Source organism: Pinus tabuliformis, chromosome 9 (assembly GCF_031772625.1).
Source record: "Pinus tabuliformis cultivar Carrire ecotype Pingquan chromosome 9, CPIR1, whole genome shotgun sequence".
Classification (NCBI taxonomy): domain Eukaryota; kingdom Viridiplantae; phylum Streptophyta; class Pinopsida; order Pinales; family Pinaceae; genus Pinus; species Pinus tabuliformis.
This window is the reverse complement of record NC_142307.1, coordinates 1,025,825,658-1,026,402,373: the sequence shown is the minus strand read 5'-3', so window position 1 is coordinate 1,026,402,373 and position 576,716 is coordinate 1,025,825,658. Positions and strand designations below refer to the sequence as shown.

Below are 576,716 nucleotides of genomic sequence, written 5' to 3'. Positions count from 1 at the left end.
TCTATTGTCCAATTGCTTTCTTCAGGAAAGATACATGGAAGACATTGTGAATCTTGCTTCCCCCCATAAGCTCTAGCTCATATGCCACTTGTCCAACCCTCCTAGCAATCTTGTATGGCCCATAAAATCAGGGCTTAAGTTTCTCTGCACCCTTCTACTTGAGGTAATATTTGTTGTATGGTTGTAAGTGTAAATAAACCAAGTCTCCCACCTTGAAACTCCTATCTACCTGGTGTCGATCTACATAAACCTTATGTTTGTTTTGTGTTGTGAATAGGTATTTCTTGAGTGTTTTAATGATATCCTAGCACCCTTGGACCTAATATTTTTCCATTGGGACCTGACTATCACCAAACACCATATTAACAAAGGAAAATGCATCGCATCCATACAATGCTTTGAAAGGTGACATCCCAATCGACATGTGGTATGAAGTGTTGTAACAATACACATCCAAGTGCAACCACTTCACCCATGCTCTCTGCTACCCTGCAATGTAATTTCTCCAGTGCCCCTCAAGCTATTTGTTCACTATCTCCATCTATCCATCCGTCTACGGGTGATAGCTCATACTAGGCGTGAGCTCTATCCATACTAAACAAAATATCTCCTGCCAGAATCTGCCCATGAATCTACGATCTTGATCACTAACTATGATCTTAGGCAAACCGTGCAACCTAAAATTATCCCTGAAGAACTGCTCTGCCACCTGGGATGCTGAAATATTGGAAGGGATCGAAAATAAGTGGGCATACTTAGTTATTTGGTCCACCACTACATACACACAACCCCTGCCCTATACTAAAGGCAGCCCCGTGATGAAATCCATAGAAATACTCACCCACTTCCACTCAGGAATAGGGAGTGGTTGTAATAATCCTACCAGGTATGTATGATCCTCCTTGTTTTGTTGAAAAATGTTGCACTTGTGTACATACCTCAAAATGTCCTCCTTGAGACCCTTCCAAGAGACCCTCTCTCTGACTACCTTGTAGGTTTTAAGATAGCCTTGATGGCCTGCCAGTGGGGAATTGTGGGATGCCTGTATAACCTTATTCTTCAGCTATGTCTCTGGCACTAAGTAAATCATATCCTTATAATAAATAATGTCCTACACCACACTATACCAATTGTCTGATATCTTCCCATCCAATATCTCGCATGCCATCATGTTCTTAGAATACTTTACCAATAATTGGGACTTCCAATCTATGGTAGTGTCCATGAAAGAGTATGCTGTAGTCCTCCTAGAAAGTGCATCAACAACCACATTGTTTTTCCCTTTGACATAGTCAATATCAAAATCATATGCCTATACCTTGCTCACCCATTTCTGTTGTTAGTCATTTAACTCCTTTTGATCAAGGAAGAATTAGAGGCTATTATGATCAATTTTAAATTTAAACCGGTTGGCCACCAAATATGTCATGAACTTGGTCAGTGCATGCATTATGGTGAGAATCGCTTTATCATAAATAGAGTAGTGACACTCATAATCAAGGTTCTTATTACTTTCAAAAGCTATAGGGTGGCCATTCTACATCAACATTGCTCTAATCCCATCACTTAAAGCATCACACTCCAACACAAATGGCTGAGAAAAATCAGGTAAAGCCAAAACATGAAAATTATTCATTACCTCTTTCATTTGTGTGCAGGCCTTCTGTGTTGCATCCAACCATAAAAAGGAGTCCTTCTTGGTCAAATCTGTAAGTGGTGACACAATATGGAAGAATCCTTTGACGAACCACCTGTAGTAAGTGCAGATACCTAAGAATACCCTTAACTTTGTCACATTCTTGAGAGTAGGCCATTCAATGATGGCCCAAATCTTCCCATGGTGCACTTGCACCCATTCTCCACCTTTCACGTGCCCCAAATAGAGCATCTCAGTCAACCCAAACTCACACTTTGAAAATTTAGCATAAAGCTGCTGCTCATCTAGTATCCTCAATACCTCCTCCAAGTGTTGTAAGTGTTCTTCCAATGTTTTTTTGTATATGAAAATGTCACCGAAGAAGACAAGCACAAATATACACAACCTCTTGTTGAACACATGGTTCATTTAATACTAAAAAGTGGTTGGGGCGTTGGTCAGCCCGAAATCCATAACCAATAACTCATAGTAGTCATAGTGACATATGAAGGTTCTTTTTGGAATGTCCTGCTCTCTGAACCTGATCTAATTCCAGCTCGAGCGAAGGTCAATCTTAGAGAAATATTTGGCCCCTTTCAACTCATCTATCAATTCATCGATTCTAGGAATGGGGTATCGATTTTTTATGGTCTTCTTATTTAGTGCAATATAATAGATGCACATCATGAGGGACCCATATTTCTTCTTGACAAGTACCATTAATGGGGAAAATGGGATGGATTTAGGGTGAATGTGGCCTAGTGTGAGTAGCTCCCAAATGTACTTCTCTATTGCATCCTTATATTCACTGGGGTGCCTATAGGGAGTGGTAATAATTGCCTAAACCCCCTCCTATAACTCAATGATATGCTTGAAATCCCGATCAGGTGGCCTCCTAAGTGGAATGTCCCCAAACAACTTCTAGTACTTTTGTATTAAAGTTGATATGTCTATTAACTACTACTAACTCTTTGCCCTCTTCTCCAATATTCTACACTCAACTTCCCATTCAATGTCCATGTGTAAGAAATGGCCTCCATTTTGTTGGATGTGAATATTTTGGGTGGGTAAGTGTGCATGCCCCTCAAAACTACCTTCTTTCCATCCTGTGAGAAATCCATCTCCATCTGTTGGTAATCTGTGGTATATTTTCCAATAGAGATGAGCCACTGAACCCCCAACACTATGTTGTTGTCATGAATGTTAGTCACAATGAAGTCATCTGTGATGATATAGTTCCCCATTTTCAAGCTCAAATTTGGGATCATCCTGTTAGACTGCATGAATTTGTTTCCCGGTATGGCGATGGAGAACCCCTCAAACTTTGTGGTGGATATCCCTTTCTCGGCTACATAGTCAGAGTCAATAAAATTTTGGTAGGACCCACTTTCCACAAAAACTATCACCCTATACCCCTGTATAGTTCCATGAATCCTGAGAGTGAGATATTGAGAAAGAGAAACCCTTGTGAGTGTGGAAATAATGCTTCTCTTCTCCCCTTTCTAGGGCTACTCACCCTCCATATTCTTGAGCTCCTCTTGGGGATGATCCTATTCATCCTCCTTGCTCTCAACGTCCAAGAACACCTCAATACAATGTGCTTTCCCCTTAGCTATACCCTAGTTTCTCGGTGCCCAAGGCTCTTGCAAAGTGAAGCATAAATTCCTCCTCCTGAGGTCTCTCCTGGTCTCATCATCAAGATGAATCCTTCCTGCCCACTCCCTCTGGGGAGGTTTAGTCTCTTTCTTCTTTGGTGGGAGGGTTGGTTTCATAGGGGCTCTGGTCTTTAGGGTTGCATCTTGCAAATCTTGTGCTTTACTAATTGCATCTTGTAGTGAAGTGGGCCTATAAGATCTCAATATCCCACACAGGGGCTTAGTTAAACCATCCAAAAACACTGTGATTCTCTAGGTCTCTGATGAATCTAACACCATCATGGATAACTTCATGGATTCTACTATATAGTGCTCTAGGTTCCTTGTCTGCCTAAGCTGTGTCGGTTCTTGGAAATACATCTCAGTCTCCTTTCAATCGAAATGCTCTACCACCCTATGTGCAAAAATCCTCATAAGAGGTAACATTAGCATACCCCAATGTGGTTAGGCCATGGTACCACCAATCGTGTGCTTCTCCCTCTAAATGTAGTGTGGAAAGTTTAATGGCATCAACTTCCATCACCTGGTTCAACTGGAAATAGGTATCCAACTTTTGGATCCATGCCCTAGTTGTGCATCTAGTATAGCCATCAAAACTGGGAAGAGTTAATTGCCCAACAACACGTTGAATATTTGTGCCTTGTGTTGGCACACCCCTTATTCCCTTTCTTTGTTTCGATTATTTAGTAACCATAAATATTTAAAGGAGAGTACATCCTAGAAGCCCTCTTCCATGGAGTGATATTCCCTGTAATCGTCCCCCAAATATATATCTTCTTGTTCAACTGGTTTTGGGGGGTTGGTAGGCAAGAAAATAGGCTTGGTATGCTGGGACATTCCACTATTGGTGTGAGGATGATTGGGGGGGTTTGTAATGGCAATGTTTTGGGATGTTTCTATCCCTTCACTAGTGTATGATTATGTAATGTAACCCTTATTTATGTTTTGCCTCCTTATTTCCTTCACCATTTCCTTATACCCCTTATCCAGGTCATTTAGAACCTTGAGAAATATTTGGAATGTTGCCTCATCCTTGTCTATCCCTGTCATACTGAACTCTTTTGATGTAAAGATAATTTTTGTTTTGTACACTATAGAATCTAGTATTGAACCAAATTTCAACTCTTTCTCTTTATTTATGTTCCCTTGTCTCCTATATGTCACATTCTGAAACCATTTTGGGCTCATAAGTTTTTATACCACAAATGGCCAAGACCATACTTTAATATCATCGTAATATACTAGCACTAAAAATTTGCACAATTTTTTTCAAAATTTAAAACCATTCTCATAGCAGACTTTTGACAAACAATTGGCATGAAAATTTCTATCATGCAATTATAGGATGCTACAAAAATAGTTCAAGAATTACATTAAGCACATAGTAAACAACTATGTTACAACCACAAAGCATACATAGAAATTTCACTTTAAGGGAAATTATATTATTACATAAGTTGGAAGAATTTCTCTACAGTTTTAGAAGAAGGAACCTGAAAAGTACACTAGCTTATGGATATATCAGATCAACCAACTTGTGAAATATCTATGCCCATAAAATTAAGCTCGACCTCCAATTCAAGCAACTTAGCCCCTTGAAGGAGTGCACCCAACTAGAAAATGGTTCATCCTTCACAATTTGACCCCCTAGAATGTGTCCCTCATTGAACCCATCCCTCTGAACAAAAAATTGGCCCCTTTTCACAATAACTTGACCCCTTAGGAAATGAAAATAATTTTTCCAATATTAGCTAGGAAATTTGATCCCCTTTCCACCACTGATTTTCCCAAAATTTGTGGCTTAAACACCGGCTTGATCCATGTGGAGAATGAAGACTACCTCTTGGAAAACAATGAACTAGACCCTTCTAGAATATTAGCACTCGACCCTCCTCCAATTCAGCCCTGAGGTGGAAATAAATTTGGCCCTTCTCCCTCCATTTAATTCGGCCTTCCTTAAAGGCATAATTTTGACCCTTTTAGGTGAGCTCATACTCCCTACAAATTCAACCCTCTTGGTCACAAAATTTGGCCCTCTCCTAGGCTTTGATTTTCTTGACAATGGTCCCTTCCTATGATAAAAGTTTTCTCTAGTACTCTTACAAGAAGATTCGTGAAATCCGGCAAGTGAAAACCAACTAGGGTGACAATTAAATTCACTAAAATCGGGGACCAACTAGGATAGCAATTAAGTCTACTGAAATTGGGTTGAGTATCTCCCTTAAAACCCTCTAGTTGAACCCCCTTGAGCTTTGCTTTAGCTACAATTAGAACTGGTGATTAGGATCCTTTTCAAATTCACTCCTTACCCCTTTTCTAATTTCTCATTGAGAATTATTTTTAGTTTAATATTGAGTTGACATGGTTGCCACCTTTTTACCAAAACACAAAATATCAAAATTACCCTTTTTCCAAAACTGATAAAAAATGCCAAAAATATACAAAATACATTGTTGTTCAAAATGAAGGGGACATTACACCAAGGTTGGTTGCATTTTGGGTTTTGGTAGAAACAGGAAGACGACCTTTGCAAAAGAATTCATTAACCTTGAGAGATCAGATAATGATCATTCCTTGTTGTTTAATGTGTGATAAGTTGTAGTTAAGAGCTCTCTAACATAACTACATAGTAAAATTTAAAAGTGTTTGACTGAGAGTAAATCAATGAATATATTGTCCTGATGAAGGTATATCAATGTTCATAGGTCATTTCTTATACTTTCATTTTTTTTTACAATTTTAAATGTTGTAGATCTTGGTGAGCAGCGAGGTCAATTATTTCACATAAAAGAGTCTTAAATTTACAAGTTGATAAGTTCAGCAAAGAGCATTCTCAAGAGCTTTGAGCTTTCATGTCAATGCCTTCCACCAGGCCCATCCTAGATTTAAAGTATTTCAAAAGCTTTAGGATGCCTACGATGGGATTCTTTTGTCTGCTAGAATACCAACTACCCACCTATCTATTGAAAAAGTGTAACTAGGTTCAATCTTTATAATTATATTTTTACTTGTATCAATTTGCAATTTATGTAAAAAGAAAAAGAAAAATTATACTATTACTATTCATTAGTTAAGCATGTTCTTCATGCTTCTAGGATTTGTTGGGTCAAAGTCTTGTAATTGAGTCAAAGTCCTATTTGGACGTATTATAAGGAAAAATAGAAAGAATTTTCAAAATGTAATTTTGGGTCAATTCATCTCAAGAAGCCAAGTCGGCTCTCCTGGATGACAAATCAGCTTAATCAAAAGACATGTCTTTTCGCATATAAGAAAAAATATATATTGGCATACATCCACCTCCAAATGACAAGTAATTTGGTGCTTCTCTATAATAAGTTCTAAGGTAAGGGCATGCGAAGTTAAAAGTTCACACTAATGAGAGGACTTTTGGGATCCTGAGGCTTAATATCTGAAAAAAATAATGAGTTTTACGATTTATACATTTGAAGTAAATTCAAGTTCTGTGTGGCTGATGATATGAAATAAATGTGCACTCTTTTAATAAAATGTTCTAATATAAATAACGAGCTCCCTATGACATAGGAGCAAAGATTAACGCAAGTTATTGTGGCTGAGATTGATGATATCTCTTGTGACATAAATTGATGGGTTCTATCATGATGATACAAAATTTGGAGGGCTTGACTTGACATCTTAGAGGTTGGATTCTTTGGTCTTGGATTTCTCACTTTGATATGATTCTATAAGAAGAGAAGTTGGTCGGGTTTTCCCCATTGTGGGTTTTTTCCCTAGCTTGGAGCCTAATTTTATGTGTTCTCTATCTCTTGTGATATTTTAATATATGCTTGGAAATTACTAAGAAGGGTGGGGGGGAGGGGTGTGGTGGTGAATTAGTAATTGTATATTTCTAGTTATTTATCTCAACTTAATTCCTTGTCTTCTATTATCTTCTTATGTAGCTAATGACTTATGTATATGTTTAGTTATTAATGGTTTGTTTACAGTTACCAAAGAGAGACATTTGTATATATACTTATTTAGAATTCAAGATCATTCACTCAACATTCAACATGAAACACATGAAGACACCATATATTAGTGGAAACCCATAAGGGATAAAACCACGATTTTTTGGTTGAAAGTGATGTGAAGGAAAACTCCTACTCCCCTATTTCATCAAATTTTTTGTAGGATCCAACCTATAGGAGGTTGCTACCTCAAGGAAGCTCCAAATCCCACAAGGTTTTCTGTAGGATACAACCCATAAGGGTCTCCTACCTCAACAAGATAAAACATGTTATTTATCAAGCTATAACATGAAAGGAGATTGCAATCTCTAAATCACAATACAAAATCAAGTTTTATGGTTACCTGATATTAATTTTTGCTCTCTTTTATGTCGCTTATATTCTCTGCTTCTCCTCTTCAATTATGTTCTCCTTATCAAAATGTTGCACATGAACACTCTCATACAAGCTTCTTGACTCCAAAAGTTCACATTCTCATTCAATAATGAATATTTTATAAGCATAGCTTATTGCTTGTTTGTATTCTATGCAAGTATACACAATCATGAGTTGTCCCTTAGTCTTCTAAGGCTTTTCACAACATGCCTATTCATTTCCCAATCTTATATTCAAATTTTGTAATATAAAATAGAGCTAAAGTAGTATAGGGAAACAACAATGATTGCAAAAGACAAATCTTGAAAATTTTTCATATTTGTATTAGCTACATTTTTTCAGACGTGTACTAGCCACATGTTAATGCTTTTGAGGGTTCATGTTCAATAAAAGCATACATTTTCCAGCTAATGTCTCAAGATATCATGTGTCATTTTTCATTTTAATTATAAGCCATACATCAAGATAATTAATCAACATATTTAACAATGATCAACCTTCAACAATGATCAACATAGTTAACAATGATCAACCTTTGCACTTCACATCACTTATCAACCTTTGCACTTCAAGCAATATTGCAACAATGGTAGTGTAGAAATTAACATAAATCAGCCTTAACACAATCAACAACAATCAACCTTAACACAATCAACAATAATCAGATTAATGACATCAAGCATCATTAACATGATCATTTGACATCATGCCAACATTACCAACATTCTCCTCCTTTGGCATTGATGGCAACACAGCGATCATTTTCTTGATTTTCCAAAAAAAAAAAAAAACCTTTGCCTCCATAACTCTGCTTACCTCCCCTTTTGACATCAATTGTAAGGGGTTTTAAGACTGTAACAATTGAGATGTCTATTGCCCAAATGTTCTATTGTTATGATTAAAAATTTCTTCCCTCTTGACATGAAATACTTTAATTTGTTATATATACCCTTAATTTTCAATATTATCACATGTTTGAATAGAATTTTCAAGTCAACCACTTAGAAGCAATTAGGGTAGCCACACCTTTGATAAATTAGGGCATAAAACCATAAATTCAATGAATAAAAAATATATATGAATCTCAACGCTCTCCAACTTGCAACAATTGTGTATGATCGAAATATAACATTATCCAAAAATTATACTCTCTCAATGCATTAACTTGCTCTCCATAATATATCAATATCCTCTTCATGACTTGAAGGTTTTAATGTAGAACTGAATTGAATGTTGCACAACATTGTAACCACATTTGAAGAACATATGAACACATTGCAAATGAATTGTTGGAAGAACATATAAACAAATTGTTGGAAAAATGCATTACAAACTATATCCATACCATATAACCCACTACTCACACTGTAACTACATATCTAATGCACTACTCGCGCTGCAACTTGCTATCCATACCATATTATCAATGCACTGCTTGCAATATTAAGGCTGCAATATACTTAATATATAGCACATTCATTGTAATATGTATCACTACCATATAAGTTGATATTTGATATATGCCGATAGGCTTATATCAACCACATTAATAATTGTTATGATTATTTAGGATTATTAATAACTATATAAATATTAACAACTAGATTATTTATATATATTACTGTTATGAAACCAGCTCAAGAAAAGATAGAAAAGAAAGATCAACGCCTTAGAATTCAGCCTCTTCGAGGGGGCAACCTCCTTTACATTACATAAATGAACAATTCTTGGATGATACAAATGAAAAAACCTCCTTTCTATATATAGGAGTCTAAGGAGTCATAATATAATCCAGCCAACCTAACAATAATAATATAAAGCCACAAAAATAATAATAGAGGGATTTTATGGGGCACAGAAATAACAATATGTGGGTAATAGGGGCACATCAATATAAATAAGGGGTATAACTACAATAGTAATGGGGTAATCACTAGTATTATAGGGACCCAACATGCCCCTCTCCTTCAAAAAAGTGTTGTCCTCAACGCTTGAGCAGTTCTGGATACTTCTGCATAAAATTCTCATCCTCCCATGTGGAATCTTCAGCGGATAAGTTCTTCCACTTGATAAGATACTCTGAAATTGATCGATTTCGTAGTTGTCGAGTTCTTGTTTCTGTGACTGCTTCCGGTTCCAATATAATTTTTCCTTCCTCGTCAAGTTCTGGTAATATTGTTTGAACTGGGAGCTTGTCGCCTATAACCTTCTTTAAACATGAAACATGGAAAACTGGGTGCAATCGAGAAGCTGCAGGAAGCTCCAATTTGTATGCCATAGTACCAATCTTTTCCAACACCTTGTACAGACCATAATACTTTGGTGATAATTTATTATCCTTCTTAGCTTGCTTTAGGGACATTTGCTTATATGGTTGTAGCCGTAGGAATACCCAATCACCTACATCAAAACTTCTTTCATTGCGATGTTGATCTGCCTGTTGTTTCATTCTATTTTGTGCCAACACGAGGTTATCCTTTAAGAGTTGGAGGACTTGTTGTTGATGTTCGATGTGATGTTCCACTGCCTGAACCTTAGAATTTTCTCTTAAATATGATGTGATTGATGGTGGTTGGTACCCATAAAGTGCCATAAATGGGGTCATTTTTGTTGCTGTATGGAAGGAAGTGTTATACCACCATTCAGCCAGAGGCAACCATTTGACCCATTGTGTCCGTTTATCAGATTCAAAGAAACGAAGATATCCTTCCAAACATTTGTTTACTATCTCATTTTGCCCATCAGATTGAGGATGATAAGATGAGCTATGAGCTAACTGAGTACCAAGGCAAGAAAATAATTCGGTCCAAAAATTTCCAGTGAAAATGGGATCTCTGTCACTTACAATAATCTTTGGGTTTCCATGTAGCTTTTGAACTGTTTCCATAAATGCAGTAGAAACTGTACTGGATTTAAATGGATGTGATAATGCACAAAAGTGTGCATACTTGGTAAGTCTGTCAACTACCACCATGATGACACTCTTTCCCTCAGACTTGGGTAAACCTATGATAAAATCCATTGAAACCTCCTCCCAACGTTGGCTTGGAATGGATAAAGGTTGTAATAGACCCGATGTCTTAATTGTTTCAACTTTATTTTGTTGGCAAACCAAACATTCCGCTACAAACTTTTGAATATCTGATTTAAGGCCATCCCAAAAAAATTCCTTCTTAACCCTGTGGTAAGTTTTTAAAAATCCTGAGTGCCCTCCTAAGGGAGAAGTGTGCAATTCCATAAGAATCTTTTGTTTTAGCTGGGAATTCTTACAGAGGTATAAGCAATCTTTGTACCATAACGAATCATTTTGCCAGCTAAATGTATCAGAAGTACTTGAATCTTGTTGTAGCTTTCGAATAAGTGCCCACACTTCTTCGTCATTCTTCCATTCCTCCTTTGCTTCATTTATCCAATCTGGTTGGATAATAGAAATGGCACACAACAATGCTTCCATATCCTCATCCTTTCTTGAGAGTGCATCTGCCACCACATTTTGCTTCCCTTTTTTGTAGATGATTTCAAAGTCATAACCCAACATCTTTGTGACCCACTTTTGTTGCTCTTCAGAGGATAATCTTTGTTCTAAAAAGTATTTAATACTATCATGATCCGTTTTTACCTTGAAGTGTCTTCCCATTAGGTAGGGTCGCCATTTCTTAAGTGCATGGAGTATTGCCAACATTTCCTTCTCATAAATAGCTTTGCTTAAAAACTTTCCCTTGATTGGACGACTTTCAAAAGCAATGGGTCTTTCATCTTGCATTAGAACAGCACCAATTCCATTTCCTGAAGCATCACATTCCACAATAAAGGTTTTTGTGAAGTCCGGTGTAGCTAAGACTGGTGCTTGGCACATTGCCTCCTTAAGATGTTTAAAGGCCTTTGTTGCTTCCGGAGTCCATGAAAATGAATCTTTCTTCAATAATGTTGTTAGAGGTGCTGCTATTCTCCCATAATTCGTAACAAACTTGTGATAATACCCTGTCAACCCAAGAAATCCTCGCAGATGCTTTATGGATGTGGGGATTTTCCATTCCTTAATGGCTTTAATTTTGCTAGGGTCTACCTTAACTCCTTCATGAGATACAATATGACCCAAATATTCCACCTCCTGGACTCCAAAGAAACATTTGGATCTTTTTGCATATAATTGTTTCTCCTCCAATAGTTGTAACACCTTGTCAACATGTTCAACATGATCCTTCCAAGACTTGCTGTAGATTAGTATATCATCAAAAAATACTAACACAAATTTTCTAAGGAATGGTTTGAAAATTGAATTCATCAAACCTTGAAATGTTGAAGGTGCATTGGTAAGGCCAAAAGGCATGACCAAAAATTCATAATGACCCTCATGAGTTCTAAATGCCATTTTCGGAATGTCTTCAATCTTCATTCTGATTTGATGATATCCCGAACGAAGATCCAACTTGGTGAAGTAAATTGATCCATGCAATTCATCCAGTAATTCATCAATGACAGGAATGGGGAACTTATCTTTAATAGTGAGCTTGTTGAGCTCCCTATAATCTGGACACATGCGCCATGATCCATCCTTCTTGTGCACCAATACTACTGGAGCTGAGAAAGAACTTTGACTCGGTTGAATTATACCAGCCTCTAGCATTTCTGCAACCATACGTTCAATTTCACTTTTTTGGACATATGGATATCTGTACGGCCTGATGTTTGGAGGAACACTTCCTGGAATCAGATGAATAGCATGATCATGATCACGTATAGGTGGGAGACCTTTGGGAGTCTCAAATACCTTGGAATGATTGTCCAGGACTTTTTGGAGATTTGGAGAAATAGATGATTCCAATGTGGAAACATCTAGCGAACATAATTGTGCAATTACACCTCTTTTCTCCTTTTTTAGAAGCTTTGTCAAGCCATTAGAGCTGATTATCTTTCCTGGTTTCCCTGCAATACCCCTTAATTCAACTTCCTTTCCTTCCACAGAAAATTTCATGAAAAGTTCTTGAAAATTAAAAGCTATTGTACCCAAGGATTGTAGCCATTGGACTCCTAGTACAACATCAACACCTCCCATTGGAATGGAAAGCATTGGGCTAGTCAATACATATTCTCCCATGGATAGCTTGATATTATGGCACTTTCCAGAACAATTTATTGTTCCTCCATTTGCAATCATCACTTGACACTCTGGTGCTGGATATAGGAAGCAATTCAATTCTTTTGCTACCCTACAATGAATAAAATTGTGGGTGCTTCCTGAATCAATCAACACTATTACCTTTTTCTTCTTGATTTGTCCTTCTATCTTGATGGTTTGAAGAGTGGTAATTCCCGCCAATGCATTACAAGATATGGTCGGGTTTATTTGTTCTTCATCTAGGCTTTGTTCCTGGAATATATCCTCTTCTTTTGACCTTTCTTGCTCCTTTTCTTCTTCCTCTTCACAATCTATGTAGAATAATTTCTTCTCAGCACACTTATGACCTTTTGTGTATTTGCTATCACAATTGTAACAAAGCCCTTTTTCTCTTTTTTCTTCCAATTGTTGTGGTGTCAACCTTGTAGGTTGTGGAAGACTATGGGCAACAACACTTCCGTCTTTATAGTTGTGAATGGTATGCTTCCTAGTTGCCATAATTTTGCTTTCCATTTTTCTTGCTAACCTAAATGCCTTTTCTAATGAATCAGGTTCCCAAAGGCGCACATCATGTTGGATATTATCCTTTAAAGACCCTATGAACACATCAATCCTATGCTCCTCTGGAATATCTTTTACCCTTATGTTCAATTTTTGGAACTCCTCAATGTGCTCCATTATTGAACCCTTTTGTTTGAGACTTATCAATTGGCTAAAAAAAGTGTTGCTTTTTGTATCCTCATAATGTGCTATCAATTCTTCCGTAAAAATTGCCCAAGTGATAAACTGTTTACGAGAACAAAGCCATTGATACCATACAAACTGATTTGGTTCCAAATATAAAGTTTCCATACGTACCTTTTGTTTGTTTTTCACATTATTGAGATCGAAGAATTGCTCCATCTGTAATATCCATGTGGCGGGATCCTTGCCATCAAACTTCCTCATATCGATTTTTGGAACATGGTGAGTCTTCGATCCAACATTAGAGTCTATGGAATCATGATTAACATTTCTTTTGTTCTCATCATGAGTTTCCTTTAGTACTCTTTCACCCTTAGTGACTATTTCTTGTAGCAACTTATCCATCTTATCATCCATGCCATCTATTTTAGTGTCCATGCCATTCACCTTAGCTTCCATGTCATCCATCTTAGCTTCTACACCTTTCTTTAAACCATCCATCTTAGCTTCTACATCTTTCCTTAAACCATCCATTTTAGATTCTGTTGCTTTTTGTGCAAGTGACACTCGTTGCACTTGTTCTTGTAATTTTGATATATCATATAGCATTTCTTCTTCTTCTTCATGAGTCATGCTAGAGCTTTCAGGCTCCTTACTAGGTGTTTGCATTTTCTTTCCTCGGGGCATCAGTTACCAATAATAATTCTCTAATATGCCCTTTGAATTCCTTCAAAATAAATTTTCAAACCAAGCTTAAGCAAAAATTAAAGAAAATCTACACACCTTTTTCACTTTGTAGGAGCTCGATATTGCCTCCGATGTATCTCTGTACTTTCTGATTATCTGGTTCTGAATTTGTGACCTATAGTAGCCCTCTGTGTCCTCTTTCCAATGCCACAAGTCTGACCCAAATTGGATTCTCCAAGGAAGAGTTATGCGAAATCTTCCACAGTGACTTGATTATAGACTAGTTCCGTAGAGTGAACTTGTACGACGTTCCACGTGTCACTGTTTCAACCTTTGACTCTGAAAAATATATAAAATAAAACTACAGTCCATCCTCTTTCTGTACCTTCTTACGAAATTTCAATCCGATGCTCAGAAAGAAAGTTATGACGATTTTCCCCAGGTCACCTGTTTTGAGTGTAATTCAGGAGTCTGCACAAAGACCAACTTCCTCAGATCATATCTCCGAAAATATCGCGCGAAAAACTCTGAAATTTGGACCCAAGGTTCAGTGCAATTTCTTCTCAAATGGGTTTTTTTTTCGACTTCTAAAACGTCATAGAAAAAAGTTATAGTGAAAATGCCACGATGACCTGTTTGGATTAGCGAAACCCTAGAATCCAAAGCTATGATACCAAATGTTATGAAACCAGCTCAAGAAAAGATAGAAAAGAAAGATCAACACCTTAGAATTCAGCCTCTTCGAGGGGGCAACCTCCTTTACATTACATAAATGAACAATTCTTGGATGATACAAATGACAAAACCTCCTTTCTATATATAGGAGTCTAAGGAGTCACAATATAATCCAACCGACCTAACAATAATAATATAAAGCCACAAAAATAATAATAGAGGGATTCTATGGGGCACAGAAATAACAATATGTGGGTAATAGGGGCACAACGATATAAATAAGGGGTACAACTACAATAGTAATGGGGTAATCACTAGTATTATAGGGACCCAACAATTACTGTATAAATATTATATTAATATTATAATAATTATATAAACTCCTAATATATATTAATTAATAATAAGATTAGCTCATAACAATATTAGATTATCATTATATTATTTAAATAATCAAATAATATAAAATTAAAAAATAATAATAACAATTATATTGTATTATAATAATAATAATAATAATATTTGATTATAATATTATAATAATATTATATTATTATAATAGTATACAAATATAATTGCCATATTATCATAATAATATAATCAATATTAATATTATTAGGAGTTTATATTTTTATTATAATATTTATATAATAATATATAGAAATAATCTAGTTGTTAATATTTATATAGTTATTTATAATATTCGATTATAATATTATAATAATATTATATTATTATTATTTTTAGGTTGTCGTTCATGGACACCCTGGTTAATGGGTGGTGCTACGTCCACAGAAAAATCTGGGCTGATCGGTCCCGAAGGGAATCTAGTCCCGCGGCCCACTAGCAAGGCCTGACCCCAAGGGCTTTGGGGAGATTGGACCCTGTGACCTCTCGATGGCAAGACACTGATTTTGACCAACTAAGCTAACCCTTGAGGCTTATTATTATTATTTTATTATAATAATATACAAATAATAATAATAATAATAATAATAATATAATCAATATTATTATAATAAGAACAATAAAGACAAATTATTTATTATTTATGATAATTAATAACTATAAAAATAATAACAAATATATTATTATATAATTATATATTTATGATTATTATATTAATATCATTATAACAATATAAACTCATAATAATATTAGTATTATTAGTTATAATAATAATAATTATTCTTATTCTTATTCTTAGGTTTTAATATTTTTAATACTTATCTTAGGGTTTGTATACATAGGGTTAATTATTATCAGTATTTAAGATATTAATAACTATATAAATATTAACAACCAAATTATTTATATATATTACTGTATAAATATTATATTAATATTATAATAATTATATAAACTTCTAATATATTAATTAATATTAAGAATAACTCATAATAATATTAGATTATCATTATATTATGGTTTACAATGATTGATATTATAAAAGGAATAATAAACCTAAGGGATTGATATTATAAACCCAAATGAACAATAGACCCAAGGGATTAATACTAAAACCCCAATGAACAATAAACCCAAGGGATTAATACTAAAACCCCAAGGGATTATGAATCCAATCGAATAATATTAAACCAAAGGGATTAATACTAAAACCCCAAAGGATTATGAACCCAATGGAATAATATTAAACCCAAGGGCCTAATACTATAGACCCAACAATCGTAAACCCAAATCTAAATATTACAAAGACCAAAATAAACATGATTTATTTTCATGGTGAGACAATATTTGTCAAAATGGGACATTCAACCATGGGACTAATATGGTAAACCCAAATATAAATATTACAAACACTAAAATAAACATGGTTTATTTTCATGGTTAGACAATCTTTGTCAAAATGCGACATTCAACCATGGGACTAATATTATAAACCCAAATTTGGTAAACACAAATATAAATACTAGAAACACTAAAATAAACATGATTTATTTTGACGATGAGACAATCCTTGTCACAATGCGAGAATCAACCATGGTTGACCATGATTGATATTATAAACATAAGGGAATAATAAACCCAATGGATTGATATTATAAACCCAAAGGAATAATAAAACTAAGGGATTAATACTAAAACCCCAAGGGATTATGAACTAAAGGGAATAATATTAAACCCATGGGACTAATATTATAAACCCAAATATAAATACTATGAACACTAAAATAAACATGGTTTATTTTGATGGTGAGACAATCCTTGTCACAATGCAACATTTAAACATGGTTGACCATGGTTGGCTATGATTGACAATGGTTGACCATGATTGATATTATAAACCTAAGGGAATAGTAAACCCAACTTATTTACATTATAAACCCAAATGAATAATAAACCCAAGGGATTAATACTAAAACCCGAAGGGATTATGAACCCAAGGGAATAATATTAAGCCCAAGGGATTAATACTAAAACCCCAAGGGATTATGAACCCAAGGGAATAATATTAAGCCCAAGGGACTAATATTATAAACCCAACATTTGTAAACCCAAATATAAATATTAGAAAGACTAAAATAAACATGATTTATTCATGGTGAGACAATCCTTGTGACAATGTGACATTCAACCATGGTTGACCATGATTGATATTATAAACATGAGGTAATAATAAACCCAAGGGATTGATATTATAAACCCAAATGAATAATAAACCCAAGGGATTAATACTAAAACCCCAAGGGATTATGAACCCAAGGGAATAATATTAAACCCGAGGGACTAATATTATAAACCCAACATTCGTAAACCCAAATATAAATATTACAAACACTAAAATAAAAATCATTTATTTTCATGGTTAGAAAATCCTTGTAACAATGTGACATTCAAGCATGGTTGACCATGGTTGGCTATGATTGACAATGGTTTACCATGATCGATATTATAAACCTAAGGGAATAATGATGTCGGGTTACCCCTGCTTTACCCACAGTATGCATGTACAATGCATAATCACATTCATCCCAGGAATTGCTAACTCTATCCCGAGTTAAAGCCTCAATACATTATATGGTTAAGGCCCCCATTAGTTATAACTCATGTGGGAACCTTCATCTATTAGCACATAGTCTAACCCTTCATATTCTTTCGCTATCAGGAATTAAATCAACTCCCAAGCCTTCATTAACTCTTTTATTAAAGCCTTTCCCTAAATCCTTCCCATCGTTACTATCGGGACACATACACCCTTCTAAAACCTTTATAAAATCCTTTAATCACATATATAAACAAAACCCTCTTTTAAACTTTGGGTTATAACTAGACTAAACCATAAAACCCTTCTATCACTGCTTTAATCCGTCGTAAACCATTTACAAAGGAAATAACCCCAAACATGCAAATACTTACCTTTTCTGCCTTTCATAAGCCTTGCACAGTTATTGATAATTACCTTTATCACAATCGGCCATCGTAGTTACCCATGGTCTAATCACATATATGCTCTGTCACGCCTCCGATTCTTATATGTGACTATTAGAACAATTAAACCACCTTTTAATATGAAAAGAAGGAAATACACTAAAATTCCGCTCCAAACCATATAGCGGAACTCAAAATTTATACGTCCGCACTTAAATTTATTGTCGGGTATGCCCCTCCATATAAACCTTCTGCTACGCTACTCCTCCTCTGATCTTCGATGACTGATCCACCCGATCTCCGATCAACGCTTATCTCTATTGGCTATCGGTTATCGCTTGATCCCTACACTTTAAAACTTCTGATCTGACATGTGTTTACGGACCCAATGGGTTCTAAGTCGCATTCAATAAGGTTTTGGGTCTGGCCATACATCGCATGCCACAATCCCTTCCTCCCTTTGAAAGATTGCGATGTGATCCCAAGACAAATGTAAAGTGTTGGATCTACGGGAGGAGATCAACGGCAGAGGATAATGCGAAGGCCAATGAGTGGACCCAACGATATTTATAAATGCAGATGTATAAATTTTGAGATCCGCTTATATGGTTCAGAGCGGAAATTTAATGTATTTCCTTTGTATTTCTATAAAGTGTTGTGCTGAGGGCTTTTATGCAAAAGTGTTATTCAAACGTTCCGATAGTCGCATATCGGAGTCGGAGGGGGATAAAGGTATGTATGTGGTATGACCATGGTAACTGGCGATGAGCGACTACGATAAAGGTGATTCTCGGGAATTGTGCAAAGACCGAGGATTGGCGGAAAAATGTATGATGTATGTGGTTTTATGCATTGTCAATTATAAAGGATTTATAATGGATTGAAACGCGATAGAAGGGTTTTAAGGTTAAGCACAATTATAACCCAAAGTTAAAAGAGGGTTTTGTATATGGTGCGGAATAAGGATTTAATAATGGCTTAGAGGGGTTGTATGAGTCCCGATATTAAAGGGAATGAAGGTTAAGGGGTGATTAAAGTCCCGATAATGAGGGTTTAGACTTTGGGTTAGTTTATTAATATGTTTCCACATGAGAGATAATGGAAAGGGCCTTAACCATTACTATTAATGAAGTTTTGAACTGGTAGGTCATATCTATTCCCGGGAAAATGGTTTATGCATAGGTCTACATGCATACTGTGGGTAATGTAGGGGTAACCCTGTGTCAAATGTTGGACCATGGTAGACCATTAATAAAACAACATATGCAACCATTGTTAAATGTGGTTTAAAATGGTTGACCATGGTTGATTTTCATATTGAGACAATATTTCTCAAATCTTGTGATGTTGGACGGTGGATATGAATTGCCATGGTTGATGATGGTTGAAAATTGTTTATTTTCATATTGATACAATCTTTTTCAATATGCGACGTTGGACAAAGAGACCTATCTGATTAATAAACCCGAGCGATTAGAAAAAGCCAAGGGAATAACATTGAACCTTAGGATTAACATGGTTGACCATGGTTGGCTATGATTGACAATGGTTGACCATGATTGATATTATAAACCTAAGGGAATAGTAAACCTAAGGGATTAATACTAAAAACCCAAGGGATTTTCATTAAAACCCCAAGGGATTATGAACCCAAGGGAATAATATTAAACCCAAGGGATCAATACTAAAACCCCAAGGGATTATGAACCAAAGGGAATAATATTAAACAAAAGGGACTAATAATATAAACCCAAGGGAATAATAAACCCAAAGGAATAATAAACCCAAGGGATTAATACTAAAACCCCAAGGCATTATGAACCAAAGGGAATACTATTAAACAAAAGGGACTAATAATATAAACCCAAGGGAATAATAAACCTAAGGGATTGATATAATAAACCCAAAGGAACAATAAACCCAAGAGATTATTCTTTATTTTCATGGTGAGACAATCCTTGTCACAATGTTACGATCAAGCATTGTTGGCTATGATTGACAATGGTTTACAATGACTGATATTATAAACCTAAGGGAATAATAAACCCAAGGGATTAATATGAGAAACCCAAAGGAATAATAAAATGAAGGGATTAATACTAAGATCCCAAGGATTATGAACCCAAGGGAATAATATTAAATCCGAGGGACCAATATTATAAACCCAACGTATATAAACCCTAAGAAAAATATTATAAACATTAAAATAAACATCATCGACTATGGTTAAGGGGTTATTAAAGTCTCGATAATGAGGGTTTAGACTTTGGGTTAGTCTATTAATATGTTTCCACATGAGAGATAATGGAAAGCGCCTTAACCATTACTATTAATGAAGTTTTGACCTGGTAGGTCATATCTATTCCTGGGAAAATGGTCTATGCATAGGTCTACATGCATACTGTGGGTAAAGCAGGGGTAACCCTGCGTCAGATGTTGGACCATGGTAGACCATTAATAAAACCACATATACAACCATTGTTAAATGTGGTTTAAAATGGTTGACCATGGTTGATTTTCATATTGAGACAATATTTCTCAAATCTTGTGATGTTGGACCATGGATATGAATTGCCATGGTTGATGATGGTTGAAAATTGTTTATTTTCATATTTATACAATCTTTGTCACAATGCGATGTTGGACAAAGAGACCTATCTGATAAATAAACCCGAGTGATTAATATGAAAAAGGCAAGGGAATAACATTGAACCTTATGATTAACATGGTTGACCATGGTTGGCTACGATTGACAATGGTTGACCATGATTAATATTATAAGCCTAAGGGAATAGTAAACCCAAGGGATTAATACTAAAAACCCAAGGTATTTTCACTCAAACCCCAAAGGAATAATATTAAACCCAAGGGACTAATATTATAAACCCAATGTATATAAACCCTAAGACAAATATTATAAAAATTGAAATAAACATGATCGACCATCATTGATGTTCATATTGAGACAATCCTTATCACAATTCCATTTTGGACCATGGTCGACATCATAATAAACCATGCTTGATTTAGGAATAATAAACCTAAGCGATTGATGTTATAAACCTAGGGGATTAATACTAAAACCCCAAGGGATTATGAACCAAAGGGAATACTATTAAACAAAACAGACTAATAATATAAACCCAAGGGAATAATAAATCCAAGTGATTGATATAATAAACCCAAGGGATTAATACTAAAACCCCAAGGGATTATGAACCAAAGGGAATACTATTAAACAAAAGGGACTAATAATATAAACCCAAGGGATTGATATAATAAACCCAAAGGAACAATAAACCCAAGGGATTATTATTTATTTTCATGGTGAGACAATCCTTGTCACAATGTGACATTCAAGCATGGTTGGCTATGATTGACAATGGTTTACCATGATCGATATTATAAACCTAAGGGAATAATAAACCCAAGGGATTAATATGAAAAACCCAAAGGAATAATAAAACAAAGGGATTAATACTAAGACCCCAAGGGATTATGAACCCAAGGGAATAATATTAAATCCAAGGGACTAATATTATAAACCCAACGTATATAAACCCTAAGAAAAATATTATAAACATTAAAATAAACATGATCGACCATCATTGATTTACATATTGAGACAATTGCTATCACAATTCCATGTTGGACCATGGTTGACATTATAATAAACCATGTTTGACTTGGGAATAATAAACGCAAGCAATTGATATTATAAACCCAAGGGATTTTGAACCTAAGGCAATATTATTAAACAAAAGGGACTAATAATATAAATCCAAGGGAATAATGAACCCAAGGGAATGATATAATAAACATGAGGTAATAATAAACCCAAGGGATTGATATTATAATCCCAAATGAATAATAAACCCAAGGGATTAATACTAAAACCCCAAGGGATTATGAACCCAAGGGAATAATATTAAACCCAAAGGACTAATATTATAAACCCAACATTTGTAAACCCAAATATAAATATTACAAACAGTAAAATAAACATCATTTATTTTCATGGTCAGAAAATCCTTGTGACAATGTGACATTGTTATAGACATATTTGGGCACTGCAACCCCAATCAAATATGTCCATAAACCAAGGGATTCTAAGTCCCTAAAAGTGTTGTCTCATACCCTAAAGGAGCAAGGTCAGCTGATTACATCATCTCCCAGACGTTATCCTTGCAAAACTACTCAGAACAGGTCAAAACATGACCATATAGCCTGCACAGTGCTAAGGGTGCGATGCATCTCACCTGCCACATGCAAAAAGTGCGATGCATAATGAAAATCCCTTTTGTAGGGTGCGATGAGCAAGAGTAGACAAATGGTAGAGGCAGTTGGCTAGGTGGAAACCCAGAGAATCTTCTAGAAACTGCCCATTTGACACTTGCCTCTCTAAATTCGCCTAGGGATGAGTAAGACATCATGAAATCTCCAAGTGGAACCAAGAACTACCAGAGAGATGACACTAATCAAAATCCCAGAAGCTGACTCACCCACTTGCAAACATCTATATATGGATCCCTCATCCTAGAGATCCAAAGGTTGGAATTTTGTATCTTGTAAGGAAGTGCTGTTGGTTTCTCTGTGCAACATTGTATTGTTGGGTGATCTAAGCTTTTCATGAGGTGAAGAGGGCTTTCATGCTGGGAGGATGGCGCTAGGTCAGACCAAAGGGTTATAATCCTCTCTTGTACTACTTCTATCAATAAAGCTATTTGAGTTTTCCTCCATATTCTTGTATATCTATGAATCTTGTATTGATATATGCATTTGGATGGTTAACATACATCTGATCCTATATTGTTTACGGTTATAGATCTCTATGCTTTGATGGTATTATGCTGCTTTGACTCTATAGGTGTTCTTTGAAGCGGGGCAAGTAAGGAAGGAGTGGTGAAGCTCTGTCAAAGGAGGGAGGAAACAAGCAAGGAGCCAAGTGAAAGACCGAGGTTGGTACTCTCGGCTTCTCTCTCATCTATCTCTCATAAAGGATAACAAAAGTAACTTTAGTTTGTTTGTTTCTAAGATAGCTACCCATCTTAGTGGGACTAGCAGCTCTAAATGGACACTAGTTTTCCCGATAACAAAATGGCGACTCCACTGGGGAACGAATAGTTCGATTGCTTGTCTCTATTTGTTTGCTTCATAAACTACAGACGGAGCATGAAGTTAAGCCAGCTAGCCTTCGAATTGCATTTGCTATGCAAGTGTAAAGTAGATCAATGTTGCTTCAGTCAATCTTCGGGTTTGTTTATGAACTGAACAACTGACTTGCAAACATCCTAAGTGCCCTGGTGGTAGCTCAAGTAACCTCATTAGATCAACCCCTGTACTTTGTATTTACTGACTATCATTATCTCAACTTAAATCCCTGAACTAACCTGCAAACTGTGAGCAAAAACCAAGCCCAGTCTCGTCCCTGGACCATCGCACTATCTCCCTTTGACAGTCTGGATGCATCGCACCTCCCGTGTGCTATAGGTGAGATGCATCCGTGTTCCCTGTGTTACAGGTGAGATGATTAGGTAAGACTGTTTCTGACTTCAGATTTTGGTTTTTTCTTCATTTTCTTCAGCTTTATTCAGGAGTTTTTCTGTCTGTGATCAGTATATCACTGTTGAAACTCCCTTCCTTTGCATTATTCAGCCTCCATTGTATAAAGAATTGTGAATGTTTTTATGTATTTTTTGCCATTTACAGTTCTCTTTTTGCAAACAGTAGCTTAATCGAACTGTCGAATTTTGATTCGAAAGTGTCGCAAGTGTCGTTTTCAGTCAAAGAAAAAAATCTTCCTCTTTCTGATAGTCGATTACACTTTTGCCATTCTTTTTGATTTGAATCATCAATTCTTTGAATTGTTGAAAGTAGGTTTCAAGTTGAAATTGAAAGTGTAGCTCTTAGTCTCCCTTTCGTTTTTCAAATTCGAAATCGCAAAGTGTCGTCTTAGCCTTCCTTTCGTTTTTTTGAATTCGAAATCGCAAAGTAGTCTTCCTTTTGTTTTTTGAATTTGAAATCGCAAAGTATCATCTTAGTATTTATTTCATTTTTTGAATTTGAAATCGCAAAGTGTCGTCTTCGTCTTCCTTTCGCTTTTGAAAAGAAAAATGTTAATACTGTCGCTTTGAAAGAAAAATAGTTCAGATCTGTACTTATCATTATTTTTGTCGTTCACACATTAAGAAAGCGGAAAACAAATACATGCATGTGAATTTGCATTTAGACTGCTTGTGGAGATTGATTTAGGACAATGCATCTTAGTGTGTGCTCTCTGCTCTATGTTGAAAGAATTTCGCTTCTCTTTCCTTAGTAGCTAGGATTTTCGTTGCAAAAAGAAAGTAAACGACTGTTTATCATCTTAGATTGCATATTTAGGATTTGTATATCTACATCACGCGGTGAACCTTAAAGGAAAACTTCTTAGGAAATGTCAACTGTAAAATAAATTCAATGAACATAAAATGCTTTGGAACCTGTTGTGGCCACCAAAAACCCCCCTTCTTATTGAGTGTTATTCCTAATACTAAATAAGTGGGGACCCTTAGTTAAGAAATTCAAAAATCAATTAGTGCTTAGATTTCCTTTTCGAATAAAACTTACCATCATAAGCTTAGGAAACCCCCTTGCAAAATCTAAAAAATCTAAGTTTTATGATAAGGTAAGACAAAATCTTTCCTTAGGAAATATCGGATCGCAAAAAGATGACAGGATACCACCTTACAAGCCGATTTCCAACATTTCGAGATCACAATACGCGATAATAAAATATCACATTGCATACATCAAGCACAACTTACATTGAAACATCTTAAATTGCCGATATGCGATGACGCATATCGCAAATCGCATTTCACAGAAAACAGAATAAAAAAGATTGTCATATATCACGTTCCTGCGATCTGCGATATTGCGACATTGAGATTTCGCGATATAGCGACAATGCGATAATGCGATGTCACAAGACTCTGCGATGTTACGATTCTGCGACTTTGTGATTCCACGATATTGCAATTTGCGATATTGCGAAGCAAATCGCAAAATAGCTTCATCGCAAATCTTTCAGGCTTGTTATTCAAAAAAGTATTTTCCATAAACTGACACCTGGTTATGCGCTTTAATGCTAATAAATGAGTTAGTTGCCAGTTATTAATGGAATATGGTTTCGTACTTGTCGAAAAATCATCTCATGTAAAGTGGTATATTTGATGCATCTTCGGCATTTAAAACTTTCCCATCACCCTGCCTTACCATTGTTTTCACTTCACTTGTGAATTGCAGGAACGGAGAACAGAAAACGATTCAAAGCAATACGCAGGATATTATGGGAAAGAAAAGCAAAGCTCCGAGCTCTGAAGAGAAAGAAATGGCACCCTTGTATACAGAAACAGCCTGTAACAGAGACGCTGGTGTTGCTACGTGGGAAGGCATGTATAATCTGCTTGAGGATGAGAATCCCAGAGTGATGGAAGTTACTGCCACTGCGGGCTCACATAGTTCTTCTCAGGCATCCATCACAGAGCTAGCTTGCTCATTCTTGCACTGGATAGTAGCAAGGCCCAAAATTCTCCCATACACGGACATGGTTAAGTGGATACTGGACAACATTGATATAAGAAATAGACAGTTTAAAACTCAAGGTCAAGAGCTTACAGAATCATTATTATCACAAAATTTGAACTTTATATCACCTAAAAGGAAAAAGCACAAAAGGAGAAAAACGCATCAAGGAAACCCGGATCAAGAAACGGAGGCAGTTTTCGAAGGCACAATCGCGCATCGCTGAGAAAAATTTCTCGAAAAGGAAAGCTTATAATTGCTCAGTCGCCTGCAAGCTACAAAAATTACAAGAAAGAAACGATACAAATAGACTGGAAACAAAAAGCTCAAGAAAAGGCAGAAGCAATCCAAAGGTTAACCAAGTTGAACTGGGATTATTACTGGGCATACTTGGTAAAGCCACATAGCCAGTGGATGACTCTCCAGTGTATCATCAATTTGGCCGAAAGAATGGCTCCAACTCTTACCGATTCTGTTTTCTCAGCTCAAATAAGATCGGAAGTCGGCCAACTGACTCTTCTCAAACAGATGCTAAATGCATGCGATTTTAAGGAGCAGATACAGAAGTAGTTTTATTTTTGTTTTATTTTGCTCGAACTCAGGACGGTCATTTAAACCGCATCCTACATTTTTGTAATAAGTTATTTTTAGATTTAGTTAGTAGTATTTAAACCCTTCTTATGCATTTAGAGAAGGGTCCTGAAATTTTTCAAAAACTTATCCCCAGAACATGCACTTCTATACCCTCTGAGGAGGTTTTGATGAATGAATGGAACGGGATTTATTGATATTTGCATTTGATATCTGCTACTGATGTTGCACTTTTGTACTCTTAGTGGATGTTAGATCAAGAAGAGATAAATCATTATCGCCTGAAGCTCATGAGTAGGACTAGTTATAAATGGTACTTCTATCTCTTAACTATTTCTGCCTTTGTGTTAAAGTGATATTCATGTTCAGTTGTTTATATATTGATGTATGAATGCCTGAGTTATCATTTGGCACTTTTGTACGATGATAGCTATTTATTTATGCTTAATGTATGAGTAGCTTATTATGCGATATGTTTCTCACAACTGTTTCGTCTAACTTTTTATACGAAGTGGTTCATCTTTATTGAATTCTTTTCTCATAATAGTTGAATGATATTTATTACCAGTTGTTATTTGAAATCATTTTAGATCGCATAAAAGAAAGATTACACCCCGGGTTAGTGTAGATTTAGATATTTCTGCTTATTATAATACAATTTCTATATTATTAGATTAGAATTAGAGTAAAAGTATTCCATTTAAAAATTGTTAGAAAGAGAAATATCAGTCCGTCACAAATACACACATTAATTGGGAAACTGGGCCCATATCCCCAGTCGGACCCACTATACCAAATGGAAAAGGAGCTGCTAACCAAGGTTTGGACCGGGTGGGTATCCCCCTTGTTGTAGACCCGATTTTCGGGGCTTCAACATATTTGGCATTAGAAGGAGGGCCCTGAACTCCGAATGGCAAGAAAATCTAAATCTAAATACCATTCTGAGAGTAAATCACCCTCACCATCTCCCCCAACTGCTCCATTGCATTTATAATCTTTAAATCCAGAGTTAGAAGTCGCTGGAGCAATAACCGCTGCTACAAACCCTGATATTTCAGAACAATCTACTATTGAACCTCCTGAAGTTGAATATTTGATTCACAAACTTCAATGATTTTCTATATCTCCTCAGAAATCTGATAAATCTCAAGGTAGCGTGACTTCGCAATATAACCCTGCGCATCCTCTACCAAGTTAAAAAGCGAAAAGTTTGGTGTTCAGCCAACCGAGTTACCTATACTTACAAGGAAAAGAGCAAGGAAGTCTCCTAAAGGATCTGATAGCGAGAGTATTTCATCATCATCATCCATCTCAACCTCTTCAACACGAAGTCAACCATCCACTCCTCCACTTCAGATTATTGTCCATCAGCCTACTGGAACTTCCACAACTCCTTCTCAACCATCTGGAGTCATAATATCCTCATCTTCTCAACTGTAGGGATCATCTTCTGCACTTTCCTCTATTAGTAGTTCAGCGATGGCCCAATCTCCATGGAATAACCCAGGGGCAGTCTTAATGCCTGCACCCTTGAGTCAGTTACCGGCCCATCCTGAAAAATGGCTGCCTAAGTTTAATCCTGAGGCAGGCATGCTAGCGGAAGAACATATAAATAACTTTATGCTATCCATAAATCTCAATGGAGTTGTTAACGAAGATGCTGTTGTTCGACTTTTTCCTTATACTTTGCAAGGAACAGCCGGATCATGGTATTTCTCATTACCATCTGGATCTATTACTAGTTGGGACATCTTCCAAGAACAATTCCTGACCAAGTTCGGTGATGACAGGTCTACAGCGACACTGATCAATGAATTGTCTCACTGTTTAGAAAATCTTCGGCAAAATCACATAATCAAACTTTTGTCGACGCGTTTCGAACCAACCAGTGTGGTTCATCGTCAGGACAAGTTGAAGAACCAAACTGGCAAAGCTTGAATAAATAGAGCGTGCAGAGACTCCAACAGCTATCAAGCTAACGGCTAATTTGACCTAATGCTCCTGGTCAAACCACTAATTTAGTAAATTAATATTTCTAGAAATCGCTAAATAGGTAAATAAGGGAATTCGATTGTTAATTAAAAATAAATGGATATATTATCATTAATATCTCAAAAATAATATTAATATTTTAATTATTATATCTCATAATATATATTAAATAAACTATTTCCTCTTGTATTTATATAATATTGAAATAGTTTATTTAATATATATTATGAGATATAATAATTAAAATATTAATATTATTTTTGAGATATTAATGATAATATATCCATTTATTTTTAATTAACAATCGAATTCCCTTATTTACCTATTTAGCGATTTCTAGAAATATTAATTTACTAAATTAGTGGTTTGACCAGGAGCATTAGGTCAAATTAGCCATTAGCTTGATAGCTGTTGGAGTCTCTGCATGCTCTATTTATTCAAGCTTTGCCAGTTTGGTTCTTCAACTTGTCCTGACGATGAACCACACTGGTTGGTTCGAAACGCGTCGACAAAAGTTTGATTATGTGATTTTGCCGAAGATTTTCTAAACAATGTTATGGATCACAGAATTGTCTCACCTTAAGGCCGAGTCAAGAGAACCTATCAAAAATTTCAATTTATGTTTCAATAAAATCTTAAACAAAATTCCCACTGCTTCCCAGCCTAGAGAAGAAGTGCGAAGTGAATGGTACATTACTGCTTTACCATCAAACTTAGCAATCTTTGTTGATAGGGCTAACAAAACAAGCTTAGTTGAAAATATGAAAGAAGCGATAGTAGTAGAGAAACGTATTATGGCCCTAGAAAAGAAAAATGTGATAGAAGAACGAAAATCTAAGAAGGTTTCTTTCAAAGAAGATCCCAAGAAAAAATAATCGAAAGATCCATTCAATTTAGAAGGATTAAAATTTTTTTTGAAGACCATGTCTAGCGAAATGGTCGAAATTAAGAAACAAGTAGCATAAACTTCTTCTAAAAAGCCATACAGGCCTTTTAAAAGAAATCCTTCAACCGATTCCAAACCCCCTAATGCTATTACAAATGCTGAATCAAAAGAAGAAGAAGAGGAAATCGCTACTGAAGAACATACCGCTGAAGAATAAGTTGTAGAGTTACAAGGTATGTGGGATTTCATCCTCCCAGATGAAGAGGATCAAGAGGCATTCCCAGTTAGCACTCGCAGCAGAAATCAACTTGATCCTCCTCAACCTACACCTAAGTCAAAGAGCACAAGCTCGATGACAAAGGATAAAGTCGCAGCCAAGAAAAAATCACCTAAAGCGACTCAAACCAGCCTAGTCCAAACAAACACATCAACTCCATCTAAAACGCTAATCATTTTGGATGAAATGGAGTATAATATCATAGAAGATATGAAAAAGACTAGGGCCAATATTACTCTTTTCAAATTGAGCAAGTTAAAACACCGGCAAAAAGTAATTTTGAAAGAATTACATGCTGTACCAGTTGCATCTTTACTAGCTGCTGTAATCTCTCAAGCTTCCCATGATATGGGAAGACCTCCAACTAATACGATGAATAAGGTTGATCCAAACGATATTGCCTTAATTGGAGGAAGATCGAGATCTCATACTCCCCCATTTCTCCTTACTTATGAAATTTTCAATAAAAATGTGCATAAGTGCTTAGTGGATTCTGGAGCTTCATCGAATATTTTACCAAGATCAATATGTGCAAAATTGAACGTTCAACCACAGAAATCCGTTGTGCGCATAGTTCAGCTATATCGATCGTAAGTCAAAGTGATTGGCGAATTAAATCAAGTTACCATAAGGATGTCATCCAACCCAAAGGTATGTCAAGTTATTGACATTTTAGTTGCTAATATTCCGGAATTTTATGGCTTAATTCTTAGCAAAGATTGGTCCAAAAAACTTCATGGATACTTTGCAACTGACTGGTCGCACATGTGGCTCCCTTACAATGGTAAACCAAATCAGATAAAAGTTGAACACAAAAAACATCAGAAATACATAGTAACAGAACTCGAGGGAGAAAATGAACTAGTAGCATATAATTCTAACATCACTGGCAACTCTTCAGTAGATTCTTTCCTAGGAAATTTTAATGCGCATACTTCACCTTACTTAGAACATTCTGTTTTATCTCAAGTAGAAAATTTCTCTCAAACAGATAGTTCTAAATGTATTAATTTTATAGATAGTCCTGTAAATAAATCTTTATTTTGGAAACTATTTTTTGATGGTTCTAAGTCTAACGAAGGAGCAGGTGCAGGATGTGTATTAGTAAGCCCAGAGGGAGATAAAACCATGATAACTTGCAGAGTCGAATTTGATTTCACCAACAATACTACAGAATACGAGGCTTTAATCCAAGGGTTATACAAACCAATCGGACTAGATGTCAAATACCTACAAGTTTTTGGAGATTCTGAAATTGTAACCAGACAGGTACGTAATACTATACACTGTTTATTTGGTCATTTAAAGCATTACCAATCTTTAGTTCAATATCTGACTGAACACTTTATAGAATTTAATATTTCATCAATTCCCAGACTCCAGAATGCTAGCGCAGACCTCTTAGCCAATGTAGCTTCCAAGCTCATTCCTTCAGAAGATTTTAGCCCTGACCGATTTTCAATTGAGTTAATTTTTAGACCATCTATTCCTGATAACATTACCAATCGGAGGATTTTCAACGACGATCCTGATATCGTGAGTTTCCTCACATCTGAAGGATCCTACACCAATCAAATAATTGACGAAGACCAACATGACCAACAATTGCAACAGGATAGTACTAACAATGCTATACCTAAATCAGTAGTCAAATTATAAGACCTTTATGATTTGAAAGATCGATTCAAAAGATCTACCAATTCAAAACTCCGAAGTTCAACTTTGAATTATGAATTAGTAAATCTAGGAATTGATGCCAAACCGCAGAATATCAACCTAGGACTTGGCCTAGCCCCTGAAGAAAAATTAGCGTATATCCGTCTCTTGAAACAATACAAAAGTTTCTTTGCTTGGAATTACGATGAACTCAAAACATACGACACCTCCATCATCCAACATACTATCCCAATGATCGATAATGAAAAACCTGTCCAACAAAAGTTGAGAAAGATCCATCCCAATTTAGAAAACCAGATCAAAACTGAACTCAATAAGTTATTGAAAGCCAAAATAATTTTTCCCGTTAGACATTCTAAATGGGTCTCCAATATGGTACCTGTTAGAAAGAAAAATGGAGATATTAGAATCTACATTGACTTTTGAAACCTTAAAAAGGCTTGCCAAAAAGATAATTTTCCTTTGCCCCCCATGGAACAAATACTGCAGGCAGTCGCGGGCTCAGAATTAATGTCATTCTTGGATGGATTCTCAGGATACAATCAAGTGTTGGTACATCCCGACGATCAATTAAAAACTACATTCAGAACTAAATGGGTTACATACGCATATCAAAATATGCCATTTGGATCGATTAATGTGGGTACCACATTTCAGAGAGCCATGGACATTGCATTCAAGGGGTTAGTTAATAAATCAGTGGTAATCTATTTGGATGATATCACTGTTTATTCCAAGAAACGAAACAAACATCTCAGAGACTTAAAAAAAATCTTCCAACATTGGTTAAGGTATGGTATTTCGCTTAACTCGAAAAAATCCTTTTTTCGCATTAAGTGAAGGAAAACTTCTAGGATTCATAGTGTCAAAATCTAGAATTCACATAGATCCTGACATAATCAAGGAAATTTCTGCAGCACCCCTACCCCACAACAAGAAAGCCATGCAATCTTTCCTTGGCCAGATTAACTTTGTAAAGATATTTGTTCCAGACTTTTCAAGAATCATATCTCCTTTACAGGTAATGATTAAAAAGAACACAAATTTTAAATGGGGCCAAGATGAACATGAGGCATTCAATCTGATCAAACAAGCAATTATCAATGCTCCATCTTTAGCAACTCCAAATTTTTCCGATCCTTTTATATTGTATACATTCGCCTCAGATAGATCATATGCTGCGATACTCATTTAATAAAATCAAGAAAAGGCGGAAGCCCCAATTTCTTTTTTCAGTTCCAATTTACAAGGAGATGAGTTAAATTATTCAGATGTGGAGAAACAAGCTTATGCTGTTTTCAAAGCAATTAAATATTTCAGACCTTTTTTACTCAAAACACATACCAAGATCATAGTACCATTTCCAGCGGTAAGAAATCTTCTAGTACAGAAGGATGTGGGTGAGAAAAGGGCCAATTGGGTTACTGCCTTACAGGAATATGATGTACAAATCAAACCAGCAAGTATTGTAAAAGGTCAAGGATTTTGCAAAATGCTGGCAGGAGCATCGCTAATGTTCGAAAATCCATCTGTAGAGGCACAAGTGTACGAGGTAAGCCTAAACGATGTTGAGTCATTATACACTGATATTATTTATTATCTAAAGAATGGATATGCTCCTTGAAACCTCGATCATACCAAGAAAAGAGCTCTAAGGTTAAAAGCCAATCAATATAAACCCGTGAATGACATTCTTTTTAGAATAAATTATGATTATGTTCTTCTTAGATGTCTTGAGAAAGCTGAAGCTGAAAAATTCTTGCAGGAACTCCATGATGGGCCAGCAGGCGAACACTACGCCAGAGACGCTTGTTGAGAATGCAACAAGATGATGGAGCTTAGTGGAAACGAGTCACCTTCACTAAGTGGGCCCGCAGGTTTTTTTTGGTGCAAAGTCTATTTTTAGACATATGGATCATGGTCTATGAGTTGGAGGACGCTATTTGTGGATGATTGGTCATGTTGGTAAAAATATATAGTCGAATATTATTAGCTCATAATAATATTTGGACTATAAACATTATCTTATCCTCTTGGAGCAGTTCAGTTTCAGCTACAGATGTGGCACATGCAGCTGTCAGAAGGAAATACACTTCTTTTGTGGGTCAGTTGAGCTATTGCATGCAGGACTTCAGTTAGAACTCATGTGGTTGAGTTTGGTGGAGTTGATTGTGGAGTTGATGGAGTTGTGTTTAGTTTGACTTGGTTGAACTAGTTGTATTTTAGTCTAACTAAAGAATACACTAGTGATGAGTTGTGTGAATTAAATATTAATTATTTCACTAATTATTAACTCATAAAGCAACTAAAGAATACATCAATTAAATCAGTGCATGTATAGTTCAGTGGAGACAGGTGTTAGAGGTTGAGATTGCTATCAGCTGTGACTATAGATGTGACTATAGTTGTGCATGAGATTTGCACATGCATGGATGGAGATTGCCAATGATGGCTTGCGTAGTATACCAAGGGAATTCGTTTTTACAGAGTGGTTGATTTCTCTTGCATATTGCGCAGTGGAGGCAGGCAAAGCAGTGGAGGAGATTTGAGCTGTGATTGATCAGATCTGAGCTAGTTTTGTGTGTAACAGGTGGAGATAGTGTTGAGTACTTGTGAGGAGTATTGTACTATGTATTGTTACATGTTCTCTATCATTATAATATACAGATAGTGTGGGGTTTTCAGCTGTATGCTTTCCCCGGGTTACATACTGTGTTAATGTGTGCATGTGATTGATGTTTCATGGTTTTTAATGCTGCTAAATTGATGATCAACGTAGACAAGATTATGTATTGTGCATGTATTCCGCAATAGTGTATAATCGGGATAATATTTGTGAATAAGTGTTTATTATTCAAAATTTCTACATGGTATCAGAGTTGTTGATCATCATATCTACTATTCAGAAAGTGTTTACATTTTATTTCTTCAGGTAGAGTCTGTAATCGGGCCAGGTAGCCTCTGGATTCTTCCTTCCTTTGGAAGGTGAGATATCTGGTAAAAGCCCATACAGTCAATCTCTGTAAGAGAAATACTTTGTTCTCATGAATTCTAGATCAAAGGGGGTTGAGTTTGGATTTGGTGGAATTCGAATTTGCAGCAGCGTTTTCTTGGTATCAACGTGGCAATGTCTTTCAACGGATTGCGATTGGAGTATGCTCTTGAGGGCAGCTCGAACTATATTGCATGGAAGGATAGGATGGAGGCGGTGTCAGATGATAATGGGCTGAAGGAGTTCATAGAGGCTGAGGTCCCAAAGCCTACTGATACTGCACAAGTTGATGCTTGTCAAAAGAAGACAAAAAAGTGTCGAAGGATTCTGTTGGAGGGCGTGAAGGATCACATTGTGTCCAGCCTGCATGGAAAGGCTTCTCCATACTTGATGTGGAAAGTGTTGACAGATCTATTCCAAATCAAGAGCGATCGGAGGAATCTGGTGCTCAAGGATAAACTCAGAAACATTAAATGCGAGAAGGGAGACAGTATGCCCAAGTATCTCACGAAGTTCACTAAGTGCAGGGATGAGCTGGGAAGTGTGGGGGTGACTGTCGATGATGAGGACTTAGTGAGCTTGGCTCTCCTTGGTCTTCCGAAGAGTTGGCATTCCTATCAGGACTCTATCAATGGTCGAGAGAAATTTCCAAGATGGGAGAGACTTTGGTCAGATATTGTGCAGGAGGAGATCAGGCGGAATACTAGGGACAGATCTTCATCAAAGGTACCTGATGAAGAAAATTGTGCTTTGGTTGGCAAAGCAAAGAAGGGGAAGAACAAGAAAGCTTCTCATTTCGGTGCGAAAGGAAAGAAGCAGGACATGTCCAAGGTGAAGTGCTTTCACTATCACCAGCACAGACACTATGCCACAAATTATCCGCAGAAGAAGAAGAACAAGCAAGCTGCTGGATCTGCAGCGGGAGAGGCCTTAGCCTCACAGTTTGAGCTTGATTTTTCATTGATCGCATGCTTGGTTTCAAGTGTGATGGGATTGGTATGGTTCTTGGACAGTGGTGCGCCTTTTCATATGACAGAAGATCGAGATTTGTTTTATGATCTGGAGGAGAAATATCTTGGAGTGCACATCGAGATGGGAGATGATGGTAGATATAGTGCGACCGGTATCGGTACCATTTCCTTTGAGAGGGAGTCTGGTAAACCCTTCGTATTGAAGGAAGTGATGCATGTTCCAGGATTGAAGAAGAATCTTATCTCTGTGGCGATGTTAGAAGACAAGAGATATGATGTTGTTTCTAGCAAGGGAAAGGCTTTCCTGCGCAACAAGACAACTGGAGAAACCCTGAAGATAGGGGTTCGAGAGAGGAACCTTTATTAGTTGCACGTAGATGGCTACGAAGCAATGGCATACAAGGCATAAGGATTGGTGGGCTGGGATGATGGCGAGCTGTGGCGCAGGAGATTGGGTCACCTTCACCATGGAGCCTTGAATATACTACAACAGATCACTACAAGGCTTCCTAAAGGCACTCTTGTGCAGTCAGATCAGTGCAAGGGGTGTACTTTGGGAAAGTTTGTGAAAGCAACCTTCCACAAGAATGATAGTCATGCCACGACAATCCTTGAGAGAATTCACACAGACATGTGTGGACCTTTCTCAGTAGCTTCGACAAAAAAACACAGGTATTATGTGATCTTTGTTGATGATTTCTCTTGTAAGTGCTAAATCTTCTTCATGTAGAAGAAGAGCGCGACATACTCAAAGTTCAGTGAGTTCAAAGCACTGGTCGAGAAGGAGTCGGGGAAGAAGGTGAAGGCTCTTAGGAGTGACAATGGTGGTGAATACATCTCTGGTGAGTTCAAGGATTTCTGCAGTGCAAAAGGGATTCGAAGAGAGCTCATAGCTCCCCATAACCCACATCAGGATGGGGTTGCTGAGCAGAAGAACAAAACGATTGTAGGTGCTGCACGGGTGATGTTGCATGATCAGGGCCTACCCCTTCACTTATGGGCAGAAGCATGCAATACAACAGTTTATGTGCAGAATCGTTGTCCTCACAAGATACTTGGCATGAGTACACTCGAGGAGGCTTATTCTGGTAAGAGGCCTGATATTTCTAATTTGAGGATTTTTGGTGCTAACGTTTACATGCATGTGATGAAGGATCCCAGGAAGAAGCTAGAGCCGACCGCAGAGGTTGGGATATTTATGGGGTACACTGATACGCCCCACAACTATCGTGTGTATTTTCCAGACAGTGGCAAGACTGTTGTGCGACGGGATATAAAATTTGAGGAGGAGAAAGCCATGAAGTGTTCGCTTGAGAGGGAGCCACACTTGCATGCATATCAGGAGCTATTAGTTTGTAAGGATGAGCTTCAGGACATGGGTCAGCCACAGGACGATGTTCATGGAGTGGAAGAGACCACTCATGCAGCGCTAAGCATCAGAGGGCAAAAGCGCTTGACAGAAACTGAGCGACTGGATCAAGATGCAGAGAAGGTTGTAGGACCACCTACAACTCAACATAGACAGAGACAGTCACCTGATCGGTACACTGGATACATGTATCTTGTGAGAAATGTGTTGTGACTGATCCATCCTCTTTCAAGGAAGCTGTGGAGGAGCCCGCATGGGTAGATGCCATGGTGGAAGAGTATGATTTGATTGTCAGAAACAGTGCATGGGAGATTGTCCCAAGACCGGATGGGAAATCAGTGGTGGGTTCGAGATGGATCTACAAAGTTAGGCAGGCAGCTGATGAGAGTGTGGAGAAGTACAAGGCAAGATTTGTTTCCCGAGGCTTTTCACAGATAGAGGGGATCGATTATGAGGAGACCTTTGCACCTGTCGCAAGGTATTCTTCCATACATACAATTCTTGCTCTCTCAGCGCAGATGGGGTGGCACATTCATCAGATGGATCTGAAGGCTGCGTTCCTCAACGGAGTCATTAAGGAGGTGGTGTACATTGACCAACCTGAAGGTTTCGAGATCTTCAGCAGTGAGTCGCATGTGTGCAGGCTCAATAGAGCACTGTATGGGTCGAAACAAGCACCACGTGCTTGGTACACACGGATAGACAATCATTTCACCGGACTTGGATTCTCCAAGAGTGAGGCGGATCCTAACCTATACCAGATTGTGGTGGAGGGTAAGTTTCTTAACATTGTACTTTATGTAGATGATTTGATTCTAATGGGTGATGAGCTGTTGATACTTTCATGCAAGGATGATCTTGCTAAGGAGTTTGAGATGAAGGACTTGACTCTTCTTCATTATTTCCTGGGATTGTAAATTTGGCAGCGTAATGATGGACTATTTGTTTCTTAGGGTAAGTATGCTCGGGAGATACTGGAGAAGTTCAACATGCATGGATACAAGCCTGTTGATACTCCTCTTCCTAGAGGTTGGAGGAAGGAGGATGCCACTTCAGTAGAAGAAGTGGATGCCACTATTTATCGACAGTTGGTGGGGTCTCTTATGTATCTGGTCAATACATGACCCGATATATGCTATGCTGTTAACCAACTTTCACAAGCTATGGTTAAGCCAACCAAGCTCTTCTGGAAGGCAGGAAAGCATGTATTGCGTTATTTGAGAGGAACATCGGGATATGGTTTGTGGTACAGACAGGAGGATGAGGTGAAGCTATTGGCTTCACGGATGTAGATTGGGCAGGGAGCCCAACGGACAGAAAGAGCACATCAGGAGGGGTCTTCAGTATCGGGTCAACAACAGTTTCTTGGTACAACAGGAAGCAGAGATCTGTGGCACTCAGTTCAGCAGAGGCCGAGTATATGGCAGCAAGTTTGGCTGCATGCGAGGCTATATGGATGAGGAAGATCCTGGTTGGTTTGTTCGGTTCTTACTTGGAGCCTATTGTGATTTACTATGATAACCAGAGTTGCATTAAACTCTCAGCTAATCCAGTATTTCATGATAGATCTAAGCATATTGACATCAGGTACCATCATATCAGAGATTGTGTGTAGCGGAGAGTCATGTTACTTTCATACATTCCAACGGAAGATCAGGATGCTGATATCTTGACGAAGGCGCTCACTAGGAGAAAATTCGAATACCACCGAGGCAGGATACGGGTTGCTGATAATCCATATCTTGTTGAGAGGGAGTGTTGAGAATGCAACAAGATGATGGAGCTTAGTGGAAAGGAGTCGCCTTCACTAAGTGGGCCCGCAGGCTATTTTTGGCGCAAAGTCTATTTTTAGACATATGGATCATGGTCTATGAGTTGCAGGATGCTATTTGTGGATGATTGGTCATGTTGGTAAAAATATATGGACTTCTATTTTTTTACATATGGGTGGTTTCTATTTTTAGACTGCCAGGCTAAAAATAGAACAGTCGAATATTATTAGCTCATAATAATATTTGGACTATAAACATTATCTTATCCTCTTGGAGCACTTCAGTTTGAGCTACAGATGTGGCACATGCAGTTGTCAGAAGGAAATGCACTTTTCTTGTGGGTCAGTTGAGCTATTGCATGCAGGACTTCAGTTAGAACTCATGTGGTGGAGTTTGGTGGAGTTGATTGTGGAGTTGATGGAGTTGTGTTCAGTTTGACTTGGTTGAACTAGTTGTATTTTAGTCTAACTAAAGAATACACTGGTGATGAGTTGTGTGAATTAAATATTAATTAATTCACTAATTACTAACTCATAAAGCAACTAAAGAATACATCAGTTAACTCAGTGCATGTACAATTCAGTGGAGACAGGTGTTAGAGGCTGAGATTGCTATCAGTTGTGACTATAGATGTGACTATAGTTGTGCATGAGATTTGAACATGCATGGATTGAGATTGCAAATGATGGCTTGCGTAGTATACCAAGGGAATTCATTTTTACATAGTGGATGATTTCTCTTGCAGATTGCGCAATGGAGGCATGCAAAGCAGTGGAGGATATTTGAGTTGTGATTGATCAGATCTGAGCTAGTTTTGTGTGTAACAGGTGGAGATAGTGTTGAGTACTTGTGAGGAGTATTGTACTATGTATTGTTACATCTTCTCTATCATTATAATATACAGATAGTGTGGGGTTTTGAACTATATGCTTTCCCCGAGTTACATACTGTGTTAATGTGTGCATGCGATTGATGTCTCATGGTTTTTAATGCTGCTAAATTGATGATCAACGTAGAGGAGATTATGTATTGTGCATGTATTCCGCAATAGTGTATAATCACGATAATCTCTGTGAATAAGTGTTTATTATTCAAAATTTCTACAACGCTACTGCTCATAAAATTTTGCGCACAGGCTATTACTGGCCCACATTATCCAAAGACGCACATAACTATGTAAGGAAATGTCAAGTCTGTCAAACCACTGCTGGTAGACAAAAGAAACCATCCTTGCCACTGGAACCAGTTACCATTGAACAACCTTTCGATTAGTGGGAATTGAACATAATATGTGAGATCGTTCCTCACTCTTCTAAACAACATAGATACATCCTTACAACAACAGATTGCTTTACTAAATGGGTAGAAGCAGTTCCACTCAAGACGGCTAACATTGAAAATACCATCGAATTCATAGATCAGTTCATAATCACCAGGTTTGGGTTGCCTTCCGCTTTAATGTTTGATAATTCATCATATTTTTCTCGTAATACAATGATTGAATTTGCACTCAAAAGGGGTTTCAAGCTTAAATACTCTGCCAATTATTACCCACAAGGGAACAGGTTAGCTGAGTCTACAAATAAGAATTTAATTAGAATCATTAAGCGAACCATTGACCAAAATCATAAAAATTGGCATAAGTCTTTAATATATGCTTTATGGGCAGATCGAATAACACAGAAGGCCTCTATCAACACTTCTCCCTTTAATTTAGTTTATGGGAAAGAAGTGGTTCTTCCAACACATCTGGAAATTCCCTCTTTAGCCTTGGTTCAGTATATTGATGAAGCACCAACTTCTTCCTTACAACTAAGGCAGCTGGAATTAATTAAATTAGAAGAACAACGAGAACGGGCTAAGATAACTCACACCCATCACCAAGCATTAGTAAAGGCTTCTTTTGATTCAAACATGATATCCAGAAAATATTTTCAGATGGGAGATCTAGTTTTAAAATGGGACAAGGCTCATGAGGAAAAAGGGAAACATACAAAATTTCAAAGAATGTGGCTTGGTCCTTTTCAAATCATAGAAGTCATAGGTCCGTCTACTTTCATGTTACAAGATTTAACAGGGAAAAGAGATTCTTTACATGTTAATAGTCAGATACTCAAAAAATATTTTCCATAGAAAATCATTCTTCTATTTTTGTAGAGTAGTTTTTTTCTTTTATTTCCATAATAAAATCGGTTGTAAATGGTTACATTTGAGATTCATGAAAAAGACACAAATTCTCTTCTATATTTTGTTTTTTCACTTGTATAAATAGAATTCTTTCTAAAAAATTGATCATTACTATTGAAAGAAACAGTTAAAGACTATAGGCCTAGAAATGATATTAGTTTCAACTGTATAAAGTTTGATGAAAAGCCACCTTTAGTTAGAAATTGTTTTATTTCAGTCAAATGAAAGGTATCAATAACAAAATGAAGATTCTCTGTAGAAAGGCTCTTTCCAAAAAACTCCATCATTGTCGTCCAGAGCTGTCTTAAGGAAACAATGACTTCCTCCCCACCTAGGAAACTACAATATTTGGAGAATTATCCAAAGATACACTTTAACTTAAAGAGTAAGAGGTCTCATCACGAGCCGGCTTATCATGATTATAGATATTATAGCTTGCTGACTTTGCCAAATACTGCATACCACAACAAGGAAATGACTCAAGATTGTTAAAATCAAAAGACAAGGGGTCTCATCATGAGCCAACTTGTTCAACAAAGTTATAAATCAGTGAATCACTGTGTCATGAATTGGCTACCAAATCAAGACATTGTTCTTTAAGAATAAAAATAAAATGAAAGCAAAAAGTGTGGAAATGGATTTTTCTTTGAAAAGTTGTAAATTTCTCTAAGTAGGATACAGGATCATTGCTGGATAATAGGTAACCCTGTCGAAGCTATAAATGCTTGCTGGTAGCAGAGGCTCTACCTACAACAAATGAGCATATTTAAAACTGATTTACAGAGAAGACTTTGTTTTTATCTTTATAAACCAAGTAAGGATTGATGTAGATACAAGGACTGGCTTGAGGGAGTAAATAATCAAAGTTGGGAAAAAGAAGAAACAAAATATCATTGATAGGCAAAAGCATAACGTACTTAGTATTTCTATAGTAAAGTTTATTTTTTCGGAAAATTTTCTGTTTTGGAAGTTTTGAAAATTCAAAAGAACAATAGAGATAACTGGTTCTTCCAAGTGAATCGCCAATTGTTGTGGCCACCAACAACCCCCCTTCTTATTGAGTGTTATTCCTAATACTAAATAAGTGGGGACCCTTAGTTAAGAAATTCAAAAAATAAATTAGTGCTTAGATTTCCTTTTCGAATAAAACTTACCATCATAAGCTTAGGAAACCCCCTTGCAAAATCTAAAAAATCTAAGTTTTATGATAAGGTAAGACAAAACTTTCCTTAGGAAATATCACATCGCAAAAAGATGACAGGATAACACCTTACAAGCTGAATTCCAACATTGCGAGACCGCAATACGCGATAATAAAATATCGCATTGCATACATCAAGCACAACTTACATCAAAACATCTTAAATTGCCGATATGCAATGACGCATATCGAAAATCGCATTTCGCAGAAAACAGAATAACAAAGATTGTCATATAGCACGTTCCTGCGATCTGCGATATTGCAATTTTTCAATACAATGACAATGCGATAATGCGATGTCACGAGCGATCAACTCTGCGATGTTACGATTTTGCGACGTTGTGATTCCGCTATATTGCGAAGCAAATCGCAAAATTGCTTCATCGCAGATCTTTCGGGCTTGTTATTCAGAAAAGTATTTTCCATAAACTGACACCTGTTATGCGCTTTAATGCTAATAAATGAGTTATTTTCCAGTTATTAATGGAATATGGTTTCGTACTTATCGAAAAATCATCTCACGTAAGGTGGTATATTTTATGCGTCTTCGGCATTTAAAACTTTCCCATCACCCTGCCTTACCATTATGTTCACTTCACTTGTGAATTGCAGGAACAGAGAATAGAAAAAGATACAAAGCAATATGTAGGATATTATGGGAAAGAAAAGCAAAGCTCCGAGCTCTGAAGAGAAAGAAATGGCGCCCTTGTATACAGACACAGCCTGTAACAGAGACACTGGTATTGCTACGTGGGAAGGCATGTGTAATCTGCTTGAGGAGGAGAATCCCAGAGTGATGGAAGTTACTGCTATTGTGGGCTCCCATAGTTCTTCTGAGGCATCCATCACAGAGCTAGCTTGCTCATTCTTGCACCGGATAGCAGCAAGGCCCAAAATTCTCCCATACACGGACATGGTTAAGTGGATACTGGATAGCATTGATATCAGAAATAGACAGTTTAAAACTCAGGGTCACGAGCTTACGAAATCATTATTATCACAAAATTTGAACTTTATATCACCTAAAAGGAAAAATCACAAAAGGCGAAAACCGCATCAAGGAAACTCGGATCAAGAAACGAAAGCAGTTTCTGAAGGCGCAATCGCGCATCGCTGAGAAAAATTTCTCAAAAAGGAAAGCTTCTAATTCCTCAGTCGCCTGCAAGCTACGAAAATTTCAAGAAAGCAACGATACAAACAGACTGGAAACAAAAAGCTCAAGAAAAGGCAGAAGCAATCCAAAGGTTAACCAAGTTGAACTGGGATTATTACTGGGCATACTTGGTAAAGCCACATAGCCAGTGGATGACTCTCAAGTGTATCATCAATTTGGCTAAGAAGATGGCGCCAACTCTTGTTAATTCTTTTTTCTCAGCTCAACTAAGATCGGAAGTCGGCCAACCGACTCTTCTCAAACAGATGCTAAATGCATGAAATTTTAAGGAGCAAATACAGAAGTAGTTTTAATTTTAGATTTAATTTTAGTTTTAATTTAGTTTTATTTTGCTTGAAATGAGGACGATCATTTAAACTGCATCCTACAATTTTGTAATAAGTTATTTTTAGATTTAGTTAGTAGTATTTAAACCCTTCTCATGCATTTATAGAAGGGTCTTGAAATTTGTCAAAAACTTATCCCTAGAACATGCACTTATGTACCCTCTGAGGAGGTTTTGATGAATAAATGGAACATGATTTATTGATATTTGCATTTGATATCTGCTACTGATGTTGCACTTTTGTACTCTTAGTGGATGTTAGATCAAGAAGAGATAAATCATTATCGCTTGAAGCTCATGAGTAGGACTAGTTATAAATGGTACTTCTATCTCTTAACTATTTCTGCCTTTGTGTTAAAGTGATATTCATGTTCAGTTGTTTATATATTGATGTATGAATGCCTGAGTTATCATTTGGAACTTTTGTATGGTGATAGCTATTTATTTATGCTTAATGTATGAGTAGCTTATTATGTGATATGTTTCTCACAACTTTTTCGTCTAACTTTTTATACGAAGTGGTTCATCTTTATTGAATTCTTTTCTCATAACAGTTGAATGATATTTATTACCAGTTGCTATTTGAAATCATTTTAGATCGCATAAAATAAAGATTACACCGCGGGTTAGTGTAGATTTAGATAATTCTGCTAATTATAATATAATTTCTATATTATTAGATTAGAATTAGAGTAAAAGTGTTCCATTTAGAAACTGTTAGAAAGAGAAATATCATTCCGTCACACATACACACATAAATTGGGAAACTGGTCCCATATCCCCAGTCATACCCACTATACCAAATGGAAAAGGAGCTGCTAACCAAGGTCCAGACTGGGTGGGTATCCCCCTTGTTGTAGACTTGATTTTCGGGGCTTCAACAGAACTTAACGCACAACATTTAGAAGTCTAGGCTAGAGACGTATTCTGATGTCATAAAGCCTGGTAACTATTGCCTTCATCGTAGGTTGGGTGATTCCTCCTCTTTGAGACGACAAGTTCCAGTACGGACTTGTGCTCCCACGTACCGTCGAGTATATATTGGGAGACCACAATAGGCTATATCCTTTATTCTCAGGAATTTGTTTCTACCGCCCTATCGATCGTAATGCATTGAACACAACATTCGGGAAGATTGACTGTTGTACCGTAAAAAGTATTTTGCAGTTTTGCGATTGGTTTGGTAATTCCTCTGTCTAGATTTCTAGAGTAGTCACTTTTGTTCCTTTTTAGACTCCTTGAAAGAAAAGGTCCATCTGAGCAATTGTCACTTCAGGCTCATTAAAAATCGATGGCGACTAGAGTCATCTTTAGCTTTTTATCGACTCTTAAAAATTGAAAAAGCAAGTTGTGTCAAAGCGTCATAAAATTTATTTTAATTGGAATAACATCACTGTTCCCTCGTTGGTCTTAGGTTGAGAAAATGGAATCCGCTAATCAAGGATTTCCCCTTGGGGGAAATCCTAGTCCCTTCTCCTCTTGGGGAGATGTTGGTGCACCTCATATGGCCACATTGTCCCTTCCAGGACTAACAGTTGGCCTGTCGGTATGGCTTTTCTCGACCTCTGTCATTCAAAACAACGTGATTCCTGAGAAATCAAATCAAAAACCAGATGATACTCGAGCTACCCCCAACCTTTTACTTTGTTTGTTTCTACCTCTCCTTCTTCCTCTTCGCTTGGTGAAGCTAGTAAAACTAAAAACCAAGTAACTGAGAAGAAGAAGAAAGGGAAGGAGAAGAAGAAGAAGAAGCCAACAACAAAAGGGAGAACCAAGCATCGTCTAGTGAAAATCCACAGACTGCACCATCCAAACTTAGATCTCCATGTGTCATTTGAAAAGGGGACCACTATCATCGAGATTTTCCTTGCATCCCACGTATCTTAAGGGACTGGTCTCCCTGCTTGCACAATTCGGTGTCGTCAACCTCTGACGATCATGTTGAGAGTACACCAACTAGTGAAAATGAAGTCAATGGACAGAAAGGAAGATCTAAATTTCCTTGTAGACTTTGTGAAGGCGATCATGCCCTCCATCGTCCTCCCTTCCTAGACGAAGCTAAAAGAGTCTTGGACAACCATCCTACTTCACCGCAGCGACTTCCTCCTAGATACAATAAATTCTTGCTGTGTCCATCGCTAGTTGAAAATCCGACTGACACACCTTTGTTGTCGGCCGAAGCACCTATCATTGAAGATAAGCCCTCTGAGTCCACATCAGACCAAAGTCAACAGGTCGAGATGGCAGTTGACCCCATCTTGTCTTCAGAGGTTCCACCTTCAGATGATACCGTCACCAAAGAGAATGAGAACGACACCGTTCAAATTCTTTTCATAAACACAGACTTAGATGAACATGGGGGCAAACTACCCATTCCTTTACCACAAGAAGGAAGTTCGTTAGAGATTTATCCGGCCGTTTATTCGGTCCCACCTCCAAGCAATCTAGTCATTTCCTTTGATTGGAATCTGCTAGGGAGACCCCGCCTACCATCTAATGTACCATTTCGGATGATAGTACAAGCTTACAGAATGATCATGGTTGGTACTATCATAGATGAAGGGGCTTCTGTGAGTTTCCTTTCCTCAACTGCTTGGAAAGCACTTAGTTCGCCACGCTTCTGCCTGAGATTCAAAATCTGACAGGCTTCAACAAAGGAACCAGTCGACTGTTAGGGATCCTTCCAAATTTGCCTATAAATTTGAGAAGGAAAACCATTCATCTAAACGTGATGTTAGTCCAAGGACCTTTAGATTACAATCTACTCCTTGGGCGTGACTACATTTATAGCATGGGAGCTATTGTTTCCTCACTCTTTCGAGTGATGTGCTTTCCACATGAAGGCAGATTGGTCTAGCTCGTAGACTAGCTTTCATTCCCCGGTTCACACATAGCTAATAGTCAAATGCCATCCCTAACTGGTCTTTTTGTCCAAGGAATGTCTCATCAATCTCCAGTCCGTCCACCTGATGAGCGCGAATGATTTGGTGATTGTGATTGAAACCCAGGGGGCATGCGCCCTGGTCTGCATCGACAAGAAAACCTTAGGTATAGGGTAGGTTTCCGCGGAGGATATATGACTAGTCTGACACACCCGTCCATTTAGGAAAATGTGATTAGACTGGAAAAGGATTCCCTCATTAAAGGTTATGTGATTGGAACTTAAAACAGTCACCTTTGTCCATTTCGATGGACATCGCCAAGGAAGTTTTTTGTCTGCGACGTGGATGGAGAAATCTTGCTAATGCAAGAACTTCCATATGGTGACCTGGAAACTCTACTTTATACCCGGGGGCATGCAAACCTTTTTGCATGCAAGTGAAAAGCGACCATTTATTTTCTTAACTTGTAGGTTCTTAACCCTTTAGAATCATAGGTTGGTCATTCCTAGCTTGCATAACGAAAGGCTCCGGAGCAAAGTTTCGAATGGGGCAAGCTCCCTGAAAAATGAACCTATCGATGAGACATCCTTATTATACGACTGGCACGAGCAGTTTTATGCGAAGTTCAAGCTTGTTAAAAAATAAACCTAGCAATGAGCATATGTTCCACCAAAGTTTAAGCTCATTAAAAAATGAACCCACCTTCGGTGAATAACCATTACGATCACATAATTATCAACTTTTAAATCTTGGTCATGTTCTTACCATCACCTCCACACTTTTTTAGCCGATCATATGCCTCCATTTGATTGTTTACCCCTTTTGAGGAACAACTACGACGAGTGATCCTATTAGCCACCTTCTTTACACTATTGTGATTGAAAAGTTCCAAACCTTACCTGGAACCAACTGCTATCTGAAAAAATCACTCGTTCCTCAAAAAACGAGTTTCGTTTAAGCTCTTTTCATCTGACTTGTAAAATATGAAAATATTGCTGAGCAATTGGCCTCCCCAGCTCGTTAAAGTGATTGGAAGTGCCATCCCTCCTCTAGATTTTAATATTTTTGGACCTGAGGGATCATTACACAAAAAGATCGAGCGCTTGTCTTGTTCGGCTCATTAAAACTATCTAAAAGTCATCCCTTTCGTATTATTTTACACTTTTTCAGACTTAAGGGATTACATTACAAAAAAGGAATATTGGAGTTTCCTTTTCGTATCTTTTCAGACTCTCTAAAATTGAAAAGAACTGAGTTATCATTGTCGTTAAACTCGTTAAAACAATAACGACAAACTTGTCCATGCAGACAAGAGCGAGTTTCACTGTCGCTAGGCTCGTTAAAACATAGCGACGGGTTTGCCCGAAGGGAAAATTATAGAACAAGCATATGTTATCCTCCTCAAGCTTGAAAAAAATAAAGAGGTACTGGTCAGCTATGATTGGGGAAAAATTGGGAAGAAAACTTGAAGAAACTTTATTGGTAGCAGGTCGCTCTTGAACATGAGACTTTCTCTCCATCACCATGATTGAGTCGGGTTGGGTTATTCCGTTCACTGGTTATATCACCATTGGTCCTCCGTACCATCCATTTTTTGGGTTAACGCTACGAATCCATTTCAGTGTCACCTATATGTTCAAGAGAAGTCACTCAGAGAATTAACCAACTTAGCTTATGTCTCATCCGCTGCAATACCTTCACGCTTCATTCTTTCATGACTGCCACCCTGAACCTTGTATCATTAGATTGTTTTCACCTCCACAAAGTCATTTGCTCCGTTTCGTGTCGTAGATGTGGGATTCATTAAGGCCCTCCTACGATGGGTCACTTCTTATCGACATTAGCTCATTATCCAAGAATTCGACTTAGGAACAACCCTTTCAATACTTTGAAGCTTGCATGCCTCAATGGCAAGTTTATCACTTCCAGCGAAAACTTTACATCAATGGCCTTCGACCGAAAGATTTTGCGTGGTGTTTGACATCGACTCATGTATTCACACCACGTGAATTGTACTACAGTACCTTGAGGGTCATCATCATTATCGGTGATTCTTCTCACACCTGTTAACAACTTACATCATTGGCTGGTAATCAGGCGATGTCTTTCCGTGTTCGACATCAGAACATCTTTTCACATGGATAGACTTGTACTTCGAGCTAAGATTGAATGAGTTTTGAAGACCCTGGATCTAGTTTCATCCATCCGGGCTGCGATATATTTAGGAAAATAAAAACATCAAATGTAAATCATAGCTACACAGATAATCATCCAAGCTAAGGGATGATGGCTCTACCAGAATCATCAGTCTGCCACACAGACGGTTGTCTGTCATATGTACATGAAAATGAATTTATAAAGCTGAGCATGGGAATGCCCACCTCAGCTAGATCATGAAAATATTATGAAGATAATGTATTGTATTGTATCTTATTATAGGTCACCTTCCAGTTCGAAAAACCTCGGATCGTCATGATAAAGCATTTCACCTGACATCAGAAGATTTACGACCTCATGCTTTAGGGGGCAACTGTTATAGACATATTTGGGCACTGTAACCCCAATCAAATATGTCCATAAACCAAGGGCTTCTAAGTCCCTAAAAGTGTTGTTTCATACCCTAAAGGAGCAAGGTCAGCTGATTACATCATCTCCTAGAAGTTCTACCTGAAAAACTACTCAGAACTGGTCAAACAGGACCTTACAGACTACCCAGTGCTAAGGGTGTGATGCATCTCACCTTCCACATGCAAAAAGTGTGATATCTATTGAAAATCCCTTCTGTAGGGTGCGATGAGCAAGAGCAGACAAATGGTAGAGGTAGTTGACTAGGTGGAAACCCAGAGAATCTTCTAGAAACTGCCCATTTGACACTTGCCTCTCTGAATTCACTCAGGAATGAGTAAGAGTTCATGAAATCTCTAGGTGGAACCAGGAAATATTAGAGATATGACACTAATCAAAATCCCAGAAGCTGACTCACCCACCTGCAAACATCTATATATGGATCCCTCATCCTAGAGATCCAAAGGCTCGAATTTTGTATTTTGTAAGGAAGTGCTATTGGTTTCTCTGTGCAACACTGTATTGTTGGATGATCTAAGCTTTTCATGAGGTGAAGATGGTTTTCATGCTGGGAGGATGGCGCTGGGTTAGAACAATGGGTTGTAATCCTCTATTGTACTACTTCTATCAATAAAGCTATTTGAGTTTTCCTCCACATTCTTGTATATCTCTGAATCTTGTATTGATATATGCATTTGTATGGTTAATATACATCTGATCCTATATTGTTTATGGTTATATATCTCTATGCTTTGTTGGTATTATGCTGCTTTGACTCTATAGGTGTTCTTCGAAGCGGGACAAGTAATGAAGGAGTGGCAAAGCTCTGTCAAAGGATGGAGGAAACAAGCAAGGAGCCAAGCGAAAGACTAAGGTTGGCACCCTCTACTTCTCTCTCATCTATCTCTCATAAAGGAAAACAAAAGTAACTTTAGTTTGTTTGTTTCTAAGATAGCTATCCATCTTAGTGGGACTAGCAGCTCTGAATGGACACTAGTTTTCCCGATAACAGACATTCAAGCATGGTTGACCATGGTTGGCTATGATTGATAATGGTTTACCATGATCGATATTATAAACCTAAGGAAATAATAAACCCAAGGGATTAATATGAGAAACCAAAAGGAATAATCAAACGAAGGGATTAGTACTAAAACCCCAAGGGATTATGAACCCAAGGGAATCATATTAAATCCAAGGGACTAATATTATAAACCCAACGTAGATAAAACCCAAGAAAAATATTATAAAAATTAAAATAAACATGATCGACCATCATTGATTTTCATATTATAAACCTAAGGGAATAGTAAACCCAACTTATTTACATTAATACTAAGACCCCAAGGGATTAATACTAAAACCTCTAGGGATTATGAACCCAAGGGAATAATATTAATCCCAAGGGATTAATACTAAAACCCCAAGGGATTATGAACCCAAGGGAATAATATTAAGCCCAAGGGACTAATATTATAAACCCAAATATAAATACTACAAACACAAAAATAAACATGGTTTATTTTGATCGTGAGACAATCCTTGTCACAATGCAACATTCAAACATGGTTGACCATGATTGATATTATAAACCTAAGGGAATAGTAAACCTAAGGGATTAATACTAAAACCCAAAGGGATTAAGAACCCAAGGGAATAATATTAAATCCAAGGGACTAATATTATAAACCCAACGTATATAAACCCTAAGAAAAATATTATAAACATTAAAATAAACATGATCAACCATCACTGATTTACATATTGAGACAATTCCTATCACAATTCCATGTTGGACCATGGTCGACATTATAATAAACCATGTTTGACTTGGGAATAATAAACCCAAGCAATTGATATTATAAACCCAAGGGATTAATACTAAAACCCCAAGGGATTATGAACCTAAGGCAATATTATTAAACAAAAGGGACTAATAATATAAACCCAAGGGATTGATATAATAAACCCAAAGGAATAATAAACCCAAGGGATTAACACTAAAACCTCAAGGGATAATGAACCCAAGGAATTATTGATGTTAAAAAGTTGAAGAATGAAGAAAACCAATAATTTGATATTACAAACCATTGGGAATTAATAAACCCAAGGGAAAAATATTAGAAACCAAAGGGATCAAAAATGGAAAGGGATTAATAGGAACTAATTTTTTAATCCCAACGGATTGATCAACCAACGTGACTATGAATATTATAAACCTAATGGATCAATAAACCTTAGGGATTGTTAATATTATGATTTTCATATTGACACAATCTTTGTCAATGCGATGTTGGGCCATGATTGAACATGATTGATTTTCATATTGAGAAAATATTTGTCACAACCATGGATGACCATGGTTGATTGTCATATTGAGACAATCTTTGTCCCAATGTGACGTTGTACCATGTTTGATCATGGATGACCATGGTTTTCATAATGTGACATTGGACCAAGAGACCATATTCGTCACAATGTGACCATGATTAAGAATGGTTGATTTTCACATTGAGACATCTTTGTGACAATGGGACGTTGGACCATGGTTGATTTTCATAGTGACCATGGTTGACCATGATTGACCATGATTGATTTTCATTTGAGACAATATTTGTCACAATGTGGCATTTGACCATGGTAGACCATGATTGAAGATGGTTGACATCGCTGATTTTCATATTGAGACAATAATTATTATAATGTGATGTTGGACCATGTTTGACCATGAATGGCCATGGTTGACAAAGATTGACCATGGTTGATTATCACATTGAGACAATCTTTATCACAATGTGACATTGGACAAAGAGACAATCTTCGTCACAATGTAAACATGATTATAAACCATGGTTGCCCATAGTTGAAAATGATTGACCATAGTTGATTTTCACATTGAGACAATCTTCGTCAAAATGTGACATTGAAACATGGTTGACTATGGTCGACAATGGTTGATTTTCATGTTGAGACAGTTCTTTCACAATGTGATGTTGGACCATGGCTGACCATGATTGACGATGGTTGATTTTCATATTGACCATGGTTGAGCATAATTTTAATATTGTTAATTAAATTTTATGAATATTAATAATTAGTAATTATAAATATTAATAACTAATATTAAAATTAATATTTATAAATATTAACAATATTAAAAGTAATATTAATGTTGGTATTCATATTAATCAATATTAATATTAATATATAAGTGTGTTGTTAAGCATCGATGGTGAATTATGAGTGAGTAGTGTATTCTGCATATCATAGATGCAGGTGGAGTGCGCAGTAATTAGTTGAAGGACCAAAACCTGAAGAAACCCCAAAACCACAGATACACTGAATAAATAGCATAAAACATAAGTAAACAGCATAGCAGAGGAGTAAAGTCTCGTTGAATAGCAACCTTTAGATCTCACAGATCAACAACTAGAATCAAATCATAGAAAGTGGAACATCGGGATCGCATCACAATCTTTGAAAAAGGAGGAAGTGATTGCGACATGCGATATGTAGCGGAACCGAAAACTTATCAAATGAACCCTAGAACCCCATCGGGTCCGTAATACATGTCGGAGTGGTTTTTAAACAGTGTAAGTGGATTATCGGGCGGAGGAAGAATGGTAATGTTATAGAAATTTTTGTGCCTTACAACATTGAGCAAGAAATGTCCATAATCTAAGGGATCCAAAGTCCCTAAACATGTTGTTCCTACCCCTAGAGGAACAAGGCTAACAAACCACAACAATTCACAAAAGTTCTCCACCTGAAACTGCTCAAAAACAAGTCAATTCAGGATCATGTCAACTGCTCCATTGACCATCTGCACTGAATGTCAGTGGCTCCACTGTCTACCTGCGTTGAATGTCAACTCCAACACTAGCTACCTGCGCTGAGTGATTTTGGACAAGTGGCAGACTCATTCCTCAAGGTGTCAATGCTCAGGAAGCTTCCAAAATGACACTTGCCTCAGGGAATTCGACTAGTGATGAGTAAGAGGTTCCAAATCTCCAAGAGGAAGCAAGAACCTCCAAGTGGACTCAAGAAATGAGAGAGGGAGAGGACATTAGTCAGATCTCAAGCTGACTCATCCTCTCTCCAAATAACTATATATAGATCTCTCCTCCATGAGATCTAGAGGTTGGAATTTTGTTATTGCAAAGAATTGCTGTTGGTTTGAGACTGGGATCATTAGGTGCTTAATGCTTTGAAGGGGTTGAAGATAAGAATTCCAATCGCTGGGAAGGAGATGCTGGATTGGAGCCCTCTGGGTTGTATCTCTTCTTGAACCTTGTTATTCATCAATAAAGCTATCTTGGTTTTCTCCTATATACTGGTGTATTTGTATGATTGCATTAGTGTATTTGATTTACTTCTAATCCTGAATCATTTATGAATATGAATATTTGCCTTTGTGTTGTGTTCTTCTCTTGTTGCAAATAGCTGTTCTCTTGTGATCTCGCAGGAATCAAGTAGATGTTCTCTTGGGCGAGCAAGGAAGCAAGTAGTTGTGAACACCCAAAGAGAAGAGGATCTAGATCGAGGGACAAACGGAAGACACTGGTAAGTCTATTGATCTCTCTTCTTTCATATTTCATAAAGGAAGAAACCAGTGTAGCTGTACTCGTTTGTTGCTAAGGCACTGTCACACCTTAGGTGGATAGGATCGTCCTGCATAGGCATTTTTCCCCACAACAAATTGGCGACTCCGCTGGGGAATTTTTTTTTATTCATTTCATTTGTGTTTCTGTCATTTGTTTACTTCATAGACTTGACAACAACAATTGAATTGCATCTTTCCTGGATGCAAAGTAGAAAGTTGCTGCTTTGATCCAGTTGCTGGACTTGTCTATGATCTGAACAATGGATTCACAAATGATTTGATGATCCTTGTGATAGATCTTAGTAGCCTTCAAAGCATCCCTTTGATTATACCTTGCTTGTGTTTCTGATTTGGCCTGAAACTGTTGATTTTTGAGCAATTTGTGACCCAGAACCCACGAGAAACGAGAGTTTCTCCTTCAGTGCAACTGCTGTGAAGGCAGTCTGCATTTCAACGCAGGTCCCGTGAGGGCTACCTGCGCTGAATGTCAAATCCTCAGTGTTGAGGTTGCGCTGAACCAGTTTGGCTTTGTGCAACGGGGGTTCTCTGCTCTCTGTTGCCCTGTTTTGATCTCTGTTTTTGCAGCCTTTAACCAGCATAGGTACCAGTCAGATAACTTCTTTTCTTTGCTTAGATTCCGCCTCATTTTGTACAAAAAGACTGTGAGTGTTTTTATGTGTTTGTGGCATCATTTACAGTTTTCCTTTGCATGAGTAAAGTAATCATCCTGTAGCCTTTGATTCAGATCTGATTGATTGTGATCTTAGAAGAGAGTTCATTGGCTGTTCGCAGATTGATTTTAGATTTACTTTTGCTTATTGGTTTGAATGTGTCTCTTTTAAGTATCAAAACAAGTCTTTGTTTCGAAAATCGTTAAGTGTTGTAATCTCTTCTATCTTCTCTGGTTTCGAAAAAGTGAACTTGTTTGTATTGATCATTTAAAAGCAAATTCAAAGTTGTACAAAAAGCTTTCTTTGTAGGCATTAATACTAAGAAAGCGGAAAACAAAACAAAGGGAAGAAGAAGAAACAGGGTAAGTCATCTCCTGGAAAAACTTCTTCAAACCCTCCTGGGAAAGGGAAACAAAATTATCCATGTCAAATATGTGATGAGGAGGATCATTGGACAAAGAATTGTCCCTATAAAGCTGAGCTTAAAAGGTTCTTTAAAAGTTCACAAACCTCGGCTGTGTTAACTGATCCATTTCCCAACCCAGGTCAAAATCTGGTTGATAGTGGAAATGCTTCCCCGTCGCAAGTGCTTATGTTGTCGGTTTCAAAACAGCAGAATGATGCTTTGATTTCGACAAGGAACAAAGATTACGGGAATCCGCAGCTGTCGAACGACAAAGGTAAAGATCAACCAAGTAGTTCAACAACAACTTCGACAGAATTTGCACTGCCCATCATTCCTGAATTAACAATAAAACCGCCAAAGGGAGTAGTACACAAGTTGACATTTAATCCTCGCACCAGAGCGGCGCAACATTATAACATAGTGGAAGATTTGGCCCAATCGCCATCCGCTATGTCGACTCTTGAAGTACTACAAAATTGCCCATCCCAAAGGCAGGCTTTGTTATCGGCTATTGGTGGGGTTGATCCTAAGGATTCCAATGTTGTATCCTTTGATCACAAAGGATACGATCCTCAGTTACCAGCTCGACTAGCTTTCCTTATTCAAGTGAAAGACCTCAACAAAACTGTTCACCGAACAATTATTGATGAGGGGGCCTCTACATGCATTATGTCGATGAGTTGCTGGAAAACTTTAGGATCTCCAACCTTGTCGCGATCTTCGACGACATTAAAAGCTTTCGATGGAAGGACTTATACCCCGTACGGTATCCTTAATAACTTGAAGGTTGAACTAGTAGGAAAAACAGTAGAAATAGATGTTGAAGCCATCGATGGGAATCTTGACTACAACATCCTACTGGGAAGACCATGGATCTATGCCATGGCAGCTGTTGTGTCGACTTATTTTAGGAAGATCGCATTCCTGTTTGAAGGAGGGATTACGATCGTCGACCAACAAAACTTCCTCCCTAATAGTTCACAAGTTACAGGAAGCATTCCCATGATCCATGGAAGCAACCATTCACTTCAAGACATCGGAGTAGGCCTACTGAGAGACCCCACATTAATGGGAACTTTCGCACTTCCACCTCCATTCTATATAGGAGAAGTAGCATTCGTAAGAGCCTGCAACATGATATCTTCTACGAAGATCTCAGAAGACGATGTCGAAATGGATCATGCAATGGTTTTTCCCCCAAGCCCTATAGAAATATTGTAGCAATCAATGTTTCGAGCATGGGAGGTGAACCCAAATCAACGCTCATCAAGCGTTTGGGTAGATAGGTCTAGAGAATATGGTACCCCATTAGATCCTTGGTCAAAAGTACATGGGACTGACGAAGGAATTCTACAATCAATGTTGATTGAGGGGGCACCATGGAATGATTGCCACCATCGTTCCCTTCTTCCGGAATATGAAGAAGATACTCGACATGACCTTTATCACCCTTCAGTTTTTGAAATCCTATCAAATACTGTAAAGACGGTGGATTCCGAGCGAAACTTATCCAATATTGAAGAGACTATAGCCATAAATATCTCGACTAAAACAAATGTTGTAGAGAATATTTATGTCGGCAAAGGTTGTTCCCCTTCAGAACTGGAAATATATAACGCTCTTTTTCGCGAATTCAGAGATGTATTTGCTTGGTCATATGATGAAATGCCAGGCATTGACTCGAGTATCGTTGAACATGAAATTAAAATGTATCCTGATGTCAAACCAGTAAGACAACGGCTTCGGCAGGTGCACCCCAAGAAAGTCGCTGCCATTAAGGTAGAAGTTGAAAAACTTCTCCGTGCTGGATTCATCTACCCGGTTCCTCTAACCGATTGGGTATCGAATATTGTCCCTGTTATGAAGAAACAAGGGACAATTAGAGTGTGTGTCGATTATAGGGATGTAAACCAAGCTTGTCCGAAGGACAACTACCCTACACCCTTCATCGACCAGATAATTGATGAATGTGCCGGATGTGAAATCTTTTCATTTATGGATGGATTTTCCGGGTATAATCAAATAAATGTCTGCCCACAGGACCAGTCAAAGACTACATTTATTTGTCCGTGGGGCACATTCGCTTATCGAAAATTACCCTTTGGTTTAAAGAACGCAGGGGCGACGTTTCAGAGGGCAATGAATTATGCCTTCCATGACATCAAGAACATCATTCAACCATATCTCGACGAACTTCCGGCTCATTCGCGAAAGCGGACTGATCATCCACAGCATTTAAGAGCGATATTTCTACGTTGCCGACACTACAAGATAAGACTCAATCCACACAAATGTGTGTTTTGCGTCGGTTCCGGTCGTTTACTTGGCTTTGTAGTCTCTAAGGATGGGATTCGGCTCGACCCTTGTAAGGTTCAGGCAATCATTAATTTGCCTCCACCTTCAAATTTGCTTCAGATTCAGAAACTCCAAGGGAAAGCAAACTTTCTGAGGAGGTTCATTCCAAATTATGCAGAACTTGCTAAAGGTTATACTCGTTTTTTGAAAAAGGATGTACCTTTCGTCTGGGACTAGGTGGTGCAAGCTTCCTTTGATGCTCTGAAAGATTCTCTAGTAAAAGCATCATTAATGTATGCCCCAGACTATCAAAGAGATTTTAACCTGTATCTGGCTGCAGCAGATACGACCATTGCAATGGTTTTAGTTCAAGAAGTCGATGGAATTGAACACCCTATATATTATTTAAGTAAAAACTTGAATGATACAGAAAGAAAATATTCTTATGTTGAAAAGCTAGCACTCGCTGCTGTTCAAGTGATACAAAGATTTCGACATTATGTCCTCTTTCGGAAAACTACCATTCTATCAGATTGCAACCCCATGACTTATATATTGTCGCGACAGTTGCTGGGGGGCAAATATTCAAAATGGATAGCGATCCTTCAAGAGTTTGATTTGGAATTTGTAAAATCCAAATCAAAGAAAGCTTTAGTTTTCGCAGAATTATTGTGCGATCTCCCATCGTCGTCCAACGATGAAACATCAGAAGAGTCAATCGTGGACGAAAGTTTGTTTCTGATATCTGCAAGCAATGAGTGGTATGGAGATATCATAATTTATCTCCAAACCCAAAATTTCAGGCTTGACACCTCTCACTCAGAACAGAAACGTATACAATGCCAAGCAAAAGACTACATGATCGTCGGTGATACGCTTTACCGACGTGGTATCGATACAGTCTTGAGGAGGTGCCTTACCCATGAGGAGGCCGAAAAAGCCCTGAATGAGTGTCATTCAGGCGCGTGTGGGGGGCATCAATCTGGATATGCTACATCACAGAAAATCTTACGAGCAGGATACTTCTAGCCAACCATGTTCAAAGATTGCATAACCGCAGTCAGAAGTTTCCATGCTTGTAAAATTTTCGATAGCAAAACCAGAAGACCACCCGCACCTTTACAGCTGATAATTGTTGTTGGGCCTTTCGCCAAGTGGGGCATCGATTTCATGCAATGTAACCCCACCTCGACTGGGGGGCATGGGTATATTATAGTCGCTGTTGACTATTTTACCAAATGGGCCGAGGCGATGCCTACATTAGATAACACTGGTAAAACAACTGCCCTGTTCTTTTTCAATCATGTAGTCGCCAGGTTTGGCGTACCACAGGCTATAGTGACAGATCATGGATCACATTTTCGCAATCACATGATGGTTGAATTAGCTGCCAAGCTAGGGCTATCTCACGACAGCTCTACCCCGTATTATCCGCAAGCCAACGGACAAGTTGAAGCAATCAACAAGGTCCTGAAGCGTATGTTGCAAAGGATGATCGGGGTTCATAAAAGAAGGTGGGACCTAATCCTGTACTCAGCCTTGTGGGCTTACCGAACATCAGTAAAGAACGCGACCGGGTTCACACCTTTCCAACTGGTGTATGGCCTGGAAGCAGTCTTGCCAATCCAGTGTGAAATTTCGTCGCTTAAACTCGCAATCGATCTCCTCCCCGGAACTTCGGAAGAAGAGGCTCGTTTCTTGGGATTAATCCAATTGGATGAAACCCATCGTGATGCCGCTTTGGCTAACAAAGCCCATAAGAAATGAGTCAAGGCGCAGTTCGACAAAAATGTCAAACCCCGTGTCTTCTCAGAAGGTGACTTGGTCTTGCTTTACGACCAAGAATCCGATAAATTGGGAGCAGGTAAATTTAATTCCTTATGGATGGGCCCCTATATTACTAAACAAGTGTTAGCAAAAGGAGCCTACGAGTTAATGGATTATGACGGAATTCCACTGGCGCAACCCCGCAACGGGTTGTACCTCAAGCGTTACTATGCTTAAACAGTAACTTGTATGCTTTTGTTGTATTTTGTTTTCGCTAAAGTGTTTTGGTCGAGTGATCCACCTTTTTTCATTTATTGCAGATGTCAAACCTTCTGGAGACATGTGTTGGATATGCCGACGGAGCGAGTTGTAGTTCGCGGAACCTATCCTCCGCAGCCTGGGCCATTTTTGATCCAAGCGGCGAGTTAGTAAGTTTCAGAGGTGTGTGTATTGGGCAATCAACGAATAACATCGCTGAGTATAGCACGTTGATAGAACTACTCTCTGATGCCATCACCCATGGTATACGCCGACTAATTGTCAGGCTAGACTCACAACTCGTAATACTACAACTCAATGGTATATATTCCGTTCGCAATCCAGCTATTTATCGCATGTTCCTAAGGGTTAAGATTTTGGAAAGACAGTTTGATTCAATTCAATACCAACATATTTCCAGAAACTTGAACACATTAACCGACTCATTAGCAAACTATGTGTTAGATAGACATTTGCGACATTTATAAAAAAGAGACACATCATCAACGATTGTACATATGGATCATATAACTCAACCAGAATAAAACTCAAAAATCAAAATATATATAAGCTGTTTATCGTTCATACATAATGTTCTGTAACCAAGACAAAATCGGTCATATGACCCAAAAACTCAAAAGTACTAGGGGGCACCCTAGTCTAGTGATGCTCATGATAGCACGTCACGGCCTGTGCGATCATGCACAAGAGACGAGTCCATCGTCTAGGCACACCAGTAGTATGCCGCTGAAACTGTAAAGGTAACTCATCAATCCTCACATCGGGAATGCCGAGAGTAAGGCTCTCAACCTGCTCCTGCACAGCTGTAAGGGTCTCGGCTACGTCAAGGTCGCAGAGAATAACTCTCCCAGCAGTCTCCCCTGATGGGGCAGCAACTGGCGCTCTCGGGCGAACTGCTGGACAAACAGGACCAACATCTGCATGCACACATGAGTTTGATTAAAGTCTTGATAGAATAAAGCACAAGGACATTATAAATAAGAACAGTAAACAGTAATATGGTCGAAGATTTTACCAATAGCGCCCCACTGTTCGCCATCCGGCAGTACCAAGTCCGGATCACCTCGGAAATCCATACCAACATATGGATACTCAGAATAGACCATCTCCTGGCGCTCGAACCACCTGAAGAAGGTATCAGTGAAAGTAATCTGAGATTGACCAGCATGCCTAGAAATGTGGTCAACCCATCTCTGCATGCGTGGCTCGGTAGGAGAGGGCAGGTTGAGTGCAATATACTGAGGCTGCATCAGTGGTATTTTCTCCAAGGCAAAGGCAGTCAAAATAGAACCAAATCCAAAGTTCTTTAGCTTCCCGTCCTTTACCTTGGTCAATTGACTTTTCATCTGAATAAGTACTGCATCACACGAGTTGAATACTTTCGATTGGAGACACTCCAAGGCGTGCTGTACATAGGACCTGTTGGCAACATGAAGAGATGCGCTACCGGCCATCCTACCAATAGTATACAGAATGGACCGGAGATACCTGTCAGTAATCTCACGGATAACAACCTTGTCGTCTCTGCTCGGCTGGGAACCTTCCCTGCAATACTGGCAGACATAATCTCTCACGGAATCATTCCCCCGGGCCGAACCTGACAAAGGAATGGGGGCACCCCGCCTTGACAACCCAGTCAAGAAGTAAATGTCCACTATGGTCAAGGGGATGGATTTTCCCCTAATCTGGAATACTTGGTTAATAGGATCCCAAGCATCAAGCATATACTGCAGTAAAGAGATCTGTGCTCTCATACTAGAGATACGGAAGAACTTCAGCAGGCCACAGTTCCGCAGCGCATTCACTGTGACAGGGTCATGGAGGGCAATCATGTCATCCTCTTCATGTTCTCACTCTCGCCATGTAAGGGACATTTTGCTCAAAGATCCCTGCAAAACAAACAAGAGAAAGAGTAAGTTCCTGGATTTGATGAAAAACTGGCAAAATTTCATCAAAAAACTGTGCAAGAAGACCAATTTTTGTGTCCAACGCAGGTAACCAGTGTCCCACCTGTGTTGAAGGTCAAACTGACTTAAGGCAGATTGACATTCAACGCAGGTTTCGAATGGACCACCTGCGTTGATGGCAGGGCGCCCTGACAAAACCCCAGGTGCTCAGAAAGGCTGGGAAACAGGCACAGAATGGAAAAATGAAACCATGAAAAGAAAGAGCTAGGGTTTAGCTCCTACCTGGTCCAGACGGCGCCGAGAATCGTCCACAGAATCTCCCGAAATCAGCTGGTGAAAATCAAGGGGGAAGAGGCACCTCCAAAGCTCCAACAAACCAAGTTCAAATGAAATGGTAAAATGAGAGGTAAAAACACCTTTTAATTCCTTTTGACGTAATCCAAAGTGAAATATTAGGGTTATATTCTCATTTCCATGGAAATGTTATTCATTTATAACTAAGTTTGATGCAGCAATTGAGAATGCAGTACTATCCTTGAAAAGAGAAAAGCTAGTTATGGTTAAAAAAAATCGAAATTTGACTATATATCGAGCAGTTTTAGCATAAAGTTCATGCTCGTTAAAAAATAAATGCAAGATCCGAGCAGTTTTAGCACATAGTTCATGCTCGTTAAAAAATAAACATAAGATCGAGCAAATGTTTCCACCCGCGTTTAAGCTCGTTAAAAAATGAACCTATCCCGGTAAATAACCACTGTGAATGTAATATCATCAGCCGTTAAAGCCTTGGTCATGTTTGCACCTGTCACCTCCACTTTTCATTTGGCCGATCGTTCACCTCCATATGATTGTTTACCCATTTTGAGGAACAACTGCGAAGAGTGATTTCACCTAGCCATCCTTGTGACACTGCCGTGATTGGAAAATTCCAACCTGTACCTAGAATCAGCTGCTATCCCTGTTTATCACTCGTTCCTCAAAAGACGAGTCTTCTTTAAGCTCTTTTCAACTGACTCGTAAAATATGAAAAGATTGCTGAGTTTTGGCCTTCCATCTCGTTAAAGGACATGAAGAGCTATTCCTCCTCTAGATTTTAATCTTTTTGGACCTCAGGGATTATTGCACAAAAAGATCGAGCGCTTGTTTTATTCGGCTCGTTAAAACTATCGAAAACTCATCCCTTCTGTATTGTTTTTTACTTTTTCGGACTTAAGGGATTAGATGACGAAAAAGGAATTTTGGAGTTGACTTTATGTACCTTTTCAGACTCTCTAAAAATGAAAAGGACCGAGTTATCCTTGTCGTTAGACTCGTTAAAATTATTAAATAGCGACAAACTTGTCTTTAGACGAGAACGAGTTTCACTATCGCTAGGCTCGCTAAAACATAGCGATGGGCTTGCCCGAATGGCAGGTTATAGAACAAGCATATGTTATCCTCCTCAAGCTTGAAAAAATAAAGAGGTACTGGTCAGCAATGACTGGGGAAAAATTGGGAGAAACTAAAGAAAACTTTGATGGTAGCAGGTCGCTCTTGAACATGACACTTTTCCTCCGTACCACAATCGGGTTGGGTTGTTTCATTCACCAGTCACATCACCATGGTCTCGCCATACCATCCATATTTGGGGTAATGCTACCGATCCATCGCATCAGTGTCGCCATATGTTCAAGAGAAGTCGTTCAAAAAGAGTCAACCGTGTCCCATCCACTGCCATACATTATCCTTCATCCATTCATGACCGCCACCCTGAATCATATATCACAGATCGTTTTCACCTCCGTTAAAATCATTAGCTCCGTTTCGTGTCACTGATGTGGGATTCATTAAGGCCCTCCTGTGACGGATCGCTTCTTGTCGACGTCAGCTCATTATCCAAGAAGTTGATCTAGGAACAACCCCTTCAGTACTTTGAAGCTTGCATGCCTCAATGGCGAGTTTCTCACTTCCGGCGACAGGTATACATCAATGACCTTCGACCGAAAGATTTTGCGTGGTGTTCGACGCCAAGTCCTTTATTCACACCACGTGAATTGTACTGCAGTACCTTGAGGGTCATTATCATTATCGGTGATTCCTCTCGCACTTGTTAACGGTTTACATCATTGACCGGTAATCAAGTGATGTCTTTCCATGTTCGACTTCAGAACAATTCTCACATGGATCAACTTGTACTTAGAGTGAAGATCGAACGAGTTTGAAGACCCCGGATCTAGTTTCATCCAACCGGGCTGCGATATATATTCAGGAAAGATAAAGACATTGACATGTACATCATTGCAGCAGATAATCATCGTACTCAAAGGATGATAATTTCATCAAAATTATCAGTCTATCATCAGACGATTGTCTGTTCTATGTACAGAAAAATGAATTTATAAATCTGAGCATGGGAATGCCCGCCTCAGCTAGATCATGAAAGCAGTATGAAAAATAATGTATTGTATTGTATTGTATTACAGGTCTCCTCCCAGCATTGGATGAACTTCGGATCCCCCTGATAAAGCATTTCGCCCGATAAACAGCCTCATACTTTAGGGGGCAACTGTTATAGACATTTTTGTGCCTTACAACATTGAGCAAGAAATGTCCATAATCTAAGGGATCCAAAGTCCCTAAACATGTTGTTCCTACCCCTAGAGGAACAAGGCTAACAAACCACATCAATTCACAAAAGTTCTCCACCTGAAACTGCTCAAAAACAAGTCAATTCAGGATCATGTCAACTGCTCCATTGACCATCTGTGCTGAATGTCAGTGGCTCCACTGTCTACCTGCGTTGAATGTCAACTCCAACACTAGCTACCTGCACTGAGCGAGTTTGGACAAGTGGCAGACTCATTCCTCAAGGTGTCAATGCTCAGGAAGCTTCCAAAATGACACTTGCCTCAGGGAATTCGACTGGTGATGAGTAAGAGGTTCCAAATCTCCAAGTGGAAGCAAGAACCTCCAAGTGGACTCAAGAACTGAGAGAGGGAGAGGACACTAGTCAGATCTCAAGCTGACTCATCCTCTCTCCAAATAACTATATATAGATCTCTCCTCCATGAGATCTAGAGGCTGAAATTTTGTTATTTCAAAGAATTGCTGTTGGTTTGAGACTGGGATCATTGGGTGCTTAATGCTTTGAAGGGGCTGAAGATAGGAATTCCAATCGCTGGGAAGGAGATGCTGGATTGGAGCCCTCTGGGTTGTATCTCTTCCTGAACCTTGTTATTCATCAATAAAGCTATCTTGGTTTTCTCCTATATACTGGTGTATTTGTATGATTGCATTAGTGTATTTGATTTACTTCTAATCCTGAATCATTTATGAATATGAATATTTGCCTTTGTGTTGTGTTCTTCTCTTGTTGCAAATAGTTGTTCTCTTGTGATCTCGTAGGAATCAAGTAGTTGTTCTCTTGGGCGAGCAAGGAAGCAAGTAGCTGTGAACACCCAAAGAGAAGAGGATCTAGATCGAGGGACAAACGGAAGACACCGGTAAGTCTATTGATCTCTCTTCTTTCATATTTCATAAAGGAAGAAACCAGTGTAGCTGTACTCGTTTGTTGCTAAGGCACTGTCACACCTTAGGTGGATAGGATCGTCCTGCATAGGCATTTTTCCCCACAACAGGTAAGTGGTATCTGAGGGGGAGCACTTGATTCCACTTAGTGTTTGACACGTAGCAACGAGTGGAGTGGGGAAATCGCTTTATCAGGCGGTTAAACCCCATGCATGTTGGCAACCTGAAACCAATGTAAAGCATTGGATCTGCAGGAGGAGATCAATGGTGGAGGATAATGCAAAGGCCAATGAGTGGAACCGATGATATTTATAAATGCTGATGTATAAATTTTGAGATCCGCTTATATGGTTCAGAGCAGAAATTTAATGTATTTCCTTTGTATTTCTCTAAAGTGTTGTGTCGAGGGCATTTATGCAAAAGTGTTATTCAAACGTTCCGATAGTAGCATATTGGAGTCGTAGGGGGATAAAGGTATGTATGTGGTATGACCATGGTAATTGGCAATGAGCGATGTAGAAATTTTGAATAATAAACACATATTCAACAGAGATTATCCTGATCATGCACTATTGCGGAATACATGCACAATACATAAGCTCCTCTACGTTGATCAACAATTTAGAAGCATAAAAAACAATGAAACATCAATAGCATGCACACATTAACACAGTATGTAACCCGGGGAAAGCTTATAGCTAAAAACCCCACACTATCTGTATATTAATGATTGAGAACATGTAACATTACATAGTACAATACTCCTCTCAAGTATCCAACACTATCTCCACCTGTTACACACAAACTAGCTCAGACCCGAACAAGTCACAGGTTCAAATCTTCACCACTGCTTTGCCTGCCTCTATTGCATAAACCTACTGAGAATCACTCACACGGGAAATCACGTGAGCACAGGCTATTCTACTGGGCAAATCAACGCAATACTCATTGGCATACTCAATACATTGCTTGTGCAAATCCTCATGCACAACTATAGTCACAACTGATAGCAATCTCAACCTCTAACACCTGTACCTGTTGAACTGTACATGAACTGACATGCAAATGAGTTAACTAATGTATTATTTAGTTATGAGTTAATAATTAGTTTAACAACTCATCATTAGTCTATTTGCAGTTAGACTAATTACAACTAGTTTAACCAAGTCAAACTGAACACAACTCCATCAACTCCACAATCAACTCCACCAAACTCAACTGCTTGAGTTCTAACTGAGCTCAAACTGAAGTGCTCCAAGAGGATAAGATAAAGTTTATAGTCCAAATATTATTATGAGATAATAATATTAGACTTTTCTATTTTTGACTAACAGTCTAAAAATAGACTCTGATCACTCTTGCTGTGATCCAAAAATAGAAGTCCATCTATTTTTCCCAACATGACCAATCATCCATAAACAACATTCTGCAGCTCATAGACCATGATCCATATGCCTAAAAATAGATATAGTCTAAAAATAGACTTTGCGCCATAATTTTCCTACGGGACCAGTTAGTGAAGGCAACTCCTTTCCACTAAGCTCCATCATCTTGTTGCATTCTCAACACTCCCTCTCAACAAGATATGGATTATTAGCAACCCCTATCCTGCCTCGTTGGTATTCGAATTTGCTCCTGGTGAGCGCCTTCGTCAAGATATCAGCATCCTGATCCTCCGTTGGAATGTATGAGAGTAACATGATTCTCCGCTGCACACAATCTCTGATATGATGGTACTTGATGTCAATATGCTTAGATCTATCATGAAATACAGGATTAACCGAGAGTTTAATGCAACTCTGGTTATCACAGTAAATCACAGTAGGATCCAAGTGAGAACCGAACAAACTGACCAGGATCTTCCTCATCCATATAGCCTCGCATGCAGCCAAACTTGCTGCCATATACTCAGACTTTGCTAAACTGAGTGCCACGGATCTCTACTTCTTGCTTTACCAAGAAACTACTGTCGACCCGATACTGAAGACCCCTCCTGATGTGCTCTTTCTGTCCATTGGGCTCCCTGCCCAATCTGCATCCGTGAAGCCACATAGCTTCACCTCATCCTCTTGTCTGTACCACAATCCATATCCAGTATCTCCCGAGCATACTTACCCTGAGAAACAAATAGTCCATCACTGCGCTGCCAGATTTCCAATCCCAGGAAATAATGAAGGAGGCCGAAGTCCTTCATTTCAAACTCCTTAGCAAGATCATCCTTGCATGAAATTATCAACAGCTCATCACCCGTTAGAATCAAATCATCTACATAAAGTACATTGATAAGCAACTTACCCTCCACCACAATCTGGTATAGGTTAGGATCCGCCTTGCTCTTGGAGAATCCAAGTCTGGTGAAATAACTGTCTATCCATGTGTACCAAGCACGTGGTGCTTGTTTCAACCCATACAGCACTCTCTTGAGCTTGCACACATGCGACTCGCTGCTGAAGATCTCAAAACCTTCGAGCTGCTCAATGTACACCTCCTCCTCAATGACTCCATTGAGGAACGTAGACTTCACATACATCTAATGAATGTGCCATCCCATCTGCGCTGAGAGAGCAAGAATCATCCGTATGGAAGAATACCTTCCGACAGGTGCAGAGGTCTCCTCATAATAGATCCCCTCTATCTGTGAAAAGCCTCAGGCAACAAATCTTGCCTTGTACTTTTCCACACTCCCGTCAGCTGCTTGCTTAACTTTGTAGATCCATCTCGAACCCACCACTGATTTCCCTTCTGGTCTAGGAACAATCTCCCATGAACTGTTTCTGACAATCGAATCATACTCTTCCACCATGGCGTCTACCCATGCGGGACCCTTCACATCTTCCTCAAAACAGGATGGCTCAGTCACAACACATTTTCTCATAAGAGCCATGTATCCAGTGTACCGATCAAGTGACTGTCTCTACTTGCATTGGGATGTAGGTGTTCCTACAACTTTCTCTGCATATTGAGCCAATCGCTCAGCCTCTGTCAAGCGCTTTCACCCTCTGATGGTTGGCACTGCATGAGTGGTCTCTTCCACTCCATGAACCTTGTCGTGTGGCTGATCCACGTCCTGAAGCTCATCCTTAGGAACTAATAGCTTCTCATCTGCATGCAAGTGTGGCTCCCTCTCAAGCGAACACTTCATGTCTTTCTCCTCATGAAATTTTATATCCCGTAGCACAACAGTTTTACCACTGTCTGGCAAATACACACGATAGTTGTGGGGTGTATCAGTGTACCCCACAAATATCCCAACCTCTGTGGTCGGCTCCAACTTCTTCCTGGCATCCTTCGTCACATGTACGTAAACGTTAGCACCAAAAATCCTCAAATGAGAAAGATTAGGCTTCTTACCAGAAATAAGCCTCTCGGGTGTACTCATGCCAAGTATCCTATGAGGACAACGATTCTGCACATAAATTGTTGTATTGCATGCTTCTGCTCACAAGTGAAGGGGTAGGCCCTGATCATGCAACATCACTCGTGTAGCACCCACGATCGTTCTGTTCTTCCGCTTAGCAACCCCATTCTGCTGTGGGTTATGGGGAGCTATGAGCTCTCCTCTAATCCCTTCTGCCTTTCAGAAATCCTTGAACTCGTCAGAGATGTATTCACCACCATTATCGCTCCTAAGAGCCTTCACCTTCTTCCCCGACTCCTCCTCGACCAGTGATTTGAATTCACAGAACTTTGAATATGTCTCGCTCTTCTTCTGCATGAAGAAGATCCAACACTTACGAGAGAAATAATCAACAAAAATCACATAATACCTGTGTTTTGCTGTCGAAGCTACTGAGAAAGGTCCACACATGTCTGTATGAATTCTCTCAAGGATCGTCGTGGTGTGACTATCGTTCTCGTGAAATGTGGCTTTCACAAACTTTCCCAAAGTACACCCTTTGTACTGATCTGATTGCGCAAGAGAGCCTTTAGGAAGCCCTGTAGTGATCTGCTGCAGTATCTTCAAGGCTCGATGGTGAAGGTGACCCAATCTACTGTGCCACAACTCACCATCATCCCGGCTCACCAATCCTTCTGCCTTGCATGCCATTGCTGCACATCCATCTACATGCAATTGATAAATGTTCCTCACTCGAACCCCTATCTTCCGGGTTTCTCCAGTTGTCTTACTACGCAGGAAAACCTTTCCCTCGCTGAAAACAACATCATATCCCTTATCTTCTAACATCGCCACAGAGATAAGATTCTTCTTCAATCCTGGAACATGCATCACTTCCTTCAATATGAAGGGTTTACCAGACTCCCTCTCAAAGGAAATGGTATCGATACCACTCGCACTGTATCTACCATCATCGCCCATCTCGATGTGCACTCCAAGATCTTTGTCCTCCAGATCAGAAAAAAATATCGATCTCCCGTCATGTGAAAAGACCCACCACTGTCCAAGAACCACACTGATCCCATCACACTTGAAACCAAGCATGCGATCAATGAAAAATCAAGCTCAAAATACGAGGCTAGAGCCTCCCCTGCTGCAAATCCAGCAGCTTGCTTGTTCTTCTTCTTCTGCGGACAATTAGTGACATAGTGTTTGTGCTGGTGACAGTGAAAACACTTCACCTTGGACATGTCCTGCTTCTTGCCTTTCGCACCAGACTGAGAAGATTTCTTGCTCTTCCCTTTCTTTTCTTTGGCAGCCAAAGTGCAATTTTCTTCATCAGTTCCCTTTGATGAAGATCCATCCCTGTTACTCCGCCTGATCTCCTCCTGCACAAGATCTGACCACAGTCTCTCCCATCCTGGCAATTTCTCCCGACCATTGATAGAGTCCTGATAGGAATGCCAATTCTTCGGAAGACCAAGGAGAGCCAAGCTCACCAAGTCCTCATCATCAACAGTAACCCCCACACTTCCCTGCTCATCTCGACACTGAGTGAAATTCGTGAGATACTTGGGCATACTGTCACCCTTCTCGCATTTGATGTTTCTGAGTTTATCTTTGAGTACCAGCTTCCTCTGATCGGTCTTGCTTTGGAATAGATCTGTCAAATCTTTCCACATCAAGTATGGAGAAGCCTTACCATGAAGGCTGGACACAATCTGAACCTTCATGCCCTCCAACGAAATCCTTCGACACTTTGCTGTCTTCTTTTGCCAAGCTTCAGCTGCGGCAACATCAGTAGGCTTTGGGACCTCAGCCTCTATGAACTCCTTCAGCTGATTATCATCCAACACTGCCTCCATCCTGTCCTTCCATGCAATATAGTTCGAGCTGACCTCAAGAGCATACTCCAATCTTAATCCGTTGAAAGACATTGCAACTTTGACACCAAGAAAACACTGCTGCAAATTCCAATTCCACCAGCTCAAAACTCAACCGCCTCAAATCTAAGATTCGTGAGAACAAAGTATTTATCGTACAGAGATTGACTATATGGGCTTTTACAGGATATCTCACCTTCCAAAGGAAGGATGAATCCAGAGGCTACCTGGCCCGATTACAGACTCTGCCTGAACAGCTCTGATACCATGTAGAAATTTTGAATAATAAACACATATTCAACAGAGATTATCCTGATCATGCACTATTGTAGAATACATGCACAATACATAAGCTCCTCTACGTTGATCAACAATTTAGCAGCATAAAAAACAATGAAACATCAATAGCATGCACACATTAACACAATATGTAACCTAGGGAAAGCTTACAGCTGAAAACCCCACACTATCTGTATATTAATGATTGAGAACATGTAACATTACATAGTACAATACTCCTCTCAAGTATGCAACACTATCTCCACCTGTTACACACAAACCAGCTCAGACCCGAACAAGTCACAGGTTCAAATCTTCACCACTGCTTTGCCTGCCTCTATTGCATAAACCTACTGAGAATCACTCACATTGGAAATCACATGAGCACAGGCTATTCTACTGGGAAAATCAACGCAATACTCATTGGCATACTCAATACATTGCTTGTGCAAATCCTCATGCACAACTATAGTCACAACTGATAGCAATCTCAACCTCTAGCACCTGTCCCTGTTGAACTGTACATGCACTGACATGCAACAGAGTTAACTGATGTATTCTTTAGTTGCTTTATGAGTTAATAATTAGTTTAACAACTCATCATTAGTCTATTTGTAGTTAGACTAATTACAACTAGTTTAACCAAGTCAAATTGAACACAACTCCATCAACTCCACAATCAAATCCACCAAACTCAACTGCTTGAGTTCTAACTGAAGTCCTGCATGCAACAACTCAAATGACCCAAAAAGAAAGTGTATTTCCTTCTGACAGCTGCATGTGCCACATCTGTAGCTCAAACTGAAGTGCTCCAAGAGGATAAGATAAAGTTTATAGTCCAAATATTATTATGAGACAATAATATTTGACTTTTCTATTTTTGAATAGCAGTCTAAAAATAGACTCCGATCGCTCCTGCTGTGATCCAAAAATAGAAGTCCATATATTTTTCCCAACATGACCAATCATCCATAAAAAACATTCTGCAGCTCATAGACCATGATCCATATGTCTAAAAATAGGCATAGTCTAAAAATAGACTTTGCGCCATAATTTGCCTGCGGGCCCACTTAGTGAAGGCAACTCCTTTCCACTAAGCTCCATCATCTTGTTGCATTCTCAACAAGCGACTGCGATAAAGGTGATTCTCGGGAATTGTGCAAAAACCAATGATTGGCGGAAAAAGGTATGTTCTATGTGATTTTATGTGTTATCAATATAAAGGGTTTATAATGGATTGAAGCGCGATAGAAGGGTTTTAAGGTTAAGCACAATTATAACCCAAAGTTAAAATAGGGTTTGTATATGGTGTGGAATAAGGATTTAATAATGGCTTAGAGGGGTTGTATGAGTCTCGATATTAAAGGGAATGAAGGATAAGGGATGATTAAAGTCCCGATAATGAGGGTTTAGACTTTGGGTTAGTCTATTAATATGTTTCCACATGAGAGATAATGGAAAGGGCCTTAACCATTACTATTAATGAAGTTTTGACCTGGTAGGTCATATCTATTCCTGGGAAAATGGTTTATGCATAGGTCTACATGCATACTGTGGGTAAAGCAGGGGTAATCCTACGTTAGATGTTGGACCATGGTAGACCATTAATAAAACCGCATATACAACCATTGTTAAATGTGGTTTAAAATGGTTGACCATGGTTGATTTTCATATTGAGACAATATTTCTCAAATCTTGTGATGTTGGACCATGGATATGAATTGCCATGGTTGATGATGGTTGAAAATTGTTTATTTTCATATTGATACAATCTTTGTCACAATGCGACGTTGGACAAAGAGACCTATCTGATTAATAAACCTGAGCGATTAATATGAAAAACCCAAGGGAATAACATTAAACCTTATGATTAATATTAAATCCTAGGAACATAAACCCTAATATTAATAAACCTAAGGGATTAATATTATAAATGAAGGGGATTATAAACTAAAGAGATTAATTTTAAACCATAAGATTAATGTTATAAACCATAGGTTTAATATTAAGCCCTAGGAATGCAAATCCTATGATTAATATTAAAACCCTAGGACCAATATTATAAACCAAAGAGATTACTAAAAGCATTGGACTAATATTAAAAACCTGAGGGATTATAAACTGAAGAGAATAACATTAGACCCAACGATTAATATTAAACCCTAGGAATATAAACCTTAAGATTAATATTATAAACCTTAGGATTAATATTATAAAAACCAATGATTAGAAACCAAAGGTCATACATAAATGGATTAATACATGTATATATTGGTTATTTGTTTTCTTCACAATCTTGGAAATGATTCTACTAATCAAACTATATTTTTTAATGTGGAGACAAATGTTCTTATCACTACAAAATTACAGTGTTTTCTTGGCATTCATGTTTGATTAGAAACTTTTATTAATTTAGCTTCTACATAAAGTTTAGCTCTTATTGTATAGAGTATTAGAATCAAACTATATATTTTTAATGTGGAGACGAATATTTTTATCACTACAAAATTATAACGTTTTCTTGGCATTCATGTTTGATTAGCAACTTTTATTAATTTAGCTTCTACATAAAGTTTAGGTCTTGTTGTATAGAGTATCTATAAGACTATGAATGCATGGTCGTGAGATATGCTATACCGTAGACTTTCGATGACAAAAATCTCTAGCTTGCAAGTGATTTTACTATATTTTTTTTCTTAACACATATTTGTGGGCACTTATTTCATGAATTTCATATTTATGAGATTAGATATTACTTTTTTAGGATTTTTAATTCTATTTTGTTTCATGTTTATTTGAGTTGTGGGGTTTTTATATGCTTAATGAAATTCTATTTAAATATTTTATGAAAGTATGTGAGCATTTTATATTTATAAGATTATATGTTGGATTTTTGGGTTTTTTGTTCTACTTATGTCATAAATATATGTTGGATTTTTGGGCCTTTTATTCTATTTATGTCATATTTATTTGAGTTGGGGGGATTTTATATGCTTAATGAAACTCTATTTAAGGATTTTATGAAAGTATGTGAGATTGTTGCATTGAAATAAGTTGTTAGTGAGCAACTTAATGATTCTTATGATTGTTACCAGCAATTAGTTGAATACCTCCAGTGAGATTTGGAATTGAATGAATATCCTGCACACATGAATATAGCAGCTACAATTATATAGTTACACGTATGATCACAGATCAGCGAAGACATGGTATGCTCTGGAGTCAATAACCATGAACCGGAACGCTGCCACAGTTGCTATCATGGATAACAAGGCAAAAAAACATACGTTCACCCAATGCCACATCTTCCCTAATGAACTCAAATCCTTTCCCTTCACTTTAATATACATATGGTTTGCCAACACAAATGTTAATGGTATCATGCTCACTGCACCAATAATATTCATAAAATCACCCACAAATAGAAGCAAAGCCCCAACAAGTGTGGTCACTATCAGATATGTCCCTCAAGCTAGCACCCTTACTATCCAATTGCGAACAGAATACACAATTTTGTTGCTCCTTCCGAACTTTGTATCCAGAAACTCATACATGGGGCTTCCACATATCTACAACCATTCCATTAGGGTTTATAACCTGGAGTGGTATTTCGGGCAGCAAAGCAGTGGTAAGCGGTATCGAGAGTTTTGGCTTCGATTCCACAAATCAGAGGACACGTAGCAGCAGAGGAGTGTGGGGAAACCGCTTTATCGGGCGGTTAACCCCCATGTGTCTTGTCAACCTGAAATCTTCCGTGAACTGTTGGATCTTTCGGGAGAAGATCAATGGCAGAGAAGTAATAAATTTTGGGAGAGCGTTTAAAAAAAAGACTAGAACTTTCTTTTTCTACTCAAAATTCATTGCCGAAAAGAGTCGTGTAAAAACATAGACCCAGATTTTGCCAAAGTCAAGTGGCTACTATTGTAAACCGTTGAAACTCTTTCACAGGAGGGGCAAATGGTAATGGTTGACACAGGCTTGAGACGTGGCGACATTTTTAAAGCTTTCAGGCTTTCCAGCTCTATGCAAAGTTTTTTGTTCTCGTCTATAAGTGCCTCATTATATCTCTTCAAAAGCTCGCAGTCCATTTCCATTTTCTTAAGCTTCATCTTGAAACAAATTCATAACATTTAATTAACCTATAACATAAATGAGTTAATAAAATTGTCAACACAATAGGATATCCATCAGATCAAAAATTTTCTGAATTATAAATTTGCACAACAATTGATTTCCAAATCATTCTTCATAGTTATAGGCCAAATTATGTAGCTGTTAATTCCAAAATGTAACTTTCCATATGAATTTCGACATGCAAAATACAATGAATCAATAAAGGACTGGAGCTAACCTTGCTTGTCTATTTTGGAACCACACCTCAACTTGTCGATGGCAGAGATTCAACTGTAAGGCCAACGCATGCTTTTCCTTCTACAGAAGAAGAAGAAGTTACATCAGCCAAAAGCATGACGAAACACAAATGATAGAGCAGTAACCTGTAAGTGAATACTGTGTATAGAAACTTACAGGTTCGGGCACCCTGTTCTTTCTGAAGCTTTCTTCCAAAACAACACATTGTTCTCTGGACAGTCTAAGCTTCTTCCTAGAACAACCCTCCTCTTCTACATCGCTAAGCACCCTCGACCAAACTCGGTCATTCTCCAACTCCTCGCCATCATCCCGTCTTCGCTTGATCTCCGCATAGCCGTTCCCAAGGTTAATCGCCTTGGAATCCACGGTGTTGTTGGGCAACGACACATCAATGCCGCCTACATCTTCATTGGATAAATAGGACGCTGCACATTTTTTGGCAATGGTTCACCATGACACAGCTACCTGATGGTGCTGGGATGAATGGGAACTTTTACTCTCACATAGGAAGTGCATCTGCATGGAGGAGGCCAATTGAAACGGTAAGTCATGGCTATATGAAATATAAACTATTAGTGATTTCCATGCTAAATCAATGTCTTACATCCCTCTGACCACATTTCGTATAGGAGAATTGAAATGGTGAGTGATGTGTAGGCGGAATTGAAACTGTTGGTGTTCCTAAGGTAATTGAAATGGATGGTGATGGCGATTCGTACGTTTCACAACCATTTTTAATCTTTCCACTTCGTCTTAATCATAATAGGTGGCGATTAACAAATGGTATGGTAAATTTTTAATGATGGTATGGTAAAAAAATAATTTAAGTATGCTTTAAACATGTGATTTAGACATGCAAGTAAGTTAGTGGTGTGAATTCTATCCATTGATATAGTGACGAATACAAGAATATACTGGCATATTTCAATTTAGGCCTTCTAATAAAAAAGATTAATTAAAAAAATGATTAAAGTTTCCAACTCCAATAGGAGGGATGCCTATCAGCATAATTAACTGTATACCACCGTAATATGTATCAACACATTGGCAAGATTGCCACCTTAATATGTATCAATACTATAAATGCCAATGCCACCATAATCTTGCAAATTATGTAGTCTTTAATGCACTCCTCCAAAATAATATTGTTGAACATATTAGTACCAATACACTAATTCAATTAATGCTAATCGAATTTGTAACGCTTCTCTGAATGCCTGTAGTATTAATGATATGCAATGTAACACCAAGAGCATTGTAATGAACACATAGGATATCACGTTGTCCAATTAATTTATATGCATAAAATTTATCATCTGCCTCTTTGTCTCCTGTCCATCTTTGCTCATACCAGTTTTGAAAAGCAATAATTATACTTATGATCTCATGGTTGTTACGATTCTTTGTGATACCATTCAATTCTTTATGATACCATTCCTGTTAGCATTCATTCCCTTAGTATTACAAATAGGTATTATTTTGAGCACTTGATTCTTTTTAGGCTTCTATTTTCTTGTTGAAATGCTTGTTTAATCTTGATTTATCTCTTGTGATCAATTCACGCAAAGTGGATATAGATTAATTCTTGATTTTTAGGGTTCTTCTTTTACTTGCATGTACGACTATTCAATATCTCAGCCCTAGTAATACCTATTTCAATGCTATGCGCTAGTAATTTCTGAGTATTATTCTTCTGCATATTGTTTATTCTTTTTAATGTAGAGACCAATCTTTTCAAATAGTTCCACATTTGTATATTTGTTTTCCCTTTTCCACGTATTGTTGTATTGTGATATTCAACACCTTGGATATGTCTTGCTAGCAAATTAAATATGAAAATCCATTTAATAATATTTGCAACTAATTTGATATTTCATTCCCTCTACCTATATGTTTAGATTTGACGAAAACATTTCCTTGTTTTTTGTTGTTGGTAATTTACATAAGGTGTTAGGTCCCTATAATACTAGTGTATTCTTGTTATTGTTTTTGTTATTGTATCCCCTTATGGTTATTGTTGGTCCCATGTATCCCCCATGTTGTTATTTTTGTGACCCATAGAAGCCTAATATTGTTATTGTTGTTCCCTTACATTATTATTGTTATTTAGGCTCTGATTATATTGTGACCCCTTAGGCTCCTATATATACCAAGGAGTTTTTATCATTTGTATCATAATAAAATTGATTATTTATGTAATTTAAACGAGTTTCCCCCTAGAAGAGGATAATTTTTAAGCCATTGATCTATATTTTCTTCTTCTTTGTGAGTTGGTTGCATAACACTTGATATCAGAGATATGGCTTCTAGGGTTTCACTTCTTCAAACAGGCCATATTGGATTTTTCACTATAAATCTTCTTATACAAGCCTTCATAAGCTAAAATTGCAACCACATGGAGCCAAAATATTGATGAAATTCATGTACTAGTTTCATATCTTGGTTCACTATATTTTTGGAGATATGAACTGAGGAAGTTAGGGTTTCTGCAAGCTCTAGAATTCCACCTCAAACAAGAAATCTAGGGAAAATCGTCATAACTTTCTCTCTAAGCATCGAATTTGAATTTTATAAAAATTTACTGAAATTACACATATTGTAGTTGTTAGTGTTAGTGTCAGTCTTTCCAGCCTTCCTCCAGTGATCAAATATGCTCTTACAAAGTGGTCTCAGAGTGTCAAGGTCAAATTTTGTCATTTCAAAGAGTTTTCAAGAAAAATTTGGTCACTAGGCATTAGGTCAGAGTGTCAAAGTACCTTATTAAATGCTTCCCATCCCTTAGATCCGCCAAATTCCTCATTTTCGCACAAACCCTAGTTTCTTGCTACAACCTGGCAATTTTCTAGGTTGGGCCTGTGTTTTGTCCTTTTGGACCCGTTCCCCTCACTCGATCTCCACGATTCCACTTTCCCCTGCTTCCTAACATCCCTCCCTACTTCCAAAAATTTCCCCAAGAATTTAGAAGCCTCTTATCCCCTTCATTTCGCTTCATTTCGACAAAATTCCTTGTTTCACACATCGGGATAAGTTTCACTCAAAAGATGTTTCAGAGCAATAAAAGATGAATTTTGGAAAACTGAGAGATATTTTTGTCCACAACATGCCAAAGAAGAAAAACCTCCTTCACTTTCTACACAGGTGTCCTTGTTTTAGAGAAATGTCAAAAATACAATCGCTAGATCCAAGGAGGTTGAGCAAAGCACTAAAACGGAGAAAAAGTCCCGATCCACTCCAAATTTTGGCCGAAGCCTCTTTGAAGGAGCATGGTACTTGATGAGACACCCCCAGCTCAAATTTCAAAAAATTTGGTGCCATTTTGGTCAATTTTGAATTTTTTGTGCCAAAAATAGGTTTTCCTCCCCAACACGTAGTGCGCCGCGCGCTACCCTGAATATGGGCAACTCCATTTTATGAAAACTTAGAATTTTTGGATTTTTCATTATAAAAATACACTTTCTCAGCAATTTCCAAGAGATTCCATCAAGTTTTGAGCCTCTAGAAGGTCAAAAAACAAGCAAAAAATGACTTTCTGCCACCTTTTTGACACACAGGAAGCATTCTTGGGAGATTGCCATTTTGGAGGGGAAAATAGTCACCCAATTCAGCAATTCCACTTGGGTTGGAAAGTAGACATCCAGACCTTTCCAACAAGCCCACGTTTTCCTCATTTGGACTCCGGAAAGTGCCTCAAAATCAGGTCCAAAGGCGCGCTACGCGTTGAGATTCAGGGCGCTACGCATTAGGCTATTTTCACAGAAATGCACCTACAGCTCATCAAAACGCAGTTTTGACTAGGTTTGACTTTTTGGAGTGGATTTTGATCCTCCTTGATGTAAATGATGTAATTTTATGATACTTTGACACTTATTTATCTCTTCTAGAAGATTCATTCATGAAATAGGCAAAAATTTAATGAATGAATTGGTTTCCTAGCTTATAGAGGCAAGTTGTTTTGACTGCCTAGATTTTAGTGCTCAGTTTGGAATTGGTTGAAACAGCTCCTAGGATAGTGAGCTCAACCCCTAGAGGCAAGGAAAGATGTTAGATTGCCTATATTATGTACTTTCTTGGTCATTTTCATGGTTGGACTCTTGAGGGAGAAAGCTTCTATTGTATTACTCATTGTATCTCTGCAATTTTTGGCAAAGGAAGACCATGGTTTTGCAGTCCTTTTTGGGATTCCTGTGGTTACATGTATTGATGGTGTGTTTCTCTTTGTACTTGTAAGTTTGTTATGTGATTCATCTTCTTACTTTTCCTTCTGCAAATTAATCAAATGAAGTGTTAAAGTAGAATTCATGATTGCCATGCTCTGCTTTTAAGTTTGCTTAATATCATTATTTTCATCTGTTTAAGGAGAACTCAAGGTGTTTAATTGCTCTCCTTAGCTCCTCACCAGTCATTCTTTCCCATCTGACTCTTTCAAAGGCATCAATACAGTCTCCTACCTTGCCCCAAAGAACCCCCTGCAAAAACTGTGTCCAATCCCCGCACCCAAAATTGCCTTTCCCCGATTTTCCACCAAAATCCTAAAAATCTCAAAATCAAACCTTTTATCAGTTTACTAGCCTAAAATCAATGTTATTTATTGGTTATCTCCACCCTTTGAAGATCTTTGCCGAGATATACTGGAGAGAGCCCTCTCCTGCCCCATAGGGCTAGCTACGAGGCTAAGTGGTTTGATGTTTCCTTGGAGTTTGCCTTTCTCAGCCTGAGGTGAAATTTCAAGCGCTAACATATTGGCGACCATACTGGGAAAGAACAAATGGTTTGCTGGTTGATGTCATTTGTTTTATAAGCTATAGACGGAGCCTGAAGTTATGCCAGGTAGCCTTCGAAACGCTTTTGCTTTGCATAAGCGAAAGTAGATAAACGCTGCTTCAGTCAATCTCCGGTCTAGCTTGTAACCGTGACATTTAACTTGTTAATTACCCCAGTACATGTATCAAGTTCAGATCTGATGGTTGATGGTGGACAATGATCAGACACTTGAAAGGCTGAAATCATTCACTTGGCAACTCTAAATCATTTTCGAGATCAGATCCAAAGACTCCACTGGAGGATGATCCCGACCAACAGAAACATGAAAGGACAATATGAACAGATCAGGTATTCAAGTTGGAATTTCATCCAAGATATTTTGTTCTTTGTCATAAATTATTTCTTCTCTTTTCCCAAGAATGTCAAGAAGGCTTTGCAAAGTATACTATGCTTGAGAAGAGATCCTCGGCCTGCAGTTGATTCCTTCCCTTTGAATATTGTGAATACCAAAGATTTGCATGCCTTTGAGCTTGATCAAGATCCTTTTTCCGAATTTTGTGATGACCATATTCAAATTGATGAGCCTCAAGAGACCAAGTCTGATTCTATACTTGCTGTACATACCCCTACACCTTGTAAAATTCCAGATCGGTATAAATCTCTTGTTTTACCTTCTGTTCTTCATGCTTTCCCCAAAAACTATGATCTATACTTGCCGAGGTTTGACGGTGAATGTAAGAATGTCAATGCCAAGCAACATGTGCAGAATGTTGAGACTTTTCTAGATCTTTTTGAGGTTGATGATGAAGATGTTAGTATAAGGCTTTTTGCTCTTTCTTTGCAAGCCAAAGTGAAGAGTTGGTTCAGAGCTCTGCTTGATGCAAGCATTTCAGATTTCCAGCAGTTTGTCAAAGTTTTTCTCGACAGGTGGATGATCGGACATAACCTTCTCTTGATTGTAGAAGAGTATAACCAGCTGAAAAGATTGCCAGGGGAGACAATACAACAATTTTCAGCCAGATTTAACCAATTTTATTATTCGATGCCAATTGATATAAGGCCTCCTCCTAGATATTCTCTCTTGCACTATCCGAGTGCCTTTGATCCGGAGATGGAGTTTCAGCTGAGAGAAAGGGATATTGCAACACTTCACGAGATGCAAAACAGTGCAATAAATGTAGAGGCTCATCTGCTGATCCGAAGGGCAAGGATGAAGGAAGAAGAGATGAAAAACATAGATCCAGAAAAATCGACAAACATAGATCCAGAAAAATCGACATCTCTAGGGGTGAAGCTTGACATTTTGGTAAGTGTAGTAGAAGAGATGATGGACAAGATCAACACAAGAAATGATTATGATGTTCTAGCTCATGGCTCGCTGATTGAAGAAGAACAAGTTGCTGATCCAAAACATTTTGTTTCTTATCCTAGTTGTCATAGATTTGATAATGATTGTTTTGTAGATCACCTTGGCGAAGAGAGAGCTGTTGATATGATGTGTATGTTTGATGATGAATTTCCTCAGTTTGATCAGTATGATGATGATTATGTTCTCCAAACAGAAGCTAATCTTGCAGACAAATCAGCAGCTAGTTTGTGGGAGGAAGATGTTCAATTACAGCAGCTCGAGTACAATGATCAAATGATGCATAGCAGCTATGACAATGATGAGGAAAGTGCAGCAAATTTTGAAGTAAGTGAAGGATCTTTGCATTTTTGTTTTGATTCGTTTCAGTTCATCAGAGATAACTACCATGCAATCAGAAATCAAATGTCAACAAGTCTTGATTTGAATCATCTTGAGAGCAATGAAAATTTTGTTCAAGACTTCTCATATTCAGATTTGCAACCACCGAAAGCCATTGATTGTCAAGTTGCAGCTAAAGACTTGGAAGTGGACACACATGATTTAATGATTCAAGGTGACTCCGTACCATTCTGTTTTGAATCATTTCAGTTTTTGAAGGGTAGATTGCATAGTAAATCTTCAAATGAACAACTTATCACAAATCAGCAATCTCTCAGTGTTAATGTTGAGGATGAGATGGATAACAAAATTCTTGAGCAGCCTGTAGCATCAGATTTGCAGCCACCAAATTAAATTGAAGGGCAGATTATAGATGAAGCTTTGGAAGATGAAATACATGATTTAATGATGCAGGAAGATTCTATACCCTTTTGTTTCGAAGCATTTCAGTTTATAAGGCAGAATCTTCATAAAATCTCTCAAGAAAAAGATGAACAGCTAGAAGGATGTCATACATTTTCAATGGATACATTACAACAGTCTTTTCAAGTTTTTCATGATCCAATAGCTGATGTTTTGGATGAGGTTTGCAGTCAAAGTCTTTCTCCATTGACTACATGTGAGCTTGAAACATGTGTTGACATGAATTTGATCCGGCAACCGGTTTCTTTGTCATTTTCAGCAGAGATCTCGTCACAAGGCTCAGATCAAAGTTTGCATTCATGGTATGAGGAAAAGAGAAGTAATCCATTGGATGAGCTAAGTTCTAGTGTGCTTGAATTTCAAGATCCTTATGCAGTGTTTTTGGAGGCGGATAAAGAATTCATACCATTCAACGGATCTGTTTCTAAGTTATCATGGGAGTTGCGTTTCAATAGTTCTCTCTTGTTGCTCATAAGTGAGCACTTGCAGAGAATTCGAACAGCAGATGGGATACTTACTTGGTTGCACTGGTTGTTTCATTTCACCTGATCAGGTGATGAATGAAACTATTAGAGTAGGTTTTGATGAAAAAGCTCCCCTTTGAGCATCATTTCTAGTTTGTCGGTTGTGTTTACGTATTGAGTCAGTTTTTAGTTGAGTGAGAGTCAATTTGTGTTGTCAAGTCATTAGTTTTCAGTCATGCATTTCAGCTTGAGTTTTTGACTCCATTGCCCAATGGATGAAGGCACTGTCTAGCTCTTCCAGAGACCTGTCGTTCTTGGCACCTCCAAGGAGCTACCATCCCCATTGGAGCCAATGTTAGTGTCAGTCTTTCCAGCCTTCCTCCAGTGATCAAATATGCTCTTACAAAGTGGTCTCAGATTGTCAAGGTCAAATTTTGTCATTTCAAAGAGTTTTCAAGCAAAATTTGGTCACTAGGCATTAGGTCTAGGGTTTGCTTTCACTCTTTTCAAAATTGCCCAAATGCTAATCCATGTCATCATTCTGCTGAGTCTATGATCATTCAATAGGGTTGTCATTGTCATATCAGTGTCTAATGAGTCATTTTATAGCTTATTCATGCTTCAGTTGCGCCTAGGTAAGGTCATTTCCCTCTCCTAGGGTTTTGGAGGTAATTTCTCTTGGACGGTCAAATCATCAGCAAAACTTGTATCCTGATGTTCATACACCTTCCCCTATCCTTAAAGTACCTTATTAAATGCTTCCCATCCCTTAGATCCACCAAATTCCTCATTTTCGCACAAACCCTAGTTTCTTGCTACAACCTGGCAATTTTCTAGGTTGGGCCTGTGTTTTGTCCTTTTGGACCCCTTCCCCTTACTCGATCTTCACGATTCCACTTTCCCCTACTTCCTAAAATCCCTCCCTACTTCCAAAAATTTCCCCAAGAATTTAGAAGCCTCTTATCCCCTTCATTTCGCTTCATTTCGACAGAATTCCTTGTTTCACACATCGGGATAAGTTTCACTCAAAAGATGTTTCAGAGCAATCAAAGATGAATTTTGTAAAACTAAGAGAGGTTTTTATCCACAACATGCCAAAGAAGAAAAACCTCCTTCACTTTTTACACAGGTGTCATGGTTTATAGAAATGTCAAAAATACAATTGCTAGATCCAAGGAGGTTGAGCAAAGCACTAAAACGGAGAAAAAGTCTCGATCCACTCCAAATTTTGGCCGAAGCCTCTTTGAAGGAGCATGGTACTTGATGAGACACTCCCAGCTCAAATTGCAAAAAATTTGGAGCAATTTTGGTCAATTTTGAATTTTTTGTGCCAAAAACAGGTTTTCCTCCCCAACGCGTAGCGCGCCGCGCGCTACCCTGAAGATGGGCAACTCCATTTCATGAAAACTCAGCATTTTTGGATTTTTCATGCAAAAATACACTTTCTCAGCAATTGCCAAGAGATTCCATCAAGTTTTGAGCCTCCAGAAGGTCAAAAAACAAGAAAAAAATGACTTTCTGCCACCTTTTTGACACACAAGAAGCAGTCTTGGGAGATTGCAAGTTTGGAGGGGCAAATGGTCACCAAATTCAGAAATTCCACTTGGGTTGGAAAGTAGACATCCAGACCGTTCCAAAAAGCCCACGTTTGCCTCATTTGGACTCCGGGAAGTGCCTCAAAATCAGGCCCAAAGGCGTGCTACGCGTTGAGATTCAGGGCGCTACGCATCAGGCTATTTTCACAGAAATGCACCTACAGCTCAGCAAAACGCAGTTTTGACTAGGTTTGACTTTTTGGAGTGGATTTTGATCCTCCTTGATGTAAATTATGTAATTTTATGATACTTTGACACTTATTTATCTCTTCTAGAAGATTCATTCATGAAATAGGCAAAAATTTAATGAATGAATTGGTTTCCTAGCTTATAGAGGCAAGTTGTTTTGATTGCCTAGATTTTAGTGCTCAGTTTGGAATTGGTTGAAACAGCTCCTAGGATAGTGAGCTCGACCCCTAGAAGCAAGGAAAGATGTTAGATTGCCTATATTATGTACTTTCTTGGTCATTTTCATGGTTATACTCTTGAGGGAGAAAGCTTCTATTGTATTACTCATTGTATCTCTGCAATTTTTGGCAAAGGAAGACTAGGGTTTTGCAGTCCTTTTTGGGATTCCTATGGTTACATGTATTGATGGTGTGTTTCTCTTTGTACTTGTAAGTTTGTTATGTGATTCATCTTCTTACTTTTCCTTCTGCAAATTAAGCAAATGAAGTGTTAAAGTAGAATTCATGATTGCCATGCTCTGCTTTTAAGTTTGCTTAATATCAATGTTTTCATCTGTTTAAGGAGAACTCAAGGTGTTTACTTGCTCTCCTTAGCTCCTCACCAGTCATTCTTTCCCATCTGACTCTTTCAAAGGCATCAATACAGTCTCCTACCTTGCCCCAAAGAACCCCCTGCAAAAACTGTGTCCAATCCCCGCACCCAAAATTGCCTTTCCCCGATTTTCCACCAAAATCCTAAAAATCTCAAAATCAAACCTTTTATCAGTTTACTAGCCTAAAATTAGTGTTCTTTATTGGTTATCTCCTCCCTTTGAAGATCTTTGCTGAGATATACCGGAGAGAGCCCTCTCCTGCCCCGTAGGGCTAGCTACGAGGCTAAGTGGTTTGATGTTGCCTTGGAGTTTTCCTTTCTTAGCTTGAGGTGAAATTTCAAGCGCTAACAGTTAGTATATAATTTTCAGGGATGAAGTTCGAAACAATGACATGTGGCACTCTGTACGAGTTAGCTCTACTGAACTAGTCTATAATCAGGTCATTGTGGGAGATTGGGAATAACTCTTCCTTGAAGAATCCAATATTGGTTTGACTTGTGGGGTTGGAAAGAAGACTTAGAGGGATACCATAGGAAGAAATTTCAGGCTTTGGAGATCCAAAATTACAAATATACAACAACTACAATATTGAGATCCTAAAAAGCAAGAAACATGTGTATATTTTTTTAAATTTCGCATAACTTTTGTTTGAAAATAAGTTTGAAGTGATTCAAAGCACATATTGAAGTGTAGATATTAGTATTTGGTTATAAAATTCCTCCCAAACCAAATAATTCTACACCCATTAAGCCCTTAGAAATATCTACTATGACTCATGAAGAGGAAGAATTACAACATGATATATCAAAATTATGGGACCAAGTGCAAGAAATCTCACTCTCACAAAGCGAAAACAATGATGAACTAAAATGGGAAATGGACGGCCTAAAAGGGGACATGGATGACTTAAAAGGCGACATGGAGGATTTCAAATCAGAAATAAAAGGCGACATGAATGGTTGAAAAGTAGACATGGAAGGTTTGAAGGAAGGTTTAACAAAGATACTACAAGAAATGCTTCCTAATGGTGAAAAGGTATTCCATGAAACTCACGAAAAGGTATTCCATGAAACTCATGAGGAGAAAAAAAGGAATATGAATTATGATTTTAGCGACTACAATGTTGGGTTTAAGATCCACCACATTTAAAAGATAGATATGAGGAAGTTTTATTGCAGGGATCTGGTAACATGGATACTATAGATGGAGCAATATTTCGATTTCCATGATGTGAAACACACACAAAAGGTACACATTGCATATTTACCCAATCAATTTGTATGGTATTGATGGATTTTTTCTCGTAAACTACTTTTCACTTGGTCAATTTTTACGGAGGAAATGATAACACATTATGAGGATGCAAATATCAACACCTTCTTTAGCCAATTGATAAATATCAAACAAAAGGGTTCAATGGCAGAGCACATTGAGGACTTCCAAAAATTAAATACTAGGGTAACTGATATTCTAGAGGAGAATAGGATTGATGTATTCATAGGGAAATTGAATGATAACATCCAACATGAGGTTCACCTTTGGGAATATGATTGATTGGAGAAGGCATTTAGGATGGCAAGAAAAGTTGAAAGAAAGATTATGGGAACAAGGAATTCTACCACTCAAAACTATAAATATGGAAGTGGTGTTGCTCCTAGCATTCCACAAACTACAAGGTTGGTGCCACAACATTTGAAGGAAAAAAGAGCAAAAGGGCTTTGTTACAGTGTGATATAAAATACAATAAAGCCCATAAGTGTGCTGAGAAGAAATTATTCTACATAGATTATGAAGAGGAGGAAGAAAAGGAACAAGAAACATCAAAAGAGGAGGATATACACTAGGAACTAACCCCAGAGAAAGAAGAAATGAATCTGACCATATATTGTAATATATTGGCTAGAATTAGCACTCCTCAAACTCTTAAGATAGAAGGATATATCAAGAAGAAAAATATAATAGTGAAAAGTGATTCAGGTAGTACCCATAATTTTATTGATTGTAATATAGCCAAGAAATTGCATTCCTTCCTATAATTGGCACCAGAGTGTCAAGTGATGATTGCAAACGGAGGAACTATAAATTGCTCTGGAAAGTTCCATAATATCAATATAACCATGGGGAATATGGATTGAATAGTCCAATGTTTTCCATTCCAATGGGTGGTGTTGATGTTGTACTAGGAGTCCAATGGTTACAATATTAGGGATGATAGATTTTAATTTTCAAGAACTTTTCTTAATTTTTTTTTTTGGGAAGGAAAGGAAGTTAAATTAAGGGGTATCACAGGGAAAACATGAAGATAATTAGCTATAATAGCATGAAAAATCTTCTTAAGAAAGAACAATGGGGCGTAATTACATAATTATCCTCAATAGAGGTTCAAACATCGAAATCATTTATTTCTCCAGATCTCCAAAAAGTCTTAGACAATCATTCCAAGGTATTTGAGACTCCCAAAGGTCTCCTACCGATTCATGATCATGATCATGCTATTTTTTCGATTCTATGAAGTTTTCCTCCAAACATCAGACCTTACATATATCCCTATGCCCAAAAGAGTGAACTTGAACGTATGGTTGAGAAAATGCTATAGGTCGGTGTAATTCAACCTAGTCAAAGTTCTTTTTTTACTACAACAATATTGGTGCACAAGAAGGATGGGTCATGGCATATGTGTATGGATTATAGGGAGCTCAACAAGCTCACTATTAAAGATAAATTTCCCATTCTTGTCATTGGTGAATTGTTGGATGAATTACACTGAGAAATTCACTTCACCAAGCTGGATCTCTATTCAGGATATCATCAAATTAGAATGAAGACTAAATACACTTTGAAAAACACATTCAGAACTCATGAGGGTCATTATTAATTTTTTTTCATGCCCTTTGGCCTTACTAATGCACTTTCCACATTTCAAGGTTTGATGAATTCCACTTTCAAACCCTTCCTTAGAAAATATGTGCTAGTATTTTTTGATGATATACTAATCTATAACAAGTCTTTGAATGATCATATTCAACATGTTGACAGGGTGCTCAAACTATTGGAGGAGAAACAATTATATGCAAAAACCTCAAAATGTTTCTTTGGAGTACAAGTGGTGGAATATTTGGGTCATGTTGTATTTCATGAGGGTGTTAATGTAGACCATAACAAAATTAAATCCATTAAAGAACGGAAAATCCCCACTACCATAAATCATCTTCGAGGATTTATCAGGCTGACAGGGTATTATCACAAGTTTGTTAAGAATTATGGGAGAATAGAAACACCTCTAACAACATTACTAAAGAAAGATGCATTTTAATGGACTACATATGCAACTAAGTCCTTTGAATATCTTAAAGAGGCAATGTGCCAAGAACCGGTCTTAGCTACGCCATACTTCACAATAAACTTTATTGTGGAATCTGATGCCTAAGGAAATGGAATTGGTGATGTTTTAATGCAAGAAGGAAGACCCATTTCTTTTGAAAGTCATCCAATCAAATGAAATTATTTACACAATCCTATTTATGAGAAGGAAATGTTGGCAATACTACATGCACTAAAGTAATGAGGACCTTACCTAATGTGGAGATTCTTCAAGGTAAAAAAAAATCATGATAATATTAAATTCTTTTTGGAACAAATATTATCTTTAGAAGAGTAGAAAAAATAGGTCACAAAGATGTTGGGTTGCGACTTTGAAATCATCTACCAAAAATGGAAGCAAAATATTGTTGTAGATTCACTCTCAAGTGTTGGGTTGTGTTATATTCTTTCCATGACTAGCCCACGTAGTTAACTGTGGGGTTAGAGGGGGGGCAGAGCGCCCGCTTCGTTGTGAAGATTGCATAGCAGGGTGGTCACAAGGGGGTTTGAGGGGTGCAGGTAACCCCTCTCTATGGGGTCCAGGGCAGCGGCCGGGAAAATTTCGTTTTTTGGACCCTATATTAGGTTGGGCGGACCTACCTATGGTTTTGTGCATGTTTTTCGCACATGGTTTTGGACGCGATGGTTTTCGGTCCATGGTATTGGATGCTTTGGCATGTATAAATATTGAAAGGAACATAATGAAAAATCAAGCTAGAAGTCCTAGTTTTGGGATCCAGGGAAAATCTCCGTGTATATGTGTTTTATGTGTTATGCTCTCGCATTGTTTATTTTCTGTGTTTTAGAATTCATATGTAGGTAGTTTCTTTACGGGGTTAAAGCCTACATTTGGTCTCAGAGCTGTTTTGGCTTCAAGGGGATGCCTTTGTTGCTAAGGGGTTTTGCTTGGGCCTATGGTAGACCATGTTTAGTGGGAGATGTGTGAGATTGATTCTGGTGGTGAAAGAAGATGGTGAGCAATGGAAAGATAGAGATCGAGAAATTTAATGGTCAGAGTTTTGAGTTGTGGAAAATCAAGATGGAGGATTTGTTGGTGGATAAATATCAGTGGATCGCGATAGATCCAGGTACTAAACCAACGAGAGTGTGTGATGAAGAATGGAAGAAGTTGGATCGGAAGGCAAAGAGCACAATACGATTATGTGTCTTAGATTTTGAATGTATCAGGGGAAGCTACGACGAATGCTTTGTGGGACAAGTTAGGGAATTTGTACCAATCTAAGTCTCTAGTGAATAAACTATTCCTACAGAAAAAGTTGTATAACCTAAGGATGAAAAATGGAGACTCGGTGATAGAGCATCTGAACACATTTAATACTGTGGTATGTCAGTTATTATCTGTTGATATTAAAATTTCAGATGAAGATAAGTGCATCAGTTTGTTGTGTTCTCTACCAGATTTGTGGGATAGTCTGGTTATTACAATAGGTAGCAATGCAACTGCCTTGCAGTTTGATGAAATAGTCTCATCCTTGCTGGTAGAGGAGATGAGATGGAAAAATATGGAGAGCTAGAATGGTGACACCTTGTTTGTACGAGGACGGTCCCAAAACAAAAACAAAAATAAGTCATTGAGTGGGAGATCTAAATCTAGAGGGAGATCTAAATCTCTAGGAAAACCTGTAAAGGTGGTTTGCTGGAAATGCAGAAAGGAAGGGAACTACAAAAGGGACTGTAAATCTAAAGCTCCTGAAAAAGGAAAGGGATCTGATGATGCTCCTTCTAGAGAGGTGAAAACCACCTCGGATGACGATATGAAAATCACCTTTGAGTGATCTCAGTTAAATAATTATTGAATGAAGGTATTACAGACTCATGTGTTGGTGTGTGTTTATGTCATTTTAGGAAACGGATCGATCAGATTGCAAAATACACAGACACTGGAAAATGGAAAACAGTAAGAGAAACACAGTAAGCAAATGCAAGAACACAACAATTAATAAGGAGTTCACCCTATCCTCCAGGGCTACGTCTCCGTTCCAGCTTTCAGTGGTGGCCTTCTTTTATTGTGTCTTTAAAGCAGTGATTTACAATGAGGAGCTCAATTTGAGTCTCATGAAATAGATAACACTTGGTAGGGTGGTTTTTGGATTCCCCAAGCCACTAGAGTGCACAAACTCTTTCCTTACCAAATCTTGACCTCTCTTGTCTTTAATGGGAGGAGCTCAATGTGGTACTCAATTCCCGACAGATCCTCTCAGGGATTTCTTGAACCTCTCAAGCTTTCTGTCTACTTGATGATGCCTTAGGGTAGATCGGCTCTTTTTTTTCTGCTTCTTACTTCATTGTCTTTTCTTCACTCTCGCTTTCTCTGTCTTCATTTTCTTCTCTATTCTCTCTCTGTTTTGTTCTCTGTATATTCTTGGCTTTAAAGCCAATCTGTCTTTGACTGTTTTCTTCCTCTTCTGCCCCTTCGGTTCGCCTGCTGCTGTTCGCTTGGAGTTCCCTTCCTTTGCATCATTGCCATCGTCCATAGGGAAGTGGCCACTTGTCCTTCCACGAACTGTGCTAGCTCTTCCTCGACGGTTCGGTAATTCAGTTACACTGTCGAATGACTCATCCACCAACTTAGCGGTCAAATCAAACTTCAAAATTCTCTATGTCGTGGGTTAATTCCCTTGTCAAATCTGGTTTCTCCATTAGGTGCAATATCCGTCGTTAGATCTGGAGTCCCCAGATCCTACGATATTCACTCATTTCACGCAGTTGACTTGCTCGACCATTAGTGCGCGATGAAAGGTGGTTTTCTCTCTCATCCGCTTTCCACGCGTCATGTGTTGAATGGAATCGCTCGTTTTCTGCCAAATCTGCTTATCACCCAAGGATGCCCCCGATATACCACCGTTTTTGGAGCACGGGTCCCACCTTTCGCCTTATCGCCTTCCCCACGGTTTCCCGGCTTCCATGCGACTGAGTGCTTCGGGGCTTTTCCTTCTTGAGGGGTTTTTCCCAGCGATTAGAAATGGCATCCATTTCCTGATCAAGGCTTCCCAAGTGCCAGTTTTGCCTCTTGTGCGGTCTCCATGGGCCTCGGTCAGCATGCTTTGACCAAGGTCCTCGTCGTTCCTTGCTGGCTACAATCTGACACTGTCCAGAGGTCTTCCTGATCGCTCTGTGTTCATAAATTTAAAGTATGTCCTATCTTAATACAATCATGGCACTATGATAATCTTCATGGATCTAATTCAGATCATAGCCTTCCAACTGAAAAAGATTTTGGACCACCAAAATTTGGTTTTCAAGAATCGACTAAGTGAGGGTACAATTGTCTCACTTGTCCAATCTCTATCCACTTTGCACTGCTCGGCTTTGAACCCTTGAGCCCTACTCCGAGGTACTCAACATCTCCTCTGCATGTCACCCTCACCTTCCTGTCCAGAACTGTGTCTTCCAGCAATTCATTAAGATATTCAGGTAGCAGGTCATCAATAGAAGGCAATTGATTCTACTCTTTGGGATCCTTAATTAGAGAGGGTTCAAACAATCGCAAGCAATCTGCATTTACGACTGAGTAGATGTGCATGTAAGCTGGTAGATCAAGGCAAAAAGCATTTTCACCAATCTTCTCAAGTATCTTGAAGGGTCCATACCTGATAGGATTTAGCTTTTTACCTTCACCTTGCATCCTGTCCTTGTTGATATACAACGAGACTTGGTCACCAACTTGGAAACTATGTTCCATTCGATGCTTTTCATGCCTTGCCTTGTATTTGGCTTGGCTCTTTTCCAACTGTTCCTGTACTGCCTGGTGGATCTCTTGGATTTGTTCAATGAACCTAGTTTCCCTGTCCACATCATTGTGTCCCTCAACTGTGGTGTCTTTACCAAAGACAAAATCCAAGGGAGACCTTGGTGTGAAACCAAAACAGGTCTCAAAAGGATATCTCTATGTGGAAGAATGTTTTGCTCTGTTGTAAGCATGATGCACATGACAAAAATGTTCATCCCAAAGCTTAGGATGTTTGCTGCAATATCCTCTGAGTAATTGGATCACTGTCTTGTTAACTACTTCTGTCTTGGTGTTCATCAGTTCCCACAGACTTGACCAAAACTTCCCCATAAATCAGGGGTCTCGATCAGATACAATGGAAGTGGGTAATCCAAAATGAACCCACACATGTTCAAAGAATAGTTTTGTAGTTTGTTCAGCTGTAATCTATTTATTACAAGGTATCAAAATACACATTTTGTTGAACCTATCCAAAACAACATACAGATAATCATGACCTTTCTTAGATTTGGGCAATCCTCCAACAAAATCCATGGAAACACTTTCCCAAGGGTGAGAAGGAACTGGTAATGGAGTGTACAAGCCTAGTTTTCTATTGCTGTGCTTGCTTTTAGCACACATAGTAAACCCTCTTACATATCTAGAAACTGTCTCATTCATTTTTTGCCAATAAAAAAATCTTTGCAGTTGTGCAATTGTTTTACTTACCCCAAAGTAACCTGATATTAGAGAAGTGTGTGCTTCTCGAATTATCTTTACTCTCTCAATTTGAGGAATGCATAACTTCCCACAATGGTATAAGAGTCGGTCCTTTACATGATAATCCGATTCTTCTACTCATTTGCCTTGACTTAAAGTTGCATATACATATTTAAAGTCTATATCTTGAGCATATTTTTCAATGTAGCTTTCATGTAGCATAGAATTATGCTTAAGTATAGTAGATGCTTTTATAATAGGTCTAGATAACATGTCTGCAACTTTATTGTGTATGCCCTTTTTGTATCTGATGACTAAATGAAACTGTTGTAGAAAACCCATCCATCTATAGTGTCTTGATTGCTGCAACTTAGTTTGGGAGTGTAGATATTGAAGTGGTTGATGATCAATATGTATTACTGTCTCTTTGCCCATTAAGTAATGTTTCCACTTTTTCACACTCTGTACTAATGCATACAATTATTTGTGATATGTAAGATAGTTAACTACTGCAGGATTAAAAGTCTCGGAATGATAACACATGGGTTCACCATGTTGTGTCAACACTGCTCCCATGGCATAGTTACTAGCATCTGTTTGGATCTCAAATGTTCTTTGAAGACTAGGCATTGCTAGTACAGGTGCTGCACTAATATTTTCTTTCAAGGTGTCGAAGGCTTTCTACTGTTTTCCTCCCCACTGAAAAGCCTTGTTCAATCCTGTTAAAGCATGTAAGGGAGCTGCAATTAAGGAAAAGTTAGAAACGAACTTTCTCCAATATTGTGTTGCTCCTAAGAAGCTTCTAACTTCTGTAGTAGATTTGGGTTTAGGGTAGTTTACAATGACTGCCACCTTAGAGGGATCTATCTTCAGTTCACCACCCCCTACTATATGACACAAATAATTTAGAGATGTTTTGCCAAATTCAAATTTTGAGAGTTTAACATGAAGTTTTTCTCTTTTCAAAACATCTAATGTCTGCTTAACATTCTTTAAGTGTTCTTCCCACATTTCGCTAAAAATCAGAATGTCATCGAGATACACAATAACAAAATCATCAAGAACAGGTCTGAGTACATCATTCATTAATATCATGAAAGTAGCAGGAGCATTAGTTAAGCCAAAAGGCATAACCAACCACTCATACAATCCCTGCTTTGTTTTGAAAGTAGCTTTCCATGCATCTTATTCTGCAACTTTGACCTGATGGTATCCACTGTGCAAGTCTAGCTTGGAGAAACAAACAACCTCCTTCAATTGATCTAAAAGATCATCTATGCGAGGAAGGGGATAACTATTTTTGATTGTTATCTTATTCAGTGCTCGGTAGTCAATGCACATTCTCCACGAGCCATCTTTCTTTCTCACCAAAACGATTGGTGACCCACATGGTGATGTGGTAGGTCTGATGAACCCTTTTTCACGCAACTCCTGCACCTGCTTCTTTATTTCAGCATTCTCTAGAGCGAACAACTGATACATTCCAATGTTAGGTAATGGAGCATCTTGCTACAAAATAATATCATGCACTATTTCCTTTTTGGGTGGCAGACCTTTAGGTTCTTGAAACAAGATATCATACATTGAAACAACCTTTTCTAAATCAGCTTGTTGTTAGCATTACAACCCTCAAATACATTGGTTTTATCAGGTTTCTTTTCCTTTACAACCATCAGTAAAAATTGTTTGCGTGAATTTATCATTCGTTTCATCTGCCCTGAGTTTGTGATAGTATAGTTATTCTTGAGCTTATGAGCTCTTATAAAGTATTCGATTCCATCTTTGAAAAGTACATACTTGTTCTCAGCTCTATAGAAAATAGCTTTTCTATCATACAAGTAAGGACTTCCTAAAACAATTCCACATATATCCAAAGGAATTATGTCTAACTCAACCTCATCTACAGATGCTGACCTAAAAGAAAACTTGAGTTTGCACTGTCTAGTCACTTGTAGTTGTGCTTTATCATTCAACCATCCTAATGGGTATGGTTTCTTGTGAGGTGTAGTTGCTAATCCCAACTTCTTTACAATTGCTTCAGAAATTAAATTTACTTGTGAGCCACTATCAAACAAAGTATCAATCTTTTGATGTTTGGAAATAACTCGAATATGGAAAATCTCATGTATTTTTCTCTCATTTTCTTCATCAATAGTAGATTGTGCATAATTACTAGTAGATGCTTCAGAACTCTTACCTCTTATACCTGTGGCTACAATGGTTGTTTCACCTCCCGAGTCTGACCCCAAATATTTTTGAATAGCTGCAACAGTCTTCTTCTTCTTGCCCTCGAACTTCTTAGGTCTCATCTTTGGATGCAGAATCCTACAGTGCTCATCAACATGCCCATCCTTTTTACAGTGAGTGCATGAAGTCTTGCTCTTCTGTGCAGTGTTAGCCTTCCTTACTTTCCATTTCTGCTTTCTTTTCTCCTTATTCTTGCTTGCAGTGGGTTGGGATGATCCCCCAACTTCTAGATTTCCATTCTTTCCTCTTGCTTCTAGATGAGTATCTTGTACAGATGCCTCATCTATACTAGTGGGATTAAACATGAGGATGGTGTGCCTCATGTAGCTACGTAGACCACCAATGTACTTCAACAGAGTCTCTGGTGAGTCTAGTGAGATTCCTAGAATCAATGCTCTCTTTCTAAATTCTTGAGTGTACCCTTGCACACTTTGCCCTTTCAACTGTTGAAGAGTCTGCCAACTCATCATGGCTTGTTGCATATAGGCCAATGAATAGAATTTCTTTTTGATTGTGGAAAAAAATTCACTCCAGACAGAGATGGTCTTACCATGCCTTTTCATGTCAGCTTGGGTCCTACCTTCTCACCAAACCAAAGCAGTGCCTCCAAGGCATAGGATTGCTAGCTGAATATTGCTCTTGTCTGAATCAATGTTCTGTACTATGCAATAAACATCAATTTTTCTAATCCAATTGTCCAGATTTTCTACATTCAACTCTCCATCATATATAGGTAAATCAAATTTAACATCTAGTTTGATCAAAGATGCTTTCTTTTTGTGTTCAAGGCTATTAGGGGGTGTGAGAAAGCTTTCCTCTTTCCCTTTTCCTTTTGAGTGGTCATGAAAGTGAGACTCATCTTCTCCTTTGTCTTGTTTAGAGTCGGATGAATCTTCATCTTTGTGTTTTCTAAAGTCCCTATACATTTCTTCTACCATGGACTTTATGGCTAGGAAACTATCTATGAATTGAGGGTCTGACCCCATAGAACCTTGCTCTGACATTGTCTTCCGAGGATAGACTCTCCCAGTTTCAGGATTAGTTTCGACCAACCCTCCTTCTCCTAATTTGAGCTTTGATCTAGTTAGCATTCAACAGCTAAACCAACACAAGCTTGTCTAACCTTAACAACCTAGATCTCTGATTACAGACTCATGCATTGGTGTGTGTCTATGTGATTTTAGGCAACAGATTGATTAGATTGCAAAATACACAGACACTAGAAAATGGAAAACAGTAAGAGAAACACAGTAAGAAAATGCAAGAACACAACAATTCATAAAGAGTTCACCCTATCCTCTAGGGCTATGTCTCCGGTCCAGCTCTCAGTGGTGGCCTTCTTTTATTGTGTCTTTAAAGCAGAGGTTTACAATGAGGAGCTCAATTTGAGTCTCCTAAAACAGACAACACTTAGTACTGTGGTTCTTGGATTCCCCAAGCCACTAGAGTGCACAGACTCTTTCCTTACCAAATATTGACCTCTCTGGTCTTTAATGGGAGGAGCCCAATGTGGTACTCAATTCCCGACAGATCCTCTCAGGGATTGCTTGAACCTCTCAAGCTTTCTGTCTGCTCGATGCTGCCTTAGGTTAGCTCAGCTCTCTATTTTCTGCTTCTTGCTTCACTGTCTTTTCTTCACTCTTTCTTTCTCTATCTTCATATTCTTCTCTATTCCCTCTCTGTTCTATTCTCTGTCTGTTCCTGGCTTTAAAGCCAATTTGTCTTTGACTGTTCGCTTCCTCTTCCACCGCTTTGGTTCGCCTGCTGCTATTCGTTTGGAGTTCCCTGCCTCTACGCCATCGCCATAGTCCACAGGGAAGTGGCCACTTGTCCTTCCACGAACTGCGCTAGCTCTTCCTCGATGGTTTGGTAATTTAGTTACACTGTCGATGACTCATCCACCAACTCAACGGTCAAATCAGACTTCAAAGTTCTTTATTCCGCGACTTAATTCCCCTGTCAAATCCGGTTTATCCATTGGTTGCAATCTCCGCCGTCAGATCTGGATCCCCAGATCCTATGATATTCGCTCATTTCGTGCGGTTGACTTGCTCGACCATTAGTGCACAATGAGATGTGGTTTTATCTCTCATCTACATGCCATGCATCGCGTGCTAAATGGAATCACTCATTTTCTGCAAAATCCGCTTATCACCCAGGGATGCCCCCGATATGTCGCTGGTTTTGGAGTGCGGGTCCTGCCTTTCACCTTAGCGCCTTCCCCATGGTTTCCCGGCTTCCATGCGATCGAACGCTTCGGGGCTTTTCCTTCTCGAGGGGTTTTAATCGCGCATCAAAAATGGCCTCTGTTTCCTGTTTCGGGCTTCCCAAGTGCCAATTTTGCCTCATGCGCAGTCTCCATGGGCCTTGGTTAGTGCGCTTTGACCGAGGTCCTCGTCGTTCCTTGGTGGCTACAATCTTCCACTGTCCAGAGGTCTTCCTAATCACTCTATGTTCATAAATTTGAAGTCTGTCCTGACTTAATACAATCATGGTACTGTGATAATCTTCATGGATCCAATTCATATCAGATGAAGGTGGGGACATGTACTTGGCTTCTTTAAGTACACATGTAGATCATGAGGCATGGTTGATTGACTCAGGTTTATCCTTTCACTTCAATCACCATAGAGAGTGGTTCTGCGAGTATGAGAAATAGGATGGTGGTGATGTCTTCTTAGGGGATGACAGGAAGGCTAGAATCGTTGGTCGCGGAAAAGTAAAGTTGAAGTTGCAAGGTGGATGGTTTAGAACACTTCTGGGTGTTCTGCATATTCTTGCATTAGCCAGAAATTTGATTTCCATAAGCAAGATGGATGATGTAGGTGTAAAAACAATGTTCGAGAAGGACACCTGCAAGATGGTTCGGGGAGCACTGGTATTGATGCGGGGAGTTTGGATTGGAACTCTGTACAAGCTACAAGGTGGCACTTTTGTTGATGGGTGCAATAGTTCTGTGGTTCCTGAAAGAGGAGCAGAAAATATAGTGGTCTCTAGAGAGAAGACCATGCTGTGGCATCAAAGGCTTGGACATATTGGAGAGAAGGGCCTTTGAATACTCTATGGTAAAGTTATGGTAGAAGGTATGAGTAATAGCTCTCTGGATTTTTATTTCTGTAAAAATTGTGTATACAGAAAGCAAAATCGAGTGAGTTTCCCCTCTGATGGTAAGAGGGCGAAACAGATATTAGAGCTTGTGCACACTGATGTGTTTGGACCTGTGAAGGTTCTATCACTAGGTAAGTTTGTGTACTATGTATCATTTATAGATGACTTCTCAAGGAATACATGGATATATTTCCTTAAGAAGAAATCTGAAGTCTTTGACAGGTTTAAAGAATTTAAGGCTTTGGTGGAAAACCAGATAGAGAAGAAGATAAAGGTGTTGAGGACAGATAACGGTGGAGATTTTTGCAGTAGGGAGTTTGAAGAATTTTGTAAGATGTGTGGTATAGCATGGCAGAAGACTACTCCATACACACCTGAGCAAAATGGAGTTGCAGAAAGAATGAAAAAGACATTGATGGAAAGGGCAAGAAGCATGCTTAGTGGTGCCGGGTTAGGATAAGAATTATGGGCAAAGGCGGTGGAGACAACATGTTACCTGGTCAACAGATCACCTTCATCAGCGTTGGAGGAAAATACTCCACAAGAGGTATGGACTGGTAAGAAACCCTCTCTTTCACATCTGAGGGTTTTTGGATGTGATGCATATGTACATGTTCCAAAGGAGAAAAGAACCAAGTTGGATAATAAATATGAAAAGTGCATCTTTATTAGGTATAAGGATGGTTTAAAGGGTTATAAGCTTTGGAACCTAGTAACAAGGAAGGTTATGTACAACTGAGATGTGGTGTTCAGAGAGGTGAAAACTGTTATTAAACATGAAGTCCAACCAAAGGAACCTGAGAAGATATAGTTTGAGCTTAAGGAGGAAGAATCAGACTCTACAGTAAAGGAGGAATCAGAAGATGAATAGCCACAAACTCCAGGTGTGAGAAGATCAATTCGAGAAAGAAGGTAGTTATAAAGGCATAGTCCATCTGCTTTTTGTTCAAAATTTTCTTTATCTATTACTAATGATGATCCCGGAACTATGAAGGAAGCAATAGATTCAAAGGATGGAAAACTCTGGAAAGAGACCATGGTTGATGAAATGTCATCTTTGCACAAAAATGAGGCTTGGGATCTTGTGGAGTTACCGGCTGGAAGGAAACCCATTGGCAACAAATGGGTGTTCAAGAAGAAGACAAATGCAGAAGGAAAGGTGTAGAAATACAAAGCTTGGTTGGTAGCAAAAGGTTATTCCCAGGTGCCAGGAATTTATTTTGGTGATATTTTTTCTCTTGTTGCCAAGGTAGCTTCTATTAGATTACTTTTATCTAGTACTGCTGCTTTTGATTTTGAGGTAGATCAGATGTATGTGAAGACAAAGTTTCTTCATGAGGATTTGGAAGAGGAGATCTACATGAAGCAACCCGAAGGTTTTGCGGTGAAGGGTAAGAATGAAATGGTATACAAGTTAAAGAAGTCTCTGTATGGGTTAAAATAGTCACCAAGGATGTGGTATCAGAAATTTGATACATTTATATGGGGACTTGGCTTCACCAGAAGCAAAGCAGATCACTGTGTGCATTTTAAATTAATTGGTGACCATTTTATTTATCTGGTCTTATATGTGGATGATATGTTGTTGGTTGGAAATGACAAAGAAATTATCGAGGATTTGAAGACCCAATTGTCCTCCAAATTCGACATGAAAGATCTTGGTGCTGCAAACTATATTTTTGGCATGTAAATTAAAAGAGATATGGCAAAGTGGAAGCTCTGGTTGAACCAGAGGAAGTATGTCGAGACAATACTATAGAGGTTTAATATGCAGGATAGTAAACCGGTGAAGGTTCCTATTCTTGTAGGTGTAAGGTTATCTGTTGAACAGTGTCCCAAGACACAAGAAGATGAAGAGGACATGTCTCGTGTTCCATATGCAAGTGCAATCGATAACCTGATGTATGCAATGGTCTATACTAGACCAAACATTGCACATGCAGTGGGAAGTATTGAGTAGGTTTATGTCAAAACCATGGAAGGAGCATTGGACAACAGTGAAGCAGGTTTTCAGGTATTTGCGTGGCACTAGTGATTATGGTTTGTGCTACCAAGGAAGACCAGGATTGGACAGAGTGTTGGATATTCATGGCTTTGTTGACGCAGACAGGGCTGGAGATCTGGATCAAATAATATCGACAAGTGGTTATGTGTTTAACCTATTTGGAGGTGCAGTCAGTTGGATGAGTAAGAAACAATCTCTAGTGGCACTATCAACTATAGAGGCGGAATACATGGCAGCCATTCATGCAAGCAAGGAAGCAGTTTGGTTGCAGATATTGTGTTCAAGTATGGGGTTAGTACAGGGAGCTATAAGGATAGACTGTGATAGCCAAAGTGCAATTTTCTTGGTAAAGAACCCTGCATATCATTCAAAGACAAAGCACATTGATGTTTAGTGTCACTTTGTGAGGGATATGATAGAAGACAAAAAGGTGATGCTGGTAAAGGTGGACACTTTGAAGAATATTGCAGATGCATTGAAAAAATCTGTGAGCTCTGAGAAGTTCTCTTGGTGTAGAGAAACAATGGGCATTGTAGGGCTGGATAAATGACTAAGCTCTCTTGTGGCCCCCTGTGGAAAGAAAACAACAAGTGGGAGAATGTTGGGTTGTGTTATATTCTTTCCATGACTAGCCCATGTATTGAACCGGGGGGCTAGAGGGGGGCCAGAGTGCCCCCTTTGTCGTGCTGATTGCATAGCGGGGGGGTCATAGGGGGTTTGAGGGGTGCAGGTAACCCCCCTCTATGGGGTTCGGGGCAGCGCCCTGAATTTGTTTGTTTTTTGGACCCTATATTAGGTTGGGCGAACCTACCTAGGTTTTGTGCATGTTTTTCGCACATGGTTTTGGATGCAATGGTTTTCGGTCCATGGTTTTGGACGCGATGGTTTTCAGTCCATGGTATTGGATGCTTCTACATGTATAAATATGTATTGTAACATTGAAAGGAACATAATGAAAAATCAATCTGGTAGTCCTAGTTTTGGGATCCAGGTGAAAATCTCTGTGTATATGTGTTTTATGTGTTATGCTCTCTCATTGTTTATTTTCTGTGCTTTAGAATTCGTTTGCAGGTAATTTCTGTACGGGGTTAAAACCCACATCAAGAAAGGATGAGGATGTGGAAGCATTGCTTTGTGCCATTTCTATTATCCAACCTGATTGGATAACCAAAGAAAGGGATGAATGGAAGAATAACGTAGAGGTGTGGACACTAATTCAAATGTTTCAATAGGATCCCAGTACACCTGATACATTTAGATGGAAAAATGATTCATTACAGTACAAATATCGCTTATATCTTTCTAATAATTCCGAACTCAAGTAAAATATTCTTTTGGAATTGTAAACCTCCCCCTTAGGATGGCACTCAAGATTTAAAAAAAAGTCACCACTGGGTCAAGAAGGAATTTTTGTGGGATCGCATTAATTCTGATATTCAGAAGTTTAAGGTAAAATGTTTAGTTTTCCAACAAAATAAAGTTGAGACAATTAAGACCCTGGGTCTGTTACAACCTTTAGCCATTCCAAGTCAGCATTGGGAGGAGGTATCAAGGGATTTTATCACAAGTTTACCCAATTTTGAAGGAAAGAGTGTCATCATGTTGGTAATTGATATACTTACAAAGTATGCACACTTTTGTACATTATCTCATCCTTTTAAAGTGAGTACAATTGCTACTGAATTTATGGAAACAATTCAAAAGAGACATGGAAACCCAAATATTATTGTAAGTGACAGAGATCCCATTTTCACTAGAAAGTTTTGGACTGAATTATTTTCTTGTTTTGGTACTCAATTAGCTCATAGCTCATCTTATCGTCCTCAATCCGACGAGAAAACTGAGATAGTGAACAAATGTTTGGAAGGATATCTTTCTTTTTTTTATCTGATAAACAAACACAATAGGTCAAGTGGTTACCTCTAGCTGAATGGTGGTATAACACCTCCTTCCATACTACAACAAAAATAACCCCATTTATGGAACTTTCTGGATATCATCCACCATCCATCACATCATCTTTAAGAGAAAATTCTAAGGTTCAATCAGTGGAAAATCACATCGAACATCCACAATAAGTTCTCCAACTCTTAAAGGATAACCTCACTCTAACGCAGAATCGAAAAAAAGAATAGGCATATAACCATCACAGTGAAAGAAGTTTTGATGTAGGTGACTGGGTATCATGGAAAATTTTAGGGTCTAATGTTCACCTAGTGGGCTAATTTTCCATGATTTTTCAACAAAAAAGATTCGCCAATTTCCAATTTTTATAAAAGACAATTCACCCAAATTTTAGAATATAAAATTATTTTACCTTAAAAATCACCAACATTATATAGAGACTATATATAAAATGATTATAAATTTGAATAATTTTACAAATATATCAATAAACATTTTATAGTTTGCATATTAGGGATTAGTGAGATTCGCCAATGTTTTTAAACTTCAAGAAAATTTTCCATCCTTAAAATTTTCCTTGTTGGGTATAATTTTTTACAACTACAACCACAGAAATAAATGTCCCTCAAGCAAACTAAGAATGATAATAAATTATCACCCAAGTACTATGGTCCTTACAATTTGTTTCAAAATATTAGTACTATGGAATACAAATTGTAGTTGCCTGGATCTTCCAGAGTACACCCATTTTTCCATGTTTCATGTTAAAAGAAGGTTATCAGTGACAAGCTCCCAATTCAAACGGTGTTTCTAGAACTTGACGAAGAAGGGAAAATCATATTTGAGCTTGAAGCAATCATCACAACAAGAACCGAAAGCTACGAAATCGATTAAATTTATAGTATCTCATTAAGTGAAATAACTTATCCGCTGAGGATTCCACATGGGAGGATGAGAATTTTATACAGAAGCATCCAAAATTACTCAAGTGTTGAGAACAACACTTTTTTGAAGGAGAGGGATATGTTAGGTCCCTATAATAATAATGTATTCCCCTTATTGTTATTGTTAGTGTAGCCCCCTATTGTTATTGTTGTGCCCATGTATTCCCCCATGTTGTTATTGTTGTGCCCCATAGAAGCCCACTATTGTTATCGTTGTGACCTTACATTATTATTGTTATGTAGGCTTTGATTATATTATGACCCCTTAAACTCCTATATATACCAAGGATGCATTATCATTTATATCATCCAAGAATTATTAATTTATGTAATGTAAAGGAGGTTTCCTCCTCAAAGAGGATACTTTTCAAGTTGTTGATCTATCTTTCTTCTGCTTTGTGAGCTCGTTGCATAACATAAGGTAATTTTTGAGGCTATGCTTGTTATTTTATGAGGAAATGGAATTTCATTTGACTAACATTTGATCCTATCCAATCATATTGTTTAAGAGCTTCAAGTATCTTCTTATTTTGATTGCAAATGCACTTCAACACTTTTTACATTCATCATTTGTATACATGAGTATAGGTCAGAAATATAGCATCAATAGATATGGCATTTAATTATTTGAGATTGAAGTAACAGAGCTGAAGGATTTTGAGGGAATCATATTGATGCATTGAAATGTTTTGAATATATATATATATATATAATCAAATGGTTACTCCTTTTTGTTGATGATGGATACATACTTCTTGTACAAATTTTGATTTCAATGCAACAATGTAGTTTGATCAAATGTTGGCCTTCTGATAATAGAACCAATTGGATGGTTTCCTTCATGATAGAAGTTGACTTAGAATTGTGCTTTGGCTTTATCTCTAATTTTGATTGATTTCCCTGTGATAGTTTAGATGTTGGACATAAACTAGATGTCTTCATATGAATACAACTCCTGCATATATGTGTCTTCATTTGGACTTTGAAAATAATATGGTTCGGATGTCGATCACATGGTTCTTTGTGATGAAGGCTTAAAGATACCATACGTGACACTTCTTGATGTATAAAATCTGCTCATCTTAGCTTGGCATTAACATATTTTCTTTCACTATGCATATTTGAAGAAGTCTTTGGATTTTGTTTCTTCATAGATCAAATATGAGTTGAATACATGAGTTATCATAATATACTTTGATGCATAGTACATACATATTTAGATTCATTAGAGGCTAAAGAATACTCAGAAATTCTTGTTAGAAAATTATATATTTAGAGCAATGGAACACATAAAATATTGCAGAAAGATAAACACAGAAAACGCATAAAACAAGAGAGACACAGATATAAGTGGTTCAACCAGTTTGGGCTATGTCCATGGAGAAACAACTAGTCCTTCCTTTTATATTATCCATAAAACTGAAGAGATACAACCTACAACAGATCCGTTGTAATTCCCTCTTCGCTCTCAATCTCCTCTCTCTTCCTCACTCAAAATATAGATCTCAATAGACGCAATACAATTCCCTCATATATAGCGAGGGGTTGCCTTCTAGGGGAAAAATCCCTAAATTAAACATAACTTCTACTGTTAGATCTCTACCTAATGAACGACCCAGATTGACTACGAAATTACAACATTTTACAAGGCAATTTTACATCTATTTTTAGCTTTGGGGCGCACTCCCAAAGGTCGCAGTTGTCCCCCCATGGGCCCCCCTTACAACAAATATTTTACGGGTGGCGTTTCCGCCCCATTACGAACTGGGGTCCAATGTGGCGATACCTTTGAATAAAGAAGATAATCAGGCTCGACACCTAACAATCTCCCACTTGGAGATTGGTTATAGCAACTCCACTGCTACTTCATTTGCTGGACAATGACTCCACTTTGGACCTGGTTGTTTCTCATCTTCTTCATCATACTTGAATACTAATTGAAACTACGTAGATTCTCAGTTTCTCCCTGGTTACAACTTTTGTTAACATATCTGCAGGATTCTGGCTAGTGTGTATCTTTTGCATCTTCAACTGTTCATCTTCCAATTCTAACCATATGAAATGGTACTTGAGTTGTATATGTTTAGTATTGGAATGAAATGAAGAGTTCTTTGCAAGATGTATGGAACTCTGGCTCTCACTGTATAACTTTCCTAACTCCTTCTTCTTACCCAATTCATCTAGAAACCTTTGTAACCAAATCATTTCTTTTACTAGCCTTTGAAGCAGCAACATACTCTGCTTCTATTGTTGAGAGTGCAACAACACTTTGCAGTTTTGAGACCCAACTAACGATTGTTCCATCTGCAGTAAACACAGACCCTGTTGTGCTCCTCCTGTTATCTCTATCACCCACCATATCTGCATCAACATATCCCTGTAGAGTAATGTTTGAACCACCAAAACATAATGCTTGATTTGTGGTACCCCTCAAATACTTTAGAATCCACTTCACCGCCATCTAATGTTCTTTTCCTAGATTATTCATGTACCTGCTTACAACCCCCACTGCATGTGAAATATCAGACCTTGTGCAGACCATTGCATACATTAAGCTTCGAACCATTGATGCATATGGAACTTTAGACATATGAACCATTTCTTTCTAAGGCTTGGGACACTCCTCCTTACTTAATTTGAAATGGATAGCCAAAGGTATACTAACTGGTTTTTCATTTTGCATATTAAACCTTTTCAACACCTTTTCTATGTACTCACTTTGAGACAATGTTAATTTGTGATTCTTCCTGTCTCTATTTATTATCATACCAAGGATTTGTTTTGCAGCAGCCAAATCCTTCACTGCAAATGAGTTCGCCAATTTTATTTTGAGCACATTTATTTCCTTCATGTTAGAACCCACAACAAGCATGTCATCTACATACAATAACAATATATATAGTTGCCATCATTTTGCCTTTTGAGATAAACACAATGATCAGAGTGACATCTAGTATAACCTTGTTCAGACATAAACCTGTCAAATTTTTGATACCACTAACTTGGAGCATGTTTTAAACCATACAAGCTCTTCTTCAACCTGCACACTAGTTTCTCCTTCCCTTTTCCCTCATATCCTTATGGTTGCTGCATATATATCTCTTCCTCAAATCCCCATGGAGAAAGGTTGTCTTTACATCTAACTGCTCAAGATGCAAATCTTCAGCTGCTACTAGACTTAAAATAGTTCTAATTGAAGTCATTTTAACAACAGGATAAAATATCTCATCAAAGTCTATACCCTTTTTTGTGCAAACCCTTTCACCGAAAGTCTAACTTTATACCTTTTTCAACCTCCATCTTCTTCTTTCAACTTGTAAACCCATTTATTCTACAATGTTGTTTTACCTACAGGCAACCTGACTAAGTACCAAGTCTGGTTATGTGCTAAGGAGTCCATCTCCTCTTTCATGGCTTGCTCCCACTTCTTCTTGGTTTCTACCTGCACTGCTTCTTCGTAACATTTTGGTTCACGAGAATTAGTCAATAGTACATAATATAATGAAGGAGAGTATCGTTCAGGGGGTCTACTTATCCGGGTAGATCTTCTAACACCACTTTCAGGTGTTTGAGGTGCCTGTTGCTATTGTGGTTGTTGTTCTAGATGTTGATCATTATGATTTTCAGGGACCATCACTTTTAAAGTGATCTCATCAAGAACTGTGTATTCTCTGTTTTCTTTTTCCTGTTTATTTTCCTATAGTTGATCCTTAGACAAAACCTTTTCACTGAATATGACATCTCTGCTCCTAATGATTTTTTGTTTTTCATAATCATAAAAGCGATAACCATAATCATTAACACCATACCCAATAAAAGTACATTTTTTGATTTTTCCTCAAGCTTTGTTTTATTTTCTTTATTAATGTGGACAAAGGCTTCACAATGAATTTTTTTTAAAAATGGGTAGTTTACCTTTTTACCTGTCCATGCCTCCTCTGGAATAACACCATCAAAAGAAATTGAAGGCCCTATGTTTCTTATATAAATAACAATATCTACAGCATCTGCCCAAAATTGTAAAGGCAATCCTGCATGCAATCTCATGCACCTTGCACACTCCATGATTGTCCTGTTCATCCTTTCTGACACACCATTTTCTTGTGGTGTTCCTAGAACTGTCTTCTCTCTCTGAATTCCATTCTTTGAATAGTAGCTATCAAACTCTTTGCTGCAATATTCACCTCCATTGTCTGATCTGAGACACTTCAACCTTTTTCCAGTCTCATTTTCAACCAAATATTTCCATTTCTTGAAAGTATCAAATACATCAGATTTATTTCAAATACAATAAATCCAGGTTTTTCTGGTTGCATCATTAATAAAAATAACATAATAATGAGAGCCACCAAGAGATGATACCTGAGCAGGTCCCCATACATTTGTATGCACAAGCTCTATTTTTTCGCTCTTCTTTTCTTTCCCAACTCTGAGGAATCTAACTCTCTTCTGTTTTCCATAAAGACAATTCTCACAAAATTTTAAATCAACATGCTTCAAACCTGGCAACAATTTTCTTGAGTGAATAATCTGCATCCCCTTCTCACTCATGTGCCCAAGCCTGTGATGCCACAATGCCGTATCTTATCTTGTAGAGGTTAAAGCATTAAAAAAATTAGAAATACCATTGCATAAATACAATGTACCAACCTTTTCTCCTTTTTCTATTATGAGGGATCCTTTAGTGACCTTCCAGGTTTTATCTATAAAAGTAGTTACACAGCCTTCACCTCCCAACTGCCCTATTGAAATAAGATTTTTCTTCAGATCTAGAACATGCCTTACCTCCTTCAATAACCATTGATTTCTATTCTGCTGTTTTATGAAAACTGTACCCATTCGAATGATTTTACAGGGTTTATCATCACCTAATCGAACCTGTCCCAAATATCCTTGAACATAATCATGAAAATGTTTCCTATCAAGTGTGGCATAGAATGAGGCCCATGAATCTACCACCCAGGCATCAATAATATTTTCTAAAGAAAGAATCAAAGCATCTTGCAACACATCACCTGTTACATTCGCTTCATGATTGTTTTCTTGCCGCGCGTCTCCTTCTTTTCCTTTCTTGATGTCTCACCAGAGTTTTTCTGCCGCGTTTCCTCGCTAAGGATTGCACCTACAACATCATCAAACTTTAAAGTACTAGATCTAGAGACATAATTACTAATGGACATAACTAAACCATTCCAACTTTCCAGTAATGAGCACATAAATAACAGAGCCCTAACTTCATCATCAAAAGTTACCCCTACAGAACTTAACTGACTGGTAACTGTATTAAATTCATTTAAATGATTAACAATAGATCCACCTTCTTACATTTTCATATTAAATAAATGCTTCATAATATATACCTTATTTGAGGCCGAGGGTTTTTCATATACTTTGGCCAATGTCGACATTAAACCCTTTGGTGTCGTTTCTTTTGAAATATTAAATGCTACCGGCACTGCTAGGCACAACCATATTGTTCCAAGTGCCTTTTTGTCGAGAATATCCCATTCTGTGTCTGTCATACTCGTCGGATTCTTTGCCTTTCCGCTTAATGGTCGGTACAGATCTCTCTGATACAGATAATATTCCATTTGCATCTTACACAACTGGTAGTTTTGGCCGTTAAATTTTTTGACCCTAAAACTACCATCTTCCGCCATTGCTCCCACTCGAACGAGGAACCCTTCTGTCCTGCGAGTTTATCAGGAACCCTTCTCTCCTGCGAGTTTATCAACCAAATAGACCTTCGGCTCTGATACAAGTTGTTAGAAAATTATATATTCAGAGCAATGGAACACATAAAATATTATAGAAAGATAAAAATAGAAAACGCATAAAACAAGAGAGACACAAATATACGTGTTTCACCCAGTTTGGGCTACGTCCAAGGAGAAACATCCAGTCCTTCCTTTTATATTATCCAGAAAACTAAACAGATATAACCTACAGCAGAGACGTTGTAATTCCCTCTTCGATCTCAATCTCCTCTCTCTTCCTCACTTAGAATACAGATCTTAATAGACACAATACAATTCCCTCATATATAACGAGGGGTTGCCTTCTAAGGAAGAAACCCCTAAATTAAACATAACTTCTACTGTCAGATCTCCGCTTAATGAACGGCCCAGATTGACTACGAAATTAGAACATTTTACAAGGCAATTTTAGATCTATTTTTAGCTTTGGGGGTGCTGCCCCCAATCTCCCGACCAGGGGGCCCCCTAAAGGTCACAACTGCCCCCCATGGACCCCCCTTATAGTGAATATTTTACGGGTGGCGTTGCTGCCCCATTACGAACTGGGGTCTAATGCGGTGATACCTTTGAATACAGAAGATAATTAGGCTCCACACCCAACAATTCTAATGATGTAGATACACATTGATCTATACTCATCTTCAACATGCTTTGACTAGATAACTAAATGTTAAACTAGATTTTGTACATTTGGGTCAGAAAAATGATATACATGTAAGATGTACATTTTTGTATAAAATTTTGTATCAAAGAATTAACCTATGAATGATAAAACTGATTGATGTTGAATATTCATCAAGAAGATGTCTTGATATTGCAATTGTAGGGTGGTCCTTTATTCATGCTGCTTCTTGAATGCTTCAGAATATTCACACAATCATATGCTTCTTCATCCTCTTCTTTACTCCTTGCTACTCCTGTAGAGTCTCCTCCTGATATAGTGCATTCCTTTTCATATTCTATACAATATTGGAGGATCATCTTTTAAAGTCAGACTAGTTATAAGAGTCTGTAGGGACTATCCCTAATTTGTTCCTCATATATTCAAATGGTCTCTAGCAAGTGGCTTAGTAAATATATATAATATCTGTTCTTTTGTGGGTATGTATTCCATATTCACTATTTACCCATCCACTTTTTCTATGAGGAAGTGGTACTTTATAGGGACATGTTTAGTCTTTGAGTGAAGAACTGGATTTTTCGAAATACTTATTGCACTTGTATTGTTGCACTTAATAGATATAGGTTCACTGAAAGTTACATTCATATCTTGTAGAGATCGTTTTATCCACAACAATTGTGTGCAACAAGCAACAACTGTTATGTATTCGACTTCTATTATAGATAGAGGTACTGATGATTTATTTTTTCTTAACCATGCAACCAATGATACTCCTAAGTAGAATGCACCACCACTCATACTTTTCCAGTCATCCACACAACTAGCCCAATATGCATCTTTGTATGTTGTCAATGTAAAGTTATTTCCTTTTGGGTACCATAGTCCATAGTCTATAGTCCCTTTCAAGTATCTAAATATCCTTTTTGTTGCTAGTATATGACTTTTTTTAGGTGCTAATTGATATATTTCGACTAATTTGATTGCCAACAATATATCTAGTCTAGATGTTGTCAGGTATAGAAAAATCCCTATCATAGATCTATAAATCTTATGATGAACATCAGGTGACTCATCATCTACGCATAACTTGCATCCAATTTCCATAATGGTTGAGACATGTTTATAGTCTTCCATTTGGAAAATTTTCAACATATCTTTTAGGTATTTCTCTTGAGAAATGAATATGCCTACTGACTTTTGTAGGATTTCTAACCCTTGGTAAAAAATAATTCTCCAATCATTGACATCTCAAACTCATACTTCATCTCTTCAACAATCCATTTTACTAGATACTCTATGTTTCTTACAAAAATAATATCATCCACATACATAACCACAATTAGGAGTTCATCTTAATTGGCCTTTATGTACAAATTACTATCAAATCCTCCTTTCTTGAAACCTTGTTTTTGAAGGTACTTGTCCAACCTAGAGAACCATGCACATAATGCTTGTTTAAGACCATACAATGCCTTCTTTAACATGAATACATCATTAGGATTATATGATAATCAAAATCCCTCAGGTTGTTCCATATAGACTTCTTCCTCATGTTCTCCATTCAGAAAAACAGACTTCACATCCATTTGGCACACTTTTAAATCATTATAACATGTAAAAGCCAAAAACATCATGATTGCCTCCAATCTTGCCAATAGTGCAAAATTTCTTCATAGTCAAGATCTTCTACTTGTGAATAACCCTTGCATATTATTTTAGCTTTGTTTCTAATAATTTGTTCCTATTCATTCATCTTGTTTTTGAGCACCCATTTTGTACAAATGACATTCTTTCCAACTTGTCTTGGTGTCATTCCCTAAGTCTTTCTTATTTGAATTTGATCTAGCTTCTCATTCATAGCATCTATCCAGTGTTTGTCTTGCTTCATCAAAGTTATTTGGTTCAATCTGTGACAACATAGAAATATGAGCATGGATTATTTTCTCTACAAGTTTCCTCCTTGTTTTAACTCCTTCACTTTTATCTCCAATAATATGACTATCAGACTAATTCTTTTGGACATGCCTTGACATAATTTTTGAATGAGTCTTTGCCTTTTTTCATTCTTCATTCTGTACTTCATTTTCTTCACTCTCATGGTGATGATACAAAGGATTGATACAACCCATGTTTTTTTTCTTATCAGGAAACTCTTCCTCAAACTTTAACATCTATACAATCCATAATCTTATGTAGTTGTTTATTATAACACCTATATCCTTTACTTTTTGACGAGTATCCAAAAAATGTTCCTTCATCTAATCAAGCATTAAAATTTCCTAACTTTTCATCATTGTTTTTTATATAGTATTTACTTTTGAACACTTTAAAATGTTTTATTGAGGTTGGCATACTATGCCACAATTCATAAGGTTTCATGTCACCATTTGGTTTGAGATATGCCTTATTGAGAATATGAATTGTTGTGTGTACTTCTTCTGCCCAATAGGTTTGAGGAATGTTTCTCTCTTGCATCATGGATTTGGCCATTTACTGAACAAATACATTTTGTCTCTCTGCAAATCCATTCTGTTGTGGTGTGTATGTGATATTATACTTCCTTTTTATGCAAAGTTCATCACAAAGTCTACAAACTCATCTGAAGTAAATTCACCTCCTTTGTTTGACCTTATACACTTTATCTTGCACCTTGTTTGATTTTCTACTAGTGCTTTGAATATTTTGAACTTCTCAAATGCTTCTGATTTATTTTTAAGGAATTCTACCCATGTCAATCTAGAATAGTCACCAATTACTAGCATAAAATAATTTTCCCCTCAGAGTGCTTCTGTTTTGGAAGGAATACACAAATCCATATGTACCAACTACAAATGATTATTATTTGACAACTTATCCTTGACCTTGAATGAATTTCGAGTTTGATTTCCCATTTGACATGACTTGCATGTAGGGTTTTGAGGTTTCTTTATCTTTGCTAGATATATGACTACTCTCTTCTTACTAACCATGATGATGTGACCAAAATTGAGATTCCCAAATCTCATATGCCATAGCCAAGACTCATCTTGTTTTCTGATGTAGTACTATTCATTATCCTCCTTCAGTATATATATATATATATATATATATAAAATTCTATGTTCAAACTCCTTTAGCCAAAACTTTCCCAGTAGTTGTTGACCTGATTTCAAAATCTTGAGCTTTGAAGAGAACATCACAACCTCTATCACACATCTAACTTACACACAGAAAATTATGTTTCAGACCATCTACAAACAATACATATTATGCCTTTTTCTCTTCAATTATTCAGACTAAATGTACCTTTCCTCTAATTATTCCTCCTTCATCATTTCTGAGTGTGAAATTTTTGGTTTTATTTTCATATAGGGATACAAACTTGCTTTTATCTCCTGTCATATGTCTAGAGTAGCCACTGTCCATATACTATTTACTGTTCTGACCTTGAACATACAAAACTAGGCCACACTTATCAACTTTCTTCTCTTCTTTGTTCTTTCTCCACTGCATACATTCATCTATTCTGCAATTGTTATGAGATTGTGATCTATTGTTTTTAAGCTGACATTCATATGACTTATGCCCAAAATTGTGACAATAGAAACACTTAGTGATATCAAAGAGAGGGGAAAATGGGTTTCCGTCCAGATTCATGTTTGTTTCATTGTTTGAAAATGTATTGTTAGCCTCACTTCTTTTAGGATTCCTCAGCCCATTTCTTCTAACATAAGCTCTGTAATTTGTATCTTTATGTCCAATTTTTTTACAACAATAACAATACCCATAGAAAAAGTTCCCTTACTTGGTAGTGGATAACACAAGGATATAAGCATCTTGAAATTTTATAATCTTATCTCCTGAAGAAGTATGGTCTCCGATAGTTTATTATTTGTTTGTCCACTCCTTTTGTCTATTACAATTTTTTGGAAGTGCTTCTTTGCTTCTACTCCTTTGATGTTGAAGTGTTGCCCAACTTCATTTTCTTAGATAGACGTGGACTATCATTGTCTCCCTTGACAACTTTTACAATTATTTCCCCTTGTCTTAATTTCATTGGATTCTCCTTCATAGCCTAATCTAATTGTTATAGGCCATTTTGTCACATCTCGTCAATAGGCCTACAAATCATATCAATCAACATCTGTGAGCATGTTGTCATCATCCCCTCACAAATCCCTAAGCATGACCTTTCCAAAAAGTCTGAGTTTCTGGGATTAATTGCTCAAAATTAATGCTTTTATCCCCAGTGCACCATGTCCCTTTAGCCAGTTGCCTTCAACACTGGTTTCTCCCTTCAGAACCAGTGCTACTCAGCACTAGTTTCTCCTTTCTATAGGTGCGTTGATTCTAGAAATTCGGGAAAATTAAATAATATTTTGAATCTTCCTCTTCTAGAAGATTCTAAGAGTTATTTTAACTATTTACCATCGATAAGAGCTTGAATCCTATCTGATCCTACCTTAGAGACTTCACTTCTTATCCCTTGAGCTCATCCTCCCATCATATGCGGATCTCAAGCCCATAATGTTAAATCCTAAACTACCATCTTTCTCCTATAATTTTACTGTCGTGCATAGTACCAAGGTTGGATTTTGGAGATCGATTGTTCCCTTATGCTACTACCTTGAGCCTAAAAGAGTCATCATCTTCATGAATTAGTGTTTATATTGAGGTTTTCTTTGTGGCAAGAAAGGGAAAGTCAACTTGGGGAGACTTCTACAAGATCAACTACTATTTATGGTTGTAAACACTTTCCTATTTCTATTAATACAAAAAAGTATATTTTTTTCCTATATGTGTTTTATTATGTTTGCACTCATGTATTTCAATGCCTTTCTGATTCATTGAATAGATATGTTAGATTATACTACTTGGTTGTCTTAGATCCTCTGTCTATTTCAGTCGTGTGTGCAGGTTCTAATTATAGCACTTGGAGCTACAATTGGAGCTTATAAGGGAGGATGAATGAGAATCTTGCTACAAATTCGATGTAGGCCTCTTTCCCATTCTCTAACTTCTCTAAGGAAAATTCTATATTCTTTGTATTATGTTGTTCTAGATCAATCTACTAGGTCTAAGGAATTCACCTTTGTCCATAATCATAAATTGCACATAACACCAACCTTCATAGGTGGAGACCTCTAGGAATTTAATATCATATCCATTCTTTTATATTTTTTTTATGTGTTGAATATTCATGTTCAAATCAGTCTGTGCCTGTTCCATCTTTTTCTTCAGGGTTACCACCTCTTCTTCGAATATTTCACACTCTTGACTTTTCTTCTTTATTTGTTGCAGAAGAATATTGTTGAGTCTCCAAATTGTCCTATTTTTCCTCTTTTCCTTCCGTTACTCCTCACATTTATCCATATTATATTTCTCCATTCATCATTTATCATACAATTTTCATGTAAAATATGGGTCTCCCTTATTATTTTCCAGTTTATTTATTTTCATGCATTTTAAGTGAATTTATGATTAAAAGTTAGAAAAATAACATGTATTTACTTATACCTAAAGGTGGAATAAGTTTGGTGACATGTGTAGGTGATTTGGAAGCTTCCAAGACACTCTTATGTGGCCTCCAAAGTTCAATTTCGAATTCTCTTCAAGATTGGAAGAAGATTTGGGATAGGAGTCAAACATATCTCATGGGAGAAAAATCATGGATAAAGGGATATGTGTCAAATTGGTTGAGAGAAAAGTGGAGTTGTATTTATGAGTTTCTTATCTCCTTTTCAAAGAAAATCATGTAGAAATATGAATGCTCTTTCTCTATTTGAATATGTTATGTTACGTTATAGTTGGAGAGGATTGTAAGTCATTGTGATGTAATAGATTGAGATTTCTTTATTGTGAATGTGAGCTCACATGTGTTTGTTTTTGCTATTTGTTATTTATCCTTTGTTGTTTTTCACATGTTGTTTTTCTTTTATGAAATTTCATATTTCTACATTAATTTAATTTATGCAATTCAATTTCAGTTGTGTGCTTCAATTTCAAGCATTAGATTAGGTTAATTTGGCTTCAATTCTGCATATATTGTGCATGTGCCTCGTAAGTCTACGAAATCCTCAGGTTGACAATTAATGATTGGGAAATTATTAAACGACAATATTTTTGCCCAACATTTTTGCGTCATTGCCGGGGAGGCACAATGAATTGAAGTTTAGTTTAATTTTCCACAAGAGTGATTTCATTTCCTAGGTTTGATTTGGTTGTCATTAAACTGCTTGCTTACCAGCTATCCTAGTTTGCTTGCTTGACAACTAAATCACTAGTTGTTATTTACTGCTTTCTAGATTATCATAGTTTGCTTTAGTTTTCTTGCTTGATAACCACAAATGTATTTACTTTTCCTGCAAAGAGTTTTTTTGTTTTTGTTGTTACAAAGTATGATTTTTCGCAAGAGTAGTTTACACAACTAATTTATTTTCATTTATTTTTACATTTAGATTTTAAGTTATGGGTGATGTAAGAACCCCTTTCCAACTAATCCATGTGTGTCAATAAGATGATTTAACGATGACTATAATTTTGGAACAACTCACTTAGATCCTATCAAGAGTCAGGATCTCCTCTTCTTGCGAAAAAGAGATCTTGACGACAACCAAAAGCTTAACTACTCCTCCAGAAGCAAACAATGAATCAACATTCGAAGAATCATGCACATCTGATGGGGAACAATTATTCGAACAAGAGATTGAGGAGGACAAAAAGAAGTTGAAGCATGATATGAATTAGAGTGGAAATCACACCTATGAAAACCTTATCGAAAGAGAGTTTCAATGGTTTCAAGCAAATAAAAGGTTATATCAATTTCGTTTTTGTTTTTATTTCGCTAAATCACAGTCACAACAATTGAATTCAATTATTCTTGTATATTTTCATTTTAAATTCGCGAAATTGGAAATGAATATATTTTTATTACTATTGTGTGAATGGTTACATTAGAAATTTAATTATACGCAATGATTTTTAATTTCCAATTAGCATAGAGTAGGTAGAATGTTATTTTTAGTTTTGAATAAGTATGCTCTCCTCCCATGCTTTTGCACGATATCGAGGATCAAAAAGTAGGATGTCTATAAAATGTTTTCAAGAATGGATAAATTAAGGATTTGCAACATGCTTTATCAATTTCATCTTTAGATCTGCAAATCAATTTGCCTCCATTTGCTAATAAATTTTTCATCAATTTCAACCAATAAAAATTTCTAAGATGTTTTTAAAAAGATAGGGATATAATAAAATTTAATTATTTTAGTTTTTAATGCAATACAAAATAAAAATAAATAAATAAAGTAAATAAATAAAAATGACATATTCGGACATGACCTTTTCCATCATTAGTCGGGCACAATTATTTGATATTAATTTGTTCAACTATGACCGAAAAGAAAGGCGTGTTCGAGCTTCGACTGTCTGTCCCTTGATCTCGAAGAAATAAGGTTTATTATGATTTAGTATTTTTGAAACCAATGGAAAACACGTCCTTCAACCCAAAATCAATCAGATTATCTTGTAATTACCTGGGCATACACTTTGCAGAGTTCAACATATACTACAATTTCGTTGTGAATTGCAGCCAAAACTTGTAGATCTAACATCAGCGGTGCAATTTCTCGACAGAAAAATGACAACATCCAGGCACCTTGCAAAAATACCATGGATGTATTATTTTGAAGGTTGTTCATTAGCTGTACAAGGTTTGTTTTGTTGTGTGTTTCCAACTCCAGCCGGCCTGGCTACTGATAAAAGTGCACCAATACCACTAATCCCGATGATAAAAAAAATTCTCATCTAAAAACAAACTTCACTCCTCAGCATTTGCTAAATTCAGTCAAAGAAAAATCCTTGAAATCCATGAAAAGTCGGCCTTTCTATTTGAATTAAAAGATATCCTATCTTGATGCGATTTAGTGTGATCTCTCTCCCTAGGATCTCGATTGCCCCAGTCCACCATTCATTCGAAGATCTGATTCAACTCCAAGATCTAATTCATTTAAGTGATATAATTAGAAGTCAATGGGGCTAGTGGGGGAGAAAAATGCTCAAAACTCACCTATCTGTGAGGAAAATTTGGCTTCTGTTCACATAATGTGGAAGATATCTTGCCAAGATTTGGATTTCTCCTGCGATGACAATGTAGAGAACTTACCAACAAATATGTGGCGAATTATCAATGATTACGCAATTAAAATGGAAAATGTGAAAGATTATAACAATTCCGATGCTTACCGTTTTGATTCCATGGACTGTGTGGATTTATTTCTATGTGCTTGATTTGATTTCTCTCTAGAATATTGTGGCTCTGATAAAATATGATTCATTCTCGTCTCATCGGCTAACACACGCTAATGTCATTCGAAATTCCTTTTGACCGGTATGACTTCTTATATTGGGTGCTTCTCATTCAGTTGCAATGTCCCCTCATCTAAAGATTGATGGAAAATCAAAGCGCAAACACCTATAAATAGCCTCTGAAATCGAATCCTTGTGAATATTCATGCATGGCCTCTGCTTCTGCTCATCATGCTAATGATGTGAAACTTATCCTCTTCTCAGGCAGCTACAACACCCTTCATTGCTAAAAGTAGGCTTTCACTCCCATTTACAGAATGAAGCATGTTCCGGGGTTTGTTGAGAAGGCAAAGGAGATGAAAGGAAAAGGGATCGACGAAATTATTTGCATAAGTTTGAAAGTTCCATTTATGATGAAGGAATGAGCAAAGACATATATTGCACCATTGTTGAATGCAGAACTTCACACCATTTACAGTTAGGTTCTTCATAGCAAGAGAATGGTGCCTATAGGGAGGAGTTCTCTCCATCGGGAGCCCCAATAAAGCGAGCATCCAAGGGAGTTACCAATTCGGTTGATTATTCAGAGTGAGCTGACCCATAACCGGTTTCTCTATTTAATAAGTAGTTAAAAATTGATATCTAGCTTCTGCAACTTATTAAAGACTATTACTGAATTATTAAAAATGAAATGGCTCCCTTCATTGGTCAACACACAACCCCAATTCCCTATCAGCTCAAAACTACAACATACTTGGAACCTTGCTCAAGCCCTTTTGTCATGTTAGCCCCGAAATTTCTACAAAGCTTCCCACAATAGAAGAAGGCATCATGGAAAGTTATTTGTGGAATATATCCAAGATTCTAGTTTGTTGAAATTTGATCTTGACCAAGCTAGGCCCCGACTTCCTCACCTTTTAATTTTAGATCCAAGTATTTTTGTGAGGGACAAACATTTTTTTTATGTGTTTTCAATCAGGGAGCCTCCACCTATGTGTGGAAATTCTAGTTCTATCAATCCGAAAGACCTGCGGATATAAATGAATGCTTCAAGAAAGGGCCACAATGATGTAAGTGTATCAGATGTGGAGGTTGGAAAGCTTGATCCGTTGTCTTTAGGCTCGCTTGATGTGCATAGAGGCATCGATGGTGAAAATTGGTGCCATGACAATTGGAGGCTCTGGGAATTTTTGATAGGGTATAGTCCATCGATGAACAAGCATTCAAGGTATGGATCTGAAAAGTTGTTGTAGTAACCCCATGATTCTCGACATATGAAAATCATGTTATCTCTCTTCAAAGACCTAAAAATCACATCCTATTAGCTTCTTTAACCATAGCAGTCTCTTAATGTACAACTATGCTTTTCCACCAGCCAAACTCTAATGATTAGCTTAGATTTTGGTTTCCACTGAGAATTTTCTTCGGTTATTGGTTCATACTCATTGCTTGATCTTTTGGTAGCATGACTGATTCGATGAAAAAATGAAGGATAACCTGAGGGAAGACCAAGAGAAAGTAGCATACTTGGACTTTGTGGTGCCAAAGTTGAAGATAAATGAAAATGAAAACCAACCATTAACACTTTAATTTTGAGAAGAGTATTCATCCATCAGAGTGTGGATCAAGATGTTCATATCATTGTTCTGGAACTTCTCATAGAAAGCCATGCCTGTTTTTGCATGATTTCTTATCGTCGGGTTATCTATGTTTGGTTTCCTCATAGAATAGATCAATACTCCTTCTCATCCCTCTTTCCGTTCACTATTTCTCTCTGCTCTACGATCCTTACCCAAAACTTCCCTTCCCTAACATCTTCGCTGACGACCTCGATCCAGATTCTCCAACTTAAAATGGCTCTTGATTTTGAATAATTCGACAATGGCAATCAATTTGGTCCCTTTGGGAGCATTAACAAATTCCACATCAGACTCGCCCATCGATGTTAATGAAATATTTCTGCTAATGGATTTCTTTGTTTCATGCTTACTAATGGGTTGTGTAAAAATAAAAATAAAAACAATTAAAAACAAATAAAAAAACTTAATCTCGATATATATATATATATATATATATATATATATATATATATATATATATACACACACACACACACATATTTCGCAAACGAACATTTCATAACTCTTGAAAACAATTTATGCTAAATTGTTTCTTGGAATCGCTTCAAAAGAACTTGCATGCAAAGGAAACCGGTTAAAAAAAAAATAATAAAAAAATTCATTTTATTTTATTTGGTTGCTAGCATTCATACTCATTTTTGCACTTCATGACTTTCAAAATCTCTCACAATTTTCATGCAGGATTTGTACTAAGATTTTACAGATGTGCGGTGATCCAAGTTCATGTAGATGTGATCTCTAGAAATCACAATAAAACATGCATCATTAAAGCTTAGAGGAGCTAATTATTCATTACACATGTCGTGACATTTTCTCCTACACAGAAACCTTTTGCGTCATGATATGTTTACCCACATTTCTCCTTCAAAGCTCATTAGTTATCCATATTGGAGTCCACTGATTCATTGCCTTATCCATCATCATACATGGATACTTTTCTCAGTACAATTTTTCCTTATTTTTAGTTCATCTTTTTGCCTTATGAATAAAACCATCCATCTCTCTACATTGCCTTGTTTTCCTTGCCATAAAAACTGTTTGACCGTGAGATATTTTATCTATAATCTTAGCAATAATTTTGTACAAACTCACATTGGCTGATGTGGGATTCCTTAAGGACCACCTTTCAACAAGTCTTGACCCATCGACCTCAACACCTTATCTAGGATAGAGACTAGAGTCATTATTAGTATATTGAGGCTTGTATGCCTTAATGACAAGTTCTCTCGCTGACAATCATGAGAATACATCAATGTCCCTTGATTGTTAGATCTTGCAAGTAGCTCGACATCAACTCATATATTCACACTTGACAAGATGTACTTGGGTACCTTAGCACTCATTGCCATTAATGGTGAGTTTTCCTCACATTGGTTAACAACATTCATTAATGGTCGGAATCCAATGACTTCTCTTCATGTTCGACATCAAAACATTTATTCGCATGACTAGAATTGTACCATTGGGTTTTATAGTGAGAGAAGACTATATAGTTTTCATGACTCCATCAGTAGTTGCAGAAATATGTTTCTAACCATATGAGAATACCACAGTTCCACTTTCAGACTTCATCTTTTCATCCGTGATCCAGAAGTAGCAGCAACCACATTTTCCATGATACAATAGCAGAAGCAACCACATTCCTATTGCATAGTTCATCAACTTTTTGGGTAAGTGGAGGAATGTTATTTTATAATAATTAATCATATGATTCATTAATTGCTAGAAATGAATGAATTTGGAAAATTCCCTCACCATGTTCCATTTCCTTTCTTTTGTAAATATAACACATCTTCAGTGTGGGGGGGCGGGGCCGGGGAACTATATTCATTACCATCTCATAATTCCATCTTCTTTACCATTGACCAACATGTCTCTTCAAATTACACTTTGTTGCAAAAACATTGATATATATATATTGGAATGATTCACAAATATTAAGAAAGGAACTTTCTTATGTACATTCATAACTTATCTTTTCTACTGCAAGTATGTTTAAAATATTATTGCAGCAAACAAACTAAACGAAATAAATGTTGTTAACATAAGAGCCAACATTTGTCATATTCATGGTCGACACAAAAGAACCAACCATAAGAAATATCAGTTGCTACTCAAGTACTTCACATCATGGAATGATTTATTGTTAAAAATACATGAAAGCCAAATTAAAGAAGCCAAAAGCCTACAATAAAATTCATGCAATGTTGCATGAGGACATGTAACAAGTTCAGTTGGGGGGAATGTTGTGTCTTCGAATTGTCATATTTTTCCTCTTTTCCTTCCATTATTCCTCACATTTATCCATATTATATTTCTCCATTCACCATTTATCATACCATTTTTGTGTTAAATATGGGTCTGCGTCTCCCTTACTATTTTGAAATTTATTTATTTTCATGCATTTTAAGTGAATCTATGATTAAAGGTTAGTAAAATAACATGTATTTACTTATACCTAAAGGTGGAATAAGTTTGGTGACATGTGTAGGTGATTTGGAAGCTTCCAAGACACTCTTAGGTGGCCTCCGAAGTTCAATTTCGAATTCTCTTCAACATTGGAAGAAGATTTTGGATAGGAGTCAAACATATCTGATGGGAGAAAAATCATGGATAAAGGGATATGTGTCAAATTTGTTGAGAGAAAAGTGGAGTTGTATTTATGAGTTGCTTATCTCCTTTTCAAAGCAACTCATGTATAAATATGAGTGTTCTCTCTCTATTTGAACATGTTATCTAATGTTATGTTAGGTTATGGTTGGAGAGGATTGTAAGTCGTTGTGATATAATAGATTGAGCTTATTTTATTGTGAATGTGAGCTCACATGTGTTTTTTTTTACTATTTGTTATTTATCCTTTGTTGTTTTTCACATGTTGTTTTTCTTTTATGCAATTTCATGTTTCTAGATTAATTTAATTTATGCAATTCAATTTCAGTTGTGTGCTTCAATTTCAAGCATTAGATTAGGTTAATTTGGCTTCAATTCTGCATATATTGTGCATGTGCCTCGTAAGTCTACTAAATCCTCAGGTTGACAATTAATGATTGGGAAATTATTAAACGACAATATTTTTGCCCAACAACTATCTTCCACCTTATTTGCTTCTTTAAGTTCAACCTTCAACGTAATATTTTCCTCTGAATTTGATTCTTCTTTTAAATATTTTAACAAAATCTCTTTCTTCTTCTTATTCCTATGTTTAACTCTATCTATTTCCTCGAGGGAATTGATCAAATCCCCCTCAAGGTCTACCTTACCTTCTTCTTCTTCTTCATATTCCTTGCATTCTTCTTCCAGATATTCTAAGGCCATTAACATGAATTCACTAGTTCCATCTTCACTAGAGGATTCATTAGAGCTTTCAGATACATTTCTATCTTCTTGAGCATAAAAGCTTTTCTTTTTAACCTTTTTCTCTTTCTGCATTTTATTATACTTGTTCTTTTCTTTCCCTCTAGATTAGTTTTCTTCTTTCTTATAAGGACATTTGGAGGCATAATTCCCCACTCTTCCACAATTGAAACACTTAAATGGGAGTTTTCCTTTGTACTTACATGTACCTTTCTTCAATCTTCTGACAAATTTCGCCTCTTCTTCATCCACTGTGAGCATGAACATTCCTTTTCTTTTGTAGGCTTGTTCACCTTAAAGGCTGCATCTTTGGTAACTAACTTTCCTTTTGAAATTTTCATCTCGTATGTTGTCAAGGAACCAAGTAGTTGATCCCTATTTAGAGTCTCAAAGTTGGCTATCTCTTCTATAACTGAAACCTTAGGATTAAAATTTGAAGGTAATGACCTCAATATTTTTTGGACTATTACACTCTCTTTAATTGTTTCTCCTAGACCCATCATGACATTAACAACTTTATCTACTCTTAGAAAAACATAGCAATATCTTCATCTCCATTCATTTTTAATACCTCAAACTACATCCTATATACTTGTAATTTGGCCATATTTACTTTTGTATCTCCTTCATGGATATTTTTCTATTTATCCCAGATATCTTTAGCTATTTTACAATGAATTACCTTAATAAATTATGATTCACTTAATCCATTAAGAAGCGCATTCATAGATTTTTTATTGGCTATAAATTTCAGTTTGTCATGTTTGTCACTACTCATTGTCTTTGGTTCTTCATATCCCACCAACACAACGACCCAGACTTCTTCTCCAACATTAAATATGTCTCCAGTCTCACTTTCTAGAATGTATAGTTTGTGTCAATGAAGAAAGGGGATTTGTTTGTTGAGCATCCTTCCTGACTAGCCATTCCAATGATTTAGGACCTCCTTCCAGTTGCTAGACTGATGTTGAAGGAAATAACTCTAATACCAATTGATATATTCTTGGAAATTACTGAGAGGGAGGCGAAGTGATTATATCTATCCGGTTATTTATCTCAACTTAATTTCCTTGTTTTCTATTATCTTCTTATGCAACTAATGACTTATGCATATGTTTAGTTATTAATGCTTTCTTTTGCAGTTACCAGAGAGAGACATTTGCATATATACTTATTTATAATTCAAGAGAATTCACACAATATTCAACAAGAAAAACGTGAATACACTAGATATAAGTGGAAACCCATAAGGGATAAAACCACAATTTTTTGGCTAAAAGTGATGTGAAGGAAAGACTATACTTGCATATTACATCAAATTTTTTGTAGGCTCCTACCTATAGGAGGACACTACCTCAAGGAAGCTCCAACTCCCACAATTTTTTCTACATGCTACAACCCACAAGAGGCTCCTACCTCAACAGGCTACAACATGGTATCTATCAAGATATAACTTGAAAGGATACTGTAATCTCTCAATCACAATACAATATCAAGTTTTTTGGTTACATAATATTAATTTTCGCCCTATTGTCTACTGCTTATCTTCTCTACTAATCCTCTTTAATTATGTTATCCTTACTAGAATGTTGCTCATGAACACTCTCATACAAGCTTCTCGACTACAAAAGTTCACATTCTCATTCAACAATGCGTATTTTATAAGCATAACTTATTGACTATTTGTATTCGATGCATGTATATGAAATGAGGATTTGTCTCTTGGTCTTCTAAGGCTATTCATAATTTTTCTTTTCATTTCCAATTCTGAAATTCAGAATTTTGTAATATAAAATAAAACTGAAATAATCTAGGCCAACAACAATGATTGCAAAAGACAAATCTTGAAAACATTTCAGATTTGTATTAGCTACATTTCTTAGATTTGTACCAGCCACATGTTAATTCCTTCGAGGATTCATGTTTAATGAAAGCATACATTTTCCAACTTATCTCTCAAGATAACATGTGCCATTTTTCATTTTAATTGTAAGCCATACATCAAGATAACAAATCAACATATTTAACAATGATCAACATAGTTAACAATGATCAACCTTTTCACTTCACATCGCTTATCAACCTTTGCACTTCAATCAATCTTTCAACAATGTGAGTCTAGAAATCAACGAAATCAACCTTAACACAATCAACAACAATCTGCCTTAATGCAATCAACAATAATCAAATTAATGACATCAAGCATCCTTGACATGATCATTTGACATCAATGCCAAAATTACCAACATCTTTATCTTTTATTCATTTTTGTTAATTACTTGATGAAAGAAGAATATAATTTTAGTAAGAAGCCAAAAAACATTCGTAATAAATATCATGAAAGAGAAATCAACCCTAGTTCATAAGCATATTAATTTCTCAACACTATCCTTCCCGTAACTCTGCATCTCTGTATGGATCCACACTCTCCATCCTCGCATGACACATCACCCATCTATTTCTATAACCATGGATCAACTGCACAAGTGAAACTACCAACCAATAAAATCATCACGTGGCAATGGTGGTTGCATGAAAGATGGAAGGAAAACTATCCTTGGCAATAAAAAAATGTTGAAGTTCTTGGTATTGTATTCAAGATGGAAGAGGAGAGCGATTGGGATTCTAATCAATGCTAACTAAAGGAAGATACACTTGTCTTCGTAAAGGGTTCCCCCTTGCTCCAAGATAAAGCACTGAAGATAATTTGTCATAGGCTAATGTGATAGCTCTGCCATGGAATTTTGCTGGTGCATATTAAATGGACATGAGATTGTGACTTTCCGTTGTCATAGGCTAATGTGATAGCTCTGCCATGGAATTTTGCTGGTGCATATTAAATGGACATGAGATTGTGACTTTCCGTTGTCGTTTTTCTTTCTTTTTCTTTAAATTGGTTAATCAGTGAATGGATTTTTGGGAATCCATTAATTATAAATGGAATGGATTTTGGGGAAGCCATTAGTTATAAATGGAATGACATTGAAGAAATTGGTCTTGAGTCTTAACATTGAATCAATTTGGCATGAGAAACATTTTGGATATTGCATCAAATTTAGTGATCGATGGATTTATTTGGTTTTCATGAACATAAATCAATTTGTCATTCAAGAAATGATTCAGGTTTATTTATTAAAAAAATGTTATGTCCATAAACCAATAGGCACATCTTTCTGTTCTACATAGAGTGAGAAGGACCCATCCACTTATAAATAGAGAGACAAAGTCAAAATATTTAAGAGTTTGATAATTGGAGTTGTTGATTGTGATTCAAAGAGTAAGCATATAGAGTAAGTTATTTGGGAATTGAATATTTCGATGCCTTCGACTATTTCGATTCCTCCGAAATTCAAGCACTGTGTGTGGAAGCCAAGACAAGTGACAAGGAGAAAGAAATAATTCTCGGCAACATGTCCCACATTTTCCAGCCATGCCATGCCCTGGGAGACGAGGGCCTACCACAATGGGTAGCTGGTAGTGAAAGGTTGGTCAATTTAAAATACATGTGGCAAGTGGTTACCAGCGGTGACAAGTGGTTACTTGTGAGAGTCCTTCAATAGATGACCAAGGTCGCTGGGCTTTCGTCCCTTAAAGAACGCCTTCGGCGTAAATATATATATATATATATGTGTGTGTGTGTGTGTGTGTGTGTGTGTGTGTGTTCTTATGGGTATTACATAAACTCATCTCTTAAGCTATTGAGTCATTGCATAAGGAAAATTCACTTTTAATCTATTTACAAGTGTAAACTATGCATTTACACTCCTTTCATAAGAAAAAATCACTTATAAATTTGTATATTTAAAAATAATAATGAAAAATTAAATAAATATAATTTTAAATTTATAAATTTATTATTAATACAAATTAAATATTAATAGTAACAATTATTAGTAGTAATATTCATTTTTAAAGTAATAACAATCATATTTTCAAAAATGTATAATTCATATTAAATCATATTTATATGTAATTAAAGAAATTGAGACATACTTAATATTCAATGAATATATAACACATTAAATATTTTTCATTTTTTAGTTTCCTATATTCACTACATTTTAGTTTATACATTATTTCAAATAGTTTATATGGATAGAGATTTTTTTTGCAAGAGAATTTGTTTCAATCTCTATGTGCATGAATATGTTCCTATGCCAGGAGATATATATCATTTACATGACTATAAGTTTAATGTTCAATTTCTCTTGAACTTTTACAATTTAATATGATTCTTATTCAAAATCACAAGAATAAAAGGGATAAATTTATACATTTTTTTAATTTTTTTTAGCAATGATGGATTATGAAATTGTTGGTGAAATTGTAATTTTGCATTCTTAAAATTGCATTTTTGAATGCATAAATATATTCAATTCCCTAACAAACCACTATTGCATCTTGAATATGCAATTTTAACAACTAATATTTGCAAATTTTGGTCATATTATATTTTTCTTCCTAGATTTTAGGCAAACTCGGCTAGGAAAATATGCCTAGAAAAGGTTCAAAAAGTAGAATATTTAAACTATTGCGAATAAAAGCATTTGACCTGGATACAACCTTGAAAATAAGAGGTCTAGTATACCATCAAATACTTCTACATGAAGTTCATAGATATTTACAATAGTGTTATAATGTGAAATTAAGAGTTAGCACCCTTTCCCGAACATTTTCGACTTATGGGTCTCTATAAGAGTTAATTATAGATTTTAGTGTCCACTATAGCGAACAATTATAGCCTACCTTAAGACAACCTTAAGAACTAGAGTGTAAAGCCATTACAAGACACATGGTCACCATTTTGCACTGAGAAGCTAAACATGAATTAATGCATACATTTGCCAGGGATTATGATTACTTACTATGATTTAAAGTAGCCTTAGCTAATCCTGGATAATACTTCTATTCAAGGATTTCAAACTTTTTTTTGGAAAAAATTCTTCAATTTTGTCAATGAATACCCATTTAAAACATTTATGTACATGATTGTAATCATGAAAAAAGTTTGCTTGGGATGCATTGAATTACATACTATTGGGGTTGGTTTTGTTTGTGTGGGATGGATGCATTGACTTCATATTTGTTTGGTTGTTTGGCTTTGGTTTCGGTTCCTTGGAATGCAATTAATTACTTTATATTTGGGTTGCTTGGGATCCATTTAATTAATAGATAGAATAGTTGGTTTGGATTGGGTTGCTTGGGAGCCATTTCCTCACTAACTTACCTCATATTTGGACTTGGATAACTTTGCTTGGGATCCATTTCATTAATGAATATTTGGGTGGGTTAGAGATAACTTTCACTATCATTAGTAAGAATGACGATCCATCTGATGGTTGCGATCACATCCATTGTCTACTCGCATCAAAATCCAAAGGACATTCGGTTCCCCTCTATTTGTGAAAAAGGTGGGGGTGCAACAACCTTGTAACTATTGATTCCTATAGGGGAAACTCGACCAACGACGTGCAACAACCTTGTAACTAGTACTTATCAGGCTTGTAAAATGCTGAGAATAGAGATAGATGGGCTCATGCCAGTATATGCAACAAAATATTTGACTATGACAGAACCCAAAAGCATTTATCTAAGTCACTACGCATAAGGGATCAAGTCCATTCATGACTTTTGATACAAATGGAACTTCTATCCACTCGAGCTCCTTTAACTATGAAAGAAAATACCTTTTATCCAAAAGCCAAGCAACCTAGTTTTTCTTTGAACTTCTACTCCAATGTTTGGCTCAAAACTCTTTGCTTCATAAACAATAAGGTTAAACCTACAAGAATTCTACCCTACTATATCTAAAGGGTCCTTAATTCTCGTAAATCCATTAAGATGCAAAAAGTAAAATGAAGGGGTATTCATTAAAAAATATGTGAAGGGTGAGAAGACCCCTTCACTAAAATATTACGCCACTCTTAAAAATCCTATGTAAATCCCCACCACAAACATGAACTAGTGCCTAATTAGGGCTTGGCACATTAAGACCTATCTCCACCAACTTTCTTCATGGAATTTTACCTACATCCTGATCATCTAGTTATTTGGGTGCATCACATGGCTACCCTAATGTGAATACCTACTTAAAAAGACTATGACCTCAAAACAATAACTCTAGCCCTAAAAAACCATATTTTGCATAAAAAACACCAAAATCAACCCCCTAAATCTAAAAGTGGTGCTACAAGTAGCACATTTTTTCCGAGGTTAAAATTACAACTTTTTTTACCATGACCTTTAAGACCCATATTTTTGGTAACAACAACCTTAAAATAAACCACCAAGTTGAAAATTAGTGCTACCAATAACACATCTTCATTTTCTAGGGTCATTATTACAACATGTTTACAACCAAGGCTCAAACAACTAGTACCATTATAGAAAAAAGCCTTAAATTCAATCTACAAATGGAAAAGTGGTGTTAAGTCAATAACAAACTTTTTCTTTCTAGCTTAGTTACCACATTTTTTGAATTATAGCCTTAGCAACTATTATCGTTGCAACATAATTGTAAAATCAACCCTCAAATTGAAAAGTGGTGCTACCAATAGCACCTTTCTTTTTCTTCACTTAAAATTGCAACATTTTTTAAACCATGAAATGAAAAAGTAATAGTATTGCAAACAAAACCATAAAATAAGCCCCAAGGGTTAGCTCAGTTGGTCAAAATCAGTGCCTCGCCATCGGGAGGTCACATGGTCCAATCTCCCCGAAGCCCTTAGGGTCAGGCCTTTCTAGTGGGTTGTGGGGCTAGATTCCCTTCAGGGTCGATCATCCCAGATTTTTCCATGGATGTAGCACCACCCATTGACTAGGGTGTCCGTGAACCACAACCTAAAAAATAAAAATAAAAAAAATACCATACAATAAACCTTTAAATGTCCACTCTTTCAAGGCTACTTTATAAGAAAAAAATAAAAATATAGCATAAATCCCCAATTTTCCTCTAATCCTGTCTCACCCCACTTTAAAAATAAAATAAAATTTAGTAGAAAAATTGGAAAAAACTCACTCATTCCCACCCCATGTTCCCCCAAGACACAATCACCATATTCCATCTCCTATCCCCTTTAATCCCCTCTCTCCTTGTGCCCATAACATCTCTCACTTCACTTTAAAAATAAAATAAAAGTAAACATAAAGATGAAAAAACGAAAAAACATCAATCCTCCCACCTAACCCAATCACCTTTCCCCCTGCACTCTGTCCACTCCCCTCTCTCCCTATGTTCCTACCATTTCCCTAAGTCATAACTCCATAGGGAGTGGTGTATTTTTTATCCCTCCCCTTCAATCAAGTAGTGATGGGTTTACTGCCCCTACCCTTCCACCAAGCTGCCACTCCATAAGAGTGGTGACTTTCCATAGGAGTAGTGGGTTTGCCACCCCTCCCTTCTCCTAAGTCATCCATCCATAGGAGAAACTACTTGGGTGGTTGTTGGGGGGTGTTGAAGGATGCACGGGGAACAATTATAAAGGTGGGAGATACCTCCTAATATGATGTTTTATTTTCATGTTTTTGTTTTATTTATTTATTTTGGGTTTGTTTTCTAAGCAATGATTTTTTAGAATGAGGTGGATTGGGGATTTGTGTTTTTTCATCTTTGTTTTTATTATTTTCTCTAATTTTATATTTTTTAACAAATATATACATTTTTATCAATTTCAAATATTTGTCTTTAAAAAAGTGCAAGTTGGGACTTTTTTTAACCGAAAAAGTATTAAAATGTTGTGTTTGAAATGCCATGACACCCTAAATTAATTAATAATATAATTAGATGAAAATATAAACTTTGATAATAAAAAATGATATATAGCATTTTTAATAATTTAAAAAATGAATAATTTTAGTTTTTTCTTTTACCTTGGAAAAAACAACAACAAAAAGGCTTTATTTAAAAAGATAGGCATTAAAAAAAGAGAGAGAGAAAAATGAAAAACAACATTTAAAAAAATTATTCATGTATTTTAAATAAACTAAATAAATAAATAAATGAAAAGCAACATTTAAAAAAGTTATTCATGCATTTTAAACAAAAAATAAAAAGAAATGAAAAAGAACATTTGAAAAAATATTCTTACTCTATAAAGTGTTGGAAACCTAATCCTTAGGGATTATGGAAAATTTGTCCTATTCACTTGAGAAGAAGGAAAAACACCACAAGTGAACTTGAACAATTGTAGTAGCCTAAGAGACCTCTCAAAAAATGAAACCAATGGTTATAAATATATATTTATGTCTTCCATTTTCATGTGTTTTAACAATGGTATTAGAGCCACTATGGAGGCAAAAGTTTTGTGTTCCTCTTCAATGTAGGAACTCATACTTTTGTAATATGGGTTATGTTCATAGGAAGTCATGCTCAGTTTAGTTGTTTGCACCCTTGTCTCTATATGTATTCCTAGCAAGTATGATGAGAAGCTCATGGGATTTAAACTCATGAAACAATTATTGAATGGTAAACTTTATTAGTGGATATAAATGGACATTAATTATTGGTTGTGGAGCCTAATTATCTTCTTGATTTAGAGGTCTTGGTTTTCAGCTATGTTTGGACCCCAATTCCTAACACAGGGTGTATGGGGTCTTGCCCCACTACTAGTGTTGCCAGAGCATCTAGGGGGCAGCCAAAATTATTTGGAGATGCCTTGGTACGGGTTTAGGGTAAACGACCCTAATGAGAAGCTTTTGGGAAAATTTCCTTGTTTTGAAATTTCATAGTTAGTATGGACCCTTCATCATTAGATCACATGTTTGACAGTAGATGTTATGTTAGAGTTTTTTTCCTAGAATATAACACTCTTTTATAATGGAATTTGATTGTGGAAATGTATTATTGTGAGGGAATTGTAATTGAGAGGGAGGAGATTGTGTGAGAGAAGAGGCGGTTGCAAAAAATGTGCTATAGGTTGTAATCCATTCATTTTTCTGGACAAAATAAAAGAAAGGATTGAGTATTTCTCCATGGATGTAGCCCAAATTGCGTAAATCACATATATTGGTGTCTCCTTTGTATTGTTTCATTCTATTTTTTATTTCCACATTCATTTTTATTTATTGTTCTATGATTTTATCCCTAACAATTGGTATTAGAGCCAAAGGTTTATTTAGCTAATAACACTCACAAGAAAGGAGGGTTCTTGGTTTGAATGGGAGTGCAAAAGAAGCTTTTAGGGTCGAGAGGTTTAACGACTAAAGCTATCAGCTATGGAAGATGTAAATGAAAGATTATATACATCAGAAAAATATTTTTTTACAATTGGGTGGAATATCAACAAATCCATTGGTTATGAAAGTTGAAGAATGGGATATTCTTAATAGAAAGGCACTCGGAACAATAAGACCATCCCTAGCAACATCAATGGATTTCAAAATTTTGAAAGAAAAGACAATGGAGGATTTGATGATGGCATTGACTAAACTGTATGAAAAACCCTCGACTCCCAACAAGGTATTTATTATGGATCATTTAATTAATATGAATATGTCATGAGGTGGGTCTATTGCTAATCATTTAAATAAATTTAACATGGTCAGCAATCAATTAAGTTTTGTAGGAGTAAACTTTGATGATGAAGTTAGGTCTCTTTTGATTGTGTGCTCATTTCCATAAAGATGGAATGTCTTGGTCATGGATGTGAGCAATTTTGTCTTTGGTTCAAACACTTTAAATTTTGATGATGTTGTTGGTATTATCCTTATCGAGGAAATCCGACAAAAAGAACACACGAGATGTTAGGTGATGCTTTGACTATATAGAATAGGGGAAGACAAAGGGTGAGAGGTAAGAGCCTAGTGAATTGTGGAAATTCTAATAAGGGCATATTTAAATCTATAGGGAGGTTGGAATGTTGGCATTGTGGGAATAAAGGACACGAGAGGATAGACTATTAGTCTCCAAAAGAGAAAAAAAATAAGGATATGGACAACAAGAGAATAATAACAAAGAAAATGTAGAATGTGATGTATTACAATATGCTTTAATCCTTTTAGTATATAACATGGTTGATTCTTGGGTGATCGGTTCAGGGGCTTCATTCCATGCCACACCCCATAAGAAATATTTCCAAGATTATGTTCAAGGTGATTTTAGATAGGTTTATTGGTTGATGATGGACCATGCAAATTTTTTGGAAAGGTTTTGGTATGGATAAAATTATAGAATGGAAACCAATGGTTGTCGAAAGAGGTAAGAAACATTCTTAATTTAAGAAGAAATCTAATTTCAATAAGGCAATTGGGAAGTGAAGGTTGTATAGTCACATTTACAAGAAATTCATGGAAGGTTACTAGATGATATTCGATAATAGAAAATGGAGAGGAGGTAGGTACATTATATTTACGTACTGGTAATGTTAACCATTTCTATTGCTTTAGCTTATGCATGAGCTTCACAAGCACATATTGATGTTGATTAGAAACTCAATCACAATATTGAATATGATCATGCTACTCTACCCACATAGGCATCCAATCCACCTATTTCACATGACTACCCCAATATTGAGATGCTTTCAAAAGAGGCCATCCTAGAATTCATAGCTTCCATTGATAAGCCTTGCGAGTATATGCCTCCAGATGCCTCTATTCTCCTAGATTTATAAATGGTGGAGCTTAGAACATTAAGTTTTGAGTTGGGCCAAGGGCCATCTCTTGGGTAATCTAGTGAAAGGTCACCCTTGGACCGAGTCAAGTATTGGATTTCTTCTCATAAACTTTCCACCATATTTCCACTCCAAATCCCACGATTGATGAGTGCATTGTACCTCCATTGTGTCTTGATGGCCATCATCAAAGGTTGGACTATCTCATGATATCACTCACCCTTTATGTCCTTAGGTAGTTCCTGATAATGATATGATTCTAGGCTCTCAGTAGAGTCATAAACCTTTATGTACATGGAAATTCAACTCAATGTGACATGGCCCTAACATTGTGTGTCATATGTTTACAACAATGACCCATTAGTTCATGCACATTAATAGGAATCCTTAACCTTTTCTTGACATTGGGAACTACATGGCATAACCTATCAAAATAGATCATACCTTGTATATTATTTATTTTAGTTTTGGTTTGGAGTGTGATGTGAATGCTTTTTATTTTTGTGTGTGGGTTGAGTTAGTTTCATGCTTATCATGTTTGGTGCTTGATTGCATATGTCAATAGGATCCCTTGGCCCTTATCATATGCACAACCATGGTGATACCCAGAGGTTTCATATGTTATTCCTCTAGCTATGTCGATATTTGTTACAATAAATTAGTATCAGTAACATCATGCATGTAAACAAGACATGGAGTTCCACTCTCATTTGTGGAAGTCATAAGTAAGAACCAAACCATATGTAGCCAATACATCCTATCCAAAAATTAAAAAATATAAAAAATAAAAATTATGTGGTCATGTTCATATCTTCTCCATTGTGTTCATTATGTAACTTATCTATGAGTATAGCCTCCTGTATGGTTTTTACAAGATTAGGTGGAATTTTTATAGTGAAATTCACTATATTTTAGGTACATGTTTTTGATCTCAGCATGTAGGGATAGGATTTCCCTTGCATTTCCTTTGCATTATTGACCATCTATGTTGCCATCATTGGGTTTTAGGTCTAATCCCATCATGTTGTGACATTATCCTTTTCTTTATTACATGTCATAACTTGCATGGTAGAGACTACCATTCATGGATGCTCTCGACTTGTAAGGACCCATCTATAAATACAAAGAACACAATAATAGCAGGTATATGGTACATGCATATGATAGCTACATATGCATGTGTCGCATACACCACACTAGTATTTTATACTAAATTGATTATAAGTGCTAAATACCATGACACTTATGGGAAAATAAGTTCTACTCATTCATCAATATCGCGTAATGTATGGTTAGATCAAGAGGATCTATCTATCTATCTATCTATCTATCTATCTATCTATCTATATATATATATATATATATATATATATATATATATATATATGCTCCAAAATATTGATAAAAATCATATTAAAGGTTAAGCATGAATATAAATAATTAACTAATATAAAGTTCTAAACTTTATAATAAAATAAATATAAATAGAACTTATATTAAAATAAATACAAATAGAACTTATATTAAAAAATAAATATAAATAGAACTGATACTAAAAACAAATATGAACATCGCATTTAAATTAAAATAAAACCTAAACTTAAGATAAAAACACCTGTAAAGGTTGTGACTCACGTTCACAAAGGAGAGCTGTCACCACGATAGTAAACCGCGGAATCGCTGGTGAACAGGGCCGTCACTGCCAAGGAGAGCTTCATGTAGAGGTAGACAAAGTTTTTAGCCGGGGGAAGAAATGCGGAGAAGACCAGGAGAAAAACCAGGAGGACAAACCAGGTGGAAGAACCAGCCATTGGAAGAGCTTTGAGTGTTCTGAGGTTCTAGGCACGGGGGACAGTTAGCTTCTGTTGAGAAGCTTCCTGGATTAAACAACCAGGCCCTCCTCAGTCTGGCTGGGTGGAATTGGTCTCTCGGTAATTGGAGCAGAGTAACTACAGGCATCATCAACTACAACAGTTCAGGGAGTAGTTCATGTAGGTACCTGCTTTTATTTCTTTACTGTTTCTGTATTTCAGTTTTTCGGTTCTTACACGACTAGCACCCACTTTGGTGTCTAGTTATGAAATTCTATAGGCTCAAGAATCCTCTTATAGACCCTTTATGACATGAAATTGAGCCTCATTTCCATCTCTTATTCTATCTTTTGGCCATATCCTAAGGAGGATCCTAATTATTTTTATGTTACTTCGTTGTTGATGATGTAATTGTTATTAATTTCTTAGTGCTTACTATTACGCTATCATTTTTCCACACTTTCCTTATCAAAATTATAGTCACATTTGACCTATATCCATTTACATGATGTCCTACTTCTGCTTGCCAACCTTATCTTTCTCAAAGACACCATTGCATTGAGTGGATTTACTTTTCTAGCATTTTAACTTTCCTTTGCTTAGGGTGGCTCCATAAGCTTGGAACTAGATTCCTACCCATTTATACCACTTATTTCTTTGGGATGAGCTTCCTTTGCATCCTATTCATGGTCACTATAAAATCAAAGGTGATGATCTTACTCTTCTTCATTTCTCTTGCTTGTTAAAACAATGAGAAGGACACAAAGCATAGTTTTACCTCTTTATTGGGCTCATTTAAACCTTATGAAAAAGATACCCTATCAAGTATATTTTAACTCTTTTGTTGATTCATTAAAACTAAACAAAAATACATTTTAAAGTTTACATGTCTTCTCTTTTTTTCTCTCATTAATCTATGAAGGAGATGTTAATAATAATTAAGAGGGTGGGGGGGTGAAGGGTGAATCATTGAGTTCTATGTCAAGAAGTGGAAATGTCTATCACGTCTCCCTTAAACATGCCACCTATTTGTGTCATTGTCATATAGTTGGGTTATTACTTGGTTAGGGGACGTACCATAATGTTGACGGTGCTGGATCCCGCCAAAATACAGGGGGCCTCCCTAATATGAAGTCCCAATTATACCTCACACTATTTGCTATAGGAGCCCCATCCAGAATTGTGGCTCAGCGGCCATGTACTTAAATATTTTCCTTATGTATGAATACCAAGACATGTTTGTACTTGTAGGAGGAACTTTCACAACATTATACATCTCTATTTCATGTTCCCACCCCAAAGGGTCTTCTTCCAGTGAATCCATTGCTTCGGATGCAAGATGACAGAGACCATGGCCTTTGACGATGTGAACTGGTATGGAATCAAGATCATATCTTGTAAGCATGTCATCAAGTTTTCCATCCTTTCACATAGTTCTTTTTGTACAAAAAGTGTTCTAACTGATAGATGAGGCACATAGATAATCATATGAGCTTTCAGGAGGTAATACCTACAATGTTTGACTTCCTTGTATATCACATATTCTTACTTATCACTGGCAGGATAATTCAATTCAGATCCCTATAAGCCAACACTCATGAATATCTAGGCAATACATTCCCTTGATTGTCTTTCTGCATTAATACAACCGCAATAGATGAGTCAGAAGTGAAAGTATATAACGGGAAATATTTACCAAATTTTGGACTCTATAAGGCTTAAGCATCAATAATGGCTTGCTTGATCTAGGAAAAGGAATTTTTTTCCCTTTTATCTAGTTTATATTTAGCATCTTTCTTTATATTCTCCTATAATAGTTTAACAATTTGGGCATAGTTGGAGATGAAGTGTAGGAAATTTATCTTCCCCAAGAAATATTTAATTGCCTTCTTGTTTACAAGAAAAGGGATCTGAGCAATAAATTTGACCATCTTCTAGATCAAATTAGATTCCACTCTTCACAATGATATGTCCTAAGAGATTACCTTCAGGCACACCCAAGACGCTCTTTTTCAAATTCAATGAAATCCCATACTTGTGACATCACTCGAAAATCTACTTAAGATGATGAATATGATCTGATCTCTTCTTTGAAAATATAGTTATGTCATCCAAGTAGATGACTACACTTTGACCAATCAATCCATGGAATGCGATGTCCATGGCCCATTGAAAAGTAATTCCAACATTAATAAGCCCAAATGGCATGCTCTTAAAAGAAAAATTTCCCCACTTCGTCCTAAATGTGGTCTTTAAACAATCTAGTACTACTACTAACACCTTATTATATCCAAAAAATCCATCCAATAATGAGAAAATTTTCGACCCAAATACAATTTTGAGTATCTGCTCCATAGTGGTGTTAGCACTCTATAATTTTCTGAGGTTGCAGAAGAAAATCACAAAGGTAACCACAAACCACTTTGGAAGTTGGGATCTAGCCCTGCCAGCTTCAGAGAGGGCTCTCTCTATAAGATTTAACTTTGTTGTATTAGATATTAGGCTAGTTATGATTGTTCAAAGTTTGGTTTTAAATTGATTGGTTGATTAAGTGCCTGAACCTTCCATTGGGCTATGGAGTCTATAGTTTAAAGGGGTTTGTTTCAACTTTTAGAAAGGAGTTTCACAGGGCAAGGTAGCTAAACTAAATGGATCCTTTATATTTAAGTGAAATGGAATGGAAGAAAAGATATAAGTTCAATAGAAGTTAAAGAGAAATTAAGAATTCCTTAACATGATATCAGAAGAAAACATAGAAATTATTTTCAGCCAGAAGCAGAGTGTATTTTTCAACAAATTATGTTCATCAATTTTCTGTAAAATAATTCAAATTCAGAAAACACAAGTATGGAAACAAAGTAGTAAAACATTAACAGTGTAAGAAGCACATCACCAAATATTCTAACACATGAATCTTGTGAAGAATGTCCCTTTTATTACTGATCAACCCATCAAATAGAAAATAGTAAAATACCGCTCTGGAATGCAAAAATCCACACAATAATCAACCATTGATACTTCTAAAAGAGAAGTATTTATAAGATATTTACAAAAAATCCCTTCAAAACCGAATAGGATGTATTTAGGAATTCCTAAACTAAATCTATATAACTTATTACAAAAATTTAGGAAAATTTGAACTGTCTAGAGTGTCGGCACTAAATTGGTGGAATCGCTATTGTCTGGCCCTTTGAATTCTACCATGTTGTTGATGCTGAGCTGTACAATCTCCGTTGCTTAATCCATTAATTCACATAATTTATCCTAGTGCTACTCACTAGGGATAAAAGTCTTTAGTGACTTTCTGTAAACCTCTTCCACTGCAGTATATTTTAGCAAAATTTGGTTTGGAAATGAATAAGTGTTTAATTTCATACTGAATGTCCAGGTCATATGACAACACTTCCAAGAATTCTTTGATTATTCCACGTGTAACTTTGGAACTGTCTTTGGACTTGGTCATCAATTTCTCACTGTAATCAGACCACGTCCTGAGCTTATCATTTATTACTAATAAATTAGGAAGTCCCTTTTTGTAGAGGGCTTCTAGCTTTTTAAAGAATCTATGTACACTGGTATCAAAAATCTAACACTTTTCTTCAAGTTGCCTCACTAAATTTCTCTTAGTCAACACCTTCTTGACTTCTAGTATGGTTTCTGTTCTATCTTCAATCTCCATCTCTTCTAATTCCTATTTGGTTTTAGAGTTGAGGAATTTTATGAGCTCAGTAGCTTCGTCGGATTTGTCACCCAACTATTTTATGAACTCTTCAATGGCTTCATTAGATCTTTCAATCAGTTACCGTTGATAAAATATGATTTGTATTGAAGGCTAGATGTCTATCATATATTCATTAATCCTTTTCCAAATGTTTTCTTTTACTTGGGCCAAGGTATTACCCATGGTAGTGTCTTTTTCCATCTGCTGCAATCTCTGGGAAAGTGTCTAGGATTTCTGTACTTCTGTTAGGAGGGAATTCTCAAAACTTGTTTTCTGCTCCTGTAAGGTCTTCATCTCCTATCTTAGTTTCTTTATCTCTTCTCCTTCTATGGAAATGTTTTCCAAGGATTCAACCAACTTAATTGAATCATCTGTAGTAGAAGAAGGAGGTACTGCGGAGGAAGATTTTCCTATTGCTGTAGCTGTGTAGGGATACCTGTTTGAAGTAGGGACACAATTGGTATTGCATCAAGAGGAACCACTGCTAGTTGAGAGCTATGCTCTTTCTCTTTGATCATCTTGTCCATCTCTACCTCCATTTCCTTAATTTGGGCAATCTACTCCACTAGTAACTTCATCATTTCTTCTTTCTGTAACTTTGTCTCTCCTAACTCCTTTGCTTGGGGATCTTCTGTCGCAGGTAGCTTCAATTTTTTCTTCAGGGCTTCTATGTGAGAATTATTCTTCTTAATAATTTCTTCCATGGCCTTTGAATTACCAAGATCGAAACCTTCTTTAATCACCATTTCCTCCAAATATTTAATTCTGTTGTCTTTAGCAAGAGAGGAAACTTGCTCCAGTTTAAGCTGAGATTGAACATTGCCTAAAGAAAGTTGTAGTTTGGAAGCAGTGAGGGCAGTCTACCTGAAGTTTGAGTAGACCATTTCTCCTGTATGCCTATGCATGTCCATTTGATCCAGAGGATGAACATCCTTTGCCTCAAACTCAAAGGTAGTCTTCTTGAAGTCAGCTATTAATTTTGGTTGTGGAAATGGCATTCTTCCCTTCTCTATGTCATAGGATGAAATCAGCCTGTGCTAGATTGAGGAAGAATACTTCCTGAATTGAGCAGCTTTGTTGTCATGAATGGATTCATTCCTCTATTTAACCTCTTTATTTCTCTTGAAAATATGAAATTGCCTCTGTTATGTAGATGAGCCTGGTGTGTGAGGTAATACAATTGGAATCTCTTTAGTAGTAGAGGATGATGGAGAATTGGTGGTACTGTTGTCAAACTTCAAAGTTTGAAGGCTAGAGAGCACAATGGTACCCTGTATTTCTTCCAGTGGTGGGAAGTCTATCTTAGAGCATGTCTTAACCTTCTTTGTATAGATATTAAATTCTTTTGTTGAGACTTCTGTGATTGAAGGAGATTCCTCCTCTCTCAGACTCTTCTTAGTCTTTTCTTTGGGTATGGGAGTCTTTAAAGCAGTCCTGGAAAGCCCCTTCTCTTTGGCCTCATGCAATGTGTTCTCTACCCAAGTCCACTGGTTCACGTACTTCTCTATTTCTGGTCTTTGGGTATGCACATAAGGAGTTTCCTTCTGTTCCACTCTTAGCTTAAAAATTACCCCGAAAGTGTCATAAGACCATGTAAAGCTAAGAGGGAAATGAATTTTTTCAGCAGGAGGTCTACTTCCTCTCTTTCTGCTCTGCTGTTACGGATAAAAAGGTCTTATCTATGTCTTGATTCTGAATTGAAACTTCTTCTTGGATGCCAAAAAATGGATATTTTATGAGTGGATTTTTTGCATGATGTACTCCAAGGCAAATATCGTCATTGGAAGGTACTTGGGCAACTTAGATGGTGGCAACTCAGAGCCATCAACTATGATATCTGTAAATGACTGTTATAGGTACCAATCTCGTGTCTTCATGTTGGGATGTGGTCCCCTAGGTTAGTTTTGGGTTTAAAATAACCGAAGTGTTGATGTAATTTTTGTAATAAATGTAAAGCCTTCAAGATTTGTGGATGTGGAGCGCATAGAGGATTGGGAGTCAAAGGGGTTTTAACCCCTTCTTTATGTAAAGGTTGAGTCGGATTTGAATATCCACCCATGGTATGCAGACCATGGGATTGTATGAAAGAGGCTATAAATAGGTGTGCCTTAGAGAGTCTAAGGCATATGTATGTGGATGATAAATGGAGCCTTAGAAGTAATATCGCAGAGAAGTGGGTCGGATAGGAGAGAAAGGCTCTACAACTGAGTGCGCAAAGACCTAGGTAGAGTCCACAGTTGAGTGCGCAAACCCTTGCAGCTGATTGCACAGGGTAGTTTTGTGTCTGTAAAACTGAACCGAAGATCAATTAAATAGATTATTGAAGAATTCCTGTGTATATTTTTTATTTTTGTTTGCTTCTATTTACGATATATGCTATGAATGAATAATGTTTTTATGAACTATTGATCTAATGACACGCGATTCACTTGAATAAGTCTTAATAGATGAACACAATATATGTTAAGCACTTTCACAAAGAGTGTGTTGAATTCTGTTATGTTTTCTAAAGAAGTAGATATGCACAAACACTAATCTAGGATTATTCCTTGATGTGCGTAAGTGGATAAATCAACTAATAAAGGTCCTTGAAATCCAATTGTAGTCCTCCATGAAGGTTTGAAGACTGTTTGAATATAGTTTCAGTATCGAGGCATGGGGGCTTATAGATCTATGTGAAGGAAGATCTAGGGTGCTAAAAGACATCACACTGATCTCTGGATGCGGAAACTTGGTTCCAACATCCCCCCATACTACTTCGGGTGAGACTGTAGCCTACGCTACGCAGGTTAATGTTGAAAGGGCCAGTAGTGTAGGGTTTTTTTGGTCAGCGCAACTAACTTCGAACCTGGGTTAGGACCCCCTAAGCTAGCAAATGGTTCTATTGCTGGGACCAAGATCTGCTTGAAGGAGATGTGTGATGTCGCATCACTGGAACCTAATGAAGAAAGAAATTTAGAAGTGGTTGGATAGAAAAATTCATGAATTCACGACATAAGAAAGTAGGAATCTATACCTATCAAAGGAGCAGTGGTTGGATAGGTATTTGTATACGGAGATACAAGCAATTTTCTTCTACACCTTCCTGATTGAATTATACGAGTGGTTAGCTAAGTTGGCAGATGGTCAAAGGAGGTGGCAGCTTGGCAGACCAATAGTGTGGACTCCAGAATTGGTAGGATGATTAGAAGCCTCTGAAGACAAGATCGCACGGGATTTTGATCACTGTCTCGATTGAATTATAGGAGGATTTTTTACAGAGTTTGCGGTTGATACCTCAGTCAGCTACAACAAAGTAGAGAGAATTTTTTTCAAAGGATCGCGAGGCAAGTATTTAAGATCTTTGAATCCTTGAATTAAAATGTTGTTGTGTGAAAAACGGGTTATGCTATTGCCTTGATGTTTGGAGCTACGCGAAGTGGAAGACTCTTTCAAAATTGTGAAGGATCAAGACTGGAGTATAGTCCTTTGATTGGAAATACATTGAGTGATGATGAAGGGGCAGAATGAACTCTGTTGGGAAATGCTATTCAGCTGATAACACAGGGTTTTCCGTGAACACATCAGCCATGAACTCCACCTACACCTCCACCCCCACTGCATACACCTTTGCCCACACCTCCACCTCCACCACCACCATCCACCGTGGAAAATATGATGAAGTTGTCAATCGTCAAGCGCATTGGGAGTGAAGATACATAACAGTTCTGGTTTGTTGTGAATGCTGTGTGGACATCACAATAGATTACTGATGACAATATAAATAAGGCACAGGTTGTTACCACTCTATAGGATTGCGAGCTGACTTGGTACATTAAGTATTGTTCTAATAATCCTCTGGCATTGCTAGCTCATACTAAGGCTGCTTTAAACAAAGAGTTTAGTAAGCCTAAGTCTGACACACAATCAGTAGTTGGATTTAAGGAAATCACGATGAGGGTTGATGAGACACCTTGAGAATTATATAAAAGGTTGAAATGTGTGATTCGATAAGCTAACATGTAGCTCACAGATGGTCACATCACGAATGGTTTATAGCTTCGCTTCTGGCCCATCTCAAGATTTCTCTATCACAACAAAAGATAGGAACTTAGGCAGAAGACCTGGAAATCGCGATGATGTTACATAGTAATTGTCACCAACCCTGCATTCCCTAATCCCGGACACTGCCAGTCCATGTTACTGACATCTGTGCTGTGTCATGTTGCCAATTATATGTCACTACCTTCCTTGCAATCTCAGGAAGAATGTATCAATTCATTATCCCTGAATAAGACCCCTTTTTACCAAAGTTTTTGGGTCGTCGTGGGTCAGAAGTTATCCCTCTCGCAAAGATGGTCAAGTTTACACTAGCCCTAGTGAAATCTTCACTTTGTCCCTATGTTGCACCCGCACCGAGCCACTTTTGGCAAGTTTTTCAACAAACACATCGAAACTTTGAGATGGAATTGCTTCATGGGCGGTCCTAGGCCTGGTTGTTAGGTCAGTTGAGCTCACCTCTCTCCTTTGGGATAGTTGTTCCATATTTTGTGCAACCTCCCTAAGAGATAAGCTCTTCCTCTCATCCCTTATGGAACCTATCCCTCCTATAAATATCTCCTCCATGAATGAGATCAACTAGCTTGGATGTAACTAGATGAGTGCTAGATGTAATTTGGTAGCTCCAGGTTTCTAAGAGAGGAGTATAGGTAGAGAGTGTTATTGGAGTGTGGAAGTAGCCTCACATGTATTTTGGTTTGAGAGATGTTTGAGTAGAGTTGGCATGAGAAATTTCTAGCATTAATCCTTTTGGATGAAAGAGAGATTCATATGTTCCCTTGGGAGACGGTTCACAAGTAAATGCTTACGGAGACATGTTGACAGGACCCTTTGAGGAGGCTTACGAAATCAAGACTCGGTTGTAAGTTTTACTTTGATCTATATTAATACAAATCAATAGCTTGTTTCCTATATCATGTGTTAAGCTGTATGTCAATAGCTTGAGGTTCCTTGACTCTTCAAGTAGATTGCTTGGTCATTTTCTATTGTGTTTTTGGTGTTTCTCTACATGTTGTTTTCAGGTATAAGTGACTAGAAGAACAAGAGATGGAGCAACCTGACGAGGACTTCATTGAACGTTGAACTGAAGGTATGTTGGAAATACCGAGAGGGGGGGGGGTGAATCAGTATTTCTTTTTCTGACAAGTGTTTTAACAGTTAAAACATTTATATTAAGAACACAAGATGAACAACAAGAATAAACGCTTTTATTAATATAAACTTTGCAGTAAAATAGAAACAATATATAGATGGTTGAAATCAGTTGCAAAGCACCAACTTGGACTTTTGTGATGCTCCAACCTCCAGAGATCCAACTCTATTTCGCCAAGGCATCAATCTTGGACTTAGGAGCACCAACTCCCAAGGACTTCAATCCTTCCAGTTCCCGAGACACTAGTCCCAAGGACACCTATCCTTCCTACTTATGAGGCCTCAACCCCAAGAACTCCAATCCTTCTTACTTCTGAGGCACTAGCCTCAAGGACTCCAATCCTTCTTACTTCTGGGGCACCAGCCCCAAGGACTCCAATCCTTCTTACTTCTAAGACACTAGCCCCAAGGACTCCAATCCTTCTTACTTCTGAGGCACCAACCCCAAGGACTCTAATCCTTCTTGCTTCTAAGGCACTAGCCCCAAGGGTTCTGACCCAATTTTATCAAGGCACGTTTGATAGTAATGTTCTGCTCTCAGAAATCTTCATTACTGAGTTCTGTCTGTTTACAGCTTCACTATAGTCTCCATGCTACAATATCAATGACAACCAGTATTCTTGTGGAGTTTTTACAACTCTTCATACTGCCCACATAGAGTCTCCAATAGCCTTTGTGCTCTCTGATAATGTCTTCACACAACTTTAGTCAGTCTACTGTTAGCTCTATATAAAGAACAAATTTATGTTCAAGCATCTGTTCTAATATCACAATGAATGCTTCAGCATGACTGCTTCACAGCTGGCTACTTCTCCCTTCAAACAATGGTAGACAAAAACTTTATTCACTACGTCACAGAGTTATTCTTCACGCTCCATTGCATACCTGATTTATTCATCATAGGTCTGGGCCTTTCACAGGGTTATGTGATCAGCAGAGATGCTCATCCTCTAAGTGCCTCCTTTCCTATTGGTCCTTCAGCCCTTTCCTGTACTGTTGGACCCTCACACTACCTCTGTTTTTCCTGTTTTTATGCATTCCTCATGCTTTTGTTTATCGGTTTCCTCTTTTCGCTGGCTCTTTGGCTTCCTTAATGCTCGCTTCATCTCCCTCTGTGCTAGCTTTCCCTTAGGCTTCCTGGCTTCTCAATCACTGTAGCTTCCTCTATCTCTTCATGCTCATAGGACACGTTCATTCATGAGAGAGGACCAAACACATAGAGCAAAATTGCTGCCTATTAAAACTGTAACAGAGCCTTGTTTTTTCAATGATAATGGGCATACACAGAGACTTTTTTGTTTAATGGACATGGCTCCAATAGCTCTGATTGCTTCCTCCAATGGCTCTGTCTGCTCTTTGCTCTATTTTATCCTGTGATGGCTCTGTTTGCTCCTCTTGGCTCCTCCGATAACTCTGTTTGCCCTGTTCTTCTTTGGCATATATATATGGCACCTCCCGTGGCTTTGTTTTGGCATATATATATGATATATATATATATATATATATATATATATATATATATATATATATATATATATATATATATATATATATATATATATATATATACATATATATAGATACATACATACATATATATATATATATATATATATATATATATATATATATATATATATATATATATATATATATATATATATATATATATATATATATATATATATATATATATATATAATATATACATATATATATATATATATATATATATGGCTCTTCCTGTAGCTCCTCTTGGTTCTTGTTGGGCATGTATTACATGCAATGCTCTTCTGATATGGCTCCTCTTGCTCCAATGTGGCTCCTCTAACTTGGCAATGTCTTTCAAAGAGACCTCCTCTGTTTACTATGATATTTTGCAATATGCCTCTCTTTGCTAACTCCTCCGTTAATAGACTCTTGCTTATGGCTTGGCTATCTTGATGGCCTTGCTCCTGTCTCTTCATGGATCTGCTCTGATTCCTCTTGGCTTCATATTGTCATCTAGTATCTAGAATATTGCCATATTGGCATCAATGAAAACCTAGGTCAACAATCTCCCCCTTTTTTATTGATGGCAATATTCTTCTTCTCTCCCCCTTTGACATCAATGGCAAAGGAGTGCTCTAGGACTGCCCCTATCAAACTGCTTTTGTTCTTCATGAATGGTAGATTTTCATGGGTCTGTGACTCCCCCTATCATAGTGCTCTTCTTCTTTTTACTCAAGATAGAAGTATTGATGCTTTATCATCAATTAGCACATTATTCCCTCTTCATGTCTCAGAGCTACTTTATCATGGTTTCAACAATTCTTAAAGATACTCTTCTTCAATGCTTTCAATCAGATTACAAATAGCCATACACTAAGTGTCCAAGTTTAGGTTTTTATGCTTCAATCCAGATTGTTATCTCCATAGTCAGAATTGAGAGGCCTCCATAGTTCGAATCAAGAGAAAAATTCCACTAAACTTTTATTTCTTGTTATCTTTCTTCAGATTCGAGTTCCTTTATGTCTCTGTGCTTCTCCTTAAGTCACTGCAATTCAATATTCAACATTGCATTTGGATGAAGTGGTGAGAGGTTGTGCCTTACTGTTGCTATATTTTCTCAGTGACTAGTATTATCATAAGTTATATTTGACTGCACAACATTCTCCTTTCTATGAGCCATCTTTTCCATGTGTTCTTGTACATATCTCAGCAAGTTATTTCCCTAGAAGATTTAGATATCCAATCTGTGACTGTCTTTTAAAATCATTCTGCTGATTTGCATCTTTTTGCAATCCTTCAGGTTGTTATATGCTACCAACTGCTCTTACTTAAAACTCCATTTTAGATGTATCTGTTTGTTTGAATATTTCCTCTATTAGTGTCTATAATTTACCTGTCCTCACGTTAAATCCCTGAGTCAAGACATAAACTTCTGTGATAACAACACCCTAGTTTTTTGCCCTATTTCTTTAGTATTAGATGACATTCTCTATTGTTCCAAATACTTCTTATATATTAAGTGGAAAGCATCTTTAACAACATTCCAAAGAATGGTTATAGGATCATGTTCTTCAACGGAGTACTCCTGAGAAATGATCTTCATCAAAGAATGATTGTTAATATAGCTCAACAAGGATTTCATAAGGACCCTTTCACTAATAACTTCTGCAATAATGATCAAGGATCACAAGTTCCCCCTGACTGTATGCATCATCTCCTTTTGGCAGAGTCTTCCCTTCAAATGCTTATATTGTCAAAATTTAGGCCAATGACATATGCAGTTGGCTGGAGAGTTCAAGGGACTTTTAGATTGTATTTGCTTTCTTCTCCATACTTGTGTAACTTTCTTCTTTTGTATGGTTCTAGCTTGTGTAAGAGCCCAAGTTAAGTTACAATCACGTGCCATATGACCAATTTTATGACACTTGAAGCATTATACATTGTTCATGAATAAGAATTCATGATTTCTTCCTGCAAAATTGTTTCTTGGAGATTGTTGGGGACCATAATATCTATCTCTATGAGATGGTTGGGGACCATAACATCTATCTTTATGATATGCTTTACAGTCTTTTGTCATGTGACCAAAGTTTGTACAATAATAACAATAACTAAAAAATGAACTTTGGTACCTGGGAGATGGAGATTTCCTTGATGTACTTCTGAAGCCTTTTTGCATTGAGATCCTTTGATTATAACCATTTCCTCTCGTATCTTTGACATCATCTACATTTCTTCTTGGAGCAGGATTTCTTCTTGGAGCAAGATTTCTTGTTGTAGCAAGATTTCTTCTTGTAGCAGGATTTCTTCTATTGTAGCCTTGATTTTTCTCCTTGCCTTTGCTGGAACTGGGAGCATCACCTTTTCTTTCAAGCATCTTCACATCCTTTTTGTTTAAGGAATTTTCATTCTTGTTTGAGGATTCACCTACATATCGGAGACCTGATTTATCAAATGGACATCTGTGATAGCTGAGCATGTCATCCAAGGCTTGAGAGCTCTTCAAGATTTTGTTCATCCCTTCAACCTTTGTTCTGAGGAAGACAATCTCTTATTCCAATCTTTCACACTCATTATTCTTCTTAGCAAGTTGTTTCTTAGTTTCTTCCTTGATACGAGTAGCTTCATCTGCTTCTATTTTAAGGGAGATGATATCTAACTTCATTATGAAGATTTCTTCATTCTTTGCTTGATTGCTCTCCATTTCTTCCTTGATCCTTGTAGCTTTACATGTTTCAGCCTTGCGAAGCTTGATGTTAGATTTTTAATTTGAAGATTTCTTCATCCTTTGCTTTCAGTTGATAGATCATGGTATTTCTTTCCTTTCCTGCTTCATCAACTTGTCCTTCTATGACTTCCAATGCTTCCATGGTCTTTTCTACTCCTTGTACTTGTTTCCTTGCTTCTTGTAGTTGAGACTTGAGAGAGGAGACCTCTACCTTGTACTGACCAATCTCTTCTTCATGTTTGTTCAAGCTCTTGTGCCTTTGTTCAAGTTGACTTGACAAGGTATCTTCCTGATTCTTTGCTTTATTCAATTGATTTGTCATGGATATGACTTCTTCATGATGCTTTATTTTGCTTTGATGAAATTCCTTCTTAAGCTTGGCAAGCTCTTCATCCATTTCTTGTACTTGAAGCTTGACAAGGTCAACTATATCCCTTGTTTGATATTGGTCACCAGCTAGTGCTATCTTCTTAAGTTCCTTATTTTCCTTTCTCAAACTGTTAATCTATTCCATGGTAGCCATAAGTTGAGTGAGGAGATCTTCTACAAAATCTTTTTCAATCTCTTTATCTTCTAGGTTTGCTTTAGCCTTGATGTCATCATTCTCATCTTCATCTTCTATGATGGGTTCTGGATTTCCTTTCATTTCCATCATCTTCTTGACTGATGGTCATGGTCAATGCTCCTTTTGAGTGAAGGTCATGAAGATTGTCATATATACCCTTTGTTGATGAATATTTTCCTAGATTTTTCTCTATAGAATCAGGTAGCCCATTGAAGATTTCCTTCGTTGCTTTTGTATTGTACTCCTTGGATTCTTCATCCATTCTACTATCAGTAATTACTGATTTCTAGATTTCAATTCCTTGAGTCAGTAAGAAATTCCTCATTCTTGCTTCCCATATATTAAAGTTCCCATTGAACCTTGGAGCATCCTCAAATTGATTTTCTTCTATCTTAGTAGTAGAGGGAGACACATCCTTGGGAGGATTGGATACTTTCTTCCTTGACTTTGCCATTTGTGTTCTGAAGATCAACCTTCAAGCTGCTAGGATTTGAATGAAGGTACTTGCTCTCATACCAATTATTGGAAATACTGAGGGGGGTGAAGCAATATTTCTTTTTCAGACTAGAGTTTTACCAGTTAAAACATTTATATCAAGAACACAAGATGAACAACAAGAATAAATGCTTTTATTAATATAAACTTTGCAATAAAATAGAAACAATATATAGATGGTTGCAATCAGTTTCCAAGCACCAAATTGGACTTTTGTGAGGCTCCAACCTCCAAAGCTCCAACTCTATATCACCAAGGTGCCAATCTTGGACTTAGGAGCACCAACTCCCAAGGACTTCAGTCCTTCTAGTTCTTGAGACACTAGTCCCAAGGACACCTATCCTTCCTACTTCTGAGGCATCAAACCCAAGGACTCCAATCCTTCTTACTTCTGAGGAACTAGCCCTAAGGACTCCAATCCTTATTACATCTGAGGCACTAGCCCCAAGGATTCCAATCCTTCTTACTTCTAAGGCACCAGCCCCAAGGACTCCAATCCTTCTTGCTTCTGAGGCACCAACCCCAAGGACTCCAATCCTTCTTGCTTCTGAGGCACCAGCCCCAAGGGTTCCGACCAAATCTTGTCAAGGCACATTTGATAGTAATGTTTTGCTCTCATAAATCTTCATTACTGAGTTCTGTCTATTTACAGCTTCACTGTAGTCTCCATGCTACAACATCAATGAAAACCAGTCCTCTTGTGAAGGAGTTTTTACAACTCTTCATACTGCCCACACAGAGTCTCCAATAGCCTTTGTACTCTCTGATAATGTCTTCACATAGCTTTAGTCAGTCTACTATTAGCTCCACTAAGCTGTGTATAAAGAACAACTTTTTGTTCAAGCATTTGTTCTAATGTCACAATGAATGCTTCAGCATGACTGCTTCATAGTTGGCTACTTCTCCCTTCAAACAATGGTAGAAAAAAACTTTATTCACTACATCACAGATTTATTCTTCACGCTCCATTGCATACTTGATTTATTCATCATAGGTCTGTGCCTTTCACAGGGTGATGCGATCAATAGAGATGCTCATCCTTTGAGTGCCTCCTTTCCTGTTGGTCCTTCGACCCTTTCCTATACTATTGGACCCTCACACTGCCTTTGTTTTTCTTGTTTTTATGCATTCCTCATGCCTCTATCTATTAGTTTCCTCTTTTCACTGGCTCTTTGGCTTCCTCAACGCTCACTTTAGCTCCGTCTACCCTGGCTTACCATTAGGCTTCTTGGCTTCTTGGTCGCTATAGCTTCCTTTGTCTCTTCATGCTGACAGGACACACTCATTCATGAGAGAGGACCAAACACATAGAGAAAAATTGCTGCCTATTCAAACTGTAATAGAACCTCATTTTTTCAATGATAATGGGAATACATAGAGACAATTTTGTTTAATGGACATGCCACGTCCCAATCGCAATTGCAACCGGCTTTAGTTCAGCCTCCTGAACTATCGAGAGCATTTCTTAAAGAATTTTAGCCTTCAAACCGTGCGCAATGCCAATATTCAAATACACAGGAAATATGAGAAAAACCACGAGCGAAGCGCTAAGGGCAGACTTCAAAATTTATTGCACCCTCATCTATACTTGCATCAGGTTCACAGTGAAATCGCAATCGGCAGTTGCAACATATCGCGCCATTCCTTTATAACTTGCAATGGTCACTTCTAATATGGCGGACGCGATATAACATTTAAGTCAAGTGTAATGTTGCATCACGTCCGCAACATTCATTGCAATCAATGCTTGCCCTTGGCGGAGGTCGGTTGCGATATCGCTAATCACCATCAGCGATTGAAATGGGCCACTTAACACTTTATGAATTCCGCTCCCAAAGTGCCGATGTGATATACGTCGGCAATCGCAAATCGCAAAGGTTGAGGGCTCGACGTTAACGTAGACCACTCGCTTATAGTGATGTGATAATATGTGCTGGACCCGATAATACTCAACATTCCCATGCATAAAATTTCAAGTCCACTTCCCCGAATCCGCTAAGTGTTTAGCGTGATTTCTCTGTGTAAAAGACATTCGATGATAAACAAGTAAATACACAGGGGTGATGGTATATGGGTTCTACAGGCCCGATAGTGTTAACACTTCCGCCTCCGATAGTGTATTTGCAATACACCCAAGTCTTCCACCTTTGATAGTGTAAATTCATGCATATACTCTATATAGATCTTGATAGCTTTGTCTTCTTCCTCCGATGGCTCTGATAGCTCTGATTGCTTCCTCCAATTGCTCTATCTGCTCTTTGCTCTGTTTTCTCCTCTGATGGCTCTGTTTGCTCCTTTGTTTGCCCTGTTCTTCTTTGGCATATATATATATATATATATGGCACCTCCTGTGGCTCTGTTTTGGCATATATATATGGCTCCTCCTGTAGCTCCTCTTAGTTCTTGTTGGGCATGTATTACACTCAATGCTCTTTCGATATGGCTCCTCTTGCTCCGATGTGGCTCCTCTAGCTTGGAAATGTATTTCAAAGGGACCTCCTCTATTTGCTTTGATATTCTACAATATGGCTCTCTTTCTAACTCCTTCGTTAACAAACTCTTGCTTATGGCTTGGCTATCCTGATGGCCTTGTTCCTGTCTCTTCATGGATCTGCTTTGCTTCCCCTTGGCTTCATATCGTCATCTAGTATCTAGAATATTGCCATATTGACATCAATGACAACCTAGGTCAACAAGGTGGGCCTTCATAACACCAAATTTATAAGGAAATTTGCTTTGGTATTGTCTTTGCAGTGACTAGACCCACTCTAGGGCTAGAGGGGTTGCCTCTGTCCATAGAGGGAACTTGCCTGTGTCACAAGTTGGCAACCACAATGGGAGTCTGTCTTTTGTCTTTTGTGTTGATTGGTATTGTTTGTTTCTTGTCTTCCTTATTGTTTGGGTAGCATGCTCTATTCTAGAAGTTGTTAGACTAATCCTGTAGCTTTCCCACCCTTCTGAGTGATAGATCTAGCCTTGCTCCAGTCCAACTTTCATTTTTTTTGTTTGATCTGAGGTCGTCACTGTTTATTTTCTGACAATCGCGAAGTAGTCGCGCCTACGCTATCTTCTGGGTTGCGCCTTTTACTGTCTGGCACGGATAAATTGTCTAACAATTGCGATGAATCCTTAAATCAGCTCATCGTAGCTAATTGATGTAATTTCGTGATGACGTCACAAAGTTCTTAGTTAGATGGGTGCGATGATTTGTTGTCGGTGCTTGTTACTAGTGTTTTACTTGCGAAGATTCCTATAAGTTTCAAATTTTGAAGTTTGTTTGGTTGATCAGCCAATGTGTTCTATCTTCTGAGCTTATTTTTCCCCTCTTTATTGTGTCAAAAGTGTTGGTTGTTAAGATTTTCGATTTTGGTTTTCAAGTTTTTTCAAATCCTCCCTCTTGAACCGTGTGACCTAAATACCTTAGGGTTTCTCGAATGCTTGGTTTGCTTGGGTCACTCATTCATTGAGATCTTTAGACTCTGCTTGGTATAATCTCTCACGTTGTTTGAGGCTTCTTCCTTTTCATTGTTTGTCATCCTCTTGATTGGTATGTGGCGTTTGGTCACCGAACTTCCTTGTCTTGTTCGTTCGGTCTCCTTCCTTCGCTTGGCATAAATCACTTTGCTTCCCAGTCAATGAGACAGTTTTCCAGTTTTGTAAAAAGGATTATTTCCTTAGTTTTGAGTCTTTGATTCATTTTTGCATGTAGTTTCTTATCATTTATTTGAAAAAATAAAAAATTGCATTCATCTTGTATTGAGATTTGAAAGACGATTTTTTGCATTAGTAGATTCTTGAGATTAAGACATTGAAAAGCAAAAAGTGTGTTTTCCATGTTCTTGTTTAGATTGCTTGCAAGTTTGAGTAAATGGTAGAGGTGTTCCTTTTTCTTCGATTGGTTTGCTTGTTTTCCATTCAGTTGTTATGCATTGAACCTCTCACTCTTCCTTAGCTAGTTGTTCATCCAACGAGATTGGTATTTTTGCTCATTTAGTTGCATTCTAGGAGTGTTAAAGAAACATTGGATGGGGCCTTAAAACCAAGACTTAATTCAAGATTAATTGTTAAAATTTATTGGATGAACTTAAAAATGCATTGGAACCTAACACTCACATATCTAGAGGTCTAGGCTAGAGACATGTTCCGGCATCACTAAACCTAGTTCCTATTGTTTTCACTAAGGTTGGGTGATTCCTCCTTTTGTGATTCAGTAGATGCTAGTATATATTTGTGCTCCCTATACCATCGCGTATATGATGGGAGACCCCACTATTTTGTAATCTTATTATCCATAGGAATCTGAGTTGGTTGCCTTGCAAACGTGATACATCGAACACAACATCTAGGGAGATTGACTGCTCGTACTTCTTGGTTCGCCAGGAGGTATTCTACAGTTCACAGTTGTCTGGTAAACCTTTTGCGTAGAGTTCCAGAGTAGTCAATTTCGTTCCTTTTCGACTCTTGAAAAGTAAAAGGATCATCCGATCACTTGTCATTTCGAGCTCGTTTCCAATCGAAAGTGATAGAGTCACCTTTTGTCCTTTTCTCGACTCTTAAAAAATGAAAAGGCAAAGTTTTGTTTCAGTGTTCTAAAATTAACTTCCCACAAAATATTCCTCGTAAAAGTTGACTTCCTTAGTAATTCTTTAGGGTCGATTCCAATGACAACATTTCCAAAGTCTACCAGTCAAGCTTTCCCCTCTGAAGGGAATCCTGGCCCTTTTCCTTCCTTTAGAAGCACTGGTGCTCCTTATATGGAAGCATTGTCCCTCCCTGGGTTAACCATTGGTTTACTTGTTTGGTTATTTTTGACCTCAGTGATCCCAAGCGTCTCAACTCCTTCCCTGCCGTCTCCATCATTCATATCATGGCATGATGATTCTAAGGTTGGCCCCTCACCTTCTTCCCCTATTTATTCACCTTCCTCTTCTACTTCACTTGGTGAAAGTTTCAAATCTAGTAACTAGGAGGCTAAGAAGATGAAGAAGAAGAAGTCAGCTAAGCAAGGGGCCGACCATGCAGTTGTCACTCCAAATGCACCTTCTATCAACAAACCCTCTGATCCTCCATGGAAAGTAAAGTTCCCTTGTAGGTTGTGTATGGGTGACCATCTCCTCTGAGACTGTCCTGGCATTCCTAGAGTCTTAGAGGTATGGTCTCAAAATATGGATCGACCCTCCCCATTGACCTTTGGAGGTCATGTCAATGCTCCACTCTTGGCTAACAATGGTAAGAAGAAAGGGAAGACTAGATTTTCCTGTATATTATGGGAAGGAGAGCATCTTCTTCACCTTTTTCATCTTATGGATAAAGCTTCCAAAGTTTTGGAAAACCTTACAGCTCCTCAACCCCAACTTCTTGTTGGGTATCAAAGGCTTTCTTCTAACCCTCCCCCGGTTGGTAAAGAGATTGACTTGGTTTCATCTCTTTCCCATCCTACTCTTCCTGAGCCTGACTCTCTTATTTATGTTCCCAACTAACCATTGGTTGGAGAGAGCATCGACTTGGTCTCACCACTGGTTGCTCACTCTGTTCCAGAAGAGCATGGTGATCATACTACTCATGCTCTTCTCATCTCCTTAGATTCTCATGAATCAAAGAGTGACCCTCCCGTCCCGACTGTTCAGGAGAGTCCTTCTTCTATTCTTGTAGAGCATGGGGGAAATCATATGATACCCCCACCAAGTAGTTCTATCATTTCTTTCGATTGGAGTCACTTGACTACTTTCCGCCTCCCATCTTATGTGCCTTTCCAGATCACAATACAAGCCTAAAATATGGTAGTACCTGACAATCTATTAGATGAAGATGCATCCGTTAGCATCATGTCTTCTACCACTTGGCAAGCTTTAGGTTCCCCACAGCTTGTGCCTATCACTCAGAATCTGTTGGCTTTCAACGGTGGAACCAGTCAACCCTTAGGTATCCTTCTGAAGTTCCCTATTACTTTGGGAGGAAAGACCATCTATATAGATGTGATGGTTGTCCAAGGTTCGTTAGATTTCAATCTTCTGCTTGGACATGATTATATTTATGTCATGGGAGCCCTTGTTTCTTCACTTTTCTGTGTGGTTTGTTTTTTGCATGAAGGAAGAATTGTCACTATTGATCAATTGTCATTCATTGGTCACCAGGCATCTCCTTTGCAACCATCATCCCCTATCGGCTCTTTTTTGCAAGCAGTACCTTCCCCATCATAGGTCAATTATGTGGCTACCCGTTCCGTCTCCATATCTTCTGATGATCACATAGATGGTATAGTACATTATGTACTGGGGGCATTGGAACCCGATCTGTCTTTTGTACCAAATGACACGTATTCCTCCTGGATCGTGGTCCTTCCGTTTAGTGAAGACCTCTTGGGAGCCATGTTCTCATATGGTCCATGAACAAACATATGGGGATAATTTGTTCCTGTGTTAACCTCGATAAAAAATGAAACAATGAGTCCGGAGCATAGTTCCTTGTCTGATGTCAAACTCGTTAAAAAATGAAACAAGGGTTATGAGGATAGTTCTTTTACTGTGTCAACCTCATCAAAAAATGAAACAACTCCCTTTCCAACTTGAGTCTTTGATTAAGATCTTGTCAAATCCTAGTTGAGTCTTTTCAAGATCTCAAAAGTGAACCTTCATTCCGTCTACCTAGTTGAATGCAATGAAGCTTGAGGGGCATGTACCTCGATTTGAGTCATTATGATGGGGGCATGTGAACTTATGGAAAGCATAGTTTTTCATTTCAAGCTTGTGTAAACATTGAAAAAACTCCAAGAAAGTTTCTCCATGGTTCAAGCTTGTGTAAAAATGAACCCACACCAGATTTACATCTTGTGATTGCCATTTTTATCAGCTAATTTCTGCTAGATGAGCCTTGGTTTTTTCATTCCATCACCACCATTTCTTTGGCCGATCATATGCTTTCACTTGGTTGTTTTTCCTTTCTTGAGGGACCATAGCGATGAGTGGTTTTATTAGCCAACCTCTTGACCATTATGTGTTTTGAGCAGTTCCACCATTGTCGGAACCAGTTGCTACCGTTCATACCACTCGTTCCTCCAGGACGGGTCACCTTTAAGCTCTTTTCTGACTCATAAAAAATGAAACTATTGCCGAGTATTTTTCCCTTTTGACTCATAAAAGAAATAAAATGGTGGGTCCACTTTCAACTCTTTTTCGACCCTTTAAAAACAAAAAGATCACTGAGCTCTTGTTGCTTTGAACTTGTTAAAGGTTGCGAAGCGTCATCTACCCAGTATAAGTTTACCCCTTTTACAGGCTACGATAGATTATTTGTGAAAAAGGTATACGTTGATCTCTCACAGTCAATAGGTTGCCTTGGATATTGTTTTCTACCTTTTTGGATTCGAGGGAAAAATTTACGAAAAGGGACCTTTGGAGTTTTCTTTTCCGTGTCTTTTTCAAAATCTCTAGACATGAAAAAGACTCTGAGTTTTACCTATGTCAGACTCGTTAAACCCTGACGACATTGGACTCTTCACCATGATGAGACCGAGCTTCTCCTTCCTAGGGCTTGTTAAAAATCACTAGGTCAGATTTGTCTGAAGGATGAATTTACATTACAAGCATATGCTATCCCCTTCAAGTTTGTGTTTCAAAAATAATTGGGGTACTCGCCAGAAATGGTGGGGGAAAATTTAGAAACATTCTATTGATTGTATTAGTTATTACGACAACTTGTTGCTCTTAGACATTAACACTCTTTCTTCTTTCTGTCAGGTTGGGATATCTCATTTTATCATTAGCCTTCTAGGTTTTGGGTTATTCATTTTGCCTCTTTCCATATGATCCTTGCTGCATCATCATGAACTTTGATCCCTTGGTACTAAAAGGCTGCCAAATTTCGGAGTCGTGTCACCTGTTAGCACCTAAATTTGCCTCAGGCTGAAGGAAGGCAACATTCAGGGTAACCACAAATCACGCTCGGTCTGGTAGCTAGCCCTACTAGAACAGGAGAGGGCTCTCTTCGGGTCAACTCAACAAAAAATAAACAATATTGTTTGAGATGATTTAAAATGAGAACTGATTTTAGGCTAGTAAATAGATATGAAAGAGAGGTAATTGATTGAATGACTGAATTTTCTGGGCTGTATGGGACCAAAGGATAATAGGGGCTAAGAAATTAAATCAACGATACATAATATTTCGTGAGGCAAGATAGGCAGGAGGTTTAGTAATCAAATTTGAAATATCATGGAGTGGAAAGACTGTTGAGAGGCTGAAAAGGGCATATGAAATGAAATCCTTTTCAGACATAAGAAAACACACAGAACATGAATGCTTTCACAAGGCAGAGCAAATAACATGGATTCTACCTCTCATACTTAAAAGCATTCAATTAGAAATGATCATGAATGGATGGTAAGACATAACAAAGTACATATGAAACAGAAGGAAGAACACATTGCTAAACTCATACCACAAGAATCTTAGGAATTAGAGCTGCATTATTTCATTAAAATCTCTACCAAAACTGTACAATGCAAGTGCTGGGTTTTTCCTCCACACTGCTCCCAGAAATTCCAACCCTTTACAAAATGACTCTCAATACAATAAATAAGCTTTGCCATGGGAATTTTGATCAACCCAGGCAATGAAGAGCCAACCATCAGCAGTTACATTTAATTTTCTATGAAGACCAATTAGAAAAAAGCAAATATGAGCGTAGATTTTGTGGGTCGTTGTTCGCCTTCATTTAGCCACTTGGATAGAAGCCAAAAATGCTTTTTAAACTTTGCCTTTAATGCCAAGAAAAATGTATTATAAATGGGTGGACCCACTTGGAGAAAATTTCGATTCGAAATTTCACGAAGCGGGAGCGATTTTGGCCTTTGGGTCTCTGTGCGCCGTGCCAAAAACTATATGCATTGCGCTAATTTGGAGCTGGTTTTGAGGCACTTTTCGAAGTCCAAATTGAGTGCAAGTGTGCTTGTTAGAAATCCCTTCCTGTCTACTCTCCAACCCAAGTGGAATTTCTGAATTTGGTGCCCATTTTCCCCTCCAAAACTGCAATCGCCCAAGACTGCTTCATGTGTGTCAAATTAGGGGCAGAGAGGTCATTTTTTGGGTGTTTTTGACCTCCTGAGGACTCAAAACTGGCCCAAACTTCTAGGAAATGCACCAACAGTAATGATTTTCCATGGAAAATCCAAAAATTCAAACCTTTGGTCATTTGGAGCTCCCTATTGTAATCGCGTGCCAGGTGGCGTGGCGCATAGGGAGAAAAACCCTGTTTTTTGCACAAAAATTTCCAAAAACACCAAAAATGCCCCACATTTCTTGAAATTTGGGCTGGAGCTTCCTTATCAAGTTTTATGCTGGGCCAAAGAGGCTTCAGCCAGTATCCAGAGTCGATCATGCTCTTTTTTCCTCTTTTGCCTTTTTGATGCCTTCTTGGTGCATGCAGTTCAGTGGTGGAAATGACTGTCTTGTTCATATGATGTTTCAGTGTCTGTCTCCATAATGTCCATGCAAGGTGTATGTTTAGCAACTTGTTGAAAAAGATAATTTGGTACCCTTTATTTCAATGCCAAATATGTGCCAAGTAGGAAGGGACTGTGATGAATAGGGACAATGGGTATAGTGGAGTGTGGGAAAAATGTGGTTCAATCAAGTGAAGGTGAGGACAGTCACTTGACTATGTTTGGGAATTGGGATTTGAGGATTTTACAAGTGAAATGAGAGAAGGAGAGTGATAGGGAATGGTAGGGTTTAGGAATAGGGATAATAGAACTTAGGAATAAGTGATTTGGGAATTGGGAGCATGGGCTTAGTGAATTTTGGGGGTATGTTAACTTGGGGAATAAGGGAAGTAAGGAGAGTATGGGATGAGGGAGTGATGAGGTGAGGTGATACTTAGTTGCAACACAAAACCCTAGTAGCAATCTCCTTGGCAAATTTTGAAGAGATAGGGTTTGTTTTCTTTAACACGCTTCACCTTTCATCAAACACCATCAACAACCATCAATCTTGGATGAAAAACCATGAGAGAAGTTCAACCTACTTGTACCAATGGCAATCCATGCACTTTCGGGCAATCTCGGAGCAAATTTTTAAAATAAATCAGCCTTGGCAGCTCTATGCGCCACGCCTTCCCTGTACGCCGCGCCAGTGTAAATTTACACTGGAAATTTTCTCCCAGTGCGCCGCACCTCCCCTGTGTGCCATGCCTTTTTCCAGGTGACTTTTGGAGGCCTTCCCAGTGTCCAAATTGGGTGCAGGATAGCGCGTTGGAAAGGTATTTGAGTATAATTTCCAAAAAAACCCAAATTTTTCAATTTGGAGTTTATTTTCCCTATAAAAAATAAATCTCCCAAGACTGGTCAAAATGTTCCAAATGAGGCTTCCTCAAGGAAGAGTGTTGTTACAGTCAACTTTTGAATGCCTTTCTCAACTCCAAATTGAGCTCATGATAGCTCATTAGAAATATTGTTGTGTCTAGTTATTATTTGACTCATCAAGAAAGTCATTTGGCCAACCGAGCTAGGCGAAACTTGATTTTCCCAAGGTCACTTCAGAGGTGCATCAATTCTCCCGAGGCAATTGTATTTTTAATATTTCTCTAAAACCATGACACCTGTGTAAAAAATGAAGGAGTTTTTTCTTCCTTGGATTATTTTTGACAAAAACCTCTCTCAGTTTTCCCAAATTCATCTTTTATTGCTCAGAAACATCATTGGAGTAAAACCTATCATGATGTGTGGAACAAGAGATTTGTCGAAATGAAGCGAAATGAAGGGGATAAGCGGCTTCTAAATTCTTGGGAAAATTTTTGGAAGTAGGGAGGGATGTTAAGAAGCAGGGGAAAGTGGAATTTCAAATATTTAGTGAGGGGAAGGGGTTCAAAAAGGCAAAACACAGGTCCAACCTAGAAAATTGCCAGGTTGTAGCAAGAAACTAGGGTTTGTGCGAAAATGAGGAATTTGGGGGATCGCAGTGATGGGAAGTGTTCGATATTGTAATTTAAGGATAGGGGAAGGTGTATGAACATCAGGATACAAGTTTTGCCGATGATTTGACCGTCCAAGAGAAATTGCCTTCAAAACCCTAGGAGAGGGAAATGACCTTACCTAGGCACAATTGAAGCATGAACAAGGTGTAAAATTACACAGTGGAACTTGACATGATAATGAAAACCCTCTGAATGATGGTAAACTTAGCTGAACAATGAAGTGGACCGACATTTGGACAACTTTGACAGGAATAACAGCAAACCCTAGACCTAATGCCTAGTGACCAAATTTTGCTTGAAGACTTACTGAAATGACAAAATTTGACCTTGACACTCTGAGACCACTTTGTAAGAGCATATTTGATCACTGAAGGAAGGCTACAAATACTGACACTAACATTGGCTCCAATGGGGATGGTAGCTCCAGCTCCTTGGAGGTGCCAAGAATTGCAGATCTTTGGGAGAGCAGACAGTGCCTTTGTCCATTGGGCTATGGAGTCAAAACATGGAAACTGACATTATGCAGACGGACTCTGACTGAAGACTCAAACTGGAAACCATAATAAAACTAGACATGACTAAATCCTAACTAAAAAACTGGAAAGATGCTCATATTTGAGCTTATTCAGCAAACCTACCCTAATTACTCTTTCCACCACCCTGTCAAGTGAGATGGAACAACCAATGCAACCAGGTAAGCATCATGGCTGATATTTGATTTCTTCCCAAATGCTTTCTGATGCACAGGAAAAGGGAAGAATCAAAAGGCAACTCCCATGGAAACTTGGAATCAAGTTCACTGCTGACAAACTTGCAAAGCATGAATTGGCCGGATGACTTCAAGAATGCTGCAAAAGGATCTTCATAAGCATCGCCATTGATTTTCATTAACATATTACTGCTCTGGTCCAAATAATATTCATAGCTAGATATTGAACCTTTCCTCACATCTGCATTGTCTTTCTCTGATGATTGTAGCAAGCTATCAAAAGGATCCTGAATTTTGTGAAGGACCAAACTCTATTGTTGTTTCCAATCAGAACAAAAGTCTCCTTTATCAATCTCCTCATATGACTGCAAACTTTGATCTGAGCTTTGTAATGAAAAATCCGTTAAACAAGACAATGAAGGTGGCCCTGGAATCATATTATTATCGACATTCTGTTTTTTCACATGGTTGGCTGACGGAGAAGAATTTTTACAGCAAACAGAATCTAACACATGAGCAAAAGGATCATCAAAAACTTGAGGGGACTGCTGCGATGTATCTATTGAAACTGTATGACATCCTATTGGTTGTTCATCTTTTTCTTTAGAGATATTACGAAGATACTACCTTATAAACTGAATTTAAAAAAAAAAAAGGGTATAGAATCCTCTTGCATCATTAGGTCATGTACTTTGGCTGCCACACCTTCATCTGTAATCTTACCTTCAATTGTTGTTGGTGGCTGCGATTCTGGTGCTAGAGAGGATTTTATATCCAAAATGATTTCGTCAATCATTTCAGGGGAAGATTTCTTATTAACAACTTGCTCAAGAATTTCGCCATTTGTCTCATCCTCAATATTAGAATTGAGAGATTGTTGATTTCCTATAGGTTGCTCATTTGAAGATTTACTATGCAATTTACCTCTCAAAAACTGAAATGATTCAAAGCAGAAAGGTAAGGAATCTTCTTGTATCATTTGATCACATGTGCCAGCTTCCATGTCCTCATCCGCAACTTGACAACTAATGGCATTTGGGGGCTAGAAATCTGAATATGAGAAGTCTGGCACTGAGTTTTCATCACCCTCAAGAGGCTCCAAATAAAGACTATTCGACAGCTGATTTCTGATTGCACGGAAATTGTCTCTGATGAACTGACATGAATCAAAGCAAAAAGGTAAAGATCCTTCACTTACTTCCCAATTTGCTGCACTTTCCTCGTCATTTTCATGGCTGATATGTATCGGTTGGTCACTGTACTCGAGCTGCTGTAAGTGAACTTCCTCATCCCACAAACTGGCTGCTGATTTGTATACAAGATTAGCTTCTTTTTGGAGAACATAATCATCATCATCATACTTATCAAACTGTGGCAAATCTTCAGTATAAAACACATCATCAAGCATACATGTCATATCAACTTGTCTTTCTTCCTCAAGATGATCTACAAAACAATTATTATGACAACTGAGACAAGAAACAATATGTTTTGGATTAGCAACTTGTTCATGAACGTCATTTTTATCTTTTGCAGTCATTTTCCTCACCATCTCTTCTACTGCACTCACCAAAATTTCAAGCTTTTCCTTTGAAGGTGTCGTTTTCCCTAGATCCATGTTTTTCATCTCTTCTTCTTTCAACCTTGCCCTTCTGATCAGCAAGTGAGCCTCTACATTTACTCCACTTTTCTGCATCTCTTCAAGTGTTGTGACATTATTTTCTCTTAGCTGAAACTCCATTTCCAGATCAAAGGCACCTAGGTAATGCAAGAGAGTAGATCCAGGAGGGGGTCTTATATCAACTGGCATTGAATAATAAACTTGATTAAATCTGGCTGAAAACTGTTGTACTGTCTCCCTTGGCAGTCTTTTCAGCTGATTATACTCTTGTACGGTAAGGAAAAGGTTCTGTCCGATCCTCCACCTGTCAAAAAATACTTTGATGAACTGTTGTAAATCTGTGATGCTCCCATCAGGCAGGGCTTTGAACCAACGCTTGACTTTTCCTTGCAAAGAAAGAGCAAAAAGCCTTATACTGACATCTCCTTCATCAATTTCAAAAAGGTCTAGAAAAGTCTCAACATTCTGCACATGTTGCTCAACATTGACATTCTTACATTCACCGTCAAATCTTGGCAAGTATAGATCATAGTTTTTGGGGAAAGCATGAAGAACAGAAGGTAAAACAAGAGGTTTATACCTATCTGGGATTATAAAAATTGTAGGAATATATACAAGAGCTATAGGATCAGTTTTGTTTTCTTTAGGCTCATCACTTTGCAGAGAATCATCATAAGATGTAGGAAAAGTAAGGAGGCCAGGATCAAAGGGAAACTTAGTATTTATGCTTTTTGAATGGGTCGATTGAAGATTTTGATCACCTTTATCATACAACAAGTTCTGAAAAACTTTCAGGACAACTTCAAGAACAGTAAAGAAGTAATTCACAAGAAAGCAGAGTAAGTCCTGAATACCATTCCACTTTGGATACCCGAACTTTGTGTAAGATCCTTCCATTTTCACAGAGAAAGAGTTAGTCCTATAGTGGAGTCACCATGAAGCACCAATTGTTGGATTCTTCAGTGAATGGAGTCGCCAGGTGAATGATTTCAGCCGTCTTCTGTCTGATCGTTGTCCACCATCAACCATCAGATTTGAACTTGAGATATGTATTGGGGCAAGACAATCTACAAGTAAACCACTTTCGTCCCCAGTATGGTCGCCACTATGTTAGCACCTAAATTTACCTCAGGTTGAAGGAAGGCAACATTCAGGATAAAAACAAACCACACTTGGTCTGGTAGCTAGCCCTACCAGAATAGGAGAGGGCTCTCTCCGGGTCAACTCAGTAAAAAATAAACAATATGGTCTGAGATGATTTAAAATGAGAACTGTTTTTAGGCTATTAAATAGATATGAAAGAGAGGTAATTTATTGAATGACTAAATTTTCTGGGCTATATGGGACCAAAGGATAACAGGGGCTGAGAAATTAAATCAACAATATAGAATATTTCATGAGGCAAGATAGGCAGGAGGTTTAGCAATCAAATTTGAAATATCATGGAGTGGAAAGACTGTTGAGAGGCTGAAAAGGGAATATGAAATGAAATCCTTTCAGATAGAAGAAAACACACAGAACATGAATGCTTTCACAAGGCAGAGCAAATAACATGGATTCTACCTCTCATACTTAAAAACCCTCAATTAGAAATGATCATGAATGGATGGTAAAACATAACAAGGTACATATGAAACAGAAGGAAGAACAAATTTCTAAACTCATACCACAGGAATCTCAGGGATCAGAGCTTCATTATTTCATTAAAATCTCTGCCAAAACTGTACAATGCAAGTGCTGGGTTTTTCCTCCACACTGCTCCCAGAAATTCCAACCCTTTAAAAAATGACTCTCAATACAATAAATAAGCTTTGCCATGGGAAGGTTGATCAACCCAGGCAATGAAGAGCCAACCATCAGCAGTTACATTTAATTTTCTATGAAGACCAATTAGAAAAAAGCAAATATGAGCATATATTTTGTGGGTGGCTGTTCGCCTTCATTTGGCCTCTTAGATAGAAGCCAAAAATGATTTTAAAACTTGTCCTTTAATGTCGAGAAAAATTTATTGTAAATGGGCGGGCCCACTTGGAGAAAATTTCGAATCGAAATTTCGCGAAGCAGGAGAGATTTTGGCCTTTGGGTCTCTGTGCGTTGCGCCAAACACTGTATGCATCGTGCTACTTTGGAGCTGGTTTTGAGGAGCTTTCCGAAGTCCGAATTGAGCCCAAGTGTGCTTTTTGGAAATCCCTTCCTGTCTACTCTCCAACCCAAGTGGAATTTCTGAATTTGGTGCCTATTTGCCCCTCCAAAACTACAATCTCCCAAGACTGCTTCCTGTGTGTCAAATTAGGGGCAGAGAGGTCATTTTTTGGGTGTTTTTGACCTCTTGAGGACTCAAAACTAGCCAAAAAATCTGGGAAATGAACCAACAGTCATGATGTTCCATGGAAAATCCAAAAATGCAAACCTTTTTTCATTTGGAGCTCCCTATTGTAAGCGCGCGCCAAGTGGCGCGACGCACAGGGAGAAAAACCCTGGTTTTTGCACAAAAATTTCCAAAAACACCAAAAATGCCCCAAATTTCTTGAAATTTGGGATGGAGCTTCCTTATCAAGTGTTATGCTGTGCCAAAGAGGCTTCGGCCAATATCTGGAGTCGATCATGCTCTTTTTTCCTCTTTTTCCTTTTTGATGCCTTCTTGGTGCATACAGTTCAGTGGTGGAAATGACTGTCTTGTTCATATGATGTTTCAGTGTCTGTCTCCATAATGTCCATGCAAGGTGTATGTTTAGCAACTTGTTGAAAAATAGAATTTGGTACCCTTTATTTCAATGCCAAATATTTGCCAAGTAGGAAGGGACTGTGATGAATAGGGACAGTGGGTATAGTGGAGTGTGGGAAAAATGTGGTTCAATCAAGTGAAGGTGAGGACAGTCACTTGACTATGTTTGGGAATTGGGATTTGAGGATTTTACAAGTGAAATGAGAGAAGGAGAGTGATAGGGAATGGTAGGGTTTAGGAATAGGGATAATAGAACTTAGGAATAAGTGATTTGGGAATTGGGAGCATAGGCTTAGTGAATTTTGGCGGTATGTTAACTTGGGGAATAAGGAAAGTAAGGAGAGTATGGGATTAGGGAGCGATGAGGTGAGGGGATATTTAATTGCAACACAAAACCCTAGTAGCAATCTCCTTGGAAAATTTTGAAGAGATAGGGTTTGTTTTCTTTAACACGCTTCACCATTCATCAAACACCATCAACAACCATCAATCTTGGATGAACAACCATGAGAGAAGTTCAACCTACTTGTACCAATGGAAATCCATGCATTTTGGGGCAATCTTGGAGGAAATTTTTTTAAAAAATCAGCCTTGGCAGCTCTATGCGCCGCGCCTTCCCTGTGCGCTGCGCCAGTGTAAATTTACACTGGAAATTTTCTCCCAGTGCGCCTCGCCTTTTTTCAGGTGACTTTTGGAGGCCTTCCCGATGTCCAAATTGGGTTTAGGATAGCTTTTTGGAAAGGTATTTGAGTCTACTTTCCAACCCAACTATAATTTTTCAATTTAGAGTTCATTTTCCCTGTCAAAAAGTAAATCGCCCAAGAATGGTCAAAATGTGCCAAATGAGGCTGCCTCAAGGCAGAGTGCTGTTATAGTCAACTTTTGAATGCCTTTCTCATCTCCAAATTGAGCTCATGATAGATAATTGGAAATATATTTGTGTCTAGTTATCATTTGACTCATCAAGCAAGTCATTTGGCCAACCGAGCTAGGAGAAAACTTGATTTTCCGAAGGTCACTTCAGAGATGCATCAATTCTCTCGAGGCAATTGTATTTTTGACATTTCTATAAAACCATGACACCTGTGTAAAAAGTGAAGGACATTTTCTTCCTTGGCTTATTTTTGACAAAAACCTCTCTCAGTTTTCCGAAATTCATCGTTTATTGCTCAGAAACATCATTGGAGTAAAACCTATCCCGATGTGTGGAACAAGAGATTTGTCAAAATGAAGCGAAATGAAGGGGATAAGCGGCTTCTAAATTCTTGGGAAAATTCTTGGAAGTAGGGAGGGATGTTAAGAAGCAGGGGAAAGTTTAATTTCAAATATTGAGTGAGGGGAAGGGGTCCAAAAAGGAAAAACACAGGTCCAACATAGAAAATTGCCAGGTTGTAGCAAGAAACTAGGGTTTGTGCGAAAATGAGGAATTTGGGGGGTCTCAGTGATGGGAAGTGTTTGATAAGTTACTTTAAGGATAGGGGAAGGTGTATGAAAATCAGGATACAAGTTTTTCCGATGATTTGACCGTCCAAGGGAAATTGCCTTCAAAACCCTAAGAGAGGGAAATGACCTTACCTAGGCGCAATTGAAGCATGAACAAGGTGTAAAATGACCCAGTGGAACTTGACATGATAATGAAAACCATCTGAATGATGGTACACTTAGCTGAATGGTGACATGGACCAACATTTGGACAACTTTGACAAGAATAAAAGCAAACCCTAGACCTAATGTCTAGTGACCAAATTTTGCTTGAAGACTTACTGAAATGACAAAATTTGACCTTGACACTCTGAGACCACTTTGTAAGAGCATATTTGATCATTGAAGGAAGGCTACAAAGACTGACACTAACATCGCCGATATGTTCAGGAGCTTAATCCTTCTACAATTTGTAGCCTTACACACCTTCCTCAAATTTTTTGTCTCATCCACAATCATCTTGTTCCTTTGTCTCATGTCAATGATGTCAGAAAAATTATGGCCCTCCTTCGATCGGTCGCTTCCTGTCGACTTCAACTCATTATCCGGGAATTTTATCTAGAGACTCCTTTCTGGTACCTTAGAGCTTGCATGCCTCAATGGAAAGTTCTTTGCATTCAATGACGAGTTTGCATCATTGGTCTTCAATCGAGTGATTTCACAAGTGTTCGAATTTAGATAATTTTTCACACTTTGTGGATTGTACTAGCAATACCTTAAGAACCATTGACATTACTGGTGGTCTCTCTTGCACTTGTTAATAGTTTACATCATTGGCTGGTAATCAAGTGATTTTCTAGTATGCTCAACTTTAACACATCTATTCGCATATTAGAAATTGTAGCATGGTCAGGTTGGGAGTCAAGGCCTTGGGCTCATATTACACAAGTCCAGGTTGCATGGATTGATTTATACATGACTCTTTTGATTGGATGGCTGCGACCATACCTAAGACTCTTTTGTGGTTTTTCTAATTGGGTGGCTGCGTCCATACCATAGACCATTTATGTTTATCTTATGGATGGCTGCACCCATGCCTTATACACATGTATTTCCTTTCAATATATACTCGTGTATCAGAGATATCAGTTGTGCTTACATTGGCAGGTTCTCTGTGAGGATTTTCTGTTTCGGTTGTGGATTTGTAAAGCATTTCACCCCCCCAACTCTCTTGGCCTTCATGCTTTTGGGGGCATCTGTTACACAATAATTTTTCACTGACCCTCCATTCCCTAATCCCGAAAACTGACAGTCCATGTTACTGACATCTGTGCTGTGTCATGTTGCCAATTATGTGTCACTACCTTCTTTGCAATCTTAGGAAGAATGTCTCAATTCATTATCCTTGAAGAAGACCCCTTTTTACCTAAGTTTTTGGGTCATCGCCGGTCAGAGGTTGTCCCTCTCGTGAAGATGGTCAAGTTTACACTAGCCCTAGCGAAGTCTTCATTCTGTCCCTGTGTTGCACCCGCGCCGAGCCACTTTTGGCAAGTTTTTTAACAAACTCGTCAAAACTTCGAGATGGAATTGCTTCATGGGCGGTCCTAGGGTTGGTTCTTGGGTTAGTTGAGCTCACCTCTCTCCTTTGGGATAGTTGTTCCATCTTTTGTGCAACCTCCCTAAGAGATAAGCTCTTCCTCCCATCCCTTATGGAACCTGTCCCTCCTTTAAATATCTCCTCCATGAATGAGATCAGCTAGCTTGGATGTAACTGGATGAGAGCTAGATTTAATTTGGTAGCTTCAGCTTTCTAAGAGAGGAGTAGAGGTAGCCTCACTTTCTAGCATCAATCCTTTTGGACGAAAGAGAGAGTCATATGTTCCCTTGGGAGACTATTCACAAGTAAATGCTTACAGAGACATGCCGATAGGACCCTTCGAGGAGGCTTACGACGTCAAGGCTTAGTTGTAAGTTTTACTTTGATTTATATTAATACAAATCAATAGCTTGTTTCCTATATCGTGTGTTAAATTGTATGTCGATAGCTTGAGGTTCCTTGACTCTTCAAGTAGATTTCTTGGTCATTTTCTATTGCGTTTGTGGTGTTTCTCTACATGTTGTTTTTAGGTATAAGTGACTAGAAGAACAAGAGCTGGAGCAACACGACGAGGACTTCATCAAACATCGAACTCAAGGTAGGCCTTCATAACAACAACATTCTAAGGAAATTTGCTTTGGTATTGTCTTTGCAGTGACTAGACCCACTCTATGGCTAGAGTGGTTGCCTCTGTCTGTAGAGGGAAATTACCTGTGTCACAAGGTTGCATGCAATGCTCATTCAAGATCCGAACTTGGGGGTACAACAGATTCACTCCCAGTTACAGAGCCTCTGTTTAGAATTGAAAATCTTGAAGAAATACAAGGAGACTAAACCAGAGGTGCGCGTGGAAGTTTGGTGTCTGAAGTGTAAGAGCCAGGGGCATGATAAAGACTACTGTCTCGTACTCACGAATTATATTATAGGATGGGGACCAATCCCCCTAAAGCCGGAAGCCCCAACAGGGCCAAGCATGGGGGCTGTGCTGTGGTGTATATTTGTCAGGTTGCTGGAAAACACGCAACGAATAATTGTCATTTACTTCAAAAGTTTGTTTAGGCACCCCAACAATTGTTCTGTGACTTCTGTAAATTTGTGGGCCATGATTCGCACCATTGTCACGGCTATGAGTTGATGATGGAAAGAAAAACTACATACTGGATGCAAGCAGAAACTCGACCCCCAGAGTAGAGCACTGGAGGAGCGCGTGTAGGTTATATTGGATGAGGATGAGGCTGCAAAGGAGGAGGACCTAGTGGAAGTTGCGGATAGGTTAGCTGCTACAACTGCAGGACACCAGGCAACTACGCGCGGGATTGTCAGAAGTAGACACGCCCGTCATGTCAATACTACAGCCAATTTGACCATACTATAGAAAAATGCCTAGTGTTGATAGCTAAGATGTAGGCAAAGAAGGCACAACCACAGTAGCTGACATAGAACTTACAGATGATGATAGTTGAGCCACACAAAGAGGATGAGAGCGTGAATATAGTATTGAGGAGAGGAATAACGACTGGTGATGATAAGGGTAAACAACTTGAAGAATATGGATGGGTCTGCAAGGCCCTAGAAAAGGAGGTTGGTTTTGATTTGGAGTGCACTATTGAAAATTTTATGGAAGCCAAGAAGAGATTCGCTGAGGCCTCCGCCTCAGGAAGCTAGAACAAAGTGTAAGAAATTATCGTCTACAGAGGTGGATCCCTTTGTCCTTACCACGCTCATAGAGACCTGCATGAAACTGTTGCATGATAGCAAAGCTGTGGAAGGCCTGCAGGCGTTAATAAATAAATGTGATAGCAAAGAGGACACCCTTGATGGACACCACGTAGTTAGAAAAATTGGTAAACATAAGGCGCGAACAAGGCATGAGATGAGGCTCACTGTGTAGATAGGAGACTATGAAATGGATTAGGTCATTTTGGATCTGGGATCTGATGTGAATGTGTTGCCAAAACAAACATGGGAAAGGATGGGGAGACCTGCGCTGCAGTGGTCTTCGATTCAGCTCAGAATGGTGAACCAACAAAAGATCATCCCTATGGGATGATTATACGGAGTCACAGTTGATATAGAAGGTGTGAGTGCAATGGTTGACTTTGAAGTGATAGAGATCGTTGATGACAATAATCCATACCCTGCACTCCTAGGAATTGACTGGGCCATTGACATGAATGGGGTCATCAACTTGAAGAAGAGGACAAGGTCGCTTGAAAGTAAATCGCTTTAGGTTGTAGTGCCATTGGACCCTGCAGAAGGGGCACGCTACACTAAACTAATCCGCGACTATGAAGAAAGTGAGGATGAACTAGAATAGATATGTAAAATAACAGCGCGAGACTAGGATTGGGTCAATCCAATGGCAGATGGATGGATTATATGGGACCGAGAAAGTTCTTTCACCTATGGTTTAGATGAAGAGTTAGAACACTGGCAGAAACGTTTGCACGAAGTATCTACACTACGTTGCAATATGATGATGAAATCGATGCGGTGTGTTTCATCAAAGGTAAGGAATTTACCCTATTATGATGGTTTAACTGACGTAGATAAGTTTTTGTATGCATTTGAGCACAAAGTCCCTGAAGATCACTGCTTCCAAGCATTAGATTTGTAACTGCATGCTACTCCCGGATGATGGTGGGGTACGCACAAGGATAGGTTTGATGGATGGTAGGATTATAGAAGAATATAAGGTTATGGTTTCGGCGAAAAGAAGGATGAATTTTCTAGGTTGAATTGCAAGGCTGAAATTTCAGGCAACAGACCAAGTTTGAACAATGTTGACCAAGGAGTTATTGACTAGCTTTGACTGCGACTTTTGGAGGATATCTTATGTCTCTTTAGGCCACATTTTTGGGTCCAAAAATCAAGGGAATATGGGTAGTTTGAATAGTGGTGACGTCATGGTTGACTTCAATTTTACTGTAGAAAATTATAACAATTTTTCTCTCTCCTTTCACCAAATTTGACCGAGCTGTTTTAGGCTGAGTTTGACCTCTTGATCAGGTCAAGTTTAACTAGGGAAGACCAATCCATTTTTAGGATGATTTATTATTGATTTAACAAATGTTGACTTTTTGGTTAGGCTAAAGTTTGACTGAATAAATTGATATGATTGTTTTGACTTTGAATTGGGCAAGTCAATTTGACTTTTGTACTCTCTCTCTGTGCTGAAATTTTGATATAACAATAAGAAGAATTGATCAAAGGGTTTTCCCAACATTGGGGTTTTCCACTGGTAGCCTCCAAATCTGGTATCCTCTTGTCTTGACTTGTCTTCCGCATATTTTTTTATGTTCTATATACTTTTATTGTCAATGTGATTAATGGTTAATGTGATTGCTACTAGAAAGCTAAATTGAAATTGCTATTGGGTTGCTTAAGGAACATCGAAGTAATTGTGCTAACCATAGAACATACCATTGTTAACTAAAATTAACAGATTGTCATCTTAACCCCTACGATTCTTGTCACATTGATCATTTTCCATCTAAGGTATATGAATCTATATGTAATTCATGTATGTATAATTGGTTTGATCACAACTTGCGTTAGCCATCTAGGACACTAGATGTAGGAAGAGGTTCCTTTAGCTACCACATTTAGCTCGATATGTATGATCCATGTGTTTATGATATTATGTCCCATGTGTACTAATTTTATTGTGTTCACTTAAACACTTTGTTCTAACTCTTGATGCTTTGGCTATAAGTTTTAATTTGGGTTGTTCCATGGTGTTTCATAATTTTTCTCATAGAAGTGCGTCATCTTGATGGTTTGGGTATATTCTTGGTGATTTTAGCAGGTGTTATACTTTGATCTTATTGTACCCCTTATTTCCTTTAGTCAAAATTTATCACATGTCTCTGTTAACAACACATGTGAAGGCATTATAAGCTATGGCTAGCTCCTAATAAGGTATTTTTAAGCTCTAAGTGAACTTTCTAAAAAATAATGGACTACCTATAGCTATTTAAGTTTATTGATAACATTATTTACAGATTTAAGCACATTTTTCACCTCCTTAAAGATTGATAGATATTTCCCTTATGTGTAAAGATAATGTCCATTTTCACTTCTTATATGAACATACTTATATTAGAGAGACCTCATATAGTTTTTATTGTTGCCCAAATTAGACTAACATTATTACATGGGGTTGCCCGAATTAGACTAACATTAATGCATGGGGTTGCTTGGTTGCTTGCATGGAGGTTTACACTTGACATGTGGAATATTGGCATGAGGGAGTGGATATGTAGGTGTATGAGTCCTTAAGGCAACACATGACCTTGGATATGCATTGTCCTTAAGGAGACATATGACCTTGGAGATGCATTGGAGCTTTATACCTTTGGAGGATTATTGGACCTTGGGGAGTAGTACTCATGCCATGGAGGCCTTGCTTGTTAATCATTGTCACATTTGAGCCTCACACATGTCACTTAGAGTAGAGTGCTTCACATGGGTGGACCTACTTGTGTCTTGCAAGTTTTCTTGTAGTGGAATAGGTACACTTGTTATTGTAAAGCCCCTTTACCTCTCATATAAATATAGGAAGGGGTGAGTTGTTATTATAGTCAATAATGTACTTGTTCATATTCCTTTTCATACTTGGGTTAGAGATATAAGAGAAGTGCTACTCTCTCTCTCTCTCTCTCTCTCTCTCTCTCTCTCTCTCTCTCTCTCTCTCTCTCTCTCGTTCAATCTTCTTTGTAATTTATGTGTTTTTGTCTTAAGGTGCTAGTGTTTCTTAGAGCATTCACCCGAAAACTTCATATATATAAAGAAGAAATGAAACCTGTGATCACAATCAAAACCTTTCATATAATTCTCCATGCTTTCAAAAACACTATATAGGGAAAGCCAAGAGAAACCCTAGCTCCACCAAAGATACTCCAACAATCAATATTTTTGAATATCTTTTTGGAATATATTTGGTGGAGCTAGGGTTTCTATTGGTTTTCTCTATCTAGGGTTTTGGAGAACTTAGAGAATTATATGACGAGTCGTGATTGCGTTCATGGATTTCAATTCGTACACACACATATGAAGTTCTCAACCATTGAAAATTGTGTTATTTCAGATTTGACTTCCAACTTACCATTGCTTAACATACCTTGTCACTCCTACAAATTGTGTTATTTCAAATACTTGACTTCCATATTTTCATAAATACAATGTACTCAAAAATATAGTTGAACACTTCCATATTCATAGTTAGATCATATTCCAAGAATATATAGATTTGTTGTACAGATTAACAATTGTCTCACGAAGAGAAATCACATCACAAGCGACAATTGAACTTGGTTGGGGAGGATATTAATTTATCATCTCAAGTGCCCAAGTTCTTTCTGCTATCAAAGCAGGAGTTTTTGTAGCATAAGCTAGAGGAAACAATGGTCCATATCCCAAAATAATGGGATCGTTTAGTCCATGGATAACTTCAGTAGCAGCCGGTGTAGATGTTCGTAGCTACAAAAATATAATTTTTTCTAGGAAATAGAAAATCTCTTTTAAGGATTGGGATTTCACCCCCGATAATAAAATGTTAGGCATGCTTTAGAATGGCTCCACAGTCCTATGACAACCTTGTTTGAGGACAATCCAACCATAAACAAGCCCAAAATAACTCCAGACCTTGACACATTCTCCTCGTCCCTCCTGCACAACAATTCGGTCACCAAAACAAACCTAACAAGCCCTCAAATCCTTGTTGGTTTCCCTCCTTTTCTTGCGGTCAATACAAAATAGGTTTCCTTCCTTCAACGGGATCTTGTTGTGTTGTGTTTCTCACTTTGGATGAGACAAATGACACTCTAATCACCTAATATCTATATCCAATTATTGTAGTGTTTTCTCCTCCAAGGTGTACAAAAAGAAAACACTTAAGGCTGTGGATGACAAACAATCTCAACAATATAAATGGATGCTAAACATTGTGGATATACATCAACTAATAGAAAAAAAACCTACCAAAGTCCTGATCTATGCCACAATCATAGTTAAACAACAAAATGAAACAGTAATAACTCCAATAATCCAATGGAAACTAGATATACAAAGAATAGATTTTATTATAACACCTGTGAAGGGAACAAATATATGTTACCAATCCCCCTCTATGGGATGGGTTCTTGGCTATCCTCAAATGTCTTCAGCTTGTGTAGAGTCTCTCTCCTCCATAATGTGTAAAGCCAACAAATAAAATGTTTGAGTTCAATGGGAACTTAAATGGCAGAAAAATGGTGTGCGACAGTGATAATAATCATAGTTACAGTAGTGAGTGCAACAATGAAAATAATCAAAAGTTAATAATGAATGAAAAACCCTTCTATTTATAGCAAAATATTGAGTTATCCTCGAATAATGAGAAATAATAAAATATTATTAATCCCATTCTTGGAATAACCAATTGGAATATTTTATTATATTTTGTTAGGAGGGAAAATGTATTTAAACTTTTATTTAGAAATAATAAATAAATAAATGATTTATTTATTATCTCAAGAAATTGGTTAAGGAATAATAAACAAATAATGGTTTATTTAATTATTCCTAAGGAATTTAGTGAAATTGACAAGGAATAATAATTAATTAGTGATTAATTAATTATTCCTAGAGAAAAATAAGATAAGTAATAATTTATGTGTTGATTTTTCATAATTGGGTCAAATATGACAAGGAATAATAATTGAACAATGGTTTAATTAATTATTCCTAGAAGAAAATTAAATAAATAGTGATTTATTTAATTATTCTTCATGGGATTAATTATAAATTATTTAACAAAGGTGGTTTATTAAGTAATTTCTCACAGTGAAAGCAATTTTACTATGGTAAAATTGGCCTTACATGGTGTACTTTTATCCATCTAGTAAATTAGGCAAGATGATCAATTTTTTGGTGATAACAGATTGCCCCCCAACGTACAAGTGTTAGGAGAAAAACATATGACCAAAGTACGTTGTAAAGACACAATCACTAGACAACAAAGTGGAGTTAGAGAGAGAGAGAGAGAGAGAAAGAGAGAGAGAGAGAGACTAATAGATTTGAAGTGAAAGATGATAGCGACAGAGGAGGTGAGACCAATTCAAGTCTCCTTTTATGTTTTGTTACCGAATCTTAGTAAGGCGAGGGAGGCGTACCTGTACTCACCGAGATAAATTAGTACAAAAATACTGATGCACCCAGAAACATAAAACTGAGCAATGAAGTACATGTTGATTGGTACATGATATGCTGGCATAACTGAGCCAGAAAATAATACAATGTGTCCAATATACATAATGCACTGGAAAAATATGAACGAGGAATGAATACAATAATATTTGAGTACATGATATATAATGGCCCTTCCATCAAAAAATGGGTGGGAGGGCGGGTATAAAAACCGAAGAAGCCCTGCTGAACAGGGAAGGTCTCTGCAAAACTAAATGGATCATCTAAAGGATACGTGCATGCTATGAACACTTCGATCGATAGGAACCAAACCCATCAAATCTACAGAACTGCATATCAGGCTGTAGCATAATAGGAAAGCATTCGGGCATGGTGCGGGCTACCTGAAGAGCCACCCCCTCATGAGGTCTGAAACATCTCACACACCCCCGGGAATCACTGGTACAATCTACTACATCACTGGACCATCAAGTGTATGGATCACAATCATGAAAAAACCAAGCGAAAGGGAAATGATGATTCCCTTTACTTGATTTGAGGTGTTGTTGTGCTATTCAACCTCCCCCCCCCACCCACCATTTATTAATATAATAGCTAATATTCTATCAATAAATGGGGACCCTTAAAAAATCCTTCCAAAAAACAAATTTAGCATTTTGCCACTATTAAATTTTTCGAATAAAACAAGATATCAATTCAAGAGCCTTATTAACAAGCAAAACACACGAAATGCGATCTAAAGGAATCACCGCGCTTAACCTAGATATCATTAGGATTTTTATTAAAAACTAAGTCCTAAGGCATTTCCTCTTGAAATAAATCCCGTATCACATATCACAATTCACGAAGGGCACACCTTCATGAAGTATGTTGAATAATGCGAAATGTGATAAAAATCCCAGACCCGATTGGAGCCCATGTTATAAAGTAACACTTAAATCCATTACGCAAATGAAAAAGGATTTATAAGATAAATCCCATTAAACAAGCTATTCTTTAATAAAAAATAAAGAATGTCCCTCATCTTGCATCCCATAGAAACTAAAGGAACTTTAAAGAAAGTCCACAATCAAAATGCGATAATGTGATTTTCGATATTGCATTGCAATCGTAAAATCAGAATTTTCACAAATCAAAGCTCATAAACTTAAAAAATTTTCTTCCCGTTTTATGATGCGGAACATTAATGAGAAATAAAGGTTGCGATAAAAAATCATTAATGGCCATTTACTATGGGTTAATGACATTTATGTTTGAAAAGCGGCTCGTCTTGATATGATATCTTTTCATCTGCATTGAACTAAAACTCCTTTCTTGTCACCTTTTTAAGGTTATCGATATCATTCATTCTTATTTTCATTCCCGTTTGTGTCTATTCGATAGCTTCTTCTTTGCTTCATTTCAGAAAAAATTTGCAACAAGAGTCGTTAGGAGAAATGGCGAAGAAGGGAAAGGCAGTCGCGTTTGAAAAGTAAAAAATGATCCCTCTATTCTCTGATACTATGTGTAGTAGAGACGGAGGAACTTCAACATGGTAAGCCATGTATTATTTGTTAGAAGAAGAGAAACCAAAGCCTTTGATAGCAAAGGCCACAACCGATTCTCATATTTCCTCCGACGCCTCTTACTTTGAGAAAACATGTTCGTTTCTACACCGCGTAGCCGCAAGGCTGAAGATAATACCATACACAAATATGGTCAAGTGGATAATTGATGTGGTGAAAATCTCAGACAAAGAGTTGAAGAATAGTAGGCATGAGGTTATGGGATCTTTTTTAGCAGACTACCTACGGCTTATGTAAAATCCACCAGAGACAGAAAATCTCTACAATAAACAGTTCCTCGAGAAATTTGCTAAGGAGAATGAAGACCCAACAGATGTTATGCGGGCCTGGGGAGAAAGCAAAAGTAATATCAAATGAGGTAAGATGAGTATGTATTCTACGACATCTATTTCTCTCGCTTAAAGTTTTGCAGCATCCATGCTATGTAGATTGTTTGGTAAGCCCGATAGTACCAATTTTTCCCTGGAGTGGCTACCATTAATAGAAGTAGTTGTGAACACAACAATAATGAATTGGGCTCAAATTTTGTTTGATAATTTGGCGAAAGCCATTATGGAGTATATGAGAAAGAGGAGTCCCTCTTTAAGGGTTTATCCCCCTTTTTTCATGAGTGCCTTTGTAATGGATGCAATCTGTTTTAACTCTAAATGTCCTATTATGGGATGGAAGTGGATTGTGCAAGACTCGCTTCCTATCCATGTGTACTATAAGAGTTTGTGGGAGTCTAAGTTTCACCCCCATTTTTACAAGATTTGTTAAGGAGTTATGCTGGCCATCCATAAACAAGTCTATGATGCAACCACCCTTAGGTTTTCCAAAGAAGCTGAAGTAAATATTTTACCTGTAGCCAGATGGTTTGGGGAGGAGACATTTACCTATATCAGAGTATTTGGGAGAATTTATTCACCACATTTCCTCCCATACTATTTCCCCGACAAGTTAATGTCCAGGGAGATAGCCTACCAAATGGCAGGGGAAGGTGGGATAAGCAAAGGAAGAAGGCCATTTGGCCTACATTTCCATTGCAATGTGGTGCGTTTTCACTACATGATTTTGGACATGCATGCAAATAGGAAGAGATTATGAAATATCTAAAATTAGCTACATTCCCAGGAAGGAAGTATGACCCAAATGGCACTATTAAGGACTTCACTACTATGGTGAAAGCGAAACCATTAACCAATGAGGAAGACGCCTTCGATGACCTCTTCCTACAAAATGAAACATTTTTAGATGTGACGCATATGGCATCAATACTTTTTTCTACAGATGATGTTGAAGATTTTCATGTGTATAGAAAGAGGAGATTAAAGAAGGTCCCATTGAACCTATTACAGATTGAACCAATAAGGGAGCCAACTCCCAATGTAATCTTGGAGACAGCTCTAAAGAAAATTCCGAAGCAGAGACACATGAGAGATCTACTCATGAGTTAGAGCACTCAGATAAATAGTCTCAAAATGGGGGAGGCAATAAAAATAAAGAGTCTGAAAGGGACACAGCCGGAACTATAGAGGAAACAGTTGAGCAAACCTCGACAAAGAAATAGGAAGAAATTCACTCTACTTCCACTCAGTCAACAAAACCCCCAGTTATTAATTTGGAAAAGGAATGGGAGCATTTCAACAAGAAGCTTCATACAAATGAACAAACATCTGAGGTACAAACTCCACAGCACAAGTCAACTCAAGAAATAACAGTGGAGAAAATTGTAGGCACTCAGGATGTTGAGCTCATTCCTGCCACCCCCACTTCAGAAATTATTTTGAGAATTAAGGAAATTCCTCCATTAGATGTGTTTTATAGTCATTCTCACAAAGTTGTCGTTAAGAGACAGAGGAAGAAGAGGAAGCTAGATGCTGCAGCTATTACGACCCTCGACAATGAACCAATGGAAATTGTATGGAAAGACTCGCCCATGGACCCATATGAAAACCTAACAAGACTGTCATAATTTGCATGAGCCTATTCTAAGGTAACTATTGACAAAGTGACAGAGGTCCAAATGCTTCTTAGAGAAGAGGAACAAAATATTCTGCTGTTGGAACAACAACTAGCTCAGGAGAAATCCAATCAACAAGCAAAATGACAAGTAGCCCAACTCCAGCAGGAATTCGAACAGATGCAAATACAACATCAGGCCAACTTAGTGGAAAGAGATGCAAAGATACAAGTTATGATAGATAAGTATAAATAAAATCCAAAAGTCGATGAGTTCATAAAGGAAGCACTTAGTCTTAACTCCCAACTAATGCAGCAAAAGGAAGTTCTATGCCAGAAAATCTCACAAATAAGTCCTTATTGCGAGATTAGTGATAAGCTAACAAGCCAATTTGTCGACATGAGACTTGAGTATGAGGAAATCCATAAAAGTGTTTCCAACTTTATCACATTGCAAGAATTAGAAGAGGGGAGAAAGGATGATTTGCTAAAGCTGGAGGAATCACATAAAGACATCTTGTTCACAGATTGGGATTCACGGCTCAAGCAAGAAGAAAGGGAAACAACGATTGTGATAGCAACAATAAACAACATCATAGAAGCCATCAATGAAAATATGCATGGTGCTAACCTAGTTGCAGAATCTATAATAGGATTTCTTCCAAATTCTAAACAGTTAGAACAACAGTGGAGGCAGGTGACAAAAGAAAAGGAGGAGGCAATCAAAAAAATGGGCAAGCTAAACTGGGAAGCATAATGGCAGTTTTTAGTAAAATAATACAACCAGTGGATGACCTTGCAATGCTTAACTACCTCCACACAAAAAATGGTGCCAGTGTTAGCAGATGCTATATTTTCTGGGCAATTTAAATGTATGATCGGCCAATCGAGACAGCTCAAGCCTATGATAGATATTTTCATTCTCAAAGATCGAATGTAAAGGAGTTTGTCACTTAGTTTATTTTTATCTTTATTTTTATTTTTTCATAATCTGAGGCAGGTCGTTTAAACCTCAACTATTTTTGTAATAATCTACTTTAGGACATATAGTTTAATATTTAAACCCCTCTCATGCATTTAGAGAGGGGTCCAGAAATGTTATCGGAAACGATCTTCAAAACATGCACTTCTGTACCTTTGAGGAGATTCTGATGGAATGAATGGAACAAGATCTATTTTCTCTTAAATGTCTAGCATGCTTTGCTGAAATGCACTTTTGTACTCTTAGAATATGTTGGACTGATTGGAATTAGGTCAATATTGCTGAAGCACATGATCAAAAATCATAATATATGGTACTTTTATCTTATGATCGTGTTTTATTTATGTATCAGGCAATAATTCTCCTTTCAATTGGTTTATGTATGAAAGTCTGAATTACAGTTAGAATTTTTGCACTTCTGTATGATGTTGTCTTTGAATTTATTCTAAATACATGGACGACTTATATGCAATATATCTTTCACAATCATTTTCGCTAACTATTTATCCAAAACGATTTCACTTCTTATTGCAATTGAATGATATTTATTACCAATTTCTATAGGACATTATTGTATATCACATACTTTATTTAATTCATGGGTATATTTATATTCAAATAATGATTAAACTAGGATATATGCATGTGTTTAGTAGTTTAGATTAGATTATTCTTATCTTAATCATTCCCCTATTACACCATATATCACCCCATAAACACTATCATAATCTCCTTTGGGAAACTAGTCCCTTTATCCCCAGTTGAAGCCACTACACCAAACAAAAAAAGAGTTGTTAACCAAGTTCCAGACCAGGTGGTTTTCGCCCATGTTGTAGCAATGATTTTAGAGGCTTCAACATTTTGGCACTAGAAGGAGCTCCTAACTATGAATGGCAAGTAAATTCAAATCAACAGGACATTCTAAGAGTAAAACTCCTTCACCCCTGCCTCCGAATTCTCGATCGGATTCCAAATATCTGAATCCTAAAGGGGAAGTTGTAAAGAAACCTTTAGAATCCACTACTATTATTTCAAAAAAGTCAGATCAATATTCTTCTATAGAAACCCCCGAAGTCCCGTTTTTGATCCATAAATTGTAGGGGATTTCAATATCTCAATAAGAATCTGAGTTATCCCAAGCTAGTGTTACTTCTCAGTTCCCCTCATCCCAAAGGTTGACTAGAGCACAGAGTGAAAATATTTGGATACCCCCATTTGAATTTCCTCTACCAAGCCATAAGAGAGCTAAAAAGACACAATCTGAATCCCATAGTGAGGTTCTCTCATCATCACCTCAAACATCTTCATTCATTCCATCCATTTCATCACAAAATCAACCATTCGCTTCACAACTCCAAATCATGGTTTACACAGGTACTGGAGCACAAACCTCCTCTACCCAATCACCTTCAACCACTAGAACATATTCCTCTACACAGATACCTACAATGGCTCAAAACCCTCCAAGGCCATGGAAAAATCCATGAGCTGTACAGATGGCAGGACCCTTACATCAATTTCTAGCCCATCTGGAAAAATGGTTACCAAAGTTCAATCCTGATGATGGCCTACCAGCTGAGGAACACATAAACAATTTTATGTTGTCCATAAACCTAAACGAAGTGGTGGAAGAAGATGTAGTTGTAATATTATTCCCTTATACCTTACAAGGATCAATAGGATCATGGCACTTTTCGTTACCATCATATTCTATTAATGGTTTGGATGCCTTTCAAGAGCATTTCCTAACCAAGTTCAGAGATGATAGATCAACAACTACTCTTATCAATGATCTCTCCAACTTGAAAGCTGAACCTAGGGAACTGATAAAAGACTTCAATTCTCGTTTCAATAATCTATTGAATAAAATTCCAACGACATCTAAGCCCAATGATGAAGTCCAAAATGAATGGTACATTTCTACTCTCCCTTCAAACACAACTAATTTTGTCGATAGCGCTGTCAAACCAACTTTGAAGAAAAAACATGAAAGAAGCCATAGTTGTAGAAAAACGAATTCTAGCCTTAGATAAGAAAAATGCATTAGAAGAACGAAAATACAAGAAAGTGACTTTTAGGGATGAATCCAAGAAGAAACCATCTAAAGATCTTTTTAATCTTGAAGGTTTACAAAAAGTCCTTAAAACCATGTCTAATGAAATGATTGATATTAACAAGCAGGTAGCAGAGACTTCTTCAAAGAAACCTTTCAGACCATACAAAAGAAATCCCCCCTTTGATACTAAGCCTCCAAGCACCATATCAAATGCTAAATCAGATGTGGAGGAAGATGAAGTCTCAACAACTGAAGAGAAAATAGATGATGAAGAGGTAGATGAGTTACAAGGAATGTGGAATTTTATCCTCTCCAATGAAGAAACACAAGAACCATTACCTGTTGCAACCAGGAGTAGAAGCCCTGTTGATTTTCCACAAACAAATTCAAAGCAGAAGGTATCAAATCTAGCTCCCAAAGACAAAGCAATAGGTAAGAAATCTTCATTAAGATCCAATCAAAGCACTCCTCCTCAATCGAATGCTCCATCTCGAGCTAAAACCCTAATAGCCTTTGATGAAATGGAATTTAACACACTGGAAGATATGAAAAAGACTAGGGCTAACATTACCTTTCACGAGCTTAGCAAGTTGAAACATCAGCAGAAGCTATTACTCAAAGAACTAAAAGTAGTCCCTACTTCTCCTCTTCTCACTGTTGTAATCTTGCAAGCTACCCAAGAGATGGGAAGGCCTCCTAATACCTCATTAGATAGAATCGATCCTACCGATATTGCTCTAATTGGAGGAAGATCTAAATCCCATACTCCTCCATTTCTTTTGACTTTTGAAGTTTTCAACAAGAATTTACACAACTGTTTAGTTGATTCTGGAGCCTCATCTAACATTCTACCATGAACAGTTTGTGCCAAATTGAATGTTGAACCCCAAAAGTTTGTTGTGCGCATTGTGCAGTTAGACTGATCCCAAGTCGAAGTTATAGGAGAGCTCAATCAAGTCACTATCAGACTCTCATCAAATCCTAAAGTCTGTCAAGTCATTGACATTCTTGTGGCTGATATCCCTGAGTTCTACGGTTTAATCCTTAGCAGAGACTGGTCAGAAAATCTTCATGGCTATTTTGCAACTGACTGGTCCCACATGTGGCTTCCCTATAATGGCAAGCCAAATCAAATAAGGGTTGACTGCGAAAAACATCAAAAATACATTGTTACAGAACTTGAAGGAGAAAATGAGCCAATCACATATAGCAACAATATCATTGGAAACTACTCAGTTGAATCATTTTTAGGAAATTTTAATGCAAATACTTCACCTTTCTTGGAAAATTTTGTTGTATCCCAAGTTGAAATTTTTTCTCAAACAAATACTTCTAAGTGTGTAAATTTTGTAGATAAGCCTGTAGTTAGCTCTTTATTTTGGAAATTATTTTTTGATGGATCCAAATCTAACGATGGAGCCAGAGCAGGATGCATATTAGTTAGCCCAGAAGGGGAAAAAACAATGTTAGCATGCAGACTTGAATTCGAATGCACAAACAACACTGCCGAGTATGAAGCATTGGTTCAAGGGTTGTATAAGGCTATTGACCTTAACATCAAACATCTACAAGTGTTTGGAGATTCAGAAATTGTGATAAAACAGGTAAGGAATACTATACACTATTTGTCTGGACATTTGAAACATTACCAATCATTAGTCTAGGACCTTACAACTCAATTTAAATCATTTAATATTTCCCCTATCCCAAGACTCCAAAATGCAAGTGCTGATATGCTTGCTAATGATGCATCCATGCTTATTACATCATGAGATTATAGTCCCGATTGCTTTTCTATTGAATTTATTTTTAGGCCTTCCACTCCTGATAATATCACCAATTGGAGAGTATTTAATAACGATTCAGATATCATAATATTTTTGACATTTGAAGGCTCGTATGATGACCAGATAATTGATGAAGATCAACATGACAACCAACTTAAGCAAGAAGAAACTATAAATGCCACACCTAAGTCTGTGTTTACGTTGGAAGACTTATATGATCTTAAGGATAGATTCAAGAAGCCCACCAACTCAAAACTTCAAACTTCAACTTTGAGGTTTGAATTAGTTAATCTTGGAACTAACCTTAAACCTCAAAATATCAATCTAGGTCTAGGTCTTACACCAGATGAAAAATCAGCCTTCATTCATTTGTTGAAGAAACAAAAGAATGTATTTGCTTGGAACTATGGAGATCTGAAGATGTATGACACTTCTATAAGTCAACATACCATTCCCATGATATCTGATGAAAAACTTGTGCAACAGAAGCTAAGAAAGGTTCACCCAAATCTAAAAAATCAGATCAAATATGAATTGAATAAGCTACTTAAAGCCAAAATTATCTTTTCTGTCAGGCACTCAAGGCGGGTTTATAACCTTGTTCATGTAAAAAAAAAGAATGGCGATCTTCGAATATGTATATGTTTTAACAATATCAATAAAGCTTGTTAGAAGGACAACTTTCCACATAACTAATGTCTTTTTTGGATGGATTTTCAGGTTACAATTAGATTCTAGTACATCTAGATGACCGGCTGAAGACTACCTTTTGAACCAAATGGGGCACCTATGCCTATAAAAATATGCCATTTGGGCTAATCAATGTTGGTGCCACATTTCAGAGAGCCATGGACATAGCTTTCAAAGGTTTGGTTAATAAATAAGTGGTAATCTATTTTGATGATATAACTTTGTACTCAAATAGGCGCAATAATAATTTAAGGATTTAAAACAAATATTTAAGCATTGCCAGAGGTATGGAATTTATCTCAATCCCAAGTAATCCTTCTTTTCCTTAAGTGAAGGAAAGCTCCTTGGATTTATCCAAAGAAGGATTCACATTGACCCTGATAGGATAAGAGAAAATTATGAAATTCCTTTACCTCATAACAAAAAATCAATGCAATCTTTCCTAGGTTAGATAAATTTTGTCAAATGATTTGTCCCTCACTTTTCATGAATTGTTTTACCTCATCAATCCATGATTAAGAAAAATTCACTTTTTAAATGGGGACATACAGAGCATAAAGCCTTTGATCTGATAAAACAAGAAATCTTAAATGCTCCCTCACTAGCAACCCAAATTTTTTCTAATAATTTCATTTTTTATACATTTGCTTTCGAGAAATCATATGCAACCATATTTGCTTTCGAGAATTCGCCTTCACTAAGTGGGCTCACAGGCTATTTTTGGAGCAAAGTCTATTTTTAGACATATGGATCATGGTCTATGAGTTGCAGGATGCTGTTTATGGATGATTGGTCATGTTGGGAAAAATAGATAGACTTCTATTTCTGGTTCACAGCGGAGTGATCAGAGTCTATTTTTAGACTGCCAGGCTAAAAATAGAAAAGTCAAATATTATTGTCTCATAATAATATTTAGACTATAAACATTATCTTATCCTCTTGGAGCACTTTAGTTTGAGCTACAGATGTGGCACATGCAGCTGTTAGAAGGAAATATTCTTTTCTTGTGGGTCAGGTGAGCTATTGCATGCAGGACATCAGTTAGAACTCATGTGGTTGAGTTTGGTGGAGTTGATAGAGTTGTGTTCAGTTTGACTTGGTTAAACTAGTTGTAATTAGTCTAACTGCAAATAGAATAGTGATGAGTGATGTGAATTAATTGATTAAATTAATTCACTAATTATTAACTCATAATGCAATTGAAGAATACATCAGTTAACTCAGTGCATGTACAGTTCAGTGGAGACAGGTGTTAGAGGTTTGAGATTGCTATCAGTTGTGACTATAGTTGTGCATGAGATCTTGCACAATTAATGGATTGAGTATGCCCATGAGGATTGTGCAGTATATGCCCAGTGAAATAGCCCGTTCTCATGTGATTTTCACTCGGTATTGTGCAATAGAGGCAGGCAAAGCAGCGGAGGAGATTTCAGTTTGTGACTTGTTCGGATCTGAGCTAGTTTTGTGTGTAACAGGCGGAGATAGTGCTGGATACTTGAGAAGAGTATTGTACTATGTATTGTTACATGTTCTCAATCATTAATATACAGATAGTGTGGGGTTTTCAGCTGTAAGCTTTCCTCGTATTACACACTGTGTTAATGTGTGCATGCGATTGATGTTTCATTGTTTTTGATGCTGCTACATTGATGATCAACGTAGAGGAGATTATGTATTGTGCATGTATTCCGTAATAGTGTATAATCGGGATAATCTCTGTGAATAAGTATTTATTATTCAAAATTTCTACATGGTATCAGAGCTGTTGATCATCAGATCTACTATTTAGAAAGTGTTTACATTCTATTTCTTCAGGCAGAGTCTATAATCGGTCTAGGTAGCCTCTGGATTCATCCTTCCTTTCGAAGGTGAGATATCCAGTAAAATCCCATACAGTAAATATCTGTACGAGAAATACTTTTTTCTCACGAATCTTAGATTAGAGGCGGTTGAGTTGTTGAGCTGGTGGAATTCAAATTTGCAGCAGTGTTTTCTTGGTGTCAACGTTGCAATGTCTTTCAACAGATTGTGATTGGAGTATGCTCTTGAGGGTAGCTCGAACTATATTGCATGGAAGGAAAGGATGGAGGTAGTGTTAGATGATAATGGGTTGAAGGATTTCATAGAGGCTGATGTCCCAAAGCCTACTAATGCTACTCAAGTTGATGCTTGGCAAAAGAAGACAACAAAGTGTTGAATGATTATGTTGGAGGGCGTGAAGGATCACATTGTTTCCAGCCTGCATGGAAAGGCTTCTCCATACTTGATGTGGAAAGCATTGATAGATCTATTCCAAAGCAAGAGAAATCAGAGGAAGCTGGCACTCAAGGATAAACTCAGAAACATCAAATGCGAGAAGGGAGACAGTATTCCCAAGTATCTCACGAAGTTCACTCAGTGCAGGGATGAGCTGGGAAGTGTGGGGGTGACTGTCGATGATGAGGACTTGGTGAGCTTGGATCTCCTTGGTCTTCTGAAGAGTTGGCATTCCTATCAGGACTCTGTCAATGGTCGGGAGAAATTGATAGGATGGGAGAGACTTTGGTTAGATCTTGTGCAGGAGGAGATCAGGCGGAATACCAGGGACAGATCTTCATCAAAGGTACCTGATGAAGAAAATTGCGCTTTGGCTGCCAAAGCAAAGAAGGGGAAGAACAAGAAGGCTTCTCATTCCGGTGCGAAAGGCAAGAAGTAGGATATGTCCAAGGTGAAGTGTTTTCATTGTCACCAGCACGGACACTATGCCACTAATTTTCCCTAGACGAAGAAGAACAAGCAAGCTACTGGATCTGCAGCAGGAGAGGCTCTAGCCTCGCAGTTTGAGCTTGATTTTTCATTGATCACATGCTTGGTTTCAAGTGTGTTGGTATTAGTGTGGTTCTTGGACAGTGGTGCGTCTTTTCACATGACAGTAGATCGAGATTTGTTTTCTGATCTCGAGGAGAAAGATCTTGGAGTGCACATCGAGATGGGCGATGATGGTAGATACAGTGCGACCGGTATCGGGACCATTTCCTTTGAGAGGGAGTCTGGTAAACCCTTCGTATTGAAGGAAGTGATGCATGTTCCAGGATTGAAGAAGAATCTTATCTCTGTGGCGATGTTAGAAGACAAGGGATATGATGTTGTTTTCAGTGAGGGAAAGGCTTTTGTGCGCAACAAGACAACTGGAGAAACCCAGAAGATAGGGGTTCAAGTGAGGAACCTTTATCAGTTGCATGTAGATGGCTACGCAGCAATGGCATGCAAGGCAGAAGGATTGGTGAGCTGGGATGATGGTGAGCTGTAGCGTAGGAGATTGGGTGACCTTCACCATGGAGCCTTGAAGATACTGCAGCAGATCACTACAGGGCTTCCTAAAGGCACTCTTGCGTAGTCAGATTAGTGCAAGGGGTGTACTTTGGGAAAGTTTTTGAAAACCACCTTTCACGAGAAGGATAGTCACGCCACAACGATCCTTGAGAGAATTCACACAGACGTGTGTGGACCTTTCTCAGTAGCTTCGACAGCAAAACACATGTATTATGTGATCTTTGTTGATGATTTCTCTCGTAAGTGCTGGATCTTCTTCATGCAGAAGAAGAGCGAGACATACTCAAAGTTCTGTGAGTTGAAAGCACTGGTTGAGAAGGAGTCGAGGAAGAAGGTGAAGGCTATTAGGAGCGATAATGGTGGTGAATACATCTATGGCGAGTTCAAGGATTTCTGCGGTGGAGAAGGGATTTGAAGAGAGCTCATAGCTCCCCATAACCCATAACAGAATGGGGTTGCTGAGCGGAAGAACAGAACGATCGTGGGTGCTGCACGAGTGATGTTGCATGATCAGAGCCTACCCCTTCACTTGTGGGTAGAAGCATGCAATATTGTAGTATATGTGCAGAACCGTTGTCCTCACAGGATACTTGGCATGAGTACACCTGAGGAGGCTTATTCTAGTAAGAAGCCCGATCTTTCTCATTTGAGGATTTTTGGTGCTAACATTTACATGCATGTGACGAATGATGCCAGTAAGAAGTTGGAGTTGACCGCAGAGGTTGGGATATTTGTGGGGTACACTGATACGCCCCACAAATATCATGTGTATTTTCCTGACAGTGGCAAGAATGTTGTGCGACGAGATATAAAATTTTAGGAGGAGAAAGCCATGAATTGTTCACTTGAGAGGGAGCTACACTTGCATGCAGATGAGGAGCTATTAGTTCCTAAAGATGAGCTTCAGGACGTGGATCAGCCATAGGAAGAAGTTCATGGAGTGGAATAGACCACTCATGCAGCGCCAACCATCAGAGGGCGAAAGGCTCAAGATTGGCTCAAGATGCAGAGAAAGTTGTAGGACCACCTACAGCCCAACGCAAGCAGAGACAGTCACTTGATCAGTACACTGGATACATGGCTCTTGTGAGCAAATGTGTTGTGACTGAGCCATCCTCTTTTGAGGAAGCTGTGGAGGATCCCACATGGGTAGATGCCATGGTGGAAGAGTATGATTCGATTGTCAGAAAGAGTGCATGGGAGATTGTCCCAAGACCAGAAGGGAAATCAGTGGTGGGTTCGAGATGGATCTACAAATTTAAGTAGGCAGCTGACGGGAGTGTGGAGAAGTAAAAGGCAAGATTTTTTGCCTGAGGCTTTTCACAGATAGAGGGGATCAATTATGAGGAGACCTTTGCACCTGTCGCAAGGTATTCTTCTATACGGACGATTCTTGCTCTCTCAGCACAGATGGGATGGAACATGCATCAGATGGATGTGAAGACTGTGTTTCTCAATAGAGTCATTGAGGAGGAGGTGTACAATTGAGCAGCACAAAGGTTTCTAGATCTTCAACAGTGAGTCGTATGTGTGCAGGCCCAAGAGATCAGTGTATGGGTTGAAACAAGCACCACGTGCTTGGTACACACGGATAGACAGTTATTTCACCAGACTTGCATTCTCCAAGAGTGAGGTGGATCCTAACCTATACCAGATTGTGGTGGAGGGTAAGTTTCTTATCATTGTACTTTATGTAGATGATTTGATTCTAACGGGTGATGAGCTGTTGATACTTTCATGCAAGGATGATCTTGCTAAGGAGTTTGAGATGAAGGACTTGGGCCTCCTTCATTATTTCCTGGGATTGGAAATTTGGAAGCGCAGTGATGGACTATTTGTTTCTTAGGGTAAGTATCTCAGGAGACACTGGAGAAGTTCAACATGCATGGCTGCAAGCCTGTTGATACTCCTCTTCCTGGAGGTTGGAGGAAGGAGGATGCCACTTCAGCGGAAGAAGTGGATGCCACTGTTTATCGACAGTTGGTGGGGTCGCTTATGTATCTGGTCAATACACGCCCCGATATATGCTATGATGTTAACCAGCTTTCACAAGCTATGGTTAAGCCAACCAAGCTCTTCTAGAAGGCAGGCAAGCATGTATTACGTTATTTGAGAGGCACATCAGGATATGGTTTGTGGTACAGACAGGAGGATGAGATGAAGCTATGTGGCTTCACGGATATAGATTGGGCAGGGAGCCCAACGGACAGAAAGAGCACATCAGGAGGGGTCTTCAGTATCAGGTCGACAACAGTTTCTTGTTACAGAAGGAAGCAGAGATCCATGGCACTCAGTTCAGCAGAGGCTGAGTATATGGCAGCAAGTTTGGCTGCATGCGAGGCTATATGGATGAGGAAGATCCTGGTCGGTTTGTTTGGTTCTTACTTGGAGCCTACTGTGATTTACTGTGATAACCAGAGTTACATTAAACTCTTGGCTAATATTGTATTTCATGATATATCTAAGCACATTGACATCAGGTACCATCATATCCGTGATTGTGTGCAGCAGAGAGTCATGTTACTTTCATACATTCCAACGAAGGATCAGGATGCTGATATCTTGACGAAGGCACTCACCAGGAGCAAATTCGAATACAATCGAGGCAGGATAGGGGTTGCTGATAATCCATATCTTGTTGAGAGGGAGTGTTGGGAATGCAACAAGATGATGGAGCTTAGTGGAAAGAAGTCACCTTCACTAAGTGGGCCCATAGGCTATTTTTGGCGCAAAGTCTATTTTTAGACATATGGATTATGGTCTATGAGTTGCAAGATGCTATTTATGGATGATTGGTCATGTTGGGAAAAATAAATGGACTTCTATTTCTGGTTCACAGTAGAGTGATCAGAGTCTATTTTTAGACTGCTAGGCTAAAAATAGAAAAGTCAAATATTATTGTCTCATAAAAATATTTAGACTATAAACATTATATTATCCTCTTGGAGCACTTCAGTTTGAGCTACAGATGTGGCACATGCAGCTGTCAGAACGAAATACGCTTTCTTGTGGGTTAGTTGAGCTATTGCATGCAGGACATCAGTTAGAACTCATGTGGCCAAGTTTGGTGGAGTTGATTGTGGAGTTGATGGAGTTGTGTTCAGTTTGACTAGGTTAAACTAGTTGTAATTAGTCTATCTGCAAATAGACTAGTGATGAGTGATGTGAATTAATTGATTAAATTAATTCACTAATTATTAACTCATAATGCAATTGAAGAATACATCAGTTAACTTAGTGCATGTACAGTTCAGTGGAGACAGGTGTTAGAGGTTGAGATTGCTATCAGTTGTGACTATAGTTGTGCATGAGATCTTGCGCAATCAATGGATTAAGTATGCCCATGAGGATTTTGCAGTATATGACTAGTGAAATAGCCTGTGCTCTCGTGATTTTCACTCGGTATTGTGCAATAGAGGCAGGCAAAGAAGCGGAGGAGAGTTGAACCTGTGACTTGTTCGGATCTGAGCTAGTATTGTGTGTAACAGGTGGAGATAGTGCTGGATACTTGAGAGGAGTATTATACTATGTATTCTTACATGTTCTCAATCATTAATATACAGATAGTGTGGGGTTTTGAGCTGTAAGATTTCTCGGGTTACACACTGTGTTAATGTGTGCATGCGATTGATGTTTCATTGTTTTTGATGCTGCTAAATTGATGATCAACGTAGAGGAGATTAGGTATTGTGCATGTATTCCGCAATAGTGTATAATCGGGATAATCTATGTGAATAAGTGTTTATTATTCGAAATTTCTACATGGTATCGGAGCTGTTGATCATCAGATCTACTATTCAGAAAGTGTTTACATTCTATTTCTTCAGGCAGAGTTTGTAATCGGGCCAGGTAGCCTCTAGATTCATCCTTCCTTTGGAAGGTGAGATATCCGGTAAAAGCCCATACAGTCAATCTCTGTACAAGAAATACTTTGTTCTCACAAATATTAGATCAGAGGTAGTTGAGTTGTTGAGCTAGTGGAATTCGAATTTGCAGCAGTCTTTTCTTGGTGTCAACGTTGCAATGTCTTTCAACGGATTGCGATTGGAGTATGATCTTGAGGGCAGCTCGAACTATATTGCATGGAAGGACATGATGGAGGCGTTGTTAGATGATAATGGGCTGAAGGATTTCATATAGGCTGATGTCCCAAAGCCTACTGATGCTACTCAAGTTGATGCTTGCCAAAAGAAGACAACAAAGTGTCGAAGGATTCTGTTGGAGGGCGTGAAGGATCACATTGTGTCCAGCCTGCATGGAAAGGCTTCTCCATAATTGATGTGGAAATCATTGACAGATCTATTCCAAAGCAAGAGCGATCAGAGGAAGCTGGCGCTCAATGATAAACTAAGAAACATCAAATGCGAGAAGGGAGACAATATGCCCAAGTATCTCATGAAGTTCACTTAGTGCAGCGATGAGCTGGGAAGTGTGGGGGTGACTGTCGATGATGAGGACTTGGTGAGCTTGGCTCTCCTTGGTCTTTCGAAGAGTTGGCATTCCTATCAGGACTCTATCAATGGTCGGGAGAAATTTCTAGGATGGGAGAGACTTTGGTCAGATCTTGTGTAGGAGGAGATCAGGCGGAATACCAGGGACAGATCTTCATCAAAGGTACCTGATGAAGAAAATTGCACTTTGGCTGCCAAAGCAAAGAAGGGGAAGAACAAGAAGGCTTCTCATTCCGGTGTGAAAGGCAAGAAGCAGGATATGTCCAAGGTGAAGTGTTTTCACTGTCACCAGCATGGACACTATGTTACTAATTGTCCGCAGAAGAAGAAGAACAAGCAAGCTGCTGGATCTGCAGCAGGAGAGGCTCTAGCCTTGTAGTTTGAGCTTGATTTTTCATTGATCACATGATTGGTTTCAAGTGTGATGGGATCGGTGTGGTTCTTGGATATTGGTGCGTCTTTTCACATGATAGGAGATCGAGATTTGTTTTCTGATCTGGAGGAGAAAGATCTTGGAGTGCACATCGAGATGGGCGATGATGGTAGATACAGTGCGACCGGTATCGGTACCATTTCCTTTGAGAGGGAGTCTGGTAAACCCTTCGTATTGAAGGAAGTGATGCATGTTCTAGGATTGAAGAAGAATCTTATCTCTATGGCGATGTTAGAAGACAAGGCATATGATGTTGTTTTCAGCGAGGGAAAGGCTTTCCTGCGCAGCAAGAAAACTGGAGAAACTCGGAAGATAAGGGTTCGAGTGAGGAACCTTTACCAGTTGCATGTAGATGGATGCGCAGCAATGGCATGCAAGGTAGAAGGATTGGTGAGCCGGGATGATGGCGAGATGTGGCATAGGAGATTGGGTCACCTTCACCATGGAGCCTTGAAGATACTGCAACAGATCACTACAGGGCTTCCTAAAGGCAATCTTGCGCAGTCATATCAGTGCAAGGGGTGTACTTTGGGAAATTTTGTGAAATCCACCTTTCACGAGAAGGATAGTTGTGCCACGACGATCCTTGAGAGAATTCACACAGACGTGTGTGGACCTTTCTCAGTAGCTTCGACAGCAAAACACAGGTAGTATGTGATCTTTGTTGATGATTTCTCTCGTAAGTGCTAGATCTTCTTCATGCAGAAGAAGAGCGAGACATACTCAAAGTTCTGTGAGTTCAAAGCACTGGTCGAGAAGGAGTCGGGGAAGAAGGTGAAGGGAAAGTACGCCAAGTATTCCTTTCATGATCGAGACAGTCGAGCTGAAGCAATCTTGGAGCGAGTTCATACAGATGTGTGTGGGCCATTCTCGACGGCCTCCACCGCGAAACAAAGGTATTATGTGATTTTCATTGATGGTTTTTCTCATAAATGATGGATCTATTTCATGCAGAAGAAGGATCAAACCTTCTCAAATTTTTGTGAGTTCAAAGCTTTGGTTGAGAAAGAATCAGGGAAGAAGATCAGGTCCTTTAGAAGCGACAATGGTGGAGAGTACATCTCTCAAGAGTTTAAGGACTTCTGTGCAGTAGAAGGAATTAAACGGGAGTTCACGCACCTCATAACCCACAGTAAAATGGGGTGGCCAAGAGGAAGAATGGAACGATTGTGAGAGCAGCTTGGGAGATGTTGCATGACCAAGGCCTATCACTTCATTTTTGGGCTGAGGCATGCAACACAAGGGTCTATTTGAAAGTAGAAGCCTGAATCGCATACTTGGGATGAAGACACTAGAGGAAGCTCTCTCCGAGAAGAGACCAGATGTGGGTCACTTCAGGATCTTTTGCTCAGCGGTATATTGCCATGTGACCAAGGATGGCTGGAAGAAACTTGAGCCAACAATTGAGTTGGGAATAATTTTGGGGTACATTGATACACCTCACAACTATCGGGTGTACTTGCCTACCAGTCGAAGGATAGTGGTTCGCAAAGATCTTAAGTTTGATGAGTAGAAGGCCATGCGAGTTTCCCTTGAGAGGGAGCTCCAGCTACAGGTTGTGGAGGAACTTTTGGTTCCTAAGGAGGAGGAGCCTTAGACTGATGTGGAGCAGCCACATGCAAAGGTTCCAAGAGTGGAGACATTCACTCAAGCAGAGTATTCTAGAGATGGGCGGAAGCACACAAGAGAATTTGATAGATTGTTGTCAGATGTGAGAGAGAATGTGGGAGAACCATATTCTCAGTGCAAACATAGGAGGTCACCTAATAGGTACACTGGATACATGGCCCTTGTTGGGGAATGTGTTGAGACTGAACCATATTCCTTTTAGGAAGCAGTGCATCAGCCGATTTGGATTGATGCTATGGTGGAGGAGTATGACTCCATAGCTCGGAACAGTGTTTGGGATGTTGTTCCAAGACTAGAGAACAAGTCAGTTGTGAGTTCCTATTGCATTTACAATGTAAAGCAAGCTGTTGATGGTAGTTTGGAGAAACAAAAGGCAAGGTTTGTTGCCCATGGCTTCTCCCAGGTCTAGGGGGTCAACTATGATGAGAATTTTTCTCCTATAGCAAGGTACTCATCTATCAAATTGATGTTGGTACTATCGACACAGATGGGTTGGAAGATCCATCAGATGGATGTGAAGACTGCATTCCTCAATGGCAAGATTGAGGAAGAGGTTTACATAAAGCAGCTGAAAGGTTTTGAGACCTTCGATCATGAGTGGCATGTGTGCCGACTCAAGAGAGCCTTTCACGGGCTGAAGCAAGCACCTCGTGCTTGGTACACCCTGATCGACAACTACTTCACCGGATTGGGCTTCACAAAGAGTGAAGCCGATGCAAACTGTACCACATCATGGTGAAAGGTAAGCAGTTGATCATTGTTCTTTATGTTGATGATCTCATATTGACAGGTGATTATCAATTGATCATGTCTTGCAAGGAGGACCTTGCAAGAGAATTCGAGATGAAAGACATGGATCTCATGCACTACTTCATCGGCATGGAAGTGTGGTAGAAGGATGGGGAGTTGTTTGTGTCTCAAGGAAAGTATGCCAATGAGATACTCAGGAGATTCCACATGGAGAAGTGCAAGCCCATGCAGACTCCTCTAGTAGGTAACTAGAGGAAGGAGGATGCTACTTCAGGAGAAGTAGTAGAAGCTACTATGTATCGGCAGCTTGTGGGTTCACTGATGTACTTAGTGAACACATGACTAGATTTGTGCTATGCGGTGAACCAGCTGAGTCAAGCTATGGTTCAGCCTACCAAGATGTTTTGGAAGGCAGCCAAGCATGTTTTGAGATACCTCAGAGGCACATCTCAATATGGATTATGGTATAGACGAACAAAGGGAGTGAAGCTACAGGGCATCATAGATGCAGATTGGGCAGAGAGTCGATCAGATCAGAAGAGCACATTAAGAGGAATTTTCAATCTTGGGTTAGCTGCAGTTTCTTAGTACAGTAGGAAATAGAGGTCAGTTGCATTCAGCTCAGCAGAGGCTGATTACATGGCTGCAAGTCAGGCAACATGTGAGGCCATTTGGATGTAGAAAATTCTAGTTGGTTTGTTTGATCAGAGGATGGATCCAATTGTGATCTACTGTGATAATCAAAGTTGTATCAAACTCTCTGAGAATCCAGTATTTCATGACAGGTCCAAGCACATCAACATTGGGTATCATCATCTCAGATATTGTGTGGTGAGGAGGATCATGTTGTTGCAATATATTTTGACCGAGGAGCAAGACGCTGACATTTTGACTAAGGCATTGTCAAAGTGCAAATTCGAGTTCCATAGAGACAGGATTGGGGTAGCAGATAATCCTTTTTTGTTGAGAGGGAGTGTTGAATTGTGGCAACAAGAATATTCCAATTTTAATTTGTCCTTGAATTAAAATTCAAATTTATTCTCACCAGCTATTTGAAAAATAATTAATTAATTCATTCTAAGTTAATTAGTTGGAGAAATCCAAACAAGAAGTCTTTGTGAAGCATGCAACAATTATCCCTTTGATTGAGGAAGTTATCCCTTAATTAAGTAGATAAGGATGAGTTGTATTTGAGTTTTAATTAGTTAGCTCACTTAACTGAGTTAAGTCCAGTTAAATTAGTTCAAAACAGTTGGAGGAACTAATTATGAGTTCAGTCAGTTAATGCATGCATGCATGAAACTAGTGTACTCCAAATAACTGAATATTCTCTCATAAATAACTCATGCATGTCAGTTCAGACAAAGACCCAATTGATATTAAAGGCAGGGACAGTGTACTATTAGTTGTAAGAATTTTCCTATAAGAAAATCTCTTACATGTAGAAGGAATTCATTCCTTGAGATTGTGCAATTTTACAGTATGTTGGAGCAGTGTCTGAGATCAGTGTCATACAAGGTTACAGCTAGAGCACCCAGGGAAAACTGCGCAAGGAAATATGAGGCTTGGAGGATAAAGGGACATGCATATGAGTTGTCTATTCTGTCTATGAGCCACAGAGAGGGATTGTACTGAGAGCTAGATAGCTATGAGAGCTAAAGATTTGTGTAATCCGAAGATATTTCCACTTGTATGATAATACAGATAGTGGGGTTTTTACCTGAGGCTTTCCCCAGAGTATTCTTCTATGTTTCATGTGTATTGATTCTTCTTCTCTGGTATATGTGTTCTGTTTGATCTTGCTCAAAATCAATTAAGCTTCTGCAAGTTTGATTGTAGAAGTAGATTAAGCATTTTGCTTTAGTACATTGCATAATGAAATTATTCTACAGTGAGAATTTCTACAAATCCCATTAAACAAGCTATGCTTTAATAAAAACTAAAGAATGTCCCGCATTTCGCATCCGGCAGAAACCAAAGGAAATTTAAAGAAAGTCCACAATCAAAATGCGACAATGCGATTTGTGATATTGCATCACAATCTCAAAATTAACATTTTCGCAAATCAAAGATCATAACCTTAAAAGTATTCTTCCCATTTTACGATGCGAAACATTGATGAGAAATAAAGGTAGTGATAAAAAATCATTAGTGGGCATTTACTATGGGTTAATGGAATTTATGTTTGAAAATCAGCTTGACGTGATACGATATCTTTTCATCTATGTTTAACTAAAACTCCTTTCTTGTTAGCTTTTCAAGGTTATCTGTATCATTCATTCTTATTTTCATTATGATTTGTGTCTATCCGATAGCTTCTTCTTTGCTTCATTTCAGGAAAAATCCATAGCAAGAGTCATTAGGAGCAATGGTGAAGAAGGGAAAGGCAGTCGCGTCTGAAAAGTCAGAAATGATCCCTCTATTCTCTGATACTATGTGCAGTAGAGACGGAGGAACTTTGACATGGGAATTCATGTATTATTTATTAGAAGAAGAGAAACCAAGGCCTCTGGTAGCAAAGGCCACATCCGATGCTCATATTTCCTCCGACGCCTCTTACTTCAAGATAGCATGTTCGTTTCTACACCGAACAGCCGCAAGGTCGAAGATAATACCATACACAGATATGGTCAAGTGGATAATTGATGTGGTGAACGTCTCAGACAAAGAGTTCAAGAACAAAAGGCATGAGGTTATGGGATCTTTTTCATTAGACAACCTACTTCTTATGTACAATCTACCAGAGCCACAAAATCTCTACAATAAACAATTCCTCGAGAAATTTTCTAAGGAGAATGAAGACCCAACAAATGTTATGCGGGCCTGAACAGAAAATGAAAGCAAGATCAAATGAGATAAGACAACTATGTATTCTACGACATCTATTTCTCCCCCTTATAGTTTTTCAACAACCATGCTATGTAGATTGTTTGGTAAGCCTGATAATACCAAATTTTCCCCGGAGTGGCGACCATTAATATAAGTAGTTGTGAACGCAAAAATAAAGAATTGGGCTCAAATTTTGTCTGATAATTTATCGAAAGCCATTATCGAGTATAGGAGAAAGAGGAGTCCCTCTTTAAGGGTTTATACCCTATTTTTCATGAGTGCCTTTGTAATGGACCCAATGTGTTTTAGCTCTAAATTTCCTATTATGGGATGGAAGTGGACTGTGCAAGACCTGCTTCCTATCCATGTGTACCATAAGAGTTTGTGGGAGTCTCAGTTTCACCCCTACTTTTACAAGATTTGTCATAATGCAACCGACTCTAGGTTTTCCAAAGACGCTGAAGTAGATATTTAACCTATAGCCAGATGGTTTGGGGAGGAGACATTTACCTATATCAGAGTAGTTGGGAGCATTTCTTCACCGCATGTCCTCCCATACTATGTCCCCGACAAGTTAATGGCCAGGGATGTAGCCTACCAAACTACAGGGGAAGGTGGGATGAGCAAAGGATTGAAAGAATAGAAGAAGGCCATTTTGCCTACATTTCTGTTGCAGTGTGGTGCATTTGTACTACATGATTTTGGACATGCATGCAAATGGGAAGAGATTATAAAATCTCTAAAATTAGCTACATTCCTAGGAAGGCATTATGACCCAAATGGAATTGTTAAAGACTTCACTACTATGGTGAAAGAAAAACCATTCACCCATGAGGAAGACGCCTTTGATGACCTCTTCCTACAACAATAAACATTTTCAGATGTGACGCATATGACATTACTACTTTTTGCTCCAGATGATGTTGAAGCTTTTCATGTGTACAGAAAGAGGAGATTAAAGAAGGTCCCATTGTACCTACTACAAATTGAACCAATAAGGGAACCAACTCCCAGTGTAAGCTTGGAGGATAGCTCCAAAGAAAATTTTGAAGTAGAGACCCAGGAGAGATCTACTCATGAGTCAGAGCACTCAAAGCAACAGTCTCAAAATGGAGGAGGCAATAAAAATAAAGAGTCTAAAAGGGATACAATTGGAACTACAGAAGAAACATCTAAGCAAACCTTGGCAAAGAAACACGTAGAAATTCACTCTACTTCTACTCAATCAGAAAAACCCCCAGTTATTGTTTTGGAAAAGGAATGGGAGCATTTAAAAAAGAAGGTTCATACATATGAACAAACATCTAATATATAGACTCCACAACACAAGTCAACTCAAGAAATAACAATGGAGAAAACTGTAGGCACTCAGGATGTTGAGCTCATTCCTACCACCCCCACTTCAGAAATTATTTTGAGAATTGAGGAAATTCCTCCATTAGATGTGTTTTATAGTCCTTCTCACAAAGCTGCCATTAAGAGATAGAGGAAGAAGAGGAAGCTATATGTTGCGGCTATTATGACCCCCGACAATGAACCAATGGAAATTATATGGAAAGACTCGCCCATGGACCCATCTGGAAACCTAACAAGACTATGGTAATTTACAGGAGCCTATGCTACGACAACTATTGACAAAGTAAAAGAGGTCCAAATGCTGCTTAGAGAAAAGGAACAAAAGATTTTGCTGTTGGAACAACATTTAGCTAAGGAGAAATCAAATCAACACGCAAAATTACAAGTAGCCCAACTCCAACAGGAATTCAAATAGATGCAAATACAACATCAGGCCATCTTAGCAAAAAGAGATGTGTGGATACAAGCCATGACATATAAGTATAAAGAAAATCCACAAATCGATGAGTTCATAAAGGAAGGACTCAGTCTTAACTCCCAACTAATGCAGTAAAAGGAAGTTCTATGCCAGAAAATTTTGCAAATAAGTCCCTATTGCGGGATTAGTGATAAGCTAACAAGCCAAGTTGTCGACATGAGACTTGAGTATGATGAAATGCATAAAAGGGTTTCTGACTTTATCACTTGGCAAGAATCAGAAGAGGGGAGAAAGGCTGATTTTCCAAAGCTAGAGGAATCACATAAAGACATATTGTTCACAGATTGGGATTCACAGCTCAAGCAAGCAGAAAGGGAAACGACGATTGTGACAGCGTTAACAAACATCATCATAGAAGCCATAAAAAAAAATCTCTATGGCGCCTACCTGGTTGCAGAATCTATACCAGGATTTCTTCCAAATGCCAAATAGTTAGAACAATAGTGGAGGTAGGCGAAAAAAGAAAAGGAGGAAGTAATCAGAAAAATGGGCAAGCTAAACTGGGAAGCATACTGGCAGTTTTTGGTAAAACCATACAACCAGTGGATGACCTTGTGATGCTTAACTACCTCCACACAAAAAATGGTGCCAACACTGACATACACTATATTTGTTTGGCAGTTGAAATCTACGATCGACCAACCGACACAGCTCAAGCCTATGACAGATATTTTCAATCTCAAAGATCAAATGCAAAAGAGTTAGTCACTTAGTTTATTTTTATTTTTAGATTTGTTTTTGCATAATCTAAGGCAGGTCGTTTAAACCTTCTCAACTATTTTTTTAATAATCTATTTTAGGACCTATAGTTTAGTATTTAAACCCCTCTCATGCATTTAGAGAGGGGCTTGCCAATGACAGATATTTTCAATCTCAAAGATAAAATGCAAAAGAGTTAGTCACTTAGTTTATTTTTATTTTTAGATTTGTTTTTGCATAATCTAAGGCAGGTCGTTTAAACCTTCTCAACTATTTTTTTAATAATCTATTTTAGGACCTATAGTTTAGTATTTAAACCTCTCTCATGCATTTAGAGAGGGGTCCATAAATTTTATCAGAAACCTTCTTCAGAACATGCACTTCTGTACCTTTGAGGAGGTTCTGATGGAATGAATGGAACAAGATCTATTTTCTCTTAAATGTATAGCATGCTCTACTAAAATGCACTTTTGTACTCTTAGAATATGTTGGATTGATTGGAATTAGGTCAATATTGTTGAAGCACATGAGCAAAACTCGTCATATATGGTACTTTTATCTTATGATCTTCTTTTATTTATGTATCAGGCAATAATTCTCCTTTCAATTGTTTTCTGTATGAAAGTCTGAATTACAGTTAGCTTTTTGCACTTTTGTATGATGTTGGCGTTGACTTCATTCTAAATACATGAATGATTTATATGTGATATATCTTTCACAATCATTTTGGTTAACTATTTATCCAAAATGATTATTGTTAAATGATTTCACTTCTTATTGTAGTTGAATGATCTTTATTACCAATTGTTATAGGAAATTATTCTAGATCACATACTTTATTTAATTCACGGGTATATTTATATTCAAATAGTGTTTAAACTAGGATATATGCATGTGTTTAGTAGTTTAGATTAGATTACACTTAGCTTAATCATTCCCCCATTACACCATACATCACCCCATACTTTTGGGAAACTGGTCACGTTATCCCTAGTTGGAGCCACTACACGGAACAAAAAGGAGTTACGAACCAAGGTCTGGACCGGGTGGTTTTCCCCCATGTTGTAGCATTGATTTTTGAGGCTTCAATAAGCGCCGAACAAGAGTGGAAGCTGGAACCAAGATACACTTCCCTCTATGTTGTTCTTCCGGAATAAATGAGATGATGTTGATAGAATAGGGCACGTGATAGGTGAGAAAATGAGGATCCTCAACTAAAACACGAGGGAAAATAGTAATGTGACTCATGGACTAACACCAGGGACAATGGAAAATTTGGGACTGAGGGACAAACAAACGACTATCCTTGGCAGAACATGAAGTGCATGGTTGACCTGGCAACGACTGACTTAACCCTGGAGGGGATGGGACAATATGAATGGAGGCCAAAATGGGAAAAATATGATGAATGGTATGCAAATATGGATGGAATACTATGAAATGATATAATGGGACGTGAAATAGACTCTATAGATGCAAGGGTCACTCATCGTGGATGCTTTGAACAAGGGTGACTCAATGATGCTGCCACATAGAATAGGCTCGGTGGGGACCATGAAGGCTTGAATAAATGATGGTTACTCATGACAAAAATCAACAGGTGGGATGGAAAGTGCCAAGGGAAGGTGGTTCCCCAATTACACACATCGTATATAAAGAAATTTGATTTGGAGAGGCGACGAAGTGACCCTTCTTGGAAAAATGACTTCTTGGTGAAGTATCAAATCATCAAAAACTAAAAAAGACCCATTATAATACTTGATGATAGACTTCCAACGGTGTTGAAAGTTCGTCAAACTGAGCTATGATTTGGTTGCAATGGGCGACATAAAAATTGTGGATTTTTCTATGAAAGGATGTTTTCCCTCCAATTTGAATTCATTTGCTAAGTCAGCTGTGGTGAATTTGGAGAGGAGGTTGAGGCCCTAAATATTGTGGAGATCATAGTAGACAAATCGATCATCGGAATCATGATCTACAACTTCCAGGTAGGTGGCCTTACTCATCTCTTTAATTTTAGTGGTTTATTACCTGAGTTTTGGCACCTTATAGCTCCCTGGGGGACCCCTACTCCTGTTCAAGGTCGCATTGCACTTTTTGGGCCCAGAGGTGTGATCTAGCTCGTAGGAAATAGGTGAAAACTTACGAGCCTGCTCTTTTTGGGTAGAAAAATGTGATTTGGTACTGAAAAGAGGGGTGGTCTACTGACCTGGTGGGAGCTATAGGTTTATCAGCGTAGGCCAGTGTTTTCTTCTCTAAACTGATAAGACATGTGGTGTTTTGTAGGCATGGCAGAGCTAAAAATCAACTAGCATGAGCAAGACTTGGATACCCTTCGATTCGAGATTCTGAGGGAGTAGGGGGTTCGAGGGGCATTAGCTCGCTACTGGGTTCTCAAATTGGTAGAGAACCCATTAATGAGGGTAGGTGAGCCATTGCTATCGGGGATTGTGAGCTATTGGGATTTAGACCAGGAGGTATTTGTTGTGAAGGGGCAGAATATTGAGCTCACATTACAGGATATTTATTTCTTGACTAGACTTCCTCCCCTAGGAGTGGTGGGGGATATACATCTGGTGTTGCCTTGTGGGAGGAACATTGCAGAGTTTATGGAGTGCCATTGTCCATCGGATGTGCGTGTGAAGGGCACGACCATCCTGATTGGTGATCTAGATAGGCTAGGGACATGGGCTGTTGTCGCAGCTGTGCTACGGGTCTTGGGCAGCCAGGATTTCCACCACATCACTGGTGGGTAAATGATGTTGGTTGAGAGTGTATTGGCTAGGACCTACTATGGGTGGGCCTAAATGATGTTGTCGTCAGTGAAACGATAATTAATTCTATGTAGGAGGCAGGTGAATCATGCCTTTTATTTTGGTAGAATACTGTGTGCATTCTTCTTTGAGAAGATACCCACCATCTGTCCTCATGTACAGATTCGAGATGGGGGCCCACAGGAGCCCAGGATGCACTGCTGGGGGCAGCTACTACAGAGAGGAGGAGGAGGGGGATTCAGATGAGTGTTCCAACCTAAGATTTTTCACACATTGGGATCATATGCCCCTCTACATTAACGATTATCATTATAGCGGGATGAACTATCAAGGTGATCTCGACTTACCACTTCCACTTGGGCGAGCATGGGGGCCAGGCGGTAAGTGTTAAGTTGCTATTTTTATGGTGCATTTCATATTTTTATCACATGTATATGGTAGTAAGTGTAAAATATGTGGTATTCAGACATAGCTTCGTTAAAACCTGTAGGATATGCAGGACATGCCACAGTGCCTGGGGCTACAAATCAGGGAAAATCGTTGTCACGATAGGGTCCAAAGGATAGTGCACTACTCATTGATCTAGACCATAGGTGTTAGGCACTCTTGACCATAATTTTAGAGAAAAGATGGCATGAATTAGATGATCAATACACAGATGGGTGTATCGGGCTTCCCTCAGAGTGGTGAGGTATCAAGCAGTGCATGGTGATGGTTGGTCAGGTAGTACATGATCTACATGTAGGTGGAGTAGAGCCTTTGGTGTGTGATCTACTGGCAAGTGACTAGATATGGGGTCATGTGGGTCCCTTTGATTTTGATTTTTGGAACATGTTATGGGAATATTTGATGTATTTAGAGCTGTGGGCTCCAAACACTTATATGATACATAATATGATTATGCTTTTTTATATGATGATGATGGTTCGCCATGTGTTTTGTTTTATGGTTGTATTCTGTGGTATACATGTGATAAATTCCAATATATAATGTTATTTGAAATGGTATCTACATAGTTATTTTGGGCTCTAGGAACAAGACTGAAAGTGATGGTTTCAAATTCACATACCAACAACTTAACTCGTAGATATTTTCTAAGTAGAACTTGGTTATGCACATGATACACACCATTCAATTGCATGACAAGTAGCAAGGAATCTAAAGCAACATGAAGATGAAGGATGCGATGAGGTAGGACATCGACTAAAAAACCTATCACTGCATCATATTCGACCTGGTTATTGGTGGTAGATCCAATGCACATTCCGTTCGAAAGGACTGACATATGCAAGGGGTTAAAAATGGCCCAGGCTATTGAGGCAAGATTCTTGGAGAAGTGACTCGCACTGTCGGTACGAACGATATCCATTGTGGATGATGATCCATCTGAAAGGTGAAAAAGACAACAAATGAGATGATACAACCCACCTAACTTCATGGCAGAAATAAAGACATGAAAATCAAAGGTATATGCTATGAGAGAAATTTATTGAGGTAGAATGTATTGGGAGAATTAGGAAGGAAATGGCCTTCAGAATCCTCCAAAAGGTATGCCCCCTTGCTTAAGTGCAAGGGTAATTAGAGGTAGACGTAGCTTCCATGATGTCCTCATCAGAATGGAAGATGGGTAAATGGGAGGAAGAATGAATACATGATGTGGTGGTGGTACCTGGTGCATCAACTTGAGAGAGAAGGCTCACATACACATCATCTAGAATGGTAGACGCCAAGCTAGTAGATGGAGGATCTACGAATGTTGAAACCTAGGATTTCGTCGAAAGAGGTTCAATAGAAGCGCATGTAAAAACCTCAGAAAGGTTTTCCTACGAGGAACTCAAGGATGTCGATAGGTAAAGGATATGGCTCGTGGAGTCCGTCATCTAGACATTGGGGGGAGGGATCACGATTGTGGGACTAGAGTCTCCCTGTTCTGGTTTACTAGTGGTACTAGAATCCATGGGTAGAGGAGTAGGTGTTCCACTACGAGTGGTCTCGTATTCGTGAAGCACCTCAAGGCAATTGCGAAATTCATCGAGACGAGGGAAACAATGGGAATAGTGACCATGATGATTGCATAAGGCACAAGGGTGATTTTTGTGTAACGTTATGATTTTATTGGCTGGACCCAGTAAGGTAAAATGGACCTCAGGGATATTTGATGCAGAGAACATTTCCTAAACCAAAGGCTTGAGATGAGGGAGTTCAGGACAATTATTGGTGGCATTCCCAACAACTTTACACAAAGCGCACGAAGGTGACGAATTTGGGGCCTTAGGTTTCGGAGGAGCTTGGGGTGCCTTGTCCTTAGTTTCTTTCCTCTTAGCTTTGCCCCCCTGTCTGGATGCTTTTGCAACAGGAGTGGGTTCTTGTTGAGGTTGTGATGGAACTGAAGTAGTGGCAGGGGCTGTAGGGACCTGTTGAACCAAGGTGAAAGCATGATAAGGTCTTAGATGATTAGGCAGAATGATTGCAGGGGGATAAATGTACCATACAGGGATCCGCAAAGTCATGTTAGGAAGGTCCAATGAAGCCAAGATAGGGACAGAAAATATTCTCGGAGGGGGAAATACGAAAGGTATCCAACCTTCAGGGTAATGTCCTGGTGGAATAACTCCTAGATGGTTGATACCTGGAGGAATAGTTCCTGGTAGGAAAATAGGAGAGGCACTCGAAAACAGAGCAAGTCTTGGGGAGTGGATCCAGATGGCTTGGCTAAAATGGCAACAAAAGGGTGCTGGGGATTTTCATGTTGATCGGATGTACTAGAGTGCTTGAGATCAAGTCGTGATGCTTGTAACATGCAAACACTCAAAGCTTTAGGATTTGAGATGAGAGGGGGAGGACTAGGGAAAGCACCCAGCAATGAGGAATATTTGTAGACTCTAGGTGAAACACTGATTAGAGGAGCTGAAGACTGCTTATCTTACATTGATGAGATAATGGACTCGGGGGAGGTCACGGATGCTCACTCGTAGTAAGTCAACTGATCAATGTTGATGATCTTCCATTCATGGGGGAAACAAATCTTGTAGAAAACAACAGATGTGACAGATGACATGGTATATGTGTAACTATGACCCAAAATAATGTTGTAATCTAAAGGGGCATCAATAACCTCAATGTCTACATGGACAGTCTTGCCCATAAGAGTCACTAGACAGTTGCGGTACACGCCAAGAGACTTGGAGGAGTGTCTGTCCCAAGCACGAAAAGTGATTGTAGATGGGGAAAAATCAGGTGACTTAAGTTGTTTCCAAATGGAAGCGGACATCACATAGGTGTATGCACCTTTTTCAATAATGCATCGGGAGATGATGGAATTACGGACTCAGACTGGAATCTAGAAAGAAACGGATGAAGGTAATGGGCAATTTTCTAATGTATCAACTAGGAATAAAATAAAATGATTGTAAGAAGTATCCACCACGCCCAAGCAAATTAGTTGAGATTTCTTTTGATATGGGCACGACTGGAGGACCTCTAGCATTGACATGGTGGTAGGTGATTGCACCAAGTCGTCTACTATACTCTATGTATGGGCAGCTCGGTTAGAAGCCTCGTTACGACATAATGGCCCCTTAGGGATCTTGGGAATTGCCTCAACTTTATGTTGAAGAATTTGTAACGAAGCATTTGATGTCATAAGAGGCTTAGTAGATGCTTTTTTTTTCAGACTCAGTGGTAGACAAAGTTGATGGCTTGTCTGCAGGTTGATATCAGAGGGATTGACCCCATTAGAATTCATCATAAGGATATGGTAGTCACCAGGACCAGAAGGTTGGGGGGATGGGCTTCTTGACATGGATGAGGTGTGGCAACAAATCCTTGTTGAGGGAAATGATTTGTAAGCACTGCTGGTTGAGATGGTGGAGGATTATGAGGCGATTGTTGAACTCTAGAAGTTGCTTGAGCTTCCCACATTTGGTGCATCTGGGGTAAGAGAGGACACTCATGTGTATAATTTCCATGTACACCACAACATGAACACATATTGTTCGTATGAATAGCCTTGTTCTGGTTGGGTTGACTGCCCTATTGCTAGTTGTTAGTGTTAGGCTGGTTCCCCTGGGGTTCACTAGGTTAATTACCTTGATTGCCTTGGTTACCCTTGTTATCTTTCCCCTTATTATTTTTCTTCGAATTTTGGGGATTGGTCACACTATACTACGCAAAAAATTGACCCTGAGGGGTTGGTGGTTGTTGGGGTTGAGGATGCATTAGAGGATGTGGTGCTAATGCTTGAGGGGTTAGAGTGCTCGGTTATGCATAGGGAGGAGCAATTGTTTCATAGATAGGTTGGCATTGGCTATCCCTAAAAACATGTTTCTAGCAGGAGGTTCATAAGTGTTGGAGGAATTGGTGCCCCGCTATGGATAGCCATAACTCTATTGAGTATATGGCGAAGGGTGTGAAATGGTTCCAATGATACCATCAGTGGCATGAGATGACCTAGGTGCATTGGCACCTCTAGGACAGGGGAGGTCTGGAATGACAATATAGACATAACTGGATTGCGCATAAATCAGGTCATATCTCAGAGTGGTTTGGAGAGATTCTTCCTCTGTCTGAGGAAAATGGGACGTGACATATTTTCCAATGGGTGATAAGAGGCTCCTGAGAAACCAATCAAGATAGACACAGTCTTCAAAGAGTAGGGCATGTCATGTGCTCCTCCTTCTACGCCATTCCTAAACATTTTTTTAAAGGTGAGTGGAAGAGGATTAACGAAATGAGGTCAATAGCTCTGTACCAGTGTTGTAGCAGAGAGGTAACTAAAAATATGAGAGGAATGCTTTAGAAAGCATCCCAAAATGGAATGAGATGCGGTGGGCTCGTCTACATACCATTTTGCAGGGTCTCCAGTGAGCGTGCATTGGAACAACTGAAGGTGAATGGAGTCATCGGTAATGGAGTTGGATGAACACCACATGTGGAAGGAGAGGACATAATTGGTAGGGTCCTCTCCATAATTACCCTCAAACTTTGGGATGTCTGAGGGAAGATTAGTTGGTATAGCATGCCAGCCAACATCGTGGTGTAAAGGGTCATTTATTAGCTGACTAAAATACAAGAGACTTAATCCAACCATAAAAGGTAGCATGGGGGCTTCCGGAATGGTTCCTGTGAATATTCTGCTAGATGAGACCACCAGAGTAGAACCGGAGCCAATACCGTGTTGGGTTCCTACACCAGCTATGGGTCCAAACATGGTGATGATATGTGGTGAAGGAGGCTCAGAATCAGATGAGGAATCGGAAGAACCAGGAGAAGAGTCAATGTGGGGACTCGGGGGACTATGAACTTGAACCCTGTGGGGAGGAGTAATATGCCCAAGCGGAAATCGGGGATGAAGGCCTAAGAGTCTCTGCGTCAAGCACCTTGGTGACGCAATGGTGGTAAGACAAACGTGAGATGAAAATGGTGAAGGGAGATCAACAATATGCCTTTGTCTCTATGAGGGGAGGTAAATTTATTATGTTAAGTCTTGGCTTGGTGGTGTAAACCAAGCGCCATTTGCTTAAGCTGTGATTGTGTGCTTGTGTGTGCAAGAAAAATATCCTTCCAAAAGTAGAGCCACTGATAGAGAGAATAGGTGTTGAACAGTTGATACTAATCAATGATCATAGTGATCATGCCAAGAATCTGATGTAGGAATTTTATATTTTGGAACCCTTATGAAATATGTTTTGGTCTAGGATTTGGTACCCTTGATCTATGTCCAGGACTGTAACTTCTTAGGAAATAATCTCAACTTCGAAAGTAATGATGGAATGAATGCAAGCCTATGCCAACTATCTAAAGTGTTCCCGATATGTTAGATAGATATCTTTTGCACTTGATCAATCCTCTAGAGATGAGAATAGTACTTTAAATAGAGATCTATAGAGGATTGACATTACCTCCAGGGATCATAGAAAATATCTTTCCATAATATTATGATGATGATACAGTCTTAAGCTTGTTGAATAGGACTGTTATAAAGTACAGGAACATACCTTGATGTATTCCAACGTTTGCTTGTGATAGTTGAATATCTTTAGGATTGCTGCCCATGTTTACTAATTAGGCCTTGAAGAAGGCCTTAAGAAATAATCCAGATTTGAACTCTAACTTGATTTACCATAGAGAGTTGGAGGTATCAATCAAATTCTTTAGTGATTGCAATCTCTTTAAGCTTGGGCTTGTCCTCACCTGAGCTCCAATACCATGTTAATTTTCAGTTACCATGTTCTCTTCTTAGGTTAGATACTTGGTTCAAACATATTCTTATTAATCCATTTACCAATCACATTAGACATTATATAATAGTAACTGATGAAAGAACATAAATGATAGATGCATAAGACAAACCAAGATAGAAATAAACGAGAATATGACTCAAGCTAGGGAAAACCCTTGATAAAATCTTCTTATTATTATCATCAAATGTTAAGAATAGAAAGAGAGAGAGTACAATGATATAAAATAACTTGCCAATATGAAGATCAAGCATCACTGCTCTTAGATCCATTCAATATTGTAATCTTGGTAGTCTATTCATAGAGGCCAAATCATATTGTTGTAGAAGATCGGTCTGGTTAGGGAAACAACAGTGCACTGCCTTCTAAGTTGACTGATCCAAAAATCCTCCTTTCTACTACAACCTTCCTTATGTCACATGATGCTCCCTTTAGATGGCTGAGGGAGCTGGTTTATGACCACATTAAGGTCACCATTGATATTATCTCTGTGGTTCTAGATTAGGCTTCTGAAGAATGCTACCCCGCCCTTGAATATCTACAAACAATGTGGCCTTATTCTTCTAAGAGGGCTCTATTATTTGTAGTAGTCTTGACCTGTTTTAATTTTCCACGTCATCCTCAACAAGCACCTGAATACTATCATATAAGGTTAGCGATATTCTATTATATTTCAGCTTCCTGGGAAAGTGATTGAAGGCCTACGATTAAGCTGTGAGAATATCCTCTAGCTACGACCAAAATATAGGAAGAAGTACGATACGAAACAAGTCACAACCCATATATAATATTTTCCTTAACCATAGAGAATCACTACTTCCAAACTTGGACCTATTATGACAAATCCCTAACCAAAACGGTCCCAACCATAACCATAATTTATCCTCCTTAATCTTCGCTGCCATAGAGATATCTTTTCTTTTGATTGATGTGTCCCAAATGAGAGAGAATTCTCTTCTATATACCATTGAATGCAGTTGAGGGGATGTGACTCTTGATCTTCTTAAGCTGACATATAGTTGAGGCCAACCTAAATAATTTACATGAGAGAAACATAAATTCAAAATTCCACTTCTACTTATCCAAATTTGACGATCTTTAGATCGATTTTGGTCCTCTCGAAAAGAGGAATTCAATGTTGCAATTAGTTTCCCCAAAGAGGCTTTTCAAAGTGGAACTTGGCCCTAGTTTCCATTTTTAACAAATATAACCATCAATATTGTTTTCTAGCATTTTGGGTTGAATTCACAATAGTATGCTAAAAAGTGTCATTTGAATGTCTGGAAATTAGGATATATGAATGTGAGATATATACTCTACATATTTGGGTTATCTCTTCAAATATGAGTGTTTTTAGGCTACATGTTAATTGTTTTAACTTTGAACTTTGAAGAAATTCCTGAATGGACTTCCTAAATACTCGAACAAATGGAGTTCATAAGGCAGTGGTACCATACATTGTGTTATTTCAAAGATTTGACTTCCATATTTTGACAAAATACAATGTACTCAATAAGTACTTATATGTATAGATACTTATGTTTAGGATTATATATGTGTTGGAGCATTTCCTTTATGTTTCACTATAATCCTAATGTTGACAAGCTTTAGCTGACTTTTTTCATCAATTGCTCATAGAATATGCAAAAGGAAATGATTGTAAAAATGTGGCAAAAATTACATTTCTCTTGATTTATTTTTTTTATTGTTCATGACAAGATAATCATGTTGCAGAATGATTTATCTTACAGTTTTTTTCAATTTGTGGATTTTTTTTTCCTCCCATTTTTTTACAAGGATGTAGATTTCATTTTCGTGTTGATGGTTTTTGCATGTACCTTATCTAGCCGCAAATACTGGTAATGGAGAGGATCATGAGAAGTAGTCGTGGACACAGACTCTATCAGAGGTTAATGTTACAATACCACTTCCACCTGGTATCAAAAAATCTTTAATGGTGTATGACATAAAGAAGAATTATTTAACGACAGGGTTGAAACAGAAACCTCATGTTCTAGTTGTAAGTCATTTATTTGCATTTCATAGTTGTAAGTCATTTGCTTGATTTTGAGATTTATCAGATCAATTATTTCACTAATCCAATATGCATGGCCTATATTTCTCACCCGATGTTAGTTACTTGACATGATCCAGATTTAAATAGGAACACAACTAATTATAGAGATAACCATAAACAAATAGATGCAGCAGAAATAATACTTCATTTCATTAATGTAAAATACTGAAATATTCTTACAAACAATAATGGAAATAAACCAGCTAGGGTGATGGTAGCTTATCTCTGAGAAGAGATGTGGCAAATACTTGCCTCTAAATTGTGTTACAATGAGGCTCGAAGGCCTATTTATTGTTGAGAAACAATGGAAAACCCTAAACATCCAAAGACCTAACCCTAGAATATGAAACGCCAAACTGTGGGCCCTATTTGGTAAATTGGTACATCAACTTCCCAGGGTCGTAACTTTGGCATACAATCTTCGTTTGATGCGCACAATATATCATTAGAAAGATCTATCTGAGAAATACAACTTTGGGAAGAGCAACATTAGTCCATAGACCCATGTTGCTCCCAGGTTTCCCAAAAAATGTCGTTTAGGGCTTCAAAATGGCTCCAGAAGTTCAGGACGCAAAAGACTGCTAAAAATAGTAAATTGTGCTACAATTAAGGAAATTGAAAAGCTGAAAGAAACAATGGTGGGGGTCCAAGTGGACTTGATAGGTGACCACCAATATCCACCTGGATCATTCCTGCGTCCTTAGGAAGCAATGATCCCCATTACGCTGAGTTCCTCCATGAGATGAGGAAACTTCTGCTGAACTTGGTCCCTGATGAGCCACTTGCCCAGGTGAAGGAGTTGGCCTACTTTGACAACTCGATACAGGTGGATATTTTGCTGGCGAGTGTGCTTGATCGATGTGTCCATGATTCGATCAGTTGCAGCTTGTTCCATGCAATCTGGATTTAACTCTATGGGTGTGAGTTGTTCTGCAATGTCGGATGTGTTTAGTAATGGTGGAAAGTATGGCCGAAGGCGGTCCACATTGAACACTAGGTGCAGGCCAAGGAATGGGGGAATGCTAAGCTCAAATGCATTGTCTCCCAAAGCCTTGGTAATGGTGTAAGGACCATATCGGAGTGGTCTAAGTTTTCGATAGGCTTCAGTAAGGCATTCCTTTTGCAAATGCAACTAGACTTTGTCGCCCACCTAAAACATATGTGGCACCCGATGTTGATCATATTGCTGCTTGTACTTGGCATTTGATTTCTCCAGAATGTCATGGACCTACTGGCAAATATGTTGGAAGTTCTCAATGAATTTGTTTGCCTTAGCTGTTTCGGAATGGACATGAGCCAAATCTACGTGGGTAGTTGCAAATGGCATAGCCACATTAATGGGACATAGTGGCTGGAATCCTAAAAAGGCTTATGGCTAGTCAAGCTGTGGAGAGCCTGGTTGTAGTTGTGCTGAACATAGGGGAGGCTCTCGTCCCATGTGCGTGGATGCTTTGAGTTGTACATGCGCAAAATGTGTATGATCATCCTGTTGACAACCTCTGTATGGCCATCAGTTTGAGGATGGAAGGCTGTGGACATAGTGAGTTTGGTGTCCAACATCGACCAGAGACTGGACCAAAATGTACTGAGGAACCTGCTATCCTGATATGAGATGATAGACTGTGGGATCCCAAAGTGTACCCACACATGTTCAAAGAAGAGTTTAGCAGTGGCTTCTGCTGTGATATTTTTGTTGCAGGCCACCATAATGGCCATCTTCGAGAACCTGTCGACGACCACAAAAACACAGTCATTTCCATGCTTTGAGGAAGGAAGGCTTGACATGTAATCCATGGAGATGGATTCCCAAGGTCGACTAGGGGTAGGCAACAGAGTATATAGGCCTTTCTTCTTGATGGTTGGTTTGGCAATGGCACAGGCAGTGCATGATCTGATGTATTTCCTGACATCCTATTGAAGATTTGGCCAATAGAAATACTTTTGTAATACTGCCACCATTTTCTCGACCCCAAAATGCCCAGCAGTCTGACTGTAGTGTGCTTCCCAAATCATCTTGGCATGCTCGCTTGAAGGAACACACAAGTGACCGAAGTGGCATAACATGTTATCCTAGAGGTGAAAATCTGGAACATGCTGACCCTCCAAGAGTGTCTAGTATGTGTGGCCGAATTCTGGGTCGCTTTTGTAGAGAAGTGGTCAATCAGAAATCTCATGCCCACAAGAGTTGAGCACGGTGGTTAACGCCATGATCTGTGGTTGACTGAGGCAATTCGAAACATTATTGGTGCAACCCTTCTTATACTTGATATTCAAATGGAACTATTGCAGGTATGTGGACCACTTCTAATGGTGATCATTCTACAATTTTCTTTGGGTCTGCATGAACTACAGGGGCCGTTGGCCTATGTGGATGACCGTTTCCTTCCCCAAAATGTAATGCTTCCATTTTCGGCAGGCCTACACAATGGAATACATCTCTTTGTCATGCGTGGGATACTTTTGAACTGTGTCTGAAAGTGTCTCATTGTGATATGCCACTGGATGCCCGTGTTATCTTGACCTAAAATGGTTGTTGCAAGTCTGGTAATGCGAGCATTGGTGCCATGCAGAGGCGATCTTTCAACTCTGTAAATGCCTTCTGTTGAGATTCAAACCAAAATAATTTTTCTTTCGCTCCTCCCTTGGTGACTTGACTCAAGGGCCAAGTGATATGATAAAATCCCAACATGAACCTGCAGTAGAAGTTGGAAAGACCTAGAAAGCTACAGAGCTCTATCAGAGTGGTTGGAGATGGCTAATCCTGAATGACTTGGATCTTGGCTAGATCCACATGCTGCCCTTGTTCATCAATAATGTATCCCAGATATTGAACCTGGGTCATGCCAAAAGTGAATTTCTCCAAATTGGCACATAACTTGTGTTTGTTGCAGTGTTTGGAGAACTTGTCGGATGTGGTGGAGGTGCTCTTCCCAATTCTGGCTGAAGATCAGGATGTCATCCAAGTATACCACTACAAATGAGTTGGTGAATGGCCGCAATATGTCATCCACTAGCCTCATGAAGGTTGCAGGAGCATTCGTCAACCTGAAAGGGATAACCAACCATTCGAAAAGGCCCTCCTTGGCTTTGAAGGAGATCTTCCACACATCGGAGGGTTCGATTGGTACCTGGTGATATCATGACTTCAAATCGATCTTGCTGAAATATTTTTCCCCCTTCATTTGGTCCAGGAGGTCATCAATCTGTGGGATCGAGTACCTATTATGGACAGTGTCTTGTTCAATTCCTGATAGTCAATACAAAGTTTCCAAGTCCCATCCTTCTTCTGTACCAACATGATCGGGCTCCCACAAGGCGATGAAATTGGACGGATGTGACCTTTCTGCAGCAGGTCCTGAATCTACCTCTTGATTTCGTTGTTTTTGAGAACAGAGCTCCAATAGATTGGTCCATTGGGCAGCGGCGCACCTGGGGTCAGATCGATGGAGTGCTTGACCTAACAGTGCAGAGGAACCCCTCCGGGGGAGGTGAAGATGTCCTCATACTCCTCCATGACCTTGTCCATCTGTAGTTGTCGTGCGGAGGGGCCCTATCTAGAGATCGTGGCCACCGTCTTCTTCTTTCATTGAGGGCATATCATCAGGAAAACAAATTTCATGGTTTTGGAAATGAGCTTACTGCATTGTTTGTAGTAACCAAAGAGATGGTTGTAGGCGGTGCTACCTTTGGTATCCTGTACAACTTATTTCCCAAAGTAACAATAACAGCACAGGGCCTTGATTCATACACTACATGTCACTTCCATAAGTATGGTTGTCCTATTAGTACATCAAAAACTTCAAGGGGAGCAATGTCACACAATACCTTATCTGTGAAGGGCTTGATGTTGTATGGAAGGTGACACTGCTGGCTCACTCAAAGATCACGTCCTTGGTGAAGCCACCCGATGGTGTACGGTTGTGGATGTGCTATGGTCGGTAAGCCCAACCACTTCATGACCTCCATTGAAATGAAGTTCTTTTGGATCCCGCTGTCAATAATGAACTATGTCAGGGAGCCCTTTACCCACATCTGGGAGTGGAAGAGACGCTCCTCCTCCTCTGGATCTTCGAGTTCCTCCTTCTCAATCTTTGTGGTGGCAACAGTGGTGTTGGGCTCCGCATCGATAATCTGCTTCCCTTTGTCATTCCCCTTGTTGGGTTCTGACTCAGAGTTAGAACATGCATTTGATTTTGAAACCTTTAGCTTGGCCACTAGTGATTGCATGGCCCGAAACTCACTTGTGTTGTGAGTGGAGGTCTTGTGGAACTCACACCACTTTCCCATGTCCTTTTTCGGCTTCACGACGAAGTTCTTTGCTTGCAGCTTTGGTGGGTTGTCTTGGGCTGCCCCGCCTTGGCTCTGTCCTTTGTTATGCAGTTTGGGGGCACCTTTCCCTTGCTTTTGGATTCGCAGATCCAAATTCTTGCTTCTTCTGTTTAAACCTTTTCTCGACCTTGATGACATATCATTATGCCGTGCCGAGCCAGGGGATGTTCAGGAATTCTATTTCTTCCTGGATGTACTTGTGCAGGAAGCCGCTGTATTTGAGTACCAAATGTTGTTCTGAATCCTTGATACCCAACTTTGTACGAAGGGTATGGAAAATATTGGTAAACTCTGGCACGTCTTGGTCCCTTCCCTACCGCAACGTGGTCCACTTTATGTATTGATCATCATAGCTTCCGACATGGTAGTACCACCACTCCTTGATGGCATCCTGGAATGAATCCCAAGTGGGTGCAGCTGAAAATAGTGAGCCTGTACTTTCATCTTTATCCTGGTAGTAGGTTTCACACCAGTCCTTGACGTGAGGGGCTGCTTTGAGAAGAGCGAAATAATCTTTTCTCGACTGGAAAAATCATGAACAGAAAAATAACCCTCAAGTAGATTTAACCATTTATCGGTTGCATCTGCATCTATCTGACCCTCAAATATTGGGATTTCAAAACTAACTTGTACCTTAAACGGTGTGGCGTTTCCAGAATAGTAGTTGGAAGTCGATACGTCACCCTTGGGTAGCCGCTGAAGGATTTGGGCAAAGCTATCCATCATTGCATTCCATTGTCGCTCGAGGGCTTCTTCGAGCAAGATTTTGATAGGATTTCTTGCCCCCTCATCTTTTTTTCCGTCCACCATGGGAGGCCATTGGGATTTGTGAGGTTGGTCTTGCAAAGGTTTGACCAGTTCAAGCCCTAACTCCTTATATCCCTGCCTTGCTGGGGACATGAAAAGAAAAACAGAGAAAAAGCAGTCTACTTTGATACCACTGATCCAGATTTAAATAGGAACGCAACAAATTACAGAGATAACCATAAACCCATAGATGCAGCAGAAATAATACTTCATTTCATTAATGTAAAATATTGAAATATGATTACAAACAACAATGGAAATAAACCAGCTAGGGCGATGGTAGCTTGTCTCTGAGAAGAGATGTGGCAGCTACATGCCTCTGAACTATGTTACAATGAGGCTCGAAGGCCTATTTATTGCTGAGAAGCAATGGAAAACCCTAAACATCCAAAAACCTAACTCTAGAAGATGAAACGTGAAATTGTGTGCCCCGTTTGGGTAAATTGGTACATCAACTTCCCGGGGTCGTAACTTTGGCATACGATCTCCGTTTGAGGTGCACAATATCTTGTTAGAAATATCTAACCAAGAAATACAACTTTGGGAAGAGAAACATGTTGCTCCCAGTTTTCCCAAAAAACGTCATTTAGGGCCTCAAAACGGCTTTGGAAGTTCAGGACCCGAAAAACTGCTAAAAATAGTAAACTGTGCTACAATTAAGGAAACTGAAAAGTTGAAAGAAACAATGGTGGGGGTCCAAGTGGACTTGGCAGGTGGCCACCAATATGCACCTGGATCATGACATGGTTGATATAACATTCAATTCTAGGCCACTTTTATTTTAAGTAAGAGATTTTATTGATTAAAAGGATGTTCATATTTTGATTGGTTTACTTGGAGCTTGATTTAAAAAAGTTTTGGAAATTCCATGTGGATGTTATTTTTTCAGGGTGATCTCTTTGCACCAGTAAGGTCAGATGAGTCCTAGAACATAGGTATAAAACAAGTGCATATTTGGCCTTTGTTGTGTATCTGTTATTATTTATATCATTGATGGATGGTTATTGATTGATTTAAAACAGATGAAGGGAAGGTCCTGCAAATTCTCTTGAAAAAAAAAATCAAATGGAGTGGTAGAATTGTGTTTTAAAGGGTGAGCCGAAAATAAGTACTTGAAAGGTAGAACTTTAGAATAGAAAGCTATCTAGTCTAGATATAGAGACACAACAGACCATGGAAAAAAATGATGGTATTGACGAGTCTTCCCTGCAAATAAGCTCTAACTATTAGACCATTGCCCAAATTTATGTTATCTGCAATGGCAATAGTGACTATAGCTTTATTTATATGAATAGTGACTTTGGCCATTGTTCTGTTCTTTTCCTATGAATGATTTTGATTTTCAAACTCCAACTAGTTTGTTGTTAAACTAATTAAATCTTTGATGACAAACACATAGTTTTCAATGCTCTTTTCTAAATCTATTTTCTTGAGAAATTTTTTATTTTTACTTTAGGTACTGTATATTGCTACTGTGAGACATATGCTATGATATAATTGCCTTGATAAATAGACAAAAGTTTTGTACAATGTAGTCTATTTAAAATCTAAAGAAACAGAATTTCCAAATACAAAGTTTATTAATTAAGAACATCTTTTAGACTTCTTAGCTAAGTTATGATTATATTTCGGTAAGGGATTTTTTTTATGCTGATATTATGTTGTCTCTTTGGTTTATGTTAGGTAACAATGGTTAATAAGGAATGTGTTCTTGAGTAGCAGACACACATCTTATTCTACTATCGACATGGACCTCCATGGTTTCTAGGCATGGCAACAAAAACATAGATGTTAGTGGGATCTCCAAAGTCCGTGTTGGATGAATTTAATACTAGTGATGATTTTGATTCCTTGTTAGATAAAGAATGTCACAAGTCAAATTCAAATAAATAGAAGTAGCTCAAGAATGAAGGTGAAGTTATTGCTTTTTGTCCAAGTCAAATTTTTTTATTTGTTGGTTGTTGTCACGTTTTGAGTGCGAACTTGTGAAATTCCGAATTGCATGTTGGTTTATGTGAAGGGGAAATATATATATATATATATATATATATTTTTTTTAATCCTATGTCATTCATGGTTTCCATAGATCCATGTTGCTTTTTCACAAACGTTTAGATATCATTCAGATATCTAAACACCCAACAACAACAACATTGATTTTTTTCTTTTAGTCAACCTATAACATATTGCGTCTATCTTCTTCAATGATCGTCTTCCATATGCTATACACTTATGACATTTCCTTTGCAATATTTGGTGCATTTGCTATTTATAGGTCATTTATAGGTTATAAATATCTTCAAAGTTTCACCTCTAAATGAGTATTCAATTGAAAATATTGATACTCTTATACATAACTATTTTTCCCTCCACCCATATTTCATAAATTCCATAACCATTAGGTAGGGAATTGTAGCTTCGATGTTGCTTTTCTTGTTTAGTAAAATATTGCTGAGACTTTAATTGATTGAAAGTTGTAGAATTTACATTTTACAAAGTTTCAAGGTCTAATTCTTAAAAGTCTAATTCTTTAAAGGGTGCTAAATTAATGGAAGAGCACCTGCTTTACAAGCAGGAGGTTGGTGGTTTGATTCCATTGTGCCTTGATATCCATATGGAATGGCAATGATCAGTTTTCGGTGATGGAGGCTCTTTTACCCATCATCAATGAGCTTATGGTGACATTTTTCGACCCTCACCAAAATATTAAATGGTGACGGTCACCGAACATCACCATATATACGCATTAATAGTGATGACCATGAAAGGTATGTAACCATAAATTGTTGTTTTGATATGAAATGGTGACGGTCACTGTCCATTATTATAGTCATTATTCGTGACGAACCTTGAATGTCACCACAACACCTATACTTTTGGAAATGTGGTTTTTGGTGACGGTCAACGAATGTCACCATATATATACACCAATAGTGACAACCATGATAGATCCATCATAATAAATTGTTGTTTTTCATATGAGATGGTGAAGGTCACTATTTTTCAATATTCATGATGGTCACTATTTGTCATTATAATCAATATTCGTGATGGAATTTGAATTTCATCATAACACCTATACTTTCGGCGACGCCACCTTTAGTGATGTTTAGTTTTTGGTGACCGAGGCTATGGTCCGTCACCATTTCTCATATGAAATGGTGACGGTCACTATCCATAATTATAAATCATCATTGGTGACGGGCTTTAAATTTCACCACAACACCTATACTTTTGGCGATTCCACCTTTGGTGATGTTTAGTTTTTGGTAACGAAAGCTCTTTTGACTGTCGCCAATGAGCTTATAGTGCAATTTTTCACCCCTGACCAATGTCATTTTTTCTTGTAGTGTATGGTATTAGTGGGATTTATATATTATAGGGACATGTGCTATATACATTCCCAAGGGAATTTCACACTTTATTTTTGTAATCGACACTTGTTTCATGAAGAGATATCTTGAGTGTCACACTTGGAAACAAGTGCCACTTTGTTGTCGTTTCAATGAATAATTGTTGATTTTGGGTTTTGTGTATCCTCTTGTGATGTGTTTGATCATATATGTATGTGTGATCACATTCAATACTTGTTATATGATCTTACACTTACCCTCTTCTCTCACTAATCTCCCAATCGGTCAATTTTGGAGTTTTCTTTGTCCTCCCAATTTGCTTGATCAATGATAAAATTTTAGTCTCTAGCAATTGAGCACTAAACATTCCTAAGACACTATGACGAAGTACCTATATCTGGAAATTTTAATTATTCAATCCTAGATTAAGGCCTCCTTCAAATTCACATTAAGCAACTTCAAAGCTCACTCATTAAATCTTGCTGGTTACACTTGCGTAATGCACAATTATAATCAACCCTTTGTTTCCATGCACACTGCACACTTCTAGTGGGAAGTGGAGCCTATTATAAATCCTTGTAGTGCTCAACTACATAGTCCTTAGAGCCTCCTCCTCTTCCATTACGCACTTTACAGTCACAGATCCCAAGCATGCCTCATTGCCTCTTGTTCTTTCCCAATGCACAATCCTTTAGCTAGCCTTTCCTTCACTATGCATTACACACTTCTAGTTAGTAGCAAGGGAATCCTTCATTCCTTGCAGTGCTCAACTGAACAATCCCTAAACCCTTCTCCTCAAGCATTACACACTTCACATTCTCAGTGAGCAAGCCTTTTGTCTTTGTCTCCATGACCTGCACATTGCACACAAGCATATCTCTACTTCCCTTACCACTACAAATTTCTCACTCTTATTTCACATTATCTTACTCCTTGCCTTATGATCCTACACACTGTGCCCTAAAATGCCTCTCTCCTCAACCCCTGTGCATTGTCCCATTACAGTCAACATTTTACATGAGACAAAAAAGGTAGACTAGGTGATTTCAACACTGATGTTTTCTTTTCATGAGTGAATTTCATTTGCAAGTGTTATCATCCTAACATGGAAATATGATGCTAAAAGAGGTCATCAAGGAGAAGTTGAAAGAAGACACTTGTGGAGGTGAGACTTGAGCAGACCATTAAATAAAGAGATAAAGGGACACTAAACTACGACATATGAATGAAGACCAAGATGACATGGAAGATTGCAATACTATAACCAGTCCATTTGGAGGATGAAGATGAAGTACACGGAAGACCTATCATGAAGATTTGAAGACATAACGACAAAGATAAGAACTTGGCAAATATGAAGTAAAATGAAGTCTTATGTCACAAATTCCGAATTATGGCTTCTCAAAGTTTCATCACAAAAGTCCTAGGTTGTCCATGTATTTTGCCACATTTTGTGGAATGTAATTTTTTATTTTAAAAAATGAGAAAATTTAAAATGTGTGGAATCCCAAGGGTTACACATGGGATGTGGAATGTGAATAAAAAGTCCTAGAGTCATGCAGAAGCTCAAAAGTCACATGGGAGCTCAAGAGTCATGAGGGAGGTCAAGAGTCACATGGGAGAGGAAGAGTCACCTCACTTGTTATAAATAAACCCTCATAGCTCAATCAAAGGACTTTGGACCTTGGCTTCTCAAGCTAGGCATAAGAGAGAAGATCATCCTTGTTAGGAGCAGGTGGTGGCTTAATGTTCCACTAATGGAGCTAGTGGTGTATCATTATGATAATGCAGCTTGGAAATTTCACTCAATTATTTGAATCTCTTAGAGCCGGCACACTTTCATGCATATATCATGGATGTTGTAAGACTATTCTTTCATTGTTTGGGGTGTATTTGTTTTTTATACATACTAATTAAAATGAACTATTCCATTGGCTTTAGTATGCATTTTTGAATTATGTGTCTCTTGTTTTCATGATTGTTTCTTATTTGTGAACTATTTAGCAAGATAACTAACAATTATTTGCGATAAATGTGCGTGTCTTTATTAGTATAGTACTATAATTAATTTTCTCTTAAAGACTCACTTTGCCTTTTCCGCTCATGAAAGAACCTTTATATACTTTGAAATTGAAGACTTCACAAGGCTAACTTATTTTTTCATCTCAAAAATATATACACACTCTTTTATGTTGTTTATTATAGCCAAGGCAAATCATTAATAATATGGCAATCAGGCACATTTCCTAGATGGGGATCCTACTCCAAATGCTGTGAGGTCTAGTTGGGACTTCATATCGGGGAGACCCCCTATATCCTGACAGTTTCCAACACCATCAACATGATCCTAAGAGTTTTATATTTTTCCTAGTTTGTATTTTCAGGGTAATTCTCTGTGTAATATGTGATTTCTATGGATCAACTTTTCCATTTGTTAAGATTCTATATTTGCATTACATTACTATAAAAGTTTAAAACTTATATTGAAAGAAGACATCTCATGAATTTGTCACTTATGTGAATGTTAAGAATTTTATCATGCCATTTGATATGTCTCATAAACTTTATATAAGTAAATATATCAGATACAATATTTAAATCCCAAGACCTTAAGCTTTATAGGTTGAGTTCCCAAAAATTCAAATGGTTTTGCTTATTGATCAAAGTATTGAACCATTTGTGTTAGCATATTTTATCTCTTTAAGTGTATTAACCTTAAATGAAATCAAAGTTGGAAATTAAGATCAAGAACCTCTTGTTAATGGAAGTAACTAAAAACACGGTTAGCATTTATCCATATGTTTCCAAGCATGAACCAAAATAAATCAAAAGAAATGATAAATCTTAAGTACCTTTAGAGTTGCTTTTTAATGAGGGAAATATACAAAATAATAGAGTTTAATCAAGACCTATAACCCAATATTATTCTAACCATGAAAGAGAAATCCAAGCTAGAAAATATTTGAAAATGAAAAACCAACTTAGATCTAGCATTCTAGCTTAATAGATCAAAGAATTTAAACCCTGGATTGTGAAAATAACAAAAAAGAAAGGTGAAAGTAAGGGTTTTTTTGGATTTTGGTTGAAAATATTGCTATACCATTGCTTAAAAAGAGTTATGGACTCACCTCACCATTTCTAGGTGAAGTCTTGGTTAAAGATAAGTGAATGGTGAAGGCATCAAGGATAATCTCCTCTCAAGTGTTGCCTAGGTCTAGGTAGGATTTTTCAAGCATGGATGTGGGAGATATTCCTCTAGGAATCTTATCCAAGTACTATCAAGGTGAACTTAAGTTTTGTCCAAGGAATGCGGGAAGAGCTCTAGGAAATCCTACCTCAATGCAAATGAAATGAACAATAATGATCATGGGGAATAAGGCAAGAAAAATATATCTTTATTGACCTCTCAAATGGAGCAAGATTCCCTTCTTTGAACTCATAATGGCTAATTCCACCAATATAACTAAACAAATTTATAACAAGCCCTCGAAAAAAATCCTAGAGCAAAAGTTACGAAAAATCCTAGAACATTGTAGGTTACTTTATCAATACTCTCCAAGAAATGTATATGAGGAAGGCACCCTCCTTATATACATAAGAGGCCTCGTCAATACAATGTTCCAATATAATATGTTAGCTCAAACCATGAGCTTAATTCACAACCATGAGCAAACAAAATGTGTGGGCAGAAAACCACACTCATATCCTTGAGTACAAGAGAACCCTCTTCAAAAGTGGTCAAAGATGTAAGTACAATCCACATGTGTGGTATATAAGGGAGAAATAAAAATTTGTTCTCCTTAAAAAATTCCAATGTCCATTGAATAACTGAATAAATAATCAACAATAGGCATAAGGATGAGGGTGTTCCTCCAACAAACTCCATGAGGTGAGGAAGAGGTCATCTTAATTAGTAACAAAATCTAACTGATCATTATGCCACTCCACATGTGTGGGAAATCCAAGATAAGGTGGTACTTGTGGCTCTTTAATTAGGTTGTATCTCAATAATATTGTAACACCCCCTCCTGGGTCTACCCAAAGTAACCATACCAACCGGGGTAAACATGAGAAGAGAGGCTACTATGATCAGATTCGACCTCCTATGTGACCTTAAGGAAGTGGAATCGATAGAACATCACACACAGTCATCCAACATCATCAACAAAACCCTCAGGAGACATGTCATCCACTCAGACAACTTGTCCTTGGGTCCCACTACTATTCTGGATCTCTTAGGCCATAATCACTCTCATGCTATGGGAAAGGGAGTGAAAAAAAACCTAAATTCGATCTCACATGCCTGCTTGCTAGCAACTGTAGACCATAAGTGTTAGTGTTGTGCTAACAAACTTGGGATTTAAGCCACTTTTCTAGTCCAGAATCTTGGCCTCTGCCGATAACTTGCTACAACCTTCAGAATTCATTAAAGACATGATAACATTGTTGATCAATGAAAATCAACCTTAGGACTAGGCCTGAGCATCCCCAATTAGGACTGACATTATGTCAAACACTTCGAATCAATGCAACCTACAGGTATAGGATACAAGGCAGAGCATAAATGACTGAAATAACTTAAGGAGCATAACTCGAAGGATCGCCTCCTTCTCCATTGAACTACTACATCATCAATTAGGTATTGCATCCATCCATTTAACAATTACAAGTAAATACATGAAATAACTATGACATGAACAAATCACATAACCATGCTTATAACCAACATAAATCCATGTAAATATCAAAGATAAGACAACCATTAATCATAGGAAAATCCGACCAGGTTTAGGACTTCCACGTACCACTCGACCATAGACATGGCTGAACCAAATCTCTCTTTCATCAAGTCGCCCTTGTGCCATATTCCAAGCATGAATGTGGTATCTCATATAACAACCAATCCAAAAACAACCAAGGGAATCGAGAGGTTAAACCACCTCCACCCTCATCAAAACGTGATCACACCAAAACTGGTGCTTTAATCACAATCGAACAGAACTTGGAATGCCATCCAGAATCCATTACTATCCTTGAGGAATTTTCCATCTCCTTGTCTCTCGCAATTTACCACAATCCAAACCTAGATCACTAGGCCCTAAACTGAGACATATCCCTTAGGATTTACCGTGTATCCCTCCAAAATTGATCAAGGGATTCCTAGGCTTTTGGGAATGGAACTTGAGACCACATCCACCCCAGATTCTGAAATCCATCCAAAAACCAAAGCTCACAAACTGAAATAAACATCCCAACACCATGGCATCTATAATAAGGCAAGGGTAGGTTGAAAACCAATGTCATAACCCAGCAAAAAGATTCCACCAACATCGAGAGAACCATACACCAACATGGAAAGACATGCATTTCCAAACCAAATAGGAAATCACACATGAAAAAGGTTACTTGCAAGTATTCTTGGTGAAGCTGCTTGATGCTTCTTTCCTTTCCTAGATCCTTGCTTGGCTTCCTTTCCCTTTTCTTTCTTTTCTTTCCTTCGTCCAAAGTTAGAGTGCTCCAAGAAAACTCTAAGTGACCAAGAGTGAGAGAGAGAGAGAGAATATTGAGAGATCTCCAAACTTGAACTTGAAAAAAGCTATGAACTAATCCTCAGAAGCATTTTTATGCATGAGGCCTCTAATTTCTTCATTTTCCATTTCCTTCAGTTTCCTCCTCACATGAAACCTGTGATGTTTCACCTTACTTTTCTCCTAATTTTCTTTATTTTCATAAATAAATGTAAAAAAATTCCTTTTTTCCTTTTAATGCCTTTGGCTTAGCCTTTGCCAATTTTCCTTAGCCAAGACACAAATCCATTGATGCCCACTAGGATATATTTCCTCAATGTTCAACTTGGAATAAGTGTCCCTTAACCGTGGTCTTATTTTGCCTTTATTAACCTTCATTACATGAAATTTTCTCAGGTTTGTTACAAAGATGTTGTGGTTAATGCCACAACAACTTATAACTATTGTAACAACTTGTGATCTTGCATAACCACCTCATTGAAGTCCTCAACAACCTCAACCAACCTCCAACATGTGGTCTAGGAGGGAATAATCATGCATGCATGTGAGAAAGGGAATCTAAATAGGAAAGGGGGACATCCTTGAGTGGTCCATGTGGTAGTTGTGATGAAATTTCATCCCTATCGCTTGAAACATTGTCTTGGATCCTAATGCAATGACAAATATCCCAATGAAGTATGTGAATCCCGAAAAAAATGACAAAAATCTTGATGTTAGTAAATATAGAAAAATACAAGTACATGGATCCTAAGGAAACATCATAGATATAAATGTAGTGTCCAAATTCTTGGTGAGCCATTATATGGTATACTCTTAGTGACTTCTTTCAACACAAAACAATAAACATTAATTTTAGAATTTTCCTAGGTTTTACCACAGGGGAATAACATCAACCCTTATACACATGTGTTGACCCTCGAATTCATATAATTTAATGCATAGGTCTTACAACCTTGATCAACTAGATTTTAATAGCTATAATTTTGTGTATATAGGCATCTAAGAGGGATCTTAACATTGATTTGTCTTTCCTTAGCATTGCTTTTTACTACCTCTTTTTATTATTTCTTTAAGTTTCCATTTCATCAAACAAGTCCATTTTTCTTTAGATTTACATATACAATCATGACTAGGGGAATCGGTCCCATAGTGAGATGGAATAGCTCAAGCTTTATATATGTTAGATTCTAACTTTCATATCTCTCAACCTCTAACATATTTTTGATTTATTAACATAGGATTTATCATTTAGACATTTGTTTTTATATTTGCCAAGTCAAACATGAATGGGTATAACCTTTTATGGATGGAATGGAACGAAAAGGAGAAATGGAAAGTGTTAAGAATGATTAAGATGTGGAAGGATCCATCTCAACTAGCTTCCTAGTAGTGCAAATTGACTTGAGAGATGATAACACGTCTAAAGGAAAACTATTTCCTCCATGGTAAAAGAAGGCAAATAATAAAAAAATAATGTTATGAAATTCCATCACATCTTATTTAGTGTTTACTAATTTCATGGTTCACTTAGACGTTATAACACCACATCCAAGTATGAAATCAGTGCATGGAATATCAAATAGGGCTTACTGAAACCATAATGTACCATCCATAAGTACATATATGATTTGAAGAGTGAGGAAGGAGCTTTAATATATCATAATTGAGCTAGCACAATCATATATATGAAGGAGAAACTTAAAGAACTAAGTCTAGAGAATATGAGAAAGAGAGTGATGAGCCTCATAAATGGGTAATTACATGGGCTCATTTTACCTCCTAACCTAGTCAAATCAACCATTCTCTTAGCCCATTGTATGATTTTCTGATTATATTTATGCTTATGCAGTGAGTTGAATTAGTTATGATACCATGTGGTATAACATGTCTTTAATGTAGTTTATTAATGAATTTTGAGGTCAAAATCAAGGATCCAGTGGAAAAATGGCAGCAATAACTCGAAGTGGAAAAAGGAGAGGACTTATAGGAGGGAATCCCCCTCATTTATTACTCCTCACTTCGAATTCCCCTTCATTCAGCTCGGAGTACAAGCAGCCAAGTCATGTACTAGAAGGAAGCTGAGCAAGTGGAGGATGACAGATGATTATCTCGAGTTTTGGGAGCCAAGCCTCCTTGATTTTAAGGAAGTTGTAGGTAGCTTCAGTTGTATAAGTAGAAAGTCCTAGGGCATCACTAGGGTCAGATTTTTTTATTTTATTTTTGCTTATATAAACTTTGCTCAACTTCGAGCTTATTATTTTGTGATAGTTTCATGTAATCATGCTATTGTTTTGGAAATAAAGATGGAATCCTTTTTGAGTTAGCACTGAGGTACCTTAGAGGGCTGAAGCTCTTGGGTTAGGGCCCAATCCAAGCAACTAAGCTCCTCTTTCCCGTATCTGTATTCTTTGTTTCAGTTGGTAGATTAGTTTGCTATCAGAATTATTTGTTTTATGGTTAAGAATAGGTTGCTTTTGATGATTCAGTAGTTTTCTTCCATTTGTTCTTTCTGTAGCAGGTTAAACAGTGATAAAAAAAGATTCAAAAGGCTAGCTACAACCTTGGCCTCTCTTCCTCCCTTTGGGACCATGATTTGAGGCAAAGACCCTCTTGCTACCCCAAAAAAACACAGATATTCCTCCTTCATAGGACTTCTAGTGTTTGCAGCTTTTTAGTAGGTTAATAGTCTAGTTTTGCTTTACTTTAGATCTTCTTCATCATGCTTACTTCTTGATTTGAAATATTCTTCTTTCATGTTTTCCTTTCCTACAACATTTCTTAGCATTTCCTTTCATAGATCATAGTTTAGACCATTTTTATGCAAAACTCTATTTTTCCTAAATGCATTCATTTCACTTGTTTCTTGATTTATTTGGTTTATTGTTTGTTTCTATGCAGCGGATATCTTCCAGTAGTAGGCTAGATTATCACTAATCACACCCTCCATCCGGTCCATGCCCTACAGGTCGCCCAAGTCTCACCTCAATTCTGCCTTAGTTTCCTGCATTTTCCATAGAACTTCTTCCTCTCTCCTTGAGAAAATCCAATCATCTTTTTCTCTCTTGGTGGTTCATGGTAGACCATAGGTTCCCTAAAACCTCATTCCAACCTTCATCCACCTTTTTCAACCCCTCTCACACCCTCAAAGCAATGAAAAATGCTCTTGGCTTCCTCCTGTAGGCCTCCTATAGAACATTGTTTTTCCTCCTATAGATTTCATGTGTCCTCCTATAGATTTTCCTATAGAATTTCTTTTGAAGGACGAGTGAGGGAAAAGTATCCAGAAGGCCACCTAAGGCCTCCTAGGACCCATCCACACCATCCTACATCCTCTTAAGTCCAAAAACCGTCCTTCAACTGCTACACTCACACACAATAAATTACATGCATGTCAAATTCACATAAAAATATATAAAAATCAAAAAATATGTTTTTTGCTTATTTACTTCCAGAAATAACATAGTTAGATGTTGTTTACTTCCTTGAGTAGGAAATGGCATTTCTTTCATGGTTTTCAAAGCGCTTTCTATAAAAGTAGAATTAGTTGGTTAATGAGGATTTACTAGGTTTGCTTTACATTTCATCCCTTGTCCTTTCTGCAGTTAGAATAGCATCTGTAGAGTAATATTTCTTTCCTTCCATCACATATAGAGCTTCTTCTAGAATCCACAGAAGTTGGTTTGAGCTCCTAGTGATCTCGCGCCAGCTAACCAAGTGACAACCTATAGTGAGAACTAGTACTTGTGCATACAACACTGACGCTTCCAAGTTTGTTACGAACTACCGGGATGATACGAGTAAAGTAGGCAGCCCAGGAGTTGTAGCATTATTTCTGCAATACTGGTGCTCACCAATTTTTGGCGTCGTTGTCGGGGAAGCGTTAGAGTATTCTGTGATTACCACTTTCTTCTATTTCCTATTGCAACATTTTGCTAATAGTTTATTTTAGAAAAAGTAGACTAGTCCTTTATTTTCTTTCAAGTTCTGCATTTCCTTGCTTTCCTTTTCAATTATTCAAATTTCCATTTCAGCAAGTTCATTTCAGTTAGTTACAATTTGTTTTGTTTAATCAATTTTAGTTTTGCAGGTATTATCATTGCGGGGAAAAAGAAACAAAAACCAACCAAGAATATTTCCTTTTGTGCCTCGTAGGAATAGAGATAACTCAGGAAATGTTTTTCCCAACACCCCCATTGTTTCACACAGCCAACCTTCTCTCTTTTTCGGTGGCTGCGATCAAGAAGAACTCTTAGGTGAATAGAAAGACATATTTGAAGAACCTACAGGGGAAGAAGAAGAAGAAAAAAGTCCTTTGGGGCCAATGGCTGAAAACATAAATGCTAGGGGAAATGGAGAGAGAATAGAGGGTACCATTCCCATTTGGGAGAGCAATGGGGACACGAAAATGAAGAATATAAGCCCTTCTGCCCTACCTCATTTCCATGGTCTGACTACAGAAGATCCTGACACCTTTTTTTTTGAGTTTGTTGTTATCTTTCGAACCTATGACTATGCAGAGGATGAGAAAAAGTTGAAGCTGTTCCCTTCTACTCTCAAGGATGCAGCACTATGCTGGTTCATGGGATTACCTGGAAATAGCATCACAACTTGGGTTCAGATGTAGCAAGCCTTTAACAACAAGTATCGAGACTATTGTAGGTAAAAAGATACTAAATAAGAAATTTTCTGAATGACTATATGAAGTGATGAGTCCCTCGAAGATTATGAAGAGAGGTTCCAACTCAGTTACAAAAGGGCCAGGTGTACACTTGACTCTGAGTCTCTGAAGCTAGTCCTGCTCAGGGGAATTCGGGAAGATCTATTAGACAACCTCCATCTACTGGCTGGGCGAGACATCTACCAACCATCCTATGAGGACATAAAGATTGTTTTTAGAAACCATTCTAGAGTAGCCAGAAGAGAGGTAGGGGGAGTCAACCCATAGCCAGTACCTCTTCCTCTAACTCATCCATTAAAGGTGAAATTGGAAACATGCTGGAAGACTTCAAGAGTGAGATGTTGCAGATTCTTTCCATGTAAATGGATACCTTACATATCAAAAGGAAATAAGAGGAAGTCGAGAGGGCTTTGGCCATTTTTTGCCCTAGATGCACCAGGAGGCATCCTAGGAATGAATGCCCATTAAACTCTATTGAGGTTTGTTCAATCTGTGAAGAAAATCATTCTACAGAAAAGTTCCCTTCCTTACCCTGACTTAAAGTTGTATATCAAGGGGCTGAGGGAGTCACTGAACACCTCTATTACATAAACCAAAAGAGGCCGCATGGACCTAGACCATATCAACAAGGCATGTAAGGGACATCTCAGGCATAATACAACCCCAACCAAGTCACTTCCATACCTTCTTGGGGCCCACCTGCTGATCCTTCCTGGTCCACACCACCTCCTTGGTCCTTCACATCTCCATATCATGCCCAACCATCTACCCATTCATTTCAATCCTATGCTCAGCCGCAACCTCAGTGGAATGAATCTCATTAGGAGTGGAGGCCTCAATACAACTCTCCTTCCGCTCTTTTGCCTCCACCACTTGCCCAACCACAATTGTTACCTCCTACTCCACCAAGTCAAGCCCAAATGCCTGCCCAGCCAATTCCGAACCCGAACAAAAGATAGGCTCAGCAAGTGTATAGTGGGGAACCATCATGCTTGACTTATGATGTGGAGATTCAGGAAATTAACTTGCGATCTGGGAGAGTTCTCCGAGATAGCCAACCTCCACCCAGGGAGGTTGAGGAAGATAAAGAGGAAAGCGAACCTAAAGTAAATCCACCCTTTCCTGAGAGACTATCGGTAATATTCCACCCTACCCCAAAAGAAACTGAACGCCTTGGAGAATTGAAAAATTTATGTGTGAAGATACCACATCTCCAAGCCGTAAAAGATGCGCCTATCTAGAACAGGTTGATCAAAGAGAAGTGCTTTAGGCATGTAGGAAGGTGCAAGAGAGATGCCCCAACCATCAATGTCATAGGGAAACTATCCGACCTGATGTTAGGGAAGGTAATTTGTCTAAAATATCTAGACCCTAGAAGCCCAGTAGTTGATGTCCACATCAATGGCACTATGATCCCACACACCTTGATTGATCTGGGAGCTGCCATTAATGTGATGACAAAGGAAACAATGCTCAAACTCAACCTTCAAGGCTCCTTGAGGAAGGCCACAATCGTGTTACAGCTTGTAGACCGCTCCACCGTGACCCGTGAGGGGATTGTGGAAGATGTGATGGTCTCCATTGATTCTTGGGAGTACCATGCTGATTTCTTAGTTTTGCAACCAAAGGAAAAGCTCACTGGGTATCCTCTCATTCTGGGAAGACCCTGTTTGGCTATTGCCGATGCCTACATCAACTGTCAAGTTGGGAACATGACCATAAAGAATGGGCATATGTCCAAGCAATTAATCCTATATCCTCCTACCCAACCCTTGCTAGAACATGATCTACCGCTCTGTTTGGAGGAGGAAGATGAAGATGAAGTCTATTCTGCACCACTTTGTACATTAGAAACCACCATGGGGGGAAAACCACAAGATGAGGATGATATGATCAAAAATTTGATTCAGAATCCACCTTCTAGTATATCACCCTTAGAAGACATAGTAAGAGAAACCCAAAACAACCCCTCAATTGATATCTATGTGGCTGATCCTACTCCTCCCCGTGTCAAAAATATAGAGTTTGGCCCAGAAAGGACATTGAAAGTCAATCCATCCCTATCTACTTCCCAGGAGAAGGAACTGTGTAACCTACTGAGAAAACACTTAGATGCCTTCGTTTAAGGTTATAAGGAGATGAAGGGAGTGCACCTTTCAGTATGCACTCATCATATATACATCAAGGAGGATTGCAAGCCAGTCAGGAAGCCTCAAAGGAGGATGAATCCAACACTTAAAGATATTGTTAAGGAAGAACTATAGAAATTGCTTGATGCAGGCTTCATGTATCCCATCTCTGATAGTGAATGGGTCTCTCCTTTGGTGCTAGTTCCCAAGAAAAATGGTAAGTGGAGAATCTGTGTCGACTATCGGGAATTGAACAAAGCCACTAAAAAGGACCATTTTCCTTTACCTTTCATAGATCAAGTGTTAGATGGTCTGGTAGGGAATTTTTTTTTCTCTTTCCTAGATGGGTTTAGCGGGTAAAATCAGATTCAAATTAGCCTAGAAAACCAAGATAAGACCACTTTCACTTGTCCTTAGGGTACCTTTGCATATTAGGTCCTTCCTTTTGGTTTGTGTAACACTCCAACCACTTTTCAAAGAGCGGTAATGAGTATGTTCTCTAAATTAGTTCATGATACAGTAGAGATATATATGGATGACTTTACTCCTTATGGTTCTAACTTTCAGGAAGCTTTATCTAATCTAGGAAAAGTTCTAGACAAGTGTATTGAGATGAACCTGTCCCTCAGTCCAGAAAAATGTGAATTTTTGATGACAAAAGGGACCATGCTAGGTCATGCAATATATCAACAAGGACTGCAGGTGGATCCCATCAAAATTTCCATCATCCAAAGGGTCCTAACCGCTCAAAAAGTGAGAGATGTCAGAAGTTTCCTAGGCTTAGCTGGGTATTATCGGAGATTCATTAAAGATTTCAGCAAGCTAGCCTCTCCTTTGTTTGGCCTCTTAGGCAAAGATGTTGAGTTCATATGGTCAAAAAATTGTCAAGAAGCTTTAGATACCTTGAAGAGCAAGCTAGTGATTGCCCCAATTCTTAGAGGCCCAAACTGGGCCCTACCTGTCCACATTCACACAGATGCCTTGAAAAAAGCAATAGGAGTAGCCTTAGGACAAATTAATGAAAACTTACCTTATGCCATATACTTTATAAGCAAAAACGTAGCAAAGGCATAGTTAAACTATACAGTGACTGAGAAGGAACTCTTAGCTGTCGTGCATTCCTTAAACAAATTCAGACATTATATCACAGGTTATCAAACCTTTGTGCACACTGATCATGCTACAATTAGATATTTAATGAACAAACTAGATGTAAATTCTCACATTAGTAGATGGTTGCTTTTACTACAACAGTTTGATTTGACTATTATTAATAAGCCTAGTAAAGAAAATGTTCTTGTTGACTTTTTGTCTAGAGTAAATTTGCCTGCAGGTGAAGAAGGAATGGTGGGTGACCAAATTCCAGATGAACATTTGTTTTCTATCCTAGTACTCTCTCCATGGTTTGCCTATATAGCAAACTACTTTGTTTCAGCATAGTTACCACCACACCTGTCCTCAAAAGAGAAGAGAAAGATAGTAAGGAAAAGCTCCCCTTTCACCTGGATTGGGGGCAGTCTCCTCAAACTTGGCCCAGCTCAGATCTTGAGAAGATGTGTTAGGGAGGAGGAAGTAATTGACATCCTCCTGAGCTATCATGATGGGCCTTGTGGAGGTCACTTTGCAGCAAAAGGAGATGCCTTCAAGATATTGCAAACAAGCTACTACTGGCCCACTCTTCATCAGGATGTGAGGAGATATATCAGCCAGTGTGATCGGTGCCAGAGAATGGGGAAACCTACTCCAAAGAATGAGATGCCCATGGAACCTCAAGTGACCTTTGAGCCATTTGAGAAGTGGGGCATGGACTTTGTGGGTCCTATCAGCCCTCCTTCGAACCACAAACAATACATCATTGCGTGCACTGATTACTTGACAAAGTTGGTAGAGACAAAAGAAATCAAAGCAACGACAGAGGAAAAAGTAGCTGAGTTTATGAGAGAAAACACATTCTACAAGTTCGGGTATGCAAGAGAGTTGGTCATAGATCAAGGCAGTCAGTTCACTTCTAATTTGATTGAAGACCTACTCACACATCATAGAATCAGGCACAGGACTTCCACCCCTTACCATCCACAAGCCAAATGGTAGGTGGAGGTCACTAACAGAGCATTGGAAGGGATCCTAACAAAGGTAGTGAGCAACAACAGAAAAGACTGGGTGGACAGATTAGTTGAGGCCACTTGGGCCTACAACACAACATGGAAGACCACCACAGGGTTCACACCCTATGAGTTGGTCTATGGCAAGAAGAATTTGTTGTCAATAGAGTTTGAATTTGATACCCTAAGGATGGCAGCTCAGCTGGACCTAGACCTCAGCCATGCACAAAAAGAAATATTTCTTCAGCTCAATGGATTAGATGAACACATAACGCAGGCCCTTCTCCATACAGAGGTAGTTCAGCTCTAGAGAAATATATGGCATGAAAAAAACATCAAGGAGAAGTAATTCCAAGAGGGATATTGGGCACTAATCTATGATTCAAGATACAAATATTTCAAGGGCAAGCTAAGGACAAGATGGCCGTAACCCTACACTATGGAGAAATGCAATGACAATGGTTCAGTTTTGATTAGAACCATTGATGATGAAGCCATCCCCATGTTTGTCAATGGACATCAGTTGAAATTCTACAAGAAACCCCTATCCAAGCGAGAGTTAATTGAAGATCTGAATAAGGCAATGATGGTAGTGGAGCATGTCTTAGCCTCCACTTCACCCACTCACTGAAGAAAAAGAAAAAGAAAAAATAAGGACTCAAGTTAAAACCTCCATGAGGCACTTGAGTCCCATCATTGAGTTGAAAACCTCTTTTGAGGCGGCCCAGTGATGTCAAAAAAAAATAGAGAAAAATAAGATCCCTGGGTGAAAACCTCCCTTGGATGCACCCTGGGTAGGCAATTAGGGTGAAAACCTCCCTAAGGTGCTCTAGTCTTTTTCAAAAAAAAGAAGAAAAAGAAAACAAGAAAACAAGAAAAAATGAATTTTCATTTGCATTGCAGGTTTGCAGGAGGACTAGAGAAAGCAACATAAGGTGCTAAGGGAGCCCTGAAACCAACATCAGCACCTATCCTACCTTCCCACACCTTTCTCCATCATTCTTGGCATTTCTTTCACCTCACTATGTTTCTTTTTCAAGAACCATGTTTTCTATAGGAGGCTCCTGTAGGAATTACAGAGAGCCAGAAATGGGTATAAAAGGCAGTTTGAGGGACAGGGAAGCTTCATAAAGAACCTAAAAACCCTCCTACAGTCTTCAAACCTCCTTTTCATCATTTCTGAGCTTGCATCACACCCCAAGCATATTATTCTTCCAATCCAAGAAAAACACGGAAAAAAAAACAGTTTTTTCAGGAAAAGAAAAGAAAAAACAAAAAATAAGAAAGGAAACAACACCATCCACCTCACCTGAAGCCTACCTATTACCTCTCCATATCTATCTACATCTCTGGCATCATCCTCACAGCTCCAAGCATAGAAAGAGGCTGAAGTTTCAAGGGGAGAAGAAGCTGCAGGAGCTCCTGTAGGAATTTTTGTAGCAGCTAATCCCATTGGAATCCAACATCAGCAGCAAGAGAGTGCAAACATGAAGATTGAAGAAGACACTTGAAGCTCAGATCTAGCCAGAGAAGAACTTTCACAAGGCATAGCCACACATCAGCAAGCAGACAACATGCATCAAAAGAAACGAAGGCATGTAGCAAAGAGAGAGAGCCACAACACCTCACAACAAATACATTCGGATCACAGGTAAGTAACTAACCCACTCCTCTATTTTCATTTGTGTAATTAGAAGGCATGCAAAAGTAATGAGATGGTTGAGGTTGAACGAGGGAAAGGTGTCCAGTTAACTTGGCCACCTTCATCTAGTTGACTCCACTCATCCGAAGATGTCACCCAGATGTGCGCATAATCAACTCAAGAAAGATGTCAAGGACATGTAGTGGAGGAAGTGTGAACTCTGATGCAACCATGAGGGATGATTACAAGGTGGGACCATGATGACAAGGCAGGCAGGGACCAATGGTCTAAATATAGCCAACTTATACTCTGCCAACTCACCCTCCATCACCGGAAATATCCATAAAGGGCAGTAAGTACTCCTCTCCGAGCACTCTCACCACCTTTTTCTTCATTCTCTCCCAGAAACTCAGCTACAATAGTTTCTTTGTGCCCCAACAGCTTCATAACCATCGTTCTCCATTGATCTTTCCCATATTCCTACTCTTGGTGTTTTCTATAGGAGCACTTACAAGTTCTACAAGAGCACCTATAGGAATTCTATAGGAGGGACAACAGGCTTCTACGGGAGGGGCATTGAGTTGTTTGAAGGGAGAAAACACGAGTTTTGCCACAATTTTTGATCTGAGGAGGTAGGTTCCATGCATGTCCCCCATTGAATATCAATATCTGCAAGCAGTGGTTTCAATTTGAGGAGGAGATAAACCATTTAGGAGGAGAAAATACATAAAGGAATTTCTGCTTATTTTTTTTAAATTCACAGTCTCCTCTGTTTCTCTGTTTTTCTTGAAAATTGTTGTCTCCATCTCCACATTTGGTTTCCCAAAGGAGTCTAAACAAAATGACATGAGGATTTATGAGGAAGGAGCCCAAAAACTCCTCCAGGCTCCATGCACATCCCTAGTTAGTGGACATATTCATAAGAGAAAATTGGATGAACTATTTTGAGAAATTCCTAGGGTTTGATGAGGAAATTGCCCACTCTTTGGTCCCTCACACCAGAGCACATGTCACTATCAATTTTAGAGGTCTTTCCATGAAGATAACCCCTGAATTTATCAGTAGGCTCATTACCCTTCTTCTTGGGCTGCCTTGGATTAAGGATGAGAAACCAATTGTCTAGGCAACTAAGAAAAACTTTTTCCAAAAAAATGAAACCCCTGTAGAGGATAAAAATGGCATTAGAAGGGCTAGCATACCATATCCTTGGCACGAGGTTAGCTACCAAATAATCAAATATATTTCCTGTGAGGGAAAGTACCACATTGTCTATGGTTACCACTTTAAAATCCTTCATGAATTAAGGTATGGGATGGACACTCCAGCACCTCAAAATCTCAGCATCCCCTACTTCCTCCTACAGTCCCTCATTGACTCCAGCACTAAGTTTCAAGCAGGAAATTCAGAGCCGCTAGCTCACCATGGGTTAATCAAAATTTTAGTGGAAGAAACCCTCCATACATTTACACTCCCTATAGCATGGGAAATCTTCCGAAACATGACAACTAAGGACGACATAAAGACCCTAACCTATGATATCAGTCTTAATGGTAGTGAGGAGGAAGAGTAGCAAGGGGGAGAAGGTGAAGCACCTAGTGAATTAGCAGAAGAAGAAATGAAGGAGGAAGAAACTAAGATAGAGGAGGATAAAGCTGAAGAAACAGGACAGGAAGGAACAGAGATAGAAAAAGAGACAGAAGGAGGAGAGAAAGAGGTAGAAAAGACAGAACAAGGAGAAGTGTCCCCTGAGACTCTAGAAAGAGAGGCAACAGCTGCTCTCACTGAACTCAGTACACCAATCAAGCCAAAACAAAAGAGGAAAAGGCAGGCCTCCATGTATTTCAGGGCTAGGAAGAGCACAAGAATCAAAACAGGGAAACCTCAACCCTCTTTAAAAGTGCCAATTACAATTGAAGATTCACCCTCTGCCCAAAGAAAAGAATCCCCTTCCAAGGCGCCTATCACATATGAAAGGGGGACTCCTAGATCTCCCACATGGAAAGAAAAGGTATAACTACAGGACCCAAAAATAGTCCTACAGGAGGCTCAGACAGTTCTACAGGAGTCACTGTAAAAACTATAGGAGACCCAAGAGCTTGAGAAATAAATGGAAGGATAGCCACAGGTAAAGGAGGAAGAAACAGAGCTACAAGAACTTGATCCCCAACCCAGTGTTGCCTCCTACTAAAACCTTCTAGAAGGAGGAAGAATAATTCCACAAAAAATTGCAATTCCACTATTCTTTGAATTAGAGAAAGAGAGAATAAGAACACATAGGTGGATGCAAATAACCAAATCGAAAGGAGTTGAGGATATTGGCCATATGGAGAACAAACTCAAAGAAATGGGAAGAGAGTTGAGTGTTATCAGACATAGGGAAGCAATTACAAGAAGCCACCTTGAAACTGAAAATGAATTGCTAAGGAGGCAGTGGCAAGAGAAAGAGATCCAGCTAGCATGCATGGCCAGCTTAGCCATGGAGGCATTGCAATGTAGAACACTAGCAAAATCCTATGGCATATATCTCAAGGACCAATGGTTGCAATTTCAGATAAATACTTTAGCACAAAGAGGCACAATGCCTTTCCAATATTACATGTAGTTTATGGACCTGTGTGACCAAAGAACATCAGAAGATAAGGCATAGATGGTAGAATTCTACCTACATAACATGGCCCTCACAGACATGAATGTGTGGGACCCCAATTCTAGGTTAGTGGACCAGAAACTAATGGCCATGGCCTCATGGATGAACCATGAAGAGTTGAGGGTAGGAGAAATAAGAAGGTTGATGATAAAAGAGCAGAATGAGCCATTAATGATGAGAGTTGAGCCATTAGATCCCATGGCACTCATCAACACACATAACCTACTTGCCAATGATCCTTAGATTACCGCTAGATATATAAGTGATCAGGCACAAGCCATTGCACACTTTGAGGATATGCAAAGGCTACTTGGGGATGACTGTGTGCATGCATGCATGAGGAGATGGAACACCTTACCACATAGTCTGTAGATCGGGGAATATCATTCCCCATGAGGATGAAGGAGGCATTAAGAAGAGTGCCACTATACAAATGCTCCATGCAGAGGATGAAGGTCAATTGGATTGGCCTCAAATTGAGTCCCCCATTGTTGTTAGGCATGCTGGAAGGTAGAAGAGAAGAAGAAGAGGAGGAGCAGTGGGAAGCCATGAAAAGGAAGGCAAGATTCTATGACAAGGAAGAGGAGACCACATTAGAAGCTTGGGATGCTAGGGAGGCCACCAGGGCCATAAAAGGTGAGGAGATGGACTAAGTTTCTCAGAGGATGAGCAACACTTTCAGTAGGGGGGTGATGATGAGCCTCATAAATGAGTAATTATATGGGCTCATTTTACCTCCTAACCTAGTCAAATCAACCATTCTCTTAGGTTATTGTATAATTTTTTGATTATATTTATGCTTATGGAGTTAGTTGAGTTAGTTATGATACCATGTGGTCTAACATGAGTTTAATGTAGATTATTGATGAATTTTGAGGTCAAAGTCAAGGATCCAGTGGACAAATGGTAGTAATAACTCGAAGTGGATGAAGGAGAGGACTTATAGGAGGGAATCCCCCTCATTTATTACTCCTCACTTCGAATTCCCCTTCATTTAGCTCGGAGTACAAGTAGCCAAGTCATGTACTAGAAGGCAGCCGAGCAAGTGGAGGATGACTAATGAATATCTCGAGTTCTGGGATCCAAGTCTCCTTGATTTTAAGGACGCTGTTGGTAGCTTCATTTGTATAAGTAGAGAGGCCTAGAGCCTCACTAGGGTCAGATTTTTGTTGGATTTTTGCTTATGTAAACTCTGATCAACTTTGAGCTTATTATTTTGTGATAGTTTCATGTAATCTTGTTATTGTTTTGGAAATAAAGATGGAATCCTTTTTGAGTTAGCACTGAGTTACCTCAGAGGGCTGAAGCTCTTGAGTTAGGGCCCAATCCAAGTAGCCAAGCTCCTCTTTCCTGTATCTGTATGCTTTGTTTCAGTTTGTAGATTAGTTTGTTGTTAGAAGTATTTCTTTTATGGTTAAGAATAGGTTGCTTTTGATGATTCAGTAGTTTTCTTCCATTTGTGCTTTCTATAGCAGGTTAAACAATGATCAGCAAAGATTCAGAAGGCTTGCAATAATTCCTTGGCCTCTGTTCCTCCCTTTGGGACCATGATTTGAGGCAAAGACCCTCTTGCTGCCCCAAGAAAACATAGATTTTCGTCCTTCATAGGACTTCTAGTGTTTGCATCTTTTTAGTAGGTTAATAGTCCAGTTTTGCTTTGCTTTAGATCTTCTTCATCATGCTCACTTATTGATTTGCAATAGTCTTCTTTCATGCTTTCCTTTCCTACATTATTTCTCAGCATTTCCTTTCATAGATCATAGTTTAGACCATTTTTATGGAAAACTCTGTTTTTCCTAAATATATTCATTTCACTTGTTGCTTGATTTCTTTGGTTTACTGTCTGTTTATATGCAACAAATATCTTCTAGCAATAGGCTAGCTTATCAGCAATCACACCCTCCATCTGATCCATGCCCTACAGGTCACCCAAGGCTCACCTCAATTCTACCTTAGTTTCCTACATTTTCCATAGAACTTCTTCCTCTCTCCTTGAGAAAATCCAATCATATTTCTATCTCCTGGTGATTCATGGTAGAACATAGGCTCCCTAACACCTCATTACAACCTTCATCCACCTTTTTCACCCCATCTCACACCCTCAAAACAATGAAAACTGCTCTCGGCCTCCTCCTGTAGGCCTCCTGTAGAACGTTGTTTTTCCTCCTATAGATTTCCTGTGTCCTCCTATAACTTTTCTTGTAGGATTTCTTTTGAAGGCCAAATGTGGGAAAAGCCTCCAGAAGGCCATCTGAGACCTCCTAGGACCCATCTACACCATCCTACATCCTCTCAAGTCCCAAAACCGCCCTTCAATGCCACCTATTCGCTGCTACACTCACACAATAAATTACATGCATGTCAAATTCACATAAAAATACATAAAAATCCAAAAACATGTTTTTAGCTTATTTACATCTACAAATAGCATAGTTAGATGTTGTTTACTTCCTTGAGTAGATAATGGTATTCCTTTCATGGTTTTAAAAGTGTTTCTGCAAAAGTAGAATTAGTTGGTTAATGAGGATTTACTAGGTTTGCTTTACATTTCAGCCTTTCTCCTTTCTGCAATTAGAATAGCATATGTAGAGTAATATTTCTTTCCTTCCATCACATATAGAGCTTCTTCTGGAATCCATAGAAGTTGGTTTGATCTCCTAGTGATCTCGCGCCGACTGACCAAGTGACAACCTGCAGTGAGAACTAGTATTTGTGCATACCACACCGACGCTTCCAAGTTTGTTATGAATTACCGGGTTGATAAGAGTAAAGTAGGTAGCCCAGGAGTTGCAGCATTATTGCTACAATACTGGTGCTCACCAGAGAGATCATGTAATCAACAACATAACACCCTTATGAGGGTGCCTCTAAAGTAGTTGCCCACTGGGGAATAACAAGGAGGACATATAACTCTCCAATTACTCACTTTAGGAACCCATGTAATACTATGAATCATTATGCAACAAACAAATCATAGACATGAACCATATTGGTATAGTTAATCCTTTTTATTTCTCTATCTAATTGGTTTTGATATTTACATCCACCTTTGCACCTCTTTATAGTCATTATTGTAATGTTTTCCAAGAAAGAAACAAACAAGATAATTCATACTAAGATATAAAAAGGTTACCTTTAATTTATAGGGTCAAAGCCTAAAAAATTACATCTTGTAATGCCCTTATGGCACTACATAAACTAGATTCACAATTTCAACCTTTAAAAAGTGTGCCAAACACTAATAGGATTAACTATCATCATTCAATATTTTCTCCAAAGTAGTAATGACATCTCCAATCATTATTTAATTATTTATTGAGTATCATATTTAAATCTACTTAAAGAACCTTATCCACGTTTGCTATCAATGAGAATTCTTGGATTCATGCGCCTTGCCTTACGGAAAGTTATAAATACCTATCAATACTCATACTCATGCTTGAGGCCACTATAGGCCATCATCACCTTTACATGTGTAAATTTTGAAAATGAAATTTGAATGTGAATCTATGTATGGGTGTATTAAGAATTTGGACTATCTGTTACAATTTAAATCATCCTTAACTAGGTATAGATGATGCTTTTATTCAAGGGTTTCAAATATTTTATGAATAAGAAAACAAATACTCAATTATGAGAATGATTCATATAAAATATTTTGTACATAAATAAAATCAAGGAAAGAGTTTTATGAATTTTGAAAGTGAATACCTCTTAGTTGAAATTTGAAGAAGCTCTTCTTACTTGAAGATCTTGATTCAAAGTTTTGTGTCAAACTCCTTCTTTGCCAACAAGGTTCAATGTATTAGATTTCTTCCCAACTAAATTTCACCCTACCTTAACCAAAGGGAATTTTTCTTCCCTTGGATCCCTCTACCTATAAAGACTATAATGAAGAAGTATTCAATATAAAATATAAGAAGTGAAGGAAAACCTCCTTCACCAAATGATTGCAATAATCTAAAAGAGATAATGTGAATCCCCATAGTAAAGAAAGTAAGGTACATGATTAGGATTTGGAAAAATTTGGAACTTTCTTTACCCATTAGAATCTCAACTATCCAACAATTGGGATGCCTCTCATAGCCACTCTTCAATTTATTTTACATGTCCTTGCATAATTCCACATGTCGCTAACATATAATTTAATGATATAATTATCTAAAGTGCATATTTCTCACACATTTCTCACCTACCTTATGTCATTTCCTTTTAAGTTAACCCCACATGTAGGTGTGGATATAACTAGCATATATCCAAAGCAGGGGAAGGGAACACCGAAGAGGAAGAGGTTAACTTTTGATTATGGTTAAATTTTGATTTTATGTAAATGTATTGAATGTAAAATTAACAATTCATTTAAAACAAGTGTTGCAATGAAACTTAATGCATGACACTCAAGTTACAAATTATGCTCTAGAGAAAATGATATAAAACAATAGAACTTGCTTTGGTCAATGCTAAATTAACAATAGTTAATAGGAAAATCAAATCCTATAGTCTAGCTTTGGAAGGAACTAATAAATTGAGATGTCTACACATTTTCAATCTTACTCCTAAATAAATAATAGTGGGAAGTGACTCGTGGTAAGTATATTCATTTGCATCTTATTGCTATGCTTTTTCCATGTGATGCCTTGACTTTTTAAAAAGACAATCACTTCTTTGAGTGAATTAGTGACTTCTTCCATTTTTACTCTATCCTCATATCTCATTTTAAATATTTCATTCCATTTCTCGTTGGACTCCATCAATAATGTTTCCATCTTGACATTTAATTATGTAATATTAGCCATTTTTTTATAAAATGAGAGAAGTTCATACCTCCCAAAGATTAAATTCTAGTTATTACTTTCTATATTTGACTTTGACATGGTATGGACAAATCGGTGAAGAAAGTAATAAAATTTTGAATAAATGTGTGATGACAACTTCATTTGGAAGTTGTTAATATATTTTGAATATGTTTTGTAATGATGGATGCACCTAGTGACCTTCGAACAAGTGTTTTATATGATAAATTTAATTGTGAAAACCATATAGACTTTTGTTCCAAAAAAAGTTCAATCATTTTTTCTTTGCTAATCTTCACGTCCTTCAAATTTGTAGCCTATAGTGCTCATTCTTTGCAAGCCTACAGGGCCCATCCAACAACCCCCCCGCCCCCCACCCAAAAGTATTGCGGGGTTAGAAGGGCAGGAGACATGTCGACGCACAAGGATTACATTATGTCAATCTAGACAGATCATGCTTGGTTTACATTATATGGTTTAACATGAGTGATGGATTTTAGGAATGTAAGGGGAACCTACTCTATCTCTCTCTCTCTACATGTGTGTGTGTCCTATAAACATGCATTATTATATGCATTGTTTTCCAAAATTTTCAAACATTTCTAACTAATTCATTTTTGGTAACTTATAAAATAGTAATTTTGGGACCTTTTCTATAATAAATCTACCATAGTCAATGACAAAGAATTGTACAAGATAAACTGAACATTTCCTATGGAATTGCAAAAGTTTGTGATCATAATGCACAATCAATTCTACAAATATTAAATATTCACTAGGAAGAATAGAATAGAAAATATTTTATTAAGTTTCCATGAGGCCAAATGTTTAATGGGGCAGAGAGGTCACATTTTTAGGAGGTTATATCTCTAAAGAAAATTAAAATAGAGGTATATGTAGAAGAGGGTAAGAAAAATTGTACCTCAAAGATTTGTTATTGAAATCCATCACTTGAAATGTTGTTGTCTTGATGCAATATAACAATCAATCATGCCAAAAAGTTAGAAGAAAACATAAGAGGATCATCCTCCAAGTTGGAATGATAAACCCAATATATTCAAGGCTTGATCTTTTAGGCAATTACACTAGACACCATAGGAAACATTGTAGAGTAACAATGTGACATTTTGAATGTCTCTCATAGGATTAATTCACCATTTTCTTCGTTCAAATGTTAATAAATGACAGTATGAACTAAATACTTAGAAGAAACAGGAAGCATTTTATAATGCTCCACATTTGAACTACCAACATACTGCTATTAGGAAGAAGCCGCAACACTGTATTGTGCACTTTCAATTTGATTTGATCTATTTTTGTGATTTCTTTGTCCACTTGGAGTTTATAGGTTTGATGGACTATAAAACAACTTAATTGATTTGTAGTAAAATTTTCTGGACAAGAATTTCTATCATCAATTTTCTGGTTATGTCAATATTTCATCAAAAATATTTGGCACCACTATGTATGTCAAGTAATCACCTTTGAGGCTATAAAAATTAAATTTTAAGTGCAAAAAACATAGAGAAATCAAGCCTCCCTGAATTTGTGCCTAGAAATATAAGAAACAGAGCATAATAAACATATGAAAAAACCACATAGATAACCTACAATAATAAAAAATTTCTTCAAGTTGATTCCCTATGAACAAAAGTCCTTGACTCTAGACTTCGGATGTGGCATAGTCAATTGCCCAAAGTCAAGCTTTAAAATTGAAAAACCTACACTGGTAACACAATTCCAAGCTTCCATGCAACATTGCAGTCCTGACGATTTAAATCCTATATTTTTTAGAATTGTTGAATTCTAGATTGTTGAACATTAGGTTCGGTCCATTAAAAAAGTCTGAGTCTTCGAAATCTAAGAATAAATTGAAAATACATAACAAAAGTGGCCAAGGAAATATGAAAATGTTGTATAAATTTGATACAATAGCAGTATCTCAAGATATTTAATCTAAAATGAAGAGACACAATTCTACTCTACTGATTTTTAGAATTAAATTCACAATTTAGAAAAACATACATATACATGCAATAATAAAAACCACAAATACACAGTTCTTTCTAGGGGAACCCAACTAGGAAAAAACCCTCAAGCCTCTTTGCATTAATCAGATGAATAGAGAATCTATTACAATTTTTATCTCCAGCTTTGAGCTCAACCTACAAAAGAATAACTATTCTTTATGCTCAATGAACAACTCTGGTCAACACTTAGCCAAATATTATCTCACCTAGCCTCCTATTTCCTTGCACAAATCTTGAGGAAATTATCCTTTTTTTTTAGAAATTTTCTTCCAATTGATTGTGAAATTCCCAAGGATTCATCATTTGATTGCATGCAACAGCTGTACACTTAAACTTGTTTACAAATTCTTGTTACAATGCCTTGTCATCTCCACTTCAGCTAAGGAACTTGAATTTTCTGCATGCACTAGTTATTTTACATTTATTTATTAGTTAACTAAAAGTTCTCTAGGTTAGATCACTGTCCCACTTCACAACTGATCTTCAACTAACTCTAACAGTTAGAGGCAAGCTAACTGAATACAATTAAAAATAATTGAAATGGATTGCTAAAATTTGGCAATCACATATGCACAACTAAACTCCAAGCCCTCTAACTCAAATTTACTAAGCTAATTGAGTGACAAGATCCATATCACACTAGTTAACGATGTTATGCAACCAACTCATAAAATAGAAGAAAATATAGATCAACGACTTCAAAATTAGCCTCTTCGAAGGGGAAACCTCCTTTACGTTACACAAATGAACAATTGTTGGATGATACAAATGACAAGACCTCCTTTCTATATATATGAGTCAAAGGGGTCCCAATACAATCAAAGCCTACATAACAACAATATTGTAGGGTCAAAAAAATAACATTAGTGGGCTTCTATGGGGCACAATAATACAACAAGGGGGTTGTACTAATAACAATAAGGGGTTACACTAGTAGTATAGGGACCTAACATGCCCCTCTCCTTCAAAAATTGTTGTCCTCAATGCTTGAGTAGTTCTGGATGATTCTGTATAAGATTCTCATCCTCCCATGTTGAATCTTCAACAAGTAAGTTCTTCCACTTGATGAGATACTCTGAAATTGATCGATTTTGTAGCTTTCAATTTCTTGTTTCTGTGACTACTTCAGGTTCCAATATGATTTTTCTTTCCTCGTCAAGCTCTGGAAATATTATTTGAATTGGGATTTTTTGCAAATTTTGAATGAGTGGCCACACTTCTTCTTCATTCTTCCATTCATTCCTTGCTTTGTTTATCCAATCTGGTTGGACAATAGAAATGGCACAAAACAATGCTTCCACATCCTCATCCTTTCTTGAGAGTGCATCCGCAACAACATTTTGCTTCCCTTTTTTGTAGATGATTTCAAAGTCATAATCCAACATATTTGTGACCCATTTTTGTTGTTCTTCTGAAGATAATATTTTTTCTAAAAATTATTTAAGACTATCATGATCTGTTTTTACCTTGAAGTGTCTTCCCATTAGGTAAGGTCGCCATGCCTTAAGTGCATGTAGTATCACCAACATTTCCTTCTCGTAAATAGCTTTGTGTAAATACTTTCCTTTGATTGGATGACTTTCAAAAGCAATGGGTCATTCATCTTGCATTAAAACAAGACCAATTTCATTTCACGAGGCATCACATTCCACAATAAAGGTTTTGGTGAAGTATGGCATAGCTAAGACCGATGCTTGGCACATTGCCTCTTTGAGATGTTCAAAGGCCTTCGTTTCTTCTGGAGTTCGAGAAAATTCATCTTTCTTTAGTAATGTTGTTAGAGGCGTTGTTATTCTCCCATAATTCTTAACAAACTTGCGATAATACCCTGCCAACCCGAGAATTCCTCGCAGATGCTTTATGGATGTGGGAAAATTCCATTCCTTAATGGCTTTAATTTTTCTAGGGTCTACCTTAACACCTTCATGAGATACAATATGGCCCAAATATTCCACCTCATGTACTCCAAAGAGACATTTGGAGCGTTTTTCATATAATTGTTTCTCCTCCAATAGTTTGAGAACCCTATCAACATGTTGAACGTGATCCTTCCAAGACTTCTTGTAGATTAGTATACCATCAAAAAATACTAACACAAATTTTCTAAGGGTGGGTTTGAAAATGGAATTCATCAAACCTTGAAATGTAGAAGGTGCATTGGTAAGGCCAAAATGCATGGCAAAAAATTTATAATTACCCTCATGAGTTCTAAATACTATTTTTGGAATGTCTTCAATCTTCATTCTAATTTGATGATATCCTGAACGAAGATCCAACTTGGTGAAGTAAATTTCTCCATGTAATTCATCCAATAATTCATCAATGACAATGGGAAATTTATCTTTAATAGTAAGGTTGTTGAGCTCCCTATAATCTGGACACATGCGCCATGATCCATTCTTCTTGTCTACCAATACCACTAGAGTAATGAAAGAACTTTGAATAGGTTGAATTATACCAACCTCTAGCATTTCTGCAGCCATACATTCAATTTCACTCTTTTCGGCATATGGATATCTGTAAGGCATGATGTTTGGGGGAACACTTCCTGGAATCAAATGAATAGTGTGATCATGATCACAAATAGGTGGGAGGCCTTTGGGAGTCTCAAATACCTTGGAATGATTGTCCAAAAGTTTTTGGAGATCTGGAGAAATAGATGATTTCGTTGTGGGAACCTCTAGTGAACATAATTATGCAATTATGCCCCTTTGTTCTTCCTTTAGAAGCTTTTTCATGTTGTTAGAGCTGATTATCTTTCTTGATTTCCCTGCGATACCCATTAATTCAACTTCCTTTCCTTCCCAAAAAAATTTCAAGAAAAGTTCTTCAAAATTAAAAGCTATCGTACCCAAAGATTGTAGCCATTGGATTCCTAGTACAACATCAACACCACCCATTGGAATGGAAGGCATTGGACTATTCAAGACATATTCTCCCATGGATAGGTTGATATTATGGTAATTTTTGGAGCAATTTATGGTTCCTCCATTTGCAACCATTTCTCGACACTCTAGTGCTAGATATATGAAGTAATTCAATTCCTTGGCTATCTTACAATGAATAAAATTATGGGTACTACCCAAATCAATCAACACTATTACCTTTTTCTTCTTGATATGCCCTTCTATATTGAGAGTCTGAGGAGTGGTAATTCTTGTCAATGCATTACAAGAAATGATTAGATTCATTTCTTCTTTCTCTGGGATTAGTTCCTAGTGTATATCCTCTTATTTTGATGTTTCTTGTTCCTTTTCTTGCTCCTTTCCCCATCTATATAAATTAATTTCTTCTTAGCACACTTATGACCTTTAGTGCATTTTATATCACAATTGTAACAAAGCCCTTTTGCTCTTTTTTCTTCCAATTATTGTGGTGTCAACCTTGTAGGTGGTGAAAGGATAGGAGAAATAACATTTCCATCTCTATAGTTATGAGTGGTAGGCTTCCTTGTTGCCATAATTTTCCTTTCAAATTTATTGCCAACCTATATGCCTTGTCCAATGAATCAGGTTCCCAAAGATGAACCTCATGTTGGATGTTATCATTTAAAGTCCCTATGAAGACTTCAATCCTATGCTTCTCTCGAATATCATTTCCCCTTATATTCAATTTTGGAAGTCTTCAATGTGCTCTACCATTGAACCCTTTTGTTTGAGATTTATCAATTGGCTAAAGAAGGTCTTTCTCTTTGTATCCTCATAATGTGCTATCATTTCCTCCATGAAAATTGACCAGGTGACAAGTGGTTTACTAGATCAAATCCCTCTATACCATACAAATTGATTTGGTTCTAAATATAAAGATGCAATATATACCTTTTGTGGTAGTTACACATCATGTAGATCAAAATATTGCTCCATCTGTAGTATCCAAGTTACCAGATCCTTGCCATCAAATTTTCTCATATCTATATTTGGAATACGGTCAGTATTCAATCCAACATTAGAGTCTATGAAATCATGATTAAAATTTCTTTTGTTCTCATCATGAGTTTCCTCTACTACCTTTTTGGCATTAGGAAGCCTTTCTTGTAGTGACTTTGTACCACCTTCCTTCAAGCCTTCCATGTCTTTCTTCAAATCTTCCATGTTGTCATTCAATTTTTCTTCTATACCATTTATCCTATTGATAATATCTTTGATCAAATTCTTCAAATCATCCCTCCCTCCAATTTTTCTTACTAGGTGTTTCTATTTTCTTGATTCGAGTCATTCTTTTTCTTTCTTTTATGAGGTCAATCTTGAATCTATTGTATCTCTAAAATTTTGGATCTAAAAGGTTTGAAATTGTGAACTATGGTAGCCCATTGCATCCTCTTTCCAATGCCACCTGTCGGATCGAAATTGGATTCTCCAAGAAAGTGTTACGCCTAATCTCTCAAGATGACCTGATTATATACTTTTTAGTAGAGTGAACTTGTACGAAGTGCCACATGTAACTATTTTGACCTTCAGAATTGAAATCGATACAAAAAAACTAGAGTCCATCCTATTTCTGTAATATCTTACAAAATTTAAATATGATGCTCAGAAATAAAGTTATGATGATTTTCCCAAGGTCACCTGTTTGGGATGTAATTTGGGAGCCCAAAAAAACCCTAACTTCCTTGGATCATATCTCCAAAAATGTAACAAGACAAGATAAGAAATTTGGACCCGAGGTTTATCACGATTTTGGCTCAAATGCATTTTAATTTAAGATTTTGAATTGTTGTAGAAAAAATTTATTGTGAAAATTCCACAATGACCTGTTTGGAGCAGCAAAACCCTAGAATCGAAATATTTGATACCAGATGTTATGCAAATAGATCAACGACTTCAAAATCAGCCTCTTCGAGAGGGAACCCTCCTTTACATTACACAAAGGAATAATTTTTTGATGATACAAATGAGAATACCTCCTTTCTATATATAGGAGTCAAAGGGGTCCCAATAAAATCAGAGCCTACATAACAATAATATTGTAGGGGCACAACAATAACAATAGTGGGCTTCTATGGGGCACAATAATAACAACATGGGGACTATATGGGGACAATAATATAATAAGGGGGTTGTCCTAATAACACTAAGGGGTTACACTAGTAGTATAGGGACCTAACAAATGAACTCCAAGTTTTCATACTAATGTGGAAATTCGATTTACCCAATTTGACTAAGGCTAAAGTCAAATTGAGTCTTTCTTGCTACATGTTTTCAACACTCCGTCTTAGAAAGAAAGGGATTTTCCACCACTCTTATCCTTCACCTATGGAATTAGAATTTACCTCTTGAAAATGCCTTTGTCAAGATGTCAACATATTTCTGCTCAGCTAGAATGTATTGTAGCAACATAAGTCTCCTCTGCACACAATCCCACAAATGATGATACTGGATATCAACCTGCTTGGACCTATCATGAAATAATGAATTCTCAAAGAGCTTAATGCAACTCTAATGATCACAATATATAACTGTTGGATCCATATCTTGATTGAATAGTCCCAAAAGTATTTTACTCATCCAGATTGCTTCACATGCTTCATGATTTGCAACCATGTACTCAGCCTCTACTGAGTTGAGTGCCAGAAACCTATGCTTCCTGACTTTTCCTGTCAGATGTTCTTTCCCAATATGCATCGGTGAAGCCTTGCAACTTCACTCCCTCTATCCATATGTACCATAATCCATATTGGGTAGTGCCTTTGAGGTACGGTAGCACATGCTTTGATGCCTTCCAATATAATTTGATAGGCTTGACCTTGGCTTGGCTGAGTTGGTTGACTGCATAGCATAATTCGTGTCATATGTTAACAAGGTACATCAATGAACCCATAAGTTGTTTGTCAATGGTAGCATCAACTTCCTCACCTGAAGAAGCATACTCCTTCCTCCAATTTGTATATAGTAGTGTGTCCATGGGCTTATAATTATCCATGTGAATTTTTTGAAGTATCTTGATAGCATACTTTCCTTGAGATAAAAACAATTCACCATCGCCTTGCCATACTTTCAGCTCGAGGAAGTAATGCGTGAGGCCCATGTCTTTCATCTCAAATTCCCTTGCAACAGTGCATAAACTGCTCATCACCATTTAATATTAAATCATCAAAATACAAAACAAGAATAAGAAAATTACCATCTACCACAATGTGATAGAGGTTCACATCTAATTCACTTTTGGTGAAGCCTAATCCAATGAGATAACTGATGATCCGAGTGTACCATGCTCTGCGTGCCTGTTTGAGACCATACATTGCTCTCTTGAGTCTACACACATGTGACTCTCGATCATATGTCTCAAATCATTCTGAATGCTCTATGTATATTTCCTCCTCAACAACATGATTTAGAAAGCTAGTATTCACATCCACCTTTTGGATTTTCCACTCCATTTGTCCAACCAATGCTAGAATAGATATAATTGAGGAATATCTTGCAACTAGTGCAAAATTTTCCTCATAGTCCACTCCCTCTATCTGAGAAAATCCTTTGGTCTAACATCCACACATTAAAAGTTCATGTAATAAAGTTAATAAAGGAAAAATAAGTTCAAGGTCATGGGATTTGTATCCGAATTTGAATGTTGGGCAAAAGCATCCTACTGGGTGTTCATTTGGTTTATTATGGCTAAGGGGAATTAGAAAAGGCATTGGCAAAGGTATTGAAAAGGCAAAGAGGTATTAATTTGCATTTTATCTATGAAAATAAGGGAAAATAGGAGGAAAGGGAGGTGAAAGATCATAGGTTGCATGTGTTGAGGAATTTAAAGGAAAATTAAGGAAAATGAAGGAAATAGAGGTCTCAATGATAAAAAGGTTTATGAGAACTAGTTCACAACTTTTTTTAGTTCACTTTTGGAGCTCTTTCTCTATTCTCTCTCTCATAGTCTTGCCCACTTAGAGAATTCTTGGAGAACTCAAGCATTGGTGAAAGGAATGCAAAGGAAGGACAAGAAAGGAAATGAAAGAAAAGATAAAGCAAGGAATAGTTGGATTAAGAGGCTACACCAAGATTACTTGCAATTATTGAGTTGCATGTATGATTTCCTTGTTAGTTTTAGCATGCATGGTACATGAAGGTGTGCATTTGGTTCTCTTGTTATCATTGGCATGGGTTTTCCTAGGTGTGATAGTGGCTTTAGCCTTGCCTTACCATTTAATGATAGCCATGGTGTGATGGGGTTCTTTAATTAGTGGAGATTTTGACTGTCGGATGGTTTTGGAACTGGGTGAAGTAGTCTCAAGAAAATTTCCAAGGGACTAGGAATCCCTTGACCGGTAATGGTATGATTGCGGGAATGCAAGTGATTGGGAGATCATATCACTAAAAGGAAAGTTAGCTCAAGGTTTGGTCACCTAGAGTGGTTGTTTAGATCTTGGGGTTCTTGTTACTCCTAAGGAAGGTCAATAAAGTTTAGATTTATTGATTCCACTTCCTTAATTGCACTTAGGAGGTTGAGTCATGTCATATTAGCCCTCAGCTCATGTTTACTCGACAAGCTGGTGAAAGTGGGTAAATGTGGGAGGGTTGGTTATACGGTGATATAAGAGCATGGTTCAACACTTGGACTAGATGAGTGGAATGTGCTTTTCATGCATGCATGTTAGTTGTCTATGTGTTTGTTATGCATGCATTATGAGGGTTATTGTTGTGGTATTGTGTCATCGTGATGTTATTGGTATTTTTTGGGGCTGATATGTTGGTTGAGATGGAGTAGGAAATGCAAATCATTAGAGATATGTTGCAGCACTAGACCTTGGGATAAGAACAAATCACATACCGGTTTGTATGTTGCGCATGTAGGTATTTTGGTTAATGGTTGTCATATGCATTATGGTTGTACATATACACATGATTTTCAATCTATTTTTATTGTGGTTACATGCATGATAGATTCTAGTTGAATAGTGTGGTCATGTGCACATGTGTCAGCTAGTCATGCATGGTAGTTGACTTGTGGTTATATGCATTGCGGTCATACACATGATGATTTTGGTCATTGCAGTTAAGATCTTCATATTATATGTATCGTGTTAATTTGGATTGGTTTGTGCATATGGTTATGGTTATGGTATTCAAGTATGAATCAATATACTTGTGATATTATTTCATATTAATCTGGACTGACTTGTGCAGATGTGATAACCTTCCCTAAGATACATTGAGGTATGAGTTTGATTATGTCATCTAGTTGGTTTATCTAACATGGTATGTTTATAGGTTGTCTGATGTTTGATTAATTACATGACATGTGTCTATAAGATTGCACAAAAAAATGTTCTTGTTTTAAGACATTTGTACCAACACAATCTTTGTTGAGATAGTTGATATGTACTTGATTGGAAGTGGGTGCTAGTTGTAGTGAATACATTCATGATGTGTTAAATTTAATTTTTAAAAGAACACAAGTGAATACATTTTCATGTTGTAAAGAAGAGGAACATGACAATCATCAACAACATAAAACTCAAGACGTTGATAACGGAGTTCGTTCAGGAAGGACTACGTCTCTGGGCCCTAGTGTCAATATGGTGTAGGTCGTTGCATTAAGTGCTACCAATAGTGATGATTTACATAAGAGGTGATGTCGCTATCATACAAGGAAAATTCCCTTACGCAGGAGTGGCTCCAAGAGACGTTCCACTATAGGAATTCTCAGGCAAAAGACTCCTATCAATATGACACAAACTCATGCATGATGATAATGAGCATCCCGCCGACATGGCATAAAAGGGATCTCAATGCAAACATACATGAAGAAAAAATGAGTATCCCATCAACATACAACAAAGGGATATCAAGACACAACATAAGGAATCATGGAAATAAGTACACCACATAAATGATTTTGCATCACATCAAGCAGGAATCATGAAAATGAGTAAGAAACAAGATCCCACATCAAGCATCAAACAAGGATCTGTGCAACACAATGCATAGCAAAAGAAGTACATGAACACACTAAATATACCTCACATCTAGGGGCCATCTAAAGAAGAGGATGCCAAACTGTTGAAGTTGTTCAGATCATTGATCTCACGACATCTAATTGCATGGAAATGATTGCTCTCTCATGAATGCTGACACTTGCACTCCACTTAGAAAAGTGGCCGAAAAATGAAATGGGCAAGTGAAAATTTTTTCACAGGGAACACTATGGTGAGGTTGGATTTGCATTTTGAGCAGCAGATTTGCAGATTCCCAGTGGAGGAGAATCTTTGAGGAATCTTGAGGAATCTTCCAGATTCCTTGGAGGTTGAAATTCGCCAAAGTCAGAATGCAACGAACTTCATACTCATTTTTTTTAGAATTTCGCAAGGAACTTGATGGCGCAGTTGGAATTTTGATTTGAGAAGTTGATTTTCAGAGGCCCTGGAGGAGCGAACCTTTGAGGAATCTAGGGGGAATCTAAAAGATTCCTTAAACCCCAGAATTCCAATTTCTCAGAATTCAGAAATTTGGCAGTCAATTTTGCACTATTTGACGCCACAAATCTGATGGTGTGTTCAGATTTTTCATTTGCTCATTTCATTTTTTGGCCACTTTTCTATTGGAGTGCAGGTGTCAACATTCATGAGTGAGCAGTCATTTCCATGCGATTCGATGTCGTGATATCGATGATCCGAACAGCTTCAGCAGTTTGACATCCTCTTCTTTAGATGGCCCCTGGATGTGAGGTATATATAGTGTGTTCATGTACTTATTTTGTTATGCATTGTGCTGCATATATCCCTGTTTAATGCTTGGTGTGGGATCTTGTTTCTTACTCATTTTCATGATTCCTGCTTGATGTGATGCTGAATCATCTGTGTGATGTACTTGTTGTCATGATTCATCATGTTGTGTCTTGAGATCCCTTTTTTTATGTTGATGGGATACTCATGTTGTCTTCATGTATGTTTGCATTGAAATCCCTTTTATGCCATGTCGACAGGATGCTCATTATCATCATGCATGAGTTTGTGTCATACTGATAGGAATCTTTTTCCTGAGAATTCCTGTAGTGGAACATCTCTTGGAGCCAGTCCTACATGAAGGCATTTTCCTTGTATGATAGCAACATAACCTATTATGTACATCATCACTATTGACAGAACTTAATGCAGTGGCCTAAACCATCTTGACACCGGGGCCTAGAGATGTAGTCTCTCCTGGGTGAACTCCGTTATCAACGTCTTGAGTTTTATGTCGCTGATGACTGTCATTTTCCTCTTCTTTATAGCATGCAGATGTATTCACTTATGTTCTTTTAAAAATAAAATTTAACACATCACGAAAGCAAAAGGTCTTGGAAGGGTCCTTTGTCACACTTGGACTTGGATCAATTATGATTAATGACTATGAGTTGGTTATGACAGGGCTATTAGTCTTGGTAAAGTTTGATTTCAAATTAATAGACATGATGTCTTAATCTTTGGAATGTGTGACTTGCATGTGTGAGCAGTTGCAGGGCAACATGCTTAGTAATAGCATGACAAGATAACGATTTATTTGTTTATATAACTAATAGTTGGGTGATGTGATAATGCATAATAAGACTCAATTGTAGCAAGGAAAAAGGTAAAAGAAAGGAATTAGGCAAAAATTCCATTGACTATGTTTGGAAACCTAAATTCCAAATGAATGAGTGCTTTGCATACATGAAGTCTTCTTAACCTTGATTTTGTCTGACATTCTGTGGATATGTGCTATATTCACAAATATGTATTTAACAAGTATAACATCTGGTTTCTAGTTACGGTTGGATTCGTCAAGGAATGGAAGACCCTTGAGAGATGATATATGTACATGTTCAGTTACAGGTCAACATGATCGGTACAACAAGGTAAGATAACTTGTATATTGTTATATTTATTTATAGATTGATAGTTATGTGTTTATGGTAGTATTATGCAAGGGATTTCATGGCAAAAGAGACTTCCATAGATCTTAAAGAAGGATCGGGTTAAGATTTCCTTTGGAAGCATTGGGAATCCATGGGGTTGATTCAATGTGTTTGTTGTTAGTTTATTTCTTTTGGTGATTTGTGATTTATTTGCACTTGATTTACATTTTGTTCATGTTTGGTGCATGGCCATGCCACTTTGTTTATGGTGTTGTATTGTTATTGGTTTTCTTCTTGTTTTCCTTATTGTCCTTGTCTTTTATGTTTTGAGGGTATTGGGAATTGGTTTTGGAAAGAGAAAAGTTAATGGAGCTCGGGGAGAGTTGTGTGGAACCTGATAGGTAATGTAAGACCCGGATGAATCTTGGTGCATGAGTAAAGGGTAGTTAAAGGTAATAATATGACGACAAGTTGGACTGGTTGGGTCCATTGGGTTAAATGGATGGTCGAGAGAAAATTATGAGAAAGGTAGCAGGAAACGTAAATGGATTTGAGGTGTCAGATGCCTTGTATAAATTGGAAATTGTTGTTCTCAATGTTGTGCACGTTGTGCACTTATAAATGGAGTTCTCTTAAACGTGACCATATGATATCTGGTAGTTATGTCGTGATCATGATTGTGTTGATGTATTTATATGTATACATGAGTGTATGTATGTATTTGTTTGATAGGTTCATTAGGGATCATGATTGTTTAATGCTAATGTTTATATGTATATATGCATATATGTATGCCTTTGTCTGACAGGGTCATCAGGGATAATTCTTGTGGAGGAAAGATTGCTTATGCAGGTGAATGGAATGGAGAGGTTCCTAGTCTTATGAGGAATCAAGTGGGAAGAGTATCCCTAATAGATCAATGAGGTTAGTATCATGTGAATATGAATTGATATTATGTGCTTATACTATGGCTATGTTTATGCCATGGTAGATAATGTTGAGGGATACATCAGTGGAATGAAAGCAGTGTGATTTGCGACATGCTTGGATAAACATGGATAGTGGAAAGACACTAGAAGGTTGCTTGATAGAGATGGTGTGGTCTATGGATGTGCAATACTACTATGGTGTATATGTTGTACATGTTGTACCTGTGTTGTTGTGTACATGTAGTATGGTGTGCATGTTGTATATGTGGTATTGTGTACATGTTGTATATAAGTTGTTGTGTATATGAGGTGAGGTGTACACATTGTACATACGATGTTGTGTATATATGGTGTTGTGTGCATGTTTCACATGTGGTGTTGTGTACATGTGGTACAGGTGGTGTTGTGTGTGTGTGTGTCGTGTACATGTTGTTCATGTGGTGTTGTGTACTTGTTGTACAAGTGGTGTTGTGTACATGTTGTGTAGGTGGTGTTGTGTACACGTTGTGTAGGTGGTGTTGTGTATATGTGGTGTTGTGTATATGTGGTTTTGTGTACACTTTGTGTAGGTGGTGTTGTGTACATGTTATACATGTGGTATTGTGTGCATGTCATACATGTTGTGTTGTGTACATGTTGTAGTGTGTGCATGTCATACATGTTGTGTTGTGTGCATGGCATACATGTTGTGTTGTGTACATGTGGTATTATGTATGTGCATTTTATAGTTTTGGTATCATGACATGTGTATTCATTGTGTTGTACTATGTTTACATATATGTATTATGTTTTACACCGAATGCAGGTGTATGTATTGTGTTGTGGTGTACATTGGGTGTGGGTGTATGCATTGTGTTGTACATAGGGTGTAGGTGTAGGTGTTGTGTTGTATGTTGGGTGTAGGTGCATGTATTATGTAGTGTTTTATGTCATGTGTGGGTGTATACGTGTCATGTAGACTCTGTGTATGTGTACGTGGTTGAAGAGAAGAAAAGGAACTGAATTCTTGTAGGGTGTGGAAACCAATTAGGGTGTGTACGAAAAGTACAAGAAGAAAGGCATAGGAAAAGAACTGATTGAAGGATAAGCATCAATATTTTATTCCAATTTTATTATGCCTGTGATCTATGACTCTAATTTATGATGTTTACATGTGATTTATGATTATTATTTTATGATGGTTGCGTTTTGAGTTAACCAGATGTGATATATTTATACATGATGATTTGATCAAAGAGTTAGTTTGACTTGTTGTGATAGGATGCAAATAGAATTGCAGGTGTACCTTATTGATGGGCTACTAATGAGGTATGATTTGAATTTATTTCAATTCCTTTTTTTGTCTAATGGAATTTTGTGCTTGGTACAAGAAAGCATGGCAAATGTCACTTGAGTGGTTGGAATTGAATGCAATAATTAGCAACAGAGGTACAAGCGATTGGAAAAGGCAACAATATGTTGGTAAAGCACTTCAGGAGCAGGACCATTGTGGGACACTAGTATCCAATAGTTTCCATTGATTTCCATGAGCATTGTATGACCGGTATGATGGTTTTGAGGTAGGGATATGCCTTGGTTTTTGGACCTTCTGATGCGAGGAAACCTTTCCAAGGGATGGATAGCCCAAGAAAGGAAATGTTGGGAAACCTGGAAGGTAATTGAATGCACTGAAGGAGGTTACCATATTTCCCGAGTGATTGTGTAGCAAAGAAGAGAAGGTTGGGGGATGGATTTGTTTTGATCATTATCATCGCTAGATGGAATCAGATGCACATTGGGAGTGTTACCTAGAACAATGAGTTGGTAATTGTTCACCAAGAGAACAAGTAGGGCAAGGATTGTAGCACTCGATATTCGATGAAGGTTTGAATTTGCAAGTGAATTCTCGACTTCCTAGGAAGGAAGTGTATCCTGGTATTACTTGGAGGGTGAAGGTGTGAGCCTTTGGATTCCCTTATCACATATGTAGGCATAATATCATTTTATTTACTGGTTAAAGAAAATGTGCATATGTATATATGTGTATATTATTATAAATATTGTATCGAGCTATGGTTATAAGGCTCCATGGAAAATATGGTTATTTTTTGGTTGAAGAAAATGTGGTTGTTATTGTAAATACCATAGTGGATTATGTTATAAAGCTCCAGTAAATTGTATGATTGCCATGTTTTCAGCATGATGTCCTTGTAAATACTACAACGATCTGGGTTATAAAGTTCCACCGGTAATATGTTTTGGTTTTCAACAGTATTGCTGGTTATAGGTGTCATATAATACCGAGGATGGTGTTCCCCTAAGGGGGAGGGGTCTGTAACAACCCATGTTAAAATTTCATGTAATAAACTTAATAAAGGAAAAATAAGACCAAGGTCATGGGAAACATATTCCAAGATGAATGTTGGGAAAAAGATCCTAATGGGTGTTCATTTGGTTTATTATGGATAAGGGAATTTGGAAAAGGCCTTAAAAAGGCAAAGAGGAATTAATTGGAATTATATTTATGAAAATAAAGGAAAATAGGAGAAAAGGGAGGTGAAAGATCACAGGTTACATGTGAGGAGGAAATTGAAGGAAAATGAAGAAAATGGAGGTCTCAATGATAAAAAGGATTCTCGGGATTAGTTCACGGCTTTTGTTAGTTCAGTTTTGGAGCTCTCTCCCTCTCTATTCTCTCTCTCATACTCTTGCACACTTAGAGAATTCTTGGAGAACTATAGCATTGGGGAAGGGAAGGCAAAGAAAAGATAAGAAAGCAAAGAAAGGATCAAGTAAGGAAAATATGGATCAAGTGGCTATAATGGGATTACTCTCAGGTATTGAGTTTCATGTATGATTTCCTTGCTAGTTTTGGCCTACATGGTACATGCAGGTGTGTATTTGGCTCTCTTGCTATCATTAGCATGGGGTTTTTCCAGGTGCGATAGTGGTTTCAGCCTTGCATTGGAAGTTTCTGATAGACATGGTGTGATGGGGTCCTTTCATTGGTTGACCTTTGGATTACTGGATGGTTTTCAAACTAGTGAGATGGTCTTAGGAAAATTCCCAACGGCTTAGGAATCCCTTGACAAATAACATTGGGATTGCTGTAAATCGTAAGGGTGGAGACATGAAAATTCCTCAAGGTATTGTTGAAGAAATTCAGGGGCATCCATGCTTGTTTAGGGCCTCGTGATCCTTTGATCAGTTTTGGAAGGATTATGGTAAAGTCTGGTAGTGTATTTTTTTTTGTTTGGGCCCAGGAATCCCTTGACCAGTAATGGAAAGATTGTGATAAATCATAGTTGTGTAATTGCTTGTTTAAGGCTTAGGAGTCCCTTGACCAATTTGGAGGGAGTGTGGAAAAGCTTGAGGAAGCCTTGGTTATTTTTTTGTGAGTCCCACATTTGTGCTAGGAGTATGGCACATGGGTGATTGGTTGGAAGAAATATTTGGTTGAGCCCAATCTATGGTCGGGTGGTATGTGGAAGTCACTAACTTGGTTGGATTTTTCATATGTGAATAGGAGCTATTTTATTGTTGTATTTTATGAGTAAATGTAATTGCTAATATGTGGCTTTGATGTTTGTTCTATCATTGTTATTATTCTGTTTTTTTTTTTGTTATAGGCATGGTTTTATGACATATTCTAGCTATGGATCTTTTCATGTTTTGATTGGTAAATGGTTGGTTATTGAATTCATGACCTAATAGATGTTATTGTAGTAATTTTGAGAGGGAATTAGACATCCTTGACAATTCTCATATAAGCATTAGACCCCTATGTTCAGATATGCATTCATGACATGTAGATTACATGTTCCCCATATGTTTGATGAAATGACTATCATGGTTAGGCCTGTTTATGTAAATTTCTTGACTAAGTTTTGCATTAATGGCTTTTTCCTTGTGTCATTCCTAATTCTATAAATCTATACCAAGTTATAGGCAGAGGTCTAGATACTAGCCCTAAAAAGTGACTTAGATTTTGGGGTCACATGCTCAAAATTGAAAAATATGGACTGCAGTCGCTAGGAGGCAGGTTTATCCATGTGAATAGAGGGTTATAGCTACTAGATTACCTTGTTATGCAAGAAACTTGGATATCATATCACTAAAAAGGCAACTTAACTCAAGGTTTAGGCACTTGGAGTGGTTGTTTAGCTCCCGGGGGCCCGGTAACTCCTAAGGAAGATTAGTAAATTTTTAGTTTGTCGATTCCACTTCCCTTATTGTACTTAAGAGGTTGAGTCATGTCATAATAGCCCTCAGCTCATGTTTACCCTAGAAGGTCGATGAAAGTGGTTGAATGTGGGAGGGGTGGTTACATTTGGCCACAAATATAGCCTTGTAATTTTTTATGCTCCCATCCGCTACATGCTTCAATTTGTAGATCCATCTCGAACCAACCACCGATTACCGTTCTAGTCTCAGCACCACCTCCCATACGCTATTATTCATGTTGGATTCATATTCTTCAACATGGAATCAACCTAAACTAGTTGAGAAATTGCTTCCTAAAATGAAGAAGGCTCTTTCTTAATGAGATCTATCATGAGAGCCATGTACTCAGTGTACCAATTAGGTGAATTCCTTTGCTTGCATTATGATGTGGGGGTTCCCACATTCTCCCGTGCATCCTACAACAATCTATCAACTTCTCTAGTTCTCTTTCTCTCCTCTCTCGAAGATTCTGGTTGAGTAGGTACCTCCACTCTCCCTGATGTTTTCTCCTCTAGATGTGGCTGCTCGATAACCTCCTAAAGCTCATCTCGAGGCTCCTCCTTTGGAGCTATAATCTCTTGATCTGGTGGGATACTCAACTCTCATTCCAGAGAGCATCTCATAGCCTTTTTCTCTTTTAACTTTACATCTCTCCTTGCAACTGTCATCCTTAGTGAGGGAAAATACGCCTAGTAATTATGTGGAGTTTCATTGTATCATACAAAAACTCCCAACTTTGTTGTAGGCTCAAGTTTCTTCCTCAAATCATTGGAGACATGGAAATAAAATGAAGCTCCAAAATTTTTAAAATGAGACACATCGGGCTTCCTCCTGGAGAAATCTTCCTCAAGTGATCATAGCAAGTATCCTATGAGGATGTCAGTTTTGCAAGTAGACTTCAGTGTTGCATGCTTCTACCCATATATGTAATGGAAACCCATGATCATGCAACATGGCCCTTGATGGTCCCACTATGCTCTTTCTATTCCTCTCAGCTACCCCATTCTGCTGTGGGTTATGGGGTGCTTTCAGTTCTCTTCAAATACCTTCTTTCACAAGAAATCCTTGAAGGCATTGCGAAACAAATTCACCTCCATTTTCGCTCTTGAGAGCCTTCACCTTCTCCCAATATCTTTCTCAACTAATTCCTTTAACTCAACAAATTTTGAGAAAAATCCATCCTTCTTCCGCATGAAGAAGATCTAGAATTTTCTAGAGAAATAATCAATAAAAATAACATAGTACTTATGTCTTACTATGGAGGTTGTAGAAAAGGGTCAAAGAACATCAAAGTGGACTCACTCTTGTTGGCATTATGATATAGGTTTTTTCCTTGATGGCAACTCACTCAAATGAAAGATCACAGTATAGCATGTCAACAACAAAGAATTATAGATCAGACTACAAAGAATGAAGAAAGAGAGGTATACACAGGTTCACCTTGACCAAGATGCGTATACACGTAGGTTCACTGAACACAAGTAGCGTATACATACAAACACACTTTCATAGAAGGAAAATCACGTATATATTGGAAAACTAAGTTTTTGGTTCGAGGTATTTGGTCCAAGGTATTTTGATCCAAGGTATTTGGTCCGAGGTATTGACCCTAGGTATTTGGTCCAAGGTATTGGTCCTAAGTGGTTTTGGTCCATGGTATTGAGAAAGGCCTAAAACTATATAAGGAGGAGAAGTTCATTAGGCCAGGGGTGCAAGTATCAAATATATGATGTAGTGTGAGATAAAGTATGTAGGTTATTGGCTTATGGTGCTTTGCTTAATCTGAACCAAGGATGAACCTTAGCAGTTGATGAGGGATAAGATCTAATGATGGATCAAGATCTTAAGGCTTGAAATGAATTATCATTATGTGGTTTGATCATGTATAGTCTAGATCTGAATATTGACGCATGCGTTATTATGTAAATGTTATGATCTAGTTATAATTGAAGTCTGGAATAGTTGCAAAATTATGAATTAATATTTACAGATGTGTACGCTAATTGGCATTGATAAAAGCGCGTATACATGCGGGTTCGACACATGGAAGTAGCGTATACCTTATGAAGTATGGATCAGTTGTTTTTGTTTGCTGTTGTAGAGTTCCGGTTTCTACTTTGGGTTCTGGTGATTGTATTCTGGTGATAATGTTCTGAATGATCAGATTGATTGTGATTTGCTATAGTGACATTGGGTTGTCAAAGTGATTGATTGATTCAGTTGTGGTTGATTCAGAAAGTGATGATTGAGTTTCAGTGATTGGTTGATGTAGGCGTATTTGATGATTGAATTGCAGTTATTATGTTGATGGATCCAGTCTGAAAATTTATGAAACATGGTCCTTGGAGGAAGAAAGAAGGCCATAGCCTTCTGTAGGTCGCTGCCTACATACTAGTAAACATATTGGCTAGTACAAGAGCTAGGGGGTTGTAGCTCGCTTCCAGTAGAAGCTGGAGAATGAGAGAAGGTTTTAACCTTCTGCATGTAGAAGCCTACATACTGGTATGAGTCTGCACCAGTACAATATTGTAAACATATTTTCTTATTATTAAAAGAAGAGAGAGATGACATCAACAGGTGGTTTTCACCCACGTTGGGTTTCCACCTTATATCTTGGTGTTCATGTGTGTTGCTTATGTGTGATGCTTTAATTTGATTTTACTACACTGTCTAATAAATCTCTAATATACTGGTTAAAGTTCAATGCATGATAAATTGGCTAAATCAAAAGTTCTCTGCATATACACTAGTTGCTTTTAGTACAGTCACGTGTTCATGCTAGTTCACATAGCTGAAGTAGCGTATATAAATCTGTTTGGGAAATAAAATTATTGATATAATAATATTGATTCACCCCCCTCTTAGTATTATTTCCAAAAATTGGTATCAGAGCAGGTCCTTCAGAAGAAGCTAGATCCATAATCATGAGTAATCAAGAAAGTGTGGGATCCATTAGACTGCTAATCTTTGATGGGAGCAATATTGTTTATTGGAAAATAAAAACCACAACCTATCTACAATCACTTGGAACGGATGTCTGGGAAATTGTGGAAGGAGAATATACATTTCCAACAATAATTCCTACAGATACGACAGGTAAAAAGAAATATGAAACCAATGCTAGAGTTGTTAATAATTTATTAGGAAGTTTGTCACAATCAAAGTTTTTCAAAGTCATGTAGCTCAAATCAGCCAAAGAAATATGGGACAAAATCATTCTGAGCTACGAGGGAGACTCTCAGGTAAAACATGCTAAACTTCAAACCCTTTGAATTCAGTATGAAACTCTTAAGATGCATAGTGATGAAAATATAGCTAGTTACTTCTTACGTATAGATGAGGTTGATAATTGCATGAAGAATCTGGGTGAAGAAATAAAGGAAGTTACCTTAGTTGAGAAAGTTTTGAGATCCTTGTCTGCTAAATTTGAATCAAAAGTGTCTGCCATAGAAGAAAAACAAGATATGTAGACTATCACTATGGCACAGCTTCACAGAATCTTAACTGCCTTTGAGATGGGAAAAGGAGGATCATTAGATATGAGAGAAGCCGCATTTAAAGCTTCAGCAAAAGGAAAGGAAGAACACAATGAATCAGGACAAATTTTAGAAGAAGAAGAGGAGGTAAACTTTGTTAAGAAGATTCAACGGGGTTCTAGAAGAATTAGAGGTAAGCTACCCTTCAAAATTTTGCCTGTGGTAGAGTCAGTCATTATGCTGCCAAATGTCCTCATAAAGATAAATATGAAAAAGGGAAGGAATATGCAAAATTAAATAGAAAACAAGTTGTAAATAAAAGGAATTACTATACTCATGAAGATAGAGATGGTTTATCAAATAGTGATGAAGATGAAAATAGTAATGCCTATAGACTTCTAATGGCTTATGATGGTGATAATTTTTGGGATGATTTAGAAGAAGATGAACTTCATGAAGAAATCTCAAAACTCAAAATCTGTTTAAAAGAAAAGAATATGATTATAGATATCTTGACATACCAACTTGCTGAAAAAGAAAAACACAATGAAAAACTAGAATGTGAAATTGTGGATCTAAGAAAGGATCTTGAGAAAACAAAATATCTTAATCTTAGATTTGCTAAAGGATTAGAAACCTTAAATGAAGTTATCAAAGTGGAACATTTTCCTCTGATAAAGACAGGTCTTGGATATACTAAAGAAGCATCTCAATCACAGAAGCCGTCAACCTCCAATAAAAGCTATCTTGATGCAGAAAAAACCAGTGAACAGTATGACAATCGTCAGCAAAGGCATAAACCAGATCACTAGGTAAATCAGACTCAATTTATTCCAAGGATGAATAGATGCCACAACCATCCTCAGGTAAATCATACTCAATTTTCTCCAAATATTAATATCAATAGAAACTACAATCACCAGGTCAATAGATTCGATAGTCGCAGGAACTTCTTTAATGGTCAATGTTTTTCATGCCATAATTTTGGACACAAAGCTGCTCAATGTGTTTCTTACAAAACCATCATGACTAGAGAAGCATGAAATCAAAGTAATGTAACAGGGGTCAAGAAAAGTTCCTATAATAACTTTTCTGTTCTTGAAAATCAAATAGAATGCTCAATCTATAACAACTTTGGTCATGAAGAATCTAAATGCAAGAGAAAATTTCGGCAAACATCTCAAAAAGAGAAAACTCCATTAAATCCCAAGATATGGAGAAGTAAAGAATCTCAAGCAGAAAGATGTGGTATAGCCTTTTATGCAGAAGGGCAAGAAAATCAGTGGTACATCGACAGTGGATGCTCAAAACACATGACAAGTGACAAAGAAAAACTTCACTCCTGCTATCATAAAAGGTAAAGGCTCTATTTTCTTGAAAGAAAAGTTTAAAGCTAGAAATGTTATGTATGTAGACGGTTTAAAGCATAACCTGTTGAGTGTCAGTCAAATTTGTGATCAAGGAAATGAAGTGGTGTTTTGATCAAACGAACGTGTTGTTCATGAGCTTGATACAAGGGAGACCATGATCAAAGGTAAAAGAACTCCAAACAACTTATACATACTCAAGGGAGGACAACAACAGTGTTATCTAAGAAAAAATGATGAAAACTAGCTGTGGCATAGAAGATTGGGACATCTAAGCTTTTCTCAAATAAGAAAAACATGCAGATTCAAGGCTGTTCGTGATCTTCTAGATATCAGCATCCCTGAAAATACAATATGCAAACCATGTCAAATCAGTAAGAAAACTAGAGCTCACTTCATTGAAAAAGAAGGTTCAACTAGTAAGCCTCTTGAACTTGTCCATACTGATTTATGTGGACCATCAAGGAAAAAGTGACTCACCTCGTGGAGAAGAATACTTTATTTTTTTGATGATTTTTCCAAAATGTGTTGGATAGATCTTCTAAAGCATAAGGATGAAGCATTTGAAAAGTTCCAAGCCTTCAAAGCCTTGGTTGAAAATGAATTAGATCGAAAAATCAAATGCCTCAGATCTAATTGAGGAGGGGAATTTACCTTGGATGAATTCTTTGAATTTTTTGAAAAACAAGGAATAAAATGAAAATACTCGACTGAAAGGACTCCTCCACAAAATGGAGTGGTAGAAATAATGAACAGAACCATTCAACAAATTGATCGAGCTATGCTAGATGAATCTGGAACTCTTGTAACCTTCTGGGGTGAAGCTGCATTTGCCACAGTAACTATTCTCAACCAAGCAAATGTTCAGGTAAATAGCACTCAAACTCCACATGGACTTTGGTATGGTAAGACTCCTACTGTAAAATAATTTAAAGTTTTTTGAAGCAAATGTTATATCAAAAGGACTGATGAAAAACATGATAAGTTTGAGCCCAGAGCAGATGAAGGTATTCTTCTTGGTTACTCTTCCCGAAGTAAAGGATATATATGTTATAATAAAATACTTGAGAAAATTGTTGAAAGTATTGATGTTGTAGTTGATGAACCATGCAAAAATCCAAAACAGACAAAAACATAAGATATTAACGATGAAGAAGATGGGGATTATTTTCTGACATCAAATCACAATGATATTTAAGAAGAAGCCAATGAAACACCAAAAGAAGAGGTAACGGTAGAAGAAAAGACCCCATCCATGTATGTTCAGAAAAATCATCCAGAAACTCAAATTTTAGGGGAAAAAGGGGCATGTGTACAGACAAGAAGAACTATTACAGAAACCTCAAGCTATCTAGCATTACTATCCTCCATCGAACCTCAAAATGTAAATGAATCATGCAAAGATGAATGTTGGGTCAAGGCCATGAATGAATAACTTGAGAAAATTGAAAAGAATAATACTTGGGAATTAGTTCCTAGACCTCATGATAAAAATGTTATAGGAACTAAATGGACATTCAAGAACAAGATGAATGAAAATGAAGAAGTCATTAGAAACAAGGCCAGACTTGTTTGTAAAGGGTATGCTCAACAAGAAGCTATAGATTTTGAAGAAACTTTTGCACCTGTTGCTAGACTTGAAGCCATAAGGATGTTTCTTTCTCTTTCTAGCTTTAAGAAATTCAAAGTATACCAAATGGATGTAAAATATTCTTTCCTTAATGGAGATTTAGAAGAAGAAGTTTATATTGAACAACCAGAAGGATTCATTCTTGGAAACGATGCAAAACTTGTATGCAGACTCAAAAAGGCTCTCTATGGTCTGAAACAGTCTCCAAGGGCATGGTATTAGTGCCTTGACAAATATCTATATCAACAAGATTTTTCAAAAGGGTCAGCAAATAGCAATCTATATACAAAAATTGACACTGATAAATTGATAATTATTGTTGTTTATGTTGATGACATCATTTTTGGTAGCAATTAAGAATCCATGAGTCAAAAATTTTCTTCAGTAATGCAACAAGAATTTGAAGTGTCCTTGCTTGTTGAACTTACCTATTTTCTTGGTCTACAAGTTCAACAAAACAAAGATGGTATTTTTCTTTCACAACCCAAATATCTCAAACAGATCTTGAAAAGGTATGGTATGGAAGATTCTAAACCTGTATGTACCCCAATGGTCACAGGATGCAGTCTCAGCTCAAATGATGAATTAGCAGCAATACATCAACCGAATTATAGATCCATGATTGGTAGACTGCTTTATCTAACAGGTACTCGACCAGACATCATGCATGTAGTAAGAAAAGCTGGAATATTACAAGCAAATCCAAAGGAATCACATATTCATGCAGTCAAAATAATTTTCAAATATCTTCAAGGAACACAAAACTTTGGTTTATGGTATCCCAGAGATACAGATCTCACTCTTCATGCATATATAGATGCAGATTGGGCAGGAAGTGTTGATGACAGAAAAAGCACTAGTGGTGGTGCATTCTACCTGGGTTCGAGGTTAGTATCTTGGTTCAGCAAGAAACAAAGTTCAATTGCGTTATCTACAGCTGAAGAAGAATATGTGGTTGTTGCATCTTGCTGCACACAACTACTTTGGATGATGCAAACCTTGCAAGACATTCAGATCACATGTACTCCACCCATCTCCATTCTATGTGATAATACAAGTGCCATCAGTGTTTCAAAGAATCTAGTCATGCACTCCAAGACCAAGCACATACCCATCAAATACCACTTTCTACATTAACAAGTGCTTGAACAAAAGGTCAAATTGGAGTATGTTCCCTCCAAAGAATAGGTTGTTGATATATTCAATAAACCACTACCCAGAGAGACATTTGAATATATCAGACAAAAGCTGGGAGTAGTTGCTACATCATCCTGCTATTAAATCCAATTTTTTCCAGAGAAAGGTTACAGGTTTCATGAAGTATAGTCGTGTACACACGCGGGTTTCTGTGGGTAAAGGAGAATATATGTGTTCCAAACAAGAAAAATAGTGGGGCAGGCTCTGATATGGGTGCTCAGATGGATATTGATGATCAATTTCTATATGCTATGTTCATTAATTTTATATGACTGAAAAAGATGCCTTGATCATTGACCTATTAATAATGCATAGGTAGCACAGGTTCAAGGGGATTAGCCTTCATGTACATTCAACATTGTTGGCATTATGGTTGCTAAGTCTAGCTATGGCTTCAGGTATTTATGCCATTTGTTGCTCAAGTCATGTAAAATTCTAGGGTGTGATATTTCTTGAATGAGTCCTCTTGGCCAAATGATGTAATTTGTATCCCCACTTTACATGGGATGGATGATGTAATATTTCTTGTTTCTGTCATGTATAAACAATTGGTATATCCCCACTTGGTTGGGTGAATGAGTTAAATTTGGCATATCCCCACTTGGTTGGGGATGGACGTATGTATGAGTCATTGGTGATAGGAAGGTCATCCACACATAGTTGAGTTATAGAGTCATGTTATTCTTTTAGAAAATATTTTCCTTACTCTGCTTGTGCTCAAGAAGAGCGTGGACGGTTTCAATGCATCTCAGCATGTACCAAAGGGGAGCTCAATCAGAGAATTAAGCATGTACTGAATGGGAGCATGGCCAACATAATGTATGTCAAAGGGACAAATTATCTTGGTCCACCCTTTGCCCTTGATGTCAAAGGGGGAGAGTGACTTGGTGTTCTTGTTGCCATCAAGTCCAAAGGGGGAGATTGTTGGCATTATGATACAGGTGTTTTCCTTGATGGCAATTCACTCAGATGAAAGATCATAGTACAACATGTCAACAACAAATAATTATAGATCAGAGTACAAAGAATGAAGAAAGAGAGGTATATGCAGGTTCACCTTGGCCAAGCTGTGTATACACACAGGTTCACTGAACACAAGTAGCATATACATACAGACGCATAGGTATTGGCCCTAAGTGGTTTTGGTCCATGGTATTGATAAAGGCCTAAAACTATATAAGGAGGAGAATTTCATTAGGCCAAGGGTGCAAGTATTCAATATCTGATGTAGTGTGAGATCTATTATGCAGGTTATTGGCTTATGGTGCTTTGCTTGATCTGAAACAAGGATGAACCTTAGTGGTTGATGAGGGATATGATCTAATGATGGATTGGGATCTTAAGGCTTGAAATGAATTATCATTATGTGGTTTGATCATGTATAGTCTAGATCTGAATACTAACGCATGTGGTATTCTGTAAATGTTATGATCTGGGTATAACTGAATTTTGGAATAGCTGCAAGAATTATGAATTAATATTTTCATATGTGTATGCTGGTTGGATTTGATAAAAGTGCGTATACACACTAGTTCGATACATGGAAGTAGCGTATACCTTATAAAGTATGGTTCAGTTGTTTCTATTTTCTGTTGTAGAGTTTTGGTTTCTGCTTTGGGTTTTAGTGACTGTATTCTAGTGACAGTGTTCTGAATGATCAGATTGATTGTGATTTGCTACAGTGACGTTGAGTTGTCAAAGTGATTGATTGATTTAGTTGTGGTTGATTTAGAAAGTGATGATTGAGTTTCAGTGATTGGTTGATGCAAATGTATTTGATGATTGAATTGCAGTTATGATGTTGATGGATCCAGTCTGAAAATTTATGAAACATGGCCCTTGGAGGAAGAAAGAAGGTCGTAGCCTTTTGTAGGTCACCGCCTACATACTAGTAAACATATTGGCTAGTACAAGAGCTAGGGGGTTGTAGCTCCCTTCCAGTAGAAGTTGGAGAACGATAGAAGGTTGTAACCTTCTGTAGGTAGAAGCCTGTGTACTGGTATGAGTCTGCACCAGTACAAGAGTGTAAACAGATTTTCTTATTATTAAAAGAAGAGAGAGATGACAGCAGCAGGTGGTTTTCACCCACATTGGGTTTCCACCTTATATCTTGGTGTTCATGTGTGTTTCTTATGTGTGATGCTTTACTCTACTTTTACTGCACTATCTAATAAATCTCTGATATACTAGTTAAAGTTCAATGCATGATAAATTGGCTAAATAAAAAATTCTCAGCATATCCACTGGTTTCTTTAAGTACAGTCGTGTGTACACGCTAGTTCACTTGGTTGAAGTAGCATATATAAATCTGTTTGCGAAATAAAATTATTGATCTGATAATACTGATTCGCCCCCCTCTAAGTGTTATTTCCAACAGCTCCAAGATTGCATCTGCTCTGCTCTCTGAGTCATGGAAAGTGGATTTGACATATTTCCTTAATGTGCAGCCCTTGCAAACATCCTGTTGGTCAAGGAAGCCTTTAGGGTTTGGTGGTAATTTGTTGCATGATATTTAAGGCAACGTGGTATAGATGACCCAATATCCTATGCCTTTCTCCAACATCGTGACTCGAAACCTTTTCATCATTACTGCTGAATGTAGTGCAATATCCCACCTCAAGTTTGTATAATTTCTTCAATCGAACACTAATTTCCTTCACTTTCTCAATATTTATGTGTCTCAGAAAGGCTTTCCCTTTACTAAGGTTAACATCATAGCCACAATCCTCCAATACTTCTACCAAGATTAAGATCTTCTTTAGCCCAGGTACAAACATAACATCTTTGAGGAAAAGAGGAGATTCTTTCTCCCTCTCAAAGGTAAAAATACCAATTCGTGTAGCACTATACCACCCATCATCCCCCATTTCGATATGCATTTGGAAATCCTTCTCCTCTAGGCTACTGAAAAAAAAAAAAAAAATCTTTGCACCCTGTCATATGGAATGGGCATCGGACTTAAGGTACCACACACTACCCATAACATTGTTGGCCATGCATGCTATTAGTGTGAAGTATAATTTTAATTATGAAGATAGTGCTCCACTTTCTCCTCCTCTTCAAGGTTTCTTGTTAGACATTTTGTGCGAACATTTTTTTTCAAAGTGCGCAAATTCATGGTAGCGGAAGCATTTTATCTTGCTCATGTCTTTCTTCTTGCCATTATTTTGGCTAGCCTTAGATTTTCTCTGGGTCTTATTCCCTTTTCCCTTCTTCCCCTTTCTAGCCAATGTAAAATTCTCTTCATCATCTTTGGATGATGTTCCATCCTGATTATTTCTCCTAAACTCTTTTTGTACCAAATCGGACCACAACCTTTCACAATTTGATAGTTTTTCCTTCCATTCATAAAGTCCTGATAGTTGTGCCAGGATTTTGGAAGGCCTAGAAGAGCTATGCTCACCATGTCATCTTCTTCAATATTCACACCAACCCATACAAGATCATCTCTAGCTTGGATAAATCTGGAGAGATATTGTGGAATAGTCTCATTCTTCTACATCTTAATGTTTCAAAGTTTGTCTTTCAGGTCCAATTCTCTATGGTCACTGCTATTTTTGAATAGCTCAACCATTTCCTTCCACATAGCAAATGGTGTCACCTTTCAATGGATATTTGAGACCACATGGTATCACACACCTTCCAAAAGAGTTCTCCTAGTCTTCAAAACATCACTCTTCCATTGGGATAATTATTGTGCATCTGACTGTGGAGGTTTTTCAATGTTAATTTTAACATATTATAATGCACCATTGTCATATTACTTCCATTCGATCCTTCCAAGCTATGCAATTCTAGCTACCCTCCAGGGCATACTCCAATCTCATTCCGTTGAAAGACATCCTCCTTATCCTTAAGAAACATTGCTACAAGGCTGCAAATTCAAAATTATTAAGAGACAAGTTTGAAATACTATTTCTAATGTGAATTATGAGGCTATGATACCATGTAGAAATTTGAGAGAAATGTTTCTTCTCAAGAAATTTAACCTAAAATAAAGAGACACAATTCTACTCTACTGATCGCTAGAATGAAATTCAAAATTTAGAACAACATGCATCGACATGCAATAAGAAAAACCACAAATACACTATGATTTCTAGGGGAACGAAATTGGTAAAAACCTCTCAAGCCTCTTTGTATTAATCATATGAATAGAGAATCTATTACAATTGCTAGCTCCATCTCTAAGCTCAACCTGCAAAAGAATAATTGTTCTCTCTGCTCAATGAACAACTCTAGCCAATGCTTATCCAAATATAAACTCACCTTGCATTCTATTTCATTATGAAAATATTGAGGAAATTAGAATTTAATCTTTAGGAATTTTCCTCCAATTGATTCCACAATTCCCAAGGATTTATCATCTGACTGCATGCAACACCTAATCACTCAAACTAGTTTACAATTGCTTGTTACACTGCCTTGTCATCTCAACTTCTACTAAGGAACTCGAATTTTATGCATGCACTGGCTATTTCAGGTTGATTGATCAGTTAAGTAACAAATATTTGAGTTAGACTATTGTCCCAGTGCACAACTGACCTTCAACTAACGCTAAGAATATTTAGAGGTAAGTTAATTGAATACAACTAAAAGTAACTGAACTGGATTATTAATAATTAGTAATCGCACATGCATAACTAGACTCCAAGCCCTCTAACTTGAATTTACTAAGTTAAATGAGTTACAAGATCCATGTCACACTAGTTAACTCTCTCCAAGTGTTCCCACTAATGTGGAAATTCGATTTACTCAATTTGACTAAGGCTAAAGTCAAATTGAGCATTTCTAGCTACATTTTTTCAACAAATGTTGTAAGAATAAAAATAGTGATGGAATTAGCTGAGTGTTACTGGACGTTGGAAGTGTTTAAATATTGAACTAGGTTCGGTCTTCAGAATGACATATGTAATCATGATTTTATGTATTTATTGTAGATAGAAAAATAAATTTATTATTATTCTTGAGGCATGGGTTTCATGCTCAAGGGAAATTTATTTTATAGTTCAAGAACCCATTGTGTGCTTCTAGGACAGTCAGCAAGTCATAAGACTCATTGTCATGTAATGAAGACCCTTTTGGGCATGTTACATATTATAAAGAAAAATTTATGATTCAAATTAGAGTCAAAGAGCCTCCAAGAGCTTGTCATGGTGCCTCAAGCAAGTCAACCTACATAAAATATCAAGTCAGCCTCAAGGAATCAATTCATACCCCTGGAAATCCTATATATAAGAAGTAATGTGAACTCATTTGGACACACAACAAGCAAGTTTGATCTCCTCAATAAAGAAGTTGGGAAAGCACAAAAATCAAGGATAAGAAGAAGAAAAGCAAGATCAAACTTTTTGGGTCTCTCTCTCTCTTGTGTTAGGGTTTCAAAATTTTTAGGAAAGTCGATTTGTTGGAAAAGTCAAAGTGGTGGAAAGTTGTTGGGCAAGTTGAGTTGGATAAGTCGAAGGTCTAGAAATTTGTTGGAAAATTCCAATTGCTAGAAAGTCGCTGGGAAAGTCGAACTACTGGAGATATGTTGGGTAAGTAGAAGTTGCAGAAGAATCTAATGAGTCGGAGCTACAAAAGAATTGTTGGGTAAAAGTTGTAGAAGAAAATTTTGGGTCAAAATTGTAGAAGAAACTGGTGGGTCAAAGTTGTAGAATAAATTGTTCGGTCAAAGTTGCAAAAGAAACTATTGGGGTTGAAATTGATGGAAAGAAAACTCATCAAGGAGAAAGGTTTACCTAGTCTTAGAGGGGTATTTGTTAAGGGTACTAGGTCTTGGAATTTTTCATTTGAAGATTCTATAAGAAGAGAAGAATTCTGGGGGGTTTTCCTCTCAAGAGGAGAGGTTTTGGCCTTCGCTGATCACCTACATCATGTGTCCTCTTGCCTCATTGTTCTTTATGATTTGGTAGTTGTTTTATGATAAAAAAAACTAAATATAATCAATAGAAAGAAGAAGATAATTAAGTTAAGTAAAAAAACATCACAAGTAGTTATCAAAGTATGAGAAACCACCTAATCTAGATTCCCTAGATTTATCAACATGGTATCAGAGATAAGGTGACTACATCAAGGAACGACGACATAAAGAATGATACTTAAGGGTCGAAGCACAAGAAGATCATTTGGGAAACATCAAGAACATTGAACCATCAAGGAAGCATACATAAAGGCTAAGGAATCTAAGGAACTTCAAGGAGGACCATTCATCACGTATCAAGGATCATCACACCTAAAAGAGAGGAAGACCTCAAAACCCTAGCTCATCTGAAGAAGGGTTCTATACTTGAAGCATTCTTGAGAAGCTCACACATTTTTCAATCATCATCACAATGAAAAGAAGATCTCAAGGAACCTTCCTCCACTAAAACAAGGACTACACATTGAAGCATGTTGAAGTCTCTACATCCAAGGGAAGAAGAAGCATTGCCATCATCATCAAGGAATCAAGGTGATCTCCCTCTTCTTGAGTCAAAGATCACTATCAAATCATACTTGAAAGAATATATCTTCGTGAAGAAGACATATTCTATTATCAACATATTCAAGAAGGCATCAAGTTGAAGATTTCATCATATAGGAGTATCTTCACTTGAAAAGTAAGTATCTCTATATCTATGTATGAATTTATCAAAAAGACTTCATTTTCCAAGGAGAGAAACAAATTTGTTGGGTTATAAAACTTCCTTGCATGGAAAAAGAGGACAGATTTGATCCTCATATAGAATTAAGTTATTGGTAATGTCAACGGTAAGGTCTCCAAAAAATCACAAGAATAATCTCAAGCACTGTTGAATTATATGAAAGGGGAAATAAGAGCTCAAAGGATCCTTATAGAACCCATCAAGGATCCCCTTATTCCTTATGTATTAAAGTTGGACACATCAAAAGAAATATATGAGAAGCTAGTAGAATTGTTCTTCATAAGCACAACTGGAGAAATCATATAATTGAGAATCGAGTTTTACAAGATAAAGATATAAAATGAAGAAGGAATAGCCTCATACTTTATGAGGGTGTCACAAATAAGAGACCAACTGCAAGATTTGGTGGAAATAATGTTCGATAAAGAAATGACCACAGTTGTGATCAAAACACTACCAGAGGAATGGTGTAACTTCGTATATGGCATCTATGGAAAGAACAAAACTACTATAGTCATTATGTAATATTGAAGAAACTAGGTTAAAAGAAAAAAGTGATGTTGGAGCAAGTGAACAAGTTCAAGCATTTTCTGCCATGGCTAGGAGGAAAGGAATGTTTAGGAAGTTTGGTCCTCAGGAAAAGAAAAAGATCGATATGACAAAGATCCAATGTTATGGCTATCAGGAATGTGGGAATTAAAAGAGATATTGTCCTAAATTCAAGAAGGACAAAAAGAAAAGGAAAGAAAGGAATGAAGCACATATCACCGAAGAAGTGGAAGAACCTGATGAGAAGAAATCCAAATGGATAGCTCTTCATTATTAAGGTTTCTCAGATACATAAAAAGGATAAGTAGGAGGTGAAAAAACCTCTACCATGGTAGTCAAGATAGGAAGAATTATGACAATATGCATCATAGTAGAAGATGGCATCATATTAGAAGCTTATGATTTAAGTGAAGAAATAGTTCATGACATCATTATAGAAGCTTGAAAGGATAGTTGAAGAAAAAGGCTACATGGTTGTAGAAATTATTATGATAGTAGCTCATACCAAAGTAGTAATATCATTGGAAGAAAATCATCTAGCAAAGAAAGAAAGAAATCATACATCATCTATAGGAAGGAGCATTTGTAGGAAAAGGATAATCAAGATCCTCCATTGGAATCCTCATTAGAAGGTTCACCTCTACTTGGAAGAAGAAAATGTCTCACTGATGGTCTACATTCCACCTTGTGTAGGATCCTTTTTTTGAAAAGGATAACGGTATAATGACATAAGAACTCAACATGGTTGAAGTACTTTCAAGCAAGGAAAGGAATTTCTTGAAGGAAGTCTAGATGACAAAAAGAAGAAGAGACATATGTATGCATGTATTTAATAGATTAAGTCATGTCATCATATAATTGCAGATAACATGGTTGAATGATCTATATCATGAGCATGATAAAAAAGGGAAGAATCTCTTCCTTCAGAAAGATGCATGAAGGCATATGCCCTCGTTGACATATTGATAAGATGAAGTCAACAAAATATGTCCTCATATGGAATATGAGGTGGTTGACAAGATGAAGGAACTATGTATAGAATTTCATGCGATACAATATATGAGAGAAGGAAGAAGAATTTATGGAAAAGTTGCAATTATGGTCACATAAGATAAGGAATCAAAATACGATGACTAGAAAGATATGTATGACATCTCCATGGAGAAGGCATGAATACCTTGACAAGGTCTATAAAGGAAGGAGACCCTTGAAATTTTGAGTCTTGGAGATGTGTTTGTGAATGTGCAGTATGTTGATGTTGCAAGAAAGAAGATGCCATGATGAAAGGCCATCATCAAAGGTAATTTTGATTTGATGTTCATTTTGAATTTTGAATAACATCTGGTTAGGTTAAAATAAGGCTACCAAAATAGAGTTGTAGACACCACCTATAAATAGTACTCATGGAAATGGATGGAAAATATTGAAAGAAAAATGACATGGAAGAGGTTGTTGTGTGAATAAAAAGCAAGATGCTGACTAGAAGATCACTTTCTAATGAAAAGAAGGATGATGTGACTATTGTTTCAATCCTATGGTTCGTTGAAAGAAAGTGATGGATGGTTAGTTACCTATGAAGAAGAACTAGAAGACAAAGGCTCCATATTGAAGAAGATGAAGTTCATGGCATCGAAAGGAGGAGCTCTACTAGGAGATGATAGTACCATGATCTCCCTGAAAGAGCTGTTTTTGAAAAAGTCCCTAGTTAAGAGGGTTCTTGGGTATATTCCTTTTATAGGAATGAGTTGGTCCTCCCTGGTTAAGAGGGAGTGACATATAGGGTTATCTACTTCATGTGTGATGCAATAGAACATGAATATAAACCGTAAGTCTTAATGAAGGCCATGATGAGAGATAGAGACATCATTTTTGATCCGGGTTTATGTAGGAACGCAATAAAGTACATAAACAAACATAAATACAGAGATGCAGGAGAAATAATACTTCATTTCATTAATGTAAAATATTGAAATATGCTTACAAATAGAATGAAAATAAGACGCTCTGAAGCCCCAAGAGTTATCTCAACCGGTCAAATCAGTGCCTCGCCAATCGGGAGGTCACAGGGTCAATTCCCGAAAGCTCTTGGGGTCAGGTCAGCATAGGCCGAGGGGTGTGCTCCCCTTCGGGGTCGAGCTACCCAGTTCTTACCGTGGACGTAGCGGCTGCCCATTGACCATGGGTATCCGTGAACCACATGTGAAAAAAAAAAAAAAAAAAAGAATGAAAATAAGACTATATCGGGCGATGGTAGCTTATCTCTGAGAAGAGATGTGGCGGCCACATGCCTCTCAACTGTGTTACAATGACCCTTGAAGGCCTATTTAGTTGAGAAACAATGGAAAAACCATAAACATCAAAAAACCTAACCCTAGGAGATGAAGCGCTAAACTATGGGCCGCGTTTGGGTAAATTCGTACATCAATTTCCCGGGGTCGTAACTTTGGCATACCATCTTCGTTTGACGCACACATTACCTCGTTAGAAATATCTATTCAAGGAATACAACTTTTGAGTGACCAACATGTGGCTTTGACACATGTCAGTCCCTGTTTTCCAAAAAAACGTCGTTTGGGGCCTCAAAACGGCTCCGGAAGCTTAGGGCCCGAAAAAACTGCCAAAAATAGTAAATTGTGCTACAATTAAGGAGGCTGAAAAACTGAAAGATACAGTTGTGGGGGTCCAAGTGGGATATCTGGGTGGTCACCAAAATCCACCTAGATCAATTCTTGTCTTCATATTGTGAAGAAAAAATGGAGGATTGGGTAAGCATATGAGATTGATTTTGATACTCTTTGAGGATGTATTAGGGAATCCAAGATGTAAGAGTAGTTGAAAAGGAAATTCCTTGAGGATGTGTTATTCCAAGATAGGAATTGTCCTAAAAGGACATACCTTATGAACACCTGGGTGGGGTATTGTTGGCTTGAGGGGGTCTAGACCCAGGTTCAGAGTTAGCTATGCCAACCAACAGAACCCTATGCTACCGGCCCTTTTGGAAGCAACCCACATAGCGCAGGTTGCAGCCTCACCCGAGGCAATATCGGCGGATGACAGAACCAGGTTTTTGCATCCAAAGGTCTGTGTGATGGGTTTCTATTACTTCTAGTGCTTTATTCAGATCATCGTAAATGCTAATCCTTAAAACTTAGGAATTACAATAACTTACAAATAATAGATTCTAAATCTGCACCGATTACTTTAAACATTCATAACATCAAGTAAACTAATAGATCTACCACTTTCGCACATCTATTAAGTGTTTCTTATGATAATTGCAATAAATAGAGAAAATTCATAGTAAATGCAGAAGTAAACATAATCTCACAGATACACAGATATTACTCCAAAATAGTCTTTATTATGATCTTCTATTACAGACTCTTTCTTCCCTGCGCTCATAGTTGTAGGGGCCCACACACTCAGTTGCTGACTTGCCAAAGTCTCCACCCACATAGCTGCAGGAGCCTTCCCATTCTCCTAAGTACATAAAATTGACTCTTCTGAATTAGATCACTTGCTTATACATAGATATTTTATCAATATATATATCTCCTATGAGTCTCTATGACTCCTTTTATATCATCTTCTTTTACAATACCGTGGTCTTGGAACTATGAGCTGGTTACAAAACTACTTAAATTTTAACAAACTAAGGGGAGGACCTTCCTAAAGCCCCTTTGAATCCTAACGACCTTTGCACTTCGCTCCTCAAAATGCGAAGACTTTACAAAAATATAAAACTATTTTCAAAATTGACCCTAAGGGACCCTGTCCCAACATGCCCGCAACACAAAGTCATGACTCGTCCTCGAGTCACTCTGCTGGTGGTGCTCGATCTTCAGCTACAACTCACCAAACTCTATCTTCAATACTTTTAGGTCTTTTTTCCCCTAAGCAATGGCGTAATGGACTTATTCAACCAATTTCTCTATTGTTGGGCCTTCGACTACAAGGCCCACAGGTCCCTGTGTCTGCTGCATCGCCTTCAACTTCTCTCTACTGACATCATCAACTAACTTGCCTCATCTTCCTAGGGCTATGTCCTTGAAGATATAATGGATTCCTTGCAACGTAGCTCATCGATCTCACTCTAGATGATCTTTCCATCCTATAATCTTGTGAACCTTTGCACTGGAGCTAAGGTTCATGTTGCAAAACTTATTGCATCGAATTGCCTCTACTTTTCCTGGATATTAGGTTCAATCTTCTGCAGAGTTGGAACCTCCTACACCAAGGTCCAAAATTCCATGGCTTGTTCGAACAATTGACTGTATCATTTGATTGAAACCTCTAAGCTAGCCATTTTTCCTATAATAGCAGCCTGGCACTGCTTTATCACTTCTGGAGGAGTGGTTGGTTGTAGCTTGAGTTGGAGCTCAGAGATTTGTAGCTACAGCTAAAATATAGATTTTCCAATTTCCTCCTTCGACTCCTTGTTTGTGGCAGCTAGCTTTTGAATATTCTCTGCAGGGGCCGTTTCTGCTGGACTTTAGAGCTTGGGAAGCTCACTTTAGGCTTGTGAAATTTCTTCTTCCAATTACTGACTTCTCTTACTTCCTCCCTTTCCTTGAGGGCCTGCACCTTTTCCTTGAACATCTGTTGATTATTGGTTTTGACTTCGTTGATAATTAATGGTGCGTGTTGTTCCTGAAATATGAGCTCATTAGATACCCATTGATGCAGCTCATGTAGTGTCTGGATAGGAAGCACCGTCAGGTTCAGATTTAGATCCTTCATGTGTAGGATGTGTGCTCGGTCTTCTAATGCTTTGATGTGCAGTGACCCTTCTAGTAGCTGCACTATGCAAAGCTCCGCGATGAGTTTTGTTGCTAAGGCTGACCTGATTGCTTGTTTCAGGTTTGCTTACTTCAGGCTCACCTGTTCCACGCTCTCTTGAATAATACCTGTTTGGACCTGCAATTCCCACAGGCCATGTTGCACCTTATCCAGTGTTTGTTGGTACTATTCTTTGATTTGGCCCCAAATATTCTCTGTGGCATCGCGGAACACATCACCGATTTCATCTAGGTCCCCCTTAATGAGGACCAAAGGCATCTCACTCACTGATTTGTCTGACTTCTGCTTCTTGCATGGCCCTATAGAAGTCCTCTTTTACCTTTTCTTGATGATGAAGGGGGAATCCAAGCTTGCACCCCCTTCTTCTTCTCCTTTCGTCTCTTCTTCCACATTTTTGTGCTCTGTGTCTGACTCGCCGAGGTCAATAGCGGCCTGCGACAAAGTGGTAGTATTTTATTTTTTTGCATTGGTCTATTTGGTAGAGACCCTTTCCTTGGTTGGTGCTTTCTCCCTTGCAACAACTTCTTTTTGCTACACGACATTTTATTTTGTTGATGCCTTATCTTTCGTGGAAGCCTTTTGTGTTTCCTTCTTATTTTCTATTTTTGTTGTTGTCATTGTTGTGGACTACATTGCTTCACCTTTAGTGACATTACTATTTCCCATGCTGGAAATAGAGGGGGTGAGCGAGTGACTAGACCATTTACTAACGACCCCCAGAATATCATGCTCGACGACTAAATATGGAAACTTGCGTCTTGTGCACATGGCCTCTTTCTTCATGCGAATGTGCAGATTATGGAAATCTGCCTTGAAATATGTAACATTATTGTATTGCACATGCAAACTTGTTGATAACCTCAGCCACTGGCTAATCACCATCCTAAGCTTTGACTCAAATAAGACCCAAAATATCTTTTTCTTCATAATGCGCTTGGGGTCTTTACTGGCCCACAACGAAGCGAACTTTACTACCTTAGGTACATCTAGATCATGTTGAGGGAATTGACTTTATTCGGGCATCCTCCATGCCACCAACACAATCAATAACAATAGATACGTGTAGGGGAATGCCTTGACCTCATCCAGGGCTTCTTTGGAGTCCCCAAAAAATTCATAACATAGGTATTGAGCCCAGTTTTACTAGACTCCTTTGGTGTACTACGAAGCCAAAGATACTATTAGCACTGGTACTTCATCTGTGTGACACTTCCACATGATTTTTCCAGCCAAGATTTATGTCGCTAACTACACCACACCATCAGATATGGAACTGATTGCTTAGCTGCGGGACTTCTTCCTTAGTTTGAAGTCGCTCTTCATTTCATCTGCCAATTTCTTCTCTTGTGATTTTCCTACAAATGCCTTCACAAGGTCTACTCCCTGGTAAGGCAAAAAAGTTATTATGTGGATTAGCATATCAGTGATCAAGATGGGCCCTCCCAACTAGAGGCACCCATCGTGCAACAACGTCAAGTTGATGCACACAAACTATGTTTATAGTGTTGCGACTAAAGTTTGGCTCCCACAACATATTCAGTAGCCCTGCGCACCCAACTTTGGCCACCCATTTCATCAGCTAAAGCTGCATGATGTTTGATTCTTCATAATATACCTTCTATAGGTACTTGCTCAGCTCTAACTGTGGGAACTTCGCGTGGTCCCCGAGGTCCCAATTATCTAGCTTTAAGTAAGGTGTCTCGGCCAACAAATTACCCTCAAATGACACATTCTCCAATAGAAAATGTGTGAAGACCATGAATTTCGTTGAGTCTGAGTCTTTAGGAACTTTAGCCATGGATTTTCTTGGTGGGATATGTGGTGGTAGCCAAGTTATCTATTCAACCTCCTTTGCAGCAATCTCCTCATCACTCCCGACTATTTCTTACTTGTTTAAGTATAGGGGCTTCGTTGGCTGCGTAGATTGATCCATGTTTCCCTTCTGTCGGATCTTGGTCAGAATTTTGCATGAAAATTTCCATACCGCTACTTGTAAAGGCATCTTCTACTTCTTATCTCTTGTTGTGGACACAAATGGCTTAGGCCTTCGTGACCCCTATATGTACAAGTTGGGTTGGCACTGTCTCAGGTCGAGTTACAGTCATTCTCTCAATGAATATCTCGTGTTTCCAGTCAATTAAATTTACGAATCCCAGTTGTGAAATCCGCTCCTTAATTCTTTCCTAATCCTATGCAGACATACAACATTTCTCTTGACACGAATGAAAGTGCAACATCTTAAGGCAAATTCTCAGGAAGCAAAGTGTTCAAATGTTTAGCAACATGTCATATTGATATATCAATTTGAATTCAAATATATCTGTTCCGTCCAAATCCTTATCATTAATGCGTTTTTGGTGGAAGTTTTCCAAAGATATGCATCTTAAATGCTCTCCTCTGGCTCCCTTTAACAAAAAATCGCCATCCAATCAGCTATAGTGCATCCAACGGTCACTTTTTGGCCAGGCTTTGTGGGCCCCACCATTCCAGCGTAGCTCCTCCATCACAACTTTCCTCTGCGCCTATCCTTGATTTGATGTGCAACCCATTCGCTTCACCCAACTATCCCTTTGGTAGTGTAGTTTATAGTCCCTTACTCCCTTGCAACTGCCTGGAGTACTAAGACTATCCTACATCGATATAGTCATTTCACAGGGGTAGGATCACCCCTATACATCTTTAATCGATGCCCATTGACATTTCCGAGAAATATTTCCCTGTTTAGCTTCGCAAGTTGAACTGCACCTCCATATGTAATCTCCTTAATAACATATGGCCCCAACCAATGCATTTGGAACTTCCACAGAAACATTGTGAACTTACTGTCATACAACAATACCAAATATTTGTACTTAAAGGTGTGTTGTTTGATATGGCGATCATGCCATACCTTTTCACGATCCTTCTGCACCTGCTGGTTGAAACCCACCAAGAAGCAATCTTCCTCTAGCTAAATGAGCTGCACGAGGCATTCTTCCATGGTATCTCAATTGGCCATGTCAGTAACCGCAAAAATGCGCAAACTCAGAACTATTTACTCCATCGACATTATAACTTCTTGTCCATAAATTAGTTTGAACGATGTTTGTCCCATCAACTTCTTGCATGTAGTTCTATACACCCGTAAAAGAACTAGTATTCGCACATCCCAGTCATTTTGCTTCGCATTGCAAAACTTTGTTAACACATTCTCCAGGATTTTGTTAAATGCTTCCAATGTGTCATTCACTTAAGGATGATATGACATACTCTTCTGGTGATACATATAGATCTCTTCGATCAAAGCAACAATTGTTTCATTTAAAAGTGAAAATCTCTACCACTCATCAAGATCTTAGGGTAGCCAAACCGAGACAGGATATATTCAAAAATGAAATTTTCAGTTGTGGTTGTGCTACAATCCTTTACAGGCTATGCCTTAGCCCACCTGGTTAAATATTTGATCTTTGTAATGATGTATCTGGCCCCTATCTTATTTCCCAGTGGTTGAATTTGTCCTATGAAGTCTATCACCCACTTATCGAATGCTTGTAATGATACCTGTGGGTTCAAGGGAAATTCATCCCTTTGCAAGAGTCTCCCTGTTCTTTGATATACATCACATGCCGTGCAATAAGCCTTGGACTCCTTATGCATATTCGTCCACCATAGTCTTGCTCGTAGGATCTTCTGTGTAGTTTCCCTTCCCGCATAATGTCCTCTCACAACCCCTCCATTTGCTTCAGTGAGGATAATTTTCTCTTCATACTCCACCTACCCAATATTTCATCAGATCCCATTTTATATAAATGTCTAGCGATAACAAAGAAATTTGTAGCCCAGACCACCAATTCCTTCTTTTTTTGTGTTGTATATCCTTTAGGAGTTGTACCTATAGACAAGAATTGGATTATTTCTGTGAAATGGTCATTCGCGACACACACAGCAAAGAGCCACGCATCAGGAAATCCTTCCTCCATATTTGTAGGTTTGTCACCATTCTCAATCCGCAATAGGTGATATGGTCCCACATTTAGTCACCTTGGCTTCACAATTACTTCAAAGTCATATTCCTGAAAGAGAAACAACCATCTACATATTCCTCCCCCCAACATAGGCTTGTTGACCAGGTAATTCAAAGCAGAATGGTCTGTATACATCTTGAAGTGTGCACCTGAGAAATAGTGCCTCAATTTCTGGAGCGCATACACCATTGCTAGTCCTTCACGCTCTGTGGTTTAATAATTATTTTCTTCCTTCGATAACATTTTACTTAAAATCAATATTAGATGGTCGATATCACCTTTTTCTGGTTGGGTTAGTACGATTCCTAGTGTTATGCAGGAAGCATCTACATGTACATGGAATTCCTTCTTCCAGTCAGGGAACACTGGAATAGGCACAGTGACCATTTTTTCCTTTAAGACATCCAAACTCTTTTGGCAGTTTTCGTCCCAACAAAACATTGCATCCTTTTTCAACGATTTTTCCATGGGCGGGTGATCTGCGCATACACTTTGATGAATTTTTTGTAATACCCAATGCGGTCCAACGTCGCACATAGTTGTTTGATATTATTTGGAGGCTCCAAATTAATAATCACTGTAATTTTGGTAGGGTCTACCATCAACCCCTGCTTACAAACTACATGGCCCAACAGTGTCCCATACGGTACGCATAATATGCATTTCTTCAGATTAAGGGATATCTGGTACTTTCGACAAGTATCTAACATTAGGTGAAGCCTGGAAACATGTCTCTTTACTAGCCCAAAAATTGTCCAATCATCGAAGTGAACTTCTAAAAACTTGTGAATAAATTATTTGAAAGCTGTGATTACCACCCTCGAGAAGCTTGCCGGGGCATTTTTAAGTCTGAAAGGCATATCTTTGTATTGAAAATAGCCCCATTCAGTCTTGAATGTGGTATTACTCCAATCCTCTGGCACAATTTTGATCTGATGATACCCTGAGAACCCATCAATAAACGAATAGGCTTCTTGACCTCCAACATTTTCCAGTACTTCATATGTGAATGGTGTAGGAAATGGATTGTGGACATAAGAATAATTCAACTTCCTTAAGTCTATGCATATCTAAATCTCACCCTTCATATTCTTTTCCTGAACCACCATAGGACTAACCCAATTCGATTCTTTGACAGGCTCAATAATCCCGGCTGCAAGAATCTTATCCAATTTGCCACACAATTTTTCCTTATACTTAGGATTCAACCGGTAGGGGCGCTGCTTCACTGGCTTTGCATATGGCTTCAGAGTGATCTGCATGATACCTAGATCCCCTACTATCCCCTTCAGATTGGAGAACTTGGTGGGAAACATGACCTGATACTCCCCCAGTAATTCTGCAACTTTTCCCATTGTATATTCATCCCAATAGTTGCCTATGTTTGCGAACTTCGGTTGCGCTTCTAATCCAATATTTACCTACTTAGTCTTCAAGGGTTTTGAGATATCAGAGACTTCCGTATTAGGCCATATGACTTTGTGATGTCCTTCTGAATCAGGAATGTTGATGTTCCTAGGATCTTCTTCATCTTCCTTAGTGGTCACATTATAGCATTCGAGCGCATGGCGCAACTGCGTACTCCAATCTGGTTGAACCCATGCAACATGTTCTTCAAGCATTCTGAATATTTCATCTTTGATCTCCTGTAACACTTCGTTAATACACTCAAATCCATCCTCAAAACTAAACGTTAGAAGAAAACTTTCTTTCAGAACATCCCATTCTACGGTTCTGTGTCGCAGCTCCATTTCTAGATACCAGTTCATCGAAATCATATCCAAAGTGTGGCAAAATATATGAACCCATTCTGGATGTGGCCCTTCTCCCCATGCTTTCGTCCATCGAGCCAAATGCTTGCCTGAAGCATTCTTCATTGTATATTTCTCTGTAATGTGGGTATTTTCATACCCAAACCATAGCTTCATCATTTGTCGATATTCCTTCCAATATGCAAAGTTGTTCTTATGTGTACCCTAACATCTGGAAGGCGTAGCTCGCAGTGCAATGTCTAATGCCTGGAATTGATGTTCCTCCGCTATATCCCTTTCAAACTTATCCAGAGATAAATTGCTATCTTCTAAATCATAATAATACGATAAGTTTCGTACCTTAGTGGATATACATCATAGTGACTTTGTAAGCATGTTGCATCATAGCGACGATACCTCATGCAACCTATTTTTCCAGTGTTCGAGCTCCTCATATGAATATGAATTGCAGGAGTTGTACTTCTCCCACGTAATTCGCCCATCTGCCATAGGGTTGATTCAATCTTCATCCTACGTAGTAAGCTTATATATTTTCTCAATATCGCCCTCCTCATAATAATTGTAGACTGGTTTAGTATAGCGTGAACCCTTGGTTGGATCCATTGGAACAATAACCCTTATTCCCTTCTTTTCAAATGTCATATTGCACTTCTTAAGTTTAATGACTGCATTCATATCAAATTCCTAATTAATTCCAAGCAACACTGGGTATGTGTTAATATCATCCACTGTTTCAATCACTTCAAAATTGGCTATGGCACGCGCCCCATCAATATACATAGTAACCCCATGTAGGCGCCCCATAGGAATAATATTTTGCTGTTTGACCATTATCATTTGGATTGGGGACCACTGTAGCACTGGTCTTCTCATTCTCTCCTAGGTTTTCTTCAGTAGAACACTTGCATTAGACCCTAAATCAAGGATTATCTAGTCCATCTCGAATTCTCCAATCTAGGTATTTAATCTCATTTCACAAGCAGTCCTTCTCTTATTTTTTTCCACTTTATGTACCGTGTGATGTTCGAGCAGTTGCTTATCCTTTCTAGTGTAGTTATCTATCAACTCTTGTAGTCCTTTTACTACTTTTTGGTCCCACAGGAGCTTCATGTAAGTCTATAAGAAAGATGCCAGCAATGATGGATCTGTTTCTGGCACAGTACTGACTCCTTCAGGTTTCTCTATGCACGTATGTTGAGTTCTTGATGTAGAAGCTCTTGCATCCATGAAGCTCCTTTTTTCCTCTGTAAATGTTTCCTTTACCTTATTCACATTGAATATAGTTTTCTCATCAGTAGCCTTACGAACCCATACATTTTCATATGTTTGTTTCCCTTTATCCTCCCCGGTAGCTATGTCGCTTCGTGTAACGATATTAACACTAGGACCATCTTCATGCGGTTTTGATCTCATCGTCTGGATGTTATAAGTAGGCTCCTAAGTCTGTGTCTTCTTTTCTTGCATCTTCACGTTGAGCATGGGACAATCTTCTATGACATGATCAAACTGTTGACAATATTGATGTGAGGGGTAGTTTGGATTTTGACAATCTCGCGTAAAGTGACTTGCTTTTCCACAGTTGTAACAAATGATCTAGTCATGACCTCTTCCGTCTCCTCCGCCTCCTCCTCTTCCTAGACCCTGGAATCCTCTACGAGTGGCAGTTGCACCTTGATCTTGAGGATGGGCCTCCATCTGTACTCTATATGTTGGTGTTTTGTCCATCATCAATTCATAAGTTTGCAATTGTGCTCATCCTAACTCACAGACTTACAAAAATTATAGAACAGTTGTTGGGGAGTCTACACAAACTTCTGCAATAAACCACAATTATCCATCATATGTTTTCCTATAATTTGGCAAATAGTGCACCATGGTGGTACTACTGTAATTGGACCAACGGTATTTTTTGGCTTCAGGGGGATAGGTTCTCCCCTAACAAGTTAATTCTGATACACTAGGCAATGGTCCTTATTATGACCATGGCCCTTACATTTCAAACACCATACTTCTGCATGGACCTCAGTCTAAACTTATTTTTCTTTTGTGAGGCTCTACATCTCCATATGCAGGCTAGCCAACTGACTAAATATGTTGAAATCCCAGATTCGTATCATAAATGTGTGAGGCTTCCAGTTTCATCGCAATCTCTAGTGCATCAGGCTGCATTCCAATATTTTGTTGTGATAATGGAAATCTCAAATGGGGTAGTAGTGAAGAAATATACTAGTCCTTGTGTTGGTCATCCATGATCTACATATTAGCCTGCTAGAGCAGACATTTCAACCTTTGATCAAAGTCCCACGCGGACTCATTCACCTTCTGCTAGATCTCTTTGACCTTTGTTACTGACTAGGCTTGTGACTTAGGCTTCTTGAATTTATTATTTAGCGCTTCCTTTGTTTCTTTAGGTGTCACATTTGGATGAGTTGAGCAATACTTAATATAACAACTTAGTGCTTTACCTTGCAATGTTGTGACCAACTGCACTTTTTTTAGGTCATCAGATGTAATATACCGCGACTTCCACACAACATCTGCTACAAACCGAAATTGCTCAGGGTTTTTTGTCTCTAGACCCTTGAATATGGGCATCTTCATAGCATTCTCCATGTTGAATAGTGGAGGTAGAGGTGGAGGTGGAGGTGTAGGAGTTAGTGTGTGAGGTGGAGGTGATGGCAGAGGTGGAGCGGAAGGATGTGGTATTCCCACGATACCTTGATTTACCATCTGCAATGCACCATGAGGTGTTTTCAGAATACTACTTTCTTCATCACTATTAAACGCTCCTAACAGATGGTTGTACTCAGCACCTGAATCTAGATCTCTTTTGAACACATTTCCACTTCGCGTAGTTCTTGTCAAGTCTCTTCTAAACATTAATTCAATGAATAACCCTTTTCTCACACAATAACATTTTAATCCAAGTTTTCAGGGACTTTAGATATTTACTTCTTGGTTGTTTGAAAATCTGGCTTTTAGCTTCGCTATAACTGGCATATGTATTGATCATGAACTCAGTAATGAAACCACCCAAAATGCTATTGATCCAGTCATCAACAACCCTTTGAAGCTTCTAGGTGCCTTACCAACTCTGGAGTCCACACAATAGGCTTATCCAAATTCCATGTACCTTAATTTAGACAACCACTCATGTAATTCACACAGAAAAGAGAAAAAGAAAATTTCATGTTCATCTGTATATAGGTATCTATTTAACCACTCTTCCTTCAATAGGTGCGGATCCATGTTTTCTTGGGTTGCAAATTTGTGCCGCTTTTGATATATCCATTTCTCGATCTCCTTCTTAGTTGGGAACCATTTTTTCAACATCACCCATTGCTCAGACAGATCCCGGTCCTGACAATAGAACCATTTGTTGGCTTGAGGGTGTCTAGGCCCGGGTTCAAAGTTACCTGTGCCAACCAAAAAAACCCTACACTACCGGCCCTTTCGGAAAAAACCCACATAGCGTAGGCTACAATCTCACCTAAGGTAGTATTGGGGCATGACAGAACAAGGTTTCTACATCTAGAGGTATGTGTGATCGGTTTCCGTTACTTCTAGGGCTTTATTCAGACCTTTACAGACCCTAATCCTTAAAACGTGGAAATTACGATAACTTACAGATAACATATTCTAACTCTACATCGATTTCTTTAACCATTCATAACATCAAGTAAATAATAGATCTACCACTTTTGTGCATCTATTAAGTGTTTCTTATGATAATTGCAATAAACAAAGAGAATTCATAGTAAATGTAGAAGTAAACATAAACTCACAGATACACAAATATTGCTCCAAAAATGTCTTTTCTATGTTTAAATATTCTATTACAGACTCTTTCTTCCCTGTGCTCATAGCTGCAGGGGTGTGCATACTCAGCTGCAGACTTACCAAGGTCTCCACGCACACAACTGCAAGAGCCTTCCCCTTTGCCTAAGTATAGAAAATAGACTCTTATGACTTAGATCACCTGCCCATACATAGATATTCGTTAAACAAATATCTCCTATGACTCTATATGACTCCTTTTGTGTCATCTTCTTTTACAATACCATGGTCTGTGAACCATGGGGGGTCAAAAAACTACTTAAATTTTAACAAACTAAGGGGCTTTAACCTTCCTAAAGCCCCTTTGACTCCTAATGACCTTCGTGCTCTGCTCCTCAAAATGTGGAGACTTTACAAAGACAAAAAACTATTTGCAAAATTGACTCTAGGGGACCTTGTCCCAACATGTATGTGCCTTGAGAGATAATGATGATGGTGTTTGTTAGTCATTGGTCTTGCCAACATTGTGTTATGATCTTGTGGAGAGATAGAGTTATTAGTCAAGGCCTTGCTATGTGACAATGTTGGTTGTTATGATGAGATGCTCTAGCATAAGCTAAGGAAGTAGCTTATGAGATGGCTTACCAATCCAACTCTTCTTATGATAATTATTCAGTTTGAGAATGTCCAAGTACCTTGTATGGATTATAAATACATACCTACTTAATAGGGAGTGTTGAAATATGTAACTAGGTTTGGTCTTCCTAATGACATATGTAATCATGATTTTATGTATATATTGTAAAGCGAAAAATAAATTTATTTTTATTCTTGAGGCATGGATTTCATGCTAAAGGGAAATTTATTTTATAGTTCAAGTACCCATTGAGTGTTTTTAGGGCTTGTCTTTGAGTCAATAGGTCATAAGAGTCATTGTCATGTATGCAAGACCATTTTAGGCATTTTACATATTGTAAAGAAATTTTTTTTGAGTCACATTAGATTCAAAGACCCTCGAAGACCTTGTCATGGCGCCTCAAGTGAGTGGGCCTACATAAAATATCAAGTCAGACTCAAGGAAGCAACTGATGAGGTTCATCAATAGGTAAACTATATGGGTCACAATGCCACTCTCCAGCTTATTAAATTGACTTTTCTCACATTTATTTACATATTTTGTTATATTTTGCTTGGTGAGAAGAGTAAAGGTGAGTTACTATGTCATGTGGCCTAATTTATGTTAAATGTAGGAATTGGAGTAGTTTTGGATTGACTTAAGTGCAAGAATTAAGAGTAAGCAATCAAGAGATATTTGAGGAGTTGGTCTCCCTCCTTAACTCCTCAAATTACTTGAATATACCTCCACCATATCTCATCAGCTCAGTGTCACTGGATGCCAAGCAAACCAAGTTCATTGGTAGCCAAGCCAGTGACATTCAAGGAAAATTTATTCTTGAGTTAGGGAGCCAAGTACCCCTATTTTCTAGGGAACTATTGGTAGCTCTAGTTTTGTATAAATAAGAGATCCAAGGGACTCATTAGGATTCAATTTTTTTTTGTAGCCAAGAGGCCATTTTGAGCTAAAACATTTCGACTGTTATTGTTATGATGTACTTGAATTTTTTATGATAATGAGCAATTTTGTTTTGATCTAGCACTGAGTTGAGTTGGAGGGATGAAGATCTTGGTTTAGGGCCCAACCTTAGTAGTAGAAGTTCATCTTTTTGTAGTTGTATTCTTAGCTTAGAATGATAGTTAGCTGTTGAAGTTTATTTATGTTTTTTTTCTCTTCTTATTAGCTTAACAAGTACTTAAATTGTTGTTCAATCTTGTTTCCATTAGTTTGAAGATGTATATTAGTGCTACAGTTTAGTGGAGAAATTATACCAGAAAATTTGGTGACAGTGGCCCCTATATCATCTCCCTCATGGGATCGTGACTAGGCGATCCCACTCTCACAACCCCAAAAATAGAGTTGTCTTTTGATCATTGCATAGGTTAGGTTTCATTCTTAGCTAGATCAATGTTTGTGATTTCTTGGTGTTATAGACATTTTTGGGCACTGCAGCCCCAATCATACATGTCCATAAACCAAAGGCTCCTAAGTCCCTAAAAGTGTTGCTTCACACCCAAAAGGAACATGGTCAGCTAATTACATCATCTCCGAGAAGTTCTCCATAGAAAACTACTCAGAACTGGTCAACGCTGGACCATACAGGCTGCCTAGTGTATAGGGCATGATGCATACTGGAAAGCCCTTTTATAGGGTGCGATGGGCGAGAGTAGACAAATGGTAGAGACAATTTGCAAGGTGGATTGTCATGAAATTTTCCAAAAACTTTTCCTATGACCCTTGCCTCTTTGAATTCGCCCAGGGATGAGTAAGAGATCATCAATATCCAAGTGGAATCAAGAACTATCAGAGAGAGGACACTAATCAAAATCCCAGAAGCTGACTCACCCCCTTGCAATCATCTATATATGGATCCCTTATCACAGAGATCCAGAGGCTGGAATTTTGTATCTTGTAAGGAAGCGTTGTTGGTTTCTTGGTGGAATGTCATAATGTTGGGTGATCTAAGATTTTCATGAGGTGAAGAAGGGCTTTCATGCTGGGAGGATGAAACTGGGTCAGATCAATGGGTTGTAATCCTCTCTTCTAAATCTTTATATCAATAAAGCTATTCAAGTTTTCCTCCACATTCTTGTATATTTGATAGTATATGCATTTGTGTGGTAAATATATATCTGGTCCTATATTGTTTATGATTGTAGATCTCTACACTTTGAAGGTATTATGCTGCTTTGACTTTATAGGTACTCTTTGAAGCGGAGTGGTGAAGGGAGAAGCAACAAAGACCTGTCAGTGAGGAGAAGGGACAAGAGAAGAACTGAGTGAAAGATCGAGGTTGGTATTCTTTGATCCTCTCCTATCTACTTCTCATAAAGGAAAACGAAAGTAACTTCAATATGTTTATTTCTAAGATAGCTGCCCATCTTAGTGGGACTAGCAGCTCTGCATAGACACTAGATTTTCCGATAAAAAAATGGCGACTTCGCTGGGGAGCGAATAGATTGTTTGCTTGTCTATATTTGTTTGTTTTATAAACTTACAGATGAAGCTTGAAGTTAAGCCAGCTAGCCTTCGAACTACATTTGCTATGCAAGTGCAAAGTAGATCAATGCTGCTTCAGTCTATCTCCGGGTTTTGTTTATAAACTGAACAATCGATTTGCAAACATCCTAACTGCCCTAGTGGTGGCTCTAGTAACCTCATTAGATCAACCCCTATGATTTCTATTTACTGACTATCATTAGCTCGGTCTAAATCCCTGAACTAAGCTGCAAACTGTGACCAAGAACCAAGTTGAAGTCTCATCCCTGGACCATCACACTTTCTCGTCTTGGGAATCTGGATGCATCACACCTCTTGTGTGTAGTAGGTGCACTGCATCGCACTTTCCCTGTGTTGCAGGTGCGCTGATCAGACAAGACCTCATCTGCTTCCAGATTTTGGTTTTTGTGTTCACTCTCTTCAGTTTTATTCAGGAATTTTGCTGTCTGTGATCAGTATACCACTGTGGAAACTCCCTTCCTTTGCATGATTCCACCTCCATAGTACAAAGAATTGTGAATGTTTTTATGTATTGTGTGCCATTTACAGTTCTCTTTTGCAAAAATTAACGTAATAAAACTGTCGTATTTTGATTTGGAAGTGTCGCAAGTGTCGTTTTCAGTCAAAGAAAAGAATTCTATTGTTCTTGACGGTTGATTATACAGTTACTCTTGTATTTTATTTGAATTAGTAGTTTTTCAAGTGTCGAAAGAAATTTTCAATTCAAAATAGCAAAGTGTCGTCATTATCTTCCTTTCATTTTTGAAGAGAAATTTGTTAGTATTGTCGCTTTGAAAAGATAATTTAGATTTGTACGTAGCATTCTTCTTGTCATTCACACATTAAGAAAGCTGAAAACAAATACATGCATGTGCATTTGCATCTAGACTGCTTGTTGGTTTGATTTAAGACAGTGCATCTAGTGTGTGCTCTCTGCTCTATGTTGAAAGAATATCATCTCTCTTTCTTTAGTAGCTAGGACTTTCATTACAAAAAGAAGATTAAATGATTGTTTATCATCTTAGATTGCATTTTAGGAATTGTATATCTACATCACGCAGTGAACCTGAAAGGCAAATTTCTTAAGCAAGATCAACCGTCAAATAAATTTAATGAACATAAAAACTCTTTGGAACCTAACGCACAACATCTAGAAGTCTAGGCTACAGATATATTCCGGCGTCGTAAAGCCTCGTAACTGTCGCTTTCATTGTTGGTTGGGTGATTCCTCCTCTTTGAGACGACAAGTGCCAGTACGGACTTGTGCTCCCACGTACTATCGAGTATATATTGGGAGACCACAATAGGCTATATCCTTTATCCATAGGAAGCCATGCCTACCGCCCTACCGATCACAATGCACTGAACACAACATTCAGGAAGATTGACTACCGTACCGTAAAAAGTATTATGCAGTTTTGCGATTGGTTTGGTAATCCCTCTGTCTAGATTTCTAGAGTAGTCTCTTTCATTCCTTTTCAGACTCCTTAAAGGAAAAGGTCCATCTGAGCACTTTTCACTTCAGGCTCATTAAAATCGAAGGCAGCTAGAGTCATCTTTTGTTTTTTCTCAACTCTTAAAAATTGAAAAAAGAAGTTGTGTCAAAGCGTCTAAAATTTATTTTAATCGGAATAATATCACCATTCCTGCGTTGGTCTTAGTTTGAGGAAAATGGAGTCCACCAACCAAGGATTTCCCCTTAGAGGAAATCCTAGTCCTTTCTCCTCTTGGTGAGATGTTGGTGCACCTCATATGGCCACATTGTTGCTTCCAGGATTAACAATTGGCTTGCCAATATGGCTCTTCTCGACCTCCATCATTCAGAACAACGTGATTCTTGAATATTCAGGTCAACAACTAGATGATATTAAAGCTACCCCCCAGACTTCGTCCAATTCTCACTGTCCTCCTTCCTCTTCGCTTGATGAATCTGGTAAAGCCAAAAATCAAGTAAATAAGAAGGAGAAGAAGGGGAAGGAGAAGAAAGAGAAGAAGAAGAAGGAGCCAAAGGTGAAAAGGGGTAATCGAGCATCGTCTAGTGAAAATCCACACACTGCACCGTCCAAGCCTAAATCTCCATGTGTAATTTGCAAAGGAGACCACTATCATCGAGATTGTCCTTGCATCCCTCGGATCTTAAGGGACTGCTCTCCTCGATTGCAAAATTTGGTGTCTCAACCTCTGAAGATCATGTTGAAAGTACACCATCAACTAGTGAAAGTGAAGCATTTGAACAGAAAAGGAAATGTAAATTTCCTTGTAAACTGTGTCAAGGTGATCACATCGTCCACCATTGTCCCTTCCTAGATGAAGCTAAAAGAGATTTGGATAACCGTCCTGCTTCACCGCTGCGGCTTCCTCCTGGATACAAGAAACTCTTACCGAGTCCATGACTAGTTGAAAATCTGACCGACACGCCATTGTGGTCGGTCGAAGCATCTTTCATTGAAGATAAACTCATTGAATCCATACCAGATGAAAGTCAAAAGGTTGAGGCGGCAGTCGACCTGGTCATGTCTTCAGAAGGTCCATCTTCAGATGATACAATCACCGAAGAGAATGAGAATGACACCATTCAAATTCTTTTTGTAAACACAGACTCCGATGAACATGGGGGAAATCTACTGGTTCCTTTACCGCAGGAAGGAATTTCGTCAGAGTCATATCCGATCGTTTATTCGGTCCCACCTCCAAGAAACCTAGTCATTTCCTTTGATTGGAATCTACTAGGCAGACCCCATTTACCGGCTAGTGTACCATTCCGAATCATTGTACAAGCTTACAAAATGGTCATGGTTGGTACCATCATAGATGAAGGGGCTTCTGTGAGTATCCTTTCCTCAGATGCTTGGAAAGTGCTTGGTTCGCCATCGCTTCTGCCTGAGATGAGAAATCTAACAAGCTTCGACAAAGGAACCAGTCAACCGTTAGGGATCCTTCCCAATGTACCTATAATGTTGAGAAGGAAAACCGTTTATATGAAAGTAATGGTAGTCCAAGGACCTCTAGATTATAATCTACTCCTTGGGGACGACTATATTTATAGCATGGGAGCCATTGTCTCCTCACTCTTTAGAGTAATGTGTTTTCCGCATGAAGGTTGAGTGGTCCAGCTCGTAGACCAGCTTTCATTCCCCAGCTCACACATAGATAATAGTCAAATGACATCCCTAAATGGTCTTTTCACGAAAGGAATGTCTCATCAATCTCCAATCTGTCCACCTAAAGAACGCGAGTAATTCGGGGGGACATGGCTGAAACCTAGGGGGCATGCACCCTGGTTTGCTTCAGTAGGGAAGCTCTGGGTATAGGGTAAGTTTCCGATATATGACTCGTCTGACACTCGTCCATATAGGACAATGGGATTAGACCGGGATAAGATTCCTTCGTCAAGGTTAGGTGATTAGAGCCTTTGTCCAAATGGACTAAGCCGAGGAAGTGTTTCTATCTGCTGTGTGGATGGAAACTATCTTGCGAATGCGAGAACTTCTAAATGGTAACCCGGAAACTTTACTTCACTATACCTGGGGGCATGCAAACCTTTTGTGAGCAAGTGAAAAGCGACCAACATAATGCTAACTCTATGGTTCCCCTGACTTCAACTGCCTAAGTCGGGTGAGTGGTCGAGTCGATCGTTTGTCTTCACAGGGGCCAGATGGCACCAGAAAAGTAAAGGAAAACTTTTCCTACCTAACCTTGGTAGTGATCTTGGTAGTTAAGTAGAGGAGCGTAGTTGGTCATTCCTAGCTTGCATATGAGAGGCAACGGAGCATAGCTTTGAAAGGTGCAAGCTCCATAAAAATGGAATCTACCGATGAGACATCCTTATTATACGACTGGCACGAGCAGTTTTTATGTGAAGTTCAAGCTCGTTAAAAATTAAACCTAAGCAATGAGCAAATGTTTCCCCCAGATTTTAAGCTCATTAAAAAATGAACCAATTTCTGGTAAATAACCATTGTGAATGCATTATCATCAGCTTTTGAGACTTGGTCGTGTTCTCATCATCACCTCCACTCTGTTTTAGCTGATCATTCACCTCCATTTGATTGTTTACCCTTTTTGAGGAACAACTACAAACAGTGATCTTGTTAGCCATCCTTGTGACACTGCCGTGATTGGAAAATTCCAAACCTTACCTGGAATTAGCTGCTACCTGAAATTATCACTTGTTCCTCAAAAAAACGAGTCTCCTTTAAGCTCTTTTCATCTAACTTGTAAAATATGAAAAGATTTCCAAGGAGTTGGCCTCTCCAGCTTGTTAAAGCTACTGGGAGTGCTATCCCTCCTCTAGATTTTAATCTTTTTGGACCTGAGGGATTATTACACAAAAAGATCGAGCGCTTGTTTTGTTTGGCTCGTTAAAATTATCAAAAAATCATCCCTTTCATATTATTTTATACTTTTTTGGACTTGAGGGAGTACATGATGAAAAAGGATTATTGGAGTTTCCTTTACATCGCTTTCAGACTCTCTAAAATTGAAAAGGACCGAGTTATCTTTGTCGTTAAACTCGTTAAAACCAATAGCGACAAACTTGTCCATATAGACAAGAACGAGTTTCACTGTCGCTAGGCTTGTTAAAACATAGCGACGGGTTTGCCCGAAGGGAAAATTATAGAACAAGAATATGTTATCCTCCTCAAGCTTGATAAAAATAAAGAGGTGTTGGTCAGCAATGATTGGGGAAAAATTGGAAAGAAAACTTGAAGAAACTTTATTGGTAGCAAGTCGCTCTTGAACATGACACTTTCACTCATGTCCGAGTTGGGTTGGGTTATTCCGTTCACTGGTTATATCACCATTGGTCCATCGCACCATCCATATTTGGGGTTAATGCTACCAATCCATGTCAGTGTCGCCGGTATGTTCAAGAGAAGTCGCTCAGAGAATTCACCTGTGTCTCATTCGCCGCAATACATTCACGCTCCATTTTTTCATGACCGCCACCCTGAACCCTGTATCATCAGATTGTTTTCACCTCCAAAATCATTCACTCCATTCTGTGTCGTAGATGTGGGATTCATTAAGGCCCTCCTATGATGGGTCGCTTCTTGTCCACATCAGCTCATTATCCAAGAAGTCGACTTAGGAACAACCCTTTCAGTACTTTGAAGCTTGTATGCCTCAATGGCAAGTTTCTCAGTTCCGGCAAAAGGTTTACACCAATGGCCTTTGACTGAAAGATTTTGCGTGGTGTTTGATACCAACTCCATTTTCACACCATACGAATTGTACTGTAGTACCTTGAGGGTCATCATCATTATCGGTGATTCCTCTCGTGCATATTAACAGCTTACATAATTGGCTGGTAATCAAGCGATTTCTTTCCATGTTCGACTCTGGAACATTTTACACATGGATCGACTTGTACTCTGAGCGAAGATTGGATGAGTTTGAAGACCCAGGATCTAGTTTCATCCATCTGGGCTGCAATATATTCAGGAAAATAAAGACATCAAATGTACATCATTGCTGCACAGATGATCATCCAAATCAAAGGATGATGGCTCTAGCAGAATCATCAGTCTTGCACACAGACGGTTGTCTATCTTATGTACATGAAAGTGAATTTATAAAGCTGAGCATGGGAATGCCTGCCTCAGCTAGATCATGAAAAATATTATGAAGACAATGTATTGTATTTTATCTTATTACAGGTCGCCTTCTAGCTCAAAAAAAACTTCGAATCCTCATGATAAAGCATTTCACCCGACATCAAAAGATTAACGACCTCATGCTTTAGGGGGCAACTGTTATAGACATTTTTGGGCACTGCAACCCCAATCATAAATGTCCATAAACCAAGGGCTCGTAAGTCCCTAAAGGTGTTGCTTCACACCCAAAAGGAACAAGGTCAGCTGATTACATCATCTCCCAGAAGTTCTCCAAAGAAAACTGCTCAGAACTGGTCAAAGCTGGACCATACAGGCTACCCAGTGCAGAGGGTGCGATGCATCTCACCTGCTCAGTGTAAAGGGTCCGATGCATACTAGAAAGCCCTTCTGTAGAGTGTGATGGGCGAGAGTAGACAAATGGTAGAGACAGTTTGCAAGGTGGATCATCATGAAATCTTCCAGAAACTTCTCCTGTGACACTTGCCTCTCTGAATTCGCCCAGGGATGAGTAAGAGATCATCAATCTCCAAGTGGAATCAAGAACTATCAAAGAGAGGACACAAATCAAAATCCCAGAAGCTGACTCACCCCCCTGCAATCATCTATATATGGATCCCTCATCACAGAGATCCAGAGGCTGGAATTTTGTATCTTGTAAGGAAGTGTTGTTGGTTTCTTGGTGGAATATCATAGTGTTAGGTGATTTAAACTTTTCATGAGGTGAAGAAGGGATTTCATGCTAGGAGGATGACGCTGGGTTAGATAAATGGGTTGTAATCCTCTCTTCTAAATCTTTATATCAATAAAGCTATTCAATTTTTCCTCCATATTCTTGTATGTCTGATAGTATATGCATTTTTGTGGTCAATATATATCTGGTCCTATATTGTTTATGATTGTAGATCTCTGCACTTTGAAGGTATTATGCTGCTTTGACTTTATAGGTACTCTTTGAAGTGGAGTGTTCAAGGGAGAATTGGCAAAGACCTGTCGGTGAGGAGAAGGGACAAGAGAAGAACCGACTGAAAGATCGAGGTTGGTATTCTTTCATCCTCTCCTATCTACTTCTCATAAAGGAAAACGAAAGTAACTTTAATCTGTTTATTTCTAAGATAGCTACCCATCTTAGTGGGACTAGCAGCTCTGCATAGACACTAGATTTCCCGATAACACTTGGAAGCACCCACAATTGTTATCTTGTTTTATTAAGTTTTCTATAGCTTAAAAAACAATCCATATCATAGACCTAGTCCTTAACAGTAGATGTATCAACTTCCTTAAATTCAATTCATATTTTCCATGGTGACATGTAGTGATGCATAAATGAAAAGATAAATAGGTTTTGTTGCAGGGATTTTTGATATACAGGAAGGGACTCATCTAACCAGTTTCACCTACGTCTTCTCCACCTTCTGTCGAGGCATACCAGCCCATAATTTGAACCTTTTTTTTTCCAGCGACCATGAGCAACCACCTTAGGCAAATACACCTCCTTGGAGTGTTGGGCTTAGCCTTGGGAAATGTGCATCGTCACTACACATTTTATAGTTTTCATACACTCCAACACCTCAAATCACTATTCTTTTCCTCCAAAACCCTTCATCTAACTTCTTGTAGTAGTTAAGGACATCTTGTAGCAGATTAGGACATCCTATAGTAGTTTCCTATAGCAACTAGAGGATCTCCTGTAGCAACCTGTTTTGACCATAAATGATAGGATAGCCTAGTATAGGAGTATGTAAATCCCTTGTCTTGGAATCCATGCCCATGAGTTCCACCTAGAACAACCTTCTCATTCCTTCCCCTCCCGCAAGGATAGATAACATTGGCATTTATATTTCTGAATTAGCACTTAAGGACTCTTCTTATTTGAAAATTTAAATGAGATAGTTAATGCATACATATTTTAATTCTGAGATGATGAAGTAACTTTCCATTTCTAAGCAATCCTAATTGTTCGATGATCAATTGCAAGCTTAGCATAATTTCCTTTCTACAAAGTGATTTGTGTCATTCCATAGCTAGATGTATTATGGCATTAAATAACATTTACCATTTGGCAGCTTTCATTTCCTGAATAGAAAAGAATTTACTTTCCTGCATTATAACTAGCTTTACATTCACTGTCAGTGGTCAGACTCCTTTTAGTCAATAGAGGACTGGTCTACACCCTAATGGTCAAGCGCCCCAGTTGAAAAGTGACATGAGTATAATGATGCATCTATTGTGTATATAGCACTGTCACGTTCAAGTTTGTATAAAACCTAGGGTTGATAAAGTAAATTTGGTAGCCCTATGAGTTGCAGCATCCTTGCTGCAATACTGAGGCTCATGACTTTTTGGTGCTGTTTCTGGGGAGGTGTCTGGGTAAATATAATTTCTTCTTTTATTTCTAATTTGCATTCAGTAAATAGATGTTATTATGATTTCCTTTCTGTTTTGCAATTAATTATGAAAAACACATAAAAAGAAAAAAATATTTCATGCCTTGTATTAGTAGAAAAAATTTAGGGAAATTATTGCCAAATACCCCCACACCATCAAACAGTCAACATTCCCTCTTCTTCGTTGATTATCAACTTCCCTCTCTGACTACAGGGGAACTAGAGGACCCATTAGGTCAACAACGAAATATCTTTAAAGAGCCTATTCGGGAAGAAGAAGAAGAAACCATTCCACACAATTACACCATGGCTAAAAACAGATATGGGACTGAAAACAAAAATGAGGGTGCTTTTCCCATTAGAGAGACTAATGGAAATGTTAGGATGAAAAACATAAGCCCCTCTTCCCTTCCTCACTTGCATGGCTCAACCTCAAAGGACCTTGATACCTTTTTGTTTGAGTTTTCTATCATTTGCAGAACTTATGATTATACCTTTGATGACCAGAAGTTGAAGTTGTTCCCATCCACCCTTAAGGATGCAACCTTGCATTGGTTCATGGGTTTACATGGGGATAACATCACTACCTGGGCTCAAATGTAGCAAGCCTTTAACAAAAAGTATAGGGGCTATTGTAGGTCCAAAGGCACCAAAGAGGAAATCTTTAGTTTTACCTTAGGACATGATGAATCCTTGGAATATTATGAGGGAAGGTTCCAACTCAGTTACAAAAGGGCCAGGTGCACCCTTGATCCCGAATCACTCAAGTTAGTCCTTCTTAGAGGAATCATGTAGGACATTCTGGAAAAAATAAACATGCTATTTGGAGGGGACATTTAGCAACTATCTTATGATGATATCAAGACAATTTTTAAAAACCATTCCAGGGATGCCAGAAAGAAGGGTAGGGCTAGTCAAGATTTGGCCAGTTCCTCTTCCTCCAACACATATAAAGATTGAAATCGGAAACATGTTGGAAGAATTTAAAAGTGAAATGTTGCACACCCTTTATTTGCAAATGGACACCATGCATATCAAGAGGAAGTAGGAGGAAGTAGAGAAATACTTAGCTATATTTTTCCCTAGATGCACTAGAAGGCACCCGATAAATGAATGTCCATTAATGTTATAGATGTTTGCTTGGTCTGTGAGGAAATACATTCCACAGATAAGTTTCCTTCTCTTCTTGGATTGAAGGTTGTATACCAAGGGATTGAAGGTGGGGTTGAACAAATCTATTATATCAATCAAATAAGGCCTCAAGCGCCTCAAACATACTAGCATGGCATGCAAGGGGCATCCTACTCATACTACAATCCCAATCAGAATGCATCGCTTCCCCCTTGGTGTTCTTTTTCTCATCCTTCATGGTCCACAACCTATCCTTGGTCTTATGCACCTTAATACCCTTCCCAACCTACCAATAAGCCATTTCAACCATATTCTACCGCACATTCTCAGTGGGATACCTTGTCACAAGGTTGGAGGCATACATTCAACCAATCTCCAACCTTATTGCCTATAACTCAATCTCAACCACAAGTCCTTCATCCTGATCCACCTAAGAAACCTCATATGCCTTCTCAACCAAATCTAAACCCGAACAACAAACATGTACAACAGGTCTATAGTGGAGAGACATCCTACCCTGCCTATGTTGTGGAAATTCAAGAAATCAACCTCAGGTCTAGAAGAGTGATTCGAGATAACCAACCTCCATCTCCACCTAAGGAGATTGAAGAGGAAAAGGAAGAGAGTGTTCCTAAAGCCAATCCACCTCCTTTTCCTAAAATATTGATCCATCCTAATCAACACACCCCATAAGAGACTGAACTTATGGGAGAATTGAAAAACTTGTGTGTTAAAATCCCACTCCTCCAAGCCATCAAGGATGTCCCCATCTACAACAAGCTAATCAAGGAGAAATGCTTCAAACATCCTGGGAGGAGAAATAAAGATACCTCTAACATTAATGTCATTAGACAATTGTTTGACTTAATGTTGGGGAGAGTGATTTACCCAAAGTATCTAGACCCTATAAGTCCTATGGTAGATGTGCGCATTGATGGCATCATTGTCCGCCACACCTTGATTGATCTTGGGACTGCCATCAATGTGATGCCTTAGGAGACCATGCTCAAACTGAATCTCCATGGGTCCTTAAGAAAGACCACAATAGTATTGCAACTTGTAGACAGATCCACTATAGCTCCTGATGGAGTTGTTTGGGACGTGATGGTCTCTATTGATTCCTGGACGCTCCCTGTTGACTTCTTAGTTCTCCAGCCCAAGGCCAAATTCAATGGTTATCCTCTCATCCTTAGAAGGCCATGGCTAGACATTGTTGATGCTTGCATAAGTTGTAGAGTTGGGAACATGACCATTAAGAATGGGAAATTGTCTAAACAGTTGGTCTTGTACCCTCCTGCTCAACCATCCCTAGAGCATTACTTACCCTTATGTTTGGAAGAGAAGGAGGAATATTAAGTATATCATACCACATCCTAACCAATCTGTACCCTAGATGTTATTATAGGAGGGAGGAAACCTAATGAAGATGACCTCATTAATTAAATCTTCCAGAACCTGCCCCCCAATACCATGCCTCTTGATGAGCTGGTGAATAAATTTGAAGATAACCCTTGGAATAATTTGTGCCTAGTTGACTCAAGTCCTTATCACTTCAAAATTGTAGAGTTTGGTCCATCTAAAGCATTGAAAATCAACTCCTCACTCTCAGCCCATCAGGAAGAGAAGTTGTGCAACATTCTGTGAGAGCACTTGGATGCTTTTGCCTGGAGCTATAAGGAAATGAAGGGAATGCATCCTTTGGTGTGTACTCACCACATATACATTAAGGAAGGATGAAAACCAATGTGCCAACCTCAGAGGAGAATGAACCCAACCCTCAAAGACATAGTCAAAGAAGAATTGCAGAAGTTGTTGGATGTAGGGTTCATTTATCCCATTTCAGATAGTGAGTGGGTGTCACCTCTAGTTTTGGTCCCAAAGAAGAATGGGAAGTGGATGATCTATGTGGATTATAGAGAGATAAACAAAGCCACTAAGAAAGACCATTTTTGTCTACCTTTCATTGATCAAGTCGTGGATGGTCTTGCAGGGAGAATTTCTTCTCTTTCCTGGATGGATTCAATGGTTATAATCAGATCCAGATCAACCTAGAGATCTAGGATAAAAGCAACTTCACTTGTCCTTTGGGTACCTTTGCTTATAGGGTCCTTCCTTTTGGATTATGTAATGCCCATGCCACTTTTCAAAGGGAAGTTCTGAGCATCATTGCTGAGCTAGTCCATGACTCTGTAGAAATTTATATGGATGATTTCACCCCCTATGGATGTGATTTCCTGGAGGCTCTCTCTAACTTGGGGAAAGTATTAAATAAGTGCATTGAAATGAGCCTATCACTTAGTCTTGAGAAGTGTGAATTCTTGATGAATGCAAGGATTGTTTCGAGTGACTCGATATCCCAAGAAGGACTACAAGTGGACCCAAATAAAATTGTTATCATAAAAATGGTCCCTACCCTTCAAAAGAAGAGGGATTTCAGGAGTCTCTTGGGCTTAACTGGATACTATAGGATGTTTATCAAGGACTGGAGCTAAGTAGCCTCACCATTGTTTGGATTTCTAGCCAAGGACCCTTAATTTTTTTGGTAAGAAAGTTGCCAAGAGGCCCTAGAAATCTTGAAGGAAAAGTTGACTATTGCACCCATACTCAGAGGCCCAAATTGGGTTCTTCCTTTACACATCCATGTTGATGCATTTGACAAAGCTATAGGAGCATATTTAGGCTAGATAGATGATAAGTTTCCTTATTCCATTTACTTCATTAGCAAAAAAATTTCGAAGGCTAAATTGAACTACACTGAGACTGAAAAGGAACTCCTAGTTGTTGTCCACTCCCTAAACAAATTCAGACACTACATCACTGATTATCAAATCTTTGTGCATATTGACCATTTTGCTATCAAATAGTTAATGTAAAAACCTGATGTGAATGCTATAATTATTAGATAGTTTCTTTTATTATAGCAGTTTGATTTAACTATCATTGATAAGCCAAGTAGAGAAAATGTAGTTGCAGATTTTTTGTCTAGACTTACTTTGCCTGCAAGTGAGGAAGAAATGGTTAATTATCAACTGCTAGATAAGAATTTATTTTCTATTCCAGTCCTCTCTCCATGGTTTGCTAACATAGCCAACTACCTATTTGCTGCAAATTTCCCTCCAAATCTGTCATCCAGGGAGAAGAGAAGAATTATAAGGAAGAGTGCCCCATTCACTTGGATTGGGGAAATATCTTCAGGATGGGCCCGGATCAAATTTTGAGGTGTGTCATGGAGGAGGAAGTCTTTGAAATCCTTCTAGCCTATCATGATTGTCTTTGTGGAGGTCACTTTGTAGCCAAGAGGACAACCTTCAAGGTACCACAAGTTGGCTACTATTGGCCCACTCTCCACCAAGCTGCAAGAAAATACACTAGTCGATTTGATTAGTGCTAGAGAATGGGGAAACATACTCCCAAGGATGAAATTCCCTTGCAACCTTTGGTGACTCTAGAGCCATTTGAAATGTGGAGCATGGATTTCACTTAGCCCATTGATCCACCATCAGGGCAGAAAAAGTACATAATTGTATGCACTTATTATTTGACAAAGTGGGCATAGACCAAGGTTGTCAAAGTAGTAACAAAGGAGAAAGTGGATGGTTTCTTAAGGGAGAAAGTATTCTACAAGTTTGGTTACCCTAGAGAACTAGTCACCGATCAGGGAACTCAATTCACATCACACATGAACGAGAATTTGTTGGGGAAACATATGATAAAACACAGGAAGTCAACTGCCTATCATCCTCAAGCCAATGGACAAGTAGAGGTCAATAAAAGAGCATTGGAAGGAATCCTCACCAATGTTATGAACAACAACATAGAAGATTGGGTTGACGACTAGTGGAGGACACTTGGGCCTATAATACAACCTCGAAGACAACTAATGGCTTCACCTCTTATGACTTGGTCTATGGAAAGAAGGTTCTACTCTCCATTGAATTTGAGTACAAAACTTTGAGAATGGAAGCATAGTTGGATTTGGATTTTACAAAGGAACAACAAGAGAGGTTTCTCTAGCTGAATGGTCTGGATGAATTTAACATGTAGGCCCTCCTACACAATGAATTTATCCAAGTACAAAGGAAGGTTTGGCATGACAAGAACATCAAGGACAAGGTTTTTCAAGAAGGGGATTGGGCTCTGCTATATGACTCTAGGTTCAAGGACTTCCAAGGAAAATTGATGACCAGGTGATTCGTAGAGAACTGCCATGACAATGGGGTTGTTCAAATCAGGACCATTGATGAGGAAGGTATTCCCTTGCTTGTCAATGGATATAGATTGAAAGCTTATAAAATACCTTTGTCTAAGGAGGAGTTCATCAACACCATTAGTAAGGAGGTAAATGTGATTGGAAGTGTCTTAGCTTCCAAGTCACACAATTCTTGAAGACTATTTTTTATTTGTGTGAAAAAAGAAAAAATAAAAAAAGGGAAAAAACAATAAGAGGCCTAGGTGAAAACCTCTATGAGGCATCTGAGGCCAACTCTTGGGTTGAAAACCTCCTTGAGGTAGCCCAGGAGGAAAAAAAAGAAAATAAAAAGATCCCTGGGTGAAAACCTCCTTTGAGGCGCCTAGGGCAGGTAGGCAGGCAAGTTGAAAACCTCTTTTGAGGCATCCTGTGTGTCTTTCAAAAAAAAAAAAAAAAAAAAAACCAAAAAGAATACCATGACAGGGAACTAAAACCTATCAACTAATAAATTATGTGATTTTGCAGGTTTTGAAGGTAGTAAAAGATGCAGAGCTACAGGGACAACATGCCAAGTTTCACCTCATTTCTCCCTCCATCAACTCCATCTCATCCATGCCTACCATGTCCCTACCACTCATATCCATTTTCAAGCATCAAAAATCATTTGATTGTATTTTCCGGCTTGCTACAGGATGTCTTGTAGCTACTACAAGAAGATCCTATAACACTACATGATGTCCTGAAATGCTACAAGAAAGGGGTACGTATAGGAAAATGATCAAGCAGACCTATTCTAGGTTGATTGGGGACCTTACACCTCATTAAACCACTCACCCATCATCCATGCATCCCTAGTCCAAGTCACCATACCCATATCTAGTTCTGTCTCATTAAAACAAATATAGGAAAATGTCCAAAATGTATAAAAAAAATACTAGAGGACATTCCTTCCCATTCCCCAACCATTCACTACTACATCAAAGCCCTTTCATCATTATTCGAACCCTACACCACTACCCAACCTCCCTTTGAGAAAAAATCATTGAAAAAAAAGGAAGAAAAAGAAACTACAAGATTTCTTGTAGCAGCTAGAAGATCTCCTGTAGCATCCTGTGCCACAAATACATCAAGGATTCCCCTTCATCCCCCTATGGTAGATATATTTAGGAGGCATCAATGTTTAGGATTCTTTGTGCTTATAAATGGATACGATGATGGTATAGCCTATGAGTTTTCCATGGCACTTGTTGGAGTCAGTCCTTTTGCCTTCCTTCAGTGATCAAAATGGGCCTCTTACTATGTTTGGTTTTGTTAGATGTTTTGAACATGATATTTAGTGCAAAACATGTCATAAATGTGTCCATTTAGAAGCAGTTCAGAAAGAGCTTTCCAATGGTATATCACACTCCCAGAACTAGCTCCTGGATTAGAAGATATGGTCAAATGAAGATTGATGCTCGTTTGATGGGATGACTGCTGTCCCAACCAGCTGTTGTTTAAATTGGGCAACAACAAAGTACTTGTCTGTAGTGATAACATCTCACCTAGAAATTCTTTTGAAACTATATACATAAGGGCTTGCGGTGCAAAGAATATGATCAAGATTGTTTCAGATGATGCAGAGTGGAGCCTAATTGTAAACAAAATGTGGTAATCAGTTCACATCAAAATTAGAAGGTATGTTCACAGATATGAAGATTTTTCATGACACGGTGCAAGGGTTTACTGCAATGTTGGCTGCATCTAGTGAAAGCAGTGGAGGCACTACTCTGGCTGTCCAGGTTCTCATGACAGGTTCGTGGCCAATACAAACTAGTGCTAAGTGCAATTTTCCTAAAAGAAATCTTGGTAGTATGTGACAAGATAAGGCATTCCATCTTAGCACTCATGCAGGCCGAAGGTTGACATGGCAGACAAACATGGGAAAAACAGACCTAAAAGAAACCTTTGGAAAGGGTTAGAAACATGAACTTAATGTCTCAACTTATTAAATGCATATTCTTATACTTTTTAATTCACCAGAGCGCTTGAGTTTCAAAGACATTGAAGCTAGCTCCAAAATCTCATACGCCCTGCATCAAAAATAAAATTTTTTATTTAAAAAATTAATTAAGAGTTGAAGGTCCAGCTCAGCTCCCCTACATCCACAATGCACACAAGGCAAACATCAAAACCGAGTTAATCCAAGAAGGTGGCATTGTGCACTTCCTCTTGGCGCTGTGCACTCTGAAGAAGCGTTGCGTACTTCCTTTGGTGCTGCGAGTGGGACTCAACACACTTTTGAGGAACTCCCATTTATTTTGTTTGCCTACAGAACTAGGAGAGGTAATCGAAGGTGATCGGGAGAGTAATGGCACAAACGAGGAAATAGAATCTGCCCCATCATTCCACCAAGTGTCACAATCTGTGGTATATCACGCTATTTCTCGTTTCTATTGTCTTGATCTCAGCAGCTAGCTCTTCAACTACAATACCAGGGGGACGTAAATGTGTGAGGCCTTCTATGCTATTTTTATTCAACCTGAAGGGCAAGAGAAAATTCTAGAGTGAGACCTTCTTGAAGGGTGCATTTGAGGACCTTGAAAGTTCAGAATCTATTGGTTTAGGAAAGAGGGCTTTGGTGAACTACACAAAGGTACAATTGCTGCTTACTTGAAGATGTCTCAAGTGGATGCTATATACCTTCCCATTCCTATAAATTTTATCTTTATTAGGTTTGAGGGAAAAGGAAATCAAGAGTTAGAGCTGATGGGGTGCAACGCCATCATCTTCCTCTTATAAGTTATATAAATTACAATTTCTCAATACATGCCATAGAAATGGGTGAAAAAGTGACAGAGGTATTTGAGCATGCAATCAAGGTTTTTTCATGTAGGGATGATGTATCAGGTACCAGGTCTGATGGTGAGTAGGTTTGGTAGGTCAATATAGATGAGATGGAATATTTCTTCACCAGTCTTATTGAGTACCTTCAAATAGATATAGCATACAATATATTCATTCTTAACCCCAAGCATGACTCCAATCGACGCACCTATGGCTATTGAATAGGTTTGTCTGAAACATAAATAAACTTCATCAAGGAGTATGCAGGGATGTGGACAAATCTTTTAAAATCTAAAGGGCCAATGCAAAATCCATTAGACATTGAAAAGACAAGGAAACCTTCATATATGACACATCACATGGTCAAGTTTGCATGGACAACTGTTGAAAGTATTGACACGACGCAGTGGGTGAATTTTTGTTTAGAGGCTCTAAATGATAATGAAAAATCATTTACTGGAAAGTCAACAAGTGAAATTGTTTACAGAAAAGATGAACACCTTTTACATGCGAAAAGCTTTGATTTGGTACTGACATTGCTAAAGGAACTTAGGTCATCGAAAATGATGGGACTTCACCCAGAGTGCCTTGTAGATTCATGGATTGGTAAAGAAAGGTCGCCATTTCTTGATTTGATTGTAGGTCCTTTTTCATGGGGTCCAACAGTTGGTGGTGAAGGTGTCCACACAGGGATTAGCTTACCTAATGTAGAGAAGACCATTGGAGCCGTTGTAGAGATTACTAAGGAGGAAGCTGAGGATAAATTACAAAGCGTGATTCAAGAGAATTTTTCACTTTTTGGAGATGATCATCATGCATTTGATGTGCTTTTAGCAGAGATGGATATCTATGAGCTTTTTGTATTCAGAAATTGTAAAGGAAGAAGGGTTAAGCTTGTACTCTATGAAGAACTTGAGGAGACTCGGATGCGTGATATGAAAAGTGAAATGGAGACTTTTCAGGTTGATGAGCATGAAGAAATCCACAGGAGGAAGGTAGCTGAGGAAATTAAACGAATGGAACAATGGAACCTGTTTGCAGATGCATATGAGGATACACAGAATTACACGGTTTCACGAGATTCATTTCTTTCTCACCTGGGTGCCACTTTATGGGGGTTTATGAAACACATTGTTGCACCTTCTAGTGCTAAAGGATCATTTCATTATTATGAAAAGATATCATATCAGCTATTTTTCATCACTCAAGAGAAAGTAAGACATATTGATTTTTTTCCCATAGAATTGAATACTGTCAGGCAAGGCCTAGTCTCCCTTATTGTACTTGGTCAGAAAGTTGAGTTTCATCCTCACATGCTGACACTTTCAGAAGATCCTACTTTAGCAATGGAATTCTCCGTTGCACAACGTGTAGCCACTGTCCTAGATTCGAGGAAATGGAGTAAAAGAGTAAAATTAATGGTGACTGACGTGTCAGAGTTGCCAGGCACAAATCTAGCAGTGGTTGAGGAAAATCTCATATTTTAGGGCTTAATATCAGCAATCAAAGGGTTAAATAGCACTAAAAAGGAAAATTTTGGGGAATATGGTTCCACACTTAAAGGAGCAGATACAATGATATTAATCCACTTGGAAAAACTTCACTGAATTTTGGGTTTCCAAAATTATTTGTCATGGTTCTCGAGACAGTTTGGAGTTTTAGTTGCAAATTAATTGATCATATTGTTTAGTGTTTTAATATAGGGTTTCATTATTAAATTTTTATTTTTATTTTTTATTTCCTATGTGGAGGAAATTTAAATGATTTTGTAATATTATAAATAGGATTAGTTTTAATATGTACAAGTTTGATTTTGGCAACAGGAAGAAGCATTTGGACTGTGTAAAGTTTTATTGAATATCATTTTAATAAAGCAGTTTTTTCCCTTTACACTTGGGATCCATCATGGTGCTTAAATGTCCAGTATGTTTTTCTCATAAATTCATTTACACATTATGTCGTTTCTTCTATTTTGTGTTATATCATTCTCTAAGTGAAATGTTTAGAATGCATCAATGCCATGATGCTCCTTTCATAATGATTATGGTGTTAAATGTGTGGTTATCTTTTCAGAATCCATCCCCTGATAGATCCTATGTTGAGTAACCCTGTGGTTCTCTTTTGTCTAAAGTTGCTACTATAGATCCATCCCCTATTTGATGCTTGCAGGGCAGCAGGCTTTCTCCCCTATTCTTCTCACATTTGCAATATTTTATCTGGATGAACATTGCACTTACTTTGCCCCAAGTTTGCCGGCAAAAACTGGCATCGACTCCATAGCCCAAATGGTCCTTTCTCTCGCTATTTTTGACCCAAAAAATTTCAAACAAAATCCACGCACTCCATAGCTAGCCTAAGATTCAGCTATCGCAGCCACATTTTGTTGGCAAAGAGAGAGCCCTCTCTGGTCTGGCAGGGCTAGATGCCAGATCAAAGCTTGGTCTGTGGTTACCTTGGAATTTCCTCTTCTTAGCCTTGAGGTTGATTCTGAGTGCTAACATTTTGGTGCCATTTCTAGGGATGAGGTGATAGATCTTTTCTGGGAAAGATAGTTCAAGTTGCAGATCTGATTGCTGATGGTGGACAACAGTCAAGCACATATGAAGGTTGAAATCATCCACCTGATGACTCCATTGTTCAAGATCCCAAGCTTCAAAGTTTGAAAGCGACTTCACGGCCAATGAATTCAGAATCCATATTTCAAAACGTTGATGGTAATCACCGATGATAGGGTATGTGGAAAATTTGTTATCTAGTGAAATGTTATTGACTTTAAGGGATAAGTTAGCAAAATTTCAAATTGATCAGAATTTCTCAACATCAGTATTTCTTTGTTTGGAATCCAGCCAACTCACACCTAAAAATAAATATTGTTTTCTTGGCTTAGTTTCTGAAAGATTAGAAAATGAAATTGAACTATTGGATGTTCAAATTGAATCATATGATTTCCAAGATCCTAAATACTTCTTGGAAACTCTCCCTCCTCCCAAAGAAGAAGAGGTAAGGTTGCCCTTGGATGGTTGGATTGAAGGATGTTATGATTTACAGCAAGGATGTGACAATCTCCAGCCGAGAGCATTTGTTAATGAGTTGGGGCAGCAGATAGAATTTGGTTTTTATGATCCTATAGTAGCATATATGGAATATTTTCTTAAGTTGAATGAAAAACTAGATTTCCTTTTACAGAGATAGAGGTATTATTGTATATATTGCTAGTAGAATTTCCAATTATGTTCTGTTTCAAACACCATCAAACAATCACATCATTGTCACAGTTGCTTGATTGGTTGGTTTGGCATTACAACATTACTTGATTCATTGATTTGCTATAGGGTAGGGTAGTATAGGTTTGTGCATAAATAAGCTACCCAAGGTAGCATTTCAGTTTTTGGTATTTGTTTATGTACATATTGCAGTATGTATATGCTTTGGATTTGTATGAGTTGTTTTGTGTTTGCAGTTGTTTGACCATATTTCCCAATGGATGAGCCACTAATCTACAAGTTGCTAGAGATCTGAGGTTCTTGGCACCTCCAAGGAGCTGCCATCCCTGATGGCGCCACTGTTAGAGTCAGTCCTTTGACCTTCCTTTAGCGATCAAAATGGGTCTCTTACTATGTTTGGTTTTGTTAGATGTTTTTCACATGATATTTAGTGCAAAACATGTCATAAACATCTCCATCAGAAGCAACTCGGAAAGAGCTTTCCAACGGTATATTACACTCCCAAAACTGGCTCCTAGATCAGAAGATATGGTCAAATGAAGATTGTTGCTCGTTTGATGGGATGACTGTTGTCCCAACCAGCTGTTGTTTAAATTGGGCAGTAACAAAGTACTTGTCTGTAGTGATAACATCTCACCTAGAAATTCTTTTGAAACTGCATACAGAAGGACTTGCGGTGCAATAAGATGATTGTTTCAGATGATGCAAAGTGGAGCCTAATTGTAAACAAAATGTGGTTATCAGTTCACATCAAAATTAGAAGGTATGTTCACAGATATGAAGACTTTTCGTGACACGATGCAAGGGTTTACTGCAATGTTGGCTACATCTAGTGAAAGCAGTGAAGGCCCTACTCTGGCTGTCCAGGTTCTCATGACAGGTTCGTGGCCAACACAAATTGGTGCTAAGTGCAATTTGCCTAAAAGAAATCTTGGCAGCATGTGACAAGTTAAGGCATTCCATCTTAGCACTCACACAGGCCGAAGGTTGACATGGCAGACAAACATGGGAGAAACAGACCTAAAAGCAACCTTTAGAAAGTGTTAGAAACATGAACTTAATGTCTCAACTTATCAGATGCATATTCTTATACTTTTTAATTCAGCAAAGCACTTGAGTTACAAAGACATTAAAGCCAGCTCCAAAATCTCATATGCCCTACATCAAAAATCACAAATTTTATTTAAGAAATTAATTAAGAGCCAAAGGGCCAGCTCAGTGCCCCTACATCCACAACACACACAATTCAAACATCACAACCAAGCTAATCCAAGAAGGTGGCGTTGTGCACTTTTCCTAGGCATTGCGCCCTCTGTAGAAGCACTGCACACTTCCTTTGGTGCTCCACGTGGGACTCAACACACTTTTGAGGCACTCCCATTTCTTTTGTTTGCCTACAGAACTAGGAGGGGTCAACTAAGGTGATCGGAGAGTAATGGCGGAGAGGAGGAAATGGAATCTGCCCCATCGTTCCACCAGGCATCACGATCTGTGGTATATCATGCTATTTCTCATTTCCATTGTCCTGATCTCAGTAGCTAGTTCTTCAACTACAATACCAAGGGCACGTAAAAGTGTGAGACCTTCTGTGCTATCGTTATTCAACCTGAAGGGCAAGAGAAAATTCTGGACTAAGACCATCTTAAGGGGTGCATTTGAGGACCTTGAAAGTTCAGAATCTGTTGGTTCAGGAAAGATGGCTTTGGTAAACTACATAAAGGCACAATTGCTGCTTACTTGAAGATGTCTCAAGTGGATGCTATATAACTTCCCATTCCATTAAATTTTATCTTTATTAGGTTTGAGGAAAAAGGCAATCAGGAGTTAGAGCTGATGGGGTGCAGTGCCGACATCTTCCTCTTATAAGTTCTAGAAATTACAATTTCTCAGTACATGCCATAGAAATGGGTGAAAAAGTGACAGAGGTATTTGAGTGTGCAATCAAGGTTTTGGCATGCAGGGATGATGTAATAGGTATCAGGTCTGATGGTGAGCAGGTTGTTGGGCCGTGAATACGACCACTTTTTAACACTTATTTCATCCATTTTTACTCTTCTCTATCATGTCATTTATTATAATTTATTATATAAATCCATTTTATAATGATTTATGCTCTTATGGATGAACATTATTTATTCTCCTTTATTTCTAATAAATTGATGATTATGCATGATTTTATCAATGATAGTTTTGATAAATTGGTTGTAACATTATTCACCATTTTTAGCCTCCAATACAATTTCCAGATTGAAGATTTGATCATTAAATATTCCAACTCAGAAATTCGTTGGAATAAGAAGTGACAGTTTTGCGGTTGAGATTCTGGGAAAATGAAGAAGAATCTAGAAAATCCGGAATGTGGGTTTTGTCCAGAACGGACCAAATTAACTTTAGTGAAGAACAGTTTGCCCAAATTTGGCTTGTATTGAGAGAAAAAAAGGGTTCTTTGAGCACGATTTTCTCATATTTGCTGTGTGGTCGTTTTCCAAATCTCAGCTGCAAAGCGAAATTCACCTTGCTCTTGTTGAAAGATAGATGGAAATATATTTTTTTGTTTATCAATTGGTTAGAAACAATCCAATATTGTTATGAGAGATCATATTTACTATTTTATTTCTCCTCTTTATGATTATAAAATGAGAGTATGTATTATGTATTGGGGGATGGCTGAGAGAATGCAAAATGGAGAATTGAGGATTCAGAATTGGAGATTCGGGAATGATGATGGATTATTCATGATGGGATAGGATAGAATAGGAGGAAAAGGAGATTGTTGCATTACCATTGTAATTCTCAAGCTTCTGTTGTTGTAATGATTTCATAGTTTGATGATTAATATATGATTTGGGAGTTGTTGTTCATTCGCCTTATATGAAGTAGCACAGTAGCATCCGTTGGCGGCTAAGGGCCTAGCCTCTGGTGAATTACGTTGCTGCTATGTATTATAGATTTAAAATTGTTGTTGTGTGATGGTTTGATTTAATTCCTATTCCTTTGAATTGCATTACTTTATAGTGTCATGTTTTTACAGCGTGTTGTTATAGTATTTTATGAAATTGTTTTATTGCACAAGTTGAGATTGAATCGCGTGGCTGTTCTTTTCCATCATAACAGAGATTATTATCCTCTCCAACATATATTGTTCTACTTTTCATTTCAAATGTAAAGCTTCGTTGTTCATTTCAGACTTTGATATTCATTATAGATTGTTGGTTATTTGATTCCATTAATTAGAGTTTGTTGTTTAGATTTATTAAGTAGGATTCGTTGTTTAATTCCTTTAATTACAATTTGCTGCCTATTTACTTTGTTGTTCATTTCTAATTAATTGCAAAGAGTTTGCTTTTAAAGAGTTTTCATAATTTACTTTCAGTAACAGCTTTAGTTCAATTTCTATTTCCTTTTAATTGCTTTAAAGCAGGACTCTCAACTATAGAGAACATTGGTTATTGCTTCATCGTTCCCAGATTGATTGTCTTGTTCCAGTTTGATTTCAATTGCATCAATCTCTAGAGGAATGAGTTATTGCTACTGTATCCTCAATTGATGGATGATTTAGTTGCAAAGCGTTTGAGTTTCTTGCTGTTCCGATTATATTTTGTTTACAATGTTCATTTACTTTTGGATTTTAAGCACTATACTGCAAAACATTACTCTTGAGTAAATAGCCGCCTCAGGCTGAGTACACTCTTGAAATAAAAAGTCATCCCTGGGTTGACAATTAATGTGAAGATAATTAGGAGTTAAAAGAAACCTTTTTATCGCTCGACATTTTGGAACCGTTGCCAGGGAGAGTGTAGCCATTTTTAAATAATAGTGTGCATTTGATGGGTGCCTGTTAGGAAAGAATTGGGTATTAAAAACGGAAGGTAAGAACCTGTGTATGGAGCATGTAGAAGCCCTGCTCCCCCGCTCGCTTTCCAATAGAATTGTTAACGAACTTAGGGTAAATGTTTGAATTTTTGTGTGAATGACTAAAAAAATAGAAATTTTGAAAAACAAATCTCATGATTTTTCTCAAGTGGTGATGTAAGCACCACCCATTTCACTAACCAACTGACAGGAACATTTCAAGAATGAGCCTTAAAGAAACACATGAAGAACATCTTCTACTATGGTAAGAAATGGCTCACATTTCTACTTTTGAATTTCCTATCAAAGATCTAGGAGGAGTGACACAAATGCACATAATTCCCCCACCTTCTCTACCAAATTTTCATGGTTTAGCAAATGAAGATCCAGATACATTCTTATTTGAGTTCGAAATACTTTGTAGAGGATATGATTATTACACTAACGATCAAAGGTTGAAAGTGTTTCCTCTTACTCTAGAAGGGGCAGCTCTCCGATGGTTCATGAGTCTAGGTGGGAACTGTATCCAAACATGGGAGGACATGAAGAACATATTCTTGAAGAAGTACCAGGGCTATTGCAAGGACAATGAAGATATTTTTCGATATGATACAAGTGGAAGATGAAAGCTTGGAGGACTATGTAGATTGATTTCATTACAACCTTCAAAAATCAAAGCATAAGTATTTGGAAAAAGAGACCATAAAAATAATACTTCTTAGAGGAATAAAAGATGAATTTCTAGAACTCTTAAATCTGATAGGAAAAGGTGATGATTTTCAGTTATCATATGATGATGTTTGTGAATTGTGCATAAGGTATTCAAGAGGAATCTCCAAGACTGGTAAGAATTCTAGAGATGTTTGTTCTTTCTTTTCCAAATTTGATACAAGAATAGGAGACATAAGAGCTGAAATCAATGTTTTATTTGAAAATTTTAAAGTTGATTTTATTAGCTCTCTAAATGAAAAATTGGATGTTTTGCAAGTTCATTAAAATCAAGAATTTGATGAAGTGTTTCTCCCTCATGACTGAAAGGAGCATCCCATAGATACTCACTTTTCCTTATCTAGGATGGAAGTATTATTTCAAAGAGATGAGGAAGTTGCAACAAGGTCAAAACCATGGAAATCATGGCTTACAAGTATGGTTCAAAACACTTCTTCTACATTCTCTTACGTGCATAATCCATAATGGAATACTCATATGCTAGAGCGGCCATGTCAATCGCAATATAACCACCACCAATATTGTCTACAAGTTTGGCACGGTTCACCTTTTGATTGCATGATTACTCTCCCTCATCTTGTAGCACAAACATATTCTCCATATTCTTCACCAGCTCTTCCTCAACATCCTGCTTGCATATCAAAATTATTCACTCAACCCAATCATCTACATCATCAAAATGCTCCATTCTGTACACAATTTCCTGCTCAACTCATTCCACACCCTCACCATAATAAACCAGTACAACATGCTTACAGTGTTGAACTGAAAAATTTACCCACCCTTTCCACCCATTCTATCTCACATGCGCCATTAGAGAAAACTTACAATGAGATTCAGAATGTTTCAAATTCAAAAATTGTAAAAGTTATGGGAGAAAATGAGGTTTCTTTTAGTTTTCATCAACAAGCCATTTTAAAACCTCAAGAACTTCATGGTATGATGGCTATGGGAAATCAAGAAAGTAACCGATACATTGAAGATTGGTTTCACTCCATCATTTGTTTTCAACATCACTCTATGCTTCAACAATTTTTGATACCATTTTTTCAAGGGAAGTTGGCTTCTCATACCCTAATGTTCATTAATGTGCATTTTTCAAATTTGGGTATGTGCATACATGAAGTCCTATTTTTAAAATGGTTCCACTGGAAATAATCTTATACATAAACATATTTGATTCTCAAAGAAGAGTAGGATAGTGGAGAAAATAAAATAAATAAATAAATAAAACAAACACATTTTTTTTTATTTTTGTAAAACTAGTTGTTATTTTTGTTGCAACACGTTATCAAAATCAACAATAGTGATAAATGTTTCAATTCATTTGTGTATGTAGATGAATTATAGTGGAAATGACCATTCTACAAACACTTATATTCATTTTTATCATCAATATAGAAAAAATGCTTGAATATCATATTTTTTTGGCTTGCGGGCTTGATGAAATTTCTAGAAAAATAGTCGGGACAGTCATGTTTTGAGGGACCAAAAGGGAGGATTTTAAAAACTGTTTCTATCCTACATAGCCCTTGATGTCTACTTTTCAACCCAATTTTAATCACTCAATTTGGATTTGAAACGAAAAATTTAGAACCAAAACATTGACAAGGTGTCTAGCGGGCAGCTCAGGAATATAGTTGGGACAGTCGGTTTTTGGAGGCCTAAATGAATGAATTTTTAAAATCTGCTTCTATGGTAGATTTCCCTATAATCTAGTTTACAAAGCAATTGGAATCACTCATTTTTGATATCATATGGGGAAGTTATAATCAAAATACTGACTGTATATCATAAATCAACACTCTTAAAACATAGTTTTTCCGGTTGTTCCTTAGAGTATTTCACCTATCAATTATTCTTGTCTTCAAAACCTGTTTCTATTGGAAATAAATAAATGAATCTAATTTCATTTTCAATTTGAATCATTCAAATTCGACGTCAAACGAAGAATCTATGCCTAAAACATTCACTGTTGTTGTAAGTGGGGTAATTGAAAATGTTTCTGTTATGCAGGTTGTTCTAACTAAAATTGACATATCATATCATTGAATTTTTAAAACCTGTTTCTATTAGATATATAGCTTTGAATTAGATCTCATATGGTTTTGGAATCACTCAATTTCGACGAAAAATGAAGAAGTTGTGATTAAAACACTGCTGGTTAGTATGGTCGACCACTGCTCTCCCGCAAGTGACAAATAAATTTTACTTTGTTATTTTCTCCGTGGATTTTTTCTACATAGTAACTACTTGTTAGTTTTTTGCATAATTCTTGGATTACGGGAGCCCGCACCTATCTTTCTCCATGATTTAATGTTCTATTTCAGGTAGATACTTGTTTTTTGCAGGTCCTAGGAGAAAAAGAAGGTCAATTTATGGACGCACGATTCTTTAGAGAAATTTTAGTGAAACAAGGGAATTTCAGCCTACTCATTACCCAACGGATTCATAACAGAAGAAATAAAGAATTTATTTCCATTTGAAGATTCATGTCTTGTCACTGTTGCTAAAACGTTTTTCAAAGATATCATTTTTTTTACATAATATCATAGCTGTTGTAACTTAATTTACATACTGTTTTTAAATAAAATGTTGTTTCTTTTCTAATTTCTTTTATACTTTTCTGTTTCAGGTGTTGCTTCATTCAAACTATAACCCATCCGTAACATCAATACAGTGAATAGCTAATTCATTCTTTGCATGCTTGCATTTTATGCTTGTGCATTTTGCTGTTCCTTTTCTGAAGGGATAGCATTTGTGTGCACTTTTGTTGTTTCTGCTGTTCCTTTTCCAAAGGGACAATATTTTCATTTTGTCGTTCCTTTTTCAAAAGAATAACACTTTTTGTCTTAGCTGTTCTTTTTTCACAGTTCATTTTGCTGTTCCTTTCCCACAATTCATTTTGTTGTTCCTTTTTCACGTTTTGTTGTTCCTTTTCGAATGGAACAACACTTCTGCACTTTCACGTTTTGCTGTTCCTTTTCGAAATGGAACTGCACTTTCACATTTTGTTGTTCATTTTCGAAATGGGACAACACTTCTGCACTTTCACGTTTTTTTGTTTCTTTTCGAATGGAACAACACTTCTGCACTTTCACATTTTGTTGTTCCTTTTCGTAATGGTACAGCACTTCTGCATTTTCACGTTTTGTTGTTCCTTTTCGAATGGAATAGCACTTCTACACTTTCACGTTTTGTTGTTCTTTTTCGAATGGAACAACACTTCTGCACTTTCACGTTTCGTTGTTCCTTTTCGAATGGAACAACACTTTTGCACTTTCACGTTTTGCTGTTCCTTTTCGAATGGAACAACACTTCTGCACTTTGTTGTTCCTTTTCAAAAAAGGAACAACACTTTCACATTTTTTCTGTTCCTTTTCAAAGGAACAACATTTTTGCATTTTTTTGTTCTTCTTAAGGAACAACACTTTTTCACATTCATTTTTTTTTACTGTTCCCTACAGGGAACAACACCTTTTTTGTATGTATTTTTGCTTTTTGGTGTGCATTTCCTTTGCTGTTCCCTACATGGAACACCACGTTTTTTGAGTGTTTTTGTTGTTCCTTAAAAAAAAACAACACTTTGAGAGTATTTTTGAGAACAACCCTTCCTTCCTCTTGTGGGATTATTCTTAGTCCATCTCAACCACATTTTACTGATTCCCTTTCATGCATAAAGTACACTATTTTTGTGAGGACAAGAATTATGGATTCTACTGAAGCGAGTTAATATCATTCACGTTATGATCTTTAACAGGACAACTCCTTGATGATATATTATTTTCAAAAGGGACACAATTATTTATATACTACTTTACTGCATTTTTTTCTATTGAACATGATATTGATTGATCATCTTAATACCATGCTCGTTCCACCCTTCCTGATTATAATATTCTCTGTCTGTAATAAATGAGATTATGGGTATATTTTTTTTCTATTAACATGTTCAACTTCTTCCACCATCCCTACTCTTAAGGAGTACTGACCCTCCCTCTTTTTATTATAAAAATGGGTAATAACAACAAAATTTTGTTCACAGATGGAGGATAGGGGGTCTCATTATGAGCCATCTTACCATGTTCATAAGGCTGTAACAAAGTGACATTCCCATTATGGCCACCACACTAGGGTTATGATCCATTGGATAGCTAAATTATCCTTGGAACAGGAGGTCTCATCACGAGCCGGCCTGATCACTTTTGCTACATCCTAGTGAATGGCAGTGTGGTTATCTGATTACCACGCCAGCACACTGATCTCTTCTATAGAACAGCATTGTAACTCTCCATTTATAAATTGAGGATCCTTGCTCATATGGGTTAAAAAGCAACCCTGTCGAGGCTATGGACGCCTGTTGGCAGTAGAGGCTTTTCTTATGGTATTGAAGTTATATCTTATTGTCAATTATTACTATAATACCCTTTTCTTATTTTTTCTTTTTATCAGAAAAGTTATTTTCTTAATTTTTCCCTATTTTGAACCTTTATGCATGACAAATTATATTCTGATCAATCATATCATTTTTCAGCTAGAATACTGTCAGCAAAGCATTTTTTTGGCATATTGTTGTCCTTTTTCACATAACTTATCATCAATCTAAAGCGTCCTATCTTTTATTCATAAATATATTTACATACTCTAGTCTCATTATAACCATAACTCTCATCGTCCTATTATTGATATGTGTACTCTGCTTCATTTACTGCTATATTGTTCTTTCTCTTGCCTTGCCGTCAGCATAACACCTTTCATATGCTTTATGGTCATGGAATCCCTTTTCCAACTGGAGGGGGAAATGTATGCATTATGGGATAACATGCGATATGATTACTGCACTCTGCCATAACTTGTTGATTTGATAAAATATCTGATTAAAATTTTTGCATGAACCTTATCTGTTGCTATTCAAACCTAACACTATGGATTCAAGAACATTGTATGCACAAGTGTGATTTGTTTACAGGAGAACAACAAGTTTGGGGGGGAAACTCTATTCGCATCATGACCACACTACTGCAACTAACATAAGAGGATCGAGCAACTCATGAACGTGAACAATTCTTCAGACATGATGTGCTTGCCTGGATTCCACCTTTTGCATCACTTTTAGCACCAACTCTGTCTACATCAGCTTCAACAAATGCCAGTCCATATATGTCATTCCATATTTTTCTTTTGGAGGTAAAATTTGAGGTAAAATAGCATAATTTTATGATTTATTACGAATTTAGGAGAATTTAATGAAATCCATTTGGAGCATTATTTATTATCCTTCATTCCACATATTTACCACTTCCCATTTTTCAGTGGCATATCATCTTTCAGTTTGGGGGAGTGTTGCTTTCATTTATTTCTTTCTTAATACCATATCATTCATATTCTTTATCATCCATTGTTATTCTTATTCATTCTCAACACCTCCCTTCTTCCATGTTGTTTTACACCAAGCGTAGAATTCAATAGATGGTAGCAACCACCTCAATTTATTTTCTAGCATCACATGAGGGCATGCTAATTCTTCAGAGAGGGGGAGGAATTGCTAAGGCATACGATTTCAGTGTAGAAATTGATTTTCACAATACTTTTAAAATTATGAACTCAATTCTTATGATTTCTGGAAAACACAGACATATTATTAAACTACTTGCAATATTTCAACAAAAGCTCGTTTGTAGTTTTTGAGAAAATGGTTAAAGAATTTTGTTATCACTTATATCATATTTCGCTGCAACTTCATAAGCACATAACTTGAACGTCAATGTAAAAATTGTTATGCCTTCATCAAGATTGCTAAAATTGAATATTCATTAATTAAGGAAGAATTCATTTCTTCTATCCATTTCATGAGGTGGGATGAATAAAATTTTATTGCTTGGTTAACACATGGGTTTTATCTTTGGGTTGCATGAGGACATGCAATATATTTAGTTTTTGTTGCATGAGGAAATGGAATATGTTCAGTGTGGGGGTGTGTTGGGCCATGAATATGACCACTTTTTAACACTTATTTCATCCATTTTTACTCTTCTTTATCATGTCATTTATTATCATTTATTATATAAATCCATTTTATAATGATTTATGTTCTTATGGATGAACATTATTTATTCTCCTTTATTTCTAATAAATTGATGATTATGCATGATTTTATCAATGATAGTTTTAATAAATTGGTTGTAACATTATTCACCAGTTTTAGCCTCCAATACAATTTCCAGATTAAAGATTTGATCATTAAATATTCCAACTCAGAAATTCGCTGGAATAAGAAGTGACAGTTTTACGGTTGATATTTTGGGCAAATGAAGAAGAATCTAGAAAATCCGGAACATGGGTCTTGTCTAGGACGGACCAAATTAACTTTACTAAAGAACGGTTTTCCTAAATTCAGCTTGTATTGAGAGAAACACAGGGTTATTTGAGCACAATTTTATCAAACTTGTTGTATGGCCGTTTTCCAAATCTCAGCTGCAAAGCCAAATTCGCCTTGCTCTTGTTGAAAGATAGATGGAAATATATTTTCTTGTTTATCAATTGGTTAGAAAAAATCCAATATTGTTATGAGAGATCATATTTACTATTTGATTTCTCCTCTTTATGATTATAAAAGGAGAGTATGTATTATGTATTGGGGGATGGCTGAGAGAATGCAGAATGGAGAATTGAGGATACAGAATTGGAGATTCAAGAATGATGATGGATTATTCATGATGGGATAGGATAGAATAGGAGCAAAAGGAGATTGTTGCATTACCATTGTAATTCTCAAGCTTCTGCTGTTGTAATGATTTCACAGTTTGATGATTAATATATGATTTAGGAGTTGTTGTTCATTCACCTTATATGAAGTAGCCCAGCAGCATCCGCTGGTGGCTAAGGGCCCAACCTCTGGTGGATTACGCTGCTGCTATGTATTATAGATTTACAATTGCTGCTATGTGATGGTTTGATTTAATTCCTATTCCTTTGAATTGAATTACTTTACAGTTTCATGTTTTTACAACCTGTTGTTATAGTATTTTATGAAATTGTTTTATTGCACAAGTTGAGATTGAATCGTGTGGCTATTCTTTTCCATCATAACAGAGATTATTATCCTCTCCAACATATCTTGTTCTATTGTTCATTTCAAATATAAAGCTTCGCTGCTCATTTCAGACTTTGATATTCATTACAGATTGTTGGTTATTTGATTCCATTAATTAGAGTTTGTTGTTTAGATTTATTAAATATGATTCGTTGTTTAATTCCTTTAATTACAGTTTGCTGCCTATTTACTTTGTTGTTAATTTCTGATTAATTGCAAAGAGTTTGCTTTTAAAGAATTTTCATAATTTACTTTCAGTAACAGCTTTAGTTCAATTTCTATTTCCTTTTAATTGCTTTAAAGCAGGACTCTCAACTGTAGAGAACATTGGTTATTGCTTCCTCGTTCCCAAATTGATTGTCTTGTTCCAGTTTGATTTCAATTGCTTCAATCTCTAGAGGAATGAGTTATTGCTACTGTATCCTCAATTTATGGATGATTTAGTTATAGAGCGTTTGAGTTTTTTGTTGTTCCGATTATATTTTGTTTACAACATTCATTTACTTTTGGATTTTAAGCACCATACTGCAAAACATTACTCTTGAGTAAATAGTTGCCTCAGACTGAGTACACTCTTGAAATAAAAAGTCATCCCTGGGTTGATAATTAATGTGAAGATAATTAGGAGTTAAAAAGACACCTTTTTATCGCTCGACACAGGTTGGGAGGTCAATATAGATGAGATGGAATATTTCTTCACTAGTCTTATTGAGTACCTTCAAATATATATAGCATAAAATATCTTCATTCTTAACCCCAAGCGTGACTCCAATCGAAGCACCTATGGATATCGGAGAGGTTTGTCTGAAACATAAATAAACTTCATCAAGGAGGATGCAGGAATGTGGACAAATATTTTTAAATCTAAAGGGCCAATACAAAATCCATTAGACATTGAAAAGACAACGAAACCTTCGTATATGACGCATCCCATGGTCAAGTTTTCATGGAAAATTGTTGAAAGCATTAACGTGGCTCAGTGGGTGAATTTTTGTTTAGAGGCTCTAAATGATATTGAAAAATCATTTAGTGGAAAGTCAACAAGTGAAATTCTTTACAGACAAGCTGAATAGCTTTTACATCGGAAAGGACTTGATTTGGCACTAACATTGTGAAAGGAACTTAGGTCATCGAAAATGTTGGGACTTCACCCAGAGTGCCTTGTAGATTCATGGATTGGTAAAGAAAGGTGGGCATTTCTTGATTTGACTGTAGGTCCTTTTTCATGGGGTCCAACAGTTGGTGGTGAAGGTGTCTGCACAGGGATTAGCTTACCTAATGTAGAGAAGACCATTGGAGCCATTGTAGAGATTACTGAGGAGGAAGCCGAGGATAAATTGCAAAGCATGATTTAGGAGAAATTTTCACTTTTGGAGATGATCATCATGCAGTTGATGTGCTTTTAGCAGAGATGGATATCTATGAGCTTTTTGTATTCAGAAATTGTAAAGGAAGAAGGGTCAAACTTGTACTCTGTGAAGAACTTGAGGAGAGGATGTGTGATATGAAAAGTGAAATGGAGAATTTTTAGGGTGAGGAGCATGAAGAAATCCAGAGGAGGAAGGCAGCTGAGGCAATTAAACGAATGGAAAAATGGAACTTATTTGCAAATGCTTACGAGGATACACAGAATTACATGGTTGCATGGGATTCATTTCTTTCTCACCTGGGTGCCAATTTATGGGGGTTTATGAAACACATTGTTGCACCTTCTAGTGTTGAAGGAGCATTTCATATCATCTATTTTTCATCACTCAGGAGAAAGTAAAACATATTGATTTGTTTCCCATAGAAATGAATATTGTCAGGTAGGGCCTAGTCTCCCTTATTGTACTTGGTCAGAAGTTGAGTTTCATCCTCACATGCTGACATGTTCAGAAGATCCTGCTTTAGCAATGGCATTCTTGGTTACATGACGTGCAACCACTATCCCAGATTAGAGGAAATGGAGTAAAAGAGGAAAATTAATGGTTAAAACTGAAGTGTCAAAGTTGTTAGGCACAAATCCAGTAGTGGTTGAGGAAAATCTCAGATTTTAGGGCTTAATATCAGCAGTCAAAGGGTGAAATAGCAATAAAAAGGAAGATTTTGGGGGATATGGTTCCACACTTAAAGTAGCAAATACAGTGATATTAATCCATTTGAAAACCTTCATTGAATTTTGGTTTTCCAAAATTATGTCTCATGGTTCTTGAGACAACATGGAGTTTTAGTTGCAAATTAATTGATCATAGTGTTTAGTGTTTTAATATAGGATTTCATTATTAAATTTTTAATTTTATTTTTTATTTCCTATGTGGAGGAAATTTAAATGATTTTGTAATATTATAAATAGGATTAGTTTTAATATGTACAGGTTCGATTTTGGCAACAGGAAGAAGCATTTGGACTCTGTAAAGTTTTATTGAATGTCATTTTAATAAAGCAGTTTTTGCCCTTTAGGCTTGGGATCCATCACAGTGCTTAAATGTCCAGTATGTTTTTCTCATAAATTCATTTACACATTATGTATTTTCTGCTATTTTGTGCTACAGCATTCTCTAAGTGAAATGTTTGGAATCCATCAATGCCATGATGCTCCTTTCATAATGATTATGTTGTTAAATGTGTGGTTATCTTTTTAGAATCCATCCCCTGATAGATGCTCTGTTGAGTAACCCTGTGGTTCTCTTTCATCTAAAGTTGTTGTTGCAGATCTATACCCTATTTGATGCCTGCAGGGCAGCGATCTTTCTCCCCCATTCTTCTCACATTCGCAATCTTTTATCTAGCTGAACATTGCACTTACTTTGCCCCAAGCTTTTTGGTGGAAACTGGCATCGACTCCATAGGCCAAATGGTCCTTTCTCTTGCTGTTTTTGACCTAAAAAATTTCAAACAAAATCTACGCCCTCCATAGCTAGCCTAAGATTCAGTTATTGCAACCAAGTTTTGTTGTCAAAGAGAGAGCCCTCTCTAGTCTAGCAGGGCTAGATTCCAGATCGAAGCTTGGTTTGTGGTTACCTCGAAATTGCCTCTTCTCAGCCTTGAGGTTGATTCTAAGTGCTAACAGCACTAAACCCTCTAGCAAGAACAAGTGCTATCACTATGGTGATAGGGTTGTCGATTAAAAGCCATGATGTGATCAGCAGAGTAACCGCACTTCCTCTAGGGATACAATGGAGCAGGGAGGACAAGGCTAACATCACTTTTGCTAAGAAAAACTTCTTCCTAAATGATGATTAACCAATTGAAGATAAAAATGGGGTCAGACAAGAGAGTTTTCCCTATCCCTGGGATGAGGTGAGCTATCACATCCTTAATTACATTTCTTATGAAGGGAGATTAAGTGTAGTCTATGGCTACTAATTCAGACTCCTCCATGAGTTGAGATTCAAAGACAAAGTACCCGTAAACGAGAGGCTCAGTGTGGCTTATTTCCTTTTACAATAAATTATAGACATGACTGAGAAGGTAAAATAAGGGAAGCACCAGTAGTTAGAACACCATGGTCTGATCCACATTTAGGGACATGGATAGAGAAGCCTTCCTTGAAGCTCGAGCCCTTGAACATGGTGGGACCCTTACCTCTAGTGCTTAAGAGAAAGAAGAGGAAGAAGAGGAAGAGGAAGAAGATGAAGAAGAAGCTGAAGAAAAAGAGGAAGAAGAGACAGAAAAAAACAAAGGAAGAAGAAAAGGAAGAAGAGACAAACAAAACAAAGGAAGAAGAAAAGGAAGAAGAAGAAGTAGAAGAAGAAGAGGAAAAAAAAGAAGAGGAGGAGAGGAAGGCAAAGATAAACCCTGAGAAAAATATTACAGAAGGGGAGATATCTCAAAGATTGTCTCTTGAACCCACTAAAAAGTGTAGAAATTTTGAATAATATAACACTTATTCACAGAGATTATCCTGATTATACACTATTTGTGGAATGCATGCATAAGACATAACCTCCTCTATGTTGATCATCAATTTTGCGGAATTAAAAACAATGAAACATCAATTCCATGCGCACATTAACATAGTATGTAATGGGGAAAGCATATAGTTGAAAACCCTGAACTATCTGTATATTATAATGATAGAGAACATGTAACAATACATAGTACAATACTCCTCACAAGTACTCAGTACTATCTCCACTTGCTACACACAAACTAGCTCAGATCTGAATCAAGTCGCAGGTTCAAATCTCCTCCGCTATTTTCCTGCCTCCACTGCGCAATCAAATGTGAGGATAGGAATGATCCAAGCTCGTTTTCCTTGGCTTTTACTACGCAATCCTCATTGGCAATCTCCATCATTGATTGTGCAAATCTCATGCACAACTATAGTCACAACTGATAGTAGTCTCCACCTCTAACACCTGTCTCCACTGAACTGTCCATGCACTGAGTTAACTGATGTATTATTTAGTTGCTTTATGAGTTAATAATTAGTGAATTAATTAATAATTAATTCACATCACTCATCACTAGTGTATTTGTAGTTAGACTAAATACAACTAGTTCAACTAAGTCAAACTGAACACAACTCCATCAACTCCTCAATCAACTCCACCAAACTCAATCACTTGAGTTCTAACTGAAGTCCATCATGCAATAGCTCAACTAACCCATAAGAAAAGTGTATTTCCTTATGGAAGTTGCATGTGCCACATTCGTAGCTCGAACTGAAGTGATCCAAGAGGATAAGATAATGTTTATAGTCCAAATATTATTAAGAGCTAATAATATTCGATTGTTCTATTTTTAGACTGGCAGTCTAAAAATAGACTCCGCCCATATGTCTAAAAATAGAAGTCCATCTATTTTTACCAACATGACCAATCATCCATAAACAACATCTTGCAACTCATATACCATGATCCATATATCTAAAAATAGACATAGTCTAAAAAGAGACTTTGCGCCAAAAATAGCCTATGGGCCCACTTAGTGAAGGTGACTTCTTTTCACTAAGCTCCATCATCTTGTTGCATTTTCAACACTCCCTCTCAACAAGATATGGATTATCTGCAACCCTTATCCTGCAACTCTGGAATGTTCTACATGCAACACATTTTCCCGGTCCACTTGCTCCAACAACACTTAGAACAAAAACACTCCCAACTGACCACTCTGTTGGGCTAGGAACATACTCTGATGCTAAAGCTCTACTTGCTGCTGACAAGTGCTCCCTCTCTGACATCTACACTACTGCAACATCTCCATGCATCTCGCACCATTGCACACTTCTCTATGCCACCTAGCACTGTGCAAAACTCTTGTGCCTCTTGCATTGATGCAGCCTGCTAGCTATGCGTTGTCCTGGGATTCCCTACACTATGGCTCTCTCTACCGCTCCATCCGCATCTGTCTCTACCCAATTAGTCAGTTCCTGCTACTCCACATCGGGGCTCCCGTAGCAAGGTATCATCCAAGAGGTTGGGTACCTCAAGGATCCTACCCCTCCTCCTTGGGATGATCACTCTATATCTCCCCACCTCCTACTTGGAGGTATGGTTGCATGTGATCCCTCAGCCGACGTGGCTCGAAGTTTCCCCCTACTAAAGGTCTCTACATGAGTAGATGTCTCTACTTGATCTCCTCTCAGCTTCCCTTGTTGTGGCTACTACACAACCTCCTGAAGCTGCTGCACCAATCGTGGCTCCTCCACAATAGTCTGAGACTTCTTCTGGCTTTGCATGTTGAGAGGTAATATATTCTCCCTCTCAACCGCCAAGTCTCCATCAGTTGCCTCACTGCTCAAGGCTTTGCATGCATCTTGAACCTCAAGAGTATACACGTTCTTGACCAGTGAACCAATCTACTTCACCTATCTAGTGATGATGTGTCCAAGGAAAACCTTTCCCTTACTGAAGACTACATCATAGCCTCTGTCTTCCAGCATCGCGATCAACACCAAGTTTCTCTTTAGTCCTGGTACATACTTGACATCGGTCAAGGTAAGGCGAGCTCCATGCTCCCTCTAAAAAATAACAGTGCCTACACCTGAGACACTATACTTCTCGTAATTACCCATCGCTATGAGTATCTGGAGATCTTTCTCCTCCAAAGTACTAAAGAAACTCTTGTCACCAGTCATGTGGAAAGAAGCTACACTGTCAAGAAACCAACCACTTCCCACCATGGATGAAACCATGCATGCAAAGAGTGTGAAATCCAACTCAAACTGTGAAGCAAGTGCCTCACCTTCAGATCCTTCCTCGGATCCCTTCTTGGATTTCCTCCGTGGACAATTTGCAGCATAATGGCCCACCTCATGACAATGAAAGCATCACACTTTCGATTTTTCAACCTTCTTCCCATCATTGGAAGAACTAGATTCGGAAAAATAACCCTTCTCCTTCCCCTTCTTTGCTTTGGCAGCCAAAGCGCAATTTTCTTCATCAGATGCCTTTGATGAAGATCCATCCCTAGTATTTCGCCTGATCTCCTCTTGCACAAGATCAGACCAAAGTCTCTCCCATCCTGGAAATTTGTCCTGACCATTGACAGAGTCTTGATAGGAATGCAAACTCTTCGAAAGACCAAGGAGATCCAAGCTCACCAAGTCCTCATCATCAATAGTCACCCCCACACTTCCCATCTCATCCCGACATTGGGTGAACTTCGTGAGATACTTGGGCATACTGTCTCCTTTCTCACACTTAATGTTTCTGAGTTTATCCTTGAGCACCAACTTCCTCTGGTCGCTCTTGCTTTGGAATCAATCTGTCAATTCTTTCCACATCAATTATGGAGAAGCCTTTCCATGCATGTTGGATACAATGTGATCTTCACGCCCTCCAACAGAATCCTTCAACACTTTGCTATCTTCTTTTGCCCAGCCTCAACGTGAGAACCATTAGTAGGCTTTGGGACCTCAGCCTCTATGAACTCCTTCAACCCATTATCATCTAACACCACCTCCATCTTGTCTTTCCATGCAATATAATTCGAGCTGCCTTCAAGGGCATACTCCAATCGCAATCCGTTGAAAGACATTTCAACTTAGACACCAAGAAAACACTGTTGCAAATTCGAATTCCACCAGCTCAAAACTCAACCGTTTCTGATCTAAAATTTGTGAGAACAAAGTATTTCTCGTACAGATATTGACTATATGGGCTTTTACTAGATATCTCACCTTCCAAAAGAAGGATGAATCCAGAGGCTAAGTAGCCCGATTACAGACTCTGCTTGAATAAATAAAATGTAATCACTTTCTAAATAATAGATTTGATGATCAACTTCGCTCTGATACCATGTAGAAATTTTGAATAATATAAAACTTATTCACAAAGATTATCTTGATTATACACTATTTGCATTATGCATGCATAATACATAACCTCCTCTATGTTGATCATCAATTTTGCGGAATTAAAAACAATGAAACATCGATCGCATGCGCACATTAACACAGTATGTAATGGGGAAAGAATATAGCTGAAAACCCTGAACTATCTGTATATTATAATGATAGAGAACATGTAACAATACATAGTACAATACTCCTCACAAGTACTCAGTACTATCTCCACCTGCTACACACAAACTAGCTCAGATCTTAATCAAGTCACAAGTTCAAATCTCCTCCGCTGTTTGCCTGCCTCCACTGCGCAATCAAATGTGAGGATAGGAATGATCCAAGCTCATTTTCCTTGGCTTGTACTATGCAATCCTCATTGGTAATATCCATCATTGATTGTGCAAATCTCATGCACAACTATAGTCACAACTGATAGTAGTCTCCACCTCTAACACCTGTCTCCACTGAATTGTCCATGCATTGAGTTAACTGATGTATTCTTTAGTTGCTTTATGAGTTAATAATAGTGAATTAATTAATAATTAATTCACATCACTCATCACTAGTGTATTTGCAGTTATACTAAATACAACTAGTTCAACTAAGTCAAACTGAACACAACTCCATCAACTCCTCAATCAACTCCACCAAAATCAATCACTTAAGTTCTAACTGAAGTCCATCATGCAATAGCTCAACTAACCCATAAGAAAAGAGTATTTCTTTCTGGCAGTTGCATGTGCCACATCTGTAGCTCGAATTGAAGTGCTCCAAGAGGATAAGATAATGTTTATAGTCCAAATATTAGTAAGAGCTAATAATATTCGACTGTTCTATTTTTAGACTGGCAGTCTAAAAATAGACTCTGCCCATATGTCTAAAAATATAAGTCCATCTATTTTTACCAACATGACCAATCATCCATAAACAGCATCCTGCAACTCATAGACCATGATCCATATGTCTAAAAATAGACATAGTCTAAAAATAGACTTTGCGCCAAAAATAGCATGCGGGCCCACTTAGTGAAGGCGACTTCTTTTCACTAAGCTCCATCATCTTGTTGCATTTTCAACAAAAAGGACGCAGTTGCTGCCTTGGCCACCTTGAGGACACACCTCAAGAACAATAGGAAAAGGGAGAGGCAGACTCCCCTCTATTTTAGAACAAGAAGAAGCACTAAAATCAAGTAGGGGAAGCCAAAAAAGCCTACAAATTCACCCATCATAATTGAGGAATATCCAAATGAGAAAGAAGAGCTAGGTTACTTGGGAATGAATGTTGAGGAAGACACATCCCTGCAAGCAACCCCAAAGGCTACCATCACCTATGTCAGGAAGCTTGTCACCAGGTGAACATCATCTAAGCAAACCATTGCACCTGTAACCCTCCAGCATAAAGGAAAGGGCATGCTACAAGATCCCTAAACAATGCTACAAGAAACATTGTCAGTGTTATAGGAAAGACAACAGGGAAAAAATAAGGCAAGGAAGAAACCCCATAGGTACAGGAGGGAGAAACTTATCCAAAGACATTTGAGGGAGATTTTCTAGAGTTGTAGGAGCTTGGTGCATAGCCAAATCTGAGCTCCTACTACAAGTTCATTGAGGGACGTAGAGTAATACCACATAAATTTGCAATCCCTCTCTTATTTAAGCTAGAAAAAGAAAGAGGAAAGACACATTGCTAGATGAAAATTGCTAAGTCAAAGAAAGTAGAAGATGTGGGCCATATGGAAGAAAAAGTCCTAGAGATGGGCATGGAGTTGAGTGAATCGAGAGACAAAAAACACACCATAAGAACACAATTGTGGGCATAAAACATATGGCTAAGGGAGAAGTTGCAAGAAAAAGAGATCCAATTGGCCACCATGGCAAGCCTCTCCATGGAGGCACTTCAATCTAGGCTTCCATCCAAATCATATGCACTATACCTCAAATATCAGTGGATGCAGTTTCAAATCATGACATTGGAACAACAAGTGACCACAACATTCCAAGTGTTATCACTTAGGTTTTTTCCTTAGAAGTTATTAAAGAAGGAATGGTTCAAGGTAACCACAAACCAATCTTTTAGACTCAGGTCCTAGCCAACTTGAGTCCAGAGAGGGCTCTCTCTTTAAGATTTAACTTTGTTTAAATAAGATTTCAGGCTAGTTCTTAATGTTCAGGGTTGCTTGTTTTGATTGGGTGGTGGCATTAAGAAGATAGATGGGCAGAGAAAATATTTAGGCCATCGGGCTATGGATTCAATCAAGAAAGGCTTAACTGAATTTGATTTATCACTGAGGTAAGAGTTCACAGGGCAGGCTAACAGAACAAGAGCAAATCTAAAGGTTTCAATGAATGGAAAGTCCTAACCAGGGCCAAGGGCAATGAAGAATCCTTAACCGGGATTGGGATGAAGAAAGGAAGGATGGACAATAGCAAAGGGCAATGAAGAATCCTGTACTATGGGTCAGAGGGGGGATAAAATACGGAAGTAAGGGGGCAATCAAGAATCCCTGGACCAAGGTAGTTTAGTAGAAAACATGAATAAAGCAAATAGTTAAAAAAAAGAGCACTTGAGCTAATTCTGATGATACCATTTCTTGTTTACTTTTAAGATTTTATAAGAAACGCATATGAATAATTCATTACATAAAGAGAAAACGAGATTTAAACATGAGAAAATGATACTTATTTGTTCCAACTGTGCACAAGAATCGAGTGAAATGTCCTCAGCTTTATTTCATAATCCTGTAAACCAGTCCAATCCTGAGTATAATAGCTCCTTAGCTTAAAACAAAATGTCTCCAGAAATGCTTTTTAATCCACCCTAATTACTTCAAATTGTGAAGTATTTATGCAAAATTTAATACAAAATATCTCATAACCATATGAGAATTATTCTAGGAAACAAAAAAATATCTTCAACACAAAGATAGAAATAGATGGAAAACTGATTGCTTGTTGTCCCTTTATTTGTGAATGTGTTGGCTGCTGGAGTTTGGATTTGGTTCTTGCAGTTGCTTTGGTAGTTATGTGCTGGATTTCACTCTTATCTTTGACCTATTGATACTCTTTACCTGCGTTGATTAATATTATATTACCTGTTTTCCTATTTTCGTATGGTAGTTATGTTTACCCTCTAGATTTACTATAGTAACTTATAGTAAATTTGTTAAACTAGTCCGCCATTCACTATTTGGTAATTTTATTCTGATCATTTTCCTATAGACTTCATCGACATCTGTATATTTCACAAAATTGGGTTTGTTGGTGAACAAATGCTTGACTTCATGTTCTATGTAGAACAAATTCTCCATGCCATCATAAAGTACCTTTCCTGTAGGCAATGCTTTTACTACTGAATAACTAGCTTGGCTCCTGGCCCGTTTATTCAATCTTTCAATGTAATCTTCCTGTGTCATTAACTTGTCATGTATAACCAGTGGATTAGGAACTCCTTTTTCTCTCAAAATTCCATATTTTAACGTAAAGTTGTCGATGTTTGTTTGAATGCTTTGACATCTTTTCTCCAAATTAAGCATTAGGTTCCTTTTAGTAAGAACCTTCTTTATTTAAATAATAGTTGATGTTCTGTCCTAAATCTCTAATTCATCTAGCTGGTACCTGTTTCTATTGTTCAAAAAATCTATCAACTGATTTCCTTCCTCAAGCTTGTCTCCTAGTTCTTCCTTATTATTTTGTATGGCTTCCATGGCTATTTTGACTAATTCAGTTTGCTAAAAAATAACCTAAATGGAAGGCCAAATATCATTGATGGAATCAATGATATTGGTCCATAGTATATCCTTGATGTCTCCCAATGGCTTTTCTAGAGTCAAATCATTTTCAAGGATTCTTATTCTTTCTACCATCCTTTGGTTTTTCTGAGTCTCTTCTTTGTGTTGTATTTGTGCAAGTGAACAACTAGTTTCTAGGCTTGTCACTTGCTCTCTGAGTTTCTTGAGTTTTGTGGCCTGGATGCTCATTTGTTCCATAGCCTTAACCAATTCATCTATATTTTCTGTTGTTATCCCTATATTGGTCGATGTACTTGTGGCTAAAGTAGTACCTGCTACTAGCAATGTTGTTACTGTTGGAATTATTGGTGCCAAGGAAGCTACCAGGGTGGAGGGTACTGCTGTGGAAACTGTAGGTATTACAGTCTGAGGAGCGGTGGCCAGCTCACTCTACTTGGACTGCATCAAATTCTCCAATTCTTTCTTAGTTTCCTTTAATTGATCATTCAACTTAACAACTAGGTCCATAAGTTCTCCCTCCTTTTGTTTTGCTAAAACTTCAACAGTTTGAGGATGGTGAAGAGGAGGAATCTTGAGCTGCTTCTCTAGTGTAGCTATGTCATCATTTTTCTTCTTTATTAATTGCTCTGCTGCTTTGAAATCCTTGGGATCATGTCCTAGCTCTATGACCAAGTCTTCCAAAGTCTTTATTCTGGTGTCTTTGGCTTGAGAAGAGGCCTTTTCCAATTGAAGCTGTGCAGATGTGTTATTCAATGAGTTCTGTAGTTGATGAGCTGTGATTGCTTTGTTGGTCAATGTGGAGTAGACCATTTCACCTGTTTTCTTATATAGCTCTATTTGATCAATTGGGTGAATATCCTTTGCTAAAAATTCAAAATCAGTTTTCAAATAGTCAGCCATTGATCTTGGTTGTTGCACAGTTGGCTTAAGAAAGCTCATCTGCATCTTGCCTTCCTTTATGTCAAAGGCTGACATCAACCTTGTTTGGTTCGTTGGAGCTAGTCTAAGATAATAAGCATAGGTTTGAGCCTATAGTTTTTTGTTCCTTGCCTTGATTTCTTCATACTTTTCTTTGATATCCTAGCTCTGACCAGAGGGAGCCCTGAAGGAAGATACCTCTGTGCTCTGTTTCCTTTCTAATACCTAGAACTGTCAGGTAGATGGTGTACCTCCTAAAGGGATAGTATGCACACTATCAGTTCTTTCTGCCATTGTGTTGCTTGTTGTTTCCTCGGTGTATTCCTATTCAAAAAATGGGTTTAACCTTTTCTCTTAGCATAGGTTTGATTAACAGGTATGGTGGAAGGAGTGGCCTCCTCTCTGTCTCTTTTTGGATTTTTCTCCTCATTTAGAGGAGTCTGCAAAATGGGGGGATTTCTCATATTCTGTTCTGTTTGATTGAGCTCATCTGAAATCTCTGGGAGCTCTAAATCTTCTTCCTACTCTGATGATCTTGGTTGGCTTGATGGCCCTGCTTTCTCTGAAGTCTGTCCACTTTGTTCCTGTGACTGCCTTTGAGATGGAGTTTCTCTAGGCACCTGTACAAATAAATCTTCATCAAGCCTCCTATCTAAATCCATCAATACATTGTCAACGGCAACCTCTGTACTATCTTGATCTACTAATGTGTTTTCCACCCATTCAGATTGATTGGCATACTATTCAATTTATGGGATCCTATGGTGCATGTAAGGAGATAGCTTATTTTTCTGTCTCCTATTACAAATAAAGTTGTGGGGATCATAGTTCAACATGAAAATTCATTTAAATTTCAACCTTTGGAGGATTTCATCTACCTCCTTTCCTGCTTCTCTACTGTTACAAATAAAAGGGCCAAGATGATATTTTATTCTTAGTTGGGCCTTTTTCTTGGTTCTAACAAAATTCACCTCATCTGAATTGATTATTTGTCTGTAGTACTCCAGAGAAAATAGTCTCATGGGGAGGTACTTTGGCATTTTGTAAGGTGGAAATTCACATCCATAGATTCTAATTTATATGTGGTTTTGGTACAAGTACCAATCTCCTACTTTGTATTTCTTTGGCAATTGTATGATCCTCCTGATGTCTGCACTGATTCTAGGAGGAGGGTTTCCTAGCAACATGGTAGCCACTAGGTGTACAAATAGATCAATGAAATCTGTATATGTGTAGGGAGAATTAGACCTGTGGAATAGAGGGGTCCAGAAGATGACAGATCTAGGATTCCCTTTGGTATCAAGTTTTTGGACAGAGAAGGGAAACTTATCAGTCTGATAGTAAAGAAATAAATGGTACAGGACTGATGAATATTTGGACACTCTTTCATTTTCCAATCTCAGAAACTGATCATGCATCTTGTCTAAGATGAATTTTGCATGATCAAATTTGATTGCAGGAGGCTAGCCAGGGGTAAAAATAGACATGTAGGTAAAAATGATATCATCTACATATTCACTAGTGGTAAAACCTAAAATGCATGATATCATTGATGTGATATCTTTTCCCAGACCAGAAAAGAAGGCTGACATGTAAGAATGGGGGTCCTTTGGCATGTATCTTTCTTCAGCAATGAAAGTCTAGAGGATTTGAGTACTTCTGGAACTAGATATTTTGGAGAATCTGTCAAGAAAGTTAGCAATGGTAAGGGGGTGTGGTTTTCACCAGGTTGTAACTGTAACATCTCATTTATGGATTCTGTAGTGATAGTAAATAGGAATTTCTGATCTAGGGACATTACAGCTCTCATGATAGGGTCATAGTTTTCATGACAGCAGTGAACAATCTTCGGGAAGACATGAACACTGGGGAATTGATATTTGGGTAGGTTTGATTCCCAGACGCCTATCTTATCTGCATGGTTCAAGTAGTTATCTCGATGTCTGCAATGTAATTTCAAAGGGGATTCTTCAAAGATGAGGTCTTTAATATGAAAATATTTGTCAGCCAGGGGAAGATGGTCTAAATCTCTGTGGGGAGTAGTAACTAGCATGACATTCAAAGAAATTGGGGTGTCCATCCTTGGTTCTTTTGGATTATCACAGAGTATCTCAGGACTATCAGACAGCTTAACTTACCAAATTACTTAATTTTTAAAGCAATTTAGCTTAGGTTTGGCATGAAAATACGGTTTCTCAGTCGAAAATAGGGTAAATACCTGGTTTCAATTGTCTAAATGGATTAATGGTACTCGTGCATTGTTCGTAGGGAGCGCATGGGTTTGCAATGGTAATCTGGAGTTCAATGGCTTCAGGAGGTTGACGGCTGGTAGCGGGTTGACAGTTCGAACGTACTCTGAGTTTGTATGGAGAACATAAGGTTTTTTTTCATGGTAAAAAACAAAAATAATGAGTATTTTTGGTTTATCTGCAAAGTCAATGATTTTGGTGGGTATAATGGAAAAGCGACAGTTTGAGCCAACTGACAGAGGTGACGTTTTTTCGTGTAGTGAAGGTGGTAAGCAGAGGCGATGAGTGGAATCTATCGCACCACTTTTTGGGACTTGGCGATATTGGGAGAGGTCTACTCGACGCCATTCATCAGGCGACACGTAGCAGAGGGGTGAATAGTAAAACCGATCACATTGGGCGAGTAAAGGTCGAAATCGAAGGCCGCTTAATATGAGCGATAGTCGTTAGATCTGAAGGGGTCAGATCATACAATGATTGGGAGTGTGATTTGATCGGGGAGTTAATGGAGGGGCCCGACAGGTTTTTAATTGTGGGTTAGGGTGGCTTAATGACGTCGAGGGTGATATGATTGGAGGAAGGTTATTAATTAATCCTTGTTGGTTTGGCGGGGGATTATGTCTCTTAATTACTTGCAAATTGACTGATTAATCCATCTAATTTATTTACTTAATATGGTTTATATTCCAAACCATGGGGTGGGATATTTAACATTTGGGATTTTAATTAAATATATGAGAAAGGGGTTTATTTTTCAGGAGTTAAATATAATAAAAGTTAAATTTAATATGAAATGGAAGCGGAAAAAACAAATTGTGCTAAGCCTAATGTATTGACATTCATACATCCATATTTACACATCATAACTTAGGCTTAATGCTTTTTGTGGGTTTTTATGTAAACAAAGGGGGTTTTAGGTAAGTTTTATTACTTTCCCTAGGTAAATGGTAATTTCACCTTAGGAAAAGGGATTTTTAGGTGAGATGAATGTTTATGGAGGGAGTGAATGTTGGTAAGGGGTTTGTAGTACTTAAACCTTATAAGCTATTGGGTCGAGGGTCCGGCCCCTCCAGAAGTCAGAGAAATACTCTGAGCCCCTTTAACTTAAGGTTTTAGGTGCTTTGATTTTTGCTTGCGGGAAATTAGTGAAAAGGTAAAATGAATGGGGAAATTAATCACTTGACTTTGTAACTATCCCATTGTCATTAATACTTTAAGAAATTTGATGATGAAAGTAAATGACATGATTTTATCTAATAAATTCCCATAATTCTGCAACCATTCACCTACTTACCCATCTACACATCCTACCATTTTTCTACTTTTTATTAGGGTGCACTTAAGCTGGCAAACCCTTATCAAAACTTTTCTTTTTCTTTTACAATAGAAATCTATCTAAATCTATACTTATTACATCCAAGGGCTCAAATTAAACTGTTGAGCTCCTTTTTTATTTACTCTACCTATTTACTTATTTGCCAAGATTAAACAATTTGGTCAGATTTTATTCTTTATCTCTAAGAATGAAATTGTAAACATGGAATAACCAAGATTAAACTGTTTGGTTACCATGGATTGTGGCATAAACAATAAGTTGCACACAATCATTATTGTACAAAAAATAAAATTGTAGTGGCATTTGGACTTGCACACTTTCATGGTCTTTTTCCTTTTCCTTGGGGTTCATTTTCATCTTTTCTTTTTGACCTTTTTTCATTCATTTTGTCCTTTGATTTTTCTTTTAGGACATACCCTCTTTACATTTTTTAATTTTTATATTTTTTACAAATATGGAAAACATTTGCAGAAAGAAAAGGTATGTACACATTATAGTTTTGACCTCGTCCATTCAAAAATTATGACACCTATTGGTATAGGAACATAACACCAAGATGATTGGAAACTCATCGAGCTATGTGACAAGATCCCTCTTGAAGACAAGGCCAAATTACCTGAATTCTACCTGCACAACCTTGCATTGACAAAATTGAATGTGTGGGACTCCAATGCAAAGTTGGGGGACTTACACCTAATGGCCCTTGCATCATGGATGAGTAATGAGGAGGCCATGGTTGAGGAAGTGAAGAGAATAGTAGAAAAAGAGGAAAGAGATCCCCTCTACATCATAGTATAACAAATAAATTCCATGGTTGTTATTAGTAACCACAACATAATTTCCAATGATGCTTAACATGCACCAAGATACCTGACTACCCAAGAACATTCCATTTCCCATTTTGAGAACACTCTAAGATTGTTGGGGACTGAGAGCCAACAAGAATGCCAAAGGAAATGGAATAACTTGCCACAAAGTCTCTGGATCAGGGAGTACCACTCTCCTGAGAGATTGAGAAATGCATTGGAAAGGAAAACCCTGTATAAGAAGGCCATGCAAAGACTGAAGATCAGTTGGATTGGACTAAAGCTCAGTCCACCTTTGTTGTTGGGTTTGTTGGAAGGTAGGAAGGAAGAAGAGGAAAGAAAGCAGTGGGAAGGGATAGATAAAAATGCAGGGTTGTATCCTCAAGAAGGGACACCATCCACAAAAGGATGGGACGTCAGAGAGGCCACCAGGGCTATGAAAGATATGGATATAGATGACTAGTTTGCTCAGAGGATGAGAAACAATTTTAGTAGGGGGGTGATGATGAGGCTAATCAATAGGTAAAATATATGGGTCACAATGCCACTCTCTAGCTTATTAAATTGACTTTTCTCACATTTATTTACATATTTTTTTATATTTTTTTTAGTGAGAAGAGTAAAGGTGAGTTACTATGTCATGTGTCCTAATGTGTGTTAAATGCAAGAATTGGAGAAATTTTGGTTTGACTTAAGTGAAGGAATTCAGAGCAAGCAAGCAAGAGATATTTTAGGAGTTGGTCTCCCTCTTTACCTCCTCAAATCATTCGAAGATTCCTCCACCATATCTCATCAGCTCGGTGTCACTAGAAGCGAAGAAAAGCAAGTTCATTGGAAACCAAGCTGGTGACAATCAAGGAAAATTTATTCTCGAGTTAGGGAGCCAAGTATCTCTATTTTCTAGGGAGTTGTTGGTAGCTCCAATTTTTTATAAACAAGAGAGCCAAGGGACTCATTAGGATTCAATTTTTTGTTGTAGTCAAGAGGCCATTTTGAGCTAAAAAAATTTGAATGTTATTGTTATGATGTACTTGACATTTTTATGATAATGAGAAATTTTGTTTTGATCTAGAACTGAGTTGACTTAGAGGGCTAAATCTATTGGGTTAGGCCCAACCCTAACAGAAAGATTTCCTCATTTTGTAGTTGTATTCTTAGCTTAGAATGATAGTTAGTTGCTAAAGTTTTTTTTTTTTTTTGACTAGCTTAACCAGTACTTAAATTGTTGTTAAACCTTGTTTCCATTAGTTTGAAGAGGTAGATTACTGCTACAATTTAGTGGAGAAATTATACTAGAAAATCTGGTGACAATGGCCCCTACATCATCTCCCTCATGGGATCATGACTAGGCGACCCCACTCTCACAACCCCAAAAACAAAGTTGTCTTTTGATCATTGCATAGGTTAGGTTTCATTCTTAGCTAGATCACTATTTATGATTTCTTGGAAGCACCTGCAGTTTTTATCTTGTTTTCTTAAGTTTTTTGTAGCTTAAAAAGCATTCCATATCATAGATCTAGTCCTTAACAGTAGATAGATCAACTTCCTCAAATTCAATTCATCTTTTCCATGTGGACATGTAGTGATGCATAAATGAAAAGAGAAATAGGTTTTGTTGCAGGGATTGTTGATTTGCAGGAAGGGACTCATCCAACCAGCTTCACCTAAGTCTTCTCCACCTTCTGCCAAGGCATACCAGCCCATAGTCTGAACCTTTGTTGTCCTAGCCACTGTGAGCAACTACCTAAGGAAAATCCAACCTACTTGGAGTGCTTGGCTTGGCATTGGGCAATGTGCACCTTCCCTACACCTTCTACAACTTTTATACACCCCTCCAACACCTGATCTCACTATTATTTCCCTCCAAAATACTTCAGCTAACTTCTTGTAGTACTTCAGGACATCCTGTAGCAGATTAGGACATCGTGTAGCATTTTCCTGTAGTAGCTACAGGATCTCTGGTAGCAGCCTGTTTTGACCCTTTTTTGACTAGAAATCATAGGATAGCGTAGGATAGGAGTAGGTTAACCCCTCATCTTAGATTCCATGCCCATGAGTGCCACCTAGACCAGCCTTCCCATTCCTTTCCCTCCTGCAAGAACAGATAACATTGGCATTTATATTTATGAAGTTAACACTTAAAGACTCTTCTTATTTGCAGATGTAAATGAGATAGTTAATGCATGCATGTGTGAATTTTGAGATGATAGAGTAACTTTCCATTTCTAATAAATCTTAATAGTTAGATGATCAATTGCAATCTTAGCATAATTTCCTTTCTGCAAAGTGATTTGTGTCATTCCATAGCTAGATGATTTATGGAATTACATAGCATTTACCATTTGGCAGCTTTCATTTCCTGAATAGACAAGCATTTACTTTCTTGCATTAGAACTAGCTTTACATTCATTGTCAGTAGTTAGACTCCTTTTAGTCAATAGAGGATTGGTCTGGAACCCTAATGGTTAAGTGCCGTAGTTGAGAAGTGACATGAGTAGAATTATGCATATGCTATGCATATAGCATTGTCACCTCCAAGTTTGTATGAAACCCCAGGTTGATAAAGTTAAGTTGGTAGCCCTATTAGTTGTATCATCCTTTCGAAAATAGTAAGGATCATTAGTACCCCTAGAAAGCATATATATAAGAAGGAACTCGACCTCATTTGGACACATAACAAACAAGTTCAGTCTCCTCAAGAAATAATATGGAAAAGGACAAAAATCTAGGATATGAACAAGAAAAGTGAGATCAAAGTTTTTGGGTCTCTCTCTCTCTCTCTTTCTTGTGTTAGGGTTCCAAAATTTGTTGGGAAAGTCCATTTTCTAGAAATTTGTTGGACAAGTCAAAGTGATATAAAGTTGTTGGGAAATTCGAGTTGTTGGAAAGTTGTTGGACAAGTCGAAGTGATGGAAAGTTATTGGGCAAGTTGAGTTGTTGGAAAGTTGTTGGGCAAGTCAAAGTACCATAAATTTTATTGGAAAGTTGAAATTATAGAAGAAACTTCTAAGTCAAAGTTACAGAACAAACTATGGGTTAGAAGTTGTAGAAGAAACTATTGGGTTGAAGTTGCAGAAGAAAGTGTTGGGTCAAAATTGGAGAAGAAATTATTGGGATCAAAGTTGCTGAAGAATTTGTTGGGGTTGAAATTGCTGGAAATAAATATTATGAAGGAGAAAGGTTTACTTGGTCTTGGAGGGCATTTTTTAAGGGTCTTAGGTCTTAGAATTCGTCATTTGAAGATTCTATATGAAGAGAAGAAATATTGTGGGTTTTCCTCTCAAGAGGAGAGGCTTTGGCCCTGGTTGATCGCTTACATCTTATGTCCTCTTCGCTCACTGTTATTTATGATTTGGTGGTTTTTTGATGATAAGAACACTAAATATAATCAAGAGAAAGAAGAAGCTAATTAAGTAAAGTAAAAATACATCACAAGAAATTATCAAAGTATGATAAATCACCTAATCTAGTTGCCCTACATTTCTCAATATGAAGAACATTGATTGAATTAGTTGCATGTCGAGGAATGAAAGTGGCATAAGCCAATCAAATTTAAGGATACATGCCGTCCTTGGATTAGATGTGGATAAACGACGAAGTTTGGTGGGGGAACTCTCCCTTATAAATCACCTTCATTGTAATAATAAAAATGATCCTAGTGGTTGCTATCTTCTATTCAGTCTTCCCTCGAGTAGAAGGGTCCGAAAAAATTGCAAATTGGAAATTGAACCTTTATTAAAGTTCCATGTCATTGATTAATGTAATTAACTTTGAAATTTTAATTTGGAAATTGGAAAAACACGGGCTTAGAAAGCCATGTCAAAGAGGACAATTTTAGATCATTAATGTGTCAATTTATTATTTTGAAATTGTTTTAATGGTCTTCAAACCAATTTTAACTATGAATTTAATAATGATAATGATTTATGGAGCTAATTGTCACCATCAAATATCCTTCTAACATGACCATAAAATTTCAAACGACTGTGATCTCTTTAGGTTTTACCTTAAAATGGAGATAGATAATTTGAAATATTAAAAACATCGATAGTTTTTGCGGTCAATGTTCCTATGAAAATGTGGATTATAAGACCATAATTTTGAGGTAAAGTTGTAAAAAAGTAAACTCTTTTGCTTTGTGAAATGGAATTTAATAGAAAGATAATATAATTTTTTATTTTTAATATTGAATAGTATTAATTCAATGAAAGTTTTTAGAGTGGAGTGAAACATAAGCTTAAAATTCCATGGAAGATTTGTTTGACATGCAAGGTTGTTGGAAAATTGGAACAATATGTCTAACACAAAAAAATTCTTAGGTATCGTCGTAACATCCGATTTTCTTAGGTTGGTTGGCGTGGAAAACCCGATAAGCACTTAAATTTCACACATTTAGAGGTTTGTAACACCGCCAATGAATGCAGCTCTCCAACATTCATCTCTTCTAACTCATAATAGCCAGAAACATCTACTTCTTGAAGTCATGTTAGTTGTGGAAATCCCTGTATTCTCTTTAGCTTCACATAGTCACATGACTTCAATATATACAAATACATCAGCTCTTCTAACTCAGAGTAGATAGAAACATATAATTTTATAAGTTGTGTCAACTATAAAAACCCCTATATGCTCTTCAACTTCATACAATTACATGCTTTCAATACCTTCAACGACCTCAATTGTTCAATGCTTGGACCCTCTTCTAATTCAAAATATCTAGAAACGTCTAGTTCTCAAAGTCTGCAAGTAGTTCAAAACTCCATACACCTTACAACTTCATACAAATGTTGGCAAAATCTAACTATAGACAAATTCTCTCGTGGAACCGGATGCATGTCAAGGAACGAAAGCATATTTGAGGATATGTGTCACCCTTGGATTAACTATAGACAAACGACAAAGGTATATAATATCTAGTTCTATTGAAAGTAAATTAGCTAGTTTGGTAGTAAAAGGAACATAATATGTTGGCTATCGAAGGAGAAATTGGCTTAGAGAGTTCAATTTAGGTGTAATCTACTAAAACTAATATACTTGAAAACTTAAAGGAATAAATGGGAAAAAAAATTCAGAAGTTGTGAGCTCTCAATATTCAAGAAATGGTGTACTAAGAATGGTTTAGGGAAATTAGTAGAAAGTTATAGGATTTAATGTTCAATTTCAAGAATGTGAGAAATGTCAGTGAAGGATGAAAGCATTTGACCATGTGAAGCAAAAATTTATCATGATAAGATAAGATAATTTTAATGTTCAAAAATGACTAAAGTGTTAATATGGAGTGTCTAGAACAATAATCCCATTAAAAATTGTATGAAGCGTCGAATAAGGTAAAGATGGAATACTAGAGGAGTACAAATCACTCACTGAAACATATAAGAGAGCCTAAAAATCCCTAAAAACAATAAAAGGCAAGCATTAAAGACATAAAAATTCGATAAGGTTCCAGAAGAAAGAATCAAATCAAATTTTAAAAGCACATGGGACAAGACATAGTATATCAAACCCTAAGAAGTCTCACCATATTGACATCCCAATTTCTAAGAAAATCTATGATCAAAATAAAGTGGGATATATTGGCATTTACATTTTAAAAAAGGCAACTAGGAGAGAAATTATCAACATTTATTTTCCTAGTTTTCAAACTAATAACTTTAATTTTGAAGCCCCTTGCAAATGGTTGATAGATTAAATATATATTGCAAATTCTCCAAAGCTTAGAAAAAAGCATAAAAATAGTTTTTGGTCATAATCGAGAGATATGGACATTGATTAAAGGCTCACCCTTATATAAGACTAACTTATGATGTTAGTCAAAGTGCCATGTCATTTACTATTTGCTCCTCTTGCAAGTTGTGTGAGTATCTTTACCACTTACTAGGATATTTTTTTTTTTCTCTGTAAAACTAGCTAAACTTTCAAATTATATGTATAAAAAACTTTACAAACAGATAGACATGTCTTCCAGGGCCTGCAGAAGTGCCCTGGGAACCTTGACTGTAGACTTTAAAGCTCCCTCGCAGGGGCAGCATCGACAGGACTTCTCAAAACTTTTCATGACTATCAGAAGCATAATCTATCAGAAACTCTGGGGAATATCCATGCAGGGGCTATCTTCTGAGAGCGCATGATAGCCATGGCGTTTAATGCATTTACTGTAACCCCATATAGACCTAACAGAAGTGAGACTAAACCCAAGACCAGACAAATTTGAACATAACAGGGACACAAGTAACGACTGCCAGCAAACATAACCGAAAGACAAAATCAGAATACCCGTGGAAGCATTAATCCTGGGGTCGAGCGGTGGATGAAGGGCTGGCTGCCAGATGTCCTTCTGCCTCGTCACAGAGGCTTTTGTCCGCGACCACATATGCCCATCCGTCTCCTTCTTCGCGTCCTTCCGACATTTTCCTCCATACCTCTTCGTCGACGCCTGGAGGGGCTGGCCCCAAAGGTGGTAAGAAGGCATGCGAATTGTGGTCCTCCTTGCCTCCGACTTCAGACGACGGTGGCTCAGTTTCAGTGACCTCTTCCACCGCCGGTTCTTCTCCAGCTTCAATTTCCCTTTCAGAGCTTTCCATTGGCTTCTCCGACGTGCCGTCTCCAACATCAATTTCTTTTCCAGCGCTTTCCTTTGGCCTCCCCAATGTGCCCTGAGGATTTCCATCCTCAGTTCCTTCTGGAGTTCTGGTGAATAAGATTGAAATGTGGGCACTGATCCCTGCATTGTCTGCAGAGTTGCCCAGCGTGAATACCACAGAGCCAAAGGCTGGAAGCCCCGACTTCCCTTCGCTGGAACTCCCAACCTCCAGGAATTGTCTAATGGGGAGCGGGGTTGCTTGGGCTCGTCGATGACAGTAACAGCAGCAGCAATGATGATGCTCATCTGCTGCAGGGGCTCGTGAGGCAAAGCCTCTCCATGGTCCCCTTCTGCTGGGCTGTCGTTCTCGTACCTTAACCATGGTGTCCCTAAAGCCTCCTCTGAGAGCTTGAGAATGAACTTGAACTTGGTAGCAGTGCCAATACCTTCCCTTTTTGTCCTCTGGTGCACAGAACTCAGATTGAATTCTCCCTCTTGGTTCCAGACCATTCCATTTTCCCAATTGTTGTTGGTGGTATTCCAATTGCCTTCCTCTCTCAGACCAGCGGCAAGGATGGCCACAGAGGTAAGCTTCAGCTGAGCCACGGGGTGATGAAATCTCCACCGGCTTGAACGCACTGTGCTTCTGCACCCTCCAGAACTCAGCAGACCAATATTCCCTGCTCGACGCATTAAGCTCCTCATATTTTGTTTCAATCCCTCGTTGCAGGCGCTCCATAACTGCGCTCTGCTCTTCCATCTACCCCTTTCCTCAGCCATCAATGACATTAACTGCTGCATTGCGTGGAAGAGGAGAATGAATGCCAGTTGACGGCCTCCTTCAAGGAGCCGTGGGTTTAACACGGGGCGACACATGCAGGGCATGTGGCCCGCCCCTTCTCCGCACGTCAGCACCCGCATCCGGGGACCACTTACTAGGATATTACCATACAACTGTTTATATATTAAAAATTTCAAATAATAAAAATGATGTTATATGATCTTTTGTTGTAAAATCATTCCTGTGAATGATTGCCAATGACTACATTCCACAAAAATTCCTCATATAAGTCTTTGAAATACTTATTAAACTTGTGCAAATTTTGTAGATGTTGTGTTTTGTTGCTAATGGGGGCTTGGTTAGTTGGTAAAGTGGGTGTGCTTTTATTTCCTACCTATTTCCAAATTCCCTCAAAGTCATGTTTTCCTCTCCAGGGTAGTGTCCATGGAGGGGCTATTGTTTGCTGAAAGAAAAGTTGAACAAAATGCAGAGTATACAAAATGGTTTTCTTTTCAAGTTCAAATATCTATAGATGTAGTCCTTCATATGTAGTTACTGATCCAAATGGCTCTAGACACGCTTATAATTCAGTAGTGGCTATGGAAAATATTAAAAATCAAAGTTATCGGATTGAAGTGAAACAAGAATCAAATCGTAGTGCTCGTCAAGGTCAAAGTTTTGGTCAAACTTGGTCAAGTTGTAGGTTTAACGAGGCAACAAATTGACCGAGACCCAACACATGAAATCCGGCCACCGGGACGAGCGAATTTTTCACCTAGTTAATTTTCCTAATGACCCTTATTTTTGGAAAAATGGAAAAAGGCCATTTCGGAAAAATGGAAAAGGGCCATTATTGTTTTTAAAAATAAAAATATTATTAAAAAAAGGGGGGTGGGTCAAGCCTGCCAAACTCACCCACCCCTGCGATCACGATTGTTATATTACATATAAAAAAACCAAAGTCCCAAATGGGTCGATGGGTCCGCACCCTTGCTAAACCCCACGCCACGTTACATATGTAATTAAACAATGTTTAACGATAAGACCCCAAACATTACATATAAACCATTTAATTAAATTGGTTGACCATTTGTTTGTTTATTATTATCATAATTGTCAACAACTGCCATCATACTTCGGTAACCACCAAGTCAAAAAACAAATCAAACATGCTATTTTGGGTATGGAGGGGATTGATCCCTCATCCCCACGTAAAGATTGTCGAGTTTTACCAACAGGCCAACAACCCTATGTTGGTAAATCCACTCCAAAATTTACAAAAGAACTCATTTTCACCATTATATGGGGAGTGGTCCATGGAGGAGTGGACGATGGAACCATGGTTTGCAGAGATGTGAAACCATGAGTGGAGGAATCTATGAAGATGTTGAAACGATTCCCTTAGAGGGCAAGAGATGCCAGTGTTAGAAGTTGACAAGTGGATAGTCATTTTTGCATGTTTTCTCGCGAGGAGTCCAAATGTGTAGTCAAAATATCCATCTGAGTGCCAGGAATTTAGGTGTCTAGCGGCAAGGAATATTTGGAGAATATTGGGGAATTCAAATTATTCCCTTTCAGGTTGATTTTTTACCGAGATAGAATGTTGTCAACTTTATAGTCATTTTTCACAGAATTTCGAAGGGAGCGCAATGGTGTGCTCAGAATATTAATTTGAGTAGTGGATTTTTTGGCCATCTTCAGGAAGGAACCTTTAGGGGAATCTTCAAGATGCCTAAGGGTCCAGAATTTGGTGTCAGAAAGCGGCAAAGTCTATAGTCGTTTGACATGATTTTGCACCACGAATTCAGCAGTGGTGTCTATTCCAGTAGCTGACCTTCGTATTTTTCATCCATCTTCAACAGTGGAGGTATATAATGCAATTATGTCATGTTTTCTTTTGATTTGTTGAGATAATGTTTTTATTGTTGAGATCCATGATTACCATTATATTGAGGGATACTTGTATGCCACATCATGTGATATTTTATTAGCTTTTCATGTTGAAGGAAGACTCATTTGAGTGAGAGTTCCTATAAGGAGTATGTCTCATGGAGAGACATGCCACTTTTGTTGATGGAATTTTCCCATATGAGTGAGAGTTCCTGTGAATGTCTCATGGAGATACATGCCACTCTGGTTGAGGGTATTCATCCCTGTAATGAAAAACAATATACCATGTACATCATCATCATTTTGCAACATTCAATGAAGCGGCCTCCCCACCTTGACACTAGGGCCCGAAGACGTAACCCACACTAGGTGAACTCTGTTATCAACATGTTTGTGTTCTTGATTTGATGGTCATCATTATGTTTCATCTTCTTTACAGTATGCACATGTGGTATATCCTACTCTTTTAAATGCAATTATGCTAATGTCATAGAAGTAAAAGATCTTGGATAATTCCGGTAGTTGAAGAGATTTGGATCAAGTTTGGTAACAGAGAATTCTTCTCACTAAAGTTCATTTTTATTACAAGCATGTTGTTAATAATGAACAGAAATCGTGGCATAGAAAACCATGTGGTTTTTGTGGTTTTGGTGGTTTACATAACCATGTCTTTGTTGAGTGTTGGAAGAGAATGACAACAAGAAAGAGGATAAGGCATAAAGGGCCTTCTCCATAACAGGGAGGGAAGCAGGTTAAGCAGGTCTGGAGGAAGAAGAATTTTTGGAACCATTGCAATACAGTTGGTCATCAAAGAGCCATGTGTTGGAGGCTCTATCCATAGCAATGTCTTAAGGACAAAGTGCCCATGCATAAACTAGTTGGTGAATGTGTTCAACAAGCAAATTCGCCACGTTCCTACTGGTTAACTTGTTGAGTAAAATATGGTTTTACTAGATATGGTAGCTTGTCATGGCCGCATTTTGTAAATAGTGTATTGCAATTTAAATTGTAAAAGTGATGATGTGTTTTCCATTGCCTATTAAAGCAACAATGATGTTTTGGCATTTTATTGATAGTTGGGGTATTGGTTCCTATTATGATGTAAACTTGACCAAAGAGTATGTCTTATAAACTCTTGGAAAGTATGGGGATGCTTGGGTCATGATTGGTCATGTAGTTGACCATGTAATTTGCAAATATGTACCACAGGTTTGCAGAGGATGTAGGTGTCAACTCATCACTTATGGCTCTAAAGAACAAGGGTGAAGGACAAGGAAGTGTGACCTATCAGGACACTTGTTGTGTAGACAATGTAGACAACAGTTGAATATTATGTTCATTCTTTTGGAGGACTTAAAGATCCTCAGTGGGGAGGAATGATATAGGTGGCTTTAGACATGCTTAGAATTCAACAGTGGCTGTGGAAAAGCTCAAAAAGAAAAGTTGGTAGACTGAAGTGAAACTAGAACCAGATTGTAACGCTCGTTGCCCTGATTCCAATGGTGTGAACGAAACTCAAATCCGAGTTCGTATGCTCCAGATATTTGCAATCAAAGTTTTCATCAAACTTAGCCAAGTCGCAGGCTTAATGAGACAACAAATTGGCCTAGACCCGATGCATGAAATCTGGCCACCAGACGGGATCATTTGTCGCATAGTCAATTTGCCCAATGGCCCTTGTTTTCGGAAAAATGGAAAAAGGCCATTATTGTTTTAAAAAACAAAAATATTATTAAAAAAAAGGGAATTACATATAAAAAATACCAAAGTCTCAGATGGGTCGGTGGGTCTCCACCCCCACCAAACCCCACGCCATGTTACATATGTAATTAAACAATGTTTAACTGTTAGACCCCAAACATTACATATAAACTGTTTAATTAAATTAGTTGACTGTCAGTTTGTTTAATATTATCATAACCATAGTAGACTTTGTTAACTGCCAAATGCAAAAATAAATCAAACATGCCATTTTGGCTCGGGTGGGGATTTGATCCCCCAACCGCATGACAATGATTGCCAAGTTTTACCAATGGGCCAATTGCCCTATGTTGGTAAATGCCCCACAAAATTTTACTAAAGAACCCATTTTTGTCATTTGACAAGGAGCGGGACATGGAGGAGTGAATGACGGAACCGTGATTTGCAAATATGTGGAACCATGAGCGAGCAATCTATGAAGATGCTGAAAATATTCCCTTAGAGGGCCAGAGATGTTAGTATTAGAATTTGACAAGTGGCTAGTCATTTTTGCACATTTCCTCACCAAGAGTCCAATCGTGTAGTCAAAATCTCCATCTAAGTAACATAAATTCAAGTGTTCAGCAGCAAGGAAGCATTAGAGAATCTTGTGGAATCTAAAAGATTCCCTTCGAGGTTGATTTTTGACTGAGATAGAATGTTGTCAACTTTATAGTCATTTTTCACAAAATTTCATAGGGAGCGAAATGGTGTGCTCAGAATCTTCATCTAAGCAACAAATTTTTTAGCCATCTTTAAGAAGGAATATTTGGGGGAATCTTCAAGATGCCCAAGGGTCTAGAATTTGACGGTGTCAGAAAGGGTCAAAGTTTATAGTTGTTTGACACGATTTCATGCCAGGAGTTCAGCGGTGGTGTTAATTTCAGCAGCTGACCTTTGCATTTTTTGGCCATCTTTAAGAGTGGAGGTATATGATGCAGTTATGTCATGTTTTCTTTTGATTTGTTGAGATGATGTTTTTATTGTTGAGATCCCTTATTACTATTATATTGATGGATACTTGTATGCCACATCATGCGAGATTTTATTAGCTTGTATACTGAAGGAATGCCCATTTGATTGAGACTTCCTATAATGAGAATGTCTCGTGGAGAGACATGCCACTCTTGTTAAGTGAATTTGCCCATATGAGCGAGAGTTCCTAAGAATGTCTCATGGAGAGACATTCCACTCTGGTTGAGGGTATTCATCCTTGTATTGACAAATAATATGCCATGTACATCATCATCATTTTGTAGAATTCAATGAAGCGGCCTCCCCACTCATGACACCAGGGCCTAGAGACGTAACCCACACTAGTTGAACTCCATTATCAACATGTTTGTGTTCTTGATTTGATGGTCATCATTATGTTTCATCTTCTTTACACTATGCACACATGGTATATCATGCTCTTTTAAATGTAATTATGCTAACATCATAAAATTAAAAGATCTTAGATAATTCTAGTAGCTGAAGAGATCTAGATTAGTTACCCAACTCCTTTTAAGTTTATCAAAATACAATAATTATTAAATGAATTTATAGATGGTGAAAAGGGGTAAAAGAGGTGTGAAAGGATTTTTCCTACAAAAAAATATTGATCATTGTCATGGATGATATAGTTTAATAATAAAATCCTATCACATCTTGTGATTAAGGATTCAAAGATGCTCTACTTCAACATATTTACGCATTGTGAAAAGCTATAATCTATTGAACAAATTAAATTGTATGTATTATAATTATATCAACGAAGAATAATATTGAAATGTATCATAATCAAAGCAATTGAAATCCAACCATATCTTAAGCATAATTGGTCACAATTATAAACAGTCAATGCATATATAGACTTGTAGTATTATACACATCTATGAGGGAATATTCTGTAGACTATGTACCATTTTCAACATTGACGAAGTAAATAATTGTTAAACTTGAAGTTTTGAAAGGAATGAAGAAAAATTTAGAACTTGGTGCAGTGAAGTTTGAAGTATTACATGATTGAGATTGTTCATTGATGAAGTCGCATGTGCAAGGATTGGGAAGTTTAGAGAGACCATTTTGGATTGCAATAGGAGTTTCCTCAAGGTTTTCACTTATATATATATATATACACACACACACACACACACACACACACACACACACACACATACATCTACATCTACATCTACATATAAGTGATATGTACTTTGATTCTTATTTGATTTTGGGATGGGGAATCCCATATTTTAGCAAGAATGAGGCCATGGTTACTCCAACTTTTGTACATCCTTGTTCACATGGAGGGAGAGAGGAACCACTACAATATGAGTGAGGTTATATTCACTCCATCCATGTGAGAGTCTCATGCTCTAATGAGGATAAGGATTAGGTGTCCCTTAGTTTATTTTTATATGTGACCTTTGTGGCCTAGACTCACAACATTGTACAGCCTCCTTGGTACAAATGTATTTTCTCAAACCTTGGTTTATGCGTAGAGAGTTGTTAGTAGGTAGAAAAAACGTCCACCTGTCTTGTGGTATATTTGACATACCTCCTTCACGTACCCTATGCCCATATGTAGGCTTATATGGATAAGTTAACCCATATCCCTACACACACGTAATAACACAACATTTAGAAACAATGCTTGGATATTCAAAACAATCCATAATCATAGTGGAAAATGTTTTGGGCTAAATTTCATAGATGGGCTAATTTTGTACATTTTTTTCGAAAAGCATTTTTTGAATTTCCATTTTTTCTAAAATTATTTTCCCAAAGTCTATAGGATAAAATTAGTTTACCTTAATAATAGCCAAAATTTTATGGAGACTATATAAAATCACTTGAAATTTGAATATTTTATTGCCAAATATTTTATAGTTTGTGCATTAAGAACTAGTACGAATTGTCAAGGTTTCAACACTTCATGAAAATTCTCCATCCTTCAAATTTTCCTTGATAATCATATGGACACATCACAAAATCTAGGTTAAGGCACCTAGTCTCCCAACCCTAACTTGGGTTCCTCACTCTTAGAATTTGTATCCTTGTCGCGTCCTTGCCTCTCACAGTTAGTAAATCATCAATAACAACACAATTTATAACAATCTAGTTACACATGTTATATATAATCATCCATCATTTTTTAAGTTAACATATGTCATATTGTTTCATTATTTATTCATCATCAGTCCAGATTTATAAGCCTATACTTTGAGTTATAACATCCAATAAACATTCAAGTGGATCTCAATGTATAGATAATCATATCATATCAAAACGAGTTAAAAGCATAAATCACCTAAAAATGCATCCATAAAATTGTATTAAGTTTTCTACATTATTGGGATGCCTTAGAATATAAGGAGTAATATGTTTAATAAAATGGGGCATTCCATTTCTCTGAAATCTTTAACATTACTTAGTTGATATCTTCACTTTAGTGATGGTTTCATAAAACCTATCAGGTACACCAAGTTCCAATTGTATTATAGCTTGAAAAAAATTATAAAGCAAATCAAAGTTTACTTCCATCAATTCCAATTGTATTATAGCTTGAAAAAACTTATAAAGAAAATCAAAGCTTACTTCCATGCATTGTAATGAAATAGAGCATTGCACTCCTTAGGAAAACTACATTTGATGGATTTATTTATCAAAACCTAAGATTGTAGAACATTTTATACTCATATGCACCCTTTATATTAGAATAAAGGATGGTATTTATGTGCCTTTATGTTGGGCTCACATGACTCTTTCCAAGCTTTTATACCTTATGCAAGCTAGAGGTGGTCAAACCTTTTCTTTTATATGATATTCAATCTATGTCAACAACTTGTAAAGATAATTTCTCTTGAGTATTTTACAGTAAATTAATTACTTGTTAATTTAATCGTCTCATAACTATATAGAAAAAGATTCCATAACCACGATCTAAACACATTGACGAGTATGTAAAATATCACAAACCTAAGGATAACCTTTTTCATCAGGCTTACTACATACTTTCTATCACCATAGAAAATTTGAAGCACTAATATTCGCAGGTGGGCTAATTTTCCATGATTTTTCCAAAGGAAAAAAAGATTCGTCAATCTCAATTTTTTTATAAAAATGATTCGCCTAAATTTTACAATATAACATTATTTTACCATAAAAATCACCAATAATATATAGAGTATACATAAAATCTTTAGAAATTTGAATAATTTTACAAATATATCAATAAACATTTTATAGTCTGCATATTAATGACTAGTGAAATTCATCAATACTTTTAAACATCAAGATAATTTTCTATCCTTGAAATTTTCCATATCTATCACCTTAAATATAAGATTTATTTAATTAATTTTTTTTTTATTTTTAATTTTATTTTATTATTATTATTATTATTATTATTATTATTTCAATTTATTTATTTATTCAGTATGAAAAAAAGTTGTATATATTAATATAATCTGCAATAGACGTCTAATACAGAAAATATATGAACATGGGAAAAATATATGTTCCGCCATTCTCAGGAGCATGAGAAAAAAACTTATACCGAGATACATATACATTAGGTTCTGAATGGGAATCATAATATTAAGAGAAAATAGAGCAAAAGGTACCTGTGCTTGAAGTAGCCGATAAATAGAAACATGGTCTTGATACATGCCAGGTTGATGAGACTAAATACCAGGCATTGAGAAAGGAAGAACATGATGTAAGATTGATCTCCACGTGATGCACATGAACCATATACCACATTGAGAGGATAGGCCCTTCTTTGATAAGTCATCCGCAATTGAATTCTGGGAGCGATTTATATGAGCAATGGAGAACTCCTTTGTAGAAATCCAGAGTGAGGAGATTCTTTGCAGCCATCCGGAAAGGTTGGCATTTTTAATGGAATGTTTGCCAATCACATGATCTATAACAATTCTTGAGTCTCCATAGATTTGTAGGCCAGCAATATCCAGGAAAGTACAGAAATTTAGAAGGCCATAGAGTGCCATTGCTTCAGCTTTATTGTTAGTTCCAGCACCCCCATTCCAAAAATTTTTGTAGTGCATGTCCTCCATAATATGAATGTACACTCCACAGCCACAATTACCTTCTTGAGCAACACCATCAAAGAATGCCCTCGGAAAAGATAATCGAGGATTGGAAGACACTTTAGATAAACCAATCCTTTGTTGAGGAATGCAGGGAGAGAGCGAGAGGTATAAAGAGATAATTTGATCAAATATGAGCATAAAGTCCTGCCTATAATTTTGGAAAATGACTCGGTTCCTCCATTTCCATATGTACCAGAAAACTATAAGAGGGATAGGCCTCCATATCCCTTTCTGCTTACTCCACCAAACTAAAGCATCCTTTATAGAAGAATGAGAGAAGGACGAGAAACCAAAATGTGTGGCCAGTCTCTTCCATATAGCCTGTGTGATAGAACAATGGAGAAAGATGTGTGAGTTATCTTCTGTTTCAGACAGGCAAATGGAGCAAATGGCAGGGCCGTGCCAATTCCTCTTCTGAAGGTTGACCCAAGTGAGATTTTTGTTATGAAATACAAGCCATCTAAATAAGATAATTTTGTTTGGGCAACCAGCTTTCCAGAAAGTGTAGGGAAAAATGTCGGCCCCAGAAGAATGCTCCTCAGTGATCGAGAGATATATATCTTTAAGAATTGCCATATTCATACCATTTCTCCCCTGCCAAACTAAACTATCGTCTGTTTCAGATCTGAAAATTCTACAGAGCTTCATTTTCTAGAACATCCCATTCCATTGGGAAGTGGCAAGACCATGCAGTCCCAAATCAATAGCAGACTTCCATATTGGAATAGCACTCTGCCAATTCTTAATAGCCTGGGCCCAATAAAATATGCCTTTTTAATGAAGGACCCGTAGAAGATGATGAGGAAAATGTGAAACTGCATCTCCACCAATAAATGGATCGATACCAATAAGAATGTTGTTTCCCGACTGAAATTTCCATATGAGATTTTTGAAAAAGAAAACCTGGATCTTAAGAAAACTCCTCCATATAGCGGATCCCCAAGCAGGTCCAAAAGAACCGAGCCTGTACCAGAAAGAAAAGTCTCGATTCCCCAAGTATTTTAAATTAACTGCCTTACTCCATAAATTGTCGCCAAAAACAACATTCCATAAGGATTTGCATAGCAGGGCCATACCAAAAGTTCGAAGATTCATTATACCCCAACCTCCCATCTTCTTTGGGAGGGTAAGGTAGGAGATCTTTGCCAGGTGATATTTTCTTTTTTCCTTACATCCCCCCCATATGAAGAAAGCCATCATTTTATTTAATTTTTGAATGATATTGGAAGGAATGTAAAATAGGTACGCCCAATATAGTAAAAGTTGGGCAAGGACCGATTGTGATAGAATCATTATGCCAGCTAAAGAGATACATTTACACTCCCATCCTGCGATCCTTTTATAAAATTTGTTGGGAATCCAAGACCAATCTGATGAAGTATAACCAATTGGCTTCAAGTGAAAGCCCAAATATTTCATACCCACATAGATAGATTTGGCTTGTATATTGAAGAGTTGAGTGAGGAAATCCATATCTGACATATTAATCTCTCCATGGTAAAATGATGATTTCCCTTCATTAATACACAGACCTGTAGCCCTTTGAAAATAAAATAATATCATGTGCAAATAAATCCAGGTCTGTCTACATAGCCTGGAAAATATAAGAATACCATCAACGAATAGATTATGAGAGAAATTGTTGCCCCTGTTGATGGTGAGAGGACGATAGTGGCCTTCACTAATTTCTCTTTTAATATGAAGGTTGAGAGAATCCATAACCAAAATGAAAAGTAGGGGCGAGAGGGAGCATCCCTGTCAGAGCCCCCTGCCAGTAGAGAAAAAGGTAGATGGAATACCATTTACTAGCACAACATAATTGACATTCTCCATGCAGGCCATAATCTAGTTGGTGCATTGACTGTTGAGCCCTATTTTGGTAAGGAGGTATTTCAAAAATCCCCAGTCAAGATAGTCAAATTCTTTTTTTAGATCAATTTTGACAATGGTTGCCTCAACGTTCTTGGAGTGAATGGAATGGAGACATTCTTGAGTTATGGAAATCGCATCCAAGATATTCCTTCCAACTAAGAATCCATGTTGTTCATTGGACAGAAAATTGGATAGAGAGTTCTGGATTCTTCCCGCAATGATTTTAGAAATGATTTTAGAAATGGTGTTATATAGGGAGATGGGTCTATAATCAACAAATGTAAGAGAGTCCTTCTTCTTAGGAATCAAAGCAATGAAGGTATATGATAAAATATGATTTATATTGCCACTTATTCTAGTCTCCTCAATCATACCCAGAATATCATTTTTCATTAGGTCGAAAAAGTGCAGAAAAATATCAATGGTCCATCCATCTGGACCCAGACACTTGTCCTTCTTAAAAGATTTTATAACTAACAAAAGTTCATCCTCAGTGACAATAGCATATAGACTGTCATTTTGATCAGAATCAAACATGGTGGGGTAAGGCTCAATACCCCATATAATATCATCCATCCCAATATCCCTGTCCTTTTTGTATGCATTTTGAAAATATCTAACAACTTCCTTAGAGATTTCATCATGAGAGGTAAGAAGAAAACCATCCTCATTCTTGATTTCCCATATAGCATTTGATTCCCATCTTTTGTTAGCAAAACGATGGAAAAATTTGGTATTCTTGTCACCTTCCTTTAACCAAATGGCCCTGCTTTTAAGTCTCCAAGACACCTCCTCAATGGCCAAAAGAGCCTGTTTCTTTTTTTCCAATTCCCATAACCAAGATCGGACTTTCCATGAGATATTATGGTCAGTGAATAAACTAGCAATGCTTTGTAGTTCCTTATTTATTTCTTGTAGCTTTATCCCGTTAGACCGTTTCTTGTATGCTTGCCATTCGTTTACCTTTATCCTAAGTTGAGAAAAACAATCCAATAATGATCCAGTCTGAGAATGTGTAATACAAGGGGAAAAGGACATCCAGGAGGACTGGACCATATTGATGAAATCTTCATCCTCAAGCCAAATCCTATTAAATTTGAATAAGACTTCCTTCCGGTGGGACTTAGTTGACCAGTGCAAAGATATGGGCCAATGATCAGAAATAAAGCAAGGGAGAAAACAAGAAATGGAAAAACAAATCTTTTCAATAAGTCTGTCATGCATGATGAAGCGATCAAGTCTTTTTGCTATGTAAGCATCCCCAGACCTCCCGTTGTCCCATGTGGGAGCTAAAGAAGGAGGACAGATGTCTACAAAATTATATTGAAGAAGAGCATCTTTGATGGTCTCCCCCACTGGATTAGCTTTCCTTCCTTTTCCCCACACCTCATCAGAGCTTAATGAGAAATTTAGGTCCCCAGCTATCGAGAGGGAATCAATATCCATAATCTCAGAGGACAGGAACCCATCCCAAAACAAAGATCTCTCTTTATATGGAGCATAAAAATTTAGTATATGTATAGGAGAATCCATACCCCGGATTTTTGCCAGAATCAAAATTCCTTCAAGACATCGAAATGCCCTCGCAGAAATCCAATATGGATCCCATAGAAAAACCAAACCTCCAAACAGACCAGATGCTTCCGTGGCCGCAATATGCCACAGAGGAAACATGCATTTGAAATATGCAATAGTCGTCGGACGTTTGTGTATAGTTTCTTGTAGTAAGATGGTTTTTGAGGCAGATGAAAGAAACAAATTTTTTAGGGCCAAGAACTTTGGGGATGCCCCGAGACCCCTTATGTTCATAGAGAGGATTTTGATCATGAGGTCCTATCTTCGGGCAAACTTTCTCTAAGAGGTCCGTTCCTTGTCATATCAGATATGGGAATGTCAACCAGAGTCGATTCCCACAAATTCATTTTAGATATATCATTCCTACCCTGGAAATGTCGACTACCTCTGTTCTATTTACGTTCGATAGTGATGTTCCTAGCTGATGAGGGATAGGTGACAGGGGAGATAGACCTATTCGGCTTATGAATGGTAAGAGGTTGAAGATGGAGAGATTCTCTTCACAATAACAAGTCCAGATCACTGCCAATGGAATAGGTAGGAGATGCCACTGGTGAGCAGGGTGGGGAGACCATAGGCATAGGGGCTTTACCTTTTAAGGTTGCTTTTTCCTTTTGAAAGACTAGTGGAGATGTCAGAGAAGGAGAAATGTCCAAAGAGGCAGATTTGACCTTAACAGTGGAAGAAGAAGTGGATGGAATGATAGTGATGCTGTGAAATGAATCAAGGGTGGAGTTCGAATGGGGAATAGGCACTGGAGACTTGATGGCCGACCTTGGAGAGGGCTTCGGGGGGGGGGGGACATTGAGAGAAGGGTGTCTGATTCCCCTGAATCACGAGATTATCCATAAACTGGGACCTAGAAAAAGTGAGAGGGGCAGATTTTGGATAATGAGAAGTCAAGGATCTTCGATGGGCAGATTTATATGAATGGTCCCTAGGAATAGAGAAACGTTTAGATAATATCAGCGATGATAAATCTGCTATTGAGGGAGATACTTTTTTGTCCCCATCTGCAATATAGGGATCCTTCATAGAGTTAGTAATCGGATCAGCATGGAACTTTTTCCTGTATGTTTTCAGGGATGAATGTCGCGGACAATGTCCATTCAAGTGATCAATTTTGTGGCAATGGGAGCACCGAAAAGGAACTCCCAAATAATCAAGTCTTTAGTGAATAGATAAGTCACCCCAAATAAGAACCATGTGATTGAGAAAGCCGCCTCTAAATTCTTTTTCGATCAAGATCCATGCCACCTGCTTATCCTTGGCTCCAAGACATTTGGAATCTACATATACAAATTTTCCAAGGGCATTTCCAATGAGGGAGAACGATTCCTCGGTCCAAAGCTCAATAGGAAGGGCAGGAAGCTTAACCCAAATAAAATTATTTTTTTGGGTATTCTGAAGAGGGTTGAAACCTATATACCATTTGTGAAGGGCCAGAAAGCTTTCACCATGAATCCATGGAATAGCCCAAATGATGTCAAGATCTTTAACCTCCAAGAAGTAAAAACTGTACCAATCCTTCATTAACTTGACAATTTAGGGATGTAACCAATCAAATGACACCACATAGATCCAAGCCAAACTCTTAACTGAGAGTCTTCCATATCGGGAAAGTGCCATTTTCCTACCAAAGCACAGGCTTGAATGCTCGCAATACAGTCAAGAAGAGAGGGACCATCTAGGCATATAGTCGGTGGAGAGGGAGAAATATTTGCTAGCTGATGTTTGTGACGTGGAAGAAATTTCTCATCAGCACTATTGGAATGCTTATTTGGTTGGGGAAACAGATGTTCCACCAAAGAAGACTGCCAGTCAGCCGGTTTAATAGTACCAAAGTGAAGAGCCTCTACCTCCATGGCAACCCGCACTAGGTCAGACATGTCTGATGCAGCCAGGAGGATCTCCATGTCATGTAACAGGATAGAAGGGCTCCACGTCGAATGATGAGATGCCGAGAAGGACAAGATGTAAAAAATCTATCAGGAGGGGAGAGGAACCGCCTTGAACAGGTCAATCTGGCACTATGTGATGCGGAACTAACGAATTATTACACCGACATTTATAGATAGTACCTTCTAGATAGCTGTCGCATAGAAGGACCAGGAAAGGGAGCTCTTATATAATACCTAGGGAATAATAACTAACCTTTAAACGGATGTGTAAATTGACAATTTTCGGAAGACGTAAAGAGAAGGATAGACTGAGGGTAAGGGAGGATTATTCCAAAGTCAATCCACATGAAGGAGGATATCTTGGTCAGACCCACATCAGCGACTAAATAAAGACAGACAAAACAACAGGTATGGGGGATATCCAAAAAGGGACAGTGATGGCGAGAAGTAGGAAGATAATAAAAATTCGTGTACCTTCCCAAAATTGAAAAAATTCAACCTCAGAAATTCGAGAGGAAAGAGGAACCAGTGTTGATGACAAAATCCGAAAAAACCGGCTGGACTCCTAGAAAAACTAGAGAAAAAAAACCGAGGTGATGCATCCGAAGGAAGACAATACCATAGGATCAAAGGCAAGAAGGTGGAAGCAAGGTTCGAAAGCCCACGTTAAGCATAACATGGAAGAATGATGCAACAACAATAACAGTAACTACACTTTCACCACCAGTGTCCTATCTTGCAACTAATGTCCATACATGACTCGGATATAACACAAAAATTCAAAATCCAAAAAACTTTCTGATATAGTTCCTTCAACATAGATGGAAAATCCATTAACAGAAAAACACTAAGGATCTTCAGACGTGAGAACCTCCAACAATGATACCAGAGACACTAGACTATAATTCAAAGATACTGAAATTCCATGAAAAATAACAGGCATCGTAAATAAACTAACTTGACATGATGATAACGCGTTCCATATTTGCAGTAGTTTCCAAGAAATAACGCCACTAGACCATACACGCATCGGACCAGAAACCTCCACAGGAACCAGGATCGAAACGAAAGGAAATGCCAAGGGAGGGTGAGAAAATAATTGTCGGCCTGATAAATCATTCTTGCGGACAAGACCGATCTCCCTAGTATCAACATATATCTAGCGACAAGAAGAACAAGCAAATCTACCTTTTTTCTAAATATATTGCGATTTATAAATAAAAACCAAGACGTGTTTTAGACCCTACCTTAAGTCCAACGCTAGTTTGTGGAAGCCATGCTTTGACTGTCCGAATGAGTTTCCTTTTGAGGACCTGCAAAAACAAACAAGCACACATCAAATAACACCTGCATAGCTAATATAATAAATCATATTCATCATGGTGATCAAGGAATCCATGAAATAAACCATAAAACACAGCGTATTGAGAAAAATAAACTTGATTGTATTAACTTTAAGAATAGAAGAAATTTACAACCTTTGGTGCCTTGATGTTGTACAAGCTCCTCTCAGGGTCCAAGCAAGAATCTCCTCTACTTTGACAAGCCTCACACTCTTCCCAATGAGATCAAAAAGGTATGTAATCTCTCCTCTCAAGCTCAATTAGGAAGACTAAATTCCAACAGCATTTCACCTAAAAAATATTCATCTTTCAACCTTCTCAGTAACCAGTCCAATGCCTCATTTTATAGTGCAGAGGAAGGAAGTTACAGGTCCACCTATGAAGGGATAGAGTCCTCCTTCAAAAGGATAAGCTCCTCACCTCAAGGGGTTAGCTCCTTAAGGTATGGGATGCATGAACCTTAAAGGAGCGAACTTGCCACCTCAAGCTTCCCTCTAGAAGCTTCCAGAAATAACCCAAAGTGAGTTTTTAAGAATGTACTTGCGCCTTTTTTGACTTTTACAGGGGTTCGCACCCATTACACAGAAACAGAGTAGTCAAGTACACAGGGGACATAACCAGTAGGTGCAGGACGACAAGTAATGCTAAGAGAAAGTGCGGAACCAGAGTTTTATATATTTTTAAGGGCTTTCTCTTATTTTTCAAGGCTTGACATGAAGAACTGAGGTTTAAGACTTGCAAAGGAGGAAATTATGAGTGGTGATAAACTCACACCGATTGAAAAATATCATGGTGACTATTTTGTGCAACAGATTTCCCCCTAAAGTGCGAAGTCTGTAATAGATGAGGATAGTATTTGTCATCTAAGAAGAGTGAAGTACTTTATCATTTCAAAGATCATCCTGTGGACACCCTGGTCGGAACCTGTAAAAATATTCAATACAAAAATATATATATATGTGAACATATCATCGCTAAAGTAGGCATTCCCATACTCAGATCAAAACTGACTAGAGAACTAACTAAACTGCTCTGATATAGGAATGATTTTGTAATACATCACAAGTATAGACATATGTAGACACGGTATGGGTGCAACCATCTGTTTATGAATAGTCCACTATATAATGAATAACAAAATTCCTTGCAGCCTGGATGGTAGAAACTAGATCCAAGGTCTTGATTTCTTCTTCCCGAACTAGTATGATTCTATCCATGTGAATGAATGTGTCGAAATTGAACATGGTAGAAACAACTTGCTTACCAGTGAATGATGTGAACTGTTAACAAGTGTGAGAGAAACCACCAGTAATGTCAATGGCTCTCAAAGTACTCAGCCCAATCCATGAAATGTGAATAGATGATCTGATGTCGAACATGTCACAGAATCCTTTGATCGAAGGTCAATGATGCAACCTATTGTCGAAGGCGAGAAACCTGCCATTGAGGCATGCAGATTCCAAGGTACTGACGATTTCTAGATCATCTTTCTAGATAATGAGCTGAAGTTGATAGAAAGCGATCCATCGTAGGCAAGCCCACAAGACGAAATCATAGATCAAGTTTGAAGAAATATATTTGGAAAAGACTAACTCAGGGATGGTCAAGATGGATGACAGATATTTTGTAGATGAATGGTTTATTCGATCTGACCTCTTGAACACATAACGACACTGCAGATGGTTTGGTGACAATTGACCCAAAGCTAATACCTAGAAACCGACTGAAGACTTTCAATATGGTTTGATTAACTGTTAGGCAAAGGATTTCCCAAACCAGGTGAACAAAAATTGTCGTGTTCAAGAGTGGTTGAATGCTTTTCTAAGACACAAAGTATAACAAACAGATTCATTTTTCTCTCTTTTCCCCCACCATTTCTGGCAAGTACCTCTTTATTTTTGACAAGCTTGAGGAGGATAACATTTGCTTGGTTATAAGCTCATCCTTCGGATGAGTCCAACTTAGTTTAAAATTCAAACCCTAAGAAGGAGTGGTTCGTTCCTGTTTGAAATTGAACAGGTCCCTTACTGTTAAATTTTAACGAGTCCAGTATAGGAGAAACTCAGCGTTTTTCAATTTGGGGGAGTCAGAAGAAAAACTTAAGAAAACTCCATGGTTGTCCTTTTTTGTAAATTTGTGTCTCCCAAGCCCGAAAAAGTATAAAATAATACTTGAGAGAACCGCTTGACCATTACGATCAAGGAGTACTTTTCATAATTATTGTCTCTGGTCCAAAAAGCTAAAAAAGCGATGAACGACACATCGTTTTATAACCAATATCGAACTTGAAAGGAAAAAATCCCGACAATATTTTCATGTTTATACGGTTAGAAAAGAGTTGTAAGTAGACCGTCCTTTTAATTCCATTTTAACGAGCTTGAAAAGAAAAACTCGGCAATATTTTCATATTTTACGATTCAGAAAAGAGCTTAAAGAGGAATGCAACGCTTTTTGTTGAAAATGATCAGTTTTGCCTGAAAAATCAAATATTTTGCACAAAAACTCAAACATTACTCATACCTGTTTAAAATAAATAAAAATGCATAAAAAAGTTACCTTTTTAAAGTGAAAAATAAACAAATTAAAAATCCATTTATTCAAAAAAGCTTATAAAAAGGGCTTTTGTAAATTCATTTTTACCATTTGACTTCAGAGTGAGAAAAGAGAGCTTTTGGGTAAGAAAATTGTTGTGAAGACTGCAGAAAATCCATTCATTGGAAATGAAAACCGTTAGCTCCAGGTAATCCACATCACCTTAATCTTGCATTTCAACTGTTCGAATTTCATTTTTAGGCTTCCATTTTGATTTTCTAGAGAAAAATTAGTTTAAAAGACCACTCGCGGGGGTCCGCAGGCGCAACATGGGAAACCTACGAACCCTGACTTTTTCCTAAAAAGGAAAGAGCCAGGGGCCCGCACCTGCTGCTTGGGAAGAGTGCGGACCTACGCACTGTCCCTAACTAGCGGGTGCGGACCATGCAAAATAGGTTTTAAAACTTCAATTTTATCATTTTCGCCCAATTTTTTTTTGAACTAAAACGTTCTAATCTGCCGTTTTTGCAATGTAGGATATACACAATACTCATTTGGTAGGAACAGGAGTATGAAGATGTGGACCTAGCTACATTAATTCACCCACCTTCAATACAGGCATTAAAAGAATGCGAGCTATATAAATTCTGGGCCATACCTAGCATGAGGGCCCAAGTAGACTTTTTGCAGCGGCTGGTGGATAGATGGAATATACAGAACTAGTATTTTATTATTGGTGGCTACTAGCTCGAAATGGAGCTAGAGGACATTTACTTATTGACTGGTTTTCCCAAGAGAGGTGAACGATTATCTCTATTTGGGACTAGGCCAAGTGGCCAGTTTGTCGATAGTCTTTGACTAGAGTTTTGTAATGACCAAACAAAGGACAAAGGGATCGACATCAAAACTATCTCCCATCCTGAACTTATAGTGATTGCATTTACTATCACCAGACTCTGCAGAAACGCAGCACTGCATGTAGCTACCGGATCCCAAATGCGAATGGCAGTAGACTGTTATCGAGGCACCATCTTCAACTGGTGCGAAGCTGTGTTGGCGAATGTAAAAGGCCAACTAACTAGAGAAAAGAACGAACAACTAAAAAAATTTGGGTATGGTTTCCTAGTTGTGAGCTTTGGTCTAGAGAGGGTCCCGATGTTGGTCCGACAACATCTTTCCATTGGAGTTGGACTTCCCCGAGAACCTAAGCTAATGCGCTGGGTTACAGTTATGGCACGTCATCCTGAGGAGGGTTTAGAGGTTGTTTGATTTTCGCTTGAGTATTTTTGTTGGTTAGAGAACCAACTTTTCGTGATTCAGGATTTTCCTTATGCTGGGATGGATTATCGTGGTGACCCAGACATGACTCTTCCACCAGGAGAGTAGTGGGATGATTCAGGTAAAATCATTCTCAACATTTTGTAATTTTTAACTAATTTTTTTTTGTTTTTGTTTTTAAATCATCCAAAATTGATAATAAAAGGTTCCAAATGTAGATGTGGGTCCACGATGACTAGCCACTCTCCGGCCCTATGAGAGTAGACACCCAGCTGCGGCAGTACCGGCCCCATGGGATGAATCTACAGATACCCTGACCGAATTGGAAAATCATCTAGAGCATTTGAAAGCAGATATTCCAGAGACTAGCATAGATGACATTCCTCGTAGGTTACAGTGCTATGTGATTGGGGTCCCAGGACCTTTTAGGAGGTTCCTTTGTAGGGTGGCCCGAGTAGTGGTTTCTTATCGTGATCATCACCAGTGATAGGATGATCACCTTTCTAGATTCATACGGCATTTTTGCTTTTTGTACTATCATTTTTGCCGATCATAAGGTGTTTTTCAACCTATGATCGAAGACGATGTATATTTGACACACTTCTATGCTATGCTATATCACTATTACTGGCTATCTTGTAAAACATGTTACAGAATGTTTTTAAATTTACTGTTTGATTAGTGTAAATGTCTATTTAACATTCAAAAATCAATTGCATCTGCTAATGTATTAAAATATCTTGGAATATGTTGATATGTAGTCAAATTCACGTTCCAAGAGACGAACTCTCAAAAATAATCCTAATAACACCTGATTTCTAATGGCATAAACTCTATTAAGCTACAATAAAATGAGTTTAGAATCTAACCTAACAATCAAACTCTGAATTCCAAATGAGATGGATTCAGATAATAACTCAATCACTGCACTATACTCTGCAATGTTGTTCGTTGTTTGACTGAGGCTTACCCCATGCATAGATACCAACTCATCAGAGGGTGAATAGATAATCCAAGATGCGGAAGAGATGTTCTGTGTATTACGACAAGCACCATCAGTGAAACCAATGTATGTTTGAAGAGACATCGACATATGCAATATCAAGAGTAAAATCAAGACAAGCAGGAATAATGATAAAAACATTCTCTAAACTAAGCACACTTTTCTAATCTAAAACACACCAGCTAGAAAGAAAACTAATCTAATTAAAATATCCACACCTAGATTTAAGCATAATATCTCTTCAGATAAAGACCATTTTTGTGTTTACCCAAAGAGACATTGTCAAAATCTACCAATTCATAGGCCCCTTTTGCCAACTTTCCCTTAACAACATAAAGACCATGCCACATAGGTACAAATTTTCCAGCCCCTAGCTTATCGTTTGCTTGATCGTATAGTAAGACTAGGTCTCCTTCCGAAAAATTACGAGGTGTAACATTTCGATCGTACTGAGCTTTAATTCATTTGGCATGAGTTTCGATTGCTAATGCAGCATCACGTCGATTCTCATCTAGCTGAGCTAAGTACAACAAACGTTTCTCCTCTTCGGAAGTGGTTGGGAGTAACTCTATGGCTATTTGCAATGACAGAATTTTGCATTCAATGGGTAACACAGCTTCCAAACCGTAAACCAGTTGAAAAGGAGTGAAACCAGTTGATTATTTTACTGAGGTTTGATATGCCCAAAGCGCTGAAAATAACATGTTATGCCAATTCGACCTATGAATACCAATGATTCGTCGGATCATAATGACTAGAACTTTGTTGATGGCTTCAACCAGACCATTAGCCTGTGGGCAATATGGAGTAGAACTATCGTGACGCAGGCCAAGTTGATCTGCTAGTTCAGTCATCATGATGTTTTGAAAATGACTCCCATGATCAATAATAATCGCTTGAGGAACACCAAATCTAGTAATTATATGATTGAAAACGAAAATTTCAGCAGTTTTTCCGTCTGCCGAAAATGTAGGCATCGCCTTGGCCCACTTAGTAAAATAATCTACCGCAAGGATGATATACGCATGCCCCTCGGCCAAGTGAGGGTTACATGTAATAAAATCGATAGCTCACTTTGCAAAAGGGCTGGCGACAATTATAGGGTGGAGAGGAGCAGGTGGAGAACACATCTTTCAATCAAAAATCTGACAATTGTGGCATTTTCGGACCGCGTAAATACAATCTTTAAATAAAGATGGCTAGAAATAACCAGCGTGCAATAACTTTTGGACTGTGGCATACCCAGACATATGACCGCCACATGCTCTAGAGTGACAGTTATTTAGAACCTTTTCAGCTTCTTCATGAGTTAAACAACGTCGGAAGACAGAATCTGCCCCACGATGATAGTGTGTATCTCCAATGATTTTGTATTGTTGGGATTGGAAACGTATTTTTCGTCGCTAAGATCGTGAAATTTTAGGCCGAAAAGATTGGGTTTGGAGATAAACAATGATATCTCCATACCATGGATCATGAGTACTGATAAGAAACAAGGATTCGTTCGCAATGGGCTCTTTCACCACAGGTTTAGTATCAGCACGCAAGAAATCGCACATCAATTCCGCAAATACTAAAGATTTATTTGCATTGGATTTTTCAAATTCCAAGTCAAATTCCTACAGGATAACAATCCATTTGGAATACTTGCCCCCTAGCAATTGTTTGGACAAAATATAGATCATAGGATTACAGTTAGAAATTACGGTAGTTTTACGTAGTAAAATGTAATGACGAAATCTTTGGATAGCTTGAATAGCTACCAAGGCCAATTTATCCACATGCGAATATTTAAGCTTAGTTGGATTCAAAGTTCGACTAAGATAGTAAATCACATGTTCACTATTGAATTCGTCTTCCTGAACTAAAACCATCTCGATGGTGGAATGAGAAGCGGCGAGGTACAAGAAGTAATCCTGGTTATAGTTGGGAGGATGCAATAACGGTGCATGGGTCAACAAGTGTTTAAGTGCATCAAAAGATTTGTCAGCTATCTCATCCCAAAAGAATGGAGTATTCTGTTTCAACAACCTGGTAAAACCCTTTGTTATCTCGGCGTAGTTAGGAATGAAACAACGTAAAAGGTTTGCTTTCCCTTGCAAACTTTGGAGTTGGCGAATAGTTGAAGGAGGAGGCAATTTGACAATAGCTTCAACCTTCGAGGGATCGACACGAATGTCGGCTTTTGAAACAACGAATCCCAGTAAATGATCCATTTCTATACAGAAAACACATTTGTGTGGATTCAACCTAATTCGATAATGCCTACATCTCATAAAGATTGCTCGTAAATGAGTGAGATGATCGGCTCTACGTAATGAATGGGCAGGTAAATCATTGAGATAAGGCTGCACAATGTGCTTGATGTCATGAAATGCGTAAGACATAGCTCTTTGAAAAGTTGCTCCGACGTTCTTCAATCCAAAAGGTAATTTTCAATAAGCAAATGTCCCCCATTGGCAAATGAAAGCCATTTTTGGTTGATCAGCAGGGAGTATGTTAATTTGATTATAACCGGAAAACCCATCCATAAAGGAGAAAATTTCACTACCGGCACAATCATCAATGATTTGATCGATATAGGGAGTTGGGTAATTTTCTTTAGGACAAGCTCGATTAATATCCCTATAATCGATACATTTTCTTATCATTCCTTAATTTTTGTTAACAGGAACAATATTCGATACCCAATCCATTAAGGGAATTGGATAAATGAAACCTACTCTAAGTAATTTCTCAACTTCAGCTTTAATAGCAGCAGCTTTTCGCGGATGTATCTGATGCAAACATTGTCGAATAGGTTTAGCATCTGGGTAAGTTTTAATTTCATGAACAAATATTGTTGGATCGATTCCTGGCATTTCTTCATATGACCAGGCAAACACATCACAAAATTCTTGAAATAGGGCTTTATAGGTTTGGAGTTCATTGTCCATACAAGAAGCACCTATATGAATGTTTTCAACAATTCCAGGTTTAACTGAAATGTCAATAGGAACCGTTCGAGAAATATTTCCCAAGTTTAACTCAGAATCAGGATATTGCAATGGATTTTGTGGCTCTTTGACATAATCAGTAGTAAAACTAGATGAAAAATCATTTTCAAAATGATCAAGCTCAAGTAAGAACGAAGATCGATGATGAAGATCTTCCCATGGTAAATCATCAACAGACAAAAGTTCACGAATCTTCTCATCAGTATGAACAAGCTCGGAAAAAGTTGTTGAATCTGAGGTCAATATTGAAAGTGATTCTCCATGGACCACATTCATTAGATCAATTTCGGTTGAAGAAGGGTCGAAAAACGACTGTACAACCTGATATGCAATTTCATAGGGACTCAAAGGCATCGCATCACCAAATGAATCCACCTCAGATTCGGAAGGTACGATCCAAGGATCATCCAAAACAATAGTGTTTGATGAAATCATATGAATGGTTTCAATGGAAGGCGATACGTTAGGAGGAAAGGAAAAAGTTCCTAGTAAACTAGAATCTTTAACCAATCCTACCCCAACATCCTTGTAAGGGATAGTTGTTTTACCGACATGTTGGATATTTTCAGAAGAGGCTGGGTCGGATGAAAAATAAGTCAGCTGGTCTATGGTTATAATCTTTCCATTATGAGGAAACTTTATAAGCCGAAAGACCGATGAAACAACAGCAGTCATAGCGTAAGACCAGCTGCTACCCAAAAGAAGGTTGTAATCTAGAGGGGCATCAACCACTTCCACATCTAGATTAACAGTTTTGCCTTCAACCCCTATAGGTAAATCGTGTAGAATGCCAAAAGGATGGAACCCACGGCCATCAAAAGCCTTTAGAATCATCGAGGATTGATTGAGTGTAGGAGAGCTAAGCGATCTCCAACACTGGATTGACATAATACATGTAGAAGATCCCTCATCAATTACAGTCCTAAAGCAAGGTCTGTTTTTTACTAACACTGGAATCTGGAAAGCCATTTGACGAGGTAAGCGAGGTGTGCTATTCTATAAATCGAAGATTATAAAGTTCGAGTGCTGAATATCAACAGCTCCTATAACTGACAAAAGTAATCTACGATGTGTTGGGCATGATTGCAGCACCTCCAAAGCTGACATTGCTGAAGGGGAAATAACTAAATCTTCAACAATCTTATAATTCTGAGCAGCTCTCGCATGCGGATTGAAAGCTGACTTCCGAAGTATACCTTTAGCAGGCGGTTTGATTACTAAGTCTGGGTTAGGTTTCTCGATTTGTAGTGGATCAAAACTGGAAGGGGTTGAAGTTGATGGGTTTGAATTAGAAGATTTTGCTTCCTTACCAGGTTTCTCGATTTGTAGTGGATCAAAACTGGAAGGGGTTGAAGTTGATGGGTTTGAATTAGAAGATTCTGCTTCCTTACCACCAACAATACTTTTACTACCATAGTCTTGTGATCGTGTCGCAATCCTGACATGAGACATCATAATTATGGGTTCTTCTGAGGCATTTGAGGAAGAACCAATCATCTTACTATCTTGACTAGGAAAAGGATCCTTCAAGACAATAGGCGTTTGAGAACCTTTGACAATTTTCGCAACCTTAGCGCGATGTGGGCAGTCTCTTGTAAAATGCTCTTCGTCACAAATGAGACAAGGATAGTGAGGTTTACGTTTCTCATCAGTAGATTCAATTTTATCTGATTTCTCTTTTTAGTTTTGTTTATTTTTATTCTTCCCTTTCTTTTTACCACCAGATTTTGATTTGGCCGTAGATGATTCTACGACATGAATATCGGCAGGAATTTCAGTGGAAGAGTCTCTTGTCGGGGAATCTGGTAAATTTATAATAGGAGAAGAATTCTTTGAAGATTTCTTCTTGCTTTTGGTGTTAACTGAACCAATCATACCATCAATGGCATGAGACCTTGAAGGAGATGCAGTTATTTGATTTTGTTTCGGAAGGTCGGGGATTTTTTCGTGTAAAGTACCCGATTGCGTATAAATGAGGTCTAGGTACTGAGCTTGAGCAATTACTTTTTCTTCAGTAACAACTCCTACCTTAGCTACATCCTCAGTTATTTTAGGTAATAATGATTTAACAAACCATTCTGCTAGAATTTGATCCGGAATAAAAACTTTCACTAAACATCATCGACGTCGCCATTCATGAATATGATCTGAAATATATGTGGACATTGACTGTTTTAATGAAGTTAATAATTCCGTGCCATTGTCATATCTGACAAGAAACTGAAAATGACTTAAGAATGAAGTGGCTAACTGACTAAAATTATAAAAAGAAGCTCGCGGTAACTCAATGTACCACTTGGCCGCAAGACCAATCTGAGTGCATTGAAAAAGACGTAAGCAAATTGAATCATCTATAATGGAATTAGACGCACACCAGAGGTGATAAGTCATCACATGGTTTAATGGATCCTCTCTTAATTTACCTTCAAACTTTGGGATATCACTGGGCAACTTATTCGGCATTGGCGGCCAAAACAGAAGATAATTAATCGGATCATTCGTAAGGCGTGACAAATCAGGCAAGTCCAAATTTGCAATAAACGGTAATTGAAGGTTAGGGTCATGAAAACCTTGGGTCATAAGACCAGCCCCAAGAGGAGGATATCCATGATAAATTGGAATTGGAATCGCATTTGGAAAATTATATCCTTCCGGAAAACTAGGATTAACCGAACCAAACTGTGGTTGTTGAGGTTGTTGATAAGTATACCTAGGGTATAGTTGATACTGGTAAACTGGGCTTTGAACTGCAGGACCGAATTGGTACTGTCCCTGGTATGGTTGATAAGTGAACTGTGGTTGACTTTTGACAACCGTACTTGGACCAGTTTGTCCTACAGGCATCTGAACTGAAGTATGAATTGTAGGTCTCAACTGAGGCAAAGATGCTTGAGGAGTTGATGCAGGAACAATAGAAACCAGAGTTGGTGATACTCCAAAAGTAGGCGGGGTAGATTGAACAGAAGCTGCAGTAGTTGCAGTAGTGGTTTGAGGCGGAGTTTGAGGCGAATTAGGCCCAAACTCTTGAGCTACACCAGGTGTTAACGGGAAAAGTGTCTACTCAAAACGCCCCTATCCCACTAAGGTGTGACAGTACCTTAGAAACAAACAGAGAAAACTACTTTCTTATTCTTATTTATGAACTATAAATGAAGAGAAATAGGATGAACCAACCTGTGTCTTGTGCAAGTCCTTTGATCCAATCTCTCTCCTCTTTGACAGCTTCCAGCTACCTGCTCCCTTACTTGCCTGGCTTCACCAAGTTCCTGCAAGATCACAGAAGGAGAAAACTACACAAAGACATGGATTTACATTCATAAATAGCTTAGGATCAGATTTAAGCTAAACATGCAAATATAACAAAACATCATTGATACACAAGCATGTAGGAGAAACTCAAATAGTTTTATTGATATAACAAGAAGGTTTAGGAGGAGTTACAACCGATGATTCATGATCCAGCATCAACCCCCCAGCAAAGGAATCCCCTCTTCACCTCCAACAAAGCATAAATCACCCAATACTCTGATCTCTATCTCAAAACCAACAGCAATTCTTTGCAATGTACAAAATTCCAGCCTCCAACCTCTGGATCTCTGGGATGAGAGATCTATATATAGATATTTGCAGAGGTGTGAGTCAGCTCTAGGTTTTTTATTAGTGTCTTCTCTCTGATAGTTCTTGATGCCACTTGGAGATCTCATTGATCTCTTACTCATCCTTGTGCGATTTTGAGAGGCAAGTGTCCCAGGAGAAGTTTCTGGAAGATTCCATGATCATCCACCTCGCAAACTGTCTCCGCCACTTGTCTTTTCCCATCCATCGCACCCTCACAGTGTATTTAGGTGCACTGAAACTCACTTCCCGTGTGTACAAGGTGCGCTGCATCGCACCCTCGCCATGGAGCAAGTGCACTGATCCAGTTTTGACCAATTTTGAGTAGTTTCTGGTGGAGAACTTCTGGGAGAAGCTGTAATTTGTTGACCTTGTTCCTTTAGGAGTAAAAACAACACTTTTAGGGAGTTAGGAGCCCTTGATTTATTGACATTTCATGCTTAGAGTTGTAAGGCACAAAAATGTCTATAATAGTTGCCCCCTAAAGTATGAGGCCGTTTATCGGGTGAAATGCTTTATTAGGAGGATCCGAAGTTCTTTCAATGCTGGGAGGAGACCTGTAATAAGATACAATACAATACATTATCTTCATACTGTTTTCATGATCTAGCTGAGACGGGCATTCCCATGCTCATCTTTATAAATTCATTTTCATGTACATAGGACAGACAACCGTCTGATGGTAGACTGATGATTCTGATAGAGCCATCATCCTTTTGGTAGGATGATTATCTGTGCTGCAACACTGTACATTTCAATGTCTTTATTTTCCTGAATATATATCGCAGCCCGGATGGATGAGACTAGATCTGGGGTCTTCAATCTCATCCGATCTTCACTCGAAGTACAAGTCGATCCATGTGAGAAATGTTCTGAAGTCGAACATGGAAAGACATCGCTTGATTACCATTCAATGATGTAAACTGTTAACAAGCGCGAGAGGAATCACCGATAATGATGATGACCCTCAAGGTACTGTAGTACAATTCACGTGGTGTGAATAAAGGACTTGGTGTCGAACACCACGCAAAATCTTTCGGGCAAAGGTCATTGATGTATACCTGTCGCCGGAAGTGAGAAACTTGCCATTGAGGCATGCAAGCTTCAAAGTACTGAATGGGGTGTTCCTAGATCAACTTCTTGGATAATGAGCTGGTGTCGACAAGAAGCGATTCGTCAAAGGAGGGCCTTAATGAATCCCACATCAATGACACGGAATGGAGCAAATGATTTTGATGGAGGTGAAAACGATCTGGTGATATATGGTTCAGGGTGGCGGTCATGAAAGAATGGAGCATAATGTATGGTAGTGGGCGGGACACAGGTGGCCTTTCTGGATGACTTCTCTTGAACATGTCAGTGACACTTATGTGATGGATTGGTAGCATTAACCTGAAATGTGGATGGTATGGCGATGTGACCGGTGAATGAAACAACCCAACCCGACTCGGGCACGGAGTGGAAGTGTCATGTTCAAGAGCGACTTGCTACCAATAAAGTTTCTTTGAGTTTTCTTCCCAATTTTCCCCAGTCATTGCTGACTAGTACCTCTTTATTTTTGTCAAGCTTGAGGAGGATAACATATGCTTGTTCTATAATTTTCCCTTCGGGCAAACCCATCGCTATGTTTTAACGAGCCTAGCGATAGTGAAACTCGTTCTCGTCTAAAGACAAGTTTGTCGTTATTAATCTTTTTAACGAGTCTAACGACAAAGATAACTCGGTCCTTTTCATTTTTAGAGAGTCTGAAAAGGTACGTAAAGGTAACTCCAAAATTCCTTTTTCGTCATCTAATCCCTTAAGTCTGAAAAAGTATAAAACAATACAGAAGGGATGAATTTTCGATTAGCTTTTAATGAGCCGAACAAAACAAGCGCTCGATCTTTTTGTGCAATAATCCCTCAAGTCCAAAAAGATTAAAATCTAGAGGAGGGATAGCACTTCCGGTCGCTTTAACGAGCTGGAAGGCCAAAACTCGGCAATCTTTTCATATTTTATGAGTCAGTTGAAAAGAGCTTAAAGAAGACTCGTCTTTTGAGGAACGAGTGATAAAATGGGTAGCAGCTGATTCCAGGTAAGGTTTGGAATTTTCCAATCACGGAAGTGTCACAAGGATGGCTAGTGATATCACTCTTCGCAGCTGTTCCTCAAAATGGGTAAACAATAAAATGGAGGTGAATGATTGGCCAATGGAAAAGTGGAGGTGACGGTGCAAACATGACCAAGGCTTTAATGGCTGAAATGTTACATTCACGGTGGTTATTTACCAGGGGATAGTTCATTTTTTAACGAGCTTAAACGCGGGTGAAAACATTTGCTCGGTGCGGGTTTATTTTTTAATGAGCTTGAACCTTGCGGTAACACTGCTCGATGATAAGTTTGCATGCCCCCAGCATAATAACGCAAATCGAGGTGCATTCCCCCCCAAGCTTCATTGCATTCAACTCGGTGGTTGGAATGAAGGTTTACCTTTGAGATTTGAAAAGGGGATTTGTTTCATTTTTTAATGAGGTTGACACAGTAAAAGAACTATCCTCATGACTCCTTGTTTCATTTTTTAACGAGGTTGACATGAGATAAGAACCGTCCTCGGAGTCTAAATCCATTAGATATAGAAGGTTTCATATTCCACTGTGGCCACTTCTACCAGATTACTCGGAGGCGGTAGGGCAAAAGTACCCATTAAGGCAGGGTCTTTTAGGAGACCTACTCCGATATTTTGGAGCGAATGATTGCTTCCATGGATCATTGGAATGCTTCCCGTAACTTGTGAACTGTTGGGGAGAAATGTTTGTTGGTCGACGATTGTAATTCCTCCTTGAAAGGGAAATGCAATCTTCCTGAAGTAGGTTGACACAACTGCGGCCATGGCTTATATCCAGGGTCTTCCCAATAGGATGTTGTAATCAAGGTTTCCATCGATTACTTCAACATCAATTTCTACTGTTTTCCCTCCTAGTTCAACTTTCAAGTTACTTAGGATACCATATGGTGTATATGTCCTTCCGTCGAATGCTTTTAATGTCGTCGAAGATTGCGACAAGGTTGGAGATCCTAAATTTTTCCAGCAACTCATCGACATAATGCATGTAGATGCCCCCTCATCAATAATTGTTCGATGAACAGTTTTGTTGAGGGCTTTCACTTGAATAAGGAAAGCTAGTTGAGCTGGTAACTGTGGGTCATATCGTTTATGATTAAAGGCCACAAGATTGGAATCCATTGGGTCAATCCCACCTATTGCTGATAATAAAGGTTGCTCTTGGGAGAGGCAATTTTGCGGTACCTCAAGTGTCGACATAGTGGACGACGATTGGGCCAGGTCCTCTATTATATTATAATTCTGTGCTATTTTTGCACGAGGATTAAATGTCGATTTGTGCACTACTCCCTTTGGCGACTTTATCATTTGTTCAGGAATGATGGGTGGCACAACTTTGGTCAAAGTTGTTGTCGAACTACTAGGTTGTTCATTAGCCTTGTTATTTGACACCTGTGGATTCCCGTAATCTTTATTCTTTGCCAAAGCATCATTTTGCTGCTTTGAGATAGACAACATAAGCACTTGGGATCGGGAAGCATTTTGATTAGCAACCAGTTTGGTTCCCGGGCTTGGAAACGGATCAGTCAATACTGCTGAGGTTTTTGAACTCTTAAAGAGTTTCTTAACTTCAGCTTTATGTGGACAATCTCTCGTCTGATGATCCTCATCGCATATATGACACCCTGCAGGGGGTTTCCTTTGCCCAGAAGGGTTTGTAGAAGGCTTTTCAGGAGATGACTCATCCTGCTTCCTTTTTCTCCCTTTCTTTTTCTTCTTGCCCCCTGGTTGCTTCAGTTGATTGCCCTTGTCGGCATTTACTTCCGAGGCAAGAAGTTCCTCATTTGCATTTTGACTAGAAATCTTACAGGCCTTTTTAGATGTAGCCTTTGTCGATTTCGTGTCTATCGCACCAATCACGCCATCGATGGCATGAGAGTCATTGTTTGATTTAGGAGGAGGAGGAACTGAGAATTTCACTCTAGGGGCATCAGGTATTTTATCGTAGAGCGTGCCGGACTGAGTGTAAATCAAGTCCAAATATTGCGCACGAGCGATAACTTGCTCTTCTGTGACGACTCCCCCTTTTGCCACATCTTTCGTGATGGAAGGCAGTAATGACTTAATAAACCATTCAGCTAAAAGCTGATCGAGAACATACGTTTTCACCATTCTACGACGACGTCTCCATTCATGTATATGATCAGATATGTGAGTGGCCGTCGTTTGTTTGAAGTTGGTAAGAATTTCAGTTCCCGTTTCGTACCTTATCGATAACTGAAAATGGGTTAAAAAGGTTGTGGCTAGGGTACTGAAGTTGTCGAATGAAGCTCTAGGCAATTCGATATACCATTTTGCTGCCAGACCAGTTAACGTCCTCTGAAAAAGGGGAAGCCTAATCGAATCATCGTTTAAGGTGTTTGATGAACACCACAGCTGAAATGTGTCATCACATGATTTGATGGATCTTCACCCGGATTTCCATTAAATTTAGGAATATCTGACGGAAGTTTATGTGGAATCGCTGGCCACCAAGGGGCATAAGCAATTGGATCATTCGTCATCCGGTTTAGATCTGGTAATTCTAGAGTTGCTACAAAGGGCAACTGTTGATTCAGGTTAGGCGTAGCATACCCAGGATAAGATGGAATCGCCTGAGCAATGGGTCTTTGCATACCAGCATAATGTATTTGATGTTGGCAACTTTGACAAGGTTGATGGGCATAACCACTATAATATGGTTGTTGATAACCGCTTTGGAAATGTGGTTGCCCATTACTTACAAAGACTTGTTGCTCAGGTCCTTGATATGATTGCTGGAATGGCGGTTGTTGAGATTGAACCAGCCCTGGTTGTTGGACCATTTGTTGTTGTCCAATACTGGATGATTGACCAAGATGAGGAGTCATAGTATTTGTTTGAGCCTGAGTCACTCCAGATAAGGAGGCACTAACCTGAGGTTGTGATTGAGTCGTTGAGACAAGACGCTGTTGTATTGCAACCTGAGAAACTTGGGGTTGACATACAACAGGTAACGCTTGTACTTGCGATGCAGTCACCATAGTAGGTATAGTGGGAATATTCGACACAGGGTGGACTGGTTGCATTGAATATACAACCCTTGGTTGCTGAGGCAGTATTGGTACCCAACCCCTGGATGTAATTCCAGTTTGACCTGAACTTTGTTGTAAACTCCCATATGGTTGTTCTCCGGGAGGGAACAATGAAAAGGCATACTGCCCTCCATATGGTGGAAATCTAGTACTTAAAGGGTAGATTGGCCTTTGAAGACACATTGGATCAACTTGTTGAGTTTCAACATAAGAAATACCAGATGATAATCCGGATGAAGAAATAGGAACTAACCATGCCGTCGAAGTAGTCCCTGATTGGACTCCAATTTGTTGTTGATAACTTGCTGGGATAGATGGTATACCATTGAACATCGTTGGAGTAGCAGTAGGAGGCTATTCCACTGCTGTATCGGACGACACAGTCCTGGATGTCGACGATTGTTCAAACATATCTAGTCTATCCAAAATATTTTCTAGCGATTCTACAAGAACTTGCGATGAAGTGAGACTAACTTCGAAGATCAACGAGGGAAAGGTGATGATTATTCCATTTAAAATAAATTTTAGACGCTTTGACACAACTTGTTTTTTCAGTTTTTAAGAGTCGAGAAAAAACAAAAGATGACTCTAGTCTCCTTCGATTTTTAATGAGCCCGAAGTGACAAGTGCTCAGATGGACCTTTTCCGTTAAGGAGTCTGAAAAGGAACGAAAGGGACTGCTCTGGAGATCTAGGTAGAGGGAGTACCAAACCAATCGCAAAACTGCAGAATACATTTTACGGTATGACAGTCAATCTTCCCGAATGCTGTGTTCGGTGCATTGCGATCAGTAGGGCGGCCGACACGGCTTCCTATGGATAAAAGGTTTTAAGTCTATAGGGGTCTCCCAATATATACTCGACGGTACGTGGGAGCACAAGTCCATACTGGCACTTATCGTCTCAAAGTGGAGGAATCACCCAACCATCAATGACGACAACAGTTACCAGGCTTTACGACGCCGGAATACGTCTCTAGCCTAGACCTCTAAATGTTGTGCGTTAAGTTCCAAAGCGTTGTTAGATTCATTCAATTTATTTTAAGTTGATCTTTATTATGAAGTTTGCCTTTTGGGTTCACCACAAGATGTAGATGTAATTCCTAAAATGCAATCTAAAGATGATAAGCAAGCTTTTATCCCATTTGAGCAATGAAAATCCTAGCTACAAGGGGAAAAGAAAGACACGATCTTTTCTCAAAGAGCAAAGAGCACACTGTAAATGCACTTTTCCTAAATCAAGCCAAACAGACTATCAATATGAAAATGCACATGTGCATGTATTTGTCTTCACTTTCTTAATATTGATTCCTAAAAATAAAGTTGATGTACAAATCTGAATTTGCTTTCAAGTGACAAACACAAACAAGATTCTTTTCGAAATCCAAAGGTAGAGATGATTACGACACTTTATGATTTTGAAGTAAATACTCGTTTCGACACTAGAAAGTCACAAATTCAAACCAAAGGCAAAAGTAAAAGCATAATCGACTGTCAACAGCAAATAAACTTTCTCCTAAGATCAAAATCGACACTTACGACAGATCTAAATCAAAGGACGACAGTATGATTATTCTACTTTTTCAATGGAAAACTGTAAATGATGTAACAAACACACAAAAACATCTACAGTCTTTTTGTACAAAGGAGGCAGAATTAAGGCAAAGAAAAGGGGTTTTTAAACAGACACATACACTGATCACAAGCTGCAAAAATCAGAGACAAAACTGAAAAACTGAATCAAAGAACCTCAGCTGCACAATGCTAGGCTGATCAGTGCACTTGTTACATAGAGAAACTGGATTGCAGCGCAGGTAGCCCTCTCGGGAACTGTGTTGAAATGCAGAATCTCTTCACAGAGCCTGCGCTGGGGCAGAAACGAGAATTCTATCTGGGTTCTGGGTCACGGTTTGCAGTTTAATCTATGGTTTTTGGCCGAGTGAAAGCAATCAGTAATGCACAATCAGAGGGTGGATTTAAAGGAGGTCTAAGAGCTATCACAAAGGGTAATCAGATCATTTGTGAATCAGTTGTTCAAATCATAAACAAATCCAGTGAATGGATTGAAGTAGCAGGTGTCTACTTTGCATTTGATAATGGCAAATGCAGTTCGATTGCTACTTCTATGTTTATGAAACAAACAATAAGAGAAACACAAGCAAACTAACTAGACACGTTCCCCAGTGGAGTCGCCATTTTGTTAACGGGAAAAGTATCTACTCAGAATGCCCCTATCCCACTAAGGTGTGACAGTACCTTAGAAGCAAACATAGAAAACTACTTTCATATTCTTCTTTATGAACTATAAACGAAGAGAAATAGGATGAACGAACCTGTGTCTTGCGCTAGTCCTTTGATCCAATCTCTCTCCTCTTTGACAGCTTCCAGCTACCTGCTCCCTTACTTTCCCGGCTTCACCAAGTTCCTGCAAGATCACAGAAGGAGAAAACTACACAAAGACATGGATTTACATTCATAAATAGCTTAGGATTAGATTTAAGCTAAACATGCAAATATAACAAAACATCATTGATACACAAGCATGTAGGAGAAACTCAAATAGTTTTATTGATATAACAAGAAGGTCCAGGAGGAGTTACAACTGATGATTCCTGATCCAGCATCAACCCCCCAGCAAAGGAATCCCCTCTTCACCTCCAACAAAGCATAAATCACCCAATACTCTGATCTCTATCTCAAAACCAACATCAATTCTCTGAATGTACAAAATTCCAGCCTCCAACCTCTGGATCTCTGGGATGAGAGATCTATATATAGATATTTGTAGAGGTGTGATTCAGCTCTGGGTTTTTGATTAGTGTCTTCTCTCTAATAGTTCTTGATGCCACTTGGAGATCTCATTGATCTCTTACTCATCCTTGGGTGATTTTGAGAGGCAAGTGTCCCAGGAGAAGTTTCTGGAAGATTCCATGATCATCCACCTCGCAAACTGTCTCCGCCACTTGTCTTTTCCCGTCCATCGCACCCTCACAGTGTATTTAGGTGCACTGAAATGCACTTCCTGTGTGTACAAGGTGCGCTGCATCGCACCCTGGCCATGGAGCAAGTGCACTGATCCAATTTTGACCAATTTTGAGTAGTTTCTGGTGGAGAACTTCTGGGAGAAGCTGTAATTTGTTGACCTTGTTCCTTTAGGAGTTAGAACAACACTTTTAGGGACTTAGGAGCCCTTGGTTTATGGACATTTCATGCTTAGAGCTGTAAGGCACAAAAATGTCTATAACACCAGGTGCAGAAGTTTGAATAGTAGGCTGGACAAGTTGCTGGGTTGAACCAGAAACCAAAGGTTGTCCAGATTGAGATGACAACTACACATTAGGTTGCAAGATCTGTTGAGATTGAAAGGATCCCACACCATCTTCATTTTGGGGTATGGACCCATAGAGGGTTGAGCATATTGAGGACCATAACTGGGTTGAGCATAGGGCTGATAATTCAAAGGTACATTTCCAGCTCCTTGTACAAATGATTGACCAGAAGGTGGTTGGAAACCTTGGGTTGGGTACTGACATTGAGGTTGATAACCTTGAGGCACATACTGAAACTGGGGTTGACCTTGAGGTATATATTGATACTAAGGTTGACCTTGAGGTATGTACTGAGTCTGGGGTTGACCTTGAGGAATGTACTGTCCCAAAGGTATGTACTATCCTTGAGGTTGCCCCCAGGTGGTAACTGAGTACTTTGAGGTTGCTCCCCAGGCGATAATTGAGTACCTTGAGGTTGCCCCCCAGGCGGTAACTGACTACCTTGAGGTTGCGGATTTGGAATAGTACCAGACATCATAAGAATTTCTTCTACGCTCAACGGTTGAGTTCTGTTATTACCAGTTGATATCCCATGTTCAATGGGTTGAGGAGATGCTCCTAAAAAAGTACCAGTGAGTGACTGATACCTAGAAGGAACAGAAGGACCGCCATATAAAAATTCTTCTGGTGATTGGGAAAACATGGATGACTGTCTCGACATATTCAAAGGAGGATAATAACCTCTAGGTGTTGGATGAAAAGGAATTCGAGGTGGTGAAAAACTAAGACCTGGATTTTCTAAAAAGTTGGTCAATGAGAGTTACTAAGTGTCCCTCCTAGGAGGACTGTAGAAAATTAATTCACGCTCCCTAAGTTCTAAAGTTGGTTGATTTTTAGGGAGACTTATATCTTCTTCCAGACCAACAAGTTTTTCAATAGAAATAAGTCTTGAAGGAAGATTTTGGGTAATGATCCTTCCTACCCTGGGTGAACCAAGACCACTAGAAGTTGGAGAAGTAAATCCTGAGGATGGATTAGCAGCAGGTTCTGTTTCAGGCTTAGAAATTTCAGGTTTATCGGCTAATTCACTAGTAGAGGAAATATTACCAGTAACTTCGGAAAATGAAATTGGTTCAGAAATATACTCTGTTACTTGAACTTGATAATCAGGATGAACAATTAAAAAAGATTCTCTATCTTCTGGTGATCCAACTCTACTGTCACTAGGAGTTACAAGAGCTCGTAGCCCTTCAAGCTAGCTTGGTGAATACTCGGTTGGTTTCCCCTGAAGTCTACGAGATTGTCTTGGTAATTCAGCCATGATTAAATATTTTAATTACTTCACACGCAAACAAAGAAAATCTCAATAAAACCACCTAAAGTCTCTAAGAAACAAACAATTGAATCACACGCCTAAAAAAAATCTAAGAGTTCAAACCACACACATACAGTAACTTTCTTTACCAAAAACACTAGTTGGTGATGAAATCCAACGTTACAGAATTCAATACAGAAAGGGCGGTTGGAACTGTTACCCCGACAACCTGCTTAATGAAACAGAGTGGCACAAGTTTCTTCACAAAACCGTCTCGAGTGAAGAGAACCCCCCAGAGAGTCCAAGTGAGTCCAGTCGACGTCTGCTCCAGGTATAGTGGGATCTTCCCTCCACCGTCACCTTAGGAAAGAATCCTATAGATTATGGCCACTAAGGTTACCAACAGAAACAAATATACTTGGGGGAACAGTCTACGATCCAATACACACGCAAGGGCAGAGTAACAAATCTCAATCCCCTTGAAGGCTCCTTGACATAATCCAAGGTTTACCAACAAGTGACCCCAGGCTCCTCGACAATGGTCAATTTGAGGTTTACCATTTTTAATACGTGTATATCTGCTATCATTCCCAATGAGGAAGGATTGATTACCTCACTGGTTCAAATATGATCTCATGCTTGACTCCTTTAAGAGGAGATTCCCAGAGCATACATGCAACAATTGGAATTTATCTCCTACCGCAACATATAGCTACTTGTTTGTTTTAACTATCTTGGAGAGTTAATTACTCCCTACTCCAAGATACTAGCCTAAGTTATGTTGGTGATAAGAGCCCTAGCAATAAAAAGATTGCTAGATCAATTTTACTTTAAACGTTATTTTTATAGGTCATTTCTTAAGTCAATAGGAATGGAGATGAAACTTTATGGTGTGAAGACTCGACTCCAAAACACTAAAAATGCACCTAAGATGATAAACAATTATTTTTCTTCAATGAATTTCTAGCTAAAGAAAGAGTTGAGAATGCAATTCTTTGAAAAACAAATCTTTCCTTAAACATATAAATGAAAAAAAAATATCTTTGTCTTTTTCAATAAACTCAAAACGAGACTACTAATTATGCTCACGAAAAATCCCTTTTCTTTCTCAACACTCAAAAGCTACAAAAAACAATTTCTTTCAAAAGAGGGTCTACAATTTCTAGAAAACACTCAAAACTATGAAAAGCTATGCTTGAGATCTAAAAATTTCTAAAAACCTAATTGAAGTAAAAGCTTTAAAAATTTCTTTTTGAGGACGTTTTACTTAGTTATTCAGTAAACTAAGGACTAATTCGTTCAGAATAACAAATTAATAAAAAAACACCCAGCTATGTTTTCTTTTTTTAAAAATGAAATTCAAAACTTTCAAACAAGTTCGTTCAAAGCTTTGCAAAGAGAAAATGAGATCTATTTCTCATCGAGGGCAGATTTCACAAATCGGTTAGACTCATCAAGAAGACCAAAAAGACTAGGGTAATCTGAGGTTTCTTAGGCTTCTAATCTCTGAGTTACTACAAAGACCAAGCGAAAATCAAACCAGACACGCAAAACTTCTAGAAAATCACCTAAAACCAAAATGCCAATGGAACTCACTTACAAGAAATTTTTGACAGGACACATGCAGATCTGGGTAGAGACTAAAAAGCGTAAATAAATCCTAAGCTTAACTGGACGAAAAAAATTTAGGTTTTTCAAAAAGTTTGACAGGGTCCGCAGGCTTCCGGTATAACCAGATGCGGTACCGCTCTGTGTAGTAAAGTAACAGTGCGGGGATGTTCACACTGTGTTACAAACAGAGCGTGCGGTCCTCTTCAAAATTTCGGAAAAAAAAAAATATACTCAAGATCCTAAAAACTACCCAATCCCACACACATTAAGAAAAAAACAAAAACAAGAAAATGTTTCTCAAGTCAAAGTAAAAGGAAAGGCAAAAAACCAAAATTCAAGTCCCTAGTGGAGTCGCCAATTTGTCAGCCAGATAAATCATTCTTGCGGACAAAACCGATCTCCTTAGTATCAACAGATATCTAGCGACAAGAAGAACAAGCAAATCTACCTTTCTCTAAATATATTGCGATTTATAAATAAAAACCAAGAGGTTTTTTAGACCCTACCTTAAGTCCAACGCTAGTTTTTGGCAGCCACGCTTCGACCGTCTGAATGAGTTTCATTTTGAGAACTTGCAAACACAAACAAGCACACATCAAATAACACCTGCATAGCTAATATAATAAATCATATTCATCATGGTGATCAATGAATCCATGAAATAAACCATAAAGCACAGCTTATTGAGAAAAATAAACTTGATTGTATTAACTTTAAGAATAGAAGAACTTTACAACCTTTGGTGTCTTGATGTTGTACAAGCTTCTCCTAGGGTCCAAGCAAGAATCTCCTCTACTTTAACAAGCCTCACACTCTTCCCAATGAGATCAAAAAGGTATGTAATATCTCCTCTCAAGCTCAATTAGGAAGACTAAATTCCAATAGCATTTCACCTCAAAAATATTCAGCTTTCAACCCCCTCAGTAACCAGCTCAATGCCTCATTTTATAGTGCAGAGGAAGGAAGTTACAGGTCCACCTATGAAGGGATAGACTCCTCCTTCAAAGGGATAAACTCGTCACATCAAGGGGTTAGCTCCTTAAGGTATGGGATGCATGAACCTTAAAGGAGCGAACTTTCCACCTCAAGATTCCCTCTAGAAGCTTCTAGAAATAACCCAAAGTAAGTTTTTAAGAATGTACTTGTGCCTTTTTGACTTTTATAGGGATTCACACCCATTACACAGAAACAGAGCAGTGAGGTATGCAGGGGACATGACCAGTAGGTGCGGGACCGCATGTAATGCTAAGAGAAAGTGCGGAACCAGAGTTCTAAATACTTTAAGGGCTTTCTCTTATTTTTCAAGGCTTGACATGAAGAACTGAGGTTTAAGACTTGCAAAGGAGGAAAGTATGAGTGGTGATAGACTCACACCGATTGCAGAATGTCATGGTAACAATATTTTGTGCAACAATAATCAAGAGAAAGAAGTCAGAAGACTGAAAATGTGAGAGACCGAGAGCCCGGTCCTGCGCAGAGGCGCGCAGGGGAGAGGAGGGGGAAGAAAACCGCGTGGATACAAGAACCACCCTCTTATAGAGATCTACATCCAGGACAGGCTATCAAAAGGGATTGCATGCAGGTGAGGTGGTGGAATATAGTAGCAGAAATGTGTCAAAGGGCATGCCACCCTGGGAGCCCAGATTGGCTATCACCAATGCCCAATGAGGAAGCCTGTAAGGAACAGGAAGACACCACTGGAATGATAGGTGGCATGCATGCAATGTGAATACAGGTCAATGCAGAACACGACACAGTTCTAAACAGGGATAGGTCCACCAGACGGTCTCCATGGTGGGGGAGAAAACGACAAGAGGAGAGCAGCAATGGAGGTCACGAGATCACTGCACACATGGTAGCTCGGCTTCTCAGGAGCTCACCTTAAATATAAGAAGTTAACAAATTCATTTGTTTTAATAAGACTTAATTTTTACCATTTAAAAAATAATAAAATTCTTCCATTCTTTTCTTAATTTAAAATAAAATGAAAAAAATCCTTTCTAGCTGCCCTCTATTATATTATACTTTCCCAATCTCATGAATCAATTACCGAGTTCTTTACAAATTAATGTATACATTAAAGTGAATTGAACTATCCAAATATTTTTTTTTATAAGTTAGGACCCAAATGATTTAATACTCTTAATTGTGAGAGTGTATGTGTACGTCACGTTAAAAACATTCAACGTGGAATTATATATTTTTAATTAAAAACATAATTATTATATTCTAAAAATTTGTAAATTATCATGCAATTACATTGGAAGAATATTCTTTAACATAGATATAATAAAGCGAAACTATATAAAATAAAATAAGAAATGAATTGTATATCAATAAGTAAATTAAAAAATAGAATTCTTTCACATAGTTGCATATTTGTGTTATTCTGTGAACTAACACTTTATATAAAATTTTGTGTTACTATGTCAAATAATACTATATAAATTAGTGTTGTTCAATGAACTAACACTTTATAACATTTTACATAAGTTATGACGTTATTTTGTTTTCGTTATTTTATATAAAAATGAGTTAATCAATTTGGTTAGAGAAAGATTTCGGCGAAAATCACATGGAATGACATTTGTCGACGCATTTCGAACCAACCAGTGTATAGAATTTAAATGGTATATATATATATATATATATATATATATATATATAAAGAGAGTAAATATGAGAAATTTGTATTAGTTTACAAGAAATATAGAAATAGCTACTTAGTTTGATAAGATAATCAGTAGGATTATTGAATTTTCTACTAAAAATTAATTGTTATATTTTACAAAATTGTTGATTCTATCTTAAAAAAAAAAGGTGCTTTTATTGATATTGGAAGGGAAAAGGCTAAGACAAATTGGAAAAATTGAATTAGATATGTCATATCTAAATTATATTTAAGGAGTGGTTGCTTCTAGATTTGTGGTACCTTCATCATTGTTCATCTTGGCTCTAGATGGTTTGGGAGAATTTTGCCATTAGTCCCCAACATAAATCCAAGAGTTAGTTGTGATTGAGGCTACGACTACCCTGCTAAGGTTGCGAATGGAGGTGTATCATTTTGTTGTCCTAAGGCTATTGTACCTATATATTTGCTCAACTTATTAACCACTATATCTAGTGTTTAGCTACTTTTTTTGCTGCAAATGCATCCACATTATGACATCTATTCTGAAATGAAACTATGATCTTGTTTATTGGAAGATTTTAGATGGGATTAAAGAGAGGTTTCAAGTTCTTTGAGAGAAATCTCATGTTGTTGGAAGGAAATCCTTGTCTCACAAAGCTCATGATAGTCCATGGGTGCAACCAGCGAAAATTTTAAGAACACCCCTAAATTTATAAATATAATAAATGGTCGAATCTCCATGGTATATAGGAAAAATGGAAGGCGGTTTTATCAATAATATAATATGTATATATAATTGTTTGGCGAATCTCTCACCAGGCATGGCGAATATTTTACTCAATTATAAAATCTTGTAAGATCTTGGCGAGTCTTTCACTAAATAATAAAACTTTGTAAAGTCCTAGTGAATCTTAGCATAGGCTACATGTTGGTTTAATTCCTCCATTTAAATAGGCTACATTCTAGGTGAATACCATGCGTTAATACCATGTGCCCTTTTGGTGAATACCATGGGTCAATACCATGTGCCATTTTTACTTTTATTAATTCTAATATTAGCGTTAATAATGGTTTTTTGCATGGTATTAATAACAATCTAGTCCACGGTATTTGTGCCATAGTATTTTGGCCATAGGTTTCACCTAAATATAACCCATTTTTTGAGTGTTCGTAAATATAAGGTGACTTATGGAGTAAATATAAAAAAATGTTTTATTTGTTTACCATACCTCTCGTTTATTTATATTTTTATTAATTTACCATACCTCTTTTACAAATATGGTATTTGGCCCATAGGATTCACTGAAATAAAACCTCTTTCTTGAGCCTTCATAAATAGAACGAGGGTTATGGACTAAATATAAAAAGAGGTTTTATTTATTTACGATACGTCTAGTTTATTTATATTTTTATTTATTTACCATACCTTTTGAATAAGTATAAAAAGACGTTTTATTTATTTACCATACCTCCCTTTACTTATATTTTTATTTGTTTACACCCTTACATGTATATAAGGTGACTTATGGAGTAAATATAAAAAATGTTTTATTTATTTACCATACCTCTCATTTATTTATATTTTTATTAATTTACCATGCCTCTTTAATAAATATGGTATTTGGCACATAGGATTCACTTAAATAAAACCTATTCTTGAAAATGGGCGAATGGAAGGTTGTAAGTCCTAATTTCAAGGGCTAAATTTACCTTTTTTACCCTCTCCCTTAAAATAAGGTGGGCTATTTGAGGTGATTTGTAAAAATGTACTATGATACAAAATATTTGCCCACTAAAAATTTAAAACCCCTTAATTTCACCAAAGGGCGAACATTCGCCCCTAAAATTATCCTTGGGTGCAACAACAATAGAGAGGGAATTTGAATGATGAAGGTTGGGGTTTGCAAACAAAGTGGGCCAGAAAAAAACTGTTGAAGCATCCCTATACATATAAATGATGGAGAATAGGGAAATCTTGGTAACTAATTCTAGAGTTGAACAAATAAGGTCTCTAGGAGATGCTAAGAAGAGAAGAACCTATGTAATTGTGTTAGCACCATTCATGTTGAGAATGACACTTCCAAGTTGCGATGAGAGAGGGGGGCAAAGCCAAACAACCATAGTTGTTCTAAATGGTGCCTTGGGGATTCCAATAGAAACTATAGGGTGATAGATCCAACTACCTTATAGAGGATAAACATTGTACCACTTTGAAGCATGAGAGTTTTCATGTACCATTCATTAGGGAGAAGGGACAAGGAGGAAGACAAACTAGCCTTATCTTCCTTGTCCTTATTGCATGTGAGAACTATGACATGCTTTGTGTCAACTGTTGATATGGTTCTAACAAATGTGGTTTGAGGTGGCCATTAAAAAATTAATTTCCTATACAACTAATCATTGATGACTATGGTTCCCAAATTTTGCTTTGAAGCCTTATTTCCCTTAGAGTTGGTTGAAAAATTGTGTTAGCGGAGAATATAAAACCACTTTAGAGCTTCAAACTTATCAATAATTTGTTGAATCCTTTATAGAATAAGAAATAAATTTTTGTTTAAAAAAAAATATTATAAACCATATAATTTATTATTAAGATTATGTCGCAACTAATGTTTTTCTTTACATACTAGTAATGAAAGTAGTTTAAAAAACATATATTCTGTTACTTTATTATTGGAAATTATTACAAAGCTCCATACCTTCTCGATATAAAATATGCTAAAATATTAATAAATAAATTAAAAAATGGAATTCCTTCCCATCATTAAATATTTTGTGTTACTAAGAAATTAACATTTTATATTAATTATAATGATCTTGAATCGCTTTTTTTTTTTCTTTATATTATTTGAATGGGTTAAAAGTGTGTGAAAAAGTTATATATTCAACCAACAAAAAATTTTGTATTTTTAAATATAAGTTTGTTTGAATCTTGAAATAATATCTACTCAATAATAAATAAACAAGGCGAGCTATGAAGCAGCTAGTCTCTGCTAGTGTTAAATAGTCTGTATTGTGGTTTTGCCTGATATCAAATAGACAATAAAGGGGGAGTTGTAAGTCTAAAGTTTGATCATAGTAAAGGAATCAAAATCAAACAACAATGTTGTATTCCACTAGTCATTAAGACATGACAAGGAGGTTGTCTATTAGCAATGATAAGATGCATGTTAAAAAAACTAAGAACTAGTAGAACTATTGAGGGTTGCTTGTCTCGTAACCCAACATTTGGAGGTTGCATGGTAGTTGTAAGTTCATGTTAATGTTGCAAAAATTAAGAAGTTGTTCAAAATGCTAGAAACTGTAGCTTTTAAATTGGGTGGACTGATATTTATTGTTAAAAACCTTGGTCTCTCATTCCCAGGAGTGGAGAAGGTGACTAATGAATCCATCTTGGCTGCTTTCATCATAGAGCAAGAGGCACTAGAGATAACTTTGTGTCATGCTTACCTAACAAAGCTTTCCCGCAAGTAGTGGATAGGAGTAGAGTTATCTCCACGACCCACCTCACTGAGGCAGGCAGCTGGAGGACAGATAAAAGAAGTTCCCCATCTCAAGTACATCATGAAATTGGGTCAAACATAGTTTCCAATTTTATTTTTTTTTAAGATGATGCCCCATCAAGTCCAATTTGTAGAGAACATGATTCTACTCGAGAAAGGTGAAATTAGCAATATCAACAATAAAGGAAGTGATTAGCATGCCTTTTGCCTTACCAATGTGTTGTAGGGAAAAGTATCCGATTCGGATGACCCTATCCCACTCTAAGGGTGATAGTACCTCAGCAAAAACTGTAAAGGAAACTACTGAAGGCTTTCTTCTTTATGAAAGCAAAAGAGAATGAAAGAATGCACTAACCGTTGCCTTGCGCTTAATGTCGAATCCAAACTCTTCTCTATGGCTGCTTGCTCCTAGCTCCTTGCTCTATTGTTGGCCCAGCTACAATGAGATCCTGCAAAATAGCAAAGAAGGAAACTACAAGCAACATGCAATCATAACTGATTCAAGGATTAGTGTAAATCAAATATACAATTATCACAATATATCATTGAAACAAGAGCATATAGAAGAACCTCAATAGCTTTTATTAATGAAGAAGTAAAGGTTCTGAGAGTGTTACAACCATTGAAGGCTCCAATCCAACAACACCTCCCAGCAGAAAGAATTTCTCCTCTTCACCTCCTTCAAGCAATCACCCAATAGCTCTATAGTGAAACCAACAACATATAATTACTTTGCACAAAATTCCAGCCTCCCTGAGCTCATAGGAGAGAGCTCAATATATAGATGAATTGAGAAAGGATGAGTCAGCTTGCAACTGATGTGTAGCTGCCTTGTGTCCTCTCTCTCTTCAGTTGATCTTCAGTTCTTGAGTCCACTTGGTGAACTTTGCTTCCACTTGGAGAAACAGAGCCTCTGACTCATCACAAGGCGAAATCCCTGATCCAAGTGTCATTTTTGGAAGATTCCAGAGCAATGACTCAGTGTGCCACTTGTCCCATCTCGCTCAGCGCAGGTGGCCTTTGTTCCACTTGCTTTGCAACGCAGGTACACCATGGAGGAGTTGAGTTTCAGCGCAGAAGCCTAGTGGAGCACCTGCTTTGATTTCAGGATTACTTGTTTTTGAGTGTTTTCAGGTGGAGAACTGATCTGAGAGCTGTTGGTTTGCTGACCTTGTTCCTCTAGGGGTAGGAACATCATGTTTAGGGACTTTGGATCCCTTGGATTATTGACAATTCATGCAAGGCACAAAATTGTCTATAACAGATGCCCCCTAAAGTATGAGGTCGTTTATCGGGTGAAATGCTTTATTAGGAGGATCCGAAGTTCATTCAATCTGCTGAGAAGTGTCCTGTAATAAGATACAATACAATACATTATTCTTTCATACTTTTTCATGATCTAGCTGAAGCGGGCATTCCCATGCTCAGCTTTATAAATACATTTTGGTACATAGAACAGACGATCGTCTGATGATAGACTGATAATTCTCTGCTGAAATTATCATCCTTTGAGAAGGATGATCATCTGCTGCAATGATGTACATATCAAATGTCTTTATATCCTGAATATATATCGCAGCCCGGATGGATGAAACTAGATCCGGGGTCTTCAATCTCTTCCAATCTTCACTCGATGTACAAGTCGATCCATGTGAGAATTTCTTGAAGTCGAACATGGGAAGACATCGCTTGATTACCGGTCAATGATGTAAACCGTTAACAAGCGCGAGAGGAATCACCGATAAGGATGATGACCCTCAAGGTACGGCAGTACAATTCACATGGTGGGAATAAAGGACTTGGCATCGACCACCATGCAAAATCTTCTGGTCGAAGGTCATTGATGTATACCTGTCGCCGGAAGTGAGAAACTTGCCATTGAGGCATGCAAGCTTCAAAGTACTGAAGGGGTTGTTCCTAGATCAACTCTTTGGATAATGAGCTGATGTCGACAAGGAGGGATCCGTCAAAGGAGGGCCTTAATGAATCCCACATTAGTGACACGGAACGGAGCTAGTGATTGTGATGAGGTGAAAACAAACTGTGATGTATGATTCAGGGTGGCGGTCATGAAATGGATGAAGGACAATGTACGGTAGTGGATGGGACACGGTTGACTCTTTGCAGAACAACATCTCTTGAACATAAAACGACACTGATGTGATGGATCGGTAGCATTACCCCAAATGTGGATGGTGTGGTGAGGACCATGGTGATGAGACCGGTGAATGAAACAACCCAACCCGATGTGATACGGAGGACAAAGTGTCATGTTCAAGAGCGACTTGCTACCATTAAAGCTGTGAGGTTCTCCCAATTTTTCCCCAGTCATTGCTGACCAGTACCTCTTTATTTTTTATCAAGCTTGAGGAGGATAACATATGCTTGTTCTATAACCCGCCCTTCGGGCAAGCCCATCGTTATGTTTTAACGAGCCTAGCGATAGGGAAACTCGTTCTCGTCTAAAGACAAGTTTGTCGCTATTTAATGAATTTAACGAGTCTAACGACAAGGATAACTCGGTCCTTTTCATTTTTAGAGAGTCTGAAAAGGTACATAAAGTCAACTCCAAAATTCCTTTTTCGTCATCTAATCCCTTAAGTCCGAAAAAGTATAAAACAATACAGAAGGGATGAATTTTCGATTGCTTTAATGAGCCGAACAAAACAAGCGCTCGATCCTTTTGTGCAATAATCCCTCAGGTCCAAAAAGATTAAAATCTAGAGGAGGGATAGCTCTTCCGGTTGCTTTAACGAGCTGGAAGGCCAAAACTCGGAAAATTTTTCATATTTTACGAGTTAGTGAAAAGAGCTCAAAGAAGACTCATCTTTTGAGGAACGAGTGATAAACAGGGATAGCAGCAGATTCTAGGTACAGGTTGGAATTTTCCAATCACAGCAGTGTCACAAGGATGGCTAAGTGAAATCACTCTTCACAGCTGTTCCTCAAAATGGGTAAACAAACATATGGAGATGAACGATTGGCCAAATGAACGAATGGAGGTGATGGCATATAAACACGACCAAGGGCTTTTAATATGGTTGTCAAAGGTTACATTTCTCAAGGTTATTTACCGGTTCATTTTTTCTGGGTGAGCTTGAACTGTAGGGGAAGATTGCTCACAACTTATGTTTATTTTTTAACGAGCATGAACATTGCTAAAACTGCTCGAATTCTTGCGTTTATTTTTTAACGAGCATGAACTATATGCTAAAACTGCTCGATGATGGGTGCCCCCAGCATAATAATAATGCAGATGAGGCATATGCCCCCCTAAACTTTAAGGGGTAGTTCATTTTTTAACGAGCTTGAATGCGTCCAAACCTTGCTCAATTATACCAGTCTTAATACAAGGAACGCCTCAGGTGAGGTATTCTTATTTAAGGAGCTATACCTCACTAGCTACTCCAATTTGGCAAGTTTTAACTTTTGCCCCACATCCCCTTTTTTATGCAAGCTGGAAACGGCTAATCCTACGAGTTTAACGGGTTAGACCTACAGGTTTAAAGGGAGGACCTAAAAATTTAAAAAATAAATAGTCGTCCCGTGCTTGCACTCCAAAAGGTTCGCGTGCCCCCAGGTATAAAGTATAATTTCAAGGCTGCCCCTCCTCTGTCCCACCTCTGTTTTTCTACTTGTCGTCTTGCCATATTTTTAACGATACTTGTCTTCTCGTTATTTTTCGGTGCCGACGGTACTTGTCTTCCCATCAGTTCACTTTTTGATTTTTGCAAGATTGCAACAGATAAAACATTGGTGTTACGGAGGGAGGCCCTCTTACTTATTATCCGAAAAATGGTTTTGTTCGCTGCCGCAAACTAAACTCTCTTTTCGGCGATGTCTATCATTAGGTTGCTAAGGATGGTGACTACTTGTTGCAGCAATTTCATCTCTTTCTTTGGAGACTGCCCCTACTTATCCTTCAAAACATATGTTTTAATGGGTGAGGCTTGACATTCAAAGATGGTGGCTACTTGCCGCAACAAATGGATCTCCTCCTTAGGAGAGCCTACTTTTTTAGACAAAGGGAGCGAGAACTTTATCTCACTCACATAACTTTGACAAAAGAACTTTATCCTAGAACAACCCTCTCTTCCTTTTTTCGGACGGGGTACGGACTAGTCCATTCTTCTGCGGAAATTAACTTTATACCCAAGGTTTCCTCTGCCCAAGGCAGGCCAGGGTGCATGCCCCCTGGGTCCCAGTTCTTTCTTTCCGAATCACTCGCATTCATCGGGAAGTAGAACCGGGGGTGGAGGCATTCCTTGAGTGAATAAACCGTTAAGGGATGGTATTTGACTATTTGCGATGCGAGATCCTGGAAATGAAAGTTGGTCTACGAGCTTGACCATTCTTCCTTCGTGCGGAAAACACATAACTCTGAAGAGTGAGGACACTATCGCCTCCATGCAATATATATAGTCTCGTCCAAGGAGTAAGTTATAAACCAAGGGTCCCTGGACGACCATGATGTTCATATGAACTGTCTTCCCTTTCAATGTAACTGGAACATTGGGGAGAATCCCTAACGGGTGACTGGTTCCTTTATCAAAACCTGATAGATTTCTCGTCTCAGGTAAAAGCGCCGGGGAACCCAGTGCTTTCCAAGCAATAGAGGAAAGGATACTCACAGATGCCCCTTCATCAATGATAGTTCCAGCCATCACCATTCTGTAGATTTGGACGATGATTCTGAATGGGATACTGGCTGGTAACCGGGGTCTGCCTAGTTGATTCCAATCAAAGGATACAACTAGGTTGCTTGGTGGTGGGACCGAATATACGGCCGGATACGACCCTGACGATGTTCCTTCCTACGATAAAGGAATGGGCGCATTGCCCTGATGCTCATCAGAGTCTGTGTTGATGAAAAGAATATGGACGGTGTCATCCTTATCCTCTTCAGTGAGGGTGTCATTTGAAGATGAATCTTCAACGACGGTGTCATTTGAGGATGAAACCTCTGAAGGAAGAACCGGGTCAACTGCCGTTTCGACCTTTAGACTTTCGTCTGGTCTGGATTCAGCAGGTTCATTCTCAATGACTGACACTTCAACTGACCACTTGAGCGGGCCAGCTGGATTTTCAACTATCGAGGGATTAGGCACGAGTTTTTGGTATCCAGGAGGAAGTCGTAACGGTGATACCGGACGATCTTCCAAAACTCTCTTCGCCTCATCTAAGAATGGACATCGGTGGATGGCGTGATCGCCTTCACACAACATACAGGGTGATCTTGGTCTCCCTTTTCATCCTTCACTCTCGCTAGTTGACGGACTGCAATCAACATGACTACCAGAGGTTGATGCTACCGGATTGTGCAACCTGGGGGACCAGTCCCTTAGTATCCGGGGAATACAAGGACAATCACGATGGAAGTGGGTCCCTTTGCAAATGACACATGGTGATTTAGGCCCGGTCGGTGCAGTGTGTGGATTTTTGTCAGATGTCTTTTGCTTGCCCCCAGTCGCCTTCGCCATAGGCCCCTTCTGCTTCTTTTCTTTCTTCTTCTTTTCCTTCTTCTCCATGGGAGGCTGACTTTTGCCGGCTCTACCTTGCGAAGATGAAGGATCAGAGGAAGAATTGTAAGAAGTGGAAGGCTGGTGGGTAGCTCTAGACTGGTTTGACTGTTGATTCGACTGCTCAGGATTAGTGGCGATCTGAACTACATTAGTTGAAAAGAGCCATACAGGTAGGCCAATTGTCAATCCTGGAAGTGACAATGTGGCCATATGAGGCGCACCAACATCTCCCCAAGAGGAGAAGGGATTGGGACTTCCGCCAAGGTGACTTCCTTGGTTGGTGGGCTCCATACTTTTCAACTGAAAGATCAACGTGGGAATAACAGGTGATTATGTTCCGATTAAAATAAATTTTATTAACGACGCTTTAGACACAACTTTGCTTTTTCATGTTTTAAGAGTCGAGAAAAAGCTAAAGATGACTCTAGTCTCCTTCGATGTTTTAACGAGCCCGAAGTGACAAATGCTCGGATGGACTTTTTCAGTTATAGAGTTTGAAAAAGGCCAAAAGAAACTTCTCTGGAGTTCTAGGCAGAGGGTGTGCCAAACTTTTCGCGAAACCACAGAATACGTTTTACGGTACGGGTGGTCGATCTTCGTGAATGCTGTTTTCACTGCATCGCGATCAGTAGGGCGGCCGACACGGCTTCCTATGGATAAAGGCTTTGTTCCTATAGGGGTCTCCCAATATATACGTGACGGTACGTGGGAGCACAAGTCCGTATTAGTGCCACCGACTCTCAGGAGGAATCACCCACCTTCATAGAGATCGACAGTCACTATGTTTAACGACGCCGGAACACGTCTCTACCTAGACCTCTATGTGTTTGCGTTATGTTACAAAGCGTTGTTATGTAAATTGAATTTATTTTAATGTTGATCTTGTTTAGCAGTTTTCCTTTAAGGATCACCACGAGATGTATGTAACAAATTCCTGAATGCAGTCTAAGATGAGAAGCAAACTTTTCAATCTTTCAACTTTGAAAATCTTAACTACTGAGGGAGAAGAAAGGAAAATCTTTTCTCACAGATCATAGAGCACACACTAATGCAAAATTTCCTAAATCGTCATGCAAACAGTCAAATGCAAAATGCACAATGCATGTATTTTCTTTTCCCTTTCTTAATGTTGATGGGTTACAAAAAGAAAGTTGTTATATAAATTTGATTTCGATTTAAAGCGAAAGTAAACAAGCTAGTCCAAAATCAAAAGACACCTTAAGATTTACTTGTTTAATCACTGGAAATACATGAAATCAAACCATAATGACGAAAGTAAAAAGACTAATCAGCTATGGATAGCAAACAAGCTAACTCTTTAGACCAGCAAAATGCCTAACACAGGTTCAGATCTAAGAGGCCAAAGCAAGACTAGTTTACTCTTCGTTATGGGAAATTGTAAATGAAGTAAGAAATACAAAAGAACAAGTACAATTTCGTTATATAACAGAGGCGGAATGATGGCAAGTAAGGTTGGTTTCAGAACTGGTACAAGACTGGTAACTGGCTGCAAAACCTATAGTGAAAATAGGCAAGAAAAAGGGAGGAAACCCCAACTGCACTAGGCAAAATTGGGCCAACGCAGGTGCTGCTCAGCCAGTCTGGCTCTCAGCGTAGGTAGCCCCTTCGGGACCTGCGTTGCAAAGCAGGTAGCCTGTGTACTACCTGCTTTGGAAAATGAAAGTTGCGTTTTCACAGTTTCCGGGTCACAATTTTCTCAAAAATGCACAGTTTTTGCTCAAATCAGAAGCAATCAGTCAAGCACACACAAAGGGATGATTAGGAGGATGAAAAGCTATCACTAAGAGCTTACAAGGATCCTTGTAGATCAGCTCTTCAAATCATGAACATGCTCAGAAATGAGCTAAAGTAGCTGCCCTCTACTTCGCTTTTTGATATAGTCAAAAGCTTTTCGATTTGGTACTCTTTTGTTCAGGAAATGAATAGCAAAATACTACAAACAATCAAACAGATACGATCCCCAGCGGAGTCGCCAGTTTGTTGTAGGGAAAAGTATCCGATTCGGATGACCCTATCCCACTCTAAGGGTGATAGTACCTCAGCAACAACTGTAAAGGAAACTACTGAAGGTTTTCTTCTTTATGAAAGCAAAAGAGAATGAAAGAATGCACTAACTGTTGCCTTGCGCTTAATGTCAAATCCAAACTCTTCTCTATGGCTGCTTTCTCCCAGCTCCTTGCTCTATTGCTGGCCCAGCTACAATGAGATCCTGCAAAATAGCAAAGAAGGAAACTACAAGCAACATGCAATCATAACTGATTCAAGGATTAGTGTAAATCAAATATACAATTATCACAATATATCATTGAAACAAGAGCATATAGAAGAACCTCAATAGCTTTTATTAATGAAGAAGTAAAGGTTCTGAGAGTGTTACAACCATTGAAGGCTCCAATCCAGCAACACCTCCCAGCAGAAAGAATTTCTCCTCTTCACCTCCTTCAAGCAATCACCCAATAGCTCTATAGTGAAACCAACAGCATATAATTACTTTGCACAAAATTCCAGCCTCCCTGAGCTCATAGGAGAGAGCTCAATATATAGATGAATTGAGAAAGGATGAGTCAGCTTGCAACTGATGTGTAGCTGCCTTGTGTCCTCTCTCTCTTCAGTTGATCTTCAGTTCTTGAGTCCACTTGGTGAACTTTGCTTCCACTTGGAGAAACAGAGCCTCTGACTCATCACAAGGCGAAATCCCTGATCCAAGTGTCATTTTTGGAAGATTCCAGAGCAATGACTCAGTGTGCCACTTGTCCCATCTCGCTCAGCGCAGGTGGCCTTTGTTCCACTTGCTTTGCAACGCAGGTACACCGTGGAGGAGTTGAGTTTCAGCGCAGAAGCCTAGTGGAGCACCTGCTTTGATTTCAGGATTGCTTGTTTTTGAGTGTTTTCAGGTGGAGAACTGATCTGAGAGCTGTTGGTTTGCTGACCTTGTTCCTCTAGGGGTAGGAACATCATGTTTAGGGACTTTGGATCCCTTGGATTATTGACAATTCATGCAAGGCACAAAATTGTCTATAACACAATGTATTCAACAGACCACACATAGACACAATCAGTTGATCCATTTCCTCGTACTTCACATATCTCTTATTTGTATTTGATTCTTTTTGAAGAAAATCTTTGGTAGAAGCAACTAGTATCTTGAACTAGCCTTGACTAGGCCGAGGTTTTTAACAATAAATATTAGTCCACCAAGTTTAAAAGCTACAGTTGCTAGCATTGTGAATAGCTTCTTAATTTTAGCAATGTTCTTGACATCAATGGAAGTTCAATACTCCTGGAAGAAAATATTTAGTAGAAGCAACTAGCATCTTGAACTAGCCTTGAGCAACCCAAGATTTTTAAGAATAAATTTTCCCTTTTTCCTACTCAATAATGAGGTTCGAGGTTTGAGCTAATCCCAATCTAGCATACCACACATACCATCTTCCCAGAGATACATTTTTGTGGCTCATATATTATTCTCAGTTAACATGAACTTACAACTGCCATGCTCTCAGGTCTTCTTTTTATATCAAAGTTCCTCTCAAATCTGTATGAAAGTCTCCTCACCAAGAAGCCTCCAAATGTTGGGTTATGAGACAAGAAAGCCTCAACATTTCTACTAGTTCTCAGTTTTTTTAAGACGCATCTAATCATTGTTAATAGAATTCTCAACAAATATAAATGATCACTGCATTCATCGTTTTGTTAATTTTTTTTTGTTTTATTGGTTACATTCTAATGTTAAAATTTGATATGATTCCCGCCTCTTCTTTCTTGGTTCCAGGAGCTAGCTGAATTGTTTTTTGATCTTTAGTGATGCAACAACCTCCTTGTCATGTATTAATGACTAGTGGGAGGCTCAATGACAACATTTCTATTTGATTTTGAGTCTGCAGTTGGCAGCAATGTAATGGGTCATTGTGTGAGGCATAAACCTCATATTTTTACCAAGCATAACTCATAATCTATTGTTTGGGTATGTTGGGTTATGAGACAAGCAGGTAGTTTCCCTTAAGCATACATAGCATGTGCCTGACTGCAAAAAAGGAGTCATCCTTTTCCACGGCTTTGCTTGGGCTAAAATTATTGACTACTGAAATCCCTATATTTTTCCTTGGAGCTGAAACCTTCTCAAATATGAATTGGTGTTGACCATGGTTCCCAAAAACAAAGTTTACTTCTATTGGTAATTCTGTCTCAAGTCTATTGAGGAATTTATATTTCTGCTGCTACAAGTACATCAACAGTGCCAAAAAACCAAAAGAAAAATTGGGCACACGTGTGTGAAAATAAAGTTATAACTTGTGAGATTTGTTGGAGGGGATTTCACTAAATAAAGAGGAGGCTCCTAATATGTAGCCAATCACAACAATCACTTGGAATTCAAGCTGTTTAACATTTATGAATATCAAATTGTCATCCCAAGATATATCTGAGGAAGTTTTCCCAAATAAAGATGACAACATAAGATTGGCCAACAACATCAATCATTTCAAAAAATTGTTAGAGATGCTAGCACTTGTTGAGGCACCAATTAAAAATGTACATGTAGTCATCACCTTGCTTGCATTACTAGCCTAATATTATGATGGTCTGATCACTTCACTTTGACATTCTACCTTAGCAAGGTGAAATTAGCAATATCAACAATAAAGGAAATGGTTAGCATGCCTTTTTCCTTACCAATGTATTCAACAGACGTTTCGACGATGCCACATCACACAAACAACAAAGGGTGTGACAGAGTGTGCAGGTTTGCCTGCTCCAATGTCTCTGTTTTTAGTTTGAGTTGGCTACCTGAAAGGCTATTGATCATAATAAAGGACTCAAAATAAAACGACAATGTTGTCTGCCATTAGTCATTAAGACATGACAAGGAGGTCGTTGCATCAATAAAGATCAATAAACAATTCAACTAGCTCCTCGAATTGATAAAGAAGCGGCAGGAGTCATATCATTACTGAAGGGTCAGCATTAGCCCAGCAACACAATATAAATCTACCTAGTGTTCATTACCTTAGAGTAAATTCTGGAATTTTAGCTATAACTAAAGTCTAAAAATTAAGATTCTTTTATAGATTTTGAAAGAAAAAATACTTCATGACTAGAAATATGATTGAAGGCAACATTGTGCTAAATAACTAAAAGAATAGCACAAACAACTAACCAAATATTTTGCAACAGAAGTAAATGAGAGTAAGTAGAATTGAGGTCGGACTCTGAACATGGCCCCAACTATAACTATCTCCAGAAAAGAACAAATAGCACTAAAGATATATCACATTAGCAGGTACAATTCCAATGATCCCTTGCAAATGAGATCTTTCCATTGAATTCAAAAATCAAAATATTTTGAGGATGTCAACAAGAAATTAAAGCAGGCCAAAGAAAAGGCCTAGATTATTAAGTCATGTAACATCAGTGTGGTTAGGTGCAATTGTAGGTACAAAAGCAGTTGCTAGATTTAAAATTCAGGCATGGTGGTGCAACAATTATTTTTTGTAAAAAGGAAGGAATTTTAGGGATGTGGTTGCAACACAACAATATAGGAGATCGAAGAACATGTGCAAATCTAGGTAAACATTAAATATATAAAATTCATTTTATTCATTGTGTTCAAAAACCATAAAAATGACTTTGTAGTGATCACTACTCTAGGCTACAAGCCTAGGAGTGATTTTCTATTGTCACTTAAAGTAGCAGATTTAAATCAAAACTCGAGATAGAGAGAAACAATAGATGAGATGAAATAAGGGGAAGTAAATAGAGAAGATGTCTCTCAAATTCATACATGATGGAAAATGCATGGCCTCACCTCCAACATGAGAATACCTGTCCAAGGAAGTGTCACTACTGGAACCCTGCAATTGAAAAGGGAATTCTAACTATGCTCACCCTAAAAGTCAAAACAATCATTTTTGTTGCTATAGCTTTAGCACAATAATTAAGATATCATTAATGGAAAATAACTAGATCTTGATTCTTTAACATCAGAATGAAAAAATAAAGTTTCTATATATTATTAAAATTATCTTATTTTATCTTTTTCTTATCTTATGCAATGTATGACTCTTTTCTTGACAACTCTATTTCCTATATGGAGAAAACCATAGGATCGAAACTGGATAGCAATCAAGTGAAACTTTCAAAAAAGCAAAAAGAATGAACTTATGAAGAAAATTAATAATGTCAAGAAACCATCAAAAGAGGTAAAGGGAATAAAAATTACAGTAATTAGAGAACAAGGGAGTGTGTAAGATTTCCCCATTCCAACTTAAAAAAGAATTAGAAACCAACCTGGTATTTCTCCTACCCCATTCATAGGTCTACCCCGATTTCCCCTTCTGCAGCAAGGAACAACCCATGTCGAGTGATTCAAATCAAATAAAGTTTGTGTAAACAACTATTTTAGATCTATTTCGTTTCCATACCACTCCATTCAAATTTCTCAAAGCAGTAAACAGAACCCCTTAAACTGAACACGATCAATAGTCCAGTCCGATCAACTTCCTCATCCTAAAGAATGAATTTATTGAAATAATGAACAAAGCTACTAACAAAGGCAACAAATAAATTGTGAAAAAGAATCCATAGAGAACAAGAGAGAAAATAAATCAATCAAAAGGGAAAATAGCTGTAGCAAAGAACGCTACAGGTTTGATGTATTCTATTGCTGTCATAAGTAACAAGCTTAATCCAACGAATGTGTGCAATGATTCAACAGATATGGTGTTTGTAATATCATTTACTACAGTGAAAAAATGATTTATATTATTGTGCATATCGGTTAGATTTACTTTGCATTATTGATTTAAAATTTCCACTCCCTTTGTCATGGAATGCATGCCATTTCCTGATTTCATATGAAGTTCTAAGTAGACCCAAATTTTTACATCTGGCTATGTTGGCTAGCTAACATTGATCTCTAATAAACATTGGTAAAACTTTAAAAAGTACAGCCCCAACATCCAACTGATGAAGAAGAAATTAATTATACCTTGATTCAAATATCTCCCCTCATGAAATGAAGACCCTGCTTTTGCAAGAATTATGTGTGTTATGTCACCAATTTGGCAATCTAGAAAAATCATTCAATTTCAGTGATCAACTATGTATTTTCTAGGTTCAGTTCCCCATTTGAGATATTAAAAAGGAACATCTACAATATTCCTGATATATTCAAATTAAAATTGTGATTTGATCTTAATGATGGCCTGTAGTTATGTTAATTGAAAGTTGTGCTTACAGGCCTCTATTTACAGTCTACGATTATTATAAGTTCATGTTAACTGAGAATAATATATGAGCCACAAAAATGTATCTCTGGGAAGTTGGCATGTGTGGTATGATGGATTGAGGTTAGCTCAAACCTCGAACCTCATTATTGAACAGGAAAAAGGGAAAATGTATTCTTAAAAATCTTGGCTTGCTCAAGGCTAGTTCAAGATACTAGTTGCTTCTACCAAAGATTTTCTTCCAAGAGTACTGAACTTCCATTGATGTCAAGAACGTTGTTAAAATTAAGAAGTGTTCACAATGCTAGCAAATGTAGCTTTTCAACTTGGTGGGCTGATATTAATTATTGTTAAAAACCTTGGTTTAGTCAAGGCTAGTTCAAGAAACTAGTTGCTTCTACCAAATATTTTCTTGCAAAAGAATCAAACACGAATGAGAGATATGCGAAGTACGAGGTAGCCCAAGAATAATCCAAAAGAGGAAGCTCTCCTATTTTATTCCTTCAAGCAAGGGAGACTACTAGAAGAAGGTAAATACCCAGTCTCATTCCCAGGAGTGGAGAAGGTGACTAAGGAATCCATCCTAACTACTTTCATCACAGAGCAATAGGCACTAGAGAGAACCTTTGTGTCATTGGAGTATACAAAGTTGCACACTTTGTCACACCCTCTATTGTTTGTGTGATGTGGCATCGTCGAAATGTCTGTTGAATACATGGTAAGGCAAAAGGCATGCTAACCACTTCCTTTATTGTTGATATTGCTAATTTCACCTTGCTTAGGTAGAATGTCAAGTGAAGTGACCAAACTGTCATAAGATTAGGCTAGTAATAAAAGCAAGGTGATGATTGCATATACATTTTGAATTGGTGCCTCAACAAGTGTTAGCATATCTAACAAAGGTCATATTTGAGAAGGTTTCAGCTATAGGGAAAAATATAGGGATTTTAGTAGTGAATAATTTTAGCCCAAGCAAAGCCATGGAAAAGGATAACTCCTTTTTTGCAGTCAAGCACATGCTATGTATGCTTGTGGTGGAGGAAGATGAATTGCTTCAGAATGTTTCATTACCATACAACAATAAAAGTGTATATTTCTAGAGGTGGATGTTTTTACATATTTCAAGCGTAAAGGAAGTAATATATTGTAATTACATATTTCAAGGTTAAAGGAAGAAATAGATTATAATTATGTTACATATGACTGGTTTAAGAATGGAACATAAGAAAACAATGATCATTTAAATTTGTTGAAAATTCTATTAACAATGATGAGATGCATGTTACAAAAACTGAGAGCTAGTAGAACTGTTGACATGCATATCATCAAAATTAAGATTTACAGATTAATTGAATATTTCTCCTACCCCATTCATAGGTTTGCTCTGATTGCCCCTTTTGTAGCAAGAAGAAACCAACCTTGAGTGAATGAAATCAAATAAAGTGTGTAAACAATCATTTTAGGTCTATTTCATTTCCATACCACTCCATTCAAATTTCTCAAAGCAGCAGATAGAACCCCTTCAATTGAACACGATCAATAGTTGAGTTCGATCAACTTCCTCATCCTAAAGAATGAATTTACTTTGCATTATTGATTTAAAATTTCCACTCCCTTTGTCATGCAATGCATGCCATTGATAATTTTGTATGAAGTTCTAAGTAGACCCAAATTTTTACATTTTCCTATGTTGGCTAGCTGACATTGATCTCTAATAAACATTGGTAAAACTTTAAAAAGTATAGCTCCAACATCCAGCTGATGAAAAAGAGATTAATTATCCCTTGATTCAAATATCTCCCCTCATGAAATGAAGACCCTGCTTTTGCAAGAACTATGTGTGCTATGTCGCCATTTTGGCAATCTAGAAAAATCATTGCATTTCAGTGATCAACTATGTACAATATACTCTTGATATATTCATATTAAAATTGTGATTTGATCTTAATGATGGCCTGCAGTTGTGTTAATTGAAAGTTTTGCATATGGGCCTTTGTTTACAGTCTAAGATTATTATAAGTTCATGTTAACTAAGAATAATATATGAGCAACAAAAATGTATCTCTGAGAAGATGGTATGTGTGGTATGCTGGATTGAGGTTAGCTCAAACCTCGAACCTCATTATTGAGTAGGAAAAAGGGAAAATTTATTCTTAAAAAGCTTGGCTAGTTCAAGATACTAGTTGCTTCTACCAAATATTTTCTTCCAAGAGTACTGAACTTCCATTAATGTTAAGAATGTTGTTAAAATTAAGAAGCTATTCATAATGCTAGCAACTATAATTTTTAAACTTGGTGGACTGATATTTATTGTTAAAAACCTCGGTCTGGTCAAGGCTAGTTCAATATACTAGTTTCATCTACCAAATATTTTCTTGCAAAAGAATCAAACATGAATAAGAGATATGTGAAGTACGAGGTAGCCCAAGAATAATCCAAAAGAGGAAGCTCTCCTATTGTATTCTGTTAACACCCAGGTTGTTCCTTATGACTCCCAAGGGAATACGGCCGAGGTAACCACTAACCAGTCTTTGGATTGCAGCTTCTAGCCAAGCTGTAATCAGAGAGGGCTCTCTCTTTAAAGTTTAGCTCTGTTTTGATAGTATTTTAGGCTAGCTATGATATTTAGGCTTTTGTTTTTGGAATGTGTTTGGTGATGACTTTAGTTAACATGTATATGTTCTCACTAGTACGTCCTAGTCCATTGGGCATGGAGTCAGTGGTCCTATAGTTTGTCTGAGATACTGTGTGATACCTTAGTGATGCTGCAGAGCCAGATTTGTGTCTGAGGAAAAACGTTCATAATAGTTATTAAGTGGGGTGTATCCAGTTTATGTAAGGCAATTAAGAATCTCACAGAAAACTGCTAAAGAAAAGACGGTAAGAATATCAATCTAGAAGCAATGAAGAATTTCTAGTTAACATTGACACATATAGAATTAATAGAGACATGAGCAGTTAATAATTCATGTACATCATTAATCCTGAAGACAAACATTCACAGCAGTAAAAATTGAGCACAAGGTGTAATAAAGCAAATCTTGTACTATTCTTTTTCTTCACTGCTAGCTTAGTACAACATCAGTATGGTTTGATAAGCATAAGAAGACAAGAAACAGAGATTGAGGAAAACTTGTTATTTCATCAGACAGCACAGAAATTCTGCATCAGCACATCTAGCATCATCCATACATCAAATACTTCAGGAAATCACTGAGCTGGTCCAGCCCTTTGTATTTAGATAAACTGAAAGTATACAATAGATTCTCCTTAGAGTCAAAAATCACCAACCCCTTATGCGTTACTAAGGGGAGTATTTATACAAAATTTACATGTAAAAATATCAAGAAAAGGAGTTAATGGCTCATAAATGTTATGCCAACTCGTGGAGCTTGGTAGCTGAGAAAGTAAAAGCTGCAGTAACTTTTTATTGCTTTTAGCTGTCAAAAATAGTCAGAAATTGATGACTTGGTGGGTGTCGAAGTCGGCTGAGGCTAAGTTGTCCAAATATGCGTATTTGCTTATCCTTTAGGCTAGCTGTCACTGTCCTTGTGCTGAGTCACCCTTTCAGCTGCCTTTATTACTGACCTTGTCATGCTGTTTGTTTTGTAGTGACCTGGAGCTGGCAGTGGTCGAACAATCTGAGGCTACCGTGGCAAAATCTGGAGCATTGCCTGCCACCAATCCTCCTTAGGCATTTGATGTCTCCGAATTTTTATCAAGGTATCATCGGCCTCTGTATACCTATAAAAGTTAGGAGGAGTTTCAAACAGATGATTTACCTCATTTTCAATGAAGAACAGGCCTTCAAGTTTATCATACAAGCTCTGTCCTGTGGGGGGCCCTGTTTGCTCAGATGTACTGCCAGATGCAATAATATGATTTTCAATAGTGGTTGCCATTCTGTTGGAAAATTGATCTCGAGAGATCAATCTTCCTGCACCACTTAGGAGGCTGGGCAGTCCCTTTGCTTGCAGCACTGCCATCTTGACTTTATATTCCTCCACCTCAGCTTGTATCTCATAGCACTTCCTCTCCACAGTTTGTACATAGTTCCTGAGAGTTAGTACCTTCTTAGCAGTGAGGACAGCCTCGGTTCTGTTGGCAATGCCTATGGCTGCCAGTTCCTCCTTTTCTTGCCTGTTCAGGAAGTCTATCATCCTGTTGGCCTGTTCTGGCTTATCTCCCAGTGTTGTCTTGGCCTTATGGATTTCTGCTTGTGCTTGGCCCATTAAGTCCATCTATTCATGTATTGTTTTGATTGACCTCCATTGTTGACTGATGGAATGGCCAATTTTGGCCCATAGAATCCTCTTTATGTCGGCCATGGCAGTCTCTAGATTCAGTTCCTTCTCTAAGGCCTTTATCTTGTCTTTTAGGGCCTTTATTTCTCTGCCCTGCTCCGCTACAGTTACTTTTGACTTGTCATATTTGGCATCCAGTTCTGCCAATTTTTCCTTGGCCTTCTTTATTTCATTTGCCTGGAGCTCCATTTCCTTGATGGCCTTAGTCAATTCTTCTACACTTGCGCTGGCATCTGGAGCTGTTGTTGTTCCTGTTGCTTCTGTTGTGGGGGCCACTGCTGCCCCTGAAGTTGTTGCTGTTGTTGAAGTAGTTGGAGGAGCTTGGGAAGTGGATTCTCCTTGTTTATCTTGTAATGCTCCTTCTAGCTCTTTCTCCAAATCCATGATCCTCTGGTCTAGCTACATTATGAGGTCCAATTGCTCATCAACTTGGTTTTGCTTTTGAAGCTCTACAGTTTGAGGGTGCTCTGTGGGCAGCAGCTTCAACCTCTTCTTTAATGCATTTAGGTCATCCTCTTTCTTCTTCAGAAGGGCCTTTACACCCTTTGGATCACTAGGATCATGTCCTAGATCAATGATGATGTCCTCAAGAGACTTTATTCTATTGTCTTTGGCCAAGGAGGACATTCTCTCAAAATCCAACTGTGTGTTGGTGTTTTTTAGGGACTCTTTTAGCTCATGGGCCATGGTTGCCCTCTCCAGCTTTCTTGTGGAGTTCGATTTGGTCCATGGGATGGATGTCTTTGGCCATGACCTCCACCCTTGTCTTCACAAAATCTGCAGCTGACTTAGGCTGCAGTATTGTAGGCTTAAAGTGACTGAGGATTATTTTTTCCTCTTTAATGTCATACACAGACATTAGCCTTTCTTGCTGGGCTGGTGTTGCATCTATAAATTTCTTGTAGACCTCAGCCCTCAGCAGATCATTCTGAGCTTTTATTTGTTTGAAAGAAGCCTTAGTGCTCTTGGGCTTCTTGCTCTGCTGGGAGGAGGAAGACACCTCCAAACCAAGTTGCAATCCTTGCTCCTGCTGAAAGGAGCTTGTCCCTGTGTGCTGGCTGCCCTCCCTGTTTTTCCTTGCGCTGTCAAGGAATTCTTCAGTGATGTCTTCTACCTCTGGGGAGTCTAGCCTTTGCCTTTTGGCTCCTGGTTGTTGGGAGGATCCACAAATAGGAGTGGACTCTTCTCTATCTCTTTTCATACCCCTTTCCTCATGTGCTGGGGTCTGCAAACTTGGAGCAGTCAATGGCTCAGTCTGTGGAGCTGGAGTTTGCATTACTGGAGCTGCTGGTAGCTCCGTTTGTTGAGGGGCAGTCTGCTCTTGCTGCTGTTCTGTTTGCTGCCCTTGTTGGGGCTCTTGATGCTGCTCATTTGAAGGGGCAGGCTTTTCTTTCACTGTTTCCTCCTCTGCACCCATTATCCCTTTGCCTTTGTCTACAGCTGGTGCTGCTGTAGAAGGTGCTTGTGTGACTGGTGCAATCCTTGAGGGCGAGGTCCCTTCTCCTGTTGAATAAGGCCGTTTGAAAGGTACCTGCTGCACAGAGTCTAGGTCAATGGTTTTTTCAAGCTCCTTTATATTCTTTAGCATTATCTCTTCTTCAGTTAGCTTTTCGACTAGAGTACCCTGCTGCCACTCTTGTTGGTTGGCATATCTTTCAATGTGTGGGTATTGACAATGCCTATAACCTAGAAGCCTGTACTTGTTTGTTCTGGCAGTAATGAATCCCTCAGGGTCATAAGGGACCCACCGAAAACTATATGACAGTTTATATTTGTCCTTGAGGATGAGGTCAGCATCTTCCCATCCTTCTTTCTGATTCATGATGAAGGGGCCCAACTGGTGTTTGAACTTGAGGTGGGCCTTCTTTTTGGCGTTGTGGAAGTGGGTGAGTTCGGACTGAATCAACTGCCTGTAATACTCCAAGGCAAACAACCTCATAGGCACATATTTTGGGAGCCTGTATGGACATAGCTCACAGCCATAGACTCTGATGACTGTATGATCCTCATATAGGTACCAATCACCTATTTTATATTTTTGGGAAAGCTGCAGAGCCTTCTGTATCTCAGTTGATATTCTGGGAGGAGGGGACCTCATCAATAGGCAAGAGACTGGATACACAAATTGGTCAAAAAACTCACAATAGGAATAGGGTGACTTTGTGACTTTGTGATAGACAAAGGTCCAGAAGATCACAGATCTTCTTTCCCCTCTATAATCCAGCTTTTTGATATAGCATGGAAAAGCTTCAGACTGATAGTACATAAAGAGGTGATAGATATAGGCTGAGTACTTGAAGACCCCCTGCCTATCCACTGCACCCAACTGATCATGGATTTTGTTAGCAATGAACTTGGCAAAGTTATATTTGCGGGCAGGGGGTTGGCCTGGGTTGTAAACAGCTAGTAATACTAGCATTGTCTCATCCACATGTTCGCTGGTTCTGTATCCCAGCACATAAGCAATCATGTCCAGGAGTAATCTGCCTACTTCAGTGAAGTAGACATCTAAATAAGGAGGTGGCCCTGCAGGCTGGCACTCAGGTCTCATGAATGTCCTGGTGACCTTTTGAATCTCCTCACTGGTCATCTTGGCACCAGTGTCCAGCAGATAGTTCATGGAGAATGGGATTAGCAGCTCTGTCTGATCAAAATGTAGCATTTTGTTGATGGATTCAGGATTAATGTAGAAGAGGATCCTCCCGGATGGAGTGCTAATAGCTCTGTGCTGCACATCATAGTTTTCAGCACATAAGCGAATGATTTCAGGAAAGACATTTACAGATGGGAGACAATAGTATGGCAGGTTTGACTCCCATATTCCATATGTATCATGACCATTCAGATAGTCCTCTCTCAACTGCCTGAAGGTCTGCAGAAAGTCCCTGTTTCCCACACAGTCTTCAATAAGGTAGTCATTGTCAGCAAGAGGCAAGGACTGCAGGTCTTTATTGGGTGGATTTAATGGAGCAACACTGAGAGCTGTGGGTGCAGGGGCAGCCATTGTATGATTTGATTTTGAATAAGATGAGTGCAATGGTTTGCAAATCTTTTAAGAGCTTAAATGATAGGCCAACTGTAGACAAAGTCTGAAATGTCCTTTACAATGGAAAAACAGGCTTGCTTCTGCAGTTTTTTGGTAAATTCACAGGGGTTGTGAATTGCTAGGGGTAAATTGCAGAGGGTATGTGAGGTTTACTTTGGTAAGACACTGCAGCTGGTCTACACCCGGCAAAAGGGAACAATGCTGGGCACCTTGGGGAAGAATTTGCAATTTTGGTGCGCGAATTTGACTGTTTCAATGTCGAATTATAGGGCTGTGGCAATGCAGGTTTCTTTAGCTCTCATTTAACTAGCAGACAATGATTAATTGTGGAACTTGATAGGTGTTTTAATGGTGAATTTGCAGAGAAATGGTATGCATGGGCGAAATGGGGGAATTATAGTGAATACCTGTAAAAATCGCTTAGAAAGCCTGCGGGCCGAACTGTGCAGGCTGAATGTAGCTTGGTTGATGAGTTGGCATGGCCGCAAGTTTGAATTTGGAGGTCCGGAGGCGATTTGGCAGTGAACCAGCGGCAATGGCTATGTCTTTTTCGCTCGAAAATGACATAAAACGGCCCAAACCGCGACTTTTAATGACAAATTCGGAAAAATAGAGTAATTGGCGCCTTTCCGCCGATGACGTCAGCATGACGTCATGGCGGGCCCGGGTACGGAGGTGACGTGGGCGCTGAGCTGGCGGCCAGAGTGGACTGACACGGTGGCGGGTGGATAGGGTGGCAGGGCTATGTGAAGGGCCACACGGCGCGGGGGCGGGGGAGGGTGCTACGTCATGATGACGTATGTCTGACGTAAGGGGGAGGTGGTAACGGGGATGGTGGTAAGTGGTTTCCCCGCACCACCTTTGGGAAAAGGTTGTATCGGAGAGGGGGGCTCCGAACAACCCCGCCGCCCGCCACGCGTCCCGGGTACGACGCCCAATACCGCCTTTCCCTGGATGTTAAAGGGAGGCAGGTCGGGGAGCGAAATCGACCGCCCACCGTTAGATCTGGGCGGCGGAGATCGGACGGCTGGGGGGTAATGCCGACGGTCACGCAGCTTTCTGGGTTGGGTCCCGCCCATATTAAAATATTCCATTTAATTTAAATGCGCAGAACTTTAGGATAAAAGGGTTTTGGTGGGTTTTTTATTAGGAAAAAGAGGTTAAGAGTGGGTTTAGTAGGGGGAAGGGGGTTTTCTATGGCATTTTTGAGCAGAGGGAAGGTGAGGGCTTAGGAGGAGGTTATCACTCCAACCAGAGGTTGGAGCAATCCCATTACAGGGTTGACCATAGTCCCTGTTGGACTAAAGTCCCCCAAGACTAACTTATTTAGCTATAGTGCTAAAGAGGGAGGATATTTATATAATGCTGGGATTTATACACCATAGTGTTATAATAGTAAGGAAAGGGTGACATAGGGGATTTAGATAATAAAAGTTAAGGGTTAATATGGATGAAAAGGTGAATGAGGAGTGAGATCACTAAGTTTATTTGAAAACCACTTAGCTTTAAGAGTAGATCAAAATGAAAATATTTTTACATACGAAATGTGGCTTTTAAAGGCATAAGAACCAGCATAAAACCTCAAATTCTTCCATGAATCTTAGCTGAATAAGGGATGTTAGTAAATGGATGTGAAGGGGGAAGATGGGAAGTTAGACATGCTCCTTTGCTTTGTTGCACATGATGTAGAAGAGGAGCCTCTCCATCCACTGATTTGCCTTTGTGACCAGGTTATCAAACCCTCCATTGAAAGGAATTATATTTCTGCAACCCCATCTGCTTACCCATCTATTTCCTAGCATTTTTTGTTACTTCCTGGAGGGTGCACTTAGACTTGTAGACCCTCATATACCTTTTCTTTTCCTTGGCTTTTTCCTTTTGATTTTCTATCTAGTGCTACCCTTATTGCTTCCAAGGTCCCAGATTAAGCAGTTGGGAACCTTATTTCTCTACCTAGCTACTGGTCTGCCAAGATTAAACGGTTTGGACAGACTTCTTCCTCTATTCTACAACAAAAAATTGAAACATGGCATGATCCAGATTAGGCTGTTGGACCATCCATCAAAATTGGGACAACATCAAGCTATATACACACATTGTCTTCTCTTGGAAATATGGGATCTTTGCATCACCAAAGCAGAGCATATTTGGAACTTCCTTTGCCAATCATGAAATATGAAACCTATTGGTATAGGTGGCTAACAGTGGCTCCACATGGGGATGGTTTTTCTATTTGAAAGACCAAGAACAGTAGGTCAGAATGCCTTGGCCCTTGACTTCTTTTACCAAAACTTGAAGTATGCTGCTTTGACATGCCAAATTGTACTCTTCCCATCTTGGTAGCTCTCTGCACTGATTAGCTTTTGCTGAGAACCAATAAAACTTGAGAAACTGCATTTTTACATTTTAACAGAAAGTGATATATACATCTGAGTATGTACAAGGGCAACTCGGGCTGCATTTATGGATAGTAGTCAAAATAATGCTTCAACATCCTGCCATTTACAGGACCTTCATCTAGTCCAGCTTCGTCAAGTCCTTTAAGGAAGTAAGTATTGTTTCGTTGGACTGCTTGAACAACAAATGGTCCTTTCCAAAGGGAATCAAACTTTCCATGTTTTCCTTTATATTCCCTTCTGGAATCCCACTTAAGGACTTTGTCACCAACTTTGAAATCTTCTGCCTTGGTCCTTCTATCAAAAGCCTTTTTTAACTTTTCTTGTAACACTTGCACTCTGCTGTAAACTTGTTCTCTAGTTTGCTGCAAACATATTATTTGATTTATCCTTCTTTGCATGTCATTTGGTTCAGCTTGACTTTCTTGTAGTAGTTTCATAACAGGAACCCCTAGTGATGAAGGGAATTTGGCCTCTAGTCCATAAACTAACTCATATGGGCTAACCCCAATTGATCTCTTGGTTGTTAGTCTATCTGCCCATAAGGCATTCACAAGCTTCTTGTGCCAATTCTTTTTATTTTCCTCCAATACCTTCTTTATGATGTTTACCAGGCTTTTATTTGATGATTCAGCAAGGCCATTTCCTTGAGGATAGTATGCAGTTGAATGACCCAAGGTAATGTGGAATTTGTGGCAGAAATTTACCATATTCTTAGATCTGAAGGCAACAGCATTGTCTGTTATTATTTTATCAGGACAGCCAAATCTAGAAAGAATATTGGTCTCAAGGAACTGAATAATAGTGGAATCATTTGCTTGTCTGCATGGAACAGCTTCAATCCATTTAGTAAAGTAGTATGTAGCTGTCAGAATCCATCTATGTTGGCCTGAAGATGAGGGATGAATTTCCCCAATGAAATCCAGGCCCCATTGTTGAAAATGTCTCTCAATTGCAATAGGCCTCAAAGGAAGTGGCAGTAACTTTCTCTTTCCCTCAAACACTTGACACTTGTGACATGAGGTGGTGAATTTCTTGACGTCAGAGAAAATGGTGGGCCAATAGTAACCAGCCCTCAGTATCTTATCCACAGTGGACTTCCAATACAAGTGTCCACCACAGTCACCTGCATGAAATTCTTTGGTGATATTGTTAGTCTCATCTTCAATCAAGCAGTTTAACAATATACCCTCATGGTTTTTCCAAAGAAAATTGCCATCCATAACACAGAATTTGGAAGCTTTCATTTTTAGGAACCTACACTTAGTTCTGGACAATCCTGGTGGAGCACACAGGTTTTGTAACACATAACAGATATCCGAATACCAGGGGGATTGTTCAAAGGCTACATTGATCTTTGGAGTCGCTAGCTCCGGTTCACTGTCCAGTTGGTTGAAGTCCAAGGCTTGGAAATTTGTTTCAGACATTAATTTAGCCAGACCTTGTCCTTTTATCAGTTTCGTAGGTTTTATTTCAATGTCAAATTCTAAAATATTTGCAATCCATTTTCCTCTTCTGCCCTCTAAGTTCTCTTGAGTAAGTATGTCTTTGACAATTGGGCTTGGTACATAGGCTATAACATGGGAGTATAGGATGTAGATCCTAAAGTCTTTAATAGCTTTGACCAAGGCATATGCTTGCTTTTCCATAATCTGGTATTTCAGGGGTGCATCTCTAAGAGCTTTACTAAAGAAAGCAATGGGTTTCTCATTTCCTTGGTCATCTTTCTGTAATAAGACAAGAGCAATTGTGTGTTGGGAAGCAAAGGAAAATATGATAAATTCCCTATCAAATTGTGGATTTGTTAGGACTGGAGTTTGGGTGAGGGCCAACTTTATTCCTTCAAAGGCTTGACTTGCTTCTATCGTCCATTTTACCTTTGAATCCTTTTTTAACATGTTATTTAGTAACCTGCTCAATTCGGCTAGATTTGGGATAAATCTCCTCAGAAAGTTGATTTTACCCAAAAAGGCTTGTAATTCCTTTACATTTCTTGGATGAGGCATTTGTAAGATGGCCTGGATTTTGTCTGGATCAATCCTAATGCCATCTTTAGAAACGATGTGGCCCAACAGTTTACCTTCCTCCAAACCAAACAGGGATTTCATAGGATTTAAGGAAATTCCATATTTCCTACATGTTAGGAAGATCTGTCTCAAATGTTTCAAATGTTCTTGGTCTGATTTTGAGAAAGGTGTGAGGTCATCCAAATAAATGACAAGGAAGTCATGAATCTCTTTGGCAAAAGCAATATCCATTGCTCTTTGAAATGTTGCCCCTGCATTCTTCAATCCAAAAGGCATTTTTACATATTTGAAGGTTCCCCATGGGGTTGTAAATGCTGTTTTGTCCTGATCATCAGGATGAACTAAGATCTGGTTGAAACCTGAGAATCCATCAAGTAGAGAAATTCTTGAGGCCCCCACTACTCTCTGCAAGATGTGATCCATGTTGGGTAAGGGGTAATTATCTTTCAAGGATACTTGATTCAAGTTCCTTAGGTCAACACATAGCCTTATTTCACCGGTTTTCTTTCTTGTAGGGACTAAGTTTGAAATCCAATCAGAGAATCTGATTGGTGCTATGATGCCTACCTTGAACATTTTCTGTACCTCTTGTTCCATTGCTGGGAGAAGCATAGGATTGATTCTCCTCAATTTTTGTTTAAAGGGTTTTTGATCTGGCTTGAGAAGGATAGTGTGTTGAATTACAGAGGTGTCATAGGATTTTAAATCCTCATAACTCCATGCAAAGACATCCTGGAACTCTTTGAAGAGGTCAATGTATTTGGGCTTCTGATCAGGAGGTAGGGATGCAGATAATTTTATTATCTTGGGTTTCTCCACAGTTCCTATGTTGCATTCTTCAATAGCAAAGTTAAGGGGCTACATTTTTGGTTTCCTAGGGACATCATTTGAATCAAAAATATCCTCTAGTGGGGTTAGGCCTGTTGGGAGAAAGTTATCTTTCAATTGTATAACTTCGGCCTCAGCATCAACCATTTCTTCACAACCTATCTGTCGAATTTCTAGTATATTGTCTTTGTTGAAAATTGTTGGATGCAGGATTTCGTTGGCTGTTTTGGGTGATATTGGCTTATGATTCTGTTGATTAGGTATTTGTGATTGACTTGCTCTTTCAGGTATTTGTGATTGACTTGCTCTTTCAGTGTCAATATTTAGTCCTACAAATTCTTGTTGCAAGGTCAAGAAATTATTTATTTGTGCATCATCTTCAAATACTTGCCAGTCCTTGACATTGTTTGGGACAGAAGGTCTGTGTTTTACCTCAGCTGTGAAGCAATGGTGGGGTTCAAAAGGTAGCTTGCAGGTACTTGCAAATGTGGCCAAGCTATGGGCATGCAGATTATGGGTTCTAGGAATTTTGGTAATCTGAAATTCAGTGAAGGAGTTTAGTATTTCAGCAACAACAGTCCTATAAGACCTCAATCTTTTGTCATTAGTGACAAAATTTCCCTTTACTTGTTGGATGACTAAATCTGAATCTCCCATAATTGAGACCTTTATGGCTTGTAAAGACTTTACTAGTTTAAGGCCTAGTAAGAGAGCTTCATATTCTGCCATGTTATTAGTGCATCTGAAATTTAATCTATAGGCCCTGCCTTCTGCATGACTGTTTTGTTTATTATGTATCCAAAATCCAGCTCCTGCCCCTAATTTGTTTACTGACCCATCAAATTCAAGGAACCACAAGATATTTTGTTCTAGGGAAGAGTTGGTGACCTCCTCATAAGCTGGAATTGTAAGTCGAAGTTCTGTATTGTCAACTGGTTTGTCTTTTAGGACTGTCTCATCTCTTGATTGGATCAATTTGACTTCTAGAGCAGCAGCTTTGTTTGATGATTGATCAGCCATTATTTCTAGGGTAACATTTGGGTGATTGATGTCTTGCTCTTGTTTAGGAGTCTCAGTTTCTTCATTGTTTGCAAGGCCTGTGTTGTCATTGAAGAGAATGTATGAGTCTATATCAGAATGAACAACGTATATGGGAAAATTTTGAGGTTTTTCTTCACTGGTGACCATGTATTTCATAAGTGTTTCTCTGTATAGTATTTTTGGTTGCCCAAAGGCAGAGATAGTGGCATATGACATGTCCAGCTGTAGGGAACCTTGGAGTTTGGCCCCCCATGATCTTGATAACAGCATCCCATATTTGGGTGGGATATCAGCAACTACAACATCCATCAGGATTGTCTTATTGGGATATTGGACAAGTGAGACACAGAGATCTTTTATGAGACCTAAACACTTAACTTGGCTGGAGTCAAATGAGAATAGGTCCTTATATGGCCTTGTTATGTCTAGATTTAATCTTTCCATGACTGATTTAGGCATCAAATTGTGAGAGGCACCTGAGTCAAACATTGCATTGTGTAATATCTTATCATGAACATGTAAACTAACATAAAAGGGTAAGATACCTGCAACAGCTGCTTTTCCATCAACTTCTGGACCGAAAAGCAATTCTGGGGTGTCATCTAACACATTCACATTATCTTTATTATGAGTTAGCTGAAGGGACTTTTTGATTTGTTGCCTATAAATGTCATGTTTGGCCAGTTCCGAGAGGGGAACAGCTACCTTCAATTTTCCAATTTCATCTTCTAAGTCGAAGGGTCTATCAGATTGGATCTTGGTGTTGTGAGTGGCAGCCTTTTCCTTGTTTACCAGGTCTTCCTCTTGTTTCTTGTTTTGATCTGGATGCTTGTCCTTCTTACTCATTTCTTGAGAGGTGTTACTTAGATTGGGCTGCAAGGGTGAGGGATCTACTGGTTGCTGTTTTGAGAAAACAGTTTCAGCCATTTCCTCAACGGTTACCTCATCTGTAATTGGACCAGTTTTGTCACTTGGTTCTGTGATAATGGCTTTCTTAGGCTACTGACTATCCTTTGTTTTTTCAGGCTGTGTTACATTTATAGTTCTACTCCTTAGCTTGTATTGTTTATGAACTTCATAAACAGCTGTGTCATAGCCTTGTTTAAAGTCAAATGACTCACCTGACCTGGTTTGGAATTGTTGAATGTCATCATCCTCATGATCTTCTTGACTTAGAAAGACTTGCTGCTCATCATTCAGGCCCATCAGGTTGATGTGGGTATCATCTGTTTGTTCATCTGAAGTGGATGCCTCAGTATAGTTTTCCTGGAAAGGAGGTCTTATGTCTGGGTCAGAACCGGTCTTGCCAACGTTTGGGTTTTGATTTCTCCTAAAATTTGGATTCCTGTTAGGGTTGTTAGGTGGTGCTTCCCATGATGATTTTCTCTCCACTGATTCTACTCTATCTCCCAACCTCTTCATACCAGTGAGTATTGCATCCAATTTTTGATCAAAGGCTGAGGGTTCATCTTTGAAGGTAGTTCTCTTTTCCAATCTTGCCCGGTTTCTCTTGGCAATTAGGTTAGCCTCTACTGTGACAGCAACCTTCTGGGCTTCTTCAAGGGATTCAGGTGCTCTTTCCTTTAACTGATATGCCATGTCAGGGTCAAAACCATCAGGGAATTTGTACAAGGCTAAATCAGGAGGAGGTCTCAAATTTTGTGGTATTGCATTATATACATTGTTGAATCTTGCACAATACTCCAAGACAGTCTCTTGGGGACCTCTTTTGATTGTATCATATTCACCAAGTATGTGCAAGGGATCTTTCTTCTTCTCCCATCTGTTAGTAAAGGCTTGATAAAGCTCATCAGGGGTTGTGATGGAATTTGCAGCCAGGGATCTAAACCAAGTCCTTACATCCCCTGTCAAGCTCTGAACAAAGATCCTCATTCTCACACTATCATCGTCTATTTCATAGTTCTCAAAATGGTCTTGCATCCTCTTGGCATGTTGAATTGCTGAAAAAGGGCCAGTGGAGTCAAAATATGTGATCTTGGATTGGTACTCATGAGGCAGAGCTGCAGCATTAGCAGGAAATTGCAGGGGTGCATATCTATTAGCCATGTTTACAAGATTTATAGGATTGATTGGGACAACTGGGATAGGATGATTGACCGGTACTACAGGGGTGATGGGGACAGTGGAAACCAAAGTGTTCGTCAAGGGAATATGTGCAGTGGATGGAGGTGTGAAAAGAGGACTTTGAGAGGTAGATGGTGAATTAGGGGAGTCAAGGGTAGATCGAAATAGAACCCTGATTGGATTTGGAACTGGTTCAGGGTTAGCTATCTCAGGGCTCAAATCAGTAGGATCTCCCTGCCTTTTTTTCCTCCTAATGATTTTGGGGATTGTATTGGGGTTTTCAAAAATAGCTGGTGGATTAGGGTCAGGATTTGACCTGGTGTGCCTGATTTCCTTTTTAGGAGCCAGATTCTGAACTTCTTTTTTGGTATTTTTAGGATATTTTTTAGGACTGTTTTGAGGGACTGCTCAAGCTTTTAAAACCACTGTCTATGGGCAGACAATGATTGAAAACAATATGCTCAGTTCCCCAGTGGAGTCGCCATTTATGTTAACACCCAGGTTGTTCCCTATGACTCCCAAGGGAATACGGCCGGGGTAACCACTAACCAGTCTTTGGATTGCAGCTTCTAGCCAAGCTGTAATCAGAGAGGGCTCTCTCTTTAAAGTTTAGCTCTGTTTTGATAGTATTTTAGGCTAGCTATGATATTTAGGCTTTTGTTTTCGGAATGTGTTTGGTGATGACTTTAGTTAACATGTATATGTTCTCACTAGTACGTCCTAGTCCATTGGGCATGGATTCAGTGGTCCTTTAGTTTGTCTGAGATACTGTGTGATACCTTAGTGATGCTGCAGAGCCAGATTTGTGTATGAGGAAAAACGTTCATAATAGTTATTAAGTGGGGTGTATCCAGTTTATGTAAGGCAATTAAGAATCTCACAGAAAACTGCTAAAGAAAAGATGGTAAGAATATCAATCTAGAAGCAATGAAGAATTTCTAGTTAACATTGACACATATAGAATTAATAGACACATGAGCAGTTAAGAATTCATGTACATCATTAATCCTGAAGACAAACATTCACAGCAGTAAAAATTGAGCACAAGGTGTAATAAAAAAAATCCTGTACTATTCTTTTTCTTCACTGGTAGCTTAGTACAACATGAGTATGGTTTGATAAACATAAGAAGACAAGAAACAGAGATTGAGGAAAACTTGTTATTTCATCAGACAGCACAGAAATTCTGCATCAGCACATCTAGCATCATCCATACATCAAATACTTCAGGAAATCACTGAGCTGGTCCAGCCCTTTGTATTTAGATAAACTGAAAGTATACAATAGATTCTCCTTAGAGTCAAAAATCACCAACCCCTTATGCGTTACTAAGGGGAGTATTTATACAAAATTTACATGTAAAAATATCAAGAAAAGGAGTTAATGGCTCATAAATGTTATGCCAACTCGTGGAGCTTGGTAGCTGAGAAAGTAAAAGCTGCAGTAACTTTTTATTGCTTTTAGCTGTCAAAAATAGTCAGAAATTGATGACTTGGTGGGTGTCGAAGTCGGCTGAGGCTAAGTTGTCCAAATATGCGTATTTGCTTATCCTTTAGGCTAGCTGTCATTGTCCTTGTGCTGAGTCACCCTTTCAGCTTCCTTTATTACTGACCTTGTCATGCTGTTTGTTTTGTAGTGACCTGGAGCTGGCAGTGGCCGAACAATCTGAGGCTACCGTGGCAAAATCTGGAGCATTGCCTGCCACCAATCCTCCTTAGGCATTTGATGTCTCCGAATTTTTATCAAGGTCTCATCGGCCTCTGTATACCTATAAAAGTTAGGAGGAGTTTCAAACAGATGATTTACCTCATTTTCAATGAAGAAAAGGCCTTCAAGTTTATCATACAAGCTCTGTCCTATGGGGGGCCCTGTTTGCTTAGATGTACTGCCAGATGCAATAATCTGATTTTCAATAGTGGTTGCCATTCTGTTGGCAAATTGATCTCGAGAGATCAGTCTTCCTGCACCACTTAGGAGGCTGGGTAGTCCCTTTGCTTGCAGCACTGCCATCTTGACTTTATATTCCTCCACCTCATCTTGTATCTCATAGCACTTCCTCTCCACAGTTTGTACATAGTTCCTGAGAGTTAGTACCTTCTTAGCAGTGAGGACAACCTCGGTTCTGTTGGCAATGCCTATGGCTGCCATTTCCTCCTTTTCTTGCCTGTTCAGGAAGTTTATCATCCTGTTGGCCTGTTATGGCTTATCTCCCAGTGTTGTCTTGGCCTTATGGATTTTTGCTTGTGCTTGGCCCATTAAGTCCATCTGTTCATGTATTGTTTTGATTGACCTCCATTGTTGACTGATGGAATGGCCAATTTTGGCCCATAGAATCCTCTTTATGTCGGCCATGGCAGTCTCTAGATTCAGTTCCTTATCTAAGGCCTTTATCTTGTCTTTTAGGGTATTTATTTCTCTGCCCTGCTCCGCTACAGTTACTTTTGACTTGTCATATTTGGCATCCAGTTCTGCCAATTTTTCCTTGGCCTTCTTTATTTCATTTGCCTGGAGCTCCATTTCCTTGATGGCCTTAGTCAATTCTTCTACACTTGCGCTGGCATCTGGAGCTGCTGTTGTTCCTGCTGCTTCTGTTGTGGGGGCCACTGCTCCCCCTGAAGTTGTTGTTGTTGTTGAAGTAGTTGGAGGAGCTTGGGAAGTGGATTCTCCCTGTTTATCTTGTAATGCTCCTTCCACCTCTTTCTCCAAATCCATGATCCTCTGGTCTAGCTGCATTATGAGGTCCAATTGGTCATCAACCTGTTTTTGCTTTTGAAGCTCTGTAGTTTGAGGGTGCTCTGTGGGTAGCAGCTTCAACCTCTTCTTTAATGCATTTAGGTCATCCTCTTTCTTCTTCAGAAGGGCCTTTACACCCTTTGGATCACTAGGATCATGTCCTAGATCAATGATGATGTCCTCAAGAGACTGTATTCTATTGTCTTTGGCCAAGGAGGACATTCTCTCAAAATCCAACTGTGTGTTGGTGTTTTTCAGGGACTCTTTTAGCTCATGGGCCATGGTTGCCCTCTCCACCAAGGTGGCATAAACCATTTCTCCAGCTTGCTTGTGGAGTTCGATTTGGTCCATGGGATGGATGCCTTTGGCCATGACCTCCACCCTTGTCTTCACAAAATCTGCAGCTGACTTAGGCTGCGGTATTGTAGGCTTAAAGTGACTGAGGATTATTTTTTCCTCTTTAATGTCATACACATACATTAGCCTTTCTTGATGGGCTGGTGTTGCATCTATAAATTGCTTGTAGACCTCAGCCCTCAGCAAATCATTCTGAGCTTTTATTTGTTTGAAAGAAGCCTTAGTGCTCTTGGGCTTCTTGCTCTGCTGGGAGGACGAAGACACCTCCAAACCAAGTTGCAATCCTTGCTCCTTCTGAAAGGAGCTTGTCCCTGTGTGCTGGCTGCCCTCCCTATTTTTCCTTGAGCTGTGAAGGAATTCTTCAGTGATGTCTTCTACCTCTGGGGAGTCTAGCCTTTGCCTTTTGGCTCCTGGTTGTTGGGAGGATCCACTAATAGGAGTGGACTCTTCTCTATCTCTTTTCATACCCCTTTCCTCATGTGCTGGGGTCTGCAAACTTGGAGCAGTCAATGGCTCAGTCTGTGGAGGTGGAGTTTGCATTACTGGAGCTGTTGGTAGCTCCGTTTGTTGAGAGGCAGTCTGCTCTTGCTGCTGTTCTGTTTGTTGCCCTTGTTGGGGCTCTTGATGCTGCTCATTTGAAGGGGCAGGCTTTTATTTCACTGTTTCCTCCTCTGCACCCATTATCCCTTTGCCTTTGTCTGCAGCTGGTACTGCTGTAGAAGGTGCTTGTGTGACTAGTGCAGTCCTTGAGGCCGAGGTCCCTTCTCCTGTTGAATAAGGCCGTTTGAAAGGTACCTGCTGCACAGAGTCTAGGTCAATGGTTTTTTCAAGCTCCTTTATATTCTTTAGCATTATCTCTTCTTCAGTTAGCTTTTCAACTAGAGTACCCTGCTGCCACTCTTGCTGGTTGGCATATCTTTCAATGTGTGGGTATTGACAATGCCTATAACCTAGAAGCCTGTACTTGTTTCTTCTGGCAGTAATGAATCCCTCAGGGTCATAAGGGACCCACCGAAAACTATATGGCAGTTTATATTTGTCCTTGAGGATGAGGTCAGCATCTTCCCATCCTTCTTTCTGATTCATGATGAAGGGGCCCAACTGGTGTTTGAACTTGAGGTGGGCCTTCTTTTTGGTGCTGTGGAAGTGGGTGAGGTCGGACTGAATCAGCTGCCTGTAATACTCCAAGGCAAACAACCTCATAGGCATAGACTCTGATGACTGTATGATCCTCATATAGGTACCAATCACCTATTTTATATTTTTTGGAAAGTTGCAGAGCCTTCTGTATCTCAGTTGATATTCTGGGAGGAGGGGACCTCATCAATAGGCAAGAGACTGGATACACAAATTGGTCAACAAACTCACAACAGGAATAGGGTGACTTTGTGACTTTGTGATAGACAGAGGTCCAGAAGATCACAGATCTTCTTTCCCCTCTATAATCCAGCTTTTTGATATAGCATGGAAAAGCTTCAGACTGATAGTACATAAAGAGGTGATAGATATAGGCCGAGTACTTGAAGACCCCCTGCCTATCCACTGCACCCAACTGATCATGGATTTTGTTAGCAATGAGCTTGGCAAAGTTATATTTGCGGGCAGGGGGTTGGCCTGGGCTGTAAACAGCTAGTAATACTAGCATTGTCTCATCCACATGTTCGCTGGTTCTGTATCCCAGCACATAAGCAATCATGTCCAGGATCAATCTTCCTACTTCAGTGAAGTAGACATATAAATGAGGAGGTGGCCCTGCAGGCTGGCACTCAGGTCTCATGAATGTCCTGGTGACCTTTTGAATCTCTTCACTGGTCATCTTGGCACCAGTGTCCAGCAGATAGTTCATGGAGAATGGGATTAGCAGCTCTGTCTGATCAAAATGTAGCATTTTGTTGATGGATTCAGGATTAATGTAGAAGAGGATCCTCCCTGATGGAGTGCTAATAGCTCTGTGCTGCACATCATAGTTTTCAGCACATAGGCGAATGATTTCAAGAAAGACATTTACAGATGGGAGACAATAGTATGGCAGGTTTGACTCCCATATGCCATATGTATCATGACCATTCAGATAGTCCTCTCTCAACTGCCTGAAGGTCTGCAGAAAGTCCCTGTTTCCCACACAGTCTTCAATAAGGTAGTCCTTGTCAGCAAGAGGCAAGGACTGCAGGTCTTTATTGGGTGGATTTAATGGAGCAACACTGAGAGCTGTGGGTGCAGGGGCATCCATTGTATGATTTGATTTTGAATAAGATGAGTGCAATGGTTTGCAAAGATTTTAAGAGCTTAAATGATAGGCCAACTGTAGACAAAGTCTGAAATGTCCTTTACAGTGGAAAAACAGGCTTGCTTCTGCAGTTTTTTGGTAAATTCACAGGGGTTGTGAATTGCTAGGGGTAAATTGCAGAGGGTAGGTGAGGTTTACTTTGGTAAGACACTGCAGCTGGTCTACACCCGGCAAAAGGGAACAATGCTGGGCACCTTGGGGAAGAATTTGCAATTTTGGTGCGCGAATTTGACTGTTTCAATGTCGAATTATAGGGCTGTGGCAATGCAGGTTTCTTTAGCTCTCATTTAACTAGCAGACAATGATTAATTGTGGAACTTGACAGGTATTTTAATGGTGATTTTGCAGAGAAATGGTATGCATGGGCGAAATGGGGGAATTATAATGAATACCTGTAAAAATCGCTTAGAAAGCCTGCGGGCCGAACTGTGAAGGCTGAATGTAGCTTGGTTGATGAGTTGGCACGGCCGCAAGTTTGAATTTGGAGGTCCGGAGGCGATTTGGCAGTGAACCAGCGGCAACGGCTATGTCTTTTTCGCTCGAAAATGACATAAAACGGCCCAAACCGCGACTTTTAACGACAAATTCGGAAAAATAGAGTAATTGGCGCCTTTCCGCCGATGACGTTAGCATGACGTCATGGCGGGCCCGGGTATGGAGGTGACGTGGGCGCTGAGCTGGCGGCCAGAGTGGACTGACACGGTGGCGGGTGGATAGGGTGGCAGGGCTACGTGGAGGGCCACACGGCGCGGGGGCGGGGGAGGGTGCTACGTCATGATGACGTATGTCTGACGTAAGGGGGAGGTGGTAACGGGGATGGTGGTAAGTGGTTTCCCCGCACCACCTTTGGCAAGGATAATTTTAGGGGCGAATGTTCGCCCTTTGGCGAAATTAAGGGGTTTTAAATTTTTAGTGGGCGAATATTTTGTATCATAGTACATTCTTACAAATCACCTCAAATAGCCCACCTTATTTTAAGGGAGAGGGTAAAAAAGGTAAATTTAGCCCTTGAAATTAGGACTTACAACCTTCCATTCGCCCATTTTCAAGAATAGGTTTTATTTAAATGAATCCATTCGCCCATTTTCAAAAATAGGTTTTATTTAAGTGAATCCTATGGGCCAAATACCATATTTATAAAAGAGGTATGGTAAATTAATAAAAATATAAATAAATGAGAGGTATGGTAAATAAATAAAACATTTTTTATATTTACTCCATAAGTCACCTTATATACATGTAAGGGTGTAAACAAATAAAAATATAAGTAAAGTGGAGGTATGGTAAATAAATAAAACGTCTTTTTATACTTACTCAAAAGGTATGGTAAATAAATAAAAATATAAATAAACTAGACGTATCGTAAATAAATAAAACCTCTTTTTATATTTAGTCCATAACCCTCGTTCTATTTATGAAGGCTCAAGAAAGAGGTTTTATTTAAGTGAATCCTATGGGCCAAATACCATATTTGTAAAAGAGGTATGGTAAATTAATAAAAATATAAATAAACGAGAGGTATGGTAAACAACTAAACATTTTTTTATATTTACTCCATAAGTCACCTTATATTTACGAACACTCAAAAAATGGGTTATATTTAGGTGAAACCTATGGCCAAAATACTATGGGACAAATACCATGGACTAGATTGTTATTAATACCATGCAAAAAACCATTATTAACCCTAATATTAGAATTAATAAAAATAAAAATGGCACATGGTATTGACCCATGGTATTCACCTGGAATGTAGCCTATTTAAATGGGGAATTAAACCATCATGTAGCCTATGCTAAGATTCACTAGGACTTTACAAAGTTTTATTATTTAGTGAAAGAGTTGCCAAGATCTTACAAGATTTTATAATTGAGTAAAATATTCGCCATGCCTGGTGAGAGATTCGCCAAAAAATTATATATACATATACTATTATTGATAAAATCGCCTTCCATTTTTCCTATGTACCATGGAGATTCGCCCATTTATTATATTTATAAATTTAGGGGGGGTTCTTAAAATTTTCCCTGACCTTTGGGCAAAGGTTGTATCGGGGAGGGGCGCTCCGAACAACCCCGCCACCTGCCACGCGTCCCAGGTACGGCGCCCGATACCGCCTTTCCCCGGACGTTAAAGGGAGGCAGGTCGGGGAGCGAAATCGACCGCCCACCGTTAGATCTGGGCGGCGGAGATCGGACGGCTGGCGGGTAATGCCGACGGTCGCGCAACTTTCTGGGTTGGGTCCCGCCCATATTAAAATATTCCATTTAATTTAAATGTGCGGAACTTTAGGATAAAAGGGTTTTGGTGGGTTTTTTATTAGGAAAAAGAGGTTAAGAGTGGGTCTAGCAGGGGGAAGGGGGTTTTCTATGGCATTTTTGAGCAGAGGGAAGGTGAGGGCTTAGGAGGAGGTTATCACTCCAACCAGAGGTTGGAGCAATCCCATTACAGGGTTGACCATAGTCCCTGTTGGACTAAAGTCCCCCAAGACTAACTTATTTAGCTATAGTGCTAAAGAAGGAGGATATTTATATAATGCTGGGATTTATACACCATAGTGTTATAATAGTAAGGAAAGGGTGACATAGGGGATTTAGATAATAAAAGTTAAGGGTTAATATGGATGAAAAGGTGAATGAGGAGTGAGATCACTAAGTTTATTTGAAAACCACTTAGCTTTAAGAGTAGATCAAAATGAAAAGATTTTTACACAGGAAATGTGGCTTTTAAAGGCATAAGAACCAGCATAAAACCTCAAATTCTTCCATGAATCTTAGCTGATTAAGGGATGTTAGTAAATGGATGTGAAGGGGGAAAATGGGAAGTTAGACATGCTCCTTTGCTTTGTTGCACATGATGTAGAAGAGGAGCCTCTCCATCCACTGATTTGCCTTTGTGACCAGGTTATCAAACCCTCCATTGAAAGGAATTATATTTCTGCAACCCCATCTGCTTACCCATCTATTTCCTAGCATTTTTTGTTACTTCCTGGAGGGTGCACTTAGACTTGCAGACCCTCATATGCCTTTTCTTTTCCTTGGCTTTTTCCTTTTGATTTTCTATCTAGTGCTACCCTTATTGCTTCCAAGGTCCCAGATTAAGCAGTTGGGAACCTTATATCTCTACCTAGCTACTGGTCTGCCAAGATTAAACGGTTTGGACAGACTTCTTCCTCTATTCTACAACAGAAAATTGAAACATGGCATGATCCAGATTAGGCTGTTGGACCTCCATCAAAATTGGGACAACATCAAGCTATATACACACATTGTCTTCTCTTGGAAATATGGGATCTTTGCATCACCAAAGCAGAGCATATTTGGAACTTCCTTTGCCAATCATGAAATATGAAACCTATTGGTATAGGTGGCTAACATATTACTTCAAGCAAGGGAGACTGCTAGAAGAAGGTAAATACCCAGTCTCATTCACAGGAGTGGAGAAGGTGACTAATGAATCCATCTTGGCTACTTTCATCACAGAGCAACATGCACTAGAGAGAACCTTGTGTCATTGGAGCAGACAAAGCTGCACACTCTATCACACCCTCTATTGTTTGTGTGATGTGGTATCGTTAGAATGTCTATTGAATACATTGGTAAGGCATAAGGCATGCTAACAACTTCCTTTATTGTTGATATTGCTAATTTCACCTTGCTCAGGTAGATTGTCAAATGAAGTGACCAACCTGTCATAAGATTAGGCTAGTAATGCAAGCAACGTCATGACTGCATGTACATTTTGAATTGGTGCCTCAATAGGTGCTAGCATCTCTAACAAAGTTCATATTTGAGAAGGTTTTAACTACAAGGAAAAATATAAGGATTTCAACGGTCAATAATTTTAGCCCAAGCAAAGCCATGGAAAAGGATAACTCCTTTTTTGTAGTCGGGCACATGTTATGTATGCTTGTGGTGGAGGAAGATGAATTGCTTCAGAATGTTTCATTACCATTTTTTCAGGAAAATTTAGTGTTTTAACAAATGCCTAACCCTCTAGACTTAGTAGCTAGTCTAGAAACAATAGACAAAGTAATTTGCTATCTTTTCTTTAATCAACATATAAGAGAGGTAAGAAGAGAAACCAACTTGTAGCTTTTTCTTGTTCCCTCTCTCCTTTGACCGATTCCACTGCTCCTTTCCGTACCTAACTCGCTTGGAAAGTACCTACACACAAGCCAAGACAGAAACCCATCAAAGCATACAATAAATATCTATTAATTAAACATATCATAGAATCCAGAATATGATATACACATATAAGAACATGAATGGAAAAAGCTTTGAATTATTTATTGATAAAAAGAAATATTACAACCCATGAATGTTCATGCTTGATTCAGTGTCTTTCTTCCAGTTTCGATCCCTTCTCTCCTCATGAAGCAACAATTCGACATCATTACAATACTCTTACTTCCCATTCAAACATCATCTCCTTAGCTCAAGAAATTACAACTTAGACCAACCTTTGAATAATTGGTCAATTTATAGTTGAATGGAGGAGGTTAAGCCATTAATGGCCCCCATGAATGCTCTGCCAAAATTGGGAGGTGGTTCCATGGAGGAAGGGATAATGGATTGAGGTTCATTCATCCTCTTCCTCATCCAAATGCGAGCTCAACCAACCTGGAAACTTCCAGAAGTATCCATTGGATGAGGAATCCAATGGATTCATTTAAGAAATTCGATGAGTCTCGCTCAACGTTGGTGAAACAAAGGCTAAGTGCATTGCAATGCACCTAGTCAGTGTAGTTTCTGCATTGCAATGTAGCCTGATAGAAGGTTACCTATGGTGATCTCCTTAGGGGCATTTTTTGGATGAATGGTGTCATGGAAACTCTTGGGAGGCAAGCATGATGTAGGTTGAATTAATTGGGGAATTAAAACAACTGAATTAGGGCTTGATGGACCCTAATAATATGGATCTGGAAGTCGAGATTGATGTGCCAAAATTGACCTGTAACAGTTGCCCCCTAAAGCATGAAGTTGAAAATAAATATGTCGAGTGAAATTCTTTACCATTTCGAGAGAAGGTTTTGAAGTGGAAGGAGACCTGCATAAGTTATAATACAAATATCATGATAATTTGATTTTTTCTCACGAATTAGTTGAGGGAAGGCATACCCATGCTTAGCTTATAAACTTTCATTACATGTACAAATATAGTCGTCTACAGATATAAACCCATGAATGGATGACCATGAATTTAAGGCCATTGTACCTTTGATATAGTACTCCTGAAAAATATATCGCATCCTTGATGGATGAAACTAGATACGGGGTCTTCAATCTCATCCAATCCTTCACTCAAGTACAAGTATAACCATGTGAATAGATGATCTAAGGTCGAACATGGAGAGACATCATCTGATTACCAGCCAATGACGTAAGTCGTTAACAGATGTGAGAGGAATCATCGATAATGATAATGAACCTCAAGGTATTGTAGTACATTTCGCATGGTGTGAATAAATGTTTTGAAGTCGAACACCATACGAAGTCTTTCGGTCGAAGGCCAGTGATGTCAACCTATCACCGGAAGTGAGAAACATGCCATTGACGTATGCAAGCCTCAAGGTACTAAAGTCGTGTTTATAAGTCAACTTCTTGGAGGATGTGCTGATGTCGACAAGAAATGACTCGTCACAAGAGGGCCTTGATGTATCCCACATCAACGACATGAAACAAGGTAAATGATTTTGGAGATGAAATATCGACTGACAACACAAGGTTCAGGAATGGTGGGCATGAAAATGAAGGTTTACTATATTGTAAAGGACGGAATTTTGAATTGAATGACTTCTCTTCAACATATTGGCAACACTGAAGTGAATTGGTAGCATTGACCCAAAACAACGTGATGGATGGTATGATAGACCAATTGTGTGATAACCATCAAGCTGAATGACCCAACCCACATAGTCACGGTGATGAGGTGAAAGTGTCATGTTCAAGAGCGACTTGCTACCATAAAGTTTTCTCGGCTTTTTCCCATTTTCCCAGTCATTTCTGACCAATACCTCTTTATTTTTATCAAGCTTGAGGAGGATAACATATGCTTATTGTCACTATTAATTGTTTTTAATGAGTTTAATGACAAAGATAACTCAGTCCTTTTCACATTTAGAGAGTCTAAAAAGGGACTAAAAGGAAACTCCACAAGTTATTTTTCGTAAATTTGTCTCTCAAGTCCGAAAAAGCATAAAATAATACAAGAGAGAAACTATTGATCATGTTTGATCAACGAGTACCTTTTTCGTAGTTAATCTAACTTAGCCCGAAGAAGGGATAAAACTATACTGAGTAGATATCGATTCTAATCCATTAATGAGCTAGAAACAACAAGCACTCGATAATATTTTCATGTTTAGAGAGTCTGAAAAGAGCTTAAAGAGGACTCCAAGGGGGTTCCTTTTTTGTTTTTAACAGAGCTTGAAAAAGTGATAAAAGTTTTCTTTGAGGTCAAAGATGTTCAATTTACACGTAAGCACGTCATAACTACATATCAGTTGTTAATCCTATTCAAGATGCCATCAAAACAGAGTAAAAGTACATGTTCATGGATTAAATAAATAAAATACCAATGTTTACTCAATTAGTGTGCAAGAAATAAACATAAAAACTGGTTCTTACCATTCATTTTCACCATCTCGTTTTTACCTTTTGATCTCTGGAGTTGTTTTCTCCTCGAAGTTCACGAATTGATTGCAGAGGATTCAGGGGATCATTCCTTGTATTGTTTGGACTAGGTAGGAACTAAATCTATTCTCTTTCTTTTCATTCTATTTATTTCCTATTTTAGTCAAGAACATTTTAGGGTTTTGAGGCCCCCTAGGGTTTCTTTTTCCAATTCATGAATTGAAATGGTAATTATATGGAGAGAACGAGAGCATGAAGAAAATGATATCATAGCCTTGAATAATTAGGGAACAGTTGAGGCCCTAAGAAATTGTGGGTTACTCAAGTATTTCTAGTTATCCAACATGCGGCAGTAGATAGATCTTCTACAGTTCGTTGTTCCATCATGGGATCCGGCTGATCAATCTTTTCACATATGGGAAAAATAGGTCCCTTTTACCATCAATGATATATACTTCCTAATCATATTGTTGAGGCAGGGTGCCCCCATTTCACTAACAGGACTTGCCCTTGGGGGTAGACCAATGAAAGATTATGTGCACCAGTCCTGTAGGCAGGGTGCCTAGCCTAGCAAAGACGAAAGGATACTTATCAGGGATGTTAGTGATTTACTGCTAAGGACAATCCTTTTTACCATTTCCAGATTGGCTGGTAGTGCAACACTTCATTTGGCCAACAAATCATACATGCAGTATGCTTTATAATGTTTAGAGCCAAAGGTGCTCAACTGGTGTGGGCTGTCTTTTCATCTGTGAAAGAGAAACTGGCCAAGGTGAAAAGAGGAAAGATCAAGAATTTTGGCTATGGATCGATCATGATTTCTTTTGCCTTGGAAAGGATTCCTCTCTTGCAGCCACAACTTATATCACTGGGTGTATCTGGACCGAGAGAACCATGGATGCAGAGGTGGACAGATCTTATGGATAGGCATGGTGCCCATTCTTCGATCGTATTTACCTCTACATTATTTGAATGGTTTGATCAATAGGAGATGACCTTCACGGAATATCAATATTCAGGAATGATTTCTGTGGCAATCTAGAATTACCGCTACCAGTTGGAGCAATGTGGGGTGCTAGTGGTAAATTGTTTCACCAAGTGTTTTTAATTTTTAAAGCTTTTGCATTTTTTGTGTTTTTTTGTGTTTTTTGTTTTTTTTTTCAATTTTTTTTTTAATTTTTTTATATATATACAGATATCGGACTTGTTCAACCTATGGGGGACCCACGAGATGTAGCCCAACTACCTAGAGGGAGAGCGGTTCTTCGAGACTTGGATTTGGTCAAGACTCTGGCTGAATTGCAAGATCACATATATGGATTAACCTTGGGTATTCTGGATGTCCGGATTGAGGAGCTACCTATACGACTAAAGCGCCACACCATCGGTGTATCGGGTCATTATATGAGACTCTTACATATGATAGCATAGGAAGTGACTTGCTATCGTGAGCACCACTAGTCTACTTAGATGCTTTTTCTGCATACATTTTAGTTTTGGGTCAGATGACCAATTTTTGTCTTGGACACAAACTGTTTGTAAATTTTTTTACAATTATCTATTTTACTTTCAGGGTTTTATTATGGTTGAGTGATGCAATCCTATTCAATTGATGATGCTAATTGAAAATATTTACTTTACATATGTTGCAAATGTCTATTTAACACATAATTTTCTAGAGAGTTAGCTAATGTGTTTAGATTTCTGGAAATATGCTGATATTGAATAAACTCAAAATACCTTTCCAAAATCAAATCTCTAAGGAACATATTATGAATTGCTGGGTTTAGGACAGTATAAATGCCACTAATTTGTAGTACAACAAGCTATGAGGCCAGCCTAATGATGATTCGACGAATGCCAAGTGAAATGGAATCAGAGAGAAGTTCAGTCAATGCGCTATACTCGTCGATATTGTTTGTTGATCAACCAATGAAAATCCATCTAAAACTCATTAAATCACCACTTGGAATGAAGATAGCCCATGCTACAGAATATAGGTTCTATGTACTACGACTAGCACCATCGATGTAACCAACAAATGGTTCCAAAAAGTTCAACATTTGCAATAAATGCAAAGTGGATTACTTAACCAAATAAAAACCCTAAAATAAACATACTACAACATGCAATCCAAGCATATTTACCATACTTAACTAAGAATAGTAACATTTTAAATACAACCCTTTTCTGGGCTTAGACAATTGAATTCCGTCATAATCTACTAATTCGTAGGCACCGTTTTTCAAAACATGCTTAACAATATAAGGGTCCATCCCAAGCGGTTCAAATTTTCCTACTCCAGTTTTATCATACTCTTGATCGTAAAGCAAGACTAGGTCACCTTCTGAGAAGACACAAGGCTTGACATTTTTATCATATTGCGTCTTTACCCATTCCTTGTGGGCTTTGTTATCCAATGCGGCATCACCACGGGTTTCATCCAGATGGATTAATTCCAAGAAATGTGCTTCTTCTTTAAAAGTATCAGGTAGTAGGTGAATTTTGAGTTTGAGTGACGAAATTTCACATTGAATTGGCAAGACTGCTTCTAAACCATACACCAACTGAAAAGGTGTGAATCCGGTAGCATTTCTCACCGAGGTTCGATATGCCCACAAAGTCAAGTACATGATTAAATGCCAATTTCGTTTGTGAACTCCAATCATTCGTTGCAACATGTGCTTAAGGACATTGTTGATAGCTTTAACTTGTCCATTAGCTTGTGGATAATATGGAGTAGAACTATCATGTGATAGTTTTAATTTGGCAGTCAAATCAACCATCATATGATTGCGAAAATGTGACCCATGATCTATGACTATGGCCTGTGGTACACCAAACTTGGCAACCACATGGTTGAAGAAAAATAATGCAGTTGTTTCATTGCTGTTGTTTACTGTAGGCATCGCCTTGGCCCATTTGATAAAATAGTCAACAACGAGTATAATATACCCATGCCCCCCAGTCAAGGTGGGGTTACATGTCATAAAATCAATGCCCCATTTAGTGAATGGTCCAACAGCGACTACTGGATGCAAAGGTATAGGTGGTAATTTAGTTTTCCGATCAAGTATTGACATGCATGACAACTTCTGATGGCAGTTATGCAATCTTTGAATATTGCTAGCCAAAAGTAACCAGCACAGAGAATTCTCTATGATGTTGCATATCCGGATAAATGTCCACCACAAGCACCTGAATGACATTCATTCAAAGATTTCTCGACCTCCTCATGAGTGAGGCACCTATGTAAAATTGTATTGATACCACGGTGATAAAGCGTTTCACCAACGATCAGATAATTTTTGGCTTGGTATCGGATACATCATTGTTTAGAGCGAGTGGTATCAGGCCGGAAAGCTTGGGTCTAGAGATAGATCAGTATATCCCCATACCATGGATCACTTGATGGAATTAGAAATAGAGACTCATCCAAGATTGATGTTTTTGATGTTAAATCGTTGGATTATGAGGGAAGATCCAAAAGTAGTTCGGAAAATACGAGAGATTTCTTGGACTTAGACTTAATGAATTCCAAATCAAATTCCTGCGATATAACTATCCACTTCAAATATTTTCCCCGCAGCAATTGACGTGACAAAATGTATGTCATAGGGTTGCAATCATAGACAATTGTAGTTTTACGCAGGAGGATATAGTGACGAAACCTCTGCACAACTTGAACGGTTTCCAAAGCTAACCTTTCAACATAAGAATATTTCCTTTCTGTGTCATTGAGATTACAGCTCAAATAATATACTGGATGTTCTATTCCATCTTCTTCTTGGACTAAAACCATTATGATGGTTGTATCTACAGCGACGAGATACAGGTAATAGTCTTGTTGATAGTTTGGGGCATACATTAATGATGCTCTAATCAAGGATTCTTTAAGAGCACTAAAGGAAGCTTGCGCAACCTGATCCCAATGGAAGGGTACCCCTTTCTTCAACAGATGAGTAAAACCTTTAGCCATTTCAACATAGTTTGGAATGAACCTCCTCAAAATTTTTTCCTTCCCTTGAAGTTTCTGTAACTCTAATAAATTCGAAGGTGAAGGCAAGTCAAGTATTGCTTGAACCTTAGTTGGATCGAGTTGAATTCCATCTTTTGAGACCACGAATCCAAGAAATCGACCAGAGCCAATAGAAAACACACACACGTGCGGATTGAGCCTTATTTTGTAGTGTCAGCACTGCAAGAATATTTCTCTAAGATGCTGCGGGTGATCAGTCCGCTTTCATGAATGAGCAGGCAAGTCATCAAGATATGGTTGTACAGTGTTCTTAATGTCATGAAAGGCATAGTTCATTGCCCTTTGAAATTCCCTGCATTCTTCAAACCAAAAGGTAAATTTCTATAAGCGAATGTGCCCCATGGACAAATAAATGTAGTTTTTGACTGATCCTATGAGCGGATATTGATTTAATTGTAGCCAAAAAATCCATCCAAGAATGAAAAGATTTCTCATCCGACACATTCGTCAATAATTTGGTCAATGAAGGGTGTAGGATAATTGTCTTTTGGACATGCTTTATTTACATCTCGGTAGCCAACACACACTCGAATTGTTCCTTGTTTTTTCATCATGGGAACAATATTTGATACCCAATCAGTAAGAGGTACAGGGTAAATGAAGCTAGCACGCAAAAGTTTTTCAACCTCTGCCTTAATAGAAACAACTTTTTTTGGATGTATAGGTCAAAGCTGTTGTTGTACTAGTTTGACATCAGGGTACATTTTGATTTGATTTTCAACAATGCTTGAATCAATTCCTGGCATCTCCTCATAAGACCATGCAAATATATCTTTGAATTCATGAAACAGAGCACAGTAAATATCGAGTTCCAAAGGAGAACAGGATTTTCCGACATGAAAGTTTTCTACAATTTTAGGCTTGGTCAAAATGTCTATAGAAATGGTTTCTTCTATGTTAAACAAATTACGCTCAGAATCTACTTAATCGATTCTAACAAAATTTGAAAATAAATCTACAATTGAAGGGTGTACTAGCTCATTTGAATAATCTTCATTGAAATTTGGAAGATGGGAACAATGATGATAATCTTCCCATGGTTTTTCTCCTATCATCATTGATTGGATGATTCCTTCATCTGTAGAATATATACAAGCAAAAGGATCCGAAGAAGTGCCGTATTTAAGTGAATGGTCTACCCATTCAATTGGTGAATGTGGATTTGGAAATGTCGCACAAGCAAGAAAAATTGATTGCTATGTAAGCTCGATAGCGCTTAGTAGCATAACCTAATTAAAACTTTCGTCTTCAATGCTATTGGTGATCCTATTTAAGTCAGATGAAGTAGAGGATAACATATTACATGTCTCGACTCTTGCAACTTCCGAAATTCTAGATGGTGAAGGAAGCGTAAAAGTACCATTAAGGAGGGATCTTTGAAAATACCTACACCAACAGATTGAAGTGAAAGCCATGGTCTATTAATAAACAGAATGCTTCCCATAAATTGAGAACTAGAGGCAAAATATGACATTTGGTCGATAATTGTTATTCCACCTTTATGAGGAAATGCAATTGTACGAAAGTACGTGGAAACAACAACAGCCATAGCATAAACCCATGGTCGTCCAAGTAAAATGTTGTAGTCAAGGGGTCTGTCAACCACCTCAACTTCAACAGTTACTTTCAAAAGCTTTCAATGTGGTTGGTGATCTTGACAAAGGTGACTAGTGTTTTCTAGCAGCTCATTCACATAATATAGGTAGAAGCTCCCTCATCTATGATAGTTCAATGAATATTTTCGTTGAGAGATTTAATCTGAATCAGAAAAGCTAATTTTGCTGGTACTTGTGGCGTATATCCTGAGTGATTAAAACCCACAAGATTAGAATCTGTTAGATCTACTCCACCTATTACCGATAATAAAGCCTGCTTCTGGGAGGGGCAATTTTGAAACACCTCAAGCATCGACATAGCAGAAGGAGACTGAGCGAGATCCTCTACTATGTTGTAATTTTGAGCAGCTCGAGCTCGAGGGTTGAACGTTGCTTTGTGCACAACTCCCTTCGGTGGCTTTATTGTTAACTCTGGTGCAATGGGTAGTGGAATAGTTTCCTATGTGGTTGAAGTTGAAGAACCAAGTTGATCAGTGGTCTGATTATTTGACGACGATGGAGAATTACCATAATTTTTACTACGTGTCTGAACCAAAATTTCATCTTTAGGTTTTGAGATGGATAACATTAATACTTGGGATGTGGAAGCATTTTCTGTTGCAACCAAATTGGTATCTGAGTTTGGAAACGGATCTGTCAACACTGTGGATGCAGTAGAAGTTTTTAATAGCTTAGAAATTTCCGAGTGGTGAGGAAAATCCCTTGTAAAGTGCTTGTCATTACATATTAGACATGGATAACGAGGTTTCTTTCCTGGATTGGAGGAATCAGATGATTTCTCTTGAGGAGGGTTTTTAGTTTTAGTTTTATTTTTCCCTTTCTTCTTGCTTCCTGGTTGCTTTTGATTCTTACCTTTGTCAGATGACACGACATTAATCTCAAAAGCAGGAATCTCATATGCATTTACAATTTGATTCAAAATGGCAAGCGGTTGACTAGATGGTTTACTTGTTGTTTGCGTGCTCGAGGAACCGATCACACTGTCGCCAGCATGAGAATCCCTACTCGATGGTCAAGGTGGAATGGATTGATTTAGGCGTGGTGCATGTGGAATTTTGTCATAGAGCGTGCTAGATTGTGTGTAAATTAAATCCAAGTATTGGGCACAAGCAATCATTTTCTCTTTTGTAACAACAACACCTTTAGCCACATCCTTGGTGATAGATGGAAATAAGGACTTAATGAACCACTCAGATAGAAGCTGATCAGGAACATAGGTTTTAACCATTCGATGATGACGATGCCACTGATGAATATGATTTGATATGCGAGTAGAAGTCATTTTTTTAAAATTTGGTTAAAATTTCTGTTCCAGTTTCATATCTGACGGGTAACTGGAAGTGGGTAAAAAGGGTAGTGGCTAAATTGGTGAAATTATTAAAAGAAGCTCTTGGCAATTCAATATGCAACTTAGTAGTTGAACCAATGAGCATTCTTTGGAAAAGATGGAGTCTTACTGAATCATCATTCAAGGAGTTCGAAGAACACCCTAAATGAAAATTGATGACGTGATTTGACGGGTCTTCTCTGGGATTTCCATTAAACTTTGGAATATCGGAAGGCAACTTATGAGGAATTACTGGCCACCATGGTGCATATAAAATAAGATCATTGGTAATCCAGTTCAAATCTGGTAATTCTAAAGTTGCCAAAAATGGCAACTACTGATTCAAATCAGGTTTAGCATATTCGGGATAAGATGGAATTGCCTGTGCGATAGGCCTTTGCATACCCACATAAGGTGGATATCCTTGATAGGGCTGTTGGACATAACCGGTATATGGATTAAAACTAGGTTGACCTTGCAATTTTCTGTAACCAGGTTGAGCTAGGTACATAGGGCCTTGATACACTTGATATTGTCCTTGCCCAGGTTGGGCCTAAAAAGCAGGCCCATATTGAGGTTGGACATTCTGAAAAGGAGGCTATTGATACTGTGGTTGCTAAGGTTGTTGGGGTACTGGTTGTGAAGTCTGATATTGCCCCCCAATGCCAATTTGACCAGGCCGAGGATAAACTAAACTAGTAGCAACTTGAGTCACTCTAGATAATGGCACACTAACTTGAAGTAATTGTACCCTGGAAGCAAGCGGTTGTTGCATAACAACTTGAGAAGTTTGGGTTTGCTGACTCGAAACTTGTGGTTGCAATGAAGCTGAACTAACTTTTTCAGGTTGAGATACAACATGTCGAGCTTGTATCTACAGTTCAATAGTTTTGAAAAGTACAGTTGAAATAATTGGCTCAGTTTGCATAGGTTGTGTTGGGTACACAAGCCTTGGTTGTGGTGGCATAGTTGGCTGCCACTGATAGACTCTCATTTTAGGTTGACCTGAATATGATGGGACATAACCATAGGGTTTTCCTCCTTAATAGGGAGGATGTAGTGAATAGGCATATTGCTGACCATATGGTGGCATTCCAGTGTTAAGAGGATATACGGGTCTTTGTTCACTGAATTGCCTGGTTTGATACTGGTATTGGTAAGCAGGATAAAACTGTTGTCCTTGATAAGAAGAACCAGGTAAAATGCTCGATGATGACATGTGTGATGACCATGGAAAAGAAGAAACCCCTGAGTGGCTTCCAGACATATATTGGTAACCAGTCGGGATGGAAGGTTTTCCATATAAATGTGACTCAAGTGTGGTAGAAAACATTGAAGAAGTAGCAGCAAAAGATTCTGCCACAGCTGCATCAGATGAAGCAGTCTGAGATGTTTGCGGTTGTTCTGCCATGGTTAACTGACCAAAACTTTAACCTAATGACTCAAGTGGTATTTCAGAGACAACAGTAAAAATTGGAATAGTAGAACAAGGAGGAGATTGAGAATAAATAAACAAACCAGGTCCAAAATGATGTGGAGTCCCTGGGGTAGAATCTTCCTCAATTTCTTCCTCTACAGTAATTAATCCAAGTGGAAGGATTTCATCGTCAGGTCCAAAACAGACTTATGGTGTTAAATATGAATTTTCAGGAACTATAGATGACTAAGGTATTTCAATAACAATTTTGGAATGTTCAAGGTCAAAGTCCAGATGTTCTGGTAAAAGAACTATAGTTTCAAGGGAAGGTTCGTGAACAACTTCTGGTTCAACAATGTCTTTGGTTTTAACTACTATAGGTTCTGGATCGAATTCCAATTGAACTGGTTCAAGTTCTGAAGTAATTTCTGGTTGATTAACTTTAGGTTGTGGATCAATTTCAGTTACTTTTTCACTTGTTTCCGTTATATTGGCCTCAGGTAGTTGAGTAACTTCTTCTTGTGTAACATATGTACCAGAAATGGTTGGAGTATCTGGAGGCTCAGTACTATCCATGATAGGCGGCTCTAGTAATTCAGATGAAGTACCAAAAACTCTTGATGTCCATGTTTCTAGGAAAACTAGTGTCGCTATTTGATCTGCTAGTCCCACTAAGACTGGTATCTATCTTAGAAATAAACAATTCTAAGCAACTTGTGTTTTCCTTTATGGATGATAGATAAGAGAGAAGCAGAGAGCACCAACCTCAGTCTTTTGCTTGGCTTCTTGCTTGTTTCTTCTCTCCTTTGATAGAGCTATCGCCGCTCCTTTCTCCCTTGTCTCGCTTCAAAGAACACCTGTAGAGACAAAGCAGCAAAATAACATCAAAGCATAGAGATCTATAATGCCATAAACAATGTAGAATCAGATGTACATTAACCATACAAATTCATACACAAATACAAGATTCAGAAATAAGCAAGCATATGGAGGAAAACTCAAATAACTTTATTGATATAAGTAGAAGAGAGGATTACAACCTAGCTGTATGATCCAGTGCCATCCTCCTAGCATGAAAGCCCTCTTCACCTCATGAAAAGCAAGATCACCCAACAATACAATGACTCAAAGAGATACCAACAACACTTCCTTACAGATTACAAAATTCCAGCCTCTAGATCTCTCAGCTGAGGGATCTATATATGGATATTTGTAGATGGGTGAGTCAACTTCTGGGATTTTGATTAGTGTCATTTCACTAATAGTTCTTGGTTCCACTTGGAGATTTCATGATCTCTTACTCATCCTTGGGAAAATTCAGAGAGGCAAGTGTCATATGAGCAGTTTCTAGAAGATTCTTTGAGTTTCCACCAAGCAAACTGCCTCTGCCATTTGTTTGCTCTCGTTCATCGCACCCTACAGAAGGGATTTTCAGTATGCATCGCACCCTCTGTGTGTCACAGGTGAGATGCATCGCACCCTTAGCACTGATCAGTCTATATGGTCCAGTTTTGACAAGTTCTCAGTAGTTTTTGAGGGAGAACTTCTGGGAAATGATGTAATCAATTGACCTTGATCTTTTAGGGTATGAAATAACACTTTTAGGGGTTTAGAAGCCCTTGGTTTATGGACATATGTGATTGGGTTTGCAGTGCCCAAAGAAGACAGATAAGTGCTTCAAGAAGACAGATAAGCTACTAAAAGGGTAAACGATCCCAGCGGAGTTGCCAATTTTTTCGGGCAAATTTAGTGTTTTAACAAATGCCTAACCCTTTAGACTTAGTAGCTAGTCTAGAAAAAACAGACAAAGTAATTCACTACCTTTTCCTTAATCAACAGATAAGAGAGGTAAGAACAGAAACCAACCTGTAGCTTTCCCTTGCTCCCTCTCTCTTTTGACCAATTCCGCCGCTCCTTTCCGTACTTAACTCACTTGGAAAGTACCTGCACAAAAGCTGAGAGAGAAACTCATCAAAGCATACAATAAATATCTGTTAATTAAACATGTCATAGAATCCAGAATACGATATACATCATATAAGAACATGAATGGAAAAAGCTTTGAATTCTTTTTTGATAAAAGGAAAGATTACAACCCATGAATGTTCATGCTTGATTCAGTGTCTTCCTTCCAGTTTCGATCCCTTCTCTCCTCATGAAGCAACAATTCAACATCATTACAATACTCTTACTAATCTCATTCAAACAACATCTCCTTAGCTCAAGAAATTCCAACCTAGACCAGACTTTGAATACTTGGCCAATTTATAGCTGAATTGAGGAGCTTAAACCATTAATCACCCTCATGAATGCTCTGCCAAAATTGGGAGGTGGTTCCATGGAGGAAGAGATAATGGATTGAGGTTCATTTATCCTCTTCCTCATCCAAATGTGAGCTGAACCAACCTAGAAACTTCCAGAAGTATCCACTGGATGAGGAATCCAATGGATTCATTTAAAAAATTAGATGAATCTCGCTCAGTGCAGGTGAAACAAAGGTTAAGTGCACTACAGTGCACCCAGTCAGTGCAATTTCTGCATTGCAATGCAGCCTAATAGAAGGCTACCTGCGCTGATCTCCTTAGGGGCATTTTTTGGATGAATGGTGTCATGGAAACTCTCGGGAGGCAAGAATGATGTAGGTTGACTTCATTAGGGAATGAAAACAACTGAATTAGGGCTTGATGGACCCTAATAATACTGATCTGGAAGTTGGGATTGATGTGCCCAAATTGACCTGTAACAACCATACAACAATAAAAATGTATATTTCTAGAGGTGGAAGTTTTTACATATTTCAAGCTTAAAGGAAGCAATATATTATAATTACATATTGCGAGGTTAAAGGAAGCAATATATTGCAATTGTGTTACACATGATTGGTTTAAGAATGGAACACAAAAAAACAATGATCATTTAAATTTGTTGAAAAGTCTATTAACATTGATAAGATGCATGTTACAAAAACTGAGAGCTAGTAGAACTGTTGACATGCATATCGTCAAAATTAAGATTTACAGAGTAATTGAAGGTATCACAGAGTAACTAAAGGTATTAGATTTTCTTGATATCAAGAATGACATTTTCCATCAAAATTGTGAAGGTTCCCTTTAGTGAAAATTCACGTAACATGAAGACAGCTGCAAAGATGTTTTGTTTATATTTTGTAAAAGGTACTTGCAGAAGACTTGGAAAGAAGATTTGAAGAAGATCTTTCAGAAGCATGCAGTCTAGCTTGCCATCTTCATCTTTTATTGTACAATTTAGATTGTGTTCATAAGAGAATAGCTTTTTGTCGCCGCAGTTTGTACAATAAAGCATGTCATTGACTTGAGAGTCCATTTTTCTAATTAGCTATTTACACTCACTGCAGAATGGTTTGTATGGTGGACAAAACAGATTAGCTAGTTTGAGAATTCCAATAATCTGCAACAGTTCAATTGGGAATACACATAATCTTGTTATGTTTATAGTAGATGAACAATATAAGGAAAAGAAAAATTAGTTAAAGAAAAGGCGAATAGTTCGAGAAGAAATAGAGAAATGGCTATAAAAAGTTCAAATGCATGTGCAAATGAACATTTGTTTTTGGTATATTCTATAATGAGTAGTAGTTCAAAAGCAAATGAACACTTTCTTGAACATTTGATTTGCAAGAGTTTTTAGATAATATTTTGTCAATTGATCATTAAGTGGTTCAAAGAAACTTGATAGACATGTACGCATGGTATGGGATTCTCTTGGCCCTCTTCAAACCATGTTTCTGAAGAGAAGCAACACTATTTTTCCTCTGATTATATCTTGATGCAGCTGAACAAATATTAGTTTTTGAACAAGTAAAAAATTTGATTAGTTGTGACTAAAAAGGCGTTAAATCATAAATGCTCAAATACAGTTGAAAAAAATTCAAGTCAAAATTTTGCAAGAGAGAGAAAAAATGGACATATAAAATGCTAAGCATAATAGAGTAGAAGATTTGACACAATACTGTGGCACGGTCACTATTGGTTTCACCATCCTTGACATATAGCTCAAATTAACAATTGTTTTGTTGGCATCCTACGACAAGCGCTGCGAAGCTTCCAACCGAATAGTCTATATTTGCTTCTAAAAGCGTAGCAATTGTAGTGTTTGGAGTAAGCCGATATTTAGGACAAATCATGGGTATTGTTTCAACGAGAGATGATAAATTCAATGAGATGCAGTGGCTATCATCATCTTTTTCATATTTTGTTTTCTTAGTGATGCTGAATCCTGTTATGCGAACACTTTTTCCGATAGAGAAATAAGAGGCAAATTGAGAGATCAGTTTATCACTTATGTTCACGGTTTTTGTAAGCTGGCCATGCAGATCAACAAGGTCAGCATGCACGACCTGTGTGTTTGGTGGTGAGGAAGGTACCCGAGTCGAAGAAAGACCATATAACACTAACACATCACCTTCGGAAATAGTTGTTACATTTCCCATGAAAATGTTGATTATGGACGTTGGTGCTATTTGTCATTTTGTTGTTTTTTCTTTTGGCACTATGCTTGTTGCATTGTCTGTTTTTTGAACGCATTCATTTGTGCTGGTTGCATTGTTTGCTTTATGAGTTGACATTTTTTATATTGGTACATGTGTGAAAACATAATAAGGAAACAAATGTATTGTAAGTCAGTTATTGAAAACATTTTAGAAGAGCTAGATATTTGAAACATTGTTGTCTAACTTAAACATATTTTAGTTTTCACAAAGCAATTTTTCTAATGTAAACAAGAAGCAATGAAATTAGAAGACAAAAAACAAATCAGATGTACTGATGAATCTAAATCAACGCAAGTTATTGTACCTGAAATGTTGCGAAAGAGGGATGCAGAGAAACTAGTTGGATTGTTGCAAATGAGCAATGTAGAGACAATTGGCTTTTGCTGTGACCAGAAATGCAAGAAAGCATATACCATGTTTTGGCCAGAGTATTTGAAACATTGTTGTCTAACTTAAACATATTTCAGTTTTCACAGAGCAAATTTTCTAATGAAAATAGGAAGCAATGAAATCAGAAGACAAAAAACAAATCAGATGTACTTATGAATCTAAATCAAGGCAAGTTATTGTACCTAGAATGTTGTGAAAGAGGGATGCAGAGAAACCAGTTGGATTTTTACAAATGAGCAATGTAGAGACATATGGCTTTTGCTGTGACCAGAAATGCAAGAAAGCATATACCATGTTTTGGTCAGAGTTGCAGGAAAGCACAAATTATCATTTTGATCAGAGTTGTAGCAAAACATAAATTATGCTATGATATGACCAATATGCATTTGCAATATTGATTTCACATTACTCGATGGGAAAGCTTGTCCAGTTATGATCTATTGTTGTTTTTTATTGTGGACATAACTTACTGCTTATTTCTTGCAAGTTCTCAGTTTTCATGTATTCTATAAGAGCCTGACTATGATCTGTTTCTAATTGAATATCAATGTTAAAATCGCCAATGATTAAGAACATACAATTATCATGTGTGGTTTATGATTTTTCTTTTCTAATGAGTTCTATTATTGTGCACACTTGTTCAAAAGGTGTTGCGTAAATGTTCATTAAGAAACTTTGTTGTTGGAAGTATATGTCAATTAGTGTGAGCTTCGTTTTATTGCTACAAAATGTTTTTGTTGCTTTGATCAATATCTTCTTGTTTACACAAGTAAGGATTCCATGGATGTAGTTTGCTAAGGCAAAGTTGAATGGTAGGAATTGTTCGTGTTTGGGTGGAAGGTTAAAATGTGTTTCTTGAAAACATAGAATCATATTGTCCAACAGGTCCGCATCATGGACGATGTCACTAAGATGTGCATGTAGACTGTGTGTATTTAGACTTGCAATTGATAAAATATTTGGGTTGTTAGATTTTATTTTTGTAAATTTCAGTTTCCAAGAAGTAGTTGCTTCTAGTTGGTTCATTTCATCTCAGATCTTGTTTTGTGCATGAAATATTTTGGGGTGTTAGCTTGTTAATCAAGTATAACGAGTCAATGGCTTTAACATGTGATAGTGCAGTATAGACTAGGCCATTTTTGGTGGCACCAGTTGGGTCAAATGCAAGTTGACCCAATGTTAGTCCTTGTGTTTGATGTATTGTTCGCGCACAAGCTAATTGTAGTGGGAATTGTTTTCGTATTGTGATTTGTGATTTGTTGTGGGACGTTGCCAATGCTTTTGTAGTTCGGAAAATTGGTATCCAAGTTGACAAGATATTTATGTCATACAACTCCTTGAATTTTATTCTTTGATGTTTTCCAATGTTGACATCTTGAAATTCTATCCAAACAATGTCATTTACATTGTTATTGGATGAGTAGCATCTCAGAATGCCTTTAGCACCATTGACTAAGCCATCATTGGTATTGTAGTTTCCAACATATAATTCAACTAACATGTTTGGTTTGACTACTATTGTTGATGGTAATGATATTATCTTTTCAAAAGAAAAATAATTTGATTGAGAAATTTCATGTTCATCAATAGCCTTTAGTGTTATTTCTTGACCATGTGCAAGTGAAAGCATTTTTGTATTATGATTATGAACATCCTTGTTTTGGTAGAAAATAAATGGGAAAAGTGGATCTAAAGGTGGTAGCCTATGGAAATTGTCATTAATGTATGAAATATATGTATCAGTTTGTGTGTTTAATCTCATCCTATTTAGGACATTGATGAAGATCGGGTCTTTTTCATGCATTGATGTATATAGTTTGTAACATTCTACTTTCTTTGTCCAAAAGGCATATGGGGCTATGTTTTTGTTGATTCTTGGATTTTCAAATATAAGAGAGTCTTTTACGGGGCCTACTTGGTGGAGATCACAAGACAATATCATGTCAACATTAGCAAAATACGAAGTTGGTGTATGTAGGATTTGACGAATCTGATAAAGCATTTTTTCACCAATAAGCGATATCTCGTCTATAAGAACTACACGAAGTTGTTCAAATTTCTTTGATAACATATCTAACTTTTCACTGTTTAGTGATGAACAATCATTGTTGTTAAAGGGTAAGCAGAATGGAAAATGCAATTTGACACCACCTGCGTTGAATGCAACTTTTCTTGTGTATGTTGTGATTATTCCTTTTAGTTGTGATGGATTATAAGGCAATTTTCCATTATGTATGCGTACCAATGACTAGAAAATTTCCAGTGATGTGAACATCTTTCCTGTTCTTGCACCTCCTGTCAAGAGCAAATGAAATGGATCATATGGGCTACATAGTTTTCTTGCTATCACATCAGCTACTAATTTTGCTTGTTCCAGATTTAATTGTTGCATTAACTTATAATACTCTATGTATTCTAGTATATTCGATTGTTTGACAATTTCATACAGCCTTGTAGATAGTAGAGTCAAATTCTTTGTATGCTAAAAATGTTGCAAATCACTTTGAAAATCATAATTTTCATATGTTTCATTAACATACTTGTCAACTACTATACTCTTTGTTTCATTTTCTTTAAGGCTATCTATGTCAAATATTTGTTTAGGTTGTGTTTCTATTATTTTGATTACATCATCTATGTCACCCTATGTAGGTCCAGTAACAAATTTGAATTTTTGTTCGTTTTGTCTAATTGTTTTTTCTAATGCAACATATGTAGACTGCCAACTTCAGTGGTGTTGCTTGTGTTATGTTCCTATACCAATAGGATTCATAATTTTTGAATGGTTGAGGTCAAATCTGTATTATGTACATACCTTTGCTTTCTGCAAATGTTTTCCATATTTAGAAAATAAAAAAAAAATTAAAATGTAAAGAGGGTATGTCCTAAAAGAAAAATCAAAGGACAAAAAGAATACAAAGGTCAAAAAAGATGAAAAAATGAACCCCAAGAAAGAAAAAATACCATGAAAGTGTTCAAGTCAAAATGCCACTACTATTTACTTTTGATGCAGAATAAAAGATTATGTGTAGCTTTTTACCTTTGCCACAACCCATGGATGGTCAAAATGCTTAAACTTGGCTATTTCATGTTTTCAATTTTATGCTTAGAGATAGAGAATAAAATCTGACCAAACTATTTAATCTTGGCAGATAAGTAGATAGGTAGAGTAAATAAAAGGAGCTCAACTATTTAATCTGAGCCCTTGGATGTAATAAGGTTAGACTTAGATAGATTACTTTTGTAAAAGAAAAGAAAAAGTTTTGATAAAGGGTTTGCCAGTTTAAGTGCACCCTAATAAAAAGAAGTAAAAATGGTAGGATGAGTAGATGGGTAAGTAGATGAATGGTTGCAGAATTGTGATGATTGATTAGACAAGATCATATTATTCACATTTATCATCAAAGTTCTAAGTATGGATGAAAATTGAGCATTTATTAAAGTACATAAAGTCAATTGATTAACCTCCGTCATTCATTACATTTTCCACCTAACTAATTTCCAAGGGAAGTCTTAAAGCACCTAAAATCTTAAGTTAAAGGGGCTTAGAGCATTTCTCTGTCTTCTGGAGGGACCAGACCCTTGACCCAATGATTATAGATCCTAAGTACTAAAATACCCCTCACAAACATTCACCCCATTCAAATTCACTCATATTTCCAAATAAACTCACTTTCCCCTAATAAACCCCTTTTCCTAAGGTTTAAACACTATTTTTCCCAAGGAAAAGCCATTTCCCCCATAAAAACCCCTTTTTCACAAAAACCCATAAATACACACTTAGCCTAAGTTTTTATGTTTTCTATGTGAAAAGAAAAAACAAACTGCAAAGGATTCATCATACACTTAGCGCTAAAACATTCTCCGCCTTCGTTCATATTAACTTTTAACTTTATTTATATATTAAGTCTCGAGAAATTAACCCTTTTCCCCTATGTATTTATTAAAACTGCTTAATATTAATATCCTGTCCCAAAGTTTGAAACATAAACTTTATAATAAACTCCTTTCCCAATAAAACAAACTAATTAGCCAATCTGTGGTTAATTAATAATCGACCATCCACCAATGAAATCTCCCCCGATGCCCTAACCACACAATAATCCCTAATTTCTATATCTGCCACAACTTAAACCTTCACTGGGCTCCTCCAATAAACTTCATGTCAAAACCCTTCACCGATCACCATATGATTAGGCCCCATTTGATCCGACGGTTGACGATCATATCGGGCAACCTTCGAAGGTTGAACTTTACCCGCCCGACAGGGGTGGTTTCAATTTGGACCCCGATGCTACGTGGTGCCCGATGAATGGCATCGGGTGGCCTCCCCCCGAAACCACTCTAGCCCAAAAGCAGTGTGATCCAAACCCGCTTACTGTTGTCCACTAAACGACAAAACGTCTCATCCCCCGATTAATGCCAAACGTATCTTTCCCAATGTACCCACCAAATTGGTTGACTTTACAAATAAAACAAAAAAACTCATTTTTTTTAGTTTTATCATGAAAAAGACGCTCAGAACTCCATGCAAGCACCAGAGTATGTGCAATCGTCAACCCACATCCAACTGCTAACTTGCTGAACTTTTAGACCACTCTTCAGTCATGTACACCTCCTGCAAACCGTGCATAGTCGCCCATCAACCCATTCAGAGCCAAAACCAGGTATTTAACCAAAATCATTGAGAAACCTTGTTTAATTCCCAAACCTGTTAATAAATTGCTTTAAGTTATTAAGTAATTAAGTAAAACAATTGCCAAGCAATCCTAAACTAATCTAAATTGAACCAATTTGACCCCAATTTGACTGAAAACCTTTTGCCCCCATCCTTGAATCCACAAGAACCAAGGATGACTACTCCAGTTGCACTGAGGTTTTAATTGTAGGTACAGAGACTAGTACTTAAACCACGCAGACAAAATCAGTCTTTGGGAATCAGGTTTTCCTAAGTACCAATTCCCTAGAGTTCATATCCTTCCTGAAATTGTCCACTATTGCCATATGAACTACAGTCCTAGCCAAAGAGCAGTTATGACTCCTAACCATATTGTATTATTCACCATCATTGCTAAATCCATCAATGAAATGCTGCAGTTACAATCAGGACAAAACCTGACCCCCCTTTCTGTTGGAGACCTGCTTAATATTTTCCCTACAATCACCTCTATTAAACTTGGTCAGTTTTTCCAGACCTTCATTAATGAAGAGAAATACATTCCAAAGGAACCCTCCCCCATACATGTGGACCATATTCTTTGAACTTGTCCGAGACATCATAGCAATGATATCTAGTGTGTTAGGCCAAACTACAAGTGAGTTTGTTGATGAGATTATTATAGCCTTCATGTCCATTTACACTCCTTGAAAGCCCCCTGCGATCCTGTTTGATTATGCCAAATTCATTGCAGATAAAATGCATGATCAATTCATGAGAATGGACAATGAAAGAGTATTCAAGTACTCATCAGTTTTATATCATCTTTTCCTGTACTATAAAGCTGATAAATTCCCATTTACACTTAAAAGCTTGATACAAGAGGAAACCCTAGATCAGTAGTCTTTTGGACCCCGTTAATGCACCAATATGACTCTCCATATGCTTATACATATTTCATAGATCTTATTTTTCACCGAATGGCAACTATGTTTTTAGGAAGTCCTCCCCCCAGAATCAGTGCAGATGTCAGGAGGGTCCTACGGTTGTCCAAACAATACAGAGTGGGAGATTGGTATTTGTACCAAAATCACACTGAAATCAGAATATATGGCTGTGATAGCACTCTAAAAACTACCAAGATACCTCCCCATGAGATTTTTTGCTCTGGAGTACTACAGACAAATGATTAATTCAGATGAGGTACATTTTGTAAAGGTCAGGAAGAAAGCTCAAATCAGAATAAAAGACAAGCTTGGCCCCTTTATATGCAACAGTAGGGAAGCTGGAAAGGAAGCAAAAGAAATCCTTCAAAGGTTGAAATTGAAACATAGCTTCATATGGAGATATGACCCTTTTGATTTCATCTGCAATAGAAGGCAAAAGAACAAATTGTCTCCCTATATCCACCACAAAATTCCTGAGATAGAACAATATGCAAATCAACTAGAATGGGTGGAGAACACTCTAGTAGACAAAGATAGTGTTATATACCTATACCAATAGGTTTCATATTTCATGATTGGCAAAGAAAGTTCCAAATATGCTCTGCTTTGGTGATGCAAAGATCCCATATTTCCAAGAGAATGCAATATGTGTACATAGCTTGATGTTGACTGAATTTTGGATGGATGGTCCAACAACCTAATCTGGATCATGCCATGTTTCAATTTCTTGTCATAAGAATAGAGAAAGAAGCCTGTCCAAACTGCTTAATCTTGGCAGGCCAGTAGTTAGGTAGAGAATTAAGGTTCCCAACTGCTTAATCTGGGGCCTTGGAGGTAATAAGGTTAGTTGTAGATAGAAAAGCAAAGAAAAAAGCAAAAAGAAAAGAAAAGAACAAGTGAGGGTTTGCTAGTCCAAGTGCACCCTCTATGAAGAAACAAAAAATGCTAGGCAAGTAGATGGGTAGGTAGATGGGGTTGCAGAAGTGTCAACTCTTTTCAATTTTGTTGGTCTAAAGCAAGAAAACTTCATTGGATAGAGAAGCTCCTCTTCTCTATCATTTTTGCAGCATCACCATGGAGCATGTCTAACCCCCTGATTACCCCCATTACACTCATTACTAACATCCCAATACTACCTATGCTCATGGAAGAAGTCAAAGTCTTTTGTTGGTTCTTGTTTCTTTAAAAGCCACATTTCTTGTGTAAAAATTCTTTTCATTTTGATCTACTTCCTAAACTAAGTTGATTTCATATAAAACTTAGTGTTTTCCCCCCCTCATCCACCTTTTCCACTCATACTAACTGCTAATCTATCACTATTTAACTCCCTATACCCCCTATTCCCCCTATTACTATGTAAATTATGCAAAAAACCCAAAAAAAAAACTATATATCCCCTCCCCGAGCATTATAGCTCTATGTATCGTTTCGAATGTTTTCAAGCGCTAAAACATTGAGCGCGACCCAAAGAGCGCTGAAAAATTAATCTTGGAAATAAACCAAGATCTGCTTGGTTTATTAACCTAACTCTGTCTCAACGCGTGAACCTGATGTTGTAAATAAACCTTTGAAAAACCCAAACGACCCCTTTTTAACCCGTAACACTGTTAAAAACCCGCAAAACCCACTTTTTCCAATGTTCCGCCGGGCACATATTTCAACGAATAATAATATTTTATTTGCCCCGCCTGACCGTATCGCCCTGACAACTTGCCCTCCCGCCAGCCGTCGGATCTGGGCTTTCCCATCCAACGACCCTCATCAAATTCGGAGCGACCCCAATCTACTGCCATTAGCTTCCGAAAAATGACGTCCGCTGACGTACACACGGGGGCACGCGTCTCCATATTACTGGATCGGGCCAGCCTCTGACAATCCCGCTTCCGTATGAATAGCGGTGCGATATGAAACTGCTTACCACTCCCGGTTTTCCACTGACCGGTCATGCCAACGTCACGCCACCTCACCACCGCATCAGCGCCCCCGCCCGCCATCGCTCCGAGCTGTCACGCCACCTATGCAGTCCCAGTGGACCACTCACAGGCCGCCACATCACCCGATGATGTCATGCTGACGTCACCCGACCCTGACCCCACCTGATGACGTCATGCTGACGACATCCAAATTTTCGCGCCAACGCCAAAAAGTCCATATTTGGCCGATTTTTTCCATTTTGGCACACTTTTCTGTGTTTTTCTGCTCTGCCTCCTGCATGTATTTTCACGTCCTTTGCTGCCGCAACTCGCCAAGACCATTCAGAGCTGCTGTCGCCCAGAATTCGACTGCAACCAAGCTCAAATACCGCCATTAAACCAGGTATTTGTCAATTCCCCAACTGCGCGCTCTGTTTCGTCCTGCATTGTTAAAAAACCATTAAAATTGACCATCTTCCCTGGAGAAATAGGCCTGCTACGCCTTAAAACGAATTCCATCAGTTTTCAACCGGCCAATTGTACCCAATTACACCCCTGTTGCTTTGAAACAGGCTGTAATTCAGCAAATTACTTAACCTACCGCGCAAGACGGTATTTCTCCCAAAATAGTCGAAATTTAACCCAAATTCGTTTGTAAAGCATGGATACACCAGTAGCACCTGTTTCCCTGAATATTGCTCCATTGAATGCCCCTCAGAGAGAGTTGGGGTGGAAACCATTAGCAGATAAAGATTACCAAATATCAGAGGAAATGCTAATGAATAGCAAGTATCACATTCACTTGCTAAATGAATTGAAAATTAAGCATAATAGTGGAACTGATATATTGGGCATTTGGGACTCTTTCCTCCCCATCTTCAAGCTCCCTCAGGTCAATATGTTTCCTGACCTAATCCATTGGTGTGCTGCCTGCTATGACCCCACTCAGAGGGTTGTGCTTGACCCTTCAGGCTCAGTTGTTTTTTATGTCACCCCTGCAGCCATTAGAGAGATGCTAAACTTCAAAACTGCTAAGAAATTAGTTCCTTTATCAATGATGGATCTGATAAAACAGGGAGTTAAACTGACAGATGCTCAAATCACCAAGATAAATCAATTGTTCATTAATTCAACCTCTGAGACCATGAAGTACCCTCCCATCCATTATGTATACCTAAATCAATTGGGCACAGACCTTGCAGACATGATTAGTCCCATATTGGGCTATAATTCAATAGAAATTATTGATGAAACTGTGCTGGTGATAATGGCCATGTTTTCCCCTAGTAAGCCCCCAATCTGTTATGACTATGCCACTTACATCTCCAATAAAATACATGAGCAATTGATAGACTTGGAAAGAGAAAGGGTGTTCAGATACACCTCCTATATCTATCATTTAATCCTATACTATCAGCATGAGAAATTTCCTTTTTCTATGAAAACAATGGATGCACAAGGCAATCCAAGGTCAGTGGTCTATTGGTCCTCTGTTTTCCATGATAGATCTTGTTCCCCTTACACTTATTGTGAGTTTATAGACCTCTTCATCCACCCAGCCATGTCTCTGCTTCTGAGATCACCTCCTCCAAGACTAACTGATGAGATGCAGAGAATTCTTTAGTTGTCCAAGGTATACAGCATTGGGGATTGGTATTTTTACCAAAACCACACAGTTATCAGAATATATGGGTGTGAATTGGCCCCATACAGATTGCCCAGATATGTGCCTATGAGATTATTTGCCCTTGAGTATTTCAGGCAATTTGGGAATGCTGATGTACTCCATTTTTCAAGCAAGGGCAAGAAAGCACAGCTTAAAGTCAGAAACCAATTAGGCCCCTTCATCTACAATAAAAGGGAGGAAGCTTGGCAAGAGGCAGATAGAATGCTAAATGGCCTTGGCTTACAGACCAACTTCCTTTGGATACCATACGACCCCACTCATTTCATAAGCTTAAGAAGGGTCAGACATAGGCTGGCCAGTTATGATCACGTAAGGTTGCCTCACATAGAAAAATATGCAAATCAACTAGAACGGAGGGAAGGCACCTTAGAAGAGGCTACTACACAAGAATAATTAGCTCAAAGAGGAATAATAAATCTCCAAAAGTTGGCTGACTTAGAGCTTTGTTCACAGGTGTTTCCTCTTCCAAGCACTCAAGTGGGAGCAACTGCCTCATCATCCACAGCTCCACAAAAGGAAACCCAAGCCCCAATTACAACAGAGACTTCAAACAAGGATAAAGGCAAGGAAACAAAGCAGCAATCAGCCCAAGAAGAACAGCCTGAAAATCATCCTGAACAGCAGGAAGAAATGGCACAGGCTCCTGGTCCTAATGATGAGCAAATGCAAGAAAAGGAGGCCCCAGTACAGAATGTTACAGTGGAGACTTCGGTGCTCCAAACCCCTATCAATGAAGAGAGGGGTAAGAAGAGAGATAGAGAGGAACAGACTCCCCTTAGTACCGCAAAATCACAGCAAGGGGAAAAGAGACAAAGGCTCAATCCTTTTTCAGAGGAGGAGATGCCTTTTGGTCAAACACAGATGGGTCCCCCCAGCACAGAGGTATCAGCTAGCTCATTACAGCAAGAGCAGCAAAGAATACTTGAAGGAGAGGTCAGCTCCTCAGGGCAACAAAGAAAGGGTGAGTCTGTCATAAAGAAACAATTCATAGACATCAAGGCCAGAAATGAGCCAGTGAGGTTACAGCTGTACAATCTCTTGTTGAAAATGGCTCCTACAAACCAGCAGAGGTTGATGTCTGCATATGATGTGGAAGAGGGAAAAATGATAATGAGCCATTTCATGCCCACAGCACTGCAGCCACAGTTTGCAGCTGATTATATAAGAACAAACCTGGAAATCTTGTCCAAGGACATCCACCCAATGGATCAAATTGAATTGCACAAGCAAACAGGTGAGATGGTGTATGCCACTCTTGCAGATAAAACATTGATAAATTATAGATTGCAGAATTCTTTGAATAATACCACTGCACAATTGGAGTTAGAAAAGGCATCCTCCCAGGCTAAAGACAACAGGATCAGGTCTCTGGAGGAAATAATTATAGAGCTCAGGCATGACCCAAAGGATCCCAAAGCTGTGCAGGCACTGCTAAAAGAAAGAGATGCAGATATTGCAGCTTTGAGAAATATGGTGAAGATCCCAGCAACCCTTCACCCCCAAACATAAGAGGTTGCTCAGCAGAGGAAAGACCAGGATACAACATCCATGCTGATAACACTACATCAGCAACTGGTCCAAACAAAAGGTAAATTGGTAGAAACAGAGGCTGCACTATAGGAGGAACTAAAGCAGAAAGAGGGAGGCCAACCATCTCAACCCCCTCAGCAAGTCATAAACCTTGAGGAGTCCCCTCAAACTACTGCTCCTCCCGCAGGGCAGACAGCTCAAACAACTCCATCAACAGCAGCACCAGCAACGGCACCAGAACAAGCTCCAAGCCTAGACATGCAAAAGATGATGAAGGAGATTCAAGTCCTAGAAGCCCAGATGGCAGAGCTGAATGAAGCCAAGGAGAAATTGGCCACACTCAATGAGAAACATGATAAATCTAAGCAACATGTGTCAGAAAAGACAAGGGAAGTAAGGACCTTGGAAAGAAAAATCAAAGAGCTAGAGAAAGAGATGGCCATGGGCAAAGCAATAACGGAGCTCAAGAAAATAATATGGTTAAAGATTGGTCAATCAATCACAGACCAATGGCAATATATAGAGACTATCCATGATCAAATGGATTTGCTGGGCAAGGCTTATGCAGAAAGTCAAAAAGCCAGAGCTTCTCTAGGAAGTATGCCAGATGTAGCTACTAGAATGATCAATGTGTTGAACAATAGAACTGGCATACAGTTAGCAAGCATGGGTATCAGAGATAGAACTGATACAATTTTGCTGATCAAAAGGGTACTCACCCTCAGAAACTATGTACAGGCACTAGAAATAAAATTTCAGGACATTCAAGCAGAGGTAAATACTTTTGGTGCCAAGATCACAACATTATATGACAGAGGACTCCCCATTTTACTAAACAGCGCAGGAAGGCTATCTTCTCATGAGCAATATGCAAAAAGAGTCAACAACTACATCACTGATCAGTTGACTACCTCATCTAGCACTTCGAAAGAAACTGGGCCGCCCACAGGACAAGAGTTGTATGATAAACTAGAAAATCTATTTTTTATAGAACATGAAATCAATCATCTGTTTGAAGTTCCCCCTAATTACTACAAATATACAGATGCTGATGAAACATTACACAAGATGCAAAGGCATCAGATGCCCACTGATCAATGGTGGACAGATATGATAAGGACTTTGCTGTGATTTGATAAAATAATTTAATCAAATGCATTTTACAGCAAGCAAAGAACCAATAAAGAAGTCACAGATCAGCAACCACAGGTCAAAGATCATAGGTCGGCATCCCAAAGGCATCAGAGCCGCAACGTGTCATCTACAGCAGTCATCGTCAGCAGGAGCCGTCCAAGAATTAACGCAGCCGGCCCTTGGGCCCAAAAGTCATCATCAACTGACAAACAACAAACAGCTGTTATGTACCTTTACTACAGGCTTTAAATTTTGTAAATAACTTCACTGTACAAAGTTGGTATAGATAGTTATTGCTCAATAACTATCATTATAGATATTTTACTTGACATTTTTGTATAAAATCTCCCCCACGCAGTTCATTTCGGGTTGTTGTTTTCTTGTTACAAAGGAGAACTCGGCTGTAATCTCTGGAGAAATAATAGAAAAAGGCTTTGGGGTTTGCAGAAGTTGGTCTTACTGATGCTTGCTGTCTTGGAACTACTGAATGCTGCAGGATTCTAGTGTTGTGTCTTGATATAATAAGTTTTCTCTATCTCTTTCACGTTTATTATCAGTTCAACTCATATCTTTCACATGTTAATCTAAACTTAGGAAGAAAGAAAAAGAATAGCTCAGGATTTGTCCATGGAGACACCCTGATTTCAATCTGTCTTTGCTATAAATGTTTTCTATAGGCTCAGCTGTTTAATTGGAATTCTTAACTGCTCCAATAAACCCTGAATCTTTCACAGTTTCTATTTAGTAATTCATGTATGCTACTAATTAGAAATTGTTGTTCAATTTGTTATCATACTGTCTGTAATTCCATCTCCCACTGTTTCACTCACTAATCAGAATTTATATCAAGAATAGTCATCTAGCCTTGCAGTAAAACTTTCCCCATTACAGGCACCAGGACTGTCCCAAATCTCTGACTCCATATGCCCAATGGACTAACATCTCCCAAACATTTCATGCCCTTCTCACAACAACATTTCACAACCAAAACTTTAAACAAAAAACTAAACCCATAACTAGCCTAAAATCTTTACAAAACAAAGCTAAAATTTAAAGAGAGAGCCCTCTCTGATTTCAGGCAGGCTAGGGCCTGTAATCCAAAGATTGGTTAGTGGTTACCCCGGCCGTATTCCCTTGGGAGTCATAGGGAACAACCTGGGTGTTAACATAAATGGCGACTCCACTGGGGACATCAATTTCATAAACCTCTGTTTGGTATTTAACGCTGTAGATAAAGTCTGAAGGAAAGCCAGAAAGCCTTGGAAACTGCCTCTGCTTTGCATTTGCAGGAGTATATAAAAGCTTCCTCAGTCAATATTTATTCAGTCTTAAGTCTCATACAGTTAGTTTATACCTGGTCAGTCCCTTTAAACATTCATACATATTAGAAAACTTTCCATAAGAAGATCGTAGAAGGTTGGCTCCTAAAAAGAAAACCTGGCATACAAGATCTAATCTTGATCCAAATCCATCACCTGAGTTCCAAAACCCAAATCTGATTTCAAGAATACATAAAAAACAAAGGATAGAAGAAACATTTTCAGATTCAGGTTCTAAAACAGGTGTTCACACTGAGATTCCAACCCCTGCTAAGGTTTCTCGCCATCCTCATACCACAGTTCAACAATCTCCTAGTTCTTCTTCCACCCCTCGTAGTTCCTCCTCAACTCCTCCATTAGTTACACATATCCCTATTATCCCCTTTCCTCCACTTGTCCCATTCATCCCTGTTATTCATATTGTCCCTCCAAACATGGCTAATAGATATGTTCCACTGTAGTTACCGGCCAATCCAGCTCCTATGCCTCAAGACTACCAAAGCAAGATCTCATACTTTGATGGTACTGGCTCTTATCCAGCCCTTCAACATACTAAGAAAATGTAGGACTACTTTGAAAACTACGAAATAGATGATGATGGGGTTAGAATGAAAATTTTTGTGCAAAGCCTAACAGAAGATGTAAGAACATGGTTTAGGTCACTTCCAATAAACTCTATAGCTGACCCTGAAGCCCTATATCAAACATTTATCAACATATGGGATAAGAAAAAGGACCCACTTCATATTTTAGCTGAATATAATACAATCAAAAGAGGTCCACAAGAAACTGTTTTGGACTACTGTGCTCGGTTTAATAATGTCTACAATGCTATTCCCCAAAATCTTAGACCCCCACCGGATCTGGCCCTATATACCTTCCCTGATGGATTTGATTCAGATATGGCATACCAATTAAGAGAAAGGGCTCCCCGAACTTTAGCTGAAATGCAGGACATAGCAGTTAGTGTAGAAGCCAACCTGATAGCGAAGAGAAATAGGACAAGAACGGAGAGAAAGACTACCTTTAAAGAAGAGCCTTCAGGCTGGGATCAGAAACTGGATGCAATAATCAATGGTATGCAAAGATTAGGTGAGAGAGTGGAGTCAGTTGAGAGAAAATCATCATGGGAAAGCCCACAAAACAATCCTGTCAGAAATCCAAATTTTAGGAGAAACCAAAATCAACATGCTGGAAAGGCAAGCCCTGAAAATGAGGTCAGACCTCCTTTCCAAGAAAATTATGCTGAGACATCTACTTCTAATGAGCAAATAGATGACACCCACATCAATTTGATGGGTTTGAACGATGAACAGCAAGTTTTCCTGACTCAAGAAGATCAGGAAGAAGATGAAGTAAAGCAATTTCAAACAAAATCAGGTGAGTCTTTTGACTTTAAGCAAGGATATGATACAGCTGTTTTTGAAGTTCATAAACAGTACAAACTAAGAAGTAGAACCATAAATGTGTCACAGCCTGAAAAAGTAAAAGATGACCAGCAATCTAAGAAAGCTACCATTTCAGAATCCAAAGACAAATCTGATCCTATCACTAATGAAGTCACAGTGGAGGATATCACTGAAACATATGCCTCAAATCAACAGCCATCAGTTGCACTTCCTTTACATACCAATTCAAACAACCCTCCTCAAAAGATGCGTAAAAATGACAAACCCCAAAATCAGACACATAACTAAGAGGAACCCTCTAAAAGGTCAAATGACAAAGAAAAAATGGTCAACCAGAATGCTAAAATTCAAACTGAAAAACCTTTTGACTTTGAGTCTGAAATTGGTAAATTGAAAATAGCCATACCCCTTGCTGAATTAGCCAAACATGACATTTACAAACAACAAATTAAAAAGTCCCTTCAATTGACAAACAATAAAGATGATGTTAATGTGTTGGATGATACCCCAGAATTACTTTTTGGCCCTGAGGTTGATGGAAAAATAGCAGGTAATGGAATTTTACCTTTTTATGTCAGCCTACATATCCATGACAAGATACTACACAATGCCATGTTTGATTCTGGGGCATCCCATAACCTTATGCCCAAATCTGTGATGGAGAGACTGAATTTAGACATAACAAGGACATACAAGGACCTATTTTCATTTGACTCCAGCCAAGTTAAGTGTTTAGGTTTGATAAAGGATTTATGTGTTTCCTTGGTTCAATATCCAAATAAAACAATTTTAATGGATGTGGTGGTTGCTGATATCCCACCAAAATATGGAATGTTATTATCAAGATCATGGGGTGCTAAACTTCAAGGCTCCCTTCAATTAGACATGTCTTATGCCACCATCTCTGTCTTTGGGCAACCAAAGAGACTATACAGAGAAACACTCATGAAATACATGGTCAGCAGTGAAGACAAACCTCAAAACTTTCCCATATATGCTGTCCATTCTGACATAGACTCCTATATTCTCTTCAATGATAATACAAGTCCTACAAATGATGATGAGACCAAGACACTCAAACAAGATCAGTATATAAATGAACAAACTGCTGCTCTAGAAATAATTGTTGAGCAATCAATAAACAAAACTGTTCAAGAAGAAAAACCGAGTGTAAGCCAAGATCTCAAGTTGTTGATGCCAAGTCCCATAATAGTTGACAATTCTTCCCTTAACCGAGAAGTCCTCTGGTTCCTTGAATTTGATGGGTCAGTCAACAAATTAGGGGCAGGAGCAGGGGTTTGGATACATAACAAACAAAACAGTCATGCAGAGGGCCGAGCCTATAGGCTAAACTTCAGGTGCACCAACAATATGGCAGAATATGAAGCTCTTTTACTAGGTCTCAAACTAGTAAAATCCTTACAAGCCACAAAATTTTCAATCCTAAGAGACTCGGACCTAATTATCCAACAAGTAAAGGGAAAGTTTGTCACCAATGACAAAAGACTGAGATCTTATAGGTCTGCTGCTGCTGAAATACTAAATTCCTTCACTGAATTTCAAATTACCAAAATTTCTAGAACCCATAATCTTCATGCTCATAGTTTGGCCACGTTTGCAAGCACTTGTAAACTACCTTTTGAACCCAAGCATTGCTTTACAGCTGAGATAAAACACAGACCTTCTGTCCCAAACAATGTCAAGGATTGGCAAGTGTTTGAGGATGATACACAAATAAATAATTTCTTGACTTTGCAGCAAGAATTTTCAGGACTAAACATTGATACAGAGGCTGCAAGTGATTCACAAACACTAGGTGAACAACGCCAAACAAATATTTCACCCAAAACAACAAACCAAATGCTACATCCAACAATTTTTAACAAAGACAACATACAAGAAATTAAACAAATCAGTTGTGAGGAAATAGCTAATGCTGAAGCTGAAGTTATACAATTGAAAGACAATTTTCTTCCAACAGGCCTCACTCCTTTGGAAGACATTTTTGACTCAAATGATATTCTTAGGAAGCCAAAAATACAGCCCCTCAATGCTGCCATAGAAGAATGTAACATTGGAACTAATGAACAACCCAAAATAATAAAATTGTCTGCTTCCTTACCTCCTGACCAAAAGCCCAAATATGTTGACCTTTTCAAAGAATTCCAAGATGTCTTTGCATGGAGCTATGAGGATTTGAAATCATATGACACCTCTATCATCCAACATACTATCCCCCTCAAGCCAAATCAAAAACCCTTTAAACAAAAATTGAGGAGAATCAATCCTATGCTTCTCCCATTAATGGAGCAAGAGGTACAAAAAATGTTTAAATCCGGCATCATAGCACCAATCAGGTTTTCTGATTGGATTTCAAATTTGGTCCCTACAAGAAAGAAAACTGGTGAAATAAGGCTTTGTGTTGATCTAAGGAACTTGAATCAAGTATCCCTAAAAGATAATTACCCCTTACCCAAGATGGATCACATCTTGCAAAGAGTAGTGGGGGCCTCAAGAATTTCTTTACTTGATGGATTCTCAGGTTTCAACCAGATCCTAATTCACCCTGGTGATCAGGACAAAACAACATTCACAACCCCATGGGGAACCTTCAAATATGTCAAAATGCCTTTTGGGTTGAAAAATGCAGGAGCTACCTTTCAAAGAGCAATGGATATTGCTTTTGCCAAAGAGATTCATGATTTCCTTGTGGTTTACCTAGATGACCTTACACCATTTTCAAAATCTGACTCTGAACATTTGAAACATCTAAGGCAAATATTCATAACTTGTAGGAAATATGGAATTTCCTTAAATCCCAAGAAATCCATGTTTGGTTTAGAAGAAGGCAAGTTATTGGGTCATATTATTTCAAAGCATGGTATTAGAATTGATCCAGACAGAATACAGGCCATCCTACAAATGCCTCATCCAAGAAATGTAAAAGAATTGCAAGCCTTTTTGGGTAAGATCAACTTCCTAAGGAGATTTATCCCAAACTTGGCAGAATTGATCAGATTACTTAATAACATGCTTAAAAAGGATTCTAAGGTAAAGTGGACTGTGGAAGCAAATCAAGCATTTGAAGGAATCAAACTAGCCCTCACCCAAACCCCAGTCTTGACAAACCCTCGATTTGATAGAGACTTCATTATATTTTCCTTTGCTTCCCAACACACAATTGCTGCTGTCTTGTTACAAAAAGATGACCAAGGGAATGAAAAACCTATTGCTTTATTTAGTAGAGCACTAAGAGATGCACCTCTCAAATACCAGATCATGGAAAAACAAGCTTATGCTTTAGTCAAAGCCATCAAAGATTTCAGAATTTACATCCTATACTCTCATGTCATTTCCTATGTACCAAATGATATTGTCAAGGATATTTTGACTCAAGAAAATTTAGAGGGTAGAAGAGGAAAATGGATTGCAAACATCTTAGAATTTGACATTGAGATAAGACCTATAAAACTGATAAAGGGCCAAGGTTTGGCCAAACTAATGTCTGAAACAAATTTCCAAGCCCTAGACATAAATCAAATGGACAATGAACCGGAGCTGGCGACTCCAAAGATCAATGTAGCCTTTGAACAATCCTCTTGGTATTTTGATATATGTTATGTGTTGCAAAACCTGTGTGCTCCCCCAGGATTGTCCAGAACTAAATGTAGGTTCCTAAAAATGAAAGCTTCAAGATTTTGTGTCATGGATGGCAATTTGCTTTGGAAAAACCATGAGGGTATATTGTTAAACTGCTTAGTTGAGAATGAGACTAACAATGTCATGAAAGAATTTCATGCAGGTGATTGTGGTGGACATTTGTATTGGAAGTCCACTGTGGATAAGATACTGAGGGCTGGTTACTATTGGCCCACTTTGTTCTCTGATGTTAAAAATTTCACTACCTCATGCCATAAATGTCAAATGTTTGAGGGAAAGAGAAAGTTATTGCCACTTCCTTTGAGGCCTATTGCAACAGAGAGACCTTTTCAACAATGGGGCTTGGATTTCATTGGGGAAATTCATCCCTCATCTTCAGGCCAACATAGATGGATCCTCACAGCCACAGACTACTTCACCAAATGGATCTAGGCCATCCCATGTAGACAGGCAAATGATTCAACTATCATTCAGTTTTTGGAGAATAACATTTTGTCTAGATTTGGTTGCCCCAACAAGATAATAACAGACAATGTTGTTGCTTTTAGATCCAAGAAGATGGTGAACTTCTGCCACAAATTTCATATTACGTTGGGCCATTCCACTGCATACTACCCTCAAGGAAATGGCCTAGCTAAATCATCAAATAAAAGCCTTGTAAACATCATAAAGAAGGTGTTGGAAGAAAATAAGAAGAATTGGCATAAGAAGCTTGTGAATGCCTTATGGGCAGATAGACTAACAACCAAGAGATCCATTGGGGTCAGCCCATATGAGTTAGTCTATGGAATAGAAGCCAAATTTCCTTCATCACTAGGGGTTCCTGTTATGAAACTGCTTCAAGAAAGTCAAGTTGAGCCCAATGACATGCAAAGAAGGATCAATCAAATTATATGTTTGCAGCAAACTAGAGACCAAGTTTATAGCAGAGTTCAAGTTTTACAAGAAAAGTTAAAGAAAGCTTTTGATAGAAGGACTAAGGCTGAAGATTTCAACATTGGTGACAAAGTCCTCAAGTGGGATTCAAGAAGGGAGGATAAAGGAAAACATGGAAAATTTGATTCTCTTTGGAGAGGACCATTTGTTATCCAAGCAATGCAAGGATACAACACTTACTTCCTAAAAAATCTGGATGAAACTGACTTGGATGAAGGTCCTGTGAATGGCAGGATGTTGAAGCACTATTTTGACTACTTCCCATGCATATAGTTTGACGCTCCCTTGTACATTATAGGGCGTATATATTACTTTCTGTTAACATGTATAAAATGCAGCTTCCCAAGTTTTGTAAGTTATCAGCAAAAGGCAAATAAGTTCAGAGGTCTACCAAGATGGGAAGGGCACAATTTTGAGATTTCAAGGAAGAAAACTCCAAGTTTTGGTAAAAGAAGTCAAGGGCCAAGGCATTCTGACCTGCTGTTCTTGGTATTTCAAATGGAAAAACCATCCCCATGTGGAGCCACTGTTAGATACCTATACCAATAGGTTTCATATTTCATGATTGGCAAAGAAAGTTCCAAATATGCTCTGCTTTGGTGATGCAAAGATCCCATATTTCCAAGAGAATGCAATGTGTGTACATAGCTTGATGTTGACTAAATTTTGGATGGATGGTCCAACAACCTAATCTGGATCATGCCATGTTTCAATTTCTTGTCATAAGAATAGAGAAAGAAGCCTGTCCAAACTGCTTAATCTTAGCAGGCCAGTAGTTAGGTAGAGAATTAAGGTTCCCAACTGCTTAATCTGGGGCCTTGGAGGTAATAAGGTTAGTTGTAGATAGAAAAGCAAAGAAAAAATCAAAAAGAAAAGAAAATAACAAGTGAGGGTTTGCTAGTCCAAGTGCACCCTCTATGAAGAAACAAAAAATGCTAGGCAAGTAGATGGGTAGGTAGATGGGGTTGCAGAAGTGTCAACTCTTTTCAATTTTGTTGGTCTAAAGCAAGAAAACTTCATTGGATAGAGAAGCTCCTCTTCTCTATCATTTTTGCAGCATCGCCATGGAGCATGTCTAACCCCCTGATTACCCCCATTACACTCATTACTAACATCCCAATACTACCTATGCTCATGGAAGAAGTCAAAGTCTTTTGTTGGTTCTTGTTTCTTTAAAAGCCACATTTCTTATGTAAAAATTCTTTTCATTTTGATCTACTTCCTAAACTAAGTTGATTTCATATAAAACTTAGTGTTTTCCCCCCCTCATCCACCTTTTCCACTCATACTAACTGCTAATATATCATTATTTAACTCCATATACCCCCTATTCCCCCTATTACTATGTAAATTATGCAAAAAACCCAAAAAAAAATCTATATATCCCCTCCCCGAGCATTATAACTCTATGTATTGTTTCGAATGTTTTCAGGCGCTAAAACATTGAGCGCGACCCAAAGAGCGCTGAAAAATTAATCTTGGAAATAAACCAAGATCTGCTTGGTTTATTAACCTAACTCTGTCTCAACGCGCGAACTTGATGTTGTAAATAAACCTTTGAAAAACCCAAACGACCCCTTTTTAACCCGTAACACTGTTAAAAACCTGCAAAACCCACTTTTTCCAATGTTCCGTCGGGCGCATATTTCAACGAATAATAATATTTTATTTGCCCCGCCTGACCGTATCGCCCTGACAACTTGCCCTCCCGCCAGCCGTCGAATCTGGGCTTTCCCATCCGACGACCCTCATCAATTTTGGAGCGACCCTGATGTACTGCCATTAGCTTCTGAAAAATGACGTCCGCTGACGTACACACGGGGGCACACATCTCCATATTACTGGATCGGGCCAGCCTCTGACAATCCTGCTTCCGTATGAATAGCGGTGCGATATGAAACTGCTTACCACTCCTGGTTTTCCGCTGACCGGTCATGCCAACGTCACGCCACCTCACCGCCGCATCAGCGCCCCCGCCCGCCATCGCTCCGAGCTGTCACACCACCTATGCAGTCCCCGTGGACCACTCACAGGCCGCCACGTCACCCGATGACGTCATGCTGACGTCACCCGACCCTGACCCCACCTGATGATGTCATGCTGGCGACATCCAAATTTTCGCGCCAACGCCAAAAAGTCCATATTTGGCCGATTTTTGCCATTTTGGCTCACTTTTCTGTGTTTTTATGCTCTGCCTCCTGCATGTATTTTCACGTCCTTTGCTGCCACAACTTGCCAAGACCATTCAGAGCTGCTGCCACCCAGAATTTGACTGCAACCAAGCTCAAATACCGCCATTAAACCAGGTATTTGTCAATTCCCCAACTGCGCGCTCTGTTTCGTCCTGCATTGTTAAAAAACCATTAAAATTGACCATCTTCCCTGGAGAAATAGGCCTGCTACACCTTAAAACCAATTCCATCAGTTTTTAACCGGCCAATTGTGCCCAATTACACCCCTGTTGCTCTGAAACAGGCTGTAATTCAGCAAATTACTTAACCTACCGCGCAGGACGGTATTTCTCCCAAAATAGTCGAAATTTAACCCAAATTCGCTTGTAAAGCATAGATACACCAGTAGCACCTGTTGCCCTGAATATTGCTCCGTTGAATGCCCCTCAGAGAGAGTTGGGGTGGAAACCATTAGCAGATAAAGATTACCAAATATCAGAGGAAATGCTAATGAATAGCAAGTATCACATTCACTTGCTAAATGAATTGAAAATTAAGCATAATAGTGGAACTGATATATTGGGAATTTGGGACTCTTTCCTCCCCATCTTCAAGCTCCCTCAGGTCAATATGTTTCCTGACCTAATCCATCGGTGTGCTACCTACTATGACCCCACTCAGAGGGTTGTGCTTGACCCTTCAGGCTCAGTTGTTTTTTATGTCACCCTTGCAGCCATTAGAGAGATGCTAAACTTCAAAACTGCTAAGAAATTAGTTCCTTTATCAATGATGGATCTGATAAAACAGGGAGTTAAAATGAAAGATGCTCAAATCACCAAGATAAATCAATTGTTCATCAATTCAACCTCTGAGACCATGAAGTACCCTCCCATCCATTATGTATACCTAAATCAATTGGGCACAGACCTTGCAGACATGATTAGTCCCATATTGGGCTATAATTCAATAGAAATTATTGATGAAACTGTGCTGGTGATAATGGCCATGTTTTCCCCTGGTAAGCCCCCAATCTGTTATGACTATGCCACTTACATCTCCAATAAAATACATGAGCAATTGATAAACTTAGAAAGAGAAAGGGTGTTCAGATACACCTCCTATATCTATCATTTAATCCTATACTATCAACATGAGAAATTTCCTTTTTCTATGAAAAGAATGGATGCACAAGGCAATCCAAGGTCAGTGGTCTATTGGTCCTCTGTTTTCCACGATAGGTCTTGTTCCCCTTACACTTATTGTGAGTTTATAGAGCTCTTCATCTACCCAGCCATGTCTCTGCTTCTGAGCTCACCTCCTCCAAGACTAACTGATGAGATGCAGAGAATTATTCAGTTGTCCAAGGTATACAGCATTGGGGATTGGTATTTTTACCAAAACCACACAGTTATTAGAATATATGGGTGTGAATTGGCCCCATACAGATTGCCCAGATATGTGCCTATGAGATTATTTGCCCTTGAGTATTTCAGGCAATTTGGGAATGCTGATGTACTCCATTTTTCAAGCAAGGGCAAGAAAGCACAGCTTAAAGTCAGAAACCAATTAGGCCCCTTCATCTACAATAAAAGGGAGGAAGCTTGGCAAGAGGCAGATAGAATGCTAAATGGCCTTGGCTTACAGACCAACTTCCTTTGGATACCATACGACCCCACTCATTTCATAAGCTTAAGAAGGGTCAGATATAGGCTAGCCAGTTATGATCACGTAAGGTTGCCTCACATAGAAAAATATGCAAATCAACTAGAATGGAGGGAAGGCACCTTAGAAGAGGCTACTACACAAGAAGAATTAGCTCAAAGAGGAATAAGAAATCTCCAAAAGTTGGCTGACTTAGAGCTTTGTTCACAGGTGTTTCCTCTTCCAGGCACTCAAGTGGGAGCAACTGCCTCATCATCCACAACTCCACAAAAGGCAACCCAAGCCCCAATTACAGCAGAGACTTCAACCAAGGATAAAGGCAAGGAAACAAAGCAGCAATCAGCCCAAGAAGAATAGCTTGAAAGTCATCCTGAACAGCAGGAAGAAATGGCACAGGCTCCTGGTCCTAATGATGAGCAAATGCAAGAAAAGGAGGCCCCAGTACAGAATGTTACAGTGGAGACTTCGGTGCTCCAAACCCCTATCAATGAAGAGAGGGGTAAGAAGAGAGATAGAGAGGAACAGACTCCCCTTAGTACCGCAACATCACAGCAAGGGGAAAAGAGACAAAGGCTCAATCCTTTTTCAGAGGAGGAGATGCCTTTTGGCCAAACACAGATGGGTCCCCCCAGCACAGAGGTATCAGCTAGCTCATTACAGCAAGAGCAACAAACAATACTTGAAGGAGAGGTCAGCTCCTCATGGCAATAAAGAAAGGGTGAGTCTAGCATAAAGAAACAATTCATAGACATCAAGGCCAGAAATGAGCCAGTGAGGTTACAGCTGTACAATCGCTTGTTGAAAATGGCTCCTACAAACCAGCAGAGGTTGATGTCTGCATATGATGTGCAAGAGGGCAAAATGATAATGAGCCATTTCATGCCCACAGCGCTGCAGCCACAGTATGCAGCTGATTATATAAGAACAAACCTGGAAATCTTGTCCAAGGACATCCACCCAATGGATCAAATTGAATTGCGCAAGAAAACGGGTGAGATGGTGTATGCCACTATTGCAGATAAAACATTGATAAATTATAGATTGCAGAATTCTTTGAATAATACCACTGCACAATTGGAGTTAGAAAAGGCATCCTCCCAGGCTAAAGACAACAAGATCAGGTCTCTGGAGGAAATAATTATAGAGCTCAGGCATGACCGAAAGGATCCCAAAGCTGTGCAGGCATTGCTAAAAGAAAGAGATGTAGATATTGCAGCTTTGAGAAAGATGGTGAAGATCCCAGCAACCCTTCACCCCCAAACAGTAGAGGTTGCTCAGCAGAGGAAAGACCAGGATACAGCAGCCATGCTAATAACACTACATCAGCAACTGGTCCAAACAGAAGGTAAATTGGTAGAAACAGAGGCTGCACTGCAGGAGGAACTAAAGCAGAAAGAGGGAGGCCAGCCATCTCAACCCCCTCAGCAAGTCATAAACCTTGAGGAGTCCCCTCAAACTACTGCTCCTCCCGCAGGGCAGACAGCTCAAACAGCTCCATCAATAGCAGCACTAGCAACGGCACCAGAACAAGCTCCAAGCCTAGACATGCAAAAGATGATGAAGGAGATTCAAGTCCTAGAAGCCCAGATGGCAGAGTTGAATGAAGCCAAGGAGAAATTGGCCACACTCAATGAGAAACATGATAAATCTAAGCAACAGGTGGCAGAAAAGACAAGGGAAGTAAGGACCTTGGAAAGAAAAATCAAAGAGCTAGAGAAAGAGATGGCCATGGGCAAAGCAATAACGGAGCTCAAGAAAATAATATGGTTAAAGATTGGTCAATCAATCACAGACCAATGGCAATATATAGAGACTATCCATGAGAAAATGGATTTGCTGGGCAAGGCTTATGCAAAAAGTCAAAAAGCCAGAGCTTCTCTAGGAAGTATGCCAGATGTAGCTACTAGAATGATCAATGTGTTGAACAACAGAACTGGCATACAGTTAGCAAGCATGGGTATCAGAGATAGAACTGATACAATTTTGCTGATCAAAAGGGTACTCACCCTCAGAAACTATGTACAGGCACTAGAAAGAAAATGTCAGGACATTCAAGCAGAGGTAAATACTTTTGGTGCCAAGATCACAACATTATATGACAGAGGACTCCCCATTTTACTAAACAGCACAGGAAGGCTATCTTCTCATGAGCAATATGAAAAAAGAGTCGACAACTACATCACTGATCAGTTGACTACCTCATCTAGCACTTCGGAAGAAACTGGGCTGCCCACAGGACAAGAGTTGTATGATAAACTAGAAAATCTGTTTTTTATAGAACATGAAATCAATCATCTGTTTGAAGTTCCCCCTAATTACTACAAATATACAGATGCTGATGAAACATTACACAAGATGCAAAGGCATCAGATGCCCACTGATCAATGGTGGACAGATATGATAAGGACTTTGCTGTGATTTGATAAGATAATTTAATCAAATTCATTTTACAGCAAGCAGAGAATCAATAAAGAAGTCACAGATCAGCAACCACAGGTCAAAGATCATAGGTCGGCATCCCAAGGGCATCATAGCCACAACGTGTCATCTACAGCAGTCATCGTCAGCAGGAGCCGTCCAAGAATTAACGCAGCCGGCCCTTGGGCCCAAAAGTCATCATCAATTGACAAACAACAAACAGCTGTTATGTACCTTTACTACAGGCTTTAAATTTTGTAAATAACTTCACTGTACAAAGTTGGTATAGATAGTTATTGCTCAATAACTATCATTCTAGATATTTTACTTGATATTTTTGTATAAAATCTCCCCCACGCAGTTCATTTCGGGTTGTTGTTTTCTTGTTACAAAGGAGAACTCGGCTGTAATCTCTGGAGAAATAATAGAAAAAGGCTTTGGGGTTTGCAGAAGTTGGTCTTACTGATGCTTGCTGTCTTGGAACTACTGAATGCTACAGGATTCTAGTGATGTGTCGTGATATAATAAGTTTTCTCTATCTCTTTCATGTTTATTATCAGTTCAACTCATATCTTTCACATGTTAATCTAAACATAGGAAGAAAGAAAAAGAATAGCTCAGGATTTGTCCATGGAGACACCCTGATTTCAATCTGTCTTTGCTATAAATGTTTTCTATAGGCTCAGCTGTTTAATTGGAATTCTTAACTGCTCCAATAAACCCTGAATCTTTCACAGTTTCTATTTAGTAATTCATGTATGCTACTAGTTAGAAATTGTTGTTCAATTTGTTATCATACTGTCTGTAATTCCATCTCCCACTGTTTCACTCACTAATCAGAATTTATATAAAAAATAGTCATCTAGCCTTGCAGTAAAACTTTCCCCATTACAGGCACCAGGATTGTCCCAAATCTCTGACTCCATATGCCCAATGGACTAACATCTCCCAAACATTTCATGCCCTTCTCACAACAACATTTCACAACCAAAACTTTAAACAAAATACTAAATCCATAACTAGCCTAAAATCTTTACAAAACAAAGCTAAAATTTAAAGAGAGAGCCCTCTCTGATTTCAAGAAGGCTAGGGCCAGTAATCCAAAGATTGGTTAGTGGTTACCCCGGCCGTATTCCCTTGGGAGTCATAGGGAACAACCTGGGTGTTAACAGATAGCACAAAATTTGCTGTCAATAATGTGTTGATTGATTTAGAAAGAAGACTTGATGAAGATTCCTTTGTACAGGTGCCAGGAGAATCCCAATCCCAAAGGGAAACATAGGAACACAATGAGCAATAAACAGAAGAAGGACCTGAAGAGCAAGAAGAATCAGAGCAACCAGACATATTAGAAGAGCTTGCTCAACCAGAACACGTCATGAGTACTCCTCCTATTGTACAGACTCCTCTAAATGAGGAGAAGAATCCCAAAAGAGATAGAGAGGAGGCTAGTCCTTCCAGTAGACTTGTTGCACAGACTTATTTCAAAAGGCAAAGGTTAAATCCTTTTTTGGAACAAGAGTTCACAGAGGAAACAACTGGAACCACAGGTACAGAAAGAGTAGAAAGCAAGTAGGCCACTCCCTTTGGAGGAACACAAGAACCTTCTACTACACAGGCTCAAATGTTGGAAAGACAACATAGCATGGAAGTATCCTTATTCCGGGCTCTGATTGGCCAGGAACAGGACATTAGAGAGAAATAAAAAGAGATAAAGGCTAGAAATGAAATATTGAAGGCTTAGAGCTATGCACAATACCTTAAAATGGCTCCCACTAATCAGACAAGGCTAATATCAGCCTTTGATGTAAAATAAGGTAAGATGCAAATGAATTTCATGAAGCCTACCATATAGCAGCCTAGGTCTATAGCAGATTACTTGAAGATAGATTTTGAGGTATTGGAAAAGGAGATACATCCTATTGACCAAATAGAACTTCAAAACCAAATTGAAGAAATGGTCTATTCCACATTGACCAGCAAGGCCATTGCAGCCAATCAGCTACAAAATTCGCTGAATAATATATCAGCACAATTCCAACAACACAAGGCCTCTTCACAGGCCAAGGATACCAAGATAAAGTCCTTAGAGGACTTAGTCATAGAGTTGGGTCATGATCCCAAGGATGTAAAGGCCACATAAAATCTAATAAAAAATAAAAATGATGATATAGCTGCCTTGAAAAAGTAGCTCAAATTCCCTCATCTTCATCATCCACAAATAGCTGAAGTATTAGAAACTTGGAAGGAAGAGGAGGAGCTTATGGAATTATTCCTTAATCTAGATGATCAATTAAACGAAACAGAGAAAGAGATAGACAAATTGATTTAGTCTAACCAGAGTGAGTTGGCCACCACTCCATAGACTGTCATTCCTACAGTCTCTACTACAGTGCCTTCTACATTGGCTGCTTCCTTAGAACCAAAAGTTCCACCAGCTATAGCCATGCCAGTCAAAGGTACATCTGCAAGCACAAGTACTTCTACAGAGAAGACAATTGAATTAGTAAAAGCCATGGAGGAAATGACCATCCAAGCTACTGAGCTTAAAAAGCTTAGAGAAAAAGTGTCAAGTTTGGAAACTCATTGCAAACTTGCATAGATACAACAGAAATAAGAGGCTCAGAAGAGTCAAAGAATGGGTGAAAGGATAAAAATCCTTGAAAATGACTTGACATTGCAACAACCACTAGGATGTATAAAGGAAATGATCTGGGCCAACATCATTGACTCTGTTAATGATGTTTGGCCATCAATTCAAGTAATTTTTGAGCAGACTGAACTGGTGAAAGTGGCCACCAAAGCAATTCACAAGACAAGAGAAGAGCTAGGAGACAAGCCTAAAGAGGCCAACCAACTGATAACACTCTTGAATAGCAAGAATAGGTATCAGCTAGATGAACTAGGCATAGAAGATAGGACATGGACCATTATAGAAATCAAGAAGGTTCTTACTAAAATGAACCTTATGCTCAATCTTGAGAAGAAATGCCAAAGTATCCAAGATGATATTGATAGATTCATGACAAAATTTGGTATTTTGAGGGAAAAATGCCTTCCCAGTCCTATGGTTATTAATGACAAGCTTATGACTCAAGATGACTACCTTGAAAGACTGAACAAGTTAGCCAGCAACCAAGCTAGTACTTCAGGGGTAAAAGCTCTGTTCGCACCTGTTTGCCAACAAGCCAAATTTTGCAAAGTACACTGAAGTTGATGAAACATATAGAAACATGCTAAGGATGAAATTACCGGAAGAGGAATGGTGGATAAAATTGACAGATTTACTATAAAGTTACTACAGTAAATCCATATGGCAGCCAGCTAAACAGGTGAAAAAAGGTCAAAGTGTACCAGGTAAAGAGTATCAGTAGGTTGAAGACATAAAGTGATTCCAGCACATAGATATCAAGCAACTAAAAGAGCCAAATTTGAATTACAATAGCCAGCACAATCACAATAAAAGGAACATCAAGAAGCAATTTTTCATCTGTCTCTATCTTCATGCTTGAAGATATTTTTGATTTCATAGAATAATTCTCATGTTGTTATGAGATATTTTGTAACATTTTTTGTATAAATAATTCATATTTCGAAGTAATTAGGGTGGATTAAAAGACATTTATGTAGACATTTTATATCAAGCTAAGGAGCTATTGTAATCAAGACTGGACTAGCTTGCTGGGTCATGAAATAAAGCTAAAGACATTTCACAGGATTCTTGTGCAGAGTGGAAACCAAATAAGTATTATCTCTTCATGTTTATGACTATTTTCTTGTCATGTTATAAATATTCACATGTTTTCTCTATGAAATCTGAATAGTAAACAAGGAATGATATTTTAGAATTAGCTTTAATTCTCTTTGTCTTGACTGTTTACTTTCTCACTATTTTCTACTAAACTATCTTGGTCTGGGAATTCTTAATTGCTCCCTTACTTCTGTAGTTTCCCCCCTTAGGTCCATAGTAAAGGATTCTTAATTGCCCTTTGCTACTGATCTCCTTCTATTCTTCATCTTGATCCTCATTTAAGGATTCTTCATTTCCCTTTTACTGGTTAGAACTACCTCATCCATCTGAACTTGCAAATTTTGTTTTTGTTGTGCTAGCCTGCCCAGTGAACTCCTCCTTTAGTAATTGATCTGCTCCAGTTAAGCCACTCTTTGATTGACTCCATAGCTCAATGGCCTGAATACTTGCTCTACCCATCTATTCTCTTAAGTCCACCACCCAACCAAAATCAAAACTTCTTGAGTATTAAGAACTAGCCTGAAATCCCACCCAAAACAAAGTTAAATTATAAAGAGAGAGCCCTCTCTGGACTTAGGTTGGCTAAAACCCAAGTCTAAAAGATTAGGTTTGTGGTTACCTCGGACTATTCCTTCTTTTTATAACTTCTAGGGAAGACTTTTGATTGATAACATAGTGGCAACCATATTGGGGAATCAAACCTCTAGTCTTAATTAACCTTTGAGAAATTCAAATTTTTATTTTCAATCCTCATAAAGGTTTTATTAGAAGTTATTTCAAAAAATTCATAAAAAGAGAAAATAATTAGGAAAAGCTTGAAATCTGGCTTTAAGGAGAACTCACTATACAAGGGCCAACCCTGATCCAAATCCTCCCCCTGTATTTGACAATCCCAACCTTATTTCGAGAATAATCAGAAGACAAGAAAGTTTAGTAAGCACAAGACCTTTATTTAAATCGAATTCCTACCCTAATGAGTGGTTGTTTATAGAAGACCTCCCTTTTGACGAGTATTTTGACCTTTCCTTGTTTAGAACCAAGTCTGAGAGTGCACTTGAGGACACAGTTCTAGATCTAGAATTTATAGCAGAACTTGAAGTCAAAAGGGCAAACTTTTCAATTTATCAGTACCTTCTAAATTCCCCTCAGTATCCCTTACTACTGATAGGATCCCTAAACTTTCTAAAACAACTTCAACATCTTTTAGTTCACCATCATTTCCTCACATTTCTGAAGCTCATTCCTCATTTCCATTCATACCTTCGCTTCCCCATCAACCTATCACTACCCATCAAATACCCACTACCCCTGTTATCCCAAATCCCATTGTTATCCCAACTCCTATTTTCAATCTTGCCAACTTAGAGCTAGGGCACTCAGATATGCCCCTCTTGTGATGCCTGCTCCTCAAGGTGTCTTGCCACCATACTACCAGAGTAAAATTGTCCTATTTGATGGCACTGGATCTTACACAGCACAACAGCACACAAGAAAAATGATAGATTATTTTGAACTACATGAAATTGACATAGGAGATGTCCAAATGAGATTTTTTGCCCAAACTCTAGCTAGAGAAGTGAGAACATGGTCTAGATCTCTGCCTAATAATAGTATCGATAGTTTAGAAGTTTTTTACCAGCAATTTTTAAATAGGTGGGAGAAGAAAAATAACCCTCTTCAAATTCTTTTTGAATATGAAAACCTCAAGAGGGGACCAAACGCAACCATTCAGGACTATGGTACTAGATTTAACAATGTATATAACGCAATAGCAGTTGACTTTAGGCCTCCACCTGGTTTAGCCCTAATAAAGCTTCCAGACAGGTTTGACACTGACATGGAGTTTCAACTTAGAGAAAGGAATCCCCCTACGCTAGAATATATGCAAAGTGTAGTAGTTGGTGTAGAAGCTAATCTGCTATCCAAAAGAGCTAGGGTTAGAAACAGAAGGATAACACCCCTGAAAGATGAAACTACACCCTTTGTTCAAAAAATTGACGCTTTAGCTAAAGGAATGGAAAAATTGATGGATAGGGTAGAAATCATTGAAATAAAACCTCACTGGGATAACCAACAGGCACCTCCAGTGAGGAATCCAAACTTTAGGAAGAACCAGAACCAAAATACTGGTAAAAATGGGCCTAATTAGAACATTAGACCTCCTTTCCAAGAGAACTATGCTGAAACTTCCCATCAAGAAGACCTTGAGCTAGACATCCAAATTCACTTAATGGGGTTAGATGATGAGGAAACTTTCTTTTTGACTCAAGATGACCAAGAATTATACATGCTTAAGCAATTACAGACCCAAACTAGAGAATATTTCGACTACAAGAAAGGGTGTGATTCTGCTATTTTTGAAGTGCATAAATAGTACAATTTGAGGAGCAAAAAGAACATTGATGTTCCAGACCAAAATAAAAAAGCAGTACCTAATCAGCATAAGAAAGTGAAAGCAGATACAGTTACAAAAACTCTACATATCCTTTCTAGATCAAATCAGAACCCTCCCAGTCCCACCATTGAAGATGTAACCAATGACCAACCTTCTAATAAGAAACCTTCCACTTCAGTTCCCCTCAAGGAAACAGTGGAACAGTCTCTAGAAATTATATTAGAAAATCCAATAAAAAAGACTCCAAACATTGAAAAAGAAGAACAAACTACTCCAAATCATGTTGCTAAGATTTCAAATGTTCAAACAGACAAATCCCCTTTGCCTTTCAATTTGGGAGCAGAGGTGGCCAAACTTAAAATCTCAGTTCCTTTAATAGAACTAGTTAAACATGAAACTTACAGATCTCAAATAAGCAAATCTTTAAACTTCGTTGAGAATGAAGACTCTGTTAACTTATTTGATGATCAACCTGAGTTAATTTTCGGTCTTGATGTTAATGGAAAACTAGTGGAAGGAGGGATACCACCCTTCTACATTAGCCTTAACATCCACAATAAAATATTACATAATACCATGCTAGACTCTGGGGCTTCACACAATCTTATGCCTAAATCTGTTATGGAGAAGCTAGACTTGGATATCACTAGGCCTTACAAGGACCTGTTTTCATTTGATTCAAGCCAAGTTAAGTGCCTAGGCCTTATAAAAGACCTGTGTTTCCCTAGTGCAGTACCCCGCTAAGACCATTCTTATGGAAATAATTGTTGCTGATATACCACCTAATTATGGCATGATGTTGTCTATATTGTGGGGTGCTAAACTCCAGGGATCTCTGCAACTTGACATGTCGTATATAGAGAGACTCTGATGAAGTATGTAGTGAGTACCCAGGAGAGACCTCAAAACTTTCCTATATATTCAATGCATTCTAATATTGATTCTTTCATTCTTTACAATGCTAAATCAAACCAAGAAGACACTTCAAACAACATTATATCAGAACCAAAAGAAATTGCAGTAGCAAATGAAAATCAAAGTGTCCAAATTCAAGAGATTTCAGATAATAAAGATGACCTAGATACCTTATCCAAAGAAGATTTTGTTCCCCCGGACAGTAAGAATTATGAACATGAAATTCTATGGAATATTGAATTCGATGGGTCAGTAAACAAACTAGGTGCAGGAGTAGGACTATGGATTTACAACTTAGAAAATGATCATTCAGAGGGTCATGCGTATAGATTGAACTTTAAATGTACAAACAACATGGCCGAATATGAAGCACTTCTTTTAGGTCTCAAATTGGTCAAAAGGTTAGGAGCCATAAGAGTCTCTATTAGGGGAGATTCTAACTTGGTAATAGAACAATTAAATGCTGTTTATATGACTAGGGATCCTAGGTTAGGATTTTATAGAGGAACAATTGTATAAATACTAAATACTTTTCTAGAAACAAAGCTTGTTGTTATTCCAAGAAAACACAATATGCCAGTTCATAGTTTAGCTATGTTTGCTAGTACTTGCAAGTTGCCATTTCAGCCTAACCATCAGTACACTGTTGAGGTTAGGCATATAACTGTTATTCCTGACAACTTAAAGAACTAGAAAGTGTTCAATAATGATCAACAAATTAACAATTTTCTAACTCTAGATGATGAATTTGTAAATAGCAACATAGATATAGACATAACATTAGATTTTGATTACACTAATAAATTAGAAATTAACAAAGTAGAAGATAAAAGGATAGAGAGATTTCATCCCACAAAGTTTACAAAATCAGATATTCAAAAACTAAAAAAAAAATTGAAATTGATGAGGCAACCAACGAAGAATCTGAAGTCATCAATCGTAAAGACAATTTTTTGCCCAAAGGATTAACTCCTTTGGAGGACTTGTTTGATTCAAATGATGTCCCTAGAAATCCAAAGATGGAACCCTTAAAATCAGACATAGAGGAGTGCAACATAGGCTCTGAAGAAGATCCATAACTGATTAAACTTTCCAAGTCTTTACCTCCTAATGAAAAAGTGAAATACATAGAACTGTTAAAGGAATTCCAAGATGTTTTTGCTTGGAATTATGAGGACCTTAAGTCCTATGATACTAGCATAATACAACACACCATTCCCTTAAAAGAAAACTAGAAACCTTTTAGACAGAAGCTTAGAAGGATTAACCCCATTCTATTGCCTTCTATTGAAAAGGAAATCAAAAGAATGTATGAAGCCAAGATCATTGCACCAATTAGATTCTCAGATTGGGTTTCTAATTTGGTACCTACAAGAAAGAAAACTAGCGAAATTAGACTGTGTGTTGACCTTAGGAATCTAAATAAAGTTTCACTTAAGGATAACTACCCTCTTCCCAAAATGGATTACATATTACAGAGGATGGTAGGTTCAACCAGAATCTCACTGCTAGATGGGTTTTCTGGTTATAACTAGATTTTAGTCCACCCAGATGATTAGGAAAAAACTGCATTTACTACTCCATAGGGGACTTTCATGTATGTGAAAATTCCTTTTGGGTTAAAAAATGCAGGGGCCACTTTCAAAGAGAAATGGACATAGCATTTGCTAAGAAAATCCATGGCTTCCTGGTAATATACCTAGATGATATCACAGTATTCTCTAAATCAGATCAGCAACCCCTGGATCACCTAAGGCAGGTCTTCACCAAGTGTAGGAAGTATGGAATTTCTGTGAATCCTAAAAAATCGTTATTTGGGTTGGAAGAGGGAAAATTAATAGGCCACATAATCTCCAAAGATGGTATCTAGATCGACCCAACAAGAATTGAATCCATTTTATAGATACCACATCCTAGGAACATTAGAGGACTATAAGCCTTTTTAGGTAAAATAAATATTTCGAGAAGATTTATCTCTAACTTAGCAGAACTAATTAGATTATTAGACAACATGTTAAAGAAATATTCGAATATTAAATGGACACTTGAGGATAAAAGGTCTTTTGAAGATATAAAGCTAGCCTTGACACAAACACCAGTTCTCATCAGTCCAATATTTGATAGGGAATTCATCATATTTTATTTTTCCTCAGAACATACCATTGCTACAGTCCTACTACAGAAAAATGATCATGGTTTTGAAAAACCAATAGCCTTCTTTAGAAAAGCCTTGAGAGATGCACTTTTAAAGTATAATATAATGGAAAAGCAAGATTTTGCTCTAGTCAAAGCCATTAAAGATTTCAAAGTTTATATCCTGTATTCTCATATAGTAGCTTATGTTCCCAATGCTATAGTCAAAGACATCCTAACATAAGATGGACCAGATGGAAAGAGAGGGAAGTGGATAGCTACCATATTAGAATATGACCTAGAAATTAAACCTACAAAATTGATCAAAGACAAAGGTTTAGCTAAGCTCATGGCTGAATCAAACTGTCAGGCCCTAGACATAAATTTCATTGCAGAATTGGATAACGAAGAGGAGATGGTGACTTCACAGATCAGCCATGCCTTTACTGACTCACCATGGTATGCTGACATTATATACATTCTACAAAATCTTCAAGCTGCTCCTAAGTTATCCAAGACTAAAAGTAGGTTCTTAAAAATGAAATCTTTGAAGTTTTGCATAATTGACAATGCTTTCTTTTGGAAAAATCATGAAGGCATCCTTCTTAATTGTTTTTTAAAGGAAGAATCTAACAAAATATTACAAGAATTTCATGCAGGTGACTGTGGGGGACATCTTTACTATGAGACCACAACTGACAAGATCTTAAGAGTTGGTTTTTATTGGCCCACTTTAGTTTCTGATGTATAGAAATTTGTAACCTCATGTCACAAATTTCAGATTTTTGAAGGAAAAAGAAAACTATTACCATTACCTTTCAAACCAATATCTACAGAAGCACCATTTCAATAGTGGGGTATTGAATTCATTGATGAAATTCATCCCCCTTCCTCTGCCCAACATAGATGGATCTTGATTGCCATAGATTATTTTACAAAGTGGATATAAGCCATACCCTCAAGACAAGCTATTGATACTGTCATAATAGGTTTCCTTGAGGCCAAAATTCTATCCAAATTCGGTTGCCCAACCAAAATCATCACAGACAATGCAACATCTTTTAAATCAAAGAGGGTGATTGATTTCTGCAACAAATATCATATAACCCTAGGTCACTCCACAGCCTACTATCCCCAAGGAAATGGACTATCGGAGTCTTCCAACAAGAGCTTAGTGAATATCATCAAAAAATTGTTGGAAGATAACAAGAAAACCTGGAACAAGAAGCTAGTAAATTCCTTGTGGGCGGATAGGCTGACCACAAAGAAATCCATTGGTGCTAGTCCTTATCATCTAGTCCATGGAATGGAGGTTGTTTTACCATCTTCCTTGGGAACACCAGTGATGAAGTTGCTCCAAGAAGTACAGGCTGAGCCAAATGATATTCAAAGGAGGATCAACCAGATAATTCACTTATAGCAGACCAGGGAAGAAGTGTATATCAGAGCCCAAGTTGTGCAGAAGAGAATCAAGAAAGCTTTTGATGAAAGGACTACGGAAGAAGATTTCTACCTAGGAGATAAAGTTTTGAAATGGGACTCAAGAAGGGAGGATGGTAAACTGTTGTGTGTGGAGCATGATTGTTCAGAGGTCTTTGTTTCAGCCAGATGTATACCACAAGAATTTTGTACACCCCTCCATGTGGGGGGGTTCGGGGGCTAGCAATCCCCCGGCGGGGGCTCGGGGGCAGCGCCCCCGAAGCTAGAAATAGATGTAAAATTACCTTGTAAAATTATAGTAATCTCTAGTCAATCTGGGCCATTCATTAGGCGGATGATATGACGGTAGAACTTATGTTTAGTTTAGGGTTTTTCGCCCTAGAAGGCAACCCCTCTCTTTGTATGAGGGCATTGTATTTGAGGCTGTGTAATAGATGTGTATTCTATGAGCGTGAAATAGAGAGGTGAGACTATGAAAGAAAATAGAGGATATTATAGTGCATCTGCTGTAGGTTGTGTCTCTTCATTTTGCTGGATAATAGAAAGGAAGGACTAGTTGTTTGGGGTGGACGTAGCCCAAACTGGGTGAACCACGTATATCTGTGTCTCTCTTGTTTTATGCGTTTTCTGTGTTTATATTTTTGCAATATTTTATGTGTTCCATTGCTTCGTAATATATAATTTTCTAACATAAACATGGGAAGTTCGACTTCCTATGGAAAGGCCCTTAGATCATTTATGCTTTCAGGGGTAATAATGCTTTTTTCCTCAAAGAATTGGATGATATAGAAGTAGAAGAAGGACCAGTTAATGGTCTAATGCTTAAGCATTACATAGATCCCAGTCACTGATTTCGCTAATCACTTGTACATATCTTATTGTTCAAAAGTTTAGTGTTGATTGGAAGGTAATTTTGGAGTTGAAGCCCGAAGATAAGGCCCTAAGATTCAAAAGTTTCACTGTCATAAATATCAATAATGTAGCAAAGTAAAAGGGAAAAGTTGCAGAGTAAGATCACAGTAATTCAGAAGGCTATTGATCTACTAGTTCTTGACATTTCACCAGGAAATGCCGTCCCCAAGTGGAGTCACTATTATGTTCCTATACTAATAGGAGTCATAATTTTTGAATGGTTGAGGTCAAATCTATAATATGTACATACCTTTACTTTCTGCAAATTTTTTCCATATTCAAAAAAAAAAAAAAAATTTAAAGAGGGTATTTCCTAAAAGAAAAATCAAAGGACAAAAGGAATAAAAAAGGTCAAAAAAGAAAATGAACCCAAAGAAAGAAAAAATACCATGAAAGTGTTCAAGTCAAAATGCCACTACTATTTACTTTTGATGCAGAATAAAAGATTGTGTGCAGCTTGTTACCTTTGCCACAATCCATGGATGGTCAAAATGCTTAAACTTGTCTATTTCATGTTTTCAATTTTATGCTTAGAGTTAGAGAATAAAATTTGACAAAACTATTTAATCTTTGTAGATAAGTAGATAGGTAGAGTAAGTAAAAGGATCTCAACTATTTGATCTGAGCCCTTGGATGTAATAAGGTTAGACTTAGGTAGATTACTTTTGTAAAAGAAAAGAAAAAGTTTTGATAAAGGGTTTGCTAGTTTAAGTGCACCCTAATAAAAAAAAAGTAAAAATGATAGGATGAGTAGATGGGTAAGTAGATGAATGGTTGCAAAATTATGATGATTGATTAGACAAGATCATATTATTCACCTTTATCATCAAAATTCTAAGTATGGATGAAAATTGAGCATTTATCAAAGTACATAAAGTCAATTGATTAACCTCCCTCATTCATTACATTTTCCACTTAACTAATTTCCAAGGGAAGTCTTAAAGTACCAAAAATCTTAAGCTAAAGGGGCTTGGACTATTTCTCTAACTTTTGGAGGGACCAAACCCTCGGCCTAATGACATATAGATCCTAAGTACTAAAATACCCCTCACAAACATTCACCCCATTCAAATTCACTCATATTCCCAAATAAACTCACTTTCCCCTAATAAACTCCTTTTCCTAAGGTTTAAACACTATTTTCCCAAAGGAAAAGCCATTTCCCCCATAAAAACCCCTTTTTCACAAAAACCCACAAATACACACTTAGCCTAAGTTTTTATGTTTTCTATGTGAAAAGAAAAAATGAATTGCAAAGGATTCATCATACATTTAGTGCCAAAACATTCTCCGCCTTCGTTCATATTAACTTTTAACTTTATTTATATATTAACTCCCGAGAAATTAACCCTTTTCCACTATGTATTTATTAAAACCCCTTAATATTAATATCCCATCCCAAAGTTTGAAACATAAACTTTATAATAAACCCCTTTCCCGATAAAATGAATTAATTAGCCAATCTACAGTTAATTAATAATCTACCATCCACCAATGAAATCTCACCGATGCCCTAACCACACAATAATCCCTGATTTCTTTAACTACCACAACTTAAACCTTCATTGGGCCCCTCCGCGAAACTTCATGTCAAAACCCCACCCCGATCACCGTATGATCAGGGCCCATTTGATTTGATGGTTGACGATCATATCAGGCGAGCTCCGAAGGTAGAAATTTACCCATTCGATATGGGTGGTTTCAATTTGGACCTCGATGCTACATGGCACCTGATGAATGGCATCAGGCGGCCTCCCCCCGAAACCACTCCAGCCCAAAAGCGGTGCGATCCAAACCTGCTTATCGCCATTCAGTAAATGAAAAATGTCTCATCCCCCACTTAATGAAAAACTTACCTTTCCTCGTGTACCCACCAAATTGATTGAATTTACAATTAAAACTAAAAAACTCATTGTTTTTAGTTTTATCGTGAAAAAAGATGCTCAGACCTCCATGAAAGCACCAGAGTATGTGAAACCGTCAACCCACGTCCAACTGCCAACCTGCTGAAGCTGTTGAACTTCCAGACCACTCTTCAATCACGTACGCCTCCTGCAAACCATGCATAGTCACCCATCAACCCATTCAGAGAAAAAACAAGGTATTTACCCAAAATCACTGAGAAACCCTGTTTAATTTCCAAACTTGTTACTCAATTGCTTTAATTTATTAAGTAATTAAGAAAAACAATTTCCCAACAATCCTAAACTACTCTGAATTAAACCAATTTGCCCCAAATTTGACTGAAAACCTTTTTCCCTCGTCCTTGAATCCACAAGAACCAAGGATGGTTGCTCCAGTTGCACTGAATGTCCTACCAGTTTCTACTCCCTACTAGGACTTAGACCATCTCCCTTTGGTAGACAAAGACATTCAAATCAAAGACACCTTTGTCGAAGAATCCCCACAAAACTTATACTGTAGGTACAGAGACCAGTACTTAAACCACGCAAACAAAATAGGTCTTTGGGAATCAAGTTTTCCTAAGTATCAATTCCCTAGAGTTCATATCTTCCCTAAAATTGTCCACTATTGCCATATGAACTATAGTCCCAGCCAAAGAGTAGTGATGACAACTCACCATACTGTATTATTCACCATCACTGCTGAATCGATTAATGAAATGTTGTAATTGCAACCAGGCCAAAACCTTACCCCCCTTTCTGTTGGAGATCTGCTTAACACATTCCCTACAATCACCTCCATCAAACTTGCTCAGTTATTCCTAACCTTCATTAGGGAAGAGAAATACATTCCAAAGGTCCCTCCCCCATACATGTGGACCATATTCTCTAAACTTGGACGAGACATCATAGCAATGATATCTAGTGTCTTAGGCCAGACTACAAGTGAGTTTGTTGATGAGATTATTATAGCCTTCATGTCCATTTACACTCCTGGATAGTCCCCTGCTATCATGTTTGATTATGCCAAATTCATTGCAAATAAAATGCATGATCAATTCATTAGAATGGACAATGAAAGAGTATTCAAGTACTCATCAATTTTATATCATCTTTTCCTATACTATTAAGTTGATAAATTCCCATTTACACTTCAAAATCTTGATACCAAAGGCAACCCTAGATCAGTAGTCTTCTGGGCCCCATTAATCCACCAATATGACTCTCCATATACTTATACATATTTCATAGAACAATTTGTTCAGCCAGTGGAAACTATGTTGTTAGGAAGTCCTCCCCCTAGAATTAGTGCAGATATTAGGAGGGTCCTACAATTTTCTAAACAATATAGAGTGGGAGATTGGTACTTGTACCAAAATCACACTGAAATCAAAATATATGGTTGTGATTTAACACCCTACAACTACCAAGATACCTCCCCATGAGATTGTTTGCTCTAGATTACTATAGGCAAATGATTAGTTCAGATGAGGTAAATTTTGTAAAGGTCGAGAAGAAAGCTCAAATCAGAATAAAAGACCATCTTGGCCCCTTTAAATGCAAAATTAGGGAAGCTGGAAAGGAAGCAGAATAAATCCTTCAAAGGCTGAAACTGAAACATAGCTTCATATGGAGATATAACCTTTTTGATTTCATCTGCAATAGAAGGCAAAAAAACAAATTGTCTCCCTATATCCACCACAGAATTCCTGAGATAGAACAATATGCAAATAAACTATAATGGGTGGAGAACACTCAAGTAGACAAATGTAGCACAAAAGTTGTTGTAAATAATGTTTGATTGATTTAGAAAGAAGACTTGATGATGATTCCTTTGTACAGGTGCTAGGAGAATCCCAATCCCAAAGGGAAACACAGAAACACAGCGAGCAAAAAGTAGAAGAAGGACCTCAAGAGCAAGAAGAATAAGAGCAACCAAACATATCAGAAGAGCTGGCTCAGCTAGAACACATCATGGGTACTCCTCCTGTTGTACATACTCCTCTAAATGAGGAGAAGAATCCCAAAAGAGATAGAGAGGAGGCTACTCCTTCCAGTAGACTTGTTGCATAGGCTTATGTCAAAAGGAAAATGTTAAATCCTTTTTCAAGAAAAGAGTTCATAGAGGAAATAGTTGGAACCACAGGTATAGAAAGAGCAGAACGTAGGCAGGCCACTCCCTCTAGAGGAAAACAAGAACCTTCTAGTACATAAACTCAAATGCTGGAAAGACAACAGAGCGTGGAAGTATCCTCATTTAGGGCTCCAACTGGCTAGGACTAAGACATTAGATAGAAATACAAAGAGATAAAGGCCATAAATGAAATATTGAAGGCTTAGAGCTATGCACAATACCTTAAAATGGCTCCCACTAATCAGACAAGGCTAATGTCAGCCTTTGATGTGAAAGAAGGTAAGAGGCAAATGACTTTCATGAAGCCTACCATACAACAACCCAAGTCTACAGCAGATTACTTGAAGACAAATTTTGAGGTACTAGCAAAGGAGATACATCCTATCGATCAAATAGAACTGCACAAACAAACTGCAGAAATGGTCTATTCCACATTGACTAGCAAGGCCATTGTAGCACATCAGCTACAAAATTCGCTGAATAATATATCAGCGCAATTCTAACTAGAGAAGGATTCTTCATAGGCCTAGTGTACTAGGATAAAGTCCTTAGAGGACTTAATCATAGAGTTGGGTCATGATCCCAAGGATGTAAAGGCTGCAGAAAATCTAATCAAAAAGAAAAATGATGATATAGCTGCCTTAAAAAAGCAGCCCAAAATCCCACATCTTCATCATCCACAGACAGTTGAAGTATTAGAAACTCGGAAGGAACAAGAGGAGCTTATGGACTTAGTCCTTAAGCTAAATGATCAATTAAAAGAAACAAAGAAAGATATAGACAAATTGATCCAGTCTAAATAGAGTGAGTTGGCCACCACTCCACAGATTGTCATTCCTATAGTCTCTACTGCAGTGCCTTCTACATTGGTTGCTTCCTTAGCACCAACAGTTCCACCAGCTACAACCATGCTAGTCATAGGTACATCTGCAAGCATAGGTACTTCCACAGAGAAGACAATTGAATTAGTAAAAGCCATGGAGGAAATGACCATCCAATCTACTGAGCTTAAAAAGCTTAGAGAAAAAGTGTCAAGTTTAGAAACTGACTACAAACTTGCACAGATACAACAGAAAGAAGAAGCCCATAAGAGTTAAAGAATGGGTGAAAGGATAAAAATCCTTGGAAAGGACTTGACGTTGCAATAGCCACTAGGGGATATAAAGGAAATGCTCTGGGCCAACATCATTGACTCTGTCAATGATGTTTGGCCATCAATTCAAGTAATTTTTGAGCAGGTTGAACTAGTGAAAGTGGCCATCGAAGAAATTCAGAAGACAAGAGAAGAGATGGGAGACAAGCATGAAGAGGCCAACCAACTAATAACTCTCTTGAATAGCAAGAACATGTATTATCTGGATGAACTGGGCATAGAGGATAGGACAGTGACCATCATAGAAATCAAGAAGGTTCTTACTAAAAGGAACCTTATGCTCAATCTTGAGAAGAAATGCCAAAGTATCCAAGTTGATATTGATAGATTCATGAAAAAATTTGGTATTTTGAGGGAAAAAGGCCTTCCCAGTCCTATGGTTATTAATGACAAGCTTATGACTTAAGATGACTACCTTGAAAGACTGAACAAGTTAGCCAGAAACCAAGCTAGTACTTCAGGAGCAAAAGCTTTGCCCACAGGAAAGGTATTATATGATAATATGGAAAATTTGTTTTTCCTAGAACATGAGGTAAAGCACCTGTTTGTCAACAAGCCAGATTTTGCGAAGTACATCGAAGATGATGAAACATATAGAAAGATGCTAAGGATGAAATTACCGGAAGATGAATGGTGGATAAAATTGACAGATTTATTATAAAGTTACTACAGTAAATCCATATGGTAGCGAGGTAAACAGGTGAAATAGTGTCAAAGTGTAGCAGGTGAAGAGTATCAGTAGGTTGAAAACATAAAGTGATTCCAGTACATAGATATCAAGTAACTGAAAGAGCCAAATTCGAATTACAACAACTAGCACAATCACAATAAAAGGGACGGTAAGAAGTAGCTTTCCATCTACCTCTATCTTCATGCTTGAAGATATTTTTGATTTGCTAGAATAATTCACATGTTCTTATGAGATATTTTGTAAATTTTTTTGTATTAATACTTCATATTTCAAAGTAATTAGGATGGATTAAAAGAAATTTCTGTAGACATTTTATATCAAGCTAAGGATTTATTGTAATCAAGACTAGAATGGCTTGCTGGGTCATGAAATAAAGCTAAATACATTTCACAGGATTCTTGTGCATAGTGGAAACCAAATAAGTATTATCTCTTCATGTTTATTATTTTTTTCTCGTCATGTTATAAATATTCACATGTTTTCTCTATGAAATCTGAATAGTAAACAAGTAATGATATTTCAAAATTAGCTTTAATGCTCTCTGTCTTGACTGTTTACTTTCTCACTATTTTCTACTAAACTATCTTGGTCTAGGAATTCTTAATTGCTCCCTTACATCCATATTTTCCCCCTTTAGGTCCATAGTAAAGCATTCTTAATTTCCCTTTGCTATTGATCTCCTTCTATTCTTCAACTTGATCCCAGTTTAAGGATTCTTCATTGCCCTTTTACCTTGGTTAGGACTACCTCATCATCTGAACCTGCAGATTTTCTTTTTGCTATGCTAACCTACCCCGTGAACTCCTCCTTTAGTAATTGATCTACTCCAGTTAAGCCACTTTTTGATTGACCCCATAGCCCAATGGCTTGAATACTTGCTCTACCCATCTGTTCCCTTAAGTCCACCACCCAATCAAAATCAAAACCTCTTGAGAACTAAGAACTAGCCTAAAATCCCACCCAAAACAAAGTTAAATTATAAAGAGAGAGCCCTCTCTGGACTTAGGTTGGCTAGAACCCAAGTCTAAAAGATTAGTTTTGTGGTTACCTTGGATTATTCCTTCTTTTTATAACTTCTAGGGAAGACTTCTGATTGATAACAGCTTGATCGTAGTTTCATCGACCTGATACGGATAGTATAACATTAATTGTTCTCTACAATAATTTTCAATGTCTTTGTGCTTGCTATATCTCATAGATCAAATGACATATGGCTTAGTTGTTTGTTTGCGTTTTTGTCCTTTGTTTGTATGACTAGATGTAAAATTTGCTAAACATATGGCATCAATGGCTATAGGCCGTAGAATATAATATTCAATTATTGAAGGGCACATAATAGTCCTATTAGTAGAGATCTAAAAAAACGGTACAATTCTATTCAAATTATGCTCTATTTTTCTCTTTTTTCTATAGAAATTATGCTCTATTAGTCTAATATGTTAAAAAATATATCATTATTTTTTCTTACCTTGGCTAGCTTAATTTTTCTGTTGTTGGCTCAATTTTTCTGTTGCTGTATGTTGGTTGTATTTTTTCTGTGTAATTTTCTTGTTCCTGTATCCTAGCTAGACACAATTTCATAGCTTATTCGTTAGAGAGTAGCTCAAAGGACAACAATTGAGCAAAATAAACATTAGACACAATTAGAACACACCTATTTGAAGTTTGTATAGGCTTTTATTCTAAGGATCTCCCTCTCTCATAATGAATTTCTCATTTCTTTTGATGGCATTTATTTAAATGAGCTCCTTTACTGGCCTAGGAAAGAAGTCCATTGTATCTAATTTGTTTGAGGGAAGATAGATAATAGTATGTATAGGCTTTCTATTGTGTGTGGAGCATGATTGTTCAGAGGTCTTTGTTTCAGCCGGATGTATACCCAAGGATTTTTTGTACACCCCTCCACGCGGGGGGGACTTGTCCCCCCCGCAGGGGTCCGGGGGCCAGCGGTCCCCCAGTGGGGGCTCGGGGGCAGTGCCCCCGAAGCCAAAAATAAATGTAAAATTGCCTTGTAAAAGTATAGTAATTTCTAGTCAATCTGGGCCGTTCATTAGGTAGATGATCTGACGGTAGAACTTATGTTTGTTTAGGGTTTTTTGCCCTAGAAGGCAACCCCTCTCTTTGTATGAGGGTATTGTATTTGAGGCTGTGTGATAGATGTGTATTCAGTGTGAGCGAGAAACAGAGAGGTGAGACTGTGAGAGAAAACAGAGGATATTACAGCGGATTTGCTGTAGGTTGTGTCTCTTCATTTTGCTGGATAATAGAAAGGAAGGACTGGCTATTCGGGGTGGACGTAGCCCAAACTGGGTGAACCACGTATATCTGTGTCTCTCTTGTTTTGTGTGTTTTCTGTGTTTATATTTCTGCAATATTTTATGTGTTCCATTGCTCCGTAATATATAATTTTCTAACAACTGGTATCAGAGCCGAAGGTCTATTTGGCTGATAAACTCGCAGGAAAGAAGGGTTCCTGGTTCGAGTGGGAGCAATGGCGGAAGATGGTAAGTTTAGGGTCGAGAAATTTAACGGCCAAAACTTCTCGCTGTGGAAGATGCAGATGGAAGATTATTTGTATCAGAAAGATCTATACCTACCATTGGGCGGAAAAACAAAGATGTCGACGGGTATGAAAGACGAAGAATGGAACCTTCTCGATAGAAAGGCACTCGGAACAATACGGTTGTGCCTTGCTGCATCAGTCGCCTTCAACATTTCGAAGGAAACTACGACAGAGGGTTTGATGCAGGCATTGTCGAAACTATATGAAAAACCCTCGGCCTCAAACAAGGTATTTCTTATGAAACGGTTATTTAATATGAATATGTCGGAAGGTGGATCTGTTGCAAACCATTTAAATGATTTTAATACAGTTACAAGTCAGTTAAGTTCTGTAGGGGTAAACTTTGCTGATGAAGTTAGAGCTCTGTTATTCTTGTGCTCATTACCAGAAAGTTGGAATGGTTTGGTAATGGCCATTAGTAACTCCGTTTCTGGATCTAGTACTTTAAAGTTTGATGATGTTGTCGGTGATATCCTTAGTGAGGAAATGCGATGGAAAAGCTCCGGTGAGACATCGAGAAATGCTTTGAGTGCAGAGTCTAGAGGAAGAAAAATGGAAAGAGGAAAGAGCTCAGGATATCGCAGTAAATCAAGGAAAGGCAGATCCAAGTCCAGATCGGGAATAGTGTGCTGGAAATGTGGAAAGAAAGGACACCTAAAGAAAGACTGTAGATCTCGGAAGGGAAAAGAAGGAGATGCACAACAAGAAAACAATCATGAAGCAAATGTGACAGGTGAGATGTTACAAGATGCTTTGATTATTTCTTTCGAAAATATTACTGATTCCTGGGTGGTAGATTCAGGGGCTTCATTCCATGCCACACCTGATAAGAAATACTTTCATGACTATGTTCAAGGAGATTTTGGACAAGTTCGTCTGGGTGATGATAAACCCTGTAAAATCGTTGGAATGGGTAAGGTTCTTGTAAAACAGCAGAATGGAAACCAATGGCTATTAAAGGAGGTAAGGCATGTTCCAGATCTAAAGAAAAATCTGATTTCAACAAGGCAGTTAGGCGGTGAAGGTTTTGTGACAACTTTCACAGATAAATCTTGGAAGGTCACCAAAGGAGCCCTGGTAATAGCAAAAGGCGAAAAGGTTGGTACATTGTATTTATGCAATGGTATTTCTAACTCTGTTAATGCTTTAACTTCCAAAGGAGCAGATGCAGCATTATGGCATCATAGGCTCGGACACATGAGTGAAAAGGGGATGAAGATTCTTCACTCAAGGAATTTGTTGCCGGGTTTGAAGAATGTTGATTTGGACTTCTGTGAGAACTGCATTTATGGAAAACAGAAGAGAGTCATATTTCTTAGAGTTGGGAAAGAAAATAAGAATGAAAAATTAGAGCTTGTGCATACAGACGTATGGGGACCTGCTCAGGTATCATCTCTTGGTGGCTCTCGTTATTATGTTACCTTTATTGATGACGCAACTAGAAAAACTTGGATTTACTGTATTAAGAATCAATCTGATGTATTTGATACTTTCAAGAAATGGAAAGCTTTGGTTGAGATTGATACAGGAAAGAAATTGAAGTGTCTTAGATCAGACAATGGAGGTGAATATTACAGCAAAGAGTTTGATAGGTACTGTTCAGAGCATGGAATTCGCAGAGAGAAGACAGTTCCAAGAACACCACAAGAAAATGGTGTGTCAGAAAGGATGAATAGAACAATCATGGAGCGTGCAAGGTGCATGAGATTGCATGCAGGATTGCCTTTACAGTTTTGGGCAGATGCTATAGATACTGCTGTTTATCTAATAAACAGAGGGCCTTCAAGTTCCTTGGATGGTGGTGTTCCGGAGGAAGCATGGACGAGTAAAAAGGTAAACTACTCTTTTTTAAAGCCTTTTGGTTGTGAGGCCTTTGTCCATATTGATAAAGAAAATAGAACAAAGCTTGAGGCAAAGTCAAAGAAATGTACCTTTATTGGATATGGTGTTAATGATTTTGGTTATCGCTTATATGATTATGAAAATCACAAAATCATTAGGAGCAGAGATGTAATATTCAATGAAAAGGTCTTGTATAAGAATCAGTTGCAGGAAAAGAAGAAATAAAACGAAAACAAGGAATACGCAGTTCTTGATGACATCACTGAAAAGGTAAAGGTGCCTAAAAATAATAATAATCAACAACAGCAACCACCACAACAGCAACAGGCACCCCAAACACCTGAAAGTGGTGTTAGAAGATCTACCAGGATAAGTAGACCCCCTGAACGATACTCTCCTTCATTATATTATTTATTGTTGACTGATTCTAGTGAACCCGAATGTTATGAAGAAGCAGTGCAGGTAGAAACCAGGAAGAAGTGGGAGCAAGCCATGAAAGAAGAGATGGACTCCTTAGCACATAACCAGACTTGGGACTTAGTCAGGTTGCCTACAGGTAAAACAACATTGCAGAATAAATGGGTTTACAGGCTGAAGGAATAAGATGGAGGAAAACAGAGGTATAAAGCTAGACTTGTGGTGAAGGGTTTTGCACAGAAGAAAGGTATTGATTTTGATGAAATATTTTCTCCTGTTGTTAAAATGACTTCAATCAGAACTATTTTAAGTCTTGTAGCAGCTGAGGATTTGCATCTTGAGCAGTTAGATGTAAAGACAACTTTTCTCCATGGGGATTTGGAGGAAGAGATATATATGCAGCAGCCACAAGGATATGAGGTGAAAGGGAAGGAGAAACTAGTGTGCAGGTTGAAGAAGAGCTTGTATGGATTAAAACAGGCTCCAAGGCAGTGGTATCTAAAATTTGACAAGTTTATGTCTGAACAAGGTTATACTAGATGTCACTCTGATCATTGTGTTTATTTGAAAAAGCAAAATGATGGCAGCTATATTATATTGTTATTGTATGTGGATGACATGCTTGTTGCAGGATCTAACATGCAGGAAATAAATGTGCTCAAAAGAAAATTGGCAAATTCATTTGCAATGAAGGATTTGGGAGCCGCAAAACAAATCCTTGGTATGAGAATAACTAGAGACAGGAAAAATCATAAATTAACATTGTCTCAGAATGAGTACATACAAAAGGTGTTGAAAAGATTTAACATGCACAATGCAAAACCAGTTAGTACACCTTTTGCTAGCCATTTCAAACTTAGCAAGGAAATGTGCCCAAAGACCCAAGAAGACATGGATTATATGTCTAAAGTTCCATATGCATCAGCAGTTGGAAGCTTAATGTATGCAATGGTCTGCACAAGGCCTAATATTGCACATGCAGTGGGAGTTGTAAGCAGGTACATGAACAATCTAGGAAAGGAACATTGGATGGCAGTGAAATGGATTCTCATATATTTGAAAGGTACCACAAATCAAGCATTATGCTTTGGTGGTTCAAACATCTCCCTACAAGGATATGTTGATGCAGATATGGCAGGTGACATAGATAACAGGAGGAGCACTACAGGATATGTATTTACTGTTGGAGGAACAGCTGTCAGTTGGGTTTCAAAAATCCAAAGTGTTGTTGCACTTTCAACAACAGAAGCAGAGTATGTTGCTGCTACAGAGGCTAGTAAAGAAATGATCTGGTTACAAAGGTTTATGGGTGAGTTGGGTAAGAAGCATGATATGGGCACGTTATACAGTGATAGCCAAAGTGCCATTCATCTTGCAAAGAACTCATCATTTCATTCCAGGACTAAACACATACAGCTCAAGTATCATTTCATACGATCAGTGTTGGAAGATGGAGAGTTGAAGCTGGAAAAGATACACACTAGCTAGAATCCTGTAGATATGCTAACAAAAGTTGTAACCAGAGAGAAACTGAGAACATGCTCAGTTTCAATTGGTCTTCAAGGATGACGATGAAGATGAGAAACAACCAGGTCCAAAGAGGAGCCATTGTCCAGCAAATGAAGCAGCAGTGGAGTTGCTACAATCATTCTCCAAGTGGGAGATTGTTGTGTGTGGAGCATGATTGTTCAGAGGTCTTTGTTTCAGCCGGATGTATACCCCAGGATGTTTTGTACACCCCTCCACGCGGGGGGGACTTGTCCCCCCCGCCGGGGTCTGGGGGCCAGCGGTCCCCCTGCGGGGGCTTGGGGGCAACGCCCCCGAAGCCAAAAATAAATGTAAAATTGCCTTGTAAAAGTATAGTAATTTCTAGTCAATCTGGGCCGTTCATTAGGCGGATGATCTGACAGTAGAACTTATGTTTGTTTAGGGTTATTTGCCCTAGAAGGCAACCCCTCTCTTTGTATGAGGGTATTGTATTTGAGGCTGTGTGATAGATGTGTGTTCAGTGTGAGCGAGAAACAAAGAGGTGAGACTGTGAGAGAAAACATAGGATATTACAGCGGATTTGCTGTAGGTTGTGTCTCTTCATTTTGCTGGATAATAGAAAGGAAGGACTGGCTGTTCGGGGTGGACGTAGCCCAAACTGGGTGAACCACGTATATCTGTGTCTCTCTTGTTTTGTGCGTTTTCTGTGTTTATATTTCTGCAATATTTTATGTGTTCCATTGCTCCGTAATATATAATTTTCTAACACTTTCCGAACTAACTCTCTCTATAGCTTTAGGGCAAGAAATATTGAAGCTCATTCTAGGTTGTGCCCATATATAAACTATATCAATGAAGAAAGCCTATTGATACCAAGTATTATTAGCCCCAGCTAGCGCTCGCCTACATTTTCATTCTTATTGGGCCGTTTCCACCTTTCCCCACTATACCTTTCAGATCGTTTGACATTGGCTTATAGGTTGAGCGAGATGGACGGGAGCAAAGCCAAGCCAAACAGCCGGGGATCAAAGCCAAGAAGCTGAGTCAATTAGCTTGGTTGAGTAGCCAATTATCTAGCTAGAAAATATCATTTCTTCCTTTCCTTGGTCGAAGCAAACTCCTTCTGATCTAATGGATTAACCCTGCACCTCTTGAATGGAGCTCGAGGAGAGGTGGATAAAACATTTCTATCCAGAGGTTACTGAACAAGCTGGGTTAGGTGCTTTCCCTCGATTCGGAAAAATTGAATGAATGCTTGGACCACAACTTGCTTATATGCTTGTAAATATTGCATAAATTTAACCTCACCCCTACAAAGAACTCGACCTCGAACTTAATTATCCTACGAAATAGGATTTACTACCAACTCTAATGCACTGAAAACCTTTACAATACAATATAGATAGGAAGAATGCAGGAAAGAATTATCTTCTAGGTTCTTTAATATATATACTTCATGGTAATGGCAATCAACTTCAACATGCGACAGGGATAGAAGGACTGGTCCAAAACGAGGTTTGATTCTGGGTGGCCATGGGTAGAAGAACAAAAAATTTGACAGTGCATGTGTAATGCATGTGCATTGGTGGCCACTGTCATTTTTGTTTCATGCTTTCTTTTATAAAATAGATTTAATATATTTAATATCTCTAATATTCAATTTATCGATTGCTTTTGGAATTGTCAGTTAAATTTCTTTGTGCCATGAAAGCAAAAGAGAATGGATATAGGTAGGTGCAAAGGGTGGTATATGCTGGATAGAATGGCCTGTGCTCAGAACACACTTGTTGGTAGAATCACCTGTGACCTAGAACAGAATTGGTTTTTGGTTTTGGGGATTTCTTTCTCAGCCCGTTCTTGTACATATTTTTCTTGAGAATATTCCTACTAGGTTTTTTTATCATATTTGGCTAAAAATTGGGTGGTTCCTATTTAAAAATGACTGATTTGATTGAAAGATGGAGTGGTTTCTGTCTTAGGCAGACCGAAATTGGTGGAATTGGACCTAAAGAAGCCTCTCAGGTTCGTTACCAGTTAGGTATAAGGGCTATCCATATTCGCACAGGAGGACTAGGTTTGATGCGTGCCCTATCACCTCAGTGAAGGAATGACATTGAGGCATGGAGTCAAGTTGCATACTAAAGTTTGGGAACCCACCATGCTATTCTGCCCGGTTATCTAGTTGCTAAGTGTACCTCTCCTCCTTAGGCACTGGGAACTACGCTAGCTATGCAATTTACCATATAAGGGGACTACGCAATTTACCGTATCAATGGAGGTGGGGGCAAGGAATGTAGTCGCTTGCTCTTTTGAGAGCCTATTTTAAGGTGGCTTCGAACCTTAAATCATAATATACGGGGCAGGGATATAGGAATTACAAGCAATGCTTCAGTCTTGTAGTTATCTTTCGCCTCTACCCCTTGCTTGCTATGCTGCTAGATTTTCTCTTGGATTTGCCTTTGTTATGATGCTAGGTAAGCAACAAAATCTCGATCCGAATATTATTTTCAAATGAATGTGGGAAGCACCATAGCTAGCTCGATCATAGGAAGTTTGTGCTTTAACTTGGTGAACTGGCTGTATGTTTACCACCTTAAGTATTGGCTATGATGTGGCTTTTGGTGGCTTTATGTTTTATCGTTATGAATATATAACAGGCTATCAATATGCTAAAAGGTATGCTAGATGAGATATTGATGGATCAACAAAAGAAAATAACTCATATGCTTACTCAACTGAATCAACTTATGCTGGATGAGCTTTCTTTTTAATGCGTCAATAAGGAGGTGGATATCCTAAGGGGTTTAATGCATTTTTTAGCTCTACAATCCATAGAATAGGATAGAAACCTCTCGACAATAGTGATTTCCTAGTTGGTTGGAGCTTTTTATTAGTGCTTCTTGCAGCAGATAATAAGACGAGAATTGTTGTAATAGCTGAGTGAACCACACTAATCATAATAGGATGAGGATCCCTAGCCATCACCTGAAAACACAGAATTTTGGGACCTACTCTAAGCTTACGCCAGACCATCATCATACTGTCCAAAGGCATTGTGAATCAAGTTCCAGTGCATAAGTGAGAATACCCGTCATTATTTCTTTCCTCTTCTCCGTCAAGCAAAGTGTTCCCCTGGAAAACGCTAACTAATTTATTGCTTCTTAGTTTTATGGATTTCATGCCTAACTATGGTGGCTATTCTTACTGCTTAGATGTGTTTGATGGTTTGCTTGCTTTTTGTCATGCTAGCTTCCTTCTATTTTATAGCTACTATAAACCATTGAAATTCTATTTGGTATTGTTCTAGTATCTGCTGCTAGTTGGTTGAAATTTCAGGCAGTTACGTTGCTAATTTCTCTTGGCTGGCTTTGGATAAACTTATTAGTGATTGTCTTTATTTTTCGTCAGAAGTATGCACCGGAAATTTTTGAGATATGAGCAACCTTATTTTTCATTTGGGCACATGGGAAGGACGCAGTTGATGTGCATAGAAGAACTTGTAACATTTAAGAAAATATATAGAAATGATCACTTTTACAACACCACACCCTCAACTACATAAGCTCCCCCGATTCCCTTATCTCTTTATATACAGGGTTCAACTTATTTATGAGTTCCCTTATTTTTCATGGCAGCATGGATGCCAAAGAGTCCTTGGAAATAGTCCAATCAGGGCTGGGCGAGAGTGTTTGACACATTCATTCACTATGGTTTCAACAGATCAGAACAATTTTCTATTGAACATTGGATGGAAATGCATATTGTAACATGAAAATGAAGAACAAGGCATATTGAACAGTAATCTTAGAGATTGAGGCCTTAAAACCCTATGAATTGAATTCATAAGAGGGTGCATTTCCTTTTGTTTGAGTTCTTATAAGACACCATGATATTTACAACTAGTCAGAAATCTGCATTATATTACATATTTCATGCTTGTAGATCAGAAATATAACACTGGTCCTTAGATTTATATACTAATAAACCTTATTTTTGGGTTTTTCACGTCTTTCAACTAAAACAATCCACTGGCCACTTGTTGAAGATTTACCGGAACAGGCTACAACAAGTTAATATAAATTGACATCTGCAATTTAATAGGTACATAATATACATGTTACATTTACAGTTCCATTGACATAACAGGCATAAGAATCATCATGTATACATCATCTCAAAAATAGGAATTGGATTTTGTATTAGAAAAGAATAAATTGTTTCGAATAAACCATTTTTCATATGCAATTGGACACTGTTTGTTTGATAGCTTACAACTTTTGCTACATTGTACATATACGTTAATAGAATTAAGGAAAGGAACAATTCAGTAGTTTAGAAAATGTTTAGTAGAAAAGGATAAGGAAGCAATTATTTCTTATCAAAATGATCTCCATGAAGAGTCGTTAAAAGAAATGCACAACATTAGCAGCCATGATTTAGCAAAAATGTCTAGATCAACTTCGATTGAAATACCTCTATAATCTTGAGGACTATGGGGGGTCATTTTTTTCATACACTGATTATCGAATTGGTTGAAAATTCCAATTAGAATTTGGTCTAAAGAAAAAAGGAAAATGTATTTGCACTTTAATTCAACAATAGAAACCAATACTTATGACATACTATTTCATGATGAGCATCCTATAAATGGCCATTTTGAGTCGTTTCTTCACATAAAAGACACTATCATGGATTCTTTGAACATCAAACATTTAGAACCATGAAAAACCTTGATAGGTTGCCCATTTTCAATAGCATATATGGTGAGAGTGCATTTGAAACAATTTTTTATCTTCTAGATAATGAATATAGTGTGCCATGCCTTCGACTTATCATTGCACAAACATTTTGCAATGCAGTTGTTAAAAATGACCCATTTGCAAATAGGTGCATAACAAAGCATATATAATTTTGTTGTATATAAAAGTACAAAACAATAACTACTTGGCAAGAATACATAAAACAGTTAGTGTTGCCCTATAATAGAGGAAACATTGAAGGTCATGTATTTGTCTTTTCTTGGTTAGTGAAAATGCTAAACATAGATCTTGTCATTTGGTCTGTAGTTACAATGTCCACATTAATGAAAATATATAGTTCTGAAACATTACTTAGAACTTTTAACATATTGCAATTTGAAACAACCACAGGTCATGTCTACTATGAACCCTTACAAGAAAAAGGAAAAATTGAAAACCAAATAACCACTGAACTTGGAGCAACCAAATTCAAAGCATCTGAAGCAATAGTTGATCTTGATCCAACCAGATCCAAAGCTTCTACGGAAATAGTTAATCTTGAAACAATAGTCAATCTTGGTGCAACCCAGTTCAAAGTGTCTCGTAGCTTAAACAAGGGCAGGAAAACTCTATCTTTGCGTCTTGTTAAAGACATTATTCGAAGGAAGTTGAAAACACAGAAAATCCAACTTGCCTATAACACAACAACCATGAAACAAAAACTTCTTCTAGAATATTTAGAACATCATTTCACAAAAACATCTCATGTTTCAACTGGAATTAATGCTAGCGATAGTTGCACGATTCAGTCAATGCATTGTGTAACAGTCCAACATAAATATCTAATTAACTTTACTAATTAACATTAAATTTAAATCAGAGTGGCACTTACCTAGCCAAATAAACATGTAATTAATAAACTAAATTCAACTATAAATAGTGCTTACCTGTGGTATAAGTAGGCTTACCGCAACAAGGTTTTGGGGACGACTCTCCACCCAACCATAGGCTCAATTGTGCAAGAATTCACTACAACTGGCCACCCCCGAGCCCGCAATCAACGTACTATTGCCAGTGACTCCTATGTCTTAAAATACCATTCTCCCAAGAGAATGAAAAATAGAATCTCAGAAAGATTGATTGCCTCTCATCTTCCTCGCCATCTATTAAATAGAACAAACATTGGATGGGAACCACATGGACACACTCCATGTGTCTACATGTGACTTTGATTTTTATCTTTCTTGTTTTATTTCTTTACTTTTCTTTTGATTTTTAGCTTTCTTGTTTTATAATCTTCTTTTTCATAGCTTTACTGATTTTTTTATTGTTTTCTTTGTTTTATTTCTTTTTATTCTTATTTAGAGCTTTAGTATAGTTATTACTATTTTTGTTTTTTATTATTTTTATTTATTTTCTTGTATTTTTAAATATCATTTATTATTTAACATTTATGATTTATTATTTATTATTAAGTGATTTGTTATTTATTATTTATATTATTTTTATTTTTATTATTTATTATTTATTATTTATTATTAAGGGGAGGGATATTACATACTCTCCCACTTTAAGGAACTTTGTCCCGAAGTTATGTTGAATTATGTATTATTTATTATTTTATTTACTTCATGTTGACAACACCCTCTGCTGAACTAACATAACCAATAGGAATTGAAAGTCCCCAACACCCCGGGAAATCTCAAGGAATATCTGTCCTTTTTCCCACTTTCAGCACCAGGCTAAGCCTGACCCGGTCTGTATCCTAGTCCAAGGCTGGCCCCAAGGCTCGCGCTTGACTCAGACCTCATCTGCCCCAAGGCAGGCATCCGGTCCGGTACTCAATGACCCCGGGCATCTCACAAGGCTAGCCCACTCCCTCCACAACTACTAAGGCGCACAACCCCAGGCATCGAAGTCCTTTACATCCCTTCCAGACTTCGACATCCCAATCCAATAACAGGCACCTAGCCTAGAACATCAGGCACTTGGCCTCCTCAAGATGGTCGTATAGCTCTTCAAGAGCTATCCATCAAGAGCTATACACAAGACAAAGGAACCACTGGCATATGTAGTGTTGATTGAGTTTGTCCCCAGCCCATATGGTGTTATTTATTCTCCCTCGTGTGTATGGGCTCGCACGAGATCATCAAATAAATCGGCCCTATCGGTCCATTTGTGGAGTCCTGTGAATCATCACACCTCGACATGCAACCAGTGCATTAGCAATACCATCATAGTATCATAGAAAATAATTCACATGCCAAGTTTTGCATGTCATTATGAGAACATTCATCATTGTTAATCGCAATATTATGAAGAATAACGAATTGCATGCTCATGCATGTCAAAAATTTGTACACAACTATCACATGCTTCACCATCATAAGTTATAACATCAACACATTTACATCAAAGCTATATCACTTCACATAATAAATGAACCACATGTCAATAAACCTCATATTATAGCATCATAATCCCTATGCCACATTATGCATATCACATCCATCATGAGTATTCAACATTAATTACCTATCATCACATAGTAAATGAATATTTCGATATACCTTGACGTAACATCATAATACCTATGCATATCATCATCATCATAAGGATACATCATCACTATTATAACAACTATATAAATATGAACCACATGTGCATGATCACTCTCATACCATCAAAACATCTCAATACTCATCAAATATAGAATAATAGTCTACTAGCATTCTTATCATGATTCATCAAAAAAATCAATTTCATTTACTTTACAAACATTCAACTATGAACTAAGATTATTCAAAATCCATCTAGGATCTATGTTATCCCATCAATGTTATTAGTGTATGTTTTCATCAAGATACCAATTCCTTTTTCACTAATAATTTCCACTTCTTTCAACTAGGAAGTTTACCATTTACATCATAGGTATAATCATCTAAGTACATCGTTAAATTTCACATGAGCCTCATCATCTTGAGTCTTAATCTCTCATGATATATTCTTCTTTCCCCAAGGAAATTCTGGTGAAATTCATTGTTAATATATTACTAGTCATATAATCATTATTTAAATCATCTATCTTAAAATCCATTTACCCTTTGGCTTAATTTACTTGCATGAGGGTTTGTTGATCCATGTTGACTTATACATACATCACTTAACAATTATCATTTTCATTTACAAAATTTTTTTCTTATCTCGTAAAGTTCCTATCTCAATACCACTTGATTGCTTTAGCGTAAATTCACCCTTCTTCAAGTTGGACAAGAGATTCTTGCTTATTAAATAGTATCTTTATTTTAGATTTTGAAATAGTGGGAACCACTACTACCATCATTGTCCATTAAAAAATTTAAATGTATGGTGTTATGTGGAAACAACCTCTTTTAACGCTATGGAACAAAACCTGATAAGTTTTTCTATGTGAAGTCCCACTCATGAAATAATGAGTGCAAACCAGTCAAGTACAACCTCTATTAATTGACTCTAACTTCTCTTGTTAATATGTACACAACTTATCTGATCCAAGTTGGCCATAATCACATGAGTTATCATTAGTTATCATCATTAGAAAATTTGCAAGTTTCTCCTTTCCGCTCCTTAAACAACTTTATCCAATATATGCAATTTAACCTTGAATCACAAAACCTTATGTAACCCAATTAATATATATTAAAATAGATTACTTAACCCTTCATCTTTATATATATATATTTTAAATCATATATGTCAAAATATCCTTTATCACAAACAAATATTTTAAAATCATATATAATATTAATATATAGATTCATCATAAATTTTATTATGACAAAATTTCAATATACATTATTGTGTTATTACAAATATTTTCCAGTTATATCATAAATTAACTCACTTAAATTTTAAACACATATTAAATATATCAACACATTTTTTTTTGATAAATTTAAAATAACAATTAATAGTATCTACATACATACTATGCAATTATATATTATGTAATATATAAAATCGAAAATCATATTAGTTTCCACAACTATTATATTAACTTCACAATCAATCAATTTATTATATAATTTCCAATAAATACAATAAAATTTTATTTCTTAAAAACCTACTCCATTCACACAAAATGTAATTTATCTCTAACTGCTACTCAATTCTAATTAATGCGGTATTGTTTTAATTAAATTACATGTGGTGACTTTGAATTATTGTATCTTATGTGGTAAGTTTATTCTTAATCAAACATCATTGACTGTCGAACCCGAATTAATTGCTCCCAAAAAAATTTCGACAAGTTGAAGTTGGGATTTTCTAAGTAAAGTTGCATTGACAATCAAAACCGTATTAATTGTTGCCAAAAACTAGATAAGTTAAATTTGGGATTATTAAAGGAAAGTTGCAATGACAGTGGAACCCGAATTAGTTGTTGCCAATTTAATGTTGGATCGTAGTGCTTGGAGATTTGTGCTTGGGGCCCTACATAAGCCTGATACCATGACAGTACAAGCAGGACAGAGAAAACACAGCTGAAGAAGAGCCTATACTAAATAGCTATGCTTCTGAGTTTAGGAATGATAATCAAGCACAAAAGCCAAGGAAATATACACAGTGAAATTTCTCAAGCTGATACAACCAAGAATGTGAAGAATGACGCTGAGAAAAAGAGTAAAATGGCTAATGATTAGAATTCTATTTTGTCAAATATTTCATCAAAACCTCTGTTTAAAGGGTCATTTGAAGATAACAGACAAACAATAAGTGCTTCTAACATAGGATATATATATATATATATATATATATTACAAAGGGAACGGGTTTAAAAATAGAGGAATCCAACAGTTCAGCAAAAGATGGTGATGTTTTTTTTTTTTTTTGAAAGTTGGACAGAAGGAAGCAGATATTTATGGAAATACAAGAAAATTCTCTAAGAATAAAAAGGGTCTTATGCTACACGTAGTGAACTAATAATATCGTGTGTCCTTCTCTCGGTGACTAATGTGTCCAACGTCCAACGCTGCTATGACTTGTGACTTGATTGGTGAGTTCAATGACTTGTGACTTTCAATCCTTGTTGAACTTGAATATTAGGCTAGGTGCTTATCATTACCATTTTAATTAAATAATTTATAAATAAAACAAATTGTAAAGAAAATAAAGTGCATTCCAGGCGCTCTCTTACCAAGAGCCAACCTGAACACTAATTATAAAAGTTACTTTTTACAGCAACCAGAAAATATAGTAGTGCTGATACAAATAAAATCTAAGTTCAGAGAACGAGGAAACATTTGGTTTCATAATTAACACGTGACTGGTGTCCTTGCAGATTTCTTCATTGTCGTTCTAAAAGAGAGATAATCAAAAGTTTTTTTTTTTTTTTTAATCTTTGAGAAATAAATGGTTGACATGCCTAAAAAAGTTAGAAATTAATCTCTTCAAGCCACAAACAATGGAGAGTCCTGGCAATGGCGGTGGATTGTTGTAGATATTAGGTTTGGCTTCGCCAAGAGCCATTGTCTTCTTATGTCTCTCACCAACGAAATTTGGACTGAGCATGACATGACTTAGGTGAGAGCACTTTACAAAAAAAAAGCCGAGAAGGGGGCTAAAAATAGAGAGAGGGAAGTAGACTGAGCGAAAACAATACTCAAAGCATTGTTTTTTCTTTTAGATATAGAGAAAATTCAAGGCGAATGTATTATAATAAATCAAATTAGAGGCACCAAGAATGGCCAGCTTAAATAATGAAAAAAATTATGGTAGCTTCCAACATAACATTCCAATTATCCATGAGTATCGTGCCCGATTGAATTTTTTTCTTAAAGAAATCGACAATAAGCTTGGCTAATTTGAGCGTAGTGCTTGAATTTATAGTCGAATTCTCTTCGTTAATTTATATAATCCATCCGCAGAAATTGAGGCTTCTTTCGCTATCAGGGAGACAAAAAGATTATGCGTATTAAACAACAACTAGACTGATCAGCATAAGTCAGAAGATATCTTCACCGTCTACATTATGCAAATCGTACAGGAAATGTATCCAATATTGTAATTTTGGCAAAGCAACAACAGGTACCTGAAGATCTTTTCTTCTCACGCCAAAGAAAAAGCTAAAACGTTTTTGCTAAGAGAAAGGCATGCAAATTAGAAAGCGATAGCGGAACAAGATACTACTGGTTTGATGCGGGAGGTTATTGCAGCTATGGCAAGCAGTACATGGGAGCTGGATCAGAAACTAGACGGGAATATGGACGCCGAAATGTCATCTGACTTCTAAAATCTGTACATTTCATTTGTTAATAAAGATCGAATCTACATAATATGATGGATGTCACAAACCCCAATATCAAGGAGCCAACATTTATGAGTTCATAAATAATCAAATATTGGTACTCATATAAAAAAAAATTGATGATCTTTTATGATGAATATGTTCAAAAGAAGCATACAGAGAAAAATGTGGAAACTACTCGCCGAATTAAATTATTGAAAACTTACTACTTTTCAGATTATTCAAACAGAAAATCATAGAGTCTCGCTTATTAAGGAAGTCATTTTTACCTTTGTCCTCGCACCAGTGATTGGCCGAATCGAAATCAGTGATAAACTTGCATGGCAAGATCACAGAGGATTATATGAGAATAATATAGTAAAAGGGAAATTTTGAAATCCTGAAACTGCTCTATAAAGTAAGAGGTAAAAATGTGTTCCTGTAACGTTATTAGAAACCAGTTCACGGCCACGAGCTGCAATATCACTTATCTGTCTAAACGGTGAAATGTCTTATAATCTAAATACCCCTCAAAATATTAATCAGAAAAAAAATAAATTCTTTACAGTGATTTTATAAAAATTAAAACGATAACCTTTCTCCCAAAGAAAATTGATTTTCCCCTAAATAAAAAGAAAAACTCAACGCAATTGAGGTGAAAGCTCAACGATAAAAATTATAGAGGTCAAAGCTCAACGATGAAAACAATTTCCCTTATTTTGTTAAGCCTATCTAAATCCGCTCCCATGGGAGAACCACTAAATCTACACATTAGCGCCCAATCATAATAATATTCTCTACACGTCAGCCGTTTCTAGAGTTATCATTGATCTAACAGAACCGGTTACCTTCAACACGATTTAATTTTTTTTCCTCATTTAATTTTCATCAAATATATGAAATTTATGTTACAAATCTGAATAACGACATAAGTGGAAGGAACTCAAGTTTAGGTGTTATTTCCCATTCTTTCCTCATTATCTAATTAATAACAATCTAAAATTCACCTTCCTCTTTTTTTTCTTTTTTTTTTTAATGTGAAATATTTTCCTATGAATCTTTCAATAGTATTCTCACTTCAGAGAAGAAGCCCATGGTTTCCAAATCTGCCATCCCTATGGCGCCATATCTGTTCCTGCAATCTAAAGCTCTATTTCTTCGACATCGGGATGTAAACATTATAGTACTGATGGATAATGAGTTATTAACATAGATAAAAGATCCGCCGTTTCCAAAATCTGGCAGAGCTCACACTGTGACCCAATATGGCGAAGCACTTGCACAGATTTGTCCCAGAAGGGTCCAAGAAAATTCACAATGAATGGAATTATGTCAAATACAGCATGCAATACATGAGAATCCTCAGAAAAAACTAAATTAAGACTAGAAAGATTTAAAACTTCTTTTAATCCAAACCCTTCTGTAGACAGGATAAAACCTTTCATTCCCCAAACCTTTTTATAGCAAGTACTTAAAGCCTCGCCTAGTCAATTAGTTTTGGCACCAAAAAAAAAAAAATTATGCTCAAGTAACCTAAACGCTTGGAAGGTCAGTGACGAGCGCAATAAAGCTCCATAGTAAGTTTTCATTCAGAGCTCATTCACAATAGGGGCACACCTTTTTCTAGATTGGGTTCCCATGGCATTCACTGTAACGGTCAAATTCTCTGAGCTTGATACAATCTCGGGTAGAAATTACGGAAGTTTGTCAGTACACGCCTGTGGAATCCGATAAAGAACCCAATACCCGCATGCCCTAGAAAATAAATGAAGAACCCAACACCTGCACGCCTATGAAAATAACAACCCAATTTCTAAAAGTTCAATGGAAATAACACAAAATAATGAATCCAATGCAGCCTGGCTCAATACATAACCCAGTAACGACTGCCAAGAAAAAAACGAAAAAGAAGGCACTCAATAATTGCTAATGAGCAAATTATGTACAAACCTATGCGCGTTAAAACTTGATACTCGGCTTCGCGTCAGAGCTAGCGAATAGGGGAGAATCGAATCAGTAAATGGAGCACCCAAGCCGGAATTTAGGTTTTCTGTTTTACACGGATGGGACTACAGAAAGTGGGACTACTTTCTGTTAAACACGGGTAAAGTGGATAACAACCTCGCAAACTAAATTATAGATTTCAATGCGAATACTTTATTTCCCAAAATCGAGTTCAAATATTGTAGGGAATTTCGCTCAGAAATGTTGACGGCTTCCCTAAAAGAAATCGATAAATTATTTAGACTGAATTTTTCTATTAAAATGTTTACAGGCCTTTAGAGTTGAACTTGCTTTGATACCATATGTAACAGTCCAACATAAATATCTAATTAACTTTACTAATTAACATTAAATTTAAATCAGAGTGGCACTTACCTAGCCAAATAAACATGTAATTAATAAACTAAATTCAACTATGAATAGTGCTTACCTGTGGTAGAAGTAGGCTTACCGCAACAAGGTTTTGGGGTTGACTCTCCACCCAACCATAGGCTCAATTGTGCAAGAATTCGCTACAACTGGCCACCCCCGAGCCCGCAATCAACGTACTACTTCCAATGACTCCTATGTATTAAAATACCATTCTCCCAAGAGAATGAAAGATAGAATCTTGGAAAGATGGAATGCCTCTCATCTTCCTCACCATCTATTAAATAGAACAAACATTGGATGGGAACCACATGCACACACTCCATGTGTCTACATGCGACTTTGATTTTTATCTTTCTTGTTTTATTTCTTTACTTTTCTTTCGATTTTTAGCTTTCTTGTTTTATTTTCTTCTTTTTCATAGCTTCACTGATTTTTTATTGTTTTCTTTGTTTTGTTTCTTTTTATTCTTATTTAGAGCTTTAGTATAATTATTACTATTTTTATATTTTTATTTATTTTCTTGTATTTTTAAATATCATTTATTATTTAACATTTATGATTTATGATTTTTTATTATTTATTATTAAGTGATTTATTATTTATTACTTATATTATTATTATTATTTATTATTTATTATGTATTATTATATTATTATTTATTATTTATTATTTTTATTACTTATTATTTATTATTAAGGGGAGGGATGTTACACATTGTTTGAAAAATAAATGTGCAAACAAGTCTAAACCAATAAATCAACTAAATGCGCACAAATTCAAACTGTCTTCTTCCCTAAAGAAGCAAAGGAAGAACTCCTCTTTACATCTTGTTAAAGGCATTATCTGAAAAAAATCGAAAACACATAAAACAAAACTTGCATACAACACAAAAAAATATGAAACAAAAACTAGTGCTAGAAGATTTGTGTCAGTCACGATCCGGAAAAAGACCAAGAAACAAGTCAACAAAAATATTGTTATCTAAACAAAAATATCGAGAACATATAAATGATATCCCTATCTTTCATTGTTCAATATGTGAAAGAACTTTCTTTAAAAGAGATGTTTTTCCAATGAAACAAGTGAGCCAAAAAAAAAAATATGCAGGAAACGTTAGCAAACTGCTAGACTGTTCCCATGAAATTGAAAAGCTGATACTTAAAAATGGTAAAAATAGAAATTGCTTCATTTGTATACTTTGCAAAAAAGCAAGCAGTGCACATAGGTTGGCTAGAACCCAAGTCTAAAAGATTAGGTTTGTGGTTTTGGACCATAGTATCTCATCTGAAGTGTTGAACCTAGGTATTTGGTCCAAGGTATTGATTCTTTATGGTTTTGGACCATGGTATTGTAAGGCCTAAGACTATAAAAGGGCAAGGAGATCATTAGGCATGGACATTGACTTAAGTATTGAATATCTGATGAAGTGCTAAATCTAAAATACTGGTCATTGGGTTATGGTGCATAGCTGGATCTGAATCTAGGAGAAACCTGAGCGTAAGAAGAAGGATTAGTACTATTGATGGGTCAAGATCTTAAGGCTTGAATAGTAGTATCTTTGTGTGATTTTGATCTGTTATTTTTGGCACATGACTTGATCTATAAATCTGATAATCTGGGTATAACTTATGTCTGAAGGATGAATTATCTTTTATAGATCCGTACACAGGTTCAACGAAGCAAAGGCGTGTATACACATTGGTTCTGTAATTCAAAATAGCATATATGTAGGTTGGCCTTAATTCAGAAGTGTATGCACGCAGGTTGTACACGTTGAAGTAGTGTACGTCTCTTGATATATATTTTAACTACTTCTATTTATTGCTGCAATGATCTGGGTTCAGAATTGGTGTCTCGTTACTGTTACTATTTTCTAGGTACAACATTCAAAGAAGTGACTATTTGATTCAGTTTTGTTTGGTGCAAAAGAAATTGGTTGATACAGATATACTTGATGTTTGGTTGATGTTATTCATAGATCCAGTCTGAAAATTTATGAAACGTGGTCCCTGGAAGAAAAGAGAAGGTTGTAGCCTGCTGTAGGTCAGCACCTATGTACTAGTACCTCAACTAGTACAAGAGCTAAGGGGGTTGTAGCTCCCTTCCAGGAGAAGCTGGAGAATGAGAGAAGGTTGTAGCCTTCTACAGGTAGCACCTCATGTACTGGTATAAGACTGCACCAGTAAAAAATCATTGTAAAAAGAAGTTTCTAATTAAAAGAAGATAGAGACGAATTGCAGCAGGTGGTTTTCACCCACATTGGGTTTCCACCTTATATATTTGTGTCCATGTGTGTGATGATCTGTTCTGTTTCACTGCTCCTGTTTACTGTTCTTATGATTAATGAAGTCCTGATGCACTGATTAAAGATCAACAATTAATGAATCTTAATTTTTCTGATATACGCTGGTTTCTTTAGACATAGTAGCATATATACGCAGTTTCCCATAGCTAAAGTAATGTATACAAATCTAATTGTGAAATGAAAAATAATTGATTTGATAATACTAATTCACCCCCCCATCTCAGTATTATTTCCAACAATTGGAATCACAGCAGGTCCTTCAGAAGAGGTTTGAAGGAAGATCCATCATCATGAGCAACTACGAAAAGGAGGCATCTATCAGGCCACCAATCTTTGATGGAAGCAACTTCATCTATTGGAAGGTAAGAATCAAAACCTATCTTCAATCTCTTGGTATAGAAGTTTGGGATATCGTGGAAATAGGATACACATTTCCATCAGCAACTCCTACAGATACGGCTGGTAAAAAGCAGTATGAAACAAATGCAAAGGTTGTCAATACTCTATTAGGGAGTTTATCTCAATCAGAATTCATCAAGGTTATGCAGCTCAAAACCGCAAAATAAATATGGGACAAGATCATTCTGAGCTATGAAGGAGATGATCAGGTAAAACATACAAAACTACAAACTCTCAAAATCCAATATGAAAATCTTAGAATGCACAATGATGAAAGTGTGGCTAGTTATTTCTTACGTATAGATGAGATTGTTAATTGCATGAAAAAGTTGGGTGAAGAGATAAAAAAAGCTACTTTGGTTGAAAAGGTTCTAATATCTTTGTCTTCTAAGTTTGAATCAAAAGTTTCGGCCATAGAAGAAAAGCAGAATCTTCAAAGCATTACCATGTCACAGCTGCACAGATTCCTAACTGCTTTTGAAATGAGAAAAGGGGGGCCATTAGACATGAGAGAATCTGCATTCAAAGCCTCAAGAAAGGGAGAATACAATGAGTCAGGACATATGTCAGAAGGAGAGGAAGAATCAAACTTTTTCAAGAACATTCAAAGGGGTTCGGGAAGATTCAGAGGTAAGCCACCTTTTAAATGCTTTTCTTGTGGAAGAGTCGATCACTATGCAGCCAAGTGTCCTCATAAAGATAAGATTGAAAAAGGTAAGGAACCAGTTAGATGGAATAGAAAACAGAATGTAAGTAAGAAGAGCTATTATACACATGAAGATAGTGATGGACTTTCAAATAGTGATGAAGATGAACAAGGTAATGACTATAGACTTTTGATGGCTTTTGAAGATGATGATTTCTTGGATGCTATAGATGAAGAAGGTCTTTATGAAGAAATTTCTAAACTTAAAATTTGTTTAGAAGAAAAGAATATGATTATAGATACTCTGGCATTCCAACTTGCTGAAAGGGAAAAACACAATGAAAAGTTAGAATGTGAAATTGAGGGACTTAGAAAAGATATTGAGAAAACAAAAGCTCTTAATCTTAGATTTGCTAAAGGATCTGAAAATTTAGATGAGATTATCAAAGTGCAGCGTTCTCCTCTAATCAAGACAGGTCTTGGGTATACTGAAGAAGAATCTCAAGCACAGAAGCCATCTACCTCCAAAAGTTATCTTGAAGCAGCAAGGAGAAGTGAATAGGTTGACAATCGATAACAAAGGCACAATGCCGATCACCAGGTAAATTAGGAACAATTTACTTCAAGAAGGCAATCCACTTCAAGAATGAACAGAAGCTACAATCAACCGCAGGTAAATCATTCTCAATTTTCCTCAAGAACGAATGGCTATTACAACCACTTAGACAGAAGTTTTGAAAATCGCAGGAATTTCTTCAATGGCCAATGTTTCTCTTGTCATAACTTTGGAGATAAAGCAGCTCAATGTGTTTCCTAGAAGACCATCATGACCAGAGAAGCATGAAATCAAAGGAGTGTGACTGGAATCATGAAAAGAACCTACAATAACTTTTCTGCTCTTGAAAACGAAATAGAATGTTCTATTTGTAACAACTTTGTTCATGAAGATTCTGAATGCAGGAGTAGGTTTCGGCAAACAACTCAGAAGGAGCAAGCTTCGTTGAGTCCCAAAACATGGAGGAAGAAAGAACCGCAACCAAAAAGATGTGGTATAGCCTTATATGTGGAAGGGCAGGAAAATAAGTGGTACATCGACAATGGATGCTCGAAACATATGCCAGGTGATAAAGAAAAAATGCAATCATATAATGCCTTAGAAAAGGAAAAGAAGGTCTCATTTGGAAATGACACCCCTGCATTCAAAAAAGGTAAAGGTTCTATTCTTTTGAAAGAAAAGGTCAAAGTTGGAAATGTTATGTATGTTGATGGATTAAAGCATAATATATTGAGTGTCAGTCAAATATGTGAAGAAGGAAATGAAGTAATATTTCGATCAAATGCATGTATTTTTCATGAGCTTGATACAGAAGAAACAGTGATCAAAAGCATAAGAACACCAAATAATTTATACATACTCAAGGGAGAACAACAACAATGCTATTTAAGCAAGAATGATGAACACTGTCTATTGTTATAGACATTTTTGGGCACTGCAACCCCAATCATACATGTCCATAAACCAAGGGCTCCTAAGTCCCTAAAAGTGTTGCTTCTCACCCAAAAGGAACAAGGTCAGCTGATTACATCATCTCCCAGAAGTTCTCCACAGAAAACTACTCAGAATTGGTCAAAGATGGACCATACAGACTGCCCAGTGCAGGGGGTGTGATGCATCTCACCTGCTCAGTGTAAAGGGTGCGATGCATATTGGAAATCCCTTCTGTAGGGTGTGATGGGTGAGAGTAGACAAATGGCAGAGACAGTTTGCAAGGTGGATCGTCATGGAATCTTCCAGAAACTTCTCTTGTGACACTTGCCTCTCTAAATTCGCCCAACGATGAGTAAGAGATCATCAATATCCAAGTGGAATCAAGAACTATCAGAGAGAGGACACTAATCAAAATCCCAGAAGCTGACTCACCCCCCTGCAATCATCTATATATGGATCCCTCATCACAGAGATCCAGAGGCTAGAATTTTGTATCTTGTAAGGAAGCTTTGTTGGTTTCTTGGTGGAATATCATAGTGTTGGGTGATCTAAGATTTTCATGAGGTGAAGAAGGGCTTTCATGCTGAGAGTATGACGTTGGGTTAGATCAATGGGTTGTAATCCTCTCTTCTAATCTTTATATCAATAAAGCTATTCAAGTTTTCCTCCACATTCTTGTATGTCTGATAGTATATGCATTTGTGTGGTCAATATATATCTGGTCCTATATTGTTTATGAATGTAGATCTCTACACTTTGAAGGTATTATGTTGCTTTGACTTTACAGGTACTCTTTGAAGCAGAGTGGTCAAGGTAGAAGCAGCAAAGACTGGTCGGTGAGGAGAAGGAATGAGCAAAGAACCCAGCGAAGGATTGAGGTTGGTACTCTTTGATCTTCTCCTATCTACTTCTCATAAAGGAAAACGAGAGTAACTTTAATCTGTTTTTTTCTAGGTTAGTTACCCGTCTTAGTGGGACTACCAACTCTGCATAGACACTAGATTTACCGATAACAAAATGGCGACTCCGCTGGGGAGTGAATAGATTGTTTGCTTGTCTATATTTGTTTGCTTTATAAACTTACAGATGGAGCCTGAAGTTAAGCCAGCTAGCCTTCGAACTGCATTTGCTATGCAAGTGCAAAGTAGATTAATGCTGCTTCAGTCTATCTCTGAGTTTTGTTTATAAACTGAACAATCGATTTGCAAGCATCCTAATTTCCCTAGTGGTGGCTCTAGTAACCTCATTAGATCGGCCCCTGTGATTTCTATTTACTGACTACCATTAGCTCGGCCTAAATCCTTGAACTAAGCTACAAACTATGACCTAGAACCAAGTTGAAGTCTTGTCCCTGGACCATCGCACTTTCTCCTCTTGGGAATCTCGATGCATCGCACCTCCTGTGTGCAGTAGGTGCACTGCATCGCACTTTCCTTGTGTTGCAGGTGCGCTGATCAGACAAGACCTCTTCTGCTCTCAGATTTTGGTTTTGTGTTCACTCTCTTCATCTTTATTTAGGAGTTTTGCTATCTGTGATCAGTATACCACTGTGGAAACTCCCTTCCTTTGCATGATTCCGCCTCCATAGTACAAAGAATTGTGAATGTTTTTATGTATTGTGCACCAGTTACAGTTCTCTTTTGCAAAAGGTAATGTAATCAAACTGTTTTCTTTTGATTTCGAAGTGTCGCAAGTCTCGTTTTCAGTCAAAGAAAAGAATTCTATTGTTCTTTACGGTCGATTATACAATTACTCTTTTATTTGATTTGAATTAGTAGTTTTTCAAGTGTCGAAAGTAGTTTTCAATTCAAAATAGCAAAGTGTCATCATTATCTTCCTTTCTTTTTTGAAGAGAAATTTGTTAATACTGTCGCTTTGAAAAGATAATTCAGATTTGTACTTAGCATTATTCTTGTCATTCACACATTAAGAAAGCTGAAAACAAATACATGCATGCGCATTTTCATCTAGAATACTTGTTGGTTTGATTTAGGACAATGCATCTAGTGTGTTCTCTTTCCTCTATGTTGAAAGAATATCATCTCTCTTTCTTTAGTAGCTAGGATTTTCATTGCAAAAAGAAGATTAAATGATTGTTTATCATCTTAGATTGCATTTTAGGAATTGTATATCTACATCATGTGGTGAACCTGAAAGGAAAATTTCTTAAGAAATATCAACTGTAAAACAAATTTAATGAACATAAAAGCACCTTGGAACCTAACGCACAACATCTAGAAGTCTAGGCTAGAGACTTATTATGGCGTCGTAAAGTCTGGTAACTATCACTTTCATTGTTGGTTGAGTGATTTCTCCTCTTTGAGACGACAAGTGCCAGTACGGACTTGTGCTCCCACATACCGTCGAGTATATATTGGGAGACCACAATAGGCTATATCCTTTATCCATAGGAAGCCGTGTCTGCCACCCTATCGATCGCAATGCACTGAACACAACATTCGGGAAGATTGACTGCCGTACCATAAAAAGTATTTTGCAGTTTTGTAATTGGTTTGGTAATCCCTTTGTCTAGATTTCCAGAGTAGTCTATTTCATTCTTTTTTAGACTCCTTAAAGGAAAAGGTCCATCTGAGCACTTGTCACTTCAGGCTCATTAAAAATCGAAGGCGACTAGAGTCATCTTTTGTTTTTTCTCGACTCTTAAAAATTGAAAAAGCAAGTTGTGTCAAAGCGTCTAAAATTCATTTAATTCGGAATCATTTTCCCCTTTATTTTGAGTTGATCAAGTAATCCGCAATCGTGGAAGAAAGTCAATCGAAATCACTAGAAAATCTTTTGGATAGACTAGATATGTCTAAACAATCGTTTACATCCAGGATTGTGTCATCCGATGGAGCAGCGGCAGAGCCTCCTACTCCTACTCCAACGATGTTCACCAGTATACCATTTGTCCCAGCAAGTTATCGACAACAAGCCGAAGTCCAATCAGGGACTGTTTCGACGACATGGTTAGTTCTTATTTCTTCATCTGGATTCTCATCTGGTATTTCTTATGTTGAAACTCAACAAATTGATCCAATGTGTCTTCAAAGGCCAATCTACCCTTTAAGTACTAGATTGCCACCATATGGAGTATAGTATACCTTTTCATTGTTCCCTCCCGGAGAACAACCATATGGGAGTTTACAACAAAGTTCAGGTCAAACTGGAATGAAATCCAGCGGTTGGGTACCAATACTGCCTCAGCAACCAAGGGTTGTATATTCAATGCAACCAGTCCATCTTGTGTCGAATATTCCCACTATACCTGCTACCATGACTGCATCGCAAGTACAAGCATTACCTGTTGTATGTCAACCCCAACTTTCTCATGTTGCAATACAACAGCCTCTCATCTCAGCGATTCAATCACAACCTCAGGTTAGTGCCTCCTTATCTGGAGCGACTCAGGCTCATACAAGTACTATGACTCCTCATCGTGTTCAATCATCCAGTATTGGACAACCGCAAATGGTCCAACAACCATGGCTGGTTCAATCTCAACAACCGCAATTCCAGCAATCATATCAAGGACCTCAGCAACAAGTCTTTGTAAGTAATGGGCAACTGCATTTCCAAAGCAGTTATCAACAACCATACCATGATGGTCATGCCCATCAACCTTACCAAAGTTACTAGCATCAAATGCATTATGTTGGTATGCAAAGACCAACTGCTCAAGCGATGCCATCTTATCCTGGGTATGCTTCGCCGAACCTGAATCAATAGTTTCCTTTCGTGGCGACTTTAGAGTTACCAGATCTAAATCAACTAACAAACGATACAATTTATTATGCCCCTTGGTGGTCGGCAATTCTGCATAAACTTCCGTCATATATTCCTAAATTTAATGGAAATCCGGGTGAAGACCCGTCGAATCATGTGATGACCTTTCATCTGTGGTGTTCATCCAACACTCTCAATGATGATTCGATCAGGCTCCGCCTTTTTCAGCGAACGATAACTGGTCTGGTAGCAAAGTGGTATATCGAATTGCCTAGATGTTCGTTTGATAACTTCAGTACCCTAGCCACAACCTTTTTAACCCATTTTCAGTTACCTATAAGGTACGAAATGGGAACAGAGCTTCTTACCAATTTCAAACAAACAACGACCACTCACATATCTGATCATATTCATGAGTGGCGATGTCATCGTAGAATGGTAAAAACATATGTTCCTGATCAACTGTTAGCTGAATGGTTTATTAATTCATTGTTACCTTCTATCACTGAAGAGCAAGTTATTGCTTGTGCACAATATCTAGACTTGATCTATACTCAGTCTGGAATGGTCTACGATAAAATCCCTGATGCTTCCAGACCAAAATTTTTCATCCCCCTCCCCTCCTAAATCAAACAAATACTCTCATGCCGACAATGGCGTGATAGGTATGACTAGCACAAAAACCATAAAGGCTACATCAAAGACGGCCCGTATGGTTTCAAGTCAAAATGCAAAAGAAGAACTTCTCACCTCAGAGGTAAATTTTGTGTCGACTAACAAAGGCAAAGAACCGAAGCAACTAGGGGGCAAGAAGAAAAAGAAAGGGAAAAAGAAGAAACAGGAGGAGTCATCTCCTAAAAAATCTTCTCCAAACCCTTCTGGGCAAAGGAAACCCCCTTCGAGGTGTCAGATATGCGATGAGGATCATTGGACGAGAGATTGTCCACATAAAGGTGAATTTAAGAAAATCTTTAAGAGTTCAAAAACCTCAACGGTATTGACTGATCCGTTTCCAAACTCGGGAACCAATATAGTTGCTAGTGACAATGCTTCCCGATCCCAAGTGCTAATGTTGTCTGTTTCAAAGCAGCAAAATGATGCTTTGATATCGACAAGGAATAAAGATTACGGTAATCCACAAATGTCGAACAACAAGGATAATGATCAACCTAGTAGTTCGATAACAACTTCAACCGAAGTTGTGCCACCCATCACTCCTGAGCTAACGATAAAACCGACAAAGGGAGTAATACACAAATCGACATTTAATCCTCGTGCTAGAGTAGCACAACATTATAATATAGTGGAGGATCTGGCCCAATCGCCATCCGCTATGTCAAAATTTGAGGTACTGCAAAATTTCCCCTCCCAAAAGTAGGCTTCATTATCAGTGATAGGTGGGATTGACCCAACGGATTCCAATCTTGTGGCCTTTAATCACAAAGGATATGACCCTCTGCTACCAGCTCAACTAGCTTTCCTTATTCAAGTGAAAGCCCTCAACAAAATTGTTCATCAAACAATTATTGATGAGGGGTCATCTACATGTATTATGTCAATGAGTTGCTAGAAAATTTTAGGCTCTCCATCCTTGTCGTGATCGTCAATGACGTTAAAAGCATTTGATAGACGAACATACACTCCATACGTGATTTTAAGTAACTTGCAAGTTGAACTGGGGGAAAAATAGTAGAAATTGATGTTGAAGTTATCGACAGAAACCTCGATTACAACATCCTACTGGGAAGGCCCTAGATATATGCTATGGCTGCCATTGTGTCGACCCACTTCACGAAGATTGCATTTCCCTTTTAAGGAGGAATTACAATCTTCGACCAACAAACATTTCTCCCCAATAGTTCACAAGTTACGGGAAGCATTCTGATGATCCACGGAAGCCCTCATTCGCTTCAAAATATCGGAGTAGGCCTACTAAAAGACCCTACATTGATGGGGACTCTTTCCCTACCGCCTCCAAAAAATCTGGTGGAAGTGGCCACGGTGGGAACCTGCAACATGATATCTTCTAGATTCAGAAGATTCTTGAACATTTTGACAGCATGGATCATCGCCATTTTAGAAATATTGTAGCAATCAATTTTCTCGGCCTGGGGGGCAGACCCAAATCAACACTCATCGAGTGTTTGGATAGATAGGTCTAAGGAATATGGCACCTCTTCAGAACCTTGGTCGCATGTACATTCTACAGACGGAGGAATCATTCAGTCAATGATGATAGGAGAGGCACCATGGGAAGATTACTACCATCATTCCCATCTTTCGGATTACCATGAAGATTATTCCAGCAACCTTAATCATCCTTCAGTTTTTTATTTTCTATCAAATACTGTAAATATGATGGATTCCGAGGACGGTTCCCATCTTGTGTCAACCTCATTAAAAAATGAAACAACTCCCTTTCCAAGTCGAGTCTTTCAAATATCTCGAAGGTAAACCTTCATTCCAACCACCGTGTTGAATGCAATGAAGCTTGGGGGGAATGCACCTCGATTTGCGTTATTATGCTGGGGGCATGCAAACTTATCACGAGCAATGTTACTGGAGGGTTCAAGCTCGTTAAAAAATAAACCCGCCATGAGCAATGTTACTGCAGCGTTCAAGCTCGTTAAAAAATAAACCCACCACGAGCAGTTTTTATGCGAAGTTCAAGCTCGTTAAAAATTAAACCTAGCAATGAGAAAATGTTCCACCAAAGCTAAAGTTCATTAAAAAATGAACCAATCTCCGGTAAATAACCATTGTGAATGCATTATCATCAGCTTTTGAGCCTTGGTCGTGTTCTCATCATCACCTCCACTCTGTTTTAGCCTATCATACGCCTCCATTTGATTATTTACCCTTTTTGAGGAACAACTGCGAAGAGTGATTCTTTTAGCCCTCCTTGTGACATTTTCATGATTGGAAAATTCCAAACCTTACCTGAAATCAGCTGCTACCTGAAATTATCACTCGTTCCTCAAAAAACGAGTCTCCTTTAAGCTCTTTTCATCTGACTTGTAAAATATGAAAATATTGCCGAACAGTTGGCCTCTCCAGCTCATTAAAGCTACCAAGAGTGCTATCCCTCCTCTAGATTTTAATCTTTTTGGACCTGAGGGATTATTACACAAAAAGATCGAGCACTTGTTTTGTTCGTCTCGTTAAAATTATCAAAAATTCATCCCTTTTGTATTATTTTATACTTTTTCGGACTTAAGGGATTATATGACGAAAAAGGATTATTGCAGTTTCCTTTACGTTCCTTTTCAGACTCTCTAAAATTGAAAAAGGACCAAGTTATCTTTGTCGTTAAACTCGTTAAAACCAATAGTGACAAACTTGTCCATATAGACAAGAACGAGTTTCACTGTCGCTAGGCTCGTTAAAACATAGCGACGGGTTTTCTGGAAGGGAAAATTATAGAACAAGCATATGTTATCCTCCTCAAGCTTGATAAAAATAAAGAGGTACTGGTCAGTAATGACTGGAGAAAAACTGGGAAGAAAACTTGAAAAAACTTTATTGGTAGCAAAGTCGCTCTTGAACATGACACTTTCACTCCATGTCTGAGTTGGGTTGGGTTATTCCGTTCACCTCGCATGTTACCATTAGTCCACCATACCATCCATCTTTGGGGTTAATGCTACCAATCCATTTCATTGTCGCTGATATGTTCAAGAGAAGTTGATCAGAGAATTCACCAACCCATCTTGTGTCTCATCCACTACAATACCTTTACGCTTCATTCTTTCATGACTGCCACCCTGAACCCTGTATCATCAGATCATTTTCACCTCCAAAAGTCATTTGCTCCATTCTGTGTCGTAGATGTGGGATTCATTAAGGCCCTCCTATGACGGGTCACTTCTTGTCGACATCAGCTCATTATCCAAGAAGTTGACCTAGGAACAACCCTTTCAGTACTTTGAAGCTTGCATGCCTCAATGGCAAGTTTCTCACTTTCGACGACAGGTTTACATCGATGGTATTCGACTGAGAGATTTTGCGTAGTGTTTGACGCCAAATCCCATTTTCACACCACGTGAATTGTACTGTCGTACCTTGAGGGTCATCATGATTATCAGTGATTCCTCTCGCGCCTGTTAACAGCGTACATCATTGGCTAGTAATCAGGCGATGTCTTTCCATGTTCGACTCCGGAACATTTTTCACATGGATTGACTTGTACTTCGGGCGAATATTGGACGAATTTGAAGACCTCGGATCTAGTTTCATCCATTCGGGCTGCGATATATTCAGGAAAATACAGACATCAAATGTACATCATTGCTGCACGGATGATCATCTGAATCAAATGATGATGGCTCTATCAGAATCATCAGTCTGCCACACAGACGGTTGTCTATCTTATGTACATGAAAATGAATTTATAAAGCTGAGCATGGGAATGCCTACCTCAGCTAGATCATGAAAAATATTATGAAGACAATTTATTGTGTTGTATCTTATTACAGGTCGCCTTCTAGCTCGAAAAAACTTCGGATCCTCATGATAAAGCATTTCACCCGACATCAAAATATTAACGACCTCATGCTTTAGGGGGCAACTGTTATAGACATTTTTGGGCACTGCAACCCAAATCATACATGTCAATAAACCAAGGGCTCCTAAGTCCTAAAAGTGTTGCTTCACACCCAAAAGGAACAAGGTCAGTTGATTACATCATCTCCCAGAAGTTCTCCACAGAAAACTGCTCAGAACTAGTCAAAGCTAGGCCATACAAAATTCCCAGTGCAGGGTTGCGATGCATCTCACTTGCTTAGTGTAAAGGGTGCAATGCATACTGGAAAGCCCTTCTGTAGGGTGCGATGGGCGAGAGTAGACAAATGGCAGAGACAGTTTGCAAGGTGGATTTTCATGGAATCTTCCAGAAACTTCTCTTGTGACACTTGCCTCTCTGAATTCGCCCAGGGATGAGTAAAAGATCATCAATCTCCAAGTGGAATCAAGAACTATCAGAGAGAGGACACTAATCAAAATCCAAAAAGTTGACTCACCACCCTGCAATCATCTATATATGGATCCCTCATCACAGAGATCCAGAGGTTGGAATTTTGTATCTTGTAAGGAAGTGTTGTTGGTTTCTTGGTGGAATATCATAGTGTTGGGTGATCTAAGCTTTTCATGAGGTGAAGAAGGGTTTTCATGCTGAGAGGATGACGCTGGGTCAGATCAATGGGTTGTAATCCTCTCTTCTAATCTTTATATCAATAAAGCTATTCAATTTTTCCTCCACGTTCTTGTATGTCTGATAGTATATGCATTTGTGTGGTCAATATATATCTGGTCCTATATTGTTTATGATTGTAGATCTCTACACTTTGAAGGTATTATGCTACTTTGACTTTACAGGTACTCTTTGAAGTGGAGTGGTCAAGGTAGAAGCAGCAAAGACCAGTCGGTGAGGAGAAGGAACGAGCAAAGAACTGAGCGAAGGATTGAGGTTGGTACTCTTTGATATTCTGCTATCTACTTCTCATAAAGGAAAACGAGAGTAACTTTAATCTGTTTGTTTCTAGGATAACTACCCGTCTTAGTGGGACTAAAAGCTCTGCATAGACACTAGATTTCCCGATAACAGCTATGGCACAGAAGATTGGGGCATCTAAGCTTCTCGCAGATAAGGAAAGCATGCAAATATTAGATGGTTTGTGATTTCCCTAACATTAGAATTCCAGAAAATACAATATGCAAATCATGCCAGTTTGGGAAGCAAACCAGAACTAATTTCCTTGAGAGGGAAGGATTATCTAGTAGGCCAGTTGAACTTGTCCATACTGATGTATGTGGTCCAACTAGGAAGAGGTCAACTTGAGGAGAAGAATACTTCATATTGTTCATTGATGACTTTTCGAGTATGTGTTGGATAGGACTTTTGAAGCATAAAGACGAAGCTTTCGAGAAGTTCAAAGCATTCAAAACCTTGGTTGAAAATGAATCAGATCGCAGAATCAAATGCCTCAGGTCTGATCGAGGAGGGGAATTTACCTCGAACGAATTTTTCAATTTTTGTGAAGAACATGGAATAAGAAGGGAATTCAATACTGCAAGGACTCCTCAGCAAAATGGAGTAGTGGAAAGGATGAACAGAATAGTTCAACAAATGGCTCATGCTATGCTAGATGAGTCTGGAACTCCCGCAACCTTCTGGGGTGAAGTTGCATTTGCTGCAGTTACTATTCTCAACAAGACAAATGTCCAGGTGAACAACACTCAAACTCCTCATGAACTTTGGTAAGGTAAGACTCCTACAGTAAAATACTTCAAAATTTTTGGAAGCGAATTTTACATCAAAAGGACTGATGAAAACCTTGGCAAGTTTGAACCTAGAGTAGATGAAGGCATTCTCCTTGGTTACTCTCCTCACAGCAAACGATATAAATGTTACAATAAAAGACTTGGAAAAATTGTTGAAAGTATTGATGTAGTGATTGATGAAGAAGGAAACATTCCTAGGCAGGTAAAATCCAAAGATTTCAAAGATGATGAGGACTATCCTTCAACATCAAATCAAACTTATGATGAAGAAGATACTCATGAGGCACCAGAAGAACAGATAAGGATAGAAGAAAAGAATCCATCCAGGTACATTCAGAAGAATCATCCAGAAGCTCAAATTTTGGGGCAGAAAGAGGCGGGTGTACAAACAAGAAGAACTATTTTAGAAGCTTCAAGCTATCTAGCATTGCTCTCCTTCACTGAACCACAAAATGTAAGAGAAGCATGCAAAGATGAATGCTAGGTCAAGGCCATGAATGAAGAACTTGAGCAAATTGAAAAAAATAACACTTGGGAGTTGGTTCCTAGACCAAACAATAAAAATGTCATAGGGACAAAATGGATATTCAAAAAAACGCTGAATGAAAATGGAGATGTTATTAGAAACAAGGCCAGACTTGTTTGTAAAGGGTATGCTCAGCAAGAAGGTATAGACTTTGAAGAAACTTTTGCACCGGTCGCTAGACTCGAAGCCATAAGAATGTTCCTTGCTCTTTCTAGCTTTCAGAAGTTCAAAGTTTTTCAAATGGATGTGAAATCTGCCTTTTCAAATGGAGACTTGGAAGAAGAAGTGTATATTGAGCAACCAGATGGATTCATCCTTGGAAATGATCCAAAACTTTTATGTAGACTTAAGAAGGCACTCTATGGTCTTAAATAGGCTCCAAGGGCTTGGTATTATTGTCTGGACAAATACCTCCATCAACAAGGTTTTTCAAAAGGATCAGTAAATAACAATCTATATGTAAAAATTGAGAATGATAAATTGCTAATACTTGTTGTGTATGTTGATGATATCATCTTTGGCAGAACTGAAAAAGCCATGAGTCAAAATATTGCTTTGCTGATGCAGAAAGAGTTTGAAATGTCCTTGCTTGGTGAGCTGACATATTTCTTGGTTTACAAGTCCAACAAAATAAGGACAATATCTTTTTGTCACAAACCAAGTACCTCAAGGAGATCTTGAAGAAATATGGTATGGAAGATTCAAAACTAGTATGTACCCCTATGGTAACAGGATGCAGCCTTAGTGCCAATGATGATTCAGCAGTAGTACATCAACCAACCTATAGATCCATGATTGGTAGTCTTATCTATATGACAGGTACCCGACCAGACATCATACATGGAGTGCGAATAGTTGGAAGTGATCCAGGTGGATGTTGGTGGCCACCCACCTATCCCATTTGGACCCCCATAACTGTCTCTTTCAGTCTTTTCAGTTTCCTAAATTGCAGCACAGTTTACTATTTTTAGCAGTTTTTCGGGTCCTGAACTTCAGGAGCCGTTTTGAGGCCCTAAACGACATTTTTTTTGGGAATTTGGGGCAACATGGGTCCATGGACAGATGTTTCCTCCCAAAGTGGTAGTACTCGGATAGATCTTTCTAACGAGCTATCTTACATGTCAAACGGAGATCGTATGCCAAAGTTACGACCCCGGGAAATTGGTGTACCAATTTACCCAAACGGGGTCCACAATTTGGTGTGTCATCTTCTAGGGTTAGATTTTGGAATGTGAAGGGTTTTCCATTATTTCTCAACAATAAATAGGCCTTCGAGCCTCATTGTAACACAGTTTTTTAGAACAGTTCAGAGGCATGTAGCCACCACATCTCTTCTCAGAGATAAGCTACCATCGCCCTAGCTGGTTTATTTCCATTTCTGGTTGTAAGCATATTTCAGTATTTTCCATTAATGAAATGAAGTATTATTTCCGCTGCATCTCTGTATTTATGGTTATCGCATCTCTATATTTATGGTTATCTCTGTAATCTATTGCGTTCCTGTTTAAATGCGGATCAGTGGTATCAGAGCGGTCTGCTTTTTCTCTGTTTTTCTTTGCATGTCCCCAACAAGGTCGGGATATAAGGAGTTAGGGCTTGAACTGGTCGAACCATTGCAAGACCAGCCTCGCAAATCCCGACGGCCTCCCATGGCGGATGAGAAGAAAGATGAGGGGGCAGGAGATCCTATCAAAATCTTGCTCGAAGAAGCGCTCGAGCGGCAAAGGAACGCGATGATGGATAGCTTCGTGCAGATCCTTCGGCGGCTACCCAGAAGCAACGCATCGGCTTCCAGTAGCTACTCTGGAAACGCCACGCCCTTTAAGGTACAAGTTAATTTTGAAATCCCCATTTTCGAGGGTTAGATAGACGTAGATGCCGTAGATAAATGGTTAAATCTGCTAGAGGGTTATTTTTCTGTTCATGAATTTTCAAGTCGGGAAAAGATTGTTTTCGCTCTTCTCAAAGTAGCCCCCCATGTCAAGGACTGGTGGGAAACCTACTGCGAGCAGAAGGATGAAAGTAAAGGCTCACTATTTTCAGCCGCACCCACTTGGAATGACTTCCGGGATGCCATCAAGGAGCAATAATACCCTGTCAGAAGCTATGAGGACAAATACATCAAATGGACCACACTGCGGCAGGGACGAGACCAAGATGTGCCGGAGTTCACAAACATTTTTCATACCCTTCGCACACAGTTGGGTATCAAAGATTCTGAGCTGCATCTGGTACTCAAATACCGTGGCTGCCTACACAAATACATCCAGGAAGAGATGGGGTTCTTGCACATCCCCTCACTCGGCACAACATACTGATACGCTGTCAAAATCGAGCAAAAGTTCAAATAGAAGAAGCGAGACTTTAGATCTGCAAATCCGAAGCCCAAAGGACAAAGCCAAGGCGGGGTGACCCAAGACAACCCCTCGAAGCCGCAAGAAAATAACAACACCACGAAGCCAAAGAAAGACACAGGGAAGTGGTGTGAGTTCCACAAGAGTCCCACTCATAACACAAGTGAGTGCCGAACCAAGCAGTCGCTGGTGGCCGAATTGAAGGTTTCCGAATCAGGTGCATGTTCCGACCCTGAGCCAGAACCTAACAAGGGGAATGGCAAAGGGAAGCAGATCATTGATGCGGATCCCAGTGCCACTGTTGCCACCGCCAAGATCAAGAAAAATGAGCCCGAAGATCCAGAGGAGGGGGAGCATCTTTTCCACTCACGGATGTGGGTGAAGGGTTTACCGCTGCGATTCATTGTCGACAGTGGTAGCCAAAAGAACCTGGTTTCAACAGAGGTCGTGAAGCGGTTGGGCCTACCGACTACACCACACCCACAACCATACAGTATCGGGTGGCTTCATGAAGGACGAGATCTCAAAGTTTGCCAGCAGTGCCGCCTTCCCTACAACATCGAGCCCTTCACCGACGAGGTATTATGTGATGTTACACCTCTGGATGTTTGTGATGTATTATTAGGCCAGCCATACTTGTGGAGGCGACATGCTGTGTATGAGTCCAGGCCTCGTGCTGTCATTATTTCTTTGAATAATTCATTATACAGGATATCGGAGGTAGCCCCACCTACCACCACATCTTTGATTACTACCAAGAAAGGCAGCAAGCTCATATCACAGACCAGGAAATTCATTTGTCTGGTTCACTCCCAAAGTAAGGGGAAGATCGTTGCTACATCCATGACCCCTGCAAAGGGTTCCTCCACGCAGCAGCAGCAGCAAAGGGATATGGTCATGACAGAACACAGGAACAACTTCTCCTCACCCACAGGGGTACCACACAAGTTTCAGGTGGGCGACAAAGTTTGGTTACATCTGCAGAGAGAACGCCTTACCAGAACCCATCAGAAACTCAGGCAACTCCGACATGGTCCTTACACCAGTACCAAGGCTACAGGCAACAATGCTTCGAAGCACAACATTCCTCCATTCCTTGGCTTACACCGAGTGTTCAATGTGGACCGTCGTCGACCATGCTTCCCACCATTTCTGGTCACATCAGAGAGTGCAGAACAGCTCACCAGAGACCCAGCTCAGCAGAAGCTTCCTCATCTCAAGGAGGAACTCAACGCAATGGGGACCATTGCTTCCTAAGGGGGAGGAATGATCCAGGTGGATGTTGGTTGCCACCTACCTATCCCATTTGGACCCCCACAACTGTCTCTTTCAGTCTTTTCAGTTTCCTAAATTGCAGCACAGTTTACTGTTTTTAGCATTTTTTCGGGTCCTGAACTTCCGGAGCCGTTTTGAGGCCCTAAACGACGTTTTTTTGGGAATCTGGGGCCCTAGATCTTTCTAAAAAGCTATCGTACGCGTCAAACGGAGATCGTATGCCAAAGTTACGACCCCGGGAAATTGATGTACCAATTTACCCAAACGGGGCCCACAATTTGGTGTTTCATCTTCTAGGGTTAGGTTTTGGAATGTCAAAGGTTTTCCATTATTTCTCAACAATAAATAGGCCTTCGAGCCTCATTGTAACACATTTTTTTAGAACAGTTCAGAGGCATGTAGCCACCACATCTCTTCTCAAAGATAAGCTACCATCGCCCTAGCTGGTTTATTTCCATTTCTAGTTGTAAGCATATTTCAGTATTTTCCATTAATGAAATGAAGTATTATTTCCGCTGCATCTCTGTATTTATGGTTATCTCTGTAATCTATTGCGTTCCTGTTTAAATCCGGATCAGGAAGATTCCAGGCAAATTCGAAAGAAACACACCTTCAAGCAGTTAAAATAATTTTCAAATATCTTCAAGGGACACAAAACTATGGCTTATGGTATCCTAGAGATACAGATCTCGCACTTCATGCATATAGATATGCATATTGGGCAGGAAGCGTGGATGACCGAAAAAGCACTAGTGGTGGTGCATTCTTTATGGGTTCCAGATTAGTCTCTTGGTTCAGCAAGAAGCAAAGTTCAATTGTTTTATCTACAACTGAAGCAGAATATGTGATTGTTGCATCTTGCTACACACAACTCCTTTGGATGATGCAAGTTCTGCAATATTTTCAAATCACTTGTACTCCACATATCTCTATTTTATGTGATAATACAAGTGCAATCAACATTTCAAAAAATCCAGTCATGCATTCAAAGACCAAGCACATACCTATCAAATATCATTTTCTCTGAGAACAAGTGCTTGAACAAAAGGTCAAATTGGAGTATGTTCCCTCCAAGGAATAGGTTGCTGATATACTCACCAAACCACTTCCCAGGGAGACATTTGAATACCTTAGATAGAAATTGGGAGTAGTTGATGCATCATCTTGCTGTTGAAACTTGTCTGTTTCAGATAAAAGTGGTTGTATGTGAGTTTAACGAGGAGATTCCACGTACATACGTCGGTTTATGTGGATACAGTGGTGTATATGTTGGTTTGAAGACAAACAGTGGTCTAGGCTCAGGATGAAAGGAGTCTGATGTGGGTCTGACAGAGACCATCTGGCACACGTTCAGGGGGAGCATATATATTCTTCTAATAATGCATTGTTGGCATTATCCTAGAAGATATTGGTTCAATATTACAGTGTTTTGGTTTCAGGGGGAACAGGTGTAGAAGAAGAACATGGTTGTTGGTCTGAATGATGATTGACAAATGCTGCTGATGATAGTTGTTGATAACTATCATAGTCTGGTTGTAGATATTTCGTCTCTATGTCATGTATTTCTTTTCTTATCAAGGTCATGTAACGGCCTACTTTGGTTTCCCCACTATGCCTGGGATGGATAATGTAATGTTCTTGTTTTATCTTGTGTAAACTTTTGGTGTATCCCCACTTGGTTGGGTGAATGAGTCAATCCCCACTTGGTTGGGAGATGGATGTATGTATGAGTCTTTGGTGAGAGGAAGGTCATTTATGATGTATAAAGTTATGTATCTTCTTGTAGAACATCTTCTTGCAGACCTTGCCTACAATCAGGGGGAGCATGGACAACACAGCAGAGCAGAGATTTCAGCATGAACTCAGGGGGAGCATAACCCTTTGCCCTTGATGTCAAAGGGGGAGAATGAATTTGAGTGACTTGGGGTTGCCATCAAGTCCAAAGGGGGATATTGTTGGCATTATGACACAGGTTTGGCACTATGACATAGGTGTTGTCCTTGATGGCAACTCACTCAGATGGCATATCACTGTTCAGGCTCTCAGAATGAAAGAAAAAGAGATATACGCAAGTTTCTTTTGATGAAGTCATGTATACACGCGGGATTGCTGATCAAAAGTCACGTATGCATATGCACACACTTTCATGCACGAAAAAGCATGTGCATGTGGGAAAACTTATTTTTGGTCCATGGTATTTAGTCCTTGGTATTTGGATCTATGGTTTTGGACCATAATATCTCATCTGAAGCATTGAACCTAGGTATTTGGTCCAAGGTATTGATTCTTTATGGTTTTGGACCATGGTATTGTAAGGCCTAAGACTATAAAAGGGGAAGGAGATCTTTAGGCATGGACATTGACTTAAGTATTGAATATCTGATGAAGTGCTAAATCTAAAATACTGGTCATTGGGTTATGGTGCATAGATGGATCTGAATCTAGGAGAAACCTGAGCGTAAGAAGAAGGATTAGTACTATTGATGGGTCAAGATCTTAAGGCTTGAATAGTAGTATCTTTGTGTGATTTTGATCTGTTATTTTTGGCGCATGACTTGATCTATAAATCTGATAATCTGGGTATAACTGATGTCTAAAGGATGAATTATCTTTTGTAGATCTGTACGCAGGTTCAACGAAGCAAAGGCGCGTATACACACTAGTTCTATGATTCAAAATAGCGTATACGTAGGTTGGCCTTAATTCATAAGCGTATGCACGCAGGTTGTACACATTGAAGTAGCGTACGTCTCTTGATATATGTTTTAACTACTTCTATTTATTGTTGCAGTGGTCTGGGTTCAGAATTGGTGTCTGGTTACTGTTACTATTTTCTGGGTACAACATTCAGAGAAGTGACTATTTGATTCAGTTTTTTTTGGTGCAAAGGAAATTGGTTGATACAGATATACTTGATGTTTTGTTGATGTTATTCATGGATCCAGTCTGAAAGTTTATGAAATGTGGTCCCTGGAAGAAAAGAGAAGGTTGTAACCTTCTGTAGGTCAGCACCTACGTACTAGTACCTCAGCTAGTACAAGAGCTAAGGGGGTTGTAGCTCCCTTCCAGGAGAAGATGGAGAACGAGAGAAGGTTGTAGCCTTCTGCAGGTAGCAGCCTGCGTACTGGTAGAAGACTGCACCTGTACAAAATCATTGTAGAAAGAATTTTCTAATTAAAAGAAGATAGAGACGAATTGCAGCAGGTGGTTTTCACCCACATTGGGTTTCAATCTTATATATTTGTGTCCATGTGTGTGATGATCTTTTCTATTTTACTGCTCCTATTTACTATTCTTATGATTAATGAAGTCCTGATGCACTAATTAAAGATCAACAATTAATGAATCTTAAGTTTTATGATATACGTTGGTTTCTTTAGACACAGTAGCGTATATACGCAGTTGCCCATAGCTGAAGTAGCGTATACAAATCTGATTGTGAAATGAAAAATAATTGATTTGATAATATTGATTCACCCCCCCTTCTCAGTATTATTTCCAACACCAATGACATGCAAAAATTTATCAAATGTATCCTTTTCATCATAATTGACATTGTTTATTGTGTCAAATATTAGCCTGACATTTGTTTTCGTTTTTGCACTATGAAGTTCAAGAGGTTCAAGTATTTTTGCAGTTTTCATCAGAGGTATTGGGAAATTAAATTTGCAGTTGGATTTTTATGCTTCCTACAACTTATTGTGTGGTGATGATGTTGGATGGTTCTAAGATCTTTTGTTAGAACCAATGAATTAGTTTATAAGTATTTATCAACAAAATTTGTGACATCAATGTTTGTGTCTTTACCATAGATCAGTGTTGATTTTATCCATAATAAGCCATGTTAATGCTCACTGCCTCTGTTTTGGAATTTTGTGATGTAGAAATAGTCAGCAATTTGTCCATAATACTTGTAATCATAAAGTACTAACTGACGTAGAGCGTCCATTCTAGATCTATAGTAACGTGCGCAAGTTATAGGATTATTTCTTATTAATGAGCATGGTTCATTTTATTCTAAATAATTTTGGCTTGGTCTTGTAGTGTTTTGCCTTATATGTTTTAATGCATCCATTAAAGGCTCCCAAAGGTGCTCTGCACTACTAAAGGACATGAAAAAATTAGGCGGTCCTAGTTGGTGAATCATCACATACAAATTTTTATGTAGCTATTGATGATATTTTGGTGAAATGTGAATTGTTTTTAAGTCCATATAGGCAATGTCAGATTTTAAAATGCAATCCAAATTTGGTTTGGATTTGACATCTTTTGCAAGTAGTTTCCTTCCTTTCAACTGACCTTTTCTAATTCTTATCTAGATAATATTCAATACCTGGTTTACGATAATGTGAATTGCTTTATAGAACATATTGGTTGTATGGTAAGAAAAGGCATGATTTTTATGTAGGATTTCCCATTGACGGATTTTTTGATATGTAAAGTTCCTCAACATATCATTTGGGAATTTGTTTCCATAGAATAATGATGGAAAACTCATTTCCTCTGAGTATTTATCTTGGAATATACCTAATGGCACATAGCTTGCAGCAGGCACAATATTAATTTGTTTATTTACAAGGTCATGGATAGTATGTGGATCAGTGAAACCATGAACCAATGTTTTTGTGATCGTTTGATCAATATCCTGATCATCATTTTCAATGTCTTCAATGTCAGATGTATTGTTATATGCTTCTTGGTTTTCTATGAACACTTGTTTCCAATTGTCGTCTATGCTAGCATTTTCTAATTTGTAAAGCGTTGTTTTGCATAATTGTTTTAATGCTTTCATGACTATGTGAACTTGAACTCGACCAAATGCAGAGGATCTTTTGAATTTTAAATGTTTTTTTAGCACAACTGCCACTGTGTCAATGTCTTTTATGTTACAAGGCAATGCAGTTTGAATTCTACATATGTTAGTTGGCACATTGATCACTCCTCTAGTTAGACCTAATTGTGGTATTTTATGTCAACAGACCATTTCCTTTATTTGCAAAAATGGCAATCGTAATGCCACTAGTCTTTCTTCTAGTTAAGTAAGCTTCCTAAGTGTTGTAGTGCCTTTATTTCATCTAATTTTTGCAAGAACTGCATATTTAGGAACTATGCCATTTGAAAATAACTTTTTGCAAAGTCTACAAATGAAGCAATTGCTATTTTTGACATTTTTAAATATCGGATTTTCAATTTCATGGGAACAGTCTAGCAATTTGCTAATGTTTCCTGCATGTTTTTTTTGGCTCACTTGTTTCATTGGCAAAACTTATCTTCTAAAGAAAGTTCTTTCACATATTGAACAATGAAAGATAGGGGTATCATTTATATGTTATTAATATTTTTGTTCAAATAACGTCTTTAACAAGATGTAAAGACGAGTTCTTCTTTTGCTTCTTTAGGGAAGAAGACGGTTTGAATTTGTGTGCATTTAGTTGATTTATTGGTTTAGACTTGTTTGCACTTTTTTTTTTCAAACAATGCATTGACTCAATGGTGGCACTATTGCTAGCATTAATTCCAGTTGAAACATGAGATGTTTTTGTGGATTGGTGTTCTAAATATTCTAGAAGAAGTTGTTGTTTCATGGTTGTTGTGTTATAGGCAAGTTGGATTTTCTATGTTTTCAACTTCCTTTGAATAATGTCTTTAACAAGACACAAAGATAGAGTTTTCCTATCCTTGTTTAAGCTACGAGACACTTTGAACTGGGTTGCACCAAGATCGACTATTATTTCAGGATTAACTATTGCGCAGACACTGTGGATTTGGTTGGATCAAGATCAACTATTACTTCAGATGCTTTGAATTTGGTTGCTCCAAGTTCAGTTGTTATTTGGTTTTCAATTTTGCCTTTTTCTTGTAAGGGTTCATAGTAGACATGACCTGTGGTTGTTTCAAATTGCAATATGTTAAAAGTTCTAAGTAATGTTTCAGAACTAGATATTTTCCTCAATGTGGACATTGTAACTACAGACCAAATGACAAGATCTATGTTTAGCATTTTCGCTAACCAAGAAAAGACAAATAGATCGCCTTCAATGTTTCCTCTGTTATATGGCAACACTAATTGCTTTATGTATTCCTGCCAAGTAGTTATTGTTTTGTACTTTTCTATACAACTAAAGTATATATGATCTATTATGCACATATTTTCAAATGGGTCATTTTTAAGAACTACATTGCAAAATGTTTGTGCAATGATAAGTCGAAGGCATGGCACAAAATATTCATTATGTAGAAGATAACAAATTGTTTGAAATGCACTCTCAACATATATGCTATTGAACATTAGCACCCTATCAAGGTTCATCATGGTTCTAAATGTTTGATGTTCGAAGGTAGGTTGGTTAGTTTGTTCATATGCAGTGTTCACTTGAAGCCAAAAGGCAGAATCCATGATATCATATTTTTTTTGAAGCAACGGCTCAAAATGGCCATTTATAGGATGCTCATCATGAAATAGTATGTCATAAGTATTGGTTGCTATTGTTGAATTAAAGTGAAAATACATTTTTGTTTTTTCTTTGGACCAAATTCTAATTGGAATTTTCAACCAATTTGACAACCAATGTATGAAAAAATGCCCCCCCATAGTCGTCGAGATTTTAGAGGTATTTCAATCGAAGTTGATCTAGACATTTTTGATAAATACAAATCATGGCTACTGATGTTTTGCATTCCTTTTAACAACTCTTCATGGAGCTCATTTTGATAAGACATAATTACTTCCTTATCCTTTTATTCTAAACATTTTCTAAAGTACTGAACTATTCCTTTCCTTAATTCTATTGATGTATATGTACAATGTAGTAAAAGTTGTAAACTATCAAACAAACAGTTTCCAATCGCATATGAAAAATGGTTTATTGGGAACAATTTATTCTTTTCTAATACAAAAGCCAATTCCTATTTTTGAGATGATGTATACATGATGATTCTTATGCCTATTATGTCAATGGAACTGTAAATGTAGCGTGTATATTGTGTACCTGTTAAACTGCAGATGTCAATGTATATTCCAATAAATCTTCAACAAGTGGCCAGTGGGTTGTTTTAGTAGAAAGGCATGAAAAACACAAAAATATGATTTATTAGTATATAAATATAAGGACCAGTGTTATATTTCTGATCTACAAGCATGACATATGTAATATAATTCAGATTTCTGACTAGTTGTAAATATCATGGTGTCTTATAAGAACTCAAACAAAAGGAAATGTACCCTCTTATAGATTCAATTCAGAGGGTTTTAAGGCTTCAATCTCTAAGGTTTCTATTCAATATGCCTTGTTCTTCATTTTCATGTTACAATATGCATTTCCATCCAATGTTCAACAGAAAATTGTTAAGATCTATTGAAACCATAGTGAATGAATGCATCAAACACTCTCGCCTAGCCCTGAATGGACTATTTCCAAGGACTCTTTGGCATCCCTGCTGCCATGAAAAATAAGGGCACTCACAAATAAGTTGAACCATGTATATAAAGAGATAAGGGAATTAGAGGAGCTTCAGATTCAAGTGTAATTGAGGGTGTGGTGCTGTTAAAGTGATCATTTCCGTATATTTTCTTAAATGTTACAAGTTCTTCTATGCACATCAACTACATTCTTCCCATGTGCCCAAATGAAAAATAAGGTTTCTCATATCTCAAACATTTCCCTTGCATTCTTGTCACGAAAAGTAACAACAATCACTAATAATTTTTCCCAAAGCCAGCCAAGAGAAGTTAGCAACGTAACTGCCCGAGATTTCAACCAGTTAGCAGCAGATACTAGAACAATACCAAATAACATTGCAATGGTTTCCAGTAGATATAAAATAGAAGGAAGCTAACATGATGAAAAGAAAGTAGATTCATTCATCAAACCATCAAACATAGCTAAGCCATAAGAATAGCCACCATAGTTAAGCATGAAATCCATAAAACTAAGAAGCAGTAAATTAGTTAGCATTTTCCAGGTGAACACTTTGCTTGATGGAGAAGAGGAAAGAAATAATGATGGGTATTCTCACTTATGCACTGGACCTTCATTCACGATGCCTTCGAGCAGTATGATAATGGTCTGGGGTAAGCTTAGAGTGGGTCCTAGAATTCTGTGTTTTCAGGTGATGGCTAGGGATCCTCACCCTATTACAATTAGGGTAGTTCACTCAGCTGTTACAACAATTCTCGTCTTGTTATTTGCTACAAGAAGCACTAATAACAAGCTCTAGTCAACTAGGAAATCACTATTTTTGAGAGGTGCCTATCCTATTCTATGGGTTGCAGAGCTAAAAAACACATTAAACTCCTCAGAATATCCACCTCCCCTATTGAGGCATAAAAAAAGAAAGCTCATCCAGCATAAGTTGACTAAGCATATGAGTTATTTGCTTTTGTTGATCCATCACTATCTCATCTAGCGTACCTTCTAGCATATTGATAGCCTATTATATATTCATAACAACGAAACATAAAGCCACCAAAAGCCACATCACAACCAATAGTTAAGGTGGTAAATGTTAGAGCCTAGATTTACCTCAGGATGAAAAGGTAAGATTCTAGGTCCACATCAAACCATGCTCAGCCTCATAGCTAGCCCTACGAGGACAGGAGAGGGCTCTCTCCAGGTCAATCTCAGCAAAAGGTAATCATAGGGGGCTTGAGATGATTGATTTAACAACTAATCTTAGGATAGGTATGAAGTGCAAGGTTTTGATTTGATTTTCTGTGAGTTTTGTTGGAATCAAGGGAAAGGCAAATTTGGGTCCGGGGATGAGGCATAATTTTTGTAGAGCTTCGGTTGGGGCGAGGTAGGCAGTATTTTTGATGCTTTAGATTAAGTGAATGAATGGAAAATACCGCTAAGGAGCTGAAGAGGGAAAGAGGGCACCAAGAATCCTCTTCAAACTGAAGAAAACATTGAAAATTAAACAAACTAACAGGCAAAGCACAACAAGCTAATGAATTCTACTTTTTGTAACACATTTGTTTAATTTCAGAAGCAAAGAGAAGGGAAATGGCTTACATGAAACATCAATGAACTTACAATTTCATGAAGAAAAATATCATCAAAACACAAAGCCACAAGGATCCCAACAAGTGTTGTAAAACCCTGGTCTTTCCTTTGCCTAAAATGCAGAAATTAGATGTACAATGGAGTGCCAAGCAATCCCAAGTGTCCAACCCTGAAAATGACTTAGAAATTACATAATATAGACAAGCCAAACCCATTCCCGTGCCTCTAGGGGTCTAGATCATCATTCTAGGAGCTGTTTGAACCAATTCTAAACAAGGAACTGAAATCTAATCAATCAAACAACTTGCCTCTATATGCTAGGAAACTGATTCATTCATTTAATTTTCACTTTTTAGTGAATGAATACTCTAGAACAAGTAAAAATGTGCCATTATTACATTATGGTAATCAAATTACATCATTTTAGATCAATAGTTACATCAAAAAGTAAAACTAGTCAAAACTGGGTGAATTTCTGAGCTGAAGAGTGAAAATGAGGCCAAATTTCTCTATGCGTCGTGCCCAAATCCTCTATGCATCGTGCCACTTTGGAGCTGATTTTGAGGCACTTCTCGAAGTCCAAATTGAGCTCATCATAGCTCGTTGGAAATCCATGCCTGTCTACTTTCCAAACCAAGTGGAATTTCAGGATTTGGTGTCCATTTGCCCCTCCAAATGTCCAATCTCCCAAAACTACTTCCTGTGTGTCAAAATAGGGGCAGAGAGGTCATTTTTTGAGTGTTTTTTTACCTTTTGAGGGCTCAAAACCTGCCCAAATTTCTTGGCCATAGGTAGGAAAACATAATTTATCATGAAAAATCTAGAAATGCAATTTTTTTTTTATTTGGAGCCCTCTAGCGAAAGCGAGTGCCATGTGGTATGGCGCATAGGGAGAAAAACCCTGTTTGTAGTGCAAAAAATTTTCAAAATGCAAAAATTGCTCCAAATTTCTTGAAATTTGCACTGGACCTTCTTCATCAAGAGCTATGATGGGCCAAGGATGCCTCGGCCAATATCTGGATTCAATCATGCTCTTTTTGACTCTATTGCCTTTTTTATGCCTTCCTTGGTTTTGCCTTTAAATTTCTTATTCGTGCCTTGCAAACCTTGTTCCGCGCCATGTAGTGGAAAGCCATGTGTCTCAACAATGCTTTGTCCCTATCAGCCTTGTACAACAGTCTCTCTAAGTCAATGTTGACTCTCTCAAGCCAAGACTCTCGATCATTGTTAATCTCTTGCTCCAATGAAGTGAATTCAATCCTCCTCCTTTGGGCAGCTTGACAATTCTCCCTAATGTTTTGTAATTCCATAATCACTTGCTGATCTTCAAGCTGGTTATTCCTTTGCTCCAAGTATTTTATAATCCACTTAGCCCTCTCTAAGTTGAGGGACAAGGCTTTGATCTCTGTCTGCTACTCCTGGATGATATCTCTAAGGTTGGCACTTTGCGGGCCCATGTCTATATCGTCATCCTGAATGAGAATGAAGTCAGTCTCTCGTTCACCTGAAGCCCCCTCATCCTACATTGGCCTCTTTCCTTTGTCCTGTACCTGTGGTGCCGATGTTGGAAGCAAGGCCCCTTCCACCCCAGGTGGAGATTACACTCGATTTGCTGTTGTAAATAACTTTCTAGCGCCCTTCTGATAAGTAATGAATACTGGCATAGTAGTAGTGTGAATCTCATGACCTTCATGCTGATAAGAAGGTCCACCTATCTCATGTCCAGCCTCTAAGGATCCCTGTGAAGCTTTGAAAAACTCACGAGAGATAAAATCATCCCAAGTGATGCCCTGTAATCCAAGCTGATGAACCACCACAATCTTGATGAGAGAAAAATGATAAACACTGTCAAGCTGTTGCTGAGGGGTCTTGTGCTACACAAGGGTGGTCATCCTTTCTATGTTTCGGCATATGAAATAAGGAATTTTCATCATTCGTACCCAGGTGAAATGCATCAGCAGCCTGATGTGATAAGCATACAAGCGGGAGAACCGACCCTCACAGCTGAAATACTTCATGATTAGTTTCATTAAAGGCACATATTCATCTTTGAGGTACCAAAATGGAAACACTCCCTTGAGCTGTCTCAAAAAGCCGAGCTTGATGTATGGTTCATAGTGTTGCCGTTCAATTTTTTGCCTCTTGTTCCATGCTTCTCCAATCTTTGGTATGCCGGTTGCTAATGAAATGGAATCTGGTGTTAGTGTGAAAGTAACACCCGCTAGAGTGGCTTGGTCACCATGCAAATGTAGTACAAACAGACACGCCAACTCATGATGAATTTGAACATTAGCAACCTTCTCACAAAACTCATAACATGATTGATGCTGGAAACAAGAGATGGCAAGAAGGCTGGCCTGTAATTCAGTAAGGGTGGTTGGTTCTTCTCTGATATGTCTGCCACCTCTATGAGGCCTCCGAGGTGCATGTCCTTCCGCAGGTGAGTCACTTTGGATCTCCACTTCATAATCAGATGAAGGATTAGATGCCATGACTACTGGTGAAAAAATTTTCCTAAAGAGATGGGTGTTGATGTATGAAAACTGTGTTGGACTACCTCTTGGTGATGTACTTGACCTCTGCTACCAAGGGAACAAACAACAAAATGAGGGGTTGCAAAGGGAGGGGAAAATAGTGAGGGATTAGGGACTGTTGGGATAGATTTAGTTAGGGGAATATGGGATGGTTTGAGAGTTTATGTATAGGATTAGGGTTTAGGATTTCACATTAAGAAAAATGGGAAAGGGAACTTGGGATAGGGGATGAATGAATTTAAGGGGTAGTGGAACTTAGGGAATAATGAAAACAAGAGACAAGTGAGATGAGGGAGCGAATTTGGTGACAAAACAAGGAATTGAAACCCTAGCAGCAATTTTCCTTAAGGTATTTTAAAAGGTAGGGTTTGATGTTTTTTGTTTTAACCATTACCATCCATCAACCACCATACCCTAGCACAAACTTGGACGAAACACAAAGATGGAGGCTCTACCTGGCAAATCCGTGCGAGTTATTGGAAACTTGGAGCAATTGTTAATAGTTTCGGGCCTTTAGATGTGTGCGCCACACATCACGCCCAATGCATCGTGCCTCCCCAGTGCACCGTGCCTCACCAGTGCGCCGCGCCTCTTGCTCAGTGCGCCACGCCAGTCTTCTTACAAAGATTTTCGCCCAATGCTTACACTCACTCACCCAATTTTCTCTACTTGCCTCTCTTTTGAAAATGAGCTAATCACATGAAGGAACCACTTATAAACAAAGAGCTTTTGAAATCTTGGCTTATGAAACCCACTTTTATATTGTTTTGTATTTGACTTCATTTTACAAACTCTGTTTTTGGACATTTTTCACTGCTTTTTCACTTTTTGGTGAATTTAATGACCTGAGCTTTCTTTTTTTTGTAGGTGTTGGAGCTTCTAGGCTAAGGAAAAAGAAACCAGGGTGCAGATGAAATAATTTACAATGAGGAAAACAAAAACTTTGATGATTTTGTACAATAAATGCTAAGTACTCTTTTTTTTCCTCAAAACAGAGTTTTGAGGAAAAAGCACATTTGCGAACACTTGGCGATAAAATTTATTGATGTTGAAACATCCTCATGGCCTACTAGTAATTATTGAACAATCAGACACATTTTTTTATGAAACCCTAATAAAACCCTAGACCTAAGTGACCATGAAACCCTAAAGAAAACTTTTGCAAATTTCAAGCTAAAAGATTGTATATGTTTTTTTTTAAATTAACACACATGAGCGAGCAGGTAGATAACATGAGGGGAATAAGTGACAAGGCCCTTCCGTCAGACTATGGCATGCCCCTAACGGAATGCAGATAAATGAATTGTATGAGACACCTAAAAAATGGAATGAAATAAGAGAAATGATCTCTGACGGAGGGATGTAAAGACCGACTCTAACAGTAAATGTATAGCTAGTTTATCAAGTTAAAGCACAGAATTCCTATGATTGAGCTAGCTATGGTGCTTCCCACATTCATTTGAAAATAATATTTAGATTAGGATTATGTTGCTTACCGAGCAACATAACAAAGTTAAATCCAAGAGCAAATCTAGTAGCAGAGCAAGTAGGGGGTAGAGGCGAGAGATGACTACGAGATCGAAGCATTGTTCATGATTCCTAGATCCCTGCCCCATATATTATGATTTAAGGTACGAAGCCACATCAAAATAGGCTCTTGGAAGAGAAAGTGACTACGTTCCTTTCCCCCGTCTCCCTTTATATGGTAAATTACATAGTCCCCTTATATGGTAAATTGCATAGATAGTGCGGTTCCCACCGCCTAAGGAGGAGAGGTATGTACAACAGCTAGATAACCGGGAAGAATAACGTGGTGGGTTTCGAAACTCTGCTATGCAACTTGAATTTGTGCCTCAATGTCGTTCCTCGACTGAGGTGATAGGGAACGCATCAAACCTAGTCATCCTGTGCGGATATGGATAGCCCTTATACCTAATCAATAACAAACCTAAGTGGCTTCTTTAGGTCCAGTTCCACCAATTTAAGTCTGCCTAAAACAGAAACCACTTAATCTTTCAATCAAATCAGTCATTTTTAAGTAGGAACCACCCAATTTTTTAGCCAAATATGATCAAAACACCTGCTAGGAAGATTCTCAGGAAAAATGTATACAGGAATGGGCTGAGAAAGAAATCCCCAAAACCAAAAACCAATTCTGTTCCAGGGCACAGGTGATTCTACCAATGAGTGTATTCCTGGCGTAGGCCATTCTATTTGGATTATCCCACCCTTTGCACCTACCTATCCATCCTCTTTTTGCTTTCATGTCACAAAGAAATTTAATCGACAATGCCAAAGGCAATTGATAAATTGAATATTATACATATTAAATCTATTAAATCTATTTTATAAAAGAATGCATGAAACAAGAACGATAGTGTCCATCAATGCCCCTGCATGCATTACACATGCACTCTTGAATTTTTTGTTCTTCTCCTCGTGGCCACCCAGAATCGAACCTTGATCTGGACCTATCCTTCTATCCATGTCGCAAGTTGAAGTTGATTTCATTACCATGAAGTATATATATTAAAGAACTTGGAAGATAATTATTTCTTGCATTCTTCCTATCTCTATTGTATTGTAAAGGTTTTCAGTGCATTAGAGTTAGTAGTAACTATTGTTCTATAGGATAATTGAGTTCGAGGTTGAGTTCTCTGTAGGGGTGAGGTTCAATTTATGCATTATTTACAAGCATATAAGTAGGTTGTGGTCGAAGAATTCATTCAATTTTGTCAAATCAAGGGAAAACACCTAACCCAGCTTGTTCGGTAACCTTTGGATAGAAAAGTTTTATCCACCTCTCCCCGAGCTCCATTGAGGAGGTGCAGGGTTAATCTTCTATATCGGAAGGAGTTCTTTTTGACCAAGGAGAGAAAGGAATGATACTCATTGGCTGGATAATTGGCTACTCAACTAAGCTAATTGACTCAGCTGCTTGACTTTGATCCCTGACTGTTCAGCTTGGCTTTGCTCCCGTCCATCTCACTCAACCTCTAAGCCAATATCAAATGATCTGAAAGGTATAGTGGGGAAAGGTGGAATGGCCAGGTAAGAATGAAAATGTAGGCGAGCACTGGCTGAGGCTAATACTGGTTGGTATCAATATGATTTCTTCATTGAGATAGTTTATATATGGGCACAACCTAGAATGAGCTTCAGCCTTTCTTGCCCTAAAGCTATAGAGAGAGTTACTTCGGAAATCCTATACATACTATTATCTATCTTCCCTCAAAGAAATTAGATACAATGGATTTCTTTCCTTGGCCAGTAAAAGAGCTCATTTAAATAAATTCCATTGAAAGAAATGAGAAATTCATTATGTGAGAGGGATATCCTTAGAATAAAAGCCTATACAAACTTCAAATAGGTGTGTTCTAACTATGTTTGATGTTTCTTTTGCTCAATAATTGTCCTCTGAGCTACTCTTTAGTGAGAAGCTATGAAGTTGTGTCCAGCCACGATATAGGAACAGAAAAATTACACAGAAAAGATTCAGAAAAAATATAGCCAGCATACAACAATAAAAAAATTGAGCTTGCCAAGGTAAGAAAATTTGATGATATAGTTTTTAACCTATTAGACTAATAGAGCATAATTTCTATAGAAAATAGATCAAAATAGAACATAATTTGTATAGAATTGTATCATTTTTTCAGAGCTCTAGCAATAGGACACGCTTCAGTGCTCCAACAATAGGACAAAAAATCTTCAGGACAAAGCTTTAGAGTTCTAGCAATGAACAACAATGCTTCAAGACAATGATTCAGAGTTCCAAAAATAGGGTAGTATTCCACAAAAATCCAATGAAGCTTTTGCAAAATTCCAATGAGGCCTGACTACTGGCAGGCTATCATATAGAATTTTTTTGAAGCGGTGGAAGAAATGTGTCGGACAGAACAAGAAGAATAAATTTGTCAGGCAGAATAAGAAACAAAAAACCAACAACAAACCAGTAGATTAGTAGCATGCATTCACAACAGATTAGCCTGCGTGCAACAGTTAATACACTAGATTAGCATGGATGCAATAGTTAATTTCAACCCAACATTACTCCATTATGCCATTAAAAAAAAAAACCAACAAATCTAATTTTAAGCCAAAGTTTCCGGGCCATCGACCTCGGGAAGAGGCCAAATAAGAACTAAAAAACTTTGAGTGGTTAACATAAAACAATGGCAGTCTTTAATACGCTGAGAAGAAGGCGAGAAAAAGTGAAAAACACGTACAACGAAAGTTTGGCTAAATTACATTTAAATCTCAGTTTTTTTAATGTCTTTTCTTTTTTCAAAGCATTTAATTTGACAATAATCTTATAATTAAATTATTATTATTATTATTATCATTTTTTTTTATATTATATTTATTTTCTATTGGTTTATTATTATTATTATTTATTTATTTTTAATAAAATTATTCTCATTTTTCAATCAAGTTTTTCACTATTTATTTTAATTTTTTAAACTTAAAATGAAAAGTTATTGTTGGCTTATTGGGGCCTGACCTAGGTTTGGGGGTGATTTAGCCAAATAAATTTCGATACTATTAGCCCTTTCGACAACAGTCCACGGAGGGCGGACTAAGGTCTCACCCGAAGTAGTATGAGAGGGTGCTAGAACCAACTTTCTGCACCCTCGAGATATATGATGAGTTCAAGAGGTCCGCGTTCCGACCCTGCGTGCACGTCGCTACGCGCACTTTCCCTTACCTCATATCCTGCGATACTACCTTCGCGCGGCCCTACTCAAGGGCTGAATGCTCCTATTAACCAATTCCTTACTAGTATTCCAATGTTAGTTGATTATCTTAGCCTAGTTGTATGCGTTAAGTTAGACTTAGCAATATAAATCATTCATACAAGTGTGCGTAGTAAATAAACAATGTATTTGCAATTTATAACAAGCATGCATTAATCCAAGAACAGATGTACAGAATTATGATAAAACTTCTCTTTATTATTTTCTTCTTCAGTTACAGACTCGACTCTGCCCTGTGCACTCAAATGCAGGGGTCTGTGCACTCAGTTGTGGACTACTAGGCCTCTGCACACTCAGCTACAGATCCTTCTCCTACTCTACGACCCAAGACACACTTAGTCACTTAGACGCTATATTCTTGCTTTCTTCTTTTTTTTCTTCTTCTTTTACACTTAGAGCCTCGCTCTATTTATACAATCCCATGTTCTGCAAACCATGGGTAGGCCGACATTATATTACAAAACTTTTGGAAATAATACTGAGAGGGAGGGTGAATCAGTATTATCAAATCAATTAATTTCCTTTTCACAAATAGATTTGTATATGCTACTTCGGCTATGTGAAACTGCGTATATACACTACTATGTCTAAAGAAACCAACATATATCAGAAAGCTTAAGATTCATTAATTGTTTGATCTTTAATCAGTGCATCAGTACTTCATTAATCATAAGAACAGTAAGCAGGAGCAGTAAAACAGAATAGATCATTACACACATGGACACAAAGATATAAGGTGGAAACCCAATGTGGGTGAAAACCACCTGCTGCAATTTGTCTCTATCTTCTTTTAAATTAGAAACTTCCTTTTACAATGATTTTGTACTGGTGCAGTCTTATACCAATACACAGGCTTCTACCTGCAGAAGGCTACAACCTTCTCTCATTCTCCAGCTTCTCTTGGAAGGGAGCTACAACCCCCTTAGCTCTTGTACTAGCCGATCCTTTTACTAGTATGGAGGTGTTGACCTACAGAAGGCTACAACCTTCTCTTTTATTCCAGGGACCACATTTCATAAATTTTGAAACTGGATCCATGAACATCAATCAAACATCAAGTATATATGCATTAACTAAACTCCTTTGTACAAACTAATACTGAATCAACCAATAACTTCTTAGAATGTTGTAACCAGAAAACAGTACCAGTAACCAAACACCAATTCTGAACCCAGAACACTGCAGCAATAAATAGAAGCAGCTAAAACATATTTCATGAGATGTACACTACTTCAATATGTGGAACCTACATGCATACACTTCTGTATTAAGGCCAACCAGTGTATACGCTGTTTTAAGTTAGTGAACCAACGTGTATACGCACCTCTGTTGTGCTGAACCTGCGTACAGATCTATAAAATATAATTTACCCTTTTCACTTATTCAGACATCAGTTATACCCAGATTATCATATTTATAGATCACATCATGCACCAAATATAACTGATCAAAAATTACACAAAGATACTTCTCTTCAAGCCGCCTTAAGATCTTGACCCCTCAATAGAACTTATCCTTCTCCTTGCACTCAAGTTCCTCCTTGATTTAGATCTAGTTATGCACCATAATCCAATGACAATATTCTAGATCTTGCTCTTCATAATATATTCAATACTTCAATTGATTCCTTTGCCAAATGATCTCCTTCCCTTTTTATAGTCTTAGGCCTTAACTCAAACCATGATCCAAAACCATAAAGATCCAATACTAGGGACTCAATACCTGGGTTCAACACTTTGGATGAAATACCAAGGACCAAAACCATAGGTTCAAATATGTCGGACTAAATACCATGTACCAACCATAAGTTTTCCCACATGTACGCGCTTTTCTTTGCATGAGAGTGCATGCATACGTATACACGCCTTTTGATCGGTACACCCGTGTGTATACGTGATTTTGTTGAGAGGAACCTACGTATACCTCATTTTCTTTCATTTTGAGAGCCTTAACTGTGATTTGCCCTTTGAGTGAGTTTCCATCAAGGACAACACCTGTGCCATAGTGCCAAGCCTGTGTCATAATGCCAACAATCTCCCCCTTTGGACTTGATGGCAACCCCAAGTCACTCAAAATCATTCTCCCCCTTTGAAATCAAGGGCAAAGGGTTATGCTCCCCCTGAATACATGCTGAAATCTCTACTCTGTTTTGTTGCCCAAGCTCCCCCTGACTGTAAGCAAGGTTTGCAAGAAGATGTTCTACAAAAGAAACATGACTTTATATATTATAAATGACCTTCCTATCACCAAAGACTCATACATACATCCATCTTCCAACCAAGTGGGGACTAACTCATCTATCCAACCAAGTGGGGATACACCAAGAATTTACACATAATAACAACAAGAACATTACTTCATCCATCCCGGACATAGTGGGGAAACCAAGATAGGTCGTTACATGACCTTGATAAGAAAAGAAATACATGACATAGAGACGAAATAGCTACAACAAGACTATGATAGTTATCAACAACTATCATCAACAACATCTTTCAACCATCATTCAAACCAACAACCATGTTCTCCCTGTGCACCTATTCAACCTGAAATCAAAACAACTGTGAATGTGAACTAAGATCTTATAAGATAATGCCAACAATGCATTATTATACGAATATATGCTCCACCTAAACCTGTGCCAGATGGTCTCTGCCAGACCCATATCAGACTCTTTTCATCTTGAGCCTGGCCCACTGTTTGTCTTCAAACCAACATATACGCGACTGTATCTTCATAAACCAGCGTATGTATGCGGATCCTCCTCATGAAACTCGCGTACAACCACTTTTCTCTGAAACAGACAAGATTCAGCAACAAGATGATGCATCAACTACCCCCAGATTCTGTCTGAGGTATTCAAATGTTTCCATGGGTAGTGGTTTGGTGAGTATATCAGCAACTTGTTCCTTAGAGGGAACAAACTCCAATTTAACCGTTTGTTCAAGCACTTCTTCCCGGAGAAAATGATACTTGATAGGTATGTGCTTAGTCTTTGAATGCATGACAGGATTCTTTGAAATACTGATTGCACTTGTATTATCACAAAAAATGGAGATAGGTGGAGTACAAGTGATTTGAAGGTCTTGCAATGTTTGCATCATCCAAAGGAGTTGTGTGTAGCAAGATTCAGTAGCCACATATTCTGCTTCAACTGTCGATAATGCAATTGAACTTTGTTTCTTGCTGAACCAAGATACTAATCTGGAACCCATAAAGAATGCACCACCACTAGTGCTTTTTCTATCATCCACACTTCTTACCCAATCTGCATCTATATATGCATGAAGTGTGAGATCTCTATCTCTAGGATACCATAAGCCATAGTTTTGAGTTCCTTGAAGATACTTGAAAATTCTCTTAACTGCTTGAAGATGAGTTTCCTTTGGATTTGCCTGAAACCTTCCAACTATTCCCACTGCATGCATAATGTCTGGTCGGGTACCTGTTAGATAGAGCAGACTACCAATCATGGATCTATAGGTTGGCTGATGTACTATTGTTGATTCATCATTTGCGCTGAGGCTGCATCTTGTTACCATAGGGGTGCACACTGGTTTCGAATCCTCCATCCCATATTTCTTCAAGATCTGCTTGAGATACTTGGTTTGTGATATAAAAATACCATCTTTATTTTGTTGGACTTGTAAACCAAGAAAATGTGTGAGCTCACCAAGCATGGACATTTCAAACTCTTTCTGCATCACCAAGGCAAAATTTTGACTCATGTCTTCTTCGTTGCTACCAAAGATGATATCATCAACATACACAACAAGTATTAGCAACTTATCATTGTCAATTTTTATATATAGATTGCTATCTGTTGATCCTTTTATAAAACCTTGTTGATGGAGGTACTTATCCAACCGATAATACCAAGCCCTTGGAGCCTGTTTAAGGCCATAGAGAGCCTTTTTGAGTCTGCATACAAGTTTTGGATCATTTCCAAGAATAAACCCATTTGGTTGTTCAATATATACTTCTTCATCCAAGTCTCCATTTAGGAAGGCGGACTTCACGTACATTTGAAATACTTTGAAATTTTGAAAGCTAGAAAGAGCAAGGAACATTCTTATGGCCTCAAGTCTAGCAACTGGTGCAAAAGTTTCTTCAAAGTCTATACCTTCTTGTTGAGCATACCCTTTACAAACAAGTCTGCCCTTGTTTCTAATCACATCTCCATTTTCATTTAGCTTATTTTTGAATATCCATTTTGTTCCTATGACATTCTTATCTTTTGGTCTAGGAACCAACTCCCAAGTGTTATTCTTTTCATTCTGTTCAAGTTCTTCCTCCATGGCCTTTACCCAGCATTCATCTTTGCATGCCTCTCTTACACTTTGTGGTTCAGTGGAGGAGAGTAATGCTAGATAACTTGAAGCTTCTGAAATGGTTCTTCTTGTTTATACACCTACCTCCTTTTTCCCCAAAATTTGGGTTTTTGGATGATTCTTCTGAACGTACCTGGATGGAGTCTTTTATTCTATTCTTATCTGTTCTTCTAGTGCCTCATGGGTTTCTTCTTCATCATGAATCTGATTTGATGTTGAAGGATAGTCTTCATCATCTTCGAAATATTCAGATTTTACTTGCCTAGGAGTGTTCCCTTCTTCATCAACCACTACATCAATACTTTCAAAAAAATTTCTAAGTATTTTATTGTAACACTTATATGCTTTGTTGTGAGGAGAGTAACCAAGGAGAATGCCTTCATCTACTCTAGGTTCAAACTTGCCAAGGTTTTCATCATTCTTTTTGATGTAGCATTTGCTTCCAAAAATTTTGAAGTATGTAACTATGGGAGTCTTACCATACCAAAGTTCATGAGGAGTCTGAGTGATGTTTACCCAGACGTTTGTCTTGTTGAGAATAGTAACTGCAGCAAATGTGGCTTCACCCTAGAAGGTTGCGGGAGTTCCAGACTCATCAAGCATAGCACGAGCCATTTTTTGAACCGTTCTATTCATCCTTTCCACTACTCCATTTTGCTGAGGGGTCCTTGAGGTGGAGAATTCCCTTCTTATTCTATGTTCTTCACAAAAATCGAAAAATTCATCTGAGGTAAATTCCCCTCCTCAATCAAACCCGAGGCATTTGATTCTCCGATCTGACTCGTTTTCAACCAAGGCTTTGAATGCTTTGAAATTATCAAAAGCTTTGTCTTTATGCTTCATAAGTCCTATCCAACACATCCTAGAAAGGTTTTCAATGAACAATATAAAATATTCTTCTCCTCGAGGTGACCTTTTCCTAGATGGACCACATACATCAGTATGGACAATTTCAAGTGGCCTGTTAACTGATCCTTCCTTCTCAAGAAAATTAGTTCTGGTTTGCTTACCAAATCGACATGATTTGCATATTGTATTGTCTGGAATTCTGATCTCAGGGAGATCACGAACCGCCTGATATTTGCATGCTTTCCTTATCTAAGAGATACTTAGATGCCCTAATCTTCTGTGCCATAGCCAGTGTTCATCATTCTTTCTTAGATAGCATTGTTGTTGTCCTCCCTTGAGTATGTATAAATTATTTGGAGTTCTTATGCCTTTGATCACTGTTTCTCCTGTATCAAGCTCACAAACAATGCATCCATTTGATCGAAATATTAATTCATTTCCTTGATCACACATTTGACTGACACTCAATAGATTATGCTTCAAGCCATCAACATACATAACATTTCCAACCTTGACCTTTTCTTTCAAAAACACAGAACCTTTACCTTTTATGAGTGTAGGGGTGTCATTTCCAAATGAGACTTTCTTTTCCTTTTCTAAGGCACTATATGACTGAAGTTTTTCTTTATCACTTGTCATATGTTTCGAGCATCCACTGTCGATGTACCACTAATTTTCTTGTCCTTCCGCAAATAAGGCTATCCCACATCTTTCTGGTTTTGATTCTTTCTTTCTCCATATTTTATAATTCAATGAAACTTGCTCCTTCTAATTTGTTTTCAGGAAACCTACTCTTGCATTCAGAATCTTCATGACCGAAGTTGTTACAAATAGAACATTCTACTTCATTCTCAAGAGCAGAAAAGTTATTGTAGGTCCTTTTCATGATCCCAGTCATACTCCTTTGTTTTTGAGCTTCTCTAGTCATGATGGTCTTGTAGGCAACACATTGAGCAGCTTTGTGACCAAAGTTATGACAAGAGAAACATTGGCCATTGAAGAAATTTCTGCGATTATCAAACCTACCAACCAAATGATTGTAGTTTCCATTGACATCCATTCTTGAGGCAAATTGAGAATGATTTACCTGTGGTTGGCTGAAGCTTCTGTTCATCCTTGAAGTAGATTGCCCCCGATTTACTTGGTAAACTTTGTTCATTCTTGAAGCAAATTGTCCCTGATTTACTTGGTGATCTGCATTATGCTTTTGTTTTCGATTGTCAACCTATTCACTTTTTCTTGCCGCGTCAAGATAACTTTTGGAGGTGGATGGCTTCTGTGCTTGAGACGCTTCTTCAGTATATCCAATACCTGTCTTGATTAGAGGAGAACGCTACACTTTGATAATCTCATCTAAAGTTTCAGATCCCTTAGCAAATCTAAGATTAAGAGCTTTTGATTTCTCAATATCTTTTCTAAGACCCACAGTTTCACATTCTAACTTTTCATTGTGTTTTTCTCTTTCAGCAAGTTGGAATGTCAAAGTATCTATAATCATATTCTTTTCCTCTAAACAAATTTTGAGTTTAGAAATTTCTTCATAGAGACCTTCTTCATCTATAGCATCCAAGAAATCATCATCTTCAAAAGCCATCAAAAGTCTATAATCATTACGTTGTTCATCTTCATCACTATTTGAATATCCATCACTATCTTCATGTGTATAATAGCTCTTCTTACTTACATTTTGTTTTCTATTCCATCTAACTGGTTACTTACCTTTGTCACGTTTATCTTTATGAGGACACTTGGCAGCATAATGACCAACTCTTCCACAAGCATAGCATTTGAAAGGAAACTTACCTCTGAATCTTCCAGTTCCCCATTGAAGGTTCTTGACAAAATTTGATTCTTCCTCTTCTTCTGACATATGTCCTGACTCATTGTGATCTCCTTTTCCTGAGGCTTTGAATGCAGCTTCTCTCCTGTCTGATGGTCCCCCTTTTCTCATTTCGTAAGTAGTTAGAATTTTGTGCAACTGTGACATCGTAATGATCTATAGATTCTGTTTTTCTTCTATGGTAGAAAATTTTGAATCAAACTTAGGGGACAAAGATCTTAGAACCTTTTCAACCAAAACAACTTCTTTTATTTCTTCACCCAAGTTTTTCATACAATTAACAATCTCATCTATACGTAGGAAATATTTAGCCACGCTTTCATCATTGTGCATTATGAGATTTTCACATTGAATTCTGAGAGTTTGTAGTTTTGCTCGTTTTACCTGTTCATCTCCTTCATAGCTCAGAATGATCTTGTCCCATATTTATTTTGCGGTTTTGAGCTGCATAACCTTGACGAATTCTGATTGAGATAGGCTCCCTAATAGAGTATTGACAACCTTTGCATTTGTTTCATACTGCTTCTTGATTGGACAGACACCCTTTAGGCTTGTATATGGTGTTGAAGCAGTGATGCCCATGGAATACATTGTGCCTAGTCTACGCATAGCGGCACTCACAAGTATGATGGATCACAGAGCCCTGAAAGAGAGGCTCACGCAGCTTTCTGATCTTGAGGAAGAGAGATTTCTAGCTGGATTTCACCAATAGGTCCAAAAGCAGCGCGAAAAAGAATGGCATGATCGACACATTAAGTTGTGCACCTTTAGGTAAATGATCTAGTTTTTTTATATGACATCAAGTTTGATAAATTCCCAGGGAAATTTAGAATGCACTGGTTAGGGCCCTATGTCATTAAGGATATTACTAACGGTAGAGCAGTTTAGTTGATTAAACTGAATGGAGATCCCTTCCTAGGAAAGGTGAATGGCAGCCGATTGAAGCCATACACCAGTGATCTGGCCAAGTGACTATATGAGGGTAGCATAGTCTTAGCACTCCACGCAGATGAAAGGAGGCAAGGGACTATAAACTACACTACTCGGGTTGGGGAACTATGCGACTGGAGGATTGTGTAGGACGAGGAAATGTCACAGGGTTCATGACAACGTGAGGAGAGCTATACTACCTAGGGAAAAATCATGCAGGTCAGTTGAAAAGTGATCATTAAAGTCACAATTCATGATTTGACAGTAGAAATGCGACCAAATGGAGTGAGAGACCAACATTTAAGACAAACTTTATGGGTAAGATCCTAGGAAATTTGCCACCAATCCAGCATTAATGAACCGAATGTTGGGGGAAAGGTCATATTTGAATTCAAAAGGCCCTATAAATTACAGGTGGAGGCCCAACGAAAAACACTTGGCATTTTGAGCATTGAGTTGTTAAGCTCTCAGGAACAGATGAACCGCAAAATTTTTTAAGCATTACTAGAAAGTTTAGTATTTCAGACATTTCCAAAAGAGGCATGGGAGTTGTTGCATAACATCATGTCAATCCCTGTAGAAGCTATGGACACCGAAGAAGTGAAATTCGGGGGGGATGTGCCAGACGTTGTTATGGAGGTAGAGGGAGTTGCTTTAGAGGTTGCAGAGGTATTAGCTAAAGTTCCCAAATCGCCACGGACACCTAGACCAAAGCTGACCACAACCAAGGAGAGTGCGAAGGATAAGAAGGGCAAGTATGTTGTGATACTGGTGTGCGTGTCGCTGAGAAGAAACCCACTGAAGGACAAGCCCACCACACAAGAAAAAGGCAAAGCCATTAACTTGGAGCCAAAGGAGGAAGAAATTGAGGACATCTCGATGGATGATGAGGACTTGGAGGTAGAAGTGGAGGAAGTTGAAGTCCACGATGCTGACCCTATCACTAAGTTTCTTGAGTACGTCCCTTCACGCAAGGGCGAGACCAAGGTGCCAAAGGACATTGACGAGAGCAAGGTCGCCTTGCAAACCCCTCTGTTGCCTGATGACATTGTCTTTGAAGGACCACACTTGGGGCGGGGCCTCTATTAAAACTGGAAGATTGGAACTTAGCTGACCATGAGAAGTTCCCACACTTAGTGACAAAGTAGCTAATGCACCGCATTATTGACACAACCACCAGGATGACTGCATTGGAACCGTGGAAGTGGCTCAGTGGAGTAGACAAGGCAAGTCTGCTCAACCTGCTACAGGTGTCACACTACAATCGCACCCCCATTATAGTATTGGTCATCAAGCAGTTGCTATGCTTGGTGCATGATGGGTGTCTATGGCTGGAGGAGCTAATACACATCACCAACAGATTGATCCATAGGATCACGTGACTACCCTACACAGGGGAAAATTTGGCCATGATGTTTAGTGGAAAAGGTGGTGAGAAGGCCCTTGCAGAGGCCATGAAGGTGAAATTCAAGCTCGTGAAGACACCCCGAGGCTATGCCATCTCGAGTATCTGCGACCCTGTGGTCAAGGTGGACACACAGATTTTGGTAGGAAAGGTTATGAGGAAGTGTCACGCAGATGAAGTGCCGACACCAGTCGTTGCTCTTACAACCCAATGCACCAAGGGAGTCTAGTTTAATTAGGTGTGTTATCTCTGCAATGAGTTCCTTGCGAACTGCTGCGAAGCATAGGAGCTCAATAAGACATTCCACTATGTGTCGCTCTTGCTGTCTATTGTGTTGGTAGCCTGGGAGTTGCCAGAATATAGTCAATTCTCCTTGGTTGCGCTGAACCTGCCAGAGGCAATGAAGTATGCTTCACTATGGGAAACCAAGGATGCTCATCACATCAAGGATAGTAAGATCTTCTGGATCTTGATGGAAATTAACATCCGCATGGCTATCAATCACAAACCATAGTTTTTTTCCAAATTGCAGGGCTACGCAGAGTTCAAGGTAGACTTTCACCATGTGTCAATCAAGGCAGGGAAGGACCTTGAGCAAACATGGTATGACTTGCCTTACTTGGAAACACATGACCCAATTGATGCAGTACTTGATCGCTAGCCCGCAGAGTGGTGCACTACCTCAGACTTGATGGTGGGGGCAAGTAAGTCCGCTGAACAGTGCAAAAAGGAGGAGGCCAAGCTCAAGATGGTGCAACTGGTTGAGAAAAGGAATAAGGAGGCCACTGATAAGGCCCAGGTGGAGAGCTATGCCACCTAGTAGATGGAAAAGCAGACAGGTGAAACAAAGCATGGCTATGACAAAGGCGGGAGGTCACCTTCACCCGAAACAAAGGAAGAAATGGACGAGAAAACTAAGTAACATGGTGCGGACCCACAGACAACGTCGGACCACATCAAGTGCCCAAGGGAATAAGAAAGAGTGGGGTTGAGGAAGAAATCCAAGGCTAGTAGGGCATCTCTAGACACAATCACCCTCACAGAGGATGATTTGCATGACATTGGAGACACAGTGCAAGATGTCACCGCGGAGGCACTACAACTGTTCGAGTAGTAGTAGCAGCTACTATTGGGGTCCATCTAGATAGGTCTGCAGGAGCTGCAAACTCGCGAATCATAGGCTGGAATGGTGTCCACCAACCTCACTATTAGTACTTCAGAAGCTATCTAGACGCTGCGTGTGAAGGTCTCCCATGCGATAGTGCTGCCAAATGGAACACTGACCACATAAAAGGAAGCTGACAGGCCCACTGTCAACGCCCTCAAGGGAGTGGGGTTTAACTTGGTAGCGCTCCCTGGCGAGGCGCTCCACCTACTTCAGGATGGAGTGATCGCGAATTAGAGGGACCATGAACACTACACTTTGCAGGTGATCAATGAACAAAAGATTAATAATGAACAGGTGGCCCTACAATTAGACTCTTCCATCGTTGCCATGACCAAGGTAACCAATCAAAACAAGCGCATAGTTTAGGTCATGGAGGAGGCATGTCGAATGATCCCAGAGTTGGCCATTCTTGAGGAAGAACCAATCAAGGTGTGTGTTTGCAAGCTTGCTACAGGAGTGCATGATGCTTGCACAGAGTTGGCTAGGGTTCAACTGGAGATGAACCTATAGATTGCAGATCTATAGTTGAACGCCCAGCCTTCAACTCTACCAGAAGTAAAGGAGCAGTGTGCAATCATTGTCACAAAGGTGATAACGGTGGTAGATAGTGCAATAGCAGACTACACACAACTTTTTGAACAGTCATTCAAGGTCCTAATGAGCTTGCAGGAGGACCCTAATGTACAACGGCTAGAGACAGAAGCGCGAGAACTACAGCAATGCTATGATGAAGTAAAAGGTATAGCACACACTTTCACTCTCAGGCAGAGACTAGCGAAGCTGCAGGAGGCCAAACAACTGAAAGAAAAGGTAGATGTAGTGCAACACAAAGAGGCAGTGTTGAAGGTGAACATGAAGCCCTAATTGGATGAGGCTTATTCAGTCACGACCTCTATTGAAGGCAAGCTTTCCAATCTGTAAGAAACTCAGCAGAAGCTTCAAGCTGACAGTTCAAGACTAGTGACAGAGCGGTTGGTTGAAGAAGCGAAGCAGGTGGCCACAAAGTGCACTGCCGAGGTTGCGGTCATACAGGTCAAGCTGGGAGGTCTTTGCGCCAATATCTCCATGCCCACAAAGTGACTCAAGGGTGAGTCACCATGTTTTTTTGGGGTATTGTTAGGAACGGGTTCCCCCAAGGACAGTTTTGGGGCTAAAATCCCATGTTTTGGGATAATTTTGTAATAAAGTTGTAAAGTATCTGTATTTTGTGGTCACGAAGTGTGAAGGTGTAAAGAGTCATAAAGGGTTGTCGGCCCTTATTTTGTAAAGTGTAAAGTCGATTGTAAAGATACACCCATGGTCTGTGGACCATGGGATTGTATAAAAAGTAGCTAAGTAAGTAATCTCTAAGTACTCTTTAGCGAAGAGCGAAGAATGAAGTGAAGAGTATTGGTAGAGGAGTCTAAGTGTTTTAGGTCTTAGCATAGGTATAGGCTCTGCAGCTGAGTGTGCAGAGGCCTAGGGTGAAATTCTGCATCTGAGTGCATGGACCCCTACAATTGTGTGCGTAGGGTGGATAGAGTTTGTATTAATCTAAAGATGTCAATAAAGAGAAGTATTCTGCAAATTCTGTGTATTTATTTCTTGTTGATGCATCTGGTTATATTGCGTTTTGGGTTTAATTTACAATGTTCATGTGATGCGGGAATGTATGGGATTATATTGGTTAATTGAACGCAAGTAATAATATCAGTTTACGCGGTGCTAACTGTGGTTGATTAGTAGGATAATTAAAACACTTAAGATAACTTGGGAACCTATACAATACACTGTCATAGCAGTGTGGAAGTACCTAGATCGCGGGTTAAGGTCGCATGAAGGTTAATCATACATCTTCTCAGAGGTACTGAAGGGCGTAATAAAGGGTAAACTGACAGATCCATAAATGCTTAGTGACCTACACGAAAGTAGGAACGGATGGTATAAACCGACATCACAACCATCTCAGGGTGCAGAAACTTGGTTCCAGCACCCCCCCTTATTGCTTCAGGTGAGACTTTGGTCCGCCCTACGTGGGCTGATGCCGAAAGGGCCAGTAGTGTAGGGATTTTTTTAGCTAACTAACATTGAACCTAGGTCAGGCTCCGCAAAGCCAACACCATAACACCATGGATATCTAGGAAATAGCAAGTGTTATGTGGAATTTACGATTGTAGACAAAGGTGAATTTCCTAGACTTACTGGCCTAATCTTAAAAGACAAAAGGAAAAGAATGTAAAGTTTTCCTTGAGAGATTAGAGTATGGGAACGAAGCATACCTCGAACCAGTATGAAGCTTCCTTTTCCCAATCTCTTGTAAGATCCAATTGTAGCTCCAAGTGCTATAATTAGAACGTGCACACAAGACTAAAACAAGAAAGGGATCCACAACATCTATGTAGCCTAATCTAACATGTCTATTCAATGAATCAACATGGAATTGAAATACATGAGTGTTAACATAACATAAAACATATAGGAAAACAATATACTATTTAATAGAAATAGGAGAGAGGTTACAACCATAAATAACAATTGATTTTGTAGATGACTCCCCAAGTTGACTTATCCTTCCTTGTCATAGATCACACCTTGAGATCGACCCTAATGCATGAATATGATGATTCCTCTATGTTAAAGTAGCATCATGAGGGCATAATCAAACTCCAAAATCCAACCCTAATTCTATGGATGGCCGTAAATTTATATGAGAATGATGGTTGTTTAGGATTTACCATTGTGGGTTTAAGATCCACATATGATGGGAGGATGAGCTCAAGGAATAAGAGGTGAAGTATCCAAGGTAGGATAAGATTGCATTCCAACTCTTATCCATGGTAAATAGTTAAAACAACCTTTGGAATATTCTGGAAGAGGAATATTTGTAATATTTTTTAAATTTTATCGAATTTCTAGAATCAGTGCACCTGCGGAAGGGAGCAAAAATTGATGGCCAACACCGGTGCCTAAGGGAGAAACATGCGCTAAATGCAGGTGACCAAGAGGCAGGGAGTGTTGGGGTTAAAAACATTAATTTCAAGAAATTTACTCCAAAAACTCAAAGTTTTCGAAAGATTCATGCTTAGGTAGTTGTGAAGGGATGATGCCAACATGTTCACAGATATTGATTGATATGATTTGTAGGCCTATTAACTAGATGTAATAAGATCACCTATAATAGATTGCCCAATCAAGTATAAATTCAAAAGCAAAAACTGATGACTCAAGTGCTTTACCTTATGACAAGTCTAAATCAAGAACAACTGGTCGAGATCATCATTTGTTATAATACATTTTCATCATGATACCACTGCTGAGGGAGGCACACCCATACTCAATGAGTAAGCCATTATTAAATGTACAATGATCAAGAAGTCTCATCCATTAATGATAGAGTGTGGACCCATGCTTGGATGATTGCCTATATGATTATATAAATCATACTTTGTAATCTTTTATTAATCCTGAAATTACAGTCTGGATGGATGGAACTAGAATTGTGGTCTTCTATCTCGTTCGCTTGATCATCCAATGTACAAGTATAACCATGAAAATAAATAATCTAGAGTCGAACATGGTAGACAAAATATGGTTACCGGTCAATGATGTAAGGCATTAATAGACATGAGAGAAACAAATGATGATGTTAATTTCTCTCAAGGTACCATAGTACAATCCATATGGTGTGAATAGATGAGATAAAGTCGAACACCACATAGAATCTTCTGGACAATGACCAATGATAAAAATTTGTCGTCGAGAGTGAGGAAACTTGAAAAATTGATGTATGCAAGCCCCAAGGTACCAAAGGGAGTTTCTAAGTCAACTTCCTAGATACTAAGATGACGTCGACAGGAAGTGACCCATTGTAGGAGGGCCTTGATTTATCCCTCATCAATGACACGAAACAAGTATCAATATTTGAGACAGAATGAAGTTGATGTGAAGTTGGTTCAAGAATGATAGACATGAATGAAGGCTTAGGAGTACCGTAGTAGATATCAATTGAAGGACTTCTCTTGAACATATCGGCAACACTTTATGAGTTGGTAGCAATGACCCAAGATTGAATGCGGAGGCTTTGATATGGTGTGATGAACCTAAAAGACAAGCAAATTCCCCAACCCAACAGTCACGGAGATGAAGTGAAAGAGTGTCATCATCAAGAGCGACTCACTACCAATAATAGGTGGATTATCCCAATTTCCCAATTTCCCCAGCCATTTATGGTCAGTACCTCTTTATTTTTTACAAGCTTGAGGAGGATAACATATGCTTGATCTATAATTTCATCCTTCAAATGAATCCCTCTAATTATTTTTAATGAACCGTGAGAGGGAGTGGTTTGGTGTCATCATATTCGATGAGTCCATCATTGTTTTATGCTTTTACGAGTCCAATGAAGGTGTAACTCAACTTATTTTTCATGTTTATAGAGCTTGAAAAAGAGGTGAAAAAGAAAACTCCAAAGGTTCCTTTTCGTAAGTAGTCTCTTGAGTCCGAAAAGGTATAAAATGATACTCAGGAGAACCTCTTAGCCATGTTCGACTAAGGTATTCCTTTTTCGTAAGTAGTCTATCTCACTCTGGAAAAGGGTTAAACTTATATTGAGTAGATGTCTTTTCATTTACTTTAACAAGTTCGAAAAGATAAGTTCTCAACAATATTTTCATGTTTAGGGAGTCTGAAAAGAGCTAAAAGAGGACTCCAGTGGGTCCCTTTTTCGTGAGTTTACAAAACCTTAAAAAGCGATAAAAGTATGATCCTTCATCAAAATGACCTATTTCAACTTTAAAAACATCATAAAATCCTTCAAACAGTTTTTAACCTACTTAAAACACCACCAAAAGATTAAAAATATTTGATACATGGTAAAATTAGGTAAAATTTATTTTAAAATAATAAAGTAAAATAAAATAATCATAAAAATTACCATAAATAGAAAAAATTAAATTCAGTTTTTACCATTTTCATTTTCCCTCAAGGTGAGTGAGCTTTGAGTTCATTTTACACCCAAACTTCTACAACTAATTGCAGCCAATCTGGTGGAACATTTTCAGTGTTGTCACTTCCAGGTAGGAGATCTTAGCTTTCTCTTTCTTTTCACGGTTCCAATTTTTTATATCATGCATTTTTTTTCAAGTTTTGAGTGATTTGGGGCTTTAATTTTGTGCCCTAGCTCCATCGCACTTCATCAATGTCAAAAAGTGCGTTGGGTCGGGCATATTTTCACTGAGAAGAGAACTTCAGTGCACCTCACAGAGAAGGTAGGTTCTACTACAGCGCTCTATCTCCCTTTAGTAGGGTGCACTCAACACAATTAAACAAGAGGTTTAATGATTTTTACCCAAATTTCTCTCAAATTGTTGCATGGGAGTTTTCCTAATGATCATTCTTGTTGCATTTTAGGTTTCCATCCGAAACAAATGGCTTTGATTTGGAAAGAAAGAGAACATGAGACTCAAGACATGCATGTCACCAATGATCCAACAACTATTCAGGAATTGAAAAACTATGGGCTTCTAAAGTTCTTTTGGCTTTTAGAGATGAGAACTCAGATGGAATTATTGGAGTATCTAGTCATAGCATGGGATGTTCAAGCATAATGCTTCAGGATTGAAGCACATATGCTCATAATACATGTGGAAATAGGGGAATTTTGAGGTCTAAAATAGGCCTCAGAAAATTATAAAATAATGGTGGAAATAATAAAACAAGATTACATTACATCATCAAATTTTAGAGGGAAAAAATAAAAACCTATTTTTTTAACTCATATTTTCAACTTATCTCCCTATGGGTTTACTCAAATTTGTCATGAAAGCACTCGTTGGATGTATAATTCGATTCTTCATCCATGGAGTACCCATGTTGCATACTTTCGGTAGATCCTGTTACATGAAAAATGAGAAATACATGAAAAACTTGATTGCAATCACGTTTTTTCATGTATTTCTAATTTTTCATGTAGCAAGGTCCATTGAAAGTATGAAACATGGGTACTCCTTGTATAAGGAATTAAAATTTTCATCCAATGAGTACTCTTGCTCGAAATTTAATTAAAAAATTAGAGATATAAGTTGAAAATATGAGTTGAAAAAGTAGTTTTATTATTTTATTATTTTTTAATCTTTTTATTTTTTTAGTCCAGAAATGGTGAATCATCCCCCATGGTTGTCATCATCATCTTGAATCTTATTGGTTCTTATAAAGTTTATATTTCTTGTAAATTTTGCTTAGGATGCCCATTTTAGACCTCAAAATTCCCCTAATGAAGATATTTATTTCTTGACAAGTTTATCGAGGAGAGGAGCTTCTATCTCATTATCTGGTTTGATAAGGGGTAGAGAGACTCTCAAAGACTATATTGTTGCACATTGTAGACATCATTCCCAACCAATAAAAGAAGGGAAAATTGAGATTATAGATGTGGTCCATTTTCCTCTCGAGACAATCCTCTTTATCATTACTAGATTGGTTGGGAATGTTACCTTACATTTGGCTAACAGGTCCCAAATGAAATATGCATTAGAGTGCATAGAACCATCAATGTTAAATTCGAGAGAGGGGGTGTTAGAAAACTTGAAGGAGCAACTAACTAAAGAAAAGGATGGAAGTCTAAAAAAATTGGATATGGTTCCATCTTGATTTCATTTTCCTTAGAGAGGATTCCATTGCTCTGTCCTCAGCATATTTCACTCGATCATCCAGATCCTAGAGTTCTACAAATGAAGTGATGGGTGGATCTCATGTCCATACATGCGGGTCCTTCTTTCATGATTTTTACACGTCTTCTTCTAATGGTCGTGTATGCATCTCATTATGATTGAATACTACCCATATGTCGGGATGGACTTTTCAGATACCTAGAGCTCATGCTTCCTAAATGCGGGCAATGGGGTGCCATAGGTAAAACAAAATAATTTTGAATGTTTTTTTATTTTTTGAATTTTACAATTTTTTATTTTTTTTCTCATGTATCCATAGCTAACAATTGATTTTACATGCAGATATCAAACCCGTTCAACGAATGGCTTCAACCTATCTTCAATGTCCTAGATAACCATTACATGCACAAGTTGGAGCACAGGTTGCTACAGGGGCATGGGAGGAGCTATAGGATCTAAATGCAATTGAGACTCTTTTAGATTTTGAGCATCACATCGAAGTATTGGCCTAGAGAATATTAGATACTAGGGTCAATCAAATCCTTATGATACTGCAACACTGCACCATTGGGTTCCTGAGAACATTAGTCAACTACTGTGAAAAGTGACTCGTGTGGTTGTCTGTTACCATGAGCACCACGAGGACTACTCTACTAGGCGGCTTGAGCCATATTTTGACTACATATATTTTTTATATGATAGTCCATGTGGCCATATGCATCTCGCACACATCCTTTCTTAAAAACCAAACTTTTATTTACAACTATCTATCTATCAATGTTTCTTATCTTCTCCGTTATCTTGTTCAATATATGTGATGTGCATTGAATTTTAATTTACATGCGTTGCAAATTTCTGTCTAAAATATGATTTTTAATGCATTCGTCAATGTGTTTAGACTTATAGGAATGTGTTGATATTGGATATAATCAAAATGTATTTCTAGAAGGAAAACCCTTAAAAAAATATGAAGCATAGTTGGACTTCTTACTGAATAGACATTAGTGTTATAGACATTTTTGGGCACTGCAACCCCAATCAAATATGTCCATAAACCAAGGGCTCCTAAGTCCCTAAAAGTGTTGTTCCAACCCCTAAAAGAACAAGGTCAACTGATTACATCATCTCCCAGAAGTTCTCCACGAAAAACTACTCAGAAATGGTTAAAACTGGACCATACTGATTGCTCGGTGCTGAGGGTGTGATGCATCCCACCTAAATGCACACGGGAGGTGCGATGCATACTAAAAAGCCCTTCTATAGGGTGCGATGGATGAGAATAGAAAAGTGGCGGAGACAGTTTGCGAGGTGGATGATCATGGAATCTTCTAGAAACTTCTCCTGTGACACTTGCCTCTCAGAATCGCCCAAGGATGAGTAAGAGATCAATGAGATCTCCAAGTGGAAACGAGAACTATCAGAGAGAAGACACTAATCAAAAACCCAGAGCTGACTCACACCTCTGTAAATATCTATATATAGATCTCTCATCCCAGAGATCTAGGGGTTGGGAGGCTGGAATTTTGTATCTTATAAGGAAGTGCTGCTGGTTTCTTGGTGTAATATCATAGTGTTGGTGATCTAAGCTTTTCATGAGGTGAAGAAGGGTTTTCTTGCTGAGAGGATGATGCTGGGTCAAAACAATTGGTTGTAATCCTCTTTTCTCTTTCTTGATTATCAATAAATCTATTCAAGTTTTCCTCCACATTCTTGTATGATTGATGTTATATGCATTTGTGTGGTCAATATATATCTGGTCCTATATTGTTTATGATAGTAGATCTATGTTCTTGGATAGTGTTATGCTGCTTTGATTCTACAGGTGATATTTGAAGCTGGGTAGACAAGGAAGCGAGTGGAAAAGATCTATCAGAAGGGAGAGGAATCGAGTGAGGAACCAAGCGCAAGACAGAGGTTGGTCTCCTTATTCCCCTCTTATCTATTTCTCATAAAGGAAAACGAAAGTAGTTTTGGTTTGTTTGTTTCTAAGGTAGCTACCAGCCTTAGTGGGACTAGCAGCTCTACATAGACACTAGATTTCCTGATAACAAAATGGCGACTCCACTGGGGAGCGAATAGATTGTTTGTTTATCTACATTTGTTTGATTTATAAACTTATAGATGGAGCCTAAAGTCAAGCCAGCTAGCCTTCGAGCTGCATTTGCTATGCAAGTGCAAAGTAGATCAATGCTACTTCAGTCTATCTCTGGGTTTTGTTTATGAACTGAACAATTGATTTACAAGCTCTCTAATTGCCCTTGTGGTGGCTCTAGTAACCTCTTTAGATCTACCCCTGTGATTGATTTACTGATTACTACTTGCTCGGCCTAAATCCCTGAACTGAGCTGCAAACTGTGACCTGGAACCCAGTTGAAGTCTCGTCCCTGGTCCAGCACACTGTCTCTTCTGTGAATTTTGGATGCATCTCACTTCCCGAGTGTAGTAGGTGCACTGCATCTCTTTTTCACTGTGTTACAGGTGCGCTGATTAGACAAGGCCTTTCCTGCTCCTAGGCTTTGGTTTCTGTGTTCACTCTTTTCAGCTCTATTCAAGAGTTTTTCTGCTTGTAGTCAGTACACCTCTGTTGAAACCCCCTTCCTTGCCATTATTCCGCCTCCATTGTGCAAAGAACTGTAGATGTGTTTATGTATTTTGATCCATTTTCAGTTCTCTTTTACAAAGAAGTAGCATAATTGTATTGTCGTTTCTTGATTGGAAAGTGTCGCAAGTGTTGTTTTCAGTCATAGAAGAGAATCCAATTGTTCTTGATAGTCGATTACACTGTTACTCTTGTATTTGATTTGAATTAGTAGTTTTTTCAAGTGTCGAAAGCAAGTTTTCAATTCCAAATCGCAAAGTGTCGTCATTGTCCTCATTTTGTCTTGAAAAGAAACTTTCTAGTAATATCGCTTTGAAAAATAATTCATATTTGCGCTTAGCTTTCATTTTACCATTCACACATTAAGAAGGCTGAAAACAAATACATTCACGTGCATTTGCATTTAGACTATTTGTTGGTTTGATTTAGGACAGTGCATATAGTGTGTGCTCTTTGCTCTATGTTGAAAGAACGCCATCTCTCTTTCCTTAGTAGCTAGAATTTTCATTGCAAAAAGAAGATTAAACAACTATTTATCATCTTAGATTGCATTTTAGGAATTGTACATCTACATCACGTGGTGAACCTGAAAGGAAAATTTCTTAAGCAAGATCAACTGTAAAAGAAATTTAATGAATCTAAAAATGCTTTAGAACCTAACGCACAACATCTAGAAGTCTAGGCTAGAGACGTATTCCAGCGTCGTAAAGCCTGGTAACTGTTGTTTTCATTGTTGGTTGAGTGATTCCTCCACTTTGAGACGATAAGTGCCAGTACGGACTTGTGCTCTCACGTACTGTCGAGTATATATTGGGAGACCACAATAGGCTTTATCCTTTATCCATAGGAAGCCATGTCTACCGCGGTTATCAACAACCATATTATAATGGTTATGCCCATCAACCTTATCAAAGTTACCAGCATCAAATACATTATGTTGGTTTGCAAAGACCCACTGCTCAGGCGATTCCATCTTATCCTGGGTATGCTTCGCCTAACCTGAATCAACAGTTGCCCTTTGTAGCAACTCTAGAATTACCAGATCTAAACCAGCTGACGAATGATCCAATTGCTTACGCCACTTGGTGGCTGGCGATTCTGCATAAACTTCCATCAGGTATTCCTAAATTTAATGGAAATCTGGGTGAAGACCCGTTGAATCATGTGATGACCTTTCATCTGTGGTGTTCATCTAACACTCTAAACGATGAATCGATTAGGCTTCGCCTTTTTCAGCAAACGTTAACTGGTCCGGCAGCAAAATGGTATATCGAATTTCCTAGAGCTTCATTCGATAACTTCAGCACCCTAGCCACAACCTTTTTAACGCATTTTCAGTTACCCATAAGGTACGAAATGGGAACAGAACTCCTTACCAATTTCAAACAAACGACAACCACTCACATATCCGATCATATTCATGAGTGGCGATGTCGTCATAGAATTGTAAAAACGTATGTTCCTAGTCAGCTTTTAGCTGAATGGTTTATTAAGTCATTATTACCTTCCATTACAGAAGATGTGGCAAAAGGAGGAGTCATCACTGAAGAGAAAGTTATTGCTCGTGCACAATATCTAGACTTGATCTTTACTCAGTCTGGCACACTCTACGATAAAATACCTGATGCTCCTAGACGGGAATTTTCCATTCCTCCCCCTCCTAAATCAAACAAAGACTCTCATGCCGGTGATGGCGTGATAGGTATGACAAGCACGAAATTGACAAAGGATACATCTAAGAAAGCCCGTAAGATTTCTGATCAAAATGCAAATGAATAACTTCTCTCCTCGAGGGTAAATGTCGTGTCGACCAACAAGGAAAACAACTGAAGCAACCAGAGGGCAAGAAGAAAAAGAAAGGGAGAAAAAGAAGCAGGATGAGTCATCTCCTGAAAAGCCTTTTGCAAACCCTTCTGGGCAAAGGAAACCCCCTGCGGGGTGTCAGATATGTGATGAGGATCATCGGACGAGAGATTGTCCACATAAAGCTGAAGTTAAGAAACTCTTTAAGAGTTCAAAAACCTCAGCAGTATTGACTGATCAGTTTCCAAACCTGGGAACCAAACTGGTTGCTAATCAAAATGCTTCCCGATCCCAAGTTCTTATGTTGTCTATCTCAAAGCAGCAAAATGATGCTTTGACAAGGAATAAAGATTACGAGAATCCACAGCTGTCGAATAACAAGGCTAATGAACAACCTAGTAGTTCGACCACAACTTTGACGGAAGTTGTGCCACCCATCATTCCTGAACCAATGATAAAGCCGCCAAAGGGAGTAGTACACAAATCGACATTTAATCCTTGTGCCAAAGTAGCACAAAATTATAATATAGTAGAGGACCTAGCCCAATCTCCATCCGCTATGTCGACACTTGAGGTACCACAAAATTTCCCCTCCCAAAAGCAGGCTCTATTATCAGTAAAAGGTGGGATTGAGCCAACGGATTCTAATATTGTATCCTTTAATCACAAAGGATATGACCCTCAGTTACCAGCTCAACTAGCTTTCCTTATTCAAGTGAAAGCCCTCAACGAAACTGCTCATCAAACAATTATTGATGCGGGGGCATCTACATGTATTATGTCGATGATTTGCTAGAAAAATTTAGGCTCACCACCCTTGTCACGATCATCAACAATGTTAAAAGAATTTGATGGACAATCATACACTCCATACGGGATTTTAAGTAACTTGCAAGTTGAACTGGGGGGAAAAATAGTAGAAATTGATGTTGAAGTAATTGACGGAAACCTCGATTACAACATACTACTGGGAAGGCCCTGGATATATGCCATGGCCACAGTTGTGTCGACCTACTTCAGGAAGATTGCATTTCCCTTCCAAGGAGGAATTACAATCATCAACCAACAAACATTTCTCCCCAACAGTTCACAAGTTATGGGAAGCATTCCAATGATCCATGGAAGCAATCATTCGCTTCAAAATATTGGAGTAGGCCTCCTAAAATACCCTGCCTTAATGGGTACTTTTGCCCTACCGCCTCTGAGTAATCTAGCGGAAGTGGCCACAGTGGAAACCTGCAATATGAAATCTTCTATATCTAATGGATTCGAAAGATTCATAAACATTTTGTCAGCATGGATCATCACCATTTTAGAAATATTGTAGCAATCAATTTTCTTGGCCTGGGGGGCAAACCCAAATCAATGCTCATCGAGTGTTTGGATAGATAGGTCTAAGGAATATGGCACCTCTTCAGATCCTTGGTTGCATGTACATTCTACAGACGAAGGAATCATTCAATCAATGGTGATAGGAGAGGCACCATGGGAAGATTACCACCATCGCTCCCATCTTCTGGATTACCACGAAGATTAGTCCAGCAACCTTAATCATCCTTCAGTTTTTGATTTTCTATCAAATACTGTAAATACGGTGGATTCCGAGGATAGTTCTTATCTCGTGTCGACCTCGTTAAAAAATGAAACAAGGAGTCATGAGGATAGTTATTTTACTGTGTCAACCTCATTAAAAAATGAAACGACTCCCTTTCCAAATCTAGTCTTTGATTACGATCTCATAAAATCAAAGTCGAGTCTTTCAAAGATCTCAAAGGTAAACCTTCATTCCAACCAACGAGATGAATGCAATGAAGCTTGGGGGGCATGCACCTCGCTTTGCGTTATTATGCTGGGGGCATGCAAACTTATCACGAGCAGTGTTACCGCAGGGTTCAAGCTCGTTAAAAAATAAACCCGCCTCGAGCAGTTTTAACGCGGAATTCAATCTCGTTAAAAAATAAACATAAGAAATGAGCAAATGTTCCCCCAAAGTTTAAGCTCATTAAAAAATGAACCATTTCCCGGTAAATAACTATCGTGAATGCATTATCATCAGACTTTGAGCCTTGGTCGTGTTCTCATCATCACCTCCACTCTATTTTCGCCGATCATTCACCTCCATTTGATTGTTTACCCTTTTTGAGGAACAGCTGCAAAGAGTGATCCTGTTAGCCATCCTTGTGACACTGCTGTGATTGGAAAATTCCAAACCTTACCTGGAATTAGCTGCTACCCAAATTTATCACTCGTTCCTCAAAAAACGAGTCTCCTTTAAGCTCTTTTCAACTGACTCATAAAATATGAAAAGATTGTCGAGTAATTGGCCTCTCTAGCTCGTTAAAGTGACTGGAAGTGTTATTCATCCTTTATATTTTAATCTTTTTGGACCTGAGGGATTATTACACAAAAAGATTGAGCACTTGTTTTGTTCAGCTCGTTAAAAGTACCGAAAATTCATCCCTTTTTTATTGTTTTATACTTTTTCGGACTCAAGGGATTATATGACAAAAATGGATTATTGGAGTTTTCTTTACGTCCCTTTTCAGACTCTCTAAAATTGAAAAGGACTGAGTTATCTTTGTCGTTAAACTCATTAAAACCGAATAGTGACAAACTTGTCCATACAGACAAGAACGAGTTTCACTATCGCTAGGTTCGTTAAAACATAGCGATGGGTTTGCCCGAAGGGAAAATTATAGAACAAGCATATGTTATCTTCCTCAAGCTTGACAAAACTAAAGAGGTATTGGTCAGCAATGACTGGGGAAAATTTGGGAAGAAAACTTGAAGAAACGTTATTGGTAGCAAGTCGCTCTTGAACATGACACTTTCACTCTGCATCCGAGTCGAGTTGGGTTGTTCCGTTCACTAGTCATATCACCATGGGTCCATCACACCATCCATATTTGGGGTTAACACTACCAATCCATCATGTTAGTGTCGCCGATATGTTCAAGAGAAGTCGCTCAGGGAATTCACCTGTGTCTCATCCACTGCAATATATTTACGCTCCATTCTTTCAGGACCGCCACCCTGAACCTTATGTCATCAGATCGTCTTCACCTCCATTAAAATCATTTGCTCCATTCTGTGTCATTGATGTGGGATTCACTAAGGCCCTCCTATGACGGATCGCTTCTTGTCGACATCAGATCATTATCCAATAAGTCGATCTAGGAACAACCCTTTCAGTACTTTGAAGCTTGCATGCCTCAATGGAAAGTTTCTCACTTCCAGCGACAGGTTTACATCAATGGCCTTCGATCGAAAGATTTTGCATGGTGTTCGACGCCAAGTCCCTTATTCACACCACGTGAATTGTACTGTAGTACCTTGAGGGTCATCATTATCGGTGATTCCTCTCGCGCCTGTTAACAGCTTACATCATTTGCTGGTAATCAGGAGATGTCTTTCCATGTTCAACTCCAGAACATCTCTCACATGGATCGACTTGTACTTTGAGTGAAGATCGAACGATATTGAAGACCCCGGATCTAGTTTCAACCATCCAGGCTGCGATATATATTCAGGAAAATAAAGACATCAAATGTACATCATTACTGCACAGATAATCATCCAATCCAAGGGATGATGGCTCTACCAAAATCATCAGTCTGCACTCAGACGATTGTCTGTATTATGTACATGAAAATGAATTTATAAAGCTGAGCATGGGAATGCCCGCCTCAACTAGATCATGAAAATATTATGAAGATAATGTATTGTATTGTATCTTATTACAGGTCACCTTCTAGCTTGAAAAAACTTCAGATCCTCATGATAAAGCATTTCACCAGACATAAAAAGATTAACGACCTCATGCTTTAGGGGGCAATTGTTATAGACATTTTTGGGCACTGCAACCCCAATCAAATATGTCCATAAACCAAGGGCTCCTAAGTCCCTAAAAGCGTTGTTTCAACCCCCAAAAGAACACGGTCAACGGATTACATCATCTCCCATAAGTTCTCCATGAAAAAATACTCAGAAATCGTCAAAACTGGACCATATTGATTGCTCAGTGCTGAGGGTGCTATGCATCCCACCTAAATGCACACGGGAGGTGCAATGCATACTAAAAATCCCTTCTATAGGGTGTGATGGACGAGAATAGACAAGTGGCGGAGACAGTTTGCGAGGTGGATGATCATGGAATCTTCCAGAAACTTCTCCTGTGACACTTGCCTCTCAGAATCGCCCAAGGATGAGTAAGAGATCAATGAGATCTCCAAGTGGAAACAAGAACTATCAGAGAGCAGATACTAATAAAAAATCTAGATCTGACTCACACCTCTGCAAATATCTATATATAGATCTCTCATCCCAGAGATCCAGGGGTTGGGAGGCTAGAATTTTGTATCTTGTAAGGAAGTGTTGTTGGTTTCTTGGTGCAATATCATAGTGTTGGGTGATCTAAGCTTTTCATGAGGTGAAGAAGGGCTTTCTTGCTGAGAGGATAATGCTGGGTCAGAACAATTGGTTGTAATCCTCTTTGCTCTTTCTTGATTATCAATAAAGATATTCAAGTTTTCCTCCACATTCTTGTATGATTGATGTTATATGCATTTGTGTGGTCAATATATATCTGGTCCTATATTGTTTATGATAGTAGATCTATGTTCTTGGATAGTGTTATGCTGCTTTGATTCTACAGGTGCTCTTTGAAGCTGGGTAGAGGAGGAAGTGAGTGGCAAAGATCTATCAGAAGGGAGAGGAATCGAACGAGGAACCAAGCACAAGACAGAGGTTGGTCTCCTTATTCCCCTCTTATCTATTTCTCATAAAGGAAAACGAAAGTAGTTTTAGTTTGTTTGTTTCTAAGGTAGCTACTAGCCTTAGTGGGACTAGTAGCTCTGCATAGACACTAGATTTCTTGATAACAATTAGTCAAGTGTAGTAATACAATTTGTGAGTCAAGTTTGACCACTATACAGTGGATACCATGAGAAATATCATCAGACAACAACTCTATTAATATGCAATATCCAATGGTGTTATTGGTAGAGAAGCCTAACTCACCACTAAGAGCATAAATAGCCCATGCTATAGAGGAGAGGTTCTTATTTCTATGACTAGCTCCATCAGCATAACCAACATATGGTTAAATGGACACCAACATCTGCAAACCAAATGTAAAGCAAGACTAAAAGAGATGGTAGGAAAATTCGAAGGGAACTCACTGCAAACACACTCAACATATCTATAGACAGTATGTACACAGTGACTATGCAAAAAATAATTCAAACATAGTATTTTTTTAGGTTCAACCCATTTCTGGGTTGTGCTAATGGAACACCATGAAAATCAATAAGATCGTAGGCCCCTTTTGTAAGGACATGTTTAAATATGTATGGACCTAGGCACATTGGCTTGAAATTCCCATACCCTAACTTATCAGACTCTTGATCATACAATAGGATAAGGTCACCTTCCTAGAAGGAATGAGGCTTAACATTATTTTCATATTGTGCCTTAATTTTTTTCTTGTGGGCCTCATTGGCCATCACATCGAGTTTCATCTAAGCATGGCAGATGCATGATATGCTCTTTTTCTGCAGAAGTGGTATGGAGGAGTTTAAGAACAAGTTTCAAAGAAGGAATTTCACACTCGATTGGAAGGATTTCTTCCATACCATACACTAATTGAAACCATTTGAATATGGTAACATTCGAAACAAAGGTTTGATATGCCCAAAAGGTTGCATAAAGGATAATATTCCAATCCAATTTGTGGACCCCTATCATGTGCTAAAGAATTTTTTTCAAAACTTTGTTGATCACATCGACTTGCCCATTTTCCTATGGGTAATAAGGAGTTGAGATTTCATGGTGAAGACCCAACCTGGCAATAAGCTCAGACATCATATGATTACAAAAATTTTTTCCATGATCTATAACTATAGCCTGTGGTACACGAAACCTTGTAATGACGTGATTAAAGAGAATAGAGTAGTTGTTTCAACAAAGTTATTATATGTAGGCATAGCCTCAGCCCATATGGTAAAATAATCAACCTCCATAATAATGTAGCTATGCCCCTCGACCGAGTTAGAGTTACATGTCATAAATTCAATGCCCCATTTAAGGAAAGTTCCAACAACGATAACAAGATGTAAAGGAGTGGGTGGAGCATGGGTTTCAGTATCATAGATTTGGCAAGCATGACACTTTTTAACCATGAGGATGCAATTGAGAAACATAGTAGGCCAAAAGTATCCACAACACAAAATATTATGTGCAGTGGCATAACCAGATATATTTCCACCACATTCCCTAGTATGGCATTCATTTATAGATTTATCAACCTCCTCATGAGTAAGGCACTGTCTAAAAATCATGTCGATAGCATGACAATAAAGGGTGTCACCAAATATAATATAATTTTTAGCCTAGTATCAGATACGTTCCTAGTGAGAGTGAGAGGTATCAGGACGAAAATTCTAGGTATAGAGATATATTATGATGTCTCCATACCATGTGTCAGATGAATCTATCAGGGACAACAACTCGTCTGGAATAGAATTGCCAGACATCGTTTCATTTTCAAAAGTGGGAAGGTCGCAGGTTAGTTCGAGAAAGACTAAGGATTTCCTATATTCAAAATTTGTGAACTCCGAATCAAACTCCTGAAGAATGAAAATCCATTTGGAGTACTTACCCCCCTGAAATTTTGGTGACAATATGTACATCATGGGGTTGCAATAAAAAACAACCATAGTCTTGCAAAGAAGAATTTAGTGGTGAAACCTTTGGACAACCTAGACAACTACAAACGATAACTTTTCAATGTGAGTATATTTGGCTTTCATGTCATTTAAGTTTAGAATCAAATAATAAATAGGATGTTCATCCCCTACATCATCCTCTTGGATCAATACCATGGTGATGGTAGAAACTATAGCAGTGAGTGACAAGACGTATTTGCATTGATAATCTGGGGGATACAATAGTAATTCCCAAACCAAAAAATATTTCAAAGAATCAAATTCCTTTTGGACAGTGTCATCCCAATGAAAGGGAACCCCTTCCTTTAAGTAAATCCTTTGGTCAATTCGACATAATTTGGGAACAAATCTTAGTATAAATTTAGCCTTCCCTTGGAGTCGTTGTAGCTGAATGAGAGAGGAAGGAGCAGGCAGATCTAGGATTGTTTGGACTTTAAATGGATCAATATGAATTCCTTTCTTCAACAATATGAAGTTGATAAGTCAACTGGAATGAACACAAAACACACACTTGTGCGGATTGAGTTTGATATTATAATATCGATAACGTAAAAATATAACCCTGATATGCATGGGATGATCCACACGATATTTCGAGTGGGTAGGTAGGTCATCCAAATACGGTTGTAAAATGTGTTTAATGTCATGAAAGGCATAATTCATCACCCTATGAAATGTTTCCCCAACATTTTCCAAACAAAAAGGGATTTTTCAGTTTGCAAATGTGCCCCATGGACAAATAAATGTAGTGTTATGTTGGTTTGATGGGGGAAAGTTGATCTATTTGTATCCTAAAAAGCCATCCATAAATGAAAATACTTCACTTCAAGTATAATTTCCAACAATCTGGTCGTTAAATGGGGTAGAATATTTTTCCTTAGGACAAGTACGATTAATGTCTTGATAATCAACACACAAGGAATTGTAGCATGCTTCTTCATGACAGGAACAATGTTCAAAACCCAATTAGTCAAGGGTACTGGGTAAATGAAACCAGTATGGATAACTTTTTAACTTTTTCCTTAATAACAATAGCATTCTTAGGATGGACCATCCATAAGCACTGCTTAACTGGTTTAACATATGGATATGCTTTGATTTCACGTACAACAATATTTGGATATATACCCGACATCTCTTCATAAGACCAGGCGAAAATGTCTCAAAATTCCTGGAAAATGGATTTATAGATGTTGATCTCAATAGGAGAGTAAGACGTGTCGATATGCACATTCTTAACAATTCTAGGCTTGATCAAAATATCAAGAGGGATAGTCTCTTCAACATTTGACAAATTCTTCTCATAATTGATATCGTCAATAGATATATAATTCATAGATATCTCAACGCTATTGGGTGAATAAATATCACTAATATTATCCTCAGAGGAATTAGGCAAGGAGGAATCATGATGATAATCATCCCATGGTGCATCATCTGGCATCATGATCTCCATGATGCTCTCATCAATAGAAAATGTACTAGAGAAAGGATTATAATATGAGCCATAATATAAGGAATGATCGATCCAATTGATCGAAGAGGAAAAATTAGAGTGTCTCAAACATGTCAAATAGATGGCTTCATATGCGAGTTCAAACGGATTAAGCACCATATGGTCACCAAAGGTATCATATTAGATGCATCCAATACTATCTAAATATTGGATGGAATAGTACAAAAATATTTCATTTTGATAAACGAAACTAGATTTGGGTTTTCAGGAGGTGGAAATGCAAAAGGAAGAGGAGGAGGGAAGGAAAAGGTTCTCAGAAGGGAAGAATCCTTAAGAAATACCATCTCTACATGCTGATAGGGATGTGGGGTTGCTCCCACAATGTGGATGCTTCTAGTGACTTGAGAATTATTGGCAAAGAAGGTGATTTGATTTATTTCCACAATGTCCCCCTAGTGAGGTAAAGAAATCATCTTAAAATAAGTAGAAATGATAGCGATCATGACATAAACCCATGTATTCCCCAGCAAAAGGTTATAACCTAATGGTATGTCAATAACTTCGACTTCTACTAACATTGTATTTCCAACTAATTCAACTTGTAACGAACTAAAAATTCCATAAGGCTTGAAGCCTCTTCCATCAAAGGATTTGAGAGTATTCAATGAATGGTTGAGTTGGGGGGAACCAATGGCCTTCCAACAAGAAAGTGACATGATGCAGGTTGAAGATCCTTCATCCACAATGGTTTGATGGATGGTATTACTCTAAACAAGAACCTGAATAATAAAATCTAATTGCAATGGAAGCTTGGGTGTATGATTCTCATGGTTAAATACTACAAGGTTAGAATCCAAAGGATCAATGCCTCCAATTGCGTCAAGTGAAGCCTTCTTCTGTGTGGGAAAATTTGCAACACCCCATGAGTTGACATAGCTGAAGGAGCTTGAGCCAAATCCTTAACGATCTTATAATTATGTGCAACTCTCACATGAGGATTTAATGGGGATATGTGAATAATGCCCTTCAGAGGTTTGATTGTGAACTCAGTTGGAACCATATTTGGAGAAGTATCTAAAACGTATGAGGTGGAATTGGTAGGTTGATCAATAGCCTTATTAGCCAAGGTATTCGAATTATAGTAGTCCTTATTTATTGTGTCCACCATAACATCATTTTTCTATTTGGTGGAGGAAAGCATCATAACCAAGGAAGAGGAAGAAAGATCCTATTGAACCATGTTTGTCTCTTGACTAGGAGAGGGATCTGTTAACACAACAGGAGAAGCAAATGAATTAAGGAACTGATTTGCTTCTGCCCGACATGGAAAGTCTTGAGTGAAATGCTCCTCATTACATATTAACTGGGGATAACGAGGTTTAAGTTTTTCTTTAGAAGACTGGTTATTTTATTTTTCCCGCAAAGGATTATCTTTCTTCTTTTTACCTTTTCCTTTATTCTTTCTTCCTGGTTGTTGAGATTTTCATTTTTTGGATTGGTCGACATCTATCTCAAAAGAAGAAGTCATAGAAGTAATGGAGGAGGGTTTTTGGGTAGCTGCAGTAGGAGTTGAACCAGATAGTTTACCCACAGACTACTAGCTAGCAGAACTAATCACACCATTAGCAACATGTGATTATTTACTTGGAAGTTGTGGAACAGTATTTTGAGGTTGTGAAGCATTTGGTATTTTATCATAGAGCATGCTAGATTATGTATAATTGATATCAAGATATTGGGCACGAGCAATTACTTTCTATTTAGTCACAACTTCACCTTTATAAACGTCTTTTGTTATGGATAGTAACAAAATAAACCATTCAGCTAATAATTGGTTAGGAACAAAGGTTTTTACTGAGTGATGATGATATTGCCACTCATGAATGTGATTGGAAATATGAGTGGAATCAGATTGTTTGAAGGAATTCAAGAGTTTAGTTTTGGTTTCATAGTGAATTGGAAATTGAAAATGTGTCAAGAATGTGGTTGCTAAGGCACTAAAATTGTTGAACAAAGCTTGTTGTAATTCAATATACCACTTTTATTTCATACCAATAGGTGTCCGCTAGAAAATATGTAAATGGATTGAAAAATCATTTAAAGAGTTTGAAGAACAACCTAAATGATACTTCATGACATGCGTAGAATGTTGGTTTAGGTTGGGCTAACCCAGGTTCAATTCTTTATTGTGCACCAACAAAACCCTCAATCATTGGCCCTTTCAGCAACGACTTGTAAGCAAGTCACAATATCACCCAAAGTGACTATGGGAGGTTGGAGAACCACATTTCTGTAGACTTGAGGGATATTGTAATGTGGTAAATTTGTATTTTCTTATTCTTTAACACTTACTAATTCTCATTCATGAACTACTTCATACTTATATATTACTTCACAAAATTACATTCATTACTTAAACATATCATAAACATCCATAAACTTCATAGTACTGAAATAAAGTGCAAATAATAAGAAAAACACATGAAGACACTGATTTTATCGTGGTTCATCCCAATGTGGAACTACGTCCACAAGAAATGTTTCTTATAATAGATAATTTGGTAAAACAAATAATTCTTCACCTACACACATAGCTATCAGTTGTCTATGCACTAAGTTATAGATGGTCTGCATACTAAGTTGCAAACCCATTCCTCCATGCACTCAGATATGGAGCCTTGCCCCTTTCTCCGAAGTATAGATAAAAAAATAAAACCATAAATATAGATCTGGATTCAATCCTACCGTCCTTTATTATTCATCCCTATATATACTATTACATTTAGGGATTACATCGTTACATTAACATGGACCCAATAACATGGTTTCCAAAAGATAAGGGACTATGGTCCAAAACCATTCAACATTTACAATATTATATACTTATACAAAAAGGGAGGGGCTTCATCCCAAAGCCCCTATACTGCGCGAAGATTTTTTTGTGTGATCCTTGTTGTGCTCTATTGATTTATTCTATGGTCCACTTCGCACTCTGCGATATCATTTCTACTTCGCACTCTATCCACAAAATTCAAATTCCTTGCCCAAAATCTGGCCAAGTTGGGTTGCGCCCAATAGGCCCCTAACACTCACATGTGACTCATCCCGAGTCACTAAGCTACTTTGCCTCTGATCTTGTCTACAATGTTGTTGTATGCCTTGTTGAATTGTTGCAAAATATTTTCCAGCTGCTTTTCCTCGCTGCGCACTTCTTCTAATAATGCTTCTGAGACATGTTCTGCAACCTTCTTTGCCAATTCTGTCTCTCTTTATTGAAGTTGTTGAAGCTTCTCATGCACTACCTATGATAGCTAGAGGGCCTCATCCTCCCAAGGCTAAGTCCCTTCTATCAAACTTTTCTCCTCAACTCTTTGATTTTCTGTGTAGCTCCTCTGACTCATTATTTTTTATGAGTCTCTGTGAGATTGACAAAGTCTTCACCGCTACCCGACTCTCCTCCAATTGATGATCTATTTATTGTGTTTCCTGCTGCAGTTTCTGAACATTTAGATCTTGCTATAGTGAAGTCCAAATTTGCATGCTCTCATCCAGCAATTTTCCATAGTCTGTCAATGCTGTGAAGATGTTGGCCATCCCAGTCTTTAAGTAAATCTCCATTTGTTCACACACTTTTGG

General features: G+C 38.1%; 1 protein-coding gene across 1 annotated transcript; it reads left to right on the top strand.

The window, feature by feature from the left end:
* The first annotated feature begins 309,006 nt into the window (after positions 1-309,006).
* Positions 309,007-310,224, top strand: LOC149152200 (uncharacterized). The gene has a single exon (XM_089443411.1). It carries the CDS (start codon positions 309,007-309,009, stop codon positions 310,222-310,224), a length of 1,218 nt encoding a protein of 405 aa, XP_089299537.1.
* Positions 310,225-576,716: the final 266,492 nt, after the last annotated feature.

What these genes read in the sequence shown, in the direction of transcription:
- LOC149152200 (XM_089443411.1), top strand. Translation starts at nt 309,007, where the DNA reads ATGTGGACAAATCTTTTAAAATCTAAAGGGCCAATGCAAAATCCATTA.